The 500,011-nt window shown below is 38.6% G+C and overlaps 59 protein-coding genes and 1 pseudogene across 86 annotated transcripts; 33 read left to right on the plus strand and 27 right to left on the minus strand.

The window, feature by feature from the left end:
- Positions 1 to 3,865: 3,865 nt before the first annotated feature.
- Positions 3,866 to 6,028, minus strand: LOC145909677 (uncharacterized). Its single transcript, XM_082997036.1, has 3 exons — positions 4,796 to 6,028; positions 4,417 to 4,557; positions 3,866 to 4,288 (listed from the first exon to the last, which is right to left on the minus strand). The coding sequence occupies exons 1-3, from the start codon at positions 5,990 to 5,992 to the stop codon at positions 4,133 to 4,135; spliced, it is 1,494 nt and encodes a 497-aa protein (XP_082853162.1). The 5' UTR covers positions 5,993 to 6,028; the 3' UTR covers positions 3,866 to 4,132.
- Positions 6,029 to 15,900: 9,872 nt separating this feature from the next.
- LOC145894820 (uncharacterized) lies at positions 15,901 to 28,517 on the plus strand. The gene is made up of 6 exons (XM_082983472.1): positions 15,901 to 16,963; positions 23,159 to 23,364; positions 23,669 to 26,327; positions 26,763 to 26,845; positions 27,291 to 27,387; positions 27,463 to 28,517. The coding sequence occupies exons 1-6, from the start codon at positions 15,944 to 15,946 to the stop codon at positions 28,192 to 28,194; spliced, it is 4,797 nt and encodes a 1,598-aa protein (XP_082839598.1). The 5' UTR covers positions 15,901 to 15,943; the 3' UTR covers positions 28,195 to 28,517.
- A 644-nt stretch (positions 28,518 to 29,161) lies between these two features.
- LOC145909983 (solute carrier family 35 member E3-like) lies at positions 29,162 to 32,884 on the plus strand. The gene is made up of 7 exons (XM_082997140.1): positions 29,162 to 29,312; positions 30,464 to 30,606; positions 30,842 to 31,055; positions 31,488 to 31,685; positions 31,898 to 32,008; positions 32,076 to 32,231; positions 32,409 to 32,884. Exons 2-7 carry the CDS (start codon positions 30,563 to 30,565, stop codon positions 32,697 to 32,699), a joined length of 1,014 nt encoding a protein of 337 aa, XP_082853266.1. The 5' UTR covers positions 29,162 to 29,312; positions 30,464 to 30,562; the 3' UTR covers positions 32,700 to 32,884.
- Positions 32,885 to 34,412: 1,528 nt separating this feature from the next.
- Positions 34,413 to 37,924, minus strand: LOC145904047 (V-type proton ATPase subunit S1-like). Its single transcript, XM_082992272.1, has 9 exons — positions 37,764 to 37,924; positions 37,525 to 37,654; positions 37,127 to 37,183; positions 36,620 to 36,800; positions 36,421 to 36,494; positions 36,134 to 36,357; positions 36,005 to 36,061; positions 35,594 to 35,834; positions 34,413 to 35,302 (listed from the first exon to the last, which is right to left on the minus strand). Exons 1-9 carry the CDS (start codon positions 37,865 to 37,867, stop codon positions 35,093 to 35,095), a joined length of 1,278 nt encoding a protein of 425 aa, XP_082848398.1. The 5' UTR covers positions 37,868 to 37,924; the 3' UTR covers positions 34,413 to 35,092.
- Positions 37,925 to 39,536: 1,612 nt separating this feature from the next.
- On the minus strand, positions 39,537 to 42,435 carry LOC145889146 (uncharacterized; annotated as a pseudogene). Its single transcript, XR_014399485.1, has 3 exons — positions 40,977 to 42,435; positions 39,919 to 40,756; positions 39,537 to 39,858 (listed from the first exon to the last, which is right to left on the minus strand). The product of XR_014399485.1 is annotated as an uncharacterized LOC145889146 (transcript).
- Positions 42,436 to 42,993: 558 nt separating this feature from the next.
- On the plus strand, positions 42,994 to 45,267 carry LOC145904056 (DNA/RNA-binding protein KIN17-like). The gene is made up of 10 exons (XM_082992284.1): positions 42,994 to 43,190; positions 43,251 to 43,415; positions 43,485 to 43,581; positions 43,672 to 43,807; positions 44,056 to 44,186; positions 44,252 to 44,382; positions 44,549 to 44,685; positions 44,744 to 44,829; positions 44,898 to 44,998; positions 45,136 to 45,267. Exons 1-10 carry the CDS (start codon positions 43,071 to 43,073, stop codon positions 45,205 to 45,207), a joined length of 1,176 nt encoding a protein of 391 aa, XP_082848410.1. The 5' UTR covers positions 42,994 to 43,070; the 3' UTR covers positions 45,208 to 45,267.
- Positions 45,268 to 45,368: 101 nt separating this feature from the next.
- LOC145904015 (alpha-aminoadipic semialdehyde synthase, mitochondrial-like) lies at positions 45,369 to 50,963 on the minus strand. Its single transcript, XM_082992229.1, has 23 exons — positions 50,757 to 50,963; positions 50,576 to 50,683; positions 50,342 to 50,518; positions 50,103 to 50,255; positions 49,902 to 50,048; positions 49,749 to 49,827; positions 49,570 to 49,697; positions 49,332 to 49,507; positions 49,069 to 49,191; positions 48,515 to 48,626; positions 48,377 to 48,439; positions 48,244 to 48,311; positions 48,043 to 48,170; positions 47,818 to 47,947; positions 47,646 to 47,756; positions 47,470 to 47,578; positions 47,337 to 47,413; positions 46,890 to 47,124; positions 46,724 to 46,819; positions 46,484 to 46,593; positions 46,339 to 46,427; positions 45,956 to 46,129; positions 45,369 to 45,794 (listed from the first exon to the last, which is right to left on the minus strand). Exons 1-23 carry the CDS (start codon positions 50,877 to 50,879, stop codon positions 45,679 to 45,681), a joined length of 2,832 nt encoding a protein of 943 aa, XP_082848355.1. The 5' UTR covers positions 50,880 to 50,963; the 3' UTR covers positions 45,369 to 45,678.
- Positions 50,964 to 52,314: 1,351 nt separating this feature from the next.
- On the plus strand, positions 52,315 to 53,026 carry LOC145904080 (uncharacterized). Its single transcript, XM_082992315.1, has 3 exons — positions 52,315 to 52,449; positions 52,578 to 52,802; positions 52,869 to 53,026. Exons 1-3 carry the CDS (start codon positions 52,380 to 52,382, stop codon positions 53,024 to 53,026), a joined length of 453 nt encoding a protein of 150 aa, XP_082848441.1. The 5' UTR covers positions 52,315 to 52,379.
- Positions 52,920 to 55,616, minus strand: LOC145904064 (mitotic checkpoint protein BUB3-like). 2 transcript variants are annotated; one of them, XM_082992295.1, is made up of 7 exons: positions 55,387 to 55,616; positions 55,201 to 55,304; positions 54,906 to 55,023; positions 54,384 to 54,542; positions 54,150 to 54,327; positions 53,243 to 53,465; positions 52,920 to 53,061 (listed from the first exon to the last, which is right to left on the minus strand). In XM_082992295.1, the coding sequence occupies exons 1-7, from the start codon at positions 55,573 to 55,575 to the stop codon at positions 53,049 to 53,051; spliced, it is 984 nt and encodes a 327-aa protein (XP_082848421.1). In that variant the 5' UTR covers positions 55,576 to 55,616; the 3' UTR covers positions 52,920 to 53,048. The 2 variants fall into 2 exon arrangements, with proteins under 2 accessions (XP_082848421.1, XP_082848429.1); XM_082992303.1 differs by lacking the exon at positions 52,920 to 53,061 and having other exon boundaries at positions 53,239 to 53,465.
- A 604-nt stretch (positions 55,617 to 56,220) lies between these two features.
- On the plus strand, positions 56,221 to 58,286 carry LOC145904036 (GPI alpha-1,6-mannosyltransferase 2-like). Its single transcript, XM_082992260.1, has 6 exons — positions 56,221 to 56,282; positions 56,351 to 56,571; positions 56,720 to 56,871; positions 56,954 to 57,105; positions 57,165 to 57,308; positions 57,375 to 58,286. The coding sequence occupies exons 2-6, from the start codon at positions 56,467 to 56,469 to the stop codon at positions 58,220 to 58,222; spliced, it is 1,401 nt and encodes a 466-aa protein (XP_082848386.1). The 5' UTR covers positions 56,221 to 56,282; positions 56,351 to 56,466; the 3' UTR covers positions 58,223 to 58,286.
- Positions 58,287 to 58,331: 45 nt separating this feature from the next.
- On the minus strand, positions 58,332 to 60,458 carry LOC145904024 (TBC1 domain family member 24-like). Of its 2 annotated transcripts, XM_082992248.1 has the most exons (2): positions 59,501 to 60,458; positions 58,332 to 59,446 (listed from the first exon to the last, which is right to left on the minus strand). In XM_082992248.1, the coding sequence occupies exons 1-2, from the start codon at positions 60,311 to 60,313 to the stop codon at positions 58,469 to 58,471; spliced, it is 1,791 nt and encodes a 596-aa protein (XP_082848374.1). In that variant the 5' UTR covers positions 60,314 to 60,458; the 3' UTR covers positions 58,332 to 58,468. The 2 variants fall into 2 exon arrangements, with proteins under 2 accessions (XP_082848374.1, XP_082848366.1); XM_082992240.1 differs by having other exon boundaries at positions 58,332 to 60,458.
- An 817-nt stretch (positions 60,459 to 61,275) lies between these two features.
- On the plus strand, positions 61,276 to 82,573 carry LOC145917726 (unconventional myosin-IXb-like). Its single transcript, XM_083002999.1, has 38 exons — positions 61,276 to 62,190; positions 62,789 to 62,883; positions 62,939 to 63,001; positions 64,564 to 64,660; positions 64,852 to 65,001; positions 65,128 to 65,292; positions 65,606 to 65,725; positions 66,733 to 66,867; positions 67,083 to 67,198; positions 67,398 to 67,539; positions 68,668 to 68,851; positions 69,094 to 69,178; positions 70,267 to 70,411; positions 70,808 to 70,888; positions 70,957 to 71,088; positions 71,501 to 71,827; positions 72,055 to 72,146; positions 72,240 to 72,389; positions 72,532 to 73,655; positions 73,780 to 73,958; positions 74,227 to 74,402; positions 74,979 to 75,053; positions 75,327 to 75,474; positions 75,560 to 75,628; positions 75,979 to 76,114; positions 76,228 to 76,376; positions 76,536 to 76,691; positions 76,898 to 77,062; positions 77,216 to 77,321; positions 77,504 to 77,642; positions 77,710 to 77,854; positions 77,916 to 78,033; positions 78,238 to 78,475; positions 78,871 to 79,014; positions 79,298 to 79,450; positions 79,708 to 79,799; positions 80,510 to 80,738; positions 81,004 to 82,573. Exons 1-38 carry the CDS (start codon positions 61,381 to 61,383, stop codon positions 81,113 to 81,115), a joined length of 6,942 nt encoding a protein of 2,313 aa, XP_082859125.1. The 5' UTR covers positions 61,276 to 61,380; the 3' UTR covers positions 81,116 to 82,573.
- An 883-nt stretch (positions 82,574 to 83,456) lies between these two features.
- On the plus strand, positions 83,457 to 87,171 carry LOC145904279 (UBX domain-containing protein 7-like). Its single transcript, XM_082992359.1, has 10 exons — positions 83,457 to 83,761; positions 83,840 to 83,956; positions 84,112 to 84,156; positions 84,299 to 84,397; positions 84,615 to 84,703; positions 84,773 to 84,919; positions 85,075 to 85,219; positions 85,360 to 85,430; positions 85,633 to 86,214; positions 86,363 to 87,171. The coding sequence occupies exons 1-10, from the start codon at positions 83,725 to 83,727 to the stop codon at positions 86,522 to 86,524; spliced, it is 1,494 nt and encodes a 497-aa protein (XP_082848485.1). The 5' UTR covers positions 83,457 to 83,724; the 3' UTR covers positions 86,525 to 87,171.
- A 2,142-nt stretch (positions 87,172 to 89,313) lies between these two features.
- On the plus strand, positions 89,314 to 94,938 carry LOC145917725 (protein FAM107B-like). Its single transcript, XM_083002998.1, has 6 exons — positions 89,314 to 89,579; positions 90,026 to 90,105; positions 90,170 to 90,208; positions 91,070 to 91,223; positions 92,348 to 92,501; positions 94,372 to 94,938. The coding sequence occupies exons 3-6, from the start codon at positions 90,175 to 90,177 to the stop codon at positions 94,453 to 94,455; spliced, it is 426 nt and encodes a 141-aa protein (XP_082859124.1). The 5' UTR covers positions 89,314 to 89,579; positions 90,026 to 90,105; positions 90,170 to 90,174; the 3' UTR covers positions 94,456 to 94,938.
- Positions 94,939 to 95,433: 495 nt separating this feature from the next.
- On the plus strand, positions 95,434 to 97,699 carry LOC145900506 (testis-expressed protein 47-like). The gene is made up of 6 exons (XM_082988863.1): positions 95,434 to 95,583; positions 95,649 to 95,736; positions 95,882 to 96,069; positions 96,124 to 96,184; positions 96,473 to 96,562; positions 97,268 to 97,699. Exons 1-6 carry the CDS (start codon positions 95,468 to 95,470, stop codon positions 97,466 to 97,468), a joined length of 744 nt encoding a protein of 247 aa, XP_082844989.1. The 5' UTR covers positions 95,434 to 95,467; the 3' UTR covers positions 97,469 to 97,699.
- Positions 97,700 to 97,763: 64 nt separating this feature from the next.
- Positions 97,764 to 100,100, minus strand: LOC145900490 (uncharacterized). The gene is made up of 4 exons (XM_082988862.1): positions 99,262 to 100,100; positions 98,741 to 99,079; positions 98,481 to 98,562; positions 97,764 to 98,375 (listed from the first exon to the last, which is right to left on the minus strand). The coding sequence occupies exons 1-4, from the start codon at positions 99,911 to 99,913 to the stop codon at positions 98,186 to 98,188; spliced, it is 1,263 nt and encodes a 420-aa protein (XP_082844988.1). The 5' UTR covers positions 99,914 to 100,100; the 3' UTR covers positions 97,764 to 98,185.
- A 1,003-nt stretch (positions 100,101 to 101,103) lies between these two features.
- LOC145892232 (uncharacterized) lies at positions 101,104 to 106,956 on the plus strand. 2 transcript variants are annotated; one of them, XM_082981990.1, is made up of 12 exons: positions 101,104 to 101,269; positions 101,328 to 101,439; positions 101,686 to 101,797; positions 101,859 to 101,972; positions 102,045 to 102,136; positions 102,205 to 102,316; positions 102,404 to 102,578; positions 102,698 to 102,840; positions 102,930 to 103,079; positions 103,168 to 103,263; positions 103,332 to 103,494; positions 106,249 to 106,956. In XM_082981990.1, exons 1-12 carry the CDS (start codon positions 101,242 to 101,244, stop codon positions 106,605 to 106,607), a joined length of 1,656 nt encoding a protein of 551 aa, XP_082838116.1. In that variant the 5' UTR covers positions 101,104 to 101,241; the 3' UTR covers positions 106,608 to 106,956. The 2 variants fall into 2 exon arrangements, with proteins under 2 accessions (XP_082838116.1, XP_082838117.1); XM_082981991.1 differs by having other exon boundaries at positions 102,205 to 102,301.
- LOC145892258 (type-1 angiotensin II receptor A-like) lies at positions 103,506 to 106,240 on the minus strand. 2 transcript variants are annotated; one of them, XM_082981992.1, is made up of 7 exons: positions 105,719 to 106,240; positions 105,212 to 105,412; positions 104,822 to 105,145; positions 104,572 to 104,736; positions 104,407 to 104,516; positions 104,193 to 104,350; positions 103,506 to 103,928 (listed from the first exon to the last, which is right to left on the minus strand). In XM_082981992.1, exons 1-7 carry the CDS (start codon positions 105,786 to 105,788, stop codon positions 103,778 to 103,780), a joined length of 1,179 nt encoding a protein of 392 aa, XP_082838118.1. In that variant the 5' UTR covers positions 105,789 to 106,240; the 3' UTR covers positions 103,506 to 103,777. The 2 variants fall into 2 exon arrangements, with proteins under 2 accessions (XP_082838118.1, XP_082838119.1); XM_082981993.1 differs by having other exon boundaries at positions 104,407 to 104,512; positions 104,568 to 104,736.
- Positions 106,957 to 109,236: 2,280 nt separating the features above from the next.
- Positions 109,237 to 110,857, minus strand: LOC145889156 (cathepsin B-like). Its single transcript, XM_082980041.1, has 7 exons — positions 110,738 to 110,857; positions 110,523 to 110,626; positions 110,362 to 110,452; positions 110,162 to 110,301; positions 109,864 to 109,994; positions 109,593 to 109,808; positions 109,237 to 109,490 (listed from the first exon to the last, which is right to left on the minus strand). Exons 1-7 carry the CDS (start codon positions 110,855 to 110,857, stop codon positions 109,237 to 109,239), a joined length of 1,056 nt encoding a protein of 351 aa, XP_082836167.1.
- Positions 110,858 to 111,324: 467 nt separating this feature from the next.
- Positions 111,325 to 113,124, minus strand: LOC145889163 (cathepsin B-like). Its single transcript, XM_082980053.1, has 7 exons — positions 112,999 to 113,124; positions 112,799 to 112,905; positions 112,474 to 112,564; positions 112,273 to 112,412; positions 112,079 to 112,209; positions 111,804 to 112,019; positions 111,325 to 111,623 (listed from the first exon to the last, which is right to left on the minus strand). Exons 1-7 carry the CDS (start codon positions 113,122 to 113,124, stop codon positions 111,325 to 111,327), a joined length of 1,110 nt encoding a protein of 369 aa, XP_082836179.1.
- A 1,081-nt stretch (positions 113,125 to 114,205) lies between these two features.
- Positions 114,206 to 116,004, plus strand: LOC145910839 (uncharacterized). The gene is made up of 5 exons (XM_082998051.1): positions 114,206 to 114,339; positions 114,418 to 114,599; positions 114,839 to 115,000; positions 115,061 to 115,171; positions 115,582 to 116,004. Exons 1-5 carry the CDS (start codon positions 114,258 to 114,260, stop codon positions 115,789 to 115,791), a joined length of 747 nt encoding a protein of 248 aa, XP_082854177.1. The 5' UTR covers positions 114,206 to 114,257; the 3' UTR covers positions 115,792 to 116,004.
- A 3,703-nt stretch (positions 116,005 to 119,707) lies between these two features.
- Positions 119,708 to 122,773, plus strand: LOC145911546 (uncharacterized). The gene is made up of 5 exons (XM_082998935.1): positions 119,708 to 119,839; positions 119,918 to 120,099; positions 121,039 to 121,200; positions 121,261 to 121,371; positions 122,240 to 122,773. The coding sequence occupies exons 1-5, from the start codon at positions 119,758 to 119,760 to the stop codon at positions 122,447 to 122,449; spliced, it is 747 nt and encodes a 248-aa protein (XP_082855061.1). The 5' UTR covers positions 119,708 to 119,757; the 3' UTR covers positions 122,450 to 122,773.
- Positions 122,774 to 126,999: 4,226 nt separating this feature from the next.
- Positions 127,000 to 128,295, plus strand: LOC145907862 (uncharacterized). Its single transcript, XM_082994955.1, has 4 exons — positions 127,000 to 127,146; positions 127,413 to 127,535; positions 127,826 to 127,933; positions 128,155 to 128,295. The coding sequence occupies exons 1-4, from the start codon at positions 127,089 to 127,091 to the stop codon at positions 128,259 to 128,261; spliced, it is 396 nt and encodes a 131-aa protein (XP_082851081.1). The 5' UTR covers positions 127,000 to 127,088; the 3' UTR covers positions 128,262 to 128,295.
- Positions 128,296 to 128,306: 11 nt separating this feature from the next.
- LOC145907852 (deaminated glutathione amidase-like) lies at positions 128,307 to 129,367 on the minus strand. The gene has a single exon (XM_082994941.1). It carries the CDS (start codon positions 129,318 to 129,320, stop codon positions 128,478 to 128,480), a length of 843 nt encoding a protein of 280 aa, XP_082851067.1. The 5' UTR covers positions 129,321 to 129,367; the 3' UTR covers positions 128,307 to 128,477.
- A 41-nt stretch (positions 129,368 to 129,408) lies between these two features.
- LOC145899555 (uncharacterized) lies at positions 129,409 to 133,397 on the minus strand. Its single transcript, XM_082988402.1, has one exon. It carries the CDS (start codon positions 133,284 to 133,286, stop codon positions 129,822 to 129,824), a length of 3,465 nt encoding a protein of 1,154 aa, XP_082844528.1. The 5' UTR covers positions 133,287 to 133,397; the 3' UTR covers positions 129,409 to 129,821.
- A 5,722-nt stretch (positions 133,398 to 139,119) lies between these two features.
- LOC145897536 (uncharacterized) lies at positions 139,120 to 141,912 on the plus strand. The gene is made up of 5 exons (XM_082985869.1): positions 139,120 to 139,675; positions 139,780 to 139,900; positions 139,967 to 140,107; positions 141,516 to 141,704; positions 141,774 to 141,912. The coding sequence occupies exons 1-5, from the start codon at positions 139,214 to 139,216 to the stop codon at positions 141,839 to 141,841; spliced, it is 981 nt and encodes a 326-aa protein (XP_082841995.1). The 5' UTR covers positions 139,120 to 139,213; the 3' UTR covers positions 141,842 to 141,912.
- Positions 141,913 to 142,176: 264 nt separating this feature from the next.
- On the minus strand, positions 142,177 to 148,109 carry LOC145897527 (cation channel sperm-associated auxiliary subunit epsilon-like). The gene is made up of 22 exons (XM_082985858.1): positions 147,740 to 148,109; positions 147,452 to 147,671; positions 147,283 to 147,393; positions 147,097 to 147,217; positions 146,842 to 147,021; positions 146,613 to 146,774; positions 146,375 to 146,478; positions 146,119 to 146,317; positions 145,880 to 146,044; positions 145,672 to 145,818; positions 145,012 to 145,202; positions 144,688 to 144,831; positions 144,474 to 144,617; positions 144,290 to 144,418; positions 144,169 to 144,227; positions 144,053 to 144,087; positions 143,834 to 143,991; positions 143,695 to 143,765; positions 143,421 to 143,549; positions 142,684 to 142,737; positions 142,344 to 142,487; positions 142,177 to 142,284 (listed from the first exon to the last, which is right to left on the minus strand). The coding sequence occupies exons 1-21, from the start codon at positions 147,793 to 147,795 to the stop codon at positions 142,364 to 142,366; spliced, it is 2,703 nt and encodes a 900-aa protein (XP_082841984.1). The 5' UTR covers positions 147,796 to 148,109; the 3' UTR covers positions 142,177 to 142,284; positions 142,344 to 142,363.
- A 326-nt stretch (positions 148,110 to 148,435) lies between these two features.
- On the plus strand, positions 148,436 to 153,271 carry LOC145888115 (transmembrane protein 232-like). Its single transcript, XM_082979035.1, has 15 exons — positions 148,436 to 148,564; positions 148,651 to 148,843; positions 148,903 to 149,008; positions 149,107 to 149,264; positions 149,328 to 149,546; positions 149,663 to 149,820; positions 149,971 to 150,067; positions 150,205 to 150,422; positions 150,500 to 150,590; positions 150,833 to 151,087; positions 151,309 to 151,440; positions 151,516 to 151,607; positions 151,693 to 151,887; positions 151,969 to 152,092; positions 152,556 to 153,271. The coding sequence occupies exons 1-15, from the start codon at positions 148,512 to 148,514 to the stop codon at positions 152,706 to 152,708; spliced, it is 2,244 nt and encodes a 747-aa protein (XP_082835161.1). The 5' UTR covers positions 148,436 to 148,511; the 3' UTR covers positions 152,709 to 153,271.
- On the minus strand, positions 153,271 to 160,880 carry LOC145887957 (protein SFI1 homolog). The gene is made up of 21 exons (XM_082979029.1): positions 160,446 to 160,880; positions 159,769 to 159,981; positions 159,567 to 159,702; positions 159,314 to 159,493; positions 159,020 to 159,240; positions 158,743 to 158,911; positions 158,597 to 158,689; positions 158,431 to 158,528; positions 158,253 to 158,358; positions 158,093 to 158,184; positions 157,198 to 157,279; positions 156,910 to 157,088; positions 156,649 to 156,835; positions 156,408 to 156,583; positions 155,967 to 156,191; positions 155,593 to 155,723; positions 155,044 to 155,261; positions 154,696 to 154,919; positions 153,733 to 154,434; positions 153,454 to 153,565; positions 153,271 to 153,396 (listed from the first exon to the last, which is right to left on the minus strand). The coding sequence occupies exons 1-21, from the start codon at positions 160,733 to 160,735 to the stop codon at positions 153,292 to 153,294; spliced, it is 3,939 nt and encodes a 1,312-aa protein (XP_082835155.1). The 5' UTR covers positions 160,736 to 160,880; the 3' UTR covers positions 153,271 to 153,291.
- Positions 160,881 to 161,444: 564 nt separating this feature from the next.
- Positions 161,445 to 162,835, plus strand: LOC145914830 (GDP-D-glucose phosphorylase 1-like). The gene is made up of 4 exons (XM_083002686.1): positions 161,445 to 161,601; positions 161,738 to 162,154; positions 162,246 to 162,451; positions 162,513 to 162,835. Exons 1-4 carry the CDS (start codon positions 161,445 to 161,447, stop codon positions 162,822 to 162,824), a joined length of 1,092 nt encoding a protein of 363 aa, XP_082858812.1. The 3' UTR covers positions 162,825 to 162,835.
- A 119-nt stretch (positions 162,836 to 162,954) lies between these two features.
- Positions 162,955 to 180,280, minus strand: LOC145914810 (S-adenosylhomocysteine hydrolase-like protein 1). 3 transcript variants are annotated; one of them, XM_083002661.1, is made up of 15 exons: positions 175,471 to 175,720; positions 173,275 to 173,365; positions 166,972 to 167,027; positions 166,499 to 166,687; positions 166,327 to 166,429; positions 165,972 to 166,173; positions 165,590 to 165,659; positions 165,327 to 165,373; positions 165,105 to 165,257; positions 164,878 to 164,948; positions 164,388 to 164,482; positions 163,801 to 163,968; positions 163,658 to 163,736; positions 163,447 to 163,567; positions 162,955 to 163,349 (listed from the first exon to the last, which is right to left on the minus strand). In XM_083002661.1, the coding sequence occupies exons 1-15, from the start codon at positions 175,678 to 175,680 to the stop codon at positions 163,343 to 163,345; spliced, it is 1,662 nt and encodes a 553-aa protein (XP_082858787.1). In that variant the 5' UTR covers positions 175,681 to 175,720; the 3' UTR covers positions 162,955 to 163,342. The 3 variants fall into 3 exon arrangements, with proteins under 3 accessions (XP_082858787.1, XP_082858802.1, XP_082858794.1); XM_083002668.1 differs by lacking the exon at positions 175,471 to 175,720 and adding an exon at positions 180,090 to 180,280 and having other exon boundaries at positions 162,958 to 163,349; XM_083002676.1 differs by lacking the exons at positions 173,275 to 173,365; positions 175,471 to 175,720 and adding an exon at positions 167,115 to 167,569 and having other exon boundaries at positions 162,957 to 163,349.
- Positions 180,281 to 182,197: 1,917 nt separating this feature from the next.
- LOC145902494 (UPF0598 protein CG30010-like) lies at positions 182,198 to 183,361 on the plus strand. Of its 2 annotated transcripts, XM_082990496.1 has the most exons (4): positions 182,198 to 182,351; positions 182,471 to 182,563; positions 182,714 to 182,794; positions 182,873 to 183,361. In XM_082990496.1, the coding sequence occupies exons 2-4, from the start codon at positions 182,505 to 182,507 to the stop codon at positions 183,231 to 183,233; spliced, it is 501 nt and encodes a 166-aa protein (XP_082846622.1). In that variant the 5' UTR covers positions 182,198 to 182,351; positions 182,471 to 182,504; the 3' UTR covers positions 183,234 to 183,361. The 2 variants fall into 2 exon arrangements, with proteins under 2 accessions (XP_082846622.1, XP_082846614.1); XM_082990488.1 differs by having other exon boundaries at positions 182,471 to 182,794.
- Positions 183,362 to 188,257: 4,896 nt separating this feature from the next.
- Positions 188,258 to 189,865, minus strand: LOC145905744 (evolutionarily conserved signaling intermediate in Toll pathway, mitochondrial-like). Its single transcript, XM_082993027.1, has one exon. The coding sequence runs from the start codon at positions 189,827 to 189,829 to the stop codon at positions 188,330 to 188,332; it is 1,500 nt and encodes a 499-aa protein (XP_082849153.1). The 5' UTR covers positions 189,830 to 189,865; the 3' UTR covers positions 188,258 to 188,329.
- A 388-nt stretch (positions 189,866 to 190,253) lies between these two features.
- On the plus strand, positions 190,254 to 192,765 carry LOC145900651 (nitric oxide synthase-interacting protein-like). 2 transcript variants are annotated; one of them, XM_082988874.1, is made up of 6 exons: positions 190,254 to 190,412; positions 190,473 to 190,585; positions 190,660 to 190,832; positions 190,908 to 191,023; positions 191,259 to 191,366; positions 191,690 to 192,765. In XM_082988874.1, exons 1-6 carry the CDS (start codon positions 190,290 to 190,292, stop codon positions 191,942 to 191,944), a joined length of 888 nt encoding a protein of 295 aa, XP_082845000.1. In that variant the 5' UTR covers positions 190,254 to 190,289; the 3' UTR covers positions 191,945 to 192,765. The 2 variants fall into 2 exon arrangements, with proteins under 2 accessions (XP_082845000.1, XP_082844999.1); XM_082988873.1 differs by having other exon boundaries at positions 190,660 to 191,023.
- A 212-nt stretch (positions 192,766 to 192,977) lies between these two features.
- Positions 192,978 to 194,962, minus strand: LOC145911232 (poly [ADP-ribose] polymerase tankyrase-2-like). Its single transcript, XM_082998512.1, has 6 exons — positions 194,828 to 194,962; positions 194,479 to 194,608; positions 194,208 to 194,349; positions 193,909 to 194,082; positions 193,661 to 193,788; positions 192,978 to 193,431 (listed from the first exon to the last, which is right to left on the minus strand). The coding sequence occupies exons 1-6, from the start codon at positions 194,923 to 194,925 to the stop codon at positions 193,390 to 193,392; spliced, it is 714 nt and encodes a 237-aa protein (XP_082854638.1). The 5' UTR covers positions 194,926 to 194,962; the 3' UTR covers positions 192,978 to 193,389.
- Positions 194,963 to 195,146: 184 nt separating this feature from the next.
- On the plus strand, positions 195,147 to 198,525 carry LOC145901450 (prolyl 3-hydroxylase OGFOD1-like). Of its 3 annotated transcripts, XM_082989152.1 has the most exons (14): positions 195,147 to 195,226; positions 195,653 to 195,857; positions 195,924 to 195,992; positions 196,072 to 196,203; positions 196,381 to 196,518; positions 196,577 to 196,714; positions 196,771 to 196,862; positions 196,923 to 197,054; positions 197,125 to 197,241; positions 197,350 to 197,599; positions 197,661 to 197,790; positions 197,937 to 198,043; positions 198,267 to 198,325; positions 198,388 to 198,525. In XM_082989152.1, exons 2-14 carry the CDS (start codon positions 195,701 to 195,703, stop codon positions 198,523 to 198,525), a joined length of 1,659 nt encoding a protein of 552 aa, XP_082845278.1. In that variant the 5' UTR covers positions 195,147 to 195,226; positions 195,653 to 195,700. The 3 variants fall into 3 exon arrangements, with proteins under 3 accessions (XP_082845278.1, XP_082845270.1, XP_082845286.1); XM_082989144.1 differs by lacking the exon at positions 195,147 to 195,226 and having other exon boundaries at positions 195,455 to 195,857; XM_082989160.1 differs by lacking the exon at positions 195,147 to 195,226 and having other exon boundaries at positions 195,455 to 195,857; positions 196,577 to 196,711.
- An 89-nt stretch (positions 198,526 to 198,614) lies between these two features.
- LOC145911086 (uncharacterized) lies at positions 198,615 to 201,121 on the minus strand. 2 transcript variants are annotated; one of them, XM_082998341.1, is made up of 8 exons: positions 200,936 to 201,121; positions 200,703 to 200,866; positions 200,328 to 200,618; positions 199,984 to 200,120; positions 199,700 to 199,859; positions 199,341 to 199,443; positions 199,171 to 199,274; positions 198,615 to 198,750 (listed from the first exon to the last, which is right to left on the minus strand). In XM_082998341.1, exons 1-8 carry the CDS (start codon positions 201,052 to 201,054, stop codon positions 198,692 to 198,694), a joined length of 1,137 nt encoding a protein of 378 aa, XP_082854467.1. In that variant the 5' UTR covers positions 201,055 to 201,121; the 3' UTR covers positions 198,615 to 198,691. The 2 variants fall into 2 exon arrangements, with proteins under 2 accessions (XP_082854467.1, XP_082854458.1); XM_082998332.1 differs by having other exon boundaries at positions 198,618 to 199,274.
- A 2,817-nt stretch (positions 201,122 to 203,938) lies between these two features.
- Positions 203,939 to 208,656, minus strand: LOC145889171 (uncharacterized). The gene is made up of 14 exons (XM_082980066.1): positions 208,587 to 208,656; positions 208,481 to 208,510; positions 208,026 to 208,263; positions 207,543 to 207,760; positions 207,231 to 207,326; positions 206,985 to 207,111; positions 206,193 to 206,340; positions 205,827 to 206,017; positions 205,386 to 205,563; positions 205,247 to 205,317; positions 205,015 to 205,150; positions 204,805 to 204,939; positions 204,515 to 204,653; positions 203,939 to 204,105 (listed from the first exon to the last, which is right to left on the minus strand). The coding sequence occupies exons 1-14, from the start codon at positions 208,654 to 208,656 to the stop codon at positions 203,939 to 203,941; spliced, it is 1,944 nt and encodes a 647-aa protein (XP_082836192.1).
- A 1,201-nt stretch (positions 208,657 to 209,857) lies between these two features.
- On the minus strand, positions 209,858 to 211,822 carry LOC145911644 (5-hydroxytryptamine receptor 2A-like). The gene is made up of 8 exons (XM_082999054.1): positions 211,676 to 211,822; positions 211,452 to 211,615; positions 211,053 to 211,343; positions 210,851 to 210,987; positions 210,487 to 210,643; positions 210,318 to 210,420; positions 210,094 to 210,206; positions 209,858 to 209,968 (listed from the first exon to the last, which is right to left on the minus strand). Exons 1-8 carry the CDS (start codon positions 211,786 to 211,788, stop codon positions 209,919 to 209,921), a joined length of 1,128 nt encoding a protein of 375 aa, XP_082855180.1. The 5' UTR covers positions 211,789 to 211,822; the 3' UTR covers positions 209,858 to 209,918.
- Positions 211,823 to 212,915: 1,093 nt separating this feature from the next.
- On the minus strand, positions 212,916 to 216,888 carry LOC145896700 (uncharacterized). The gene is made up of 7 exons (XM_082985121.1): positions 216,832 to 216,888; positions 216,286 to 216,471; positions 215,260 to 215,382; positions 214,741 to 214,933; positions 214,353 to 214,535; positions 214,035 to 214,145; positions 212,916 to 213,699 (listed from the first exon to the last, which is right to left on the minus strand). The coding sequence occupies exons 2-7, from the start codon at positions 216,432 to 216,434 to the stop codon at positions 213,475 to 213,477; spliced, it is 984 nt and encodes a 327-aa protein (XP_082841247.1). The 5' UTR covers positions 216,435 to 216,471; positions 216,832 to 216,888; the 3' UTR covers positions 212,916 to 213,474.
- Positions 216,889 to 216,936: 48 nt separating this feature from the next.
- Positions 216,937 to 220,635, plus strand: LOC145896684 (wolframin-like). Its single transcript, XM_082985120.1, has 7 exons — positions 216,937 to 217,338; positions 217,508 to 217,577; positions 217,650 to 217,848; positions 217,928 to 218,168; positions 218,456 to 219,486; positions 219,659 to 219,898; positions 220,167 to 220,635. Exons 1-7 carry the CDS (start codon positions 217,230 to 217,232, stop codon positions 220,380 to 220,382), a joined length of 2,106 nt encoding a protein of 701 aa, XP_082841246.1. The 5' UTR covers positions 216,937 to 217,229; the 3' UTR covers positions 220,383 to 220,635.
- Positions 220,636 to 220,932: 297 nt separating this feature from the next.
- Positions 220,933 to 228,273, minus strand: LOC145914063 (serine/threonine-protein phosphatase 2A 55 kDa regulatory subunit B delta isoform-like). Its single transcript, XM_083001842.1, has 10 exons — positions 228,159 to 228,273; positions 227,636 to 227,725; positions 226,679 to 226,776; positions 226,247 to 226,412; positions 225,713 to 226,000; positions 224,927 to 225,091; positions 223,919 to 224,088; positions 223,681 to 223,772; positions 222,392 to 222,515; positions 220,933 to 222,259 (listed from the first exon to the last, which is right to left on the minus strand). The coding sequence occupies exons 1-10, from the start codon at positions 228,271 to 228,273 to the stop codon at positions 222,089 to 222,091; spliced, it is 1,479 nt and encodes a 492-aa protein (XP_082857968.1). The 3' UTR covers positions 220,933 to 222,088.
- A 765-nt stretch (positions 228,274 to 229,038) lies between these two features.
- LOC145917858 (uncharacterized) lies at positions 229,039 to 236,783 on the plus strand. Its single transcript, XM_083003155.1, has 17 exons — positions 229,039 to 229,212; positions 230,212 to 230,325; positions 230,395 to 230,513; positions 230,821 to 230,957; positions 231,281 to 231,485; positions 231,742 to 231,957; positions 232,645 to 232,860; positions 233,164 to 233,283; positions 233,341 to 233,483; positions 233,756 to 233,937; positions 234,147 to 234,277; positions 234,510 to 234,669; positions 234,998 to 235,197; positions 235,441 to 235,539; positions 235,642 to 235,806; positions 236,174 to 236,341; positions 236,426 to 236,783. Exons 1-17 carry the CDS (start codon positions 229,127 to 229,129, stop codon positions 236,446 to 236,448), a joined length of 2,484 nt encoding a protein of 827 aa, XP_082859281.1. The 5' UTR covers positions 229,039 to 229,126; the 3' UTR covers positions 236,449 to 236,783.
- A 155-nt stretch (positions 236,784 to 236,938) lies between these two features.
- Positions 236,939 to 248,083, minus strand: LOC145917857 (eosinophil peroxidase-like). Its single transcript, XM_083003154.1, has 21 exons — positions 247,971 to 248,083; positions 247,091 to 247,217; positions 246,191 to 246,351; positions 245,669 to 245,766; positions 245,450 to 245,592; positions 245,105 to 245,236; positions 244,606 to 244,814; positions 243,776 to 243,930; positions 242,914 to 243,069; positions 242,686 to 242,779; positions 242,418 to 242,517; positions 242,174 to 242,338; positions 241,329 to 241,594; positions 241,130 to 241,218; positions 240,889 to 241,067; positions 240,592 to 240,748; positions 240,282 to 240,447; positions 239,534 to 239,695; positions 239,181 to 239,353; positions 238,691 to 238,797; positions 236,939 to 237,559 (listed from the first exon to the last, which is right to left on the minus strand). The coding sequence occupies exons 3-21, from the start codon at positions 246,264 to 246,266 to the stop codon at positions 237,445 to 237,447; spliced, it is 2,742 nt and encodes a 913-aa protein (XP_082859280.1). The 5' UTR covers positions 246,267 to 246,351; positions 247,091 to 247,217; positions 247,971 to 248,083; the 3' UTR covers positions 236,939 to 237,444.
- Positions 248,084 to 250,622: 2,539 nt separating this feature from the next.
- Positions 250,623 to 254,521, minus strand: LOC145902293 (protein-lysine N-methyltransferase EEF2KMT-like). 7 transcript variants are annotated; one of them, XR_014402594.1, is made up of 11 exons: positions 254,338 to 254,521; positions 254,159 to 254,260; positions 253,973 to 254,053; positions 253,750 to 253,851; positions 253,604 to 253,684; positions 253,282 to 253,486; positions 253,091 to 253,168; positions 252,405 to 252,545; positions 252,179 to 252,314; positions 251,630 to 251,763; positions 250,623 to 251,569 (listed from the first exon to the last, which is right to left on the minus strand). XR_014402594.1 is itself a non-coding variant. In XM_082990246.1 (10 exons), the coding sequence occupies exons 1-9, from the start codon at positions 254,452 to 254,454 to the stop codon at positions 252,202 to 252,204; spliced, it is 1,020 nt and encodes a 339-aa protein (XP_082846372.1). In that variant the 5' UTR covers positions 254,455 to 254,521; the 3' UTR covers positions 250,623 to 251,554; positions 252,179 to 252,201. The 7 variants fall into 7 exon arrangements, 2 of the variants coding, with proteins under 2 accessions (XP_082846372.1, XP_082846364.1); XR_014402593.1 differs by having other exon boundaries at positions 251,630 to 251,983; XR_014402591.1 differs by having other exon boundaries at positions 251,630 to 252,109.
- Positions 254,522 to 254,986: 465 nt separating this feature from the next.
- On the minus strand, positions 254,987 to 270,594 carry LOC145898658 (sodium/calcium exchanger 3-like). Of its 2 annotated transcripts, XM_082990130.1 has the most exons (17): positions 270,296 to 270,592; positions 269,799 to 269,973; positions 269,400 to 269,581; positions 268,580 to 268,700; positions 267,949 to 268,106; positions 267,531 to 267,632; positions 265,498 to 265,524; positions 263,373 to 263,569; positions 261,209 to 261,287; positions 260,582 to 260,756; positions 259,441 to 259,558; positions 257,883 to 258,024; positions 257,083 to 257,161; positions 256,736 to 256,914; positions 256,523 to 256,660; positions 256,213 to 256,407; positions 254,987 to 255,941 (listed from the first exon to the last, which is right to left on the minus strand). In XM_082990130.1, exons 1-17 carry the CDS (start codon positions 270,497 to 270,499, stop codon positions 255,702 to 255,704), a joined length of 2,511 nt encoding a protein of 836 aa, XP_082846256.1. In that variant the 5' UTR covers positions 270,500 to 270,592; the 3' UTR covers positions 254,987 to 255,701. The 2 variants fall into 2 exon arrangements, with proteins under 2 accessions (XP_082846256.1, XP_082852532.1); XM_082996406.1 differs by lacking the exon at positions 265,498 to 265,524 and having other exon boundaries at positions 270,296 to 270,594.
- A 1,319-nt stretch (positions 270,595 to 271,913) lies between these two features.
- On the plus strand, positions 271,914 to 273,781 carry LOC145889179 (uncharacterized). The gene is made up of 4 exons (XM_082980079.1): positions 271,914 to 272,131; positions 272,516 to 272,653; positions 272,759 to 273,198; positions 273,372 to 273,781. Exons 1-4 carry the CDS (start codon positions 271,914 to 271,916, stop codon positions 273,779 to 273,781), a joined length of 1,206 nt encoding a protein of 401 aa, XP_082836205.1.
- A 1,722-nt stretch (positions 273,782 to 275,503) lies between these two features.
- Positions 275,504 to 277,348, minus strand: LOC145908669 (uncharacterized). The gene is made up of 4 exons (XM_082995993.1): positions 277,127 to 277,348; positions 276,629 to 276,784; positions 276,336 to 276,453; positions 275,504 to 276,209 (listed from the first exon to the last, which is right to left on the minus strand). The coding sequence occupies exons 1-4, from the start codon at positions 277,235 to 277,237 to the stop codon at positions 275,659 to 275,661; spliced, it is 936 nt and encodes a 311-aa protein (XP_082852119.1). The 5' UTR covers positions 277,238 to 277,348; the 3' UTR covers positions 275,504 to 275,658.
- A 511-nt stretch (positions 277,349 to 277,859) lies between these two features.
- LOC145906072 (SH3 and PX domain-containing protein 2B-like) lies at positions 277,860 to 282,321 on the plus strand. Of its 2 annotated transcripts, XM_082993463.1 has the most exons (15): positions 277,860 to 277,886; positions 277,957 to 278,063; positions 278,190 to 278,270; positions 278,405 to 278,557; positions 278,725 to 278,813; positions 278,874 to 278,896; positions 278,975 to 279,115; positions 279,215 to 279,337; positions 279,409 to 279,526; positions 279,958 to 280,052; positions 280,340 to 280,572; positions 280,752 to 281,059; positions 281,203 to 281,336; positions 281,480 to 281,568; positions 281,762 to 282,321. In XM_082993463.1, the coding sequence occupies exons 2-15, from the start codon at positions 277,989 to 277,991 to the stop codon at positions 282,023 to 282,025; spliced, it is 1,926 nt and encodes a 641-aa protein (XP_082849589.1). In that variant the 5' UTR covers positions 277,860 to 277,886; positions 277,957 to 277,988; the 3' UTR covers positions 282,026 to 282,321. The 2 variants fall into 2 exon arrangements, with proteins under 2 accessions (XP_082849589.1, XP_082849582.1); XM_082993456.1 differs by having other exon boundaries at positions 277,874 to 278,063.
- Positions 282,322 to 282,836: 515 nt separating this feature from the next.
- On the minus strand, positions 282,837 to 297,332 carry LOC145896521 (uncharacterized). 2 transcript variants are annotated; one of them, XM_082985109.1, is made up of 52 exons: positions 297,192 to 297,332; positions 296,495 to 296,649; positions 296,219 to 296,274; positions 296,069 to 296,162; positions 295,855 to 296,010; positions 295,475 to 295,608; positions 295,323 to 295,405; positions 295,093 to 295,167; positions 294,898 to 295,020; positions 294,674 to 294,825; positions 294,502 to 294,560; positions 294,339 to 294,444; positions 293,813 to 293,968; positions 293,632 to 293,756; positions 293,445 to 293,521; positions 292,384 to 292,506; positions 291,886 to 292,034; positions 291,727 to 291,782; positions 291,511 to 291,619; positions 291,288 to 291,443; positions 291,028 to 291,146; positions 290,829 to 290,914; positions 290,543 to 290,703; positions 290,364 to 290,419; positions 290,205 to 290,304; positions 289,856 to 290,008; positions 289,253 to 289,371; positions 289,112 to 289,188; positions 288,444 to 288,491; positions 288,178 to 288,332; positions 287,988 to 288,043; positions 287,785 to 287,884; positions 287,562 to 287,714; positions 287,195 to 287,322; positions 286,974 to 287,059; positions 286,789 to 286,899; positions 286,611 to 286,655; positions 286,406 to 286,542; positions 286,207 to 286,265; positions 286,022 to 286,127; positions 285,676 to 285,831; positions 285,482 to 285,612; positions 285,333 to 285,409; positions 285,232 to 285,261; positions 284,768 to 284,879; positions 284,592 to 284,703; positions 284,216 to 284,442; positions 283,861 to 284,024; positions 283,741 to 283,807; positions 283,615 to 283,658; positions 283,319 to 283,480; positions 282,837 to 282,905 (listed from the first exon to the last, which is right to left on the minus strand). In XM_082985109.1, exons 1-51 carry the CDS (start codon positions 297,256 to 297,258, stop codon positions 283,458 to 283,460), a joined length of 5,409 nt encoding a protein of 1,802 aa, XP_082841235.1. In that variant the 5' UTR covers positions 297,259 to 297,332; the 3' UTR covers positions 282,837 to 282,905; positions 283,319 to 283,457. The 2 variants fall into 2 exon arrangements, with proteins under 2 accessions (XP_082841235.1, XP_082841234.1); XM_082985108.1 differs by having other exon boundaries at positions 289,253 to 289,366; positions 289,851 to 290,008.
- A 15,195-nt stretch (positions 297,333 to 312,527) lies between these two features.
- Positions 312,528 to 341,078, plus strand: LOC145889187 (uncharacterized). The gene is made up of 46 exons (XM_082980091.1): positions 312,528 to 312,558; positions 312,858 to 313,012; positions 314,233 to 314,351; positions 314,964 to 315,040; positions 315,375 to 315,529; positions 321,105 to 321,140; positions 321,421 to 321,476; positions 321,558 to 321,657; positions 321,749 to 321,904; positions 322,056 to 322,177; positions 322,834 to 322,910; positions 323,082 to 323,114; positions 323,211 to 323,450; positions 323,717 to 323,959; positions 324,061 to 324,270; positions 324,421 to 324,538; positions 324,817 to 324,924; positions 324,994 to 325,207; positions 325,434 to 325,604; positions 326,091 to 326,295; positions 326,398 to 326,661; positions 326,852 to 327,091; positions 327,164 to 327,283; positions 327,347 to 327,558; positions 327,618 to 327,705; positions 327,778 to 327,942; positions 328,112 to 328,255; positions 328,315 to 328,599; positions 328,856 to 329,044; positions 329,166 to 329,359; positions 329,419 to 329,578; positions 329,761 to 329,974; positions 330,038 to 330,190; positions 330,534 to 330,659; positions 330,758 to 330,911; positions 337,387 to 337,509; positions 337,958 to 338,069; positions 338,136 to 338,230; positions 338,293 to 338,479; positions 338,568 to 338,754; positions 338,939 to 339,057; positions 339,191 to 339,301; positions 339,484 to 339,654; positions 339,789 to 340,058; positions 340,286 to 340,417; positions 340,837 to 341,078. Exons 1-46 carry the CDS (start codon positions 312,528 to 312,530, stop codon positions 341,076 to 341,078), a joined length of 7,083 nt encoding a protein of 2,360 aa, XP_082836217.1.
- Positions 334,399 to 335,666, plus strand: LOC145917582 (uncharacterized). The gene is made up of 5 exons (XM_083002959.1): positions 334,399 to 334,594; positions 334,671 to 334,879; positions 334,954 to 335,456; positions 335,515 to 335,567; positions 335,614 to 335,666. The coding sequence occupies exons 1-5, from the start codon at positions 334,399 to 334,401 to the stop codon at positions 335,664 to 335,666; spliced, it is 1,014 nt and encodes a 337-aa protein (XP_082859085.1).
- A 3,675-nt stretch (positions 341,079 to 344,753) lies between the features above and the next one.
- LOC145889196 (uncharacterized) lies at positions 344,754 to 355,191 on the plus strand. The gene is made up of 36 exons (XM_082980102.1): positions 344,754 to 344,817; positions 345,106 to 345,144; positions 345,320 to 345,559; positions 345,647 to 345,889; positions 345,986 to 346,195; positions 346,480 to 346,597; positions 346,676 to 346,783; positions 347,009 to 347,222; positions 347,327 to 347,497; positions 347,571 to 347,775; positions 347,936 to 348,214; positions 348,372 to 348,611; positions 348,749 to 348,868; positions 348,936 to 349,147; positions 349,208 to 349,295; positions 349,380 to 349,544; positions 349,603 to 349,746; positions 349,803 to 350,087; positions 350,171 to 350,359; positions 350,414 to 350,607; positions 350,795 to 350,954; positions 351,244 to 351,457; positions 351,595 to 351,747; positions 351,810 to 351,938; positions 352,069 to 352,228; positions 352,326 to 352,440; positions 352,712 to 352,806; positions 352,866 to 353,046; positions 353,199 to 353,385; positions 353,526 to 353,644; positions 353,723 to 353,830; positions 354,057 to 354,224; positions 354,329 to 354,604; positions 354,743 to 354,821; positions 354,928 to 354,968; positions 355,044 to 355,191. Exons 1-36 carry the CDS (start codon positions 344,754 to 344,756, stop codon positions 355,166 to 355,168), a joined length of 5,838 nt encoding a protein of 1,945 aa, XP_082836228.1. The 3' UTR covers positions 355,169 to 355,191.
- Positions 355,192 to 356,663: 1,472 nt separating this feature from the next.
- On the plus strand, positions 356,664 to 380,218 carry LOC145917493 (uncharacterized). 2 transcript variants are annotated; one of them, XM_083002952.1, is made up of 84 exons: positions 356,664 to 356,796; positions 357,010 to 357,051; positions 357,241 to 357,410; positions 357,461 to 357,519; positions 357,695 to 357,788; positions 357,908 to 358,057; positions 359,409 to 359,530; positions 359,999 to 360,081; positions 360,366 to 360,407; positions 360,474 to 360,625; positions 360,682 to 360,737; positions 360,802 to 360,901; positions 360,985 to 361,128; positions 361,245 to 361,372; positions 361,443 to 361,522; positions 362,172 to 362,207; positions 362,379 to 362,533; positions 362,594 to 362,649; positions 362,745 to 362,844; positions 363,071 to 363,214; positions 363,291 to 363,406; positions 363,551 to 363,633; positions 363,753 to 363,788; positions 363,860 to 364,014; positions 364,077 to 364,132; positions 364,202 to 364,301; positions 364,412 to 364,558; positions 364,627 to 364,745; positions 364,880 to 364,959; positions 365,027 to 365,062; positions 365,127 to 365,284; positions 365,342 to 365,397; positions 365,448 to 365,547; positions 365,904 to 366,053; positions 366,181 to 366,305; positions 366,398 to 366,474; positions 366,533 to 366,568; positions 366,647 to 366,801; positions 366,860 to 366,915; positions 366,982 to 367,081; positions 367,181 to 367,333; positions 367,409 to 367,530; positions 367,608 to 367,696; positions 367,822 to 367,854; positions 367,988 to 368,227; positions 368,475 to 368,717; positions 368,887 to 369,096; positions 369,157 to 369,274; positions 369,332 to 369,439; positions 369,498 to 369,711; positions 369,825 to 369,995; positions 370,073 to 370,277; positions 370,404 to 370,682; positions 371,043 to 371,282; positions 371,415 to 371,534; positions 371,604 to 371,815; positions 371,954 to 372,041; positions 372,100 to 372,264; positions 372,319 to 372,462; positions 372,569 to 372,853; positions 372,933 to 373,121; positions 373,254 to 373,447; positions 374,023 to 374,182; positions 374,305 to 374,515; positions 374,620 to 374,775; positions 374,829 to 374,954; positions 375,073 to 375,226; positions 375,354 to 375,479; positions 375,539 to 375,664; positions 375,751 to 375,873; positions 376,016 to 376,138; positions 376,259 to 376,399; positions 376,468 to 376,579; positions 376,742 to 376,836; positions 376,899 to 377,079; positions 377,168 to 377,354; positions 377,698 to 377,816; positions 377,947 to 378,057; positions 378,142 to 378,312; positions 378,424 to 378,693; positions 379,043 to 379,171; positions 379,309 to 379,387; positions 379,565 to 379,605; positions 379,675 to 380,218. In XM_083002952.1, the coding sequence occupies exons 1-84, from the start codon at positions 356,733 to 356,735 to the stop codon at positions 379,803 to 379,805; spliced, it is 10,812 nt and encodes a 3,603-aa protein (XP_082859078.1). In that variant the 5' UTR covers positions 356,664 to 356,732; the 3' UTR covers positions 379,806 to 380,218. The 2 variants fall into 2 exon arrangements, with proteins under 2 accessions (XP_082859078.1, XP_082859079.1); XM_083002953.1 differs by having other exon boundaries at positions 363,759 to 363,788.
- A 1,713-nt stretch (positions 380,219 to 381,931) lies between these two features.
- Positions 381,932 to 421,242, plus strand: LOC145917441 (uncharacterized). Its single transcript, XM_083002947.1, has 113 exons — positions 381,932 to 382,102; positions 386,481 to 386,589; positions 386,740 to 386,894; positions 386,953 to 387,008; positions 387,102 to 387,201; positions 387,617 to 387,769; positions 387,842 to 387,963; positions 388,740 to 388,819; positions 389,197 to 389,229; positions 389,286 to 389,440; positions 389,498 to 389,556; positions 390,018 to 390,117; positions 390,263 to 390,409; positions 390,466 to 390,575; positions 390,874 to 390,950; positions 391,313 to 391,345; positions 391,404 to 391,558; positions 391,626 to 391,684; positions 392,123 to 392,222; positions 392,981 to 393,127; positions 393,188 to 393,297; positions 393,409 to 393,488; positions 393,659 to 393,700; positions 394,049 to 394,212; positions 394,266 to 394,321; positions 394,688 to 394,787; positions 394,904 to 395,050; positions 395,288 to 395,397; positions 395,530 to 395,606; positions 395,906 to 395,941; positions 396,089 to 396,243; positions 396,298 to 396,353; positions 396,414 to 396,513; positions 396,646 to 396,792; positions 396,910 to 397,025; positions 397,120 to 397,196; positions 397,305 to 397,340; positions 397,575 to 397,729; positions 397,788 to 397,843; positions 397,972 to 398,071; positions 398,369 to 398,518; positions 398,582 to 398,706; positions 399,033 to 399,112; positions 399,403 to 399,432; positions 399,529 to 399,683; positions 399,745 to 399,800; positions 399,874 to 399,973; positions 400,130 to 400,297; positions 400,495 to 400,622; positions 400,797 to 400,867; positions 401,577 to 401,612; positions 401,730 to 401,881; positions 401,938 to 401,993; positions 402,111 to 402,210; positions 402,892 to 403,044; positions 403,217 to 403,338; positions 403,506 to 403,582; positions 404,084 to 404,119; positions 404,213 to 404,358; positions 404,423 to 404,478; positions 404,612 to 404,711; positions 404,862 to 405,008; positions 405,198 to 405,313; positions 405,745 to 405,821; positions 406,051 to 406,086; positions 406,146 to 406,300; positions 406,365 to 406,420; positions 406,706 to 406,805; positions 406,863 to 407,021; positions 407,145 to 407,272; positions 407,544 to 407,620; positions 407,795 to 407,827; positions 407,936 to 408,175; positions 408,273 to 408,515; positions 408,652 to 408,861; positions 409,042 to 409,159; positions 409,217 to 409,324; positions 409,377 to 409,590; positions 409,725 to 409,895; positions 410,117 to 410,321; positions 410,499 to 410,771; positions 411,178 to 411,417; positions 411,555 to 411,674; positions 411,747 to 411,958; positions 412,097 to 412,184; positions 412,244 to 412,408; positions 412,463 to 412,606; positions 412,713 to 412,997; positions 413,133 to 413,321; positions 413,641 to 413,834; positions 413,934 to 414,093; positions 414,295 to 414,505; positions 414,658 to 414,813; positions 414,868 to 414,990; positions 415,152 to 415,308; positions 415,484 to 415,606; positions 415,692 to 415,814; positions 415,920 to 416,042; positions 416,186 to 416,308; positions 416,453 to 416,575; positions 416,744 to 416,866; positions 417,988 to 418,102; positions 418,228 to 418,322; positions 418,378 to 418,558; positions 418,644 to 418,830; positions 418,893 to 419,017; positions 419,172 to 419,282; positions 419,524 to 419,691; positions 419,795 to 420,070; positions 420,175 to 420,297; positions 420,375 to 420,453; positions 420,859 to 420,899; positions 420,968 to 421,242. Exons 2-113 carry the CDS (start codon positions 386,523 to 386,525, stop codon positions 421,048 to 421,050), a joined length of 13,557 nt encoding a protein of 4,518 aa, XP_082859073.1. The 5' UTR covers positions 381,932 to 382,102; positions 386,481 to 386,522; the 3' UTR covers positions 421,051 to 421,242.
- A 4,765-nt stretch (positions 421,243 to 426,007) lies between these two features.
- On the plus strand, positions 426,008 to 449,070 carry LOC145917519 (uncharacterized). 4 transcript variants are annotated; one of them, XM_083002954.1, is made up of 79 exons: positions 426,008 to 426,113; positions 426,316 to 426,470; positions 426,535 to 426,590; positions 426,692 to 426,791; positions 427,131 to 427,283; positions 427,356 to 427,477; positions 428,218 to 428,294; positions 428,598 to 428,630; positions 428,687 to 428,841; positions 428,899 to 428,957; positions 429,564 to 429,663; positions 429,787 to 429,933; positions 429,991 to 430,100; positions 430,458 to 430,534; positions 430,830 to 430,862; positions 430,921 to 431,075; positions 431,143 to 431,201; positions 431,651 to 431,750; positions 431,969 to 432,115; positions 432,176 to 432,285; positions 432,395 to 432,474; positions 432,603 to 432,644; positions 433,209 to 433,372; positions 433,426 to 433,481; positions 433,833 to 433,932; positions 434,064 to 434,210; positions 434,475 to 434,584; positions 434,863 to 434,939; positions 435,156 to 435,191; positions 435,339 to 435,493; positions 435,548 to 435,603; positions 435,664 to 435,763; positions 435,899 to 436,045; positions 436,162 to 436,277; positions 436,373 to 436,449; positions 436,618 to 436,653; positions 436,910 to 437,064; positions 437,122 to 437,177; positions 437,305 to 437,404; positions 437,691 to 437,840; positions 437,898 to 438,022; positions 438,138 to 438,214; positions 438,452 to 438,481; positions 438,580 to 438,734; positions 438,798 to 438,853; positions 438,927 to 439,026; positions 439,184 to 439,354; positions 439,522 to 439,649; positions 440,385 to 440,461; positions 440,680 to 440,709; positions 440,808 to 440,962; positions 441,024 to 441,079; positions 441,153 to 441,252; positions 441,405 to 441,575; positions 441,758 to 441,885; positions 442,065 to 442,147; positions 442,970 to 443,005; positions 443,118 to 443,269; positions 443,325 to 443,380; positions 443,487 to 443,586; positions 443,791 to 443,943; positions 444,086 to 444,207; positions 444,374 to 444,450; positions 444,907 to 444,942; positions 445,041 to 445,186; positions 445,257 to 445,312; positions 445,444 to 445,543; positions 445,694 to 445,840; positions 446,031 to 446,146; positions 446,782 to 446,858; positions 447,086 to 447,121; positions 447,181 to 447,335; positions 447,400 to 447,455; positions 447,738 to 447,837; positions 447,897 to 448,055; positions 448,180 to 448,294; positions 448,566 to 448,642; positions 448,826 to 448,858; positions 448,967 to 449,070. In XM_083002954.1, exons 1-77 carry the CDS (start codon positions 426,047 to 426,049, stop codon positions 448,616 to 448,618), a joined length of 7,665 nt encoding a protein of 2,554 aa, XP_082859080.1. In that variant the 5' UTR covers positions 426,008 to 426,046; the 3' UTR covers positions 448,619 to 448,642; positions 448,826 to 448,858; positions 448,967 to 449,070. The 4 variants fall into 4 exon arrangements, with proteins under 4 accessions (XP_082859080.1, XP_082859082.1, XP_082859083.1 ...); XM_083002955.1 differs by having other exon boundaries at positions 426,032 to 426,113; positions 426,345 to 426,470; XM_083002956.1 differs by lacking the exon at positions 429,787 to 429,933.
- A 2,984-nt stretch (positions 449,071 to 452,054) lies between these two features.
- Positions 452,055 to 453,555, plus strand: LOC145917599 (uncharacterized). Its single transcript, XM_083002960.1, has 5 exons — positions 452,055 to 452,189; positions 452,590 to 452,829; positions 452,961 to 453,080; positions 453,154 to 453,365; positions 453,468 to 453,555. The coding sequence occupies exons 1-4, from the start codon at positions 452,181 to 452,183 to the stop codon at positions 453,295 to 453,297; spliced, it is 513 nt and encodes a 170-aa protein (XP_082859086.1). The 5' UTR covers positions 452,055 to 452,180; the 3' UTR covers positions 453,298 to 453,365; positions 453,468 to 453,555.
- Positions 453,556 to 454,226: 671 nt separating this feature from the next.
- LOC145917566 (uncharacterized) lies at positions 454,227 to 463,470 on the plus strand. Its single transcript, XM_083002958.1, has 21 exons — positions 454,227 to 454,369; positions 454,505 to 454,620; positions 454,938 to 455,131; positions 455,236 to 455,395; positions 455,644 to 455,854; positions 456,238 to 456,393; positions 456,449 to 456,574; positions 456,743 to 456,899; positions 457,093 to 457,215; positions 457,290 to 457,412; positions 457,517 to 457,639; positions 457,784 to 457,906; positions 458,035 to 458,157; positions 458,316 to 458,438; positions 461,799 to 461,913; positions 462,043 to 462,137; positions 462,192 to 462,372; positions 462,458 to 462,644; positions 462,707 to 462,831; positions 462,986 to 463,095; positions 463,332 to 463,470. The coding sequence occupies exons 2-20, from the start codon at positions 454,605 to 454,607 to the stop codon at positions 463,078 to 463,080; spliced, it is 2,556 nt and encodes an 851-aa protein (XP_082859084.1). The 5' UTR covers positions 454,227 to 454,369; positions 454,505 to 454,604; the 3' UTR covers positions 463,081 to 463,095; positions 463,332 to 463,470.
- LOC145917615 (putative neural-cadherin 2) lies at positions 463,332 to 464,889 on the plus strand. Its single transcript, XM_083002961.1, has 6 exons — positions 463,332 to 463,499; positions 463,621 to 463,896; positions 464,001 to 464,123; positions 464,201 to 464,279; positions 464,517 to 464,557; positions 464,626 to 464,889. The coding sequence occupies exons 2-6, from the start codon at positions 463,716 to 463,718 to the stop codon at positions 464,706 to 464,708; spliced, it is 507 nt and encodes a 168-aa protein (XP_082859087.1). The 5' UTR covers positions 463,332 to 463,499; positions 463,621 to 463,715; the 3' UTR covers positions 464,709 to 464,889.
- A 3,715-nt stretch (positions 464,890 to 468,604) lies between these two features.
- On the plus strand, positions 468,605 to 498,303 carry LOC145917457 (uncharacterized). 3 transcript variants are annotated; one of them, XM_083002948.1, is made up of 99 exons: positions 468,605 to 468,711; positions 468,767 to 468,919; positions 469,068 to 469,222; positions 469,290 to 469,345; positions 469,407 to 469,506; positions 469,637 to 469,789; positions 469,856 to 469,983; positions 470,333 to 470,412; positions 470,660 to 470,698; positions 470,773 to 470,927; positions 470,983 to 471,038; positions 471,150 to 471,249; positions 471,326 to 471,472; positions 471,644 to 471,753; positions 471,900 to 471,976; positions 472,437 to 472,478; positions 472,549 to 472,703; positions 473,012 to 473,067; positions 473,136 to 473,235; positions 473,554 to 473,700; positions 473,814 to 473,929; positions 474,092 to 474,168; positions 474,487 to 474,522; positions 474,586 to 474,737; positions 474,794 to 474,849; positions 475,010 to 475,109; positions 475,437 to 475,583; positions 475,767 to 475,882; positions 476,033 to 476,109; positions 476,287 to 476,319; positions 476,515 to 476,669; positions 476,728 to 476,783; positions 476,851 to 476,950; positions 477,391 to 477,561; positions 477,650 to 477,774; positions 477,976 to 478,052; positions 478,251 to 478,286; positions 478,525 to 478,679; positions 478,742 to 478,797; positions 478,946 to 479,045; positions 479,740 to 479,886; positions 480,562 to 480,713; positions 480,989 to 481,065; positions 481,451 to 481,486; positions 481,660 to 481,814; positions 481,874 to 481,929; positions 482,012 to 482,111; positions 482,308 to 482,457; positions 482,522 to 482,637; positions 482,894 to 482,970; positions 483,195 to 483,230; positions 483,294 to 483,448; positions 483,500 to 483,555; positions 483,688 to 483,787; positions 483,869 to 484,027; positions 484,173 to 484,300; positions 484,588 to 484,664; positions 484,800 to 484,832; positions 484,900 to 485,139; positions 485,269 to 485,511; positions 485,634 to 485,843; positions 485,920 to 486,037; positions 486,143 to 486,250; positions 486,470 to 486,683; positions 486,836 to 487,006; positions 487,275 to 487,479; positions 487,728 to 488,000; positions 488,203 to 488,442; positions 488,603 to 488,722; positions 488,809 to 489,020; positions 489,181 to 489,268; positions 489,328 to 489,492; positions 489,645 to 489,788; positions 489,872 to 490,156; positions 490,266 to 490,454; positions 490,785 to 490,978; positions 491,224 to 491,383; positions 491,545 to 491,755; positions 491,911 to 492,066; positions 492,121 to 492,246; positions 492,491 to 492,647; positions 492,772 to 492,894; positions 493,000 to 493,122; positions 493,704 to 493,826; positions 493,973 to 494,095; positions 494,198 to 494,320; positions 494,501 to 494,623; positions 494,723 to 494,837; positions 495,034 to 495,128; positions 495,406 to 495,586; positions 495,672 to 495,858; positions 495,921 to 496,045; positions 496,189 to 496,299; positions 496,526 to 496,693; positions 496,821 to 497,096; positions 497,188 to 497,310; positions 497,368 to 497,446; positions 497,797 to 497,837; positions 497,909 to 498,161. In XM_083002948.1, the coding sequence occupies exons 1-99, from the start codon at positions 468,642 to 468,644 to the stop codon at positions 497,989 to 497,991; spliced, it is 12,381 nt and encodes a 4,126-aa protein (XP_082859074.1). In that variant the 5' UTR covers positions 468,605 to 468,641; the 3' UTR covers positions 497,992 to 498,161. The 3 variants fall into 3 exon arrangements, with proteins under 3 accessions (XP_082859074.1, XP_082859075.1, XP_082859076.1); XM_083002949.1 differs by having other exon boundaries at positions 468,797 to 468,919; XM_083002950.1 differs by lacking the exons at positions 495,406 to 495,586; positions 495,672 to 495,858; positions 495,921 to 496,045; ... (5 more) ...; positions 497,797 to 497,837; positions 497,909 to 498,161 and adding an exon at positions 498,293 to 498,303 and having other exon boundaries at positions 495,034 to 495,149.
- Positions 498,304 to 500,011: the final 1,708 nt, after the last annotated feature.

The following is a 500,011-nucleotide window of genomic DNA, read 5'->3' on the forward strand; positions in this document are numbered from 1 at the left end:
AACGCGAACCGCAGAATGTGACACGGTGCGCGTATAGTTCAGGCCGCGCGGTTGTTTTACTTCGCGCGGGTCGCACGATATACAGTTACACAACATGCGGCCAACTGCGTGTGACTAAACGCCGCATCGACTGACGCCCGGAACCGGTCCAGCGCGACACCAAGTTCTGTTAATGTGCTTCCCAACGTGCGTGTGGTCCCTTCGCGGGGCCCAACGAAGTCGACCGAGCAACGGGGCAAGCGTTTTGTCGTTTAGACACCCCCAGCGCCCAAGACATTCGTGCGACTATTTAGCGACTGTTTCGCCTCGGCGTGCTCAGCTGCAATGGTTGTTTTATAAACAGAGTGCGATGTACAAAGGTGAGGTTTGTGTTTCGCTTCCAAATCCGCACAAACTGTTTAGCGAGCTCCCGCCTGACACATGGTCTTAAATTTAGTGTTTGCGCACAAATCCAAAATTCCTCTCCGTCCTTCACCTGCAAACATATCAACAGACGAAGCGTGTTGGTTTCAGTGTGCGAACGCAACATGTCATCAACTCTTTTTAAGAATCCGATACAAAATGTTGTAGCGAGTTGCGAAAGTTTGCTTCGTAAAAATACTGCATTGAATAAAGTATCAACCCTTATATTTGTTTTGTTGCTGAAAACATGACTTTGTTCGATTGAACGCGCGCAAACAGTAATGTAATCATCGTCGTTTGTAATTGTTTGTGGCTGCACAATAACGTGGGCTTTCTGTGTAATTATCGGCGCTCGTGAGCCGAAAACGAGCCCTCTTAAAACGGACTTTGCCGCGGCGTCGTTGGCCTGTCTGGCCCGGGCGGAGACGTTCCTCTCCGGTTTGTGTAAACCGTTTTGATACGCTTACTTGGCGTCGGCTTCACAAGCGCTTCCCCGATCGCGGGCCGCAGCGTGGCTTTAAAGCGAAAGTCGCGCAACGCTAAAATGTCTTCACACGCATAGGCACGAAAACACAATTGCGGCCACAAAAAGCGTTAACCATCCGCAACAAGGGTCCCACTTGGCCACCCGCGTTGATGCCGCGGATGCGTCGCGTTACTACACGGGCAAGGAGGTCACGTGCCTTGGCAACTTGGCCGCATGGGCCATTTAGAGCCATTAGGTTGTATTAATAGAACGGGTAAAATGCATTACGGTTATAGGCGCCACTCTTGGTACCTAAGTGCCTTTCCGCTTCTACGACAACCTTTGAAGTTCGCAACTAACTATTTATATTATAGCGGACATTTGAAATTTATTAATAGTGTTTAATTTTTGACAATGCACTCGATTATTTCATCTTAGATCACACCCAGGAGCCCGTGTCACCAAAAACCAACAAAAAAAAACAAAAAAACAACAACAACAACGCATTAGAAATCTTTCCTATCAGGGCCACATCATAGTTTCCGCATATTATTATTGATGACAATTTGAGTAATCAAAGAGTATGTTTCTGAATATTGTTCCAAAACACCTATTGAACTTATTTTTAATGTGCCGTCAAGTGTTTGTCCGCGATGAACTGATCTGCGTTTCTGCTGAGGCACACACGGACGAAGACCCGAAATTCGATACGGCAATTAACCGCTCAAAGGCGCGCAAGTCAAAACACCCCCCACGTCGGGACCCCAAACCCCTTTTCCTCAAGGTCGAAATTCCGCACGAAAACACAAACCTAATGCAGGTTTCTTTACACAAGTGCACTCTCGCCCCCCCCTCTTCCCCCCCCTCTTCCCCCCCCGCAAACTGGCCACCCCGGTCCCTCGGGCCCTTTCCTGTGTCTGTTAACGCGCAGTAATATTATCATGTTTACGAAACGCCCCAAATGCTATGGACACCAATTTTTCCTTGCTTGTGCGTTTGTTTCTCCCCACAAAAGAAACTACTTGCCGATTTTCTCGTCTTTAGTCCAATAAACTTACTTTGTTCGTTCATTTCGCAAAGGAAGTTGCGTTTGGTGACGTTCGCAATTTACTGAAACTCAATACAAGACATGTCCATAATTCAACAATTTAACATGAAAGCAATACCGAAAAAGCGTTCGCGCTGGTGCGCTTTTTCACGCGTTGCTCATGCCGTAAATCCTGTATAAATACAATACCCGCTCTTCGAAAAACAAATTATGGAGCAATGTTTCCTGGCCAGTTTGCTCACCAGTGACACGTATAAGGCCATAACACCCACCACCTTGTCAGCACCGGAGATCCTTTTATCCGGTGCCTGGACAGCCATTTTCCGTTTATTGTGCCGCCGGTATTTATATTAAAGTCAACTGACGCAGAGGCACGTCTTTCGTTGCTTCCATTTCGCCGCAGCTGCATTCGAATCACACAAGCTGAAGTGCTCAGATTAGGTTTGATGGCCCGTAAGCCAATCTTTCCTCTGTCCCGTGCAGGTGTCGCTGCTATCACTTGGCGGTGACGTGATCACCCCTTGTTCACGCCATCGACCGCGCGAGCATCGTTTCCTCCTCAATGACGCATCGGTAATAAGTTTGTCGTTCTACCGCTTTGCGCCACCGTATCGCGTGATAATGAATTACTGCGACAGCCCAACGCGTTGAGAATACGCTTGACTGGAATACGGGCATTCAAGCGGGTAAAGAAGCGATTTGTGGCACAATAATGTTGCCTAAATTAATGAAATTACCCGGCGGTTGGCCCATTGTTCTCCGTTCTGTTGGAATGCATAATTTGGATATACGGCCTAAAGCGCTGTTTGGTCTCCAACCATAACAATTACGTTTAAAGTGTTGCGGTAAAACAATTTAATTCAGACAATAGAATTGTCCTCTTCATCCTGTAATGCTGACTGGAATTCTCAACATAAATATAAATAGCGCATCTGTCTGGTATGTACATTAGCTACGTTCCATAAAACCGAAATTTGATTTTAATCTCTTATCCTTAAATTGTCTTGTGTCGGGCTGTGTTTTTCCCACACTGGTTTGCGTGAATTAACCAGGCGCTCTTCAAACTCCCATAAGTGTTCTGTTTACCAGTGACCTGCAGGTATAAGAGGCCGATTGGTTGGTTCAATTAGCGAGTGGTCGTTCTTCCCACATGCAGACGCGCGAGCGAAAGCCGGTATTACGCTTCTCTCGGAATGATATGTGATTGACTCGTTCCACTACAAAGGCCACCTGCCCGATTGCCAAACCATGTAATAAACGACTAATTGGGCGGTAATGCGCATTTTGGAGCGGCGGTTAGCGGGAAAGTACAATCGCCTTGAAACAATAGAGTATGCGAAGGTCCTGAGCGCGTTAATTGCTGCCGACTGCAAGAAGAGCCATTTTTAGCTCACGCCGTCAGGAAGCTGTAACCGTGGCTCGGTAAAGTCGCGCCCAGTTTGCCGCAAGGTCACCTGCACTAGCGCGCGGTTGCCGCGTTTGCGGGCAATAATTATTAGCGCTGGCATGTGTATGTGCCGTACACAGCGGCGTCCTATTATGTCTTCATTACCGCTGTTTATGATCATACTTCTAGCGCGTGAACGCGACACTTACGCGATGCAAATGGACGGGTCGTCTAAGCACAATAGGAAGAGCGAACGCGTTTCGCGTCCGAACTGGGAGTCACGCGCAGGTCGAAAACATTACGACACCGACTGGTGAGAGTTAATTGCTGACTTGTTAATTGCCTTCGCACGCAGTCTCACGGAAAACGGAGGCAACAACAACCGCCTGCGTCTCCGGAACACCCGCGCGACAGGAGGAGGAACTTCCTTTTTAGCTCTTTTCGAGATTTTATTTACAACAACACCCACAACATCCTTGGTAATAATAAAAAACAACAACTTTTTCGTGCCGGGGAACTTCCGAAAATCACCGCAGCGTCCTGGCGGGACGCGCAAGTAGAAGAGGTATATAAAGGCGAAAAAAACAAAGCGCTTGCAAACAAACAAACGACAAAAATGCATAGGTGCCGTTCTCACGTGGATCACGACTTTAACGAAATCAAATATTATTCTCTATATATTCTATGTATGATGGGAAACTCATGTAGCGGAACATTTTATAACTGCAATTAGAACACCGCTAGGTTTTGCGCCGAGCCGTGAGAAGCCCGCTTCCCGCGAATACATAAATACATCTTCATAATCGACACATCCTCGCAGCGGCGCTAATTAACATGCAACCGTGTGTTTTAAGTCCTGATGCGTCGCCTCATTCTTGGTAAAGCTGGATGCGGTTGGTTTTGTGGCGGATTGCTCCTCGGGGCGGATTTTACGCGGTCGGCCTTTTGGTTTAGTTGGAGGTTCGGTGCCGCCGCCCTGCAGAACCTGAATTCGAAGTGAAATTGGTTTAGAAATTCATTACGTTTTTTGTTCTATTTAACAAACAGTTAAACAACCATTCAAAACTAATTTCAAACGAAATAAAAAAAATGCAAAGTTATTTTTTATATTACCTGCTTTTTCCATTTCATCCTTCTGTTCTGATACCAAGTCTTTACTTGGAGTTGGCTCAAGCCAAGAAGTTCAGCCAATTCGACACGATCCGGTGTCGAAAGATACTGTTGCTTTTCGAAACGCTTTTCCAACCCAAGCATCTGTAAATGTCATTAAAAACGTAATAACCTAAGCATATGTTTGGTTGCAAAATAAGTGGAGTTGATAACTTTGAAGAGAACAGCCAAAGCTAAGATGCTGTTAATCATATTAAGTGAACGTTTCGAACATATACTTGGTTTATCATCAGTACTACTACAGCTGGTTGTAGAAAAGCGTCGAGCTAAGCAAATGTATTCGTCTACAAAATAATGTCCTCATTTTCACACAAAAACCCACCTGCAGTTCAGTGAAAACTGTTCTGCTCCGTCGACATTTCTTCGGCTTTCCATTGCTTCCTTCTATCTCTGTGTTCGCACTTCCGCTCAGACGACTCCTCAGGTACGCGGGAAGATGGACGGTGTTCTTTTGTGGACTGCTCGGTGACGTCATCGACGTCGTAGATGAGGATGGTGAGGGCGGGTGGTCTGAGCCTCGTTCGGAATTATTCGGATCCGAATCGGAGAAGCAATCTTCGTTCATCGAAGGGTTGAGGTGGCAGCTGAACGACGATATTTCCTTCTCCTTAGCCCAACGGTCGTTTAAAGTGTAGCGCTGGTGCTGACTATAGTTATGAGACCTTTCTGTTGTGGCTTCCCGAGTTGCTACCAAATGCCTGGCACGCTCGAGATAGCTGGCGTAGGCTGCCTCCGCGGTGGGGTTAACGAAGGCAGCGTTCGGGTACCCCATTAAAAGATGTGGGATCTGCGGGACTTGTAGTTGCCGCGCAGCAACGGCGTACGCATATCTTAAATCGATCATAGGGTAGTTGGCCGGATTGAGAAGGATTCCTCTGTACATTGGATGGTTGGCCGCGTCTTCGTCGATGTGTTTGAGCAAGGAGTGACGAAACTTTTCGTAAGCAGGATGACTTGCACCTTTTTCGCCGTTGTACACATCGGAGGGCGATTCCCTGGTCGCTGGATCGGTTTGTTGCTGTCCGGTTGTTGATCTTTGGTCAAATTCGGACGCCTCTTGCTCTTCCCACTCCGCTTTCCTAAGTTCTTCGCGGGAGAATCGGATGCCTCGACGGTCAACGGAAATTTCGCAAGCTGGAGGAGTTCTGGACCTCTTTCGCTTGGTCTGGTCCGCGGGAAAGCACCTTGTGTCGTCACGCAAGTCTTTGCGATCCGCGCTTTTCAAAATGGCGGATGTTCGTCCCTTGCACTTGTAGTTGGTGAACTCCGACTTCCACCTCGTGTTTTCCGCGGACGTTTGACTTTTCTCAAAATCGTCGTTCCAGGTGTGAGGGCTTCCACTTTCCGGCTCGGGACTCGACGAAGAATCATGCGGTGCTGTGTTTTCTTCGTCCTGGTGATTGCTCTTTCCGAGGATGTCGCGGATGAGAAAGGAGGTGCGTCTGTTTGCGTCCGGCGATCCGAACGGGGAATTCCTGCCCCGACTTTCCATCGCTGAAGGCCCGACAGTGGCAAGCATTTTTGTATTGCGATAATTGGGTTTTTTATGAGTTTACGATCGTTGCACTTACTGCCCTGTTTAAACATATCAATACGTTTTTTTTTACCTGCGCCACCACTTTGCCAATTATATAATTCATAAAATTTTCACATTGTTAAAAAATACAATACAAACAACCTTTCGGGTGATGTCACCACGTAAATTCAAGCAATTCTTCATTTTCCCGCTGTTCCTACCCTGACAGCTCGAAGTATTTGACTGCGGTTTATTCATAATCCCTATAGGCCGCGGCATTACCTAATCGTCGCTTGTTTTCCTGTCTGACTTCCTCCCGTAACCCGGTAAGCAGGAGCCCCTGCGGCCTTGAGCGTAAGTCGATGTCTGCTACAGGCAAGCAGGTGCAGCTGCTGGTATAGATTACCGGCTAACTGCGCAGCCTTTTTTGTCACATCGTTTACGCCCGGTTTGATCTGCCTGATGCCTGTGCTCCAGTCGCGGCACATCCAGATGGTGAGAAGAAGGCACGCGCCGACGGCAAGTTGTACGCGATTGCGACGCGTCAACAGCTGATCTATTGTCAAAACAATCGCGAATATTAGCGAGCGCGATGCGCGTAAATACTTTGCCACAAGATAATCATCTCGTCTGGGTAGCTAACCAAACTGTACCATCATAAAGTCCGCTCGCCAGGTGCATTCTCCCGCAATTTGCTGTGTGCCACCACCGCCAGTTCATGTTTCAGCTTCACTCAATGACGTAAAATGCATAGCTTCGTGTTGAGATTAAATCCCGTAGAGGTTAGTGGCGCAGAATCTAACGACACTCAGAAGCATTCAAGGAAGGTGACGGAACTGAGCCCTGATCTTAATATTCCATTCATATTTCATCAAATCTAGAGCTTTTGAAGACGAACTTGTATGAATACGGTACTTTTTGTAGCTGGTAACATCAGTCATTCGAACTCAATAAACGATCCGATTTTTCATCCAGACCACGCCCGTCCGAGTTCAAACAGAAAACTACAGAGCGAAAAGTGTTTTTACTCCAGCCGTCTTCACAACGTCGGAAATACACATTCAGGGCCGCGATCGCGTGAAGTGCGGGGTCCGATTCATAACTTATCGTGAGGACGCGAACCTATGCGAAGCAAAGTCCCGACCACAAAAGACCATTTCCTGTCAGAGAACGTGCCCGAACAATCGAACGTCGACGCGAAAGCTGAAGAAATTTCAGAGGACGGCGGCCGACGATGGATGCGAGAGGACCCGATGCGATTTCACCAAAACGGGGGAACGTGCCTGGTTGGGCGACGATGGAAATAGATAATATTAGAGCAATCGGTCTCGAGCTGGCCCGGGGTCTTATGCCGTTCATGCGCGGGATGTTGTGATTTACCGACGCTTCGCGCCACGAGCCGCAGGTTCCCGAGCGGGAACGGGGGACTGTGTATATGATATCGCGTGTGCAACGCTCGATTCACTTCTGTGGCGTGATTGGATAAATGGACTAGGATTGTTGACAAAGTTTCGCGCCCTCACCCGCTACCGGATGAAGGCGCCTTTGCTCGTGAATGGAGCGAACAATGGCAAATATTATAAGCTCGTCGCAGCACCTGAGCGTGGCGCGACCCTTCGCGAATTAACCTTGTTCTTTAAATAAATTTTCTGTGATTTTCGAACACGAGACGTGTCGCTCGTTATTGACACTCATCGATTAAATCATCGGTAATTTCAGACAGAGGAACTTGGAACTGCGTACAAATGAGAAATTCTTTGGCAATCGCCAGCGCGTTATGTCGCATACTTAGCGCAAGGTCCTCGTTTCTAGGGCTGTTGCCATCAACATAACAACACAGAAAACACCCTTTTTTGATGAAGGTAAATGTGCCAACGCCGGGGTCACAAGTTGGAACTCTTCTACTCCCGGCAATGCGCGCAATGCGTTTTAACGATGCCTAAAGTTTGAGACCACAGGCGTCGGCACTCCAGCGGGGTAATGCTATGGACATCGGCATTTCCCGCGACCGACCACTAGCGCGTCGTTCGCAAGGCCAGAACGCGACAGGAAACGTGGGACTCACTCGCGAGGCGCAGGTCCTGGGAATATATTGTGTTCGAGAAAGTCGTATTGCCAGTCGAAATGCGACCTCATTGTATCAAGTGATGCGGGGTGAACCTATCTGAAGCTATTTACTGAATGCTCAAGGGAATGTGACGACCTTCTACAAGAGGGCCTTACTAGCCCGCTCAAAAATGTAGCAGTAAGTGCCCCAAATTCACCGAGTTCAATAACCGCATGTAAACAAGGAAACTGAAACGCTCACACGTTTCCCTTTGTATTTCCTATTTGGGATAAACACGTTGGAATAACAGTCGTCAGCACCATCACAATACCAACGACCTGCGGAAGCACTACCGAAACCGCGATTTGGCAAAACAACGAATCGGGTGTGGACACTCCGCCACCCATCATCTGCTCTTCTTCACTTGTGCCAATCAGTGGCCATGCGATCGCCACGATGAATGGCGGCGTCACGCAAACTCGTTTGTTTCCCAGCACAATTTGCCGGCCCGCAAGTGGGGAATGATGGGTGGCGCGCTGTTTGCGTGATATAACGGTGACCCGCACCACAGGTCACGGTGTCACCTTTCTATATCTAGATTGCGGCGATACAGGCAACAATCGTTGGTAATTAATATCTTCCTCGCAGGCAATTTGCGTCCAGGACAGGTTGTCTTGTCACGAGACGGTAAATATGTGAAGATGGTGTGGCGTTCACACATCTTGTACATATAAATTACCTTAGACGGTTTGTGGTTATGTTTTCAAATTATCTCATTATCTTTTGTACCAAGTCTAATGAAAAATTAGAACCTGCCGGGGAACTATACTTTGCAAATGGCATGTGTACTTGATACACATGTTGTTCAGTGCAGGATGGCACAAAACATGGCAGTCTGCTTTTACCTACTTAAACACTGCGATATTTCGTTTGAAAGATTCAAATCTTGTCATTCGTGCAACCAAAAATTATACAAACAAAGTAGATATCTGTTTGATATAAAAGTGAAATATTTTGAAGAAAGAATTCACAATCAGCAACAACTCTGTTCTCATTGCTCGCGGTGGAATAACAACTACAAGGACAGGTGTCGTGTTATAATGGAGAACGACTGCACCTGAGCCCGATGGAGACCTGCCAGGAGCGCATAGTTTGGCCACCACTTCGCGTTCCAGGTCTCACTTCCCAGAACGCAACACGATCCCTGCTGTCCACTCCACCTTCGGCCTCCTCGCTTGCTGAATCAACCGCGCGACGTCCTGCACGAAAAATTACCCGAGCCACCCCGGGACTGGCCAACGTAAATAAGTGTACGACATCCTCTCTGTAAGCTCACCAATTAGGGACCGGGGCCCTCTGCCACCCACGAAGGCCCCGGTTACTGTGCGATGCAAGTTAACTGCATCCTAAACGGGAGCCGCTTTCCGAGTGTCTGGCAACGCTTTGAGCTGGGGATCTCTCGACTGATTAGCTGACCCCGTTTCAAGTTTCTGTGTGCTTGCAACACTGTGGGGTGGCAGGGGTGATGTGGCGTCATCACTAATGTGTTCGATAGGAATCAGCGGCGTCGAACGAGGCGCGAGACTTGACCTTGCCGCAGCGGTAAAAAATGACAAGTGGCTGAATGCGTGTTTCCGCCTCGTTAGCGCTGACCGCTCCAGTGTCACGTTTTATTCACAAACTCCTCCAAATCCACTGATTTCGGTTATATTTCACAGAGAATAGTGATGGAAAATTTAAAACGAAGAGGACAAAGTTTTTCCCAGCTCCCTTTACAAAATACTTCCCCGTTGTCATGAACACAAAACCGCCGAATCTCAAAATGTGTTTGGATTTATTTTTTTTCCCACTGAGGATTGACTTTCTAAGTTTGAGTGGATTTACCAAAGAAATAAAAAACATGATAAAACATAGTAATTTGTAGGCAACATTTTATATTTTTTTAGCAGAAAATGCATCAAAGTATGATAAAGAAAATTCCTTCCAACAAAAGAAGTTTCAAAGTTTGTTGCAAACATTAAAATGCAGCAAAAGACCAACGTTATCAACGTGAATCGATCAGAATGGATCGCTGCACTTACAGTAATAGCTTTCCGTTTCCGGGTAACCCACCACGTCCGTTTCGGCAACTAATTAATAGGCGGCGAAAGTATACCTAACAAGCCAATTGAACGCCGCAATCAGCCGCCTCTCATTCACACGGTGATTGTTTTTCGCCACCAACAGCATCAGTTGTTGCGCAGAACTGTCCGCGGGTCAAGGCGCGATCTCACGCGCGGATACTCCGGGTAATTGCTCCATACCATTACCTTGCCCGTACTTCAGAATTCCATCTTAGCTTCGACGAGGCAACGCTGATGCTGAAGAGAGCGACGGAGATTGATGACGAAAATCGCCGATTCGAGCGTCTTAATCGGATCGCCGATTTATTTGCGATGACGATTTGCGTGGAATTCGTGCCCGCTGCGACGCGCAATTAAGTTCTCGAATACCTGTACTCGATACTTCGCGCGGGCAGAGAGCATTCCGGTCCAACAGCTACGCGAGCGCAATGTCACGTAACGCGACACCATAAAAGCAAGCATCGGCGGCCACGGGACCACCCAGCGGATCCTGCGATTCCATCGCTTTAATACGTGTTGCCGTTCTGGTGGGTTCGAAGCAGGGAGTCATCCGCTTGCTCGCCTCAACGAAATCTCTTGAAACCCGACACCCGGTATTTTTCAGCACATCGAGCAACTTATTTCGCAAAAAAATACCTAAACTGTGCCGACTTCCAAGCAAAGGACGTCGAGCGTGACGTCACTTATTGTCGAAGCAACCCATTTTGGGGGAAATTCATTGGGCATTTGCAGACCAATTGCACGGTTTACAATGCCACTCATGCAGCTGCGTAACCAGATGGCCTGACTCGCACAGCGCCAAGTTCACAGCCTGATCTTAGTTACAGACGCGCCATTAGCCCCAGCCATTACCCCAACCCATCTGCGATGTTCTCCAACTTGCGAGGACCCACAGATGGCCGCACTCGTAACCCGCCACCCACTCACCTGATAATTGGAATTTAATCTCAAGTCTATTGACGGCAAACGCCCTTTTAAATGCCATGTTTGTCCCCCAAGGTAGGAACCTAATTTTATGGTTCCCATTGCTTGCTGGGTGTTGTTGTGGAAACGGTTTGTTGCAAATTTACCGCAGATTGCCCTTAAGTTATATTTATCTTTTCGCCGTTTTATTTTTTATAGGAATTAAGGGAAATAATCATCCACGCAATCACATATGATAATCAGTAGCATGTTATTTTTTTAAATTCCTCATAACGGCCGTGAGCACCGGCACATTTGAAAATGAATAACACAATACAGGTCACTATGTGTGAGGTCATTTACTGCTCTGTAGCTCCACTTTGCGTTTAAAATCCTCTTATATTAGATACTGCATTATATTATTCCACTGATCAATTTTTCCGAAGTGGACCAATTAAAATAAACGTTTAAAATTATGTTACAATGAAATACAGAAAACTAACAAAGAATGGAAAGTAGTTTTATTGCTTTGTACAAAACAATTTCAACTATATTACTTAAAATCAAAGGCGATCTCTAAAATAGTTATAATTCTGTTTCTCACATCAAAAAGTGAAAAAGTAAAGTTCATGTAATTTTATTATTTTAAACAGTTGTGTCAAAAACAAATTTACCCAAGCAAAAGATTCGTTTTCGCGCAACTCTGCACAAGGTCACGGCTTATGCAATTTCCGCTAGATGTGAGCAATGAGCAAGTTTGCCTGATTTCGAATAAATTTGTGCAAGGTTGTTGTTTTTTTTCCTTGGTTTCTAAATATTTTCGCAATTTTGCAAAATGTTCATAGTTGAGCAAAACAACACATTGTGTCATGTCTAAGTTGATTTCTGAAGACATTACGTCAAAGAAAATATTCTTCATCAAAATAGCAGTTTCCCAACGTTCATCCAATGGCGGAGCTTTTGGTTGCTGTTTTGACGTGTTTTCATCTGATGTTTTAAGCCGCCTAAAAACGTTCTTCAAAATGTATGTATGCCTTAATGGTCGACACGAAATTTTTGACCTATCTTAAATCTGTTTGTAAACAAATGCCGATGGTCCATGACCTCGAAACGCATTTAAACCTTTGGGCTCGCAGATGCAAAAACAACTATTTCTGTACCAAACAGCACGAGGCAAATAAATCAGAGTTAAGCTCAAGCACAGGCCAAGGGCGATCCAATTTCACAGAAAGCAGATTTCACAGAAAGCAGCTAGCGGGTGCAATTTTATGGCATCGCTCTATCATTAATTTGATTCTTATCTGGACGTGGAACCTCTCGCTATGCCAGGGTCAAGTTGCGAATGAAGGGCTAATTTGCGTCGGTTAATAAAGTTAGGCGCAAACAAAACATTTCCGTGAAATGAAGATAATAATATCTGGCGCATGTTAATGGTTTGTCGAAGCTGTTTTCCGTGAGTAATCTCGCAGAAAAAATATACAAATAGATTCAGTTTCAAGCTCATGAGATCACTTTACCTGTTTAATGTCCATGGCTGGACTTGAGTTTTAGTACAGGGAGGTGCATGTACCAAACGTTATATGATTCGCATTCGTTGCCTTCTATGTTGGTTGTCACAGTGTTTTCGTCATTGCCAGACGAGTTTGGTTGATGTTTCCTGGAAAAGACATTCGACAGAGTCGGCGCCCCCGCACGCTTCTCCCGTGTATTACGTTACACCGCCGGTTAAACCGAGTAGATTTGTTTCACTCCCCCCGCACAATACCTGCGCGTCATACACTTTTAGCCGTTTCAAAAAGGAAGCGAAATAAAGCAATCACAACATTTGATGACGTGGGGCTGACGAATGTGACGTATCCGTATAAGGTCTCGTTGGCGGCTGAGATACAACAGAACCGCCGTCTTGCTGTTTGTGTTGGACATGCTTCGAATGCGTCGCTTGGTCTTGCGTCGGACGCGGGTAACCTTTTCGCATGCCGGGAGATCGCTTGGTGGATAAGAACATCTCTGTGCGTGCGTAATGCCTCGCTAAGTATCTTAATTGATCTCGTTTTAAACAGCTTGTCATTGGCGTAATTCCCGCGCTTGTAGCTGGTAAACCGTTGCCAAATAACTCGACTTGGTAATTGCCCGTGCAATAAGTCGAGGTACGGACTATATCGCCAAAAGCGCTTTTATTAGACTACATCACCAAAAGCGCCAAAGATGCCACTGACGAAGTATTTTTTACGGCTTTCTACATAATTTTATTATGTATGACTTGGTGGGATAAATGACCTTGATATTCGCTCGCAAATCCATGCAAAGCAAAAAGCAGACGAGCGACACGATTTGTACTTTAAATGCCGTTTGGTTTATTTCTGAGTAAACAAAGTCTACCATCTGGTCAATGTCGCTGGAGAATCGTGAAGTCTGATATGTCTGAAGTTTGTATTTAAATAAATTTTGTTTACGAACGTCAACACCCCTGCAGGTTCGCGTCTGTCATCGGTTGGAAACACACAGCTTAGTGTTTCTGCATAGTGTCGATGCAGCAGGTGTACTGCTTCACTTGCTTGACAGTAAGCCGACAGACTGTTGTGTCAATGTCGATAATTAAGTGCAGCAACAAGGGAAGGGGGACGCTTTTGCACCTAAGCGGTGTCGACTTACGGACATTTCTGTTGAGAAGTTTGACAGGAACGGTTACACGCGAAACTTGTAAGAGGACGAACAATGGCTCCTTGAAAAAGTAAGTCGAAAAAATCCGAAATATCAGTGAGAATTAATCTTCGTCGATTTCTATGTGTTACGTCAGCAGGGATTTTGTCCATTAAAGTCGGTGCGTGGGAGCGAATCTTATCCTCGCGTGAACTCTCGGGGGTCCCACTCCACACGAGCCGGGCGCCCAGTTCAACAAAAGCGAATGCGCACTGAGCTGGAGGCTATCGAGTGAAGTTTCAAGTGTAGTTCGGCTCCTGTGGCCCGATAAAATTGCGCGGATTCCTAATTCCAATCTTAAGCTTTAATACCACCACGACCCAAACCTATTTTCTCTTCCCGGAATTTCGAAGAGGACGGCATTCTCGTTAGCGACGGGGGGCAAGAAGGCGCGTGCTTGGTTTCCTACCAGACGCCGCAACATAACGTGCGGCAATGCTACACCGTACAGGGCATTGAATGATGAAAACCACGTTCAGATAGAGCGGGGATTAAATACCGTCCATGTTGTGACTGGGCCACGTGGCTTGAGACCGAATCACGCCCAAAACAATGGGAGGTCCAGAGTTTTACCGACCTTACGACAGTACATTTTGACGATATGTGCTTGGTTTCATTACCTGAAGCATCGAATCAACTTGGCTTCGTAGGTGGGCGAGAAAGTCGTTTGAAATGCCGGTGCCTTTGATCCGGAGGCGTAAAGCCACTTGATGAAATGTCGCGGGTTTTCAGACCAATTTTTGGGAACCGATTCAGCGCCGGTAATACTGACTGTCGGTGTGTATATTTCTCAAGTACCTGCATCGACCAGTGGCGTCAGTGCCTTCTACATTAAAGAGCAATTAGGAGCAAAAAATATTTGTGGCGATGGTGGGGCGCCGATCAGTATGTTACTGAGTAAAAAAACTTTACTGTAACATCAGGTTTATCGCAGGCTTAACAAGTTGATTATGTAATTGTTTTTTAGTCTCCAAATGTTGAAGATGTTTTATATATATTATATTATATGATATTGCCGGCAATTTCTTTTATAAATTAAAAAAATTTAAAATACATGGGTGAGTGATAAAACCACTTCCTACTTATCGAAACGTTTCGGATACAAATTTCCTCCAAGAAACGTAGTTTTAAACCGCAGGGGAAATTATTTTGATTTTTTTTAATTTATCTAGGTTGACACCGACAGCAGACGTATATACTTATTGTTTGGTACAGTTAAAGCCTGTTAACTATGAATGAAGCGCTTCGAGCGACAAACGTTATCCCCATAATTTACCTTCAAACATTTTACGTCACAAGAGCAAAGCGGTGCTTGAGCGAACCGCCAGCGTTCAAAGAACAATAGCTGAGTTCGCGCTTCGGCCAATCGCGACTCGCAAAGGTCCTGCACAGCTTTTCAATTGCCGCCTTACGAACGAAAAAGGCGCGCGTTTAGAAGGCCAGACAAAATCTGTGCCGAGGCTGGGATGAGAGTGGTTGGGAGTCCGGTGGTTCGGCAGTGATGTCAGCTGATCGTTGTGACTGAATAAATAACAGGGAAGTGAGAATAAAAGTGGTACAGGACGTGGATCGGGGCGCTGCCGCGTTAGAACATTCTGCAGAACAAGTGTGCTAAGGAACGTTTTGTCTTAAAGTTAACAGACCTGCGATTAATCGATAGCAACGCATTTTACCTGATCGACTGCTCTGCGATCAATACGGCCTCTGGGGCCAAATTCGCATCTTGTGTCACGGTGTCAGTGTGGCAGATATTTTAGACTTACAATCGATTTAAATATTCAGCATATAGGAGAGTTTAGTCATTCACTTCAAGACGTGAGTGCGCAGTTAGTGCGGGAATTGTTAGGTTGGGCACTTGAGCTCACGATTAGCAAACCAGCGTTCGTTTCAATTGCATGGCGTGTCAAACAGGGCGTGTTACAAGGTCGCTATTAACTGCCTTTCGGGCTAATTTTCTTCTTCGGTGCAGCCGTCGAGGGCATCAATTATGTAAAAAACGGGCAGGCAATAAGCACATTTCATTCGGCGTTCAATTATGCATGAGGTGTAAGCGCCAAGGCACACGAAAAAGTATTATAAGTGGAAGGAGCTTGCACGAAGACTATTTGTTATTCCCATGCCTGTTGTTGAGCAGGAAACGAAGTAGGTGCAATAATATTTACTGCCACGCTCTGCTGCAAAATGCCTGCAGCGAAATACCGAGAGTTCGCGCTGGCTGCCAACGGACAACATCAGCACGGCAACTGCGAAAAGGCGAACATCTACGTCAAGGAAGGTTATCGCTACTACAGCGCTAACAATGGGACAGCTGGGTGCGATCAGGTCTTCTTCGCTTCGGACGAGTATCGCCACACGCAAAACGCCCCTTACCAGAGTAAGAAGATCCGCTACGACGTCAGTCATGATTACGTCAACGTGGGTCCCTTCGGTGCAAATCTGTCGGCGCCCGCGGGTCGTCCTGGCCAGTTCAAAGACGGCGGTGAGCTTTATTATCCAGCCAAGACCGAGTTGCGCGAAAACGTTAACGACGGCGGCAATTTCTATTTGGCCCTTGATGGACAGCCGGGTTGGCGCGACTCGCCGCCCGCTTACAACAACGGGACAAAGGCCGACGGCTATAGCAGGATGGACACGTACGAAAACTACCCGTTTTGCACTACTTTCAGCGGTGCTCGAACGTCGCAAAACTACACCAACACACGGGATTGTGTTCCTCTTGCACAGTTTGGCCCTGATTTCGTTCCGGTCAATACTAAGCCGGAGTCTTACCCTTACATGTGTCATAACGAAAAAGGGCGTACCAGCTCGGAGCACATTTGCACTGAACAGCTCAAGTTATCCGTTTCCAGTCTCAATGAACTTGAATACGCTATTGAGCATTGCAAAGAGGTTGAAGCACGAGCACTTGACACTCAGCAGCCCGATTGCCACAGCAGCACACAAAACCTGGGGGAAACGACTACTAGCAACGCCTTCTATTCACTGAAACCGTGGTCACCGCAAGGCGACAGCACGTTTCTGGCCGACGCAGACAATCAGCATTTGAACCCAGAGATAAAAAACCTCCAACACCAATCCGAAATACACTCCAACGGGCAAAACGCCGTGAAGGATATTCCTAAAAATGAGCAACGTTCAGCAAACAAAGTTAAAGTCGTTACAGCAATCAACGGCCAAATTCGGAGGCTGCGGGAGGAAATGGTGAGCTAATGGTTGGTTTTTTAACCTTGTTTTATTGAAAGTTGGTCGGGTTCACGCGCAGCTGGTCGGTGTTGCCAAAATCCTCCCGTAAATATAATTGTGCATTGACTCAGAAGGCAAACAGTTGTTGGCCACCCTGGCTCTATCGCCTTCCATTAGGCGGCCGCAAAAGGTGGATTTAAGGCGGGCAAACACTCTCTAGTCTAATTGTACGCAGTAAATAGAAAACTGATACCAGCACGCGGCGATAATAGAGGAAGCCAAATGTTGGCGACCCATTACACTACGCTTCAAATGGCCGATTGCCCTGGCTGACACAGGTCACAACTGATGGTCTTTGATTCGTGTTCGTAATACCATCATATAAAGATTGAATTTACAGCCATTAAAACCATAACCACGTTCTACCAGCACAATAACACTGTCTGCTTCCATTAAACAGACATTCACTCAAAAGGAGTCAACAGTATACGACGCATTTTAAAACTGGTCATAAATAACCGTATGAAAATGAACGTGGACATTTTATGTATTTTACTGAAAGAGTCTCCACACAGCGGAACACCACATAAGGGGCACTGAAATAACAATGTCTGAAACAGCCTCCAGACTGCCAGTAACCCAATCAATTGGCCTCCCGACTGCGGCACCTCAAGTTCAAAGCCGTCCTTGAGTCTTGACCCCGAATGTTGTCGGTTTATTGCTTTCTGCTCGAACTATTGTAAAATATGCATGACGTTAGCCCGAGCACGACGACCCTGTGTTCAAAACAAACCCAGTCGACCTTGAATTATGATAAATACTCCCTAAATGGTACAAAGCATTATGTCAAAAAGTTATTTTGCATGAAAAATGTGTATGTGTTGTGGTAAATGTTTTGAAGGGCAGAGATATGGCATTTAACGCGCAGTAACTGGTGCCAATCACGCCAATCGGGTATCTGGTGCCCGAAAACATTTGCAACAATCACGCATTGATTATATCTCAAGATATTTAGCAATACCACTTATGTTTGGCCGCAAACTGGTCTTTTTACTAAAATTCATCTTAATGACCCACCCCCAGAAAACATGCAGCACCGTTCAACAAAATCAATTGATTGTGACGTCAAGTTTGCATTTGAAAAAACAACGAAAGTGCTTTCACCCATCAGATGCGTGTTTATGTGAGTCAATTGGCGCTCGGTGATTCACCCAATTTAGCGACGCCCGGCGTCCGTCACAAAGACACCAAACAAACACGAGGTCTGATGCGACACTTTGTAGCGAAAAGGCCGCTGCCCACGCGATCCTCTTGTCACGAAATCAGGTGACGAGGTGTTACCGTTCCCATCGTTCAGGCACACGATACCAAGTCGTGCAAAGGCGATGATGACACCCCTCGGCGTTTTTCACATGTCAGGAATGCACTGTTTCCTGTCGGTCATACGGTGCGGTCCCCAACAGCAAAGGGCCACCGACGTCCAAGCCCCAGTTTTCCGCGCCGCGGGAACGTTCAAAAAATGTCAGGGGCCTAAGTGTCAGAATATGATTTTTCGTCTCGAGTCGTGGAAGTGAACAACAAAGCCCTCAAGAGGCTTCGATGCGGCCGTCAAGAGTCCAGTGGCCCGCGACGGCGTTACTCGTCTCGCCGGGGAACCCATCCGACCCGTTTCCTGCCGCTCTCTTGTTGGTTTTTGCCTTGGTTCGCTGAGTCGTGTTGTGGGAGCCTTGCGCTCGTTTCCGGAACGTTCACATTACCTGGTGGATTGTTATCTACTCATCTATGTGTTTGCGTCCCTTACCGGGCGTGTTGGCTGATGCGAATTCCAACAGTAACAAACTGTCTGTTTCGTATTAAAAATAATGGACTCACGAATATGCGCGTTCACTTTAATGTCATGCGATTGGACCTATACCTGTAACCGCTACTTCAATATTTAAATTATCGGGTAATTATATCCGTCGGCATTTTTCGCCCCTTTATGGCAACCGCGCAATTTATTCTAATTACAGGCATTTGTACCTCTCAAATTATCCGATTTGGTTGCATACACTGGGAAATTTAATTGAACTTTTATCATTTAACTCGTTCGCTTTAATTTCACGCTAGATCAAAACCGCGTGAAGAACAGACAAAAATGCTTTTGCTGGGTGTGACAGAACTTCCTCGGCATGTGGTTGTTCATCCATTTGCAAACGTGGCTATCGTCGTGTTTGGTTCTGTGGCTGCGACCTCAAATTTCGTAGACAATCTCGTTTCAACAGAAGTGCCGTTGTCAAACAATGGAATGCGTTTGAGAAACACGCAATCCACGTTTTTTTACCAACTGTGTTCGCAGGAATTCGGAAATGACAAACATATTTGTTTCCCACAGTTCCATAATGAGAAATTTGGTGTTGGCGTACATAAACCGTGTAATGATTCGATGCCTCTCCTGTAATTGGACGTTTGCTTCCGGAACCGATGAGATTCAGGGCGAGGCAGCTGTACCTCTACGCAAATACTACTTGTCGATCTTGACAGGTGAAATTGATATTCGCATGCCACATTCAAATTCCGGAATTACGAGGAAAGTATCTTAAATATTGTTTTGTCGGGAAGTCAATCCTCTGCATCCAAACTATTTCGGCGGTCTCGCGAATTGACGCTGGGATGACGATCGTCTGGCATCGTGCGCACGTTATTATGTTTGTTTATGTCTATATGCTGCCGAACCTCGTTAGGGCTCGGCTCCAGATGAAAGGTGACCGAAAGAAGCGAATTACTTCGGCTTGTCAGTGACTTTGACTTTCGCCTCAAGTGCTTGCAACTTAACCATAACCGTGTTGGTATTTGGGCTTAAACATTGAAGAGCGTCAAAGGTTCCTAAAATACCCCAAATGTCACCTAACAGTGATTCACCTCTTCTGTATGTGAAAAATGATCTTGAGTATATATTTCCGAACGTATGTTCGTTTCTGTGGTTGGAAATCAATGACCGAATTGGGAGTTTGCGGACTTTAATAGGCGGCTTTGTGTGTCGGTAAAGTTCCAAGTTCACCCAGTGGGCGACCAAACAATGCAAGGGCAAGTTTCCCATGCTGTAACATGATACAGGGACCCCCATTGGGCGTCCCGATCACAGTATAGGTTACAGCTCTGTTGGACTAGACAAGGGGACTCGCATGACAAAACCACACGGCTTGAGTGTGTTGTTAATAGTTAGCACCTTGGTTTGCTTGGGCCAACAATGATTTTCACAAAATCGCTTTTCGTCAGGCTTTTTTGAAACAATGTAGGCGTGAAGTGTACATGATGCATATTTTTCTCAGTGGTTTTGTGGTGAGTTTCTCCACTACTTGTGTTCTTTGAAGTGGTTGGCGTTAATTGCTGTTCGGAAGCTGTAAGAGCGCATGCCCATGACCGTTAATCGTTCTTCGCCTGTCGCAGGTATTTTGTAGCAAACGCGTGAAACCTGCCATTACGTCGTCCTCAACACGTCAGAAGCCGCTTATAAACACTCTTGACCCGCAAGACCTTAGGCATCTTTCTCAATCTCTCTTCACTCTTTAGCTGATCCGGTGAAATGACTGCGCTGATGGCCGTCCGCGTTCGCCAAATAGCATCATCCGTTAAAATTGCTCAATGTTTTTACAATTACACCTCGCATGCGCTCGTTTATGGCGTCGGACCGATCTCCTGTAATTGCAGGCCTGGGAGGAGCAAACCGCTGAGCGATGGTAAGTGCAGGCTGCGGGTGCGTGACAAGGTTTTCCGTGGAGTTTTTACAATAGCCGGTCATTGTTCGGATCATTGACGTTGCCGAGGAAATGTAAAAACTCCCATAACGCGCACACATCACACGATCAAACGCTGTGCTTTGGCAAAGTGGCCAGAAATCACAGACGCATTTTGATTCCCGAAATCAAAACAAGGCTTCTCTCGCAATGGGCTGTGTTGTGCTTGGCGCTGTTGAAAAGCGATCCGCATTCCGTTGGATGAAATATCGCCCTCTCGCAAAAGTGCTAGCCTGGGCCTCCGACGTTAGCTTCCTGACCCAAACAAAACCGTTTCGTCATGATCCCTTTTTAAAGCACCGCTCGAGCGAGAAAATACATAGGGTTTACTGTGGGGCGGTTTCCTGAGAAAATCGACTCGAAAGGATATTGCGTTCTCACAAGCATTGCGCAGTTACCACACACAGTTCTGCAAACGCAAAAGCGCAAAAATATGCCAGCAGCTTAATTAATTTGTGTCTTCTTCTTTAAAGAATATGTTTGATTGCAACGAAATGCTGCTTATAAAGTATCCGGTTTGCATTAACTGTTATTTTTCTCAAGTGGAGCAAAGTTTGGGAAGTAGTTTTGGTTTGTTATATTGGGTTTCACGGGCTTCGGACAGTTTCACTATACATTCTTTCCTCCAGTTTACACTTGTCGCAAACTCCTTCCATCCAATGATGTACGCTTGTCTTGTAATCGCCAGACGGATTTTGCTTTGGAAGAAAATCACCGCGGCTATTTACTTGTCAGTGTGATCAAATAGCCTGAAACATATTCTCAAGTATTGTTACAGTTCGTTCCAATGATCCTTAGCTTCGTGGCTTCAGGTGTGCCGTTCGCCACGAGGTACCCACTTCACATAATTTATGGATGATGTTATTGTGATCGTGAGCAGTTTTAGTGCTGAGTACTGTGTTCTTCACACTTGCTCATGCCGCTGATGTCATACCTTACTCATTAAGACTCCTTTTATTAAGATTTATTTCCAAGTAAAATCGATTTAATTGGCGTAAAAACAAGTTCGGGTATTTTTTAAACATAAACCCGACTGGCAGTTTTTTTTCGCACCGGCGACCTGTGTTGGTAAGAAAAAGGCTCGTAACTCGAAACCAGTGGTTCATCCAGAGTGAAGTTACGTATTGGTGTACTCGACAAATGTTTTGTTTTCCCGTGCGACTTGAGGTCAGCATCACTCAAAACTCTCGGGAGCTGCGAAAACCGCCAAGGGGACAACAACCCTAATGCTCTACCACTCCTTTGCGTAACACCGTAACGACCGAGTGCTGTTGTTTACACTTTCCCCAGCGAATTATGTCATACTTCGAGAACACCTCTCACCCATAACGCGTTGTCATCAGAATCTCCTTGATTTTGTGGCATTTCCTGTTGCCAAAGCGGCACAAATAAATTTCGGACAACAAATATTGATTTGCCGCGTCCCATGGTTCCGCACAAAGGCCCATTGTGCGGGATAAAATAACACCATAGCTTGCAGTCATGCAGCAAGCGTTTTCGACGCGTACAATCACGTAAATGCTGGTGGCCTCGCTCAACACACGTAGACGATACGACTGACGCACTTTGCAAACAGCAACGTAGCGTTGGGCTTAAAGAAGTTTCAAAAATGTTTCAACACATGGAAGATAAGACACGTAGGGCGTCAGATGACGTCACGACAAATCCGCAGATTTTGGGATTTCGTCAAGTCGGCGCAGCTGTGGGCCGTTGGAGGCCTGTACGGGTTGCAAACTTGTCTGAAAACATTCGCATTAAAACACGTGACTCGTAAGCAGCCACCCATGATTGATAAAGTTACAAGCCATGGCAAACTCGCTTAACCCGTAGTGGCTTTATATACACACGCTTTAATGCGATTAGAAAACAATGCACCACATGCTCATAATTTGATTCACCGCCGGCCTTAACGCTCCTATCCAGTTAGGCACGGTTTAGCTTCATGGGAGGTACCGTATGTTTACGACTTTGCAAGTGCATTCAAAGCAATAAAGGCCCAGTTACAAGTTATTTGCTGATTGTTTTTGAGGGCGGTAGCTAATCAAGGGTAAAAAACAGGGTTCCGATTGAAGCCTCCTCCTTGGCTTTGCTCGATCGCCTTTGAATGGACAAATAATCCGTGTTGTGAAACTGAATTCGACTGTTGGTTGAGCGTAGTTCGAGTGGCTTTATTTTAACCCCAGTCCAGACACAAGGTTTCAACGGGTGAGATTTCTATAAAAATCGTCTTTTTGCATTATTGTTTGTTTATTTAGCAGGTTATCAGTTTTTTAACTCAATTTGTGAAACATCAGACAGCACTCGTTTAAACGTAACTCAAGTTTAGAAACAAGTATGTTTACAGTTGTTTATCCCACCCAGGACCAATTTAAAGTAATTTCGACAGACGCGAACGTCGATCGGTCAAATGACGCGTGCTAATGTTTTCCTTTCGCAGTTGGAGCTTCGTGCCGCGACGATGACCTTCAAAGAACAGATGGAGAAAATGTTCAGCGATTTGGCCGCGCTCAACGGCGTTATGCGCTTGGAGGAAAGCAAGATCCAGCAGCAGCTTCCTGGAGCTTCTGAGAACCAAATCGTCAGCAGCCAACCGTGCGAACTGGAAGAGTCACCACGCGAAACCGACGAGTTTCCGGATCGCAGGTAACCGCGCCCGTGATATTTTGCCTTGCTTTCCGCGTCGCCTGCGTTGGAAAACAGCAATTTCCTGTCCGTTTGCCCGCTGTTAGAAAAACAGGTATTGAAAGAATACCCAATATGCCTCACTCGAAAGCCGCTGTCTCAATAGTGAGGCACAGTTATATTAAACCGCAAAGAACTGTTAAATGGCGCTTGATTTATACGGCGCCTGTCAATCAACTGGTTTAAATAAGGGCTCCAAGAACAGCATATTTATATCCCCAACACCACATTTATGACGCTTTCCATGTTGTTTTGTGCAACTCAGGTCGCCAGAAACTCCGAATCAACACCACGATATGGAAATGTCTTCCTTGTCGCCCACGCCCACCAATCAAGTGTCGGATCTGTTCGTCTTCACAAACCCACCAGATAATAACACACAACAGAGCAACAATCGCTCCAGCCACGAAGTACATTTGGAAAGGTTAATTGATGGAGGCGAGAAGACGGTCACCACGAAACGCGGAAAGTCGAACGAGCGTCCCAATTCTGACTCGTTCGCTTCCACTCTCGCCGCGCAAAAGCCCCTGGACAACCAATTATCGACCATGTCTCTCCCACACTCGCCGTCGGGTGGTGTATCCGCCAAGAGACTAGCCGGCAGGAACAGCAGGCACGTAAACAAGTCAACTGGCGAAAACCTGCGAATATTGCCGGTTCTGAGTCATTCAAACGCGGCACTCCACACGAGTGAGTGCAGTATTGACTCGGGCTATCAGGGGTCATCAATAACTGCCCCGCGAGAACGCGGACGCGATCTGACGTCACAGGTTGTTACGCCCGCTTCTCCTATCAGCGAGTCGCCGGTAGTCGAAGAAATGTTTTCCGTCGACTCTAAGGGGCCGCCAGCCGACGCACAGGAAGCACCAGTCGGACAAGTTTGCCCCAAGGCGCGCATTAGCAGCAACAGCGACGAATGCGCCGAAGTGTTTTGCGAAGGTGTGACCAGCGAGGCCACTTCGTTTCTAACCAGTGCGCACTTGGAATCATTTGTTCAGCCCAAACGACCGAAGCCGAAGTCTCGCGGTGACCTGTCATCTTCGGACAATCTCGACGTGAGCGGAAAGGAAGCGCCCGAAATAGCGGAGCCCGTGAGGCCCAAGCCCCGTGCTTCGCATTCCAGCAGGCCTTCGACGTCGAGCGAAGTCGGTGAAGAAGTGTTGAAAGTGGTTCGGCCCGTGCCCAAACCTAGAACCGCAGTATCGAAAGACAGTGAAAAGGGATTGCATCACTGTATTGAGGGCAGTTCTGCGGGTGAAGGAAATCAGTTGTGCGACGATTCTAGAAGTTATTGCACGGAATCGTTAACAGGGAGCGAGGTGCAAGTTGAAAGTGGAGCAATGAGGATTTCCAATTCATTGACTCAAGTTTACGCAGTTGACTATGTCAAAAACACGTCACAGACAGACGGACAACAAGTTCCAAAGCAGTCTCCACTGCAATGCTTGACTGTCATAAAGCAGAGTCCGACAGCTCCGTCGGGCCCAGCAGGCGCAACATCAGCTCAAAAGCGCATTAAGCTCGGTGTCAGCGCAATCTCTACGCAGCACAGGGAACAAGCAAAGGTGACAGTGGATGAGGTGCGATTGAGGAAGGCAAACAATACGAAGCAAGCGCTAAAAGAAAAGTTTGCCGCCGTGTTGGAACATTCAAACGCCAAAAACAAGGCAAACGGAGCATGTGCTGTGGATGACAGTGAATTATCAGTTGTGCGGCGAAGATCTATGCGGATGATGACCGAGTTTCAAATTTACGACTTTAAGGATTCTTCCGCCAGTTTAACTAATCTGTTAAACGATCCTCTAGACGTCGGGAAACTTTCTGAGCCAGGATGCATTTCATGTTCCACGTCCAACCTATCCGCGATTGCATCCAGCGCTTCCAAGGCCTTTTCCGTGTCTACTACGTCAATCCCAAAGCAAACCGTACAAAAAGTCGAAACGACGAACCGGGACCAGCCCAATCCAGCGCGCCAAAGCCAACAAGATAAAAATCAAAGCGCGGTGCCGCTATCGCGATCGTTACAAGCCAAGCGTGGCGCGCACGTGATCTACACTTCTTGCCACGCTTCACTGCCCCTGCCGCCCCCGCCTCCACCACCGCCGCGATCACCATCTGTCGTAGAAAAACCTCCGTCGGTCGGCGGATCGGAGGTGAGCACCTACTCCGAATTAGAGCTTATGCCCCAATCTTCGAAGAGACCCACCGCTCTTCTGCCAAGTCACCTCATTCGACCCAAACCCGTCCCGATCGGAACATCGTGCGACATCGCGGCGCAGCAGGCCAATGGCGTCGCTGCAGTAAAATTGTCTCCGAGCGCAGGATCAGCTTTTACGCCTGTTCTGTCGTCGAGTCTCCGATCTTTGCAAGATAAACCGTCGCCTATAGCAGATCGTTACGACGTGCCCTACTGCCCTGATACGGAATTTAAACGGCGCGTTTCTCTTCCCATGTCATCCGTCTCAAATCGAGCAAAAGTTCTGGCTGAAATTCTCGTTCCCAATCACCAAACCAGCGTTCCCGGGGAAGCACAGAGACCAAGCGATGGCGCGATTTATGAAAACGTACCCGGTCTACAAAGGCGTACTTCACTCCGGAAACAGAGGAAAAGCGATCAACTGGGATCAGTAATATCAGCCGAGGAGGCGCACGTCACCAGCTACAGCGTCTACAGTCAACCAAGTACCGACATCCCGCAGCAGCCCAAGGAAAATAGCAATTCCTATGACCGCGTCGAGGAGCGCAGGCGACCGGCGTACCCCGAACGTACTCGCTCTTCATCCGCCAACCGGTCTAACAAGCACGACTTGGAGAATCAGCCTGTCAGATACAATCGCACTGACAACATTAAGCACGTAGTCAGTGCCTTAAGGACGGGTGGATACCTCGTCGCAGAGACGCCACCAACGCAGAACGGACACCAGGTATTATCATCATTATTACATATGGTGGTAATAGCAGATATATCGCCGATTCCGACGAAGTTAATATATAGTTGGCGTCAGTATTATTATAGTCCTTATAAACAGTGCATCACGTCTTACCATACAGAGTTGACTATTCATATAAAAGCTTCGAAAGCTTCCTGGTTGTTGTGGTTGCTGATAGCAGGCAAAACTCATCGGTTCCTATAACACTTTTGGTTGCATGTGTTGCAAGTTTCAGCCCAGCGCGCCCATAATCCAACCATGAGTCACCCAGCTGCCTACGCGGCTTCTTTTACTTTTGTGTCATCGCCTCGATCGTTTATCGTCTACAATGCAATGCCGCACGCGAGTGGCAAAGGGCCCAAACCCAACCCATCGTCTCTACTCCCATAATGTACAATTTGCCAAATGACGCGTTTTGTTTGTCTTCAGGTGTCTTGTTCCACCACATCGTCATTGACGAGCTGCAAGGGTGGCGGAACCTCAAGTCAACACCAAGCGCATTCATTTGTGAGGTAAGACAATTTTGCGAACAGTTTCTAACGTTTAGGGCTTAAAAGCGGAAATGCCGCGTGTCTATTGAGGATGTACTGACAAACGACGTTGTTTAAGGCGCGGTGGAATCAATGCGGAACGACCGCCTAGGGATTTTGCTTGTGTATATATTTCGTTTCGGAGACAAATAAAAAGAATTGTGTCCCGCGGTCGGGTTTGTTATTCTTGATTTCGCGGGGCCACACACAGACTGTTTTGACCTTCGAGAACGGTGTGACCTTGGACACGTGCCCCAAGGCCTCCATGGAGTTAATCATTTCGAATTTTCGGGTTAACCTTTCGAAAAAATGCGACTGTTTTTCCCTTGTGTGAACTTACTTTATGTTTATCAAAAGTAATGCTGTTATACTAGAACCCAACAGACAACGTGGATTGGCGCAAATTGTATTCTTTTTATGTTTGTAGAAATACAAAGCCACGATCGTCCACCGGATCACGCGTCAATAAGAAATCAGAAAACCACGATTACGAAACGGTGAGGAGTGCGGATCACATCACTAACGTAAGTTTAAATTGCAAATTTGTGCTACCAACTTATTTTTGGATGAATAAGCTGATAATTCTTTTCTTCTTTCAGTTGAAAACGGACATCTCGTCTGCTGCGGGGCGACACCGCTCGGTATCCAGAGAAACAGTGGTCCGACCACAAGAGAGCGCTGCGCCTCTGCCATCACCATCGAAAGGTCACAAGTCGACTGTGGCTTTTTTGCGTGCCAGTTTTATGGTGAAGCGTGAAAAACCTCCGCGCAGCGCCACCACGGACGGGAAACGTGAAAGTGCGTCAACAAAGATCCAAAACGAACGCTCGAGATCCATCTCAGCTGGCGGCAAGAGCAAGAAACAGGACTCGCAGATTGCAAACCAGAAACCTTCTACCAAATCGAAAACCAGCGCGGAGTCAAAGCCAAAAGAAGCAATTAGCAGTGGAAAAAAGTCAAAACACGACACGAAGCAGCCCAAAGAAGGCAAGTCGACTAAAAAGAACAACAAATCCGGCGGCAAAGAGTCGCAAAAGAACAGCAAGGATAGTTCCGCTCCTTTGCCACGTGGCGATCCAATTCGACATGGCAACGCCGATTCTGAAGTTATGGAGCGATTTTTGGCGGCGGCTGCAGCTTCACACACCACCCGTTCACCTTTGCAAAAGTTGCGCAGCTCCTTTCGCGCACCGCGCAACAAAACTAAGTTCCTTCAGGCTGCTCAGACCAACCGAGTTAAAGACGACATGGACATGAACCGCATTGGCGACGCCAAGATCGCTGTAGCAAAGAAAGTGCCCCTACGGCAAGACCATTACACTTACGTGTAACGCGTGATTTACTATCGCGGCACTGCCATATAAGTGGGAAATTACTTTATGAGCTTTAAGAATATGCATTGTTGTTTGTTGTATTTTCTGTTGTTTTTTTCTTGTCTTTTAGACCATGGCCGACTTCTTCTTTACCAGATGTGTATATTTATTGTGTTGCTGGAAACACAGCGTGATTTTTAGTGTTCCCTCTGTTCGCCATTGCTCTGATAATACCGGCCTCCTTGCTTCGTTTTTTTTTACTGTAACTTCCTGCGCGTTATTTTTAACACACAGTCGCCTGTATTTCCCGACTTACATTAACAATACATGGTCGCATGATGCGTACACTTTCAATACTTAATTAGTCTAGCAGAGCACAGTTCTCACAAAATATACGCATTAAACATCGTGAGCATTGCAAATGGCTTCAGGGTTTATATACATCACAAGTAGTAACTTCGAATAAATCTACAACAGAAGGAAGCAGCACTAATAAAACAATGGATGACAGACAGATCCCTTGTCAACAATTGGTGTAGGACTAGTTTTATTAGTCGTTGCATGCGTAAAGCTCACCAGATGCTGCCATAGTACGTGACGTGACGTGCGTATCAGTGGTAAAAGAAGAATGTTGTGGAGGTGATGTTATCCTCAATGTTTTTAAGGGTGCACTAATTCTTCAGCAGGTATTTGCGCATACTGAACAATATGTTTTTTCAGCAGAGAGAGCATTTTAGTGTTGTCGTATTATATTACGCCGAACTAAATAAGCTGCATGTATTTGTTGTAGTGTTAAGCTTTTACGACGACTAAGGCTTGCTACCGGCCTCTACATAAATTTCAGCATTGAACACCAAAGCATAAAAAGTACAAATTCCAAGAAGAACATTTCAATGAAATAAAAGCCCTTACGCTGTGCGTACAATAACGATACCGTCGAAGCGAGTCAGTTGCAAGTTTCAGAATGTGACAAAAAGTGGTTATAAAGTAAGAACAAAGCAAGGTGATTGTTTGGGTTTGTGGCCTGTAAACATGATTGAGTTTCATCACTGACAAGAATTTAGCGCAAAACTAAGTGCTTGGTATAACAGCAAAGTTGAACGTGAACAACGAACCAGAGCCGACATCTATAAACTGTGAGTATTTGTCTGCAGTTCACAGTTTACCACAACTTTGACTTTCTCCGCATGTTATTTTTGGTAAAATTCGCCCACATGTTAGAACATCACCTCCGCTTGTTACACCCTACGTATATGTAGATTACAAGTGGTAGTTCGAAGACGCAACTCTTGATCAGGTGATTGTATACTGCCACTTGAAAGCATTGGAAGATATAATACCCCTGAGGCTATAAAATTCTAAAATAGTATGCTCAGTGAGGTTGCATTCAGCACTATAGGTGTCTGAACAACGTGTCTTACAGAATATAGAAACAATCCCTTTGGCGAATAACCTTTTTACAGATAGACACAGCAATGAGCCGTTAGGCAGTGTTTTTATTACAATATTTAAGTAGTACGTTCAAAATTTGCAGCCTAGATTTTTCTGGCAGATAAACAAAGCACCACACATTGCGCCAGTGGAATTTTCAGTTGTGTTTTTTTGTTAAACAAGCAAACTGTTATGTTTAAAGGACCAAGAATTCAACAATTTTATCCTGCAATTTTATTCAATCTTCGGAAAAAAGTAAAACCGAAACTGATTGTAGAAGCCCAACGGAGACGCACTTTACCTAACTAAAGAAATAAGTAACAAACATTTTAATGTAATTTGCTTGGAATGTCTAAGCCAACAATGGCGTTGGTTAATGAATCACTAAACTATAGGTGCACGAAGGTAGCAACGCCATGGAGGCACGTTTGTGGGTATACTGGTACTACGGGAGAATGCCGCCTGGCAAGTTGTACGCGACAGCACTGTGGTGACCAGTTTAAATTCACCGGGACCGAAGATTTGTAGAAATCGAACATACTTTAGTGTGTTTGTGGCGACCTGTAATGTTTGGCAGCCACACTTGTCAGCATAAACTTAACATACTTGCAAATGTAAATTTACATTTGATACTATTCTGCCTTCTCATCGCTTGAAACTTATGAATATGCTGGATCTTCCGTCCGAACAGTGATGTCATATTACAACATCCGATTAATATCTAATCGTGTGCGTACAACCTATGATAACTTAATCATTGTTACCTTATAAATGTGCTGCATTACTCGTCCTGAATATATTTGGCCAAAGGAAGAAATTTTTTTAAATCTTAGCATATACTTTTATACGTATTCAGGTTTTTTGTGGTACAACTTATGCAACTCTGTACCAGTATAGGTTCACGTTTGCTGTCCTAACCTGATGCCCTTTTCGTTTACCACTCAACCACAGAGTCATGTCGCTAAAAACGGAAGAAGGGAATGTATCGACTGAAGAAAGGTAGAAACGAAACGACACAGCGCTAAGTTGTATCATACACAAACGTTAAAATTTCAACCCATTGTGATGGCCGCTTCGGCAATATGCTAAATTGCGTATAGCGTAGTTATTTTTCAAAATGTATGATGCGTTACCCAGTCTGAAACAATATAAACAAGCGGAAAGAAGTTTGAACTTCCTTTTCTCAGGCGTGTAACAGCAGCATGGTTTTTATTTGCTCGATTGTATTCTGCAGTGAGACGGCTGTGGTGACAGACTGGATGTTCACTAAAGACAACCTGATTACTTTGCTTGCTTTGACAATCAACTTCGTGAGCAGCATCGCAATTGTTATGTGCAACAAGTTGCTATATTCAGATGAAGGCGTGCCACCCATATTCCTTGCCAGTTTCCAGTTTCTCTGCACGTTTGTTGGTCTGTTGGCGCTCACATTTGGTAAAGTACTCCAAGTAAGTAGTTTGAAACCTTAAAGGTTCTAGGCGGGTGATTGCGATAGCGTCAGCATACCTGTGCGCCGACATTATCATATAAACCAATTCGAATTCAGTCAAGCGTCTAAAATTATTGCTTTTAGAAAATCACTGGTAAAAATCAGTGCCACCCTGTGTGAAATGCGGGTATAAAACCGGCGCGCAGTAGCTCGCAGACAGACAGTGATGACACATGTAATCATAACAAATAATATGTACTTTATTCTTTTTAAACTTATATTTGCGCAGCACCCAATTCAATAACGGTCTTATGTGTTTCGCCACATACTTTATTTTGTAGGCAAATAATCTTCCAAATAGTAAGTTTAAATTATTTGCACGTAGACAAAAATAGTGACAATTTTGGTTGTATTCGAACGCTTAAAGACTCTCTTATCCTATGTTTTACAGGTAAAAAAAGTTCCGCTCACAAAATTCATTCCACTGTGCGTTGCGTTTTGCTCTTTTGTCGTGTTTTCAAACTTTTCGCTTATGTACAACACTGTGGGAACTTACCAACTTATAAAATGCCTTTCCGATCCGCTGACCTTCATCCTGCAAGTGAGATTGTACGGAAAGCAGTACAGCAGCAAAGTCAAAATTACACTGGTAATACTATAGACACAACAAACTGTGCATGCTTAACACGAATAAAACGTCGCGTATAAACTTAAGGTGCTAGAATATTTCAAGAAGTTATAAATGTTCGGTCATTGAACACTTGCTCGTGAATTTATTGTGCATCATTATTTGGTTATGGTAGGTTGATTTTTATATTATTATCAAAGATGTATTTTTCTTCTAATCGTTATCGGTTTTAGGCGATGATCGTGCTTGGAATAGCGGTCAATTACTTTACGGATGTACGGCTTAACGCGATTGGGGGAATGTGCGGCCTTATCGCGGTTGTTGCTGCTTCACTGTATTACACGGTAGATGATTTCCATTGCGACAAAGGAGGGCAGTCGTTTCTTAATGCTGAAATTTGTGTTTCTGTAGTGGATTGGTGCCAAACAGGAAGAGTTGAAGCTAAATCCCATGCAGTTGCTGATCTATCAAGCGCCGCTATCGTCACTGATGCTCATATTCATCAGCATCTTCTTTGAGATGACGCCTGTACTTGAATTTTGGAAGAACTTCGAAAGAAAGAAGATGGCAAGTTTGTCGTGATTACACTTATGCTCATATGCTCGTATGTAGGTGTGAATAAAACCAGATGAGTTTCGCACAAAATCGCTCGTATGTAAAACTCAATACAATATTGCCTTTCATGATGGTAATTACCGAAACCATGCGAAGTCGCATTGATCAAATTTATTTTTAATTTTACAGGAACTATTTGCTGTCTCTGGAGTGCTGGCTTTGGCCGTTAACGTTACGGTATTCTTTATAATTCGTCGCACCTCCGTCATCACATACGCAGTTTTCTGCAAACTCAAAATATGCCTCGTCATTTGGGGCGGTTACGTTCTGTTTGGCGAAACCATGACGCTATTGCAATCCAGTGGCACAGTTGTTACTTTAAGCGGGACCTTCATTTACACATTTCTAAAGAATTGTGAATCTACGAACAATAACAAGACATTGGATACAGAGGAAGATGCAAAGAAATCTGTACCATAGCATTGAACGAAATGACACAGGATCGTACAAGTTGTAGTTTTTGACGTATAACAACAGTACGTAATAATGGTTGTCAATGATTCAGTGGAAGAAAACACATTGAAAAACGTGGTGCTAAAAGTATAGCCACAAAGTATTTATTATATACTCTACAAATTCTGTTGTGTAGTAATATATGAAAGTACACTGCATTGTAATTGTATTTACATGTTCGGGCTGTGTAAATGGATATTTTCATTTACATATTGACGTTTGATAAGTTGATGCGCTTAGATTTGATGACCGTTGAAAATACGTCGAAGGACGGGGTCCCCCTGAATTTCACTGGCATCTAAACAATGAAAACTTTTACCAAAAGTTAAGGGTCTAAAGTAGAGGTCGGAAGCCCGTGGCTGCGAGGCCGCATGTGGCCCTTTCATTCCTGTGTTTTGGATTAAACGAGACTGATTCAGGAAAAGGAACAATAATGTGAAACAATAATCAACATTTAACTCTTTCGATAAACATTTTTGTGAGTTTTAATGAATTTGGTCCTGAAAACGTTTGTATTTATTTTAAAGTTTTTGAAATGGCCAAAACAGCCTTAACTTAAAATGAGTATTGCGACTCCAAGTAGGCTTGCGTTTTAGTTTATTGCAAAAAGGGTGTATAACTAGTTATTTGCATATGCTAAAGGTTGCCGACCTCTTGTCCAATGTATTTGTACAACTTACTTGATGCACACAGATTCATGAGGTGTTTGTTGGTCTTTTGAAGGTCAAAAACCACCGCAAAGCAAACTGCCAAAGCGCAAAGCACCACCACCAAACCAATTGTCAGGGCGATTATGGAGAGTTTGTACTTTCTTATGCGCTTTTTCAAAGTACTTGGTGTGTTGGACGCCGTTTGCTCTATGAGCAATTGCTTGTTGGTGCTTGAAGCTTGAGATTGGTCGTTCTCGCCAGGCAGGCCTACTCCTGTCGTAGTTCGGTTTCTCCCTTGCTTGTCGAAGTCATAATACGACTCATTAAACTTGTCCTCATCGAAATAAACGTCCTCTTCAATGGTTATGTAAGGATTTCTTCGCATCTTTGTCGGAACGAAACCAGACATAACTTGTTCTACTTCCCTCTGAACATTACTGCCAGGCTGCTGTTAGGAACTGCTTGTTTCGGTCATATATCCTCGCAACTGAATGGGTTGTTTGTTGTGAGGTGCTTTATGGCGTTGCTTTGTTAATGATTAACTTGTGAAACTCACGAGGTCGCAACCTTAAACAGATGTAAACGAAAATAGTTTCTGAGACCTTTTAGGTCGAAACAGTGGCCATCTGTATGCAGCTTACACAATTCATATTATTGGCTCCACTTTGCTTATCTTATGATTATTGTGACACGGGGCCTGACGGCACTATTGGTTGAGCTTTGCTTGGCCATAGTGTTTCCACCTTGTTTTCTCCGTAAGGTTGCACCTAGTTTGGTGCCCAACGGATGACAGTGATTGTATAGTCACCACAAAGTGGAAGTCTTTGCTTGGCCGTTTGGTCAGCAAAGTCGTCTGAAAGTCACACCAGCTGCACTGATGAGACCTTTTAGGTCGAAACTGTGGCCATCTGTCTGCAGCTTACACAATTCGAAAATAGTTTCATTTCACTCCACCTCGATTGGTCATGTGCATCGATCGGCGCAAAGTAAGCATATCAGCGACATAAAGTTCATATTTCCAAACGACAAAAACGCCTACCTTGTTTATTTAGGTTTCGAAATGTCAAAACGGCGAAGTAAGTAAGTGAGAGAACTGATTTTTCACGACATGACGTTGTTTTTACGTCATCAAGCGCGCGCCACAACAACAACAAAAAGTGATGAAAATACAATTGACAGCACAAAAGTAACACAAACAAAATATATATTTTATGTATAATATTGCACACGACCGCACTTACCAAAGTTTTACTATTTGTGATCGATGCAGAGTTATAACTGTGGCAACAGGGTTTGCATAATTCAATATGCCGTTTACACACAAACTATTGACTTCATCGCCTTTTAATATTTTCGGTAATTATCACGGTATGGTCACCCAACCTTTTCAACTCACAGTATGACATTTTCATGGCAAACATTCCACATTTTGAACAAATGCCCAGTGAACATTTATTTCGGTTTTTTTTGTGAGTAACAACGACGACCACGTTTTTAAATGGCCTTTTTTGTGGCCAAGTGACAATTATTTGTTTAACTATTTGATAAAACCCCACACAAACACCGGGAAACAGTTACGTTTACAAAGTTTAAACGATTTTTTAGATTATTAGGAGATGCAATACTCCACGGCAGCTAGGAACAGTACCGAGGGTAGAGCATAGTTTATGCATATGGAATAAGAACAAATGGTAGTAGTTTGTACATCAATCAATCGACCTGGGGCACAGTTATCGTCTTGCTTTTGGGATCGTCGAAACGATCCATGGTGGTAACCTGGGAGACCATGCCCAGGCCATAGAAGAGCATGACGATCATTAAGAGCCCAACCAGAAGGCCCATCCATATGGGCCCGGTGAACCAGCCTTCACAATCCAGTGCACGAGAGAAAGTATTGTTGGAGACATCAAACGACTGGATCTGTGACAATTAAAAAGCGAATTGAAGGCTGGAAATTTTGCATCAGATCACACACTGTCGAGTAGTGTCAATTTCCTTGATTTGAGATGTGAAACTTAGCTGTTGTTCGCGAAACTTTTGATTCGACTCGTTTTGAACCGAGTATTTATTCATTCCCATACACATACGTTTGTATTTTGAAACTATAATTCTTGCACCGTGAAAGTTTCAAGTGTTTACATTTTCTAACTTGATACCTTAGCGGCGTAACCCTGACTATACAACAAACATGTCACTTAAACGCCGGACAACCTGCACGTGGACGAATTCCAGGTGAACTTGATTGTCTGTGGTGTTTCCCACGTAGGATATATTTCCGGGAGCCTGACATGCGAATGACCAACCGACCGGAGCAGTCATAGTGAGGTTGAAACCTCTTGGGTTGAGATTCCGTGACATCTCTTCGCCGTTTATAGTGTAATTGACCGTTACGCCGGCCAGGTTCCACCAAAACAACTGCGAGTTCGAGTAGTAAATCGACATGAAGTCATATCTGCGTGAATAGAGAAGGGTTAATTTGCAATAGAACTAATCTTCTGGCAAAACTTAAGGTAGTTTTTTTCTCCGACGTTTTAGCTGCCACATAGCCAGATTTTATTAGAGAAGTGGTAAATTGTTGTGAATTGCTTGCAACCCTGCTTTATTAGAACAACAACAACATACCTCACTGAAACATCACTCAAAGAAGAGTTAGCGGATGTGTTATACACCATAACAGCGCTGCAAAAATGTTTGCATTGTTAATAAACAGATTTTTAACAACAAAAAAACACAAACAGAATCACTGTATACCTGTTGAAGCTGGTGCTGTTGGTGGAATTGCCCTGGGCACAAACCTCTGATATTGTAGGGCTGTTGCTAGCTAGGAGCTCAGTTTTGTTTGGGCCCACATATAAAGTAAGTGACTCATATGCCATGTAGGTGCAGTTGCCAATGAAATATGTTGTTCCATTAGCAGTTTCTTCAATTGCAAGCAGATGCCTGCTTGAACCACTTGCCATTGAAATTTCTCGTTTCTGAACGTAATTAAAATGGTTCAAAGAAGTTTTTATTACATATGTTGCGGAACGCTGACTTACCACCACATTTTCAGCAGTCACAATAGCAATGTAATTTCCTTGGAATTTATCCAGACTTTCCTTTATTTCTTTGTCTAATTAAACAAACATAATCATATCAAAACCATTCTAGATTTTTCTACATTTTTTTCGACAAAAACAAAAACAACTTAAATGGTACAAAATTAGATTGCAAATTATGTTGTTTCAGAGGTCGTACCTCGGGAGGCAAAATCAAGTATTGTTGCAGATTGTGACAATCTGTCAACAGGCTTCAGTGAAATTGTTTCAATATCACTTCCTTTGAAGGTTTGTTTCAACTTAGCAAAGAGATCATCAACAATATTGGCAGGTTCAATGGAAGGAACAACAAGTGATGTGTTGTACTTGCTTATGTAGTTCTGCACAAAATAAAAAGAATCAGTTTATAAGTAATAAAAATTAAATGTTTTCTGTGCATTAGTGATAAATAAAATATTTTTATTCAAAATCAGACAGTGCCTTGGAAGTAATGTACATTAGAGTAACACCACAATGCTCAAATTATCAAAAGTTGTTAAGCCAAAAAATATTCTAAGAGCTCGGTAGATTGTGCGGGTGCTTTGCTTTTGCTTTAACACATCAAACATAACTACACAGCTAACTAGGTTGTTAATTATCCATATCGATCATTGGCAAATAATAGCATCAACAGATTTGTAAAATAAGGTTTTAAGAAATTACTTACACGAATGGAAGTAAAAGCCTTAGTATTTCCCAGCAATGTAAAATCTTCGATGGAAAGCTGCAATAAACAACCACGATTTTGTTCTAATTTGGTACAAATATAAACCAAATGGTATGTGAAAATGTACAAAATACAAAAATATATACTAGATTGGAAAGTTTTGTATTTATGAGGATTTTGTTCGGCGATCGCTAATTGTGCGAACGGCAATTAGCGATCACCAAGTTTTTCGAATGTTAATTTATTGCACAGATTATCAGTCAATTTTCGCAAAAGTTCTCAGAGGCTTTATCCTACAACACTTATTCCAATCTTGTACATATATTGATAGACTACACAAGATATGCGTTTACAGTAGGCTGTGTTATGTACTAAAGCACTAGTTTTAATTAACCTACCTTGTCATGGGTAAACATAAACACTTTCTTTGGATGAACCTGTTTAAGACATTCCAAATATTGATCAGTAAACACAGAAAAAACTGTTTCTCCAGGACCCAGATCTTTATGAAGTGGACATGATGGAGAACTGAAAAAACAAACGGCTAGTTGTAGTCCAAACACAAATTATTTGACCAAAAACATTATCCAGCTTTAATCACATTCGTAACAGTGTTGGGAATGAAATGAAAACTTACTTTGTGTTCGACCACAATAAAAGCGGCACAAATTCCGAGGCAAGGGTAAAGGAACTTAGTCCGAGACACAACACAAGTGTTAACGGACCTTTACTTACTAACATTTCTCTTTGTCCAAATGATCTACATAAAATGAGACAACAAACAAACAAGTATGATTATCTAATTAACAATTGACAACAAAGTTGAGTTAACGCAGAAATGACACAAAATCGGAAAGAACTCAACAGCTACAATTAAGCTTTACAGATCGCGTGACTGAGGGGGCACGTACAACTTTTTATATAAATTATTTTTGTTTTTGGTTTAATACTTCATTCGCCCAGACTGTTATAAAAAATTGTTTTCAATTTTTTATTCATACTAAAAAATACAACAAACAAAACATTCACGTCGCAACTTTAAAATGAATTTCTATTGGGAAAACACATTCAAAAGGTCGTTTCTCAGCATCACGTGATATTTTTTTTACTGGCCTGAAATCAGTATCGCAGACCAATTGCTTAAAAAACGTCAAGCAGCGCGCGACCACTTTTCTTTTTTATATTTAGTTCGCTTTTCCGAGCGATATTCAATTTAAACGTTTTTGTCGATTGTAAAAAGCTAACACAAAGTCTGTTATGGTCGGTTGCCTATTTGCATGTTTACAGCGCACAATTTAAAAAAATATTTGCCGGAGCCAACTGCCAACATTTTCCCAATATTATTTTACTACACTCGATAAATAAACGTAGCAAGGATTCCAAACCATTTTTGCTGAAGCAGCATACTCCCGACTCAATAAAATTGTATTCCTTGATTTTTTTATTGGTCGCTGCATCACGTGATAAAATTAGACACAGATAAATTAGAGCCAGAGCACCATCTATAGGACGCCATGGGTTAAACACATATGTAGAATATCACAATGAATTGTACAACGGCGTCATCATAATGCAATTTTCATGACCTAAATGTAGCGTGTTTTAATTAAACCCATATATAGATACCGTGGGATTGCCATCACAGAAAGTGTCTTTGGTGCTAAATTTGTTATGGTGTTTATTTCCTGCAATCGTGCGTAAATTCTCACGACAGAAATCCACAATTCAACGTCCAGTAGTCAAAATCTCAGTTAAGCACTTTGTATGCGACTGTCCACATTCGAATTTAGTCTGGTTCATCACTAATATGCATCGCATTTATTCGTAGTGGACCCCTCAGAACGGTACCACGACGGAAAACAAATAAAACCAATTTTTTGCACTACTGTACTAGGTTGCTATTGTGACAAAGGCGGGTTTGCGAAATATTAATTATTACTGAGTTAAGAGCATCATTTAAAATTCCAGGTTATTTTTAGCATTTCTCCCCAATGGACACGGACGGGGACTGGTAAAACCACAAATAATCACAAATTTACCACAGTTTACAGTGTTTTCTAATTTTATTACTTGTATCCGATTAACTGAGTTACGAAACGGATTTCTATATGTTTTATAATAAAGCCTTATAATAAACCACTTTTTTATCGCTGAGAAGTTTGGTTTCAGTATGTTTAGGTAGGGTTACTGTAAAAAAGTCTGACCATTTAACAAGTAGATTTTTACCTACGAAAACGCGAATTGGTTTGTCGAATTCGTTTAAATAATTAAATGGGCTGCGGATAGTATGATATTGCCACTTACACACTGGCGTGGGGATACATCATTAAAAATTAACGAAATAGTGAAATATTTATTGCACAACGTAACATGATTGTAATAACATACGTCTTAAAATAATTTTCAAATATTATTTGCCCCTCTTCATCACAAGCATTTCTTTGAAAACAAACGACGAGGTACTTGTGTCACTGCTTATACTCGTTCCATCCCCATTTGACTGGAAGCGAGCATTTACGAATGAGTAGCCAGAAAAATGTCTGTTATCACCACAGGAAACATCTGTGTCGCTGACGTTCATGATGGAACTGTTGCTTAGGGAACTACTTGGGAATGTGATTTCATTTTCATCCACCACTGTGTCCACTACTCTTCGTTCTTCTAATAAAATACGTGGCTTTGTGGGCTGGAAGGTGTCCATTTCTACTTCGTTTTCAAGGCAAATTGGTTTTCTGCAAATATATGCCATTAGTTACCTTAATCACAACTTTAAAAAATAATAACTTTGATACCTTGGTTTGGAAAAAGTTCGGTCACTGAACCACAAGCTTGAATTTTGCAACTTCTTTCTTTTGTGCCTTACAACTAATAATACTGAAGAAACAGTCATAAACACACCAACAATACAGATAGGCAAAACAACTGCCAATGAGTTTCTTGCTTCTACGATGACATCATCTTCCTCAATATTAGAAGAAATTTGCAATAAACTTATTTCATTGATTACAAATTCTGGCAGCATTGCAAAGAAAAATTTTTCAGTACATTGGTTTTCATCAGGAATGGCCATCAATGGAAAATAATGACTGGTAAAACTTTTGTAGGAAAATTTGTCAATCAACCATGAAATCTCTACATGTTTTCTCTCCCCTAAAGTGGGATTGTGGTTCAGTAAGGATTGGTTCCAACTCCTAACTGTGATATCATGTATGTACACATAAGGCAAAAAGTTAGCCAGCTTTTGCACAAACAACAAAATTGAAGCTTCAATTGTAGCAAAGTGGTTTCCAGAAATCACAACACTTTCCTTTGGGTTCCAATACACTGAGCAGTTCACTGTTACCAAATACTGGTGTTTAAAAGGTGATATCTTTTCATTGAACTGTAACAGCAGACTGGATGGCCACTTAGTTGTCCTGGTATTAATTGTAAGTAGAGTTGGCCATTTAAACATGCTTTTATCAGATAGCATTCCAAGCCATGTGGTTGATGTGCTATTAATTGAATCTAGTGGCATGGAACTGTTAATAAAAAACTCCTTTTCAGTTGATGCAGAGTATGTCCAATGGAGAGGAACTTCAAACAGAAAAGCTCTTCCAATTGTTGTTGTTATATTTATCACTTTTGGAACTGCAAGAAAATCGGAAAAAAAATCAATGAAATGTAGTTTTTGCATTCTTATTACTGTCACAGACAATAGGATACTTGTTTTTTTTAATTAAAGGCTTGCAGTAGTCAACATTTTGTTATGAGGAAACTAAACAAAAACATTCGAAAGCTGTGCTTTAGGTACCAGGAAATCCTCGATAAACCCCAATTGAATAAAATGTAATGCAAAAATATAACTTACCTTTCCGTGAAGATGTAGTTAAACTGTTAAAGCTCAAGTAGCCTTTGGTTGTTAGCAGTTGATTGTTGATTAATGCTAACTGTGTTACTACTTCAAATATGGTTGTTAGATTAGGTTGAATGACAGTGGACAGAAAATTATGCTTTGGATGCTTTTTGTGATGAATGTTGTATTTGGGTACAATTGTTCCAACAAGTTTGCTGATGATAATTGATGGAATATAACGATTGGATAGGGCAGTAGTATTTAAAGTTTGCCCTGATTGAATATCTGCTATATTCCACAATGGTACAGATGTGTGCCAACTACGAGAAGTATGAACTGTGGTAGAAGCTGATTGTGAAGTTGTTTGATATGACACCATTTCTAAAGTTAGTTTACTACTGACTTCTAAGCTCCCACTCCCAGATACTATATTGTGACTACCTGATCCACTCTGTACTGCTTCAACAGTATGGGCCACTGTTTTGGAGCTTGGGGTTGACAAAGTTCCAGCTGTAGCAGGCCTGCCCTCTTTGATTGGCATGTAACAAGAAATAGTAGACATTGGCATTAAAGTACACATGGAACAACACACATGCATGTACACAACATCAATATGTGATGCACTGACCAGTTAAATGTGGTTTAGTCACTGTAGTACTGTTGGCAGTGTGACGAAAGTTTGTAGGCAATATGGTTGCAAATTGCACAGGCATTGTCGGGTGAGGTGGAATGTTGTTCAAATTATTTTTATCAGTAAAGAATCCAGGTGTGTGTGAAACAGACCGTTTTTTTCTGGAGGTAAAGAACTTCTCAACTGGAACCAATTTGTTATTTTGTTTTGTTATTTGCAGCAAAGACCAAGAGGTCACTGAGCAACCCAGAGTTTTGCTTAAATTTCCTTCTTTTAAAATTGACTGGTATGACCCAAGAAGGTCAAGAAAGCTTTTGCTTTTAGTGCTCAAAAACTTTGAATCTCTGAATGCTTTCCAGTAAACTGCAAATTCCCGTCTGGCAGCATTCTTAGTTGCTTTTTCCATGTCACGTTCAAAAGAAAAATGAGCAAGCATATCAATATTTCCCTCTTTGCATTTAAAATAGATGTCATATAAACGATGTCTTTTACAACATATTTGGTCATACTGACAGAAGTACAACGGCATTCCATCTTCCACTAATTTGGTTTCCATTGCAACTGCATTTTGAGGTAGATGCAAGGTTTTGGCTAATGTGTCAATAATATTAAAAGACCCTCTTTGACATTTTGACATGTGCATCACACAATATACTGCATGAATGTCAGTTGAAAGCTGTGATGCATCTGGCCTTCGTTTGAAATACTGATCAAATCTCTCAAACTGTGGTAAATATTCATTTACTAAGACTACGTTAATCCAGATAAACATTACACAAACAAGGAACAGAATCCATTTCGTTTCGCTGAGCATTATTGGTGCAAACACTATGTTCTGTGACGTGACTGTCGAAAACAGAAATATCTTGTTATACGATATTCGGACAATAAACGTAGTGAAATATATTGTTGCCACATCCTTTCCTTCACAATTTTACTTGCTGTTTTTATGTTGTTGCCATGGAAATATAAATATCACAATTGTCACAAACCATGACGAGTGAAAAAAACTGATCTCTATGTGTTTATCTCTGTCAGTGGTGAAATTCAGACAAATGATTCTTATAGGCAACCAGACGGCCTCATACTTTGTCAGAATTAACATGTCGGTTATTTAACCAACTTGTTGCTTATTTAGCAACGTTTTGCTTTGTCTTGTTGGTAGGGTCTCAAAGAGACTTTATCAGTCCAGGAAAAACAACATATTGCCTAAATAATGAATATATTTGCTGAAATAGGGGCATGGTAAGCAACCAAAATCGGACAAAGTTTTTAAAATACATTCAATTTCTGCACCAAAAAACATGAAGCTTGATTTTTTTAAATCCTGGCCGAAGGTAACCGCGGTCATGGGTCATAACTTTCTACCGATACGGTTCAGTAAACAAAACTCTCAACTAACTCGCATCTAGCGATTGTTGTTTCTGATTCTGATTATAACGTTTATTTTTGTGTTAGCCATTGTTATCCATATCAAGATGGGAAAAGAAAAGCCTGGATTTATGACTGCCAAAGCGATTGGCAACCGAATAAAGTCAAAGGGCCTGCAAAAACTGCGATGGTATTGTCAGATGTGTCAAAAACAATGCCGGGATGAGGTAACGCCTTTTAAGTAACTGTAACAACCATAAACTTTACAATTCTATAACCTGTTTTAGAATGGTTTTAAATGTCATTGCACGTCTGAATCGCATCAGCGTCAGCTGCTTCTTGCTGGTGAAAAGCCCGGTGCATTCAACAGTATGTTTTCAAGTGCATTTTACAAGGATTTCATGCAAATCCTAAGGACGTCTTATGGAACAAAACGGGTCCAGAACAACGTTGTATGTTGCATAATACTTAAAAATGGCATTTCACTGAATACATTTTAAGGCAAATAATAAACTTTGCAGGTGTACAATGAATACATTAGCCAAAAAGACCATATTCACATGAATGCAACTAGGTGGTACACCTTAACAACCTTTACTAAGTGGCTGGGCCGAGAAGGTACTGTTGTAAACTTGTAAAGCCAACCAGTGTTTTTTATAGTTTATGTGCACAGTTAACTTGACTGCTCGTGGTTGATCTTTGTTACAGGTCACTGTAAAGTGGATCAAACAGAAAAAGGTTGGTTTATTCAATACATTGATCGAGATCCTCTGGTTTTGGCAAGGCAAAAAGAATTAGAAAAACAGAAAGCCAGAGAAAAGGGCGATGAAGAAAGACATGCAAGGTGGGATTAGCGTTTGTCTGTTTTAGTATACTGTTGGTGCCAAACAAGTCCATATCTTAACTGCAATATAATTCAAAAAAAATGTTCAAGTTGCATGGTATGTGATGTTCAAGTATATTTTATTCCATAATGTTGTTCAGGATTATTTTGTTTTCTGCTCACCACTTATGAAAAGCATTCGATTGCATGTCAGTTATCTTTTGTTTATTTTAGTAGAAAAGGTAATATTTATCATTTATTTTCTCCAGAATCATAGAAGATATGGTTAAGCGTGGCCAAGACAGTGAAGCAAGCACTAGTGTTCAAGAATTTACCGAATTAAAGCGTGAAGATGACGATGAAAAAGTAGCCTTTAATCTTAATGCACCAACCCTACCTGGTATTTACTTGTGTATATATTTTTCTTAATGTAAAGCTGTTTTACAAAAAAACTCCTACTTGTAGAAACTAAGGTATCATCAGATGGAAAAAATAGTTTTAAAAAATTGAACAACGTTGCAACCAAGCGAAAGCAAATTGGACCAATCGATAAAAATGCAAAAAAGAAAAAAAGTGCTTTAGATGAAATTATGGCAGTAAGTTTTGAGTTACATGTGAAACAAAATTCAGCATTTTACACAATCATTTGTGGTTTTGTGTTTGTATTATTTATTTTCCCCTTGACTTCAAAAATTGCAGTATTTTAACAGTTAGTATCATAATCTTGACAATGTATAGTACAGTTTCTATTAAATTTGTAAGGCGGAGGAAGTTAAGAAGAAAGTGTCACAACATACAGAGGATTGGCTTGCCCCAGATATTGTTATTAAAGTAGTTACAAAGCGGTTGGGTGAAAATTACCACAAAAGAAAAGCTGTTGTTAAAGAAGTAATAAACAAGTAAGACAAAAATTTTGTGCTATTGAAGATCTGTTTTTAATATCGTTGCATTTCTTAGATTTACGGCTGTTGTGAAAATGCTGGATAGCGGTGACAAAATTAAATTGGACCAAATGCATGTGGAAACAGTAATTCCTGCCATTGGTTTGTAGTTTTTTTATTGTTTAACATGTTTGTGCTGTTGATATTTTAATGTAAATTCATTTTTGTAGGGAGAAAGGTGATTGTGGTAAATGGTGGATACAGAGGATCTGTAGCCACACTAGAGTCGGTTGACATCAAAAAGTTTTGCGCGACAATTAAAATTGTGGAGGTATGGGCAGAAATGTTGATTTCCAGTTCCAGAAATATTGATTTTTCAGCACCAGACTTAGAGAATAGCTGCCATGGCTTGCAGTCCTGATTAAAATCTTTCTAGCATAACCAGTTTTTGTCATATGTATATTTCAGGGACCATTAACTGGAAGAGTGGTGGAAAATATTAAATATGAAGATATTTCTAAGAAACATGAAGCTACGTGACAGCACACCCAAATATGTTGTGGGAATTAAAGTGAACTACTTCTATCTTGAATGTGGAGATGCTTGAAAGGAAGTGTACTGTATGTTAAGCAACCTTGTTTGGTTGTTTTATTAAATATATTTGTTGGCAAACAAAAAAAATTTGAAAATGATTTTTAAGTATATACACCAAAAGCAGGTATGAGAGTCAAGTTGTGTATTTGTCAGTACGCCATAATACATTTGCTAGGTGCATTCAGCAAGAGGTAATAAAACTCTGTATGGCAAATGCAATGAAGAATTTTTTCAAGTATATACATCAAAAGCAGGTATGAGAGCCAAGTTGTGTATTTGTCAGTACGCCATAATACATTTGCTAGGTGCAGTCAGCAAGAGGTAATAGTATACGGCAAATGCAATGAAGAATTATGAGTAATGTTGTAAAACGTGTGTATAGTGCGCTTAATGCAGGTAAATATATAAAAAATAAAATTATCTACGCTGCACGACCGACTTGGATGAAATTCCAAGTCTGCGCAGTTCCTTCAACAGTGGTTTGTATATTTGGCTCTTCAATGGTGTGACTATTCCCTTTTTCTCGATTTTGCCTTCACAAATAAATTTATTGCATTAAAAAATAGTTGAATTCCTCACTTTAGCAGAAGAAATACGTTTTAGCACTTTTTCTGTCATGGAACTGGGACTGAAGGCACGCATTTTGCAGTGTGAGTAAAAACATATCATTAGAAAGACATACCAAGACACTTACCAAGCAACATCATCCGGGCAGCAATTGCGCATGGATAACCAACTGTCTTTGCCATAGCAGTGTATGAGTTGTCACCGTAAACGACCATATCAACATCATGTCTTTCAGTTGTTCCATTAGGAAATTTTCCTTCAATTTCGTGACGTTGAATCAGAACATCTTTTTCACCCTTTTCTGCACGACATTAAAATGACAAGGAATTAATGATCTTACTCTTTCCTCCACATTTATCTATAAAGTAACTTTGCTGTATTAACCAAAGATAAGTAAACATATCTGCTCATTTGGGCAGTTTAATTGGCACTAGGGTATTTCATTAAAGTCAAAAAAAAGAAATCAAGTAAGTCTACGCAATTAATACTTGTTTGCTTTTCATTTCTTACCAAACGGCAGTTTAGAACTTAACAGATGAGCAAGTGCATTAAGTGGGTTTCCAGCTCGTTTCACGGGTGTGTCACTTAAAAGTCCCAAGCTAAAAAAAAATTTTTTTTACGTGTTTAGTGCCATAACACTTAAGAAAAACTATACTCTTCAATAGCTTGCAAGGAGTCTGGGTTGACTATTTGTGAAATCGCATCCTTCAGTTGAACTTGTGATAAATTACCACCAAGCTGAAGTAGGTCTGAAAGAAATTGTTTCTGCAAAAACATATTGAACTTGGTTAAAAGCAATTCACTTTAGTAAACATTACCCAAAAGTAAACTAAACTAAATTACTACATGTGACTTACTTAATACTGACTTTAAATAATTAGCTTTGCAAACTAACCCATGTCAACGCAGGAGCGTCTTCTCCCAATAGTGGATGTGGATCCAAGTTGAGAAGTCCCAAATCCAAAAAGCTAACAGCAGTTTCTGCAAAACCCTACAAATAGTGGTTAGCAGCACCACCATTGTGAATCAATTTTAAATGGCAAAACTAATTGGAGAGGTACCTTATAGCGCAGAGTTCCTCGCAGTACAGTATGAGCATTATCCAAACCATACTCTTCTTTATATGTCAGGGAATCTCTGTTTGGAAGACCTTCCAGGTTGAAGCCAGGCATGAAATTGATGGGAAGAACCCCTTTTCTGTAGTTTTCACCACCAGCGCTTTTTTCAATTATTTCATTGTTTTCCAAGTATCTGGATGGTGCCAGAGCTACCATCAGCACTCCACTTGGACTCCAGCTGCAACAAATTCAGAAAACAAAACTGAGAAAAAATCTTTTGAAACTTAACTATCAACAGGAAATGTATTGAAAAAAGTATTTCAGTAAAGATTGAACAATATGTAACTGGTGATATTTTTGAAACAATTAATGATGAAAGCAGTTAGCAGTACAACTACAAAACTACGCAAGTTTATGGTGGTTATAAGCAACAAAATACAACTAACACACCTGAACTTGTATTTGAGTGGGTTGTCTGAACATTCAGGTGCGGGCAAGCCACCACAATATGACACGAACGATGAAATCTATACAAAAGACAATTTTTATTTGAACAGGATGTTATTTATTTATTTTAATATACCTCTCCACCCCGATTCCTGATCTTATCAAAACATTCCATTGCCAGCATGTGATCAATACCAGGGTCAACACCAACTTCCATAACAATGGATATGTCAGCATCAATTGCACTGCCACATAGTTTGGGGTAACAATGAATTCAATAAACACATGAATACAGTGAGTCCTTTGCCTTACCTCTGATCAAAGCTTCGCATTTGTGGAGAAACATAACTTGCTGTTACCAGGTTTTTCTTATTTTTTACACACAAATCTGTGATATCTGGGTGTAGTGTGTATGGAAGAAGGCTAAAAAAATGGACAGGGCATTAATGTATGTAATACAAAGTATCAGCGATAGATATGTTACCTCACTATCAAATCATGTCCCTTGACTAATTCATCAAGACGCTGTTTCTCCTTGTTAACATCCAACAAAACAGGGTCAATATGTTTGTTTTTGGAATACAACCCCTTTAGTTCTTGTTCTACAGCTGATGCTGTACAGTAAACATTGGTTAGATACAATGACATTTGTTCGATACCATGGGTATATACAGTTCTCATGAAAAAACTACAAAATGTTGAAACTTACCAACAGTTACTGCTGTGTCTTTGTGTGAGGTGAGATATTCAACCACTGGTGCAGATACAAACCCTGAGCCTAGCAACAAAACCTTGTGGTTCTTTGTTGATGTGGCATACATAGCCCCTTCTTTTTCCCTGTGACATAACAGAAGGAAAAAACAAATTGATAACTGTACGTTTTTGTGCTATAAAGATAACAAATGCACACCTCTTCTTTCTCATTTCCTCGATGTACTTGAATTTTGGAGTGAGCTCTCCATTGGAAGCAATAGTTGCCTAAACAACAGCATTGACAAAATAAAAACTTCAGTTGTTACTACAAAATGGAAACAAAATCTTACATTTTTTACAACTGGGCTAATGTCCACTTGATCGGCCAAAGGCAATGCAGCATCATTTTTGGCCTGTAGTAGAATATAAATGTTTGACAAAAATGTGATCAAAATGTGGATTAAATAAAATAAAAAGTGATGTTTTACCAAGTCTCCTATATAGGGAAGCAACTGGTCACCAAAGAATTGTGTTGCTTCTCTTGGCAGCTGTGCTGGGAGATTGTCAACTGAACACATAAGTATTCCTTGGCCCTTTACACTACAACAAACAAGGTTTTCCTCAAAGATATTGATTACATGAAAACAATAAAGGTTAAAATAGGTTCAGTAACAGAACAATAGTACAATAAAAGATGTCTGGAAGTAGTTTTGAATGGAATAGTCACAAAAATGGATGCCAACCTATTACATGGTTCACATTAATGTTTCTTAACTGTCAGACTGCATTAATTAGTTTACCGGTCCTGCAATGTATACATTTTTGCATAAAATTAACTTTTTTTGGAGTGAAGTTCATACATTTGCCTCATCAAGTATTCTTATTATTATGATCTGTTGATTTCTTTCTAATTTTGTATTCTATTTTATATCATCACAGGGCAGTAAAAGTTTTTTGAAAGTTCATTGGTCTGCAAGTCCAAATAGGTTGAGGTCAACTGGTAAAGATATCAATAAAAAAATCACAATAAAGCATGAGCTACCCATTGGTTGTTGTGTTTGTTGAGGCGTCGTAAACTTCAAATGGAGCATCAATGCTTGTGCACTCATTCATAAATTGGATTGAGCCACCAGGATCCGCAGAAACATCCCCGATTGCAATTAATCTAAACCAATGATTTTTTTAGGATTTTGTTCATGATGAAAATGTCCTTTGTCACAAACAATACTACATCAGCCAAAAATTTAGGTTTTATTCTCTTATCAATGTTTGTAGCTATCTTTGTTAACAACAACACAGTGACACCTGTGAGGCAGTCGGGGGCAGCCGGGAGAGTCTGATGCTGACCTCCTAATTAATGGTGACATTTTTGGAGAGTGAATGGCATCTTGCAAATAAACAGCATCAGACGTTGTTAGCAATCTGGGGTCATTCGGCCTCCAAAAAATTCCATTTACAATACAGGAAGCATAAGGTGCAATCTGTTAAAAAACATATTCAATTAGAGTAAAAAACACAGATTCATAATTTTGTTCAAATTTACCTCTTTTGCAAACACTGATTCGTACAATTCTGGGTGGTCAAAGTATTCATGCATATCAAAGCCACCATCAGTTTTGCGACGTAAATGGTCATGCATATCGACAACGCACCCATAAATCATGCTGGAGTCTGTGATAATCATGTTTAGTATTTATACATTTAGTTTAAAGGCGATGTTACCTCCATGCTCTGCAACATTTTTCAACTCATGAGGTTCAACGTAAACACATGGAAGTTCCCTGAATATTTCCTGAGCTCCCTGTCGATCACATAAAAACCAAACTGTCCAAGCGCTTTGGCCCAACTATTCGGCATACATGTCAGAAAACCTACCTGAGAGACATTACCAGTACCAGTAAAAACAAATGTGAGGGGACCAATTGACTCTGGTAGTCTACCTAACGAAATTTCATAGCCTGCATCTCTTACAGCTTGAATAGCCTGTCCTGAAGTTCTGTAGTTGTGTGAAATCCCAATGTGCTGCAAAAATTTGAGTTATTAGGCAAGAAACACCAGGTTTACAAAACTGTTTACCATGAAAGGAGTATGGTGACCCAGAGCAAGGAGTCTAACTCCTATACCATGCAGAATATTTATCATTCCAGCATATCCAGCAAACATTCCAAAAGCAACAACTCTCTTTCCACTTTCTATTTCCATCTTTTCATAATCAATGAGACGAATATTCTAGTGGAAGTTTAACAATTTGGGTGAAAAATTTGCTCCACAGCCAAACTAACCAATTAATTACATTGGAATATTATTACACTTACATTTCGTAAGACAGCATCAAGCATTGCCATGTTTTCAGGCTGAGCTTTAATTGTGTGTGAAAAGAAAATGTATGTCTTGTCAGGACAAAGACGATCAACAGGAACTTGCTTCACTCCAAGAATAATTGACGCTTCATCAAGATCTTCTTCAACAACGGCACCAGCAGATACATATTCCTACAATAAATGTATTTCGAAAGTGTAGGTAACGGCAGATCCATGCACTATATTCACCTGCGCAGAGAAAGCTCGCTTGTTTGCAGGCTGTACAAGCACTTTTATTCCATCATGCACAAGTTTTCGAACATGAGAAGGAGCAAGTGGTGCTCGACGTTCCCACACCTGCAAAAAAATACACATCAACCCATATGATCGGTAAAATATGTCTTAGAAAAGTATTAATTTGTAAGCTTACCACATTGTCCTCCCTTCTTATTGCAATGACTTTGGTAGAAGAAGCGCTGGTAGATCTTGTATTAGATACAAGTATTTTTTTGTGAAACCTTGATAGAAGGCTTCCTTTACAGTGTCTTAACATGATGTACAATTAAAAGTGTGCAACTACAACTTCATCATTCAAAATTTTGAAAATATTTATAACCTGTGCAAATTGTACCAACGACGCATTGTACAAGCTTATATAAATTCAAACTTTTTTAGTTAAAAAATCATTTTAGGGCACAGTCAAGAACTAATTATTTTTACATTTTAAATATCATTGTCGGGCTATACATAGATTGCTACCATGGCAAATGAAATGCCACCACACTCATTCTGTCAGAGAACGTATGACTCGTGTAACTGGCAACAACAATAAATGTTAGCGTTTTTGCAGACAGGTGTTTCTGTCAAAAAACAAACGGCTCGTCAGCAACATATCCACCCACTCGATCCGCCAATGAAAGTACTTGAAATCTGACAGTGAACTGACCTCACAAACAACGATAATTACGTCACGCAAGACGTGACCTCTTCAAACAGGGAGTTTCCCTGCAGCACTTGCTTCAAATTTTATTTGCTTATAGGCGGTAATCATGTAAATAAAGAAGACAAACAAGCGATAGTGCCCCTATTTGATTAAAAATGTTTGACATGGCTCACTGATTGTACATGTTGCTAAAAGTAGACAGGGCAGCGTCATTTTTCGTTTCTGTTACAGGACCTAAAAGCAATATTTAACTCCTAAATGCAGGAAAGTGTTTTGGTGGAAAACATATAAAGTGTAGGAATTCAAACACTACTTGCTGATGGCAGCAAAACGTTGCAGCCTAATATAATAATGTGACATAAGGCTTAGGACCAGCTAATTACTTGGCATTAGTCTGTTTTGCCTCTGTGCAAATATTAGGTCCACATTTTATTTCCACTCTTTTTTACTTAAAAATTGAAATACACAACTTAGTTGGAATTTGGGTGCAAAGTATCTGGAGTTAAGTAGTCTAAATAAAAAAGCCAAAGCTAGAATGCTGGTAAACATTTCGAACTCATGCAGCGTTCATCATCAGTATTGTCAACGCTGTTTCCCTTCTGTCTTTTGTTTCCCCTCTCTACCTTGACGCTTTTTGTAAGCTGCTCATATGAGTACCCTGTATGAGTTTGAAACGTTTACCAGCATTATGATGAACAGCATTCTAGCTTTGGCTTTTTTATTTAGATTAGTTGGAATTGTTTTGTGATACCTAAACATTAAAGTCATGATATTGAACATTACAGACTGTAAGCTAGATCAGTGGTTCTTAAACATTTTTGATATAGGTGCTAGCATAATAAAATGAGTTGCTTGTGATATGAATTGCAAATGCCTAAAGCAATGAAATTTGTAGTTGTACTACCGATACTGTTAGCGGTAGTTGTGGACATAAAGCTTCGTGTTCGACTGATTAAAAGTTGCTTTTCAGTCTCAACTTATTACATATGTTGGATTCTCTTTGCATAAATAAAATTTTTAACACCTTTTGTACACATGCAGTTGTAATTAAAATGTTGCGAACCAAAAAACTGCTGTAGCTTAAAATTAACTATCAATCCCTTTCTACTCATGGATATACAAGAAAATTCATGTCATTCTTACTCTGATGGATCTAGTTATGAAGGGGACTTCTTGTGTGGTAAGGAAATTTCCAAACCAGCTGTTTTAAAATTTATTTTTAAACAAACAAAATTTCCACAAAACTGAACCAGCATTGAAATTAGTTTGTGTGTATGTGTAGTTACTGTTAAACAATTACCTTTTCAGGTAAACGACATGGTTTTGGTAAGCTTACCAGTCCAAGTAAAACAAACTATGTGGGTCAGTTTCAAAAAGGGCTACCTCATGGCCTGGGTATAATGACAATGAAGTCGGGTGTCGAATACCACGGCCAATTTGAAAATGGTAGATTTCATGGAAAAGGAATGTTTTTGCATAAAAATGGTTACATGTTCAAAGGGCAGTTTTGGGAAGGGAGAGTAGAAGGATACGGTAAGAAAAAATGACCTGTGTTGAAAAGTCACAAATAAGCCTTTGTGTTCCATTATTATTTTGCAGGTAGCTACACAACTGACAAAGAGACGATCTTTTGCGAAGGATTATTTGAAGATGGAAAACTTGTTTCTCAAGCAGACTGCACAGAAACTAGCAGCAGAGTAAATGCGGTGGTGCAACAAGCTCATATCCTTGTGGAAAGCATCAGTTCAACTGAATGAATTAGCTATGACCAGCAATTCATTATGAGGATGTCCTGCATAAAAACATGACCTGTTTAGCAGACTTCTTTTTTATGTGACACTGTCATGGCACAAATTGCTGGGGGACCTTTAAAAATTATATTACAGAACACTTTTTTTCCAATAATTAACTAGAACTGATTTTTACCTAAACCGCACTTTACTGCTGAAATAAATGCTGTTTCATTCACTTACTTTGGTTTAGTCTCCGCATCTGTTACATGTCGAATAAAAATTGCATCGTCAACGTCCCTGTTTGGTTCTGGTTCACAACTATAAAGTGGGGAGGCAGCCACCGCAAGCACTGATCCATCATCACTGAACGCAACCGAGGACACAGGGGCTGGGAAACGATGGAATTGGCACAGGCGCTTTTTGTTGAAACCGTCCCACATATTTACAAAGCCATCAGCACCACCTGAAAAATTAGAATGTAGTTGGTTATAAATTATAGGGTAAGGCCTTTGTCAGCTCCACAAGATTAGGTATATAGCAGTGGTTCCCAAACTTTTTGATCCTTTCGGATTTTTTTCAGGCATTTACTACATATCCATTTCGCATTAAAAACAAATGGCACATTACAGCAATTTACGCGATATAACAACCAACCTTTGTTTCCATAACACATAAGTTTTGGGTTACTTATCTGCACTTGCGTTTGTCCAACTTTAACAGAAAATGCAAGAACAAAACCCATTGCCAAGAAACGATGTATCTTAGCTAGTATTAGGCGACATGCACATGCTGTTGTGTATGGCCGGTTATCGAGACCTCAAAAACAAAGTGCCACTAATTGCGAAAATGACGTCCAAAGCATTACGAGGCGTACAATAGGGCGTATTTTACGCTCGCTGTAATTTCCTTGCCGAAATGCATTCGGACATTACGTCCGAAATGGTTGAATTTTTACTGAAATTCCTTAACAAAAACCGGACACAAAACAGGTTAAGTAAACCCTTGGAAACCCAAAACGTCACACCAGTACGTCTTGATACACAGTTTGAGAAATTGAAAATTACATAGAAAATAGGTCAGATGAACTGTAAATTGCAGTTAGGATAGTAAATTTAAAGTGGTTCATTCACACAAGCAGCAATACTACCTGTTGCAAATGTGTTGTATCTGTTATGAAAGGCAATTGTGTGGACAGAATAAATGCGCTCCATCCCATCCTCCTTAATTCTGTGGCACTTAAAGGCATATTTTTTCTTCTGCTCTTCAGCAGAAGGATCAAGATATTCTACTGCAACTCTGCCCTCAATTGAACTCAAAACGAATCCCTGTAAAATGTGGAGTTTGTGAAATTACACAATGAGCTATTAATGCTGCTATGCACCTGTTTGTTGGGGAAACTTCGAATGCACCTTGTTTGATATTTCAAACTTGACTCCCTTCTTTGTTCAACGTAACCCATGTTTCTTAAATCCCAAACAACAACACTTTTCCCAGAAGTTCCAACAATTAAACGGTGTCCACAAACAGACATTGTATAAACCTATAAATTAAAATGTAATTTGATGTTTAATAATTATGTTGCTGCCATTATAAATCACAGTGATAATTTTACTTCATGATACAATTCAGACCAGGGGTTTTAAAAATTTTGTCACCTTCCATTATGTTAATTACCATAAAACTGGAGATAAAATACATTTTTCTTTTAGGTGAAAAATACACTAATTTTATGGTAAAATCCCTAAAAAAAACAGATTAAAATTGGCCCTCATAAAAAGTTTAAATGCTGTATGGCAAAAGCAAAGTACAAAACTTATCACTTTCCAAAAACAAAGGTAAAGAAACACTTTTTTACACAAGTGGTGTTACAGATTTAGATTCTGGGAAATGAAAATATTTTTACCTTTCCTGGCTGGGAGTAGGAACCAACTGATGACTTGTTTCTCGGGTCCCACAACTTAACAGTTTCATCCCAACCTCCAGTTGCAATTACATTGTTATCAGTGCAGTACTCCACACACCTGTAAAAGCATCAAGGCATGCACAATACAATAAAAATATAGTTAACCTCTGTATAAAAACTAAAACCAGACTAACTGGCATTTAATACTACATCCATCGTATCTTAATAATATTATATTTTACAAATCGTATTGTTTGTTAAAAAAAATTAGACTTAGACCAAATTTTATGCAAACCTTATGGCAGCGTTGTGTGTGCCTGAGACACTCTCCCGTCCCATGTTAAAATCATACATCAACAATGATCCATCCAATCCTCCACTCCATGCATGCACAGAATCCTATCAAATTCAAGAGAATTAACAATGCGGAAACTGGTAAAAACCCAACCCATTCGGCAGTATAGCCTACACACTATCTTACCGAAAAGCAGCAGTCCAACACTGGAGATTTATGATCATATCTGAATCGGCAAGAGTTTTCCGAAATATCATATAATCTTACTGAAACATCCCAAGATGAGGCAAGCAAAAACTGTGAAGTTGATGGGCTAAATTTGACAGATGAAATCCCATCCTTTGGACAATCATTTAACTTAAATTCATTGGACATTTTAAAATTGGCTTTTATTACCTAGATATTTGTTTTTGAGATAAAAAAACAAAGTTAGCTAACTACTCTACATAAAAATCAAGAATATACCAGATTGGAAAGTTCATAATTGCGTTTAAACCGTCTTCAGAATAATTGGACATGACAGAAACACGACAGAGTTATGTACGTCTCCTGACAAAAAAAAGCAAGGAACACGGATTTGTTTTTGTCACAAAAAGATAACACAAAGGTGAATTCGCAGAGTACCCGTAAATAATTTTTGCAAACTTAAAAGTAAAGCAAAGCAAACAGAAAACAGCGCAAACCACGAAACCTGTAAAATAACAAACAAACAAAGTAAACTCTTTGGCGCCATTCAAATGTTTCAGAAACCGACAAAATTACGTAACCACTAACTCAAAAAAGGGAGCATGTTCTTGCACAACAGAAATGCACAATTACTTTGAAACAAGTTCAGTATACTTTAGTCTTGGTATCGAAACTAAAAAAACAAAGTTGGATATTTTATAAAATTTAAATTTAACAAATATTTGCGCAAATGCAAAGGTATCCAAAACTTGCATGTGAGTGAGGCCGGGTCCACACTCACGCTTTGCCCCGCGGATTCTTTCATTCTTTGTTTGTTTCATTATACGCCGGCGTGCGGGCATACGCTCGGGACATTAAAACACCTATTACCTATTCCGGCATACGTTACTATTACGGTAAAAAATGGTTTGTTGTTTTATGTTGTGCTGCATGATTTAACTAAAATCATTTAATTTTGATTCAGGTAATTGTGTTTTAAACGTTGTATTGTTAATCCTCATCCAAATCGCTGCATGTCAAGGAAAAATCTCGCGAAGTCGAGTCACACTTCTGTAACATTCAGCCGCTGTTGTTTGGCACATGTTGATTGTTGACATGCTGGCAGGCATGCTTCGTCTTCCTGCAAACCGGGCCTCTGTTTGGCGTATCGCCGTTTTCTCCCGTTGTTTTGTTTTCATTTTGCAGGTTGGTGTAATACATCAAATTTTCGACTGTGTTTAATTACTTTGTATGTTTTATTCGTAATATCTAGTGTAACGGGTATTTTACCATCAGTTTGCAATATTCACAACGTAACGTGGGTTTTTAATAATTTTTTTTGTATAAAAAACAGGTCGTTGCGAACTTTGTTCCCGACCATAATGCCGATGCCTATACACCTGAAGAAGCCCCTTATGTGGGATTCTTTGATTGGTTTTTAAGGTCTGCAGTGGATGGATTTCATAAATGGGATGCAAAATATTATGTTTCAGTTGCAGATGAAGGGTACCCTGAAAATCTTCTTACTTTTTATATTATTTTGCTTACTTCACACATGTTTCATTATATGGTTATGTTGATTTGGCAGATATACCACTCCACAGACATTTGCATTTTTTCCTTTATTTCCTGTGATGCTTCGTGGGCTGGGAGATGCCTTTTCTTCATTATTTCCATTTCTTTCCTTTTTGACTTGTGCATTGGTTTCTGCCACTCTTCTAAATGCAATTTTATTCACAGGTGAGTGGAATGCACTTTGTAATCCTGTAAACCATTTACAAGATTTACATATGTTCCAGGAGCGGCGTGCACATTGTTTGATTTGACCTTCTTCATCTTTCAGTCAACAAAATTTGCATATGTAGTTTCTATTCTGTTTTCTTTTAATCCAGCTTCAATATTTTTCAGTTCTGTCTACACAGAATCCCTGTTTGCTTTTTTAGGTAATGGGAAATGTTTTACTGCCAGTAGATTTTTTTAAGTTAAAATCTCTTGTATTTGTATTTTAGTTTTTAAGGGTCTGTTGGCAATACAGAAGAAGGAAACCTTGAAAGCTTCATTGTGGTTTATGTTGGGTTCTTTTACTCGTTCAAATGGAACCATAAATATGGGTTTTGTTGCATATTTCGGCATTGCCAATATGCTGCTTGACTTGGGGAATGGCCGGAAAGTGTTTGTTATCTTAAAATGGATCTGCAAGCTTCTGTTTCTTTGCTCTCTGATATTTCTTCCCTTTGTGTTGGTGAACTTGCATGGGTATATTGTTTACTGCACTTACAATCTGTGGACTTTAAGTTGCAGTGAAGCACCTACATGGTGTTGTGAATATCCCCCCTCGATATACAACCACATTCAAAAACACAACTGGGGCTTGGGTTTGTTTAAATATTACAAATTAAGAAAAATTCCAAACTTTTTGCTTGCAACACCTACTGTAATTCTTTGCCTGTATGGAGCATTTATTTATCTTACCTCAAACGCAAATGAAATTTTGTGTCTTGGACTGAACTTTTCTTTACCAAATTCTTCCAAAAGTAAACAAAAAGTTGCTGGAAATTTATATTTCACTGTTAAAAATATATTTTGTTATACTGTTCACACTGTGTTCTTAGTGACTTTTGCACTGTTGTTTATGCACGTTGAAGTTGTGACGAGAATGGTTATGTCCAGCACTCCATTTCCATATTGGGTAGCTGCATCCTTTATCTACAATGACCTTCATTCCTATGATAAGTATCATTTAAGTACATCTTATTTCAAATTCCTCTCAGTCAAATCCAAAGTTATTGTTTTGTATTTTGTTTCGTACCTTTTATGTGGCACAATTTTGCATGTAAATTTTTTACCTTGGACGTAAGATCTTGTCACTCATGGTTTTCATAATTGAACAAATACATGAAAACAGTGATGTTGTGGTGAAATATATATTTTGTTAACAATTCACAAGTTCAATACCTAGAAGTTGATGACATATAACAACACTGAACAAAACTAATAGGTAAATAACATTAACACAACGAAGTGTAACATTTATAAATGGATTTAAAACCAAAATACATGGCAGCTTGCTGATTGCACACAAAAGTAATATAAACAATTACATTTAGACAGTATTTTCAAAGCCAAATACCTCTACAATAGAGCAAGTAAATTTTTTTCCAGAAGCCAAAGGTTTGTTGTTGAATGTAGCACAGCTGTTGGAGGAGCCTTGCTTCAGTTCATTATCAACAAACAGTCCATAGTTTCCACCCCCTCCCCCAACTATAATGCCACGGGAGTCTGCCATCATGAACATATCCGATTTTATTTTGGAGTCAATAAGTTTGGTGTTTCCCAACTCATTGTTGATTATGGAATGACCAACTAAGGGTGGAAGGGAAATGGGTTCTGGAATGCGGGTTTCTTGACTGGTGTTGTGTGATGCTGATTCATGATGAATTGGTGGCAGCATTATAGCTCTGGAGTCCTTTGAACTTCCGGTTGGAGGTTTCACAGGTGGTAATGCCTTTTCCTTGATCTTCATGGATCCATTTGGTTTTTGGTTTATTTTTTCACCTTTCGAAAAACTGTCCGATTTCGTTAGTTCCACCCATTTGTAAACTTTTGCATCTGGCAAAAGAGAGAAAATAAATGTTTCTCCAGTGCCAAAGAAACCACATTCATCTTTTCTTTCTGTCCATGCTGATGACAAGTATGCACCAAACACCTCTTCAGATACACTTTTTATAAGTAATATGGTCGGTTCATGTTCCTCTACACATGAAAAAAAAGTCTTCATGTTATATCCATTGTTTTCTGTTGAAAACAACAAAACAGGTTTGTTTAGAGCAACAGACTCTGGTATCCAACAGTACACAGTTGACAGAAATGTTTCATTCACAATGCTAGAATTCACATTTTTAACTGTGGAGAGGTAATCCCAAGGATTCCGGTGGCATACTGCATGTGCAGAATCCAGTTGCTTGTGGCTAAGAGTCAATTCAATTTTTCTATGCATCTTCTTTATTTCCTTGCTTGATGGGAGCTTGAAACTAAATGCCTTTCTAAAGAGAAGTGGAGTGCTCACTTTTTTGTCAAGCACCTGGCAAAACTCAAATACAGCATTTGCAATATTAGAAGGATCTGACACACCAACCTTTCTGTAAAACTTCAGGATAGCAAGGGCAACTCTGTAAAGAGCTTTGTATCCTTCAAGCAGGTACATATCAAATATTATCACAACTATCTGGAATGGTAGGCCAAGAAACAGGCACTTCAACCACTGATTGTACACATTTTCCGGATCAGATGTTAAATTTAATAGACTTTTATGTGAAGTGGCTGCATATCTTTGACTCAATTCCTTCAACAACAATGAAGATGCAACTGACTCCTGTTTGGTTTGGTCAAGGTAATGAATAGACCTGGAGTTTGCAAAAATCACATGGCATGCATGAGTAAAGACCTGGCTTGCATCATCATCATAGTGTAAGAGTAGAGATACAACAAAGGGGAGCACTGGGCTAAAGGAAATGTGGGGAAAATGGAAGCTAATACATGCCAAAATTTTCTTAGCTTCCAGAACACCAGCTGAATTTAAATAAAACACAGGAAAATCATTTGTTTGATCCACAAAATTTGGCAATGGAATATGACAAACACTGTCACTCAAACTGTTTTCAGAAATAAAATCCATATACATATGTTCACTAAACATTGACTTGTTGCAATCAATTCGCTTTGCCAGCATTTTGTAAAGCACTGACCTGATGTCATGTCCAACTGGAAACAACTTTTCCCGCAAGTATGTTTTCATTGCTTTTTTGTTTTGACTTGTGGGAAGGGCGATGACTTTTGTGACGGTGGCAGGTGATGCCGGTCTAATATTTCCATTAATAAGCTCAAGAATTTTCTGCACCTCAACGAATCTAGAAAAGGGTGCATTGACATCTCCTGCTCCATCCTGCATTATGCCAGCAATCTCTTTCAAGATTGTATGTAGCAGTTAACAAACCTAATGCTTCTTATTTTACTAATGTAGTAAAACTGGCCAAAAATATTACCCTAGCAGCATAAAAAACAATTGTCACATCAAACAAAAGCTCTTACACTGACGCTTCTTTACGCGCAGTCGTCGGCGTCCGTGGTTTGTTGATCAACAACATTTACGCAAGACAGAAAACCTCGTGACCTCACCATCGAAATATTTTCTCTAAAGCAATTTTATTTGAACCAATTTTGGAGAATAACATCTTCATGTCAAAGCTAAATAAAAGAATTCACAAAAAAAATTAATAAAAACGAAACTTGAAGGAGCCACAACAATTCGATTTGACGAACAAATTCATTCGATTTCATTCGAAGTTCCGAATTATCTGAAAGCGTTTGTTCCAGGCCTTACATTGTTCAAAATCCAAACTTTAGTTTGCATAGGGACATCGGTAATTTGTACAATGTACATGCATGTGTGAAATTTTGCGCACAGAAACAATACGTTAAAATTAAAAGTTAGTGATGCATGTCTGGTGGTGGGGAGAAAACGTGTGCAACAAAGCGTGTCAGATTAAGCAAACTGACTGAGTTGGAGACTTGGAGTTGTTTGGAAGTGCAATCGTTTTTCTAATGTCGCGAATGGTTATAACATCAAATGCCCAATCAGAAACAGAATTAAAGTAAGAAATATGTATGCAAATGGTTAGATATTTTGGTACACAATTAGACAATAAAAATTGTAAAAAATTATGTTTTGTTTGTATTTTTTAAGTTTCACTTATTGTGTTTGTCAGAAGGGTAGTTTGTTGTGTAGCCTATATAAAATGAAAAATAAACCAAAATGCCTATTCTACAATCTTGCAATAAAACTACATGTTCATGGCATGGATGGTTTACATTTTTTAGTTTTTGTTTCAATATGTTTTTTTTAAAGGAGCAACTGTAGGCATGTGCTGCAGTTATGTAGTCTTTATAAATCCATATGTGTTGAAACCCATATGCAAGTGGGTAAATGGTGCTATTATGCATTGAGCAAAAGAAAAAATGGGTACAGAACAAAAGTATGCAATTCATGTCCACCCGGACATTGTCACCGGCACCCACTCTGTCGAGACTGTCATGTCCACAAAGCACACAACATCGGCTGAAGTTGTCGACGAGGTGTTATCAAGACTTCATACAAAAGAAGGCAAATCTTATGTTCTGGTAGAAATGCATCAACAGAGGGGAGAGGAGTCAGTTTTGGCTGGTTCTGATTATCCAGTACAGCGAATGCTATTATGGCCAAGGCAGTTTCAACACTACTACAAGTTCGTGTTGCGCCAAACAGATAAAGATGGTATCGTTTTATACAAGGGTGCCACCAAGTGGCAAGCAAAAGTTGACAAGGAGTCAGAACAAAGAAATATGGTTGAGAAAGGTTTTTTGTCTGCATCGGAGCTTTCAAAAGATGATACCTCAGACCTTTGTCTTTTGCCGGATTTAACGCAAAAGCAACTTATGGGTGTGCTTAAATCTCGATTTGAGATGGACAAAATTTACACATACAGTGGTGAAATTCTCATCTCCATAAATCCTTACAAGTTCCTTGCTATTTATAATCCCAAATACATGACCATGTATCAAAGTCGCAAGCGCGAGGACTTGGATCCCCACATCTATGCAGTGGCAGACTCTGCCTTCACCAAAATGGTGAGGGACAAACAAAACCAGTGTGTTGTGATCACTGGAAAGTCTGGTTCTGGAAAAACACAGGCCACTCATTTTCTGGTTCACCACACTTTGGCTCTTTGTCAAAAAAGTTACATGACAGGAGTTGAGCACATGTTGGTTGGATGTGTCCCTGTTTTAGAGGTAAGACAATCTGTAAAAAATATGTAAAAACTTTTATGTCAACTGTGGCAATGTGTAATGGTTGTTCAGTCTCCTGTATTTGTATAAGGATAACATTTTGCAGGAATGTTTGTTGCACAAGTTAGCTGTACCACTGTTCCAACCTATCAGGTCTCACCAGTGAAGCGAGATAACAGAATACTGAGTTGCTAGCTAGCTAGCCATGCATAGACCTTGTGGCAAGACCATTTTCTGTAACAAAGCTACACTGATGAGACCTGATATGTCAAAACATTGGCCCTGTCTGCAGCTCATTATCATTATTGGCCGTGTTACTTCTACGTGTGTTGCGTTTTGTGATGTCATTTTTAAGTACTGTCCCTTTATCCTGTCGCTAGCGAAACGTTGGTTGTCTAACATCTTGTATCCTTTTGCAAAAAAACAACAATATATGTATATTTAGTAATGTGATGCATAGTTTAAACATTTATCTGTTGTCAACAAATGGACATTCTCCTTGGTGTGCCATGATGTTGTTGTTTTTATGTGTATAATTTTGGCACTCTCTGATGAACATGTTCTCAATTACATTGTCTATAACTCCACTGAAACTTTACAGGCACTTGGGAATGCTCAGACTTTGCACAACAATAACAGCAGCAGATTTGGCAAGTTTTTGAGGATATACTTTTATGAAAGTGGACTTTTATCAGGGTAAGGCAGCAAATTTCTCACATTAATTTTCTTTAACCCCCATTGTTATATTTAGTGCTGACATACAGACATATTTGTTGGAGAAATCCAGGCTTGTTCACCAAGGACTGAATGAACGGTAAAGATTCATAATATGTTGTTCAATGTTCAAATATGTTTTAAACATGTATCAAACAGTTGCCTTTTAGCTTAGCAATAATCATAACCAAATTTGTCCAGGGAAGCTGGTGGAACAATATCAGTTGAATAATTTATCTTTTATTCAAATTTTGGTGTTGTGGCACAGGGAGTTAGTTATTCAAGATTGCTGGTGACTTCAAACCCTCTCTTTGCTTTTCTCTGTGACATAGAAGGTTGTGTTTAAAGTGTGTTTGCCCAGAGGTTTTGGACTCTTCATTTGTTTATAAATCTGTACAGACTGTACTTGTCTTTGTATACATATATGCCTACTTCGTTTTGTATGGGACCAGACCTGGCCCTGTTTGCTGTTTTAACCACATTTACCAACTAAATATAACCCATGTTTTCCATGCATTGGTCTGACTTCTCCAACCATCCATAATCTTGCAACACAAGGCATGTTGCAAAGGTGTCATATAAACTTCTACACAATAGTCTTCGCTTGGTGCATTGCACAAAAAATATTGGCAAGTGCTGATTGATTGAGGCATTGAACACTTAACTATGGTGGTTTTATTCATGCTCACATTTCTTTGTCTGCTTATTGTTATGAAAATATATTGAATAGTTGTGAAAATCTATAGAATTTAATTTAAGTATAAAGTTATTCAATAACTTTATCTGTATTTACCCTGGGTATAGGTAAAATTTTGGTTCTGTCATAGCATAGTAACAGGAAAACATACAGCTACTGTTTAGTGTGGGTTGGATTGTTTGAAGCTTGGGAACATCTACATGGACTTATCGTTTTATTGTTCACTTCACCACTTACCACTTTACACATGGCCAACCATGCATTCACTCTTTTTATGATATGCCATGCTCAGCTATTTACACACAGTGGAATTGTGTTTGGACACTTCAAAGCCACTTTCCCTTTCTATAAAGTTGCTTGGCCACAAACTTTGGGATTGTGATCCAATGTGGCAGTGGGAATTTCACTTCTACTACTTTTCTGGTACCATTGTGTACAAACACATGATTATGATATTTCAGTGGATTTCTTGCCCTATTTGGTTTCCTGTTATGCTATGCCTCTGGGAAATATTAAATGTATTTAATAGTAAAGCTATTATATGAAGGGTTGTGTATGTTTTGGTAAATGTGTGGTTGAACATTCGAAAACCCGAAAAATACATGGTTCATAATGTAGTATGGGTTTGCCTGAGGTTAAACATGATCACAATGTTTCATATTATTCAGTCAATATTATTTTGAGTGTTTTTGGAACTTGACAGTATTAAACATTACCTCTGGCATTGATGACAAATAATATATCATCTGTTGTGTTTTCCCAATGTAATAGCTACACAATAACTTGGGTTAAATACTGGTGGGGAATTTAAAGCTCGAACAAACATCAAGTTCATGCAATTACTCAGGCATGTTAGCATGGCTTAAACCAACTAATATGATGAATGGTATTAGTCTGTTTTAAAAAATATTACCATTTGAACCATTTAGTGCCTACAATCACTCAGTGGTTGATATTTGTTGCAGGAACTTCCATATTTTCTATTATTTATTGTGTGGAGCAAATGAAGATGATTTAAAAGAGTTATATTTGGAATCCAACAACAAGTATCACTATGTACAAGTACGTGACAGTATTCCAACAGTTGACAAGCCCAAACCTATGACTTTTTTCTGTTTACCCCTAAATATATCTTTGAATATTTCAACTCAAAACAGTACTATATTTATGGCAGCAAACATTCCTTGAAATTAACGTCAAAAGGCTTGTTTAAAGTTAAACTACATCAGCATTTTGAGTTTGATATATTTTAGACTAACATGATAAGCAGTAATGAAGCTGTTGCTGAACTTGAAAGACTGAAACAAGCCATGGAAATCATTGGCTTCTTTGGTGGAGCCCAGAAGAACATTTTCAAGCTGATTGCTGCTATTTTACTTCTTGGAAATGTCACTTTCAGAATGGTAACTGTGAAGTTAGTTAATTGTATTTTAAACAAAACAGCATAGCTTTTCACAGCTCCACAAACAGTACAATCTTTTGGTTCATTAAAAGACTTGACATAATTAAAACTGACGTTTATTTTGCAGAAAAAGGGCAGAGAAGAGACCTTGGAGATAGAAAATGAGTCCTATTTGGATAGCGTGAGCAAGCTGCTAGCTTTGGATGCGAGCATCGTGAAGAAATGTCTCCTAACCAGGAAGGCTAGAGCAGGTGCTGGTGACAGGTTTATCTTGGACCTAAAACTCAATGAGGTTTGTGGCTTTGTTAATATTGCTTCCAATGTAAAGTCGTTCTCTTTTTGTTGCTTTAATTTGCCATTGACTTTTGATTAACTGCTATGGTAATCACACAGCGTAACATTACTCTGGTTGACTAGTATGAAAAAAGGTGTGCCATGGAGTGACAGCACCACCCACATAAAACCTACTTACATTTGTGTGTACAAACAGTTGTAACGTCCTTCTCAGACATTTGGCGATTTCCTTGGACAAACACATGCCGGAAAATGATTCATCTTTTATATTTGCTTCAACTTCAGTAAATAAATAAATATTCCTGTTGCAGGCCCAGGCCACAAGGGATGCCATGGCCAAAGCGCTCTACCAAAGTCTCTTTGACTGGGCAGTCAACAGCATTAACATGGCACTGGCCCAAAGAACAAGAGATAGCAAACTACAAGCGCAGGTTGATTTACCCTTGTGTTTCCTTAATCTTCAACTAGACATGATATGGTTTGTTTGTTAAATTCAAAAGTTTATTTCGCCAAGCAACACTATCAAATGGACATGCAAAAATATTTCTGTGTGCTTGAATATACTTCTAACTTTATCAACCATTCTATAAATATGTATGTATACGTTTTTTAGTAAAATGTGAAGATATATCTATAGTACATTTTTTTGTATCCGCAACACTTCTACATCACATAGCTATGAACTTAAATATTGTTAAACCTTTGTGCTACTAACAGTATTTGGCACCTTGGTGCAAGTAACCAATCCTTGTTTGACTGACGTCATTTGCAAACAAGTGCTGTCCATAACTGTCTTGTAAATCAGTTTTTTGTCACATGTTAAACATAACATTTGTTTGTTTCTGACCTCACTTATATGAAGTATTATTCAAAGCCAAATGGTTCTTCAATTAAAAGCTTAGACTTGAGATGACAAGCAATTGCTAAAACCTTCTGTTGTTTATTGTGATCATGTTTTTTAACTGCTCCCTTTCTAAAGTTGCTGATTGATAATTGTGTTTACTATGTATATGGATGATATGTGTGGTGCCCATCTATTTCTAAATTAACTGTCTATACATTACAATAGGAAGAAGGATATCATAAGAGGAAGTTGAAATTCCACCCATAAACTATCATGTATGCGTAATGCTAGAATGACTACATATTTCCTTTATTCTTCATTCACATTGTTCCCACTTATTTAAATGTACGTAAATAAAATTAGAGACTTTACAAAGTCAAAGAAGAACTCTGTATCCAAGGGAGTTATCCATCATATCAGTGACCCAGCATAATGTTTGGTGTTTTATGAGACAAATATTTAAGTTTTAGGAGTAGCATTGTTCTGTAGCGAGGCTAGCAAACATTGCTGGCACTTTCATTTTTAACTTGTATTTTCATGTGGCATTTTTTCACATGTTCTGCACCCTTTGTTTCAATTTTTTCTGTTCTGCAGAGTCGCTGGATTGGACTTCTTGACATCTTTGGTTTCGAAGATTTTGTATTCAACAGTTTTGAGCAGTTCTGCATAAACTATGCCAGTGAACATTTACAGCACCACTGCATTAAGCACACCTTCCAAATGGAGCAGGTGCAGTTTTATAATATGTAAATTGACGTCAAACCGCACGTTGTACATTAACATATAATTCCACATCAACCAGAAGTTAAGTGAAAGCAAAACACATTGGTTTAGGTTTTATTCCACACTGTTTTGCTGTAGGCTTAAACATAGCCATGTCGCCCACTGTTAAACCAAATTGTAAACGTGAATTTCAATTTTTATGCCTTTATTTCCATGTGTAGGAAGTGTACAAGAGTGAGGGTTTGCTGTGGAAGGAAGTGGATTATGCTGACAACTCTGGTTGTCTTGAGTTGTATGAAAAAAAGCCCACTGGCCTATTTTATCTGATTGATGAAAAGTGAGTCATAACTGCATGTGTCAAGTACCACACTTTGGAGCTTGGCACTTACAAAATACTGTGCGCACAAAGTGTCCATTGACTCAAGAACAATTTTTTAAAACCGACATAAGTTTGTGCCAACAATGTAGTACAAAATTTTATTTGCAATTGCCCTAAATATCGTGTACATAATTAACCAATTCTGATTGTGTATTAGCTTTCCTGGGGCGAACAATCAAACCCTGTTGGCTCAGTTCAATCGAGTGCACAGTCGAAACCCCTACTACGAAACCACAGTGGTGAAAGAGGACGCCTTTATAATTAAGCACTACGCCGGCAAAGTAAAGTACCAGATTAAGGTCAGTTGCTCTCGGTTCCGTTTAATTGTTTGAGCTCAGATTTAAATCCGCGGTTTGGACAGACCGCTGAGCACTGGTAATCGGCCGAAACAATAGTAACTGGTTTTGTGTGGGCTTGGCTGCCCGCAAAGCATGTGCTGGATGCTCATAATTTTTTAGTTGCTATTGGCACTTCAAGAATGTTGATCTTATGGGTTGCCTCTTAATAACAGACAAAATAATTATGTTCAATTTCCCAAAAAAATTTACATTTTAAACCTTGGTCCGTTTTTCTTGTTTTTAAAGTAGCCACTGTTTTCGAAGACGTGTTGATATAGTAAAAAATCCCGGTAATTGCGCATTTAACGCGGATGGGGCTGACAACTGTTTTGCTCCGTCTGAGATAAATGTTACCTACATAGAGCGGAACGTTTACTTAAGGGTAATCGTAGCGAATTGTCGAACACATTTATCTATGTCGAGTATAATGTAACAAGAGCTGTATTTAACGGACCACCTAGAGCAGGGGTTCTTAACCTGGGGTCCATGAACCCCCCAGGGGTCCGAGAAGATGCATTAAGGGGTCCATGAAACGATATACAATTATTCCGAAAATCCACGTTTTTTCCTCTGTCCATAAGGTTTCACTGTCCACGAATTTAAATTTTTCGACATTTGCAATGTGTTTCTTGCAAAGGGGTCCATAGCTTTTCAAACAATGTTTTAGGGGTTCGTGATCCAAAAAAGGTTAAGAAACACTGACCTAGAGCGTCTGTAAAGTCAAGTAAATTGCCAAATTAGGCCGTAATGTTCTTAGCAACCAAACTTAAGTTCACGGTGTGGACGGTTACCTGCCAACAATGGTATTGTCACAAAGGGAAATTTAAGTTAACGGTCGAATGTAACAAAAAAATGGGGCTTAAGTGAGAACGGGGTTTTGTCACTTTTGTGTTTTATCTAATGAGCTTTGGGTGTGCGTAACCAAAGACTACCATTCTTAGGTTAACCTACGGATTTTTAGGGGGAAAAAAGAAGAAATAATGTTGCTTTTGTATTTTGTTTAGTGAGATCCATCGGTCTTTAGCTAATACGAAAAGCAATTTGAAATAAACGCATTTCAACCAGACCGAGCTTCACAATATTTTCCAGAACTTTCGAGAGAAGAATCATGACCAAGTTCGGGAGGACATCATCCTCATGCTTCGAACTTCCCGATCGAGTTTCATCCAGGATGTGATCTCGAAATCCCCAGCAGCCGTTTTCCGCTGGTCTGTGCTCAGAGCGGTTGTGAGAGCTTCAAATGCCTTCAAAAATTCCAAGCAACTTATGAAAGGTGCGGATTACAATGAAATCTGTCTTCAAACTGTTCTTGAATGTTATTCGTTTTTTGATCATGGTACATACGGTGCGCGCTAAACCCCGTCTACTCGATGACTAATTCAATTATACCAACTTCTGTAAAACGATTTTGTTAAAATCTTGAGTATTTTTCATGTCAATACAATCCCTTCTTTCAACAATATTTGAATGTTACGAAGAAACGTTAGCAATAATATGTTCCATTATAATTTTCAGATGCACCAAAACGACACTCGAGCACTTTGTGGAACGGAGCGCATGAGTGTAGAGATCATCAGGCGGAATACGTCCACAAAAAGTTGTAAGTTTTCCATATTGTTTAACATCTCACAGTACGTTTTTTTGCAAGCTCTGGGACGAAACACAATATTTTGGTGTAGTTTATTGTGTCTATTTGCCTGTGGTTCAATATGTTAATTGCGTTCAGTTTGGCATGTTTATAACGTTTAAAAAAACTCGACTTTGTTTTGGTCAGCATCACGTTGCGTTCATTGTCGGATTAGTCGAACACATTCACGGTTTTTTCCTCCTTTATATGAATTACAGAAAACGTATTGTAAATTCCTAATTGTCGAGAAGTCCGTTTCTTTTCAATGGTTTTTGGGGTGAAATAAAACCACATCCTTTTAGCGCCAGATGCACCTTCATGTCGAACCAGGAACCGCCAATCTGCGTAAATCCATCATAACGCTCGTCCCCGGGGTATACTGTGTTTCATAGCAGACACTTTAATCGAAATCATATCGATTCAACCGCGCTCAGCGAGATATTAAATAGATCCCTCGAAAGCCTTGTCCTCGTAAGGGTTCGAGCACTCCCAGAACGCGTATATTCCATGTACTGCACTCTCTGGACAAACACGTTGATCTTCAAAACAAGTTCGAGCGCCGGTAGCGGCTAGACATTACGTCATCATACGTACTGCTCGAAGTTCCGGTGTTAAAGGGAGGACAAGGAAAAGGTCGTAGGCATTTACTTCTGTAATCCCGCCAACACCCAATGAATCCAATCCTGGGTTGGCGCCGGCATGAATGCGATTATGAACAAAACAACAACCATGCTTTCCCCGCCCACAAACTTTTAGCTTCCGCTGCGTAAAGAGGAGTGCAAGCTCCCAACAAAGTGCATGGTCGTTTTATATCGGTGAATCGTTGGAAAATTTATTACTTTTACCACAATTAATCTTCTTCACCCCATTGAGCTTTAGACCGGGGCGTCGGAAAAATCGTTACAAGTTGAGTTAGGTCGAAACCTTCGAATGCCGCCCCCGCAAACCGGACACCGAAAACTTATTTGCTCTCGGCCGAAACAACCTCGCACATATCCCGCCACCCTCGTATAACCGCCATACGCACAGAAAAACAAACACGTATTTCCGTTTCTCCGCAGCCGCGCTCGACTTTCTCACCGTCCTGTGAAACAGACGAACGAACATTCGAGTTCCTTTCGGGATGTAAGTATGTACGGAAAGCGAAAGCCAACAGTCACCTCGCGCGCCAAGAAGAAAACCAACAGCATCGGTCAACAACATCAGGTACTTGTCTACGCTCTATAAGGTCGTCTTCAGTCAGACAAGACCGTCTGTACTTTGTGTGTTACTTTCATTTCTGGTATCGATTTTGTGCTGATGAATTAGAAGCAAAGTTGGAAGTCTTAAAAAATGATGAGATGTGAAATAAAACGAACAAACTGAAAATTGTTGAACAACGAAATACCAATTATGTTTCATTTAGTTTCGAAAATTGCAAGTTTTTGAAACAAAGAGCCCGAACAACTCATCTTAATTAATCCGTGCCTCTGCAGTTCATACCCTTTTATCAACCGAACGTACTTTGTGGCAGTAGCAGACAACTAATCATTTAACGAAAACAACTTCACTGCGTAAATACATGTCTTCTTCTTTACCTTTAAAATTACCACTTCTATATAGGCATCTTTGGCGTTATTGATGAGTGCCCTCGGCAAAGCAAATCCCTTTTTCGTCCGCTGCATACAACCCAACAACAAGAAAGTAAGTCCTGAATCGCTGTCTGTCCCGAAATAGAGGTCTCTCTATTCTCAAACTTCACACCAACACAGATACCTCGCCAGCTGGACGAGAATCTGCTGCTTCACCAGCTCCGGTGTTCGGGAACTCTTCAAACCATTCAACTCCAACAGTCCAAGTATCCTAATCATTTCACACCTGTACAATTCCTGCAGGAATACAAGGTTTGTTGTTGAGCTTGTTTTTGTATATGGACTGCTTTATCGTTCGCTTTTACGTGTCATTTACACTTTTCAAGCAGCGTTTTGCATTGAATATTTTGCCAAATACGTTTACTTATTATCCGTGCTTTTTATCTTTTGCACATTTTGGAATGTATGTTATTGCTGTTTTTAATTAGAAACACGATTAGTTTTAGGCCTCTTAATTGCACGAAGAAGTAAAGGGTTTTGTGTGGTTTCGTCACTTAGTTTGTGGTTTCTGATATCTCCACGTTGCATGGTTATTTTACTGGGACAGGTGTTTGGAAAACAATGGCATTTTACGTGTGTTTTATTTTAATAATTTGATGCGCGTTCATTTATTACATTGGAAAATTGGAAATAATTTAATCAGATCCCACTTCATATATTTCAGCTTCTCTTCCCGCCGAAAACTCATCACCTCGACCTCACTCAGATCCGCACATTCCTCAACACGATCGACCTAAAGGAGCAAACCCACTTTCAAATTGGTCAGACTCTCGCCTTTCTTCGCAACACCGCCTGCAAAATCCTGCGCGAGCGTCTCCACGTCACTGTGCTCCGGTGCGTCATCTTGTGTCAATCGTGCGCTCGTCGTTTTCTCGCCAGACGGCGCTACGTGCGCGCTCGCGAGGCAGCGATCAAGATCCAGTCGTTCTATCGCATGGTGGAGACGCAGAAACAGATCGAGGAATGGCATTTAGCTGCCAGCATTATTCAGGTTTCTAAAATTTGGTCGTCAATTTCCTGCGAAATATTTCGCACTAATATATTCACACGATACCAAATACAGGATGTTTTTGTATTAAACTTTTTGGTCCTAAATTTGTTATCTTCGTTAATGACAGAGTGTCCATATTCCGTGAAAAATTACGGCATCTTGGAGCTAACACATTTGTTTGGCAACTTATCTCGTTTAAAATGTACTGAACAGTTTTGCCTTTTCAGGAATTTTGGCACGATTACAAGCGACAAAGGTTATTGCTTGAAGTGTTGGTTCGCCTACAAGCTCATTGTCGCGGATACTTAGCGCGCAAAGAGTAAGTTCATGTTTTCTCTTTTTTGAAATGAGAACTTACCTTTAGTTTCAATTGTTCTCGAAAAAAATGATGTCATCTTGTGTCTCCATGCAGGGCGAGAAGAAGAAGCGAGCTAAGATCTAGCAGTGCGACCGTCATCCAATCCGCATGGAGGCGCAATAGACTACGCATGCGAGCTGCCATCGTCGTACAGAAAACTTTCCGAGGTTTTGCAGCGCGGAAATTGGTGGAGAGAATGGAGATGTAAGTTGGGACCGAAGCAAGTTCGAGAAACCTCAGAGTTTGAAACACGTGCTTTTGTTTTTTAAAATACACTTTGTGCGTATTTTCAGGACATTTCGTACGCAGGGGTACAATTGTAATACAAATGTTACAATTTTGGCAGGCAAGCGGTTTCCACTCCAGCAAAGGAACAAATTTCCTTAGATGAGCGATCTGCAGACATTCCTGTCTGTGAAGAAGAACCAACCATTCCGTCGACAGCACCAATTCCAGTTCCAGACGTGCATAAAGACACCAGTAGTGTGCCACAACCTCAGTTTAACCAACTTGAAAGTAACAAACACATTCCAACAATTGTTCCAACAATATCCAAACGTCTGGCGGAGGAATCAAAGGACCAATCTTTACCAACAAAAGTCCCTGCCGCAACCACCTCTGCTGCCTCGAAAAATACAGACCAAACCAAAAAGCATCTGCTACCCGTTTCGGACCAAAACGATTTGGACAAGGTTGATGCTTTTTCCAACCACAGACCAGTCACGCCCTCGTTCAAACCACCGCACCATATCACCGAGCAACTTGATTTCATCGATGATGGTGAAGTTGCCAGCACTGGGGAACCAGAAGAAGAAACCAGACAGGTGCTCGAAGCTCCTACAGTTAACGGCGAACACCGACGAGCGAGCGCTGGTGACATTCTGGAGGCAGCAAAGCAGTTGGAATCGAACGAACCTTTCTCCAAGCAAACCAAATCAACCAACACGACACTTGATGACGCTAGCACTAACCAGTCGCCAAGCTCTGTCCCCTTGACCAACCATAAAGCCGAACAAACGGCAACCAGCAGACCATCAAGCACTCAACCGCCTATAGCTGGTGACTTCTTTATGGCAGCAGCATTTAAAAAAAAGAGCGAACAAGACTTAGTTCGTCCAGTTCCTTTCCAGCCACGTGCGCTAAAGCGAAACAAACTCGTTGGGGAAGAAGCCAGAAACCAGGCGGATGGTCTTTTTGTGCATGGCGGTTCATATAACCTTGTTAAGGAATCGAAAAAGGACAGCACACCAGAAAAATACCTGTTTATACGGGATGAAACCGCACAGTCGGCGACGTCCTCGAACGTCCAGCAGCAAGAGGCGCTTCACAAAAGTTACAGCGACCCGGAAAAGTTGGTCAACAAAATGTCTCCCATGGAGACGAAAAGGAGGAAAATTCTACCAGATGTTTCCGACGACACGTTTATCTATGGTGAAGAGGAAGAAGAACCCAAGCCGCGTTTACTTTCAGGTATTACACGCACATATTTTGTGTCCATGTTTACGTCCGTATGACAGTAACTAAAAGAAGTATTTATTTCACAAAAATTTCTAAACCAAAACATATTGTCAGATTGTGTTTTTTTGCCCCGCAGACGCCTCGAGGAAGTCGTTAAGTTTGCCGCGAGATCTGCAGAGAGCGAAGGAGATCGCTCTGCTCCAGAAGGAGTGGCTTGCTTTCCAACGAGTGGAGAGGGAGAGACAAATGCGCGATCTCGACCGGGTCCAGGAAGGCGCAAAACGGGAAAATAAGCACGACCGAAAAATCCGAGATGTAAATCTGTCGACTGTTAAAGAAAATGTGTGTTTAGAGTTTTGACCAGAAATATACATCGTGTTATATTGCCCTTTACTTTAACACAATGTGTTGTGTAGTATCTTGGAAGAGTATTAACCGTTTCCTTTTTCTTCGTTTACATGGGTTTACCGCAACCCCTTTACACCTTGCGAAGTTAAACATGCGCATACAATTAAAATTTCATGCTCTACACAATATGTGAACAGTTCGTAAACGGACGTTCTAACCTTAATATCTTGCGAAGGAACTAACGTCGATGCGACTCGAACAAATGTCGGTGCTCAAGGAAAAGATGGATTCTTACGGTCTCTCGAATGACCAGATGCCGCTGCACGACCTCAAACCGCTCTCCCGCAATTCCTCGGATTACACAGACACCGATCTATCGTCGCCCCCGTTAACTCCCAATACTCCCGGCCGGTAAGACACAAGTGTTACAACAGAAAATCCTATGTCTGCCTTATATACACCCAGTCAGACCTCGTTAATCCGAACTACTTGGTTTAGTCATCACAAAATCCCGTTTTAGCGGGGAATCCGGATTAACCAAATAAAAAATAATAATACGTCTAATACATAAATCAGCCACTTTTTCCTGACAAGTCGAAGCAAAATTTGATAAGTCAAGCTCCCGGTGAGGTTTGAACTCACGACCCTAGGCTAACCTGGCCCCACGCTCTACCAACTGAGCTACAGGAGCTCAGTGGTTTCATGGGGTATGTTGTGGTCAAGCAACCATGCCATTGCATGAAATATTACTGCGTTCATCTAACACATCTGATCCCATGGAGAAAACAGTCAAATGTCGTTGAACCGAACCCTGAACACACATCATCTTCTAGAAATTTTTTGTCGCAAAGCGGGTTAAACGCATTCGGGTTTCCCAATGTTCAGGGTTCGGTTTAACGACATTTGACTGTTTTCTCCATTGGATCATGATAGTTAGGACAGTTGGGTGTGACAACAGTCAATAACAATATTTGTTTTCGCTCACAGGGAACCAGCGGTGGAAGAGAAAGCTTCATCTCCAAGTGACGACAAAATCTTTCCACGCAGCGTCTCGATGGAAAGGTATGCAAAGTTACTTTGCTCCTTGGATCTTTTACAGTTGTTGTGTGCGAAAACTTCATGGCCCAATTGCGCACATTTTGTCTGTAAAGCATTCTGAAAAAAAACACATGGAACGTTACTTAATTTGTCGAATCAACGCAAAAATACAGTCACAAGGACAGTCGACTATTATTCCTTCAGCTTGAGTACTGTCAGCACGCAATGGGAGGAGATCGCTGAGATGGAGGGTGCATATATTGCGCTTTGGTCACCTCTAAAACTTTGAATTTGTAGAATCACCACCGGCAAAACTCGTCCTCGCCGTCAGCGCAGCAATTCCGCTATTGAAGTCTACATGAGCCACGCTCCTTCAACTGACCCAGTACATAGAAAATTCCCCATGAGTCCGGCAGAGGCTTTCGCCAAAAAGTGCATGGAAGAGGTATTGCAAACACTGTTCTTCTACCATTTGACGTTGCCGACGCAAGAATAAGGAATTTGTTTTGTGATGCTTCTTTCGTTTGCAGGGTGGCGTGCTTCCCTCTGATGCGCCTACAGCTGAAGAAGATGAGGAAAAACCAAAACCAATGGGAGTTGTAAGTTAGAAGGTTTTATTACCACGCCACACTGATTTCCGAACAATCCGAAATTTCGGAATATATCGCAGCAATCAGAATTTACGAGTTTATTCTAATTCTGTATTATGTTTGTTTTGTTTAGCGGTGTTTCAATTTATTCTGGGATGAAATATGAGTTGATTATATGTCGTGACTGTATGGTTGGTAGTTTTGTTTAAAAGATTGGTTGTTTGTGTTTCAATCTCTACAGCTCCGAGGGGATTTTCATCGTAGGTTGGGCTTCCATTGTTATTTAAAACTAAACTTGAATTGTTGTGTTTTCGACGGTAAAACGTATGCATTAACTACTGTGTTGGAATGTCTAACAGGCCGAAGGAAAACGCGGAGGTTTTATGGACGCTGTGCGGAAAACCTTTCTGGGATCGCATCGAGGCAGACAATACAACGCACTCACTGAAAAGAAGTCGCACGATGGCGCCAATGCTTCCCACGTTGAACCAGGTTGCCTCGGATTTACTATAGTTTATTTATAAATAGGTCAACGTGCAAATGAGATGAGACAGTTTTGGACCGTTGCTTTGTTAATGAAGTTTTTAATAATACTTGTTCGTCAACAGCGCCTGGATCGAATCTTCCAGCGAGCAAAGTTGGCGAGGAGGCGGACAGTGTGAAAGTGCGCTCTCTGGTGGCGGAAGAAGTGTCGTCTAAGACGTTTGTGTCGCGTACAGAGGAGCTGGTTCTTCTTGACAACTTCATGAAAAAAAAAGTAAAATTAATTCTGTAAACCAAGATATTTCCTGGTTAAATTGCAACAGTTTGTGTAACCTACCTTTAACGCAGTGTTGAAGGAATCAATGTAGCTCTTACTGTTAGACCTGAAATCGCAAATCATTAGTGACAAAAACACGTGGTTTTGTTATATCAGATGATGAACTTTGTCGGTTCGAACGTGATCGATCAAGTGTTCAAAAAAGCGCTCGACGAGTTTTGCGCCAACCTTACAGCACTTTACTCACTAACTGAACTCAGCGGAGGAACGAACGGTCTCCGCTACAAGGATATTATCAACAACTTTCGACAGGTTTGATTTGCATCAAGTTTTTATTGCCTACCTGATCCCATGCAACACTTGTATACGAGAATTTCGTGATTCAAATTGGCAATTTGGACATTCTCTTATACCAGCGTGTATAAATACTAGTTTTCTACATCAACAGTAACAACTAAAGTCTCTGTGAATTTTCCTTTTTAATGCCAAAGACTAAAGGAAGTATTATTGACTATTAGGTGTTGGAGAAGACGGCCAGGACGTATCAGTTGGACGAATACGCAGCCATGATGGCCGTCAACGGGTTTCGCGGATACATGAACGAGTTCATGAACGAAGTCCTACCCAAAGAGGGCGGAAAAGAATCTCGCGCCAAGCGAAAGAAGGGAAAAGATGACGTCACGGTACATTTTAGTCGCAACATCGCAGATGTTAAAATAATTATAATACAAAATTTAATCAATCTCTACAAAAAATTATTTTGCGTGCCGAGCTGTATAAAGAATGTTGTTTTTAAAAAAATGAAGTAAAAGTTGATAATTTTACTGTTGTTTCAGGAAAAATTGGGTCATCGCTTTCATCCTGTTCAGTGGGGCGTGACGCAAGTATGCGAGGCGTGCAACACCGCCATGTGGCTCATGGAGTCCGGGTTGGTGTGCAAAGGTGGGTAGACCAATATCCTACATTTTTCGAACCTGAAAATAATCAGTGATCATATGTGCTTCGAAGTGTTCAAACATTTGGTTGAAATGTTATAACTTTTATGGAGGGAAAATTTTTACCAGCGACAGTAAGCGTAATTAATTAATTTGCAAAGATTTCCAACCGACTATATTCTGTTGCAGTGTGCAAGTTCGCCTGCCATAAAAAGTGTCTCAAGCAGTTGGGGCAACGATGCAGCGGATCACCGGAAGGAGACCGACCCGGCGCTAAACCTAAAAAACTTTTTGGCGAAAGTCTTCGTTCGCTGCTGTCTCAAGAAAGGTGACACGTGGTTGCATGTGCATTTGTTGAGAGTTTTTCAAGAGGTTAAATTTGTGTTTTTTTGCAGCTCGGTGCCAGTGTTTGTGGACAAGTGCATCAGCTACATGGAAATGAACGGGATTTACCAGGAAGGGATATATCGCAAATCAGCGGCGGCCACTCAGATTAAACATCTCGAAGACGAACTGAACAAAGACATTCAGTGTGAAAAGGTACGATTTGCGTTGACTTTGATAAGTTCTTGTTTTTTTTTTATGTTTAACTTTTACGCAGGTCAATTTCGACGACTATCAGATCCACACGGTGGCAGCAGTGTTCAAGAAGTTCCTCCGCGCTTTGCCCCAACCCCTTGTTCCTCACGACAAATACTTCGAGTTCCTGCAAGCCTCAAGTAAGTCTTATCTTTTGTGCATTGAGCCACTGAACGTTATGCAAATTTCCAAAACGCACTCCTAATCTTTTTTTTTGTGTATTAATGAGTCCAACGTTCGGTTAAACGCATTTCGACCAAAATTTAGTAAAAAAAGCATTGGCGTTGGTTCGACTACGCGTATATTTCGCGTAAACTGAAATGCGAACCTCTTCATTCCCACAGGATTGAGCAGCGAACGTGAGAAAGTCAACTCACTGTTCCACGTTCTCGAGGGAATTCCCCAGCACAACTACTCCACCATGGAGAGGATCGTCTTCCACTTGGCTCGTGTCGCGCAGCAGGAACCGACCAATCGCATGTCGCCTAGCAACCTGGCCATCGTCTTCACGCCCTGCTTCATTTCTCCGCCTGATCACGTTGCTCCCATCGAGGCGGCCGCCCAAGTTGGCGACATGACCAAGTAGGTTTTAGCTCGATCTTAGACCGATGGATTGCAAGTGAATTACAGACGTGTGAAAAAAAAACTTCATGAAGGCCCTGCTGCGTATTTAGTGTGGGGATGTACAGTGTGTGCTGTATATATACCTATTGGTTGAGTGTGATTTGTCAGAGAAAAGCTATAACGGCATATCATACCTTAGCACCGCCTTTCCGAAAAAAGGCAATATGGGGAATGTATATGGATAATAACCATAAGATGTATGTATATGGATGTGAGCAGATAATTCATTGAAATGTATCAAGTTGTCATTCTCTAATAGTAATACCCTAAACCTTATAGTAGGCGATCAATTTTAACTGGAGACACTTCACGGTAACTTCGTGTATGATAACTTCTTATGGTTATTAACACAGGGGAGTAGAGATCGTGATCACGGAGCAAGTTCAGAAAATCCGCGAGACTCTGCAAAGCATCAACGATATCCAAACCGTGGAAAGTTCGACCAACGAGCGACTTCAGAAGATCAGGCAGTCTATGGGCAAAGGCAAGCGAAAAAAGTAAGTTCCGTTTGTTTCGAAAGTTGTACAATGCCTGGAGGGTCTTCCAAACTTGTAAGTATACGATTTATTACCACTTGAACGGGACAAAATTGGACTCTTTCGTCTATGTTTTTTTGTTGCTTGCCATGTTTTAAATTACTGTGAAAACGTGGAAAACGAACACAGGTAAGCCCTTAAGGTTATTTTGTGTTCGTCATTCTTAAAACCATCCACTACTTCGTTATAATAAAAATCATCGCTTCTTGTCCTCATCCAAAGGTAAACATGTGTTATTTTGTAGGATTCGACCTTCATTTAGGGACGGCCCCCGTTCGCCGACCAACAGAAGGTCGACTCGCGAACGTCGTCTTGATTCGGTGGAAGAGGAGGACGTCGACCTCGCGTCTGAAGAGAAAAAATACGAGGAGAAGATGGCAACGTTGAGGAGCAGAAAGTACGTTGCTATGGAAACCTATATAATTGATTTTTTTTTGTTTTATTTTTTTTAAGTTCGTTTTGAGTTATTTTTTTTCCTATGTTTTTTGTCATTTTGTTTATTTTGGTTTCGTTGCTAGTTTCCGTTAATTTCTGTTATCATTTTTCATGAGTTTGTTTTAATCTCGGAAATCCGTGCTCATGAGAGAACAGGCAGGAGCGAAGAGGGCCCATAGAAGGAGGGAAATATTAAACCAACTTATGTTTTCCTTGCAGAGAAACTCTAACCTCGAAGCTTCCCAGTCTGACTCCGCAGACCACAAGTCGAAACGCGCGCTTTTTCGACGACGATATTCCCGATTTTACACGTAATCAAAACAAATCTTTTCCCAACTACAATTCGATAATCGCGTAGCTGTAGAAGCAATTATTGCTGCGTAGAGATAAATTATAGAGATCCTTTTTCAAAAATATTTAATTTGTTTATGTTCTTGTTTATTTGCTTTTTGTTTTGTTCAATTAATTCATGTTTTTAATTTAATTTTTTTATGTTATTTTTCTTATTCTTTTCTCCATAGATTTGTGGAAGAAAGTTACGGTCTATCTTTGTTAAATGGCTTAGTTTTCTACGTAGCTATTTGGCGTGAATGCAATACGCCTACAAAAACCATTTTAAGTACGTCATGCATAGTAGTATAACAAAACAACAGCTGAAGTTCTTGGGCATAATAAATATAGTAGTATCCAGTTTACACAGTTCAGGTATTTAATTAGCCCCTAATCGGGCGACAATTTTTGTGTTTTAAGCAATTGCTCCTAAAACTAATTCTCTTAAGGAAAGTGTGGTGTGTAGAATATACTGAGACCCAATTCATATTGCTTAAACCCCCGCCTTCTTCATAGAAATCCCCAAATTTCCCAATTCATCCACTTACCCTTAGTACCTTAGAAAGTAGTTTCAGCGATCACATCTTATATCTTTCAAAAAAAAAATCGTCCACGAATCAAACCTATATGCACGCCCGGTACTTACTCTCCCCTCATCCGACTAATTCATCACAATTGATTCCTCATCCAGCCTCCTCGTCCTCCAATGAGTTCCTCCTCCACCTTAATAAGCGCCGCGTGAGCCAGCTACCGCCCCGGCGTCGACCAGCACGATACGCCTCCTCGATCTACAATCCACCAGCCCCACTCACACCTCGGGAAACGAGGGTCCTCCGGAAGATTGCTGCTCCACCTGTCATTAAGGGGAAAACGAGACGCTTCTCGTCGCTTGCCAAATCTGATAAGGATTCATTTTCTCGGTATGTTCGTTTGCCGTTTTGTTCGGCGAGGTTAAATGCCTGCATCGTTTTATTTGTGCCTCTTTTTATTCGCTGTTTGCCACACATGCGTAAAAATCAAATTTTGTGTCCTTTTGTCTGCCTGATATTTTCGTCAAACCCGCAGAAGGGGAATTAATATGGTTAAAAATATCTCTATTTAGACTCCTACTATGCTTAAACACCACCTTCCTTTAGCTATATTTCATTTCATGACAGTATTCATACTTTTTATGTTGGCTCCCAGGGGATCGGTGATGCGCAACCCCATTCACCGGCCACATCGTAAGAGGGGAAACCCTGCGACCCCCGGCAGTACCCCAGTGAAATTGCAGATTGGCAAAGTGACGACCGTGTGAGCAGAAAATCCAATGCAACTGCCGTGCCCGTTTCTTCCTTATAACTCCGAGTGGTGTAAGCTGGGGTCTTGTCATCGATGGACATGGATTGTGCGGTCTTAAATATCGATTCCTGTTTCAACTAAGCGATGTGCGCTTGTGACTAACATCATTAGGCCAGAGGCGGTGTCCGTTTCCTGATTGTTCTTATCCCTTTACATGCGGACAAATGCGTCGCCCGCGTATCAGTGTTTATGCGTTCACGTTTTTAACCGACCTCGCCCTTGAGTGGTGTGCTTCCATTTGCCTACTGTCATATGAACACATATTATTTGTATAGAGACGCTGGTAAGCGTGCAGATGTGTTTTTTCGCTCATGCCATATATCACCATGTTCCATACTCTTTTTACGACAATTTCGTTTTTGCCTTCGATGTGCTTTTACCCATTGGCGATGACGTCACGTCGCTTAGCCAATGAATGTGGATATCAAGCGCAAATCGCTTCAGAGCGGGCGACTTTAATCCGCCAAAGCCATACTTTAACATATCCGCCGCTTTCGCCTGCTGCAATTTGGCCATTACATTTTCAGCTAGCTCTAGTCTCGATGTCTGTCTATAAATATGTATATATATATTATATTCATGTGCATGTGATTGCCGCTGGTGTCGTAGCATAACCACGTGATCGCCGTCGTTCCACGTCAGTTTGTTTCGCCCTGTTTTTGTGTCACTGTGTCACGTGGTGCGCATATCGTCGCTTTGTGCAAAAGCTCATTGTCGCATCCTCATTTTGTAAGGTGCTAGAATGGATCATTGTCCCGTGCGCCACCCACCCATCCACGGTACTTCTCCCACGGAAACCAAAGAAATGGTCGGGATTAAGCCCATGGCCTATATTGTCATTCCCTATCTATGCTTAAACCATTATGCAAAAGTGTCGCGTTATGGGCGCTTACCAAACCCATTACCAAAGTGTCTCAATCCAAGCACGATGCCCACTCGCTTATGTAACAACACGTCATCCTATTAAATATCGGTACTGTATCCACGGTCTCGCATGACGTATGTACATGAAATGCGGAACAATTGTATTGACTGTTGTAATAACCTGTTGCTGATTTCAAATTCACAATTCTTCGCGCGCGTTTGTAATCCCCCAATTACCTATACACCGCGTACTGATTAGATTCTATTAAACGTCGCGTTCTTTACATCTCTGTTTTACGTTCCCATTCGCTTTTCCTCGCGCGCTTTTTGTACGGCAGTAAAACAAAGTTGGACTACCAAAGCTTATGCATATCCTCGGTACGTAATCTGGTCCCTTATTTCACGTTTCTTCCCGGTCCGCGACGCTTGTCAGCAATTGATCACTCGTTTCCAGCGCGCAAGCACTTGCTCGATCCTCTAACCGACTGATCGCTTCTTGAATCTTCCATGACCTGCACACGTGATTATTTTGAACGCCAAATAAATAAATGCCGCGGAATGTGTTTATGTAGTTGTTTGAGAAATCCCGGTGAAAGTTGGTCTTGAAGGTTACGGCAAGACACTGTTATCGACAGCTTATATTAATTTTAAATTCGCTTTGAACTTTTAATTCAAAATTTAATTTGAACGCATCTTACAAAATTAAAAACAATTATGATTGCATCTCAACAATAGAACACCAAGAATTTTCTGTCAGGTGACAATGTTCTTGTGTATAAGCTGCAGACAGATGGCCACTGTTTCGACCTAAAAGGTCTCATCAGTGCAGCTGGTGTGACTATAAGACGAACTTTGCAGACCAAACGGCCAAGCAAAGACTTCCACTTTGTGGTGACTATACAGTCACCGTCATCCGTTGGGCACCAAACTAGGTGCAACCTTACGGAGCAAACAAGGTGGAAACACTACGGCCAAGCAAGCTTAACCAATAGTGCCGTCAGGCCCCGTGTCACAATAATCATATGATAAGCAATGTGGAGCCAATAATATTCTTTCTTCAATGTTCTTCTTTGGCATAATACTTTTGCATTACGACAAATTTATACTGTTTACTGCGCTAAATGCTGTTCTAATTCACAAGAAAACGCTTTAAATCGCTTGATTGGTATGCGTTGTGAGAATACAAAAATATTTGCCAAAAATGAAGGAAACGTCGATTAGGTTTAATACAAATTTTGGGTAAGTATAAAAGGCAGATTGTCAAACCAATAAAACGTGTGCTGTTAAACGGATTTTAATATTGCACTGCGGAAAGTATGTAGTCCCTAATTTTGTAAAATATATTGGTTTGTATTATTTTACACTTGGTGTCGCTCGCAATTTACAAACGTGCATTCATCCGTAGTATTTGCTTTGGTGCGCTTAAACTTTAATTTGCAACTTTATGTTTGTGTGTTCATTTAGCTATTCAGCATATGTTTGGAGTCTGTTTTATCACCGTTTGCTGCATCAATACTGAATCATTAAATTATCCCTGGCTGTCTGTCCTATCTGTGCAACCTTTATCAGATGCAAATCGCATCACACACAACACACCGAGGTTGAATGTCACATGGGCAAGTGATCTTTTGGAAGTAGGTTTCTGTTTCAGAAACTTTGCTCAAACGCAAGAAACTTGAAGTGCATGCTGATCTTTACAAAATGGAAAATTCCATCAAGGAATTTATTGCAGTGACAGGTAGCCTATAGCCCGTAGTTTTAGATGTTGTTATTGACATTAGCAATAATGTTGACATGTTAATTATTTGTCATGAAGGAGCAAATGAAGAAACAGCTAAGCAGATGTTGGATGTTTTTTCTGGAAACTTAGAAGCAGCTGTTTCATCATTTTTAGACTGTTCTGTCCCAAATAACATCGGCCCAACAAATGCAGGTGGAAAATGTTGTTTTTTTGTGATTTTTAAACAATATTATTTAGAAAAGAATCATGAGATCTTGTTACTTAATAATAGCAAAACCCTTTATCCTTAAACATCCACAAGTTTCAGTAAAGTGCAGATCAGAAATTAATGGTCGAAACTATTTTAGCAACTGCCGATGATGAAGTTAGAGCACCAATTCCACAAACAAAAGGTGATTAAATGTTATGTGGGTAGATGCTGTAGCCCTTGCAAGTACTAACTTTACAAGGACTGAAAATGTCAATAGTTAAAAGTGTTACTGGTGCCAAACCATTATTTACATGTTATTAATTTAAAGTGAAACATGTATTTAGGGGTTCTCATTGAAGATTATGACTCCACTCCGCAATGGATGGTCAGACATCGGCCACGCTCCGTGTTTGATGGCTTTAGAAACTTTAAGGCTGAAGAAGGTAGTTTTAAACTCGCACTTGTTATTGCCAAGACATATTTTTTACAGTTTCATCTGTCCTTTATAAGCTAGTCATTATTTTTTTTTCTATTTTATCTACTGTTGGTATTGCATTTGTCTTGTTAATTTTCATTTCAAGACATTCCAATAACTTTAAGTTAGCACTCCATTGCCAACATTAAACTGAAAAAAAAACTGTAACGTTTTGTTGTGTGCAGATTCCAAACCAGGGTCCAAAAGGCTCAAACGTCTTGAGGATTTATTTCGTCCGCCGCTTGATATCATGCACAAAGGAACATTTGCCACTGTATGTCAGTAGGACAGTTATCTATAATACTCTTGTTAACATTTGTGATATTCTTGTGTATTGTGTTAGGCCAAAGCTGAGGGTACAATGCACAACAAGTGGTTGATCGTAAATGTGCAAAATGTTCGAGAATTTGTTTGTCAAATCCTCAACAGAGATGTTTGGAGTGACACCAACATCAAGTCCTTAATTAAGGAAAACTTTGTCTTCTGGCAGGTATATAGCATTGCAGATTGTTTTTTTTTGGAATACTATTGTATGTAATGCCAACAAAACTGCACAATATAATGTAGTTGTGTTGTGAATAATTTTTGTGAATGGTGCTAACAACAGAGACATGTTAATTATATGAAACTAATGATCCTTGACAGATCTACAGTGACAGTTCAGAGGGTGAAAGATTTATTAACTTCTACAATGTTACTGAGTGGCCCCATGTTTCTGTTCTTGATCCCAGGACTGCTGGAAAAATGGCATCATTTAAAAACTACTCCAAAGAGTCTGTCATCCAGCAATGTAAGCTAGAGTTTTTCTATATTGCAGTAAAACTATAATGCTCTCCAACCCTTGAACTGTACAGAATTAACCAATGAAAAAAACAATTTCAATAAAAAGAAGTCCCTTTAGCTTTATAACTGCATGTCCTTTGTGAACAGTAAAGGACTTCATTAATGATCATGGTGTGTTGGAAGCAGAAGAAAAACAACCTCCTGCAAAAAGAATGAAGGTTTACCTGTGCTTCTTTTGTAATTGCAGTAGCTGTAAATGTATAATGTTTATTTGAAGCATCTTGCTGTAAGATAATAAAAAGTATTTTTTGTTAAAATTTGTTTCAATTTACCAATTGTTTGGTTTTATGTCGCAAACACAACAAACTGTTTGTCTCTATTAAAAAAAGTATTAAATTTTGACTTTACTTCATTCGATAGCATGACATTCTCGACTCAAGTGAAGACAGTCAAATGGCGGCAGCAATCGCTGCATCACTTCGAGAAGCAACTCGCAGCAGCAGTTCGACCAACAATGAAGATAGCCAAGAGGAAGATGAGGACGACAACTTCGTCGACGCCAGCAGTGAATCGAGAGGAAGCCCCATCGTTGTGGATGCTGTCGATGCCGACGATAAACCGGACAGTGTAATGGCTAGACCAAAAGACGCAGGGGAGATTGCCAAAACTGCAGTTAGCGTAGACTCGCAAACGAAAAATGGTGTCGTCCTGGCGCCGGACAGGAGTGATCGTAATGGTCATTCGCCGCCTAAACGAAAGTTGGTGAAAATATTTCCAAAAAAATCCCCCACCGCTGGCGCCTTTGAACGATCACGTGATGACCACTCACGGTTTGTTCCGTACAAAAGAAAGGAGTCCGAATCGACGGAGCGTGAAGCAACTACGGAGGATACAAACGCCGTTAAGCCTGGGACATCGTCCACGGCGAAATGCAGACTGATGCTTCGCTTACCGGACGGGACGCGAGAGAAACTGGTCCTACAGGAGAACGACACGTTAAAAGTCAGTTAAAACGACTCTTGTTCTCATAGTTCCATTGTGGTGAAATATTTAGAATACTGTATAATTCCTAAATAATAAGAAACCCTTTGTCAGCGTTTATTTACGTATATCTTTGTCATTTTGGGACATGTGGTGTTTGTTTACACAGGATCTCATGCACATGCTCTCGTCTAAGAGGCTCGGTCCAGACAAGTTCGAAATTCTGACCAACTTTCCCCAGAAGCTGCTTTCTACCATGGAACCAACCCTTACATTGAAAGAAGCCGGACTGTGCCCCCAAGATACCGTTTTCATACGCGAAAAATTATGACGTCACTGCGGGACGTCATGTTTAGAGAAATCACCTTAAATCATGGTTCCGGTTGGGCCCGCCGTATTTGCCTTTATCGTCAAAGATAGGGCAGTGGTTGTTGAACGTGAGTGTAAGACAATATGTTACACATTTGCGTCGACCAAAGGAACATTCACCGTCACGTTACTATAGTGTCTTGACATGGCAATGTTGAAACGGCAAAGATGGTTAAATACCGTGCTGTAGTAAGGACGGGCGATTCGAACACAGCCTGAAGTTCTGATTCTACACCTCCCGCACTTAGGAACTCTTAACAAAATTATTTGGTAAATTGGGCACTTCAGAAAATTGTTTTTGGAAATTGTGTAAGTAAAGAAAGTTACGGGAAACACTGCCGGCGGTTAGGACCGCGCATTCCTTTTTACCAAAATTTTCTAAAAACTTGTTCGTTTTACTTGTGTGATTAGTTGGAATTTTGACACAAAGGTTTCTGTTAAATGCGATTACCCGTGTTCTAGTCTTGAAGCGATTTCATACATAAAACAACGAACTTTTCTTCAACAATGGTATCTGTCGTCTGCAATCAAATTCTAATATTTTTGTTTGATTTTCTATGTTGTGTGCAGACCAACTTTATGAACATGCATTATTAAATATCGAAAGTGTGTAAACGTCTACGGAAGGCAAAAATAGGAATGGACACTGTATGTTTTATTTTAGACAAATTTAAAAGAACTGATTACTTTCTCCCAGTTCGATGGTCCACTGGCTAATGGTGTCTTTCGCTGCTCCAGTTGCATTTCTCATTATATACAATTAAAGTTAAATAAAGGAAAAAATTGAACAGTATCTGTCGAAAGCGAAAACCCGAGCCCGAACTGCTTGTCATAATTTAATTCAGCAAACGTGGAAGTGTAAAGCGTTTTCTGGTGGTTCAGGAGCGAACATTTGTAATATATAGACTTTTAGCAATAAATTGTTTTTACTACATGAAATCTACCTAACCAGCAGCACTTCTTTCACGTGACACAAGTTAACCTTCAATTCAGTTTTAAATGTTACTAGAACAGTCTTGTGTCCACGCTTCTAGATTTAGAATACATGTTTCGATTTTTATCAAAGCATCTTCAGTTCTACAAACAAAATAAACAGAAAAGACATAGTTACATGCTAAAACGATAAAACTGGCCGAACAGTATACTGTTCTAAACTAGAAGTGTGGACACAAAGTTGTTCTAGTAACATTTAAAATTGAACATAGACTTTTAAATTGAATTCAAACTCTGGATCGCAAATGTTCGTTATTAATGGTGTTGCTTGGTCGTTAGGTGGCGGCTTGCAGCTGCCATGTGAAAACGCCAAGAATACCAAGGACATTGTTCTTCTATTATTCGGACGTTACAGCAGACGACCCAAGCTTGCATTTACGAATTTCTTATTTGGTCGCATACTCCATTTGGAACGATGCAGGTGACATTTTGCTGTATTCAATTTTGGACATGTGTGTAACATTGACATTGTTTAGATGGTCCTGCGGCACGTAACTGATTACATTATCGTGAACTTGTCAAAACCTAAAACAAACCAGTTTCCTGTCACAATTTACGATGAAGAATATAGCACAAAATGTCGCTTCCGTATCTCAACACTCGCAAGTTTATATTTGTGCATAAATAGCTAATCGGTTCATAATGAGCATTACTAAATTATCTCAGCCCTGTTTGATAGGTATTGACTTGGCGACACAAAACAAAAAATGTCTGTTCAAAATATCGTTATTCAGTCCGTTTGTAAGGTGCAGCCGCGTGCTTAAAGGGTCATCGTTGACATCCACATACCAGTTGGATTGCCGGACACGAATACACCCAAAGGTGCCGTGAAATCATGAAGTACGTTGTTGGACTGTAAACTGCATCACCAGATGCAATGTGCGCTCATAACAGTCGGACGCATTCACCAAAGCGTTTACCAAAAAAGGAACAGCTGCCCGGTATGTGACGTATGCGAGTGCATGGTTTCATAAAAAAAAGAAAAAAGCTCGCCAAAGCGAAGAATACAAGACACTCGCGTGGTCGCATCACATGTACAGGGTTGCCAGGGTGGCGGTATTCCCGCCCAATTGGGCTGGTTTTCAACATCGAGTTGCGGGTTATTTTTACGAGTTGCGGGTTGCGGTTTATTGGGCGGGTTCGCCAATGACATTTTCAACCCCTATAATCACGCATTCTGGCACTAATGTCTCATACCAAGAGTAAACCAATGCGTTCATTTCCCGACAAACGAAACAATCGTACGGCGCAGAGAGTAATAATGCGTTCAGAGAAACACGCAGTGGGTGGGTGGGTGCGACAGAAACTTGAACCATGCAACTGGAGTCGTTTTGCCAAAGCAGCAATGGTGCGGAGAAAACGTTATTTTTGAAAACAAATTTAAAAAATATAGTAACCAATGAACTAAGGATTACTTGAGGAAACAATGCAGTCAAGAGGTCTTTCGTAGTGTTTAAATTTTTTTGCCATAATGCTTACAGCTTCCACGTTTGATCGCTTTACGCACGCGTATGACGAAACTACGGAATACAGATGTACGAGATTTTGTAGTTGTAAAAATACATGTTTTAATTGAGCGTTTTTTGAAGTTGTTAGTTTCAGTTATATTATGACCCAAATTCATCGAATATTGCAATGTTTTTGCTATGTATTAATGCTCCTTGCAATTAAAGAAAACGTAATAGGTAGCGCCATGGTCAGAAACAAATGTGAAAAAACGTAACCGCTGTAGGTTAAAGCTACCGAGTGCGACAATTCACTAACATTTGTCGATTTCAAGCTAAGTCAGAGTAAAATTGGGCTGGTTTTGGGCTGGTTTTGGGCTTGTTTTAGAAATTTCTTGTTTGGGCGGTTTTTGGGCTAGTTTTTACAAGGCGTTGGGCGGTTTTAGAAAATTTTACCTGGCAACACTGCACATGTATCATGTTTTGCTTCGCATTGCAGTTGTGAAGCCTGAATGTTTTGGTTGAGCTGCCCTGAATAGCTAGGCAATTTAAGCCAGGAAGCAGCGCGTCACACCGCAGGTACTCGTTTTTACTGCTGCTTTTTGTTCTAGGCCTTGAGACAGATGATTGCTGATTGCTCGGCGTTATTTACTTCTTATTAATTTTCGATTTTAAATTATGACCTGATGTGCTTTGCGATCAGCGCTAATAGTCTTGTGTTTACTCTTTTACCCACCGGCTGACAATATGCGTACGGCAAACACGCGAACAGTCGTAAATGCAATAAACGTCCGTGTTTACAAGAGGGATACGTTATCTGTCTAAATTCCACCAGACAAACGAGCGGTTCGGCGAATATTATTCGTGAATAAATTTTACCAAGGTCAGAAGGCTGTGTTGCTAGGAAGGCAGCGCAAATTTTTGTCACTAAAGGGGAAGGTTGTTGTAACGCTAGTAACTGCTACAAATTTTGCGCGTATATAAATTGGTAATTATCTATTCCTATACATTTTCCTTTTTCCTAGTTGATCTATAGGCCTGGTGGTGCTGATTGTTAAAACCAGCTGGTGCTTCTGGAGTCTACCTCTGACAGAAAAAAAAATTGGTAAGTTTGTAGTATATTTGATATTTAGGCCTAAAAACTTATGACAATATCTACCTTTTTCCAGCTTCCATGGATCACACTGAAGCAGAAACTGTATTTGCCAGTAAGTAAATGGTCTTTTTGTGTAAGAAAAAGTATTGTAACCGCTCATTTATATTTTACAACAGATAACACTAATGTGTTTGACTTGGACTGTAGCATTGGCCCAATAACAAAGCCATATCCAATTGGCATGATGCTACTTAAAACCATTGATGAATAATTTATTCACTTTAAAAACTGTAAATGCCCAGTTTAATGGAGATCTTTTCTTCTACATGTATAGTTTCACCTGCATGTATCTAGTGGGTTTATAGTCTTCATGTCATTAAATGTTAATGCCATTCTACCCTTTTAATTGTTTTTATTCTTTAGCAATTTATTAAGTGATTTTGTATGTAACATTAGATATTTATAAAATGTGTTTTTAACATTCCTTTCAATGCTCTGCATTGCCTAGTGTATGAAGTACCAGTGAGCAATGCTAACAATAACAAAGTATCCCATGTTACATCGCGTTGGGTAGCCCATCCAGATTGACTGCATAGTTTCACACAAAACAAGTAACTTCCTTCCTGCTGTATGGCCTATCATTTGCCTGTAGTTTGCTAAAGTCACTGGCACAATAAAAAACTACACATGTTGAAAAGCAATTGGGTTATTTTCCCACGCATCTAGTTCATATATAAGCTGGCTTCTACTTCCTGTGTCTAGGAAAGGAGCAGGAAATGACTTATAGGTCATTTGGAAATTTAGTGGGTGCAAGCCAAGTAGTTATGGCAAAGCGCCACAGTTTGTTTAAACATGTTGCGAAGTGTAGCTGACAAAACATTGCTTACTTAACCTTGAATGAACACAACATGTGGGCATGTTTGACAAAACCTGTGAAGCTTGTTATCCTGTACTTACAGTTGTTTGTTTACAGCTTATCACAACAGGTCATTGCCTTCGCATCCAAATGCCCTGAAACCATCCAAGGATGATCATTTGTTGATACAACCCAAGAAACTGGGCAATCCGGTTATGGAATCAAGAAACCACCGAGTGATGCAGCGTGAATTAAAACTTAACAACAAAATGTAAGCCTTTAATTCTTGGCCATTTCCTATGTTATGAAATTATCAAATAAAGAACAGTTTCTTAAATAAGGCCAAGAGATGTACCTTGTGAACTCTATTTAGGCTAAATCAATGTTGGATGCATGACCAATATTGATTTGTGTGCAGGGCAAAGAGTTCATGTGTTATTATAAATATTGATCAACAACACTATTGAACATTTGTCCTCTAAATGTTACTGTGGATTCTTTTTAACAGAAAAAATATATTCCGTCTTCCACAGAAACTTTGTGTTTGATGTAATGTGACTATTAATGAAGATTTTGATAATATTGTAGAAGGGTGCTGTATGCTGTATCTAAAAAGGAGACCTTTGTGTGTAGTTGTAACAAATTCAATGCATTGTTGCCAGACATCGACAATGCAAACATTTGTTTCACAATGTTTACTGCATACCACCAACCTTACAACCCGTTGCCTGTCTCTTTTTAATGATTTATTTGAGGAGTTTTTATGAGTAAGTGCGCCCTCCTTTTTTGGCAAACAACCACTCATGTAAGCTAAGATGAAACATTGTCCCTTTGCCTGGACAATTGGACCATTGTGTGTTGGTTAACAACAACCACGAATTCAAGCTTCGGTTACTGAAACACAATGCCTCAGTGGTAAAGTTACCTTATCTGTGGCAATATCCTTTGTGGGCCTCCTAATTTATTAATAACTTGAAGGTTTGCACCGCTACTTCCTTTATTCAATGGGAGATACCACCGAAGATGGCTGTTGTTTAGAATCAGTAAACTGTATATATATGAAGTATGTAATATCAATAATTAAAAAGTTGTTAAATTGTCATTGTTGTCATGTACAGATGTACCTAAAAAACGTTTGGCCCTATGTATATATGACGTTTTTCTGCACCGGTCACGTCCTTTGTATAGGTAATTTGAACCATGTTTGCGATTTGTCAAAAACAGTGATTTTGTTAGTTTTTGGAGTTTTTAAATTTGCGTTGGTGGTTGCAAGCACGGAAATGCCAAAAAAAAAACGGCAAACGCATCTGAACCCACACACTCCACCTCATGATACTCCCACACTAAAAACCTTCCACGCCCTCTGACTAACTTCGTCCTCTTCCTTCCGTACAGGGGCATAGACGTTCTTCACCAGAAATCTGAACTCTCGAAGGTTTTCAAGGAAAAGCGGCGTGAGCAGAGTTACCAGGAACAACATCCCCCCGTCCCCGAAACCAAGTCGGAATTTGAAATGATGTTGGAAAAACGGCGGAAAGGGGCAGAAGAGGTGATTTGTGGCGGCGATGTTTGTTTTTTCGGTTTTTATCTGGAATCCTAAACGCTCGCAGCCAAGTCGTGAGAGATTCGCCCTTTGGGGAAATGCGAGCCCGGATGGTAAGGTTGACTTTTTGAGGTTTTCGGTGAACAAAACGGTCTCGCCCTGGGCGTATATTGTTGTGCATCCGTTATCGGAATCTCCGTGCGTTGAAATAATGTGAAACCAGTTTAAGATTCCACTTCAAAATGTTGACGTGTGATTAATGAGCTATCTGCATGGGTAGAAAATATTGAAAATAGTATTAAAATGTGATTCGTGGTGTTGGCATTTACTAGCTACCGATTTTGCAAAGTAGCCTGCGCCCCGCAGTCAGCATGATAAACCAAAAATAAGCTGAAAGAAAGATTGCCTTATTTCGTTTTGACGTCTGGTGTGTGTCACAACTGGTGTGTTTGGAAAGGCCGTCCACGTCAATATCACCACCCAGCGACGTCATGTGTTATGGCGCGGTCGGGATTTCCCAGTAAGACTGAACTTAGCAACATGCCTGTGAGCGGACGATGCGTATCAAGCGCCTTCCCCTTACGCAAACAGACAAACTATAATTAAGGCGTGCGCAGTTCTTTTTAGGTATGGTTGTCGGATGATGTATTGGTAACAGTGAGCTTTCTCTTGGTTAAAAGTAATAGTGCTCATAATGCAATGCTTAAGGTCAAAGAAAAAACGTAAAAAGTACAATATTTCATAAAAAATAAATTAAAACCAAGAGAGTTAATTGCGTTCACAAAAAAAAACTTAAGGGTCAGAACGCACAAACCGAAATAAACCTGTGCGCAGCATAAAGTTCCATCACCGCATGATTCAGCCCACGCGCGTCAGTCGGAATTTATAGGTGGGCGCAATCAACGTGGCCAGATATAGTCATTTTACAAACGAATAACAAATCGGAAAACGACATGGCGTGACTAATCATGACCCTTGTTGCGCCAAGAACCACGATCACGTGATCTGCGTCCTTCGAGAGAAACCAAGCGAGTTAATTAGTGCTGGACTGATTTGAGCGGTTCTTGGGCTAACGGAGTCTGATTGTATGTGATTTGACTATATTTAGGGTAATTACGAGGAAACCGCGGGTAACTTGTATCCCCCCCTGTTGCGAGTAAAATGCGAATCGCCTAAAATATGGTTCAATGAAACCGAGCATGCTCTTGGTAATGTATATTGTATGCGGATGGCCTGGCTGCAGCTTCATGCAATGCTTCCGGGAAGATGCGAAAGCGAAAAATTGCCCGCGCGTCATAACGAATGATGTTAAGTGCTAAAAGTAATCCGAATTGACAGTACGTCCTTTCAGTAAGAATTCAACAGCTGGTGTGCCCCAAATAGTTACCAGAAACTTAAATTTAGTAAATTTATAATCCTATTAAACGAAACTCACCTTATGCGAAAACGCAATGGTTTATTATTTCCTGTAAATTCAATCGTTGCGGTACGATTTCGTTTCACTTTCAACCCGGGGATCTATAAACAACACACTGAACGGTATTTTATTGTCGTAAATTGCTGCGTTCGGTTGGTGTCAAAGATGAACCGACATATGTCGCCCACACCACACCGCGCCACCGTGTGATGCTATTTTCGCTTTCAATTTTATGGATTTTTTCCGGTTTGAACCACTTTCATTTTGCATTCCGAACCGAACCTCGACCCCTACATACATAAATTCATTATACGATTTAAGTCATCGGCTTTTAGAATATCACTGTAATTTTAGTACTCGAGGTTATATTTTCATATATTATGTTTGAAATTACGCGTGTAACGAAATTAAACTGTTTTGGGATATCAAAATCCACGAATTATTTACATGTTGTTTTAGGTCGTTCAGGCTGAGGAGGAACAAAAGAACGTGCCAGAGTTCGTAAAAATGCGCGAAAAACTGCGCAAAAACTCCGACGAGTAACTTGACTTTCACGCCGCTGCTATATCTATACCTGGACCTCCACCGCTTCTCGCCGCTTACAAAAACCTTACCGACCTCACTGTAAATTCCTAAACCCATGCTCGCTTGCGACACCAAGCGGATCATTGTGATTTCGCCGCGGCTTGATGCGGATCTTGATTCTCCTATTTCTATTTGCGCTTGTTGGTGTTCATATTGTGCTGCATGCTCTAAACGAGAGAGCCACTAACATGACTGTTCAAAGTGTTGCTGTTGATTGCGTTACCGACCGGACTGACTTTCGCAGTTCAAAGCCAGTTTGCCAAGTTTAATGCCCCAATCCGCCAACAGTTTCTTGACCTTTTCCTGTATATCATTGACAACTGATTTCTTGCTTTATTTTGCCATTTTTTTTGCGTTGAGCTCCTGACCCGTTTCTGTTTGTAGTGATTCTACTTGCACTTGACATAACAAAAATTTATGAATATATCACTAATGACTCAACTGTGGTTTGTGTTTTTTGCAGCTGGGCAACTTTGAGATGATTTGTTTGCTCATAGTAGCTAGATGTGCACGCGGGACAGTGCCTTCCAAATTGCTAAAGCCATTAAGGCCGGGTCCACACTCACGCTTTGCGCCGGCGGATTTTTTGTTTGTTTCATTACATGTCCCGAGCGTACGCCCGCACTCCGGCGTATAATGAAACAAACCAAAAATCCGCCGGCGCAAAGCGTGAGTGTGGAGCCGGCCTAACATATTTACACCCACCCGAAAAAAACAACTTTTGAGGGTTGATAGGTTGTGAAGTTTGTATGAAATTGCAACGTTTCTGTATTAAGAAAAAAATATTCAATATACCGATGAATGATATTATTTCTAATCATGTTGACTTGCGATCCAAAACGTTACGGCTAAAAAATTTGAAGTTGCTCCATAGCACCACCTATCTGTTTCTATAGAAACAAACAAATGGTTAATCCCCCAAGCTCTTTTGCAAATTTGTTTCGAATTGGTTGAAAAATAGCTCTTAAACATGACGTCTATACAAGACAATGAACCAGACTCAACGGTTTATGAAACGCGAGTTTCTTATTTTATGTTACTTGAGGAAAAGCAGCGTGCGCTGAACAAAAAAGCTCTTCTACACAGGTTTGTTCCTTTGCACTGAAATCCAATTTTTGTATGATGGAAGTTAACCTTATGATTACTTTAAGGCTAATCTACATATCACGAGTTTCACCGGACATCTTGGACAAGAGGGAACTTGGGACCTTTTATGAAGAGCTTTTCAAAAATCTTCAAGTAGGTTGGCCAGTTAGCAGTAACATAAATTTTTATATTCAGAGAATTTTGAAATAAATATTGTGTTATCACATTCTTGCAATCCTGTCATTTCTAAAGCACATGGTGTAGACATGAAACATTAATGCAATTCTTTATGTTTTAGAGTATCCACCAGGCGGAAGGAGTTACAGGAATCCTTTTGATCTATCCAGGTTATGTGGTGCATCTTATAGAATCATCTACTGACATCATTTATGGCATACTTAAAGACCTTGACCGAGCCACAACGGAAGGAACTAACCTTCTTCATGACACTAAAATATTAACTATCAGTCATGATGTTCCTACAAGGTGAAGTTTTTTATACAAGTAAGCCAGATGCTTATAAATGTTATTAAACTCTAGGTTGTATCAACAATGGAGTTACCGAGTCCTAAACATTACTTCGACACGAGAAGAGTATGAGGTAAAATATATTGTACTTATCGTGACATTTTTTTAGCCATATCTTATTACATTTCTAATTGTCAAAATTCTGTTTTCTGTTATAACTCTGATTGTATGATGAAAGATTTTTGATAACCCAAAATATTTGCATTGTGTATTAAATTATATCCACCTCAACCTGAAGTAGTTTTCTTGAATTTGGAACCAGAAAAACTTTTGAGCATATTTTTTAATACCTTTGTTCAATATATATTCAGTTATGTTGCATTTTATGTTTTTATCACATGTGCGTCTGTATTTTTTGCAGGGAAATGAAGGAGTGGAAGAACTTGTTGTCGAAGTCATAACATCTTTGCTCAAGCTTGGGATGTTTATCCTGAAAACTCCTAAACTCAATGTAAGTTCACAAATGTAGATAAGAACTATTACTGTAAGACAATGGTTCTCAAACTGTGGTATGCGTACCACTTGTGGTGCGCGAGAGCTTTTCAAGTGGTCCGCGATTTAGTCTACTCTATACAATTTGCCGCACTTTGCAGAAGCCAAAACCACTGCAAATACATGATGTCGGTTTTCTTTATTGTGCATTTGGGACGCAATAGTATCAACGTGAAATTGTTGCACTGTTGAAGTAATTCTGACATCGTGTATTCAACTGTGCAACAATTTCACGTTGATACTATTGTGTCACAAATGCACAATAAAGAAATCCAAGCAACTGGTGATATTGGCTAAATTGTTATTGATTGGTGTTATGTCATGACAGTTATGGTATAGTAATACGGTGGTACGTAGTGTATTAAAAAACAAATGAGCGGTACGTGATTGGAAAAAGTTTGAGAAACACTGCTGCAAGAGGTATAAATAGAAAATTTCTGAACGTACATCCTGATTCTTCACCAACAAATCTACTAAGAATATAGTGAAACTAGCCTTGAATCAGTGCTGTAAATAGCTGTAACAGACATGTGGGCTTGTTAATATTTTGTTGGGCCTCTTTGAAAAGAAATTTATGTATTAGAATCAAAACATTTGATCGAATTTATTCTTACATTCATCAGGCAATAAATTGTCTCATTTTAATTTTGTTTGTTAAACACAGGTAAAAAATGCAATGGACACCCTGCATGAAACTGTTCCAGAATTGCTGATCCCACAGGACCAGATCGGTTACCTATTAAAAAGAACAGAACTTGACTCTCCATCAGAATTTTTGCGCACATTTGACCAACCTGTTGACACAGTCTTGCAAGGAGAACTTGTTTGGCCAGTGGCAGAAAACTTGGCCGTCAACGTCAAGTGAAATATTACAAATTTTGTACTTAGAATCTTATTTTGCATATGTTTCTGTACCCAAATGATAATTTTCTTTATCGATCATTTTTAGGACAAATAAGCTGTTTTCTATGTAACAAAACAATGTTTTTTGTCCTGCAATGAGAAACAGTACAATATTGTATCTAATCAAATTCTTATGGTTTATCTTGTATAGAAACCAATGCAATGTATTGCAAATAATTTTTTGAGGTAAATTTTCAATGTCATTGCTACTAAACCTCCACAGAAATCAGGTTGAAAATTGTTTGGAAGTACTGTTAATTTTTAATACTGGTGCCATAATATAGCAGGTAAAAGGCAGTGTACCGATATTCAGAAACACAAGAAGATAAGTAAAAGAAGTGTACATTACACTTGAGAAGCACAAGCACCACCAAAATAAAAAGAAAAATTACAATAATGTATTAGGAATTGGCAATGAAGTGTGGAAAGCAACATTTGCAATTATGAAACTCACAAGAATGTTAAGGTGTTGCCGCTGCAGATGCCTCAGAGCCTGGCACATTTATGTTGTACTTTCATCAGAAAGTTGTCTGTTTTAATCAACAAAATTTATGGGCTCTGCTGGGCTGGAATTTGTAAGGAACTTTTGCTTTGCCTGTTTGCATAAACCATCACACATTATACAACATTTAGGGGCCAGATTGCAAGGATATTTTTAGTTGAACATGGTTTTCGTTATTTATGCATTGTCCCACTTAGTTGTTTTTGAATGGCTTGCATCGTTCTCGCTGCCAGAATCAATTCCACTTGTCAGGTGGGAAAGCATATGTCTGGCACACGACGGCCGGTCCACAAACACATCAGGACAGTAAAAGCAGTTGTATTTACAGGAGTCTGCATCACCAATTCTCTTCCCAGTAATCAAATTCCTAAAAAATTTTACTCTTTTTATTTACTCAATTTTGTTATTGGCATATTTTTTAAGAAGATTTTCAATGAATTATATCCATATTTCTAAGTTTCATAATACATACCTGGATATCTCCATACTACTTTCAGAATTACTGGAGTCATTCGAACACTTTCTAGTACGCTTCTTGCTTGGTTCACCAGCATCTGATAGTTTTGTAAAATTAGAGAATTAGTTGTAGAAAAGACTTTTACACAAACATCTATACTGAAACCACCAAGGTGTGGTTTTGAATAAATGTAGTTGATGTAGAATGATTTTTTTAAATGGGGAAATACAAAAATACTTTTTTACGTAAATTAAACCACAGGTAAGCAAACATACATGTGGTTTGATTCTCATTCTCTTCCTTCTTTCCACTTTTCTGTGACGTTGGTATATGAATAATAAAGAGTTGGTCGTTGTCACTCTCTTCGTGGTCGGATGCAGACATGGCAAACACATTGACATGTCTTGTTTCAGTATCAGAATCTTTCACGACCTGGCAGTTCTTCAGTTTGTCGCATACGGTTCTCTTTCGATTTTCCTCTTTTTCAATTGCTCGACTCAGCCCATTTTGTTGCTTCATTAGTTTAAATGCAAATCTTTTGCTCATCAATGAAATAACTTGAGACAGATATCGTCTTGTTTCACTGCCAACATGACTTGAAAGTTCAGAAAGATCTAACAGTAAAAAAAAATGGTTTTTAAACCTACTTTAAAGAACAAGACCTATTCCCATGACATGTGATAAATTTCATTTGAAATGGTTGTAGAATAAATATTTTTAGTATGTAAACAGGTGATATTTATATTGACTTCAAGACAATTTAAACCTTTGGTTAAAAAAACAACAGTCCACATACCTGAGCCTCCAGCCATGGATTTGTCCTTTTTCCTGCAGGTCTCAAGAAATCTTGTAATACTCCTTAGCAAGTCCTCTTCGGCTGTTGTAGCACAATCAGACATTTGATTTGTAGTCTCAGAGGCAGCCCAAGGACAAGCCGTTGCACTGTCTGTTCCAGCTTTTGTGTGACAAATAGGACGCCTTGCATCTTTCTCCAGATCATTATTTTTCAATGTTCCTAATTTTGTGGGGCCCTCAGTTTTCGCTTGGGTAAACTGACACTCCAACTCACTTCGATTTGAAATTGCCCATAGTTTGGCAACTTCAAGAAAGTAACTTACAGGCAACAGAAACTTGTGTGATGATTTTTCAACAAAACTTGTACGATCAGCTTCTGAGGATTCAACCGATGCAGGCATAAGTCGATAGCTTTTTGGTGAGGAATTGACAAAGCGTGTTTGGGCAGTCTTTTTTATATCACCCGTTGAAACAGGCAACCAAATAGGTAACATGTCATTTGCAGCAAACAAAGCCTTAGTGTCCCTTTCATGCTTTGAATCATGGTTAGCATGTGCCATAACATGAAGTGTGTCCGAGGCTTGATTGGTTGGCGTATGGAAGTGAAGACCTTCATTGTCTAGATTTTCATTTTGTGCAGTGACACAACTCATTTTAGATTAAAAACTATAAGATAAAAGGTATATTTTGTTAGTTCACAACAACAGCCAATTTTGTTGCTGACATAGGCTACTGTATACTGACAATCCCAGTTAAATTGATAACAATGTTTGAGAATTTATCCTCTGTGTGCATGTTCAAAATTTATAGCCAATCTGCACAGGAAAAATTACCTTATACAATAACATATACAAAATGTTGGTTAGTCTACAAAATCAACATGCTGCCTTCTATAAAAATGTGCCGCAAAAATTACAAACTTTGTAATCTGGAAAACAAAAAACATTACAAATTAAAATTAAATGTTTCGCACAAACTAAAAGGTTCAACAATTTTTGTTTGGACTTGCACTTGCCCTGCAGCGTGGATTAATAATTTAATATCCTCAACATAAATTGGAAAAGTCTTGCCAAGGAAAATCTTCTTCACTGAACTTTCACCTCTACGTACATAGCTTTTTCCAATTCAATGACAACTTGTGAAAACTAAACATTGTAGTTTTTTCTAACAAGGGATCAAAACAACACAGAACAACTTCGTCGACTCTCCCACACTCACAGAATCAAAGTTGATAAAAAACTCCAGCCAACAAAACTGCGAACGAGAATAGCTTTGCTGATTTACAAGGTAGCTGTATGTTGTTTTTTCAGACCGACCTTCTCAAAGAGAAAAAAATAAAATCGCAGAATAATTCTAGAATATAGTTATAGTTTGATAATTAGTGGTTACTCATTAAAAACGTCCAGGCCACAACAAGATTTTTTACCAGTATAACCACACGAATTGCAACAGTTGGTGCACCAGCAACGCGGTAACTTGGCGATTTTAAGCTGTCAAATAATTTTTGTACAAATTTATTGCGGGTCTATTGTTTAGTTTACCATTGCGAGTCTATTGTTCAGAAGTATCGTGTTGGTAATTTACCAAATTAATGCAACTACAAAATCAGCTGTAAATAAAAAAATTAGGTTTAGTTCTTTAGATATATTATTTTGAGTTATAACTATGTGCATGCGGAGGTGTTCAATGAACTTTATATTTTGCTCTGCAATTTGTAATTAATAGTTCAATCTAATAGACATACCAGTGTGATGTCATAAATATCTTACAAGCGATTTTTTTACGTCATTTCCGTTTGAGATCATGCTTTAAAGTTCCTGTTTTTTTGCTGTTTATCGTTTTGCGATTTGTGCTTTGCAGGCAGTCAGGCACACAGAGCATTATTTGTAATGTAATGAGGTCAGTGTATGTGCACTTGTGCAGCTTGACCATTTAAACTTAACCATACAGCAAGTTTTCTGTGAACTCTAATGAGTTAAGTATGTACAAAATCCTTAAAGGGCTCTCAAGTAAGTTTTAATAGAGAATATTGTTGTAATTTTTTGGTAACTGTTTATTTCATTGCAGGATGTCGTGCAAGGGCCCCAGCTGCACCAACACAAAGTTCAAAAACTGAAGATGGTGAAATTCAAGATGATGGGATCAACACCTTCGCAAAAACAAACTACTATGACGAAAGGTAGCTATATATGGTTGTATCATTAAATTTAATGCTCACAATGTCCTTTATTGCTGGAAAAGTGTATGATAAAACTAATAGTGAAATGTCCCGTTTAGCTCAGCTATTTGTCCCGTTTAGCTCAGCTATCAGTAAAAAAAATGTTAGTTTTTTCAACGTAAATTTATTTTGTCAAAGTTACTAGTTTCATTATTTTACCCAAGTTTCACACAAAAATTAAACATTAAAATATCACTCATTTTGAAGACTTGAGCACCGAGGAACCTGCAACGAATCTACTGATTGGCAAAACCATTATCGCTTTAATTATGAAAAAGATGTTCATTTTCGCTACAAATACTGTGGGGAGCTTGTGTTGGTGAGTCAAATTTGTGTGTAATTTGTATTGATTAGCATGGAAAACTGTTTTATTGTTATAGGGGTCTGCTACCATTTGGGCATTTGCTCGTATTCTCAACGATGTGCATAAAAGAGAAAGGCCCAAATCGTCGTACTGTATTTGGAAAATATTGAAAGATAAATGCATTAAGGAGGTATACATATTTATGCAAAAAAGTTATGTTTACAAAAATGAACCAAAACCAACAATTACCTTAATTTTTTAGAGACTTGGTGAATTGTGCTCATCTCTGACGACATTGCCACAGTTGACGGTGAATAGTGTTTTACCAAGGGTTCCATCAATTACACTTGCTAGGTAAACTATTTCTTTGCTTTTTCACCTTCTGTTGACAGTAAATTTTTAAATATATTTTTGTATCTCAGTCGCGTTGTTCATGCTGCTGGTGAAGAAGGAAGTTCTACAGCACGTTCTGTGCTTGGAATTAATGTATCAGGAAAAGCCCTTTGTCATCAAGTTCAAGTGTTACAAACAAAAGTAAGTTCCAAAAATTTGACATTTAAAGAATGGTAATTTTCTTGTGCTAAAAATTTAAACAATGGCATGACTTTTATTTCATTTTAGAAAAAAAAAACAGTCACCATCGACCCGAAATTTGTAAGCAACGATGATCACATACCAAGTTTGACAAGCAAAAGTGACAGTTCTGTGTCAACCACTGACAGTTTTTCCGAAGAAGATATTGATGAATTTGTGTCTTCAACTAAACACTGTATTGGCCTCACACATAATATCCAAGGTAGTGCGAAAATTTAAATACAGATTCTTTGGCTTATTACAAATGTGTGTTTTTAGGGTTTCATGATTTTTTTGTATTTTATATCTGTGTTTATGATTGTTACCAGCTGTTATATTTAGGTTTGGAGTTTTATAAAGAAGAAAAATATGAACAAGCTGTTCAGAGTTTTGAGTTTGGAAGCAAAGAAGGATGTAGCCAGGCTCAATACAACCTGGCATTGTGTTTTGAACGAGGAAAGGGTGTTGACAAAAACATGGAAAAGGTTTGTTATTCTTTTTAGAAATTTGGTGGTGGCATTTAACTATAAATATTGAAATCTTCGTATAAATTTTTCTGAACTGTTTGATTCAGGCTAAATCAGAATACCGCAAGGCAGCAGCACAGGGTCATAAGTGGGCTCAGTACAACCTGGCACTGATGTTGTTTCTAGAAGATGAAACTGTTGCAACTGCACATGGCATGTTTTTGTTGGAAAAAGCAGCAAAACAGGGAATGGTCGAGGTAATTAAGTTGGTGTTGTATGTTAACAACTGCATATAACTTAACACAAATAACTGTTAACTGTAAATTCGTTCTTGTTTGCCATCAGGCGCAGTCCCTTTTGGGAGCAAAACTTGCGCATAAAGGTCCTCATCACAACATGAAAAAAGCTGTGAAAATGTTTACCCTGGCTTCTGCACAGGAGGTTATTACGCTTTTCTGTTCAAAATTTTGTATTTGTTTTGACCAATTCCCTGTTTTTTCCCCTTTTAGGACGTTGTGTCGATATACCACCTTGCAGAATGTCATGAACATGGCTTAGGTGGCTTGACAAGCAGTGGGTCACATGCTTATGAACTCTATGCGGATGCAGCTAGGAGAGGTCACCTTGATGCAAAATACAAGATGGCTGCCATTCTTTTAAATGGTTGCAACGGTAAATGGCATGCAACTACTTTTTTGTAGCTTATACATACAATGTCTTTAGTTTTCTTGGCTACAGAGTGTTGTAAGCGGTAGTTTCTCATTTATTTTATTAACCATTAGCATAAACATAATAAGTCGACAAAAAAAGTTACATTTACAAAATTTGTAGCACGTTTTCTACTGTTAATGAGGTATGAGTAATATTGCTAACTTTAGTACAGATTGCAATTGTTGAGATAATGAAGTAAGTTTATGATGACATAATCCTTGTGGAAGAAAGTTTTTTCTGCAATTTACAGTTTGGCTGGAGTTTCTTGTTCAAATGTGGGGTTGTAGTTTTCCTGTGCTTGCATTTTTTCAATAGGACCTGACTGTTGTGATGTATGCCTTTGTCTCAGTGTTGCCAACTTGGTTTGAAGAGTCTGTTGCTCCATCAACATGGACCTGTAAATGCAATAGTTGTTTCTGTCTTTGCAGTTCTGGACTCGAATATTCACCTAGTTCTGAAGTTGATTTACATTTCACAGCAAAGGGTTTTGTTTGCTTATTTATTAGGCCATTGCTCTTTAAGTTTTGCAACCCATTGTTGGGGATATTTTCTGTGATTAGCATTAATCCTCAATGTAACTTCTTCAAAACATTATCTTTTTTGTGCTTGACACCTCCTGCACATTAAAGTGGCAGTGCAACACAGACTGTTGTTCTTACCTTTGGTATCCATAGCGCAAGTATTTTGCACATTTAATTGCCTTGGATCGGAACCGCTGGCTTGATATTGAATAGAGAATAGGATTTAAAGCACTGTTAGACCATGCCAAAACTGCAAAAGCTATGAGAAGTTTGTTGCACAAATCCGCATTGGCCACCTAAAATGAGAAGAATGTTGGTTACTTTTTGTTTTTGTTCACCTATTATGAAGTACCGTAATTCCTGGAGGCAAAGTCATTATTTGCCAAACCTGTTGAGGTAGCCAGCATGCCACAAAAGCTATGACCAAAACTGCCACCATAATGGTTACCCTGTGTTGACTCTCTGGAAAGGTTTTGGTTGATGTTTTGCACATTGTTGTGGTATTAAACTTGCTTACGTCTTGTGCTTGCCTGGATTTGCCTGGATACTGTGGCTTTGATGATTGCAGCATAGCTCCCGAGTATGATAGCAACAGGCAGGACAAAGAACATAACAAAATTAGTGTAGATCCATGCTTGGTATGATATTGAGTTTGTGTGCTCTTCAAATTGGCAAAATTTGTCTGCAGGTATATTTTTTTTGTTCCGGTGCAGAAATAGTCAAGTTGACACACAAAACATGCAGACATATCTAGTATTGAGACTTACCTGGAATTACCCCAGAACCATCTGCAGAATAGTAGTCAAATGTGAAATTGAAGTCGTCATAAAACGTATCTATATCAACTGCATCAGATTTGAAGCCAGGAAACATTAGTTTGCATTGTGAGTCGACATTATCAATTCCAGCATACACCCCTGCTGGCACTGCACATGCAATGCTCAAAACCCAAAGAACAATGCAAATTTTTAATGAAATATTTCTACTCCTGTATGCTCTTGACTTTAAGGTGTAAACAATGGCCAGGTATCTGTCAATGCTCATCATTGTCAAAAAAAGTACTGATGCTCTGTAGTTGACGAACTTAACAACTGCAAATATTTCTCTAATCAGCCTTAACCGTCAACTAAAACATAGAAACAACATTATCTGTATACCTTCTATGAGTTTGCAAACTCCATTATTCAGTACAGGGGCAAATTTCACAGCTGGTATGTGGAGTGGCAAGATAACTAGAAACAGAAAGTCAGCCACAGCCAAGTTGACAGCAAACAGATTTGCAACAGTTCTATTGGCACGATATCTTTCCCATATCGAAATAACCAATATAACAACTGCATTGGCAAGCAACCCAATTCCTGTGAAAAAAAGATTTCGTTACTTACACAAATGTCTACCACCATCCGGAACAGTGGGTTGCCTAAATTGCTTTTTTCTACATATTTTTTTCAATTACTTGTAATACATTTTCAGTGAGCTGCAGACAGGAACACTGTTTTTCCTGATAAGTCTCACCAGTGCAATTTTGATGGACTAATAGCCAAACAATATATTTGTTGAACGTTTAAAAGATTTTTAATTATTTTAGTTGGTGTATGATAACAGTTGACAACACGCACGTTTATATCTTTACAGTTCACAACCATTTATCACTACTTTTTTACCTGAGATTATTGGAATCGTAATGTTTTCAACAGTTTCCAGAGTTCTCCTGGTCATTTCCAGATCATCCATATTTGATTGCCTTTTCAAACATATAAAATTTACGCTGAAACACGAGGTTTTAAACCTTTCGTAAAACCTCCACTGTAAACCACTAGTACCCACTGTGGTTACTGTGGTCTAATAAATATCACCAAAGAATGGTAGGAAACTACCATGTAAATTCACCCCCATACAGCTATTCAGGTTTTCCTGACATGTCGTCTTCTTGCCATAAATGTCAATGTAGTGGACTTAACGTTAATATGCCGAGTACTCAATTTACCATGTGTACAGACCAATTTGAATGTCCCTTGTATCAGTAATTGCTGGGATGCTGGCAAAATTAATTTTATACCCTTTTGAAACATTTTCATACATAAAAATTAAACGTTTTTAAGTATGTTTACAATGTCAACGGTGTGTTACAATTTACTTTCATAATTATGATAACAAAGCTGTGCAGTTTACTTTATTTTTTATTGTGATTAAGGTGTGAACAAGAATGAGGAATTGGCCAAGAAACTGTTCGAGGAAGCTGCCAGCAAGGGTCACGTGGCGGCAAAACAACGATGCGAGGAATTGAAACGAAACAGGAACGAGGTGTCGTTTAAAATCGGTACCGTATTGCGAGAGGACGACGAGGTCGACACGGAGCAACTCTTTCATCTGTTCATGCCTGAAATACTGCGAAATCTGCAAGTGGATTTTATTAACGAGCACCTTCGTGCGGCTCCCACTATGAAACGTAGCAAACTTTTCGGCCCGGCCTTGCTCGAAACGTCACTCCCGCATGGTTTGAATTTTCACCGGGCGTCGACTTGGCCCAACGCCCTTGCGCAGTTCAAGTAAATTCTGACACTACACTCTGACACGACTGTTGTGCCGGGAAATTTTGCGTGCTAACTTTCACCGCCAGTTCAAAAATCGAAATAGCTCAAACTGTGCGATTGCTGCTCGCCGTTTACACAAAGCGCCATATTCTAACTTGCCCAATCTGGTTTTCATCATGTCAACGCCTTTTCTGTAAACCTGAGCTCCTGTCAAATCTTTATGCATTTAGTTTTTTATAAGGCATAAATTGCTTCGTTTGAACTTAAACCTTCATTATATTGCACCTAAAACGCCACATTGGCATTTTTTGCTTCGGGCTTCGTTGTGTTTCAAGCCCTTATTTCGCTAATATGTAGCACGAGATTTATGTTAGACATCACGCGACTGCGGTTGACAGCGTCCTTGAGGCATCAGCCAAGTCCTGCAATGATGAGGCCAAGCGTTCCCTTGGGGGAAGTGCGCTCTTTAAGACTAATTAGATCCCGGTTACATCTGTATCAACTTAGTGGTGGGTTACTGTCCCAAACTGACAAGATGCAGCGCTTCCCTCTCACAAACTGCCCGCTGCTGACTTTCGCCCAACCAACTTATCTGGTTGCTCGAACCCGAAAAAAATAGCAATTATAATAACTTGTTTAAAAAAAATGCACTGCGTTTTTGAAAATTTATACTTCATGGTTGTTTGATAAAGGAAAAGTGATTTAAGTTCCATTTGTCGTTTTGTGTTTTGCAATGGTTTCCCTTGTGTGTTTGTTTTTCATATGTTTGTGTGTTTGAAGACAATGTTCCCGACAAAGAGGTTTATTGCTTGTTTTACTTGGGCTTAGATGACAGCACAGTGTGATCAACGTATTTGTTTTAAACACGATTGGCAGGTATAGCGTGGAGTTCTGCAATAAGAGTGGTCGGAATTAAGGGGCTGGTGACAAAAACTCACAATGTTTGTTGCAAAAGGAAAATGAAAATAGCACCACGCTGTGGATAGTTTACACCTTACGTTTGTACTGGAAACCCATAAAAGGGACAAGTCAATGTCCCTTATATAAAGTATTTTTAGTCCTTGTTTGTTGGATATTCTTTTGTGGTCAAATACAATTGGTCTCATGTAGCTTTTATTTATATTAATAAATAAGGCAATGACAAGACGTTTTTACCTGCAACAGAAATTCAAATACCTTGTCTGTTTATTAGGTTCACAGGCTTCGCAGCCAAGGCATTGCAGCCTTAGCTGGATTTGCTACTTTTCCCAACAAGTCGGAGCGAGATCTGAAAAATCAAGCTCCCGGTGAGGTTTGAACTCAAGACCCTGGGCTAACCAGGCCCAACGCTCTAACAACTGAACTACAATACCTCAGTGGTGTATTGTGGCCAAGGTACTTTCATCACTTTCTGTAACTGCGAAGTGCAAAAACAGATGCAAAGCAAACAGCTAAGTTATAACGCAAGGTGTAGTGATACCTATCGACAGCCTGTCTAATTAGCTTGGTTCACTGATTCAGTATTGTTTCTATTCCTTTTTTATCAATCTTGTTTTTGTTTGAAAAAAAAACGGGAGTTTCCAACCACCAAGTTGAGTTGCGAGCTCAAAGCGTTGAGTCAATTTATTTAAGTGATGCTCCTTGGAAGTCTGGAAGGAGTGGTGCTTGTTAGATGTAAAATTAATCAAAAGGAAATCACCACTGGTCCTTCCACTGTCGGCAGTGTCAGTTTCAACAACATAAAGATACTTTCTGATCCAACATTTCGAAATATGCAAAATTTAGCACTTAGTTCACTATATGTTAAATACTTAATATTAAACATAAAAATTAAATTTAAAATGTCTTGTACGGAATAAAGCAATGTATTTAGTGGTTAATGTGATCTAGCTCTTCCAGCTACAACCATTTCTTCAATGCCACACATGTTTACTCCACGTCGTATTTTGAACAGTCCTTTGGAACCCCATTTTGGCCCCCATGTGTTAACGGCTAACCAGTAGGGTAGGCCATTGCTCTCGCCCCAACCCAATATTTTTACGCTCTGACCGGATAACCGTGCATTTTGATTATTTTTTACGACAAACCATAAACTCCTATTTTCACAGTATCTTTGAGCTCATGAGATACTGATAGTGAAGTAAGAAATAAACTGTGACGATTAACGTTTTGTGAGCTTTCCAGTCATTACATTTATTGGTTTCAGAAAACCATTTTCGACAAAGTAAAACTATGCATTTGTCAATCAACGCCAGCAAAAAGTAATGTGCACATTTACTTCTAACAAGCCCTTATCCTTTATATTTCTTTGTTTGTTGCCACTTGAATAAAACTATTGTTTTACCAATTATCTGCAATAGCTAACACCAATCCTCGCCGCATTTGCCAAGTTCAAATCCCGACAAACACGGCCCTGAGGCATGTTAGCTATTTTTCCTGCGGCAATCTTGCTCCGTGTGTCTTGCTGTCAAGTTTCCTCTAGAAGAAAAATCGAAATTAAATGGTTCCAACTTTTATTAAGCAGGGGGAAAATAGTGTAACAATTTTATAAGCTCTTTTTCCAATACACATCAAGTCGTTATATGTAACTTTCATTATGTGAAAATATATGTCAGAGTTTGTGGTTGCTTAGTTTTCTCTTCGGACATGTATATGACTCCATGACTGTGTCAGAAGACCTCCTTAGTCTCTTTACTATTGTCCATAACATAAAAGTCGTCAACGCGAGGTTTTCCTGCGATAATCGATTCTTCTATTCCACAAGCGTTGTTTCCTCGCTTGATGAGAAAGAAACCTTCGTCTCCCCACTCTCTGTTCCACGTGTTTGCCACCGTCCAGTAACGAAAGCCGTCCATTTGGCCCCACCCAATGATGCGAACCGCATGCCCCCCAATAAAGTCACCAGTCACGTGTTTGTAGACCCCTACAAAATCACCACTTTTTAGTTTAGAGCTAAATTGATTAAGAAAATTCAGTAAAGGGTTACTGCTTGATACTCGTTTTCAATCGTTGTATTCGACTATACCTCCTTTGTATGTGAAAAAGTCTGCGTATACGCTCATCGTTGCCTGCACGGGTCCGTTTTTGTAAATTTCCATCTGTATGTCGGCCACCTTGCTGCTGACCTCGTACGCGTCCTCTGCAAAGAATTTGCTCTTTCTGTAGTCAAGGCTTTTATTGCCCTTGCACGTGGTGAAGCATTTCGGAGTGGTTTTGGTTTCGTTGCACTTTTGCAGCTTTCCTAAAACAATTATAGTGTTAGGATTTTCAGCATACTCTGAAGTGAATTGACCCACCTTTGATTCCATGTTCGCACGGAGGAAAGGAATATGGTTGACAATACTCTTTGTCCGCATGTACAAAGCCCGTGGTAATCCCATCGTACTTCCAGTATTTCCACGCTTCTAGTGGGTATCCCGCCTGACAGCTGGCACAAAAATAAATTTTTTTAGAGTAAAGTGACTAGCCCATAGTGCTAAAAAATCGATCGCTATTTTATATTTTTTTATCTTTACTTATACTTGGTTTCTCAATTCAAGTGTGCGTGTGTATATGTAATGAAAATCGTTGCTGTTGTTTCATGAAAGAACTTACCCAAAACCACACAATGGCCCACAACATGATAAAAGGTCCTGTGCTGAAAGTTGTGTAATTATGCGACCTTCACTGTAAACACAAAGTCGATCGGTCATAGCTTGTACTGCACTCACCGCCCAGCTGGATGAGCAAGCACCCTGCAAAAAAACGACAGAAGGCAATGTGTTTGCAAACGTCTCATGAAATTGAATATAAACCTGATCGAATACTTGTCCAATCGATGGGCAATTTACCCAATGCTCTCTGCCATCAAACAAGAGGGGTATCGATCCAAAGTTTGTGGCAAACCTGGAATTTGCAAGTCTAACCATAGTACAAAAGTAAAAGTAATTTCGTTTCTTGTCATGTTTCTACTTACTGTTTTCGTTTGTGAATGGTCGTTTTTGGTTTATGCAGCTTGGCTCCACAAAGAAACTTTAAGTCGTGAGGGGTAAACGCGTCCGGATCGAAGTTGTGGCCAGCCTATAGAAATATTATTATTTTTACCTTACTATGAATGTGTTTGTTATAAAAATTAAACAGCAAGGAATGTGAAAACTTATGTTGACTGACAGTGCTATTTATGATACTTACCCTCCACGTTGTATTGAGACTGTTGACGTAATTTACAATGTCTTGAAATGTTTGGTGTGCAAAAGTGACCTGTTTTGGCAGCAAAAACACAACGGCAATTACAAGTTGCGCTGCGAACATTATCCCGGAAAACTGAAATGTCGCCACATAAATAATCCAATGTGATGACTTCTTGCCCTACCACATCAACTACAACAAAGGTAGTGCTGGACACTGTGGTATTGATTTGTATACAAAACGACACGTGCTTTCATTTGTCGGCAAACCTAACCGAAAAGCTAATTCAGTCTGCCCCGAGGCAAGTGCAACCGTTTTAATTTGTAAACTGACATGTAACAAAACATGTCCTCTCACACCAGGTTATTTCACGTTTTATGTTTTATTTATCATTAAAAGTTTTTTAACCAATACTGCACAAAATTATATTTGTAAGAAAATAATTTTTAAGAAACTTAATCATATCATTTTCTTGGCCAAGCAAAATCCGACTATATTGTATTTATATGGATATTAAACATACTTATAAATCTGTTTTTGGTTAACTTACAACACACACTGACACAATCATGTTTTTTGCAGTATCGACATTATTCGTTTAAAAACTGTTGAGCGTCGTTGTATTTATTTAACTTCGACGCATAACCACGTCGAGTTTCGGTGAAACGTTTCAAGACAGCGTTATCGATTCTGGGTCTTCCAGCAACGATGGAAGATTCGATGCCGCACTCGTTCACTTCTCTCAGAATCTTGAAAAATCCCTTTTCTCCCCACTCTGTGTTCCACGTGTTGCCGACCGTCCAGTATCTGATGTTTTGTTCCTCACCCCAGCCGACAATACGCACCGAATGCTCGCCGAGAAATCGCCCGGTCACATGTTGATATACACCTGGTAAATCACGCAGTGTAGTCTCATCAAAATCGTTGTCACTTTTTTGATTGGAATATAAATATGTCCTAAAGCGAACGAATATTTATAGCAGCGTGTTTCGATACGAGATAGTGAGTAAGTTATGTGACAAGGGCTTGCAAGTTCAACTAAAACTGTTTAGTGAAAACGATGCCTTACCAACTTTGTAAGTGAGGAAGTCAGAATACATTGACATTGTAGCTTGAACAGGGCCGTTGATAAATATTTCCATCTGAATCTGTTCTACTTTGCTGCTGACAGTGTAGGAATTAACTGCGAAATACTTATCCTTGGTGTAATCAATTGACTTGTTTCCGCCACAGGAACGGATACAGCGTGGAGTGTTGATGGTGTCTCTGCACATCGTTTTATTTTCTGTCAAAATGTTGGCAGGTTTGTCATCGTGCTTGTTGTTTACATTTACAATTTCTCACCTTGCGGAAAATGGTGACAGGGTGGAAAAGTGTATGGTTGACAAAATCGCTCGTCGCCGTACCCGGACCCGCTGACAATTCCCTGCCACTGAAAATAATTCCAAGCTGCCAATGGATAACCTCCGCGACACCTTTACACAAACAACTAAACTGAATCTTCTCCCTTTCTCCCCAAAAAACATATATAAGCTCACCCTCCGCCACATCTCCACCCACAGCAGGTTAGCAAATCTTGCTCCGACAACTCAGTCACGATTCTTCCTTGACTGAAGATGCAAATACGATCGCTCATGGTCTGAACGGCGCTCACTGCCCAGTCGGACCCGCATGTACCCTGTCGCGATACTGGCCATAACAGCGATTGTTCGAGAGAGTTAAGAGATGTTTTCATTTACCTGGTCCTTGATTTGCGGTATTGTGGGGCAAAATGGCCAATGTCCGCGGGATTGGAACAAGAAGGGGATATTGATATTCACCTTATGATATCTGTGTATTAAAGTGTAGGTTTGGGTATATTGCTCAGCAATATTGGTCACAATTAACAAGAGGACTCAGAAGGTTGCAGATTATTCAACGTTTGAAATAAAATAGATTCTTCATAACAACAACAGAGCCTGTTGGTCAGTCTGCATGTACCAGACCTGCCCAATGTTTTATGAAGGCATAGCAAGGAATTCAGTTGCACTAATATCTTTGAAACAATGCATCGTAGTTTCTTACATTGTTGGCAGGACGATTTCCCCAGCGACAAACTTTCTTTTCTTCACACCGCAAAGATGTTTTAAGTCGGACGGGACGTAAACATCGGGATTAAAATTATGACCTGCCTATAGGAAAACAAAATACTTTACCCCTACCACTTCGTGCATGTGCACAAGTATCATTACTCCATCACACATCTCCGTACAAAAATTACCTACCTTCCAAGTCGTATTTGCAAAATTGATTGTGTCCACAATCTCATAAAAACTTTCCGATGCAAGTTGAACATCTTGCAAAACATAAAGTAACAAACACAAAAACAAAGCAGTTTTTGTTGACGACATTTTCTGCCACGACAATTTGAAAGTTTTACGAATGACCTAAACAACAATGAGCTGCAAGTGGCCGCCACCTCTAGCCTCCGGCAATTGCCGAAGTACTGTAGGACATTCGGTGTTGCAAAAGTAGTTTAACCAAAACATAACTTTGTCGTGTTGTTAAGGATTGTCAAATGCTATTTAAATCACATATCACAATTGTGCACAAACATTCAATCGACATCACACCACGAATGCAGTCAACCATAACATATTCAATGAAGCATGCTGTTTGTGTTCAATCGGTGTTTCCTCACGAATGCCGATATGTCTGTGAGTTGGTGCTGTAGCATGTGCGGTTCCTGAGGCTGCCTTGTTTATCTTAGGCCTCGGGCGTATGTATCGAATGGCTTTACTTTGAATGAACAAACATGTTTGGTGATGTTTGAACCAGATATTTGTTAAAGTGACGCGATAGATGAGACTGAGATATACCACATGTTGAAGAATGCTTTTGAAGTTTCATGTATGCTTGGTCTCAAGTTAATTATGTTGGCTGTCTGTTTAGTGCTTCTCTTTTGCTTGGAAAATTAACAAGAAGTCCGAATAACAATTTAGTGATCAGGTATGCTGGCTAGAATTCCCGCAGTCGACAATACTGTACTAGTCTTAAAACAGCAGCAGTAGTTAACGTTGAATGAATGCACACGGCAAACGAATGGCAGGAAAACACGTTTTACCGAGTGGTGCCTGACACTAAAAACGCAGCAGGGTTCAAACTATGATCAATCACGTTTGTTTACTCAAGGGCCCTTAATGAAACGGGGATTTTCATTATCATACGTTGACACAACCTAGTGTTTATTTGATCACAAATGTGATGAATTCATATCAACACACTTCCACATAATTGAAACTGCTATGAGTTGTTATAAATATAAATTCAACTAGTTTCCCTGCGTACAAGAACAACTAAGGTTACCACAGTGTGTGATTTTCGTAAAACAGATGTTCGCGCGATGATGGCAGTGTCTGGGCGGTGCAATCGCGTCAGCTTAGCTACCGGTGAACAACGTTGCATATTCGACTACTAAATTGCATGCCTTCCAGTTTTTGCTTATTAGCTACTTGTAGTCAAGCAGTTGTCGTAATTTGATAAAATGAAAGTGATTTGCGCCGGGGCCCCGAAAACTGGAACAAAGAGCATCGCGAGGGCGCTTCGAACTTTGGGTTATGATCCAGGTAAAATATATTCGACACCAGCTGGACATCAGGCATAATGAAATTCTTCCTAATGCAGACCGCTTGTTTTGCTCATAGTTTTCGACGTTGAAGAATGTATAGAATTCGCTTTTGATGAGTGGGAGGATTTCTTCGAAAATCGAGTTCCGAATATGCAGAAAATCTTGGATGTTTACGAGGGGCATGACGTCGAAGCAGTGGTGGACATGCCCCACTCTAACTTTTTTGACAAGTTTCTTGAGCGCTGGCCTGATGCAAAGGTGTATATTTACGTATTTAAACTAAAATGGGCAGCATATCTGTACAATTACTGCAAAAACAACAATAAAGACATGCAAGAAGGCGAAAAAGAATATTGTCGTTTACGAAAACTGTTTTATGGGAAGAACGGGGAACTATCCTATATTCGAACCATATCTTTGTCCTTTTTCGTGCTACGTGAATGCGTCAAGTAAAAATACGAAATATAAACAAGAGGTAAAATAATATTTCCTGAAAGGTTGTTCTCATGATTCGAAACGAAGACGACTGGTTTACTAGCTTTGTGAATATGATGGCCGAAGCTGGGAAAACACATCATTACGTCGTCGTGATGAGGCTATTTTCCAAGTCATTGCGGCGATTCATGAAATTCATGGATACATTTGCAACCATAACTTTCGTAAGTTTTATGGCAATTTGTTTTCGTCTTTTGCATAACTGTCGCGTTAATTGTTTACAGGGGTCGTGGAAACCGCATCCATTTTTGTGGAAAACCTGGTACCAACGTCACAATGCCTACGTCAGAGCAACTGTTCCAAAAGAACAGTTGCTTGAAATGAATGTTAAGGAGGTTGGTTTTCCACATATTCGTAACTGTAAAACTAATCCTTGAGTAAACAACTGAACATACAAAGTGCCCGCACACAAAACAGGTAATTTCCGTGCAAAACTTTGCAAGTAAATTTTGCAATTAGAAATTATTTAGTTTCAGTACACACGTAAACGTTTTTCTGTGAAAACCTTTAAACCAAACACGATTTCAAACTTATTGAATCGCTCTATGCCTTTTTTTGTAATCGAAGATGTTTTAAACATTTTTGTATAATTCTGTTTTGTACTTTTCGTTGATTGATATTTTTTTATATTGGTAGTGTTCATCTGTGATCAGAAAGCGGCAAATTGGCGTACTGAGACAAAAAAAAGCATACAACAACGTGTATTAAAAAAAATATAAATAATCATTAATATTATTTTGTACAGGGTTGGAAGCCATTGTGTGACTTTCTCCAAAAACCCGTTCCCGACGAGGAATTTCCAACCGAAAATAAAGCAACGAGTAAAAGTAAAATCGTCGACCGTCTCATGAAAGACACGAAACTGTTGAAGAAAGCGGATAGCGAATTGCGATTTTCCATTACGCTTATTGTACTTGTAGTGGGTCTTGTCACGGGAGTGTATCTTTTTCTTTAAATTGGAATGTACTATTTTGCAAATGCATGCGGCCACGTTATTGTTTGAAGCACTGTAACCTTTGTTGGAAAATACTCCAAGAGCTGACTTTGTTCCTGATAAAAATAAGAAGTTTTTAAAATATCGAAAAGCTCAAGGTATTTTTCTTGTTTTGCTCATAATTTTCGACGTTGAGGAAAACCGCGTTCCGATATATGAAACTTCAAAAGCATTCTCCACAATGAGATGTATCTCTCTTAACGCGTGACGTTAACAAACAAAAAACTAGTTCAAACTTCACCAAACACGTTTGTTCATTTAAAGTGAAGGCGTTTGTGGTAAGCAAGATAGCCTTAGGAAACAACAAATGCTTCAGCGCCACTTAAGAGACATGTCGGCATTCGTAAGGAAACACCGATTGAACACAAACAGCATGCTTCATTTAATATGTTATGGTTGACTGGTTTGCAGTTTACAGGCATTGCAGCCTCAGCTGGATCAGCCACTTTTCCCGACAAGTCGGAGCGAGATCTCAAAATCAAGCTCCCAGTGAGGTTTGAACTCACGACCCCGGGCTGACTAGGCTCAACGCTCTGCAAAGAGCTACGCGAGCTCGGCGGTTTCACGAGGTATATTGTGGACAAGATACACTGGTGCGCATACGCACAACTTGCCAGGCAACCTTCAAATATACGTAGGGGATCTCTACCACTGTAATCAGACAAAGCAGTAATGCTTTAAAGGCATGATTGGCAGGAGCGCCCCACTGTGCAGGTCCTTACTTAGCGATCACAGCTATCGTAGTTCACAACCAGTGACAAAACATTAGTTTGACATGCGTTTTTATCAATGTGGGGGTTTTAACAATAATACCAAAACGTCCATAAAATATACAAAATATCAGGTTTCTAAGTAACAGTTTCAGAATAAAGACGATCGCGGGTACTGGCACAGAAAAGGATCTTCAAATCTTCATTTAATTAACACCAACATTTTTCCTACAACCATAGGCCGGAGTGAAAAAACTAAACACTACCGGTTTACACGTAGACATTTTTACAAACAGAGAGTGTTTTTCCTTTAGCTTGTCATGTGTTATGAAACGCGTCACACTTAAGAGTTATGGGCTTTTACCAGTTTCTTTGACAATCGACTACAAATTCTTTTGCAACATCGTGCGATAAATTTTTTTTTACATGTTTGCAAACCAAGACATCTAAAAACCAACCTCTTTAACATTCATTTCAAGCAAATGTTCTTTCGGAACAGTTGCTCTCACGTAGGCATTGTGACGTCGATACCATCCAGGTCTTCCACAAAAACGGATGCGGTTTCCACGACCCCTGTAAACAATTAACGTGACAATTATGTGAAAGACGTGAACAATTATTGCCAAAACTTACAAAAGTTATGTTCGCAAGTGTATCTGAGAAACTTATGAACCGCCGCAATGATTTGGAGAGTGGTCTCATCAGTCCCACGTGACGATGATTTTCATCAATCATATTCACGAAGCTAGTAAACCAGTCGTCTTCGTCTCGAATCATGAGAACAACCTAATGGTAAAACAAATCACTTCACACGTTTAACTACGTAAAATACAAGGTCACCATGGGCCGGGACCAAAAAATATCCACGCTAATTTTTAATTGACGCAGGTCTTTAAAATTGTGATTTTTATTGATGTTGACGATTTCGATCAAGATGAAGAGTTTTTGTACATGGACACGATTTCATTGTCTACGTGAGCGCACAAATGTACGTCTGCCACAGCAGTGGGCCGTATAACTATAACCCGCATTGATGCAATTACGCACGTTTGCAAGACAAAAACATGCACGCCAATTGGAAACAATGAAATTTCTTCGAAATAACCACCAACGTATTTTTTGAGACACTGTTCTTGAAAATTGGCACAAATTTTAGAAATAAGCACACTATATATGGCAACGCTGTATGTACTTTTGCAAAAACTTATGTTGCACAATAAGGGACAAAGTCCATGTTTAATTTGAAAGACTGTACATTAACATGGCAAAACAAATGGCATCAAAACACTTGTCGCGTTTTTATTCAATGGCGCCAGACACTAAAAGGCAGCAGTGCTCAGAGTATAATTAATCACGTTTGTTTACTCGTGTGCTTTTAAGGAAATGGGGATTTCATTATCAGGCGTTGACACCATATACTGTTTATTTGATCACAATTCATATCCACACACTTCCACATAATTAAAACTGCTATGAGTAATTATAAATATAAATTCAACTAGTTTCCACGCGTACAAAAACAACTAGAGTTACCATGATGTGTGAATAAGTAATTTTCGTAAAACAGATGTTCGCGCGGTGAAGGCAGTGTCTGGGGTATGCAATCGCGTCAGCTTAGCTGCCGGTGAACAACGTTGTTTATTAGGCTACATATAGTCAAGCAGTTATCGAAATTTGATGAAATGATTCGAAAACCGCGTTCCGAACATGCAGATAATCTTGGACATTTACGATGCTCATGACGTCGAAGCCTCGTTTCTTTAGCGCTGGCCCAACGCAAAGGTTATATTTAATTATCTAAACGTTAGGCCTTACTATAAGAGAAAATGGAAATTTAAATGGCAACATAGCTGTACATATACTACAAAAAAACAGTAAAGGATAAAATAAATAAAATGTGCCGCAGGCGTAAACGGATAATATCGTTTACGAAAACTGTTTTATGGGAAGAACAGGGATATTTGTCCCCTTTCGTGCTACGTATAGTTAAATTTCGGTTTTCCATTGCGCTCCTTGTACTTGGAATGGGTCTTGTCACGGGAGTGTATCGTTTTCTGTAAATTGGAATGTACTATTTTGCAAATACATGCGGTCGCGTTATCGTTTGAAGCACAGTAACCTTGGTTGGGAATTTTTCCATTAGAGCTGACTGTGTTCCTATCAAAAAACTTTCTTTTAAAGTTTTTAAAAACACTGAAACCTAATGGTCTTTTTGAAATGAATTTTAGTTGTTACACATATCCCAGATGCTTTTTAACTGATTTGTGTGATAAAATTTATTCTCAGAAAATTACACACTTTTAGCTTTTCCGAATTATAACAAAATTTTGAAGCAACTTACATTTTTTCAATTAATTCGGACCTACGATTACTGAATTTATAATGGCAAAAAAACGAACCAAAACTACCTTGAATCAAGTCAAATTGATTTCATGCAATAGTGGAATTTATTCTCATCAGAATGGTAAGGACAAGCAACCAAAAACGAAAATTGCCATGTTTTGCACTGGACAAGTCGACGAGTGGCTGAAATTCGTTCTGACCATAAACATGCTGTTGGAAAGACTGATATTTTTGTTTAAACCTAAAGTTACAATTCAAATATTAGAGCTCTTCAGTTTTAAATTTCATTGAAAAAATATAATCACTAGCTTTGCACCCCAATTTTGGAATCAAACAACTAGAATTTCTGTACGAGTAATCGACAAATGCAGTCAACCGTAGCATATTCAACACTGTGCGATTTTGGTCAATGTGCGTTTCTCCGAGGCTGCTTGAGACCTCAGGTATTTGGCGGTGCCGCAAATACTTCTACTCTGAATGAGCAGTTGTGTTCAGTGATGTTTAAACCAGGTTTTTGTTAAAGTTGGTGTAATGCACCTAATTCTAAAGACTGCCTTTGAAGTTTCTCTTGGTAGCTTGCAAAATATAGTTACCCATGTTACAGTTACTCACGTTTAAAGTAATTCTATTAATATTTAACTGGATCCAGGTACATAATTTTTAGTTCAGTATTAGTAAATGACGTTTGATGCGCTACAGCACACACTGTAATGCCTGTTTCTATGAACAAGGTGTACCGTTACCTTAACTCGTATACAAAGTACGTTGCTGTTGGTAACGTTTCGTATTTGGGTACACCTTATGACATAGGTTGACCCTACCAGGTTTTGTTTAAGGAACTATTCGTATAAGGTGGATTTTAGAACTTAACACAATGAAAGTGATATGCGCCGGGCCCCCAAAAACTGGAACAAAGAGTACTGCAAAGGCGCTTCGAATTCTGGGCTACGATCAAGGTAGAATGAATTTGATGTCAGTTTGAAATACAAACTTGATGAATTTCTTCCAACTCAGACTGCTTGTTTTGCTCATAGTTTTCGACGTTGAGGAATGTGTAGATTTCACTTTTGATGAGTGGGAGGATTTCTTCGAAAACCGCGTTCCGAATATGCAGAAAATATTTGATTCTTACGAGGCACAGCATGTCGAAGCCGTGGTGGACATGCCTCACTCCTACTTTTTTGACAAGTTTCTCGAGCGCTGGCCTAATGCTAAGGTTAATATATTTAAGTATCTAAAGTTCTGAACGGTTGTATCATTGGATCGCAAACAGTGCAAGTGTATTGGTAGAAAGGGTTCACAGGTTTTGGAGGCAAACGCAAAAACGCAAATAACGCCAGGAGCACAATCAACACATATTGAGGTGCGCAGTAATTCCGCGGGCAAAACCACATTGCAAGACACGTTTATTACACTGCGAACATAAATCGCCTTTTCTGTTGGGTTAACTGTGGGATAAACATCGATGGAATTGCTCAATACGGCCTTTCCATAGTAGCAAAGGAAAATACCCTTGTCATGAAATAGCATAATGCGTGCGTGGTATATGGCAAAACTGAACTTACTAATTTAACGTCGCGAATGTTAATATATAGTTTTTCACCTTGTGGAAAATAATCGAATGTAAATTATAAAGGCAACATGTCTTTACGCTTACAAACAAGGCTTTTCCTGCGCTACCCGCAAAGGAAACAGTATTGTTTCTGATGACAGCAAATCAAACACGGACTTTGTCCCTTTTTGTGCAACATGAGTTTTTGTAAAAGTACAAAAAGGTTGTTATATATAACGTTGCTATATATATTGTGATTATTTCCAAGAACAGTCTCTCAAAAAATACGTATGTGGTTATTTCGAAGAAACGTCATTGTTTCCAATTAGTGAGCGTGTTTTTGTCATGTAAACGTGCTTAATTGCATCAAATGCCGGTTATAGTTATACGGCACACTGCTGTGATGGACGTACATTTGGGCGCCCACGTAAACAATGAAATCGTGTTCATGTACAAAAACTCATCATCTTGATCGAAATCGTCAAAATCCGTAATACTAAATCAAATTTTTTTGCCCTGCTTCAAACAGTGTGCATATTTTTTGGTCCCGGCCCATGGTGACCTTGTACTTTACTACAATAAAGTGATTTGTTTTACCATTAGGTTGTTCTCATGATTCGAGACGAAGACGACTGGTTTAATAGCTTCGTGAATATGATTGATGAAGCTGGGAAAAATCATCGTCACGTGGGTCTGATGAGGCCATTCTCCAAATCATTGCGGCGGTTCATAAGTTTCTCAGATACATTTGCGAAAATAACTTTTGTAAGTTTTGGCAATAATTGTTTCCATCTTTCACATAACTGTCACGTTAATTGTTTACAGGGCTCGTGGAAACCGCATCCATTTTTGTGGAAGACCTGGTATCGACGTCACAATGCCTACGTGAGAGCATCTGTTCCGAAAGAACAGTTGCTTGAAATGAATGTTAAAGAGGTTGGTTTCTAGATGTCTAGGTTTGCAAACACGTTAAAATATTTTTATCGCACGATGTTGCAAAAGAAGTTGTCGTTGATTTTCAAAAACTGGTAAAAGTCCTTCACTCTTAAGTGTTACGCGTTACATAACACATGACAAGCTAAAGGGAAAATACAAATAACTTTCAACTCTCTGTTTGTAAAAATGTCTATGTGTAAACCGGTAGTATTCAGTTTTTTCACTCCCGTCTGGGGTTGTAGTCAAAATGTTGTAGTTGAATAAATCATTATTTGTCAGTTGCAGTTTTTTTCTTTGCCAGCACCCGCGATCGTCTTTATTCTGAAATTCTCACTTAGAAGCCTGATATTTTGTGGATTTAATGAACGTTTTGACAATATTGTTAAAACCCCCACATTGATAAAAACGCATGTCAAACTAAGGTTTTGTCACTGGTTTTGAACTACGATAGCTGTGATCGCCAATTAAGGACCTGCACAGTGGGGCGATCCTGCCAATCATGCCCTTAAAACATGATTGTCTAATTATAGTGGTAGAGATCCCCTACGTATATTTGAAGGTAGTGCGTATGCGCACCAGTGTACCTTGGCCACAATATACCTCGTGAAACCGCCGAGCTCCTGTAGCTCTTTCTAGAAAGCGTTGGGCCTAGTCACCCCAGAGTCACGAGTTCAAAAGTCAAAGGGAAGCTTGATTTTTCAGATCTCGCTCCTACTTGTCGGGAAAAAATGGCTGATCCAGCTAGGCTGCAATGTCTGTAAACCTCATGGTTTTGAACTTCTTTTTTTTAATGTTGCACCTTATGTCTGAGAACAAACACAAAAACCATTTAAAACTTTTTTTTAAATAAGAAAGCATATTTTTGAAGGGTTGGAAACCATTATGTGACTTCCTTGGAAAACCCGTTCCCGACGAGGAGTTTCCAACCGAAAATAAAGCAACGAGTAAAAGTAAAATCGTCGACCGTCTCATGAAGGACACGAAACTGTTGAAAAAAGCGGAAAAGGAAATTCGATTTTCCATTACGCTTATTGTACTTGCAGTGGGCATTGTCACGGGAGTGTATCTTTTTCTGTAGATAGTATTATGTTCAATTCATTTATTCGTATTTATTCGTATGTATATATGGCAGTTGCTATGGCATGACACACAAACATAGTTTGTTATACCCATGATGCTTTATCCTGCTATATGAGGAAAATTCCTTACACTTCTGCTTCCAATCTATGTACAAGCAGTGCATTGTAAAACGTTTGATCATGATTTATAGATCTTTAATTTGCCTTGTTTAATTATAAAATAATCCGCGATCAATAAATCAGACTTACTGATATTAAACTGCCTCTTTTATAGGTAGATCATACGTGTATGACCTTTGGTTATACATGTGACTTCGTCAACAGCTCGGTGTATTGTTGGAGATTTATACGTTTTAGTCATTTCTTTGCATTTTTGTCACTTTAATCTAAAGTTAGCCATTTTGACAGCTTCTACACATGAAATTATTTAAATAAATTATGTTTTTACTCTCTTGTGGGAAATTGCAGTGTGATCTACAACTTACAGTTTAACATTGCCCATTAAATCACTGCAATTAACATTATTTAGCGGCGATAGGCCCATCGGGTTACCAATGCATTAGGCAAGCTTGTCTGCAATTCATTGATTTACTTTGATGAAATGGATTTCCTTCGTTTCCAATGATGAACAACGGCTATGCAATGTCATGCATATACGATCCGTAATGAAGCAGGAGTTTAGCCAGATTGTTCTGCTTCGGTTGTGGATTAAGGCATTAAATGATAAAACGACTTTTATGCAAACGTATTATCACCGACAAAGCTTAAACCCCAAGGCAATTTTACTTTGAACTGCCTGGAGACTGGTAATACATTGGGCATTGAAAGCTATCGACCAGTTTGGTTTGGTCGTAATGACAAAACGGACAGTCTAGTTTCAGTAATGAACAAAATGGAAAGTTGACAGGCTCGCGCGTTTTTAGTTCTAAAGGGCAATGATGGATTTTACGAGGTAAAGAAGGATATAACAGCAGTAAGAATAAAAGGTCTGGCCATTTGGGAACTGATTTAGCTCAATTGCGGATTTTAACAAAAGCCAGTTGAAAGACTCAATGTTCATGCAGTGATGAATATTAATTTAATATGAAGCTCTTCGTTGCAAGATAGATGCCTTGCCGCCATCGTATACTGTTAAGTCTACACAATTCTTTTAGAATTTAGGCCAATTCTGAAAATTCTTTGTGGATTCTTTGCGTAAAGACGTCGAGGCAAAATATCGAACCAGTGATATAAGTACAGTTGTATACCCAAATAAAACGTAAAAAAACACACAGAACTTGTACGTTTTACCTGAAGTCGTGACTGATTGTTTTGTCACAAGTTGTGAATAATTGCGATTACTTCCAAGGGCAAATGGAAAAAGAATCTCCCCAGTCTTATTGACCTCGAATTCAAAACAGAAAGTGTGTCGATTACAGATGACTTTCTGGTTTGTTTACTGCAAACGCCGAATTATTTCTAAAAAGTCATATTCTTTGACATTACAGTATGTCTGACAGTAACAGAAACACAATATATACGTACGTCTAAAGGTTGTGTGAAAATAAATTACTTCATGCAATTGAAAACCGAAAAAGTGTCCTTTTTTGCAGTCTTTGTACAAATAAGCACAGGACGTTTTGCTGATATGTTTCGGCACTGTTTACTTTTGCTTGTGTTGCTTGCGGTTAACCAAAGAGGTAAATCGTCTTTGAATATTCTTAAAAATCATAATAGGACATTTTTTGAAAGTTAAAGATATTTATCTCTCCCACATAATAGTTTGTAACAGCTCTTTAAAAATTTTTTATCCAAGTAAAGCGTATTTATTCTTTCAAGAATAAATGCATGCGGGTATTATTGAAAGTAGATTGCCTTAATTTTTTTTAATAACTTAAACTAAGCCTGTTTTGACTTTGTAGTTTTCGCTTTGCGTTGTTTTAAATGCAAAGCAGTGTCGGAATATCCCTATCCGATTTGCGAGACTCCAGGATTTGGAACCAACACAGAAATATGTGAAGTGGGAAAAGCGTGCGTTGTGAAACGGACAACGGAGAGCACTGGTAACATTTAGCGTTACAAATTAAGGCTATAGTTAGGCATGTTGGAAGTATCACGAATTAGGTTGTTTTGCAACAACGTTCACGATTTCTGCTTGGGACAGGGCATTATGAGACTTATACAATTGAACGAAGCTGCGGCCAGAAAAACACAACATTCGTGGGATGCACGGGAAAGCCTCATCGACGATACTGCACTACAATTTGCAACGAAGGTCCGTGCTATATCTTTAAGTTTTCACATAGTTAATGCCTCATTTCAAACTTGAAATCAATTGACTTTTGTTTTAATGGTGCTGTGTATTGACGTTGAAAACTTTTGTTAAAAATATCGCACTTCCAGTTCTGTGGTGTTACTGAACGGCGTATTTGTGGCCGATGTCTTTTCTAGATCTTTGCAACACTGGAAACAACAGCCAAAAACTTCTATTTTCAAGTGTGACACTCATTTTTACCACCTTTACTGCAATTGGGATCTGGATACAAACATCAGGACTGTGTATACCGTATAACGTACACAGCGGACGGATTTCTAATGGGGGTCTTATAGTAACAGCGCCGGTACTATGACAAATAAACGATGCTATGACAAATAAACGTTGGTGTGGGCTTAGTGACGTGGTTTCCTTTTTTTATGGAGTTTATTTGTATTGGTCCAATTAATAAATTACACCAAAACCAAAAACTATTACCTGCTTTCAAAAATGAGCTTAGCATGCACACCCAGATATTTATTCAGGAAAAATAAATGGTAGAAGCTATATGAGCTCCCATTTGTTGACCAAGCGATGTGTACGTTTACGTAAGCACAACGTCATTGGCCCAAGGGTGACAGCGGGGTTGGCGCCAAAGTCCAGCAATGTAAGGCAGAAATCCGACAAAATTCCTACGCTCAATTGCCTACTGCTTGTAAAAAACCTTGGCTGTGGTCCACACCGTCGCTCAACCTTATACAGTGGCGTCGCTTGTAGCTTTGATATCGGTACTCTTCGTGCGCCCGACGCCAGAACCTGTGTTTTGCCTCGCCAAGCAATAAAAGACTCGTCGCTTTCTGCATGGCAAAAAAGAGCCACTTCGAGATATGCCAATGAGCGTCGTTGAATGCTATGGAGTTCAAAATGAAGGCTGACTTTATTTCTGAACTGAAAACTGAGTTTTCGTGTTCTTTGGTCTTATCTAATCACGTGTACAGATGGTATATATGCCCCACATCACCTGTGAAACTACAAAAGATTCCATTTGCAACCAAAAAATTTGAACACTGACCCCAAATGACAAACAAAATTCAACACATTGCCGGAAGGTGCTTATGAATGATTTTGGAAATACTGCTGGTAATCCTCCCATGCGTGCAGGTGTGTCACAAGAAACAGCCAGGAATTCAGACCAAATTTAATTTGAGTGTTGCCTGAATTGCTGATGCAGCACCTGCATGATTACGGCAATTGGCATAAGCAAGTTTTGTGATGTGTAATACCATGTGTAGGTTAAAGCCGTATTTGTATATTAAACATCTACACACAAATATATATATTATTGCTGTAAACATAATCTGGTTGAAAAGGTTGCAGAAATCATTTGTTGAAGTGTTGAAAACCGCAAAAGGTTCCCCCCCATTTGCCGATTAGGTCAAAGTACGGGACAAGCCGCACGCCAGAAAGCTGGGAAAACTTTGATTGGTTACTCAATGATTGATATTTTGAAATGTGGCGACAGGTCACCACCAGACTGTCGGCGGGTTTCTCTTGAGAGCGTTGGGTACACGAGTATCCGGAACCGGCATGCATGCAACCATTATTACTTTAGACAATGAAACAAGTTGTACCAATGACTTAGGAATTTCTTTTCAAAGCCAAAGCAAAAACCAAATAAAAACGTCTCCACTTCTGTTTGTCATTGAGTACGTAACAAAGGTGTTTTGCTCTTCTATACATTGTGTCTGTGAGGATCCATCCAAAGAGGTCATAAAACACAAAAGATTTGGTACAAAATGTCACTCGTGTGGTTCGCGCCTAATACAAAACAATTGGCCTTCAAATGAGCTTCTAATAATCTCCCAATATGTCACTAATTACTAATCGAAGATTTCAGTTCAACCTTATTCAGTAAGGCAGTGATTCGTGTCTGTAGATTTGTAATTCAAGGCGCCTTTTGCCCCAGTTAAATTCCCTGTTTAGCAAGTTGGAACAAAATTTAGCCACTTTGAAATCCGTCGAGCCAATTATTGGCATCGATAAGGCTGTTCTGTACCTTAAAATGCAGTTTGTTGTTTTTGTGGTCCTTGATAATATGAGTTTTAACTGTTGTTGTATAAAATAAAAGCCCACAATTACGACAATAAGGCCTATATTGTTTCCCAGTTTTTGTCTAAAATTTTACATTGAGGTTTTGCTGCCTTTCTCCTTTTCTCCAAACAAGATCATTACAAAAGTAGTTCTGAAAAACACAGGCGGACTTTCATGCTTATAACACCGCAATTGCTTCCTGGAATTGTCGGGCGGTCGCGAGGGTCACAACTTCGACAGGCAACCACACGTCGACTGGTCATATTGGCAAGCAGGTGAAGGCAGTGCGAAGATAAGAATTTATTGCAGGCACGATGAAATCGACTTCTGTTAATCTGATGTTCATACTTTTGATTGGCACCTTGATTCCAGGTATGAATGATATGATTGTTTATGGCTGCGCAGAAGGTCGTTTTGATGCTAGTGTTTCGCAATATTTTTGTCAATGCGCCCGTCATATCAGAGCTTGTGAGGGGATACATGAGAGCCAAATATTTCGTATGTAATTAGCTGATAACACTATATCAACATGATTATTTGTATACAATTGTGCAAGAGTTTGGGTTATGATTGCTTTGTTATTGGTAGGACTTGTTTGTTGTTGAAAATATAAACCGTAACCATTACCCGTATTACAGTTCGGTCGCTGAAATGCTACGCGTGTTATGATCTCAGTCCAGAGTGCCTGACGCCTGGACCAAAAACGAATACGATGACTTGCGAAGAAAATCAATTGTGCTTTACACATTTAGTGATTAAAGGTAAGTTTACGGTTGTTGGTTGTCTTTCTCCGTCAAGTCTCATGTCACTCGCGATTTTTCATATTTGTCTTGGTTGTCGCAAGAAGTGTCCAATAGAACAGGTCATAAAAACATTCTCACATTCTGATGGCACGATATAAAAGGTTACATAAAGGCCTAAAGTGACCTAGCACAGACTGCAGATGCGTTATTCATTTATGTATAAATGAATGTAATGTAAACTAGACGTGTGTGGTTATAGTCATAATAACTAACAAACTGTGAAGTTCGATTTGAATCTGATTTTAAAGGACACAACACGACCGTGATGTTAACCCGACATTGCGCTTCTGTTCAAAGTAAAACTGGCTGCGAGGAATCTAATGGAATGAAAACCTGCTACAGCGAATGCGAGACAGGTGATATATTTATTGAAAGCTCTCACTTACACTATATTTAGTGTGGACCTATGTTGGTGAAATTTACAAAACAAAAACAATAGTAAATAGGCCTAGTGCTTTGTAAATATAACACACGCGTCGATCTATCTACTTGTACATACACTGCGACCACGTGCGTTTTCTTCAACAAAACATTAAAATATATTACAGGGTACTTATAGGCCCAATTTGTTTTGCAGATTTATGTGGAGGGTCTGCTGCAGCCTCCATATCCCGCCCCATTTTTCTTGTTTTATTCGCCTCTGTTGTTTCTCAATATCTCGTCTGGTGCAATGTTTTCCAGTAAAAATGTTCGTTGTAACATGTCGAGAAACTGATTACGTTGCGAGTTTTTTCTGCATGGTTTTTTTTTCAAACATACCAGTGAGAATTGAAAATATATTACGGAGTACAATTGCATTGTGCGGATTCTGTAGTGAAAAAGGTACAAATCAAAAACATTTTAAAAAAATTGCATATTATGTACATTTCATACGAAAGATTTCAAACCCGCCACAGTAATTTATGAATTATTGCTGTATAAGTTCCACCTTGTGTGCGAATCTACGGGCATGTTTTTGCGTATATTCTGTAAATATTCAAGGTCGATAGTGGCCGTTGCCACACCTACCCTGACCCCTGCATCAGCCAATACAGTTCCCCACGGGTCAACAATCAAACTGTGGCCGTAACACATGCGGCCGCCACGACTGCCGGTCACAGCCGCCGCTACTACGTAACACTGCGTTTCGATGGCCCTGGCACGTAGCAGTGCGTGCCAGTGTGCGTTGCCCGTGGGAACGGTAAATGCTGAGGGGTAGGTCAAAACTTCGGCGCCCCGTCGTCGCAACTCACAGGACATTTGCGGAAAACGGACGTCATAGCAAATCAATGACGCTACCCGACCCATCGGCGTCGCCGTGACGTCGACCATTGCACTGCCCGGTACGGTGCGGTCGGTCTCTTTTAACGTAACCCTGTCGGGAATGTCCACGCTGAACAGGTGGCATTTGTCGTACACTGACCGCACTTCACCGCTGTCATCGATTATCACGTGTGAAACGCGACATTTTGATTGGTCGTCGTCGGCACATCGCCGGTGGATTCCGCCCAGGGATATCCAAATTCCCTCCTTGCGCGCCAACTCGCAGTACCACGAGTTTACCGATTTTTCGGAGCCAACCGTTTCTGCTAAGGCCGCGACGTTTGTTCCATCGCTGGCAATGTAGTCACAAGCTTCCGGCAAAAACGCCATAACGGCACCTTGTCGTTTGCTTTCCAACACCAGTTGTTTGCCCTGGTCAAAATTTTCCAGTTTGTCCTCACCCACGTCCATCTGACATACTGAAATCAACGACTTGCTCATGTTGACAAATCACCCTGCTATCAAGTAATGCCAATTTGAAAGACTACCTAGCCACCAACTCTGAACAAAAGAAAAGGTTATAACTGTATTTTTCAATAAGGCATTTCCACAAAACAAATGCATGGCTTATTTTAAAAAGTGTTGGCATGAAAAATCAAGATACATGTTTCAATATCTGCAGCAACTAAAAACTAATTAAACATTACAAAAAATTATGGCTCAGTGCAAAACTTCTTCAAGGTAAAAAGGATTGAGTTTATACAAAAATATATTTGCTGCATAGAAAAGGTCTGGTACACAAGAAATAAACACCTCAAATATGAAACTTTCACAAGGGTCACAGTAACACACAAATTAACAAATCAAATATGAAGCACCATTTATCCACAAAATAAATTGATGGCAAGTGTGTTAAAAATGAACACAGTTTAATGGCTTTGGAACTAAAGAGGCAAATTGTTTAACTTTGTATGGAGTAAAATATATTCTGTAAATTTCTAGTTAAACAGAATTACCACCAGGTAAATTGTCAGTGTCTTTAAAGAACTCCTGCATTCGCTCCCAGTCACTCTTCCATATATTTTTTCTCACATCCTGGGGAATTCGCTCTGTGGTAGCCCTGGCAACCACCACATCCAGTAAGTTGGTTAATGTCATTCGCAGATATAATTCGATTGGCATTTCTCGCGACGTCCAAATATTGTCCAAGCATGTTTGTTCTGATTTATACCAGTTTATTTCAAAACTGTCACCAGTGCCTGACACTTTATTATCCTGTTTGACATCAAGAAGTTCCTTGTAAGAAGCTTGTAGCATCTCTCGTTCATCTTCTATGCTTTCATCAGTTAAACATAGAAGTCTTGAAGACACCCCAGTTTTTGTTCCTAACAGTGGTAAGATCACAAAAAAGTTAGTCAATCCGTCTGGATTAAGGAACATGATGTGGGAACCGGGTTTAATTTTGTTGATTCTCGGAGGAATAGCAAGACCATGCTTAATCTTTAGCATCTTTTCTTTGTTTGCTGGAGAATGAACAACTTGTCTTCCACTGAGCAAAGAGTATACTTGTAAATTTCCCACAGCATTGCAGACAATGTACTCAGTGCCCATTGTCTGATTCACTCTAGAAACGGAAAATTTCGTGGCAACACCAGCCCTACACTCATCAAACTGCTCAGCAGTCACATTGATGACTATTGGGCCAATGCTTCCCAGTTCAAACTCTTGGAAGTCAAAGTCAATTATGGTAATGTGCTTGCGAACTTTTGGGAGGTGCTCATCATACAGTAATTGGAAGTACATTCTGTCCCCCGCAGGTGCTATGAAAGTTTGCAAAAGTTGTACTGCTTGCATGGTTGAAGGCTCATAAACACGTTCAACAAACTTGACTAAAAGATCTGTTTCTCTTTTGTAGGTGAGAAGATAAAAAGTTGCTCCTCCAGCAGAAACATCTGTCTGGTCATACCCAGGTTGCGAATAGGTTCTTGTTATAAACTTTTGTATCTTCTTGGCCTTTTCGTCACTTTCCAACTCATCAGGAAATTCATCAGTGTGCCAAGGTCTTTGTTGCAACAACAAGCTATTTTGAATTTCACGAAGTATTGCTCGCCTTTCATTTTCAACCACCTGTTTGCTCTTTACCTTTCGACCCTTAATTTTCTTCTTCAAGGCAACCTCGTCCTCAAATCGCACAACATCTGATCCTTGTGGGACCAAGATTTCCTCCACAAAAGATAGCTTTATTTTCTTGTATGGAGTAAACCATCCAAAATTGTTAAAGTTTTCTTCATCATCCCGCCATACGCAAATGTTATATAATACATCAAGGGAAACTAACTCTTTTTGGTTTTTGACAAAACACATTTCCACCACCTGATTGCGGTGATAACGGAACAGTTCAACTTCTATATTCTGACCAATTTGATTGAGCTTTTTATTGGGAATGAAGTTGCTTCCATATACAAATGTTGGTTCCTCAGATGGTTGTAAGGTATCAGGCATGATCTGCTCAGTGCATCTCTTTTCTATGACATTTGAAAGATTACATTTTAGTATGTCACCACCTTTTAGAGCAACCACTATAAAATCCTGAGTGGCAGAAAACGAAAGTGTTGGAAAGAACAGCACATGAGTTGGCAATCTTATTTCACCTGAAGAAGTTGCTAGAGGCCCATCTTGAAATACAAAATCCCTTCTCAAAGCTTCCATGACACATATGGCTGTCAACTGTTGACAGTTAACATCTTCATCTTCTATTTCGAGTGAATTTAGGTCACTTATAGACACATAGGGTGCATAGGAAAGTGACCACACAACAACACACCCAGTTTGAGAAAGTGTTACAAGTCTAGACATGTCCAGACTCCACTGGATTTTAATGATTGCATCATGTGTCTTGCCCTCAAAAGCAACACTACGGATTGGTCTAGCTGGCGACCAGGTCATGTCATGAACCAAAATGTCTCCTCTTAGTGTTCCAAGAGCCAAAAGTGTATGATCAAATGATGGAGTAGCAATTGACACTCCAATTGTTTGTTTTGAATTAAATGAAAACTCGGGTAATTCTGGATGCATTTTCTCCCAAATTTCAAATTCGTTCAAAGCATATTTGGCCATAACTTTGGAATTACCAAAAGACGTATTTTTCTTTGTTACAGCCAATTCCGATGACACAACATCTGCATCTGCCCCACTTTCGATAATTACAGGAGGAGGCGTTGCCACCTGTTTGACAGCTGGTGATGGTCTTTCAATTTTTGCATCTTCCCGAATAGTTGGTTGACTGTGCGCCCATATTCCAAACCTGGTTCTTGTGCGAGTGACTTTAACACCAGACCATGTTTGTTCAACAATTTTATCCAATGGCTTTTTGTCCTTGGTAGCTACTGAGTGAGTAGTTTCAAGTATAACATCTTCTGCAAACACTTGTGACATTATCGCGAGATATACACACTCTTCACACAAGTCGATAATGAGGTCATTGCAGCTTTCATTGATAAGGTCATCCAGGACATCTAGTATAACTTTTTGCTTCAGTGCTTCAACTTGGTAGTCATCCCACCGCTGGCAGTCTGATTTTAGCAGTTCTTCAATTAGTTTGGAATCACTGGCACTATCTTTGCTAGTCTTTCTGTAAACCTCATCAAGGACATGCTCTATAATCATATCAGCAACACTAACTGAAACTCTATGAGCAGATTTAAACAACTCAAATGAAGCAGATGCATATACCCTTCTTTGTCTAGGTGGTGGAGCATATCGGACTTTTAGCACCCTTACATTACGTTCCATGGATCGAATCTTCTTTTCAGTTTCTTTAACAAAGTATCCAAGGTCTTCTGATAATGTATCAGGAGGTGATTCCCGATCTCTCCAATGTAACCCATCCAAACCAGCTGCTGTTGCTTGGTTATCCAAATCAGCTTGTTTTTCTGCAAGCACTTGTTGTTTTTCAACTCGCTTCTTTCGGCTTTCCTGCAAGTTCGCCCGGTCTTTTTTAGTCAGTGCATCCAAAAAACGCTTTCTCTGGATTTGTACTTTTTCACGGCTTTCAGGTCGCTGCTTTTCTGTAGTTAATGTAACAAAATGACTGGCTGCTTTGTTAATACCATCATCCCCAAATGCTTGGGTTAACTCATTTTTGAGTTGGGTACCATGAAGTAATGGCTCTACAGCCTTTTTATCAACAGGTACAAAGTCCTGGGGAGCATCTACCATTGGCAGGTCAAAACTTAATGAACTTGGAGAGCGCAGGCGGTTCTGCTGGATGTATTTCATTCTTCGAAGTGCCATTAAATCATTTACCACCTTCTTTTTCTTTTCAATGTGCTCTGAGTTAGCTCCGATTCTAGACGATGATTCAAAGAAACTTCCATAGCTTCGACGTGACACAGCCTGCTTTTTTTCTGGATCTAACCTCCAAAATGGCCTGTCCATTCTTGTGGTAGTTTTAGAAAGGTGTAGCATAAAACAAACAGTCACCTGCTATGCCTTATTACCAGGTGCCTTATTGCACCACACAAAACAAATTCTGTTTTGATTATCACCGTGAAAACCACGTCACATGCTAAATCCGGTGTTTCTAATCAGAAGATACAAGATAATTTCATTAAGGCACAGTAAAAAAAAGCTTAACCGAATCATGCTTCACCTAGTGCGAACTAACTTTTTGCAAGGTTGAATGAAAAATTCATTTGTAAACCTTTTTTTTGTATCCAACTAACATTGCCCGTCAGTAGGTTAACAGTCATGCCGTCAGTGTTTTCAAGATTAGACCCCACTTTTAATTTAAAGCAACTGTTTTTTTTTTGCTACGTTTGTTTGGTTGACATCACAGCAACCACCGTCATTTCGGCGAAATGGAATTTGGTTAAAACCGAAATTATTTCACGCATGAATGAACACAGCTTCAAACAATTGTGTTCACACAAAATAAGCATTAACTCACGAAAAAAACAAAAATGAGTTGTAATAACAAACATTTCAAACAGCAAGGTGTCCAATATTTGCAAAACAATATCTACACTTTATAATTGCAATTTTTGAACACCTATAAAGTATATAACAACGAAATGGGTTTGACTGCGGTGTCGCTGTGTGAATCCCAGCGATCGCGTATTTTCGGCGCTGTATACAAGTGCCAATTTAATGATGTTCCGGGCCATAGGATTTTTTAAAAATTGGTGTAGAATAGGCTCAGAACATGTAGATCACATTACAATAGCGTGTTTTGAACACCTATAAAGTATATCGCAACGAAATGGGTTTGACTGCGGTCACGCTGTGTGAATCCCAGCGATCGCGTATTTTCGGCGCTGCATACAAGTGCCAATTTAGTGATGTTCCGGGCCATAGGATTTTTTAAAAATTGGTGTAGAATAGGCTCCGAGCATGTAGATCACATTACAATAGCGTTTTTTGAACACCTATAAAGTATATCGCAACGAAATGGGTTTGACTGCGGTCACGCTGTGTGAATCCCAGCGATCGCGTATTTTCGGCGCTGCATACAAGTGCCAATTTAATGATGTTCCGGGCCATAGAATTTTTTAAAAATTGGTGTAGAATAGGCTCAGAACATGTAGATCACATTGCAATAGCGTTTTTTGAACACCTATAAAGTATATCGCAACGAAATGGGTTTGACTGCGGTCACGCTGTGTGAATCCCAGCGATCGCGTATTTTCGGCGCTGCATACAAGTGCTAATTTAATGATGTTCCGGGCCATAGGATTTTTTGAAAATTGGTGTAGAATAGGCTCCGAGCATGTAGATCACATTACAATAGCGTTTTTTGAAAACCTATAAAGTATATCGCAACGAAATGGGTTTGACTGCGGTCACGCTGTGTGAATCCCAGTATTAGCGTATTTTCGGCGCTGCATACAAGTGCTAATTAAATAATGTTCCGGGCCATAGGATTTTTTGAAAATTGGTGTAGAATAGGCTCCGAGCATGTAGATCACATTACCTATGGCCCGGAACATCATTAAATTAGCACTTGTATGCAGCGCCGAAAATACGCGATTGCTGGGATTCACACAGCGTGACCGCAGTCAAACCCATTTCGTTGCGATATACTTTATAGGTGTTCAAAAAACGCTATTGTAATGTGATCTACATGCTCGGAGCCTATTCTACACCAATTTTCAAAAAATCCTATGGCCCGGAACATCATTAAATTAGCACTTGTATGCAGCGCCGAAAATACGCGATCGCTGGGATTCACACAGCGTGACCGCAGTCAAACCCATTTCGTTGCGATATACTTTATAGGTGTTCAAAAAACGCTATTGTAATGTGATCTACATGTTCTGAGCCTACTCTACACCAATTTTTAAAAAATCCTATGGGCCGGAACATCATTAAATTGGCACTTGTATGCAGCGCCAAATATACGCGAATGCTGGGACTCACACAGCGACACCGCAGTCAAACCCATTTCGTTGTTATATACTTTATAGGTGTTCAAAAATTGCAATTTTAAAGTGTAGATATTGTTTTGCAAATATTGGACACCTTGCTGATTGAAATGTTTGTTATTACAACTCGTTTTTGTTTTTTTCGTGAGTTAATGCTTATTTTGTGTGAACACAATTGTTTGAAGCCGTGTTCATTCATGCGTGAAATAATTTTGGTTTTAACCAAATTCCATTTCGCCGAAATGACGGTGGTTCACAGCAGCCACTCAACAAAAACTTTAAACGCGGGTAACTTGGCTTTGTTCAAAGGTAGTGGCGTGATGCGACCTCGCGTCAATTTCAGCATAAAAGTCTTCGCCAATTTCGGATAAAAGCAGGGAGCAGAAGTGTTTGTCATACTGATTCAGTTCCTTTCAAGAATAAAGGTCGTCTGAAATGTAACATTGTTTCTAAGGGTAAAAGAAAGAGAAAGTTTTTTAGGGAAAAAACATCAGACTATAGCAAAAGTCTCCTATGTGCCAACCAAACCGTTGGGAAAATACAACCCTAGAAAGAAAGAGATGTGCCGGTGCGGGACGTTTTTGTAGATCGCATTGAATTGTCAGGACGCCAAGCCTTTTAGCATCATCCAAGTTTCAACGCAAACAATGATATTAAAGGGCCCCTTTTTGATAGTCATTGGACCTCTAGGGGTTGGTACAGAAGAGTCAGTCAAAAAAAAATTTTAAATACTGCAGTAAATTTATGTAATTTTATGATAATTTGTTGTTATACCGTCGTATGTGATTTTATTGCATATTTTTTCGGTTACAGTATTTAAACGATAATGATTCTAAGTAGATCAGTTCATGAACTCAAGTAAGCACTATTTGTCCACTTTTACTCAATATTGCCCATTGACCCGGCTCATTTTTGATAATTTTTGCAAGTGAATTTTTTGTAAGTCAAAGAGTATGCCCGCTCAATTTGTATTGTTGCTTTGTCATGTTCTGCTATGGTGGTTGCTACTTATTTGCTCTTTTACAAGCGAGCAACCGCATGGAAGGGTCGAAATGCATTGATGTGAGGACCAAGATCCAAACGAGAATCGCCAAGTTGTTTTTGACCAACTTTTGCTGCTGGATTCCAATGTGTAACATGGGATTTTTAGGTGTGGCAAGAATAAAGATGCCAGGAGACACTTATATGTGTTCAGTGCCTGTTTGTTGCTTCCAATCAGCAGCACCCTTAACCCCATTCTATACTCTAAAGTCTAAACCACTGGAAGAGCAATTGTCAAAGATAAAAAAATCCCTAATTCCCAAATTATCATCATTATTACGCACACCAAGAAAACGTTTACCTCATTTAAGCGTTATATCCAGCACAGAGATTTGACATTGTTGGATAATGTTTCATAAGTGGTGTTCTGATAAGGACTTGAACCTTTTGTACGTAACCGCGACGTAATATGATTGTTGCCGAGTATGAAACTTTTTACTATAAATAAGCAAGGGAGACAATAACATGAGTTTTGTGAGCTGCATATAGTATGGTGCTTAGCAACGGATGACGGCAATAGTCACCACAATGTGGAAGTATTTGCCTGGTAGTTTGGTCGGCATGATCGTCCGTAGTCATACCAAGCTGCACTGGAGACCTAATAGGTTGAAACAGTGGCCATCTGTACGCAGATCACAAAATTGGCATTTCTGTTAAAAACGTTCCATTTACTCGATTCGTGTCTTGACATTCAGCTTTATTATGGCCCACAAAGACTTGGTGACAGATTTTTAGCTGCTTTTGTATAAAATCCTGGGTCGATGGTGGTCTTGCAAGATCTTCGTTTAATATACTATATATATAGGCCTACAGGGTTGTACAGTGTCTTAGAAAATATAAATGTGCTTAATATGTAAAAAATTAACTTTCGATTTGCATGCTTAGTTTTTTTCATCTAAAGGTGCTCATATTTTTATATGGCCTCTCGTGCGCGCGCGGCACTTACTTTGGTGAAACCTGCGAAACACGTCACATTTAGTGACTGATATCAGTTTATTGTGCATGTCTATGTGGAAACGTATTCGGCCTTTATTTGATGTTTTTGCAGATTTATTAGCATTAATTAATATTTAAATTTGTTTACATACATATGTGCCTCCATATATAGGCTTATGATTTTAACAAAAGTGACAAATAAGACGGCGTCATCATTGCAAACCAACTTAAGAACAATGCAACACAGTGACGTAACAATCGCAAAAGTCTATATTTCCCTAAAAGAGTCACAATAATTTTCTATCTCAAAACTAATAATTATTCAACTGAACATATTCAACAAACGAGTTATATTTTGGAGTTCAATGCAATTAAACAGCACAAAAAAAAAAACAGTTTCCATGCCTGAGGTTAATATGTATTAAACCGTGTTACTTAATCTTTGTAAGTTATAGCACACAATAAACCTTGAAAACCACCCGGAAATAGTTGATGTTGAATAATCTGAAAAATGAGCAACTTTAAGCCACCAAGAAGTTTTTCTTGAGCCGTTTCAAGCCAACCTGCTTGTGCTTCGTACTCTGCTTCCACAAAAAATTACATTTGGGCATTCATTATTCTCTGGATTACGTGATCGCATAGTATAAAAGTTAACATTTTCGTTTGCAACCTAATTACAATTGCGGGTTGTGTGACATAAAGGATTTTAGTTTGTGCCCACAGGTCTTATTGCAAAAAGCAACAAAAAAACACTACCTGAAAAATAAATGTGGCAAGGTTTACTACATGCTGTCTTGACAGCAATTACAAACTTTAACTTTGAACCAGACAATAGCAGAAAATGGTCCAAGAAGGCATATTGGGATTATTGGTGTCGTTATATTTTTGTAGAAAGACCAATTATCCAAAAAACAAAACTATTGGCAAATAAACGGCCCTGCTGGTTCAAACCGGTGTTCATACCTACGGAAGGCAGCGGACTACCAGGGCTCTTGAGGGAAAAGGAAGTACCAGTGTGAGGCCTTGTGGGGACACATATTGTGTCAGGTTCAAAGCAAAGAATGATATTCCTGACCAATCTAGACTGGTATTGGTCCTGGTTTAAAAAATATGCATGCAAGGAATGATGAACTCATAAATTGCATTGTACCCCACTTAATGGTACTGAGAAGCAGGTCATGCTGTTAAATTGTGATGAGGGTGATATTTTCGTAGGGATAAACTTTTACAACCCTTGGAGATTTGGGCATATCTCTTATTGTCTCACGTCGCATGTGTGTTGCAAAGATGCAAATTGCGATCCTTTTTTTAATAAAGGGGGAAAAGTTCCATCATCCCCGCAAGGTTAAAGCCTTTTTCGATACTCACAACGTATACCGCCCACTTGGTGCGAACCGGCATCGTTCACGCGACCACGAATGCTATGAGCAGAATGACGCCTGGCGTGGTAACACAATCCCCACGCGACGAACGTAAGCCAGTACAGGTGGAGGAGAATGTTTGGAAAACAAAACTCGAGAAGACCATCACAGCAAACACTGACGCGACCCGATATGTTTGTGTGGGTTGAGATTAAAGCGTGGCCGTAAGTCTTTTTTGGTAGGAGTTTGATAAAACAGTCTCAACAGGGAATAAATAAATATTGCTATGTAGACTGTGTATATATAGGCATCGAGTTACGAGATTAGAAACAAGACAGAACAGAGCTAAGCATTTTACAGATTTAGCAAGATATTCTGAAAGGTAAATTCTGTTGTGTTGTGTGGGTCCCAACTCAAAATTATGTATACAAAAAACGACATTCACATAAATTTGTCGCCTCAGTCAATTTAAGAATGAGTTTAAATTAAATTACAAAATATATTGTTTTTTATCACATCATATTTCTTGTTGCAGGAAAATTGAAACTGGTTTTACGAGTGAAACGTTTGTATGTGACTGACAGGTTGTTCATAAATTCTCTAAAACCGTTTGGTGGAAGTAGTTGACAGGGAAATGATCAAGGCTTCCCTAATACAGAAATACGCTGAGCCAATAGAGAAAGCCGACAGGAAGATGCCAACACCGAGCGAAGTGTCTTCCACTTCACCAACCCCGAGCACCAGTTCCAGACTCACCCAGCATTGGCCAATGGAAGGAATGGCCTCCATTCGTGAGTCCGTTTCGGAGTCGGAAGCTGAGATCACCCCTCAACAGACCCGGGTCCATACATTTGCTCCAGTTTTCGAGGAACCAGCCCCGCAGCGCCGACGTCATCGTTTCGACGACGACGAAGATGACGACGACCTGTTGGTGACGTCAGGTGACTTGGATGAACACAAAGGGGGCAGGGTTGGGTTGTTTGACGTCGTCAAGCGCGAGTTTCGTTGCAAGACGGCAGTGATCACCAATCGCGCGGACTACGAAGATCCAAACATAAATAACAGTCCAAGGAAACCTAAAGTGAATTTTATTCAGGTGGGAAAAACAATATTTTAAAAAGTCGGTGCTGTTACAAACAACGCCTTTTAAATGTAAAATCATATTTATGTGTTATTGAACTATCAGTGGTGAATGTGCAGGATATGAAGGCCAAGGTTGGGGTTGCCATGGAGCTGAAGAACAAAGGAGTCGACGAGTTGCAGTTGAAGGACTTCAGAGAAGCCACGAAGTACTTTCACCAAGCTTTGCTCTACATTAAAGGTAAAAGAATTTGTTACATTTGAGCTTGTGTGTTTCTTTGAGAAAACAATAACATTTTTTTCATAGGTTTGGACCCCGATGAAGGAGTGATGTGGAATCCAGAGTTCGATTCAATTGACAAGGATAAGATGCCTTTACGCGTGATGCCGAATGAAATCAAGGAAATTAAGGAGGCAGTAGAAATAGACTGCTACCTGAATTTAGCAAGTAAGAAATATTTTGTTGTCGCTATATGAGGTTAAACTGTTTCAGCGTTTTGTAACCTAACTACTTAACACATATAATGTGTAACACAAGCAGTTTGGTCATGTATTCTTGACATTGATGTTTAATCCGGCGGCTGGAAAATAATCACTCCAAGAATTCAATTTTGTTAAGTGTCGCTACATTGCCGTCTTCACGCGCCAAAATGTTTAAACAGCTTTTGGTTTCGAGTGCACTTGGGCGGCTGGCCAGATTAACTCAAGCAGCAAGTAAAATCCATGTTCAAACATAGTTGAAATCCTAAAACTCCCTGGTGTGTCTTGTCGCAGTATGGTGACACATTGTCGTGACCGTACATTCAACCAGAGCAACTTCCAATCTTGTATCAACACGTGATATAAACAAAAAAACACAAGGCGAGAAGATTTTGCATACGGTGCAGAAACAAAAACAACGCAAATGGCTGTTGAGCTCATGACCGAATCAGAAAAAATCAGTAATTAAACAAGTGAATAAAAAGAGTGTTTTATTCTTGGAAAATATTACTCCTGTCTGCAAATAGAAACAAAGCTTTGTACATTAAGTCCGATTGTTGTACTTGTGTTGATCCAACAACGTTCCCGTACGCTTTCTTATACAAAGCTGATATTGCTCGCGTTACAGCAACAGGCAAAGGTCAAACAATACTTCCGGTACCGCGAAACTGGTTCAATATTCGCAAAACGCGGTTTTCGTGGCAATTTGTTCGGTATGTCGTATATATATTCAAGATGGGCAAATCTTTACAATGTCGAATTTGCTAACTTTATATAATTCCTGGCATAACAGTAGTTTGTCAATTTGCAACAAAACAAGTGCCGTATCATTACATTCGAACCCGTCTGGTGTAGAACGATATGGAATAAACATAACCCACGCTTAGGAATGTTTGATGTGAAAACATGGCAATCTTATTATCGGACATCGGAAACTCATCCCTCCAACGATTGTGACCTCAGTGTGCCCGCCACGTCACAAAGGGTCGTCGAACAGTCGATTGTTACAGTATCGCAAATTCGATAACACAACAGGCGTTATCAGGATTACAACGGGCGTTGGCTTTATGTTGCTCGACGGCGTGCGATAAATCACGTTGGATTTCAAATATTTTGGTCTTCACAAAGAACTTTTTCCATGACTATGTTTAAACGTTTGTTTAAACTTCAATGTATCAGAAAATTGTTAAAGCGCGTTTCTTTGGAATTGGCCTCGCAGTAACTGCTGACCAACGTCCAATTTGTATTTGCTGTAAAGCTCAAATCCAAACAAACTGACACAACACAATGCGACAAAAATCAATGCCAAAGCTGTGGAATTTTGTTACAGCATACATTGCCATGTTTACGTGTACATAAACACTTTTTGCTTGCAGTTTGTCTTACTCACAAGGAAAGAGTCCCCTACCGGCGTATTAAGGATTATTGCCTCAAGGTGCTTGAGATTCGTGATGACCACGTGAAGGCGCTAATGAGAGCGGGCATGGCTTGCTACTACCTTCGTGAATACGAATTGTCCCGGTTTTATTTGCAGAGCGCTAAGGATTTTTCGCATGAACCAGTCGGTAGGTCTTTCTTTGTTCTAATGCGGAACATTTACATAATTTCGCCCGTTTGCCTACTGTGTTTTGCAGATCTCAACATAAAAAAATACATGCATATGGTGGAGACCCAGCTTTTGAAAGCAAAGAAAAAAAAGTAACTCGAGAACGGAGTTGGATTTTAGTGCAATTTGGCAAATATCGTAACAGTTTCTTCGCTATTTCGGACCCTTTTCATTCCCGCCATGTGTGAGTTAGAATAACATGAGTTGTTTCTAATGACTTCAATTTTTCTTAGTGTAATATTTCTTACCAAAAAAATATACACTTAGTGTTACGACACAGTTGGTATTTAACCGAGGCATGAGGTTATTGGGGTCAAAGTATCGCGTTTGTGTGTTGACATACAAATCAGTGTGGTTCTGCCAATTATCATCAATAAAGTGAACTTGCTTTTAAAATATGTGTTCATATCAATCAACCAATTTACATCACATGACAGACATTCTGGCCAGAGAAAAACCGATGACGAAGACGAGTGTCTTATATCGGATTGGCACTGCAGCAACACACCAGCTCGTATGCCCTTTTGCGTCACCAGCGGCTGTCACACATAATTTGAACATTACTTTTAGCACACATGTCAAGTGTAACTGTTTCTACTTTTATTACGGTATGTCGAATCAAGACAGTTTTGCCTTGGCTTCCCTCATGAACTTCATGTAGTTGTAGTAGGAAATAGCAAAGACCACAATGCTTAGTGTGATGAACACAGACACCACAATGTACTCCCACACAGCAAAGGTTCTGCAAAAAAATCAAAAGAGTTTAAGAATAAAGTAAAGAAACAACTCAACCCTAGGTGAAGTCATATCGATCACTTCATTGTTGCGAATAGGTTTATCTTAGTATATCGTTACTACTACGTATATTTTGTTTATTGTATAGTTAAACAGTAAATAAGGCATAGGTACCAATTTGCTTCAAATAAGTTTAAACTTACACCATGGGACTCTTTTCAAGTTTGACGGTAAACCTTGTGCTGAGCCGACAGAAGCTGAAAGAGAATTAAATAACTTAATACAAGAAAAAGTCTTCATTGAAGAGTTATATCATAAACGTCCAAACAGGCCAATTTTCGGTAGGACAATGGATAATTACTGGTCACAACTCTAGCGCAGGGGTTCCCAAACTGGGGTCCGTAAAGATATTAAAAAACAACTGGTACGTTTCATAAAGCGCGTAAGCAGCATTTACTACAGTAATTTATAACTTGACTGATGTTATAAGCTGAACAATACGTATAGTCGACAATTACTCCACTTTTGAATGGTACTTACACTATCTTTGTATCTTACGATTTCAACGTTGTTCACAATTGTTTATTTTACTACGCGTCTATGACGTAGGAATTCATACTTATTGTCGGTGACATACTCTAATAAGGTTAAGGTCGTATTTGCTGTTTTGTGGAGTGAAGTTACAGGTGATTGTGTGACAACACCAAACTAAATTGAGTGTCGAGTCCAGACTATGCATAGACTCGGACAGAATAATTTGTCTGGCGCAATATAGCTTCGTAAATAAACATGATTCGTTACTGTTGATATTGTTTTGTTATATTTTCCACTGATTACATGGGAAAAATGATCTGACGTAAGATTAGGGGTCCGAGAAAAAACATGTTTACGAAATGGGGTCCGCGGGCAAAAAAGTTTGGGAAACCCTGCTCTACCGCACCTGTTGCCTAACACGATGACCTCAAACACGAACTCTTCGCTGGATCCCGGTGTTGGCATTACTTCCTCAAATGTAAGTTTTGAAATCCACTTGGTATTCCCATACTTTTCCATTTGACATGGGCACGCGCTGATATCACAAAATGAATTGAATTAATGGCGCACTAATTTTTTTATTTTAGCGCTTAGATTTATTGCTAATGGGTACCAACAACTTTAAATATACAGTACATTGACGGCAATTACATCTGCCAAAGCCCAAAACATTTAAATACCTTTCGGGGATTTGCAGATAAAGTTCGTGGGACAAATTACTTTGACGAAACTGAGAGCAGAGGTAACAATCCTGTCCAAAATAATATTGCAGTGCAAGATGAGAAAAAGCAAGTTGATCTGTGGGGTTTCTTTTTATACCTTTTTTAGTATGTTTTTGTCATGTAGTTCAAAGCCAGTTTTGTTGTTTACTTCTCTCAAAAGTATGTCGTGTTTAATGGTGTACAGACGCTCATCAAAACTATACAATTCCACAAGTGGTTCAAACATCCATCCATTAATAATTGTTTCCATGCAATCTATGAATCATTAATTAAAAACAAAGGGATTTTCCACAAAAAGTAAAGAGTTGCGACTTACCACTGTCACTTTCATATGTACCACAACTATCTCCGCTGTAAATAATGACAAAATGTCAGTAAGTTTTGCAAGTTCCTGTATAGTCCATAAATATATTGATATAAAGTGGTATATACCTTGAGTTTTGTATCCTTATGTGGAGGCCAACAGGACATGTTGCATTAATAAAAAGTAGCTGCAATCAAATGCATCAAAATTTACAATAGCTAATTCCGTAAATAGTTTTTGGAAACATACCTTGGTTGATGGCAACATGCAAATAGTATTATGATGCAAAGGTATTGCTTCTACTTCTAATGCTGCAAGACCTGTAGTACAAGAAGTAGAAGTGTTGCCGCATGATCCACTCAACTCTGCTTTGATGGTCTAAAATACAGTTTCAATCTAGTGCGGGAATACTTACAAGAAAGTTTTTTTGTACCTTGACTCTTACAGAGGTGTTGTCATGGTGAACATGAGTATACATGGTTTCTGCAAGTTCTTGCATCACAACAATATTTCCAAAGTTGTGGGTAAACCTTAGATCAACAGGATAGGAAGAAAGATATATCAAAGTGAATTCAACCTAAAAAAAATACACCATTGGACCAGAAGCTGACATAAAATGATATTGGAGCAAAGAGCATCTTTTTTACCTGGATGGTGTCAGTCATTGATTCCAGGTTTCTAACATTTCCTTTAAACTTGGGAAAGTTGGACAAGAATTTTAAAACATCACAAATTGATTCATTACTGGTAGATTGCATCATAGCATAAACCTCACTTTCTAGTGGAAAAATCTGCATGAAAAATTGATTTGACCCATTTTGAAATGTTAAAAAGTTTAAAACAGCATGAAAATGTGTTGTAAGTTCTCAAACATTTATCAACTGAAGTTTTAGTTTACAAGGAGCAAATTAACTGATAACTTGTTGCCTTGTAATTTCAGAAAAAATAAACTAATCTGTCTAGAGATTGACCTCTCTTTGAACTGAGAGGGTCCCATCGATTCTCCATTCAATTCTAGTTAAACGGTTTCCAATAAACTGAAATTTGTAAAAAACATTCTCATTTGGCGGATCAACCTGCCTCAACCTCAACAACTTCCTACACTTGCCACTTCCATAAAACAGTCTGTTTTCTGAATCTTGGATCAGATATTTGCCATGATCTAGATAATTTGATTCACAATTTTGTGAGTTTTAGAAAAGGACATTTTACTAAATCAGTGGTTCCAAGCTGGAGGTACATAGACCACTATTGATGCACAAAAGTTTGTCAGGTGGTACAACTAAAGTTTGCGAAAAATGTTTGGTGCACACAATTTATCCACTGAATTTAAATGTTATTAAAAAACAAATGGCAAACAGATCTTTAAAACTTTTGATAAACAGTTTATTTCATGCATTTACTCTAAATACCATGCTAAAAAGCTAAATGTTATGAGATGTTTTAAACATAACTTATGAATTTTCTTTAAGCAGGTGTTTTGCAGCAACTGTGCAGGACCGCAAAGAATTAGGATTGGGAACAAGAATTAAGGTTGCATTTATTCGAAAATGCAAACCAAGCAAAATAATCTTGAATCTATTTAATACTGCTTGTTACAACTAACTAAAACCATTAGTTTGTTAACATACCATTGCTAAATGCAATTGTCTTTGTAGATTGCACCTCAGAGAAATTTCCTGTCTCTGCACCATTGTTGTAACTATACCCAACACTACTCGGTGTCCAAAGAAGCAAAGATGAAAAAGCAGAATTCAAAAACTCAAATGAAAGAGTCTCTATAAAATACTGTGTTACAGTCAGCTTGCTCAACTGTTACCTCCAATTAATTTTCCCTACCTGTTGGTTTGGGTTGAAATGGCAGAATTACAGCAGTGCAGTTGTCTAAACTTCTTCCAACAGTAAGATAGGAGCAAAACAAAACTTTCAAGGTGGAAAGCATTTCAATCAGCACAGCAATGTCACCAGGAATTCTGCCAAGTTGTACGTCAACAATGGATGATTCTAAATTTTTTCAACAGTAGCTTTGTATATGGGTAACAGCATATTTAAGAAACAAGTGCTTATGTGATATCCACCTGAGTAGGCAATTGGTAAGCCAAAGACAGTCCAGTTGGATTTTAGTGTATTTGTGATGAAAATATTTGATTGATTCCATGTAGCAACATATGTGTTTTCCCAAGAAACAAAATTTTTTAAAGCAATACTAAATAGGCATCCAGGCATGGTGGAAACACCAAGAAAGTGTGCATTTACCAAGTTGTTTACGGTTTGTTTCTACAATGGTAAGAAATGTTGACTAACATACTTCAACCATAGAGATGTTACTTTTACCTGAAAGAGAAGATTTTCTTCACTTAGTTTTGCACGAAAAATGGTTCCACTTAGAACAACATACAGGTAATCTGGACTGACAGCTGCAGCATCAATCAAGTTTGCTGTGAAACGAATTTTTTTGTAATAATTTACCAAAAAATATTCTGTTACAATAAAATATATAGACCTACTTAATAAGTATGTTTATAGCATTAAAGTTTTAAAAATAATTCAACTGCAGCATTTAACATCTCACAAAATTGATTTGCGTGCAACTGGCTGATAAACATCTGTGTGTTGGTATGGAAATTGTCATTGGTTAAAAATGCTCCATTTTGAGTCAAAAATATGCTTTTTTCTGGAAAACAGCTGTGATAATGGACTTGTCGGTTGTTGGTAGGTTTTGCCAACAAGGGCACTGCAATGTGAGAAACAAAATTTTATGTTTGTTACACACATAACAGTTAATTATTAGTGAAACTAACCTTGTCTTATCAAAAATTGTTGGTCAAAATGCCTAATATGAAACACAACTGGTGCAATGAAACAACCAGCAATGGGTATGTGTTGTGTTGATTCAATCAACAGGTATGGAAAAGTTGTGGCAACACTTGCTGGCACATTTACAAACCAAGTAAATGTACTTGCATTATATCCAGGTTGAGCTTAATGCAATATATCATGGTTACTTTGTATTTGCTATTTGTCTTTGCTTACAGTAAAAAAAAGGATTAGCTAACCTGTAGTATAAGGGTTGTCAACAATAGATTTAAACACTGGTTTTTCTCCCCGAGAGTGAAAAAGCTTAGTCAACAACTCTGATTTGTGTGCATCAAGTTTTCCTATTGTATCAATGCGAATCTAAATGTTGGCACCTTTTAAGTTGCAGTATATGGTTGGGCATAAAAGTGGTCTTTGCACTATACCTGTATATTGTATACACTTCCAAGTTTTTCCATTTTGACATACCAAAAGTAACACTGTGGCACTTCATTAAATCTGACAACAATATGGTCATTGAGACATCCCACACAACTCTACCAAAACAAAGTTATTTCATTAACACACATAAAATATAAAATTTATGTATTTTACCTTCTGCAAGCCAATGTTGTGCTTGCCATTGTGTGGACAATTTACACTGGAAACGTTAAAATTAACATAAGTTATTGTGCACTCTTCTGGGTACAACCAACTACTGTTTTCAAGATTCAACTCTTGCTTCAAAATCAAATGTTCATGCCCAAATACATAATTTATTCTGGAGTCTGGCTTTACAATGTAGTGGTGATTTGGTTCCAATTGCATTGATGCCCTGTATGAAGTGAAAGCATCGATGATGTAGCTTACAGTTCAGTGTAGTAAGCTATATGAATACTGTACCTCCATACCGCTGTTGTGTAACCTATTGTAGATAGAATTGTTGCAAGTAGCAACATGGTCAATACATGTTAAAATCACACTTGCTGATGAGGTTTTTAAAATGTGTTTAATTCTAGGCAACACAGTTCATGATTTAAATAGAATTTTAATACGTCATGGTAGCTCTTAGAATGTGTGACACACCAGATACTAAATGCATCATAGTCAAATAATACAATTTTGTTTGGTTAATTTTTGCAGAAAAGGACTGTTGGAACTATTGAACATGCTATTTATATTGTTATCGCAGACTAACCATTATAATAAAACAATACTGGTATTTTTTTGCAAACATAGTATTTACATGAATGTTATTTTTCCTGACAATGAATAATTTTTATGCATATTTTGCTTTGCCCGCCACGGCTAGCGAGTCGCTAGGAATGTTGTTGTTTTTGTTGAAACGGTTGATTGGCGATGCGCATGAATGAAATAAAGAAGGTAACTCCGTAGGGTCATAACACTTAAAAACACAATTTCACGATGCTCCATCAAACCAACATAGATTTTGCTGAAAAAATAATGATATATTAAAACAAATAGAACATGTCAAACTTATTTTCTATACTTAAGCATTCGAGTATGCAAAAATACCACCTAGCAACAGCAAAAACGAACTGCAATTGGTTCGGTTTAAGAATTTTTAATTGTTGATATGGACGCCTGATTGCTTCTTGACTTCGTGGATTGTCCAACGCCAAAAATTGAGAAAAACGCTGAGTGTCAATAAGCCATGCCTGTACTTAAAGTGCCCGTTGTACATAAATTTGGCATTATTTCTCATAGGTAAGTACCTTGTTGTTATTTTATCGATCAATGTGTGATTTAGTTAATGGTTTGTAAAAGTAGATAACTTTCATTTGTTGCATTAGCCAAAGATTAGAACTACAGCAACGACTACTTCAACAAGCATATGACGATGGAAAGTCCACAGATATCCAAATACCAACTCAGAAAAATCCACTTGAGGTTTCTGAAAAGTTTGTTCAGAAATACAACTTGGCTGGACTCAAACAAAAGGAAATTCTGCAGGACAAAGCTTTAAAAATGCTAGAAAGAGCAAAGGTATATCGGTGTTGTCATGTGTGATTTTGATCTATATTTTTTTACAATGGTGTTTCCAGAGAAGATGTGGACTACCAACATGCGGAGAAGGAAATCATGTGGATTTACCATTGGGTTGGTCTGAACTGGCTGTGTTGGCTCAATGCAAAGGAAAATTGCAAGAAGGTGAACATCTGTAATCAAACAGTCAAATGTTGAATTTAGGCTTGGATTGTTGCATGCAACAATCAAGGAATGAAACCAATAAAAATGTTTTTGTTTAGATTGTTTCAATATTTTGTGCACTTCTCTGGATCAAGCTCCACTATCGGAGGACAATATACCAACACTTTTCTTCTTGGCAGAGAGCACTTTGTACTGGCTAAGAACTGATGCCCTTAAACAGCCGCACTTGCGTGGATCAGAAGTTAAGCTGTTAAAAGTAAGCAAAGTCTAAATGTACAACATACTGAATCTTAATAAATTCAACAATTTACATAAATAGATGGGTCAACTGGTGTTTGCAAGACTGCTTTTTCATCATCTGTCTGGACACCTTCGGGGTCTTCCAGAGTTTAAAACAAGATTGCATGTGTATCTGAATGGAATAAAAGACCAGCAAACTTTATATAAATCATACCCAGGAATTTGGCTTGCTTTAAGATTTATAAGTCGTGTTGGAGAAATCATCATTGGTCCTTATGCTTCCGTTAAAGGCAACTTGGTAAGATCAGGTTGTGATTTATTAGGTAATACTTGGACAGCATTTATGTAGTATCACAGTTGTCAATTTCTTTGCAAGCCATTCAAGCTATTAATTTTTTCTTTATACTATTATAGAAACAAGCCGAGCGCGTCAGTGAGTCTGTACCTGGTCTGGCTGCTTGTGTTTACCGAGCTTTATGTGTTTGGCGATGTGCTTCAACAACCAAAATTGGTTTAAAGAAAGCTGTCATTGCTATGATCCTTGCATCTCATGAATTGAAAGACCAAGATTGGTATTTAGTAATTATTCCTTGCAATAGTGTTAACTGCTAAATCACAATGTTGGACTGGCATTTGTAGTGTCTGTTTTTATGCTTGCATTTTTTAAAAGTAGCTTAGTTAAATGTTCTACCAGCACAGGTCTTTCTCACATTTATTTGCAGGATAAATGGCTATCTCTCAATATCTCTACTTGGAGAAGCAGCCAAACTTGACCAAGCAATTTGCAAGGCGCTACAAGATTTAGCCCGAGGAGTCCAGGTACATTTTTATCAGGAAACATGCTTTATTGACTCTATGGTAAACAATAGTAACATTCAAGTTTTCATAATAACTGTATATATTCATAAGTATGATTTGCTACTTTGTATGACTTATTGCATTTGCTTCACAAACAGGTGACCTTGGCCCCAGATGGCACAGCCCAGGCGGTAGTTAACCACTTTCCATCCGCCATAAACGAAACGGTCCCAAACACACAACAAGCCCCTGATACCAGTGACCACGTCAACGAAAAGTTTCAAGCGGAAATCGACGGCCTTGTTTCTGACTTTGACACAATGATAAAGTCCCAGAGTCAATTGAAATCTTCAAACCAGAAAACGCCCCAAAGCAAGTTAGTTCGTCAGAAAGTGGTTAAAGCTTTCTAAAAATAGCTCAAAAAGATAATGCAGTAATATTTGTTGTGATTAGATTGGAGTCTGGTATAACCACGGGAAATACAGAAGACTTTCAACCCGCCACATCAAAACAAAAGCCTTTCAATCGGAACGACTTGATGGAGGTAAAACTGTAGACGAACAGTCTACTAGACATAATAGAGTACTCATTAAAATACTTATGAAACCTCCGTTTGACTACACGTCCTTTTTTTGACAAACACGAGACGTACACAAATCACTGCTAACCAAAATTATGCTTGTCACATACTTTCAGGCATTCAAACTCTCGTGTTCTGCTACTTTACCATTTGCTATTAAGTGAATGTATTCTGTATATTACTTGTTTATTCTGTTACTACTTAAGAGTCAGTCAATATCCGGTATCAGTTCGTGGTGTTGGGAAACTGTTTACCAATATGCTCACGTGCTTGCCGACGTCTGCTTGAACGGGGCATCATCCGACATTCAAAAGGTGGCGCTGTTGGGCAAGTGGCAGGACGCCGACGTCACCACTTTTCGTGCTGGTGCTGCAAATCCCTGTCTGGAGAGTTGTGGTTTGGTCGATCTTTTGGAGTTTAGAGGGCCGACACCAACCACTCACATAGATGCTCACATGCAGGTGGGCTGCTCCACGTGTTGTTTTGAACCAAATACACCTAAAGCAGTTGTCTTTGGGTTTACAAAAGTTGTTTAGTACCAGTGGATTTATCTCAAGAACTACTTGGCCTTGTATTTGCGTAGAATGTAGTCTGTTAACACTGTGCATAATCAACAATTATCTTTTTTTAAGTAAATGGTCATTTCCGAAGGAATTACTTTCATCTTATATTGTGGTTTTAGAAATACGAGTGGACGTGGAAAGTTCGGTACGGCGCTGTATCAGGTCTCGCCCGACTCATTCATAGTTTACATGGCAACAAGGAAAGGGACGGAATGCGTTCTGCCGCGTGGTCTCTGGTTTCGGCGCTTCAGGTTTTAAGATTTGGATATTTCTTATCCTGGTTGTTTGATGCCTTGCATCTTTAACTAATTTATTTTTGTTAATAGGAATGCCCAGTGACCGAGGACAGAGTTTTGGAAGCGGTCCGCGTTGGTCAAGTAGAAAGTTCGCATGAGTGGAACAGCAAACACAGAATGAGGTACAACAGTAAAATAAATCATGCTGGTTTACTAATATACAACCCCCAAAGTTTGATTAGCTGTTTATGTTTTTTGTCATTGTAGTCTTTGGGCACGAATTGCGCGAGGTCTGAGCGATTCGTACATCGTCACTGGCCAGCAGAATCAGCCTAAACCGCCACAAACAACCCCGACCCCCACATCCATGTCACCACGCCGAAACGAACCACGAACAACCCCAAGTCCTAGGGCTAAGACTCCAAGGCTAAAGAGCAGCCAGTTAAATCGTCCAACGATAAGGTAAGTGTGTTATTAAACATAACGCAGCGGGGCCTCTTGTTCAAGGACCGGTCCTGATAATGTAATTTGTGAAATCCACAGGGAGGACATAGCGGTGCACACCTCAGTGGAGCGAATAATTCCCGACTTCAAGGCTCGAACGAGCTTGGACTTGACCCGTGTCGTCGCAGACCAGTGGAGGAAACAATTGGTTCGAGAACAGGAGGCGAGTGTCCTGGATAAGTTTCAGAGAGAAACTCTTGTTTAGGACCAACTGTTCCCAACCTTTTGTTAAGGCGGGCCTAATATTCAAAAATATAATTTTTTACAAAAAATCTCGCGACCCAAGCTTAAAAATTACCAGTGGCTTTGAAGTAACAAACCATAAAAGAAGTACAAAACACCGTTACATACAAATCATGATTTATAATTTGTCTCTTTATTTGCAAAAAGCGACCCAGAAAAACTTTTAGCCGACCCAACTTTACAGGTTGCGTCCTAAAGTTAGGGAAACACTGGTCCAGGGAAATGTTTCTGTTTCGGTGACGTTGTCTGTTCCACTTTCGAAACTTTGCCGTAAAACCAAATATGATTTTTTGAATTACTTTGAACCGAATTCTCATAGTAACTGAACTCATGTGATGGAGCTTTCCAACCAGATAAATAATACCGTGGTGTTCTGTTTCCAGGAGGAGGAGGAGGAATTGATAAACGGATTGTTTATCAAGAGAAAGGAAGAAGAGCACGCCGAGGAGGAAAGGATCAGGAGGAGACATGAAAAATTAAGAGGAAGACCAACCGCCGGATTCCTGCCTTATCAAATCCCCAGCACAAGCAAATAACTCGTATAAATACGTTAAAACTGACCCGTTGCCTAATACACTGTGCCTTGCCATTGTGAGAAAAATGCGGTTTCTCGTGTAAAAACATTTGGGACTTCATGATGTCATGGAACTGTTACTGCTGGCGAAACACTGGCTTTCTCGACATCGGAACCTCCTGCACCGATAGTTTGGGTGTAGATGACATCTGACAAAAAGATATATTTGAAACCACTTCAAACACGACACGCACCGCAATATAATGACATAAATTGATCAACACGCAATATAGAGAATATGCGAAACCTTGGCGATCGCAACAAACTATCCCTCACGGCGCCTCGGCATTGTGTAAGAACGAATGGTGTACATATAATGCATATAAATCCATTCACAATAATCCATATTCTTGGTTTTAGATTTACCCCGAAGCAGTTACGTGTTATGAATGATAGTTACAGACGCAATAGGTTAAGTGTAAAAACTTAGTAAATCGGATTGAACGGTTTAATTGGATTGTCGAGGAATAACATTTAATCGAAAAGCATGAAAACGGATGAGCGCAAATCCACGAATGTTAAGCCTGGCACAGTCACCCCAGCAGTCACGTGGGTTTTGCGCTAAGAACACGAATTCTCAAAGCGAGTTTTTCGACTTCAGGTTTGCGCTGTGAAAGCTCTTGCGTCAATTCGTCCATTTCGTTTTGAAACTGGAAAAGGAATGGTTTTAAATAAGTTAGTTGTGTAATGAAAGGTCTCAATGTTACCTGGCCAATCTCGTTTTCGACTGAATTGACATCGAGCGAAGCTGACGTGGCTGCAGAGTTAACATTGTCAACAAGCCAGTTTTCTAATACAACTTTCTGCTGTTTAAGTGATCTGCAACGTGACAAAAAGAGTTTTTTGCAAATCCAACACACAGTACCAAATTGCTTGTACGGTCTGTTGTTTTTAAATTGATAAGCTTTCAGGAATGTATATCAAACATTGTCCCACATTTGAATGAGGTTCCCAAGTCACATTTAATAATCACCGATTAAACTCACTTCAATCGTTGTTTTATTTCCTGGAATTCCTTCAAACGTGCCTGGATCTTGACCAGCTCATCCTTGACCGGGTCACGTGACGGCGAGGCTATAAATGTCTGTGACGTCACACTTCTTACTCCGTCGCCTTGTCCGTGAAAATTGCCAGCAAAAGGCGGAGGTGATCTTGGAGCACTCGATTTTGAGTTTAAATTGTCACCGCAGGAACCAAACGGGTGGTAAGAAGCCGGTGACGAAAGAGGAGAGTTGTCATGGTTACGCGACAAAGGGCTGGGTGGAAATCTACTGTCACATGGAGGTGACTTTGCACAGGTCGGTGGGGATTTATCGATCAAAGTGAAAGCGGAAGGGGGCAAGAGAACGAGGTCAGCTTGTTGGTTCGTGTGTGGCGAATGATCGAGACGGGGCTGGTATATCTTCGCTTGAGAAGGACCTCTGTCGGCCGAAATAATGGGCACAGGGAGAATGTAGGACGTCGGAGATATTTCTTCTTCTGTATTGCTGGAATCCTTTGCACACCTTCCCGGACTTTGTAAAGGCGACGTGTCGACAATATGCTGACGCAGAGGTGTGCCGGTTACGTCACAGTCGCAAACTGGCATTGCTTCGTTGGGTGGAATGTAAAATCCTTCGCGTTGCAATGAGTCGTTTAAGAATTGCGGGAGTCTGGGTGCAGGCCGTTGATTGGTGGTGTCCGATGTACTAAAAAAAGGTTTCATTAGCTTATACAAAAATGTGTCACAGCAGAACACGACATTCGTTGTTTCACTGTGGACAAAACTGCGCCCATGATGTTATTTGCAACACTTTTAACAAAGGTCGATTTTTAACATCTCGGATTTATCAGCAGTCACTTTAAACAAAATCCTACATAAATGCAAAACTAAAATTGGGCGATTTGTTTTTCAAATTATCCCTAGTAAATAGAGCCACACAAACATGGATATGATCTTTCACACTTACATAACATATTCTGGTACAAGTTGAGGAATAGTTTCGATTGGCCGAGGTATCCACGGAAAGGGATTCCTGAAGTCGGAAAACGACAAGTTTCTTTCAGGAAGAAAGTTGTCGGTGTCATGGTAACGTGACGTCGATGGACAATCCGAACTCCGCATACGTTTCCGCACCTTCGCGATCCAAGCTTTTCCGTATTTCCACGCCAAATGGTAGGCACTGTAACGCATCTGCAAAAAAGGACAAGGACTTGTAATGGCTCTTTTGCATAGGAACTATTGACCATTTACAACTGAGACTTATACTTCGCAAGCCGTTGGGAGCAGAAAAGCGGCTTCAGAATGAAAGCTATACCTGTGCTTGTTTCGAAGCGTCGTGTTGCATTCGAAGTCTGAGTTCTTCGCTGTGGTATTGCAACATTTGCGCGCATCCCTCTCTCAGCATCAGGTACCGCCTTCGATCCATGGCGTCTGCGTACCGTGCCTTCTTTCTTTTTCTCTGGTCCACGTGATGGCGCCATCGCTCAAGGCATTTGTACTGCAGGGAGAGCGCCCAGTGCCACAAAGCGTTGCCTGTGAGAAGACAAATGGGTTTGAAAGAAGAGTGAATTTGCGGTAATAGTTTTCGTGTCATAATTAAGTGCCGTTTTTTGTTTCGCCTGGATCGGAAGAAAATTAAGGAACCTTTAGTGGCTCGGCTCAGCGCAAAATTAGATGCTATATTCACACGTGACTTCTGTTAAGGTCTTTTGTAGGAAAACAAAATGTTTGGTTAACTACAAGCAGTGGGAACGCTGTACACTATAATAGCTTATAGGCTACAATTGAAAATTTTATTTGCGTGGCAGTTAAAGCATAGATTAATCGAAACAGCAACTGCGGTGACGAAAAATATTATTATTACCTGTTTTCACATCTTCTTCGTGTTTGTCTGACAATGCGTTCATCCAAATTCCAAAAGTGCGCTTTATTCTTGTACAGTTAAGAAAGTGTTGAGCTTGTCGCGCCATTAACACCTTTTTCAGTTTAAGAAACCTAAACACCAACAAGTGTCAACAAAAGTAAGCAAATTGATATTCAATCTAAGATAATCATACAAGGAAATCCACACTAATATTCCAGACATGCGGCAAGAAGGATTTTTCAGTGAGTCATATATTATGCCATTGCACGTGAGAGCGCGGGGGGTTCTGCGTAATTTCATTGACACTGAACACTTATTGCAACAAATGTAATTGATAACAGCAAAAATTAAAAACTGATTTAACACAGACTCACCTGTATAGAATCCACGCCTGGAAAGCCACCTTGGTCACTTTCTTGTTATGATGTTGGCAAGCTCGACGGTCCAATAGTTTCTCGTGCTGTGAGGTCGCTGTGGCTTCTCTCCAGTGACGAAAGGTTCTACGGAGCTTGCTCTTGTTGAGGTGAATGACAGCCATGTGAAATTTTTCCAACGATTGCTGTTTCTCATAGAAGTGAACTGTTGACCATTCCCGCCACCTAAACATAAGAACAGTAACAAGCGAATCTGGGTGATTTTTTTTGGTACTTCTGCATTGGATTTCTTTTCAAACAAGACCACAATATTTTATCACATGTCATAAGTAAATTTTGATTTCACATTTACTGTTACACTTTATTGCGTACTCCATAGAGAGGATCATTTTGGAATCCACTTACAATGATTGGCAATATTAATCAAACTTTAATGCTTACTTTTGGAAAATGAGTTTCGTCACATATTGATTTCTGTGACAGAGTGCTTGTATGTTCAACATTCTTTTCTCTCTCATTTCTTTGACAGCAACTCTCCATTCATCAAACACAAGCTGAAGGACAGCATGCTGTTTCTGCTTCAGTTTTGTGTTGGCAGCAGCATTGGCTTGTTTGGCCTTCACAAACCAAACAATTTTTATGAATGGAATAAGGGTTACATTTCACGGAGCATTGTGTTTACCGTTGAGCTGTATCTAAGCCATGCAGCCAAGCACTTTCTGGAAATTGTGTTTGAGTGTTTTTCATTGGCAAGAAACACTTTTCTGTGTTTTTCTCTTCTGTGCGTTACGTACTGTTGCCATGCCAGCCATACACCGGCGAGCTGGCTGTTGTAATGGTATTCGACAGCATAGTTGAACTTCTTGTCTCTGAAAAAAACACACAATGTAAATTTAACAACATTCAAAATAATCTCTAATCAAGTTAAGGAAATCAAACGTACTTATCATGACAGTTTCTGGTGTAAGTTTTCCAAGACGTGATTGTTCTAGCGAGCAAAGCTTTTCTGTAGTGGACACGAGCAACCGCGTCTTGCTTGATGTTTGACAAAATCTGAGAGGTTTTGGAACGCCAAATAACGATACACAACCGCAGTATGTTCTCATCATAATGCATCACGGCCTGAAATTTTCGTATTAAAAAGTTGCAAATTTACGTTTCACAAAACAAATACCACAATAGTTCAGTTGCATGCTTGAAATAATGTTAAAGTTAATAAAATAACACTTACCATTCGTTCCATTGTTCGGAGTTCTTTTACCTCGTCAAAGCTACTCCACCACATATAAAAGTGTTTCGACAACAATACGTCTCTAAAATAACATTTGTAAAGTTTTCAGCAACTTTTATTCTAGCATTTGTAAAAATAAAATGCAAATCCCATGAGCGCAAGCAACGCCGCGGTTTGCGCAATGGGGATTTTTTGGTTGAGACACGACTGCAGTTTGATGAAAGCGCGCATGGACTTAATATGTCGCGCTAGCAGTTTATGTAAACGTTAAACACCTAATTAATAATAGTTTTAATTCATTTCTGTTCAGAAATATTTTTCAAATCTGGACCGCCTGGATGGAAGCAACGAACAAAGATGTTGCCATTAGACCCTGTGTTGAGTATTTAGAAGAATATAAAAACTGCAGAAGTGTGTTATCCAAAATAAATCGCGTTTACAGTTCAAGAGAAGATCAGATTGACTGTAACCAGTGGAAAATTACACATGACAATTGCGTAACATGGACAACGACAGGAAGCCAAGACGCAAAACATGAAATTATTAAACATGAATTGGAAAAAAGAAATGAAGTCTTGAACAACAGAACAAATCGGTGGGGATATCGGAAAACACCACCTGCTATGTGGAACTTTCCAGGGCAATATCTACCAAAAGCTGACGAGTAACAGTTATTGGTTATGTGGTAGTTAAGAATATTTTTGTACTATTTTCAGCAATAAAATAACTTCAGCCATTTTCTGGTTTACTTTGTCAAGTTTAATTTTGAAAGCTATAGATTTTGCTTGAAATCTGTGCCAAAGAAAGGGTATAACTTTCACAAAGAAGTTTGTGCTTATAATGAGTTTATTATGAACTGGCGATATTTAATCAATAATGTAGGTCTATAAAGTACCTGTGAAACTTCTCCGAAAGTCTTCTCAATTTGTTAGATTTTCTTGACAGCAAAACAAATGTTTTCCAATCATTAAAGTATTTGGGAAGTGCCTAAATTAACCAAACAAAAGTTTACAAACAGTAACTTGGGTGCACCAAAATGGAATTTGTTCACCAACCTTAACCACAAAGTGAGCTTCAGCTTTTACAAACTTCTGCTTGTATACTTTACTTTGATTCCAGTTAAACTGAAAACTATGAAACCCATGTTTTTTCAGTGATGCCCTTGAAAGTAAAAAAAAAGGTTTTCAACTGTGAAATAATCTCAACAGCGCCCTGTTGGGAGTATATATATACCTGTAATGGTCCTTTGCAATTATAGTTAAATCATGCAATTCTGTCTCTTCTAGACCTTCCACTTTCCCAAGCCACAGTCTCCATGAATGTTTTTGAACCTTTTTGAAATTTGAGAAAAGCATAATAAGTGTAACTGTACTTCAAATAAAAACCAAAATGAAACTACCTCTGTATTGTGAAAGTGAACTGCCCTCGAATTGGCCTCAATTTTCCAATGATGGCGTTGCACATTGGAGGCAAATGCTCCTATTCCGTTGGTCTGTGCATATATATTATTGATTATTGCCCAAACTAACATGTGATTTAACATACCAGTAGTCTGGTTCTGTTGTGAATGGTGGCCATGGCTAATTTTCTTCGCTTTAGATTTGTTTGTTCAATAAACTGCAACCATCGCAAAAAGTATTTTCTTCTAGTTGTATCAACAGCAAGGTTTGAGCATTGGAGCATTTTCTTGTGATATTTAATTCTGTCCCTTAACCTTGAAAAAAGTCTCAAATTACATGGCAGGTTAGGTTACAAATGTTTACAATTACCAGCACTTTTACTTTATAATTTTTACAACTAATTGACAATTATTTAAACTTACCTTTCCTTCCACAAATAAAACATTTCCTCTTTTAACGCCAATGCATAAAAGTCAAGGGCTTTCCTTTGCTGCCTTGCTTTTTGTCTCCTTCCTAGGACATATTGTCTCCATTCACTAAATACTTTTACAGTAAGTACAGTTGCAAAGTGAGACACAGCATCTTCCTCTTTATCCTTGTGCACAAGATGTGCAATATAGTGGGCCATCCATACATTCCAGGTCTGTCAAAATGTTGCACAATAAAAATAGTTTACTTTAAAGCATAGAAAACACTGCAAGTAAATACGCTTTTACCCTTTTCTGAGTTACTGTAGCCCAATGCAATGCAGCAATTTGGCTGTTTTTCTTATCTACGTTGGTTTGCCTATATCTAGCAATCCATGTAGTCCAGGCCTTTTTTGTTCGTGAAGCTGTTGCTCTGACATAAGCCTGGCTGTACAGACTTTTCTTCATTCTTCTTAATTGCACATACATCTAAAATCAATAGTTTCAATCACTCAACAATCATGTTAACCACTACTTAGAGTAAAAGTGATTACTGAGCTACCTTCCATTTTGCGAAATGTTTTGTTCCTGTTGAAGATTGATAATACTGATTAGCAATTTGAAATTTGTGATTTTTGATTTGCTGTGATTTACAGAATGTTTTCCAGTTTCCCCAGACCTTATTGTAGCATTGAAATCTACAGTAATTGGACAACATTAGTGTTTTAGGTCAAGAAAAATTCAATAAAACCTTTGTTACACACCTAAAGTGGATATCAGCTTTGGCATTCAATCTCCATTCACCACATTTTTCCCACCAGTCAGCTTTCCATTCAAAAAAGTGTTTGTGCACTAATGTTTTCTGGTAGTGGTGCCTTGCATCAGAAAATGTCAGTTTACCAAATGTCTTCTGTTTCCACAAGTGCAGGAATTTTCTTGCTTGGGTTCGAATCCTAATTTCTTTTAGTCTTCCTCCCCTGAACATTTTCGTTAACATTCAATTTTAATTTTTCAATTTTAAAAAAGATTTAAAGTGTTAACATTGCTTTCAAAATTAAAATTATTGGGAAAAGCAAATTCATCGCATATAATATGATTTGGGTGAAAGCCGAGCCGATAGCGCTATTGGATCCCAAACATTTCTTTGGCCATAGTGCGCTCCACATGGTTCGTCTACGTGGATTGGAACCTAGTTTGGTACCCAACATATCGATAATTGACCAAAAGGTACCACAAAGTGGAAATCTATGTGCCTGCTAGTCTAACAGCTAGCATGTGCTAGGTCACCAGCTGCACTGATGAGACCTTACAAGTCGAAACAGTGTGTACACTTGTCTGCAGCTCTCATTGACTATTATGGCTCTTTTGCGAATATAAATTCATCTATTTTTGAAAACTAAGCTGCTCATTTGCAAAGTCTCAGCATATTGATGGGCCTTACCTGTTCCAAGTGTAATCCACTGGTCTTTGAATAATTTTTCTTCTCCTTGGTGCTGGCTTCTTTAAAGAACTTTTAGGAGGCTTTTTTACTGTGGAGTTGTTAACATTTTTAAGTGGTGTCCTTTCCACTGTTTTCTTCACAGTAAATGTTTCCTGTTTTCGGAGTGATTTGGGAATTTTTGATGGACCAGGAGAACCCAGGATTCCCTTGTTTGTGATCTTCATTTTCTTTGCAATAAGCTTCATTTCCATTTTGAGATTTTCGGTCTGGCTATCGTCTTCCTCAGCCATGGCAAATGAGCATTTGAAGGTGAATTTATGCTCAAAAAAGACTTTTGTTTAAACATGACACCATTTCAAATGCAAGTGATTTGACACAATTGCTTGATTGTCTTTCTTTTTTTTACATACAAAAGTTACATCATAATCTGCCGTGACAAACATTTACCTAACAACAAAGCAAATAGGATTAAAAATACACAAAAGCATTCATATGTTTCAAAGAAAACAAGTTACAAATAGGTTACTTCAACAATCACGACAGGCTTATAACTCACTGTTAATTAATTTTGATGTTATAAGGTACTGGTTAGGATAATGAATTGCTTAGGGGCCACAAAGTATACAAATATAAAACGAACAACGACCTGTTAAAACCGCAGTTGCAATACAAACATTGAAGAAACCGCTAAATCTGGTAGCCAACGCTTATGTCGCTTAACGTCTGTGACTATTCATGCGTGCGAATACCTAACAAACCGTTAAATGTAATAATGGGAATGTATAATGATGAATAATATTGTTTGTTGTATTGGTTAAATGTTTTAATCGTCTGCAAAACATACTGAAACAAGGTAATATAATTTTTTCGACATATGAAGGCGAGTCCAAATTTAATATATTACATAACTAGTATAATAATTTAATGTTACGGATCAATGCCTCGCCGGCGTTTGCTAAGTGACGTAACAGACGGCATGCCGCCACGTAAATAAACAAAATGAGTGTTAAGACTTCTACTACAGTGGAAAACAATGTTTTCACTTATTCAAGCAAAGATTTAATTGAGACGCCGTTGAAGTGGAGTGACCAAGAGAAAAAAGTAACAAGTTTTGACAAACTTCTAATCAAAGCATGGACAGAAGCCGAGAAACACGGTAGTTTACCAATGACAAAAATGCAATTTGCTAACTATTGTTTTGTATCATGTTTGCTGTTTAATATCGACCGTGACTTAATTTAGCTTAGGTTTCCAAAACCTGCAAAAAGATTAACTAATATTTGTATTTTTAGATATTCTTAAGTACAAACTTTCGGACTGTGCCTTCAAGGTTTTAAGTGAAGAGGGAGATTCATCAGACATCAGCTATGTCGCACAACTTAACCCACAGAGGGGATTTAATCGACGCAAACGAGAAGTGTTCAATAACATGAACGAGAAATTTTCGCCAGGGCATTTTAACTTCACAAAAATTAAACAAAATGAAATTATTATGAAAATTCAACCAGGAGAAGGTACTGCTTCAGCAGTGGACATAACACATAGCATTGCTGACCATAAAAATGACCATGTTGTGGCTGTAAATATTAGTCCAATTGACAAGTGTCATGTTTTGCTTGTTCCAAGTTGTTCAAGTTGCCAACCACAAAAGTTAACAGTTGCATCGCTTCTGTTAGCATTTGACTTTGCTCAATTGAGCTCCAATCCAGGTACAGATCGGATAATTTTGCAAATAAATTGGTATTTTTTTCTTTTAAGACAAAAGAAATAGTAGTGAAACAAATCAAAATCATTTTACAGGTTTTCGTGTGGGCTTTAACAGTGTTCATGCTTGGGCATCAGTCAACCATCTACACTACCATGCTATGTTCTGCAACTATAAGTTGTTCATAGATGACCTTGATTCCCACTCCCATGTGAACAAACACTGCTTTCTTGTGGAAGAAAATTTTATGATTTCAGGATTTGTGTTTCATATTCCAATAGTTAAAAGGAAACGCATAGAGGTATATTGGTTTTGCTTTTATTGTCAACATAAGACAGTAATAAATTATGTTTTTTTTTCAGGTTGCAGAACAAATTGTTACTATAACAGACCTTTTTCATAAAAAAGAAATCCCGTACAATCTGGCAATCACAAGATCAACCAAATCAAATTTGGGAACCAGAGCCTTTATCTGGCCTAGAAAATCCACCAAGAACCTTGAGCCTTCTTCCTGCTTTGATGTGGCTTGTGTGGAAGTGGGTGGGCAATTTCCTGTCAAAACTGAATCAGAATTCACTTCCCTAAGTTTTACCAAGGCAAGAAACGTTCTTAGAGAAGCAGGCCTTGACAGGGATGATTTTGTTAGACTTGTTGATGAAATAAAACAGCTATAATTTTTGTCAATATTATTTGTTGGAACATTGTCTGTTTGTTTCCAACTTATTATTTGCCGTCCTTGTTTGTACTCGACTTGATGAGCACTGACCTCAACAACCCTCATGCACAAAACGAACTGCCATAAAATTTTTACTTGATTTATTTTGTTCTGATCAAAAAAATTGCACACAGAAATTAAACACACTCACACACATGCACACATCTGTGTGCCATACATATATATTCACTGGTGATGCAAGGACTACGTTTCAGCACTGACAATTCAAACTGTGCCATTCGTTAACACTATATATGGCTTAAGCATCAACAATTCAGTGTCCTTGCAAAAGCAGGTTTGTTTTGTCTTTATTACATGTGAGGTACTATTAAATAACAGGGCTCCCCTTATCGGTCCCTCTGCTAATAACAATTGTTGTTAGTGTGTGTTGGGTGTATGCGATTCTTCGCACAGTGAAACTTGGGCACCGACGTATGGAACAAATATACGATACAGAATCATGGAGTGTTCTTGGTATTAGTACCTAAAGAGAGCATACGTTAAAATAAAATAGAAAAACGCAAAAAAAATCTGATGCAACTTTTACAGTAATTACAAACCAAACATAACTGAAATATTACCTGTAGTAGTTAGGCTTAAATGGCCCAGACTTGTTCAACCCAAGGTATTTGGCTTGGTCATCAGAAAGTTCAGTAAGGTGAGCATCAAACGTGGCCAGGTGGAGACTTGCTACATATTCATCTGCACAGAAAGCAATAAATTAGATAATAAAGAAACAAATTAAACAAAGTGTTTTGGTCGAAGCTACCCTTGTGTAACTGTGTTACTTACCCATTTTCTTGGGAAGAAGGTAAACATCTTGCTTGTATCTGCCTTCTGGAGCATTAAACAACTCAATGAGAGCCAGTGCCTTTAAAAAAAAACAAATATACAATTCAACACTAAAATAAACCAAAAAATTTCAGAAGTCGGACCTGTGTGCAGTGAGTGATGGAGAGAACGAAAGATGGCACTGTAGAACAGCTCAGATTGAGAAGTCTTCCTTCAGCCAAAAGAACAATGCGCTTTCCATCTGGCCAAATGATGTGATCTACTTGCGAGCGAACTTTCTCCCATGTTAAGTCTTTGGTCTTCAGACTTGCCTGGAGAAGTTAACATGAAACTTTTGCCACACACAAAAAAAGAACAACTTATGTGTAAAGGATGTTTTGGGTGTGGACAGCATTTGTCAATCACCATTACTGTATTAAAGCAGAGCTACAGCATGGAGCAGTGAAAAAGAATGCCATCCTAGCAATCCTATTCAACTGTGTAATTCAAGTGCATTAAACGTTAACTAATATTTCTTTTGGCCAATGTTTAAGCCAATCATAGCAATGTTTTTGTAACACCGAATATAAGGTACCCAGTCATGACGTTCGAGTGATTTGATTTTACAATAATTTGATCTCGCAATTTGCACAACATCAATCATTGATCAAATGCTTAATTGTACCAAACACAATACATTGAATTAAGTGTAGCCATTTACTGACCTCATCAGAAACCTAATTTAACTCACCACATCTATTTCAGTGTTGCTGTGTCCCATGTTGCAAACGATAGCACCACTCTTCATGCGGTCCAAACTTTCACGGCTAATCACATTCTTGTTACCTGTTGGGAATTATGGTAAGCATCATATCAGATTTCACGAGCTGCCTGAGAAAAACTTGATCTAGATGAGGCAACACTTTCAACTAGTTGTTACAAGTGTTGGTGGACAAATAACAGTGGAACAGTCTTAATGTTACCATTTTTTAAGTCTAATGACAAAGCATGTAACTTGCAGTAACTAAGAAGGTATGGTCATTAAGAAATTTATTACTTTGGAAACTGGATAAACATTGATCAGAGATCAAAAGTGCTTACCAGATTACCAACTTACACAAGTAGTAATCCAGGTGAACAAAAACATGATTTACAGTAAAAGCCAAGAAATGTTACTTGAAAAATATATGTACTTGAATGTCCAGCAGAAAACAAAAACTTGTAATTTATTCAATTATTACCTGTACATGTGATGAAGACATCAGCACTTCTAATTACTTCATTAAGTCTCACAACTCTAATCCCGTCCATGCTAAAAACACACCATGGTAATCAACTTAGATGCACAAGAAAAAGCATGTTGTCCAATGACATATTTCTCTCATCAAGTTTTGTAAACAATACACATTTTGGGATATAACAGAAACAACAATAATAGGATTCTATGTGACGGAAGGTTGCTACTTACCATGCTTGAAGAGCACATATCGGGTCAATTTCTGTCACATAAACTACTGCTCCTAATCCCTTGAGTGCAGAGCACACACCCTTTCCCACCTCTCCATATCCACAAACTACAACCTGCTTCCCTCCAAACATAATGTCAGTGGTTCTCTTTAATCTGTGAATGTACAGTTGTGGTAAAGCTTAAAATTATGGGTGGACTTTAACAGTGCGACAATCTGCTTACCCGTCCAAGATGGATTCACGGCATGAATAGAGGTTGTCAAACTTTTGCTGTAAACACAGGGTAAATTTTATTTTTTGAAATATAAATCATACTTACATCAAAAAAGCAACACTTTATTAAAAGAAGTACCACCATATCAAAGTGAAGGTGATGAACTGTTTTAACAGATTTTTACATTGTGTTCTGTAAAATATACTGATTTGTTAATGTCAAAATTTTGCTTGGTACATTAAAACACTGAACATAAGGAATGGCTTTGGTACCTTGGTGACAGAGTCATTGACATTCATTGCAGGAATACTCAGCTTAGCGGTTTTTGCAAGTTGGTAGAGTCTGCAAGTGATGCACATTTTCAAACAAAAATAACTTTTAGCATATTAGCAACCAAAGACAATAGTCTCAGGTGGTAATCAGGTGACTTCAGTTCACATGAAATGATTCATAATGGCCACATCCAAAAATAGCAAGTCACATTATGCGCAATGCCCAACAATGAAGGAAACATATTTGAATTGTTACTTGTTTAATTTAGAACATTGGATGCTCATAATTACAATGCAATAATCCTATTTATGTTTTTTACTTATTCAAAACAAAATTAAAGATGGCACAACACAACTAACACACAATGCTGCTTTTGTCCACCTGTGAACTCCTGTTACACTTTCTTCCACAATGCCTTTCATGCCACGGAATATTGTTGGGTACTTTTTGATTATGGAATGAGTCAAATCCCCACCGTCATCAAGAATCATGTTGGGGTGCCACCCGTCAGAAGTGATGCACTTTTCGATGCACCACCAGAAGTCTTCCTCTTCTTCTCCCTTCCAAGCAAAGATGGAATAACCTGAAAGTCAAGGTGACTCTGGGTTAATGACATAATTGAAAAAAAATTATTCATATTTCAATCACATCAGGACCAAATCTGATTGCAAATATAAAAGCTGCTTTTGTAGGCATAAAGATATAAACAACTATATGTTCAATGAAAAGTTCAAACCTGCTTCTGCTAGGGCTGCGGCAACTTCGTTTTGAGTTGAGTAAATGTTGCAAGCACACCATCTCACCTTGGCACCCAAAGCAGTCAATGTTTCAATCAGCACCTGATTAGATGGTTGATCGTGATAACAAACTGCATTTTAACGCAAATATACTGATTTTTTTTCACTTACAGCAGATTGTGCTGATATGTGAGTGCATCCAACTATTTTGGCTCCATTCAAAGGTTTGTCAGCTTGTGCTCTGCGACGAAGGTCGGTCAATGCTGGCATCTCCTGTTCAGCAATTTCGATTTCACGTCTTCCAAACTCATTATGCTTGATGTTTCTGATGCAGAAGTCTGAAAAACCTTTTGAACTGCTCTAAAAATTGAGAAAAACACTCATCATGTACATGTTAACATGAAAACTTTTGAACAACAAGTGTGTTTAAATTTGAAGAACCAATACACAATTTTCAGGAGATTAGATTAAACTTGTACTTCGGTATCTTTAAAAAAGTAATGTGAACTGGCCATTGACAAAACCTCTGAAACAGCACATTACCTACTATACCTTTAGGTACAGAAACAAAAATGTTTTGGGCACTTGTTTCCTTGGACACCATGCAAAACAGTGAGAATAAGCAAGTTAATAAATTCACCAACCTGGGTTTTCTCTCTTGGTGAAACTTCATCCTCATCCTCTGAACTTGAATATGAAGCTGCAGATAAAAACCATTTCATATAAAACAAAAACTCAATATTTTATAAATGTTTAAGTTGTGTTTTGCCATAGCAGCCCCATTTACCTGTGCTTGTGGTTGAAAATTCTCGGGATAAAGTTATACTTGGCCTTCGTATTTCTTTGCTTTTTCGCCTAGTGTTAATAAGGGGATTTTTTTCGTCACTGTCTGAGTCACCAACATCAAAATGAACCTCCAACGGTTCATGAGACTCTAAGGGTTCATTGTGGAACCCATTCTTAAGTATGGAACCCTCAGTCATCATGTGCAGTTTTGTTCCACTACTATGATATTAAACAGACTTTTCACAAGCAGCCATGTATGCAAACCCAACCAAGTCTAAATTTTAATAAAAAAAGAAAATATTGATTGAACCATGTAATTAATACAATTTTCTCACACATTTCTTGAACCTCAATCCAAACTGACAAACGCTTGTCCCAATTAAGTGACAGAAGATCATCGTACATAGTCAAGTACCAAAAACAGAAGTAGTCAAAATATCCATCTATTATCTCTCCCGTAAGACATAATGTATGTGCATGTGTCATGCTACTTTCACTGCCCACATGTTATTACGCAACAAACATATCAATATATGAGCATAGAAACAAAAATACCAAAACCAACACCTAAGGTATATAATACTATGCCTCACAAACCTATACCCAAGACTGAAGCAGAACATCTCCAGAGGTTTAAGGCAATGAATAGCTGAAGATCAATAAAATCATTGGCAGAAAGATCATTGAAGTACATGAATTGCGATTAAAGGCCGGGGTATCTTGGTGTTACGATGGCCACCGCCTTTTGTACGATCGCTGCCAGAATACTAAACTGTCAAAACTAATTGTGCCGTTTTATTTCAAAGCTTATCATTTCGGTTTGTTCTGAAAGGTTGTGGATGTGGGCAAAGTAAAGTCTTTCACAAAAATACGAACCGCAAGCCCACAGTTTGAAATCAATATTGGCTGGGTTGTTCCGCCAAGAAGTCCGCATGACTGCAGCATGCGTATGAGAGCTTTCTGAACTAAATGCTCTTCCGACGAGTGTTTCAATTGATTAACGACCACATGAGGCCACGCAAAACTGTACATTGTGGTAGATTCGCAAATTTACAATCCAGGGCATCGCAAATTTAAATTTCGACTGTTTGAATTCCATTTTAAATTGCTGCTCGGCCTAACCGATGTTGACATACGATAAAAGAATTGGTGTTACAATTAGGACTTACAATTAGGAACCCGATAAAATGACCTGAAACCTAATTTGACATTAATTACCAGGTTTGTTTCACGTTACATTGCCACCAAAAGTCGTCGACACGATGGTTCCAACCTTGATGTAGCAAGAACAAACAATACTGATTAAACGTTGATTTTCTTGCAAATCAAAAATGTAAAACAATTTAACTTCACCAGTTTGACTCTGATCAGGTTTTGCCAATTTCGACATAATTAGAGTTATTGCTAATCTATTTTGGCCACCACTCAAGATTTCATTTGATTCAGGCCCTTGCAACCACCAGTCCCAGAAAGCAAAATATCGACTGACAACCACACGTTATTTGCTTCACATCTCCAATGTTTATCTTACTGAATTCTTGTAGCGAACCGCACTATTTCGATTCCTGGGCCGTTTATAGCCGACGTAGAGCAGTGTACACCCTTACCATAATTAAGCTGTATTATCTTCAAAGTAATATTCAAGACATAGATTTCGGAGATACAATTTTATCAGTGGTGAAGTTTCTGCAAGTGTCACTTTTTAATTGACTTTATTCCGATTGAGAGCTTGATAAATTAGGGCCAAGGAAAGATTCAACAACATCCAACCTTTCTTGTATTTTTTGTGCGCGCAAGTAGCCACAGAAAATGATACAAAGTGGCGATACGCGTTCCTCGCCACTATCACTGCAACGATCGCGACGTAAACCCACGACAAAACACATATCAGCGAATCCCTACGTAGGCCGATTTTGATGTGATTTGGGCTATTCAGAGGTAAAAAAATGTTGCGTTAAACACACATCACAGATCAGTGCAAATCATTAGGCCTGCTTTTTACCTAAATTTGCCTGCAGTATATCTGGGCCAAACCGCTGAAATGCTGTCTCGGCATATTTTTTGAACCATTAACGACTGCGGTCTGTAGCAGGAAACCTCTCTATCATGCTGTTTCAAACAACTCACGGCGCATTTTCGTTTGCACAACGTTATATTCCGGCTTCTGTTAAAGTCTAACTTTTCCGTCGCTAAGCAACGGAAGGATATTTTGAGCGCGGAGTAACGACAATCCGCGTCTGTTGCTCAACCTACCTGGGGGCAAAACGACAAAAACTGATTTTAATTGACGCTACGCACAGTGCAGAGGTTTATTGTGGTTTATTGTAATGAGGTCCGCGAAGGCGACCCGCTTTGCTCAGCGTCAAGTACGCAAGGTCGAACAACCAAAAAAGAACTTTTGTGTGTTCCACCATTTTCCCAAACAGACACGTAAAAGAACGAGTCTTGATCTTATGTTGCTGGGCAGAAACCGGGAGAGCGCAAACAGGTCAATCAACCCTTACATCTATTTAAACGTCTCACACGTAGAAACGACCAAAGCCACGTTGCATGCTATGACATGGCCATGATTGTACAGAACTGAAAAAAATCCATGATAGCATACGGCTAAAAATGCAGATGTTTAGTTTATTGTCCCAAAGAGATTTAAAGGCAAATTGGTGGCAATTGAGAAACTCCCTTCTTTATCTTCATCCAGAGATAATCTGAGATCAATGCCATCTGGCTCTACTGAATCACAACAACAAACTCAACACGGCAAATGGCTCGCCGAGGAAAACAATTGCTTTTACACTGAAATTAACTGCAAGAAAATCATTCATCTGAAACCCTTATGTGGATTACAAACGACAAACCAGTACTGATACCGTAAAATTGTCAAACAATAAAGCGAACTGCCGGTATCACTAGCAGACAGTAAGACGCCGACACAAAGGTATTTAAATACACTGAGGTTAACATGTTTTTGCAGACAAGCACATATTGGGCGCCTTTTTATTTGCTCGCGATTATCGCATAACTTCAAGCACGCAATATAGCGTGAGATTAATCACAACTCCAGCAGAATGCATTCCGACTACATTGAAGCCCTGTTTTCTGTGGTGTCACAGCTCATACAGGGATTTCCTTAAAATATTCGACAAAAACATCACTTCAGAAACTGTCAAGGCCTTCCAGCACAAAACACGGTATTAATATTATTCCTTTAAATTATTGCCCCACAAGAGCGCATTTCCTCTGGTCTTTGCCGGTTTTCTCGGTGGTAATTAACCCCATGTCGACGGGTGTAATAAAACCACGAGGTCTCTACAGCAGACATGACCTCCACAAGATAACGGGTCGGGCAAGTTCGAGGCACACAAATCAAGGTTCGAATTGCTCACACACAAGATCGGCGCACCCGATTTTAGTAACGCCCGACAACGAGCGGCTTCCAACCGAGAGGTGACAATAGGCGAAAGTAGTGGAAGGACGTTAAGATGGACCACCAACAGTCCGGAGCAACCCCATAAATCAGCTCAGAGTGCTGCATCTCGACAGCTGTATTGACTAAAGCTATTTCGCGTTGATTCAGTCACGTCTTGGAAAATACCAAAAGTGGACAATATTTCTTGTTTATCTGCACAAAGCATCTGACCAACAAAACATTCTAGTTTTTTAAGTTATACACTTTATCGTTTAACAATTTTTACGTAATATGTCCAAACCAGAGGCACCCTCTACAGTATACTGTTTATGTGGTTTCCTTTTCACTGCTGCATAACCTTTTGTTTACTACAATGATTTAACCAATCCTGTCCCAACAGACTGATTACTAGAACTACAGAGGTTAGTTAAAGGTTACGACCAAACGCAAACTTTCAGTTCGTTCTTCAATTACGATGTTTTTCCAAAGTGAGCAGGAAGCACGAAACCTTCAGACCATCGATCCCCCACAATTCCCTTTGGAGCGAAAACAACAAGCGAGAACATTCAGACGATGACTGCAAAGACCCCTCACGGTCATTTGCAATTAAAAATTAAACCTCGTTTGACAGGCCATCATCATCAGCACACCATGGCTTCAAGCTGAAACTTGTAACAGCGATTGATCAGCTCGTCGCAGCTCAAAGCCGGGTCAGTATTTCAGACTTGGAACTATTTTGGTAAATTGTGGTCTGCCAGAAACCACTCAGGCGTGTAGGAAGTAACCAATACCGAAGTAGCGCTGTCGTATTGGGTTTCGTCAACTACCGGGTGCCGACATGCAACCACAACCACAAAACGCAGCAAGTCTAGCATGGTTTTGTACCACTAGAGAATACGACTTGATTAAATTACAAGTTAACCTTTCACCTTTTTGGCACTAAACCGAAAGCTGCCACCAACAGGCTAGGTTTAATTGGAAGCAACCAGGGAAAACCCCTGTTTGGCGAATAAGTTGCAAACGATTTCTCTTTTGCTGCTCTGGCATTAATTTTTAAAGCGAGATCCTATCTGTTTATTTATACTGAGATATTTTGTTTAGTTAGGGCGCCACTTGCTTACCGCAGTTGTCCTCAAGGATTTGCGCATCGTCGCGTTTGGCTAAAATACCGCCTCAATATGCCCTTATCTCCGCATCTTAGTCACAAGATCCTCGCACTCAAATTGCCATGTTTGTTTTAGGAGATAAAACTAACATTTCAATGCCTTCATATTCAACTTAAACAGTCTGGCCAACCACTTCGATTCTCAGCCACCGCATTTCAAGTTCAAACCGACGTGCCTGCCTGCAGCTCTTTGCAGATATACGCACTACCCAAAAATTAAAGCAAGTCCTCATCACCAAGCGTAAATTGCAGCCATTCGAGTTACAAGGCAAACTGCAACATCGGCGTCCGAGTTTCCGAGTATTAGCTCTATAAATCATACACCACTTAAGACGCAAGTTGCCGAATGAAGAAGGCGCAACAATGTGCCTTGGGCGAGCAATGGTTAAAAATTAATCCGCCGTCTTTTGTGCTTTGGTATTTGGATGAAGCGGCGGGTAAGGCGAGGACGTCTGTAACTGAATGGTTCTCGCGCGTTCAGGAATAAAACAGCAAGCTTCGAGATTTGTTTCGCGAACGAATATTACAAAACCAACGGCCCTAAAACTTTTGCAAAAAAAATGATGTAACGTCATTTCTAGGACCTGACCTGCAATACATTTGCTATATTTAAATCAAGTATAGTAACAAACTGTGAGACAAGGGATTATAAATTTCGCTGGTTAGGTTCTGAGACCAATACTATTTCACTTGCGCTTGATGCCATTAAAGTGCATGTGACACGGTCATGGCAACATTGCGTAAAGTCGAAGGAATATCCACAATAAAGATATTTTTAAAGTTTGTTAGGTTCACACTGCTTTCCATTCCTACGCATAAAGCTCACTGACAGTTCTTGCACGACTACAGCGCCTTCTATGACGTCACGCAACAATTATCTCGCATCCGCGATCACGTTCGCAACGGTTTAAACTTAACTTTGATCAGCTGTTTCTCAAAAACCTGTGGCCAGTTCAAGCTACTTTTTGTGCAACTTAAGACTAACATAAAATTCATGTGTTGCTGATCTCCAGCAACGCGTATTTTTCCACGACAACCACCTTTGCAAATGCTCAACTTGGCGCAGCCCACATCCTGTTGCTGCTCATGTCGTTAAATAGAGAACATGCATACCAACACAAACCTCGTCTGTCATAACACACAAATCTTGCCCTACCTCCGCTTTTTGAATGCATTTACGAAACATTCTACGTTGCACACAAAGGAAACGGCTGATCAGGCAGTTAACTGGTGTGAGCGCTCGTTCGCAATGACGGTCACTACGCCATTTCCCACAAATTTTGTGTCTCCCACAAAAGATAAATTACGCAGGCTTACGTGCGCAGCTAGCGACAGTATAAAAAGCATCATAGGTCCGCTAGGTGATGCTCGATACAACAACGCGGCATAGCAACGGTTGCCAAAAGTGCAAGTACCAATGTTTGGATACGAGAACAAGAAATGTTACATGCAGAATGCTTCTAAATATCCTTTTCGACACACGTATATTCACTGGTGACGTGGTAATGTGTATGTGAACACATCTAAATAATACTACTTACGTAAACAATGGATATAGAAACATGTTGAAAAGGTTAAAAGTTCACTCACCCGAGCTGAAGCTATCCGCCGAAGACGCAGAAATTGATCTTGACATCGACCGCTTCTTGCGGACTTTCTTGTCCTCCACGAATGAAATTTGCTGCCACAAAAACACAGCGGTTAGCGTAACAAAAGTTGATCAGTACATCATTCGCTATCATGTTTAATCACTATGAAATAACTGAAATGTATATTTTGACCATAGAAATGCATGAAATCATCGGATTTGTTTTTAGTATTGAGCGTAGAGTTAAGTTTGTTACACTGATACAGTGCCACATCTCACTACTCAGCATTATCAGGTCGCCAAATTTAAAAGAGAAAGTAAATTTCGGTTCTTTGAATTAAGTGATTGCTCGGGGTTGATGACCCCAAAACGAAATGTAAGGTATTTTTTAGATGGATTGCTTATTCTCCCGATCTTTTTGAATATCATTTCCTATTTTAAGCAAACGCAACTATGTGTAGAAAAAAAGACAGGTGTGACCAGAGCCAAGATCTTCGAACAACTTGGACTTTGGACAGTCAAGGATTTTACAGTTTACATCACTACAGCCACCATTTTTTGTACAATCAGGTTTAAACAGGCCAACATGAAGAGACACCACAGCGCAAACGGGAATATATGTGTGAACCAATGTATAAACCTGGCGTTTGTTTAGGACATGTGCTTGAAATTTGGACTTACGGCCAAGCATCTGGCACCTCATTTGTGGTACATCCAAGACCCGATCAAGTACATTCAAATGAGAAAACCTGACGCACACCAGTGGTGAAATGCAGTTGGCTACGTTGGTGGATTCGTCATACCGAGTTGCCAAACACTAACACAAACTCTCACTCCACTTAGTCGGCCATGACAACATTGAACTTTTCAGGTTTACTAAAATTGTTGTCAACGTGGGTGATGTCATTCGTGGTCGCGGTTTGTGTTTTTTAATACAACGATCACCGATTTTGTTTTAATCTTCAATATGATTGTTTCAATGTTAAGTAACATATAATTTCTACGTGCAAAACGTAGCGGATGCCGTCTCAGCTTGATAAGAACGAAATAGCAAGAACAATTCGGGGCAGTATTTTCCATCCATTCACACTAACAAAGTACGTTTATTTCAATAATAAAACCATACGACGTCTAGTATCACTTTAAACATTTTCTGTCGTTCGTATTTAATCAACCATGTTATCAATTTAACATCCACTGTCAAGGGAAAATACCATCCCACCGGTGTCGTGAGTAAAAATATAACGTAACAAACATTTACTTCGTCTCATCCCACGACCACGTACGAAACTGTTACAAGAAAGAAAATAACGCTCGTTGCAGTAAAAAACAATTAAAAAGACCACCAGACAATTTTAGCACCATATTTGGTTGCTGCAAAGGGACCAACTAATTGCCAATTTTGTTTGTACCTGGCGTCAACGTGTCAAGTTTCCCATTGGTGTGACGTAGGTTAACGTAATGACCTGCAGCTAAATGTCAACAATTATGGCTAAACACAATAGGGAAGGAGATAAAATGAGTCGCAAAAAAGGAACAAAACATATCGGGTACGTTGAAGTGGATTCGATCAATATGGGTCCAGGATGTCATATTTTTTTGCGAACTGGGTCTCTCATTGACTTTGTCCCAAGAGAAATCAGCGCAATTTCTCATCTCCAAAGTTAACCACATTAAAACAAAATTGTCCAGCGGCACAAATCAGGGTAAATCCCTTCAACGTGGGATGATTGGCGAAAACAAATATAACAGTTTAAATGAACGGGATTCGATGACCTCACACTCGTTTTCGACCGTTATACTCCCAAACACACACATGATTTTTTCCTCCTTCCATCATGCGATCGCATGAAATATTGCCACGATTTTTTCGATTACAATTTTTTGAAACCCTAGGGCAAGATTATTGTCTTTAAAGGTTGCTTAAACCACTTGCAAGGTTTGTTTTCACTTGGTAAATAGTCAAGAACAAGCCTAAACACTTGGCCCATCTTCAATATACAAAGTTTATTGTGGTATAAGACTCAATATTATCAGTGCAGGTTTTAAAAAACAATTATCAGTAAGATAAAAAAATTTGAACATTTATTAGATGTAAAAATAAAGTTACTACTAATCTTACCTATCTTCAAATGTTATTTGCATGCCTATTAATCATATTCAACACAAACACACACTGAAGGATTTGAATAACTCACCTCATTGCCCTCTAAACTGCCTGTGCTACCAACACTGTCTAGCCTGCTAACAGATAAACCACGAGAGAAGAGCCTTCTGTTCTTGCTAATCTGTCTCCTCAGTTGTCTTCGTTTCTCCTCTAATTCTTCAGAAACATGCACTGAATCCGCTGAAACTACAGCAGTGCATCTTGGTGACAGAGGACGAAGCTCAGCTCGTTGTTCCTCCATTATGTTTATTGCATCATAAATTTACAAATTCCCTAATATGATTTCTGTATGCAGAATTCAAACCGAAAACATTCTTTAGAAGTTGTGTGGTTCACAAAAACAAATAAAAATATACCCAAAGAAAAACAACAAACCGGACAAAAGTAATAAACATAAAGGTTTTAACTTTTATCGTCAAATTTCATAAAAATATTAAAAATAGTCCACGAACAAGAACATTCATGTATCAATTACATAAAAAGACAGCATACACTGCCACCTTATGACCTGAAATTCAAGAAATGTCAAAATACTAAATTTACACTGTACCTCAAATTCATTTCTAATGTTCTATTGCACTACAAAAAAATGTACGCAAATAAACATGTCCACAGCAACATTTTGCATACACTAGCTGACTACAAAACTAGTATTATTGATGTTTTCAAGGCTGACACATAAACTGCCACAGACATGCAATTACAAAACTTGTTTGCAACTTCAGAAACTTTGCATTACACAGACTTGTAATGTCACTGCCAAGTGTGCATAAAATATTTAGTTCACTGAGACCATTTGTATAAATGGCAAAGTGAAAGTAATTATATTCGGTCTAATTTATCTCGTAATTGATGCACTATCATAGGAGTCTGGAGCATCCAAGTTTTTCTGACATGGTTTTAATCTGCTGACATTCTTTGATAACATGTAATACTTCAAAATGACTTGCAATATTATCTTGTTGCGATACGTCCAGGCACTTCAGTCTGTGACGACTGACATACCTTCCTGTTGCTTATGATGTCACTGCTCTGGGGTGACACCCTATAAGTATACATGTCAAAATTGTACTTCCCCACAATGCTTTAGAATGTTATTTTTTCCTTTTAGGTCGAAACAGTGGCCATCTGTCTGCAGCTTACACAAGTTATTTTTTCCTTTTATCTACATGGATACAGACAGTATATCCAAAAGTGAAATGACGGTCTATGGTGGAAATACTACCGTTAACTATTTTATCATTGGCCGCTGTGGAGGCCGAGGAACGGATCGCTTGGCACAGCTATACAAACGCGTACGTATTTACCGCCACATGCGCAATAAACATAGCCTGCCTGGGTCAGCTTTTGTAACAACATATGCCGCGTCTTTACGATCTGTCAGCTGCCTATGTACACAACACTCATAAAACCTCGTTAAGTGCCTTATTTCCTGATATTTTGTCCAACGTTTCAGGATCACTCCAAAAGGTTGTACAAGACTTGACTTTTCAACGATACGCTATCTAACACTTTCACAATAGTCACGTTTCAGTCAGCTGATATCACATGAGTCACCTTCGAATCAACGTCTTACTTGCCTGAACTTTGCCAATATGTGCAACTAAACTTCGAACTGATTTAAACCCTGGGTAGGTTCTGTTTGCATACCTTGGCACTGAAAACTGTTCAACAATTAATAACCGCGTCCAGATGGACGCTAATGTTAAAATATATAGCGACCAAAAACATACACGAGGTAAGATGCTGGCAACCGTATCGGGTCGACTGCCAAGTCGTAAGTCCCACAAATCCCAGGGGTTTATACACCAAAGACTTTAATCTCACGACAGTTATAGCAAAATAGCTTTAGGTAACTGTGGGATTGCCAAGGGTCTATAAACCGTCTTGACCACAGCCGTTCCAGTGGCTGACTGCGTGCAACACGCCTCAATTACCTATAAAGGGGGTTTGCTGAAAAAGAGACTTTTTTTATCGCATTGCTGGCAAACGACACGCTCGACAAAGCGCGAAACAGGGCTCGCACATCCACAGGTAAATTGTTGTCCTTGGCGACATTGGGCGACGTATCCGTATACGTTCTCGGAATTTGGTCTGCAAAAGGAATAGCTCTACTAAACCGCAAAATGCAGCCACTAGCACCGGAACAAGTGGCCGAGTGCAAGCAAGCGGTTATGATGACAAAAAGGCTGGTGTTTGCCCATTCATTGCATGGCGTCTCAAATCGGTTCGAGGTTTTTACTAGCTCGCACCCACTTAATGACAAAGTTGGCAAGAACCGCACATCCATCACCGGATAGGCAAGGGGAGGTCACGTGACACTTTCCTGCGTGCTACAGGCAGCACTTAAACACTTGATAAAATACTGTCAGGGCGTTTAGTGGAAACCTACAAAGCGCACCCTTTTTCGCTTTTCAGCGCCACTCGGCAATCTTGGAGTGCACGGTTCGCTTGGCATAGGCCCACAAGTGACTAAAAAAACTGCTTGTTTTGTCCCTTTACGCCATATAAAAAACACTTATATGCGAATGTGCGGCAACTTGTGTGGCTCATAACGGCCTAAATGCCTTAACACCACAGTAAACCAAAATATGCACACCAACCAGTTCAGTAATATTAGAATGTATTTTATTACGACCTGACTACAGCACCTAAAAGTCGAGACAAGGTGGCGAACAACGACTAGTTTGCCTAAGGGAGGAAAGTTGATATTTTGAAGCATGCCAGTTATCTTTTTTTACTTGGCATTTTTTGACCTCAACTTTGCTTTCACAAAACCATGAAATGTACACTAACATGATGTCAGAATCGATAGCTACGAGTTCCAGGAATATCGATCTAAATGCGGCTGTGTGGCGGCTAAACGTCCTATACGCGAACATGGCAAATTGAACAGATGACACCTCAACGTCATTCCCCGCCAAATCGCATTTGTTCAAGCAAAACGATTCGATTACTCTCGGCTCGAGCGTGGATTGGTGGAAAATACCGCGAGTCGGTCGCTGGCAGATGTTTCGGTCAAAACCCGATACAACTATAATGCAAAAGGCACAAACGCAAACGAGTCTTTTCTGAACTTTGCACAACCACCCACTTGAACTGACAAATGTTACTGCAAATAGTTTGCCCGATGACTGACTTTCCTTTTCACAACACAAGTGCAAACTCGTCTTGTCAATCACCAAGGCTGCCTCCGTAACAAGTAGCGGTCGCCTCAGCGCGGCAAGGGCGCACTTGTTCGACTTAAGCCATACTAGCTAGATGCAGTCAATGTCAAATGAAGTGTGTCGAAAGGGAGAAGTTGGGAGTGCGGAATTGCAATTACCATGCGAAGAAAACCCTTAGGGATGAAACAATGCATGTTAATGTATGTGAAGTCAAAAAGTTATTGATTACCGGCTTAGAAAACTTTTCTTGCATAAACGCAAGGAACAAGACCTAAAATGGATCAGAAACAACACTCCACGCAAAGTCTATTACGCTCTGACTTCGTCTCAAATCATTTTTGGTCCAAGACTAGTATGTTTGCCTTATCTAACACATATCTCTTTTGCAAATTTTAACGCGACTTGAAGCGTGTTAAAGACTAAACTGTACGACCTGCACAACCCGCCGATTAAGATTGCATACGATTAGCAGTTTGTGTGCATGTACGTTCCTAATAATACAACCGTGCCATATTTATTAAGGAAAAAACTCCAAAGACATAGTAGTGTGAATCGGATGTGTTTATGAATAACCTCGATTAGAACACAACACAGGGATATTGGTGTTTTTGCATTACTCAGCACCCCTGGGGTATTTGGTTGCATCCCTTTTATTAAGTATTAGCTTAAATTAGACATTTCGATTTTATTAAAATACTCGAAAACTATGGATGAGAAACGGGCTGGATTTACAAGCCCTCCAACATCGGTCACAGTCAACACCAGAGACGTCTCTGACACGCGTGCCAAACTGGATTATTCATGGAACGCCAAGTGAGTAAGTGTTCCTACTCCAATACCAGGTCACGTCCGGGATTTTGTTGCGACAGAGAAAAATAGTTAAAAATACCTAAATGATTCTGAAAGTACTAAACCAATGAAATTAAACTTAAAAATTATAATAGGGAGTCGACGCGCAGCGGTTACTAAAGGTCAACATAATTCTGTTTGCACATAAATGCTCGCAAGCGCAGTCGTTGACATTTTGACATAATTTGTTAATTGGCATGCGGCATTCAGAAGCCTATCGACCCCTGTCTTGAGAGCAACAATCACACACCTGACAAAGACACGAACAGCTCACTACTCCCGGCGTGCGGTTGAACTGTGGCAGGTAAACGTGCCGCAGTCAGCCATTCCCAAGTAGCGCAGTGACCAAAAGACAAGGGTTGTCGATTAAAAAAACAAAAACGGGTTTTTGAACAATCAAGGCTCCACTTTTGAATGTATATATATTTTTCTTCTAATAACCGCCAATTCAATGTTCCACGCTGAATTAAAACAATTTGTTTTGTTTCTTTATGGGCAAAATTCCTAACAAATTACTCTTTATTTTGCTTGATTTTATTGTATGTATATGTATGCTTCTCTATTTCTAAACCATTGTTCTTTGATGTAAATTTGTTATTGAAATAAGATTTCTCTGGGTTCAATTAGTACTTACACGAACACGATTGGCAATTTCAGGTTGTAGACCCTTGACATTGGAACTTGCTTGCGATGACTTTTGGGCTTCCAAAACTTGTCTGTCATCCTGGGTGTCCACTGAATTTTTCTTCGACGACATGATGACAATAAATTAGCAAACAGGTGTGTATAAATATAATAAATATGTTTAAATTAGTAGCCAGATAAAAGCCTGTAATATGAAAAAAAGAATTACAATCCAAGCAAAACTTTGCACGCAACACAACCAAATCTGCCTACTTCTGTGTAAAGAAGCCATCATCCTAACATATATATAAATCATACCATGTCCTGTAAAATGCATTTGACAGGAACCAATAAACTTTTATTCTTGGTCTATGCATAAATATTGACAATGCAGGGATTTATGAGGCACAAGCATTATATCATTTGCTAGTGCTAACAGATAAAAATGCCTCAGACAGTTTTATGGACTGTCCAAGAGTTCTTCTTCCACAAAATGCTGGATTCCTGGCACATTTAATTCATCACCATGACACAGCTTACTAAGACTGGTGTTTAAACAAGGGTAACAGGAAGGAGGAAGGTTGGAAAGGCTGAGATTGCCAGTCAGCACATTGTTTCGCTGGTAGTTTTCAGGGAAAGCCTATCAAATTTCCAAGCAGTCACAAACAACAATATAGGACTCACCCTTTAAATGTTATCAGGCAACACTAAAGGTCATCAAAGCTTTACAATAGCTACATTGGGAAACATTTAAACTTATATATTTAATTTTTGTATTGACATATATACCATGAAAAGTGATTTACAAATTACATATACTTAATTTCTCCTAATATTATCATATTAATCTTTCTGTGACTAACCAATGTTTGGTATTTCCATCGATGTAAACATTTTCAAATAAAGAAATTCAAACACAAACAAAACATCTATTTTTTATTATAAAAAGACACTTTTACAATGCATATATTCTGTCATATTAAATAAAAATCTGTATTGCACTCCCTGTACAATAAATCAAACACAGCTACTTCCATCTTTAAATAACAATGTAAGTTGCAAACAAGCTGGCTCAATCAACAAACAAGTTTAATGTCAACATTAAACTAAACAGATAAAAATAAGTAAAATAACAATGTCCCAATTGTGTCCTAGTGAACAATTTGGGACATTGACAGATACACCAGTCAGTACATAAAACATTTGAACTTGAAACGAAACCATGGAAAATAACTATACTGTGCCTTGAAAAATTAAATGTACATGAGATATGCTCCTAAATTTGTATATGCAGATTATGGATTGGCTTATTGTAATGCATCGGTTATTAGGTTAAATGTCAATAAATAATCCCTAAGGACAAAGTGGTATCACAGTAGAAGAAATGTTTTGAGTATGCACAAGCATTATTACCCAATGTAAAAACATGTTTAGGTATAACATTTTGCTCTCTTAAACCGGAAACTGCCAGTAGCCCCTGCTCAAATTAAACAACATTTTAAATATTTTCGTATCTACATTTGCATACACAAGACAGTTAAATTGCCACATATATCTACTAATTTTATACCTGCTTTGTCAAAGAAATTTTCATTTAAAAACAGTTGTTTTTCAATACAATAATCCAGTGGTTTTATCATTACATTACTGCTTTTGAACACTTAAAAAGCAAACCTAGTCCAAATTCAAACACTTTGCCTTCAAACTTCCAACCCTGTGTTTTTTAACAACAATCTTTGCATTATTGTAAAACAGTCATACGATAGGATACCCTACATACATCCGACTGTAAACTTTGTGGTCTGTCCTTTTTGAAAAACGATACTCTTTAAAGCTAAAAGCATGCACATGCACATATTGCTACAATAGACTTAATTGGTCATTCAAACATTTACGTAATATTCTACAAAATGTAGCGTAAAGGTCAAGCAAGTTCCACCAAACACAACAAAAAATCGGCCACACGCACAAGCGCCAGGTATGAAAACTCTTGGATAAATGGCAAAACTACGCGTTTAAAACAAGATAATGAGCTTTTGCTCTTCACGCCCCCTAGTGCTCATCACGCGGTACGGAACACATGTCATTATTCAACGTACTTACGCAACACCAACAGCACATGAGCATCCGCTTTCATTGCATTCGCACAAACAAAAGGAAACGTGCTCACCACACAGTGCACCAGTGCAACAGTGCGGAAACTTTGTCGGCATTGGAACATAGATATCGTTCACGACAACATAATACTAAACATGGCTTGAACATGTTCCTGGTAATTTAGGTGCTTTATTTAATTTCCGTCGTGTCAAGATATTAAAATATGTATAGAATTTTTTCTCTTTACAATTTCCAACTTGCAATTATCATGTGATAAAAATTTGCATTTTGCAGGAATGGTGCGCGTGTGTAGTGCAATATTAGCAAGATGCTGATGTGTTGTGGAAAGTTGATGAGGATAGCAACTCGTTCCAAATCTGCATTTACGTATGTCCAAGGCCAATCACCTAAACCGAATACACGCGAATATTTTTACTATATTGATCACCAAGGCCAGCTGTTTTTAGACGATGCAAAAGTCAAAAACTTTATTTCATGCTTTCAAGACAAGGAATTTCTTGCTTTCTTTTTTAGCAGAATTCGTTTAAACAAAACTGGGTCTTACGAGAAGGAGTTTCCATATATTTCACCATGCGGACCGGAAAGGAATTTCATCAGGTCTGTAATGTCCACAAGTAAAAATTAAATTTAGTTTGGTTTTAAACATTTTCATTTCATTAGTGTTTTATATTTTAGATGTGATGATCTGCCCATTGTGTACACACACCTGTTAACAAACTCCCAGAAAGAAGATCAGTGCTTGTTATCTTATGGAAATACTGGGAATAAGCTTACTGTAAAGTTTGAACCAACAAAGCTTTGTATGCTACCTGCAAGTGGCCGAGTTTATCATCCTGCTCATGCCAAGTGTGGTGGTATAGGATTGGTCAAGTCAAAGCTTGCGATAGAGTTAAGTCAGTATTTTGGGTATTTGGAAGGATCTGATGAATCTAGTGTCTCAAACTTGCCTACCACCTTTACTTGGAAAGAAATAACTTACAAACTGACCAATGAGCTAGTTGAATTGGCAAGCAAAAACCTTAATCAACAGATATGAACTTGCAAAACAAGACTTTACTTTCACTGTGTGTTCTTTATTTCCACCAAGGAATTCCCTATGGTGTCCAGATGAAATCATTGCCCCTGTACTTGTATGGCACATTTGGTTTCACACTTGACAGTGTAACCAAGACTGGTTTGCTGATGACACCTTGGATATTTTTAAAACCAGTTATTAGTCCACTTGTTACATCAAATATGTTGGCAAACAAATTAATACATTGTGGAATGGTAATTGGGACAGTTATTAATTTATTTTTAGGTTTTGCCTTCTCTTACTTGCATGCATCACATGGCAGTTTGGTGGTTTCATATTCTGTTATTGCTGCATTATTTTTGTCAAATGTGGCTACAGTCATAGTTGACATATGTACTGATAGGCTTGCTATAAAATCAGCCATTTCTGGAACAGACTTAAAATTTTTTGGAGTAAGCAATTCTATACAGGTTGTAGCATACAAAGTTGGTGCTATGTTTGGGGGCATTTCACTTGCCCTGTTTGTGAATGTTGCGCATGGATTTGTTATATTAGCTTTGGTTAATGTACTCAGCTTTTTAGTTATATGTTATTCATTAACTAATGAAAATAATGATCACCACAATCCAAGACAATCAAATGTAATTTCAGTTGCACCTATTTTATTTACATTTAGGCTATTTTCTATGAATTTTCTTGTAATTTTTCTGTGTGGTTTCATCTTATCCTATAAGCTGGGAGAAAGTGGTGCTGTAACAATTTATCCATTGCTACTCTTAGAACAAGGTGTAGACAAAAGAACTGTAGCAAAGTATTCTATACTTAATGAACCACTATCACTGCTTGGATCAATCCTAGGAGGTTATGTTTGGTCCGTCTATAAACCCACATCACCCAACTTATCATTGTGTAGCATGATTTCTATTGTCTCAATTGTTAGAATCTTGCCCATAGGTTTTCAGCTTCTTATTCTCTCGACAAATGACTACCTTATATTTTGGCCAATACCTGGAGCACTTTTATCGTTTGTGGGTGGTATTTTGACTACACTCACTTTTACGTTAATGATGGTTGTTTCTTATTTGGTTGATGAATCTCAAAGAGCAAATGTGTATGCACTCCTGTCATCGTTTGAAGTAGTAGGAAAGCTTCTGTTTTCTAGCTTTGTGGGAACAATATTGAAGTTTGTTGGTGTAGTGAACCTTTATGCCATATTTATTTGTTTGCTTATTATTCCTGAAATTTTATTGCTGTGTTGCTACAAATTTTTTTTGAAGAAAACTACAAAGAAAGAATGAATAAACTCAAAAGGTTGCGTACCGCATTATGGGTGTCGATTCCTATCTGACAGAGAAGGCCATTCTAACTTGATAAACATCAAGGTTGGGCAGCCTGCACTGGTTTTCACACATCTCCGTCGATATTCGGTATATTAGCTCACGCGTCCAGTGATGTGCAACTGTGTCTCGCTTCTTGCGTTACAGTTTCGTTTCTTGACGTGAACTGTTCATGTCACCGAACGTAACACTTTATTTATTCAAAAAACATTCTTGAAGTTTTGCAAAAGGCTCTAAACTCTAATCCCTCTTGTCTTTGGAATAATTCCGTTTTTAAGTGTAACCAGGCGCGGTATGAACATAAAGCACAACATATTACACAAGTATCTTGTTTTACTTACGGTAAATAACCCATTGGCCCCCATATTTTTTTTACGGTAGTGGTATGTTTAGAAAATGCCAACTGCAAAAAGACACTTCAAACAATTAAGCTTTCGTGGTTTGACACAAACTCGGTTTTGTTTCCCATGTCAGTGAAGAGTCAGATGCGTTCATACTGTGGAAAAACTCATGCCTTGAGAAGCAACAAGATAAAACTGAAACCCCATTTGGAGGCACTCACGACCAGAAATACAAACAGAGGAGCAACGGAGTCGCATGGACAATCTCTCACATGTACAAGAAACATTTCAGCGACGATCGCCCATACAAACTATACCCGCGCCGAAAACCATGTTTTAGTTCGCATTTCAACGTTTTCCTGAAAACTGTTTATTCGGTTTCAACCGTTTGATGGTGAGGAAGGTAAACCTTACAATACCAGCGTTTCCCAACCTTTTCGTGGCCACGTACCTTTCAAGTTCCATTGAAATATCGTTCAGATATGTCTTTGTTTGTCGGAATCGAGTAACATAAATGCAGCAACGAACGCAGTTCCATTTGAAGCGCGATCACTTTTTTTTTGCTTTCCGTCAGCCGACCGCACCAGAAATCATGTTCGGAAAACTCTCACTCCTCCACGTAATGAGAATTTGAGTGACTGGGGTATTTAGCAGCGCTTTGTAGCCTATATATATATATATATAAATATTGGGGACCAATCTTGGGCATTGTTCTCCTATTCTAACAAGTTGACTGCATCACCAAGAAGGATAGGAAATCTAAATACAGCATTCCACGTCCGAAAAGAAATAAAAAAGCTCAGTTTTTATCAGTGCGAGGCGACAGAATACTTCTTCGTTGCACTGCCCATAGTATCCTCCCCTAAAAGTTCTGAAATTCTCAAACAAAAGTCCAAATTAACCTGGAAATAAACTGAGTCACGGTGCCTTCGGTTGTGTGAATTGGTTTCGGTCGGGTTGATGACGCCAAAAATGTCCGAAACGTAAGGTAACTTTCAGACAAATTGCTATAATTACCAAGATCTTTTTGAATACAATATCCTATTTTAAGCAAACACAAATATGTATAGTAAAAAAGACAGGTGTTTCCGGAGTAAATAAGATAGATCTTCCAACACCTTAGGACAGTCATGCATTTTAGGGCTTTCACTACAGTTACCATTTTTTATACATCAGTGTTACATCTTGTTTGCCAGTAATTGCCGATTTCTATGAATGCGCATTTTTCTCTACACTAATGTGTGTTGCAATATCATACGGTCTGTGACGCAATAATAAGAGACCAAGTTTTAAGTGACAACGCAACGTGGTTTTGTCCTTTTTGTGTCCGACAACTGTGCAGCATAGTGCTACGTCATTTTCATTCTTGCAAAAGGTTTTTTGTGTTGCGAGCGGACATTTTCTGGTGAGTCTATTTGTACATATGTGTGAAACGACTCAAGAATCAAATAACCGAAATGTGTAAATTGTAATTTTTGCTAATTTAACTGCGATGACTTAGAAGTCAGTTCGCTGAACAGTATAGCTGCCCTTGTTAATGTGATTAAGTTTACACACGGTGTTGACGCTGTCTTTGTACTCGCAGTGTCTCTTGCATTTGTGCACACGTGAAGCGTGTGGTATTCAATCTTCTGTCGCCCAAAGTTATCGCTAATCATTGTGTGTGTTACGTCATAGTGGCGCATTGTAGTTTATGCTGCCTGTTTCGTTTAGGTGTGCGACAGTAACTGCTTCGACCGTCTTTGTGGTCCAGAGTTTCCCGGTTCCCAAATAGTTGGTGAGCCTTATGCTGTAGTTATCTACGTGAAGTGTATTTGTTTGACACATTGCCTTCTGTGTAGAAACCGTGTTCTAAGGGTCAACTGTCCTACGTGTCTTTCGTCTCCTCCCGACGTCTGTAACGTCTACACTTCGAATACATTCCATCTTGCGTACGAGTGCGTACTGCACATTCGACAACAAAAATAACATCAACTGAGTGAGCGAGTTTGAGGCCCATTAAAGATACGCGTTTTAACTGCGGGAATTCCGCCTCGTGTGACGTTCCGCGCCAAGAACCGGGGCGCGTTCAACGGACTTTACAATCAGGTTTATAAAGCAATTGGGATCGAAAAGATAATTTCCAACTAATACACTCCAGTAATACACGATCCACTCCAGTAATAGCAAAACAGGGGTCGAACTTATTGGAACTTTCCCTTTATTTCGCAGATGCAGATTGTTACTCGAGATCGAATTGGACACAAAACCAACGTGCGTATCTGCGACATTCGTGGCATTTAAAGGAAGTTTGCGAAGACATATAACTGTAGGGCACTGCATGGTAGGTGCGTCTTTGACTACCGAACAATGCCACGTGTTGGTAACAATGCTGCGTATATGTGACATCAATGGTAAATTTGAGCATGTGTTAATCATGCGATTATCAATCAATGCATTTAGTTTTCACTTTGAATTTAAAAAACATTTGAGTTAATTTACCTATTTCGTAAAAACAACACAAAACCAGACGACCGACGTGTTGGTCACCCCTGAAAGCTGACCACACCAGTGGGTAAATGTAGTTGGCTACGTCGGTGGATTCCTCATATTGAGTTGCAAACACCAACAGAATCTCGCACAACCACAATTACTTTTAGTGGCAATGTCGACTGATGTTTCAACGATACGACGCTTTGCGACGTAGGAGACGTGCCTATTGATAAAGATTTTCGCCGCTGGTACAGGATCTCTTTTGGTACACCGCGCCCGTTTTATCAATGCGTTGCTGTTGTGCCAGTTGAAGGATATACACGAAGCAACAAGTAACCTTGAGGATGAAGTTTTACAAGCACAAACCTGTAACAACCAAAGGGCGCTCGCATGCCAACCGGAATGCTGTACACGACTGGTTGGAAGACACTGACTTATACATACAACTAGTGATGTCTTGCGCCGGATCCGGGTTCCCGGACCCGGCCCGATATTGACCAACATTTTTACCATACCGATAAAATACACGAATCGGTGTTAACAAACTGCCGGATCCAAATTATCCGCCTGGATTTGATTGATAGCTATCCGGATAATTTGGAACTGGGAACATCACTACTTACTACTCGATTATTTCCGATTTTATCCCAAAATTTACAGGTCTTTTGCCAAAGCCGGATGATAATTGGTCCAAAAAATTGGTGAATTTACACATTAAGTTTCTATTACGTGTTTATTCATTACTACAATGTCATGTTTTTCGCTCAAGTGCTTCAAGTCAACACGCGTGCAAGTTTTATCTTGACTATGTTCGATTAAGACGTTTTTTACTCAGTACCACATTGTCTTGTATGTAAAACCATTACATTTTAGTCAGTTCTGTGACAAAGCAAATGAAACTGTATGGTCTGTAAAATGGTTTCAATCAACAAACCAAGCTATTGGCCGAATTTCACATTTATTATAATTAGATGAAACCAGCATTCTCAAGATATTTAGGGTCATACATATCCACTTCAGTTGGATCTTCCTTTGGGGCATTTATTAAAAAAGACTTTTCTTCCCTGAAAACAACAGTACAAAGAGTTAGGTTTTTGTTTTCCTGGACTAGTCCTTTGATCCAACTTTCCAGGGCTACAGGCGAGGTGAAATCTGTACAAGCCATGGCATACACAGGTCCTTCTGCAGCTTCTGTGTCTTTTTCAACCTGACAAATTTCTTTTTCAAGTTCGCTGACAGTTGACAAATCTTTTTCCAGATGAATGCTAGGAAAAAATGACTCAGCTGGATATAATTTTCCACTCTCTGTGAGAATAGGTTTGTTTGTTTCCCAATCAGTTTTGTACAACTGTTCCCACCATGATTTAGTTGACAGTATGTGGCTCTTTTCTGTAGTTTCCAGTTCGGTATTGCGAGGATCAGTTCTCATGACATAGTACTGAATAGTCTTTTTCCTAAAATAACATTTGTGTGGTCCCTCCACAAATATAGGCACTGATGGATCATGGTTTGCCAACAGATTCTTTTGCTCTGGTGTCTGTACACTGACAATAGAATCCACCAAACCTGATACCACTATTTCAGAACATTTTGCTTTGTCAACATGAAAAACCTCATAATTAACATCAAGATTGGGGTTCATTTGTCGTAAACCGTAAAATGCAATTTCAGCGGGGCTCAACTTTTCAAAATCAGTCAAACTGATAGGGTGTTTGTTGAATGTCACCAAACGTCCATACCAATACAATGCACCTCTCGCTGCAAGGGTAACAGGGCTAAACCGACCAAATAAATCTGTTGTTTTGGCAAATAAAGTCTCATTAGGAATAGCACCATGTCTACCTATAAGTTTTATAAGTTTGTCACCCAGCAAGTGATCAGCAATTTTATCTTTGAATGCCGCTCCAAACCAGTGATCCCGTTTAATACCAGTGTGCTCACTTTGGGGAAAACAGTCTAACAGCTTTGTGTATGCAGAAATGTCAGATGTAACATTAAACCTTGACATTGAGTGCATGACAGTCGTAACGAATTCTCGGTGCCCTCTTTTTGTTTCACCTGCTTCCTGTAGCCACAAGTCAATCATTTTGTAATACAACTTTTTATTAGGATCATCAATTTCAAAATAGTCAACATCATCCAGGCCATCCAATTCTTGTTCGGCCTTATTCATATAATAGTCCAAAAGACCTTCATTGTGTTCATCAATAAAGTTATTGTCAACACTAATTTCAACCTTGCGTGGATCCAGTTCTTCAAATTCCTCTTCATTAGGTTTAGTCAAGTCACCTTTAACCTTTTGGAACATAGTAAAGCCAGTGTTAATGCATCTTTTCTGTGGTATTCCACCTAATGATGTTCCTTCCCTACAAATGAATCCTTTTCCTTCATTTACACAGGAAGTGGAAGAATGCCACAAATCAAAGAGCACCCTGGGCCTTGGAATTGCCCACTTAGGTAAACGCATTGTTAAAAAGTAATACAAACTACATAATATTACCTGATATCTGTAAATCACAAAATTTATGTCTTACAGAATGCAGCATACACATATTGTTATTTGCAAACTGATAGAATCTTCTTAAAAATTGATTAAGTCCAAGTAAACATTTTTTTTCAAACAACACGTATAGACGTGTCAATTGATAATCGTGTGTTATGTAGAAGTTTAGAACATGAAAAAAGTTCTGTCCATCTATTGACATAGGGTTTAATTGAGTGGCGAGAGTAAAAGCAGCAACTAATTATTAAACAATAATTAAAAAAGTCATTAAATTTAAAGTATTTACAGATATTTTTACGCGTCAGGTCAAATAAAAGTATACAAAAGGGCGACATGCGACGTTTCAAAGGCGACACGCGATACCTCTTTAGTCCATTCGCACAATCGATGTGACTGCTTTGTTGTGCACCATACAAGCGCTACAATGACGAGGCACGGCAAAAACGCAACTGCTAGTGCAGTTTATACCTATCACGAAAAAAAGAAAGACACAGAACAATCAACCTACGGAACACAAGCAGCAAGACTGGGAAAAGATTCAGTCAAGGTTTTTATTTTGCTGTAAAACCAAATATTTGTTTGTAGAATTATTTATTTGTTTTTACAGGACTTTGATGCATGTTGCTTGACGCTACAACCATGCCGGAACCCGGTGGTTACACCTCATGGGTATTTGTATGAGAAGCAATCAATTTTAGAATATATTGTTCATCAGAAAAGGTAACTTGATTCAGATTGTGTATGTATGTGAAATTGTTATTGTTTATTTATCTTGTAACTTTAATGCTTAACAGAGAAAATGCAAAATTGTCAAAAAATTATGAAAAGCAGAAGCGAATGGATGAAAAAGAAATGAAAGAGTTGGCAGAAGCTGAAAATAAAAGCAGAGTAGAAAAGTTCATGAAAACTGAGAAATCCATTTTAAGTAAATCTGTGGAAGCATTTAAAGATGAACAACAGAAAAAGGGTAATTTTTTTATATTTACTTTGACAAGTAATTACTATCTCACTTGTATAATATTTGTGTATCGTTTGCATTTAGATACTCCAAGCTGCAGCAACATGGAAAATGGTAAAGCAAAAGATCTTCCCAGCTTTTGGATTCCTTCATTAACTCCTGCTGCTACTAAAAGTAAAATGCGCAAACCAGACAATAAAGTAAGTTGACTGTTTTAACAGTATGTTGACACCTTGGCAATCCACTGTTATTTCGAGTTATAAATACTTGTCAACAAGTTTCAAGTAGATATGTCATACCTAAACAAATCAAAGCTAAATTTTATAGTAGAATTTTATTTGTATAAATACTTAGCTTGTCGCCAATATCATATATTTACATATTCAAACTGTGTCTGGCAACAGATTTTCAACAATTTGTTTGTGTGTTGTTCAGGTTTACTGCCCAATGAGCAAGAAACCTCTAAAACTAAAAGACTTGATTCCTGTCAAGTTTACTCCTATTGCAGATCGTGACAAAAAAACATCCGTCATTGCAAAGCAGGTCGGATATTTTGCAGCAGCATTTGATAATTTAAAGGCATTGATTAAAAATGTATTCAAAGTTTCTGCAAAGAGTTGTTTTGGGAAAATGCCTGTCAAGCATGAAATTTAGTGCTTGTGACCAGCTATTACAAATTTAGATGGAAAACAGAAACATAGTCATTTGCTGTAATTAATGCAAAAGGATTTAAAATGTAAATATTTAAATCAATATTACAAAAATTTTAATGTCATTGCCTGTAGCAGATATATTAAAAGTATGCTCCTCACGTATCTGTATGACTGTATGACTAATTTAACTATAAACTCACGTACATGCCACAGGCTCGGTGGATGTGTGCTGTCACTCACGATACTTTGGGAAACTTCGTGCCTTGTGCAGTTTTAAAACCAACGGGAGACGTCGTCACCATCGAATGCGTGGACAAGGTTATCCGTAAAAATGGAATGTTACACCCTGTGACCGGACAAGTCTTGAAAGAAAGTGACATTATTCCTCTGACAAGGGGCGGGACCGGATTTGCGAGCACGAATGAAGAGTTAAAAGCCAAGTCCTATCGCCCGGTTCTTATGGCTTGACGTAGGACGGGATAAAAAAGATAAAACGTTAGTCGTGCCTACTTTGCACGCATACTGAGGGTCAAGCCGTATGACCTGTTACGTGTAAGTCATTAAACGTGTTTTTTGAAAGTGTTTTTTTTTTCTAAGATATAGCTTCTTGTTTAATTTGGCCTGCTGGACGGTAACTCTTCTTTAAAAATGGAAACATTTTCGAAATTTATTTTCTGTGGGCCACACCACGTTACAATGTTTTTTTTTGTGAAATATGTGCGCACTATCCTACGATTGCATTTGCCAAATTTTGCAGCTGTCAATATTTTTGTGTAGAAGTAGGTGTAAAAAACAACGGTTTTGTTTCCCCAAAACATATTTGATGGAAGGGAATATTTTCAAAACATGAAAATAAAATATTTTAATAAACTTTCCACATCTTCATATAGTGTCAATTGCATCACTTTGGAACATTACTTATTTCCCTAAATTTTCCGTATTCATTTTTATGTTGCTGAGTATTAACAGAAAAAAATCAATCTAGCAGACAGCTCTTAAGGTGCTTAAAATCAGAAAAATATATTTCGCCCTGTGAAGGTCATCATCAGTTTCTTATTCAAACTCTTTGAATTTTTTTTCAGTTTATACTCAGCAACTATACATACGATAATCGATCTACAGCCTGCCAGGGTAGCTTGGTTCACTGATCCAGTAAAGTTTAAACTACTGATTTTTTTCCAAACAAACGAAAACCAAAAGGTTATTCCAGCGTCTCCCTGCCCTCACTCTCACGTTTTCCATCTCTTTTGTTTACAGAAAAATTTATTGTCGTGTTTGGGCAAAAATAAACCAACGAAAAAAAAATGTTTGTGTCTTTTGTTACATCATGTATCTTGTAAAGAAAACTAGCTCTAGTTACTAATGGTTAAAAGAACGCATTGCCTTTTTGACCAACTGTGTGCATTTTTGGCATTGAGTAATGTTAAAAAGTCCACGTTGTGACAACGTATGTCAGATGAGAACACAAAAATGTTATTATAAAGCATTTTTGTTCCATTTTGATTTGAGCAAACATTCGAGGCAAATAAATGGCAAAAGGGCGAGCGTTTTCGGAACTGCAATGAATTTTTATCCAAACTTTTTGATTAGTTTGAAACAGATCTGGTTGCAAATAAAACGGTTCAGAATTATAAACTCACACTACAATCTATCCAACTTCGTCGGTTATTTGCCTTTCGGCGCAATACGCACATTTACATTCTTTTCGCAGTAACTTTACTATAAGCACAAGCGCCGTATTTTGAGGAGTGGCAAAAAAGATCCATCTCCCAGAGATTACTTTTGGGCACAATAGTAACACATTTCCCTCCGTATATTTAACTATCACAAGAAAATGTTTTGCATTTATTTTATTATTTACCAATTGCCGTGTGCACTTTCAAATATTTCGGTGCTTACAAGTGATATTCCATTTACTTCTGTATTTTGTAGGTTATCACGAACTCTGGATACACCTTAATGAAACATGCAATGGTTGTTATAATTACTAACATTAATATGTCATTCTGAGCACATTTGACTAATTAATTTAAGTAGGCGCAATGTAACAAAAGTGTAAGTTTCAAATTCAGAAAAATCTTATGATTCCTGAATCGGGGCAATCGGGCCTCGCACTTTCTACAGCCCTGTATGAATTTCAACTGCGCTTTACCCTTGCAGGATCAAAATCGAAAATCCACACACCTGCTTTCGTTTGTACACAATGTACTCCCGGTAACGCAAACCACCCCGGCTTGGTTCCCCAGTTACTGAGTGGTGGCCAGGTGGGGAAGTATCATATCGCAGAGCAGTTGTTTCCTTCTTCGATTTGCCTTCAGCATTAAAAATCAGCAACATTTAAAATTTTCTATCATCGTGTAATGTAACACCATTTTTTAACAAGTAATTTTGACGCAGTAATATGAAAAGTAAAGAAAAATTGTGTCGCGTACCCAGTATAACTCGACAGACCAAAAGTTGTCGCTCGCATTTGTAGCAGGATTGGTTTCTATGAGCTTGACAGCCTCCTGCACCGTTGACGTATTGGTTTGCTTTGGACGATATGTCAGTGAAGTAAAAACCACCACCAAACATTCCCTTTGCATTGGTCTCACTTTTGTCGAAACCTTTTCAATGCACAGTACTGAATTGTTATTTAATGTTCAAGGCAAAAATTGCAATCCGATTAGCTGCATAATAGAAAAAGCAATGCATATTTTTACATAGCGGTCATAAACTAATTGCATATTACCTCCTTCAGCAATTTCTTGAGTTTTCGATGTTCCGTGAAAAAGAAGTCGTTCGTTAGCGGAACCACCAGCACATTCTCTCCTAACCACGTCACGATAGCAGTTGTATCCATCAATTCTTGACTGACTAACTATTCTTTTAATCTAAAATAAAACTTAAATGTAAAACAAAACGGTGTTACTGTAACAAAGTAATTCGTAATTCATACGAAACACAGTTATTAACTTGGCTGCCAAAATGTAGGTAAGTTAATTACTTTTTCATAAACAAACCCCAAATATATTGTAGGCTTTGAAAGTGCCGCCGACTTGACCTCTGTGCTCTCTTATGGAGGATCGCATTGCTTGTTTAATCAGCTTGAAAACTGGATCATTTCTATCCAAAGATTTTTCGACAATCTTACTAAAAGTCAAATAATACAATGCACTTTAATGGTACGACATACACAGTGATACAACAGAAACAGTGCATTACAGACATCATCGATTATCGATCACAGCTTAATGCAATGAAGATAAATATAGGAAACGGTTAACTTTAAAGTTGATTAACGTATAAGCCTAAGCCCACATATCAAGCATGCATAATTATAGTTTTCATATATATTTGTAATTTGTATACTCCGCTCCAGGGATCCACTGCATTCTCGAAGTGTCCAACGGACCAAGGGTGTCCATCGCTTGTTTCAAAGACTTGCGTGTTTTTTGTGTATCTCCCATTGCTGTTTACAAAAAAAATGTACACAAAAGGCTGCTTGAAAACAAAAAAAGGTTAATCAATTTCTGAAAACTATAACTCACTAACACTTAGAATAGGTAAAACTATAGTCAGTTCCCAGGTTAATATCAGCAGAACCAACAATCAATGATTTATTGAGGCAACTTTGCTTTTTACTTGGGGGATTTTGTTCTTTTCAGCTCGTGAGACGCTGATTTTTATGGAACACAAGTAAAGATTGGGGAAGATACTTTCTTTGTTTACGGGGTACATAAATACAACATTTAAAACAAAGTATTCCAGGTAATGTTAAAATTATAACAATAAAATCACGAAAAATTCGTGAGCGCTTTCTGTAATTAATCGTGTTTAGTCCAATGAGTGGAACAATACTCACGTGTGCTCAATTTGTTTGTTTACGTCTCTGCGTTGAGTTGAGAGAATAATACAAAAAACAACGCCGACACAATATTTTGTTTTACTTTCTTGTTATGTTAACAGTAAATCGTGTATTATATGTTTGCAGGCAAGCTATGACTAACACAATATTAAAGTCGGCACAAATAAGCCGTTACAATAAAAGAGAATTATTGTTTATTCACTTATTTAAGAACTCTCAGTCTCACCTAGCAGGCCTACAAAAAAAACCAATCGTTTCTCTGTAAATTCAATCGCTCGGGTAAGAATTTTTTTTTGCTTACCAAACTAACAAAAACTCTTTTGCTATAGAACGTGACTGCAAAGAAAATTAGCTTTTTGAAGCTACTTTCAACAAAAATGTCAGTGGACTCTAAAAGAGGTGAAAAACTTAAAAAAGTTGACGTCACCTCCTACAAACCTCGGATACGGCCGTGTATATTCGAAGATAAAGTAAAGTCAAAATTGAAAAAAATATTTAAAGATTGTAATGAAGAAGTGGTCAGTTACAAAGACGGTAAGTTGTGTGTTTAGCATATATCAAAACATCACTTTACTTGGTCTCAGTCAAAGTATCTTTTAGACAAAATTGATTCATCCACTTTTCCATTTCCTCATTGTATTGTAAACAGTCTGATGTGGAACATACAAAGTAAGGGTTTAGTACGAAATGTAGTTTAAAGTGAATAATTTGTGTTACATTGTATTGATTGCATCATGTATATTTACAGAAAACAGTTCTGCTGATGAATTTGTTGCAAGTCTGTGTGAACAACTGCTTTCTATGGATTTTAATGAAAAATCAAATGACTTGTATAAATTTAGGCAAACTCATGAATTGATGTCCAACAATAGAAATGGTGGTATGTATCATATTCTTTACATATAACCTAGTTGTCTATAAAAAAAAATTGTTTTGGTAAATGATGGCTTCTAAAAGCAATGAAATCATTTTATTTTTTATAGTGTTCTATAACTTCTGTATGTAGATACAAACAACCTTTTGTAAGAATTTATGTAGAATTATGCATATCTTGCAGATGCCAGTCAGTGTTCACCTCAACTTCAGCAATTTTGTAATCATCTTCGCATGACCATTTTGCCTTGGTTAAGAGAAATAACAGGAATTCCTTTAAATGATGAAATAAGCATGTTTTGTGCTCAGTATGCCTCAACAGGTTTTAAACAAAAGTGAAGCCTTTTTAACTTGCAGTGAACTAGTTTGTTGTTGTTTAGATTGTTTGTTATGTCATGATGATGAATTGGAACACCGTAGAATAGCTTATGTGTATTATTTGACCCCAGACTGGAGAGCAGAAGATGGTGGAGCACTGGATTTATATGACTCAATATCAGAAGTTAATGGCTCCTGTAGTAAGTTTGTGCTGTAATTTAGTAGTTCAAAACATTTGATCAGCTTATACTTTCAGCATGGTATGATCCATCAACTGTTGTGAAGTCGGTGGTTCCGCTGACTAATTCCTTCATTTTCTTTGAAGTTTCATCAAAGTCCTTTCACAAGGTTAGCCACAATGACATAACTCTGTTTAGCCAAACCACAAAAAACTGCGAACTTTTGTAGGTAGCAGAAGTGCTTACAGAAAATAAAATAAGAGTTTCACTTAGTGGTTGGTTTCATGGTCCGCCAATTTCAAGGCCAAGCATTCCACATGTTCCAAGACCACCAGTCAGATGCTTTGTACCATCAACTTCTGTGTGTATTCATTCCCTTCTTATTTTCAGACATTTTTATTTTGTAACATTGAGTGCTATTTTCGTTGCAGGATGTTTCTTGCTTGTCAGCATGGATTAGTCCATTATACCTTGGTCTTAGCACGCAGGGAGCAATACAACAGCAGTTTACTGAAGACTCCGAGATTCAACTAAATAAATTCCTAATAGTAGGTACTTGAACATGTGCAAGTGTTTAATTTTATTCACCAGCCCTATTACTGTTGATTTAATTTGTATGGTTTATGATTTTAAAGCGTAAATTATCACTTATTAAGGTTGAGAAGTTTGATTCCCTCTTGCAAAGTCTGAAGCTACTGAATGAACACAAAAACCACTGGAAGCAGTGTGGGCCGCCCAGTCAAAGGTCATACCACCAACTAACTATGCCGGAGCAGCCCCTGTTACAACCTCAAGATGATAGTAATGAGCAAAATGAAGCTGTGACTAAAGCCTTGCTTGTGGTTCAGGAGTGCCTGAATGTCTTTTTATCAGAGGAAATGTTTCTTTATCTTTCCAACATAACAGGTAGCACTTAAATAGTTTGCCAGTAAAGATGGGATATTTTCAAATGATTTTTAATATTCAGGTTTATGTTTTCATCCAATGGCGTCTAATTCGGATTCCAGTGAAGATGAGGAAGGAAAAAATAAAGTTGTTCCTGAAAAACGACGAAAAAAAGCCGACCAACCAGAGCCTGGCTTAAATTCTGGTTGCAGGTAATCTTTATGTTTATTCCCTTTTTCGACCAAGGAAAAGCAACATGCATAGTGCAATGTTCGGTTCAGCTAAACATGATGCCGTTGTGCCTTTTACATATTATCGACTATGTCGGGTGGAAATGTATGTTATTTGTCTTTTTTAGATACGAGATACGACATTGGAGTCATGGAAGCCACACGTTGCTACGCGACACGGACGCGGAACGTGGCGAATACGCCCTTGACCTTAACCTATACTTATGCCAGGACGGTAAAGCACGTGTTACACAATGTTTTCACTTACGCAACATAGCCAACTCGCCTTTTCACTCTTTTTTTCTGTGCAACAGTTACGGTTTAAAGTTTTGTTTCTTTTTCGATTGTAAACGACGACATAAGCGCATGTTAATACTCCGCAACAAAAACACAGCGTGGTTCGATATTTTATCTGTAGTTTTATTCTTTTATTTGCTTAACACGTCATCCCCCTTTAGAGTGGGAGGAAGAGTGGGGAGGGTATACGTCATATATTGCGAACGACGAAGCAGAGGAGGTATAAATATCACCAAGCTAATTGATTTCAAGCAACAAGTCTATGTTTATGTTAACTTGCAGCTGCTCACCATTGTCCCATCGGGAAACTGTCTCGCTATCACCTACAGAGATTGCGATGCGTTACGTTTTGTGAAGCACATCAATCACAATGCGACCGACCGAAGCTTTTTTGACTTTGCCCTCTCTTACTACCAATAAATGAACCTTTTATGTAACTTTTGACATTTTATTGGAAATAATCAAGATAAAAATACAAAAGAAAATCAGTCACATAATTCTAAAAACACGGCACATGTGGATGATTTTAGCGTAATAATGTCCGAACAAAACCAGTAACGACGTAGTAACAAAAGACCGGCGGTTGCTAGGTAACTGTAGCAACTTGTTGGTTCTGTTCAGCCGGTGAAGAAGCTCCAGTTCCTCCTATAAAGGAAACGCAGATAAAACGTCCGTGAAAAATAATTTTACCTGTGGCTTGTTGCTGTGGTTCTGAAATACATTTTAAAACCAACAGGCAAAAGTATACACTTTGCTTATCTTATGATTATTGGCTCCACTTTGCTTGTCTTATAATTATTGTGACACGGGGCCTGACGGCACTATTGGTTGAGCTTTGCTTGGTCGTAGTGTTTCCACCTTGTTTTCTCCGTAAAGTTGCACCTAGTTTGGTGCCCAACGGATGACGGTGATTGTATAGTTACCACAAAGTTGAAGTCTTTGCTTGGCCGTTTGGTCAGCAAAGTCGTCTGAAAGTCACACCAGCTGCACTGATGGGATCTTTCAGGTCGAACCAGAGGCCATCTGTCTGCAGCTTACACAAAAGTATACACGTTTGGCACCAACCTGATAGCGGAGTTTTAGCTTGTTTAAACACTTTTCTTGCGTACGATCGAACTTGATCTCTGAAACTAGGATCGTGAACACTGTAGGTGATGACGTCGCCTAACCTGCATTTAAGTAAACTAATTGTAGATATTTATGTCTCATCACCAATTCAATCACATTGTTAATACCCGGTTGATACTGAGAGGTAGAAAACGATGAAGGTCACAGTGGACATTCTGCTGCAGGGTATTACGTTGAAAAACTCCAGAAACAATATCACGATGATAGGAACTAATACATAACATAAAATATATCAGTTTAGCAGCCTATACACACTCCGAAGGGAATTTTAAGCCTTTTCATAAAATTTAACTTTAATTATAAACAGTGCAAATATCGTTTGTGAGTTGTACAACTGTCATTGAAAATTTTACGAACAATTCCAAACAATCGGCTACATTTCAGGTATGGTAGTGTTGCGTCACTGGTCATTAAAACGTCCTGTACAAAGCAGAACTCACAAAGATTTAAGCATGCAGGAGTTTACCAACAGTCACAGTGTATCCAATAACCATCATCTGACTAAGTTTCAGTAAAATCAGGTTTTCTTTTCTTTCTCGCTTCTTGCATTTGGGAACTCCGCGCAAACGGTTTGATCTGCGCAGTCGGGTTCTCGCGAAAACGGTCGTGATTATTGTCAAAATTGTCTGAAAAATTCAGTTGATGGGAATATTTAGAAGAGCGTGCAACGAATGCATCGAGAATAAAGTTTCGCGTCCGGGAAAAGTTGTTTCAAAGTTACTGAAAAAACGAGTTGTACCAAATGCTTACCATTGACAAATAGGGAAACAGCAAAAGCACGGACATGGGAACTAACTCCTTGATTCCTATACGATTATTTTGTAGAGTGACGAAGAACTGAAAAATCCCGGCATCGTACGAAAAGTCAATGTCTCCATCAAACCATGCTAAACATATACTATTTAATAAAATTTGTGCGAACAAGTTGTAGTTTTTCTCCATTATGACACTGAATAATGAGGATTAATTTGGCACTGACTTGCCATTTCAATATAAATAAGAATGCAGATTCAAATCAAAATACGATTCAACCTTTTACACAGTCTGATGTAGAGCAAAACCCAGTCATCAAAGCGCACAAAGTTTGAACTCACCCGGTATTGAGCTGGTCACCAATGAGAATGCCCATATTAAACCAAGATGCCAAACGGTGGTACTAGTGGACAAGTTTCTATATTTGAATGGAAAGCGAACAGCAATAAACCGCTGGCCGCTGAAGTACAAAAGGTGAAAAAGGCTGGAGGTGTAAAAGTATATGACAAAAACTCCGCCTGCAGTAGCAATACGTGTGTTTTTGGAATATTCAACATATCCAATAATATCTTCCACTGTTTCATTGAGTGATAACACGGCGTGCGGAATGCTCACGACCAAAATGTCCACACCTAAATACATAAATATTTCATAACTAAACCCCTAAATCCATGAGTTTTGAAAGGCGTGTGTTCTTTTCAAAGCTTTAGGATTACCTTTAACAATATCAGCAGCTGCCAAGGAAACCCTGATGTAATCTTTCTTGGTTCTGTCGCCTTTGTTGCTTCCAAGAAACACAAAAAACACCAGCAAATTTCCGATAACTGTGAGTAGTCCGAAGATGGTAAGAAACACTATTATGACGTAGGCAGTTCCAACACTGTCAATAACGAACAATTGGTTTTAAATAAACCAAAACCACTATGTACACATTAGCATTCTTTCTTACTTGCAATACGAGCATTCACGAAGGCGCATCTCCCTGCATTTTGCCACGGCCTCCAACGAACAGTAAGGTGTGAAGCGACAGAAGGTGTCAACATCGCTAGCGTTTGTGCTGTTGTTCATTATATTCACTCCTTTTGGTTGTTAAATTCCTGTCGCATTTTTCAACAACGCAGAAAAAAAAAATTAATAGGAAACTATGTATACCTATAGTGGTGCATATAAACAACTGAATATTTTATGAGAGTAAAACTTGACCTGTAATAGATATATACCTAAACACAACAACATTCGTGACCTGGCTTTTCCTTTCCAAAAAACCCTTATAAGACTGATACAAGACACGCAAAACTGTAAACTCAAACCACAATACTTGACAAGAGATGTTTGCTACAGTGTCTGGGGTCCAGCTTTAATTTAAGGTGACACACGTCATAATTGGTTAGGTCGTCAAAACTGATACGCGTGGCTGGTCAGGAGCTTTTTCCCAACCGCCAAATGAAAAACGTATCTTAGCCCAAGGGCCCAGTCACAACACTTCAAAGACTCAGTTTTGCAACGAAGCAGAACACATTATCATCCGCCGTTAAAAACGTCGCTTTGGCATGAGAGCGTATGTTATTGAAAAAAAACACGATGCCGCGCTCCGGAAATTTCCTACGTGACTAACGAAATGAAGTGCTGCACAATCATTCAGCATGTAGTGTATTTTTAACTAAGCCACGGATGACAGGTTCTTACAAAAACCGATAAAAACCGATCGGCTTTCTGCAGGGGCATATGGACCATTAATGGTAAAATTGCAAGAAATATAAGTACTTCAGTGCAGTCGTTAATATTTCAAATAAAAACCAAACTATAGGCATACTGTAATATTTGTTTTCTTAAATAAGCCCACAAGCATATCGTATCTTGTATAATGGACAACAAATGTATGTTAAATGTGTTATGTTTGTCATTAAATTCGGTTTATTTTCGTCGTTATCCGGAAACAGTGCAAACTCGGCACAGGTAAACACGATAAATGGAACTGATTGAATAAGGACGAGGGGGCGATGATAAAAACCGCAATTGGTTGTTTGAAACCGACCTTTGTCATTCTAATGCAATTAGGCGTATAGGCTGTAAACTGAATGTGAACAGTTTGTCCCAGGTGGGCGTGAACTACCAGCAGTCACTTAATCGGTCTTGATTTATTTACCACCAATAGCATAACTTGTTTATAAGTTTGAGAAAAAACTATACAGGAACATTATGGGCGCAAAATGTCTCAAGCAAAAGTAACGTATCAAAATAAAACGACGGATTTTTTTAAGCCATTTTGAATCATTTTAGTATCCATATTGTTTTGTAACCATCGACTAAACAATGCAATAGAGATGCGTTGAATGAAGGAGGGTGGATACTAACTTCAAAATGCATTGCAGCCACACATCGTGTGACAATGGCAACTTGTCGCTGTCGAAACTCTCAAGTCCGAAGTCTGAAGCCTGAAGTTATCATCCCCATGCAACTTCGACCTGGCAAAGCAAATAAGTAAAACTCTTTTGAGGCGTCGCTAAATCAGGAAAGTTTAGAATTACTGACATAACAAAATGCAATTAATACGCAGTAATGAGGATCTATAAAGAGCCGGTTGTCCAACTGTTGTAATGTTAAAATTTGCCTGAGAAAAAGTCCCTAACATTACCTTTACGCTGCGGCACGCATCGTCTCGCGGTCTAGAAGGCAAATTTTTCCTTTCGGTAACTTTCTTTTGTTTCGAGGTAAAGCGCGAAGTCGTTTTGAATTTCTCTGTTTAATCCCTGCCAGTAAAAATCAACATTGTAATCACAATTTTACTTTTTTTGCGTTAGGGACTGTTTCTGTTTTTCCTTTGTGGCAGTTGGAGAAACTGATGATGCCTTTTTAGGCCAAATATATTATTCTCATAAAAAAACACATCTGAGCTGTCAACAGATTGCTTTATGAAATTTCATATATAATTTTATCACAATTTTACTTGGCACGCACTTAATTTTTCAAACTAATTTATAATCTTTTAAGATGTTTTGCACTATCTTCGAATAATTCCTAACACTGTTTGCAGGCGAGAACACACATAACCAAGCAATGGGGTGAGTCATTTTCCTTACCATTGCTACTTAGGGAACGAGCATAAACACCCACCCTGTATATAATTCCAAGCTACAAAAATAAATTGTGAAACGAACAGTGAGTATTTTTTCTAAGCCATTTTCCTTGCTGAATAACAAACAAACAAACCTATATAGCAAGAATACATTCGGTTGTTACTTTGCTGTTTATGAAAAATTAGGCAAATCCCCTTTTACTTGCAAGATGGGCTTACGTGCTGGGTGTCAGGGCATCCAGTGAGAAGTAAGATAGTACAACACAACATGTCTTGTTATATGAACTGTTTCCAAGCATGACAACCGACAAGACTATTTATGGCAAAATCTTTTACCTTGTCCTATTTCTACAACGCAAATTATTTTTCGGTTTCGATAGTCTCTTGATTCCTTTTTTTATTCTATTAAACAATCTTGCGTGAACCGGAACCATATTTTATTACGCCAACAAAAACATACATACGAAACATTTAAAATAGTCTCCAGTCGAATTTACGATTGTACAATTATTGTTCTGCATCTATCGAATGTTAAAGGTAGACATTTTTTAGATGTCAACTGTTAACTGACCACATATACATGCGGAGGCGCCCGACTAAATAACAGATTTATCGCCGAAGGCACCATTCATGATAGCGTTGCTAACGAAAGTTTTGTGGAAATTCAAATCATAAAATAATCTATATTAATGTTTCCTTTTTTAAGCTCCCTGTCTCTCCCCATCTTTGCTTAGATTTATCTGATAAAAAAAGATATTTACGTGATATCTGTTAACAAATGTTTTATTTTTTCCGATTAGCAGAAAAACTACACACACCATTCTTTAGTTTTGTTTAAAAACTCTGTAGCACGAAACTTCTTTTCCTGAAATTTCTTTAAAGTGATGAGGCACGATGTGAACATCTTTTGGATTGACTGATTCGAAACACTGTGTAGCAGAGAATGCATGATGCAGCAAATGTCGCCATAGCAGAATACAGGATCAGTTTCTTTGAATGTTGGCTCGCCAGGTTATCCCCCTCAAAAGCCACATTTTCAGATCCTTAAAAGAAATTTTTTAGTTTCTTTCGAATCAACTAAATTTCCAAACATAAACATAATTTAGTTTGGTATCGTACACTTCGATGGCCACACAAATGTGGGTAAGATACGCCGAAAAAGTAATACCTAAGGAAGGTGTGTATGATTCAAGGGAGAAACGGACCTTGTAGATATTTGCACTATCTTGTCCTGTGCCACACCTTAATCAAGTATTGCTAGTATTAAAAATCGCATATTCCTATCTTAAAAGCGCCAAAAAGTTTGCTTGAAGATCGTCGCAAATGGTAATGATGAAAAGGGCATTGAAATATGTAGCAAGTATTTGGGCAATACCACATTTAAAGTAGCAAAAATGTCACAAAGCAACTGACCAAACAGTGCTTTAGTAAACTAGAAGCATTACTTCCTACCTTCAGCCTTGTCGTCTGACATATCCCACTTTAACTCCGGAATGACACAGGTCCTTCCGTTAGGATGGATATTCATTCCAGAGGGACATGCGCACATCGCATAGCTTCCCAACAAGTGACAGGTGTGCTCACAAGCTTTCTACAAGCAAAATATCTGTAAAGAACGTGGCTAAAACAATGTTTGAGTTTGCCGTGAATTATCTTGCAATGCCGCGCAGATGATAGCTGTATCAAATTTATTGGAGTTATTATTGAGGGAGTATATGGCCTTGAATACATAAACACATTACCTTTTCACATAAATCACTTGGTAAATTGGAATGTTTCAGTGCCTTGTCTTGTTTTGACAAGAATGTAATCGGTCCAATAAAAAGGTGTTTGCTCTCGTGTTCGCTGACGTCACGACGTCTTTTTTTGTTACATCCCTGCCACACAAACAGTCAAAATATCCGTCATGCAGTTACTTCAGAAACACAACATTTAGGTTAAGGCGTCCACACCTGACAACCGGCGTTGGAGCAAAGTTTGACCTCGCAATGAATAAATACTTGTGCAGTTGGTTGACTGTTGAACACAAAGGACGCAAAGCCGAATTCAGCTGGAGAAATGACTTGTGTTTCATTTTGAAAAGTGCAACTATAGGAAAAAACGTAAACAACTTTGAAATTTTGATACCGCTAAACTGTATCAAAGTATAATAGGAAAAAACGTAAACAACTGTATAACATTTACCTGTCAACTATCAGAAAATTTGGCACATTTCTATCAAAACTCGAAGTTTGAGAAACCCAACACGTGGTGACCTGCGAAAAGACATCCACAAAAATGTTGCGCAACACATAATAGGATGACCCAAAATTCGACAACCTACTTCAACATTAATGCTATTATTTTTGGAGGCCGCCTGAACGTAGATCATTTCAGGAACATTAATTTGTGGCAGACTCCCTGAACTGGCTGACAGTGGCATCGTAAAGTTCATGTCCTTGTAAGCTGAAAGTGTCACCTCCACACTCCCATTCTTGCGCATATTTGTTTCGAAAATAACTCTGTGTAAAGAATGTTTGATATTGTGCGGATGAGTCAATATTTCAAACCTAAAAACTTCATTTCCTTTAGAAGTTGATTTAAAGAGCGGGTATTTAAATATAATTGCTTGCGTGTGGTTATGGGTAACTACCGAATTATTCTGCTCAGTAGACGTATTAGGATTACAAATTCTTGACTGGAATGCTCACGTATACAAAAGTCATATTTTCATGTTACTCTTGTTGGTCAAAATCATTGATGTCCACACTTTGCGTAAAAATACCTTCTCTCCATGTAAACGTCATGATACTGAAAATCATTGAGATCAGTGTAGAGACTAGTCTCGTAATCGCAGTTAGCATCAATAAACACAGACGTGTCTCTTCTTATGATGTCACCATCTGCTGGTGGGCCGTGTTCTCCAAGTTCGCCGCGAATCGCGTAGGTATAAAGGATGTAATCAAAACCAGAGTACTGTGAGCACAGAACAAAAACAGTGTCTTTCTATAGGGTTCCTAGGGTAAAAATCTGTACATTTTTACCGACAAAACCAATGCTTAAAAAATTGTCACACGTTTAATATTGCACAAATTATGCAAGTTAATGGATTATCGAGATTGACGCAACGTGCACGTTTTTGTCAGTATACCCTTTGTGTTTGTGTAGTGGCCCCACACTTTGCGTTTCCAACTTCAGCGATAAGGACATTATCATCTACCGCGTAGCAATCTTCATCGTTTGGTACATCGATTCGAATTCCACGTAAGTCAACATATCGTCTTGCACATTCGCTAAACCTGCGAAAAGCCAATATTCAATGCATTTTGGCAGTGTAACGACCAGTTACAAACTCTTTAACAGTACTCCTGTTTATGGAATCCAAAGAATTCGACTAATACGGACTCGGTTTATTCTGAAATGTGACCTAAAATCGTTTTCTTTTTATAAAAATTATACAAAAATTATAAATAACCGTACATTCGTACATTAAACCACGTTTCTGTTGCATGTATATTCGTAACAAATGCTTATAGTTAGATTCTTGCTAGGCTGTTATGATTTCTACAACATTGTAACATCGATTAACTAACTGCCTTCAGACAAATCACCCGATGCTTTGGTTAATTAGTACTTCACGTTAGAAACACCCGTTGCAGTGCTTTGGTTGGTGTTCATGTGGCAAAAATATTTGTTTTTAACTGTTCAATTTAGATGATTTTTATCGATATTACGAACTACAATCACAATGTTTGAAACAAACATCTACGCCAGATCCGGACAATTCGAATCCGAATTAACGAGTTTTAATGTATTCTCTGTGCACTCATTTACCTTTTTCAGAACCAAATTTATTAAAAAATAACTTAAACCAGCATTATTTACACGTGTGTGTAGAACAGTGTAAATAAAAGTTGCAGTGTTGTTGACAGAAAATACTTACACGATCCTGGCGTAACGGTAGCCGCATTGAATGATTCTTCCACCGAAAAACGTGTCCCAAGCGCCGCGTAATTCATCGGGTGAAAAAAAATCATCAGGATTAGGAACTTCCATAAAAGTGGGACAATCTGTTTGGACAAAATTTTTTGTTTGCTTCTGGTGGTTTGTTGAAAGGAAATTAACGTATCACTTACTTAAAACGTTGAAACAAAGCGACGAAAACAAAATTCAATAATTAATCACTTACTTTCAATCGGTTTTTCACAAATGAACGCGTGATGGTGATCAGCAAAACATTCGTGATTTGAGTATTCACCAATTATACAGCCTTCTTCATTTTCACCTTGACATTAATAAACAGATTAATTTGACAGTTTGACGCACAATTGACACAAGTGAATGAACCTAAACGTATAATGCCCGTATTTGGAAGGAAATGAGTTTAGAAACCATGGCTTAACTTTGTGGTAATTGCGACATATTGTTTTTTTTGCTATAAGTTTTACGTATATTCAAACCTCAAAAACAGTCTCAGAAACTAGAGGAATAAACTTCTTACAATCAAATACGTCGAGTGAAGTGCAGTGATGGCCCTCTGCAGGTGTTAAATCTCCAAAAGGTAGAAACGTAACTTCCTCCCCGTCGATGTTGACCCACTTTGTGAAATTACAGGTTTCTGAGTTGTCAAAGGCTTCCAGAAGTAGATCAAAGGGCGGGTGAGGTCCAGCGCCGTAGTAGTAACAATTGTCGGGTTCTTCAGTGCAGTTTTTGTAAGCCCTTAATGTAAAATCAAATAAAAAATAATGAGGGTATTTGGTATTATACGGTTTGACTTTTTTTACATCGAGCCCATAGGTAGTTCTGGGATGGTAGGCCATTTCAAATCTATGAAACAGACATAAACTTGTGCTTTTACAAAAGACAGAGCTTAAACCATCGCATAGACCCAAAATAGCAGATTTCGCTGCATTGGAAAAGACAGTAAACAGTTGTAACTGAGGTTGGTTTAATTTGCCAAGTATTTTTCGGGCTTATAGCTTACCTGGTGTCGTTAAGACCAGTCAACAGGAGTTCACGCAAACATTCACTGAAAACACCTATCCAGTAATAAGGTTGCGATAGGTACGTGTTTGCGGCGAGTCGTTTAAACGTATCCAACGTTTCTTGGTTTGGTATTGAAGCAATTTTGCCTCCCCATCTCTGACAATGACTGGCGGCACCGAACAGGGTATCGTAACGTTTTTTCCCAATCAGGTAGAGAGTATCGTTGACTGCGTACTCTGAATAAATAGCAATCAAACTTATTTGTTGTATGCATGTTCGCGATTGTTTATTCTTGCTTGAAATACTGGATTGAAATCTATTTAAATGACGCAACCAACATTGTGTAATTTAAACTATGTGCAGTTTATCCTTAAGACATACCGATTTCTGATTTAGTATAGACTTACAACATGCCACTCATAATATGACCTCTACACCTATTTTAAAACGTACCGGCACCACCAAGTCTTCCTGTCACAAGACCTGGAAAAGCAAATTTTCAAATATAAAAGAATATTGTTTTGCGACGAAAGGCGATCTGGAGCTCAGATTTACTTACTCGGTACATTTCTTGCCGAAGCCACCTCTGCAACAATAAGCAGGGCCACCATCGAAATCAACATGTTCATATTTCCAATCTTAATAGGTGCAACTAGCAATGGGTAAAGCTAATGATTCTGTCCGGCCAATTGTCTACGTTTTCTTTATTTTCGACAAGTTGTAATATTCAGACTAAAAGTACATATTTCACAGTTACGAGACAATTATACGTACGGGAATCCGTAACACAACTTGACAAAAGCATACCGTAGAAAATAAAGTAAACCAGAGCGTTGTGGTAAAAAGCGCCTGGGGAAAACGTTCTTCTCGTCTTCCTGTATCAACAAAACGAATAATGAACGCTAAAACTGGAATGCAAGCAACACAATTATACTAACAAACAGTAACAATATGCATGATACACCTTCAATAATCTATTGCACAACAAACACTGATCATATCAGAGCGGACACTAGCACAAGGATTGTGTCGTAACATAAACCAGGCGTTAATAACAGGAAACAATAGAACACCGGCGCAGGATGACAACACGGGCGACCACCTGGTAAACTATATTATCATGATTGTCTTATGTTGGTGACTAGAATACACCGCAAATAACATTTTGAACCGTCTCGTAGTTTTCCAAATGACAATAAAACGTCGGTTGTGTGGTTGCTTTTACCTGGCCTCGTTAAGTGAAGTCAAATAGTTGCCTCCCGTGCATTCACTGGACGTTTCGCGTTTGGGTTTGGGGTTAAGTTAGAGAACAAATCAGAACGGTTTTTTCAGGCCCGAGTTCACACTTTGACACATTGTCATCGTAATCTCATTTTCGTCACAAGAATGTGCAGCAATGTGACGACGTCAGTTACAACACGTCTTATACGGTCCTAGGAAAAGCAGGGGCGATTAGAAAAAAGGTGTATTTGTAATTTAAACTATAATGAGATCGAAGTAGAGGTGCATGGACTTAATTTGACTTGACGTAAAACGATACTGCGATTTTAGTGCACAACAGCAAATATGAGACTGTTAGTCGAGGTAAGTAATTCAAGTTAAGCATTTTCCACCCCACTGCCTTGCAAAACGATTCCAGTCTGCCGTTGAAAAATAAATTGCTATTTTCAGTATAACTGCAGTTGCCACAGAGACTGGTATTCTGATTTGTACCTGATTTGTAGCAGACACATCAGTCAATTCTATTGAAGGCACTAGGACATTTGTTGAAGAAAACATTTTATTTACGATTGTTTAGATTTTAGAACACGAATCAACAACATACAATTTCCGATTTTCCAGTCACGCCCTTCGGGATCCTCACCACGGTTCCATTCATAGAAATCTACCCTCAAATTGCGGTAATTTTGTTAACCGATATCTTCCTCGAAATATCTGAAGCTGCGACAGAATATATTCGTTTCAACCACAAAACTCTGGAAGTTGTTAGAATAAAATGCGTTTACAATTGGGCAGTTTATCTTAAATAAATAGCGGCAGTCTTTGTAAAGTAGTTTAATGTTTACCACGAATTGCTCCCAAAGGCCTTCGTTGTTTTCGCCACATTTTGTAAAAGAACTCCTTAACGTTAGAGCGAAAATTTTTGTCGAACACACTGTAGATCAGCACGTTTATCAACCTGCAAACGAAAAACAGTTTGATGTAATAGGTTCCATCGGCGTTTTGTTCTTTTGGAATACTTTAAATACTGAACTTCCTATGCTAATACAATTTTAAGGGAACAACTTGCCCTGTTAGGTAGGAGATGTTGAAGCAGACGAACAAGGGCTTTGAGAAGTTGCTACAGTTTAACCTTCCAGCAGCGATGAAGCCCATAACAGCAATGAAAGGCACTAAAACACAACAAACGGAATTTATCGATCACTTAGTCATGAAAATTGAGATGATGTAATATTTACCGACGCCTATTACGAAACCGATGTTCATTGCAAAAGTGATCTTGAACATTGATATTTCTTGAAGCGCAGTTTTTCTGTTGTACTTCACTCCTCTCAGTGATCTTGACTTGCGCAATTGGAAGCAGGCCATGTGTGTTGTGGTGATTGTCAGTCCGACCTGAATTATTTTACTGGGTGTGTACATATATATGTAACAGTATTTCAGTCTGACACGATACTAAGATTTTGGAGCGTGTGATGTTATGTCCATTGATTTTGGAACTAATGATACCGAATCAAATTTGTCGGAACAATTCTTTCAATTATTTACGATGCTTTATCAACAGAAATAGCAAATACAAACTGACGACAAAAACAAACTTACCATTACCACACAAGGAAGGAGATAAAAGATCATCATTGGAATTATTTGAATGTATGTGACCACGCTGGCAGTAACGTCGAAAGTGTATTGAAATAGAAATACATTGTAGGTAAAGTGTTTTTCGCTGTTGTTCCAAGCTGCAGACACAATTGTTTTATTGACCTTAAAAGTTAACAAAAAAATAATTAATTAATAATCTCACACAGAATAGATGCTGCAACGACTGAAATGATCCAAACTGCGACAAGATGGTACTTTGTTTGAACAATCGTTATCCGGCGGTAAAGGAATGGACACTTGATGGCCATGAAACGCTGTATGCTCATGTAAAGCAGATGGTAGATAGATGAAGTGAGGCAAAATAATGTGAAGACTCCCCACGCAGTTGCATAAATGCTTCCTCGAGACGAATCAAGGCGAGTGTGAAGTTTGAGGACAGAGGAATGTACAGTGTACAGAATGTTCGGGCAAACCAAAGACAAAGTAATAATACCTGTCGCGGCGAAGACAACAAACGCAACATAAGTTTTACGAAACTATTCAAACAAAGTTGTGAGTATTTGCTACACAAACACAAGTGACAGACAAAACAGCATTTTACCTTTGACAGCGTCCGCTACCGCCAGAGACATCTTGCAATAATCGCGCTTTGTTTGTTTTTGCTTCTGCATGCCGGCCGTAACAACAAAAACAAACGTGTTGCCAATGACGACAAGCAAACCAGTAATTATCATAGTGGCAAGGATTCCAATCGCATGGGAGTACCTTTAATGGTAACATTAAATGCGTTAATTTGATCCGTGTATTAGCCGTCAATTTCCTTACCTGCAAGCCTGGCAACGTTCGAGGGGAATTTCCCAACATTGTTCAATAGCGTCCAATGAGCAAAAGGTCGGAAATCCACAAAACGTCAAATTGTTAGTGTCATTGAAAGTCATGTTCCAAAGTAATTTCTCTTTTCATTGCTTATAAAGTTCCACAAACCAAACTAGATAAGATTATACGAAATATTGCACAACCTGTATTATATCTTAATTCAAAGCATGGGCTAATAACGTTTGATTAAATACAACATACATTTATGTACGTTATTTGGGCCGCAGCCTCCTGGCATAAATAGGAAAATTACATCAACATCACTATAACCTATTCAACACTCATTTGATATTGTCCGCTTACTACCTCCAGGACTGCTTATGACTGCTTGGTTCAACAAAGCGTCACCTCCTGTCTGCACAGGGCATGACTTTTTGACATTACCGACATGTTTTCATTCACTCACTCTGACAAAAATACCGCAAAACGTGACTAAATTTCATTTTCTCTTCCAACTGAAGATGGCCTCAAACAACCTGTTTAAAAAAAATTCTTCATTTTGTCACAGCAAAAACTGAAAACTAAACTGTCAACGGCAGAATACAGCAGATTGCTTCCTTCCTGAATGTTTGATCGTGACCTTTGTAGGCTTGGCGCACTTTTCTTTGTTATGACTACATGTTGTTTCTTTATATTGCCTACCTACACTTATCCTCAATCCAGATTGAAAGTTGTAATACTTCTGTGGGAGGTAAACAGACATATGGCCTGAGGGTAATTTGTGCATTTGCTAGACAATTCCTATCACCAGTGAGGTTGAGATACGTTTTAATGCCACCCGCGGTTATTTAATCGATTGGTTGGCATGCATGGTAACTGATAACATTCGATCCAAGCGAAACCAAATCAAGAAGTTCCATAGATTTTAAATTAATTTATTTCAGATGAAATCTCAAAACGTTGTTTGTCTTATTGCTATATTTTTCTTTTCAAAAAACATAGCTTTGTTTTATTGTGTAGCGTGCGCGAACCGTTACAATTGTTTTCGACAATATCAATGGGTTACCTTAACGCAAAAGCCTTATAACCACATACGACCCTGCGTGTATTTATCGGTGATTTTGCCTTTTTTATCAAACCAGGACTCAGAAAACCCCAAACATATTTCTTCTTCTTAACTTGAAAACAGAGAATACGCTTGTGGAAAACCAGTTTTTTATTTAAACAAAATCAAACTTTCAGACCACTTCAACATTATAATTCAACACAGCGTGAAGAATTATGGGTAAATTACCCAGACACAAAACTGTAGGAAATATAAGATCCGAATGGACAGAAAAACAACAATTCAAACGTGGGGAAATGCATAATCTTGATTTCAATCCAATATCAATTTTTGTTGCACTCAAATGTCCGATTATGTCTGATTGCCTTTGGATGTACTATGCCGCTTCTTTAGAGCAAAAATGGCGAGTATTTACATAACATGTCCACAAAAAAGAAAAATTGGAAATAAAAATCCAATTGGGTATTATATACCATAATAATAAATAATGGCTCGGTTGGAATTTTTAAGCATCTATACCATTTTTAAGGATGTCGCAGCGAACAAATGAACACAAATGCCAAATCAAAAACTTTATTCACACAAGTTAAAGGCAAACGGCAAAGGTACGACGTGTCATGCTTCTAATAAGGACATATCATAAAAAATAATTTTAACTGTCTCCACAACATTTTGCGAAGAATTTCAGCTTCAAAACGCCGAAAGAGACAATTGTGTGCAAATCAACAGTAGTAATTGCAACTTAGGAGTAAGTCTTGTTGAAGATCCTCTGTACGTACTGACCGACGGTCATGCCCTTCAGATCGTCGGTGGACATGTCAAGCAGGGTGACATTGTTGTTGGCCAGATCACGCTTAATCACCGTCTCCGCCACCGGGAGGTCTTCGCTAGGATGGACAAAAAAGGCAATCGAACGACGAGTGGATTTTTTCTGTTTCTCGTCACTTGGTGCCAGGATACGATGGGGCTGTAACAAAGTTGGGAAGTTGGCTTCAAAAAGGTAATGAAAGTAATCTACTATGACCGTACAGTAAAGATACAGATCAAAACTGAAGCAAAATGTTTAGTGTGCTACTTCCATTTCACTCTGTGACATAAACTCGGGTATTGTGAAACGAATTTGAGACGTGTTCGTTAGTTAGTTGGATTACCATAGTGTTGTAATGACATTTCGTGTTAAGATACTAAAGAATGTTGTAGCTAATAACCGGAAAAGGGGGTTGGAATTCTGCGCTTTAGAATCTTATTACGGTCAACAAATGCGCTCCTGAATCAGCGAAGTAAGGGAGTAGAACGTCTTACCGTCGATCTTAACTTTCCGTTTGTCCAATACTGAAGAATATCAGCGACATTTATAAGCACTGAATCTTTAATAGGGACAGCATCAATGTAATCACCATCAGTAGTTTTAATCTGCAACGCACAATCACAACGTTATCGTGGGTGTGTTGCGTCAAAAGCGCTCAGCCGCAAAACTAAACAAATTTATGATTGTCAAAGTTTTGCTGTTTTTTTTTCGTTTATTCGGCCAGATATCATTGCCACAACAAAAGGCGAAATTTAAGACTAAGTTAGGGAGCAGAATAATTTGCATAAGGGAAGACGTATCCTATGGTATACCTGCAATCCACCGACTTGGTCCTGGAAAAGCAGTGTAAGAGATCCGTAGTCTGTGTGTTCCAGTAAACGAACTTGTCCTTCCTCCAACTCGTCGGTAACTGGGGGGTACATTAAAAATCGCAAAGACGAATGGTTGTTCGGTTCCAGTATGCTGCTGTGAAGATGAGCCAAGTGCTTTGAATTCTACAAGAAAACCATCATTGAAACCGTACTCAAATCAATGGACGTCTGAACACTAGGGTATTATAGCGTATACGGGATTGCCATTCTAAAGGGACGTGCATATAGCTTTATGCTTACTTAGTCAATACGTTTCAGAATGATTTACTTTTTGAGAATATGATTTTGGTCATGCGGAAAAATTACGGCAAATGATGCAAAAATTTACCGGAAGCTCAAGGGCATGTGAGAGGGCCTCCAAAATTCTCAACGCGAGGGTCTTACAATCCTTCATAAATCCGACGGTGGTTGTGGAGAAGCCAGGAACCAGCTCGTCCGGCCATTTCGTCGTTTTGTCGCTCACCACCCTACCTGATATGTTGAACGATTCCTTGAAGTCGCCAGGCTTGTCCAGTCCAAGTCTAAATAACGGTTATGTCAAAATGTGCACGTTGTTTGTGTTTTCGGCCAATATGTTTCATTGGTCCGGTGTCTAAAACCTAAAGTTGCACTTTCTCTTACGGGTTCGGATGACCCCATGGCCAAATTTTTTAAACTTCGTGGATCACCATTCAAGCATTTGCAAAATTTTATGACCTTTTTTAGGTTGGTTGTGACCCTGTGATAAATTTCACCCTAGTTAAGAAACCTTGAGTAAGGCCGACGAGATCACGATAGTTTTGTCACGGGTGTGAACTTTACTTGAAATCATTCGGCAAACGAAATAACAAAAACTCTTGTGTCTAACCGTTCCTTGGCCAATCGGTCGTAACCGAAATTCGTTGCTGCATCGCGATTGTATTGTGCTTTTTCTTCTGGACTCTTTCGAAAAAACGTCTCGGTGATTCGGTTTACTTCGTCCACTGACGAACTGTGCAAGAAATAGGATATTATGCTAAACCGTTCGACGTTTTTTAGCTTTTGTTAACATCACTTTGGAATGAATGTTACAGACAACGAGGAACACTTTCAGTAACAGTAATTAGTTTTTGTGGTAGTGGTGCACAATATTTCAAATGTGATTAATAAGTGGATGTCGACCTGACAAATAGATTATATGTGCAGCAATGTCATTTCGAACTAACTTCCAAGCAGGTTCCGCACACAAACTAATAAACAACAAGCTGTATATACATTACACATATTCACCTGCCATAATACAAAAATTGCCAAACCAAAATAATTACAACTTTAACATTTTGAGCCTTAAAACATTTACCTTTTATCTGACAACTCAAAAACAGATTCTTGCCATAGTGTTTTATACAATCTAGTCTTGTGGCATGCCTTGTTTAGGTAATTAATAGTTTTGAAACAATACTTTCTTTACAAGTAAAGATCTTAAAACACCTTCTAAAAGTTATTTTTTAAATATCACTGCAAATTTGATGGTAATTAAGTCAGGGACCAAATCTCAATCTGTGTTTTGTTTTTCATTTTAACAATATTTTATTTCAATAATCTTTTGAAACTGAGGGCATTAAGCCACTGGTTTATTTACACAAAATGAATGACATGCTTCAATGGACATGTTTGCCTTGTATTGTGTACCCATGTTATAACAAGACTGAGTAACAAACTTGCTAGTAGGGAATTGACAACCTGTTGACACCTGATGGTAGAAATAGGTTGTCATATATATTCAGATGAAACTCCTCAATAACCATTACAGTACGGGAATAATAAAGTTTACTAAATATTTTGAACTTCATATAAAACAAATTGATACAAGGAATGGCAACACAGTGCTTTAATTTTATTTACTTTGGTTTACCTTGATATTCCAGTGTTAATCAGGTAAACGAAACCAATGTTTTCAAATGCACTGCAGATTTTTCGGCCAATATGCTGTGTATCAATTTCATCGACCGTGGAGTTTTGAATTCCACACTTTTTAAAGTCCACAATAGGTATTTGATGCATTATTATGAAGACTCTGCTACAACCATGAATCGAAAACCTTTAAAAACATTAAAAACAATAATAAAAAATCAATATGCAAGAATATGAACACAAAAAAAACATTTAAAACTTTTCTTCATAATTTTTCAATGCAAGCACTTCCCACATGTTGTTCACAAGTAAGTATTTGTATTGAAACATCACTAGACTAGCTAGGCATCGAATCATCATGACCTAGCATAATTGCTCTAATAAAGTCTCAATATTTTGTCCTGAAAATATAAACGCAATTAATGGCGGGTTAGCAACTAAACCCTTCTTATGTTCTATGCCATTGTATAATGAGCAAATGGGTGTGCGCACGACGGGTAGCATTTAACACCATGATCAACTCCACATCAGCAGTTCCTTGACAAACCTGGCGATGAATGTGTGGGGATTCCCCGTCCAAATAACTCCAGTTGCCCGTGACGCAACACACTGTACAGCTGCATAGAAACAAATATGACTAGTCCCGATTGTTGCGTGACACACAGCGAACGCGTGAAACACTTTTGCAAACAACAGGGAAGTGTAAAGAAAACCTTTTCTACGCTTGTCACGCGCAGTAGATGGAGACCGGATACCATAACGTATTCGTAAACATTATTCACAGTTCCAAAGCCTGCATGCTTAACTACCGGCTTCTTGTCGCAGACTGTCAGTAGTTTTGACTCGTTCGCTAACAGGAAAGAGAAGTGCATGCGTGGGGAATTGTAGATTAACTTTCGTTACTTTAATAAATATCGTTTTTCAAGTTGTTAGTAATTTCCAAAGATGGAGGATTTGGATAAAGTTAATTCCTCACCTTCAGACAGATGGAAGGAAGCATCAAAACATTTAAGCACTGAAGCTTCAATGATTAAGATTCTCCAATCTAAATCTGGTAATCCAAGCTATGACAAATTATGGCTTTATATGTGTGTCCAGTGTGTGTATGTAGTTTGTATCATGTGTATAGTTTCACAATGATAAGAGTTTTACTGTGGAGACAGGACACTGATGCATCCTTTACAAATACATTCATGTAACCAGTCTTTGACATTTTTTCTTAGACAAAAAGCTGTTGAAAATTGATGCTGCCAACATTCCTTTGATTGAAAAAACCATTAAAAAATTACAAAAGTGGGTTATTGAATCGTGTGGAGAGTTAACTGTTCATTAAATCAGAAAAGGTGACTTTTTTCTGTTTTCCAGAGCTAAAGGTCAAGACAACTTTACAGAAACAGACTTTGAAATTTTGAACAAGCGGTTTATGCAAGGTCACTTGCCTAGATACAAAAAATCTCTTGCTAAAGTAGATCAACTTGATGATGAAGACGATGACGACGATGAGGATAATGGTGCCACTTTTCACTTATTCAACGCGACCGGAAATATTGGCTACTTTAAAAAGGTTCATGACTTCACAAATAGCGACAAAGTGTTTTTATAATTTGGTTTAGTCAGTTTGAATAATGAGAATGTTTTTGCAGGCCCTCAACTTTCAAGTTAATTTGCTCAACCAGTTTCAAAATTACATCTTTAAGTATGCAACAAAGATGGGATACACTTGGTTTACATCGTTGATACCTATTAACCAAATCTACACATTGGCTGTATTTTTGCTTTACACCTATGTTCTAAATGCTTCTTTTTTGATGGTGTTTATACCACTACTTTTGACTTTTGGATCTCTGACTGTTGTCATTGTTTCATCACTGAGGATTTTAAGAGGTATGGGTATTTTGCTTGTAGTTTTTCTTTATAACCAAAGACTTGTTGGAGTAGTTCTGTATTTTGCCTGTCAACGCAACATATTATGCCTTATGGTAAATGACTTACCATCTTACAATATTCTGTACTTGGAAGTACTAAAAAACTACTTGGCAGTATGTGGAGCACATAATTCTAAATAGGACAGCCAAAGCTATAAACCTGCATAAATTTGTCAATTTCATCACAATTATGTTAAAATGGTTTTAAGCTTTTAGTTGTTTCGTCATAAACAACTGTTGTTACAGGACAACGTCGCTTCAAAGAATTTTTGGCCTGGTCTGATTTGCTAGTGTCTGTTGACAAAGCATTGGAAGTAGAGAAAGCGGAGGAAAACTACTTTAAAAACCACATATCGCCAGTTCTAGCCCTTCCACCAGCTGTAGCCCTATTGGTCATGTCGGTCTCAGTGGAATCTGCATATGCACCTGAAGCACCCTTGGCTTTACTTTCCTTTGGCTTTTTTGTGACCTGTGCTTGGTCACTGAGCAAGTTTAACGACCAGCTGTATGTTCTATCTCTTGCAAGTTTTGTTTTTTCCACCTTCTTGGGAGGGTTCAACCCAACCGCAGAAACGGGATGGTTTTCAATGCAGTTTCCACTCATTTGGACGCACAGTTTTGTGCTAAATGTGAGCCTCGGCAGTGTCATGCGTATCCTCTCGTTTGTTCTCTTTGCAAAAATTCCCTTTCAAAGGCAATACAGATGCGGCAAGATGGCTGTCATGCAGTGTTGGGTGCCATTGGTAGTTACCGCAGTATGGTGGGAACTTTTTGCCATGTTTTTTAGCCAGAGTTCTTGGCAAGGTCTTGGGCAAACCTTTGCCCTTTTTGTGGTGACCCTCGTGTCTCTGCCACTCGCCGGTCTCGTGTTTTTCGTTTCGTTTCTCCGCTTGATTGTCAACCTCAACTTAACCTTTCTGGCGGGAACAATCTTTCTTTTGCTGATATCAGCTTGGTTGATAAAAGCTTCCAAACAGAATTTCGAATTTAAAAAGAAGTTTGAGAATCTAAATCTGGGCCCGTCTTTAAGGCTGCTGCTCTTCATCGTGGCTTGTATGATTGGTTTGACAATGTACGCCACATTAATCCCGTCCGGTTTGGAGGTGACCCAGTCCACGTTGCGGGAAACTGAATACGCGTCCTCTTGCCTTTTAGCGAAAGAAACTATCCAAGAAAAATTGCAGCAGCAAACGCTCTGTCGCGAATTGAACGGGCACCACATTAGAGATTGGAACGGCGTGGTGACAAACGTTCAAATAACCTCGACTGAAAACAAGGTAGATCTTTTTGATATAATTCGGTCAGTTGTTTTAAGTCTGGGTTATGTTGGAAGGCAACGAAGTAGTTTGTAAATCATGTTAATTGCAGTTTGCCCGAAGGTGGATGTCAATTAACACAGCTGGGTTTTGTATTGACTAAAAAGTGACATGTTGTTTTCTTTAAATGAAGGTGGAGTCAGTTGCTAACGTTCTGCCGTCGGTTGTGGCCGAAAGTCTAGCTTGTATGTACGGGGAACGATATACTGAGTGCAACGAATCAGGTGAAGATGATTTGCTCTGTTCTATTTCCAAACTGAGTCAAAAGCCGTGCCACCTGCAAAAATACAACCGTCATAAGTTTAGCGTGTCCGTATTGTTGACTGAAGGCGAAGGATCCTCGTTTCATCTTACTGCTGGCCACACATTTCAGGTACGCTCAACATCGAGTTTGTGGTGCATGTTTTTAATTTTGCTCAATTTTTCTTAAAGTAAGCGCTAGCGCCCACCGGGGGCCGTTTGTCATGAAATTGAAGCCACCGCATCGCAAATCGTTTGCGTGTTTTGTGCAACAAAATTTGTCCGAACTAAATGGAAAAAAATACATTTGGCTGCTGGCGACGCAAATTTTAATTGTTAATCAGATTCGCTACGGGCGACGTGTTTTTAACCTTTGTCCCAAGCTGTTGATCCTTTTGCAGGCAAAACTAACCAAATTGTCAGTGGGAGATAATGTGGTGTTCAGTGGCAAACTTAATCACGATGCAGGTCGCATTTCTCTTGTCCACCTCAACACTGCCGGTTCAATAGACATTGCAAAAATCGTGGGAAGTGAACAGACCGTCTCGTCGATCATCGAACAAGCGTGGATGTCGCTTTTCCGCTTTATCTTCTACCCTGTAATCATTGCCGTTTAAAAATTGTTGCCACACCCTTGCTCTATCATTCATATGCATTTTCTGTAGCTCTCCAGCATTTATGTTTCAGGTTGTTACTGAATGTCAGTGCACTTTTTGATCTCTGGTTTTGCACCTGTACCTGCGCATGCGTTTCTTGCTACTATTGCCTTGTCTTGACCCTTGTTGCACCACATATTTGCCTAATTAACCGTTTCTTGATACGCAAATTCCTTAGCACTTAACAATTTTTCAACAATGCAGTAAACGGATAGTTCTATTTGGTTTGTTTTCCGATACAATATGATACATAGTCCCAATTCGTTATTCCGAGCCCCGAACAGAACAAAACCTCGACGTCCGACACCAAATTATTTTTTCCTGGTTAATGGGAGAAATCCACGCTAAACCGGCCATAGTTCAGTCCAGCTGCATAGGATGATAACACACTGACAGTGATAAAACGTGTGGATTTTGTTTTTGCACAGCGTCAAGTTATACTTCCCCTTTCGTTTAGATAAAAACTTTGGTTGGAAGTAGAAATATCAAACAAACACAGTCAATCACGTGGGTTCAGTTACTGTATTGAGTGGAACGATAACAACATCTCGAGAGCACGTGGAGAAACGGCCAGAACGATGTCAAACTTTTCCGCGAAGAAGCAACATATAACCATTGGGGTTCATATGATTAGTTTTGGTGGCAGGGTTTAAATTGCGGCAGCGTGCATTACGAGGCGCTACAGTGGTCACGAATTGAACTTGAAATAATGAAGTCCGGCAGTCCCCGTTCCATCAAACAGGAACGGTTTTTGCACATGCTTGCTGAAGTTTTCACCTGTAACAAGGGAAAATAGGATACGAAAAGTAGTTTTAGTACTTTCCCCTTAATGCACGAAATACTCTTTTCACGCCCGAGAATTTGCAACGATTCACTACAAAACATAAGCCGCGCTTTGCTGCACTTACTGCCCGAAAGAGGTAGGGCAGTGCGTTGCGTGGCAACGAGGCTTTTGACAATTAGGAACACAAATCGGCGGGACGAAATCACGCGCCCACAATACTCTATGTAATACATCGCAAAACAAAATGTGGTCGCCATCGAAAACTATGCACTAGCGACGTGGTTATAATAGATAAACAACGGTTACACACGCGTGACCTCCTTGACTAAATGATGAACACGCCAAAAGGGACGAGACTTGGCTAGCACGAATGAACTTCTGGTTTGACAACCACGTTTTAAACGGGGCAACGATTTGTTAGTTCTGGTGGGGAGCACCTTTCAGGCGGAACGAAACAATGTTGGCATTTTGGTAGTAACTGTTAGGCCGTCTGCCCTGTGATACGTCCTGGTGTTGCTTCATCTGAAGAGTTTGTAGTACCGCCGCGTTAAGGAAGGGGAGTTCCCCGCCGGTTGATCAGGAGATGGGCAAATTGCTGGACTACGTGATGTTTGCGGAGTAACATAGGGTGGTTAGTTCCGATAGAAAAATGTGCAAACGAACTTGGGTGTGATGAAAAACAATTTTAATAACATTTTACTCAAAGCAGATCACTCAAAAAAAGCTTTCTGTGAGCAGTGTTTAATCCCATCTGCACATTAACCGACTCTTTGAGACCGAAATCAACGTAGTCGTGAGACCATTTTGATGGTCAGGAGTGACGAAGAGGTTCTTTGTAATTGTTGTACATGTCGGCTTGGTGACGATAGAGGAATGGGGCAAGTTATGTCATGTGCGCTGCTGCGTTGTTACTGTCGAAAATATACAGATTGTTTGTGGCCGCCACGGCGATAATGCGGTCCTTTGGGTGCCAAGCGGTGTGCAGGATTTTTCTGTTAAAGTCCAGACTGTCGACGCTCACTTCGTCTTTTTTTCGCTTCCCGCCTTGGTTAACCTGCATGAGAAAGGTAATCCCAAAATCTTGTGGTTGGAAAAACATTTTAGTCGAAAAAAAACCGGAAGTTTGAAATTACAAAATGATATTTAGGCCCCAATCAGGACTACGTATTTTGCATAATTTAAACACCTTTTTCGGTTTAAGTAGAGCTCTGGGTCGGCTATTTTCTCGAGATGCCTCCAGGGTAACATCCCTCTTGGACTTGCAATCAAAAATGCGGAAAAAGTTGTTGTAAGATCCGGTCATTATTGCACTGAGAAAAAAAAGGAATTTAGCATTGAACAACAAAATACAGCACAAAAGTTTTGTGAGGAATATTTTTAGGAAATTTAGTAATATCACATGATCCTGGGCGTATCCAGGGGGGGGGGTCCGAGGGGTCCGGCATTGTTACCAAACATGTCGCATTGTTACGAAACAAGTGTCATTTTTCGTCAGTCTAAGGATAAAACGTCGTTTTTTAGTGGTCACGTCGTCGTAATGGCAAGCGGTTTACTTGCCATTTTTAGCGCTCGTATATGTGCAAAGAGGAATAGAAGGCTACTGCTTGTAAAATAGTTTTTATTTGTATGTTTTCTTGATAACGTGAGCCCACATTTGATCCCTTTTGGTTGCAAATATATCCAAGCCTTTCTTTGAAAGTAGTAGTAATAAAACTAAGGCGCAAGCACTACCGCAAAAACTCGCATCGAGTGTTCTATAGCGTTACACAATTGCACAAGCTAGAAAGCCACCGTTTTCGTGACGATTGGCGCGAACACGTTTGTATTTTGCGATTCTCGACCACAATTAACCTTAGTTTACATCTGAAAATAGGGGAATTCCCAAAAACATTTTGACCTCCTCCTTCAAAAAATCCTGGATACGCATATGCACATGATAACCATGATTGGCAGGCCTTTACAGACCTAATCAACATGCATTGCTGGATTCGAAACTTTGGGAGAAACGTTTGCACAGTAATTTCACCACAATATTGCACAGAAGCAGAACTCATGAAGAGGCAGATATATTGAAAAGTAACAAGCTTTCATAAGACATCTGCCTCGCTAAATACAACAAACCAAGCAAACCCATGGGTGAACATTTATGCCAGTGCCAGCCAAGAAAAATAATCACAAAATTGAAGATGTGAGAGTAGTAGTTTCCAAAAATTCTACGTAAAAATGAAATGCCCAAGGAAACAAACATTTTACACAACCCACAAGGGCTGGGGTGCGTTTCCTCCCACTACAGTGTCTTTGTACGTCATAAATATTTTCTTTTCTGTGTGGGAATATGAAGTCCCTGTCCTATTTACATTATCTACACCACATATTTACAAGAGTGGCTCATAAAAACTTGTCTTTTTTATGGTAACACATTTAGCCATAAGACACTTAAAAGATACATTTGTATGGCTATATTTAAAATTTTACCTGTCAGTGCCATTCCAACAACATTCAAACTTGTCGAAAATGCAATCGTTCTCATACAGAGAACACAACTTGCTACGAAGGTACTCATGGACCTGTAAATTTATAACATACATATAAAAATGTTGCATGCACTAAAAAAATAATACATGTACCAGACCTAAAAAAATACGTACACAGAAAAAGTAAGCAAAATGCTTTTATTTGGGTGTTACATATGTCAAGAAGAGATTTTACATACCTGAAAAGATTCAATAGGTTTGCTCTCCATATTCAAGTCCCACACTTTAACACTAAGGTAATCTCTGGTGATCATATACCGACCACTGTTGCTGAACTTTACATCACTAATTGAAGAAATAATTTCTGAGAAGAACGAACGACTATTCGGGTCCTCAGGCTCTTCAAATACTATAAAAATAATAAGGAAATAAACAAGGTGACAAGTGAGTTTGTTCGGTTTTCATTGATTGTATCAGCAATTAACGACGCATGCTTCATGTTGTTTTCAAAATTTAACAGGTCACAATCAATAAAATCAATAAAAAAAAAATAAATAAATTTCGTTATATTTTTGATGTATTGTGTCAGGTATCCACCGGGTAATAGGTAATGGTATTTTATGGGTTTGAAAATCTCGTTTTGATACACAAGACATATGTTCAGTCTAAATGCTGATATCGTGTATACAACTAGGGTTGTTGGATACTGCTGCTTTTCAACCAATACCCTGACCTTTTCATGAAAAGTAAACAAAATACACTTCATATGAAACACAATATATGTATGCTTTATCAAATCTCACAATCTGATGCAACCATTTTTTTATAGAACTTAACATGTATATACCATTTTTATCCCATTTGCTTAAATTTTATGAAATTACAATTTGTGTCTTTTATTAATATAAATACTTTCTACAAATCTAGTATTTTTCAGCGACACATCAACAATCAGTATCACTCTAAATACTGTCTTAACATAGGTTCGGATATAACTTAAAAGTATTGGGTATTGGTTTCTAATCTATTAGTAACGGACATCTCGACTGTATAACTAATGCCATTAAAATGTTGTACAACAGATACTTATTGCATTTCATTGGCGCAAACACTTCAGTGTAGAATTTTTGCAAATATAACCTATAAAACGTTGACATAAATTTGCTACAGATTTGTGTGTTCATATTAATAAGAGACCCACAGCATAAACTATATTCATAATGGATACTGATTATTGTCCGACATACTTTTGGCATGTTGATCACAAAGTGCAGATTCTCTCATGTCACAGAGCCTTATTGTACCCTTGCTACTGCTGTACACAAATGTGTGACACTCCTGGGGGTGGTACTCAGCAGCTGTGATGACCTCTGTCAGATTTTCCATATTTTCTGGTTTGATATCAACAATATCTGCAGAAAAAAGGTGTTTTGCAGGGCTTACAAAATAGCTTCTCAACTGTCAAACAAATTGTGGTAAGTAAAGCTAAAAGCAGTAGCTTTTTTTAACTGTTTATGATTAAGTACATATCAATGAGTATATATAATATAATATAAATAGATGCATTGCAAAAATAGACTGGACGTTATTTGACCGTGGCACAAAACATCAGTAATCTTGTACTAATCAAGATATATATTCCCATACTGTAATTGTTTTTGCGAGCACTGTCACAGAAAACACAAATGTGCTTATTTCTCAGAAACATGCTTATGTTGGATTTGCAGGCTTAGTTGTGTCATGTAAATGTGCTTATTTTTGTATTAAACACGGATTATTAGTGATAACCAGTCAACCTAAAAAAGACAAACTTGGGAGAAATTATTGCTGTTTGCCTCCAAAAGCTGGGCATCATATCCTCTAATTTAGTAATGTTCTTCAGAAACAGTTTATAAAAAGAAATCCAAATTTGGCGTCAAAATGCAGTGTGCTCATTTTTTGGTTCAGGCTGATGGTAAACTGATTTAGTTGATAAGGGAAAACACCTTGAGCAACTGCAGTTTATGTTACTGTTATGTATCAAGCAAACTTACTAAAACTACGATCAGTAATTTCCAAGTGCCACAAGTTGATTCTGAGGTCATCAGCAGATAAGTAAGTCTCATCATCACTGTTCACAGAAATGGAATTGATGTGGTACATGTGTGCATTGGCGAAAACCTTTTTGGGTGAGGCTTCTATCATTAACTCCATGGGCTCATAGTGAGGAACTACAAGCCTTTGCGGACGAAAGCTTCTTGACTGGCCATCTTCATCCTGAAAGTTAAATCCTACTGCTTGCCTTTCACGCTCGGATACTTTCCATAACTTGATGGTTTTATCTGCAAGTAAACATCTCAATAACAAAACACAGCAATGCATAAAAAGGTGACATTGTGGTTGCAAAAACAGACATAACTTATATGTATAATGTATTACATTCAATACAATTTTGTGCAAGATAACGTGGTGTACTTTTGTAACCAGCTGTAGGCAATATAAAAAAATTCGTACCAACCGCCAATGTGCTTTTATAATTGTGAAAAACAAATTCTACATGCACTAAGTATACATAAAAAGCTATTTACCATTAGTAGACAGAAGAAAGTGTGCTTGATTTCTGCGTGACAACCACCTTATTTTATTGATTTTTTCCTCAATTTCAACACTTTTAAGATAATCAAACTCCGGTTCATGGCTCTGGAATGTGCTGTAGACATTGTATTCACTACTGCGACATCCATTTGCTTTGTTCTAAGCAATAAAATCTTTCAGAAACATATTTGACATATATATGTATTATAATATAATGCTATATATCCGAATATTACTTGATTTATGTATACAGTCCATATTTTATTGTACATACATACATACAATATAAGTTTATATACTGTTGTATTGCAAACAATAACGAATGAATAATCAGGAAAGAGACAAAACAAATTATGGTAAACTTTCACCAGTAGGTTTGATGAGAATTTTTTTAAGGTCGTGCATGTCACTAATTAACAACTTACTGCTGGTTCACGTTGGAAGATAACCACTCTACCACCTTTGTCACCAGTTGCAAGTAATTCTCCATCATGGTTAAATTCAACAGTGGATATAATGTCAGCTGTAAAAGAGTAACATTACAATTATCTCATTTAAAGATGGTGACTATTATAGGCAAGCACACATGGGCGTATCCGAAGGGTCCGCCCCCCCCTTTTGTGAAATATTTTGGTCTGTTTTGATAGCTAAAAAACACAACTGTTTTTTTATGTCCAAATCCCTGTGAAAACCAGAAATTTTCTTTAACTTTGACCTAAAAAATGCATCGTGCTAGCATTCGCCATTGTTTCCAAACAGGAAGCATTGTTACCGAACACTTGGCAACGTTACCAAACATGTTGCACTGTTACAAAACAAGTGACATTTTTCCTCAATCTAAAGACTAAATGTCGTTTTTTAGTGGTCACGTTGTTATAATGGTAAGCGGTTTTCTTGTGTGTAAAGTCAATTAGTTTAGTTGTTGAACATGTTGCCCATATTTTGCATGTTGAAAACAACTGTTAGCGCTCGCATAGGTGCAAAGAGGAATATAAGGCCACTGCTTGGAAAATAGTTTTTATTTGTATGCTTTCTTAATAACGTGAGTCCACATTTCATCCCTTTTGGTTACAAACATATTCAAGCCTTTCTTTGAAAGTAATAGTAATAAAACTCAGCGTAAGCACTACTGCAAAAACTCACATCGTTAATGTGTGGATTTGAGCCAACACTTATTTTGTGATTTTCTACCACAATTAACCTTTGTTTACACCTGAAAATCGAGAACTTGCCAAAACAATTTGGACCCCCCTCCTTAAAAAAATCCTGGATACGCATATGCAAGCACATATTAAGAACTGTGCAATCTTGCAATTACACAAAATATACAAAAAAAGGAACTATGTAAAAAAAACAGCTAAAAATGCATTGTCAAGACTTACGTTCAGACACTTCATCATCCATGGTTCCTTTAACCTGGGAGAAATGCCACAGCAACTCATCGTTGCTTGCTGCTGAAGATCCGCTGCCAGCTACAAACAAGTTTTGTATTTAACTGTTTTCAACACAAATATGTACTATTGTTAATGTTCATGGCACATTTTGAAATCAGTATTCTGAATTTATATCATACCGAATGCACATTCCTACACCAATGTCTCAAATAAGTTATAAGTAAGAATACAATGGATTTAATCTTTGAACTACACAACAAATATATTCCAGTGGTGTTCTATTCAGGTAACTAGCAGTGCAAATCTAACTTTGTTTGAGGTAAAATTTTACTGGCATAAAATAGTAAATAGACAATGTCATTTTGTAAATGACCAATACACATAAATATGGAAGTTAGCTGGCAAAAAAACAACAGTGTGTCAAAGAAAACCCTTGAGTTTTTTTTGCATGAGCAGTAACATCTCCTTTTCAATGTATTCCGTTTGTTGAATTATCATCTTTGCCAAATACCTGTTTCTAGCTTTTTTTCAACTGTCGTAAGTTCTTGATTATTACCAGCCCAACTCCACAAAGGAGTTAATATTTTAGAGGAATAACATTGAACTATCGATTGCATACCAGCCATGATGATCTCACAGTGAGTTGACAGACTTCACATGTGCTCTAAGTTGAATGATTTTTTCCCGATTCCATCCGATAATCCAAGATAACGCTTGCACTTTTCATCTTCTTAATCACCCCCAAAAACAATTAGAACGCGGCAACACCTATCGGCGACTGAGAGTGGCATCCGGCCTCTGCTTTCCGGCTTGGGAACTATAGAAATCATGCAATATGTTTTTGTGTTTCTAAATCACACTGTAAGCGGCTATTGCTTGTTTTAATGGTCTGTGATATTAATCATATGTGTTCTTTTTACTTTTACAAGTATATTTACGCATTTACCCACTTTATAACGCATACTTACGTAAATTAACACACCAGCATTTCCTTTCAGAAGAAACTAAGCAGAAGGAAATGTATTTTTTTTCAATTGTTTCTGTTTTTAAATCATTTAGAATACGTTATCGCTACACTTGTGCAGTTTGTAGCAGCTCCCATGAAAAGTCCAAATTTGTCAACAGGACAAAATGTAACTTACCAAGTACGACTATTCAAGCTTTTTTCATTGTTTGAAAGCTATTCTTATCACTTGTGAAGCCTCAAAAGTGTTTACCTCGTCTCGAAACATCACACGCTGATCTTTTTGCGTGATCAGATTGTTATCCTCAACTGGAAGAATGAAATGTTTGTCTTTCCATTGTTTGGGTACCAATATTTCAACGGGACGAATCTAGATCACTGAAAAAAGCTGTGTGTCGCACGGTGTAGAAGTTTGGGTTTGTTGGAAGCTTTATAAACACTGTGCGTCTGTAACCGTTGGGTATCAGTGTGCTACAAAAGAGCACAGGAGAACAGTTAGCTTGCGTTGAAGGAAAATGGGTAATTCGGTTCTCGTCATCCTTTCTGTTGGACTTCTTGCGACTGTCTTCGCGATTCAGGTTGGGGCCCTCAGTTCAAACGGGTAAGCAAGTTCGATCTGTCTTAAGTTCCTGGTAATTTTCTCATTAAATAGTGTTTTTTTTTTCATTACTGACGCACGCGTTAAATTTGAATGCAAAATTAAATTATTATACCACAATGCTCAACTTTATGCACAGAGCTGCTAGCAGTCGTGCAGCATGTGTAATTTTTGAAATGTGGAAATATGCTTCTTATGAAGTTGGTAAAATATGCCACAATACTGCTATAGATGCAACGATGAATAAAAAGAAAATTAGAACGAATAATGAGTTTACTGATTGAAAATATATAAGTTAGGCTATGCTTCAGCCATATCTCCAGACATGTGGTATAACGACTTCGTTTCATCACGCATACGTATTGTCATCGCTTGAGTATACACTTATGCTCAAACAGAGTTAATCCTACTTTTTCATTTCACCCTTTAACCCGAAAAGATTATGTTTTGTCATGTTAGCGATGCAAATTCGATGAGTCTGTTTTGTTAAAATGACTGTTTGTGGCATGGAGTCAATTCCCGAGTGCTTTTACTTTGAACCTCGAGTGCTTCCTATCAGGCCCTCCTTCTGAGTATGTACTTTGGAGCAAAACAATTTCTTCCGAATTTACTTTGTTCGCCGCAAGATTGATCTAGGCTGTCGTTGGCAATGACGATACTCTTAACACCGATAGGTCAGAAAACGGCACTGAAAGGGAAAAACGTCGACCAAACAAAGAGATCGCGACCGCGAATGTATTCACGTGCAAATATCCGGGTTCTATTTAGCTGTCAAAAAGTGAAGTCGCTGCATATCAGTCTCGGCCATTTTTTTGGATTTCGAAGCATTTAGGTGTGAAACAAGATCTATGATCGCAAAATATGTCGCATGACAATTTTCAGCTTCATTTGCTTTTGTAAAACAACATATTGAAAAAAAATACATTGTACACATAGCTTTAGTTATTGATATATTTATAAAATATGTAACGATGTACAACAGCAATTTGCCTGTTTTATCAGGAAAAACGTCTGTCGCCGCACAGTACCATACACCCAGGCTTACAACGCCCCCTACCGACAAGCATATGTGCAGGTTCGCAGCGAGTTTTGCTGGAATTTGAGAAACGGATTTCGGTAAATCACACAAATTTTGACACTTTTTGCGATTGATTTATGTGTTATTGCCTTGTGTCCGTTACTTAGGTGTCGTGTTCATCGCACAGCATACCGTATCGCCTACAGGAGACAGATCAGAACCGTTTACAGAACCCAGTATTACTGCTGCCCTGGATGGAAACAACTCGGCAACCAGTGCCCTACAGGTTTCCAAGCATTTCTATTAAACTTAATGTAAAGATAATGTTTTGGTTGCTGCCAGGCATATTGTAACTTAATAATCTGTTCTTCTGGCATATATAAAAACGTAACTTTATTGCGACGTTTCGCCTGTTATACAACAAGGCATCCTCGTCGGAATAAAGTTACGTTTTTATATATGCCAGAAGAACAGATTATTAAGTTAATGCAAAGATACCAGACATATTGATAACTTAATGTGAAGGAATCTAATTATACAAAGGGGTATTAACTGTGGTTAACCGGGATTCAGTTTTGAAAATTTTGTCATAGCTATTTGTACAACGGCCTGCTTGAACGGCGGAAGATGTGTGCGGCCGAACGTATGCCAGTGTCGGGCTGGTTTCACCGGTTTCAATTGCGCCCGAGACATTAACGAATGCCAGAGGAAAAACGGTGGCTGTGCACAGGTGTTGCCCTCTTACCATTTTACGAACATTCAATGTAGGCGAAAACACACTATAAATAACTATAAAACTGTTGCACGCAATACTGAACGCTGTCAAAATAACAAGTTCAAACGATTGTTGTACTTGGAGTCCTTATACTGTAATTGAGTGTACTTGACGATGTGCCCATGACACCGGCAGTTTCTGCCATTTGAAATGACAATACGAGTATGAAGTTCAAATAAGATTGTTGGGTAATGTCGAAATTGGAAACGCAAGCCTAGTTTTTTATCTCAATGCACAAAAAACGAAAACTATTTAGGACCGGTTTCGTTATTTTGCAGCGATGCACGAATACCGTCGGTTCGTTTCTCTGTAGTTGCTTGAAAGGGTTCGTGTTGGATGGCAACAAACGGACTTGTTCTGACCACGACGAATGCGCCACATCACTACACGGTTGTGAGCAGCGCTGCGTCAACTCCAGAGGCTCCTTCGAATGCGTTTGTGATGATGGATACAATCTCAACAGAGACGCCAAGACTTGTAAAGGTATTCAGGCAAACTGCTTAGAACAATATAAAAAATGCTACATTTTGCCCACAACAAAATGTTTAGTGTGAGTGGTAACCATGGAATGTTACATGTGTACTTTGAAAGACAAATATAAAGTTTGGATGAAGACTGAAAAATACTGCATCCCTTTTGCTTGACTATAGAAGTTAAGAAATCTTATGCTTCATGTTCGTTTTTTTTTTGTGTGTTTTTTTTAAGCAGAACGTATAATTAACACATTATTCTGGTGCAGATATCGACGAATGTGCCAGCGGTCCGTGCGACCAAGTGTGCTCTGACCGCGTGAACGGCTACACTTGTTCTTGTCACCGTGGATACGAAATAGGAGCAAATGACAACACCACGTGTGAGGCTATTTGTCCGCAAGGATGTGGAAATGGTGGCCAATGTGCGACACCTGGAATCTGTGAGTGCACGGATGGTTGGAGCGGACACAGTTGTGAGATACGTAAGTTGATGTCAAACATAGAAATTTTAATCACTTGCATTTCCGCTAAAAGTTTAATCCACTTTTCCGTTTGTACGTTTAATATTGTGTAACACCTGACAAGTTCAAATTTTTCTTTTCGTGTCTATTGTAATACTTTTTTCTCAAAGGCACCTTCTCAAGTTTTGCAAAATGTGGTTTCTTTTCTTCTATTTAAATTCTATATCCCATATGACGCAAATGTTCTACAACACAATTGAGATAAATGCTCATGTAATCCAGCATAATGCCAAGGATTTTTTTTATCAGTTTAAACCGCATTTATGAAAGATTAGTTAAGTTCGGGTCATATGGAAAGATTTAACCGCACTATTTTTCGCCAGCATATTGATCATATTGGCTGCCACGGAGCGGTTTTTAGTGTCTCTATTTTTAACACCTGTCCGGGTCTTTTGTACACGGCAACGTTGAACCTGGCCACGATAAGCCAAGAGGGCAAACATGGGACAATCCAATAATACCACCTTGTGTATAAATTACCAAAGCCTATTGTTGCCCGAAACCGGACACCCGCACGCAACACCCCTTTCTTTGAAACACGACCCTTCGCGGTCAATCTTCCACGTACAACACACCGCAATCGCTGATGGATGTAGATTAAAGCCCTACGACTTTCTCTCGTCTCATAGACACGTGTTTGCCTTCCAGCTCAGTGTGGGTCCGGATGTGAGAATGGTGAGTGTGTTCAACCGGATTTGTGCATCTGTATGTCCGGGTGGGAGGGCGACTCGTGCAGTGTTGACAAGAACGAGTGCGCGAGTGAGAATGGCGGATGCGATCACCAGTGCGTGAACTCGAAGGGAAGTTACGAGTGCGTGTGCCACACAGGATACGTGCTCTCGGAAAACGGCCATTCCTGTTCAGGTGGTGCCATTACTATTTTAGCTCATAAATATTTTTAGTTAAATACTTTAGAGTTGGCCTGTATTTTGTCGCTGAGAAGAAAATTTATAGCATTGTTAAACATGGGTAAAGGGTACCCAAAAGGTATGAGAGTTTGGGCCGCAATAAAACTTTTATTCGCAAGGGTCTTAAATAGTTTGTCGAAACTTAAGTTGTGTCGGTTATGAAAGATATTGGGAAGTTGAAGTGTTTAAAACAATATTACAACGCTTAAATGTCCTGGGATGTAACAATGCGCTGTTCCAACCATTTTGTCGTGTATAGATCATGATGAGTGTTCGGTGGACAATCATGGATGTCAATACTGCGAAAACACTGCAGGATCATATGATTGCGTATGTCCAGACGGTTTTGTGATCGGACCTGACGGAAAGACGTGTGAAGGTATCTTAATATAACAACTGAAGCAACTTCTGCGAAAGTCCGTGTTCTTACTTTTAGACATCAACGAGTGCGATTCGTCGCCTTGCCAACAAGGCTGTGTTAACGACCCTGGTTCGTACCATTGCACGTGTGAAACTGGATTTGTTCTTGACGTCAACGGACTTGATTGCTCCGACATCGATGAGTGCAGTCTCAACAAGGTAAATCACTTTGAGTAAATCGTTGTAAATATGTGTCTATATGTATCTATTATAATGCTTGTAGGTCAACTCTATATTTTTAATATAATGCTAAACGTGGGATAAATAAAAATTAACACTGCCATGAATTCGACATCCTTCGGTTTAGTTGCCGACATCTCTTCATTTAGGTTTATGATTCTTGGCACGAAACAGCAGAAAAACACTTAGTTACACTTTACAATTGTTTTACAATGGAAAGTTTTACAAAATTACCGAGTTGTGTTTCGTAGCACGCCTGTGAGCAACGCTGTGTGAATACTTATTCGTGGTATACGTGCGCCTGTGACCCCGGATATCGATTGGCCCGCGACGGCTTGGCTTGCTTCGACATTAACGAGTGTCTTGAGGACCTAACCAACGACTGTCCTCAAGACTGCGTGAACCTGAACGGAACATACGAGTGCAAATGTTTGTAAGTGGCATTCTATAGAATATGAGTGTACAGTTATTACACTCGTCCTGAATTAGCGGGAAAAGATTTGCAGCGTACTGCATGGTTTGGCCGATACGTAAATTGTGTTGCCGGATTCTAAGAAATTTAGCAAGTAAACCGGGCATTTATATTTTTCTATTTACTGCATAAGTAGTAAACTTATTCACATGACTTCCAATTTGCTTTAGCTCGGGATATGCACAGACGGAAGAAGGATGCGAAGCAGTGTGTCAGCCTTCCTGCGCCAACGAGGGAGTTTGCGTTGCACCTGGAACATGCAAGTGTAGCAGTGGGTGGTCTGGTAGCTCCTGTAGTATAGGTGGGTGACATAGTTTGACTTCTGAAGCAGTACCATCACATAAGGTTGTACTTCATCAACAAAATATCCAATATTTTCGACAAAAGTGATTAGCTGCTAATTGAACCCGGGCCTATATATGTTCTTGTTCACTTTTGTGCAACCTTCGCGGTTTTTATTGCCAAGGCAACAAATGCAACAATACCCCTCATTTGATCGCCGTTTTGAAACCCGTTTTATTTTTTTGTAACAGATGTGAACGAATGCGAGGAAGGGACGGATAAATGCAGTCAAGTGTGCAACAACGTGGACGGGGGATATCTCTGCTCCTGTCACGTGGGCTACAGTTTGGTAAACGGGCGTGAGTGCATCGACATTGACGAGTGTGCGAGCGGCAACAAGTGCATGTCTGGGTAAGTTTCCTACATACACTACCTGGTAAAATCTTCACTTTTAGTAAAACTGGCGACTTCGTGTTAATTGCCATTTTCGAATACGTCGCCGACAATCTTTTCAGCAGTTTTTTGACATTAGTAAATGAATAAAGTAATAGAAATTATACTGGATCAGTGAACCAAGCTACCTTGTCAGACTGTCGATCGACCACCGTATCGAGAGTTACTGTGTAATGCTGAAAATACCGATCGAGCAGACAGCTCTGTAGATGTCTAATAACAGAAAAATATATTTCGCCTAAAGAGCCATTATCAGTTTCTGTGGCATAACAGTTATTGTTCGCAGATGTGAGAACACTGATGGAAGTTATGTTTGCACCTGCGAAACTGGCTACACATTGGACACAAACGGCTTCTCCTGTTCTGATCACGACGAGTGTGCTGAAGGTAACCACGAGTGTGACCACTGCGCCAACACCCTTGGCTCCTACTCATGCTTCTGTCCCGAAAACTATTACATGGAACCTGATGGAAAAACATGCTCCGGTAAGCTTTGTATGATCTCTTGGACGATGAAAGTTGGTTTGATTCCAGAAATTCTGAATAGATTGTATGTTTGTTGGTGAGAGACGAAAAACTCGAAACATTCTTTTCTTTACACAGACCGTATGGTTGTGGTTTTGTATTGGACACATGTAATTATATCGTGACATAATCAGGAAAAATACAGATAAACTAATGTTTAACAGACATAAAGTTTAATCGTTTTTATTCCATGCCATTTTTTAGCAATTTGTGACCCGCCATGCTTAAACGGAGGAGTATGTAGTGCACCCAACGTCTGCAGCTGTTCGTCCGAATGGAGAGGGAAGACCTGCGGATGGGAATGTAAGTGATCAGCATGTTTTGTTCAGTGTCAGTGCATTTGATTAATAAAGTGCTTTTCTTAGCATAACAGTTACAACCATTTTGAAAAACTCTTTTTTCAAGCCAATGTTAACCACTGGACGATAAACTCTACCGGATGTCAATGTTACTTCGACAACACCCGCATGGATTGTGCCTGTTGTGTGCTCGGAGGATGCCAGTGCGATTCCGACCGCTCCAACCAGTGTGTGCAATGTGGATACGGACACAAATGTACTGAAGAATACGGTGAGTAAAAAAAACAAATTTGAACACTCACATGGTAAGTCAAATTAAAAAATATATTTTGCGCAAAAAGTTGCCACCCCAATAAAAAAATCATAGAGGTTATCGAGTCAGGTCGAGTAGAGCGTAAATGTAATTTTCTCGTGGAGAATTGCCGTTTGCAGCGGAATCGCAGTCACGTCGAAATTAAATTAAGTTTTATCGAGCGGTAATTCCCAAGCGCGACAGACAGGTTAGGGATATAAGGGTCGAATTATTTCGAAACTAAAATTATTATTCACAGGAAAAAAGCAAACTTGCTGCCAGCGTAGGCCGTGATTCGTAATTGCGTTGCTAACTTGTAAATTATAATCTTCCGGAATTTATGTAGACGAAGAAAACGTGAACGGAGTCGACGGATGGACTTTGGCAGAAACAGGTTGTGCTTGTTCGTCATCGGACGACAACTACGGGTGCGCCTGCTGTCAAAATAGAGGATGCAAATGTGGCGGTCAACATCAGGATCGCTGCGTGCAGTGCGGTTTGTCCTACCTGTGTGGTAAGAAGGAAATGTCAACCTTTTCCATGCACTGATCTTAAAATTCTGGCACGATTCATTGTTACCGGTGTTATTTTTTTTTAGATTTGAAAAAGCCGTGGGAGTGAAAGAGTTTGCAGAAGAAGGCCACGTGCAATAGATTCAGTAGATGTTTAGGGTTGTTATTTAGACGTAGAGAATATTCGTAATGCGTAATATTTGTTTGGCACTAGAATGTACACTGAATGACACAATGCTATACAGCCATCATCTCAAAGAAAAGAAATTGAAATTGTTTAATATGATTCCTGGTCGTTGCTAATCGTCTGTTGCGTTTAATTGAAACGGTAAATAATTTAATATAAATTTTATAAAACTGTTTGTATCCATCTGATCTAATGCAAGAAATTTTGTGGCATTGAAATGTATACAAGATGTAGAATAAAGCATAGCTTCCAGTCTTTTACAATGTATACGGTAACTATAGTCGGGTATTTGTGACAAGTTGTGCCAATCCAAATCGTTCATCCGCAAGTTATAATTAAAATACATGTACTACGATTTTATAAAAAAAAATCAAGCCTCGCAAACTTTTACTGAAAATAAATTACTAAGCTGTGCTCATATACACACGCAATCAAATTTATTTGAAGACAAGCGGTTGATTATAGAAAATGTAAGGTAAAACTGTACAACAAGCAAAACAATAACAGCCTACGTCAATTGTGGAACTTACAGCGTGACCTCACGTAGGCGCAGACAATCATTGCAAAATACTCTGCATTATCTTTGAAGTTGAACTGTGCTGAACTTGTAGCATTTTAATGTGGTTGCCACCTCAAACTATCACGATATATAAAGGTCATATTCTGAAATAAGTTTGACTGACAATCTACCGGTTGGTGACCTCAGAGATGCGTGAGCCATTGTGGTGCAGAGGACTGTACTTTAAAAAATCGTGCATAACAGTCGAAACATTCAAAATCAAATTCGTCATTGCTTTGACGGGTGCATGCTTGCCAGTATGTACAAGTGCATATAAAATTGAAGAATAAAGAAAAAAAGGTTTGAAGAACGGGATTCGTTGAAATTTCGAGGTCAGTTAACTAAGCGAAAATCTTCCGTCACATTTTGTTCACACTTGGAATGGAGACGTCATCGGCCCCTTTGTTGACATGCACGGTGCTTTCGTTCAGTTTGTAGTGCGGGGCACGGTATTTCTCTTTGGTATGAAGGACACTAGATTGAAAATAAACGTTTACAGTGACACAAAATAATAAAGACGCAAACAAGTTTCAAAATACGTTCATTTGAAAATAAGTTATTCGTAATTTGGCTGACGCTGGATATGTTTTTTAAATAACTTACGTAAACATATTAATGTATCATTTGATCCACACAGTCACCAACATTTCCCAGTTAAACGGTCAAAGTTGATGAAAAAAGATTTTATTTTTTAAGATTACTGTAATGCAGTGCCACAAAGCGCAACGAAAATTTCAACGACAGAAATTCTAATTGCTGCTTGATAGGAAGAATAATAGGATTTGGCAGGACTTGTCCAAAATTGTGGTCTGTGGTTTTAACCTTAGGATACTGGCATATCGCGTTTTCCAAGTTAATGGCATTCAAGTATAAATTACCCCTGCCACGTTTGTCCGACGCATAACTCCGTCCAATTGCCCTAAACAACAAACCTATCGCTTTCTTTGGGCGGTTGGGTTAGGATAGCGATCCATTAGTGGCGCCAAAATCACAAACACTTGGCCCATCTAAAACAATCTATTAAAGGATAAGCCAACAAAACACGTCTCCCGCACCGTAACAACAGGGAAATGAAAACGTTGTGCTTTATCGCCCCTCTTGCACGCGCCACTTGTTCTTTCACGGCAATTGAATTTGCATTACGACGCATCCGATGCTACGGATGTTGTGTTTATCGCTTGTAGGCGGTTATAGGAGGTGTGATTCAACCAACGACGGATTGTTGGTGTAACTGCTGATGTGGTCGAAGTTGTTTATCGATGTCTTCTTTTGGAAATGGGAAAATTACTTACCGTTGAATATTATTTATAGACTTTCAAGTTCCGGAATACTTTTAGATAATTTTACTGCACCTTCAGATGCATGCAGTAACGGTTTTTCTAAACTCTTAATGTAGATTTCTTAGACTTAGGATTCACGAAAAGCGAAACAACCTTAGTTTTATTCATGAGTTGCGTCGGGACTCTCCACCTAGGCTCGAGAAAAAATCAAACAAGATTCACCGTATCGTGTCAAGTGCAAAGATAACAAAAGATATCGCGGAAAGAGACCTCACAACACACTTAAAAGATGACTGACGCTCCCCTAGAATAAATAAGCACTTACTAATATTTCTTGACGAGCACAGCAAAGAAAACGAATAGGACAAGAAGAGCGACGCCAAGTATGACACCAAGAATAATGGCTTCTTCGTTGATATCATCACCAGTAACCTGCGTTAAATTTATTACTTAAGCATTTGTCAGTAAATAAAATTAGTGTCGTACCACCGACCGGCGCATGCTTTCTTTGTTAATAAAATGAATTGCTTCGATATGGTCAAACAAGCACTAATAGCAAATGAGGCGAATCTTAAAAAGAAGCACTTTACAGTTCTTGTCGCGCGTTTCTCGCGTTTTTCTCTTTTAGGTGGCTTGATGTACATACATATTATATTCTGTGTTTTGTTATGTTACGCGTGCTTGATCCAAATGCAATTTTCGCGGAAATTAAAAAATGTTACTATTCCGAGAATAACACCTTTACGGCACGTTTTAGGTGGAGGGTCACGGACCTATAACTTACAAAGTTGCTATAAAAACAACTAAATACGTACTATTGTTGTTGTTGTTGTCGTTGATGGAGGTGCTGCGGTAGGGGGTGTGGGAGAGCACGACTTGCCGTTTGAGGAAAGGACTCTTCCCTCTCTGCATGAGCACATCATACCTCCAACGGTGTTCTCGCAAACATCCATACACCCACCGTTGCCGTTCATGCACTCGTTAACATCTGCGTGTAGTTTTGTGTGGGACCGGTTTTATTCATTTGGCTTTAAAAAAATCACTGTATTTTTTGTCAGTCTTCGATTACGACAGCAGTTGCATATTTTTTAAAGCGTTTCTCAGCAACAACATAAACATGAAGACCACTGTGGTACTACATATTTGAATCAAATTCCATATTTCTTACCGACACACTCGGGCGCGGAAGCACTGAAGCTACCACCGTTGCAAGTAATATCAGCGGTTCCGGAGATTGTGTATCCCCTGTTGCAGTGGTAGGACACGCCATTTTCACCACACCTCTTCCAATACCCGTTGCGAACATCTGTCGGTCTTCCGCAATTCGACACTGAAACAAAGTTCAACTTGGCGCTGGGGTAGCTGCAGTGTTATAAACATCGCAAGAAAATTGTAGTTATATATTTCGGTCAAATTCACTTTCGGGTGATATAAACTATAAGCGTTGTATTTGCAGTGAATCTCATATGACCTGTGTACCACAATTACACATGACGCATGTGGCGTTGACAAACGAGCGTCTGAATACTCCTTTATCCCTACTTCCTGTGTAGATACGAGTGCACAACAACGTGTTGACGCTGTTGTTTGTGGGTTCACTGTACCACAGGAAGCGAACAAGGCAAACAAAACCTTCCCTGGAAAAGGAAATGCAAACACGGAAAAATATTGAAGCTCCGTCCTAAGAGACGGTCTCTAAAACTGTCTGGTACGGCGCAAAGTCGAAACTAAATAAACAATACTTTCTTATGAAAAGGAAGCTTTGTCATGACATTTCACCACAGGGGCGTATTTTGGTCTAATCAACGACGAACTGAAGGAGCGGAACCGAAATTTCTCAACACATCACAGTTCTGTTGAGATATTTGCCGCGCCCCATTTCTAAGTTCATCACGCGATATTTGCTAAAGGATCACCTTCCGGCGACTCCCTCCACATTTCCAAATTGAGCTGGGGAATATTACTGCAGGATGTGAATGAATTGCCGTCGCCCTCATTCCGGAAGACGTCGGGTTGGACTCGGTCGACACCAGTGTTGTCGCAGATTGCCCGGGCAAAGCTCATCTGGTCTAATGCGTTCATCTACATATACGTAATCGAGTATTTCATGAAATGAAACCAAATTCGGTAATACATCGTTTTTTGACAATTTAAATGTATTAAAAGTACACGTTGCAGCAGCACAGTATGTACGCACAAGTACAAATGAATAATTGGTCTATTTACCTGGCCCATGGTAAAGACGCCAGGGTTTTTATAATAAAACCTGTCGCCGTCCCGAAGCATTTTGAACTGTCGAGCCATCAGACAGGTGAAAACCGGCCCACCCCTCGAACCGTTTAAGAGATCTTCTGCTAAGCCAGCCAACCAAATGTCAACGTTGCTAAAAAAAATTTCAGAGTTTATTTGAAGAAACATTTTTTTTATAGTTAGGCGGTAAGATCGCTGCACAGGCATCACTTTATGGACGTCAGTGTTCCCATAAAAATTGTACATCACGAAAAAATTTAGCTTAAAATTCACCCCGGATGTCCATAGAGTTGTTGTAGTCTTTGTCGGACAGTTTCATTGCGTATTTCGTTCGCCAAATCGTCAAATGTGTTTGCACGCGACAAATTACAATTCTCTCTCCAGTCGTTGTACAGTGGAAGGCCGTGATCCCTTCCCCGTTGCAGGTTCAGTGAAGCGAGGTCCAGGGCAACCTAAAGTGGACAATCTTTTGTTAACATATTATTATATCTTTCCAGTAAACGCGTCAATTGACCTGGTTTTGTAGGGCGAAGAGTTTGTCACGCAATTCCTCGTGCATCATCTCGAACTGAGTGATCAGCTTGGCTCCGCGGCCGATTAGGCCTTGTAAAAATAACATTGGGTTTGCTTGATCTATTTTTACAACCGCATTGCATTTACACGAATGCGATGCGGTTTATCACATTTCGTTGTCGACGCCCTAAAACAAATACCTCTCATAATCGGGTCGGCTCCACCTTCCCTGACAAATCTCCAAGAATTGAAGAAGGCGCGGTGAAGAAGGATGGTCGGGTACTCGGGATGATCGTTGAAGTTTTCGTCGAGACGCCGGAATTCGGGCCAGATAGTTGCGTGGCCAAAACGAAAAGCGGCCGTGGCAAAGACATTCGACACGGTTGGATTTGCGTTTTGATTGTAGGAGTTATATTCTCCCATCTGGCGCACGCCATCAGGTCCGATAATTTTTGGTACATACTCTCTATAAATATAAGGGCCGTGCAAATTATCGTACATCGTAAAAGTTTAGCAGTTACGACCATTGTAAACATGTCCACGTATGTGTAACTTTGCTCACAAACTAAACGAAAGATCAACCACATTTCAAATTAATGCAACAACAAAAACCGTTAATTACTTGATATACTACAGAGATGAAAAACAACACACTTTCAAGTCACTAAAAAAGCGTAGCTTTTTATTGCAGGATCAGCCTGGCTTATAAATCAGGAATATATATTTCGCCCCATGGGCATCTTCAGTTCCTTCAGTAAACACATTAAATGATATTAAAAACGTCTATTTGAATAAGACGTTTTTAATGTGTTTACTGAAGGAACTGAAGATGCCCATGGGGCGAAATATATATTCCTGATTTATCAGCCAGGCTGATCCTGCAATAAAAAGCTACTGCTTTTTTTAGTATTACAAAATAAGTTGCAGTGATCGCTAGGCCTGCATCTGCAGTTTTGGGAAGATCCCAATATTTCAATTTTTGAAGTCGCTTTCAAGTCAATACGTTTACTGCGTTCTAAACCATATTCGTCAGGCTTGGACTTACTTCCAGTTAACCACCTGATGGTAAGCGCCCACGATTTTCCGCGTCTCGTGGTAGATTATTTCCCCGCTCCAGTGAGGATTCATCGCTTTCAAGCGTCTCGCAATTCTATTGTGTTCCCGGACCCAAATGGTATGGATAGCCGTTAGCGTCAAATGTTCGCTTACCCTGGAAAAATGTGTTTTAGTTGTTCCATCGAACAATTGCGCCATAGCAAGATATTCAATGTTAATTTTTGTTTAATTACCTTCCATCGCCGGCATGAAAGCAGGGGATTTGTTCTCCTGTGGCGTCAAATGGATCTTGAACGCATGGGTTGCTCGGATTAAATGGAAGCACTTCGAAACCTATGGTGGCGAAATATAGTTGGCTTTGTAAGGACAAACCAAACAACAAATTGTCAATCATTTATTTGTACTGTACTGCAGCACAGCAAGGTACTGCAATCGCAACCTATTTACGTACTTGGATTTCCTTGGCTCAACGCAGGCGAAAACACTAAAAAAATAACGTACCATTGTCTGTGAATCGTTCGTTGACCCTCATAAGACCGTCGTCGCCTGTCATGTTGCGCAAATCAAGGGCAAGACCCTCGGCACTTCCATAAACCTAGGAGAAAAAATGAAATATCGACCTAGAAGCAATTGCTTTCATACTGCCAAGTAATAGATTTTAACAGTAAAAAAGTGTCAAAATTTTAGCAAACATAACCTATTCGCAAATGTTGTAAATTATAGTCTTACTGTGCTCGCGTCTACGAATGCTGTCACGGCATTGATTTGTTCGCGAGGCTGAAGGCGATGAAAGAGGGAGGACGTATCCCCGGTTGCACAAACCGCTGCTGATCGAAAGAAAGGCATGCATCGAGCGTTTTGGATTCGAGGATCATCGTCGGGTACCTAGGAGAGGAAAAATATTTATCCGCAGCAATTGTGTGTGCTTGTCGAGACACTATTCGCAGTGGATACAAACTTACGGTTAGTGGTTACGTAAGAAAAACTTGTAGAAGTTGCAAGATGTTCCAATCTAACCCAACAATTGCCGTGTGATAAAGGTTCTATTATTTGGAATCGATTTTGATCGGTGATTCATTAGAGCTATAAAACCATTTATGAATGTTTACAAAGACAGAATACCTAGACTTGAAACCGGTCAAATAGTCAATTTGATTTAGGTCGAAACTTTTTTGTGAGAAGAAGGCTTTTGTCAATATGCTTTACAAACATAATACATATTGACCTTCACTGTAAAAGCAAGCTTCCATTGAAAATTACATACTGTGACACACGTTTGTCCAACAAAGCTTTTGCTGGAGACACGAGTCATTTGTAGGAATTTCAGTACGTGTTTTCATACCACATCAGTTTCGGGATTGTTTTATATAGTAAGACACTCCCCTGAAACGCTTCACTTCATCAACAACCCATGGGTTGTCACGGAATTTTCGCAATAAAGGCCGTTTTGTTTTCACCGAACGATACACGTTTGTTCGTGAATAACAATGTATTGAATTTATTTCAGCGTTCGCAGACATTTACGACAATTGACCAACATTTTACAAATTTCTCAATTTACACCACAGAAAATAAATCTTGAAATTTGCACCTGCATTGGGTAGCAAGGTGAAAGGTTCATGCAGGTCTCTTTGCAGTCTGTGAGACCCTGAAATGTGGACGTGCTCAAACTCTGAGGCGTGAAGTCGATGTCGTGGTCTATGTATTGTCCCCACACCACCAGCATATGAGAGTAATCGGGATCGCCTGCACAAACAACCTTGGGTTTTATCAAAGGTCCCGTTTTCCCGAAATCGATCAATCGTCGCGACAAGGGACTTCGGCATTTGACGCCTTTCTATACATTTAGGGATAGATCTTCTCACGAAGATGGCGCTGATAACTACACAACTTAAGTAGTGATTTTTATCGTTATAGCGGGTGGCGTTTGCACACGGATCACACGTTGTTCGAGTTTAGTAAAAGCGCAAAATTTCGTTTCGTACAGAGGAATTGGCATGTACCTCTCTTTTTATAAATTTAACCCAATCGGACTCTATATAGTTCAATTTCTTTAATTTGCTGTGTCCGTCTCCGGTCTATGCCTATAATGCTTGCTGGTGCACTGATTTTGTAAGAGACTGACTGGTAAATAACTTTATTATAGCACCAGCTTTCGCGAGCTTGATCTCGCTTCTTCAGGTGCAGTAAATGGCGTCAACTATATAGTGTATTTTGATACACTATATTTTTCTATAACGTGTATTTTGATCTGCATCAACGTTTAACACGTAATAAGCGTAACATCACATAATACCTTGTATGACTTTATACCCGTTTCTTGATAAAAACGCACACAGGAAGAATAGAAAATTTTTAGAAAAAATATTAAATGAAATTTTTAATTTTCTTTTTTTATAGCCGTGTATAATACCAACGCACCTGTCACATCTGAATTTGAAGTTCGCATTATGTCGTTCGACACCTTTCGCACAATAGGAAGCCTAAAGCCGTTGTATTGCCTTTCTGGGTTCCAACCAATCGGAGTGCTGAACTCGTTCTCGTATTTTGCCGGAATCCAGCGCACAAAGGGGTTGTTTGAGGCACCCCAGTGTGAGTTTGCTCTGTTATTGCACTCTCCACTGTAAGTTCTGTCAAAAAGGGAGAAATTTTGTGAATGCAGATTAAGACAAGCCTCGATTTCTGCATTTTTTGAATTAAAATTGACAAACGCTTGTAGCAGATGAAGGTATATGTGATACGGTACGTTTAGTAATACGAAAATACAATCAGAAAACACAAACCGCTTAGAGCAAGAACAGCAACTATATCATTGTTTTCAATTGTACCTCAAAGGGTAAGCAGCAAACGCGTAGAAGGTTTCGTGAAACCTTGCAGCCATTTTTGAGAGATAATGTCAGCGTAATAATGTATATATTACCTGTACTTGTTGGCAAGACAAGTATTTGGACAAATTGGTGGGTTCCGATTTGCGACACATCCAGAAAACTTGGCCAGAGCCTGGAGAGTGACGCCCGAAAGGGAATCGGTGGCATTTACTCGTCGTTTTGAGCTGCCGAAAACAGAATGAGTTTAGTTCCAGTTGAATGACGTTTTTGTGGTTCGGGGGATAACATGCAATTTATCTCGCGGCTTTAAGGTTGGTGAAAAATCTCTTTTACGCTACGAAATGGAACTGAAATACCACTGATATTGAACTTAAAGAAAAGCTTACTTACGTGTTTTTTATGAAAAAAACATTTAACAAAACACAGTGCAGTCTCACCGTCTGTGCATGTGGTCAAGCTTGTCCTGGATGATATCAAGGGCATATTGGTAAACGTCTCCAGCTTCGGCAAGCCGGGCCGACTCCTCGCACGGTGGACGTTTGAAGAACTGGAAAAGTGTGTCCGTCCGGTCCCACGTTTCCTGCAGCAAAACAGAACGGGATTATTTTTTATAATATATAACGCGGTGACATCTATATCGCATGCCGAGGATTTACCGGTTTTTCCCATTGCTTGCCGGTGCGCTTGTGGGCACGTTTGACTTGTTGCAAGGCTTCGAACATGGCGCTCTTCGCAAACTGGTCGCCATCCAGCTCTGCAATAACAATAGAGCCCTAAATCCACCCGAAACCCACCGGACAATTACATGTTTACATGTAGGGTTAAGGTGTGTTTTGGAAATGATCTAATAAACACAGATCGAAACCCATTCAACTTGACTTTTATCTAATCGCAATACATAGTTAGGTGACCGAAATTATGTGCTTTTTTAGATCAAATAATGCCCTAATAGAATAAAGAATATGTGTGTGCGACGCTGCTTGGTTAATAAGTTGTAAAGATTGTGACGGATGATATGGCTATTGAATCTTTAATACAGAAGAAATTTAAATTTATGAAAACCAAAAATAAGCACTCTCTGCAATTGCCGCAAAGATATCACTATTTGTGGAACTATTTTAAATAGTTTTTATTTTGTTCGACCTCCGCAGCTGGGCTGTACATGAGCTGGCACTTACCTTGTTCCGGAAATTCAGAAGAAACCACCGTGGAAACACATACGGCCAAGACAAGGAATGCCAAAAAATTTTCCATTTCCTATCGATGCCACACCTATGACTGTTGGAATAGTCGACAAAATAGCAAACACTTTGTTTCGAAGTTCAATTTCTTTGTTTCCCTACAGTAAATCGTGTTGGTAATTGAAAGTTTTGTTAAGTTGTTTTGTTATTTCTTAATAATTATGTGACCCAGTGCTTTCCTTATTTCGAAATATCAAAATTTTGTTCTCACATTGAAATTTCGTGTACAACCCGAAAACATGAGTAAAATTTCCTGAGAAGCAAAATCAGGGCTAACGTTGCAAAGCATAAATATCTTGAATGTCAGGTTGACTGCTTAAGCTATTACGAAAAACACGTTCTGAAGCTTTGAATACGTAAAGCGTTCAGACAACAAGCGCCTATAAATCCATCAACGTTCCCAGATGCCTTTACAGACAAAGGCCCTGTAGCTGTGTGAGACAGGAGAGCGTCGCAGTTTTTATAGTAAGTCCCGCTACCCCAAGAAAAACGTAAGCCACGTGATTTTCTTTTACTGAGTTACCCTCTACCGTCCCCCTGAGACTTCCATAACTCAATTGCAAACAAGGGGTGTACAACTGAAATTGGCATATTTGTCATAACATATTAAAGTAATTTCTAGCGAACACATGATCTTGACAGCGCATTACAGGTTTCTTAAATATCCTCCCGAACGTTTGAAGCGTTTTGTTTAAGATCATAAAGAAAAAAGAGGATTTATGGTGAAAATGGCTTGACATTTTCAAACCATTGTATCGTTAACATCACGAGTATTTTTCTTCGAGGTTTAGTCGTGACACATAGCAATAAAATAATTAAATATTGTAACAAACTCACTTTTAAATCCTGTCTGTCATGGAATCTTGTCAACAGCTACATATAGCCTTAGGTTTTGCATAAAAGTTAGTTACAGGGATTTGTTTGCAGCTGAGTAAAATATATGGTTGAGATAGCTACAGGGTATCTGGAAAAAAAAATTTGAGCATTCAGTTACTGCAGTGGAAACTGGCCGAAAATTGGATGCCAGCTAAATGTACATTGACAAAATATAGTGGCTGAACAATACGTTAAATTGTGAATATTTGCTCAAAAACGGTGTTCAAACTTCCGTGGCATATAGACAAGCTTTTTTTAAAAATAATATGGTGAAGCCTAAATGAATGCAGGGGATGTACGATGTCAACTTATTTAGAAGATAACAACTGTAGATGAATGCCTCAAGGCGCTTTAACAGAAATACTTGCGGCAAACAGAGCTATACTAACCCGTTCGATCAAACGCGTCAAACTGAATGACATATGCATATAAGCCTTATGAGAGGTCCTCGGCCGCAGCCACTCACACTTTTGTAGAAATAACTTATTGTTGCAAACGTATTTTTACTAAAACGACACTGCTCCTTTTCGTCGAAGATGGCCGAAGATTGCCAAGTCTTTTAACATCGGCAGCAACAATATAGTACTGACTAAAACTGGTTAACAGTCAATAGTAAAGTGGAAAACATTACCCCAGTTTGATAGAAACGCAACAGATCTGACAAGGGGCTTGTGTTCTTGCTGAAGTAAACAACACATGAGAAAAAAAATTGTGGCCCACAACACCTCAACCAAACTACAACTCAACATACCTTTCACATGGCTGATACATTGTTCAACACTGCGATGACTTGACATGTTTTTGTCAGAACAAAGTTATGCTCATAATAAGAAAATCTTACCTTGAAAAGTGAAACATTGAACTGCACCCTATTCAAGGATAAAGAACGCACGTCAGAAAACAGTGTATGTGACAGAGCTTATACGTCGGTCTTTTGCGTCATAATGAAAAGGCAGGTGAAGGACGCGTCCGATTTACATGCTTTGAAGCGGAGAGTTAGATTGTGACATCGCCACAATAAGGGTAACGAGATACCACATGTTCCAGATCAAGAAAGTACCTTGTGATACCGTACATCGCAGTTGTGGCGTAAGATGAGGAGAAACGCACACGACAATTACACGTGAATAGGCATTTGTTGCATGTCTGAGTGATTTGGTATGGTTGCTGCATGCAAATGCCCTAACGTGCCACCTAAACAAAGCGTTTCCTTAAGTCTAACCCTTGCGTGCACTACACTTGTGGTCGTAATTGGTCTATAGGTGATAATTCAGTAGGACTGCATATTCGTTATTTGGTCTCACATTATTGTCACGCACAAAGTTTATTAGTTTGACATTTACAAAAATTTAAGAAAATGTAGTTTAACTGCATTTCATTGTTCGCTCAAAACGTCTAATGGGCTTGTAATACGCTTTTGTGTAAACATAATTTAAGACTTCCTTTCAGAAATTAAATTCGGAAAGACGATTTTGAATGTTGCGTTCGAAGCAACATTGCCAACGTATTAATATCGATAAGATTGCTTAATAAACGCATAATATTAACCTACCTTTTCGTAATGATTTAAACTCGTTTCAGTAACCGTTACACAACGTCTGCGAAACAAAAAGATGATATTTATTGGCCCGGCCGCTGCATAAAGCATATGTTAGGCTACAATAAAAAACGGACGAAGTTTGGAGAAAACATTGAATTTCGTATGGCCGAATTGTACGACAGATTGAAGGTGCCTATAATCACCCACACCCGCCCCAAATCTTACAGAGAAAGTACACCGAAAGAGTGCATACCGAGTAGTGGCAGCAAGCGGATATGTTTTTCCAACAAGGAAGTTGTCAGTAGATGGTGGTTTGGGAAACACGTAAAAGGTAAAGCCTTTATTTTATTTTTATGGTTGTTTTTCTGCGACCATACAGCAGTAGAAACCACTCACACTTTTGTAGAAATAACTTATTGTTGCAAACGTGTTTTTACTAAAACGACACTGCTCCTTTTCGTCGAAGATGGCCGAAGATTGCCAAAGCCTTTTAACATCGGCAGCAACAATATAGTACTGACTAAAAACTGGTTAACAGTCAATAGTAAAGTGGAAAACATTACCCCAGTTTGATAGAAACGCAACAGATCTGACAAGGGGCTTGTGTTCTTGCTGAAGTAAACAACAAATGAGAATAAACATTGTGGCCCACAACACCTGAAACCAATTTACAGTTCAACATACCTTTCACATGGCTGATACATTGTTCAACACTGTGATGACTTGACATGTTTTTGTCAGAACAAAGTGAAACATTAAACTGCACCGTGTTCAAGGATAAAGAACGCACGTGAGCAAGCAGTGTATATGACAGAGCTTAACGTCGGTCTTTTGTGTCATAATGAAAAGGCAGGTGAAATACGCCTCCCATTTACATGCTTTGAAGCGGAGAGTTAGTTTGTGTACTTCGCCACAATAAGGGTAACGAGATACCACATGTTCCAGATCAAGAAAGCACCTTGTGATACCGTACATCGCAGTTGTAACGTAAGATGGGGAGAAACGCACTCGACAATTACACGTGAATAGGCATTTGTTGCGTGTCTGAGTGATTTGGTATGGTTGCTGCACTCAAATGCCCTAACGTGCAACCTAAACAAAGCGTTTCCTCAAGTCTAACCCTTGCGTGAACTACACTTGTGGTCGTAATTGGTCTATAGGTGAGAATTCAGTAGGACTGCATATTCGTTATTTGGTCTCACATTGTGGTCACGCACAAAGTTTATTAGTTTGACATTTACAATAATTCAAGAAAATGTAGTTTAACTGCATTTCATTGTTCGCTCAAAACGTCTAATGGGCTTGCAATACGCTTTTGTGTAAACATAATTTAAGACTTCCTTTCAGAAATTAAATTCGGAAAGACAATATTGAATGTTGCGTTCGAAGCAACATTGCCAACGTATTAATATCGATAAGATTGCTTAATAAACGCATAATATTAACCTACCTTTTCGTAATGATTTAAACTCGTTTCAGTAACCGTTACACAATGTCTGCGAAACTAAAAGATGATATTTATTGGCCCGGCCGCTGCATAAAGCATATGTTAGGCTACAATAAAAAACGGACGAAGTTAGGAGAAAAACATTCTATTTCGTATGGCCGAATTGTACGACAGATTGAAGGTGCCTATAATCACCCAAACCCGCCCCAAATCTTACAGAGAAAGTACACCGAAAGAGTGCATACCGAGTAGTGGCAGCAAGCGGATGTTTTTCCAACAAGGAAGTTGTCAGTAGATGGTGGTTTGGGAAACACGTAAAAGGTAAAGCCTTTATTTTATCTGTATGGGTGTTTTTCTGCAACCATACAGCAGTAGAAAGCACAAAACTGGTACACATTTATTAATTTACTGAAGAAACTTGCCGCAACCATCCTGGGAATCTTCCGGAGCGGGGCTATTAAGCCTAAATCAAGATTAATCAGAACAGAACGTCTCATCCTGCCAAGAGCAAAGTACGTGGTCATATTTGGTTAAAGGCATGTTTACAACTGCCCACTTTTTTATTTGTGACCCCATATTATTTGTCAAAGAAACGACACGTACATATTCGTTAACTGCAAAGTTCCATCACGTTTTGATGCGATAAATGAAAATGGCCTGTAAATTCACATACTTGCTTTCACGATAAGCTTACGAGACACAGCACGCAGAAGACAAATGAGCCACAAAAATTGTGCACATTTGCCAGAAGGCAATTAAACTGACAGTTCAAATGTAACAAAAAGCAGAAGCACCAGACGACCAATTACAATCAGTTATGACGTTCATGTAAACTTTTGCGAGCGCAAACACTACGTTTATCCAATATCGTTGCCAAATTCAAAGATTGATCCGATAACGGCTACTATCACATTACTGTTGGTTCGGCAGAAAGGCCGCGCATAAGCTTCTACATGTTTGATTAAATACTTAATAAAACAAATGCCGAAATTTCACTAAATTGCATTTCGTAATCGGCCACTTCGGCAAAATCATTATTGTGAAGCAATAATTCAGGCAACAAATGAGTGGACGTATCAAGATTGTCCAATCAAGTCGAATCTTTCCTCACACTTTCCATTTTGTTAAACGGGGAGCTCTAAAACACCGCACTACAACAATTGGAAGTGATGTAAATGCTGATTGATAAATGCATCTGGCTTCACTATTAAAGACCGCATATCAGTAATTCTATTAAAATAGTTTTGCCCGTCTTGTACTCCCCTGTCATAGAGAGTCTCAGTCTCGTCACGAGGCAACCGGTGATGCATTGGGGTCAATTTTCTGGTTGAATGAATAAGAAGTCACGTGGTGTAGCCAGGGCGATTTTCAGCGTGTTTGGTGCGGTTTTAGTGCATTTTTTGCTCTTCTCAGTCAGTCAGACGTTTGGTGCAGGGTGCTGTAAAAAGTTTAGCTGAAAAACCATCAAAATGTTCAAGGGGATGTAGCTCAAAATTGAATCACATAAGTATACCTTAATTTGTGATTTTATGTTAGGCCCGCCTCTTGGTTACGCAGTAAGGTGAAAATTAGTTGCAAGATAGTTGCTTAAAGCACCCCCTAGGGGTCATTTCGGCCCCCGATCAGTCATTATTTTAGCTAAATGGGCTGCAAAAAAAATGTAAGATAGTTTTGCGAAAAAATGAATCACAAAAACCTCATCCAATTTGCAATTTAATGTTGGCCCTAACCCTTTTCTACACAATGGCAAAAAAAATTGTCACAGGAAAGTTGCTTTGGTTGCCCCTGGGACTGTTTTTGCTATCCTATTGGACAAAAGATCCTCCTGGAGGCTCCTCAGTTCCTTGCTGTGTTTTGGCGGATGCAGCTGCAATCAATTTTTTTTCTCTATGAATAGTACCAGTAGATCTTCATGGGTCACTGACCACAGGAATTGTTGTTGGCAAAAAAGCAAATCACTCAGTATGGGTATTAATGGTGATAGCCTTCAAAACTACATTTTTGGGATTTAATACTGATATGCGGCCTAAAACAACGCACTGTTTGAAACAACCATACTTACCACAAAACATATTGAGATGCACGTCATGTGGTTGATTTCCAAATTTGAAGTAAATGAATTTGTTCGCTTGCATCATAGCAGAAAATACGCGGAATGTGTGACGTATCAATCTCTTTATGATTTAAGGAACGCCCGCCTAAATATATAACGTCACAATGGAAATTTTACTGTGCAATCCAATGCGAATGGTGTTAAGATACTTGGGATTTTGGGTTGTGCAACGCACCTAGTTCATGCAGAAAATGCTGGTAGGTTGTTGGGTTTCGTTCCGTGGAAGCAACGAATGCATTTCTTCGGTTAGATTCTTCGATCAGGTGCTCGATCGAAGTGACAAGGTCAGGTATGAGATCGGGGTCGAAAACGACATCTGACAACAAAGATTTGAAAACCAATGGGGAAAAATCAAAGGTTTCTGGTTTCATTATTTTTCACACATTTTCAAAACAAAATGAAGAGGCGACTATTTTGTAAAACATAATTGGACCAGGTCATATTAACGGTTAACTTGTACCAAACACCAATAAAGATTGTTTTAGTAAGTATAAATTTGTGCTGTTGCAAGAGAACACACAAATGAATGAAGCGTTAGAAACTAAAACATTTCAGCCTTTTTTCCTTTTATTTCTTTAAAAGTCAATAGCTCTTTGTAGCCACCAAGTGACAGTTTTTTTCCAAAACAAAAAATTGCACACAAGTGTAAATCTTTTTGCACTTGAAGTGTACCTGGGGATATTTGATGTCAAAATAAATAAAAACTGGACACCTTATATATTATAATGAACTTTGTTGGAAGGACATTCAAAAAAAAAAATATTAAACGAAAAAATATACCAAACAGCACTGTTTTACTAAATGAATACTCAAAATTTTTAAAACAAGACAAATGAAAATCTGGCAAAAAGAAAATATCACCTGCTGCAAGCATGTAGTCTGGCTTCTTTTTTATAGGTTCAGTGTCACCCCAAAATAGTTCTTTAATTGTGTATACTTCTACATGAAAATGTAAAAGTTGGTTAACTTACAGTTTTGTAATAATATAATTCGACAAAAAGCAAAAACCTCATCAAATATTTGAAAAACAAATGTTTAAACAAATTATGTACCTGGATCAATGTGATTTAGGTCAAGATTCTTGTGCAAAAGTGACAAAACACTTTGGTGACAGTCAGTAAATGTATAATGAGTTACAGACATGGCTTTCAAAGCAACGATTCCTGTAAAACCACAGCCACAACCCAGTTCCATCAAAGACATACCATCAAACATGTCTCTGTTGCTCATCATCCATTCGGTAAGAAGCATGCCACCCTAAAAACCAAGCAACTGTTGTCCACCTAAATTATAGAAAAGTTTTATCTATTTTAATAAGATAACAAAAAAATCAAAATTTTAATTTCTTTGTTACCTTATGCATAAAATACTAACCTTCCATGACACCAGGCCTGTGGTGCCCCCGGATATCATGCTTTTGGTTTCTTGCATTACAACATATTGTTTTAGACTTGGCTGAAAGGCACAGTAAAGTAAAACAAACTTTTGTTAGTACTGTCTTGTCAAAAGGAGAAACAAACCAAATAGTGAGATTTGTGAGTATAATTGCCATCACTTTCAGACAACATGTTGACATAAAGAGAATAAAAATCTTCATTCAATGTATATCCCAATGATTCAACCTTGCAAAAAAAAGATAAAGTCTAGGTCAAATAGGTTATTATTGTTCAAAAGTTCACTGAAAACATATATGACAAACTAGGATTGAGTTTTCAGAAAGTTAGAAATATATGACAGATTTACTTTATTCATAATCCATTTAACAAACATTTTTCTATAGCTGGCTGATGGTGGGTATCTCTTTCCAATGCGATGGTACAATGTCTATAAAAAAAATCACACATAAAGACTGTTTTCTTAAACGTCTTCAGCAAGCGTTAATACAAACATGTACATTCATTTCTATAAATGGGCACAAATGCTTCTCACCCTGTCAAGGATGGCTTGTTGGCAACTTTCACCCCAACATTCATGATTTTGTCCATGAATTTCACACAATTTCACACACGAACAATCAACCTCAAGAAATTGCTGATAACAATTGAACAGATCAATCTTTACATTGGAAATGGTACTCATTGATAGCTTCAAACAACTTATAGGCCTACCTCATCGTTGTTACAACAATTGTTGCATTTCCTTTTTTTGGTTTTCCAAGAAAACCGACGCAAGGGGACTTCCGCTAAAAACTGAACAGTAATTTCGTGATTTTGTCCCATATCCATTCGCAAATCTTACAAGCTCCCTACTCTACAATAACTCGAACATAACACGCGTATTGTGATTGTGATTCGAATGTTTACTTTAACGACTAATCATCCGTAACTTAAACAACGTGATTTCAATGTACTATAGACATCATATTTTTGAAAAGGTCTGATCCAGTGTTTCTTGGCTAGGGGCCAGTCAACATTTAATTTTTTATTATTATCGTGTAAAAGTACATCTAACCAGCAACCAATGCTATTTTTGTGTAGTGGCGTATATATCACTATTATTTTACCGGAGCTAGCTAATCTGCAACCCAACAGTGCTGGGTTCACTACGTGGCAAACGAAGCCAATGCCGTTCAAAAATCCACGCCACCTAAAGAACTTAGTGTTATATTTTTTAAACTTGAACAGGTCAGTGCCGCACGCTCTGCCCTATCAGTCTATACAAGCGGTCCTCAATCTTTTATGCCTTGTGGCTCACCTACACAGTAGATATCGGCTGCAATCATCCCTTCTCTAAACTGCAGCCAAAGTATTATTATTTTATAAATGATTTTATTGGAATACAAAATACGACCCTTTTTTCTTTTGAAGCATAACTGATGATAATATTTGATTTCGAAAAATTGGGAGCACGATTTCGCAGCAAAACAAAAAAACGTTCAGTTAAAAGAACATTTTTCAAGAAATTACAGAAATAGCAGTTCGAATGTCTAAGTATGAATCAGGATGCAATGAAAAAAATCGCTAGAAAATCGAATAAAAAACGCTACAGTTGCTTCAAAAAATGTGGTGATAGTGCAATTAATGTTGATAACAATACAAAAGCGGCGTGACATGATTAGTGGATATGAACTCCAAAGTCAAATACCGCATTTAGTTTAAGTTTACATATATGTACATATATCCTAACACACCTAACGCTAGATGGAGTAAGGTTTCATCAAAACATAAATTTCAAGAGTTATATAAAAAAAAATAACTTCACGCATTTAATAGTTCAATGACCAAGATTTTTTGCGACACCACTTTTCCATCAACAGTGTCTATAGGCACATTTTGCAACCAATAAGTTCAACCCTAGCGCAAGGAACCAAGCTACATTAATGTTGTCAAAAAACGTTTGTTAAAGTCAACAACCCAGGCCACAATAGGCCATTGTACACTTGATACTCAAGCTAAAAATAAAGTTTTCTAGTCAAAGCGACTTATTTCAACAACAGACTCAAATTCGAACTCGAAAACTTCACGCTGCACATTTAAAACCCAGCTATGACTCCAGTGGCTTGCAGGGAAGACAGCAGAATATACAGCAACCACAGAAGCACGAAGAAGGCCGCAGTGGCGTATTTGGGGCCATTGGGCCCTCCCAACTCTGTGTTGCCAAATATCTTAAGGTGGCGCCGAGCAACGAGGGTAAAAATACAAATGATGGCGGCGATTGAGTAGAGAGCAACGCTGAAGCCGATTGTTCCAGCCGGGACGTAAAAATCAGAGTTCTGCAAAGAAGTAAATTTATCAAAATCGGTTTTAACCAGTAGCGACTTTAAACTACGCATCGCAGGTCACTTGATAGAGCTTTTGTTTAGTTTGACACGAAATCTTTGTACTGTTTTGTTTTCTTTTCTGGTGTTTGTCAAAGACTATTTCACAATTCTATGCAATAATTTCTGTTCAACGACATGCAAATTTTGTAACGCGGCTGCAAAAATGAATACGAGAAAAAAGATGCTGTTTAACGCAATCGAAATTAACCACTTGCAGACTCACCGTCTTAACTTTCCAGTAGATGGCGGCAATGAGCCAGGGTAGTCCAAGTCCGAGGAAAACGTTCACACTGTTGCTCCCTGTGACATTTCCTATGCTGTTGTCGGCGTATTTTTCCTGCAATGCTGCCGTTCTGCTTGCGAAGAGATCTGGTAGAGATGTGCCCAGAGCCACTATAGTGATGGCGTTAATCGTAGGCTGAAGAAAAAGGTCGTTTGAATAAGGTTTTGAAATTAACCTGACTTATATTTTCGATGTGACAGAAGTAGCGCGACTGATTAACAAAAACAAAAATAAACTAAATACAACTTACGGGGAGGTATATGAGACACCCGAATATGCTTGCGAGGTCGCTTATGAGAGCCGTAAGACCGATGAGAGCAACCAGAGCGCTGCAGAAGCAAGCCCACCCTCCCCAGATACTCGGGGGCGGAAGAAAAGCGAAAATCACCTACATTTTAAGAAATATTAGCACTGCTTACTCATACTATCGTTAACCATTCGTTTAGTTGGTACAAGAAATTACCTTGAAGGCAAATGTAACGAAGTGCATGACGTAATCACCGCCAGTTGCGTTTTCAATGTCGCCCCCGTTCACGTTCATCGCCTGGGTGAACTGATCAGCCCAAGACTGCGACCCCAGCTTCATCTTTGAGAGTTTTAAGTGGGTTTTGGCGACAATACGACGCACCAAGCCATCAAACTCTGTTGGGAAAAAGGGGGTTATGAGAATAAGCTTTAATCACATAAATCGATGACAACATAAGTCGTGTATTCTTGTGTTGTTATCCCAGAATTCCAGATGATGCTCGTAAGTTTACAGCACTATATTACTAAATACAACATAGCGAAACCCCAACAAGTGACACTTACCATCATCTCCGACAATAGTGACGATGGTTTTCTGTGTGTGACCCAACGTTGCCCCGCCAGAGGCGCTTACGATTGATAGCTGTTGAAAAAACGTGACTATATGAAATCATATATAGGTTGGTTGCCGTTTTCCAACGACTATTAGATTGCCATGCATTTGTTATGAACCCTAACGATTTCAGCTCATATAGAATGATTCACAAAAGAAGGAGACAATGCATACGACAATTGTCGTTATCTGTCGAGTTGTAAGTAGAGCGTAATTGCTCTTAACGCCACATAAATCAATAAACCGTAGCCAACCCGACTGAACCGGATTGAACCAGACGACGGATTGATCCAAAATACTGCGGTAAATGGTCGCGAAGGCCGCGATACTTGAGAGCCGCGATCCATATTAAGATTCTGGAATAACACACGAAACTGGACGCAACCATAAACCAATATATCAGTACGATCATCTATATTTCATCAGATGAACGGGACTGCTGGTGGCAACAGTTGCTTGCGATGGGAACCGTGTATCGATCTCCTTGACAAACAAGCGTCGAGAGAAAAGATCGTTGTGATTTTAGTGCTTGTTGTGCGTTGGCGAATTCGATATCGACAAACAGATTTAGTTCTCTTGTAGTAAACATAAGCTTGTAAGCCAGAAGTAACTTAGTACAAACAACCATACGAAAACTCCATCCAGAACTGACACAAAGCGCGGATATAAAATATGTTATGAAGTAATAAAGCTACTGTGTTGTCGCGAGAGACACATGTATGGACTAATATACAGTTAAACGAACAATTACCTGAAAGTTTTCATCTTTCTTGGTTTTGTGATCGTTAATAATTGGTATCTCAATGTTTTTTTCATCTTCGCCATGCTCAAAAACTACCTTCCCGGTGCGGCCGATAAAGTGAGATCCTTCCTTGGCTGTCAAGTCTGTAGCACTGTGGAAAATAACTTTCAATAAACGCCAGTGCGGATAGGTAAAGCAACAAACATTTTGGGCCACATCTGACCTAACATCAAAGCAGATCAAAAAAAGCTGCTAAATTGGTAAAACACACACAAAGAAAACAAAAAAAAACAAGAGGTTATTTGGTAGTTCAACGAATAAAAATTGCTTGTATGGATGTGGTGGACGTTTTGTAATAAAGGCCGTAAAATCATAACGTTGGAAGTCGCGGCAACAAACAAAGAGCCCCACTATTTCAACCGTTCCAGGTAGTTAGCGCGCCATTTAGGCTGAGGCGCAGAATAACTATTTGTTCAACCAAGCCATCATTCGTGACAATAGAGGAAGACCGATCCTGTCGAGCACCGAAAGGTTAATTTGTATGCTCGGCAATGATAGCTTGTGCGTCGTCGTTAAATAATGCATTGGATTGCTTGAAAAAGTTGTAGATGTTAATTATTCGTTGGTAAGTCTATAATATGACACGTATACAATTGGCAGTATGTGCAAACCACCGGTTTATTCCCAGGTAAGTTACAGCAACGTAGTAATTCACAGAATATAATCACACACCCGGTGAATAAAGTAAGACCGTCGGCCACGTAATCTGAACAACGTAGGAAATTGGGTCGAATCAATGATAACAAACATAGAAAGGCAGATCACAAAACGTTGAAAAACTTCTTCGTATCCTGTACATTTGCGTTAGCATGCTAAAATTAGTTCCTCGAAATAATTAACTCGGTTGACGTTAACATATGACGTGTTGGTTTCGCGCCATTTTAAACCTGCTCCCACAGTTGATACACAGGAGCGTAAACATACGGTGCTGGATGTTACCATGACGTAACCCAACTCCCGGCAAGCAAATATTGAATTCCGAATAAAGTCGCGTCCCACGCACTGCTAGTGAATAGGTCAGGGTGTGTACGCGGTAATTTGCGTGCCACGTTCTTTATGTCATTGCGCGTTTGACGCCGCAGCTTGGCGTGTTATTGGGGAAACGGGCGACAAGCACATTAATCACATCAACGTTGGTTGGGTTAAGTACGGTATATTACTGTTTGCCGAGTGCTATTTTGCAACGTAGCGCTGAGTTTGTATGTATATTAATAAGATCTAGAGTTTTTGGGTTCAGCGGTAGAGATGTTGTCCCACGACGCCCTTTCAACAGTCGTCATTTGAAACTTTAATCAATGATATATTTTGCTTGGTTGATGGCAATAAAACCAGAAGTCATTACTCAGCGAAGTTGTTTCCTTCATTGTATCAACACACGTGAAGATGTGTTTGAAAACGCTATTGAACACTAATCCGCCTACTATAGTACATTCCTTGTCCACAATGCAAAGTTAAACTTTACGGCAGCATTGGGTGAATTTACCAAGTTACAAGAATTCTTGCTTACTTCCATTCAACCTCCACCACGCCGTCGGCTCCGTTGGTTCGTTGAATTGGGATGTAAGCATCACCGACACTCTCCTTCACCAGATAACTCGGTTTAGTGAACTCGATTGTTCCAGGTTCTGTACAAAAGATAACAGTTTAATTATCGCGACGACTGCAGCTGCAAACTGATTTCTGCAGCAATTTACAGCTTCTACAGTAACTACTCGTTGGTTAAGTTTGTTGAGCAAACGCAATATCACAGTAACTGGAAGCAATACAAAACCCTGTGGGACTTCATGGCAATAACTTTGACAGTCGTTAGCTGAGTTATGGTTCCAATTCGAAAGCGAACCGGGGCAAGACCGCACTTGGCATTGAAGTACCAAAATGTGAGGAAGAAACGAAATTGAATTGATTAAAAAAAAAATTCAATTTGCAGTAATCGACCTGCGCCAAATATCGAAAGTTCATTCCGACAGCTGTGTGTGAGCGTGTAATGGCGATTGGCACAGGGAGAAGTGATTGCGTCACAGGACGATCGGTCCCTTGTTTTCAAGGTAATAACTTTCATGCATATTTTATGGGCGGCCGCGGGACACCGAGCGTAGAAGCGAAAACGACTGTAAAGCAAAGAAAGATTCCCTGACGGAAATCCCTTACGCCCGTGGAATGAAATCTGAGAACCGGGAAAGGCCTGTGGAGTTTGAAGAATTTAAAACCACGTCTTTGGAGTGCGTATTCAGGGTCAGTTTCGTTGGGTCGGGGTCACACGAAATTGGGTCAGCGACGATTTAATGTCCATTAACTTTAATCCGATGCAAAGAAGTCGTTGTTTTTAACGGTCAGATGTTTTGGAGAAAGGGGGAATAACGCTGATACACTGTAAAGAGGTTTTGATCGTTCACTCGCAATGGGAAGCAAGTGTAAAACAATTTCAATACACGAAACGTTGATGTCTATAGTTGTATCACGCTCAGCAACGGAAAAGTTCTCGAAGTACAAAGAGATTTATTTTATTTCGTGCAAAAAATGCATGTGCCCGGTACCATCCCAATGATATGAATAACAACACAAAAACGCGAACCCAATCAATACCCCAACCCTTGGGTACGACAAACCTCTCACTTAAATAACGTGTTGCCTGCAAATGTAAAACCCACCGTCGTCGTTGATGATCGTAATTTGGTTGATGACCTTTCGGCCGAGAGTGACATATTCAGTATCGTCGTTGTCGTTTACATCTCGCTCAGGTAGTGCAAGCTTAACGAAAAAGGTCTCGTCAGGTTCCCACACGTTGTCATCTATGATCTTGATTTCAATCGTCTGCCGCGATTCCTGGAATGAAATTCGATACAAGATAAGAATAGATTTATCACAAATCAAAATCTTCGCGCTTTTCACCCGAAAGTTTGTGGTATTTAGGTTATGTAATCAATCAGAAAGGACGTTCAGAGTGAGTGAGATTGTATTAAAGGAGATCACAAAAGCTGCTGAAGTTGTATTACACGATTGTCTTCTGCACGTACTAAGAAAGTGATTTTACGCAAACATGAATTTGTGCTGTGACCGACTGCAATTCTATAATTACATTTTCGTTTCATCATCACTGACATTTCAAGACTTGCAAGTTCAATGGCATCAAAACATAAATATATTGGAAACATACAATCAACATTTGAGTCACACAGAAGTTGGAAGGTCTTGCTAACCCATCGTACGTTTGAAGTATGCCACAACGCAAGTATTTGCACAGCACACATGTTGTCAAAATTTAAACTTCATCTTACTTTCGGTTGGAAAGTTAGGACGTCTTTCGAAGCGATGTAGTCTTCACCGGCGTTTGCAGTCCCGTCAATCGTCTCGTAACTGCAAGAAAACACAACGTTAGCATTTGAGCATCACATCTGGTTAATGATTTACAACAAGCTTATCGTGTAGCTACGGTCTAATGTACGCGCCCAGAACATCAAACGGTGCCCAACAATAAATGTCACATATAACATGGTTCCCAGATTGAAGCTACTGCGAAAGTAACAACTAGAATCGAGTGCTGCTTCGAAGATGCAAAAATGCCTTGTGGTGTATGGTTGATTTAAAATGAACATTCACTCGAAAACCAGTGGTTACAAGAGTCATGTTGTAGCAGTTTAAAATCACACCTATTTTGCCCCCGGGCCAGCAAACGCTGCCGAAAAACGTAAAAGGTCACTGCTTGTTTGCGTGAGCACGGAACGTCGTGATGACTCGTCGGTCACGCTAAGCCTACGACCTGTAAAGCGAGGTCTCCTACGACAAGCCGTAATTTCATGGATGGTTGATCGCCGACGCACTATCGACGGCACGTGAACCTCCTCCAACTGGTAATACCGAACACATAAGTAAACATTCGGTTTGGCACGTTCGCTAATTTGTAAACTCAAGTGTTTGTGAAACAACGCAGGTTTTTTTCGAAATTCTTTTCAATGGAAAAACTAGCGCGCGTCACACAAAACGGCGGAATGCAATGTAAAATCGCTTTGCATTTGGAGCTTGAAAAGTGCACAGGTCCGGAAGTTTATATACTCAAAAGCCGAGACAAGGACTTGCATGAACAATAAGCTCACTACGGCTTTTCAACCGAAATTAGGTTTTTGTTTCAAACAACACGCAATACGTCGACTGAAGCAACTCAAGTAGCACACGAAATGAAATGAACAAGCCTTTCATTCAAGTTTGAAAGACACTTGAGGAAAGGAATCTAAATGACCGCGACCATTCGTAAAGACTGCATGACCACATCCACGATCATTTTAATTACTTGGGTGTGCCGAGGAGTTAACTATATACCATGGACGAATAATTCATGTATAGGAGGTTATAAAACAAATAGTGTTACAACTTGCTTTGCACTATGAAGCCATGATAACGTTTTGTTTTCCAACAAAGGAGTTTTTTTTATCCTCGATAAAGAAAGGATGCAGTAAACAAGCAAGGATAGAAACCCCTAACGTAACGGCGTCAACAACACATGCGTCATCGTATTCGGTTTCATTCGTAACTAAAGATAAACTTCGGCTCATTTTATAACAGTACTGAAACCAGCCGGAGGAACTTTGACGCAAAACAACGGCGTAAGCGACGGAAGTTATAGTTTACTGTATGAGAAATTGATGACAACTATCTCGTTAACGCATCCTTACACGCCTATAGGCGCGATTAGGGTGACTTTTAAAACAATCCCTTTTTTTCAGACTTGATAAATGTTTTCAGACGTTGAAGGTTCCCGCATGCTTACTTGCCCGGGTGTGCTAACAATGTTTCAAAAATCTTGACAGTTAATATTTAAACCGTAAACCATGGCGTCGACGGCAATTTACGATAAAACTGTAAATAGAAAGCGAACAAGGCCACTATTGTGAGTTCCTGCAAAGCAATCACCTGTAAAGTTTCATGTTTTCTTGTTTCGCGAGTGAACGAGCATGCGTAAACTTGATAACCACATCGCACGTTTGACATTCAAATGTGGTCAAAGTTTCACCCGAAAGGTTTGTTCTCCTTTTCAAACGGAAATCGTCCCTGACCACCAACCGGATCATAATTCCAACGTACTGTCGCCCTATTCTCACCACCACCCAGGCGGTGGAAAACCTTTTACCGCGGTCTTGAGAGACATCCAGTTGATGTGTATTACGTTAAAAACCAACGTAATACATTAATGTTTATTCACAGGAAATGGCAGGTCAAACTTTGAGAAGAATGCGCTTCATGTGGGTAGGCTAAATGCCAACTATAATAAGCCTATTTGCAGACCGTTTTGGGTGTGATGAACTTTAACTGAGCTCGACTGCAACAAAATTATACTTTTAAGTGTATCTGACGAACGGGGTAAAGTCAAAGCACACAGTTTGGTAAAAGCCATTCTCAGCAAAGATAATCCGTTTGTCTACCTAGTGCTTGTCAGTTTTTACGCACCTGACGCTGGCTTCCTTAGACAGGTCGCCGTGCCTCACCACGATCAGCTTCACAGATCCACAATTTTCCATCACCGAGCATGAGACAGCGTCGAATTCGATCTCGGTGGAGAGACGAACTGCGCTGAGTATTTGATCCAATTCCAGACGTTGAGTGGTGGTCGGTGCCACGCCATTTGCGTGCGTCACTTCCGCGAGCTGTTCGGACGAGCGCCGGCACATACGTTTTTGTTAATGCAACGCGAAGCAAAAAGAAAACCCCACCGAAGATGGGCGGATGTGGAGAATGGGGAGTATTATGTCAAATAGGTTAAGCTGCATTGCTGTGACTTTTTATTTAACGCTCAACTGCGATAAAGTAGGTTTACAACTACCCTCGTCTTTAAAACAACACAAAAAGAGTTTTAACGGAAAAAGATAAAATGTTACAGGGTGCGGGTACTTATGTGTCTACCGTACAAAGCTCAAACTTGACAACATGCGATTTTATGTGCAGGCGACGTGCAAACGCATGCAAGCAAGCAACTATACAACAATACGTGGAACACAGTGAAGCTTACATGCCACCTTCCGAGTATACATGCGGTAACAAAGTTACTTATAGTAAAGGAACCAGGGGAAGAAAGACTTGAGAATTGGAACTTATTTTTGCAGGTAAGTTTAAATGAATGCGGTTTCAGATTGCAGTTATCTTTCTAACGTTTGGGATTCTCAACCTTTAGAGCCGATCGCTTTGGGCTGTTTGATTGACATCTTTTCAAGAAGGACTTCCGCTTTTGTTGCGAACATGCACGGGAAGTCCAAGCATATGAGGCTTTGAACCATACCCACACTTTTGCGTAAGATACAATTTACAGATATAAAGCACATGACACGTATAGTAAACCTATACGTTGTTTGCACATTATTTTCATCAAAAATACGTGCAGCTGCTAATAATTTAAGCTTGTCAACTATTATGTATAGTTTATTGCGCATTCGCATAGTGTCCAGCTTCAGGAAAACCTTTATTACATGATTAACATTAATAGTCTGTGTCTTAATACCAAATGTACGTCTGTGTTCTATAGTATATCCACAAAATAAAAGTGTCATGAATGTTTAAGAGGCATTTTACTAGTTTAATAGGCGATTCACACGTTGAACCTACTGCTTATTCTGCACGTTTTTTATTCCCCGACATACCATGAAATATTCATTTTATGCTTAGCTTGATGGACACGAGGCCTTGTAGTTCATTGAAACAAAGCAAAGCGGTCGCTTTGCAAATGCAGCCAAGTGCGTTGCACGAGGTGACATTAATTTTTTAGAAGGGGTGGCGTTGCGACTTGTTTCAGCGGCATGTCACCCCTCACACAGGGATTGTGTGGTTAATATACTTTAAAAGGTTTTGCACAGGTTTAAGACGACCTGGAAATTCGGTTTAGTGAGATAATTCCATACAGATTGCGCCTGCGGAGCAATTGCATCCTTTGCATGCTTGTCACTGTCGCAGCGACAAGTTCATATCTTAATTGACCAAAAGCTATCAAAAGCGCATGCGCCTTTAGCATTGCAACAGTGTTAAATCAGCACCTGGGTATAAGCTGCCTTTTATTGAACGCAAAAAAAGTCAATCGTCTTTAGGGACCACTAAACAACGCGAGAAGGTATAAATATTTTTTAACTTCCGATTTTGACGTCCTTAAGTCAATGGGTTAGAGGCCTGTTTAATCGATAATAAGGTAAAGGCGACATTTAATGTCATTTGCTTTCGATTTCTCTCCTCGTGGGGTCAAAGATTTGCTTCTAAATCGGCGAACAAATCGTTATTTTAATGATTTTACACAATTCGAACGTCGGGTCGTGGCAGCAGTAGCTTTTAAACTTCAATGGTCTACATTGAACTAACAGTTTAAAAGCTTCGGACCGGGATTTGGGCGAAAGTAGGTAAAACGATAGGACTTAAGTAACTGAAGAAAGGAAAATTAAAAGGTGGAAACTCGTGCTGTGAAAAAAGTCACCGAAAAAAATCAAGCTATTAGGCAGGCGACAACTCGAAGTGCGGATTTACACCTGGAAGACGACGTTTGCAAACAAACACACCACAAACTAGAAAAAATCAACATAAAGGAGAAATTGCCAACCTGAGTTGTTGATCCTGAGCGCAGCACCTACGCAGATAAAACGACGATGGTAGTATTGAGAGTTTTTCAACGGCGTCAAAGCCGTGAGGTTTACAGGAGCTTCAAACGGGTGAAAGCACTTACAATAACCCTAAGGTCAAGTGCAACTGTGCAAGTCAACACTGTTTTGACGCCTGTGGTTGCAGACTATTGCAGTTCACATTAAATCGATCAAGAACACCTGGTATTTTGCCCGCTGCATGGCATTGGCGAGTTACGTCGTTCGTGAAAGTGAAGAACGGCCGGCGGATTACAAAAGTATCCGTGACTCTTGCATGGATTCATAAATTGGGTTTTATTCAGATCTTGGGATAGTGATCCTCGGGCGCAAGTGCAAATTTCGGTTTGGAGCATGGGAGTCTTTTTGTGTTTGTTACTGGGTGGTGGGGCTTGTGTTTTTTTGGTTTTCGTCTAGACATGAAGGGTATATGTCCACAAGCGGATTTGTCATTAAGTATTCATGGGTTGCGTTAAACGAAGTGTAAAGGCAACCCTGGTGAAGGAATTAATAATGAAAGATCACTCTGTATTTTAGTACAAGGGCGATCCAATTCACTGTGCGGTGTTTGTTACACAATATGCACGATCTACTTTCTTCATTAACACAAAATGCGAAAACTATAGTTTTGAGTAAACAAATTTTTACCCACTTGAATTACTTGGAATATACGCACAATAACGAAATCCGGTGTAAACATTTTGCCCGCGAATGACCAGTGCTATTTTGGATTTGAAAAAGCCAACGGCAGTCGTTTACAAACATATTTGGCATGCAAACATCGTCTATGAAAGCCCACACGATAATATGTAATCAGACATTGTGATAGCGAGTACGTCATGGTTAAACAAGGACGGTAACGCGCAGATGGTAAATTGCATGATGTCGGATTCGGGTGCAGCGCATGCGCAAACAGAATGCCAGGCATTTGTGATCGGATCAATGAAATGTATAAACTTGTTCGTTTTAATACTGAGATGTAATGCTTGTCTGGTTGGCGATTAAAATGGACACAAAATAAGGACGATAGACTTCATTGTTCACAACTATAAGAACCAACTCAGCTACAATATTCAGCTTTGTGACGTTAATTAGGCTGTTAGTGCTATTTTAACTACCTCCACCTTTTTAGAAGGTCACATATTTTTACTGGTTGTTAGTTCAGTGTGCTCTGCCGCGAACGGTGAATGTTAATGAGGAAATACAGAAGATTGCTACTAAAAAAACTCATCCATACGCTTGTTAAGGTATTTAAAGTGTAGTCAACGAATGAAGGCTGGTGAGCGTGGGCTCGCGCGCTTCCTTCATTGAAATACAGGCATGGAAAATAAACGCGCATAGATCTCTTACTGCACCGGGCATAAATTAATCAGCTGAGGGTGTAAGTTACGACCCCGCCGGTTGTACGAAGAGACGAAATTCTTGAAAAACCTACTGGTTTCGATACAACGCAACTTCAATTGAAGTCACAAGAAACCATAAACCGATTGAAAAGTAGTTTTAAATCTATGAGGTCAACTTACAGTGACTTCGATTTTATGTCATATTCATTGGGCAAAGAGCTAAATAAAAACTGCAGCAGCGCGTGGCAAATTAGCTTTTAAACTTGTGAGATGGCCGAGCTTGCTTAATATTACAAAACGTGTTACTGCAACGAAACGAGCAGCTAGCAGCACAAAATAAATTAAACTCGCTCGGATTTCTACTAAAGTAGCAGCATGATGAACTCATCGTAATGTCAATGTGCACTGACGGTCGTAATATAAATAAAGCGCCCGAATCTCGTCAGCCAAAAGCCACTCCTATTCCCATAGGCCCCGAACAGGCCTCGTGAATTAATGCGACAGCGCAAGCCTACGCCCATACGTAACACGACCAATTGAGGTATGCGTGCAGATTTAACGGCCTGCGTGTCTGTTCGTAAATGACAGACCAAATACGCGGCCTCACGTTTGGCGTGCAGGCAAATTACAGTTGGCGTCAGACGTCAGTTTACCTTTTGCAGATTTTCATTCAAGCGAGGCTGGATCCGCTGGCCGGCAAAAAGATCTCTGGACGCTTTGACCCGGTACCAAGCACGACTGTGCGGGGTCTCGTCCTGCGTTAAAACAAAGAAAATATGTAGAATGATTGCGGTGTTTTCGTGAAAAAGATTGGGTTCAGAAAAGTTTGATGGCAGGGCATGGCGTGTGACATTTGGAGACGCAACAGCGCATGCCGCGCGTGCACACTGCACACACACTGTTTGCGCGTCTCCATAGCGTGAAATTGTAGTTTCAAAAATATGCTATGGGAGATAATGTCTGTTCATGATTTATACTTGAGATACAAACTGGCAAGTAAATATGCGTGGGAGGGTCATCAAAATAAATCACACCGTCATCCGATGAATGCCATGCAAACGCACAACATACCTGGAGTTGCAAGGCAGCAATGTTAGAAGCATCATCTTCACTCAGCTTTTCAGGTTTATCCAGGGTTTTCATGAAAGATGCCACAACATCTTTCATTCGCTCCTCCTCTGTTGTGGGTTGCTTCATCAGGGCCGTGTCTTCCGCGGCGTTGCCAAGCTCTGTCAAAGCAATGGGGATTTTGCTTGTTGTAATGGTGTATTGATATAGTTTTTGTCACGTAGATAAAAGAATCATAAATTCTTTGTTTTCCACAACTCACCGATCTCTATGAGCTTTAAAAGCGCGATAAAGACGTAAAACTGTCGGAAATGTCCACCAACGTGTAGGGCAGGATTAACATGCTTGTTTTAGTACAATTGGCATTTTGACGAGATGCGCCAGTAAAACTAAAAGGATCGACTGCCATTTACCGAGGCTTAGATACGGACTTGAGCACACACTGCCATACGGCCCAAAAAACGTTTCTATTTGTACGTTGTGCAAACATACGCTTTTCAACAACAATTATATTTTGAACTTTTCTTTTATCATTTGGTTCAGTTTTTTTTCAAAACAACATCAGAAACTAATTCGGTATATACCCTAACGATGTTTTAGCGCCGAAGCAGAGCATGTACGTTATTATACCAACCGATTTCAAGCCGATCGTCCTTGACCTTCTTTTTGCCGCAATAATCCTTGTCGGCAAGAAAAGCCAACATCACGAGCAAAGGAAAGAAAGAAAACGTGATCACTGCCTCCCACAATGAGATCTGAAACAAAACGCAACACCAGCTGTGAGACATAATAATCGCATTTGCTGTACAGCTGGAACGCTACCATCCGCTCCAAAAATAAGTGTTTCTACACTGTAATGACACGAAAACGCCCATTGTGGCCTCGTCGAATGCGAAATTGCCGCTGATCCGTGAAAATGAAATTAACAACTATAATTGACAACGGTGGTTTGTCATTTGTGTTCTAAAACTTGTAACGCCATTCGGCTGCAGTGTACAACTGCCAAGATGTTGAAAGGTTTATGATTTTGCAACACTCGGTATTTGTCACGATATTGTGCTATGACCGGTCGCCTGGTTATTCAGCGATTAGCACACAAACCCGTGTCTGAAACGTAAATACGACCAGTGAAAACCGGTACAAAAAAGCGCGATCTTAGCGTCGTATTTGTTTGCATTGGCGCAGACCCTATGGTCCACAAACCTTTCATGGAAACACTATCAAAGGGCAATAGCATGAAGACACACAACGTCCTTCTGGCCAAGAATGCGGCCGACGCCTTGGGCAAGTTTGAGCAAGGTCTGACCGGAAAAGGACGCCGCCTTGTTTGCGTTGACAGCTGTTGTCTGCAATTGGGTATTGTGTGCCCGAAAAACTGGCTACACGCTAGGGAAACCGATACTAAGTCCACGAAAAATAACCGTGCATTTTTCAACAAAGTTGCAAGAGCTTACATGGTTTTTGCTTGGTCCGAGTAACACGAAGTAGAGCCAACCATAAGCAAACACCGAAAAGAAAGCCGTTGTGTAGAAGACCTTCATCCTGTTCACACGACGATGCTCGCCTTCGGGAATACCCGCCACGCACACTGCGATGATGACCATGAGGTTGAAGGAGGCAGAGCCAATAATAGTTCCTGCAGGACAACAATTCTCAGAGCTTTCGACTTTACAAACTAAATACTGTTCCTAAGGAACTAGGGCAATCATTTCACAAACATAATGAACAGTTCAATAGGCAAACACTAACAAGTAAATGGTTATGCACTTAAATATTTTATATTTGAATCAAGATACAAATACTTATTTTGTTTTAATAAGTTAAAACATGTATTTATTGATGAGTTGCCTTACCTGGACCTAATGCACCAGCGTGGAAGTTATTGGATACAATTTCAATGATGGATAGCAAAATTTCAGGTGCCGATGAACCAAGAGCCATCAAAGTAAGATTGGCTACAGTGTCGTTCCATACTCTCACTTGAACTATTTCATAACCCTCTTCTTTGTCTGGTCGCGCAACTTTGACCTAATGTGTAGCAATACAAATATGTAACAATAACAAGTCATACATCATTCACATACATTCAAAATGAATTGGAGTATCATGGTAAATAGAACTTAAAAATGTCTTTTTCTGTTGTAAAACCTTATGAATAGCATAAAACAGTTTTTTAACTGCTATTTTTTCACAATTGTATTATGCTCAGTTTACTAATTAATGTTCTGTCATGAGAAATATAAAAAGACAAAGAAATGACAGAAATTGTTGAAATCATAATATATTTTCTGGTCATCAATTCAAAACCATGCTACTGCATGACACAGATTAACACAAGAACACATCTCACCTCAGTAGTTTTACTGGTAATGACTTCTATTGCACACATGAATGTATCTGCAATTATTGCAACAGCCATGAAGCTCCACAGCAGTCCAACCAAGTAAAGAATTGCACGAAATTCTGTGCTCCATATTGATTCATTAACAAGGGGTAAAATAAGTCCACTGCTGCACCTAAAACTTTCATTCAAGCAAGTTGCATTTGATGCCATTTTCGTTTTGATGTTTAGTCTTCACACCGGCGTAAGACTTCACAGCAGCAACATCTGTGTTACAAAATACATTTTCAAAAAATGAAAACGCGGCTGTTGCTACGAAGAGTACAAAAACAGGCCTTAGCAGCAACTTTGGTGCGTGGTGCTTTTTTTCAGCTAAACTGCCCGTTAATCTGATCAGCGACAATTATACACCATTTCCGCTGCCAAGCGACACACTCACTGCAAGCTTCCTTAGCTTGGTTTCATATCAACAACAAACTATTCGTCCCTCTGAGCTATTCCCTTGAAAATTGTTGAAGAACTTTTTTCTCTTTTGCGCGCCAAAAGTGGGAAGAAACACAATAGCGCCACACTACTGTTGTCATTCGGTGATTTTTACAACACTATCAGCGCTGTTCCACGATTGGAAAACTGACGCGTGCAGTTCTATTTGAAGATTCCTGTACTGTGGTAGCGTATTTGTGTTAACAACTGGATGGATACGAAAAAAAACTTATTTTCCATTGGTTTTACTTTGTCGCAAACAATTATGAAAATTACGCATGACGTCACAACAAAAATGGTTTTAGATTGTTGGTCGCCGCGACTTTCATTGCAATTTCCTACTTTAATTAGTTGTCGTAGAACCGAAAAATTTTAAAAATATTTTTATTCCTGTTCATTGGTTTTTATCATCGCCCTTTCTACGTTCTCATGTGTTGTGTTTACGGCGTACGTTCGTGCTGCAGGTGGTGTAGCGTTGCGTTACGTGTCACGTCATTCGGCTTATCTTTGCGCCTCTGTTCCATTACAGTGTAGTGCATATAGGGAAGGCAGCAGTACAGGGTTTCTTGCTTTTTAACTTTAGTAGTTTTATTATACATTTTATTATGTATTATATTTTATTTTAATTTATTTTATTCTTGGATTTATTTACCGCATAGCTTTCTGTGTTTATTTGCAAATTCAAATTTGCAGAAACTGAGGATGCCAGTTCAGGCGAAATCGATTTTTTACTAATAAATCAGCTGACTCAATTCGAAACTTCTGCTAGTTTCATTGATTTTTTTATTGTGGATATACTTTTAATTTTATGCAAAGTTGCTATCATCGGATAAAAATGGTTAAACGTTTCGACACACTTCCACCCCTTATTTCGTTAATGTTCAACCAAATTGAACGAATCTGTTTTGTCCACCAGGCTGACTAAGGTAAAGCTTCCCATAAAGTTGCCTAGAAATCAGCTCAACATTGATTTTTCTGCCTCGGTTTATGAACAAGGTACGAGATGAGAAAGGAAAGTCCAGTGAATCAGGCAGTAGCTATTTTTGTGCTCATGCTAGTCGTGTGTATGGTTTGTCAAGTCATCATTTCATCAACTAGTTATGAAGGAATTCATAAACAATATTTCGTCGTGTTACCTAAAAAAATGCCAATTGAAGATTCGACATTTACGGACACAAGACCTGTTACTTATAGAAAACCAGAAGTATGCGAAAATATCTTACAAAACCTTACTGTGGGGAAGTGGCAGAAATTACATGGGAAAAACATTTCCTCTCTGGATGAGACTTACAGAGAATACTGGGGGATAAAGGGTATTCTGAAAAATTTGTGGCGAAAAGATGGAAAGTGCGGATACTCAAAGTGAGAAATATATTATGTCGCAAACAGGTTTTGCTTAATAAATCTCTCGGTTTATGAAAACGTGTGTCAGTGTGATATAAGTTAAATTGATGTGAATGTGACAGAACTTTTAAGTGCAAACCAACAGACAAACTGATTTTTATTATTTTTAAATTTGAGTAATCAAATTTAACTCAAGTAACAACGTCTGCCAATTTCTAATCGACTAAATTTTAATCCACTTATCAAATATAACCAACCTCATTTGATGGCAGCTTGCTTGCAGTGATTCCTTTACATGAACAAATGTTGGTTATCACTAGAAAATGTGGTTCTAGTTTGGTTATATGTATTCACGGATAAACCTAAATATTTGATCAAAATAGTTCTTTTATTTCTGAATAGTTTGCAAGATAAAATGCCAGGCAGCAAGTGGCCTGCAGTTGGAAGTTGGTGCGACAAAGACGGTTCCAAACCATGTTGCAACAACAAGCAAAATGGCAACTGCTTCAAACCAATAAAGGAAGCATGCCAATGCAAAGGGTGTGTACTAAATCATTATTAACCAACTATTTGAAAGCTCTTTTAACTAACTATTTAGTTTAATGAACCCAACCTCAGTAGACCTCACCCAATATTTTCATTTAGTTGCGTCGACATGCGGCAATACCTTCATGCCGAACTATCCAAATGGCATCCCATTGATCAACGATGCAAGTGGCGCCAATACGGACCAGCTGAAGCGTGTGACATCATTGAACAATCACAGTATGACGACATACGTTTCGTCGGGGATTCACTCATGCGAAATATGTTTGCCGCTTTTATGATGTTGCTCACTGGCGATACGGTGCGGGGGGCGTGGGGCAAGGAGATGACAGAAAGGCAAAAGGAGAACTGTGTGGACGTAAGGTTTTTTTTCTGGGACGAATGCCGCAAAATTGTAAGCTCTTTGAGCGATGTACTGTTCAATGAGAAACTGTGCGGCGGGAAAGGGCCAAATTTTACTACAAATTCCCACGTTTACTACAGTCTGGATCAAAGAAAACAATTTCAAGACATTGTGAAAAGTTTAAGTGGAAAGAAAGGTTTGACATTACTTTATTACTTATTGGTGAACAATGCTGCGGTACACAAATATCAATTGGCTATAGCAAACCGCGAGAGTCTAAACTACACAAAGCAAATATGTCAGAAAGCACGTTACACCAATATGACACGATTTTATTTTTAACTCTAAATAAACCTGCCTTATGTTTAGGTACACTTCTCTTGGTCGGTGTTGGCTTGCACATGCAACTTAATCACAAAATGGTTGTTGATGAATACTTGGATCCAGCTGTTCAAATAAGAAACGACTTCTATAAGAACTCAAAGATTCCGAATGAAGCTCGTTGGCCGCGCTTTATATTTTTGCTACCTTTGCTCCCGGGACTTTTAAAGCCCTATTCCTTTATCAAAACTCAAAATGATGACACCCTTGCCCACTTTTCCAAAAGAATTAAAACTTATTGTGGCAAGCATAAAATTCCTGTGTTCGATTTTCGTCAGTTTTCTAAAAATGTACATAGTTTTGATGGCACTCATTATGGCCTGGGTGTAAATTTAATGAAAAATCAGCTGTTGCTGAATTACATTGCACAAGAATCTGTGGAGAACATTATACCTTGAAGTGTCTTGTATGCACGTGAAATAAATGAGAGCTGCAGACAGGGTGTGTACACACACTGTTTCGACCTGTAAGCTCTCATCAGTGCAGCTGTTGAAGTGGCCATGTGCTAGCTGGTAGACTAGCAGGCACACAGATTTCCACTTTGTGGTACCTTTCGGTCAATCGTCGATATGTTGGGTATCAAACTAGGTACTAATCAACACAGACGAACCACGTGGAGCGCACAATGGCCAAAACAACTGTTTGGGATCCAATAGCGCTATCGGCTCGACTGAAATAAATGTTTCCTTAAATGTAAAAAAGGTTGCACGTTTTTTGCGGCAATTTACACTTGCTATCGGCATTTTTTAAAGTAGATTTTAAAATATCGTAAAGACAATTCAGCCTACAGCTCTGCAAAATATTGAAGATTCGCTATCTGTATATTGTGAGCATTTTTCTTTTGCAACTTTTAAAAACATTTCAAAACATGACACTTAAGTTTAGCGGCAAAATTCCTAAACTCCATTGTTACGTTGGGACTCATTAGTGAATTTAAAAATGTACTGGTCTTCTGGTATAAACGTACTGTATTTTTACGACGTTTTAACGAAAAAACAATGCGCTGCGTACAAACCAATATCCTGTCTGGATGTTAAGCGCGAGAACGGCATTAATCCAGAAGCATGAAACGCCCACTAGCGGAACAGTTGTAATTCCCTATGTCCCTGGCCTTACCGAAACATTGCGAAGATTGATGTCGGATTACAGCATAAAAGTTTACACGAAGCCTCATACAACGCTTGGCAATCTAATTTCACGACCCATTGCTACGGTGGCTTCCGAACCAAAGGGGGTGGTCTATTCGATACCATGCAAGGATTGCAGTGGTGTATACATCGGCGAAACCGGGAGGGCCTTCAAGACGCGACTGAAAGAGCATCGCCGTGATGTCGCATCGAAAGATGCCAGCAAGACTGCGTTGGCCAAGCATGCGGTGACATTGCGACATGAAGTTGACTTCAATAGAGCTCAAGTCCTGGAAATGGAGCTGGACCACGCCAAGCGGCTATTTCTTGAGTCACTGCACATCCACAAAAATAGTGGTTGCGTCAATGACAAAGAACAAAGTGTTTTCTTTCCGGCAGTTTACAATAATGTGTTGCAATTGTTGTGTCTTCTGCAATGTTTGGTGCGTCTGCCTCTAGCACGTGAGTTGACAAGCGGTGTCTACGTTGACCCTTTTTCTTTTTCTTTCGTGCCCCTGCGTGTTTCAGTGTGATTTACTTGTTGCGTTATACCTGATGAATTCTCGCCGCATGGCAGACGAAACGTCGAAACATACAGTACGTTTATGCCAAAAGATCAGTACATTTTTAAATGCAATATGCCTGGCAGCAACAGGAATTTCATCAGTGAATTTGTCTGCAATGTGTAAAAGAATATAATCTTCTGTGTTCTTGCCAGGCAGCGACACCTTAACGTCAACCGACCGAGATGAAAATAGGCAACTAAACATTTCAAAATGTTTAAACATATGTCTATTTTAATAATGAACAGCGTAAATGAGCCAGCCCTAACAACTGCAATTTTATTGCTAAAATATAAACATTTTCGTTTTTTTTTTCCTTCAACAGCAGTAAAGCAACATTTTACTTGATGTTGACAATGCATGCATATTTTTGGTCTGAAGTTTGCGTGCAATTTGTAACTTGTGTTTCAACCAACTTTTATAAGTCACATAAAGAGCACAGTTGTATTTACAGTGTAGAAATATGCAATACAAGAAGCTACAGTATTTACGCAATGCCATCAGATAAGTAAATTTACAACCATTTAAAGATAATTATAATCATACACAATGTGTTATGGTCTTAGAAAAACATTTGGCTTTCCATCACTCCAAATTGGCATAGAAGTCGTCTAGGTTGTTTTCTGGGACATCATAAATTCCCTCTGTTTCCTCTTGTCCATCAGGCTTGTCGTAGTTGGTTTGCTCGTTATCCGCATCAGCAGCTTCGTACACATTTTCCTCCTCTAAGTATCCTGAGGTCTGGTCGTAGCTTTCCTGTTGATAACCGTTGCTGGTCGGTGGTTCGTCTTCCATGTTTTGCTCATTCTCCTCGGCAGTGGTACTATCATCTGGTTGGGGTTGGCTGTCTTCCATAGGTTTCTCTGCAACTTCAACTGATGTTTCTTGTGCGTTTGCAGATTCCGGATCAGAGTAAGAAGTTTCATTGGGCGGGGAGGAACTTTCTTCCGGGGTGGGCTCCTTTGTAATTGTCTCCTCGGTCGCGTAGGAGGATTGTTGCTCTTGCGTATCCGTCATTTCACGTTCTTCCGGCTCACTCTGCACTGGCACTGTTGTTTCGTGATGTGCGTCATCTATTGTGCTTTGGTTCGGCTCGGCCTTATTTTGTTGTTTGGCTTGAGTTTCGTTCTTTAAAGCTTAAAAACCACAAATATGTAACTTTAAGAATATGTTGACATCTTTTTTTGTTAAATTACTATCCAATGAGTGATGAGTAAAGTGAACAAATAACTATCAAGCATTTTAATGACATCAACGTTTACCTTTTTCTTCCCTTCGTCGACGACTTCTCATGGAAGCTAATTCCTTGCCTTTGTAAGCATTATTACTGATCTGTTGCGTCATTTTTATAACTCTTTGGTTTTCGGGTGTGTCTGCTACCTGCAATTTGCATTTGATGTTGTGCTCAAACATTTAAAAATTCTCTGGGACGAAGTAAAAGTAAGCGGACACAGTTCCGTATAAATGTGGCATGATGTGCTATACTCCAGTTTAACAAGGTTTGCAACGTGTTCGAGGTTTTGGAACCGAAAACAACACATGATTCATACTTTACCGGTGTGAATTTGGCCTTGTTCTTTTCGAAGTCGCTTGTGTATTGTGTTTTGCTAACAAGGGAGCTCATTCGTTTGGCATTGTCCAATTCTGGTGTGCTGGACACACTAGTAAATCCTTTTCCTTTGGTCTTGTCAAACGATTCTCTGTATTTTTTCTGCAAAGTTGTCAATAAAAGTAAACGAGATACATAGTGTCTGTAACAATGGATACTTTCGGAAACTTCTCCGAACTAATGTGCGTGTCCGAACAAAAATCCTAACGCATAAACCGAATAGAAGTTTAGCTTAAACCAAAAGTATATGCAGCAAACTTTTATTCAATTTGCACCAGCATTGTACAGTGATATCGATATCAGGCGACAAGAGTATATGCAAATATATGCAAAAAGCTTATGAGTATTCGTGTTTACATGTTTACAAGCCATCGTTTTACATTTTGTACATATGACATCAGCATATAGCAGGAAATAGCCAAGCAAGATACTGTTGTTAAGTACCTGGCTTTGTTGTTTTGACATTGAAAGGGCATGCATCATTTGTGGCGTCATATAAGACTTTGCCGCCGCTGCAGCCCATCGCTTTTTCTTTTCTTCTTCTGTTTCAGGCATGATCAGTCTACTACAATTACGCTCAAGCTCCAAAAGAAGTTAACTCTAGCTGAGCAATCATCCGGTTAAAGACAACACTGCGGGTATACAACGCTCGTTAATGATTAATGCTTTAAATCTCGCCCACATCAACAAACGACAAACAAAGAAATCGTCGTCCTACAGAACTTTTGCATCCGCTGCCACAACATGGTGAGACTATTCGAAAACTCTTCACTACCGGCCGCATAGGCCAGGGCTTAGAAGGCTTAATGCGAAAGAAAGACTGGTTGCGCGTGTCGTCACTTCCTCTCTGTCGCTCCCTCTCCTTCTCACTCTCCGCGTGTGCACCACTTCCCCTTGCAAACTGAATTACAGCACTCTGACATATACAGCCAACTGGAATCGACTTTTGCTCTCACTTTGCGCAGCATTTCGATTAAAATCCATAATAACTGTGTGGCCTGTCCTAATAGAAGCTTTGAAGTCTGTCCGTAACCCATGTTTGCCTCACTATGACTGTAATCCAGCCATTGTTGTGTGACGCACACGGAGGCGAATTAAGTTCAGCTTCCGCAACACTACGTAAGCGTGACTGGGCTTCAAAAGACCGAGCATACCTGGTATAGCATGCATTGAATCAACTTCCTGCTAAGCAACTGCATACTGCGTATGTATGTCCTGTCGTTATTGCTGCTGGTGTGTTTGTGTCCTAATTCGCATTTTCGGTTTGTCAACAGCGGTATTGTAATTCAACAGTGAAGTTACAAGAATGAGTGTCAAACGTACGTTGCTCAGCGTCAACGTAATAGATGTGGAGAAAAGGAGAAAGCCATCAAAGCATTACGTATGCGGTTAAAAGTTACATTGAGGCCGTGTTTTAAGTAATGAGTGCTTGTTACCTGATGTGTATATCGAGTGATTGGAAAGAAAATTGAGTAAATAGCAGCTGGAGACATGCATTCATTTTTAGGTGTACGTTATGAATGTGTCGTGGAGCGATGGAAACCTGTGTCGCATTGCTCGGCGCTTCAGTTCCTTCTTCGACATGCACGTCAGTATTCAAATATAGTTTATGACATGGAAATGTACAACTTGGTTTAAGACGACAGTAACACTACAGCTATATACAGTTGTGCATTCTGTACCGTGTAAAATGCTTGGACGATGCAATCCGTTATTACGCAGATGGCTCTACTGGATAAGTTTCCAGTGGAAGGAGGTCAGAAGGACCCCTCAAAACGTGTTATGCCGTTCCTCCCTGGAAAGCTTTTCTTCCGCCGTTCGCATACAAGAGATGTTACAATGCAGAGATTGGGAAAGATTAGTGAATACTGCCAGGTAGACTAAACATGTTTTGATAATTAGCGTTTTTTTTACTGATAGGTAACTAATTAAAAAATAATATAATTTTTATCACAAAAATTGATATAAAAACGGTTAAATGAACATTTCCAATGCACTCCTTTTTTAATTCAAGTTATTCATCCGATCTGGCTTAAATTTAGGATCTCACAAAGCTTCCCAACAACATATCTCAGTGCGACATAATTATCAACTTCTTTCAGTCGAGTGTCGACGACGAAAAGCTAAGAAAGTAAGGTGGTCAGAACTGCATGGCAAAAGAGTTACCCTTAATTTTTGTGATTTTTTGCAGAAACTCTGATTCGGAAACAAACGGTAAATGCGATTTCGTATATTTTGGGATGTCATCCATGCTGTGTATTTATATTAAATCACCAACCTTTGTTCACACAGAAAAGCCTGAAATTCGGAACATTACGGGACCGATTGAGACGGAATCTTACATCGCCATCGCAGATTACAAAGCCGAAGCAAAAAACCAGATCAGTATGCACGTGGGAGAAGTGGTTGAAGTTGTAGATAAAAGCGAAACAGGTGAGATTTGCTATTTCTGCAACACCACTTATTGATGACATATTTGCCTTGCTATACAGTTGATAAGAAGTTCAAATCGACTTTCTGTTTCGCATGTAGGATGGTGGCTGGTTTGTAATTTATACGATGCAAATGGTTTTGTTCCTGGCGCCTTCCTCGAGAAACTAGATGGAAGCCAAGATGACAACAGTCAAGAGGATGATGATGAGGACAACGATATAGGTAAACAAAATATGGTCCATATAGAGCTATACAATATAGGTCAAGCTAAGAATGAAAAACTCACTTAAAAGGTGGAATGTACGTGGCAAAAGTTTCGTACGATGCTACTTCCCAAGACGAACTGAGTTTTCCAGCTGGCGCTTTACTGGAGGTTGTGCAAAAGAGTTTTGACGGATGGTGGCTAGTGAAGTAAGGTTAAAATACAAGTTTAGCAATTTGAACTCTTTCCTGTTGCTTTTTGTATGTTTTCCTCTCAGATATATTTTGATTGGCCGAACATGAACAAGAAACGTTCCACATTTTCAAGTTAGATAAACAGCAGACGAAAAATTTCGTTTTCTTTCGGCGTCTTTTTGTATATATGCGACCAAAATAAAAACACTCCGCAGAACAAGTCCCGAAGACAAAACAAACCACTTCCTGGTTTTCATTGACACTTTATAGCCGTGATTAATAACGTATTCGTGATAAGCGCATGTACCACCCTTCGAACATCTTTCGCTACCCCGTTGGTGCATGGAAACTAAAGCGAAGATAATTCTTCTGTATGCAATGCAAAATAAATAGTTGTTTCGAAACTTTACTAACATAAATCCAGTAAATAAAATTGCGACTTATAGAAACAACAACTCTGAGGGTTGGGCCCCGGCTTCTTACCTTGCAAAAACCGATAGAACAAGGTCTGCATCGACTCCACCACCGCGATTTGGAAACGGTATTCCATATTTTATTGTTACTATATAACTGATGTTTGGGGACGGGGGAAACACCCGATCGCAAATGAAACTATAGTGAAAACTTTGACTCAACAGACGCGTACACAAAGTGCAATAGTTGGGAAACCCGGCTTAATCAACTGCTATATTTTCGATGTGCCCACTAGTTTAGTTCAAAAGTTAATTGTTTTGCGTTAAACCCTCCTGTGTTGCGAGATAGGGTTAATATGTGCATGACTTTGGCATTGTAAGCTTGATTCAACCACATGAGAAACTATTCCTTTAGGTTTACCGAACCCTGTGGCTGGGTTTGCGACACTACAGGTTAACAGAAAACTTCCACCAAAACGCAACACGATAAGTCGCAAACTGAATGCGGAAACCAGAAAGGAGGCACTGAGGAGACTCGACACTTTCGACGAAGTTACGGAGGAAGAGAGACAAAAATATGTCACATTGTTCAAACTCGACAACAAAATAGTGGACGGACTGAGCTTCAGTGCCGGGGAAGTGGTGGAGGTAAAAGGATTTGCAAATGATGTTGATTAAAATCATGCCTAGATGGCGACAAAAACTTTAAAATCCTTGGTTTTAGCAAACTTAATTATACAAATACTTTTCTCTGGTGGTATACGTATCACATTTGTTAGAGTTCATCAAGCGGGTCAAAAAATATGGAAGCGAAATATATTTCTTAGGTGATAGAGCAGTCCGACAACGGATGGTGGTTTGCTAGTCTTAATGGGAAGGAGGGTTGGGTACCAGCCAACTACCTCGGCCCCATAAAGGAAACTGATGGTTCACCAAAACAGAAAAGCCCACCTCCTCAGTCAAACCTCAAACCCTGGGAGAGATTGGCGTTAACGGAAAAAAATCAAAAGAAGGAGGAAGTGAATCCTCCACGAACAAAAGCGAAACCTGAACGACCAAAGGAGCCAGAAAGGCCTGATTTCAGTTCGTCGCGATTTCCCCCTGCTAGAAAAGATAAACCTCCAATAAAAAAACAGTTAAGTGCATGGACTCGATTTGCCGCCATGGCGGCCGAGAAACAATTGCCCTTCTTTTGCCGAACCGACCCAAGATATATTTTACTGTTAAATACTACTTCCCTGCAGAAATGTTTGATTTTAAAACCAAATCCTTTTACAGATTTGAAATTAAGTCAGAGATGTTGGCAGATGTTATAAAGAATAAGAACAAACCTATTCCCTCAACCAGTTTTCCAACAAGGCCAGCTTTGGAAGAGCCCGAAGCGCAATATGTAGCTATGGTTAACTACGCAGGTATTTGTGCTTATATTTTATTACTGTGTGATCATCTCGGATTATTATTGATCGAGAGTAATTAAAGACTTTTTAAGGTTATCCGTGCCTGGAGTGTGACAAAATCTTTTCTTCATAACCCACTTACGCAAACATGTATGCAGGAAATCGCCCAAAGCGTTTGGAAGACGAGGCGTGGTTTAAAGACATCGGACGCGTTGAGGCAGAATCATCATTAAAAGCTGAAGACAAGGTTTGCCGAAAAGCTGTAATTTTTTCTCAAATTTTTTGCACAGAACAACCACCTCGTAACTCTTATCTTTAGTGAAAATATCAGTAAAATTGGCTAAATTTGTTTCATATAAACTGCTATTGTATACCTGGGATTGCTACACTTTGTGGATAAAATAGGCACATAAATACGTCAAAGAAAACCTGTTTTAAAGGAGGGCTACTTCATTGTGCGTCGGAGCAAGTCGGGCGGAAATGCAAACCCTTACTCCTTGACTCTTTACCATCGTCGGAACATCTTTAATTTCCACGTAAGACGAAGACCGGACGGTCGCTATGCCACTGGAGTGTTCAGTGAGGGAGAGAAAACATTCGCGAGCGTACAAGACCTTGTACAGTTCTACCATGAGAACACTCTGGTAGTTGGTGATGAGACGAATATGGTAAAACTAAAGGGGACACCCAATGATTACTTGTAGTGAAACAGAACTGCCAAACATTCGATCTCTACCAATCTTTGATTAAGTGGCTGTGCATACAATGCAAAACCGATTTTCATTTCCAGATATTCTTTACTTTGCAAGGAGAATTGATTGTTTTGAATATTATATTATGCCAATACAAATTTGGGTGAAGCGGTAAAACCTGCACTAAATTTTTTGGTAAATCCCACTATTTCACAGTCAAACAGTGTTGTGCCGTATAAAGGTAAATGCTGCTTATCAGAAGTTCCTGATTTCAATAGCGTGCCGTTTTCAATGCTGTTATTCGAATAAAGTCCATACACGTAAAAAAAAGATATAACATTCACTGAGGGCTGCAGACAGAGTGTACACTGGTCGTTTGGGCACCAAACGTATTGCAGCGTACAAATAGATTTCCCAGTCGCTGCTTTGCTGAAGCTAAGTCTGCTTGCGTGTTCTTGCTGAAGACTACTAAATTTGAAACTCCGTGGCAGACTTATTTATGAATGGAAACACACATTTGCAGTGCCAGGCGGGGTAAAGTTTAATTTGTTCCAAGCGCGTTATAGTGACTGAGCGAGTAACTTCTACAGCGTGTCAGTTGTTTAGTTAAGTGACTGAGACTAGTTGGAATGCAAAGTTAATGACAGAGAATGACAGCGAATAATGACAACGAATCCTAACAAGGAATTGAGACAGACAAAAGTGCGAACGGGTATTTAAGTTACAATGAAGAAAATGGTCTGTCGTCGAGCCGGATGCCAGAAGGCTGTGCGATTTCTGCCGGAAAGCCAAACACCGTCTGCAGCCTTCGGTCCGTCTGTGTTCCAAATGTGTGAAGAATTAAGTAGGGAAACATGCGTGTTGCCACAGAATCGACGTTGAATATCTAAGGCTGTTAAGCGATTGTTAATGCTTAGAGATTAGCCCAAAAATAATGGTGTTCCATGCATTTGTTTTAAGAGACTACCAAGTGTTGCAACAAAAATAAAAAATAAAAAAACCTGGCCAGTAAGACTGTTCCCTTAGTTTTTTAGAATCTAGCCCTCTGGTTGGCATTGCTTTCTAATCAGCTACACCAATTTCCTATTTTAGTATTAAGTATTAAGTGAAACTAACAGAAGTTTCAAATTGCAGTCAGCTGATTTATTAGTAATCGTGAAAAATCGATTTCGCCTGGACGGGCATCCCCAGTTTCTGCAAACTCGAATTTGCAAGTAAACACAGAAAGCAAAACCGTTTTAAAACAAATCCTGGGCCAGTACTATACACATATCCCGTCACAAATATTCCAACCTTCTGTACTACCTTACACATTGGTGATGTTTATTGCTGTTTTGCCACCTCGTAAATCTGCAAAAAAGTACATGCGAAACGATTGCAAATAAAAACCACCACAAGTAATATCATCGCGGCGAGTTTTTTCAGTTTCTATGCTTTGTGCTGATTAGTCTCTGCGCATCAGTGGCCCTGAATTAATAAAACAAGTTAGTTTAAGTGATGTTTTAGAAAAGCCAAACAAGGCAAAAAGCTGAGCAATTGATATATATAATATATATTGGTTGAAAAGTTGCACAGAATTTATTGTAAAACTTTTTCTTTACCTTCGATGCCCAGTTGATAAGGACTGCTGGTTGTAGTTGTAACCCTACAGTGTTACGATGAGATTAAAAATGAGTACAATACAAGATTTAAATCATTGAACAATTACAAGTAAAACAACAAATTACCCCTGAGCCTCTCCAAACAACAGTCTTTCAAAATCTCCAACAGCCCAAGATTGTGGTACTTGGTCATCTGACATAAAAAAATTGATTTCAAATACAGTTTTTAAACGCTTTAGCACTTACAGTTACATATGGTAGTTTTTATCCCTTCTAAAGTTGTGATAACCACGTTGGCGAGATTCTTTATATACACTCTTGTGCTGTTATAGACATTAAGTCGGGAAACGTCGAAAGTGCATCGGCTTCTCGTTGTGTTAACAAACCAAGTTCTTAACTTTTCGAAAGCCCTAAAAAAAGAATAGCATGGTATAACCACTGGGTCGTAAAATAACAACAGACCTTTGTGTAAAACTATCGAACAATGATAATGAAAATATATCAACACATTATAAGAAACATGAGAGGATTTGCAGAAAACATTTGTGGGAGTATATGGACCTTGACGTGCGACTTTTAAAGTTTAAAGCACAGTACTTACGGACACACGTCTGCAGGCCCCTTGGACCACAGGTACGCATACATAAACTCCCCAACTTCTTCCACCAAATCGTCAACGACACCATTCTCACAAATTCCACCCAGGTCGGTCTCAAGGGCGAACGGATAGTCAAGTTTAATTGCGGCGTGGTAGCAAAACGTATTGAGGAAGTTGTTTCGATCGTACTGTCTTGCTGACTGGATATTGCGCAAAAATGCGATCATGGTCTACAATACAATTTAATGCAATTTATTAGCGGTGGTCAATTGCAATAAGTAGGTAGCACATGAAATATAGGAACATACAATTAATGTATTTCATTTTGAAACATTAAACCAAGTTTGCAAAATACAAATATTATTGTGCTTAAAAAAACCTGAGATCGAATGGGATGAATATCTAACAAATCAAGGACATTTTCCCCAGCTCCCATACGACATTGATACAATTGAAGAGCGACACAACGGAAGAGACGGTTCAGCACGGATCTGGCAACAGAAAATATGCGTATATAGTTTGGGCGGCGAAAAACAATGGTATTAGCAGGCTGACCTGCAAATTTCAGGACCATTGTATCGTCTGGCGGGTGTGCGAAAAATTGCATCACATCTAAAAACCGAGTTGACTGCGGCTTTCGCCGAGCAGGATGGGAGTAGGGGCACATCTTTTTAGATAAAACAAACAAAAATCATTTGTTAATGTACTGTTTATGGGTCACTACGAACGGCGTAGCAAAAAAGGACAAAACAGAAACCTTTACGAACTGGTCGTAATATTTTTTTGTCGTATAACGCTGAAGTCAAGTTATTGTCTAGTTTAGGAATTTTTATCTTTCGTAGTCTCATTTGTTTCAAGCTCATTTTTTTTATTGGAAGATTTTATTAATTGAAAGTTTCAGTTGCTTTGTCCTTTGTAGTGCTGCACAATTCATGACAAGCCACTTGACAAAAAAAGAATAAATATTTTGATAGCCAGAGCAGGGGGGAGTTTTAACAAAAAATATTTGTTTGACCAACCTGACACGGTACTTGATTTGATCGGTGGATCTGTAACGAATACGAATTTAGTTTTTAATGCATTTAAAGAATAATGATTCAGCATAACAACTTTGTTTTACCTACGGCATTGGATACCGTATTCATCATATTAATCATTGTGTCCCGTACAGTGTCCCGAGAGATTTTTCCATTCGATCTTTCAACAAACACACAATTAAAAATCTTTTCCTGTTTTCATTGTGAGCAATTCAGAGTTCGATACACTCACCGCGATAGCAGCGTGTAGCCCATAAACATGCGCTTAGGGCGGCCGGAAAGACGAACCGATGTTTTCATTCGATCACGGCTGGAGTCGAATTGAACAAGTTCGAACTGAATTCGAGTGTTTAGATGCCATTTCTTCAAAAAACGTATTATTGTGAAATGAATAAGTATTTATCCTGCAATAGCAGATTGCCACACCTCATTTGTAATAATAAAATACACTTCGCAAATGGCAGGGTCAGCTGTTCCGTATATTTGAAAGACGTGAAACTGAAGTGAGAGGCTGCCGTTGTTAATCGTATCGCCAAACACTTCATAGTTGCCGGAGCCGTCCGCACCCGCAAACCCTGAAACCTTGCATACAAAATTATTGTTAGACCAAGGTACCGTATACCCAAAATTTAAGTTAACAATAACTGAACGATTTTTTCTAACTATTGATGGCTATAGCTTTAGCCAACGCTGACAAACATATTTAAATGAATTGTTTATTATATCATATATAACAGTTAAAAAATGCATTTCTTCAAATTTTTTTGCCTACATTCAACCGAAAATCAGCAGTTTCCGACAACTCTGTGGAATCTTTGATCCAAACCAATGTTACAAAAGGGTGGATCGCAGAAACGCCTATTTCATAGCTTTCCGTTCTAAACAAAAAAGGTCCTGATAATTTTGGTTTTGTTCTTGAACATATTTTACGCAAATAAAATTTTTATGGCAGCTTACACGTTTGTGGTATTGTACTTGAGAGATTGGAATTGTTGTCCGCCACTGCTGAACCATACCTATATGACATAATTTGTGATCAATCCCCGGTAATTTTGATCAAAATCAGAACTAGGGAAATATACTTATGTATATACTGTATATCTGGACGTATATCACAGAAATATTTATATCAGAGAAAAAATGGTTCATATTTAACCTTGTTTCCAAAGTCATACATATCATTGCCACCATCCCTTATGCCGTATAACCCGCCATCATATTTGTAGTTGTAGAAGCTCGGAATGCCGGATCGTACGTTGTTGCTCTCGCCAGCAATTGCACGAAGTGCAGTAGCTAAAACAAAAATATGTTCACAGAGGCAGTCTTTAAAATAAACCAGCAAAATGTAAGACCACAAAGACCTGTTATTCCCAACATTTCTGTAGTTTCAGAAGTTGTCGTGGGTTCTAAAACAAAAAACGCCATTGCTTTTGTACAATTTTCTTCTTCAAAGGATTAAAATGTTTAAAGTTGGTTGCGGACAAATTTATAGTTTCCCTCATTTTTAAAACAACTAACTTCAGTAAAAACATTACTTACCGATTGGAAGAGTAGTAGGGCCATAAGTAGTAGTAACATTAGGACTAGCATCCGGCAGGTCTATGGTTACTGTAGTGCCTCCGCCTTCTCGGGGACTCTGGTCAATGGTTTCTTTACAAATATATGTTACCTTGGTTGACATCTCATACTTTTACATTCACAAGAGTATTGAGAATTATTTCTACCTTCACCAGTCAACGTGGTCAGCAAATTTTGCATTGTTGTTTCAATCTCGTATTGCGTGATTTGACGCCCTCGTCCCAGAAAAAAACTATACACCAATAAAGTTACTAGATTTCAATACTCACAAAACTATTTCCAAAAACATACTTACCTAGGTCAATGCAACTGATGTAGTCTTGGGGTATTTTTCGGTTCAACAAACAAATATACAAATTACACTTACGAGGAAAGTAACGTGTAGCCGAATACAACATTTTTGGCAATCCCTGTTAGCCGAGCTGTACTTTGAAGAGATCGCCTGTTCCTTATTGGTGATGAAAACGTAAAAGTTAGATTCCGATGATTCTGAACCTAAAAAATGCAAGAAGTATAAAAACAATGAAGATGAAAATATTTGTACGCCGGAGTCAATCAATCAGACACCGAATAAAGGCGATTATCGTCTTTGTTTTTCTGAAAATATGCCAACCAGCATGCGAAAGGACGGCGGTTTCATTTTTTTTGAAACATGAAATTCGTTTGATCACGTTCAATACGCTTGGAGAGGATTGAGGAAAATTGATGATGCATCGAGCCAAACATTTTATCACCTGATATAAGTAGAAATAGACCTCACACACGCTCGGATCATTTGCTCCGAAAGCTTGAACCCCTTTGAAGGATAGGATATGGTTTTCACTCCGTACTGATCCGTTGAAGTCCTGTATGAATCCACTACCATCTGCTCCCAGATTCGAACGAACCTTTTTGCATGACCCAAGTAAATAAAGTTGAAGTTTTTGTAATTAAATTAACAAGCTTGGAAATCATCACCTCCAGAGTGTAGGTTTCTGGGTTTTGATCAGTTGAGTTGATGTGAAACAAAGAAACAAACGGATGCAAAGCGAGCGTTGAAAACGTGTAGTCGGAACCACTGTGTACAACAACTTGACTTGGTTAGTCGGACGTTCGTCAAACAATTTTTAAAATTTAGAACAATTTAGTTAAACTCTGTTGAACGCCTGTTTTTAGCTTACTTGTATGTGCGATTGTATTCAGCCCAGGTCCGAATACCTTTTGCGGTGAAGTACACCTAAAAATGTAATAGCTTCATTTATTAAGCAATGTTTTAACGCTTTGTTGCACAGTTTTAAACGATCTCATAAGTCAAATGTCATGTCAAGCAAGAACTTTATAATGTCGTTTTATATATGATAACATTTGTACCTTATTTCCACCATCATACATATCATTCCCTCCGTCGTTAATTTGTTTTACAATCCGTGAGGTGACATCGTACCGATATCGGTAAAAGTTTGAAATGTTTTTTGTCAAATCAGCATTCCTCAGACGCCTTAGTAATGCTTGAGATTCATTGGCAACTAATCGAAAAACAAAGTTGTACTAGTCATATCTTCAAAATCGTGCAAAAACGAGACAAAATCGTAAGAATCACAAAGAAAACTAAAAAAAAACTAAAAAAATCCACTAACTGTTGGCGTCCATTGGGTTGCTGGTCGGTGTAGTGACGATATTTGTATCTGCAAAAGGAATTTTGACATTTTAGCTTGATATTTCATTTTAACACACTTTCTTTTAATTTGGCATAAACAACTATATGTTTGACGATTTTGATATACTATATAGTAAAAGGTAATAGGTTTCAGTCTAACACAGCACCAGTGAATATAAATGGAGGCGGTACAAAACGGAAAATATTGGTGTGGTCAACTTAGTCCTAATAATTATAGCAAATTGCAAATGTAATTTACTCCCAAATTTTAAACAGAGATTGCATACATCAAACACAAACAATTTTACCTACAACGACAGATAAATAGAACGATGTCATTACAGGAAAAATAAAAGCCGTAATTTGCAGTGCAATAGGTGTTTGATGACCAGAATCAATCTGCTGCGTGCAGCGTTGGGTTTGCGTTTAGTTACGTGTTATCTTTACAGCCAATATGAATATTTGGATTAACTACTCGGATTCGAATCTAGTAAATTCTGTGTTGGCACATCTCTAACAGCTATCATTAGTCAAAGTGTGTATCTTGTTACATTATAAAAATACTGAACACTTTTTAGTGATGCTAGCATGAGGTACAAGTTGCTTTCAGATAAACGATTTTTATTACCTTTCAAATCGCCCACCTACCATTGCTTATCATAACCGCCAGAAGTTGTCCCATGGTTGTTTCAAGTTCTATTTGGGAAATTCGTGTTCCTCGAGATCTTCGGCACAAAGTCACATGGGTTATATTAATGCGGTTATGTTGGAATTTAAAAGGAAACTTACTTTGATAGTAGGGTAAACCCGAAAATCACATCGTTAACCCTTCCTCTTAGTCTTGCCTCGCTTCGTAAATTTTGTCGATTACGTGTGGGTGATAAAAACGTAAAGTTGAGATTTCTTTCCTGAATATCATATGTATCTAAATATCTTGTGAGATATTCGTAAATTAAACAGCACATTGTTCGAAATACGTGTTGGTTCCATAACATAAAGTATTCTCAATATTCTGCTATTTTTGCTGCCAGGCATATTAATTAATCAGAATTGTTCTGCTGGCACTTAATTTTCTAAAGTGTTCATTTGAAACCGACGTTTCGTCTGCATCCGGCGAGATTTCCTCAGGGTTATGTCTACAATAATGCATCAAGCGCATAAACACTAAAAACGCAAGAAAAACGTAAAAAAAACACAAGAAAGAGATTCGATAACATTGGCACCACTTGTATCGTCACGTATTCTCAACATGATGAAATTTCATCTGACAAACTTAACTCCGTAAATTGTAATGCGATGTTCTTTCATGAAAAAGTTCACAACATGAAAACGTTCCATAACTTTAAATATTGCTTTGTGACATATTTTTCCCGTTTAGAGTTAACACCTTACCTGCGATACGTAGAAAAATACTTCACAAACACTTGGATCGCCTGCGCCAAATACTTGAATCCCCTCGAAATGAAGTGTGTGACCACCAAGACTTATTGAACCGGAAAAGTCGTCTATGCTTCCGGAACCATCGGCACCAAGGTTAGATGTCACCTGCAATAAGTAACATTAATACATTACGATTTGCGTGTCTTGTTCAGTACAATTAAATCACGGATACGGAGCAAAGTTTGGTTCTTCAAGAAAAAAGTTAAAATTCTGAATTCGTTAAATTTTGGTAAAGCTCCGCACATGTAACTGATGTTTAAACTTTTCACATGCAAACATGACAAAAATAAATAAATCTTGCCCGAATTGAGTAGTTGCCTGCTTCTTGCAAGGTTGGATCGAAGTGGAAAAATGCGAAAAAGGGTTGAATGGCCAGCGAGGTAAAGGAATAGTAAAATCCGCTATTACATAAGTCAAAAATTAGATAAACATTTACTTAAAACTACAAACAAGCACTCACTTGTATGACTTGTTGTAGGTTGCCGTTCTTTCAACCCCGTTCACAATAAAAGTCACCTTTCAAAAAATATTTGGTTGCCTTGTTTTCAAATTCCTTTTGCATGAAATGTATATTATTTTATTGCTATTCAAAAATTATTTTGACGAACAATATTAATCACTCGGATAGATGTATTTTACCGTATTTCCACCGTCATACATGTCACCCCCTCCGTCTGAAATCCTGTCAATCGGCGGTGAAGTGTCGTCATAGCGATATCGATAGTAGTTTGTAATGTTTCGAATTACGTTTGATCCTAAAAGTCTGTCCCGCAACAAATCTACCGTTCTGTTTTTCCTATCTGCACAGTTAAAGTAGTTTTGTTTTATGTTTGTACGTCTTATGTTGAGACAAATGGCTGAACTTAAACCAAGGTTTCTATGACTTTTTTTTCCATCAAATACAATTTTGCAAGCTCTAATCTACCCCTCAATGTATCCGTTGTCATTAGAATCAGAACACTTTCCATGGTGTTTCGTATCTCCCGATCAGATAGACGATTTTCGTCTGACCTGCCACAAAATTGAAATACAATTTTACTGGCCCTGTATTGCTCTTTAAGTTCCAGAAAACTTTCTGTTTGAAATAATAGCACCCAAAGACATTGAACCATATTATAATGTACCTCGATAAAAGGGTGTATCCTAAAATTGCCTTTTGAAATTCTCCGGTTAAGTTGACGTAATTTTTCATTTCACTTCTGTCGCGTTGTGGTGCTGAAAATGTTAGATTACCGCTGGCGTTCTGTAAAGTAAACTCATTTCTCAAAGAAAAACGTTTTTTTTTTAGAGAAAGTATTTTTGGACACTTCAGTGTGTTGAAATGTACAACTAGCTGTTTTTGTGGTAAACTCTACAAATCATTAGTTAGATAAATGAGCCGTACCTGGTATATATAGAAATAGACTTCGCAAACACTAGGATCACCGCCAGAATACACTTGTGCCACGTAGTAATATAAACTGTAACCCTTTTCTCCAGACACAGAGCCAGATGATGTGCGAAAGGTTCCGCTTCCGTCAGCTCCTAGGTTTGAAAAGACCTGCGAAAAAAATACGTTGCTTTTAACTATGGAAATTTAACTATGGAATGAAAAATGAAAACTTTACTTGAATAGAATAATTATTCGATTTTCTTTGGCTTTGTGTTGTTTGGTCAATGTAGAAAAATGCAGTAAATGGATGCTGAGCGACCGATGTAAACGCGTATCCAGTGTCACTAAAACAACAGTTGTAAAGTTTTTGAAATGTACACTTCTTTTTCTGTTTATTTCATTTCATCATTGTTTTTAAAAACGAACCAAAACGAACTACCTCAGCACTTACTTGTATGTTTTGTTATATTGAACAAATATTTGTTTCTTGTTCACAGTAAAGTAGACCTTGAAACATAAACTCATAACATTATTTGCCTTTATACATTAATGTAAAAACACGTATCCAGTTCGTATACATAACGCGCATTTACATTTCCTTGATTCTTACCTTGTTTCCGTTGTCATACATATCATCTCCACCGTCAGCGATCATGTTGTTGCTCGAGGAATCATATTTATACAAATGGAAATTTGTAATTGATAGCATTAGGTTTTGATTGATCACGCGCTGTCGAATGTCATTTGTCTTTTCAAGCACTGCGGTGTAATAACACAATGGTTGGTAACAGGTCGCCGAGGAGGTTTGTTGCTAAAACACTTGAAATAGGGCAACATGTTTGTTTCACTATGGAGTCTTGCACTACCAAATATATACCACATAAGTTTCTAATAAAATCAAAAGTGGCTTTGGTAAAGCATTGGGTCAATGCAACAAAATTTGTCTTGTAAATGATACACTGTCTTATCGAATGTATGCAGTGATTCACTTAAACCAAACTTGGCTTGTGGTCAATATAATCTTTTTCAGGTTTGAGAAACTAAATTACTTTCCAAGCAGTTATGCTGTTTGAGAATCATTTATCAATAAACCATGAGTGTTACTGACTTCGGTCATGACGTAGCGTTACTTCTCGAGATGAAGTTGTGTAAGTCATTGTTTGTGTTGCAGACGTTACACTCGGCATAGTTGTTGTACTGACAGTAGCTGTCGAATCCACAGTTGTTGTTTCTACATAATACCGAAAAAATAAGAAACATTGGCAATATCCAATCATCTAATCATGTCAATAAGAACGTGTCTACTAAACAAAAGATTTATGCAAAAATTTTTGTCAAAATCAAACGTATTTGTTGTGTGAGTTCTATCCGGGGTAGCAAGCATTGGGTTATATACCAAAAAATTAAAACATATGATGTTTTCTAAACTGAGTGATTATAGTTAAACACAAAGATATTCTTGTAACTTTTACGAAATCTCACTGACTCTCTAGATCCACTGGCATGGAGGTCCGTGCAGATGCGTTAGTTGTGGTTTTCAATGTGTTTGCAATAATTTATGCAAAAGACAGATACGAACTATCATCACAAAAGAACTATTGTGTTTTACAATAAACACCAAATCTTCCAGACGTATAATGACATCGAAGGGAAGCGGAGATAAAAACCTACTTTTTGGAGCGCGATACGAAAAAAAAACCTCGACATATAGCGCATGGATTTTTGACCAGCTAGTGCCAGGATAGGGTGCATAAAGTCAAGTGCAAGACCATAAACTACCAAGATTAACAGTTTTGTAAGACTGCTTTACCTACGTATCCAAACAACGCATGCAATGCAGTTATTTGTAATCTGCATGCTGAGATCTGTACAATTTTGCTCTTATAACTGTACCACAGCATTTTAGCAGTGGCCATGCAAACTGTGTTCACATAGGCGGCAAACACCTTATCCAAGATGATAGGACAATTGCATTTACTTGTCAATGTCAAGACGCACGTCGCTTATAGGCATGCGGTCGCAGCAAACAAGTTTCCCTGTGTGCCGCCGAAAACGCCTCAGGGCAAGGCATCTATAATTCCATTTATGTGCGTGCGTGGGAGGCCAAAATTTCCGCTGTTTTTCCACGTTTTAAGTTAGAACACCGGACGTTGTTTCATAACTACTTACCTTCCCCTGATAAGACATAAAAGAATCTGCGCATGACGGCGTTCAATTCTTCGTCAGTTATGACGTCATCGGGGTGTCTGCGAATGTTTGAAACAGCGTATATGTCTTTGAACAGTGGATTTGAGAAAAGTGGAAAATTGTTATAATTTCAGGCATATAGAACTTCGCCTTCATATGGATGCTTTACCTAGAAAGCAGTGTGTAACCGAATATGGAAGGTGGGCCGTTCCCAGCTTGAACAGTTGCGTTGTTTCTAAAGATATTCCTGTTGCGCGACTTGATTTCCAAATCTATTTCTGTTGCTTGGTTTCCCTGCATGAGACAATAAACTTGACCAATATTGAAAAATCATGTGCAAGTTACATCACCTGTTCGGAAAGATAAAAAAAGATTTCGCAGACGGTTGCATCGTAGGCGTCGTAAACTTGAACTGCTTTGTATGACAACCTAAAGTTGTTGCTGCTTATTTGTCCTGACGAGTTTTTCATCCTTCCCCTTCCATCAGCTCCAAGGTTTGAAACAACCTGCAGATAAATAGATTACTTCAAATAACACTAATATGTTTCGATGATTTGTTACTGCGTTGATTCAAAGATAAATTTTATACAGGGAGGAGACCCCGCACGCACTGAGGAAAAAGTTGTCTGGTAGGTTAACACGAGGGGATGCGTGTAAACATATGGGCGAGTTACCGGGTCTCCCTTTTCTCCTGAATAAGCAGAAAATTCAAAACGATGTAATCTCGACACGGTACTGTTTGTCGATAACTGGGCATTGGATTTGGTAATAAAAGGACTATGAGAACATACAATGGCTTACATAATAATTTGTTATATAAATACAATTTGCAAATTAACAGTTATTTCTTTATGGCTTATCACATGTTGTTTTTACCTCAATGGAAAAATTTCTCAGACCAGCACCTTCAGGCCTTGATTCGATGTTAAACAAGGCAGTAAACGGATGGGTTGCGAAAGACAAAAACCTATACCCTGACGACCTGCAATCAAACATATATTATTTTGCACTGTGCAAACTGCAATTACGGCTAACTTACATGTATGTGCGATTGTAAACCACCTGAGTCAAATTACGTCCATCCACGCTAAAGTACACCTGTAGTAAAAAGTTTCTTTCTTCAGTTTTTTTTTTACTCTCGCAATCGACATGACATTACAATATTGGAGGTTAAAAAGTTAGCGATAGGAAGTGTAAGTACAGCTATTTACCGAGTTTCCTCCGTCATACATGTCGTTCCCGCCGTCGCTAATAGAAGTTTGCACATCTCCTGTTCGGTAAACGTAAAAGTGAAAGTTTGCAATGAGGTCACTTAAGCTGGCTTCACTCAATCTTTCCATGAGGACATCCCGTGACATCGAGGCTAAAAAATCATGTAAACATAAAGTTTGCACTAAAACTGTGTAATGTTTGTCGCAAACAAAAAACAAAATACCGAAATAAGGGGTTTCTGCAGTGACAGCGACCGATGTTACTTGAATTGTTGATAAATTTTGCGTCGCCGAAACATCTTCGACCGTGGTAGGAACAGAAGGAACGTACGGTGAAGTAACTGGGACTGCGTACATCAACATAACCTTTAATAACCATTATGGAACCTTAAGCCATAAGATCAATGTAATGAAAATACCGGATGCTTGTGTTGTTGAATTAAGCAACGTCGCTGTACTCGTTGTTCCCATCTGAGTTGTTATAGGGGAGAATGCTTTTCACATAAAGTAGCACAACACAGATTTTAAAACTTTTGCAGGATGACACTTGTCACAAACATTTCACTTGATTGAATCCGAAACTTTTTTAATGTATAATTCCACTAATTGCTTTTACACTTGTTAAATATAATTTTGATTGAAATCTTACGTGGAGTTTGCGGAAAAAGGCTTTCTACTATTACTTTAACTGCATTTAAGATCTCCGTTTCATTGAAAGATTGGGGATTTGCTCTGAACAAAAATTGGGGTTTAAATTATAAATTTTTTGAAGAATTAGAATTGGAAAAACATCATTAATACTTCGATAAAAGGGTGTATCCAAAAACAACGTTGTTGATTATTTCGCCTGAAAGGATGCCCTGTCTGGACGATGCTCCTTTATACGAGATTGTATCTTCGCGAAGAAGCAAAGTTGTTTCAGGATATGTAATCTGCTGAAGTGTAATAAACCGGTGTTATCCTAATTGTTCCAATTATGTCTACATTACAAAAAGACGTTTACTTGTAAAATGGCTGGCAAAAAGTATAACCTGACTTTATGTTTGTTGGCAAGTGATTTTATGGAATGTTTTGGTCACAACGTATACGATCGTATATACTGCAAATTTAGTACATATTTACCACTATGTAACCAAGACCATACGTGTGTATCCTGCACATGTACATACATAGTAACCTACTGTAGGACTATCCATGTTGACAGAAAAAAACACTTCGCATGTAGATGGTTTTCTTGCACCGAATCGTTGAAACCCAGCTACATCTACGATCAATCCAGATATCGAAAAACTTCTTGTGGTAATCGCTTCTTCATCAGATACATGATTGGACACAATCTAAAGTATGGATAAGATAACTTCTACGCACAAGTTGGGTTAAAACTAGTTTAGTTACTTCGATGATGTATTTGCTGCTGTAGCTTTTCTCAATCCACCATAGAGCAACAAAGGGATGGGAGGCAACCGACGAAAAAACGGAATTATCAAATCTAATTGAAAACAATGATTCAAGCATTTAACAAATGCCAAACTGAAACCTTGTCACCTGTAAGTTTCTTGGTACACCACGTCCGTCACAGATTTGTTCGCGTAAATTCTAATCTACAAAAATAAATCAAATTGACTATTTCCTGCATGTTATTTGCATTACGCATATAAGGCGCTGATAAATATTTGCTCATTTCATTTTGGCTTCCAAAAGTTTTTTTTATGCTTAGTAATTAAAAGCCACGACAGGACGTTCAATTTTATGTCTTTTACAGATCGAAGTAGCAAGGTATTTACAGTCCTATAAGCCACTGCATGGTTTGCAGCTGCCTACCCTGTTCCCGTTGTCAAACATATTCAATCCTCCATCGATGATACTTCGTAATTCCGGGTCATCGTAGGTGTAGTTATGAAAGTCCGATATCTGGCTAGTAATTTCGTTTGTATGTGCGGCAATGGAATGCAGAGCATTAGTTATGTTGAAGGAATCTGTGACAAATATATCTAGCATAATTTTGTGTCAAACGCAACATTTAAAGCATGAGCAATTGGCACAAAAGTAGTATGCACCTTGACATTCAGAAATATGTTTTTCAAAGTTTTATTAAAATTTATCACGAAATTTAGCGTTTCGCACCTCAGCAGTTGCCAAAAACATGTACATGATATAGTAACACTGAAAGGTGTTTAATGAATGAATACTGGATCAATTTAAAACAAAAAGTCCCTGGCAGGCTGTCGATCGCTCACCGTATCGATATAATTATATATTAAATTTCATAAAGCAATCTGTGGACAGCTCAGATGGTTTTTTTATGAGAAAAATATATTTGCCTAAAAAGGCATCAAAAAGGCAAACAGGCATTTAACTGATGATGCCTTTTTAGGCAAAATATATTTTTCTTATAAAAAAACATCTGAGCTGTCCACAGATTGCTTTATGAAATTTATTATATAATTAACTCATAAAGGTTTAGTTATTTATTTTGGTTACAAAAAATATTGCTTTTTTTCTGCGCAAGTGTACCCACCTTCAGCATTTCCTCGCAAAATACAGTTTATCAGAGCAACCACCAAGCACCACCTGGCGCAAAACATTTTGCTGCTCTCCTTCGTCAGTTACCAGAAGGGCATAGAAACAATTTTCGTAATAGGCGGATAAAGTTCTTAAACCTCGTCTACAAATATCATTCATTAATATTTAACAACAGCTATCGAATTTTGCTCCGAAAATCTCCTCTGCTAAATTTTCTCGCCGAAGTGCAAATGAAACGTGCGTGCACAGACAGTGAACTTAACTGCACTGTCACGCGCAAAACCTCCGCTGCTCACTATAATCTTTGGGCTAAAATATGCCCTAGGCCGAGTTTACGACCGCGTGCGTAAGACCGCATACACGAAAAATGTGTACCTTCTTCCTTTGCACTTTTTAGCTCAATCAAAATACCGGTTTTAAGCCAAAATGTTTTCAGCGCTGGGAAAAGTCGTTAAAATCCGCTTAGATTACGACTGTTTACGTCACTAAAGTGCATGAGTATGTGTTTGTAATACTCGTCTCGTTGCGTTTTAACTTGTGATGAGTGACTAGCGCACCTCAGGATTACTGCAGAGCTATACAATTAAGTTTCATGCATGGTAAATTGCCAATGTTCACAATGTTCACAATGTGCAATTACGTTTTTGTAATTAATGCTGGGTGAAATATCTAAGCGTTTATGTGACCTGACTTGGTGTTACGTTTGTTTACAGATGCGCAACAACCTGACTACATTGTCTAGTTAGCAAATTTTTGAAGTGATGTATATCAGCCACGATACCACTTTAAAAACTGACCTTGGTAAATTTCAAATGCTTTTGAAATCGGACTAAAAGTAAATCAAATTGCCGAGTTTACATTTAAACCGTGAGAAGCAGCAATGCAGAAGTGCGTTTTGCCGGCGGCCCGATTATCTCGTTTGATCATGAGCACGCTCATGCCTAATGTTAGGTACCGCTTATTGTTATAATTTGCCCTACGGTCTAAAGGTAGTGCTGGCTCGTGCATGAGCATATATGAGACTGCGGCAACCCAATATTTCGACTTAATATTATCGATAACATTCAATATTATTAATGAGGTAATTTTTGTATTTAACTTTATATTACAACGCTATGTCAGGACAGTAATACGACTTACATCAGTACTTGGGCCGTGCAGTTTAACTGGTGGCAACTTCCTCCTTGCTTTCAACAACTAATTTCATTCACACAGTTTTTGACATGAGCCTTCTGTGTAATCCATGTATTTTTCAAAAAAGTACGCATAAATCCCCAAATCGCTTTAACGCAGGGTAGGCCAACCTTTACGCTCTATACCAGAGATTATCAAAAATACGCATGTGTGCTAGTGAAAAAATAACGGTTTTCCAGAGGAAAGTACTTCATAAATTTTGGTCTCTCATGTCCATGGATGCAAAAGGTTGTTTCCAAATAACACTACCAAGACACAAACTCAGTGTACTTTCTTTCTATTGTTTCTTTTCGGAAGACCATGCGGACATTTTTTGTAGACTGTCCATTACCTTCACCGTGAGAACGTCAAATGAAAGTGTTCTCATGCTCCACTATGCGGACACTAAAGAAAATATCCTCTAGCACCCTTTGTGGGCGTTATGTTGATCGTTACTTCACCAATTGCAACAGTACGTGATTTACACCAACGGCAGTGCACAATGCGCGGGAAACGATGTCTTAGGTTAAGTTGTGCTACGCGCGAATGATTTGATTTGGTTAACTTAGTGTATTCATTTACGTTATAACTACGATTCTGGGATGTTTTAATGGTTTCTAGTTGCATTGCAGCCGGTCGCAATGGGAGGTTATGGGTTGCAACAAGGTGCATAAGGTGGCCACTCTGCTGACAAAAAAAAAAACGTGAACGCTCGGTTCAAAGAGCACTTCCTTTGTTAGATTTATTCGTCCTGGGGACTCTCCAATAGTTACGGTTTATTTCGCAGGTCGTCGGGATCAGCTCCAAAATTCGCTTAGTTCTAATCGTAGATCTTGTTGATGGTCGCAGATGTTGATGTTGGAAAAGGTGTACACCGCGCAGCGCGCTAACAGGCCAGAAACAACAACAGATCCCATGGCAGCAAATGTTTTATTTAGGCGTGGAATCCATAGCAGCGTCGATAAAACGTGCAAAACAACAACTAAACACGCTAGAATAAAGGGTAAAATATAAAAGGAAATGTACGACGGCGAAAAAGAAGGAATGATAATATTGTGGTTTGAGTTAAATACGGAATCGGAATCTATTTCCTCCCAGTTTTTGGTACCTATATTTAGGCATGTGTAAGGCTAATTTAGAATCACAATTGGAAGACGCCTTGTTAGTCTTGTCAGGTGCACTGCGTACGTGCACCCCTTTTAAAACGCTTTATTGAAATCGTTAAAAGTCTAACCGCTTTTAAGTGAAGTCGTTTCTTTTGACAACAAGTTTACGAAGATTTTATTGGAGAGGCAAGTCCAATTTTTTTTATTGGAAAATCCGCGAACAAAAGTTTGACGTCAATGATCTTTAACAACCTTCCCAGCGCAATCGTTCTGTTAAGACGTTAAAGTATTTTTAACGTGGGTAAACATATAGCTATTGTGTTTAATGAATAGCAGACTTCGAGGAACTGCAGTAATTACTTCGAAAAAATTCCAAAGTCACAAAAGCACCGTTGATTTAAAAATAGGGGCACAGAAAGGGAAACTTCGCAGCGTTTATCTTATTAGCAGAACATCAAATATATGCCTTTTGTTGTAGATATTTGAGGGTTTGATTGACATGTTATATAAGTACGTAACCCCATGATTTTGTAACATTTCCCATTTTGGAAAACCCTGGTTGCATGGAAATATGTGTTAATGCTTGTAGGTAATTATCTCGTCAAGCACATAGCGCATAGTACACGAAGTCGTTACACATGTGACGTTTTTTGCGAAAAGCTTATGTTTACCCGGAAGCAAGATTAATCAAACAAGTTTAACAAAACATTGATTATAATCGAAACAATTTTCCAAATCGGAAATGACAAGATCACAAGAAACATGTTTTACTATATGATCATGTTACCGCTTTGATGTTCTAGATTCTAGGATATACGATCTTCCATTTCGAAAGAAGTTTTTTGCTGGCTGTCGTTGTAAATTGCCTTTGACGAGTCTGCAAATAAAGCGCACGCAAAGGACAATGTAAGTAATAAAAAAAAACCAACGTTATTCAAACAATTCAAACTTTATGGAACATATGGGGAACACTGCTATGAATACAATGAACCTGTAGTAAATCCAAACTCAACAGACCTAGGATTTTTCAAGTGTTCCTCAGCAAACAGCTTCAGCATAATAACCATTTTATCACTTCGAGTTGGAAAAGTAGCGCTGCACGCCATAGAGATGTGTTGCACAAAACCGTTGACATATATCGATGAAACCAGTAACAAGTTGTACGAAGCCAAAAGTTCTAAATAGCAACTAATAGCAGCAGTTACACAATTTCGAACGAAGAATGCAGTCCTTGATGACCAATCTAGATAAAAGGTTTGTCGAGCCAAACAGGATTAAAAACCCGTTGGAGTGTCGACGTTTACGGTTAAGACCGATGCTTGTGCTAGTGGTGCACACAAAACCAGTGTAAATGGAGACGAAGCGTGTTAGTTTTAGTTGGAATGGATTACATTAAAGTTCTTGTTTGAATTACATTTGTGACAAAAAAAAGTAACTTCAGTTCCGAGTGCGTGACTTTGTCTCACGGAAAAGGTGTGATCCGATAAATATGCAGGTTCTGGTATGTTCTTTGATGCAAAACTAAAGTTGACCTCATGCACCGATATTCTCTCCTATGGTTGGCACATATTTTATTGATTAAATCATAGGTTTTGGCTAAGAGCTGGAAACAAAACTATAAAATTAGAGCGGTGATTTTCAGCCAAAGTTCTTAGCGCCACATGCGGCACTCAACTATTTTTTGCGCCCCCCAGTATCAGGACTGTTCGTAGAAAATGCAGGACTGGATTTAGAAAGTCACTTTTTAATTTGTTTGGCACCGGAAAACTAAATTTTTGAAGTTGGAAAAGTGCAGGACACTTCTGACCGCGTCGCTAAATGTGCGATTTGATAAAATGTGTGCCCACAAAAAAGATATTTCACATCGGGTCTTCCGTCTGCTACGACCGGCCACGAACTTATGCGGCTGCTTCCAAACGTAAGGTTCCGAATTTAGCTATGAATTTAGATAAGGTTGGGAATCACTGATGTAGAGTATTATTATAAAAAAACAAGTACCTCTTAAATGCAGTATGAAGGCTAGCGTGCTGAAGGTAGGACTACACTTTCCGAAAATCTTAGTCAATACTTTTTGTACAGAAACTGTAATAAGCGAAATGAAGCTCCTTTTGAGCTTTATTGGTGTTTTACTGTTTTGTGTTAGAAAAGCAACACAACAATCCGGTAAGTTTTTGATATTTTTGTTGAGTCACGTAGGCTACTATTTATGGAATGGAACAAGAAACATTTTATAAATGCTATAACGATGTAAAATAAAACATATCGTATCACCAAAAGTAGAAAAAGCAGGGATTCTAAAACATTTTAGGCTTACGGTACACTTGGATCCTCTTAATTCGTTTACGGCACACCAAACTTTTATTTCAAGTTATAAAACGAAACAACAGGTGGCCCCGGTTATGTAAACGAATTGCTTTGTTTCGGAAGGTGGGTTTGGTAAAACATTTTACAACTTTCGCGGACAGAGTTTGAGAAACCCTGTTCTAAAGGTTACCGACCTCTTGCCTATAAAGTAACTGATACAGTTACAAGGTTACTGACTCAATGCAGTTAACCTATGTTGTAGCTATCACGTGGTTGTCAAATTCTAAATTAAAATAATTGCCAAGTGGCGTAAAGCATTAAAAAGACAAACATAACACTCCGATGATCAGACGTAACAAATACGATAAATTGACAAGTGCATACTGTACAGCATAACAGCAACAAAGCCAAACAATCAAGTATATTTTCCATTGTTAAATCAAAAAAACGTGTAAAAAGCGCCTCCGAGGAGCTAAAAAAATGGCACAATTGGTGAAATGAGATGTAACACTATAGGGATTAAAACTATTTCGTCTAAGGAAACAAAGCTCTGAATATTGCGTATTGGTTCCAGTAACGCAAAAAACAGGAGATTACCTCCAGAGGCTCCGGGCGTCCAACTTGACTAAAGATTTGAATAACTTTTACCCCTGCAAGTATGATGATTGGCCTCCCCCCGGTAACGAAATTAGGGATGGAGGGTGGAATATGTATGACTTTGGAAACGAAGTGAGTACTTTAAACTTTAATCTAAAAGCCTAATTTTTGATAATTTATTTCAGGTATATTTCACTGCGGACCGAAGTAGTATATGGGCTGAGTACAATCGAACATACAAGTACGCTCTGATTGTAAAGGAAGAAATCTAAACTTTTTTGTTATTAAAAGTCTATTTAAGTTAGTTTTGCTTGATGTATTGTAATGTGCTACAGTGGTTCAGACTTCTCGTTTTCAACGCTTGCTGTGCACCCGTTTGTTGCGTTTTATTACATCAACGCAAATGATAGTGATAGGAGCTACTCAATTCAGGTAAAATGTGGTAATTACTATACGTAATAGATCATGTGGAAAATCAACTTACATTCTTTTATTGTCGCCCCATCGCCTTTAAGCGTTTTGTGTGGTTTTGCTGGGACTGACACATACCACGAAATTACTTTTTTAAAGTTGTTCCCAGCAGATTCTTTTAAAACCCCTGGTTTCTAATATGTGAAGCGACTGTTTATTCTGAGAAATAAAGTAATACAACATTTTGTCATTTAAAATTTTTATGTGTTTTACACATGTAAAACCGGTGCTATGAAAAAAAGCAATTATAGATTTTTTTTTTAGGTTTCATCAAATTTGGGTGCGAGAGGCCGTGGTATTTTCCAAGAGTTTTTTGGTGATGTTGAAGACGATGATTATGAACTGCATTTTAGAGGTGTTCAAGTTTTCCATGCCTCTGTACCCAGTGTTTGTGAAGTGTATTTCTATATTTCTAAAGTAAGTGATGCTTCTTGTTGTTGCAGCACAAAAAGTAAAAACAGATTTATTGTTCAATTACAAAATTCATTTGGAAATTGTAACGTACTCACGAAGTGTTTCTAGGACTAACCTGGACTATTGTAAAATCATCTAAGACAACTAATCGTAAAAATATCGCCCTTATGACATCATTACTTTAAACACCAAAAACAAACAAACATAAAACAAAAGTAAACATTTTAAAGATTGAAATTAACATTGATTATACTTGTTGACGTAACGTTCAACAAGAGCAGCTTTGTCGTCCTTTTGTTTGTATACCTTTGTGTGACCTCACCCCACATTGCTCTCTGCAGCCACGCCACCTTGTGAAAAACGATGTTTTTTGTTTAGCCGAGATAATTGTCGCCGCATGGTGTGCATGTTTCGGCAAGTATGTGGTGTTGTTAAACTTGGTAAAAGTCGCGGGTATTGTCAAGTAAAACTTTCAATGCCGGGTACTCTATTACGTCACAAGGCCAATTACTGTTTATGCATCAACATAAATCGGGCCGCTTTCGCTCGCGTGTCGCATAACGTCCATGCAGCATAGGCGCCAAGTTTTCAGAATCACCGGGGAAACCGGTCCCATCGTGACGTCAAAACTAATGTTAACCGTAATTGGAGGGGGTTATAAATTTCGGGGAAAATTCCTCTATTTATCGCTGTTATATGACAGTAAATTGGGGGAAAAACAAATATGCATGCGGTAGCCCGGTAAGCCTCTGCACATTTTCGCAATGTGTTTAAAATCGGAACAAATTTTAGTTTTGTTCTCCAGCGAAAAGAATGGTTTACATTGAGAAAATCGCACGTGACGCGGGTCACTTTACCGACATCCCGGTTATTCACAGCTTTAATTTCCATACGTACCAAGCGCGTCAAAGTGTATGACTTTCTTACAATTGTCGCAGCGCAACATTGTAATTGTGACTAAATAACTACAAATTTGCGGGCCCCCGTACATAAAGCCACCGACGTCCAGCGTGGTTGTTGTCTGCTGTGTTGTCCTGACTAGCTTTATCACTGGTATCGCTGGAAATCTACGGTAATCTTGTTGGTTGAAGTTAACTGACGTGTCTTTTCCAGACATTTCGGTCGGTTTGCACCAAGTAGAGAACATTTCTTCGTTTTTCAATGATTTGCCAGTTAGCCATTTTGGTGCAGACGAGTAGTTGCGTGCATACACAAGCGGACCTATCACTTGCTTCATTTCTATGTTGATCTCTGCTGTAATGTGGTGCGAAACGTTATCTCTGCAGTAAGATCATCTTCTGATGTCTACACTCCCGCACAAATATTTTTGCATTCCCCGCTTAAATATTTGCACGAAGCGTTCTGCTTCTCCGTTCGAAGCGTAGTGGAATGGGGGTGATGTCAGGACAAATATCCAACTTGACTTCTTTAGATTAGTTTTAAGTCTGAAACAGGAAACCCGCTTGTAATGTGATACGATAAAATTTTGAGGAAAAAGCACTTGCTGTTTATAAACATTTGACTTATTAAGGGGTGCGGATAATGTATTGGTTAGACTTTGTAATACAAGAACTCCTTGATGTTCAAAAATACCAACAAATGTGGTTTGCAGAGAGAAGCCACTTACAACTTTTCTTTTACGTCACCATTTGGAAACACCTTTAGCATGTACAATGAAGCTATTTTAAGCGGGAAAGTTAATGACGTCGTGTTTGGTTACATCCTACTGTCAACGTAGGTGGTGTTTGATTGCTAGGTTCCGAGCAAACGCTACAATGTGTACTTTTCGTTTTAGCTTACCCCCGGGTCGTGAAATTTATCAATGCGACCTTGAAAAGACGATGCTAAGGACGTTGCAAGCTTTTACTGGAAAAAGTAAGATGACATAGTTTGTATTTAATTTAAGTTTTGCTGGAAAACGATGCTAAGGATGTTGCAAACTTTTACTGGTCACGCCACGTAGTCTATGACATAACTGTTGATTTTTGTTTGGTTATAATGCTCTAATTCCTGAAAAATCTGTCAATGGAAAAATACAGTAAACAAACACCCGGGCGCAAATGTAAAACCGGCAATGCTGTGCATCCATTTGTGATGCTTCGATGAGTTGCGAAAAATTATGGTCATTTTGGATGTGCCCCTAAAATGCATAAGTGAAATATATAGTAATACACCATCCACTTAATCATTTTTACATTTATTTTTGTATGTGATTAGATGCAACCCAGACCACACAAACCGCGCAAGCATTACGTCCTGAGGGTATGAGCGTCTGATACATATGTTTCTTGTTACTCCATGTGTTCATATTTTCTTGTGTAGTAACAAATACTGAGAATGTTTTTAGTCATTTCAGTTAATCATGGTCGTGCTTTAGTTGTCAGAGAAACAGAAGTTATTTTGACGCGGCTTAAATCTTTGGATTTGACAACGCGCGTTACAAATTTTTACCGATATCAGTACGATGTGACATCTTATGACTCGATTAAAGGCGGTGGCGAAGACATGTTTGATGAAGGAAACGTTGTAAGTGTATTACCAGTTAAGCAAATGTTTTTGGAATATAAATTTTAAGCTGTGTGTTTAAAACATCAGGTACGTGCATCAGCGAATCGAAACTGCTTCATGGGCGAATACAACGTTACTTACAAGTAAGTTTTAATCAAAGCGATTCAAAGCAGTACTGTTCTATTAAACTATTAAAGTTGCCAGGAAAACATATTTACCGGTATGCAACAAAACTAATTCAAAGAAATCACACTTGTCATCTCTTTAGTCAACCTGACTACACGTTCTCCACCATTGCAATTCACCCGTTTACTGCATTTTTCTACATCAATGCCACCAACGACCGAAGCACAGAATACACCATAAAGGTAACCGATTTGCCAACATCAAACTGCGCAAACTAAATTTACTGTCATATTTTTTTAATATTTAACATTTTTGCAACCTATGCGAAACCGCAAAAGTACAAAGCAAAAGCATTTTTTTTATTCATATACATTCCCGTTAGTGAACAGAGGTTTAACAAGACCAAACGCATCGTAAAGTTTAATTGACAGATCTTAGCGCTTTGTGGCGTCAGTGGAAACTATTCAACACAAACAAAACATAAGAAACGGCCATTTAGAAATCGTTAGATGCAAACATTTTTTGCTTGCTACTTAAAGTATTTTAGAACCTCAGGATTTTTTTAAATTGTGTGGATAAAAACAATAAATTATATTACCATAGACTTTATAACCAACGTTTTTGAAATTTGCATATAGTATCTCCACTGCGCTTTTTACCATATACATAAAACTGCTGGGAACTCCTTTATTCCATCAAGGGCATTTACCAAAACAATATTTCTATTGTAAAAGGTCGCATCCATATTGGTATCAAACGGGCCGTCTAGTGAATTTTCTGGATCAACTTCCTACAATGGCTCTGTGTTATATTTCAAAGGAATCCAATATTTTGAACGATTTGCTCCAACAGTGTGCAAGGTCTATTTTTACATTGCCCAGGTATGCAAATAGGCTGCACGGGAGGCCAATCATAGTTGCTGTTCGCCTTAAATCTAATAAAACAAAGCTTTGAGGAGAAAGTAAAATTGTTCAACATGAGATACCATTTCTAAAGGAAAATCTAAAACTAAGAAACGGACATTTAACATACAAAGTTATTACTAGGATTAACCTAGGTTATTGCACAATCGTCCAAGCCTCCAAGGCATCTAATCGTGAGAATATAAACATTTTTACCCTTGGGTATCATGAGTATATATATGTATGTATGTATGTGTGTGTTAGAACAATTCTGCCTTGAAGTTCGAACTTAACGCTACAGAGAACGGACTGACTGAAACAACACTTTCTGGAATTCCCATAAACGTCGTATATGGATACACGTTGTTGTCCTCGTAAGTTATTGAATACTTTGTCTTTTTTTTAGACCTACCAAAAAACGTTATGTGCTACATGGAAAAATTGTTCCATACCAGCATGGTGTATCAGAAATATTAGAGTTTAGTGTAATTGGTTTAGAAGTTTGTTGTAGTCTTTTGAGGCAACGTTTTTTTCGAACATTCGACGAAACAGTTGTGGTTAACCACTACGGTTTTGAGTCAAGGTAATAATTCTGTATGCCTTTATCTATTCCTAATAAATGATATTTTTTCGAAACATCATGCACAGTATATTTTGTAATTCCAAGCTTTTAAAAACAGTAACGTTTTTTCGTTCGAACATACGACTTTTACTAGGGCCGCGGGTTTGATGTATGCTAATCTGCTCCAAGCATTTTCAGTGTAACGGCAGAATTTTGCGCGCCTGACACCGCACTGTGTAGATTGCAATCTATTTACTTTCTCGACACACGCGTGTAATTAGCACTAGGGATGCACCAAAAGTTCGGTTTTCCGAATTTATTCGGCCGACGCAACTTTTGCCGAATATTCGGTTTCGGCCTAATATAAAAATAGCTGTTTCGGTGCATCACTATTTAACACACACTCAAGATCACGTGGTGCACATAGCTGATCAAGGCACACGGAAAACAGGTTACTGTCAAAAAAACATGGATTTATCGCCCCAGTCTTTAATGTTACACTGATACAAAGCGCCAATAAAGAATATGCTCACCGGAGTTTTGAGACAGATAGAAAACGTCATTAAAACCGAACGACAGATTCAGATTTGAGCAAAAACCTCAATAACTAAGTTTGCATGGCGGAAAGAAATGCCGTTCTATAGCATTATGACGTGTGGGCCGAACTGGCATTGTGTTGAAACGCAATTACATACGGCGTGACGCAGTACTATGCATGAGTGATTTTCGATGTTACATTCTCCTCCCTAAATGTGTGCTTACACCTCAAACACATTTACGAATTAACATTAAAATCACGAAACAACGAAGTAATGAAAGCAAAACATCCGCGCTGACGGCAAGCAAGCTCCATATATAATGTGCCGCGTTTGTGAACGGCAAACAAGATCAGCACAGCGTCCATGATTTATGTTTATCAGTTTAGGATCACGTGCACGGCAACTCCGGGTCAGTTTGACGAATTTGTGGTTTGAATTCGTCCGATGCTTATTCGTTTGTCGTGCTCGCCTCGCAAAGCAAGCATAATTTTGCAAGCCGCCATTTGTGCGTGGAGTGCGTTTTCACTTCGACCTGACAGACAACATCGTGGCCTTCAAGAGCGCACGCAGAACCGTCCAATCTCCCAACGACATCAGGGTTGTGTCTCATCTACAATCATCACCACATCTACGGATTAAAAGTTTCGTTGTCGGTCAGGCCACTTCTGACGCAAGGCAATGGTAGGCATATATTCCCGCAACCATCTTCTCAAAAATTCATCGGCAAGGTATTGAATGTGTTTCCACCGCCTACACGTAAAGCTATTCGGCGTTAAAGGCCTGGAATTTAAAATGCTTTCCACTTCTATGATTAAGTTTTGCAGCATGTCGGCATTGATCGTTGGGTTCTTTGTAAGCGTCTCTCTCACTACTCTTCAATATGTAAAGCAGCAGGACAATTAAAGTTCCACTTAATTTCTTGTCGTTTGAAGTACGATTGCAAACTGTGCTCCCGGAGTCCTTGCAGGGCTTCTCGTCGGGCCCTTTCAGCACCTACAAAGTTCGTACCATTATCGCTGTATATTTCTTTTGGTCGACCTCTTCTTCTAATAAATCGACGCAACGCGTTAATAACTTGTCCGTAATTAAGTCGGACGACACCTTATTGTGTCAACTTAGGTAAATGGCGGCTCGTCGGCGAATGGCATGTCAGCCATTTATTGTTGTCAGCGTCGACCCTTTCAGACTTTCCGACCTAAGACATAATGTTGCCCACTGGAGAGTAGCACCGACGTTGATATCTCCAATTCCTCATTCTTTAACTCACACACAATCAATTTGCCAGTGGTTGCAGACTGCAGGAACGACTTGAATTGTAGCAGCCGTGCGACCGATTTCTTTATTTTATAAGAAGATGAATAGTTCATCAGACGATCGAATGTCTCTGACTGTGTACAAACGTTAACGACATTTCTTTTCCTCTCAGCTGGCTGGACTGCTGGGACAGCTGGGTCTTTACTTGGGGTAGGCCATTAATATTCTTTCTGCCGGAGAAACTGCGGACCTGTCAGTCATCGATAGCTGATAAGCTTGCGTACCGACAAACCACGCGAAACATCGTCTATTATAAACCAACGTGCCTCCAATGTTCAGGGTTTATATGTCGATGAACTTGTATACCACAACGTTTACTCTGGTTGCATATGCTCTGCCGGACGGCGCACGTGTCCGAACAACACACAGGCATTCTGTTATCAAATTTGCGTCTGAGCTATTTGTCAATTTGCGTCTGCCAAATAAAAACGAGCATTGGGTTTACCATTAACGTTTACAAGTCGAGGTATGACGGGATTCCATATCCTTAAGTAGGCGCATCACGGGCTTCGCCACGGAGCCGATTGTTGCCTGCTTGAAGTTGAAGTTTGGAGTGTTGGCAGTTGGGAAACCAACGTCGCCATTCATCAACATCATCTTCTGGCAGCTCGTTATCTTGTCCTGATTTCTGTCAAACTATTTCCTGTTGCAGCACCTTACCCAACATACGCCCCTTCAAGGGGACATCCAAATTTACATCAGTTACCGATTTTGCTTTTCCCGTCTCGGGAATTTAATACAAGACGTTTTGAACAAGTCACATAGCATCGCGACTATACCAACAGCGCGCTCGACTGTATCAGCTAAAGTCAAACAGTCGTAAACATCAAAACCATCACGAACGATGTCCTCGACGTCCTTGTCAAGTCTGGCACCGACTTATTCGGCGGTTTCGCGCAAGCAAAATGTCGCACAGCTAGGCGAGGATGTAGCGGATTTTTTGATTTCTTCATTTTCATTTAATCAATGGCAAAACGCTTTTGGCGGACCTTCTCCTGCAGATGGATTGACTTGTCTCGGTCTTCCGTTTGTCGGAAGTAGATACCCTAACTTTTTGTCATTAATACTTTTGTCGGATCCCTGGTTGAGAAACGCGTACGCCTTGACATCTCGATCATTGGCGCGAATTTTCACCGGAATATTCGAAGTACGATTAATGACAGTTTTTTTATCGCATTGCATCTGGGGTTCGCTGAACGGAGTTCTATGGTAGTTTTCCTATGAAGGCACGTATGTCCTCAAACGTACACGATTTGGCATATCTTCATGCAGCAGTGTGTGGTGCGCAAGGGTGCAGCCCTGACAGCACTTGCACTTGGCCGGGTACAAAACCTCGATGCGTGTCGATAACCCAAACAGCTTAAGCACATAAATTTCCCTCTTAGGAACTCCATTCTTTGAACATTGGACTTTTTACCTAATGCATCACGTGATTCTGTTTCTATATCGGGACAGGCGACGAACTTGATTTTGTTGTGTCAGTGGCGCGGGTAACATTTTTTTCACCGAGTTAACCTGCTCGTTTTTTTGCTTCAATCTTTTGGGACACACAACTGACCAGGTAAAGTGTTTACTGCGGCAGATTCTTCCACAACGAATTAAACGAGATCTGCAATATATACTTCCTGCTAGATTTCCTTACAATGTTCGCAACTCGGCGCCCCAAAGCCTTTGTGACGGTAAATGACCCTTGATCAACTGATTTACGAAAGCTCTAATCGCGCTTACTGAAGTTCTCGTAAACAAAAAATAATGTTGTTTGCGTAAACAGAACAATGTTCAACCAGGGACCTCGCCTTTCCTTTGCATTGATTGACGAGCTATGTTAGTCGCATATCGTCACTTCGCGTCTTGTATTCGAGATTGGACACGAAGTAGCGTATACAAACATCGAACAATCCGTAGATTTTCCCAAGAACGCCATCGGCATACTCATGCCTTATCCAACTGCCTTTACGATGCATGGTGGTGTACAGCTGAACTTTCTTGCATTTCCATGTCCGGTTGAATTCAACTGGGGAAAGAACGTTGTTACGTGGTGTTTCCCCGAGCTACCTGGAACAGAAGATGTCATCGGAACTTCTTCGACATATATGACCGAGAAATTCACTTCTATTTCTGGATTCAGGCTATGGATCGGCCCTTGTCCGACGACGGAAGATCACTGGGTTCTTCAATAAATATGTTAGTCCTTGCATCAGCAACCTGGACATCGTACTTTGACTTCAACTTCCGCCTTTCTGCTTCCAAAGTAAAGTTTTCCAGATCCGCTTTCTGTTGCACAGCTTCTCTTATAAGTTCCTCCTTTCTTTGTCCTTCTACTAGATAATCTTCTATCTTTACGAACGTGATTTGTGGCAAGAAGCCACTATTACCCTGTACTGTAGACTTACCTGTGCAATTCTGTACGGAAACTCGTTTTCGCATACAGCGCGATTCTCTAAGTCTTCACAAGAGGCAATATACACACCGTACATATTTTGCATTGTTTCCATGCCTGTTTGGTCCATGTTTAACGTTTTGGGCCAAAAACGGGTCGTGTTTTCATGTCGCATACGAATTCAAGCGTAACAATTTTTGGCCCTTCACTGGTCGTGTCGCGGAAGTGAGAAAATTCATATCTTAATCTTCAAGAAATTAACTTCTTGGATGCTTTGTCCCATAATATCCGAACGACAGATTCAGATTGCTCATAAAAATTGAAATTATTTATTAACATTCAAAACTTTAATTGTAGCACAATAAACTTGCCACTTAGGAGCACGCTACACGTGGCACAAACCTCAAGTTTGCCAGCATTACAGAAAGAATGCAGCTTTATAGCATTTTGAGGTCACATAGGCCAAATTGGCATTGTGTTTAAATGTAATTGCGTACGGTGTGACTCAGTACTATGCATGAGTGAGTTTTGATGTTACATTCAGGAAGATGTTGTGTGCAGCAGATTTCTTTGCAGTGCACCTTGTAAGATAGGAGTACCAAGATAAACAGGATGGGGATATTTTGTGTAGGGTCAATTAGGCGATTGGCCAATTTGATGTTAAGATTCCAACTGCTCGTAATACAAACGATGCCCCGAAAGTGCATTAATTAGTTTATTTTCTGTCCTGCAGGCTCGCTACTTACCCTAATCAGCTTTTTGGTTAATCATAGCGCAAGGTTGAAAACACGTGATGCTTTTTATATCTGCACTTAACAATTTTCGCATTTTCTATCTTCAACAAACAATGTTACGTTAACTGTCCAACTTCCAATTGCATTTAAAACAGTGTTGATCCGGGACGAGCAATTCCTGACTCCGAAATTGAGGCTACTATGTTTGACATGCTGACTGCAGTGACAGAAGGTAAACCATGTCCCATGTAATTTGTCTTACTAAAAAACCTGCAATTGAACGTTTGTATTTCATTCAAAGCTATCGTACTTTTACTTGACAGGAAAAATACACTCTGAATCGATTCCAGAAAACCCACAAAGTAAGGATTATATTCTATGCATTTAAACTATTAAAAAAATATTACTCAAATCTGTTTTTTGTTGTTGAAGTGAACTCACGTGTTTGTAAACTGGATTTCGTAACCTAAAATGAAAATGTCATGCATTTTTCCAAACACTCTTTCAAAAATATTATCTTTCTCTTTTTAGTAAACCAGGAAACTGTAGCTCTTCTAGATCGTTTAGCGTCTTCGAACTTGACAAGAAATTTTATTGACTTTCATCGATATCCTTATGACGATAACACTTTTCCTATGAACAAAATATTAGATGGAGGGGACGACATGTTTGACGAAGGAAACTATGTAGGAACAGTTAAACGAACTTGGATTAGGCTATTAACATTAATATCCGAAATTAAAAAGCCAAAGCTAGAATGCTGTTCATCATAATGCTGGTAAACGTTTCGAACTCATACAGAGTTCATCATCAGTAATCAAATGAGCAGCTTGCAAAAAGCGTCATTTGAGTACTGATGATGAACCCTGTATGATTTCGACACGTTTACCAGCATTATGATGAACAGCATTCTAGCTTTGGCTTTTTTATTTCGACTACTTAACTCCAGATACTTTCCACCCAAACATTAATATCATTTATTGCATGCAGGTTTACTTTTCTGTAAATGGAAATGGAAGGTTTGCTGAATATAACCATACGTATAGGTAAATTTAATTCGTAAAACTGATAAAAAGGAGTAAAAAAATACTTTGGTTTGGTTAAAAGCGGTTTGGTTTGGTTTTAAGCGAGTAAAACGTAAATGTGTTGTAGTGATTTGGACTACTCATTTTCAACACTTGCTGCATATCCATTTACCGGACTTTTCCATTCAAACAAAACTGCGAAGAAGAATAATATATTTTCAATTGAGGTAAATTGAGTGTGTTAATTGTCATTTATCTGTGTAAATTAAAAAATGTCCCTAAATTATGAGAAAAAAAACTCATCGCCAAAGGGAAATGGTTTCGTTTGTTTCATATTAACATCAAAGATTATAATTATGGTGCGTAGTAATTCATAAAATATTGATGTGTGTTTTTTTTTCAGAAAAGGTTCCAAAAAGTACTTAAATTCCAATTAGCTAAAACTATGCTCATATAATATAAATGTAAGAGCTCTTAGACCACTTGTTGTTTGTTACCATCAAGGTGTGGTCAAGAATAAATACCGGGAAAGCACAGACATTTGAAGGTTCAGTGTCGTGTAGTGGGTACATGCTGTTATACAAAGGAATTCAGTATTTTGAGGGCCCCGGACCAACTGTGTGCAAAGTGTTTTTTCGTGTATCACTACAGGTGAGGAAATGCTGTAGTATAGACTAGTAAATAAAAAGCTTCCATTGGATTAAACTGACTTGACTAATTTTCTTAATAACAAGTCCTTGCACATTTGGTAAATGGTTTACAGCAAAACAAATTTTATCTTTGCAAGTAAAAGAAAGATGTTATCGGTTTGCTTGTAATGTTATACTTTTTGAGTTTGAAAGGTGCGCGCTTGATCTACTATTGACCGATTTGTTTTTCAGGATGAAAATGATCTTGCATTTACATTCGATGAGGAATACTCTCGCCCGTTCAGTAAGAGCACTGCGTGTCTCATTGAAAACACCACATATGTTGTATTTGGTTACACATTGCTTTCAAAGTAGGTACCACATTTAGCATAGTATTTTAAATCCATTTACAAATACAAACATTAAAGTAATCTAACCGATAGAACTAAACTGTGGTTACGACACATATATCTTGCTATTATAACTGAAATTAGCGTGTCCCTTACCCGGCTAACGCCCAGGCTACTCCGCACAGACGGCATATCGCGACGACCTAGAGTCACACGACCAAGAAATGCTAATAAGTATAAAAGAGTAAAACGGTAAAAGTACGAATAAAACAATGTTTGTTCCAAAAACAAAAAGGACATTCCACTGCACATAGCGTTTGACAACAATTCCTTGTCGCGCGCTACCACAAAAAACAATGTTTTCTACTCGCCACCACCAGAGAACTGACCCGGCTTATCCATCATTCATTCCGCCGCCAGCACGTTAACCAATTATTGCATTTGCCACGCAAGCATGATCGCTCGGGCGTATAAAATCAAGTAAAAATGCGAAATAGTCACAAATATATTATAAAAGGTGGGTGCGAAAAAAATTAACAAAGAAAAACATGTTAACGTGAAGGTGAAGTCAAAATACAAAAAGAAATAAAGCGTGTGAATAACAAAACGACACTATTTTTCAATTTTTCCTAGGTGGGCCCCAGGTTTTGCTGCTACACAGAATCAACTCGATTCTACGATGCTAGACATGTTGTCTGTTGTAATAAACGGTAAAAATAGTCATAACATTTATAATATGAAAGCATTTATTGCTTTTAGATAATTATATTTTTAAATGTTGTCACTTCTTTTAAATTTGCTTTGCAGATACATGTTTCTCCAAAAGGCCATCAAACCCACGCAGTAAGTGGCGTTTAATTACCCGTTAATATGATAGTCTGGTACTGGCCAGATTTAATTTTGACATAAAATTCTGACTTTTTTGGGGGGCTTACAGGCGGCGATGGCTTCCAAGGAGAAATAAACAACATCAACTATATTAAAGTGTCAGAATTCAGCTCGTTTTATCACGTAATTATAATTTAAAGCATGTTTAATTTTCAGTTAATACGGAAATGCAAGTTATTTTGGAAAGATTAAATTCCTCTGCTTTGATCGGAAACATAATAGACTTTCATCAATATCGTTATGATGACAACATTTATCCAATAAACAAGATATTAGATGGAGGAAACGACATGTTTGACGACGGAAATTACGTAAGACCAACATCAGCATTTAACAAAAGTCGATAATTGTTTTGCATTTTGTTTGTCAGGTATGCTACTTCGCAAATGGAGAAGGTGGTTTAGTTGAATATAATAAGACATACAAGTAAGTGCAGCGTTGTTATATTTATTAAGATTAGGAATTTTGTAACAGGTAAACAAAAACGTAAACTTGGACAGAAGAATTACGAAACTAGAATGTTGGTAAAAAATCTGACAATTTAACTAATTTGTTTGTCTTTGTCTTTATATTTTACCTTTTGTGCAGTGGCGCGGACTATGTATTTTCCACACTAGCTGTTCATCCATTTATCGGTTTGCTGTACACGAACACAACGGATTTAAAAATGCGAAATTATAAGATTGAGGTAGAGTAAAATGGTGTGATTGTGTGCCAGATTAACTAAACCAGCGTGGTCCAACTGCAAGTCCACTTTTTTATCTAATTTTCGTTGGCCTGCGAATTATAACCTGATTTGGAAACGCAACTTTGTACGAATCAGGGCCACAACCAAAATTCCCGTGGACACGACCGTTTTCGTGTATTTCGTTTCGTAATTCTAAGATTTGTTATGGTAACACTGGCCCGCGGAATAAACTAACGATTTGTTATGGTCCGCGACAAAATTTGGTTGGACCACACTGAACTAAATTGAAGACTTCCATTTTGTTTTCCAACAAATTCAAATACTCTTAGGTTGTAAACGACGCAGCATTAAATTTTGTTTTGTTAAACAGGTTCGATCACACTTCCGTCATTATTATTCAACCTATTCAAGTACCTTCAGGGGTTCCGTATCATACGAAGACTACATATTGAGTTTTGAAGGAACTCAATATTTTTACTATAACCCATCAACGTGCAAAGTATTTTTCTACGTTTCACAGAAAGTAAATTTGCATGTTTGTTATAATAAATTTTTTAACAACTGACAATCGCAAATCCTTTTAAAAAATATCTTCATTTACATAACATTTCAGATTTATTGCCTGACTGCTTTTATGCATGTGATGCCGCATGTGATTTTTTTTCATTCAGCAATAACTCAATACACAAAAAATGTTAGGCAATATCCAAATATAACAGTTGAAAAATCAGTAGTTTAAACCTTACTGGATCAGTGAACCAAGCTACCCTGGCAGGCTGTCGATCGATTACCGTATGTATAGTTGCTGAATATAAACAAACAAACAAACAAACTGTTTCTATCCAAATATACCACAAATTAGTAGTAATATGCAAACATATTTTTGTGTTTTCCGAATTCATGCTAATAAATCACATTACGCACCTCATTATTTCTGTATTTTTAAATGCTGTGTTGCGTTTTTGTTGTTTAGAGTGAAAATAGTTTGAAGTTTACTTTTACGGAACGATACAGTTACGGATATCTAAGCCAAAGCATCGCAAACCTGGAAGGAAACACCACGTTCGCAGTTTTGGGTTACACTTTACTCTCAACGTAGGTTGTTTTGGCTTTATTATCACAATATTATCGAATAATATTACCTAGAGCACTTAACAACGTGGAATGTTAAAGTGCTTGTGAAACGTAACCCGCAAACATGATTTTGTGTATTTTCGACCAAGGTTTAAAATGATTTTTTTACACAGGTTGTTTCCAGGACGGACTTTGTCACAACCTCAACTAGAAGTTACGATGCTCCGGATACTTAACGCAGTAATAAACGGTATAAACTATCTTTACAATTTGCAATATATATCAAACTCAACAGACATAACCCTCTTGTTTGTTACGTGCAAAAACTCCAGTGAAAGTCGCAGTCGTAGTGTAGTAGATAGACAGGAATATAAACAGAAAAATATCTTCAATAACTACTTCTTTTTTTGAAATATTTATTATTTTTTTTCAATCAATTAAACACATGCAAGGCAATGTTCTTAAAACTAGCTGTCACTAAACGTACTACAAAGTTTGTGCTCCTTTATATACAAATATTTTTAGAAAGTTTTAGACACCGATCGTGTACTTATGTACTTGTTTCTTTTTGTTTTTAAATACTTGCAGACAAAGCATTTTAAAGGAATTTTTCCTTAAACGCAGGTTACGTTCCTGCTGAACAACCGCAAAAGCCAGAAAGTAAGTAAATTAGTAATGGCTTCAATTTAAGAAAACCAGGGTTCGAAGGTTTTACCTCATGATATGTAGTTCAAAATGTTCCAAGATGTTTCAATTTTTCGAAATGAATTTTTTCCTTGGTGAAAAATTACTTTTATGCAGAATGAAGTAACTATAACTGTCACACACTAGGTATCGCATTATTCAAATCATGAAAAACTATGCGGTGAAGTGCCCGATCCTTATATAATACGATGAAAACCTGATCGGGATTCTTGACCAAAAAAAAAATTCACCTAAACGTGATAAGTATTACATTACTGTAGGTGGTTATTTGCGTTTAGTTGCAATGTGACACGGTCAAAATATGATTAAAATAATAACCCTTTATACTTTTCAAAAATTGTGTGTGTTCTTGTTTTCCTAATAAAACATGCCAGGGGATACATTTTACACATAAATACTTTTACGGTTTTGGAAAATTGTGTTTTTGTTTGTAAGCTGAAGCTGCATAATTTTTCAGAGAATTAAAATATTTCTCATGTGTTTAGTTGCACAAAAGATGGATATTATTTTGAAAAGACTCGGTACTTTGAACGTAACGAAGCAAGTGCCAGATTTTTATTATTATGTATATGATGATTATTCCGAGCCAATCAACAACATACGTGACGGTGGAGACGACATGTACGACTACGGAAACTTTGTGAGATCAATATATATGTAACACTGTGAAGAGATTAGAATTAATTAAACGTTTTTATTGATATATTAAAGGTATGCTTTGAAAGTGAAGGTTACGGGGGATGTGTGGAGTACAATCAAAGCTACATGTGGGTTTGCCGTCAACTCCTATAACATTACACCAAATAACTTATATAAGAACGCTACAAAATATAGGCAATAACTGTTAACTTTATAGCACAATTATTTATGTTGGCAGTGGAGAAAGTTATGCATTCTCGTCGCTTGCGGTTCATCCATTTAGTGCAGTCTTCTACATTAACGCCAGTGACCAGACAAACAGAACATACTCTATGCAGGTTGAACAAAATACATCCAATTTTAGAAAACATTAAAATCATTTCTGCAACTATTTTTTAATGTAAATGGTTATTTCAGTAATTTAATTAAGAAATAATTAACTAATCGTTGCAATTCACTTGTTTTTGGTTTAAACTTGGGCTTCCCAAAGTAGGATCTATGGGTCCATAGTTACATATCGAGGGGTCCATACATTATTAAATAATCATGCATTCAGTGATGTTTGATAAAGGTTTGAATAAAAAAGGTTTGCTCAGGTGGCCCATGGACCCAAACAATTTTGTTATGCATTTAAAGGTTATATCGAAACCGGGTTCTTACCGAAGAAAAAAATTGTTTTTTGGAAATGTATCACTGGCGAACTACGTAGCCTCATTTAAAGGCGTTCAATACTTCCAGGGATACGCCCCATCTGTATGTGAAGTCTTTTACCACATATCAAAGGTAATCTTTTTACTTGCTTTCGAAAGTCATTTGCAAAATCCTTCTTTTTGTCCATAAATCTTACCTAAATTACCTTTCTTTCATTAATTTTATATTTTGTTTTCCTAAATTGTTTTTTTTGTAGTCGTACGTTATTGACAATGCTAATATAACAAGTGTTCTTTAGGATCTAAAAGGAAATACGTTTGAACTAACCGAGCCATACTGGAGGTATGATCAAAGTAAAGTTGTCCTTTCCGGTATTGTGAGAGACGAAGTATTTGGATACACTTTGCTTTCAACGTAAGTTATCGAATTCCACTTTTTTCGCGATTTACCATATACTGCACCAAACGCAACTCACTTTTGGTGCACGTGCATATAAATGTACCAGCGCCATTGTATAATTATATGGTGGTATGAGTATACGACTGCGTTGTGTAGACTGGAATAACAGATTTGTATGCAAGTTTAATATTTGTGTTTTAACCTTTGCCAAGCTCTTAGGTAGGTTCAGTTATGCTTTGACTCAAAAAGCGTTTATATGGACCACAACGAATGTAAAATAAAAATATACTTTGTGATTGGATTGTTAATTATAGAAGTTTGTTTGACAACATAAGTTTATCCATTAAAGTTGAGGCATATAACCCCCAGGTAATTTTTTTAGCTGGGAACGCGGCAGAGAAATCACACAAACCCAACTAGAAAAGACAGTGTCCGAAATTTTACTTCTCATAACTAACGGTATGTTTTAACTGCCTAAAGTAGTTCATTTAAGATGTTAACAATGACGAAAACAATAAATTGTTACTGATGCTGCCAGGCATATTTATTGCTTAATACTGCTCTTCTGGCAAACTTTATTGTATTTACGTTTCTCGACGTTTCGGCTATTATGCAACAGCCTTCATCAGGAGGAAGTATCTAAGTCTACCACAGTGGACGATTTGAGGCACATAAACAGAAACGCTAAAAAGAAAGAAGAAGTGAAACAACGAAAAAGCGATAAGGGCGAACACACCTGCACAGTATACTTATCACTAACCGCACGGTTTTATCACGGTTTTTGAAGTGCGTAATGTCTATCGGCATAATTTTTCTCTAGCAAGTGTCGATACACCGGTGGAAACAGAGTTTGTTTCTTGTCATTGAGTGATGACGCATGCGTATTGATGTTTAACGACTCTAAAAACATCCTCTTGTGCCTGCGGGTGTAGTTGTACTACCATATGTTTCTGAACTTTCGGAAACTTTAAAACGCCTGCTTGGCGACTTTAATATTCAGGTTTTTGAACGTCCGGTCGTCACCCTACGTTCCTTAATATCGCACCCAAAAGACCGCATGCACGACAAGCTCGACACGAGGGGTGTGGTCTACAGTATTCCCTGCGGTGGTTGCAGTGGCGTATACATTGGTGAAACTGGCCGTGCGCTAAGAACAAGATTAAAAGAGCACCAAAGGGACGTGAGAAACCATGAGGAAAAAACGGCTCTTTCGCAACATGTGGCCGAATCAGGACATGCGGTGGACTTTACAAAAACGATCATTTTTTGGAACGCGAGTCCGATAGGCACAAGAGGATGTTTTTAGAGTCGTTAAACATCAATACGCATGCGTCATCACTCAATGACAAGAAACAAACTCTGTTTCCACCGGTGTATCGACACTTGCTAGAGAAAAATTATGCCGATAGACATTACGCACTTCAAAAACCGTGATAAAACCGTGCGGTTAGTGATAAGTATACTGTGCAGGTGTGTTCGCCCTTATCGCTTTTTCGTTGTTTCACTTCTTCTTTCTTTTTAGCGTTTCTGTTTATGTGCCTCAAATCGTCCATTGTGGTAGACTTAGATACTTCCTCCTGATGAAGGCTGTTGCATAATAGCCGAAACGTCGAGAAACGTAAATACAATAAAGTTTGCCAGAAGAGCAGTATTAAGCGACGAAAACAATATTTAAAAAATTTTTTTTTTACTCTGGAAGTGAACGATTAATAATTCGTTTTTCTTTGCAGGTACAACTTCTCCGCTCCAACCACCCAATGCAGACAGTAAGACCGTCCAGATTTACGTTTTTTGTTAATTGTTTACATAGTTTGTTTTTATAAAAAATCAGTTTCTGAGGTAACAGAGCCAATATTGAATGGAATAAAGTCGTTAAATTTGACACGACACGTGTTAGATTTCTACAAATATAATTATGATGATCGCTATTATCCATTTACCCATATTGAATGGAGTTCACTGTACCGGGGAGGAAACTACGTTAGTTCATCCTACATTAGCGCATGTATACAAACCATTATTATGTTATGTTTTTTATTAAAAAAGGTATATTATGATGCGAATGGGGAAAGAGCTCTGGCCGAATATAACCGAACTTACAAGTACGTGTAATAGCCGAGCAAATACAACACTCAATGAAACAGTAAGTATTAAACTCCGTGAATAACCTTTGTCTTTAACAGTGGCTCCTGTTATTCTTTTTCGGCGTTTGCTGGTTATCCATTTACGGCTTTTTTCTACATTGGTCCAAATGCTCCCACAAGTGGAAATTATTCCATTCAGGTAATATTTTTAACTAGCTAGATAAACAGGGCGACATAGCCTTATTTTACGTGTACCTTTGATGATCTAACATGATTGTGATACATCCAAGGTGCTTTCAAGAATCTATTATTATTGGTATCACAACGAGCCCGAATTCTTGGAGGGCACGGTAACAAACGAGCGTTACGTGCTTTACTTTAAAGGAATGCAAATTTGGGGCCCCAGTAGGCCAAGTATTTGTGAGATATTCTTCTATATTGCACAAGTAAGTAGTTTGAAAAATCATAGGTTTAAAAGTGAACTTTGAGGTCATTTCAAAAAAAACTATGTGCTAAATGTCTCGTAAATGTACTGATTGTAGTTTGCATAGTCCAAATGTTTTTTGTATATGACAGAAAATGACTGTTTTTTTACAGAATGGCAGCGGCCTTGTGTTTAATCAGTCTTTATCGTGGTTATACAGTGGAGAATATCAACATGAGGCTTTTCTGTCAGGAAACGCCAAGAATGCTGTGCTCGGTTACACCTTGTTATCCACGTTTGTGAAAACTAATTATTGTGGTTTTAACTTACGTTTACTTTTTGCAAAAGCGGTAAAACTTGAGATAACATTAAATATTTCCAGATCCGCATGTGTTAATAGTTGAAACTATCATGAGGTTTTCAGGCTTTGCAGCCCAGGCAATGCAGCCTAGCTGGATTAGCCACTTTTTCCTGACTGCAAAGCCTGAAAACCTCATGATCGCGATACGTAAGCTGTGATCGCCAAGCAAGGACCTGCGCAGTGGGGCGATCCTGCCTATCATGCCATTGCATGAAATATTACTGCGTTAGTTGAAACTATTTAGCATCTCAATTGCGTTTACAAGTCCTGGCCACGAGTTGCTTGCTTGTCGTAATGGTTAGAAATGCGCTAACCGTCGGGAAGGGTTTTGGCATCATGTCTTTGCTTGCACCTTTTTTGAAGAAAAATACATGTATAATTAGCCGCGAGGATAAACGGAAGTTTACAGATTTTTTCAAGCCATCTTTAAGTATAATGACGTGGTTTTGTAATGCTAATGGAAATGCATATTGCACAAGCGAAATATAGCAGCTGCTGTACAACTGAATGACCAGATTGAAATTCGCTAGCGGTGGTCCAGTAGTTGGGGAGTATTTAATATGACAATTAAATCTATTTAAATGTTTTAGGTATATTCCTCGAGATATAACAAGCGACGAGCTGGAAGCTGTGATGCTTGAATTGCTTGAAAGTATTTCCAGCAATGGTATGTCTACAAGCGAATTGACTTAGCTTTGACTTATTTAGTTTTTATTGTACGTTTGCTAAATGCAAAACGTTTAGACTTGTTGGTGACAATATTCATCACAAGCATTGACATTGCGCGATGTTTGCCAGTAAGTTTCACAGTAAATGAGTAAATGCTCATTTTTTTCAGGATTGAACAGAAAAGGAAATGTTTTGACCAGAGGTAAGAAACCCATAAAGTTAGATTATGTGTATGTAACAACGTTACTACATTTTCGAATTAACTGCGTATTTTTATAAGAAGTTGTCATTGTTACAGTTGAAGGATTTCCGGGATCTCACGTGATTTTCTTGCGCATCACTAAAATAAGTGTCATCAACGCCACTCGTACCTACTCAGTAGATGTTGCGGGTCATGGGCAATCTTGGTCAATTACATTTTTTGACGTCGATTCTCTGCTTATCACGGGTCTGATTCCGGAAGTGACCTACACACTTGAGGTTTCCATATTAGACGACGGACTGTTGGTATCATCCTTGGAACTAAGCATTACAACCAGTAAATTCACTTTGTACTTTAACTATGAAATGGTCAATGACTGTTGTCGACACACCTGGATCGATTTAAAAGTGTAAAGTTATGTTTTCACTGTAGTGTTTACAAAAAACTTGTTCAGTAGGAAACAAAACATAAAATTCCAAACAAAACTTTCATGTTCCTTTTAGAAGTTCGTAAAGCTACCACATTTTATTTTAAATTAAGATAGCTGAACTTGGTAATACTAAAAATAATTGTAAGTCAATGATTAATAATTTTAAATGTAGCAAAATTCTGCACCCTTTCATGCACGAATGGACACTGCATTGCTTTCTCTTCAATAAAGAAGGAATGTGTTTGCAATCGTGGGTACGAACCTCTGCCCAACCAACCCAATGTTTGTTTGGACACAAACGAATGCCAACAAACTCCTTCACCCTGTCCGGTTAACTCAACATGTTCAAACACTGATGGATCGTTTGTTTGCCGTTGTCGCAGCGGCCTTCAGTTGTTTGGAAATCAATGCGTAGGTAGGTACACATTTATAACAGAACTTCGTTTATCGGACAACAAAAAATTTGCCTGTACAAAAACTAAAAAGTTTACAACAATTTTTGTTTTTAAATTACAGGCTCCGACATATGTGACCAACACCCGTGTCAAAATAACGGCACTTGTCTTTCTATTGGCGGAACCTTTTCCTGCAATTGTTCCGAATACTTTTTTGGCTCCAGATGTGAATATTACGCAAGTCCGTGCTTGAACGATCCATGCAGAAATGGGGGAACCTGCGTCGATTTGTTTGGAAAATATATGTGCAATTGTCCCTCCAATTATAAAGGTTTCCTATTCAAAATAAGTTATCATTTGTAGTCATAACTGCGCCTTATTGTCATGGATGGCAAAAGGTACCGAAACTTGCCAGAAGTTTGTTGGCCTACATTTGATATTGGTAATAATATGACCCTATGTAACCAATCTAAACTTACAGGGTCAATGTGCGAAGAAGACGTGGACGAGTGTCAACTCGAGACATATCAATGTGATGAGAATTCGAAATGTGAAAACACAGTGGGGAGCTATCAATGCAAATGCACCAAGGGATACAGGTTTGATTTGTGCGAATCCGGAGCACTGCTTGTTTGAAAAACTTAATATCAAATTTAAACGAATTAATAAGAGCTGCAGACAGGTATACACACTGTTTCGACCTGAAGGTCTCATCAGTGCAGCTGGTGACCGTGGCACATGCTAGCTGGTAGACTAGACCTTGCAGGTCGAAACAGTGTGTACACCTGTCTGCAGCTCTCATTGACTATTATGGCTCTTTTGCGCATATAAACGAATTAGTTCTTCAAATGAGATCGTCCCTGTTACTATATTGCAGAGGGGATGGACTTAAAAGGTGCTACTTAGTACGATTGCTTCCGTACGGAGAAAGCGAAAATGATGAATTGCTAAAGATCGGAAACGACGTTGCATCACCAACAATCACGTAAGCATTGTTTCAAAAGCTGTTTAAATATGTTGAGACTCTAGTATCTTAAGTAATGAAACATTTTAGGGCATCCTTCAAGATTCCTTTCGCAAATAAGAAATTTAAAGACATGCATGTGACATCAAACGGTCTCATATCCCTGGGTACAGCTTCTTGGTTTGTCAGTTATCTCAACCGTCCACCACACAATGGGTTTAACTTTTACGACATTGCTCTGATTGCTGCATTTTGGGACGACTTTCATCCAAGTGAAAAAAATAAGGGACGTGTGTATTACCAGGTATAATTTTTGAAACTCTGCAACAGCTTATAAACAACAAAATCAAAGCAGGAATGTACCATTAACTATACTGTATTGTACTACATGCTGGTAAATAAGTTTGCAAAACAGCCATGAAGGAGAACGTTTTATGATAATATTTTATAGTGCGTTATCACAACAATTCTGCAGAATGTGTCTATATTTTAAAAAGGTTTGAACAAATTTATTTGTTTTTTGTATTTAGGTGTATGATAAGGGTGGAGTGACGCTCACCAACAAAAGCGAATTAGTAATGCTTGAAGTTGCACGTCGCGTTAACAAACACTTCCAGCGCAATGACTTTGAACCACTATTTGTGTTAAAAGTCACTTGGAGTGAAGTTGTGATGTACAATGAATTTTACAACCGCAATTATGTAAGTAAATTTTAACAATCTCTCAAGATGCACAAGCACCCAAACAGTACTTATCAATCATATCATACCAAAGGGTTTGCCACTCTGGGCCAAAACAAAAGCATGTTGCTTCTCGGTGACGCAGTAGATCTCCACTTTACGTTGATCAATAAATAAGTCTATTTAGTCATACCCACTGTCCTTCCCTGGTTTTCATATTAAAAAGGTGAACCACATCGCCCCCATTTGGGAACCTGACGATACCGTAAATTAATGCGGCAGTCATTCGTATTAGCTAACAGAATAAGATAGCACGATGAATTCCAATACAAAAAGATGAGCACATTCATTTTTAATAAGCATTTTTTGGAGTATGAAATATGCCTTGATGTTGTTCTGTCATTGCAACATGTATTTACTTTGACGCAATTCGTTAAGATTTATTGGCATAGCGTAGTTATCTCATAAATTGCATGCCATAAAATATAACAAAAAAACTCATGACAGCCAAGCACATTCCAAGCGATCGTAGCGAGCGATGGGACGGACACTTATCTTATCTACAACTACAAAGAGGATGCTATGTTGTGGGATACACGAAAGAGATATCACTGGGGAAACCGGGCGTTGATCGGGTACAACTTTGGACTGGGAAACGTTTTTGTTGAGGTGCAGGGAAATTACCGGCCGGACCACCGAAATCAAAGTGCAGGTAAATGTGTTTTTGAAAGCATTGACATATGCTCCTGTAAGCCTACTGGACAGCTTTCAGTTTTTATCGTCATGCCTAATGCGCCACTACTTTGTTTACCAGGCGGTCCTCCTGGACAATACTACTACCAAGTAACTGAAGGCACTAACATCGAAACTAAGGCCCAAGCTGGGTGTTTGAAGTGGATACAACAAGAAATAGAAAACCCGTGGATTCCCGATTACGAGCCTTGTCCCTGCAATAGCTTACAAGCACGTGTGGATAGAAGATTTACATGGTCGGTTGACGTGGAGCTGTATTGGAATCAACTTTATGCTTCATCACGTTATCGTACTGCCAGTATCAAAGAATGGTCATATGAAGAGGGCAAGTAAAACTTTATGTTCATTTTGGTAATCATTTTCTACAACTCTAAACCCGAGGAAATATGTAGCGGCTACAAATTTATTGTTTCACGTATTACCATCAAATAAATGCAATAACCAATTCTTTAGGTGTAGTTTAAATAGGGCAAACTTGCTGCTGCTCACCAAAAATGTGTCTATTTATCTGACAGTGGGCTTGTACAACTGCTATCAATTTCGCGTCGGCAGGGGACCAAGATGTTGTTTTTCCCCACGAAACAACGTATTTTCGAGGTTCTGGGGATGGTGGAGTCAGGCACCTCTAATATCTGGCCCGTTTTCAAGTCGATATGAACGCAGTCAGATTCCGATTTTTGAGAGAAACCCATCGTGGTCTTGGATTTCTAGAAGAGAAGAAAACTTGTTTAATGTTCAGTACAACGAATCCATGAGTATGTTTTACTGCAATATATTTTACATAGCGAAACTGTAGCAGAGATAATATGGTTTGTCCTTGTATGCAGATAACGATCTAATCCCAAGAAGACAGTGTTGTGTTGAAAGCAATGACCAGGATCTCTGCGACAGATATCAGGAGCTACGACCTCCAGCTACTTGTTCCAGATATGTACCAAGGCGTATATGTGAGTATCTTAAAATGGTTTAAACTTGACGAGGGTTACGGTTTAAATAAACTGCATTTTCAGCTTTTTTCTGGGGCGATCCTCACATTACAACAAACGACGGGGTTACGTACAGTTTTAACGGATTGGGAGAATATCATATGTTGTACGCTCCCGGTGTATTTTCCCTGCAAGCTCGCACTAAGAAGGCCAAGAAAGAAGATATGACTGAATCGGACGCTACTGTGTTTGTCGCATTTGTTGCAAGGGATCTACGGTCAAATACATCGGGAACGGTAAAACAAAACAATTGCGATAGCAATTTGTGGAAATCTGTTTTGTTTTGTTAAAACAGGTACAATTTGAGGTCAACATCACCAACAAGAATGGTGATGGATTAATTGTAAAAGTTGACGGTACCACTCTGCATAATATTTCTGACAGTATGTATTTCCACAAACACCATTTTTTGTGCTAAGATACCTTAAGCATGCTTACTTAATCTCATTTTTCAGCTGCCACCATTGTAAAAGAAGTAAGTTTGACCGCAACAAACGGAACTTACACCGCGACATTTCCCTCGTCGAATTCACTTTCGATAACATCCACCAACTTTCTCCTTACCATGCAGTTCACAGGAGACACAGTTACACTGCAAAACTATTCACTTGGGCTGATGGGTACCGTAAACTAAAAAACCTTCTTTTTGCTAAATAGTACCCGAAGGGTTTACATAGTTGGTATTTGTCGGGTGATTACTATCAGGCCAAAGTAAAAGTCACTACTGTTACACAAATATTATGTACTTTTACGTTTTTTGGATTGGTTATGCCTGCTAAAATTCTACAGGCTACTGGGATGGAACAAAAGAAAACGATTTTAAGTTAAGAAATGGAACTTCTTTAAATTGGCAGTCATTGCAGCCAACCAACAACATCGATATCCTTAACGGGACTCTTAATGAAAGAATAATTTTCCCTTTCGGTCAATCTTGTAAGCATTTATTGAGGTCGATAAGGTTAGGTAGCTAAACAATTACCCTTTCGTTTCAGGGAAATTGCTTAACAATATGGAAAGTTACTTTGACTACACCGGTGAAACTGGCGACACATTTCAAGATCACAATCCCACATCAGCATCCGAACCTCCGTTCCTCGAAGATCTTGTGGCCGAACAACGAGGATCATCTCACTTTGAGGGGATTCGGGCGAACTGTACAACCAACAATGTACTTTCTACTACTTGTCTCTACGACGTGTTGACGACAAACCGAAGTGAAATCGGAGAAAACACCAAAGCTGATGCTGAGGCTTCGACTCAGATATCTGAAACAAATGGTTAGACACGTGCTTTGCACAAATAACCTTACAAAATGTTTTTCTACTAAATGTCGCAGCTCTTTGTTATGATTATGCAAAAGGTTTTAACTTAGAAAATGACTTTAGTGCCAAGCATTTAGAAATGGGAATAGGATATAAGAATCAAATGTACCATTTAAAAAACAATTATAGTTACAGCCACCTCAGTAAATATTTTGTGTTTTTGTGCGAAAGCTAAATTATTGTGCCCGAAACTACGATATTTATTTTTCAGCAAATGCCCTTCCCGTAATAAACTTTAAAGATTCGGTCAACATTTTATTATTAAACGAAAAATACACACTGCTGTCTCGGATAAACGAAGAAACCTCTTTCATGGTGAATGCGACTGATCCCGACGGTCACGAAGTTACATTCGGACTCGAGCATAAAAATTTAATTCCGGGAGTTGTCATACAAAATGGTACATTATCTTGCATTTAATACACAAAAATGTGTGTTAACTAAGTGTAAACATTCTTGTTGCAAAAAAAAATCTATTTTTATGAATTTTTGTTTAAAGTGAAGTATTTCAATGCCTACAGATACTGGAATCGTAACATGGACACCAACAGCGGAACACTTGATCACAAACGCCACAAACATGACACTGACTTTGATTGCTACCGATTCTCTTGGTGGTGAAACCGTCCTTAATATAAACGTTAGGCTTTGCAACTGCCTTCACAATAGTACTTGTCTGTTCAATGAAACTCTTGTTGGAAACGAAAATTATCAGGTATATATATATATATTCATGCGTTCTAGTTTATTATTAAATCATGATGTTTATTGAAGATTGTCAATTGCGATTGCGCTGAGGCGTATACTGGTTCTGATTGTTCTGAGGATAGAAACGGTTGCCTTTTATCTGCCTGTTTCTCCAATGTCACATGCACAGATGTTCCAGCTCCAGGAGTTGGTGAAACTTGTGGGGATTGTCCAAAAGGAACAACAGGTATATTTTACCCAACATTCCAAATGTTAGTGTAAAGATGGTATCGATACCGTGCAACTTACATACAACGTTGATTTTAATCGATAATTAATGATTTGCTGTTCGATATGAGTTTTGCGTTTGATTTAGGTTATTTTAAACATTTAAATCTGTCGTATAAATTACATATTAACCCGTCTTAGGTGATGGCCGAAGTTGTACAAATATTGACAAGTGTGCGTTCAATCCTTGTGAGCACAATTGCGAAACTTTATACAACGGTTACACATGCTCCTGCAACGAAGGATATGTATTGGTGGACACAACAAAATGTATTGACGTGGACGAATGCAGTTTTGGGAATCCTTGCAGCGCTGTTCCACACACTTACTGCGTGAACACTGATGGAGATTTTAGGTTTACCTGTTTGCGCATTATGTTATCCTTCTTACCGATTATTTATACATCTTTGTATTACAGTTGTTTGTGCAAACCAGGCTTCCACAACAAAAGTAGTACTTGCGAAAACATAGACGAATGTGCAAGTGGTAATCACAATTGTTCTCTTGATACTACATCTTGCAAAGATCAACCAGGCTCATTTAGTTGTCCCTGCAAACAATACTTTGTCAGGTGCAACTTTTTTATTTTTCTTTCTTATCCAAATTCATTGAACCCAAGTGCGGGGCATCAGATTTAGCAAATATTGTCACTGAAGCTTGTAATAATTATACTGCTTCATATCCGATATCACAATGTAATATTTTGTCACGTTAAAATCATACTCTACAAATGGAATGTTGTTCTAAAATTGCTTTATATAAGCTATACAGAACCAATGCTTTATATAACCTATACAGTCTTGTTAATCATGAGACATATGACAAAGTTTGTCCTCATAGTTATTATCAGATCACAAGTCACAAACATACCACAAGCGGCTCAAGTCTACAAAAACCGTTTTAATTGTCCATAGACCTTCGACTGATGGAGACGAAACTTCATGTGTGGATTTGAACGAGTGTGAGGAAGGTCTGCATAATTGCGATCCACAGACCGAAGAATGCGTCAACGAATCACCTTCTTTTAGTTGCAAGTGCAAGTACGCAAATTTTTTTTATCGACATGAGAAAACCATTTTTTAGTGACAAAAAACATATATATATAATAATTCTGTTATGTGTTGTTTCTTTGCTACAGAATCGGATTTGAAAGTAAAGACGAAACTTGCGTGGACATACAAGAATGTTTGGATCCATTCCTTAACACATGCAACAATATGACGTCGTTATGCGTAGAAGTAGAGGGTGGATACAATTGCACATGTTTTGCGGGTTATCGATTGTCAGAAGGGGTACATAGTGCACAGCAAAACGTTAATTGCACTTGTGTTAATAAATAAATTTATGACATATTTTATTTAGGAGTGTGCTGACATTGACGAATGCAAAGTTTCTGACATTTGTTCACCGGAATCAACGTGCGCTAACTGGCAAGGTGGCTTTAACTGCACCTGCTTAAACGGATATCAAATGTCTTCTAACAACGTAAGATATGAAACTAGTAGTTCGTTTTGACAAATGTCCTTTTGAAAAAAACAAATCCCTTTGGTTGTCATAAGATTCATTTACTGACCAAACACGGATTTATTCTGCAATTCTCTTCATCGCTGTAGCTTGTAAATAATTTCCTATTGGTTCAACATTTAAACATAATTATTTTATTTTTATAAATTTTTTTTTTATCTGCTGTAACGCACGGTTTATATAAACAATTACCAACTTTGTGTTATCTAGACATGTACAGATATTGATGAGTGTACTGGCAGTGAACCTTGCGGAGTTGGAATGATTTGTACCAATCGTGTGGGCGACTACTTGTGTTTGTGTCCTGAAGGATATTATATCTTGCCAAACGGAGTATGTAATTATTCGCCTTATCTTATTTCAAAACAAATGACTATCGGGAAACGTATCATTACACTGTTAAAATTATGCGTAAAAGTTACTGTGTGCGGCCGCGTATATTTTTCCTGTAAAATCGTTTTACGTGCATGCTTCCGTAAAAACGGCCAGGTTTTCTCGCCAGCCAATCAGAGTCGCCCAAATTATTTTTTCTCTTTTTTTCGCGAAGAGGTTACTGTAAACAGTTGTCTGCGAGGTAAGGGCGTCTGCTTGGTAAAAATGTGTGTAAATTGTCTGGTTTGCTTAATTTTAGAAAATAATTGCGTAAAAGTATATAACGAAATCATGTTAAAAGCTTGCACTTGTCATCAAACGCTGTGAAAGATACCAGTAGAGGTAAGTATTATATAACTGATTTGTTTTTTAATTGATAATTAATTTGTTGAAATAATGGATTTGTTTTATAGGCCTATAAGTAGGCTTTTGTGTGTGTTTAATGTGCTAAACCTTTAGGTACGATGGCTAGTCAATATAATTTTGTATGCTCTTTGGAGTCCTGTAAAATGTCATTTGTGTCCATTGGGCCCCTACTTAAACATATCAAGCAGCACCTACGATTGGGGTTTGAAGTAGCCTGTCCGGTTTCTACCTGCAACAAAAGATACAGAGTTGTATCATCCTTTTCGTCCCACCTGTCACGATGTCACACCCGTTACGATACTAACACCAAAGCCATTGCACAAGTCGTTGTGGAAAATGAATCTGCCTTCTCTGAAGTAGGTCTACCAGGTTTGAATGTAGTTGAATGTTCTCAACGCGTTCATAACAAAGCAGATATAACCAGATCATGCGTATGGTTTTATTTTATGCTTCAAAACAAGTATTTAGTTCCAGCAAGCACAGTAAAGGAAATTATATCGCATATTCACAAACTGTTTAGTGAACATTCCGCAAACATGCAATATACTCTAAAAACTGTTTTGGCCAACTATGACATGTCCGAAGATACAGTATCAAAAGTTTTGCATGATGTTAATGAACAGGATCATTTTCAATCATTGCATGAAAGTGGGCCACTAAAATCTGCTCATTTAAGGGAGCAATACTTGCAAAGCCACTTTAAATATGTTGCTCCGGTTGAAATAAAACTGCTTTTAGAGTGTAATGTTGAAGCAACCTTTCAGTATGTCCCAATCTTACAAACCTTGCAAGCTTTGTTTACTGAAGAAACTGTACAATATCAGTTTCTCCATCCGAAATCTATTTCATCAAACTTTACTGATTTTTCTGACGGGCTTTTATGGAAGCAAAACTCTCTTTTTACCAGTAACAACAAGACTCTCAAGATTGTCTTATACCAAGATGCCTTCGAAATAGCAAACCCCTTGGGCTCGGCTAGAGGAAAGCATAAACTTCTAGGAGTCTACTTTACACTTGCTAACTTTTATCCATATAATCGGTCTAAAATTGACAACTTCCAATTAGTCCTGTTGTGCAAAGATCAACATGTCAATGCAAATACTATGGACACAGTGTTTAGGCCCTTACTAAATGACTTGAAGACTTTAGAGAATGAAGGAATAAATTTGGGATTTGAAGAAAAAGTATATGGAAGCATTCTATGTATAGCTGGTGACAATCTAGGCAGCCACCAGATTGGTGGATTTACATCCAACTTTAGTACAGCATCACATATTTGTCGATACTGTACCATCACCCAAGCTGAAATCCAAAATGATTGGACTTTTGAAAGTCCAATGAGGACAATTGAGTCATACAACTTATGTCTGAAGAAAAAATGCAGTGATATGTCTAGTCACATTGAAGGGATTAAGCAGAACAGTGTTTTCCATGAACTACAGCATTTTCATGTCTGTTCCCCAGGTTTACCACCCTGTTTGGCCCATGATATGTTTGAAGGTGTGATACAATATGATATGATGTTGTTTGTAAATTATTTTGGAAAAAAGAAGTGGTTCAGTCATGATTATATTAACTTTAAATTAAAAAATTTTAAGTACATTCACCAAGATCTGCTAAGCAAACCAGCCAGAATTGTTATTGGTGGAAAAAGGCTTGTTGGCAATGCAAGTCAAAACTGGTGTTTTCTTCGACTGTTCCCTTTATTTGTTTTGTCTAATGTAAAAAGTGTGGAAGACCCAGTATGGAAACTTCTATTAACTTTGCGCTCAATAACTGAAATTGTCACATCTTCATCAATTGACAAAGCCACTGTTTCTCATTTAAAGTTTTTAATTTTTGAATATTTGCACAATAGGGTCTTAAATTTTCCTAGAGTGCCCTTGCGTCCTAAGCATCATTTTATAAGGCATTATCCATGGGCTATATTACAGTTTGGTCCCATAACCCACACATCTACTCTTCGCTTCGAAAGCAAACATTCTTACTTCAAGCGGGCCATTCGTAACAAAAAAAATTTTATTAATGTTTGTTCAACTCTAGCCCACAGTCATCAACTGCTTCAAGCCTGCTTGCTTGAAAAGACATTTTTTGGCCCTGATATTGTTGCTGTTTCACCAACAACTCATTTTTCTAGTGTAATAATGGGCATAATCCAAAGTGTTGGTTTTGATGTATTTAAATGTGATATGTTAACTTCTGCCAAGTTTCAAGGTATCATTTATGCTGTAGGCATGCTTGTTGTTTTGTCCAAATTTGGGTATGACTTACAAGTTGGTGATATTCAGGCAATATGTATTGTAGAATCCAAACTGTATTTTGTTGTGTACCCCAAATTTCTTAATTTTTTTCCACAATATGGTGTGTATGAAGTCCAACATCAAGATGGTTCCTTTAAATGTATTTGCATTGATGATCTGTTGCACAAATGTCCACTATATGTATATGGAGTGGGACTAAACCAAATGGTTGTTTTAAAGCAATGCATTTGTGTTTAGGTCAGTTATATGCATAAAAATGGAAGATCTTGTAACTAAACTTTTACCTGAACTGATTGATAACCCAGCAAAACTTGATGAGTGTGTTTCACACTTACACACACTTGGTGTCCGTGAACTTGGTGACTTCAGACACCTTGAATTAGAGGACCTGCTGATACAATTCACCCTAGTGCAGGCAAGAAAGCTGCTTAAAGCACCTAATATAGAACCAGGTATTTTGTGTAAATTTTTGCATAGCGTTATACCAGTCATATGTATTTAACATTGTACACAATTGTTTTTTCAAAGTTTCATCAAGTTCTGGATTTTCTACGGAACCGCTAGACTCCAGCTTTAGCAGTGTCGAAGCAAATACATCATTGCAATGGATTTATGAGTTTACAATCCCTTGGCAACGGTGTTCCCCAGCAACCATTCAATGTTTGGAAAGTGGCAAAGTACCCAACCTCATGCAAAGAAAAGAGTTAATTCACAAGACAATAGACGAAGTATTGAAAGTAAGTACTGTTCATCTAGACCTGTAAAGTTTAGTGGTGACTGTTACAGTGTTGTTGCTCATTTTTCATTTCAGCTAACACTAAAACCAGGAAGAAAGAATTTGGATAAAATTGCATATAGAATTGTATCGAGGTATCCCAAATCCTTCCGTGATGTGGTAGATAGTGTACCAATAGGAAATGGCCATAATTCAGTTTCCAACCAGTTATTTTATCGCTGGGAAAATGTGATGAGAAAAAAGAGAAAATTGTGTGAATTTGATGACCAGATTTCCACAGAACCCTCTACAAGCAGTAGTGGGTATGAAAATGATACCACTTTTCAAAAATGGCTCCAAGAGGAATTTACCAAAAAAGAAAGAAATATGAAAGAAGTGATGGAACAAATGAAGAGTACCTTTTCGAAACAACGAAAAGACATCAACACCAATGCCAGAGTAAGCGAAATTTTTAAAAAATGGCCATTCTTGGCAACCTCACAATGTCTCATGCAACACTATGGTCAACTTATGGCTTTAAGTTATGACCCAAAGGAAATTCCTGTGAGAATGACCAATCGCAGCTATCACACATACAAGTAATAATTTGTTTTTATTAAAAATACATGCTTGTTCGGTAAACCGCATGTTTTGTAGAGCTTTGAAAGCAATGGCAAAACCATCTGTTGCTGCTTGCATTAAAGAGATTAGGCTTGAATGCAAAACAATAGGAAATAAAACTCCAAAGTCCACTTCAATTTTGGAACTTCTGGGAAGTTATTTCAAAGAAGATACCTCAACTGTTTTAAAATGCATCCAAGTAAGTGATTAGTATGCATTTTTAGGCCTCCGAATGCTTATGGACCTAAATGTTCTTGACAGGATAACTTGCTACTGCAAGAAACGATTGAGAATGGTGATCCCAATCCGTTTATAATTTCAACAGGTATTACATTTTTTGGTTGAATTTTAGTGGTTTGGGTATAATAATGTGTTGTCCTTTTCAATTCTAGGTAGTACACCAGCATCATCCAGCTGTTATTCACTGATTATAGAGAGGAGTTTGGTTTTTCAATGCAGTGACTTTTTTACTGCATTCTCCGGTCTTTTTTGTTCATTCTATGTATTTAACATACAATACCCAGAAAAGGCAGCAGCAACAATGGAATTTATTCAACGGTTTGTAAGCTCTTGCTACTCTAAATTGTTAAATATTACATAATGTTGTATTGGTTGTTTTTTATGGCCAGACCAAGTCTTACTATAGTCAATAGCTATATGTGACTTCGGGAAGAAAACTTTGACATGCTAAATAAAGCTAAGACCAATTTCTTTTATTTAAAAACACTATATCCCTTTTATGGGAGTAATCTTTTTTGTATTGCCAACAGTTATTTATGACTAAGATGCAAAATATGTTTAGGTGTGGACAAGTTTTTGGAAATGTTGCACTACATGAAAGTAAATTTTGGTTTTGTGCAGATACTTTGCTGAAATAAATCAGGCTGGTTCCAAAAGCAATAAGCGACGATGTGCAGGAGGAACACATCCAAAAGTGTTGGCCTTGGGCAGGCTAATACATTCTTTGCAGCATTCATGTACCACTTAATGGTTTGCAAAGTCATTCAATAAACAAATTTTTGGCAATTTTTTTGTGCACAGTTTGCGGTTATTTTTGGGGTAAAAATTACCAGGACAATTGAGGTAAAAACTGCTGCCAGTGGTTTAGCAAGTAAATTTTACAGTGAAAAAACCAGTAAAATGTACTGGAAAATACGCGTATTTCTTACAATGAAAAGCACGTAATTTTTCCTTTTTACGTCAAAATGAACGTAAGTTTTTACGGTGAAAGTCGCAGTAGATTTTACGTGTTGAACATGTAAAAACTGCTGCCAGTGGTTTTCACAGTAAAATTTTTTAACAGTGTACACAATAACTTGTTTTCGCTACAAAGTATTGTTAAAATAGGACCAGATAATTGCAGAGGTACGTCATAACTGTTTTCATGTAGAGGCTTGTATACGCTACCTGTTTGTTGTTTTCCGTATCAGTGCTGAAGAGTTGGCATGCTTATACAAGAATAACGATAGTATAGTTGTAGAAAAGCTTATAATTACATAAAAGACATGAAGTATACGAAGAAAGCTCTACCATGTAACACTTCCAAAATCACCGCGAAACGGTTTTTATGAGATGGTAACAACAACTCTTTTTGTTCAGACATGTGCAGACATTGACGAATGTAATGAGAATAACCCATGCGGAGCTGAATTGATTTGCATCAATGCCGTGGGCAATTATTCATGTTTGTGTCCCGAAGGATATCAAACATTGCCAAACGGAGTAAGTTATTATTTGTTTTATCGCCAATTTTAAGTAAAAGAAATTTGTGCATGTATGTAGGACTGAATGCACACGTTGTATACAAAATATACGTAGCATCGCAAAAAATATCTTTATTTAATGACATGTAGCAATATCGAAATAACAGAAAACTGTTTTTGTAACATGTTGACTTTTTTCATTTAGACATGTTCGGATGTTGATGAATGTACAGAGAGTGAGTCTTGTGCAGTTGGAATGATTTGCACCAATCTTGTGGGCGACTACTCATGTTTGTGTCCTGAAGGATATTATATCTTGCCAAACGGAGTATGTATTTATATGAAAATAGTCGTTCTCCTAATCCCATTTCACAATCTAGTCGATTTAAAAAAATTGAAATCGAGTGGTTCTGTATTAAAATTGTATTACATCCAAATGTCATTCATTTATGACTTTTTATAAACTATAAAAGCTTTTGAACAATACCAAAGAGGCATGTTTGTGACGGTTAGAGCAAGGCTTCCAAACTGGAGAAGTTTATGGCTCACAAAGATTCTATGCCACACGAAGTACAAAATTTGGCTGTACTATTTCATAATGCACGCCCTTCCTGATAGATTTTCAGTCATTATGTTACAACAAGTTGTTTCAATCTAATATCTGCTGTGCGAAATTTGTGCATTAGCAACATAAAGCACGACAACATGCAGCCTTTATACTTTAAATCAATTTCGCTATGTCTCACAATATTTTGCTGATTTTCATATTAACGCAGACTTGTGGAGAAAGTAAATGTTTTGATCCCAATGGCTGTCCGTCCGGATATTCATGTGTAAACGTTGAAGGAAATGATGTTTGTCGATGTCAAATATCAAGTCAATGTTCCTGTGGGTGTTGTAAAGCATCACTACTTTTTAAGTACAGCTGATAATCTCATGTCGCACTCTTTTTAGTTAACCCTGTACTAGATCCGGTTGGTGTATTACAAATATCGAGTCACACCATTGCACTTCTAATTGACAGCAAAGGATTATACAATGAATACGAGGTGTTCTACATTTGCAATAAATTTTAATGATGACTAGCGCTGGTTGGTCGTACATTTTGCAGGTACAAGCAGTTGATATGGCCTCAGGTGGATCAAAAATCATCTTTACCAGGAATGGCTTTTTTTCCGTTTTGACGGGGTTGAGGCCAAACACGAATTACTCCCTTAGCGCTAGAGTTCGAAAACTGAAAAACTCGGCTTTCATGTTTGATCGCCTTAACTTTAGCGAACCTGTTGTCATGGTAACGGGTAAGTACATTTGATTTGCATTAATTTATCCTTAACTTTGTTGCCAAAACCGTGAATCTATTTACTTCCTTGTTTTTGGATTTCGCAGATACAATCAAACTTGCAATAGAGGTGACCTTGGTCGGCAAAGGTTATAGCCCTGACCTGGAAAATGTTGATTCTCCTCACGCTATTTCCCTGCGTCAACAATACGAAGGCGAACTGCTAAAAGGAATCAAATCCGTGTTTAATAGTGTAACGGTTGATTTTCTTGATATCTCATTTATTGCTTTCAGGTTTGTTAAAAGTCTTACAATCTTTGAAAGATAGCTACACAACTTTACTGTTTCGCACAAGTAAATTAAAAGGGTGTTTTTAGTGATTTATTTCTTTTGTGTCATAGATAACAACAAAAAACGTAGCAAAAAGATGTAACAAATGCGGTTGTTAACATCCTGTTTCGTACTTTTCCCATTGCAGATCCGGCAGCTTAGTCGCTTCGGCCATAGGGTCGCTTGACACAAACGATGCAACATTTGTGTCGGCAGAAGTGGACGGGTCTAATCTGAACACATCAATGTTTGAAAACTTGACACCACGTATGTAGGCTATAGGTTATAACAAATTTGAAATAAACGATTGTCCAAGTGACATTCTGGACAAAGGGATAAGTGCATATACAAGTGAAATGTATGCACCAGTTTTTTAAGTTGACTTATTGTGTCTCTATAGTAAAAAACCTTCCTCCAATTCCATCAAACCTAAAAGTTACGAATGTAACTACCACAACCATCAGTTTTGGCTTTGAACGCGTCCATGGTGAACTGAAGTACCAAGTCGAATGTAAGTTCAAAACAACAACACATAATCTCCAACGATTTAAGTATGATTGTCACCACAAATTACAATTTCTGCAAAATTAATTTTTAATTTTTTTGTTTCGTGTACCATGTTGTAAATATGTATAATCCTGTTCCTGTTTTCAAATGAAGTGCAAGTATTCACTAATAAATTATTTTTTGCAGTGGTTTGTCCTGAACAAACTGTTGTTAAAACTAGTAATATGCTGTCTATTACTATACGTGACTTGCCGTCAAACGAAGTGTGCTCAGGAAGAGTAAGAGCATTAGCTGTCGTTGATGGAACACAGTATGTAACTTACTCACCTTTCAGCGACTCGATTTTTACATCCACAAGTAAGTTTCATTTCTTCATCGTTTCGTCAGCTGGTATTTGGCCATTACACGTAGCTGCTTTTTCTGATAGCATGGCTTTTATTTAGACATTGCAGTTTTTACACCTTTTTGAAACCTTATTTAATTTTATTTAGCACCGGCGATCATCTCACAGGGAATTTCATCCATCACCACAACGTCTCTCGTGGTTAAGATTGCGTCTGTATCCAGAGCTACAAAATACCTCATTGCAGCGGATGGGGTTATTCTAGTTCATGTCTCGCCTCCAGAGAGTAACGAAGTCGAATTTAAGATAACAGGTCTCAATCAAGCCACAACTTACGATTTTGTGGTTACAATTGTTACCAACGATGCGCGGGAAAAAGAAAGAAATGGAACTCGTATAATTTCTGCAACTACAGCTGGTAAGCAATCAAATACTATGTTAATAAAAAAGGGTACAGCATGCAAAATTTCGGTATTGCTTTTCTCCATTGTGTTACCAAAAGTGAAATTCTTTTTTGTATCTGTCAAGGGTGATATCTAAACCACCTATGATCGTCGATGGGTATTAATACCGTATGAAACCAATTTTCTGAAGGGTTTTCATGACGGTTTAACATCTTTAAAGCTTAATTTTCTTCTTTTCCAGATTTTAACGAATGCATAGAAACCCCGAATGTTTGTCCAAAAGACGCAACATGCAATAACACGTTTGGTAGTTTCGAGTGCGTCTGCCAGAAAGGATTTCAACACAATTCCACAATCGACAGTTGCGTCATAGGTGAGTCACGATGTGGTTTTGTGGCACTTTTCATTGTGGCAATTGGTGATTGAAATTTGTTTTCAGAGATTTGTTTCACAAACCCAGATTATTGCAAGCATGGTGGTACCTGTGATCTGAACGCGGCAAATGAAATGATTTGTCTGTAAGTTTTAAATTGTTTAGATTTTGACCAGTAGAAAATCTGAAAGCCAACTACTTGTAACCTGTTATGGGTGACACTGTTTCGGTGTTTCAAAATGTTTCAAAAGAGGTGGTTGTTTGATTTACATACCTGAAATATAGGGCAGTGTTTTGTTGCTCTTATACGCTATTTATCACTTTGTTTTTTCTGCTTGCGCAAGCTTAATTAGGCTACAGAGTTAGTGAGTTATGTTTGACATTTTATCCGATTGGAATTTTGCATTTTTCTTCTATAGATGTACGTCTGGTTACAAGGGAGAGCGATGTGAAGAAGCTGGTTAGTAAATCTTGTAACAAAATTTCTGATAAGAATCGTGTTGTCGTCAAACGTATCATGTCCGTAGATGGTTCTAGCGGTTCTTGGAAGATTGCTGTTGGTGTTGTTGGGGGAGTTCTGCTTCTTATTCTTATCGTCGGAGTTGCGGTTGTGATGCGATACAAGAGAAATCAGACCAGCGAGAAGTATCGCGACATTTAAGAAATGTTGGGTCAACGCCACATACTGATATCGTAATTATTCATCCTGTAGTTTGGCAAGTTTAGTTTTGTATGTTTGGTGTGAAAATGTATTTTTTTTTAGAAATGTACTCATCGTCTTAGCGATGGATGTGCTCAAGGCTGTCTCGTTTATTTGAGTTAAAGATTTTTAGGTTTCGATTTGTAAAAATTTAAAAAAAGTTTTGCTGAAAATGTTGTTATTAAGCACGTTAGTTGTTTCTGTTATGTGAGGTATCGTACCTACTTAACCCTAAAAAATATTTGGATCTCAACAAAACTTCAGGAGTAATTGTTCGCATGCTTAAATATATAGTTTCTAATTACGTTATTTCTCCGCTGTGTTTTATGGCATACAAATATACAATCAATGTAACATGTTGTAATTTTAGATGTGTATTTACAGAAATGATTACTCTTCACAATGGACATAAAAATAAGCCTAAATAAAACATTATATAGCGAAAATACGCAGCAGGCGAAGACAACTTTTTGAAGTTTTGCAACCTTGACTATGTAGTAACTTAATCTGTAATACAAAATTGTGATATTTTCTTAACCTTTCTCATAAGCATGCTGGATATCTTAAAACAACAAACTTCACAGTACCAGGTAAAAGATAGCACAACAAATACGGCATTGAGTTTTAAATAATTTCCTTAAAATATGTACATATAGGCCTTCAAACATAAAGTATATTTGGCGGTTATTCAGGTAGTAGGGTGGCTTTTTCGTTGAATGTTTCCTGGGCACGAATCCCGATCAGGTTTTCTTCTTGGTATATGGGTCGAGAGCTTAGCGACTGCTACTAATCACTCGCCCTTCCAAATTGGTTATTTATCCCCAATGCAAAAAATATCTGGATATTTGCCTCCTCCGGGATGGCATTATTGGTAATGCACCTGTACCTCCACCATCCGTTCATCATCCGGTTGATCCTCTTGTTCAGTGCTATTCAAAATGCGGTACACAAGTACGTCGGTACGCATGCAATCGACTGCCGACTGAATAATCTTTCTCATTTTCACAAATACAACACAAAAAACACAGTTTGAGGGAATATCGGTTTGTTGTAGCCCAGCAGAATTCTATACAATTTAAGGAAGTAAACTTGTTTCCCTGCATTCTAATTACAGTTGACCTAAAAATATACTACATGTACACGGTAGAAATTCCTTGATAGTTGTAAAGGGATCTAGCCCTCGGTTAGGCATTGTTTATTTATCTGCGACAGCAAATTATTTTAGTTCCTGAGTATAATGAAGCAACAAGCTTCGGATTTACGTCAGCAGACTTTATTAGACGGAAAAGGTGCCTCCGGTACGCTGAATGAAAAAAAATGGTCTTTTCTATATTGTATGTTTAGAAAAGGCGCACGACGAGAATAGTTACGGTGGTTCTGCCCAAGGACTGCATGAACGACGAATAATGCCCATTTGGAGCATCTTAATCCAAACTCTTGGCCAGTTTTTCAGGAGATAAGCGACGTACCTATGAATTAACAGGTGGTCATGTTATGCAAATGTAATGCTGGACCCTACGTCTAGGGGGCAATGCTGGAAAACTTCGGTGCGGTTAAGGACGAAAAGCGAAAACTGCAAGGTTGAAATTATCTTGCCTTGTTACCAAAGCGCCGATAAACACAAATCACTGTGTTGCAGCAGTGCTTGGAGATGCACGTGGAGATGACGCTACCTTTGTGGCAGCCATGAATGCGCGGCGCTCCTCGCTCCTTGCCTGTCGTACAGTGGTAGCACGTTGTGCAAAAACACGTGGATCGTCAGAGTCAATTCGTATTTATTCAGGCATGCTTTGTAGAAAGATATGCCGAAAAAGAAAACGCGGCTTAAAGCGGCCTAACAATGGGCATTTCATTCATTCATTAATTCTTCTGGAGATCGGTTTCCAAGTTCAGATGTGTTTAACACTTTGTGCGCTCTTTCATAATCCGAGCAATAAGTGCTTATTAACCGCAGTTCTAGACATTTGTGCTTATCGTGGTCCGGCGGGTTTTCCAATAAATCCATCGCCATTCCTTGATTACCTTGGTCGTCATTATCCAATTATTTTAGATAGTGCTTTACCTCGAACATGTGGTCATTTTTATATTTGGACCTCTAGCTTCATTTTAAGGTCATGTTTTAAAGATTGCCCTTTAATTCCACAAAGGTTATTTTCATTATTTAAAATGGTGTTATGGTTTCGCATCAAGTTTAACGGAACAGAAAACCGTAAAGTTTCAACGAGTAATTTGAGTTTTTTTTGGTATCGTCATTGCCCAAGTAAATAGTAGTTGGAAATTCAAACCTCAACGTATTGTTGGCGTGATAAACACTGCCAAGGCATTAACAAAAACTTCAACAACCGCAAGTTAAATATTTGCTATTCTTTTATCTCCCTCGCGGGTGGTTTGGAAATTTTCTACCAGTGTTTGACTTGGAAGTTCGTGTCACGACTTTATTTGTCCACGATTTTAGGGATATCAATTCAACTTGGCTATTATTCCTGAGGAAGAAGGCAAGTATTCACATCGTAATGTTAAACCGGATGTTTAACAATATTTTTGAAAATCCCGATTGTGAAGTGATAAGGCAGTACTTCACTTTAAACGGCCAATTTGGTGATTAATATCTGTAAATAAAGTGATTGAGCAATTGGGCAACTGAGCGAAGCATGACGAAAAGTAAACTTTACTACATTCCGGTTTAATATGTCAACGTACAAGCGTGCGTCAATGTAATCCAGGAGACTCAATCCAAACCGTTTTATTAGTCTGCTTGTAAATTTAGGTACAGTGCAAATAAGTAGCCAAAGGAATATTCGCTATCTGTTGATATCGGATGTATGTTTTATTTTATTTGAGATAACTTTGAAATAAGCTAAGGCAAGAATTCCTTCATATTTGCCCTATATTAATGTTATTACTAATTTCAACTAAGTTCTTCTTTTCACGATGCCTCCATTCACGTAAAATAGAACCAAATAAGACACAAATTAAGTTCCATTCTCTTGAATATTGTTGAATTGTGTGTATAATATTGAACTAAAACTTTTGAAATACCGCAATGAAATTTATTTCGTGTGCCTTGTTCATGAATCAAAATCACCGCGTTATTGTCGCCAAATACTGAGCAAACTTGGTAGTCACGTAAATGCGATTTACGAGATTTCTTGACAAAAGTTTTGTCAAACATTGGCATTCTTTAGTGTCGTTGAACCCCCTACCGATGTTGTAAACCTAGCAGGGATAATGACAGGGCGTAAGGTAAAGCTACTATTATGATTGGGCTTGCACTAACACGTTTAACCATAGGCCTATTATCAAACAATTGCGCAAGAATCAGAAACGAGAGCGTTTATCGCTTCTAGCAAAATCTTTTTCTTCCCAATACCCTACCCAGCACTTTACGCTTTACATCGTTTTGAGATGGTGTTAAAGGTTGACGCCTACAGAGACATCGCTTCAAAGTTTGTGCACTTAAGTACGCAACAGATGTAATACAGGCAGCGATTCTTGATTGTGGATTATCATTTAATATTCAAGTTGCAAACAATGGATTTTTCCCATTACGTCACTTGTAGTAGTGCTAGCGAGATAATCGTACATATTTTCAGGGAAAATAAGAGTCTTTTTTTGATCTGAAAAGATTAAAGCAAAATGGTTTACCTGAAGGCTGCAAGCATTTTATTATTGAGTATTTGCTTGGCCTCTGGACAGGAAGGTGAGTTCTACAATGACATAACAACAAAGTACGTTTGAACTCATGAGTAAACTAAAAACTGAAAACGATACAAATGTTTGTTCATAAAATGCACATGAAGTTTAAACTTGAGCAGAAACAAATAAACGTAAATATTCGCTTACACTGCTTGTTTGATGTCTATTTGACATTCGTATCGGCGGCTTAAGTAAACGGTTATGTAAATACTATATATTTAACTGATAATTAGCACTAGGTTTCTTCATACAGAAGTCCACATTTGCAGTTTGCATTAACTTCCCTTTTCAGGCGAAACAAGTGGAAGCGGAGAAGAAGTTCAAACCACAGGTAGGCCTGCCAAGGGTTGTGAGAGATCACATAACCGGAATCGTAATGATTCGGTTCACGTTCTGGTTTGTTCGTTTGTACATACCATTATTCTTGCATGGTTGCGATGTCATCTTGTTTTTTACTTTCGCAATAATCTCCTCGATGACTTTTACAGCAAAAGTTTTTTTTGTAGTAAATGGCTACCCTGGGACCAATGTAATTTTGTTGACCTTTACGAATGAATGGAGTTCTGCTGCGATTTTATCGTATTCAATCAAAGTGACCGGGGGAAGCTATGATGTTATTACTACGGCTCCAGACGTTGAATCGTTTTTTATTACGAATTTAAGTCCAGGAGTAAGGTTCACTATAGAGGTGAAAGTGTTGGAGAATGATATGCAGACATCATCAACTACACTTTATGTTACTACGTGTAAGAACTCAACACTTTTATGCATTGTTTATTGCATGCACTGAAACATCCCAATGTCTTGTTTTATAGCCTAAAATTATTTTACAGTGACTAGCTGCGACTTGTCATGCACCAACGGCCATTGCATTGCATTCACGTTCACGAGATCGGAGTGCGTTTGCAATCAGGGTTATGAACTTAACCCAGCCCAAAACACTGTTTGTGTTGACGTGGACGAGTGCCAACAATCTTCTGCTCCCTGTCCGGCTAATTCTACATGTTCCAATTCTGACGGTGCCTTCATATGTCGCTGTCCAAGCGGGTTTCGTTTTAATGGCGACGAGTGCGTTGGTTAGTATAATGCTTGTAAAGTATTGGGACACCTAATGTTTGTATCGTACAGTGTACCATTTAATATAGACAATCACTTTCACTTTCTTGTTTCAGGTTACGATATTTGCGACCGGGAACCTTGTGAAAACGGCGGTTCGTGCGTTCCTGTCGGTGAAACGTACACGTGCACTTGTCAGATGTACTACCTTGGTTCAAGATGCGAGTATTACACCAGCCCTTGTTTAAATGCTCCTTGTCAGAACGGTGGTTCGTGTATTGATGTTCAGGGAGGCTATCAATGCATGTGCCCCAGCAACTATAAAGGTGATCGGCGAAATGGTTTTCCCAGGTTTACGTTTGAACCATAGAAATGAAAAAAATAATATTTCTTGTCAGACTTTATGTAAATCATAGAGTGTTCAATATTCCGCCATTACTTTGAATAGTCTTGCGTTATTGAACTTTATGTACTTATCTTTATTTACCTGCTGTAAAGGCAGTCAAGTAACAACTACAACTATGGGTTTATTTTGTACATAGGCAACAAAAGTTAAAAAATTGATCACAACGATTAAATGACTTACACCACGAACATGTATATAACCCAGGTATGAACTGTCACATGGATGTAGACGAGTGCAATACCAGCATATTCGAATGTGACCCAAACTCTTCTTGTGAAAACACAGTTGGAAGCTACGAATGCATTTGCAAACAGGGATATAGGTTTGGACAATGTGCCTTATCAAACACTATTTATTATCGATCTGAAAATTTCGGTATTATTTTCATTCGTTTTTGTAGGGGTGACGGAAGGGAAAAGTGTTATTTCATAAGATTGCTGCCATATGGTGAAAGTGAACATGACTCGTTGCTGCCTGTGTGGGATGACGTCGCTTCACCCACCATTAGGTAAATTTGGTGGAAAAATAATCTATTACGTCTTTGTACTTAACATCAACGCGGTGTCGGCTAAATGGCGTAAAGTTATTTTGTTGTCTTATTTGCCAATTAATCATGCAAAACGCTTTACATGATAATAAATTTTTCCTCACAAGCATTTTGTTGTACATTTTTATCATTTTTAACTTTCAATTTCTAAAAAGTGGCAAAATAACTTCTGCAATATTGTTCAAGGGCGTCATTTGCTGTTCCATTTGAGTTTAAAACGTTTCGAGACATGCACGTGACATCTAACGGTCTGATATCGCTGGGTGCCGACTCCTGGTTTGTACGTTATCTTTACCGTCCTCCGTATTATGGGTTTACCCACTACGAAGTCGCACTGATTGCACCTTTCTGGGACGACTTCCACCCAAGCTTCAGTAACTATGGGCGCGTTTATTACCAGGTGAAACCAATACCTTATTTCGTTTCAAAACCTTAATTTCGTAAAGTGTTGTAGATTATGTGGGACATCTACAGCATGTCTACAAGTGTATACTTACTTTGTAGGTTTACGACAAGGGTGCAGCGACATTGACAAACAAAAGCGAGACAGTTGTTAAAGAGATTGCACGCCGAATCAACAGTCGTTACGGCCGAGACGACTTCGAACCACTATTTGTATTGAAGGCTACCTGGAGCGAAGTTGTGATGTTCTACGAATACTATAACAGAGATTATGTAATTTAATGAATATGTTAACAGCAGAAGTTTAACGCTATTGACAACACCACATCGGAATCTATTTTTACAGCCCAGCACATTCCAAGCGATAATAGCAAGCGATGGGACGGACACCTACCTTATCTACAATTATAAAGAAGACGCCATGTTGTGGGATACACGAAAGAGATACTACTGGGGAAATCGGGCGTTGATAGGGTACAGGTTTGCCTTTCGTCAAGAGTATATCGAGGTACAAGGAGATTACAGACCCGACAAACGAAGTCAAACCGAAGGTGACGTTTGAAATTGGGAGTATTTTTTGGTACAATTGCCTTGTATTTCTTTAAATTTAAAGAAATCGCACTTAATGCTTGCAAAGAAATATCAAAGAATGTAATTATTATGCAGTTTGCGGTTTTTATAAATTTCATAGAGAGCAAAATTTTCTCCCAGGCGGGGACCCTGGGCAATACTACTACCAAGTGGCGAGCGGAGTTACAAACGAACAGAAGGCAGCTGCTACAACCGGTTGCTTGAAGTGGGTGCTACGTGAACTCAATGATCCATGGGTACCTAATTTTGAGCCATGCCCGTGCAACAGTCTTCAAGCACGAATCGATCGCAGTTTTACGTGGTCGGTTGATTTGGAGCTTTATTGGAATGAGTTGTACGATCGGTATTGGCCGGGATATTACCGCACGGCCAGCATTGATGAGTGGTCTTACGAAGAAGGTAAGTTAAATTTTTAACACTTTTTGTGGAATGTAATTGTCAATTTAAGCATTAGACGTAATTCGAAATATTTTTTTTATTGCGTACTCTATGTGTGCTGTAGGTTTTGTGTTAATGCTGTTATGTACTGTAACACTGCGGTTTTTGATTACTGAAGTTGGTTTATACAACTGTTACCAACCTCGTTTGAACACTGGACCGAGATGTTGCTACGCACCTCGAACACAACGGTTTTCGTGGTTCTGGGGATGGTGGAGTCAGGCTCCTCTAATATCGGGTCCATTTTCAAGTCGATATGAACGGAGTCAAATTCCTATTTTTGAGAGAAATCCTTGGTGGTCTTGGGTCTCTGTTAGAGAAAAAGACTTGTTTGACGAGCAATACAATCGCTCAATGGGTGGGTATACTTAATTGTATTAACGGTTGTAATTTAAATGAAGTACACCATCCAGCTGAGCAAAGACTGAAACTGGAAATGAACAGTTTACAACTTTGCAAGAATCTTTCAATAAAGAACAAAACTTTTTATTACAGCAAACGATCTGATTCCACGACGACAGTGTTGTGTTGAAAGTGAAGACGAACTTTTGTGCGCTTTGTATCGAATTTTAAGACCCGCGGCCTCATGTACTGGTTACATTCCAAGGTTTTTTTGTAAGTGAATATTTGGACATCCTAAAATAATGTTTGCAATCGACGCGATTCATTTCTTTATCGTTAGCTTTCTTCTGGGGCGATCCTCACATCACAACAAACGACGGGGTTACGTACAGTTTTAACGGATTGGGAGAATATCATATGTTGTACGCTCCCGGTGTTTTCTCCCTGCAAGCTCGCACCAAGAAGGCCAAAAAAGAAGACATGACTGAATCGGACGCTACTGTGTTTACCGCTTTCGCTGCTAAAGATTTAACATCGAATACGTCGGGAACTGTGCGACAACCAACACAATTATTTGTTTTAGCCAAACTTGATTAATATTCTGCTTTGCAGGCTCAATTCGAGGTTGATTTTGACAATCCAAGCGGAGATGGAGTTGTTGTAAAAATAGATGGAAAAGTTGTGCAGAATATTTCTGAAAGTAAGTATTTTAAACGGTGTTTTCTTGGGAGACAAATCGGCGACATTGGCACATAATGTTGGCAACAAGTTTTATTTTTGTTAGCGAACACAGACTTTAGCGAAGTAAGTTTAACCGCAGCAAACGGAACATACACTGCAACATTTCCTTCATCACCTTCACTGACAGTGACAGCAAACAATTTTCTTCTGACATTGCAATTTACTGGCAACCCAACCACGATGCAGAATTACTCGAAAGGACTCATGGGTAACTAAATACACAACATCTACCATTTGTTTTCAAACTCATTTGCTTGTTTTTACAGGTTACTGGGATGGGACAAAAGAGAACGACTTTAAAATGAGAAACGGTACCATTTTGAGTTGGGAGTCGCTACAACCGACAAACTATTTGGAAATTCTCAACGGAACTTTAAGAGAAAGCATCATTTATCCTTTTGGCCAATCATGTATTTCAATACTCTTCATAACCAAGCATAACTTGATTGGGAAATTTTCCATCTAGGGAAGCTGTTGAATGAGGAGGAAAGTTACTTTAACTACACCGGTGAAACTGGCGACACATTCCAAGATCACAATCCCACATCAGCATCCGAACCTCCGTTCCTCGAAGATCTTGTGGCCGAACAACGAGGATCACCTCACTTTGAGGGGATTCGGGCGAACTGTACAACCAACAATGTACTTTCTACTACTTGTCTCTACGACGTGTTGACGACAAACCGAAGTGAAATCGGAGAAAACACCAAAGCAGAATCCGAGAGCAGCGCAGAAATTTCCGAAACAAATGGTTTGTCTTTCTGTTTATAAATTCAAAAGGGTGACGAAATGTCATTTTTTTGATGCCTTTACACAAACTGCCTTTTTCGACAGCCAATGCACCTCCTGTCATAACAATACCTTCTTCATCGAGTATTGCTGTAATGAACACCACATATACTCTAATGGCACAGGTTAACGAGACGGTCACTTTTACAATTGAAGCGTCCGATGCTGACGGACATAATGTGACCTACAGTCTTGAAGACAAAGATTCCATCGAAGGGATAGTTGTTCACATAAGTACAAATAAACGTTTCTAAAAGGTTGAACATTGATCAACAATTTAACTTTTAGTCACTGGGGTTGTGACGTGGACTCCAACAAATGATCATGTTATCACGAACACCACAAACATGACACTGACAGTGATCGCAACTGATGAACTTGGAGGTGAATCAGTCATGAGAATCAATGTCAAACTCTGCCTCTGTTTACACAATGGAACTTGTGTCTTCGACATTCCGGTATTGGGAAACGAAAACTATCAGGTGCGAATACATATATGAAATGCAACAAAAATTTTTGTCCACTGTTACTTATAGTGTTACTTATAGGCCTTTTACTAAACGTTGAAACTTCTGCTTTCACCAAGTTTAAAAAATGCATCATGTATTTTTTATGTCCGTTTTGTAAAATTTTGCACTGATAATCGATGTATTTTTTTGTTGGAGAAAGATTGTCGATTGTAACTGCACTGAGGCCTACACTAGTCCTGATTGTTCTGAAGATAGAAACGGTTGCCTTTTATCAGCGTGTTTCTCTAATGTTACATGCACAGATGTCCCAGCTCCAGGAGCTGGTGAGACATGCGGGGATTGTCCTGAAGGAACAACAGGTAGGTTTTGTAATTGTTAAAAAAGAATACAAAATACACATGCCTCACTTCGTTGCAAAGTACACAAATCTCTTGGGATACTTTGTTAAATTCTGCAATTACACAATGATGTGCGCAGGTCAGTTCAAGTTTTCCGTTGTCACAAAACCATCTTCTTTAAATATTATAACGTTGAAAACCCCATCCACGATAATAATTAAGTCTGTACCAATTCACAATTCGGCACATTGCATTCACTGAATTTTGGTGCTTTGTTTTTTTCGCGAGCAATGACAACTCCATTAATTAGGTGACGGACGAAATTGTACCAACGTCGACATGTGTGCTTCAAGTCCTTGCGGACATGTTTGCGAACCACTCTACAACAACTATACTTGCTCCTGCAATGAAGGATACGTCTTGGTTAACGCAACTAGCTGCACAGATGTGGACGAATGTAGTATGGGCAATCCGTGCGGCGACTTTCCACACACCCAGTGCTTGAATATGGAGGGAAATTTCAGGTCGTTCATTTTACTGTTGAAAAACTTTAGTAAGCTTAGTTGTCTGCTGTTTTGCTTAACCCCAAAAAATAAGCACACGTTAAGACACGAAACGTTCGTCTTTTTAGAGCGAAACTTAATTTAAAGTTGTTTTACAGCTGCGTATGCAAACCTGGTTTTAAAGAATTACATGGAAATTGCATAGACATCGATGAATGCATGGAAAACCGTGATAATTGTTCCAATGAAACAACATCCTGTCAAAATGTCCCTGGAGCGTATATTTGTGCCTGTCTCCAAAATTTCGCAAAGTTGGTGTCAAACTTACAACTTTTTTGTAACTTCAACACTCATGCTTAGAAATGATATTTAGAAATAATACTGCATCAGGCTTCGAGTCAACGTGTGTAGATTTAAACGAATGTAAAGAAGGCTTGGACAGCTGTAACAATCAGACTGAAGAATGTGTCAATGAAACGCCATTGTTCAGCTGTATATGCAAGTAAGAGTGTCCCCATTCTTATTATATATAAGTTATTTACTAACTTTTTCAAAAATACGAGGTGACAAAAACAAATCCTAATAACTTCTGGTTTCGCCCTGCGAATAAATCAAATTTGTTTGTAAAACAGAACTGGCTTCACTAATGTGTCGGGAACATGTGTTGATGTAAAGGAATGTTCAAACACTGCTGTTAACAATTGTGACAACAAAACCTCAGTGTGTGCAGAAAAAGAAGGTGGCTATAGCTGCACCTGCTTTCCTGGATACAAGAATGGAGTAGACGACAAAGTAACAGATAAGGATTCAAGATTGTAATAAATAGAAATAAATACAATTGCACAAAACGGGTTTTTAAATATATTTCTAAAGTTTTGTTTAAATTTAGAGCTGCATAGATATTGACGAATGCAAAGACAAAGCTGTGTGTCCAACCGGGTCAAATTGTCTCAATTTAAATGGGTCTTTCGAATGTCAGTGTCCAACAGAATTGGAATGTCCATGTATGTCTACTTTGTAAAGTTCTACTGAACATTGTGCGCAATGCCATGAGATTTTGATTGACCTTTCGCCTTAATTCCAATTTGTTATATATTCTGCAAAAGTATGTGCTTATAATCATTAGGAAAATGCAGACAATTACACATATAACTGGTAAGATAATGACAACAGAGCAATGGTCGTGCAAACATTAAAAAAATGAGACGAATTATGACTTCAAGCCTATGCTTTATTAAAAAGTGCGTGTTAATCACATCGCATAAATGTTTGTAGTATACACCATGCTAACACCGGTGGTAATTTTACAACTTTCGGTCGACTCCGTTACGTTTATTGTGGACAGCAATGCTAAGTACGAGGAGTATGAGGTAAATACCTAATCACTTACTTGAAACATATTATACAACTTAACACTCTACATGCTTAGGTAAAAGCAGTTGATTTAGGAGGAGACGCCGTCTTCAATAGAACCACTGGTACTTTTGCCAGTATTACAGGTTTAAATCCTAATACGAAGTACTTTCTGAGCACTAGAGTTAGAAAATTCAAAAACTTCATCTACATTCTTAAACAATCCAATTTTAGTGACCCGGTTTCAATAACCACAGGTAAGGGGATTAGATACTCTTCTGTGTACTTCCGAAGGTTTGTCGCAAAACTGTTAATGTACAAAGTATTGGCGTGGAGCTAATTATCAGTTACAAAATTTTTTTGGGGTAAATGTATGGCGAAAGTTTTCAAATATTTTTATTGATTTTAGACCCTGCTGACGTTGGACTTGCAGTAACTTTAGTCACGGAAGGATACAACGAGAATCTGGTGAACATTTCTTCATCGGCCTCTTTGCAATTGCGTAATAAATACGAAGATAAACTCCAAACAGACATAACAGCAATATCTGGGAACGTTGCGTTACGTTTTTATAAAGTGGTGTTTATCGCTTTTAGGTAAAACATTTAGGAGTTGTGATTTAATTTGTTTTGTCATGTCAATTTTAAATCAAGACGAACGAATTTACTTTAATTTGTTTAAATAACTTTCATTTTTTTGCTATTTGTACGGAAGGGTGCATTTTGTCAATTTGCAGGAGCGGAAGTGTGATTGGTTCGGCAGTTGGATCGCTTGGTACTAAAAATGCGACACATGGACAAATCACCTTGAACGGGTCCGCCCTCGACTCTGCGCTATTCACCAACCTTCGCAAACGTAAGTGAACGGAAACATGAAGTTTAGTAAATAAATATACGATGATTATAAAAACATTTACCTTAACTTGTTCCTCAGTTGAAATTCCCAGAAGCCCAATTGACCTGTCAGTAACACACGTAAACACAAGTTCTATTGTGTTTGCGTTTAATACGGTGAACAATGTCGTACAATACGAAACCAAACGTGAGTATTGTTTGAATTGTCACACAAAGATTCCAGTGACCACTTTTCAAATGTTTTATTGATTTAAGTATATGTTAAGCTTACCCAACGATAATTTTAGGATTTATTCAGGGTGCGCCAAAGCGTCAACACATAACTTATCAATAAAAAATATGTTTTGTAATTTAAAGTTTCAAATGTACTAAAGTTTATGGTGGCAACGTCACCAAAGTTATTTTTATCACAGTAAGATGTCCTGGAGTAACATTTGAAAAGATCTTATCCTCCCCACCAGTTACTTTCAGCGGAATAAAACCCAACGAAATTTGTTCTGGTCAAGTACGATTTTTGGCAAACGTTAATCGAAGTGCAGTGGTTTACTCTTCCTTCAGTGACCCGGTCGTCATTTCGACATGTATGAAGTTAAATTTGTCTTGCAATTAACTCTATGAGCTGGATATATGTATCTTTTGACGACTTACTTGCGTCGAATTTTGCATTTGATCATATCATTTACAGCTCCTGCCATTCTGCAACTCAACATAACAAACATCACCGAAAATTCCCTCGTCATTTCCTTCACAACTGTATCACGCGCTACTAGCTACCACGTGACTGCAAAGATGATTGCTTCAGTCTATCTTCTGCCTTCGATGTCAACAGATGGTATGTTTAACGTTACTATACCGGAACTTAAGCAGGCCACAACCTACATCTTTACGGTCACGGTTGTTACCGACGATGCATTGGGAAGGCAAAGAAACGGAACTGCACAAATAACTGCAACTACCCCAGGCAAGTAGCCGCCTTTAATGTTACGCTTTTGATCCGACGACTAACATTTTTAAACATGTATGTTACCTTGCAGTGATTGAAGATTTTACATTAAAGTAGTTTTACATTGTGTATAGCTATGAGTATGTATGTTTTAAGGTTTTTGCGACCTCAATCCGAATCACTGTCAAAATGGGGCAAAATGCAATCACACAGTTCCAGAAAATCCCACCTGCCTGTAAGTAATTTCCTAAATCACCTAACATACAACTGATCTGAACAGTTACCGTTCATAAAATACTAGTATTATGCTTTATTTTATTGCAATGTTTTTGTATTTGTAGATGTACATCCGGTTACCAAGGCAGTCGCTGTGAAAATGAGGGTAAGCATAGTTAAAAGTCCGCCTACTTGTGCTTATTTTGCTCCGTGGTAACAATACTGTATTCCTATATTCCAGTGGGATCCAACAATGCATGGAAGATAGCAGTGGGAGTTGTCTGTGGTGTTCTGCTTTTAGCTTCAATTGCATTTTTGGTAGTTTGGCACAAAAAGAAAAAGGTCGGACATTACAGTGGAATTTAAAACAAAGTTTCTGGGTTGCTGTAATCAATACCATTTATCATAGCGTTAGCGAAAACTGTATTAGTTCCATATGTTAGTATATATATTTATTCACATGTTTCATAAAAAAATGTTTTCATCTGGGACATTATTGCACCTTCGCATTTGCATGGACTTTGACTGTTTTTGCTCAAAAGTTCGTCTGTTGTAAAAAAATAAACAGACATTCTGTATGTGTAATGTATTTGTCTAAGCCAAAAAACACACGCAACCCACGCCTTTGCAACAGTCAAGGGGTATTCTGCGTTCACTTGACGCCACTTTTAAGATGCTGCAATTAAAAAAGAGGATATCCAGAAAAGTAATTTGAGTTTGCAATACAGATTTAATAAAGATTGGATTGCAAGTTTATATATAAACTTGAACTGTGCACGCGATAAAGTCATAGCAACCATACAAGGGATTCGCGTCCAAAAAGGACTTGTTTGCAAAGGAAAGGCGCCTTTTGTTGAAGATGACGATTTGTTTCAAATACAGGTTACGTTACCACAAATGTCAGAGTGGAAAAATATTGAATCATAAATGCTTTCAACACATGAACAACCTGTCCCAAAAACGGTTTTATTATTACAAAACCAAATAAGACCAATAAGGTCGAAACAGCGGCTATCTGTCTGCAGCTCTCAAATAAGACCAATAAGGTCGAAACAGCGGCTATCTGTCTGCAGCTCACATTAATAAAAATCCGTTTGTTGCACTTGTTGTGCTTTTGTCTGATGAAAAGCTACTAAAACAGTTTTACAATGTTTTCCATTCCTGCGCATTAGCCTCGCTGACAGCTCTCGCACGACTGAAGCGAGGCGTAATAATATTTGGCGTCACGCAACAATAATCTCGCTTTCACAAGATTGAACAAAAAGAGATGAACAAAAGACAAGTCGGGTCTTGCTCGAAATCGTGCCATGCCGCCGAAGTTCCCTAATTGTTCCCAATATTTTCCTACCTTTTGTAATTTTCAACTTTTCAAAAGTAGCAACCCTTTCAGAGCAAATTTCTACAATCGCGCCATACCGCCGAAGTTCCCTAATTGTTCCCAATATTTGTTTTCAGTCACCGCATTCTCTGTGTTGTTTGAGGTGGAAAATTGCCTGATGGTGTTTTTCCAGCAGCCTTTATCATGTAAGTTCGTGTCAGAACATGTTCTTTTGTCTGATCCAAGCGGGTATTTTCCTGTTGAATCGAAAGGACTCGCAAATAAACGAAAGTTTCTTGGAACTGCGCAATTGTTTTCGAGTTTAACTAACGTAGAAAGCCTATCCCTCGCAACAAACTTGCAGCATTGCGGCCTGGTAGCTATGTGTGAATAATACCCAGGACTGGACTTGATGCATTTATGAAATTTCGATGACAATCAGTCAAACGTAATATTATAAATAAATTGGTGGAGGAGGAAGTATTTTGAGCCGAAACAATAGGTGTACTTTAACCTAAACTAACGTGTTATTACTTGTTCTACAGTTACTAACTGCATTGTGATTTTAAGTTTGAAATACAAAGTAGGAAGAAATTTTCCTGCAGAAGGAAAATGGAAGCTTTGGAATTCGTTTTTGTGCTATTACTTTGCACTGGCCTCACGTCAGGACAAAATGGTAAGCAAAATTACAAAAGGTAGGAAACCCTTTCTTTAATCATGAATAAATGTGGTTTCTGGCCTAATAAAAAAGCTTTATAGTCCCACCATGATATCATATTTACCAATCTGGCATCTATACGTGGTATATAACTTAGTCATGTCTCGTATCTAAAAATTTTCGCGTGAACAGAACATCATATAATAAATAACTGTTTTGTTCTGTCCATAGCCGAAACAGTCACCAACACAACTAAAGAAAACACTCGTCGCAGTAAGTGCACTCTTTTTAATTAACTAACCTTGTTTCAGATATTTTTGACAAACCATTCAATATAGAACAAAAAAATAAATTAGCGCAAAAATATAAATCAATCACAAATCTGTTGCCACAGGAAGGCCTCACAAAACTTCGTTCATTCATATTAACCTTCGATGTTTCTTAAAACTTGATTTTACTCAGTTGCCAGAAAAACCGAAGTTATTCTGGGGCGACTGAATTCATCGGATTTGACAAGGAGATTGCTTGATTTCTATCCCTACCAATACGACGATTATTCTTTGCCAATGTACAGAATCAGAAATGGCGGGGATACCATATTTGCACATTGGTTGCATCCTAATGGAAATGAGGTATGTGTTTGAACACGGATTTCGTTACCGTTCTTATTCAGTATTTTTAGGTTCGGTTTAGTGTTGAAGATGTTGAAGGAAATATGGCGGCTTACAATCACACTTACAAGTACGCTATTTGACACCACGTGACAAAAAAGTTAGCGTGACAGTAATTCTGCAACAATTGCAATATTATCAAGACCTTATTAGCAATATGTATTGAATGAGTATTTATAATTTCATAGCCTTTAACTTGAAACGGGACCCAGAAAATATGGTTAAATTGGGTTTTGTTGTTACAGCGGGTCCGACTATTCGTTTTCAACTCTGGCCATCCATCCGTTTACTGGTTTCTTTTACATCAATTCGACCACAAGCAGGCGGTACACGATTAATGTAAGTGCTGCAGTAAAACCAATTCTGACAGCGTTCATTCTTATTGTAGTGAAAGAAAGTATAACTTGCTCAACTCTTTGTAACACATTTCACAAAAATAAAAAGTATATTTTGATCAGGTGTATTCAACACTTGGCGGAAACAGTAGAAGTTTATTGGACTTTGCTGGTTCCGTAAAATATGGAGAGTACATTTTGTCTTATGGAGGAGTTCAGGTTTTCGATGGACTGGCACCGAGCGTGTGTCAAGTATATTTTTATGTAGCTAAGGTAATATATAAGTTTTATGGCACCTTTATAACAAAAAAGATCATGATCTGTAGGTTACATGTTTGATTCTGTATAAATGTGCATTATATACATTAAAGTGCATTTGACACGGTCATGGCAACTTTGCGTAAAACTAAAAGTACATCTATAACAAACATATATCCAAAGTTTTTCGGTTCTACGTCAATTCAAAAATGTAGTAAACTGCACGAAAAGTAGCGGCGACCAAAAATCGCAAACCTTTTTTGCTGTGGCGAAATTGACATCACACAAGGCGCTAACGACAAAAAAAAATGCATTGTTAACATGAGAGAAGGCGCCTTTGTTTGCAGATATTGAACAGTTTCAAACGTAGGAGAATCCACAGATTACTGTACCCCAAAGGTCAGGACAAGGTTTTACGTCATACAAAAATATGTCACTGTGACGTCACCAACCAAAAGCTTATTTATCCCTGATTATCGGAAGACCAAAGGGTATAGCAACGACGACACTTCTGTGCACTAAGATAAGACGGGGATGGTGCGTTTCTTTGCTCATTGACATTACATGACGTAATTTTGGGTGTGATGTCATAACTTTAACCTCACCTTTGCGTTGATATTAATATGATGATTCCAACATTTCGCGTTCCAAACTATAATGCGAAAAATACATTAGTGGTTGATTGTGGGGATTAATCAAATCGTTTAAACGATAATAATTATGACGCGAACTCGTAGGCAACGCTACAGCCAGACAAAAATTGGTACTGTGACAGACTAACAGTGCTGTTTTGCATAATCAACTAATTTGGTCGGTTTTTCTCGGCGGTCTTTGCCTGCCTCAAAATTCAATTACGTCTATCTTTTGCTGTGAGTAAACAAAACGACAATGCTTAATTGACGCTTTGTCTCTGTCATGTTTTCAAAAGTTCATGCATCACGTTAGCGATCATAGAGCTTTAACAACAAGAACACTCTGTACCAGTTACTGCTTTATCATTACGCAACTAAATAAGACTTAATAGGTCGAAACAGCGGTCATCTGTCTGTAGCTCAAATTAACATAAAAATCCGATTGTTCACTTGCCCTGTTTAATGCAAAACTATACAAAACCAGTTTTTTTGCACATATATACTAAACCAGTTTTATCATGTTTTCCATTCTTACGCATAAGGCTTCTGCCAGCACTCGTACAGCTAAAGCGCCTTCTATGACGTCATGCAACAATAATCTCCCTTTTGCACGATTTCGTTTGCAACGGAAACGCACCTTTGATCAGCTGTGTGCAGAAACCAGACGACCATCTCTTAGTTTAATTATTAATATGTTTTATTTTTTCGTGTTACATGCACTTTAAATACTCCAGAACCAGAGTGGCATCGATTTTGTCTCTTGGCTACCGTCAGCAAACCTTCCTTACCTGACCAGCGAAGCCTACTTGGATGGGATTGCTGAGGACGTTGTATTCGGTTACACTTTGCTTTCAACGTATGTGTTTTTTGAAATAGCAAAGTGGTCAAACAAGAGTCGTTATAATCTCAGTGAGATAATTGCCAAACAAGATTGTTTCGTCCGTATTGCCACTCGATTCAGGGCCAGTTCTGCAAACCAAATTTGACACGTTTGAAATTTCTTGCTGTGGTGACATTTTTTTAGATCTTTCTGATGGCGCATGTATGACCCTTTCTTTTAAAGCGCATCTTCCAAGTACGTCACTGACTCCAACCCTTGTTGCTATATAGTTGGTAGATGTTTATGACAAGAAAGTCGATAATAACTTGTAGATGCGTTAAAAAATCATAATCCTGCATTAATACTTGTCGAAACCATTGCAACATTTTTCATTTCTGTATTGGGGTACTTGAATCTACTTAACTGCAGAAAATACACAATGTTTGTAGTTTACTGGTCATTATTAGCTGAATTGTTTCTACTTATACATCCATACTTTTACAGCTTTGACCCTGGTCGTGAAATTACGCAAAATCAACTTGACGATACGATGATGGACATGTTGGTAACCGTTACTAAAGGCTTTGGTGAGCTTAACCTACAACCCCATTAGTAGCGGCAAAATATCCAGTGTAAAATAGATGGAATTATTTTCTGTTTTAACGTTAAAAGCGTTTGATGTGTTTGATAAATGTTTAAATTATTATTAAATAGTATTTGCACTTACGAATCTAAAAACATACTTGTCAACGAATTTGAGAATTTGATAGTCTTTGAGAGTTTTCTTCTCCAATAGAGATAAACATATTATACTTTGAGTTTTTATTTTTACACTTATATATATTTTCAAATTTACCTCTATTTTGGACAGAAACAAATAGCAGTACTTATCTCAGGATCCCAAACCCTAAACGTAAGTGTTTTGCATGCGAAAAATGAAAAAAAAGGGTATTTGAGTTTTAAATACTTTTTTTTACAGTTGCAAGAGAGACAGAAGTTTTGCTAAATCGAATCAAGATGCTAAACTTAACAAAGGATTTGCCAGATTTTTATCGGTATATTTACAACGATGCCAGTCCTGTTAACAAGATTAATCATGGGGGAGATAATATGTATTCCAAAGGAAACTGGGTAAGAAGATATCGCCACCACGAAGAAATTTATTTACTCGTATTTTTGTAATACAGATCCAATTTGCCTCAAATAATGAAACCAGTTTTGCGGAGTACAACAAAACCTACAGGTGTGTAGAAAAAAACTAAATCAGTTAAGAATTCAGTTCCATTTGTTGACTTTTTGCACAACAGCGGTGACGACTACACATTTTCCACTCTGGCGACCCACCCTTTTGTCGCTCTTTTTTACATCAACTCAACTGCTCCGAAGTATCGGAATTTCGCCATTGAGGTGCAAATAAAACCCCTGTATAATATCAGTCTAACCTATTGTTGCAAAGTTTGAACCAAAATTCGATACTTACGTTTGATCAGGTGTCAACCAACAACAGAGGCGGAAGATTCGATCGCTTCTCTGGTTTGGTTTCAAACAAATATAACACAATCACTTTTGAGGGAGTACAAAATTTCGAAAGATATGCTCCTACTGTATGTGAAGTCTTTTTCTACATCGCACAGGTAAACTATAACTTCAAACGATTTTGCTCAACAAACAAAATGAGACAAATGGTTTTGGCTTTATAATTTAATTGCGGACTTTTCTGACCACTATGAGAAAATTCACCATGTTTTAGAACCAAAGTAACCAAACTGTTGTGCTCAATATAAAAGCGCGAACAGAGTGGTGGCAACCTAATCGAAACGAGGCTATCTTGAATGGTTACATAAAGGATGCTGTATTTGGATACATCTTATTGTCTACGTAAGTGTGCATGTAATTATTATGCGTAAAGTAGGGGTGCTAATAAAACTATTGGAATCATTTCTTTTAGACATGCTCCTGGTCGAAAAATTACCCAGTTGCAGTTAGAAAGAACAATGCTTGGTGTTCTTAACACACTAACTGGTTACGGTAAGTACAGGAATATTTACTATCCTGTTTCTCTCGAGATTGGATTATGAGCTAATACTATATTTTGAAGAAAAAACTTCTGCATCACTTGACCAAACTCACAGTCACATTTCGATTTGTCGAGTTCGCAACTTTAGCACGCGATGGTCTTTTACTTAAAGAATTTATTTAGGTTAACAAGAGAATACAATTTGCGATAACTTTCAGATTACGCATTACGCATTAATATTTTTTTATGACGCAATATGTTAAAATGTCAAACAAAAGCCTATGATACTCGGTGTTTCCAGGCGGTTACCAATCAACTACTGACAGGGCACGACGGTGCTTAATTTCAAAAAAAAAATTATAGAGGTACACCAATCTGACGAACACTACTTTTACTTTCGGTTTTTGTTTGCAGTATATTTTTTATTTTTTTTATTTTTATCGGTTTTGTTAGCGCGCGAACACTACACCAAACCTCCAAATGGCAGGGATGTGCGAGTGAAAAGAGTTTGGGAATCACCCTTGTACAATATATCAACATATTTACGCCACAGTACATTGTCTATCAAGTTGATTCAAATATTTTCGATTAAGAAAACGATTACCACATCATCTAAACGCCTTTCGAGTTGTTAACAGCGTTATTGTTTTTTATTTTTAGAAACAGCAGCAACTTCTCTAATCACAGACAAAACAAGTATGGACTTGTAGTTAAGTTCACATGATAAAATACTTTTACCCAAAAATTTCATTTTTGCAGTACATTCCTATGGTTTATCATAATCACGAGCGTGTATATTATGGCGCCTTGTGCTTGACATAATTTCTAAGAAAAGTGCTTCTGCCATAACACTGTTACTGCATTTAGTTACAGGCAAAACTCAAGTCATAATGCAGTCGATAATGTCATCGAATTTGACCAAGCACATACAAGATTTTCATCGATATATTTACGACGATAGAATATCACCAATGACCAAAATCCAGCATGGAGGAGATAACATGTACAATGGTGGAAACAATGTAACATCAGATGGGTTAATAAAATCAAAAACACAAAATAATCTATCTCGTTTACCACAGGTTCTATTCGGTGTAAACAACGAACTTATATTTGCTGAATACAATCGCACCTACAGGTACGTTGTGGGGAACTGTGCTATTTATGCATGCTTGCCCTTATATCACTGGTTTTGTCGTCCATCGTAATATTAATATACACCTTTATTCGCAGTGGTTTAGATTACTCATTTACAACGATGGCGATTCATCCTTTTGTTGCATTTTTTTACATTAACACAACCGGAAACACAAGCAGAAGTTACACAATTGAGGTAATTGCATCGCGTCCCTTTTGCATTAATTCATAACGATTGTATTTAACTGTGCTTGTTCGACTACAACAATATTGATACCTTCAGGCTAAGAACTGCCAATCATAATGACAGAAAAGCTGTTAATTACGCTTTGTACGATTGCTGTATGCGGTCGGGCTACATGCTCTTACGCATCTTGGCAGTCCTTTGGTATTTTACCCTATTTAAATGATCTTTTGCGTAGTTGTTGTCAAGAGGCAGTCCGGGTGTCATTCAAGAATTTTCCGGATCGGTTTCAATTGGTGATTATGTGCTGACATATAAAGGATCTCAAAATTTTGGCAGTTTTACACCAAGTGCATGTGAAGTGTTTTTTGTTATTGATCAGGTAATTTGATTCCGAGACTTTTTCAAATAACAAACAACAAATAGCAGAAACGGTATTTTCGCTCAATTTTTTTTAGAGTATTCAACACAGTTTCACTTTTACTGCTCCTAACACAGGAGGCATTCGACGAAGCACGGCCACAGTTCGTGGGAATCCAAGAAACATAGTTTTCGGTTACACTCTGTTGTCCACGTAGGGTCCTTTTGTCCAGCCTTATATAACTACTTTCTCAATTTACAGCAAATGTTCAACGGACGTAAAAGTATACGTGGTGTAAAAAAAAGACTTATTACTCTCATGCCAACAACATTGTGGTTTATTTTAGTTTATTTTTAGAATAAAACCGGGCCGAGACATAACGCTGAAACAAATCGAAAAGACAATGTTTGACATGCTGGCCACCATCACCACTAACAATGGTAAGACATTTTGTCATTATTGTAAACCAAATCGTGGTAATAGTCAGAAACACAAGTATTGTGTTGCGTTTCATAATAGATTGTAAGCACTTACATTTAAACAACATATTTATGCACAGAAACAGCTGTTCCAAGTTACATAGAAATAGAAAATGGTAAGTAGAATATTTCGAACTAACCTAATTTTAAGACATAATTGCAAAAGATCCAAAACTTGTTTTTACAGCTTCAGCAGACATTCAACAAATAATAAATCGAGTTAAGAATGCAAATTTGACAAGACATGTAAAAGATTTTTATCGCTATCGTTATGACGACACAAGTTTTCCGACAAACGGAATTGCAATCGGAGGGGACAACATGCATTACCAAGGAAATTATGTAACAATATATATTTGTGTTGGTGACATACATTATCATGTACTATGAAAATATTTTTTTAGGTAAGTTTTGTTGCTGAAAACGAAGGACTTTTGACATCATACAATCAAACATACAGGCAAGATAGGTTTAAATTTTGCTCGACAAAACAATGCTTTAAATCAAGTCACGTGCATTTTTGTCGCAGGGGTTCTGGATACAGTTTTTCAACTGTTGCTATTCATCCCTATGTTGCATTCTTTCACATAAACAGTACAGACCAATCAAACCAAACCTTCACCATAAAGGTTATTGTTGTATTTAAACCTTGTAATCGTTTCGTAAACAACAAAGAAATTAAAAAAAAAACTTACAGATTAACAGCAAAACATAGTTCGTGAGGTTTTTTTTATTTAAGGGGTGGTCCAATCCACAAAGCAACAGACACATATCCACTTTTGGCGGCTCAGTAAAACGCGGAAATGAAATATTGACCTTCGAAGTTTATCAAATCTTTAGCGGATTTGTGCCGAGTATATGTGAAGTTTATTTTTACATTACGAAGGTACAAAAGTGAGTGACCAAGATTGAAATGTAGGTTGTTAACCAAGTTGTTTTGTATTGATTGTATAGGAAGAAAATGAGGTTCATTTCCAGCTTCTGTATCAAAATCACTATTTTCACCGATATCGCGAAGCTCTGCTGCAAGGAAACATCACAAATGCTCTTCTTGGTTACACTTTGCTATCAACGTTGGTTACAGCTTTTAATAAGCCTTTAGCGAACACATTAATTTATAATATTTTATTACAACAAAAAATTGATTGACACAAAAAAAGATTTTTTTTTATTTATGCAACATAACACAACATCTGTGTATTATTAGAGTCGTGCCAGGACGCGAAGTTACCCCAAACCAAGTAGCTGATATTATGCTTGATGTCTTAATAACAATGACAAGCAATGGTAAAATTTAAAAAATATTAAAATTCCCGAAGAAATATTAAAGGTTTAATTTACACTTTTTTTGTAGAAACGCTACCACCCATCGAAAGCCAGGATGCAGACAGTTAGTACAATCGTATACAAGCAAAATGCTCTAATTTCAAGTAAATGTGATTGGTCAATTTTAGTTTACCGGCAAACAACACAAGTTCTGGATCGTCTTAAATCAACAAATATAACAAAAAACTTGAAAGATTTTTATCGGTATCGCTACGATGACTATGAAAATCTCATTAACCACATTTCTAATGGTGGCAACAATCTGTACAACTACGGGGGAAATTACGTGAGTGCAACAACGTATAGATGCTCATATTTTGCTAAATTTTATTTTTTATTTCAGGTGACCTTTTATGGAAATGGGGAGAGTGCTATTGCTGAATATAACCGAACATATAGGTATGATTGGGCATCGCAAAAACTAAAGATTTATTTCCAATTATTTTTAGCGGCCCTGGGTTTATGTTTTCCACCCTTCCAATATATCCATTTTTGGCCCTCTTTTACATCAATTCAACGAATCAAAAACATGAGTCATACTGGATAAAAGTAAGTATAAACATGGAAACGATTGATAATGTTTTGCAATGAATGTCTTTTAATTTCATAAGTATATGGTCGGTTACAAAATGTTTGTTTAATGGCGACGAAAATGAGCTCAAAGGAAGACACATTCAAGTTTATGTTGCATAGAAACCAAAATAAGTATCTGCATAGTAGTCGTTTAAGTTTTGTCTAATTATCACTTTTTCTCCCAGAGTCAATTTCTACACGATTTTACTTAAAACAGCTTAGTTACGGTTATAAAAACATGTATTCAATCGGAAACAAATATATGTACAAGTAGAAGACAATGTTGATTTCATTTTATGATATCAACCCTATTTGTATTTGTATTGTAACAGGTGACATCGAGACCGGAGTACTACCATAGAAGTTTTTACACCTTCGATGGAATCGTATCAAACCATGATTATGTACTGCACTACAAAGGGCACCAAGATTTTAACAGAAACGCTCCGAGTTTGTGTGAAGTTTATTACTACATTTCAAAGGCTAGTAATTTTCTGTTATTTTAGTCGCATACTCGTTCTTAGTCTCTGTGTGTTTATAATTCCATGTGTAGTAAACCTCCGTTATTTCGGTTTCGGTTAATCCGGTTCTACGACTCTTTCTGTACAGAACATAACAGAAAACGAGTTTACATTTGAATGGTCGAGCCAAAACTACTACTACTACGGGAGTAGCGAGGCTCATCTGTATGGAAACATCAGCAACACCTTTTTTGGCTACATGTTGTTGTCAACGTAAGCAAAATGATTTAATAAACTTTCACATGGATGTTTTAAATGTCAGTAAATCGTGGGGGCGTTGTGGCACAATATTTTACTTTCCACAGGTTTGATCCTGGTCGTGAAATTTTGCATCTTCAACTTGAATCCACAATGCTAAAATTGCTATCGACACTGACTGAAGGTGGTAAACGGTTACACTTTCATTTCAAATAATTTTTTTTCAAATTTCTGTGTTACAGACACTTCATCTCCTAATCAAACACAAAGGGCCACAGGTAAGTGACTTCTCATTTTCACTGTCTTATTTCGTAAATAATGCATTTGCTCCAAGTTATTAAACAAACCTTTTTCAGTTGCCAACCAAACAGAGATTCTTGTTGACCGACTTAAATCATCAAACCTGACAACAAACATAACAGATTTCTACCGCTACACATACGACGATCGACAATACCCAATTAATAAAGTACAAGATGGCGGATATAATATGTACGACGAAGGAAATTATGTGAGTTGAATTTCGTATGTCACGTTGCGCATCGTATAATTGTCCATTCAAATCTCAGATTTACTTCTCGGTCGATGGAAATACAGCAATCGCTGAATACAACCAATCGTATATGTAAGTATCAAACGAAATAATAGATAGCTGAAAGCCTTTTAATTATTAAAATACGTATATTTTTAGCTGTTCAAACTATTCGTTTTCGACGCTCGCTATGTACCCTTTTACTGCATTTTTTTACATCGACCACACTGATGCAATGAACGGAAGTTATTCCATTGAGGTACACACCTGGCCAACAGAATAAAATTATGTTTGAATTTTAGGAGAAATTATTTTTTTTTTTAGTTTTATTTTTCTTCACGTCATAGTTTATTTTAAGGTACGTTCAGTTCTTGGATATTACTGGAGTGCCGCATACACGGAATTTGTCGGTGCAGTAACAAATGGAAAGCACTTTCTCACTTTTAGAGCTGTACAAGTCTTTGAAAGATACAATCCAAGTATCTGCGAAGTGTTTTTTTACATTACTGAGGTAAGCTCGCCGTGTAAATTTCTGAAACATAAGATAACGAACCACAACAAATGCTTCAAAAATATGATTTTTCAGAATCAGACTGGAAAAACTTTCAATGTTTCGACGACGATTCCACACTACAGAAACAGACGCACTAAAGGTGTCCTCGAAGGCAATGTCGAAAACGTAGTCTTTGGATACACCCTTTTATCTACGTATGTAACCACGTTATAAGCGATTACGATTTAATTTACGAAACAATTATTTTCATGGCGGCGAAAATAATATTTAGGCTCGATAGAAACAATCGTCCCAGAGAGATTACTCAAACGGAAATGGAAACAACGATGGAATATTTTTTGAACGCCATAACAGGCTATGGTATGTCCATGTTCAAGTTTTATTCGAAGTGTGTTGTTTTCTTACACCGAAAGCAATTAATGTTGAAACAAGTTTTCCTATATTGGTTTAATTCTAGATCAGACAAATTGTTTGTATATTTGCAGAAGTCAATGAAGAAAATGAAGCACTAACAACAGGTATTTTAATTGTTGCGTTCATCTTTCTTAACACAACATTACTCTAAGAAATAGGTGCAGGTAGATACTTTTAAAGCTAAAAACTTTCTGGTCTAATTCCTTTGTGTAATGTTGTTAATTTGACATAAAACAGTCGAAGGCTTTCCTGGAACCAATGTCATATTGCTGAGGATTTTCAACAAAAACGTCACAACAGCTACACGAACCTACTCCGTCCAAGTAAATGGTGGTGGAGATTCCCAGGCAACGATAGTCCATGATGTAAAAACAACGTTCATCGAAGATCTTACTCCGCTTACTTTTTACACAATAACAGTGTCGGTGCTCAATGATGGTCTTCTGCAATCCACGATTCTCCTAACAGTCAAAACAGGCATGTAGACTATAATTTAATGAATTCAACTGTTGGCAATGTTAGACCAAATTTCAACCGGAATGATCCGTTTAAAAGATGCGTTGATGCGTTGATGGCTCCAAAAAAATAACTTTCCTACGAGTACTTACTTGTATTTTGATTTAGGCATGTCTAATATTTAATGTCATTCGACCTCTATATATTTGGATACATAAAAAACTTTTTTTTTCACAAAACACATTTATGACATCATATTTTTTTCCAGCACAAATCTGTACTCTGCAATGTACGAACAGCAAATGCATCGTCTTCGGTTCCTCGAGAACAGAATGCGTTTGTAACCCAAGTTATCAACCTCACCAGAACTTAACAAATGTATGTGTGGATATAAACGAATGTCAACAGACGCCTTCACCATGCCCAGCTGATGCGATATGTTCCAACACAGATGGGTCGTTTACTTGCAAATGTCGCAGAGGTCTCCAGCTTTTCGGTGAACAGTGCGTAGGTGGGTGGTGGAATGGCATAAAAAATATAACTTATGTAGAAAACATCAAATGTCGCACATATCTCCTGCATTGTTTAAATGAAAGATTTCTAGTAGTTAAAGGTTATCAGGCTACAATATTTTCCACTGTTTCACATCTGACCAAACTATTATTGCTAAACAATTTAAGATCCACATATCTGCGAAAGGGATCCATGCAACAACAATGGGGACTGTATTTCGAATCGCGGTACATTCTCCTGCAACTGTACAAAGTATTATTATGGTACAAGGTGCGAATATTACACAAGTCCATGTTTGAACGTCCCCTGCCAAAATGGTGGAACTTGCATCGATTTGTCTGGAAGTTATGAATGCACTTGCACGACATCTCACACAGGTAATAAGTTTGGAACTAACAAGTGTAAGCATAGTTCGTTTGTAATGAAATTCTTTCAAGGACCTAATTGTGATTTGGATGCCGATGAATGTCAACTCGATACTCATCATTGCGATCCCAACTCAAAATGTGAAAATACCGTTGGAAGTTTTAAATGTATTTGCAATGAAGGATACAGGTGAGTGACGTAAAACGTTCCAAAAGATTTCCATTAACAGACTTGCAAAATTCACAGGGGAAACGGAAGAAAAAAATGTTACCGTATCCGACTGCTCCCATATGGGGAAAACGAACAAGATCAAATGCTCGAGATTGAAGACAACGTTGCTTCGCCCACAATCAGGTACTTATAGCTGGTTTTTGAATATTGTGCTGGTTATTTTAACGCAATAACTTTCCAGGGCTTCGTACGCGATTCCTTTCGGTACAAAGAGGTTTAGGGATATGAGAGTAACCTCCAACGGTTTTATCTCCCTTGGATCTGGCGCATGGTTTGTTCAATATCTTATCCGCCCCTTCTACAACGGCTTTAATTTCTTTGACGTCTCTGTAATTGCACCATTCTGGGACGACTTTCATCCTAACATTAATAACAATGGGCGTGTTTATTATCAGGTACGTGATAGCTAGATTTTTATTGTGTTTTATTTTGGCATTTCAGAAATATTTTACGATTTGCTGTTGAACTATTCGGAAAAAAATATAATACGTAACTCATATTACTTCAGGTTTATGACAAGGGGTCAGAAACTTTGACAAACAAAAGCGAGGTTGTGGTCCATCAGGTTGCCAATCGCATAAACCATTACTATAAGCGCGATGACTTCGAGCCTTTGTTTGTATTAAAAGTCACATGGAGCGAAGTGGTTGTTTTTGATGAATACTACAACCGCAAATATGTTAGTGAATGACTAAATGATTTTCAGATTCAGAATTTTGCTCTCTGTTATATAATTAAAATATAATTCACCAACAGCCAAGCACATTCCAAGCGATCGTAGCGAGCGATGGGACGGACACTTATCTTATCTACAACTACAAAGAAGACGCCATGTTATGGAATACACGAAAGAGATATTACTGGGGTAATCGGGCGTTGATTGGATACAACTTTGGATTAGGACAAGATTATATCGAGGCACAAGGAGATTACAGACCAGATCACCGAAATCAGACTGCAGGTAAGGCGGGGACTTGAGCTTGTGTTTACAGACTTGATAATTCAGGTTGTGTTTGATAAGCAATAACAAAGAATGTATTGGCATTAACATTCTATGTGGATTTATTTATATGCACATCTCACGCAGGCGGACCAATCGGCCAATACTATTACCACGTAGCGAGCGGAGTTACAGACGAACAGAAAGCTGCAGCCACAACAGGTTGCTTGAAATGGGTGCTACGTGAACTCAATGATCCATGGGTACCTGATTTTGAGCCGTGCCCGTGCAACAGTCTGCAAGCCCGAATCGATCGCAGGTTCACGTGGTCGGTAGACGCTGAATTATACTTGAATTCAGTCTTTGACCAGGATCGACCGGGACATTATCTGACAGCCAATGTAGATGAATGGACGTACGATGAAGGTAAATAAAACAAACTTCTTATGTATGTTCCCTCACTCCTGGATTTTGAATTCGCTGAATTTCAGTTTTTTACGTAATTACAACCCTTTTTGGAAATTAAGTATAATATTTCTGAGGCACCGTTTATCGAGCACTTTTTTAAAAGTTGTATCTATACGTTACGCCTGACGCGTGATTATTGTTGCCTTAAAAGATTTCCAACCTATACCAAGCTGCAGACAATGCATAGTGTTTCGAGTAATAAAAATCATCATTAGAATGCTTTCTCGGAACGCACTATAGCCTGATCAAAACCCAAATTTTCCTACCTACTCATCAAACGACGTATCTAACCACAATTTAATATAATTTCTTTTGTAGTCGGTTTATCAAACTGCTACCAACCACGACTCAACAGCGGTCCAAGATGTTGTTACTCTCCACGCACCAGCTCATTTTCACGGTTCTGGGGTTGGTTGAGTCTCAGTCCCATCATATCGGGACCATTTTCAAGTAGATACGAGCGCGATCAGATTCCGATTTTTGAAAGGAATGCAAGTTGGTCTTGGGTTCGTCACAGAGACGAGGAGCTGTTTTACACGCAGTACAACAAGTCATTGGGTAGGTTTACGTACGTAGAAGTTTTCTTGGCTCGCATATTCAAACTAGTTACATTACAACGTAAAAGTAGTACTTTCTTTCATTTCTTAGATTTTCATTTCCCTAAAATAATATCAAAGTTATTTTTATTAGAAAACGATCTCATTCCAAGAAGACAATGCTGTGTAGAGAGCAATGACGAAATTCTATGTGATTTGTACCAAGCACTACGACCGCCAGCCACTTGTTCCGGTTACATTCCGAGACGTATTTGTAAGTCATCTTTATTTGCAATACCAAAATTTAAAACATCAAAAAAGTTTTATTTCATGCTTATTTTAGCTTTTTTCTGGGGCGATCCCCACATTACAACAAACGACGAGGTTACGTACAGTTTTAACGGATTGGGAGAGTATCATATGTTGTACGCTCCCGGTGTATTCTCCCTGCAAGCTCGCACCAAGAAGGCCAAGAAAGAAGATATGACCGAATCGGACGCAACTGTTTTTACCGCTTTTGCAGCAAAGGACCTTGCAACCGACACTTCTGGAACGGTAGACAATCCTATGATACAAATTGTTTTGTTTACACTAATACTTTTGTGCAATTTGTAATCACAATCAGTTTTTGTACAGCATTTTGACAAATCCTTAACTTTGTGACCGACTGGTTGACACTTTAGAAATATTTAGGTTCAGTTTGAGGTTGACTTTTCGAGCGCAATTGGGGATGAAGTGATCGTGAAGGTAAATGGCGCTCTTGTGGAAAACATAACAGACAGTAAGTTGCGCAATTCGGTTCAACGTATAACATTTGGAGCAATATAACCGCTTTTTAGCTGAAACAGTCGTGGAAGAAGTGAGTTTAACCTCCGCAAACGGAACTTACACCGCGACATTTCCCTCGTCGAATTCACTTTCTATAACATCCACCAACTTTCTCCTTACCATGCAGTTCACAGGAGACACAGCTACACTGCAAAACTATTCACAGGGACTGATGGGTGAGTCATATCATTATCGATCTGGGGAGCACATAACACACAATATTTTTGCAGGTTACTGGGATGGAATAAAAGAAAACGACTTCTTAATGAGAAACGGAACCACCCTTGATTGGATGACGCTGCAACCAACCGAAAATCAGGATATCTTAAACAACACATTGAATGAAAGAAGCATTTTCTCTTTTGGGCAAACATGTAACTACAATTTGTTTGTAAAATATGCAGCCATAAAATCTTTAAAATGTAACAAAAGCTGTTGAGCTGTAATTACGTTTTGTATAACGTTGTATCTTCTATGCAGGGAAGTTGTTTAACGAAAGTGAAAGCTTCTTTAACTACACCGGTGAAACTGGCGACACATTCCAAGATCACAATCCCACATTAGCATCCGAACCTCCGTTCCTCGAAGATCTTGTGGCCGAACAACGAGGATTCTCTCACTTTGAGGGGATTCAGGCGAACTGTACAACCAACAATGTACTTTCTACTACTTGTCTCTACGACGTGTTGATGACAAACCGAAGTGAAATCGGAGAAAACACCAAAGCAGAATCCGAGAGTTCGTCCACCATCACAGAAACTAATGGCAAGTTGTTGTTTTTTGTCCAAACTAGACTTATTTGACCAACTCCGAGCATTCAAAGAAAACAGAAAACACTTTTTAGCCAACTCTCTGCCCAACGTCACAATATCACCATCACCGTATATTTCCGTTATCAACGGCAAAAACACCCTGGTGACTGGAATAAGCGAAGAAGCTACTTTCAAAATTGAAGCCACTGACAGCGATGGACATAACGTGACGTTCAGAATCGCAATGGAAAATTCTATTAGTGGCCCTACTGTGAATAACAGTAAGTAGATAAACGTGTATAATTTCAATTTTTTTTACATTCATATTTTTAATGCTAAATTAAGAACCATTCGAAAAGCCCGCAAAAGGCCGTTTTCATCTAAAATAAAAAAAAAAAATCTTACTTTTTCAGTAACCGGCGTTTTCTCTTGGACACCAACAAGTGACCACATAATTGCAAACACCACAAACATGACACTGACCGCAATCGCCACTGATTCTCTGGGCGGTGAAACTATCATGAGGATCAATGTCAAACTCTGCCACTGTTTAAACAATGGAACTTGTGTGGTCGACAGTCCTATAGTAGGAAATGAAAACTACCAGGTGAAAACGGACTGACATTTGAGTAAAAAGAACCGTTTTCCTCAATTGACTATTTTTGTAATAAGATGGACGATTTTATATGCTCATTACATTGGAATTTTCCACACAACGCAGAAAAGGTTTATTTACAAGGGGGCATAAACAGATAATTTGAAAATAAATCGAAATAGGCTACAACATAACCATCAAGGTTATAGGGTTAAAGTTGGGCTGATGTGGGTAAAGTTATATCAGTAATAAAACTGATGTAAACAAACGTTCTTATAAGTTGAATAAAAAAACCTGTGCCACGACCGGGTCTTTCTATCAGGTCAATTAAATCCCAAGTGTAACTGAGAATAAAGAAAGAGGGTGATTGTCTGTGAGGAAATCATCTTCATACTGGCACCTGACTCCAAAAACATACATATCCTTTATTGTTTGACACTGTCCATGTCATTCATAATTATATTTATTGTTTTTGTGCGCGATAACTTTGTGCTCAACAAAAATCATTTCATTTGTGTTTGTATCTGTTAAAATATAATCCCATGTTTTGTCAAATAGTTTGAACAACGCAATCATTTTTTTTCAAGATCGTTGACTGTAACTGCACTGAGGCTTACACCGGTTCTAATTGTTCCGAGGATAGAAACGGTTGCCTTTTATCAGCCTGTTTCACCAACGTCACATGTACAGATGTTCCAGCTCCAGGAGTTGGTGAAAGTTGCGGGGATTGTCCGGAAGGAACAACAGGTAAAGCATGTTTTTAGGTTATTCTGCAGAATATTTTATAACGATATTAATGTCCAAATTAGTACGCTACATTTAAAAAGTTTGGAAAGGCTTAAAGTTTTTGATCTGTGCGGCACGGTTAGGTGATGGACGAAACTGTACGAATATTGACATGTGCGATTTGAACCCATGTGAACATATGTGCGAGTCCATCTACAACGGCTTTATATGTTCTTGTAATGACGGATATGTTTTGGAGAACACAACACAATGTCGTGATGTGGATGAATGCACCGGCGATCCTTGCACTATGGTCCAACACTCACACTGTGTGAATACGATTGGAAACTACAGGTGAGATAATTGAATCATTTTTTCATTTAGGTACTTTTTTATAACGCGTTAATGCTATTAAAGTTTGTAATTCAACATGCATGAGAACAATATTTTTCATACAGTTGTGTGTGCAACAATGGGTTTACGAGCAACACTTCGGAGGTTTGTCAAAACATCGACGAATGTACGACTGGCTTTCACAACTGTTCTCTCAATTCAACTTCTTGCCAGGACCTCCCTGGTTCGTTTACATGTCCATGTCTACCAAACTTTATGAGGTATGTTTACTTCATTGATGTTTTGGTTCTTCAACTTACCATCGTACTCTCAGAAATGCCACTGATGGGAAGGAGACTTCTTGTGTGGATTTGGACGAGTGCGAGCAAGGATTACACAACTGCGATAATCAGACAGAAATATGCGTCAATGAAGCTCCTTTATTTAGTTGCATTTGCAAGTAAGCTTAAATAGTACTTTCAGTATATTTTGGAAGCGTTGCTTTATGTTGTTGCGTTATGAAATATGATAGGAAAACTATGTCAAAATTTTTACAAATTAAAAAATGTTTACAATAGAGACGGTTTTAAAACTGAGAACGAAATTTGTGTTGACATCGAAGAATGTTCGGACACAAACCTAAATACGTGTGACAACAATACTTCGAGTTGCGTTGAAACAAACGGTGGATATTACTGCAAGTGTTTGGCCGGTTATCAAACCAACAACATGGTAATATTGGGTTTTAAAATGAGATAATGAAAAATTGTTTGTCTACAAAAGATTTTTAAAGCATCAACTTTATCAGCACATGAAAATGGTCATACATACGAGGACCAATAAATTTGTCTTGATTTAGACTTGCATCGACATTGATGAATGTTTGAATAAAACTATTTACTGTCCGCTGAAATCTATATGCGACAACTGGGAAGGTGGCTATAACTGTTCCTGTCGGGATGGATACGAGATGAATGCGGACGGTGTAAGTTTTGTTGTTGAATCGTAAAAAATCTGTACGACCAATATTTACAATTTTCACAGACTTGCGTCGATGTAGACGAGTGCCTAAAAAACTCCAGTATATGTCCAAATGAATTGCATTGCTACAACACGGAGGGAGCATACAACTGTTCATGTTTAACTGGATACCATCTGTTATTGAATGGAGTAAGTGTGATTTGATGTTGTATGAGAAAATATATTAATTGACGTAGTTTATTGTGCGTAACTAATAAATTCACATTATTGTGTAGACTTGCGTAGACGAAGACGAGTGCCACGATTCCAACCCCTGTCCAGAGGGAGCCTCGTGCCTGAATCATGTGGGTGGTTACAGTTGTTTTTGCCCCATCGGGTACCTGTTTCTTGAAAACGGAGTAAGTATAGTAAAGTAAGACTACTCGTAAGAATAGATTTCCTGAATTTATAGCGCAATAACATATAAATTTAAAAAAAACAAAAAAAAATTTTGGTGGTCAAAAGCTAAAGCACTACAATATTTTTTTCTATTATACGCAGACGTGCACTGACATGGACGAATGTGAAAATGAGACAGTTTGTCCTGGAGAAATGATCTGCAACAACACACATGGAAGTTATACTTGCTTGTGTCCGTCAGGGTACCATAGAGCTGAGGACAGGGCAAGTATTTTTGAAAATGCGTGACAAGTGTTTTGGGGCATTCGATTTTATTTTAAATTAAACTTACACAACGGAACGTAACCACATGTTTTTAAGTGTGTTCTGTTTGGGTGTATTCAGACATGCATTGACATTGATGAGTGTTTGAATGAAACTACTTCACCGGGTGATGATGTTTGTCCCACTGGACAACTATGTGTCAACGTTGATGGCAGCTATTATTGTTCCTGTCCCGCGGGATATCAAATATCCGAAGACGGGGTGAGGTTTTGATGGTTGACTTAATGAAATATGTGTAATGTTTGAAAATTAAATTTTTTGTTATGCAGACTTGTAACAATACGAACGTTTGTTTTGAACACAATTGTCCAGCTGAATATTCGTGTTTGGAAGTTGACAGCAATGAAGTGTGTCGATGTCAAGATGTGAACGGATGTTTATGTAACTTTTCTTGATACAAACTCTTTTTTTTAGTTGCCTAGTAAATTTTGTAAAAAGTTAAAAACGTCAAAACCACCAGATTTTTCTGAGCATTTGCTGGAGTTTTTTCCTTCAACGTCAATTAACCTGACCTTTACTATAAACTATTTTCTTCTTTGACAGTAAACCCCCGATTAACCCCCGTTTCCGTGTTGCAAGCGGGCACTGACAAAATTGAAGTTTTGATAGACAGTGGCGCACTTTACCAAGAATACGAGGTTAATTTAGTTTATTTATCAGTATACTGCCAACATTAACACGTGCATGTTTACACTGACAGGTGCGAGCAGTTGATGGAAATGGCACAATAAAGAGTGTTATCAGCATAGGAACCGTTGCGGTTGTAAGGGATCTGATGCCAAATACAAAATATTTAATAAGTGCGAGGGTCAGAAAGCTAAAAACTTTGGGTTACATTTTTGACCGTTTGAACTTCAGCAAACCGGTTCCGGTAACTACAGGTAATTTGTCTTCTTTCAACCCTTGCTTTCAATTTCAATGCTTGTTCTTGGCTTTGTCTTAGTGTTGAAAATAAACATATTTTTATAGATACAATCAAGCTTGCAATGGAGGTGACTTTAGTTGGTCAAAATTACACCGTTGAACTAAATAACATCGATTCTCCCTACTCAATTGCTCTGCGTCGTCAATACGAAAGTGAATTTACTGCAGGGCTAAAATCCGTAATGGGGAACGTCACTACGCAGTTTCTGAATGTTTCGTTTATAGCCTTCAGGTAAGTCATGAAACAAGCATGTCAGTCAGGAGATCACAAGTGGGGCGTTTGTTGGGGCGTTGATGTGCTGACAATGTTGGGAGAAAAGCCTATTTGAGTACCTGTGGTCAAAAGATAAGTCTTTCTCAACTTGTCTGTTGACCACTTTCGATGCATTCTTGAGACAACAAAAATTCTTATTACAGTATTATCAACTGCAATTTAGTGTTATTATAATTATGGGCCAAAAAGTCACATTACTAAGTCAATGACGCACAAACAAGCACGCCAATGTAAAATTAGCCTCGGCGATCCGTATCACATATTGTTGGACTTCAACCGAATCAAATCACATATTGTGCAGAAATGGCAGTGTTGTAGCTTCGGCTAGGGGATCGCTTAATACGAACAATGCAAGATTTGCATCTGCAGACGTTGATGGATCAGGCCTAAATGCATCATTGTTTGAAAATCTTGCAACAAGTATGTTTTTGTACTAACAAATAAAATCGATTTCACACACAGAGTATTGTAGTTATGTCATATACATCGTCGCCAAACATATTGGCAAAGCTCCATACGCTCTGGTGTAAATAGTTGTTTATTTTGTCAGTAAAATCCATCCCTCCGAGCCCAGCAAACTTGCGCGTCACCAACATTACAACCTCTTCAATCACTTTTGGATTTGAGAGCGTGCCTGGTTCATTGTTGTATGAACTGGAACGTAAGTTCTAAACATAAACATTGTCTACTAAAGTTAGTTAGTATGCGTTAAAGAACAAACTCAAAAAGTCACCTTTGATTGCAGTGACCTGTCCAGGAAATAGAGTGATTAAAATTGTTAGTACCACAGTCATCACCATAGACGGTTTACCGTCAAACGAAGTGTGCTCAGGGCGGGTGAGGACACTGGCTATCGTCAACGGATCAAATTCTAGAGCATTCTCGGATTTCAGCAACTCACTCGTCGCATCCACGTGTAATAACATGTGCTTTTAAAAAAAATGTTTTTCAATGAAACAATTTATTTTCAATTTGGCATATAGAGATGCTTCTTATTCTTCATGTTTTGTAACATAGTTTTGTTTAGCGCCTTCTGTCACTCCACTTGGGATTGCATCAATCACGATAAATTCTCTCGTCGTTTCGATCGCTTCCATATCCCGCGCCACCAGTTATCACGTGACGGCTGAAGGAATTATTCCGGTTCACGCCCAACCATCATCAAGTAGTGCAATCAACTTCACCATAACAGGCCTCAGTCAAGCAACAACGTACGATTTTTTGGTAACGGTTGTTACCAATGATGTACTAGGAATGGAACGAAATGGAACTGGAAGGGTTACTGCGACTACAGCTGGTTAGCAATACAAAATTACTTTAATTACTTTGAACTAGACAGTGTTAAAAACAGCAAATTCTGTGTAAATGCTCGTGCTCATTTTTTTCAGTGGTGTCCATGAAAGTCCTTTGAATTCCTCCTCAAAAAACGAAAACTGTTCTGATAATTATCTGCGCAAAAAAGCCATAATAGTCAATGAGAGCTTCGACCTGTAAGGTCTCACCAGTGCAGCTGGTGACCGTGGCACATGCTATAGCTGTTAGACTACTGTTCTGATAATGTTTCATATTGTCTGGCGGACAATTCAAAGCAAATATGTGCGGATTTTTAGGCGATTATCCTAATAAATTTAAATGCCCTTGTGCAGACTTCGATGAATGCATGGAAACCCCGAGTGTCTGTCCACAAGGTGCAACGTGTAACAATACCTTTGGCAGTTTCGAGTGCATGTGCGGAAAAGGCTTTCATCACAATTTAACAACCAACAGCTGTGTCGGTGAGTGACTACTTTGTCAAATGTTTCACTTTTCAAAACTTTGTTTGCAGTTGTACCGTATGACGAATTGCGGTTTTTCTGTTTTACCACAAAGCACATTATCCCTGAGATAAAATAACGATTTCAGTTTTTTGTAGGATTTTGCTCAATGAACTTGGATTACTGTAAATATGGTGGGACGTGCTTCCAAGATTCATCCGGACTTCCTGTTTGCAAGTAAGTTGAACATAGTCGCTTGAAACCCATTGGCGCAACGCTATGGGTGCTTTTCCAGTAATCAATAATAACAAGGCAACCTTAACACATTTTGTACTTGTTGTTGCACTTAAGCAATCACTAGCCGGATTAGGTTAAATCAAATTTATGCTAAAGAAAGTGTATGTTGATTTGTAGATGTGCGTCTGGCTACCAGGGTGAGCGCTGTGAAAAAGCTGGTAAGTCGTGCAACGATAAAGAAATGATGGGATGTTTTCTTAGATAATAACTTGTTTACCTTAACATAGATACTCCCGATAATTCTTGGAAGATTGCTGTTGGTGTTGTGGGAGGAATTATGCTTGTTGTTCTTATTGTCGCCGTGGTTGTGATGTCATACAAAAGAAATCAGAGAAGCGAGAAGTATCGTAGCGTTTAGTTAGTCTTAGCCATTGTGACATATCCTAATAAACATAGCTCTAATCGTTTTTGCACGAGCTACTGTTGTAGTGACTTGTAACGTATAATTATAACCATCTTGGCATTCACCACGTTTACAAATGTCATCCATCCATTTTCCGGACGTATGTTCATGTGCAAATCATCACAAGTTTTCAATTTGTTGCCACAACTGACTGAATTAAGAATACGTTATTTTAAAAATGTACGACCAAATTATACGTGATTAGCTTTACAGTATACGAGGCTACTTATACATGTGCATATATGTTTTTGGCAAGGGAAACTGAGAAGACCGATTCCAACATGCTTTAAACTATTGTATTCACACTCTTTTTAATCTAGTTTGTAAGTTGTTCAGACAAAATTACTTTGCACGAAAAGTTCAATAAAATTTACGCTTCGACAACCCTGAGGAACTTTGCTGTCTCTCCACAATATATGTTAGATAGACAAGTATGTATATAGGCAAGACGATAAAATAGCGGGAGAGTAAATGAAATGACCAAAAAGTCACACGTTTGCCAGGATAGTGACCAATTGCAGTTAGGTATAGTAACCACTATTTACCCCACTAAAAGTGGCCCTGCAAAAGCATACAGTAGCAAACTATGTTACATGAAGCGATAATGAATAACACAAGAAAAAACTGACTAAATTCATCATGCATGACTAAATTAGGTTTATCTGTTGATCTGCATTTTTCTTTGAAACCATTGAGTTGTAACGAACGTTGTAAGGATACACGGTCGGAGTTGCGCAACAACAATGGGTTCGAAATTTCTTCTAAACTTCAAACGCCTGGACGCACAATGACGCACGGTACGCATATGCAGCGGTGTTTACTGGTTTTACGCGTCAAACCAGTGGCCAACATCCTAAGCCATATGTGATTTGATTCCGCTAACATAAACGAGAACGGGTATAAAAAAGGCGTACGTTCTCTTTCAAATATTTAGTCACCAAACCAGACAAAATGTATATCTTAGAAGTCATCATGTTAGTTTTAGGAACGTTTTTGAGCAGGCAGAAAAGACGTAAATCCCTAACAATTACCTGGCGTAGTTTACCAAAATTCTCTAAAGCTCTTGAACCGTGGTCGACAAAGGCAGCACGTAGACGGGCGCCACCGAAAGTTAATGGAACCGAAACCAGACACACGTGGATGGAGTTTCTAGAGAATTCTTGTGCCGATGTTTGTCAATGCTAAACGTTGTTATTACTCGTTTGGAGTTAACAAACACTATCTACAATACAAACCAAAGGTATTGACTTTCTGGTAATTGTCAATCAGAGTAAGTTGCAAGTATCGCAAACCCATTTACATATGCAAAACCAAAACAAAACATGAAGGGGACCAAAACATTCAACTGCTACAAAGCGAGCAGGAATACTCAGAAATGTGCATGCTGGCATTTGCCTCATTAATAAACGCTGGTAAAACAAAAATGAGAAATAAGACCTTAATGCTGAGCGTCGCGTTTTCAGTCAAAACCACCAACCTGAACGAACAGGTCCACAAAAAGCCCCAAGTACGTATCAGTGGTTCTAGTGTTTGGAGCATGGAGATTTTAGAGGGGACAATTGTCTACGCGTCTACGGACAAGCATATACAGAGTCAGAGGTACAGACGTAGCGTAGTTCGTCGCAATCGTGCACGGTGAAATCACAGCCAGCCTAGCTTTTAGATCTGTTTTCTGCGATTTACGAATCAATATTATTTGGGATACAATTTGCGAAATGTTTTAGATAGACAGTTGTGTCTGCATTGCAAAACTAAACTGATACCACACACTCGATTTCCATGCTTTATGGTCAAATTCGCTAACGATAATCATAAATTATAACTCGTGGTCGATAAAACCTGCCAACTTGAAGGCAAACGCCCAGAAGAAAAAGGCGCAAGTGTTCTTCAGTGAGGTGCATCGCAAATATTCACCTCCCATGAAAAATTACAGTTTAGTAAATGCGCTTCTAAGTCCTTTGGGATTTATGAAACCAGCGCATTTATGCCAATTGTACAAAAAAAACGGTACCTCACCCCAATTATTACAATGGGGGAATTTGCCTCGGCCGTTAAAAATAACCTGGAAATTTATTCTTTGTGGAAAACATGTGTATGCCGTGACATGTTGTTCCAGAGTAAGGTGTTGTGCGATCGGAGTTAGGGAACTTTTGTGTACGAAGACTGTATGTAATTTTCTACACAAAAACAGGAAATCTGTGAAAGGAAATTATACGCATCGCAGCTTCACGATATTGAGACTCAAACAAAAGGTAGGATCCGAAGAAGACAAAATCGACATGTTCAATTGAGTTGCAATCAAGCGTGTTGGGAATCCGATACTTTGAAGGAAAATAAGATTTCGAGATGCCCTTGAATATGTTTTAAAATAGTTGAATCATCACAAACTTTGCTGTGAGATTCAGTGGGCGTATCAACAAACATTAAAATATAGCTTAAGTGAGATGGAGCCGGTCAGCATTGCAAATAAATCAGACGAAACAAGCACAATGTTTTCCAAGCGCTCAGAAAAGTTTTAAAACTGAAGTTGATTGTTAGATCTAAAACGATTATGAAACGACTGAATTGCAACTGGTGTGGTAAACACATTTGGGTTGTAGTTGCACAACGTTAAGGTCGTGAACTTAACCGCTGATCGTGAGACAGGATCACCGAAACTCGCACGAAAATTGGTGGGGTTTGACCCAAAACTAGCAGTCGTTTTCTTTTAAATTTTAACTTTCATATAAGTATCAGTAAAACTGACAAAATTTATCTTAGATATATGTGGCATGTTTCAATACGTATTTACCAGACAGTGGTTTTCAGTACAATTTAATGTTGTAGTATGTGCAGCTGAAAGTAGGATGTAAAAATGTAGATTTTAAGCAGGGAAAATATATTCGCATTGAAACATTTCAAAATTGACTAAATGCGAAAATCAACAAAATCGTATAATCAATTCAATCCAATTGCAGGGATCACAGGACAACAAGATTTTAGACACAAACAAAAAACTACCTCAACAATGTGGTCAGATTTTTCGTATATCTGAGAAGTTTAAGAATTGTTTTCTAGCAAAAAGTAATGACGAAATTCCTTAATAGTTACCTGGCGTGGTTTACCGAAATTGGCGAAAGTCATTGAACCGCGCCGTGGTCGACAGCACGTAGAAGAATCGGGCGCCAACTGTCGTTGATAGAACCGAAACCAGACACACATGGATAGGATTTTTCGAGAATTCTTGTGCTGATGATTGTAGTTATTACTCGTTTGGAGTTTCACAAATATTACGTCCACAATACAAACCAAAGGCATTGACTTTGTGTGTATTGTCTGTAATAGTAAATAACAAGTAGCGCAAACCCATTCACAAATGTAAAAAAACGTGAAGGTGACCCAAAAATATTCAACTGCTACGAAGCGAGGAGGAAAACCCAAAAATCTGCAAGCTAACTTCTTTTTATCATCAAAAGTCGGTAAAACAATAAAAATAAGACCTAATGCAGAGCGTCGCGTTTAGGGCAGTGGGTACGTGATTTAGCTCAGCCGTAAAGTCAATACCACCAACCTGAACGGTTAGGTCCATGAAAAAAGGCACAAGCACGCATCAGTGGTGCTGATGTGAGGAGATTTTAGACGGGACAATAGTCTACGCGTCCACGGAAAATATGTATTATATATTATCTTCATAATACTGGCGCAGAAGTGACATAGGACAGCGCAACCGTGCACGGTGCAACTACTGCCAGTCGTGCTTTTTGGATCTGTATGCTGCGATTTACGAATCAATATTATTTGTGATACATTTTGCGAAATGTTTTAGATTAAAAGTTTTGTCTGCATTGCAAAACTAAACTAATACCACACACTCGATTCCCATGCTTTAGGATCAAAGTCGCTAACGATAATCATAAACGTGTGTGATAAAACCTGCCAACTTGAACGTAAACGCCCAAAAGAAAAAGGCGCAGGTGTTCTTCAAATTCAAAACCATTGCTAAAACAGTTGGGCCTACAAAGGGCCTAACTTAATTCAAAATTGCAGTTGAATAGATGCGCTTACGTATGAGCACTTTGGGATTAATAGAACCAGTGTATTTATTCCATTTGTACAAAAAAATGGTACCTCGGCCCAATTATTACAATGCGCATAAATATGCGAAGCCCAAATATATGCAAACATTAAATACAGTTTTGTCGCATTTTATGCAACTGAATATAGGATTTCAATGAAAGAATTTGGCTTGGTCGTCACATGCAAAATACGCCTGGAAAATTAACCTTTGTGGAAACCGTGTGTATGTGGTGATATGTTCTCCTAGAGTAAGGTGTTGTACAATCGAAGTTAGGAGGCTTTCCTGCTCAAACAGTCCATTCAATGTCCTATACATAAACAGGAAATCCTTTAAAATAATTTATCAGTGTCGCAGCTTCACGATGTTAAAACTAAAAAAAGGTTTGAACCAGCAAAGCAGACAAAGTCGACCCGTTCAATTCAATTGCAATCAAGCGTGTTGAGAGGCCGATGTGAAGTAGAATTACATTTCCAGTTGGCCTTAGAATAGGTTTCCAAATAGTCCTAACACAACAAAAAAATGTCAGATCGAATGGGTGTATTAACAAATATAAATATGTAGTTTAGGTAAAATTGAACCAGACAACATTGTAATTAAATCAGACAAAGGTAGCAAAGTTTTCCAAGCGTTCAAGAAAGTTTTAAAACTGATGTTGGCTATATGTAAAACGATTTTGATACTACTGAATTGCAACCGGTGTGGTAAACATACTTGGGTGAGACCGGATTAAAGAAACGTGCACGAAGGCGGTTGGGGTTTCGCCCAAAACTAGCTGCCGTTTACGCTTTATTTCAAGTTTGATATAAGTATCAAATATATGTCGCATGTTTTGACATTTAAAACTCGCTGGTCGCGGGGTTGAGAACGGTTGAATGCAAAAGACTGTTATTAACACATTATTACAACGAGGGTAATAATATTTATTCGCCGCATTATGCTATTCCTTCAGCTGTAAAATACATGAAATACCTGTTTTAAATTTGGCCACTTATAACAACAGAGCTCTGGTCACGTGCTGATCATGAATGCTTTAGCGGAGTGAAAATAAACACGGACTGTTTATCAACCATTTTGTGTTTTATTTTCTTTGTAAGCAATCTACTATGCCAAACTTGCCTTGTTAAAGGAGTTATACGTGGAGAAACATCTCAAAAGAGCAAAATATTGCGATATTATCCAATCAAAGCAACAATACCACCAATACTTTCTTTAAAAGCTTTTCCTAATATGAAATATGTGCAGACAATATTGCAGAGAGCATTTGGTTCGCCAACAACTGTATTTAACTGCCATTGCGTTAACTGATTGAAAAGGTAAAATTTTGGAATTATTTGTAAAAAACTGCAGTATCTTGAGATCAGCGGACAAACGCAAATAAACGTTTCCAACGCTTGGTTTGGAAGCAGTCAACCATAACCCGTACTTTTGGAACGGGGAGCAAACGAATTCCATAGAAAGTTGTTGAAAACTGTGTGAGTAAGTTTAAGTTTGAGCCGGTGATGGGAGTAGGCGCATCACCAAGATCACGAGTTGTTTTCGTGTTAAGTCGTGCATGAACAACTGTCTAGGAAAAAACACTTTCCAGTGTTTTATCATCACCGTGTTTTTATTTTATTTTTTTCTGTGTCCTTATCTTTTCCGTGGTTTCTCAACGCTTCCACCCGTTGCTTGTGGCAGGTTTTTAGTTGTGTAAAGGGCGTGTTGTGAGGTAGTGGAGAGCCTTTACTTTATTTTGTTTGAACCTAATTCTTAATTTGCTTTTAAAGACACTGATGATGCTTTTAACAAAGCGAATATATATGTCTAATTAAAGAAGACTGAAAGATTTTTACCTGAAACGAAAGTTTCCTAGACAGTTGTTATATATATAATAAGGTGGAAATCTTCAGGGCCAAATTGCAACAGAATGGGAAATGATTCCCAGAATCAATTCTCAAGTCGTGTGTGTTGTGATAAGTCACTGTTATATATTGAACTAAATTAAATCTGAGATAACTGACACGAATCACGAACATCGTATAGAAATCGGAGAAGCAAAACTAAAAAGGCTGTAAACATATATCACGCCACCATTGCATGTTTCAAAGTTAGACATGAAGTTATCGTTTTTTACTGCAGTCGCTTCACATATCCTTGAAAAAAGATTTCAAATCATTCTTTTGTATTTCTACTGAAGTGAAGTGTATTGTTTCTACTAACCTGTATAATTGATCACAAGACATTTGCCAGTCTTATGGTTTGTTGGTTACATTACTAAAGAGTTAAACAATTGCCGAAGCGAAGGAAGGCTCTGAGAATTTTTACAGAAAAGGCAGTCGCTTTTCTGGCTGCAAACCGGCAATAACCTTACGCTGAGATCCCGCGTCGATAAAGCCTGGTAAGACCAGAATCGTGAGATCAAACTCACCGGTAGCTTAATTTTTCAGATCTCGCTCCGACTTGTTCGGAAAATGTGGCTGATCCAGCTTGGTGCTGGGCTGCGAATCCTGAAAACCTGACAATCTTTAGAATTAACGTTACTTCCAAATTTTCTTCTAAAAATTCGACACAATTTTGTTTTTTCTTTTTAACAGGGCTGTACATTGGCGTTAAGCAAGGCGCCCTGGCAGGTTAGGATGATTTTTTTATTGCGAATTGCAGCCCTTTTGCTTGTGTGTGACAGAATTACACATGGACAAACTGGTAAGTTATTTTTTAGTGTATAAAATAGTAATAACCGAGCTTTCATTACAAACAACTGAAATCATTCTTTTGTCAGAAATACGTATCAATGTAAAACGTGAGTTGGAAAATGTTATGGGAAGATTTTTATGTTGAACCTTTTATTGTTAGTTGCCAACAAAACAGAAGTTCTGCTTCAGCGACTGAGGGCAGCAGATTTAACAACAGCGATTGGCGACTTTTATTCCTACCGGTATGACAATTCATTGCCTCCAATTAATTCAATTAATGACGGCGGTGGCGACATGTATGATGGTGGAAATCAAGTAAGTATTAAACACGTACAACAAAAGACTTTTTGATTTAAACTGATATTTTTATTAGGTGTATTTCACTGCTGATGGAATTCGAGTGCATGCCGAATACGATCTAACATATGAGTAAGTTTCATTGCGTTTAGAGATTCAGAAAATTGTAACGTGTTTTTGTATTGTTAAAATCGAGGCAAAATGTTGAAAATTTTTTTGTATTAGCCGTTCTGACTACTCGTTTTCATCGTTAGCCATCTACCCATTCACAGCGTTTTTCTACATCAACTCAACCAACGCTACAAGCGACAGTTACTCTATTGAGGTAAAGTGAACCAAGTCGGCGTTGAACTGTGTACGGATAAGCTCGATGGCGCGGGACAAAAATAATCCAGGAGACTTTTGTAAATTTTTATCATGCAATGGAAGTTTTTGGAAAAAGTTTAAAAGAGATTTCAGTCTCCCATCACTCTAAACAAATTGTAACAATGTGGCAAAAAAAAGTTAGATATCGCTGTCCTCGATTAAGCACCAATAAAATATGAAATAATGTTCTGTTTTCGAAAATGGTGTTTGGTCGATCACTGTTATTATAGTCGGTTAAAACGCGTTGGTGATTGCGATTGTCCGAAAGAAATACGAGGAAATAAGATTGATTCTGCAACTTTTGCTTAATGTTTGAGCACAAAACGAAATATATCGATGGCTTGTTATTTACGTATTATTCCAAGTGCTTTTAGGTTGTTTCCAACTTGGGTGCTGACGGCAGGGGGAATTTTCAAGAGTTTTCCGGCAATGTGACAATTGGAGTTTACGTACTGTCTTACAAGGGGGTTCAAGTCTTTGGTGCAACTGACCCAAGTGTGTGTGAAGTATATTTCTACATTGCACAGGTAAGCCAAATGTTCAAAAATGACATTATTAAAAATGTCATTTTTATGTTTATTAAATTGGTCGATTCGCAGAGGCAGACTGGACTCGAGTTTTCTTTTTCGTTTCCAACACGACACACCCTCAGCTGGCAAAATGTCGCATCTCTAAGAGGAGACACCAATGACGTTGTTTTCGGATACACACTTTTATCAACGTAGGTCAAGACATTTCTTTTAGGAGGGATCAAATTTGTCCAACCATATCTTTTACCCAAAGTCGAATCCAACAGAAGCCTTAAATATCAAATTAGTAAATGCCCAAGTCACCCTTCACAGATTTACCGCAAAAAAAAAAAAATATACAGCCACGCGACGAAGAACGCTTATTTGAGTAAAATAAAAAACTCACCGCTCTATATTTTCGGATTTCAGCCGCCAATCTTATTAAAATGTGACATTAACCAAATCTTGTTGAAAAATAATATCCTGAGGAGAATAATGCTGAAACCCTCTATCGCCCTCTGTGTGTCGACTGCGCTATTTTAGTTAATTTGACTAAAGTGAGAGGGGCGTAATGGACCACCGTGTTAATACATAACTAGGCTAATATTTCGCTGCTTTGCCTTTCAGTGTTCTAATGAAGTGGTTTTAAACCGGGTGTTTGCACAGAGCGTTGTCTACTGGAGATCCAAGGAAATTTCTAACGAGTGTTTTTTAATTTTTAAATCTCGACTTTCAAGAAATATTTGCGAAATTTGCAACAAACCTGGAAACACGCCGAATTACAGTTGTTCGCTACAACCTTGGTACACGACAAACAAATCCGCAATGTGACGTGAAGCTCGGACTGAATCTCAGCGGTTTAGATCCATTGTTGTAATGTGTTCATTTACCATTACCGAGTCACATACTGTCTCATCTACAGATTTAAGTGCCAAAACGGTTTATCATCTGAAAAGGAATTCTGAATCATTTTCTTTTTAATTTTCAGCGAGATTCCAGGTCGTGAAATTACGAAATGCGAACTTGATGCAACAATGTTTAACATGTTGGAAACCATGACCGATGAAGGTAAGGACGTTTTGCAGTATTGTTTTGAATTTTGTGCTCTACTTATTGCTTTAGGTTCACGTAATTTAATGTACTGTGTAGTGACTTTGGATTGAACTAAATTTTATTTCTATTCAATTTTATTGTGCATTAATGAAATTGTATGCAAAATAAAATGTCATGGGTACCGATAAAACCGTACGGGTTGTGGAGTAAGGTGCCTATTTTTATGGTGATATCCTCACCAAAAATCACCGTCTAACGCGGGATCGCAATAAGTCGCATTACGCGATAAAAATACATGAGCTATATTAGTTTTGGCATAAACCAACGAACTCAAACATTATCTTGACTTGATTTGATCATGTCTTCGTAACTTGCAATAAATACTTTTTCAGAGCTAGACGTCAACGCATCAATGGATCCTCAAAGTAAGAAAAGCATTTTGCATAACTGAATCACTTACAAACATGTAATCTCAATGCAGTTGCCGTGGAAACGAATGCAACATTGACGCGGCTGAAATCCTTTGATCCCACAAAACAAATAATAAACTTTTACCGCTATCGCTACGACGATTTAACCTCACCAGTCAACATGATTATTGATGGGGGCGGTAACATGTACAACGATGGAAACAGTGTAAGTTGTATGGATTGCAATGCGAAAAACTGTGCGTATTAAAAATTCTAACGTCAGGTGAGCTTCAGCGTCGATGGTGAATGTTTCTCGGCCACCGGATACAACATCACTTACAAGTAGGTGATGTAATTACGCTACGGAAAAAAGGCGCGTTTTTGCGCTGCGCGATAACAGACAAAGCTATAAGTTACAATCACATTTGATATCTGCTTTTTTTTCTTGGAGGCCTGTAAGTTTGACCTGCGTTCTTGCAGAATCTGAAGCTTTCGTGGCCGAAGAGATTTGCGTTATATACCCACCATAAAAGGAATCAAAAACAAAACATTCGACATAGTGTATGACTAACATTTAAACAATGCAATCACGTGACGTTCATTGAAGGATGCGCTCCTATATATCGTACAAATTACTGACACATTTTTGACAATTTGTCAAGAGGTGTTTGGCAAATTGCAAACACTCTTCATTAGCAATCCTGCGCAAAATTAGGTAATTCGTAAATGTTAGTGGCATCACTTAGATTTGGATGATGTAAAAGTCAACCACGGCGATCATGTTTTAACACGATATGTTTTAGTGGATCAGACTACACGTTCACCACTCTTGCCATTCACCCCTTCACTGCGTTCTTCTATATAAACTCCACCAGCAATTTCAGCAAATCATACACAGTGAAGGTACGCATCACGTTACTACCTGTTTAGTATTTCATCAAATGAAAAACAAATAAAAATTTCTTTGCAGTGTTGTACATGTTATGTTAAGAACGTCTTTTCAAAAAAAGAAATCATGCACATTAGCCATCTTGTTGTTGTTTTGCAGGTTCGGTCTGATATCGGTAGCTTCAGTCAAACACAGACTTTTAACGGCTTAATTTCCAACGATGGTTACGTGTTGTACTTTAGAGGAATCCAATATTTCGGTAGCTTTGCACCATCAGTGTGTGAAGTATTTTTCTACATAGCAAAGGTAAAAAGTACATAGGTCCAGTTTTAATGTTAATTTAAAAGAGTGTTTCTTTACAGAACAACAGTGGATTGGAGTTTTCGTTCAGCAACATCCAGGACCGCGAAAGCGAATCTGTGCTAACTGGAATTCCCCGAAACGTCGTGTCGGGTTATACCTTGCTTTCCAAGTAAGTTCAGTTTTATTGCATTTTCCAGAGGTATTTGTGGCAGAGGAATGCAATACGTGTGTAGTTATTACGTCATTTTACTCTTTTCGGTTATGTTTTATTGCGCTACAGTCGTGGTGCAAAATTTCTTGGAAAGATTTTGTGTTTAAGAAGATTTCGTTTATAACACTTAACATTTAAAGTCATTAGAATTATTGCGAAAATATTTTGATGATATTGCCTGTTTGGCTTTTTTCATTTCGCCTTCAATGTCAGTTATTTATCAGAAATATTGCGAAACCTTTCTTTATATATCCAGGTCTCCAGGCAGTGAAATAACGAAATGCGAACTTGATGCGACAATGTTCAACATGTTAGCATCTATAACGGCTGCCGGTAAGAACCTAGTTGTGCTGTAGCGTTGATTTGCAGCAGCCACAATTTAATTGGTTGTCATCGCAAGGACCATCATTGGTTTGGTCCTATTATTGTTTGTCTTGTATGAATTTCCCAGATGCTTATTTGTATAGTAACGGTTACCTGTACAAATGTTCAGATCAGCTTGTTTTATATGTGCAAAAAAGCCATAATATTGGAAAGCTGAAGACAGTGCGTGTACACACCTTGTCTGCAGCTTGGTTTTCTTCTGTTGAAAGTCCAATTTTAACGATTACATGCACATCCACCTATAAACTCAACGTTATCTATGAATTGCGTAGTAGCAGTGCAAGACTTAAAATATTTGTATTTTTTTGTAGAAAAAGGTTTCAACGCATCTGTGGATCCTCAAAGTAAGAAAATTATATTGCATGACTGTTTTATTTTTGCAATAATTAAATCTGAATGCAGCTGTCGTTGAAACGAATGTTACATTAACCCGACTGAAATCCTTTGACCTGACAAGACATTTGAAGAACTTTTACCGCTATCGCTACGACGATTACTTTTCTCCTGTCAACAGCATTGTTGATGGGGGTGGTAACATGTACGATGTTGGAAATATTGTGAGTTAAATGACGTACACACAACACAAAAGAATTGAACATATTATAATAAAACTGTTAATTTCAGGTGAGCTTCAGCGCGAATGGTGAATGTTTTCCTGCCCTTGAATACAACGTCACATACAAGTAGGTGCTCAACTTGAGATGTTTGGATAACAGGATAAAGTGCGTTTTTTGATGCTGTGTTTAAACTATTGGGTATAAGCTAACAGCAAAACTGGCAAAATAACGTTGTCCTAAAGTATGTTGGTCTGTTTTCAGGTCTTTTCTACAGCCAAATGGGAAAATATATTACATTCATTCTCATAACAATATTTAAAAATAGAGCAAGCAATATCCCTGATGCACATTGAAGGTTTTGCTTAATTATTTTACACGCTTCTATATTTTCGAACACTAGTCCGTTCCTACTGACAGTTTTTTAGTCTGTCTGAAGGTTTTATCTACATTCCAGCACAATTCATTTACACTTTATTCTAGTTTTAGATAGTTGCCATGATAGTTGCCAAACCTAGATAAGGTGATCATTTGGGATTGATTCCAAATTGGTATTTATATTTTTAGCGGTTCAGACTACACGTTTTCTACGCTTGCCATTCACCCTTTCACTGCATTCTTCTACATAAACTCCACCAGCAATTACAGCAAGTCATACTCAATAAAAGTACGTATTTGATTTGTATCTAATAAGCCTATAGCGCATTTTGAGCATTTTATATGACTAATATGCTTTACTCTGAATTATGAATCTGACGTTCTTCTGGTGAAAAACAACAAATATACACCTTTTGTTTAAAAAAGATTGTATTTTCTGACGTTTTGCCTGTAGGCTACGTACGACTAGGCTTCTTCAGAGAATAAAACAAACACAGTAGCGAACCCACGGGCAGAAATTAAGCGACGAAAAAGTACAAAATGGCACAACAGCTAAAACACAGCGGGACATAAATAAATGGACAACATCACTTACGGGTCAAACGGCCACACATGGGAAACGAAAGTCAAGAATCGTTACGGGCGAAATTGCGGAACACGGGCGATAGTACTTTTCCATCATTACGATTTAACACATTAGGTAGCGAATTAATGTAATAATTTTCCACAACCGACCCTTTTGCAAAAATTGTTTCTTGTTTCAATATTTTTGCTTCCTTCCAATTGATACGGTTGTCGGTGTCAAGAATGTGGGTACATATAGCAGATTTATTGGGTTCCATATTGCGTATTGAAACAAGAAACAATTTTGGCAAAGCAGTTACCTGATGTGTTAAATCGTAATGATGGAAAAGTACTATCGCCCGAGTACCGCAATTTTATAATCTTTTTTACATATTGTGATGTACTATTGTAACATTTTTACGAAACAAAAATTTAAAAAATTTTATTCGTAGGCCCACAGGCTAAATTATCGCTGTTTTACAGGTTCAGTCTGATATCGGTATCTTCAGTGAAACACGGACGTTTGACGCCTCAGTTTCCTATGAAGGTTACGTGTTGCACTTTAGAGGAATCCAATATTTCGGCAACTTCGCACCAGGAGTGTGTGAAGTATTTTTCTTCATTGCACCGGTAAAGAAACTGCGTACGGTTCAAGTTTAGATATTATTTTGAAAACAAGTTTCTTAACAGAACAACAGTGGATTGGAGTTTTCGTTCAGCAACATCCAAGACCGCGAAAGCGAATCTGTTCTTACTGGAATTCCCAAAAATGTCGTGTCGGGTTATACCTTGCTCTCCACGTAAGTTGATTTTTATTGCATCACAGTTAAGAGTCAGGAACAAAGCCTTAAATTTCCATACGCTACAATATGGGTGCAATAGCTCCATTCCTTCAAATAATTTTTAAACAGATATCTGCGTTGGGGGCGTTCAATCTCGCCGAACCAGTTGAAAGATACAATGCTTGACTTGCTAATCGCAGTGACGAAAGGTAAAAAAAAACAGCTTTTAAATACTACTTATATGTGATTATTCTTCGGATATAGGCCTATCATGCAACAGTTTCACTCAACCAAACATCTTCTTACCAAAAGAATTATGTGTTCTTTGTTGTAGTATAAATTTTTTTGTGCATATGATTGATTATTTGCCACATTTCAGGTGTTCAGATTCCGGACGAGGCATTTCAGCAGGACCCAAAAGGTTCGTAAAATTGCGCGATTTCTGTGTGAACCAAATGTTTGCACAACATACGCACTTCTGAACTTATAAAATTGCGAAAGTAGGGTTAAACCTGGACAATTGCAAGTTTAAAATTTCTTAGATTAATAAAAAAAAACAAAAAGTCGTCAAAGTTTCGAAAGGCAGTTTGGCAGTTTAATCCCTGTAATAGTACGTGATTTAGCGTTGGTGCTCTACCTGTTTTGAATGCCCTGATGGGTCGGCTTGTTATTGCTGGTTCACAAGTACATACATATAAATATGATGTCTTATGCCATTTTCTTGTACATACAATTTCAATTTTGTAAATCACATATATATTTTCTTCAGTTGCAAGCGAAACAAAACTTCTCTTGGAGCGACTGCGATCTGCAAATATCTCGAGCCATTTGCCTGATTTCCATGAAATTGTTTACGATGATAACTCCGAACCAATCAATCAAATCATCCGTGGAGGATTTTATCCTAACTATTTGTTTTTAGAAGGAAATTTTGTAAGATAGCAAGAAAACGCCAATTAATTTAACTAACAACCTATTTATTTTAGGTATATTTTGATGTCAACGGGGATGGTTGCTTTGTTGAATATGATAAAATATACAAGTAAGTGCAACGAAAATACATAACTTCATAGGATCACATCCATCTAGCAAAATATTATCTTAGACGAATAAATGTTCTTTTATGATAAACCATTTTCAAAAAGCACTCGCAAATTAAATTTATAACAGATAGAACTTGAGATAAAAGAAAGAAATATAAGGAAGAAACACATCATTCTGCCTGCTTTCTCAGATATGCCTTAAATTAAACAGAGTTTGTCAAATAACTTACCAACCAAACATCTTGTTAGCGCCACAAACGCATCTACTTGAATCACATGATCAGTAGATAGACTATATGTAGCAAAATATTGTGGATATTTGATGAAAGTTGATGTTTTAAAATTGATTATAAATATGCATGCAGCGGTACGGACTATTCTTTTTCGACCCTTACTATTCAACCATTCACCGCTGTTTTATACGTCAACACGACTGATATTGCATTGAGGAGTTACACTATCGAGGTATAGTGCAAAACCAAGATTTTTGTATTTGCTAGAACTTGCTTATGGTTATTAATATATGAAGATAAAATACGAAAAAAAGTACCAAAATGAACTTATAGCCATTATTTTTAAAGGTGTGGTCGACTATTTATTCATACCAGAGATCAACCAATTTCTCTGGAACTGTATCATACAAGGAATACGTTGTCGTATACAAAGGTGTCCAATATATTGAAGGACAATTCCCAACAGTGTGTAAAGTACTTTTTCTTTTGACTCAGGTAAGTGCTATCTCGATAAATGCAAAATAAGAAACCTTTATAGATCGAATAAAACAGATCGTCAATTTTAATGAAACAGCTAAAACTTGAATAAAATTTAAATATGGTCAGGACAGACACTTAAATTTAAAATAAAACACATAGTGGTAAAACAAAATTGAAGAGCTGCAAATCTACATGACATAACCACAATAGAAATGTAAGTTTTTTTTTCATGGTGGCGATTTTACTTTTCAGGGGCAAGGTGAATACGACTTCACATTTGAGGTGGTGCACCAGAGATATGTCAATGCTACATTTTACGGAAACTCGTCAAACTTTGTTTTCGGTTACGTTTTATTATCCAAGTAGGCAGAGAAATTTGACTGATAAGTAGCCATGTGAAACATAAGTTTAACTGCTTTTATCAATTAATGTTCAATTACTTGGTAATACTTTACTAACGTCTTATACCTACCCTTATCGTATGTATCTTTTAGCACGAATCCCGGTCACGAGTTTACATCTTTCCAATTAAAAACCACGATGTCCAAGCTGATGATGACAATCGTTGATGGTGAGCTTACACTCTTTTACACGATTTTTGTAAACAAAATTTCAAGTCATTGAGACATTTTAAATACATCCACATGAAATGACTTAATTAAACATTAACAATGTGGGTGGAAGCAAAGGTTTAGGGGGTGAAAGGTCAAGACAAAACTTTAACGAATTTGGAATTCGTTTAGGGCGACTACACCTTACGGAATACCAGATTATTTTGCAGATTCAACCTGAAACCAAATAGTTTTTGTGTCACCCTCAAAATTTAAAGTCATTTTTGCATATTTATTTCATACTTTACTTTTTTGCCAGGTACCGTTTATCCAGAACCACAACCTAATCCACAAAGTAAGTCAATTTATTATAATCACTAAATAAACATTTCAACGGTATTTCGTATAAGATATATTCCTGATAAAAATCCTAACGTCATTAAAGTAATTGACAAACATAACTTTTCCATTCATCATTATAACACAAAACATCAAATATTAGTGGGCAACGATCTCCACGTAATACTGGAACGTTTTGCATCCTCAAATTTGAGAAACCATTTCAAAGACTTTTATGACTATCTTTATGACGATACTACTGTTCCGATAAACATGATTAGGAATGGTGGCAACAATATATTCAATGAAGGAAACATAGTAAGTGTACATGTGTATTTATACATACTTGAAATAGCAACCTATAAAATGTAGATTTACTGGTACGTGAATGGAGATGGCCAACTTGCCGAATACAACAAAACCTACAAGTAAGCGCAGTTGCAATTATAATACTATTATTCCTGTAATTGTCACTAACATATATTCAGTGGATTCGACTATGCATTTTCAACACTTGCAACGCATCCATTTGTTGCACTACTGCTCACAAATAGCACCACTAACGAGACAAGGACATATACGATTGAGGTGACTAATAATTCTGGTTTTTGCAACACAAAATAAAAATATCAAAAAAAAGTTTTTAAAAAAACATAGCTTGGTAAAGAAAGTGCATACAGGCTTTATTTAACTGAACTATGCTCTATTGTTTTGCTATAGTCGTGGTCAAGACTTTACACATATGGTATGAGAACGACATTTTCCGGTTCAATTTCCAATGAAAATTTCAAGTTGTCGTTCGATGCTGTTCATTACTATCAAACCTATTACCCTACTGTGTGCAAACTCTTCTTTTTTGTGACGCAGGTACTTCAATTTCTGCTTAAAAGTACCAAAATTGTACAATTTATTTGCGAATATTTTACAGATAAAAGTCTGTTAGAGTTCACCATATTTAGATTTACCTACTCTTTTTTTGTTTAGAAACAAAATGACTTTAACTTCACATTGTTTGAGAGGTACAGTAGGTACAGACAAAGCATAGCTTCCTTTAGTGGCAATTCTTCGTTCGCCGTGTTCGGATACACATTGATTTCGACGTAAGTTGTAATGTGGCCTGATTAAGCTAATATCATTTTTCACAAATTGATAAACCGCAAAAGTTCGTGTCGCCACTCCTATTCCTTTTCACAGAACGTTCCCAAGTTTTGCAATTACTCAGTCCCAAGTGGAAGCTACAATGAATCGTATTCTCCACGCCATAACGAAAAGTGTGTTGGTTTTATCCAAACATAACGTGGTTTTGTATTGTGTGGGGTGTAATTAGCAACAAAACAATTCTTAAAATGATTCAAAATAATTAGTATTTCGTTTTGCAGGTACTGCTGACACCGAGGAATCACAAGCCCAAAACAGTTAGTACCTTTTTGTAGTCGCTTTAAAACTCCTGAATCAATAGTAGTCAGCGGCTTTGCCTCTGTGCCGTTTCCTTGATTATAAAACTCCTTTAGCAGCTTGACATGGGTTAGAACACAATAAAATTTGCAAGAAAGGGTATCTTTTTATGTTTTTCTCAGAAATTCTAAACCGTTGTGGAACGTCATAAACACCATTGCACACGTATGCATAATTACAAATTTAATTTATAGTTGGTACGGAGACCAATGCGCTTTTGGAGAATTTAAGGTCTGTGGATTTAACCAGGCGAATCCTAGACTTCAATCACTACGATTATGATGATCATTCTCATCCCATCAACATGATATCTAACGGAGGCGTGCTGTTTAGTAATGGAGGAAATCTGGTAATGTTTTCAAAATTAAATGCTCAACTGGAGATCGAAATATCTGATTTTTACTTAGGTTCATTATACTGCAAACGGTGATGGCGGAAATGTTGAATACAATCAAACCTACAAGTAATACAATATCCAATGATTTTATTTTGCACTATTTTAGTATTTTGTGGACAGCATAAATCTCCTTAGCAATCTTAGATTAAGGCAATCGCAAATATGGGCTAATGCTTGGTTATTAATAAATGCAGTGGCTCCGACTACACATTTTCAACAGTGGCCGGATATCCGTTTTTTGCTGTGTTGTACACCAACACAACATATAGTAAGGACACAGCATACAGCATCTCGGTAACATATTATTTTAATTTTTCACATTCTTTTTATACTGTTGCCTTATTTCATTCAATAAAATTACAGGATCGTAATGTGCAGCTACATTTGTTGAATTGCTTGGTAAATATTTATAATTCTTTTGTAAATAAATAATCAACAATAAACGCTTTGTGCGGTTCTTCGAGGTTGGTTTAGTGCTGAAATGGAACAAAGTGGCTCTTCATGCTGGTTAACCTTTGAACTAGGCTATTTATAAATAAGACATAAATAAGCAACTAAATATGAAAGAATATTACTATTGTGGTCACGCAGGTATGGTCACGCATTAGAACGTACCGATTACGTACCTCTTTTTCCGGGTCTGTGTCAAACGAGTTCTACAAAGTGTCATTTGAAGCGGTTCAATATTCATATGAAGGAATCAGCCCAACAGTCTGCCAAGTGTTTTTCTGCATTGGGCCGGTAAAACATTTTATTTTAATATCTTGCACAAGTAAATTATAATCATGTACACTGTTGTTTTAGATCGAAAATAACCAAACATTTGCTTTAACTTCAACAACTAGAGTGTTTGGCAGTTACCAAAGTATTGAAGCGAACCTTAATGGAAACAACACATTTACCATGCTTGGTTACCTGTTATTATCCTCGTAAGTAAGAACACTTGCGTATTGTTATTTTATGCTCAGCGTAATCATAAATGCAGTACACATACTATTCAAAACGGAAATATTAAAGGAAGTCTGTAATACTTTAAATAGGAACGCCATTACAATTATAGGCTATATACTAAATTTTTCAAATTAGAAATGGCCTAGTTTTAAATCTACTATATTCTCTTTTCAACAAATAGTGATAACAATAAGAAAGACATGGATAAACAACAGTCAACATTCTTAGACTGGACTTTGTAAATGTTCTTATGCTATACGACTTTAGAGCAATTTCCATGAAACACCTTTCTTGTTTTTACTAGATCGTATCCTGGGCATGTGGTGACAACGGATCAAGTTGAGGCGACTTTGCAAGATATTTTGGACACTGTAATGGAAAAGGGTGCGGATTTCCATTTGTTTAAAACAGTGTATTATGTATAATGATGCTAGCGTTGACCAATGAACCTGACCCAGCTAGCGCGTTAAGTGATCGAAAACAGATATGGACTTCTTGTCATTATTCAAGTTGTTCGTTTCACTTACGTTTGTTTGACTTGATGGCTTCTGCTGTATTTTATGCATGAATTTTATATCAAAGTTTGTACGGTTATCGTACAAGCTAAGCTTCACATGACAGATTTCTGCGAAAATACCACAAATATATCTAACGATGTATCTTATACTTTTTAGCTTTACCTGGACGATCCTTGGAACCACGTAGTAAGTGTTTTTTGTATACGGGATATGTATTATTTCAATGAGTTAATAAGTTTGTCACGTTCTACATTACTGCATTTTTTCCTTTTCATATTTTAGTTTTTTGCGAAAGTGAATCTCTTTTGAACCGCATTGCTCGTTCTGACTTAACGAGTCACATGGTGGACTTTAATCATTACGAATATGATGACACCAATCAACCGATGAGGTCAATCGCTAATGGAGGAAACAACATGTTTAACGATGGAAACCGCGTAAGGATTTTAACTGCTTTTCACATGCCCAATTCTCATTGGTTTGAATTCCAAAAAACAGGTTTATATTTTGGCAAATGGAACTGGGGGATTTGCTGAATACAACCGAACATACAAGTCAGTAAAAATGTTGTTAATGTGTAATGTGAAATTAACACATGCTGTACGAATGTTATGTTATATTGTTTAGTGGATCTGACTACACGTTCACAACATTAGCAACTTATCCATTCACTGCGATTTTGTACACAAACACAACTCTACCTAAAAACAGGACTTGGACAATCGAGGTTGAATTTGATTCCGTTGTTAAGTATTTTGTATGAAATATTTGTGGTACTACCACAAGTTCATTACAAGTCTTTTAGGCAACGTATTGTTTGATCAACAGGCTTTTTTACTTACTATAACCAAGCAAAAACTAATTAAAGAACACATTGTTTCAGGTTTGGTCACGATTACAATATTCCTGGACAACTAGCACCTTTGGCGGAGTGATATCCAGCGGAGAATACGTGTTATCATACCGGGCAGTAAATTATCGGCAAAGTTACATCTCTTATAGTTACAATTACCAAACCATATGTAAGGTCTTTTTCTACATTTCAAGACAGGTGAATTTGTAACTTATAAATGAATGCACTCTCTCTCAGTGCAAAAACGCATGTCATAACATGTTATGAAACAATTAGGATGTTGCAACCAAATACCATACGTTGTTTATAAACGAAGTGGTTGTTTTACGCTGTGCAGCGTAATCTCTAATCAGAAAAACGTTATCTTTTTTTTCCGATAACTTAGCTTTTAACAGAATGAAAGTACCTTCGAGTTTACATTTACGCATCAAAGTTTGTGGTGGGACAGCAGACGAAGTCAAACCATAGGAAAAATAAGTGGAAATGCAACATATCTTGTGTTTGGTTACACCCTAATCTCTACGTAAGCAACTAAGAATTATAGATATGGACGTTTTTTTAGCGCAAAAAAGCATCATTCTAGCATTTGTGAAGCTATTATTGGAAAAAATTTTGCACCAAAATAAATAAATAAGGCAGACCAGATTTTTTAATTTTCATCATATTTCAATGTAACAAATGCATATTTCTTTTTCAGTCAATGGTACGTTGTGACAAACCAACAAGTCGAAGGTACAATGAGAATCTTACTAAATGCGGCAACAGGCGGTGAGTACCAAATTCGTTGCCTAAAGCTGTGCATAAAGTTGCATAGAGATCGCAATTAACATGTAATCATGTCGAAAATTTTGTTTTAAATAAACCGAATTTTTCTGGTCTTCTCCAATTACGGATAAAGATATTTCCTCATTCATGTAGAACCATGTTTTAGTGAAATAAATATTAATTACAACCACTGACCGGCCTACCAAAGTGTGGCAGATAAATGCACAAAAAACTAAATAACAAATGCGAGGACCACGTAAGTTAATGAAGAACTCTGCATAGCTTTTTGATTGGACAACCTGATTTCAAAGCTGCGTGCGTGAAGTGTTTTTATTTCTGTTCGGATCGATTGCAAATGCGGTGCCGTTCCGCGACTCGGCAGTTCTAGTAAAAAAGTATATAACGTAGTAACTTCGAAAAACCCTCGACTAAATAGTCGCAACTATATGTCGCAACAGTGAATCTATGTTCAATGAAATGCGACTTGAAAATACTGGGACTAAAACAACAATTTTAAAAGTAGGGTATACTGCAACATGTTTACATAATAAATGCACTTGCGCGCATCTTGAAAACAATATACAGCTGTAGTTTTTTCAAATAAATAAATCTTCTTTTGGTTATCGGGTCGCACAGTTTTTAAAAACGACAACCTTCGCATTCCATAATTTCGGTTGCACACACCCAGTGTAAATATTTTCGTTTGTTGCAGAAGCTCTTCCCACGCCACAACCAACCGACCCACGCAGTGAGTAAAGCTTAAACACATGAATTTTTAAGAACTAAATAACTTTAGTGAGATTTGTATCTTTTGCACGCAAGTTCAATTCTGCAACAACTGTGTATGTTTGATTATTTTTTCTAGTCGCTCTAGAGATGGAAGAAGTTTTGGAAAACATCAGATCGGCCGATTTAACGAAGAACATTGTGGATTTCCACAATTATACATATGACGATTTGGATCCTCCCATAAATAGAATATCTAGAGGAGGAAATATGTTTAACGACGGAAACTACGTAGGAACACTTTTTTGTTACACTTATATAGAAACCTAAATAACATTTTTGTAAAGGTTTATTTCCATGCAAATGACATTGGTGGTGTCGCTGAATACAACCGGACGTACAGGTCAGCGCCTGCATGCTATACTAAGCAGCATGATGAATTAAGTTGCACAGTTTTTAAAACAATTAGTACCTTTCAATTCATTTGTAACCTTGTTTGTGAATGTTTTCACTTTTTCAGTGGTTCTGACTTCGCGTTTTCAACGCTGCCAATTCATCCCTTTGTCTCTATTATGTACACCAACACCACTTATAGTAAAAACACAACGTACAGCATCGAGGTAAACGATGTTTTAGATTCAAAGTTGTAAAAGCGTTGCGGTAACGTTTTCTCTGTTAATAGCTTTGTACGAAGGCTACAAAATTAAGTATAATTGTCATGTCAATGTTTAGACCAGTGGTTCCCAAAGTAGGCGCCAGCGCCCCCCTAGGGGCGTTGGCAATCGTATAGGGGCGCTGGAGACTGAATGGGCGATTGGGGGGCGCTTGGTGACATGGCAAATTTTCTCTTATAGCCTGAGTCAGTGTTTGCCAACCGGTGGTACGTTTACCACTTGTGGTATGCGACCGCATTCCAGATGGTACGAGAGTGCCTTTCCGTAACTATCTTAGCTCTTACTTGGTGGAACGTGCGTTCAGCGCATTAACCACTCTTTTAGAAAACAGAATTCGTCTTGATATCGACAGTTGAGGAGACTTGCGACTGTTTTTGTCCGACATGAAACCTGACATTGAGAAATTGGTGTTATTGCACCAACCTCACCCATCGCATTAATTGACAAGCAACAAATAAATTCGTTGTGTTTTTTGTCTGTTCTGGTTGTCGTCGTTAAATGACTAAGGTGTTTGGGGGCGGTACAGAAAAAAAGTTTGAGAAACACTGGTTTAAACTGTATGAAGGTATATAGTTAGCGCCAAAGTTTTAATGTCTGGTAGAACTAAAATTGTGTCTGATCAACAAGGTGTGGTCGCGGTTATTAAGCTACGGAATAAGAAGCACTTTCTCTGGGTCGGTATCAAACAACAACTACTTGTCAAGATTTGAAGTCGTCCAATATTCTCAACGCCGATACTACCAGTCCGTGTGCAAAGTTTTCTTCTGTATATCTCGACGCGTAAGTTTTTACTAACTAATCATGGAAGTATTAAATGACCTCTACTTTCACTATCGTCAAAATAGATATCATCAAACATTTCTTCATTACGCTAAGCCATTTAAAATTGTTTCCATTTAAAAAAAATAAATTTTACGAAAATTTCCGTTATATCAACGTGATTTATTTACAGAACGAAACTGAACCAGAGTTCACTTTCACAGAACAATACCATAGTAATAATTATAGACAAAATAAAGCAAACCTTAATGGAAACACAACGTTTGCCGTGTTGGGTTACGTTTTGCTGTCGACGTAAGTTCCATTTGCTAATTATAATGTAACACCTTATTATTCATAATTAGTTAAATGCAACGTTTGTGTAGTTTGAAAGGCAAACATATTTTTTAGCTTTATTAAATGGAGCACAAGTGTTGTTTCAAATCATTGATATTAAAATTTTAACCTACACAAAATTTTAGAATAACGCCAAGTCGCACCATCACGCAACTTCAGGTCGAGTCGACAACGTTAGCTATACTCAATGCCATAACAAACGGTAAGCAATGAATACATGCATGAATTATTTTGGAAATTTTGGTTTTTCAATGCCAATTATTTTAATAAGGGCCTATGGTTATATTTTAAAACACAATCAGTTTCCAATCCGACTGTTTGTTACTAATAAACATTGGTCCGGATTTAAAGTGCTTAAGGGGTTAAAGGTCTACAATTGGGTAACTTTAACATGCCCCTAACTTTTAAAGTAGGTCAGCTTAAACAAAAGAAGATAGGGCCATTGCTGGGCCGCTAAAATTTTTTTGACAATTTGGGACAACGTGGTGCAAATTTGGTTTAGTAAATTTGGCTTTTCTTTGACTATATCAAACCTGGCATTTTTTCAACAGCTTTTATTTTATTTGTTTGTGTGTTTGTGTTTTGTTCGTTGGTATGGGAAAAGTTGGTGCGAACTAAAACAAATTTAGCAATAACAGCAGCCTGCAAACGTTGGTATGGTATACTGGCATATAAATGACAATTATTTCATGCATGTTTTTAGAACGTGTTGCTGACGCACAGCCACCAAACACAGAAGGTAGGTGTTTTGTGATTTTGTTTGGATACTGCCATGTGCGTGAAAAAAATTAAGTAAAAAGGCACACTTATGCCATGGAGTGTTTTTTTCAAGTTATGACGGGTGCTTTGGATAGCATTGAATCTTTAAATGTGATAAGACATCTGCCGGATTACCACCGCTATCTTTACGATGATTACGCCCAACCAATCAATATGATAACGGATGGAGGCGATAACATGTACAATGATGGAAACTTGGTAATAAACTTTACACATTATTTCACAAATTGCTGCTTATAGTTTTATGCTATTTTGTCCATAGGTAATCTATGATGCAAACGGAGATGGTGGTCTTGTTGAATACAACAAAACATACAGGTTTTTATGCCTTAAAGGACAACTAACGTTGTTGTATTTTTGTAATTTTGTGATATTTATGTTTTGTACGAATTTTGTATGTATATCCTTTAATTTTTTGTTACGCTATCTTGAAATTTGTCGAATCTTCCAGCGGTTCCGGCTATTTGTTTTCAACCCGCGCCACTCATCCATTTTTAGCACTTATGTACATTAACGGAAGTGACCAATCACTTAGGAATTACACCATTCAGGTAAGGTGTCCAATCTTACAAAAACTTCCCTCGAGAAACGTTGATGTTTTGTATTATTCATCATTTTCAAGTTGTTAATTAAGTTGTGTATCATAAACTACTGAGGCAAAACCCTAAAGCCGACATAAAACTTTTTTGACAAAATTATAGGTGTGGTCAATCGTCGGCAGTTATCAACGGGAAATGACCTTCTTTGGGTCAGTTTTTATTGATGACCATGCATTATACTTTCGAGGAAGACAATTCTTTAACGGGTTTGCCCCAAGTATTTGCAATGTCTTCTTCCATGTTTCCAATGTATGTTATTTCTTATTTCAATGTAATGTTTCCTTAAACTTAATAATACAAGCTAAATGATCACAAATTAGATATCGTAGTGAAATATAAACGACAGGATTAAAAAGCGTGGTATTAAATACACAGTTTTGTACATTTTTACCGCATTGCCATGAATCAGAAGACAACCGATTTTCATCGTTTTTTCAGAATCAGAGCGGTAGCAGTTTGACATTTCAAACAGGATATTATTACTACCGAAGCGATGTCGCTGTCCTTACCACAAACGAATCAAACACTTTCTTCGGTCATATTCTGCTTTCCACGTAAGTTACTATCATGGGACGAGCGCATGGAGCAAGGCTGAAACAAGGCCAAATCGTTGTGACGCATTAATTGCATTAAGTAGGAAAGCATTAATTGATTGATAATAACAAACAATGCTTTACACATACTGTTCGGTTGGTGCTCTATATTGGTGCTTTAAGGCAGTGCTTCCCAATATTTTTTGGCTCATGACACCTCACAAAATACGCAGAGACTTCTTGGCGCCCTTTGAGGACCAAAGAACGTCCGTATTGAAATATTACCACAAATATAATAAAATTTCAATATCAAGTGCATGGAGATAACCTGAAATCTACAATTGCGTTTTGTTACAAAAAAGGGGGTTCACGGCAATTCGGTTTGGAATAACTGTCTTAAAGTATATAGTATTTTTAAATAAACCTGCCAAAGTAATTTCATGTGCTTTAAGTTGGGACCGTGGTCGAGAAATTACGCAGCTCCAACTAGAAAATACAATGCGTGATGTATTGCAAGCTATTGTCAACGGTAAGTTTTTTAAATGCAATCGGATAAGCATTTCTAATCTTAATGTTTCGTGTATTCATTCGCTTTTCGGTATATTTTTCACCCAATCATGGAAGTTCTGTTTGTAAGTTTTAAGTTTTGCTTTAGATATCAACCTATCAAAATATTATTTTTGATTAATAGAGATGAGAAACGCAAATATGCATTCTACATGATGTTTAAAGATATTCATGTTTGTGTTTTTTTGTAGGTGCAATAGATCCAATACCACCACCGAATCCCGAAGGTAATTTGTTAGTTGTCGTACACATGGCAATATGTGTAATAAATGTGTTGAAATTCTAGTTGTCGAAGTGGCAGAATGTTTGCGGGTGGGAATAGAGACGCTCAACTTAACAGGGCACGTCGCAAATTCCTATCAATATGTTTATGATGATCGGTCGTATCCGATTAATTCCATTGTTGACGGAGGAATTAATATGTACGATGAAGGAAATATTGTACGTATAGTAACTGCAAGTAAGCTGCTCAAATTTTAATGTTTTTTGGTTGTTTTGTGCAAAGGTGAGGTTTAACGGAAATGGAGAAAGCGCTTCTGCCGAATACAACAAAACTTACTAGTATGTATAAGAACTACTATATATTTCATAAGAGTATGTTTTTTAACAGTAATTTTCCTTTGGACCCGTGGGACCTGCTTCTAACTAGTAGGATGTATTTATTAAAACTGTTAAAAACATTGGGCCCTTGACACAACAATACTTCGCGTGATTGCCACACATACATTCTCTCGCTTGACTATAAGATCTGTCATAGAAATCGCACGTAACCGTCAGAGGCGATTAAGTGTTATGACGATAAAAATAATAGTACTTATCGCTTGAGAACAAGTTTTGTGTTTTAAGTGGAAAAGACTTTTCATTTACAACGTTGGCTCTTCATCCTTTTGCCTCATTCCTTTATATTGGTCGGAATGCTCCCACAAACGGGAACTATTCTATTGAGGTTACAAATCTTATTCTTACTGTAAGCATTTAAATTTACATGTTTTGAGATCACCAGGTGTTATCAAGACTAGGGTACTATTACTATTACGGAAGGATTGCGGATGAATTTTCGGGCTCTGTGTCAAATGGGGCTTTTGTGCTCAACTTTAAAGGAAATCAAGTTTACGACATGTATACCCCAAGCATTTGTGAGGTCTTTTTTGTAGTCTCACAGGTAAAGGCGCGATATTTTTGTCTTGAAACGCGTCTTGACATATGTTTTTAACAAAATATTTCACCATGAAATTTACATTACATTGAATATGTAATCTAAACTTGAATAAATTTCAATTTTCAGAATTCAACTGATTTGGATTTTGAGGTTTCCTCGTCAAATGGATATTATTATTATAGAGACCATAACAACATTGCCACTCTTTCAGGAGATGCTCAAAACAGCTTGTTAGGGCACGTCCTGCTTTCCACGTATGTTTCTTCAGAAATAATGGTGGCGAAATAGAAGTGTCGACAAATTTAGATATTACAATGAAGGAGTTTTGGCTGAAATATGTAAACGAACTTAATTTTATATTTTGTGCGCAAATTTTCGGTTCCTTAAAATTTTTAAACTGAGAATTAACTTTCCCTACTCAGACTGGAAAGCAATGTAGAATTCTCCAGTTACTGATCGTGATAAATCTTCAGTCATGTGCTAATGTTGTTTAGTGCAGTGCTAACTGTATAACTTTCTGTCTAGCTACCCAGTACGCGTAATTACGCTTGATGAACTGGAGACTACAATGCTGATGATGTTGAACAGTGTATCTGAAAATGGTGCGTCTCTAAAACCAATTATTCACTATTACAAATGTTCAAGCAACTGTAAAAAATTTTTAAACCACAATGACCTGGACATCGGATTGTATACAAATTTGCAATATATTAGAAAGTGTCATTAACACATTAAAAGAAATTGTTTGATTATTTGTACATGTATACTTTTCTTAGGTTTGGGAGAAAAAGAAATCGTTTCCACAAAAGGTGACTAAAATTTTGCTTTTTTTACATTTGCAACCAAGAATAAATCATCAATGAAAAATCAGTGGAAGTTAGACAAATAATCATAACGAAATTTTTCTCTTTTTGCAGTGGAAGCGTTTCCCGGAAGTTCGGTTATTTATTTGAACATAATCAGATTGAACGTCAGTATGGCTACACGCACGTACTCCATTGATATTATGGGACTTAGTCAGTTTTGGACGATTACAGCCTTTGACGTGGAATTCTTGTTGATAACTGGCCTAAGTCCCGAAGTTACTTACGAACTAGTCGTTTCGGTTTTAAACGATGGCCTGCTGGAAGCGTCGATAACTCTTATAGTAACTACAAGTATGTTACGTTGCTATAAATACACAATGCAGGCGAAACGTAGTTCCCATTTAAGTGATATTCTACCGTTAAAGCTAACAAAAAACTTGTTGTGCAGCCAAATTCTGTACTCTATCGTGTACAAACGGCCACTGCATCGCCTTTTCATCATCAAGGACGGAATGCGTATGTAACAGCGGCTACGCAGCTCATCCAATCCTGCCCAATCTTTGTTTGGACGTAAACGAATGCCAAGACATACCTTCACCATGCCCAGTAAACTCGACATGTTCAAACAGAGGTGGATCATACACTTGTCGATGCCCAAGTGGCTTACAACTATTTGGAGACCAGTGTGTAGGTCAGTAGTTTGCTTCACCTTTTTAGTGCTGCAACACTAAAAATCATATCACAAGCAAGAAAATTGATCTACCTTAAACACCTTCCATCCATTTTAGTTCAAGTCAGCGTACATGTCCGAATAACGTATTATTTAGGCTCAAACATCTGCGACCAGGAACCATGCAATAACAATGGAACGTGTCTTTCTCTTCAAGGAAGATTTTCTTGCGATTGTCGTGAAAATTTTTTCGGTTCCAGATGTGAGCATTACACAACTCCCTGCTTAAATGAACCTTGTGAAAATGGCGGAACCTGCGTCGATACGTTTGGAGGTTATAGGTGCAATTGTCCAGCCAACTATCAAGGTTAAACAAAGAAACCATTTGTGCAATTGTATTTTAGCTTTATAGTTGAGGTGTGCATCCAGCACAGTTGCAAGTAAAATAATTGTGAGGACAAAATGTTTTTTTCCTGATCTGCACAACCGAAAAAAGATTGTTTACTGGTGTGATTGCCATGTTAGTTTTGTTTTTTGGTTGATTAAGGAACAAACTGCCAAGATGACGCAAACGAGTGTCAACTCAATACGTTTGATTGCGACGAAAATTCCCACTGCGAAAATACGTTGGGTTCCTATAACTGCATTTGTAACGACGGATACAGGTTTGCTTGACAAAGTAATCTTTAAATCTCCTTTGTCTATATATCATTATATTGCAGAGGAAATGGAAGGAAAAAGTGCTACTTTATTAGACTACTTCCGTATGGGCCGGACGAAGGCGACGAGTTGTTAAAAGTCGGAGACGACGTGGCTTCGCCAACGATTAGGTAGAACGTCGGTACATTTTGTTATTTTATTACAACAAAACATTGTGTTAAGGTCGTTCTTCAACATTCCTTTCCGCTTCAAGAGGTTCAGAGCTATGCATGTCACATCAAATGGTTTGATATCTCTTGGTATTGATTCTTGGTTTGTCAAATATCTTTACCGTCCACCATACAATGGATTCGGTATTTACGATATCGAAATTATTGCTCCTTTCTGGGACGACTTTCATCCGAGTAAAAACAACAATGGACGTGTTTATTATCAGGTATTTTTTTTATTTCAAATACAACCATTGGGTAAACTGATTACTTTTGCACTAAAAAGAAACGAAAACCCAGCTGGGTTAAATATTAAAACACTTCTTGTTGTGTAAACCTAAGAACGTTAAACATTGTGCAGGTTTATGACCAAGGAACAGTCACTTTGACGAATAGGAGTGTGACTGTGGTAAATGAGGTTGCAAGTCGCATCAACACGCATTTTCAGAGGGACGACTTTGAACCACTGTTTGTGTTGAAAGCTACGTGGAGTGAGGTTGTGATGTACAACGAGTTCTACAACCGCAATTATGTAAGTGAAGGCTAATTCCATTGGGCTGCAAATGCTAAATGACATTCACCATTTTATTGGCAGGATTTTACTGATATATTTCTTGTAACACACGTTGTTGATATGACATACCTTGGAACAAAAACAATTCATACATGTATACATAGTGTTAATGCAAATTCATTCCAAAGAGCAACAAATGATGTTTGCCCTATTCACAGGATAATATTTGTATATTTCAGCCTAGTACATTCCAAGCGATCATAGCGAGCGATGGGACCGACACCTACCTTATCTACAACTACAAGGAAGACGCCATGTTGTGGGATACACGGAAGAGATATCATTGGGGAAACCGGGCATTAATTGGGTACAGGTTTGCCCTGGGTCACGAATACATTGAAACACAGGGAGATTACAGGCCTGACCACCGCAATCAAACAGCAGGTTCGCTATTTCTGTGGGCATTCACATAGCTGCAATATTTTTTTCTGCTCATGGCGCATGTTTTGCATAATTTGATTTAAGTTTACAGACCATAAAAATGAAATTAGGTGAAGAAGAAATAATTGTGCTTCGACAATATGTCGTCAAGGTAATAAATGGAAAACATTTTCGTTATAGGTGGCCCAACAGGCCAGTATTATTATCAAGTTGCACAAGGCCGTGACAACGAAGCAGCAGCAAGGAGAGGATGTCGAAAGTGGGCTTTGCGAGACGTAAGAGATCCATGGAAACCGGAAGAAGAGCCCTGTCCGTGCAATAGTCTTCAGGCGCGAATTGACAGAAGGTTCACATGGTCTGTGGACGTGGAGCTCTACGTGAACTCTCTCCGCGACAGATACTTACCCGATTATTTTCGAACAGCAAGTTTCGAGGAATGGGGATATGAAGATGGTGAGATGTTTTTCTGCTATTTTTATTGGTTATGTTATTTGCATACATACTACATTGGTAGAGAAAATGTCAAAAATGACTATAGGAATCAGCCTCTACAGGTCGGTGACCGGCGAAACTGTCTTTACGAATCAATATATTATATTCCTGAGACTCCAAAAGGAGTAAAGAACGATCAGGAATACAATTACATTGGTTCAAACTTTTTTCAAATTGCTTTTTCAAGTTTACCATCAACTATATCATACAATTATAACTACATTTTCTAATATTACCATTGTGTTTGTGTGAAAAACTAAAAGGCTAAGCTACGTCTATTAATTTAACCCAACATCCCAAGTTTTGACATACACATGCACAACAGGAAGTAATATCTATATAATATAATGTACCATTTGTTTTGCAGTCGGTTTGTACAACTGCTACCAACCTCGTGTCAATACGGGCCCAAGGTGTTGCTACGCACTTCGTGGCACTTCATTTTCACGGCTTTGGGGGTGGTGGAGTCAAGCTCCACTCATATCAGGCCCGTTTGCTAGTCGATACGAGCGCAGTCAGATTCCAATATTTGAACGAAACCCACGTTGGTCTTGGGTTTCCACGAGAAGCAGAGAGTTATTTGAAGCCCAATACAACCGCTCGTTGGGTGAGTTTCAATTCACTCCAATATTTCAAATAATCACCAAAAATTTTCACATTTCAACACAATCACTGTGTGTCCCTAAAGTAAATTACAACTCCCATGCAATATGTTCCAAAACCACATCGACATTCTCATATTAGAAAACGACCTCATTCCTCGAAGGCAGTGTTGCGTTGAGAGCAACGATCCATTCCTCTGCAGTTTGTATCAGGCTCAACGACAACCAGCCACTTGTATCGGTTACATTCCCAGAAGGGTTGGTAAGTATATTCTATGTCCTCTTATTATCAGGAAAGAAAATAGGAAAAAGGCAATATTTTTCACTCCCTAAGCTTTCTTTTGGGGCGATCCTCATATTACAACAAACGACGGGGTTACGTACAGTTTTAACGGATTGGGAGAATATCATATGTTGTACGCTCCCGGTGTATTCTCCCTGCAAGCTCGCACCAAGAAGGCCAAGAAAGAAGATATGACCGAATCGGACGCAACTGTTTTCACCGCTTTTGCAGCAAAGGACCTTGTAACCGACACTTCTGGAACGGTAGACAATCCTATGATACAAATTGTTTTGTTTACACTAATACTTTTGTGCAATTTGTTATCACAATCAGTTTTTGTACAGCATTTTGGCAAATCCTTAACTTTCTGACCGGCTGGTTAACGCTTCACAAATATTTAGGTTCAGTTTGAGGTTGACTTTTCGAGCGCAATTGGGGATGAAGTGATCGTAAAGGTAAATGGCGCTGTTGTGGAAAACATAACAGACAGTAAGTTGCGCGATTCAGTTCAACGTATAACATTTGGAGCAATATAACCGCTTTTTTAGCTGAAACACTCGTGGAAGAAGTGAGTTTAACCGCCGCAAACGGAACTTACACCGCGACATTTCCCTCGTCGAATTCACTTTCGATAACATCCACCAACTTTCTCCTTACCATGCAGTTCACAGGAGACACAGCTACACTGCAAAACTATTCACAGGGACTGATGGGTGAGTCATATCATTATCGATCTGGGGAGCACATAACACACAATTTATTTGCAGGTTACTGGGATGGAATACAAGAAAACGACTTCTTAATGAGAAACGGAACCACCCTTGATTGGATGACGCTGCAACCAACCGAAAATCAGGATATTTTAAACAACACATTGAATGAAAGAAGCATTTTCTCTTTTGGGCAAACATGTAACTACTACTTATTTGTAAATTATACAGCCATAAAAACTTTGAAATGTAACAAAAGCTGTTGAGCTCTTATTACGGTTTGCATAACGCTGTATCTTCTATGCAGGGAAGTTATTTAACGAAAGTGAAAGCTTCTTTAACTACACCGGTGAAACTGGCGACACATTCCAAGATCACAATCCCACATCAGCATCCGAACCTCCGTTCCTCGAAGATCTTGTGGCCGAACAACGAGGATCATCTCACTTTGAGGGGATTCGGGCGAACTGTACAACCAACAATGTACTTTCTACTACTTGTCTCTACGACGTGTTGACGACAAACCGAAGTGAAATCGGAGAAAACACCAAAGCAGAATCCGAGAGCAGCGCGGAAATAACCGAAACCAATGGTTCGTCTTATCATGTCTCCAACTTATGTTGCGAACTTGTAAAACTTTTCGAATAAGATAAAACGCAACCAACTTTAAGAAATATTTTACAATTTTCCGGAAAAACATTCTACATACTTTTCTGTTGTTTTAAAGCCAATGCCTTACCTGTTATTACTATCGCTCCGTCACCTATGATTGCTGTGATGGACAACAAAACCACATTATTGGCCCGAATAAACACATTGAACACCTTCACTGTCGAAGCAAGCGATGCTGATGGACATGAAGTTACATTTAGTCTGGATGAAAATGACTTGATCGGTGGAATGTTCATTGAAAATTGTAAGAGTATTTAATTCTGATTTCTATTGTTATCGACAAAAAGGTTACAAGCGATCGTCTGATATAGAAGTGGAAAATAAAAAGTACCTTGACAAGATAAGATCAGTGAAAATATCTGTAACTGAATATGAGAACAAGGATACTAATCATACAAACTCAACTCGTACTTAATTTGAAAAATATAATTATATTTGGGAATAGGTATATTCCGACCAATATCTCAACCTTCCTGTATCCTTAATAAAAGTTTAAAAAAAAATCAAAATAAAGATTTTTTAAAATTTGGGTATCATAACACAGTACGTCAAACCAATTTTAGTAACCGGCGTTATGACGTGGACACCATCAGACCGTCACGTGATTACAAACGTCACTAACATGACCTCAATTGTGATCGCCACCGATTCCCTTGGAGGTGAAACTGTCATGGTCATCAACGTGAAACTGTGCAACTGTTTAAACAACGCAACTTGCCTCTTTGACAATCCGGCCGTGGGGAACGAGAACTATCAGGTTCCTTTATAGAAAAAAGTGCAAATTTATAACAATAATATCATACCATGTAATGTACAATAGCTTCAAAACATATAAAATGTGTTTTTATTTTTGAAGATGGTTAACTGCGAATGCACTGAGGCTTACACCGGTTCTAATTGTTCTGAGGATAGAAACGGTTGCCTTTTATCAGCCTGTTTCACCAACGTCACATGTACAGATGTTCCAGCTCCAGGAGTTGGTGAAACTTGTGGGGATTGTCCAGAAGGAACAACAGGTAATGTAAATCACATCGTCGTTAAAAATTTGAACAACCCTCATGTGGTCGGCCTCAAAAAACATTTCTGATTATGTTGGGGACCTGACGTATTTATTTAATAATTGTAAATTAGGAAAAAAAAATATTTTGACTTTGTGTAACTGTTAACTGTTCGCAAACGTACTGAACGGTGAGGTTTTATTTGTACGGCCCTGCAAGGTGACGGACGAAACTGTACAAATATTGATATGTGCGATTCCAATCCATGTGAACATATGTGCGAGTCAATCTACAACGGCTTTATATGTTCTTGTAATGACGGATACGTGTTGGAGAACACAACACAATGTCGTGATGTGGATGAATGTACCGGAGATCCTTGCACTATGATCCGACACTCCCGTTGTGTAAATACGATTGGAAATTACAGGTGAGATAATTCCTTCAATTATGTTTTTGAAATTTGGGTATATTTTTGAAACCCCCTATGTTCATTAAAGTTTGTAAATTTAATAAATAAAGAACATTCATGAGGTACATAGTATTTTTATATGGTAATATAACAAGCATTTCGTCATAAAGTTGTGTGTGCAACAATGGGTTTACGAGCAACACTTCGGGGAATTGTCAAAACATCGACGAATGCACGACTGCAGCTCACAACTGTTCTCTCGGGTCGACCAGTTGTCAGGATGTACCAGGATCGTTTGTATGTCTATGTTTACCAAATTTTATCAGGTAGCTGTTCTGAATTGTCATTGTTGTTTCTTGAACTTACCATCGTACAATTAGAAACGCCACTGGGGAGGAGACTTCTTGCGTGGATTTGGACGAGTGCGAGCAAGGATTGCACACTTGCGATAATCAGACAGAAATATGCGTCAATGAAGCTCCTTTATTCAGTTGCATTTGCAAGTACGTCTTCGTTTGTACGATTTCATTTCTAAAATTTAATTTTTAACAACAACAAATTGCGTATAACAAGAAAAAATTGGTATACGTTTATTGAATTGCAAACATTTGACCAAATCATGGCCATCATATCGCAAGTAAAACTCAACCTTTTGTTCAAACAGAGCCGGATTTCAGGAAATATCGGGTACCTGCGTTGACGTAGAAGAGTGTTCGGATTCCAACTTGAACACTTGCGACAACAACACTTCACTGTGCGTGGAAATGGAAGGAGGATACAATTGCACATGTTTCGCTGGTTATGAAATGGCATTTGATGGAGTGAGTGGAATTTAATGGAAAGCAAAATGCTACACGAAAACCATTCCTAATAAGGCTTTTGACTCGCTTCGCACAGATTACTAACACATGTTGTTAACACTATTACAGACTTCGCCATCAGAAACAGAAAATATTTGTCATTCTTTCTTTCGTTAAACTAATGGTTTATTTGCAGACTTGCAACGATATTGACGAATGCTTAACTGAAGATATTTGTCCGTCCACCTCGCTATGTTCTAATTTCAACGGCGGATACCAGTGTACGTGTGCACCAGGTTTCCACATAGCACCAAATGACGTAAGTGTATCGGAAATTACAAAACTAATCTATATTTTCAACGAACGTAAAAACTTGTTTACATTTATCTTAATATATGTTGCAGACATGTAGAGATACTGACGAATGCATGGGTGGTATCACTTGTCCAGGAGGTTTATCTTGCTTTAATACTGAGGGTAGCTTCGAGTGTGCGTGTCCTATGGGATTCGAAATGAATGCTAACGGCGTAAGTTGGCAATGTGGCAATTTATCCTATCCGTAAAATCCACATAAAAAATATTTAAGTTAGGTTTACGGAATCATCATAACTTTAACCGGTTTGTTACTCTAGACGTGCTTCGACATGGACGAATGTCTTAACACAGATGTCTGCCCACCTGGTGCAGTTTGTTCAAATTTTGTTGGAGGCTACAACTGTACGTGTTTGGAAGGACATCGTGTGGTCGATAACGGAGTGAGTAGCAAAACATACAATAAGACTTTCGCCTGATATTGCTACCAACTAATATTTTAAACATGTACTATTTGTCTCAGTTTCAAAAAAAGTTTATTGATAATACTGTGAATAAATATAATATTCTGTGGAACCAAATGCAGACATGTGAAGACATTGATGAATGCCTTAATATTACTTCGTGCCCGATGGGTGTGAGTTGTTTCAACTTCCCTGGTGGCTACAACTGCTCTTGCCCCCAAGGTTTCCATACAGCTACAAACTTGGTGAGTTTCAACAAAGGCCAGCAAATTCATGTAGATGTGTTTGACCATATGTACGTCCTTTGCACTAAATTGCTGGTTTTAATGTATCTATGTGACTACTTTGTTTCAAGATGCCTTCCTTTTAATATGCCTTCCTTTTAATAGACGTGCGAAGACATAGACGAATGTTTGAATGTCGGTACATGCCCAACCAGATCATCTTGCATGAACTTTGACGGAAGCTTTGAATGTGTGTGCGATTCAGGACATGAGATGACTGCAGATGGTGTAAGTGTTTTTTAGAGTAAGTTGCAAGAAAATGCGACCTTCTCAAAATGACATTAGGCTGGCGTGAAAAAGGTTACGGTTGTTATGCGCTCTGATCTTGTGTTAAATAGGCCAGGTTTTCACATCTACAAGGCTTTTTTTTTGTTATTTTTAAAACGCTTTGTTTAGACATGCAAGGACATCAATGAGTGTCAGGACAACAGCACTTGTCCAACAGGATTAAAATGCCTTAACTCTCAAGGGAGCTTCAGTTGTGTGTGTTTTGACGGCTATCAAATATCATCCAATGTTGTAAGTTTTTTTGAACATCTACCTTTCTTCCACAAATACGTTTTCAGTGCTGTTGCGAATGCGCAATCTGGCCCGGTATTACACAATATTCGTATTAGGAAGAGCGCGAACCGTAGTTAGGAACAATTTTTATTTATCTTCCTGAATTGGTATTGCGCAAGTACATTCGAAAGGATTTTGCAGAAAAAATATTCGTAAAGATAAGACCATGCTTAACTGTTTAGAAACGCATGTTCGATAGGCTCTCAGCAAATATGGCTGCGTTTTAATTGCTGCACATACATAACCACATTAAAAAAAACAGACCCTTGCATAGTGACATGTTATAACGGCAACCACGCACTTACTCATAGATGCGTAAACACACATTTTGTCTTATCAACCAGCGTAATGCGCATGTGAAACGGTCATGGCAACTTTGCGTAAAATTGATAGTACATTTATGACAATCATATTTTACTTTCGAGCGACAGATTGGATAAGGCATACTATTATAGTTCATATTTATGGCGTCCATAGGGTTTGATCCGTCCTGAATGGACAGCGTAGAATGGCAAAAGCTCCTGTATATTCCCGGTTATTCTCTTTGCGAAGTAACTGCACAATCGCACATATTCCCATTGGTGCAAAATACCGCCTTAGTTCAAGTGCCGCAAATACCACTTAATCCCTTGTTAACTAAAAAGTTTTCATAGTATCGGATTATGTTGGGATGGTTCAAAACCTTCTTTAAAAATTGAACTTCGTTGCGTGAACTTGCACATTCTTAAGCAGAAAGATCTTCCATGGAAATTTCAATATGAGTCACAAAGCCAATGCTTTGTTCGTCGCAAAAACTTTTCAAACAATTTCGTATTTTTGCGTGCAGCCCGCCGATCAAACCTCACGTCACGTCATGCAATAATGCTCACAAAGCGCCGCCCTGTACATGCGCCCATCACGCGTTCATCACGTTGACTCCATTATCTCGGCCGTAAATGTACCCCTTGACATAGTTTACCGTTATTTATCATCTCTGTACAAACCGTCATCCGCACTGAAAATGGAAATGATTTCGAAAGAAAATAATTTAACATTTATCATAAAATTGATGTCGAATTTCATTGTCATTGTTTTATTAGACTTGCACCGATATTGATGAATGTTCGAATACGGAGATCTGCCCTCCACAGTCGTTCTGTATCAACACTATTGGTTCTTATGTCTGCCAATGTTTTCCTGGAGTTGATTGTATACGTAAGAAAATTTATTTGCTTCCTTATTGTGGTTCCATAGATAGGATTCAAACTAGGATTTCTCGATATAAAACAGGAATCATTTTTGTATATAAACCCAAATAAAAAAAAATTTTATTTTCGCAGTCAATCCTCTATCGGTTCCTCCCAACGTACTGCAAGTTTCCACAGATTCATTGACAATCGTTACAGACGCTCGTCGTTTCTACGGAGAATACGAGGTACCTTGACGATAAACAACAAATCGAAAAAACGTTTGAAAACGTTTTTGTAAAGGTGTTGGTGATTGAAGCCGATGGAAATGAACAAAGCATTATCACCACCGAGATCATCGCGACAATCACTAACTTGAAACCAAATACGAATTACTCGTTGGGCACAAGAGTTCGGAAGCTAAAAAATTCATCCTACGTTTACAGGAAATCAGAATTTAGTAACTTTGTTGCTGTGACCACAGGTAAGTTGGGCTGTTGGAATAGCTGACGTACAATCTAGACAATCCAGACTGTTACCATCTAGACATTACATACTTTTGATTTCAGATGCAATAAAAGTGGCTTTTTCGTTAAACTTGCTCAATGAAGCGTATGGTGTTGAGCTGGAGGATATTACATCAGTCCGCTCCCGTCAATTACGCGATCGATACGAGCCTGAGTTGACTGCGGCGCTAAAGGCTGTACTGGGAAATGTTACATTAGATTTACTGGACGTAAACATCACTGCCTTCAGGTAACGATTGCTACTTTAAAGACTGTTATTCTCGTCCATGCGCCTTATTTACGCTTCTACAGGAATGGAAGTACTGTTGCGTCGTGTGTTGGAACGCTCAATACTAACGATCCAACCCACATGTACATTGTTGCGGAATTAGACGGGTCTAATCTGGATGATGTTGTGTTTCAACATATTGTTACCAGTACGTTTTTTCTATCGTTTAAATACATGGCAATTTTAAATCCATGTGTGTAATTTAAGATGTTTGTTCGCGTCAAATTGACTCAAATGATTTGCATAAATTGTAAAGAAAATCGTAAAACAATTTACTTATCGCCTAAAATCATGTTTTATAGTTCATCCTTTGCCCGATATTCCAAATTTCTTCCGTGCAACAAGAATCAACACCACGTCAGCAAAGTTTGAATACGACAGCGTCAGTGCCGCATTAGAATACGAAGTTACACGTGAGTTTGAATCTTCGTAGGGTAACTAGTATATCTTAAAGTTAGCTAGTAAAACATAAAGTTTTCCTATCCAATATTGTTGTACAGATTTAAAATTGATTATTATTATCCATTTTTGTTACAAAACGAACAGAGATTGCTAAGGGCAAAAAGAATTAATAGATTAGTTGAATACTTTATTGTGCATTTGTTAAACAGGTCTGTTTCAAATAGTTTTTTGTATCAAAGTTATTTATTGCAGTTACTTGTCCCGGGGAAACATTTGAGGTAATCACGACTGATCTCTCCGTAACATTCAACGACCTAACACCTAACCAAATATGCTCCGGTCAAGTAAGAGTCCTCGTCAATGTTGGCCCCAGTACATTGGCTTACTCTCCCTTCAGCAACCTCGTGGTCATATCAACAAGTGAGCTTCATTTTTTTAATTAGCCAAATTATCTAATTTTACCTGCGGTTTCTGAACAAGTTTGTTGTGAATATTGTCTAATACGTTCTTAATGTTAATTCAGCTCCTGTCGTCTCACCGCTCACGGTATCTTCTGTCACGGAAACATCCCTCATTATATCTTTTGCATCCGTTGCACGGGCCACCAGCTATCACGTGATGACGGTTGGGGTTACTCCAGTCCATGTTCAAGCGTCCCCTCCAAACGGCAACACAGTTAAAGTGACCGTTCTTGGATTGACCCAAGCTACGAATTACGTGTTCACAGTAATTGTTGTTACAAACGATGTAACGGGACTGCAAAGAAACGGAACTGGTCAAGTCACAGCCCAAACGTCGGGTATGGCACTAACCACAAATGTTTATTTTCAGTGATAAACCTATATGACAGCAGATAGATTTGTTAATCTTTACCCCGTCGGTCATGCTACAGCATTTGTTCAGGTTCTATTGGTTGCTCAGCCGACATCTGTTCAGACGGAGCAACTTGCTATGATGTGAAAGAAGGTTTTATGTGCGTCTGTGGCGCTGGATACAACTATGATTATGCGGCAAAATCGTGCATCGGTAAAACGTTGTTTTAATGTCAGGCATGCAAGTAGGACAGACATTACCCCCTTACCACAATCTGTCTCTTCAAATAGGTACATGCGAAACTGACCCCAACTACTGTTTGAATGGGGGAACCTGTTGTCAAACAGCCGGAGGAAGTCCTGTCTGTCGGTAAGTTTTTCACGAGTTTGAATTTAAACAAACGTATTTTTACACACCGAATACTCCAATTTGGCAGCGAAGCTTTCATTACACTAATACAAAGTTCAGGTGGAAAATATCAAACACAAAAGAATACCCTCTCTTCACCTTTGTGTGTCATCAAATAAGCCCTTATATTAACCAATTAGTACTATAGCATAGTAAGAAATGATTCTTCCACAAAACAAAAATGTTAGAAGTTCATTCTCAGAAACCAATGATCAATAATGGTAGCCCTGTTGTTAGTTACGCTTTTGTTAAAATAACGTATCATAAATGTGTATAGTTAAAAATTTCAGAAAAAATTATGAAGTGAACTGAAAAGATTTTGTGTTATTGTCCTGTTACTTGTAACATTCTGCATTTTTAATGCAGATGTGTATTTGGATATAAAGGTGATCAATGTGAACGTTCAGGCAAGTAGTGATTTTTTGGGATAAAAGTATCTTCGGTACCAGATTGATAAATCGCTATTAATTTGCAGTCGCATCCAAGCACGCTTTGAAGATTGCTGCTGGAGTTGTTGGAAGTATGGTCATTCTTGGGCTGTTGTACAGAAGATTCTAAACAAGGAGAAGAGAACATATATATTTACAAGGCTTTGCAATTTAATCCCGCTTCTTCTTTTTACTAACGTGTTTCAGTGTAGATACTGCTTTGCATTAACATGGTGTTCAGCGAGATTGTAAGAAATTAAATTTGACGTGAATTAAATGAGAGTAACGTGATATGAAATAAATGTCGAAGTAGTCGCTAAAATTATCAAGTGTTTCTTTTAAGGGTTTAAGAAGATTTCTCCTTGATTTTCTGGCACCAAAATCGCCATATATTCTTCATCGTAATTTAAAGGGACAAAGAAGCAGGTTGAATACGTTGCAACTGGCATAAATGTCTACGTATACATTAGCACTTTTCAAAGTTGATCTACATGCCTCACCATAAGGAAATGTCTGATGTACACAACTCATCTTTCGTCGATCGACAATGGTGCCTTTATAAGACTTTACAGTAGAACCGAAGTGCTGTTCGCCGACACTGTTACATTTGTAGATTCGAAACAGTAGGTAATGTGTTACTTCTAATTACATCACTTCATCGTTAAGTCAAAACCTACATACCCCGAAATGCATGACATGAATTTTAGCCAACTCCTCGTAGCACTCGCGCAAAAGACATACGAACAATGCAGCTTCTGCACCAAGCACGGGCAATGCCACTTTCGTGCTGCAAAGTTGCAACAAACAAATAGGCAGTGAAACATGAGATACTACGTCATATAAATCGGGACATGGAGTGACGAAATATCAAGAATCAAGAAAAAGTGCACTGAACAATTTTTGTGTGGAAAATATTTAATTATCCATAATAACCTCCATTCTGAGGCACATAAATCAGGAAGGCATCAAAGCATTTTGGTGCACACCTTTTCAACTTGTGTTCATGAAATGACCGATCTGACAACATATGTTGATAAAAAAATTTAACAATTGAAGTTTGACCTATCCATTGGTTTGGACATGCAAATGAAGGCATTGCAATCTGTGTAAAGTATAAAAATGCAACACTTGAAGTTTTTAGCTCAGCAAGTGTTACTGAATCGCAGCAAACAATGTCAACATCGAGGCCAAAAGGACCCAGAACGGGTGGTTAGGGCGCAACAACAAGGGTTTTAAAATTTTCCGCTGCACTGTTAGCACCGAAACCAGTCATACACGACCGCGATTCTGGACTGGCCCAATGCTGAGCAAGATATGTATAGTTTTTTTGCGTTTGCAAAATCACTGAACATGAATCCGTAATAGTTACTGGTCCTCGTTTAGTCGTTATACACGGGGTTAACCGACAAACATGTATACACTGAAACCTTTCAGCGTTCATGAAACTGAGGAGAAATTTAAAAATGACGAATATTTGATTGGAATGAAATCAATGCATTCTCTCGGATTTTTTTGTTACACCGGATTTATGTTGACGATTTGGTGATTTAACTTTAAACAAATATGCTTAAGTTTACTGGACACTAGCACCAAACTTGCTTGCCTACTTGTATAAGGCAGCGGATCTGCGCTTACTTGAAGTATCGTCATTAGATTTTTCGTAAAAATGATTTTAAATCTGGTAGTGTTCGTTCGATTAGGGGATACAAATCAACTGTATTATTGAAAAATCCTTTCTGAATAGCTGAAATCTTTTAGTGGATCATATTTATTTAAAATATGTTAGTCTTAATTCAAAACTACTGTAAACAATATTTACCCCACTTTGTTATATAATGTTGTGTAAAGATATCCACTGTGTTTTGAAATGCTTTGAAAATATTAATTTTTTTCGAGTTTCAAACAGTTTTTAAAACAGTTCCACCTTTATCTATCAACAGTACCTTCTATACAGGCGATAAGTAAATAAAAAGTATTTTTGTTATACAGAAGATTTTGACAGATAGACAGGCAGACAGACACGTGGTAATTGCCTTTGTGGTGTGAGTGCGTACGATGTGTTTATATTGACATAGAATCTTCAATGTAATTTAAATTCAACTCTGTTGACGGATTTCGCATTTAAAGCGGAACAAACATAACAACCAATGTTGCCCTTTTTCGGACATCATGAGTCGGTTTGATGTAAATAACAACATAATCCGTTTCGAATAAAACAAAACTTGTTATAAAGATCGTTCTATGAAAATTTTCTTTGTGACACAAAAATGTTCGATTTGGTTTATTGCGGCACATTAGGAAATGGAGTCGGTTGAGACAAAAATGAGAAAAAAGAGATCAAATTGCAGAGCGTCGCCTTTTCTGAAGTGCGAGCGTGAAATATCTCACACGAAAGGTCGAATTCACAGAAAAAAGGCGAAGTGTGCGGCGGTAAGCGGTCGGATTCTTGTGTGCATAGTTTTGCATGCAAAGTCGAAAACAACAACGTGGAGGTCAGAAGGGCGCAACAACAAGGGTTTCAAAATGTTCCGCTGCACTTTCAGCAGCGAAATCGATCACGCACGATTGCAATTCGGGGCTGGCCCAAAAGCTGAGCAAGGACATGTTCCGTCTGTTTAAATGCATGGGACTTGTGAATTTCGTTTTGGATATGTATGTCGTGATGTGGATGAATGTACCGGCGATCCTTGCACTATGGTCCGACACTCACACTGTGTAAATACGATTGGAAAGTACAGGTGAAATAATTCCTTGAATCTTTTTTCATTTAGGTATTTTTTTATAACGCGTTAATGCTATTAAGGTTTGTAAATCAACACACATGAGAACAAATATTTTTCATACAGTTGTGTGTGCAACTCCGGGTTTGCAAGCGATGCATTTAGACTTTGCTTACGTACCGACAAACCACGCGACTTAGTCACGGAAGAGGCAAATAGAAATGTCCATCGGTATGTTTAACCGAGGCCTTCGTCATGTTGAGCACTCTCCTATCCTCAACTGACGTTGGGAATGGAATGTCACCAGGCTCTTGCTGGAATTCCTCTCTCCATGATTCACATTTAAGGAAATTAACTGAAATATTATCAACGGCAGGATGACAGATAGACGGGCCGACAAGAGATCACCGCAGCGGTGTTCTCGCAGCAAATGGTTGTTTGCGGTTTCATCTCCAAGACTCTATGGGCAAATTCATCATGAATGACCAAATTAGGTTTATCTGCAATTTTGATTGAAGCTATTTAGTGGTAACGAACGTTGTAAGTATACACGGTCGGAGTTGCGCAACAACAATGGACTCGAAATTCTTTCTGAATTTCGAACGCCTGGACGCACAATGATGCACGGTACGCATGGGCAGCGGTGTTTACCGATTATACGCGTCAAACTAATGACCAACTTCATAAACCATATGTAATTTGATTCCGCTAACATAAACGAAAACGGGTGTAAATAAGGAACATGATGTTTTTTGAAATATTTAGCCACCAAACCAGGAAAAAGTATATCTGAGAAGTCTTTCAGCTAGTTTTAGGAACGTTTTTAACAAGCAGAAATGACGTAAATCCCTAAACAGTTACCTGGCGTAGTTTAACGAAATTTTCTAAAGCTCTTGAACCGTGGGCGACAGAGTCAGCACGTAGATGAAACGGGCGCCGCCGAAAGGTAATGGGACCGAAACCAGGCACCTGAACGAACAGGTCCGCAAAAAGTACGTATTAGTGGTGCTGGTGTTTGGAGTAAGGAGATTTTAGACGGGACAATTGTCTACGCGTCCACGTACAAGCATGTATTAGATCTTATCTGAAAAAATACAGAGTCAGAGATTCAGAAGTGGCATAGGACAGCGCAACCGTGCACGGTGCAACTACTGCCAGTCGTGCTTTTAGATCTGTATTCTGCGATTTACGAATCAATATTATTTGCGATACATTTTGCGAAATGTTTTATACAGAAAGTTTTGTCTGCATTGCAAAACTAAACTAATACCACACACTCGATTTCCTTGCTTTGGGGTCAAAGTCGCTGACGATAATCATAAATTTGCCAACTTGAACGCAATACCCAGAAGAAAAAGGCGCAGGTGTTCTTCAATAAAGTGCTTCGCATTTTGCACGCATCTACCCCCAAAAAACTATTGCAAAAACAATTGAGCTTTCAACATAGGGCTTAAATTAATAAAAAAAATGCAGTGTAGTAGATGCGCTTACGTAAGGACTTTGGGATTTAAGAACCAGCGTATTTATTCCATTTGTAAAAAATAAATACACAAAGTCCAAATAAATACAATCTTAAAATACAGGTTTATTGCATTGTATGCAATTCATAGCAGGAAACTGATGTTAGCTGGCAAATATAAAAGTTTGAAGCTACTGACTCGCAACCGGTGTGGTAAACACATTTGGGTTGAAGGTCGTTAACTTAACCGCCAATCGCAAGACCGGATCACCGAAAATCGCACGAAAGTGGTTGGGGTTTTGCCCGAAACTAGCTGCCGTTTGCGCTTTAACTAAAGTTTAATATAAGTAACAAATATATGTCGCATGTTTTGACGCTGAAAATTCGCTGGCCGCGGGGCTCGAGAACGGTTGAATGCAAAAGACTGTTATTAACACATTATAACAACGAGTGTAATATTATTTATTCGCCGTATTATACTGTTCCTTCAGCGTGAAATACCTGTTTTAACTTAACAACAGAGCTCTGGTCACGTGCTGATCATGAATGCTTTATCGGAGTGAAAAAATGGACTGTTGTTAAGTTAAAACAGGTATTTCATGTATTTTACAGGCTCTGAGAATTTTCACAGAACAGGCAGTCGGTTTTCTAGCTGCAAACCATTATTAACCTTACGCTGAGATCCCGCGTAGATAAAGCCTGGTTAGACCAGGATCGTGAGATCAAGCTCACCGGTAGCTTGAATTTTTGGATTTCGCTCCGACTAGTCTGGAAAAAGTGACTGTTCTAGCTAGGTACCAGTGCTGAGCTGCGAATCCTGTAAACCTGATAATCTTTAGAATTAACAGCACTTCCAAATTTTCTTCTGTAAATTTGACGCAATTTTGTTTTAACTTTCGAATAGGTCTGTACATTTGGCGTTAATCAAGGCGCCTTTCCAGGTTAAGATGATTTTTTTGTTGCGCATTGCAACCCTTTTGCTGGTGTGTGACAGAATTACACATGGACAAACTGGTAAGTAATTTCCTTTACAAGTTCTGTAAAGAACCTGTTTATTGCAATATAAAAAGCAGATAGGTTTAGTTTGTAAAACAGTAATAACCGAGCTTTCATTACAAACAACTGAAATCGTTCATTTGTTAGAAATACGTATCAATGTAAAACGTGAGTTGGAAATGTTATGTGAAGATTTTTATGTTGAACTTTTGATTGTTAGTTGCCAATAAAACAGAAGTTCTGCTTCAGCGACTGAGGGCTGCAGATTTAACAACAGCGATTGGCGACTTTTATTCCTACCGTTATGACAATTCATTTCCTCCAATTAATTCAATTATTGACGGCGGTGGCGACATGTATGATGGTGGAAATCGAGTAAGATTATAAATATATACAACAACAAAAACAAAATAAATAAATAAACTGATATTTTTTATAGGTGTATTTCACTGCTGATGGAATTCGAGTCTATGCCGAATACGATTTAACATATGAGTAAGTTTCATAGCGTTTACAGATTCAGAAAATTGTTCGTTGCAGACGTGTTTTTGTATTGTTAAAATCGAGGCAAAATGTTGCAAATTTTTTTTTATTAGTCGTTCTGACTACTCGTTTTCATCGTTGGCCATCTACCCATTCACCGCGTTTTTCTACATCAACTCAACCAACGCTGCAAGTGACAGTTACTCTATTGAGGTAAAGTGAACCAAATCGGCGTTGAACTGTGTACGGATGAGCTCGATGGCGCGGGACAAAAATAATCCAGAAGACTTTTGTTAATTTTTATCATGCAATGGAAGTTTTTGGAAAAAGTTTAAAAGAGATTCCAGTCCCTAAACAAACTGTAACAATGTGGCAAACAAAAGTTAGTTATTGCTGTCCTCGATCAACCACCAAAAAATAATTAGTAATGTCCTGTTTCGAAAATAGTGTTTGGTTGATCACTGTTATTATTGTCGGTTAAAACGTGTTGCTGTTTGCAAAACGAAATATAACGATGGCTTGTTTTTTACGTATTAATCTAAGTGCTATTAGGTTGTTTCCAACTTGGGTGCTGACGGCAGGGGAAATTTTCGAGTGTTTTCCGGCAATGTGATAATTGGAGCTTACATACTGTCTTACAAGGGGGTTCAAGCCTTTGGTGCATCTGGCCCAAGTGTGTGTGAAGTATATTTCTACATTGCACAGGTAAGCCAAATATTCAAAAATGACATTATTAAAAATGTCATAAATATGTTTAATATATTGGTCGATTCGCAGAGGCAGACTGGACTCGAGTTTTCTTTTTCGTTTCCAACACGAAACACCCACAGCTGGCGAAATGTAGCATCTCTAAGAGGAGACACCAATGACGTTGTTTTTGGATACACACTTTTATCAACGTACGTCATGACATTTCCTTTAAGGGGGATATAAATTTCCAACACACATCAAACCCGAATCAAACAGGGGACCTCAAATGTCTACGTAGTAAATGCCCAGGTCACCCTTCGTATACAGCGACGCGACGAATGACACTAATTTGAGTAAAATAAAAAAAAAACTCACCCCTATACATCGGATTTCTGCGGCCAATGCGATTAAAATGTGACATTAGCCAAATCTTGCGCTATTTTAGTTGATATGACTAAAGTGAGAGGGGCGTAATGGACCACCGTGTGAAAACATAACTAGGCGAAAATTTCGCTGCTTTACGTTCAGTGTCCTAATGAAGTAGTTTTAACTGGGTGTTTGCAGAGCGTTATCACGAGATCCAAGGAAATTTCTGACAAGTGCTTTTAAATTTATAAATCTCGATTTTCAAGTAATATTTGGAAAATTTGCAACAAGTCTGAAAACACGCCGAATTACAGCTGTTCGCTACAACCTTGGTACACGACAAATAAATCCGCAATGTGACGTGAAGCTCGGACTGAATCTCAGCGGTTTAGAGCCATTGTTGTAATGCGTTCATTAAACATTACCGAAGCACATACTGTCTCATCCACAGATTTAAATCCATCATACGAGTGCCAAAACTATTAATATTCCGGCGAAACTTTACCTTTCATTGTCTATTTTGCCGAGGATAACTTTTTAAAGCATATACCGTTGTTTATCACCATTTTTTTTTAATTGTTAGCGAGATTCCAGGTCGTGAAATTACGAAATGCGAACTTGATACAACAATGTTAAACATGTTGGAAACCATGAAGGAAGGTGAGGACGTTTTGCAGTATTGTTCTGAATTTTGTGCTCTACAATGTTATAGCTTTAGGTTCACGTAATTAACGTACTTTGGAGTGACTTTGGTTTGAATTCAATTCAATTCTATTCTTTTTATTGTGAATTAATGAACTTTTATGCAAATCACCGTCTGACGTAGGATCGCAATAAGTCGCATCATGCAAGAAAAATACATGAGCTACAAGTTTAGGCATTAACCAACAAACTCAAACACTATCTTCAACTAAATTGATTAGTGGCACATGTCTTCGTAACTTGCAATAAATACTTTTTCAGAGCTAGACGTCAACGCATCAATGGATCCTCAAAGTAAGAAAAGCATTTTGCATAACTGAATCACTTACAAACATGTAATCTCAATGCAGTTGCCGTGGAAACGAATGCAACATTGACGCGGCTGAAATCCTTTGATCTCACAAAACAAATAATAAACTTTTACCGCTATCGCTACGACGATTTAACCTCACCAGTCAACATGATTATTGACGGGGGCGGTAACATGTACAACGATGGAAACAGTGTAAGTTGTATGGTTTGCAATGCGAAAAACTGTGCGTATTAAAAATTCTAACGTCAGGTGAGCTTCAGCGTCGATGGTGAATGTTTCTCGGCCACCGGATACAACGTCACTTACAAGTAGGTGATGTACTCACGGTACGGAAAAAAGGCGCGTTTATGCGCTGCGCGATAAAAGACAAATCAAATTTAATGCCCCTTTTTCTTTTTCTTGGAAGCCTGAAAGTCGTGCTTGCTCTCGTCGTAAACGCAACATCATTGCAGAATCTGAGACTTTCATGGCCGGAGGGATTTGCGTTATATATACCCACCATAAAATAAATAAAAACAAAACATCCGGCATAGTTTGTGACTAAAATTTAATAAATGCAATTACGTGACATTCATTGATGGATGCGCTTAAAGCGTTGCACAGCTTTGTTGCGTTGCAAAGTTAAGACTGACTCCACGAGCCAACGCAACATCAGCAAAAAAGAAACGCGGCGAAAAAGGCAATTAATCCGCTTCGCTAAAGTGCGGTAAAGTGAGCGCTACACGCTCCTTTATATGTTTTAGTGCAAATTACTGACACGTTTTCAACATACTGTCAAGAGTTTTTTCTGGCAAACTGCAAACATTCTTCATTTGCAATCCTGCGCAAAATTAGGCAATTCGTAAATCTTAGTGACCTCACTTGCATTTGGAAAATCAACCACAGCGATCTTATTTTCAAACTATATGTTTTAGTGGATCAGACTACACGTTCACCACTCTTGCCATTCACCCCTTTACTGCGTTTTTCTATATAAACTCCACCAGCAATTTCAGCAAATCATACACAGTGAAGGTACGCATTTCGTTGCTCTTACTTCATGTTTAGTATTTCAACGAATGAAACACATAAATCCTTCTTTGGGTTGTTGTGTATGAAAAAAACATGCACATAAGCTAAATTAATGTTGATTTACAGGTTCGGTCTAATATCGGTAGTATCAGTCAAACACAAACTTTTGACGGCTATGTTTCCAACAACGGTTATGTGTTGTACTTTAGAGGTATCCAATATTTTGGTAGATATGCACCGTCAGTGTGTGAAGTATTTTTCTACATTGCAAAGGTAAAAAAGTGCATAGGTCCAGTTGTAATGCTAAATCAAAAAAGTTTTTCTTAACAGAACAACAGTGGGTTGGAGTTTTCGTTCAGCAACATCTGGAATCGCGAAAGCGAATCTGTTCTTACTGGAATTCCCCGAAATATCGTGACGGGTTACACCTTGCTTTCCACGTACGTTCAATTTTATTGCATTTGTGTGAGGTATTTGTGGCAAAGGAATGCAATACGTGTAGTTATTATGTCATTTTTCTTTTCGTGGTTATGTTTTATTGCGCTACAGTCGTGGTGCAAAATTTCTAGGAAAGGCTTTGCGTTGCGAAGATTTCGTTTATAGTTGCTAATACGTTCACTCCACCATGCAATAATAACACTTAACATTTTAAGCCGTTAGATGACGGAAATATTGCGAAAATATTTTGATGATATTGCCTGTTTGACAAAGTAGTGTTGGCTTTTTTTCGTTTCGCCTTCAATATCAGCAAATGTTATTTATCAGAAATATTGCGAAACCATTCGTTATATATCCAGGTCTCCGGCCAATGAAATTACGAAATGCGAACTTGATGCGACAATGTTCAACATGTTAGCATCTATAACGGCTGCCGGTAAGAACCTAGTTGTGCTGTAGCGTTGATTTGCAGCAGCCACAATTTATTTGGTTGTCATAGCAAGGACCATTATTGGTTTGGTCCTATTAATGTTTCCTTGTGTGAATTTCCCAGACTTTTTTGGTAATTACGGTTACTAGCACAAGCGCTCACATCAGCTTGCTTTTATTCTGTTGGAAGTCCAAGTTTGACGATTACATGCTCATCCATCCAGAAACTCAACGCTATCTATGAATTGCGCAGTAGCAGTGCATGACTTTTCGACTGAAAATATTTGTATGTTTTTTTATAGAACAAGGTTTCAACGCATCTGTGGATCCTCAAAGTAAGAAAATTATATTGCATGACTGTTTTATTTTTGCAATGATTAAATCTAAATGCAGCTGTCGTTGAAACGAATGTTACATTAACCCGACTGAAATCCTTTGATCTGACAAGACATTTGAAGAACTTTTACCGCTATCGCTACGACGATTACTCTTCTCCTGTCAACAGAATTGTTGATGGGGGTGGTAACATGTACGATGTTGGAAACATTGTGAGTTAAATGACGTGCACAAAACACAAAAGAATTGAACATACTATATTAAAACTGTTAATTTCAGGTGGGCTTCAGCGCGAATGGTGAATGTTTTCCGGCCCTTAAATACAACGCCACATACAAGTAGGTGCTCAACTTGAGATGTTTGGATAACAGGATAAAGTGCGTTTTTTGATGCTGCGTTTAAACTATTGGGTATAAACTAACAGCAAAACTTGCAGATTAACGTTCTCACAAAGTATGTTGATCTGCTTTCAGGCCTTTTTTACAGGCAAAGGGGAAAATATATGACATTTATTTTTATAAAAATGTTTAAAAATCGAGCAAGCAATATCCCTGAAGCGCATTGAAGGTTTTGCTTGACTATTTTACACGCTTCTATATTCGCACACTAGTCCGTTCCTACGAGGCTACTGATAGTTGTTCAGTATGTCTGAAGGTTTTGTCTACATTCCAGCAGCACAATTCATTTACACTTCATTCTAGTTTTAGGTTATTTGTGAATGATCGTTACCAAACCTAGATAAGGTGATCATTTGGGATTGATTCCACATTGGTACTTATTTTTTTAGCGGTTCAGACTACACGTTTTCTACGCTTGCCATTCACCCTTTTACTGCGTTCTTCTACATAAACTCCACCAGCAATTACAGCAAATCATACTCAATAAAAGTACGTATTTGATTTGTATCTAATAGGGCCTATATATAGGCTGTAGCCAATTTGGAGCCTTTTACAAAACTAATATACTTTACTCTTATAAAAGATTTAATATTCGAAAAAATTATCTTTAAAATCTTTTTTACATATCTTGGTGTATCATAAAATGTCTTAGCGATAAACTAAATTTCGTTAGCAGTCCCATAGGCTAAATTATCGTTGTTTTACAGGTTCGGTCTAATATCGGTAGCTTCAGTCAAACACAGACTTTTGACGCCTCAGTTTCATATGAAGGTTACGTGTTGCCCTTCAGAGGAATCCAATATTTCGGCAACTTCGCACCAGGAGTGTGTGAAGTATTTTTCTATATTGCATCGGTAAAGAAACTGCGTACGGTTCAAGTTTAGGTATTGTTTTGAAAACATGTTTCTTAACAGAACAACAGTGGATTGGAGTTTTCGTTCAGCAACATCCAGGACCGCGAAAGCGAATCTGTTCTTATTGGAATTCCCCAAAATGTCGTGTCGGGTTATACCTTGCTCTCCCCGTAAGTTGATTTCTGTTGCATTTTAAGTAAGAGTCAGGCACAAATTCTTAAATTTCCATACGCTACAATATGGGTGCAATAGCCATTACTTCAAATAATTTTTAAACAGATATCTGCGTTGGGGGCGTTTAATCTCGCCAAAGCTGTTAAAAGATACAATGCTCGACTTGCTAATCGCAGTGACAAAAGGTAAAAAAACAGCTTTTAAATATTACTTATTAACAGTTTCACTCAACCAAAGGTCTTGTTACCAAAATAATTATGTGTTCTTTGTTGTAGTTTTTTGTGCACACGATCGATTGTTTGCCACATTTCAGGTGTTCAGATTCCGGACGAGGAATTGCAGCAGGACCCAAACGGTTCGTAAAATTGCGTCATATTTCTGAGTAAACCAAATTTTTGCACAACATACGTACTTCTAAGCTGCAGACAGGTTGTGTACACGCACTGTTTCGACCTGTTAGGTCTCATCGGTGCAGCCTTTTAAGTTTAGTGTGCCGGCTAGTGCAGAAGCTAGCACGTGCCACTTCAACAGCTGCACTGATGAGACCTTACATGTCGAAACAGTGCGTGTACACACCCTGTCTGCAGCTTGCAAATATAATGGCTTTTTTGCACATATACGTACTTTTGATCTTATAAAATTGCGAAATTAGGGTTAAAGCTGGACAATTGCAAGTTTAATATTTCTTAGATTACTAAATACAATTAAAAAGTAAGTCAAAGTTTTGAAAGGCAGTTTGGCAGTTTAATCCCTATAATAGAACATGATTTAGCGTTGGTGCTCCACCTGTTTGGAACGCCCAGATTGGTCGGCTTGTTATTGCTGGTTCACAAGTACATACATATAAATATGATGTCTTATGCCGTTTTTTTATGTACATACAATTTACAATATAAAACACATACAAAATTTTCTTCAGTTGCAAGCGAAACAAAACTTCTCTTGGAGCGACTGCGATCTGCAAATATCTCGAGCCATTTGCCTGATTTCTATGAAATTGTTTACGATGATAACTCCGAACCAATCAATCAAATCATCCGTGGAGGATTTTATCCAAACTATTTGTTTTCAGAAGGAAATTTCGTAAGATAGAATGAAAACGCCAATTGATTAAACTCACAACCTATTAATTTTAGGTATATTTTGGTATCAACGGTGATGGTTGTTTTGTTGAATATGATAAAATATACAAGTAAGTGCAACGAAAATAATCAACTTCATAGAATAAACATTATCTTAGTCGAATAAATGTTCTATTATGATAAACCATTTTGAAAAAGCACTCGCAAATTAAATTTATAATAGATAGAACTTGAGATAAAAGAAAGAAATATAAGGAAGAAACACATCATTCTGCCTACTTTCTCAGATATGCCTTAAATTAAACAGAGTTTATCAAATAACTTACCAACCAAACATCTTGTTAGCGCCACAAACGCATCTACTTGAATCACATGAACAGTAGATAGGCTATATGTTGCAAAATATTGTGGATATTTGATGAAAGTTGATGTTTAAAAATTGATTATAAATATGTATGCAGCGGTACGGACTATTCTTTTTCGACCCTTACTATTCAACCATTCACCGCCGTTTTATACGTCAACACGACTGATATTGCATTGAGAAGTTACAGTATTGAGGTATAGTGCATAACTAAGATTTTTGTATTTGCTAGAACTTGCTTATGGTTATATTTACATTATCTATATTTGAAGATAAAATATAAAGACATTTGTACCAAAAATAAACTTTTAGCCATCATTTTTTTAAGGTATGGTCGAATATTTATTCATACCAGAGATCAACCGATTTCTCTGGTACTGTATCATACAAGGAATACGTTGTCGTGTACAAAGGTGTCCAGTATATTGAAGGACAATCCGCAACCGTGTCTAAAGTATTTTTTCTTTTGACCCAGGTAAGTGTCGTCTCAGTAAATGCAAAATAAGAAAGCTTTTATAAGTCGAATAAAAACAGATCGTCAATTTTAATGAAACAGCTGAAACTTGAATAAAATATACATGATGAGGACAGACACTTGGGCACGAATTTAAAATAAAACACACAGTGTTAAAACAAAAATGAAGATCTGCAAATGTACATGACATAAAACACAGATAAGATCGAAAGTCGAGAGAAATGTGCGTTTGTTTCTTTTCATTAAAGCGATTTTGTTTTTCAGGGGCAAGGTGAATACGACTTCACATTTGACGTGGTGCACAGGAGATATGCCAATGCTACATTTCGCGGAAACGCGACAAACTTTGTACTCGGTTACGTTTTATTATCCAAGTAGGCAGAGAATTTTTTGTGAAAAGTATAAAACGTTTCTTTGACGTGGAAAAGTAAAAAGATATTTTCTGGAATCAAAGAACGTTTCGTTATAGTAATAAGGTCCAGGAAGACATTAGCACACTTAGGCTAGCGATCGCAGTTGGTTGCTACCCAAATTATTAGCACAAAAAGAGTCATGTGAAACATAAGTTTAACTACTTCAAACAATTGATGTTAAATTAGTTGGTATTTACTTTACTACGTCTTATACCCACCCTTATTGTATGTACCTTTAGCACGAATCCCGGTCACGAGTTTACATCTTTCCAATTAAAAACCACGATGTCCAAGCTGATGATGACAATCGTTGATGGTGAGATAAAACTTCAGATAATTGGTTTGTTTATAATTTCGGCTTAATTATGTGGGAAAGTTTAATTATGAAAGAAGTCATTTATACCTAAAAATTAAATTTTGCATTTTCCCATATTTTTTGCAGATTCAACCTGAAACCAAATAGTTTATCGTGTTATCCTTAACTTTAAGGTCATTTTTGCATACTTATTTCATACTTTACTTGTTTTACCAGGTACCATTTATCCAGAACCACAACCTAATCCACAAAGTAAGTTGATTTATTATAATCACTAAATAAACATTTTAACGGTCTTTCGTATAGAATATATTCTGGATAAAAAGCCCAACATCAGCTAACGTAATTGACAAAATAACTTTTTTATTCATCATTATAACACAAAACATCAAATATTAGTGGGCAACGATCTCCACATAATATTGGAACGTTTTGCATCCTCAAATTTGAGGAACAATTTCAAAGACTTTTATGACTATCTTTATGACGATACTGCTGTTCCGATAAACATGATTAGGAATGGTGGCAACAATATATTCAATGAAGGAAACATAGTAAGTGTGCATGTGTATTTATACATACTTGAAACAGCAACCTATAAAATGTAGATTTACTGGTACGTGAATGAAGATGGCCAACTTGCCGAATACAACAAAACCTACAAGTAAGCGCTGTTGCAATTATAACACTATTATTCCTGTAATTGTGACTACCATATATTCAGTGGATTCGACTATGCATTTTCAACACTTGCAACGCATCCATTTGTTGCACTGCTGCTCACAAACAGCACCACTAACGAGACAAGGACATACACGATTGAGGTGAAAAATAAATTTGGTTTTTGCAACACAAAATAAAAATACCCAAAAAAAGTTTATAAAAAACATAGCTTGGTAAAGAAAGTTTGTAGCTGTACAGGCTTTATTTAAATGAACTATGCTCTATTGTTTTACTAGTCGTGGTCAAGACTTTACAGATACGGTAGGAGAACGACATTTTCCGGTTCAATTTCCAATGAAAACTTCAAGTTGTCGTTCGATGCAGTTCATTACTATCAAAGCTATTACCCTACTGTGTGCAAACTCTTCTTCTTTGTAACGCAGGTACTTACTTTCTTGTATAAACTTCCCAGAATTGTACAATTTATTTACGAATATTTTACAGATAAAAGTCTGATAGATTTACCACAATATTTAGATTTACCTCTTTTTTCGTTTAGAAACAAAACGACTTTACCTTCACATTGTTTGAGAGGTACAGTAGGTACAGACAAAGCATAGCTTCATTTAGTGGCAATTCTTCGTTCGCCGTGTTCGGATACACATTGATTTCGACGTAAGTTGTAATGTGGCCTGATTAAAGCTAATATCATTTTTCACAAATTGATAAACCGCAAAAGTTCGTGTCGCCACTCCTATTCCTTTTCACAGAACGTTCCCAAGCTTTGCAATTACTCAGTCCCAGGTGGGAGCTACAATGAATCGTATTCTACACGCCATAACGAAAAGTGTGTTGGATTTTATCCAAACGTGGTTTTATTGTGTGGGGTGTAATTAAGCAACGAAACAATTCTTAAGATGCTTCAAAATAATTATTATTTTGTGTATAAGCTGCAGACAGATGGCCACTGTTTCGACCTAAAAGGTCTGCTTATCAATTATTATTTTGCTTGCAGGTACTAATTACACCGAGGAATCACAAGCCCAAAACAGTTAGTACCTTTTTCTGATCGCTTTAAAACTCCTGAATCAATAGTAGTCAACGGCTTTACGTATGTGCCGTTTCCTTGATTATAAAACACCTTTAGCAGCATTAACACGGTGCCATGCGGAGGATGCCATTGAGTAGAATACAATAAAATTGCAAGAAAGGGTATCTTTTTTATGTTTTCTTATAAATTCTTAACCGTTGTGGAACGACATCATCACCATTGCACACGTATGCATAATTATAAATTTAATTTATAGTTGGTATGGAGACCAACGCGATTTTGGAGAATTTAAGGTCTGTGGATTTAACCAGGCGAATCCGCGACTTCAATCACTACGATTATGACGATCATTCTCATCCCATCAACATGATATCTAACGGAGGCGTGCTGTTTAGTAATGGAGGAAATCTGGTGATCTTTTTAAAATTAAATACTCACCTGGAGTTTTAAATATCTGACTTTACTTAGGTTCATTATGCTGCAAACGGCGATGGCGTGAATGTTGAATACAACCAAACCTACAAGTAATACAACATCCAATGATTTTATTTTGCACTATTTAGTATTTTGTGGACAGCATAAATCTCCTTAGCAATCTTAGATTAAGGCAATCGCAAATATGTACTAATGCTTGGTTCTTAATAAATGCAGTGGCTCCGACTACACATTTTCAACAGTGGCCGGATATCCGTTTTTTGCTGTGTTGTACACCAACACAACATACAGTAAGGACACGGCATACAGCATCTCGGTAACCTATTATTTTATATTTGGTATCCTTGTTATACTGCTGCCATATTTTTCCAATAAAATTATATGATCGTAATGTGCAGCTCATTCTTGAATTGTTGTGTATATATTTATAATTCTTTTATAAATAAATATTCAACAGTAAACTCTTTGACCAATTCTCCGGCTTCGAGGTTGGTTTAATATAGCGCAGAAATGGAACAAAGTGGATACTTTTACCTTTGAACTAGGCTATTTATAAATAAGACACAAATAAACAACTAAACAAAAAATAAAATTACTTTTAGGTATGGTCACGCATTCGAACCTATCGAGTACGTACCTCTTTTTCCGGGTCTGTGTCAAACGAGTTCTACAAAGTGTCATTTGAAGCGGTTCAATATTCATATGAAGGAAACTACCCAACAGTCTGTCAATTGTTTTTCTACATTGGGGCGGTAAAACATTTTATTTTGACGTCTTGCAAAAAGTAATAGTGTATACTGTTGTTTTAGATGGACAATGACCTGGCATTTGCATTAACTTTAACAACCGCAGTGTTTGGCCGTTACCAAAGCATTGAAGCGAACCTGAATGGAAACAACACATTTACCATCCTCGGTTACCTCTTATTATCCTCGTAAGTAGAACACTTGCGCATTGTTATTTAATGCACAACGTAATCATATATGCAGTACACATACTTATACGACTTTAAAACAATGTCCACGAACCATCTTTCTTGATTTTACTAGATCGTATCCTGGGCATGTAGTGACAACAGATCAAGTTGAGGCGACATTGCAAGATATTTTGGACACTGTAATGGAGGGTGCGGATTTCCATTTCTTTAAAACAGATTATTATATATTATGATGCTAGCGTTGATAAATGAACCTGACCCAACTAACTCGTTAAATGATCGAAACACAAACGGACTTCTTGTCATTGTTCAAGTCGTTCGTTTGATTTTGGTTTGTTTGGCTGCTGCATTTTCACATTAATTTTTCATCAAAGTTTGTACAATAATACCACGAATTTATCTAGCGATGTATCTTATATCTTTCAGTTTTACCTGCGCGATCCTTGGAACCACGCAGTAAGTGTTTTTTTGTATACGGGTATCTATTGTTTTCAATAAGTTAACAAGTGTGTCACGTTCTACATTACTAGATTTTTTTCCTTTGCCTATTTTAGTTTTCCACGAAAGTGAATCTTTTTTGAACCGTATTTCTCGTTCTGACTTAACCAGTCACATGTTGGACTTTAATCATTACGAATATGATGACTCCAATCAACCAATGAAATCAATCGCTAATGGAGGAAACAACATGTTTAACGAAGGAAACCACGTAAGGATTTTAACTGCTTTTCACATGCCCAATTCTCATAGGTTAGAATTTAAAAAAAAACAGGTTTATTTTTTGGCAAATGGAACCGGGGGATTTGCAGAATACAACCGAACATACAAGTCAGTAAAAATATTATTAATGCGTATAGTGACATTCACGCATGTTGTACAATTATTGTGTTATATTGTATAGTGGATCTGACTACACGTTCACAACATTAGCAACTTATCCATTCACTGCGATTTTGTACACGAACACAACTCTATCTAGACACAGGACATGGACAATCGAGGTTGAATTTGATTCCGTTTTGATTGTTTAGTGTAAAATATTCCTTGCTACCACCACAAGTTCATTACCAGTCATTTAGGCAACGTGTTGTTTGGATTACCATGTTTTTTTTCATAAGGAAACTATGCAAATTCTAATTAAACGAAACATTGTTTCAGGTCTGGTCACGATTACATTATTCCTGGACAACTAGCACCTTTGATGGAGTGATATCCAGTGGAGAATACGTGTTATCATATCGGGCAACAAATTATCTGCAAAGATCCATCTCTTATTATAGTTACAATTACCCAACCATATGCAAGGTCTTTTTCTACATTTCAAGACAGGTGAATTTGTAACTTATAAATGAATACACCCCCTCTCAGAGCAAAAAAGAGCTATTGCAAGCAAATACCATAAGTTGTTTATAACCAAGTGGTTGTTTCCTCTGTGCAGCGTAAACTTTATTCAGAAAAAAATTATCTTTGTTTTCCGATAACTTGGCTTTTAACAGAACGAAAGCACCTTCGAATTTACATCAATGCATCAAAGTTTGTGGTGGGACAGTAGACGAAGTCAAACCATAGGAAAAATAAGTGGAAATGCAACATATCTTGTGTTTGGTTACATCCTAATCTCTACGTAAGTGTCACGGAATTATTTCGGCAATCCAACGCTGCCTCCCTAATACAAAAAAGGCCCGGATCCTACAATAACGGCTCACCACTAAAGCCAAAATACCTCACACTGGTTTCACTAAATGGGCGTCCAACTTTAATAAATGAACTGATGTTAAAAACGACGACAAAAAAGTACATACAATACCATTAAATGCGAATAAACAATTCAATACAAAGTACTTGTTGGGCAACACTAAAAACAACCGTACAGCGCGACGCCCATCTCAAGACTCCCCGGGTCATACACACAACACTCCTTGCACCGGCCATTCAACCACTCAACCATTTGCACGTGAACCAATGGAGCGTTACAGGATGTGGCAAACATAGAAAACCACTATTGTGCGAAAATAAACACAAAGGGAAATTTGATAAAAAGTGAGTGCAAGGAACGATCAAAAACGAAAGCATAGTGCGATGTGTTGTGTACGTATATGTAATAAGGAGTGCTTTAAATAACAACACAGATGAACAAAGAAAGCATAAAGAAAAGCATTAGTGCCGTGTGTCATTTTCGCCACATAAGCAACCACGAATCATAGATATGAACGTTTTTTCAGTGCAAAGGAACATCGTTATAGCATTTGTGAACAGCTATCATTGGAAAATATTTTGTACCAACATAAATAAATAAGGCAGACCAGATTTTTTAATTTTCATCATATTTCAATGTAACAAACGCATATATCTGTTTCAGTCAATGGTACAGCAAAGTTGTGACAAACCAACAAGTCGAAGGTACAATGCGAATCATACTGAATGCAGCAACAGGCGGTAAGTTCCAAGTTCGTTACCTAAAGCAATGCATCAATGAATAGAGATCGCAACTAACATGTAGTGGGTGTGTAGTATGACCATTCGATTATTTAAGTCGTTCGTTTAATTTTGGTTTGTTTGTCTTAATGGCTGCTGCATTTTGCACATTAATTTTAAATCAAAGTATGTACAATAATACCAGGAATTTATCTCGCGATGTATCTTATACCTTTCAGCTTTACCTGCGCGATCCTTGGAACCACGCAGTAAGTGTTTTTTTGTATACGGAGGTCTATTGTTTACAATCAGTTAACAAGTGTGTCACGTTCTACATTACTGGATTTTTTTCCTTCGCGTATTTTAGTTTTCCACGAAAGTGAATCTCTTTTGAACCGCATTTCTCGTTCTGACTTAACGAGTCACATGGTGGACTTTAATCATTACGAATATGATGACACCAATCAACCGATGAGATCAATCGCTAATGGAGGAAACAACATGTTTAACGATGGAAACCACGTAAGGATTTTAACTGCTTTTCACATGCCCAATTCTCATTGGTTTGAATTAAAAAAAACAGGTTTATATTTTGGCAAATGAAACTGGTGGATTTGCAGAATACAACCGAACATACAAGTCAGTAAAAATGTTCTTAATGCGTATTGTGACATTCACGCATGTTGTACAATTATTGTGTTATATTGTATAGTGGATCTGACTACACGTTCACAACATTAGCAACTTATCCATTCACTGCGATTTTGTACACCAACACAACTCTACCTAAAAACAGGACATGGACAATCGAGGTTGAATTCTGATTCCGTTGATAAGTCTTTTGCATAAAATATTCCTTGCTACCACCACAGGTTTATTACAAGTCGACAAACATGTTGTTTGGATTAACAGGCCTTTTACAATGAAACCAAGCAAAAACTAATTAAAGAACACATTGTTTCAGGTTTGGTCACGATTACATTATTCCTGGACAACTAGCACCTTTGACGGAGTGATATCCAGTGGAGAATACGTGTTATCATATCGGGCAACAAATTATCTGCAAAGATCCATCTCTTATTATAGTTACAATTACCCAACCATATGCAAGGTCTTTTTCTACATTTCAAGACAGGTGAATTTGTAACTTATAAATGAATGCACTCTCCTTTAGAGCAAAAAAAATGTTTTGATAAAATGAGCTGATACAAGCAAATACCATAAGTTGTTTATAAACAAAGTGGTTGTTTTCCGCTGTACGCAATCTCTGATCAGAAAAACTTTATCTGATTTTTTTGATAACTTGGCATTTAACAGAACGAAAGCACCTTTGAATTTACATCAACGCATCAAAGTTTGCGGTGGGACAGCAGACGAAGTCAAAATATAGGAAAAATAAGTGGAAATGCATCATATCTTGTGTTTGGTTACATCCTAATCTCTACGTAAGCAACCATGAATTATAGATATGAACGTTTTTTTTTCCACGCAAAAAAACATCGTTCTAAAGTTTGTGAACAGCTTTTATTGGAAAAAAATTTGTTCCAAAATAAACAAAAAAGGCAGACCAGATTTTTTAATTTTCATCATATTTTAATGTGACAAACGCATATTTCTGTTTCAGTCAATGGTACGGCTCAGTTGTGACAAACCCACAAGTCGAAGGTATACCTACAATGAGAATCTTACTGAATGCGGCAACAGTCGGTAAGTACCAAATTCGGTACCTAAAGCAATGCATCAATTAATAGAGATCGCAACTAACATGTAGTGGGGGTGCAGTGTGACCTTTCGATACTGTAGTTTACATCGGCGAAAATTTTGTTTCGAATAAACTGAATTTTTCAGATCTTCTCCAATCACGAATAAACGTATTTCCTAATTTATATAGAACCATGTTTTAGAAAAATAAAATTTAAATACAACCATTGACCGGCCCACCAAAGTGTGGCAGATAAAAGCAAGGACCACGTAAGTTACCACTCTGCAAAGGTTTTTGATTGGACACTCGGTGAAGCCAACACCATACGACAGTTATTGATGATTAGTTTTAACTTGCAATCTGATTTCAAAACTGCTTGCGTAAAGTGTTTTTTGTTTCTGTTCGGACCGGTTGCAAATGTCCCCATTGGCCAGTGCCGGTTCGCGAGTTGGTAGTCCTGCAAACTTAGAAATGTAGATCAGGTCCGCGACTCTGATCTACATTTCCAAGTATATAAAATAGTAACTTCGCAAACCCTCGACTAACGAGCCGCAAATATGTCGCAACAATTAATCTATGTACACTGAAATGCGACTTGAAATTACTGGGACTAAACAATGTTACTACTTTCAGCAGTAATTTCAAAAGTAGGTTTTTGCTGCAACACGTTTATAATAAATCTTGAAAACGATATACAGCTGTAGTTTTTTCAAATAAATGTATCTACTTTTTGGTTTTCGGGTCGCACAGTTTTTAAAAACGACAACCTCCGGTGATCGAAAATTTTGGCTGCACACACGCCGTGTAAATATTTTCGTTTGTTGCAGAAGCTCTTCCCACGCCACAACCAACCGACCCACGAAGTGAGTAAAGCTTAAACATATGAATTTTTAAGAACTAAATAACTTTAGTGAGATTTGTATCTTTTGCACGCAAGTTCAATTCTGCAACAACTGTGTATGTTTTTTTTTCTAGTCGTTCTAGAGATGGAAGAAGTTTTGGAAAACATTAGATCGGCCAATTTAACGAAGAACATTGTGGATTTCCACAATTATACATATGACGATATAGATCCTCCCATAAATAGAATATCTAGAGGAGGAAACATGTTTAACGACGGAAACTACGTGGGAACACTTTTCTATTACACTTGTATTAAAACCTAAATATTCTTTTGGACAGGTTTATTTCCATGCAAATGACATTGGTGGTGTCGTTGAATACAACCGGACGTACAGGTCAGCGGTTGCTTGTACTAAGCAGCCTAATGAATCGTGTTGTACAGTTTTTCAAAACAATTGGTACCTTTCAATTCATTTGTAACCTATGTTTGTACTGTTTCAGTGGTTCTGACTTCGCGTTTTCAACGCTGCCAATTCATCCCTTTGTCTCTATTTTGTACACCAACACCACATATAGCAAAAACACAACGTACAGCATCGAGGTAAACGATGTTTTAGATTCAAAGTTGTAAAAGCGTTGCGGCAACGTCTTCTCTTTTAATAGAGTTGTACGGAGGTCGCGAAATTAAGTATTGTTATGTCAATAGTAAATAACAAACGGGTTAACCATACAGTATGTATAGCTATGTAGTTAGCGCCAAAGCTTTTGTTGTCTGGTAGAACTAAAATTGTGTCTAATCAACAAGGTGTGGTCGCGGTTATTCAGCTACAGAAAAAGAAGCACTTTCTCTGGGTCGGTATCAAACAACAACTACGTGTCAAGATTTGAAGCTGTTCAATATTCACAACACCCATACTACCCGTCCGTGTGCAAAGTTTTCTTCTGTATATCCCGACGCGTAAGTTTTCACTAATTAAACATGGAAGTATTAAATGACCTCTACTTTCACAATCGTCAAAATACATATCGTAAAACATTTTTTTATTACGCTAAGCCATTTATAATTGTATTTTCGTTATCTCAATGTGATTTGTTTACAGAACGAAACTGAACCAGAGTTCACTTTCACAGAACAATACCATAGTAATAATTATAGACAAAATAAAGCAAACCTTAATGGAAACACAACGTTTGCCGTGTTGGGTTACGTTTTGCTGTCGACGTAAGTTCCATGTACTAATTATAATGTAACACCTTATTGTTAATATTCAGTTAAATACAACGTGTATAGTTTGAAAAAGCAAAAATATTTTTTAGCTTTAATAAATGGAGCACAGGTGTTGTTTCAAATCATTGATATTAAAATTTTAACTTACACAAAATTTTAGAATAACGCCAAGTCGCACCATCACGCAACTTCAGGTCGAGTCAACGACGTTAGCTATACTCAATGCCATAACAAACGGTAAGTAATTTGTTTTTTTAATGACAATTATTTTAATCAGGGATGCCAATGGGTTTTATTTTAAACACAATCCAACACAGTCAGTTTTCATCCGACATAAAATAAATTTTGATACGACCCTAGCCTTTAAAGTAGGTCAAAATAAGCAAAAGAAGATAAGGTTATTGCCGAGCAGCTATAAAAATTGTTTCACAATTTGGGACAACGTAACAAAATTCCATCCGGAATTGAGAGCTGGAAATCATGGTTAACCCATTGTTGTACTTCGTCTGATCCCATGCAGAGGTGCAAATTTAGTTTAGTAAGTTTAGCAAATTCGGCTTTTTTTATCATATCCATCAGTATGTGAATAGTTGTTGCGAACTAAAACAAATTTAGCAATAACAGCCTGTAAACGCTGGTATGGTATACTGCCATATATATGACAAATGTTTTATGCACGTTCCATGTTTTTAGAACGTGTTGCTGACGAACAGCCACCAAACACAGAAGGTATTTGCTTTGTGATTTTGTTGTGACACTGCCATTAGCGTGAATAAAAAGCATGTTTTAAAAAAGCATGCTTATGACAAGGAGTGTTTTGTTTCAAGTTTTGACGGGTGCTTTGAATAGCATTGAATCTTCATATGTGATAAGACATCTGCCGGATTACCACCGTTATCTCTACGATGATTTCGCCCAACCAATCAATAAGATAACGGATGGAGGCGATAACATGTACAATGATGGAAACTTGGTAATCAGAATAAGCTTCAGGCATAATTTCACAAATTGCTTCATATAGTTTGATTCTATTTTGTCCGTAGGTAATCTATGATGCAAACGGTGATGGTGGTCTTGTTGAATACAACAAAACATACAGGTTTTTATGCATTGAAGCACATTTGACGTTTTCGTATTTTTGTAATTTCGTCGTATTTATGTTTTGTACGAATTTTGTATGTATATCCTTTTTTTTGGTTACGCTATCTTGAAATTTGTCGAATCTTTCAGCGGTTCCGGCTATTTGTTTTCAACCCGCGCCACTCATCCATTTTTAGCACTTATGTACATTAACGGAAGTGACCAATCACCTAGGAGTTACACCATTCAGGTGAGGTGTTCAATCTTATAAAAGCTTTGTTCGAGAAACGTTGATGATTTGTATTATATATCATTTTCAAGTTGTTAATTAAGTTGTGTATCATAAACTACTGAGGCAAAACCCTAAAGCCAACATCAAACGTTTTTGACAAAATTATAGGTGTGGACAATCGTCGGCAGCTATCAACGGGAAATGACCTTCTTTGGGTCAGTTTTTATTGATGACCATGCATTATACTTTCGAGGAAGACAGTTCTTCAACGGGTTTGCCCCAAGTGTTTGTAATGTCTTCTTCCATGTTTCCAATGTATGTTATTTCTTGTTTCAATGTAATGTTTCCTTAAACTTAATAATACAAGCTAAATGATCACAAATTAGATATCGTAGTGAAATAAAAACGACAGGATTAAAACGCGTGGTATTAAATACATAGTTTTGTACATTTTTGCCGCATTGCCATCAAGCAGAAGACAACCGATTTTATTCGTTTTGTTTAGAATCAGAGCGGTAGCAGTTTGACTTTTCAAACAGGATCTTATCACTACCGAAGCGATGTCGCTGTCCTTACCACAAACGAAACAAACACTTTCTTCGGTCATATTCTGCTTTCCACGTAAGTTACTATTATGGAACGAACGCATGAAGCAAGGCTGAAACAAAGCCAAGTCGGTGTGCCAAAAAAATAATAATCATGCTTCCACAGAAATATGAACTTACGAACCAAGAGCACAGCGGTAAATGTTGGTACGTTGTGGCCAACGTACACCGGCTTTACAATGCCCAAGATCGCGAGTTCAAACCTTAATGGAACCTTGATCTCGCTTGGAGAGATTGGGGTAAATTATACCTCCGTGGTATAGACAATTATTTTGTTCGTGATTTGAACTCGCGATCCTGGGCAAATACAATTAGGGAAGCATTAATTGATTAATAATAACAAACAATGCTTCAACACATACTGTTTGGTTAGTACTTTAAATTGGTGCTTTAAGGCAGTGCTTCCCAATATTTTTTGGCTTACAGCACCCCACAAATTAAGCAAAGTTTTCTTGGCACCCATTGGGGACCAAGAAGTCCGCATTAAAATATTTTAACAAATAAAAAATTTCAATATCAAGTGCATGTAGATAACCTGAAATATTCAAATGTCGTTTGTTACAAAAAAAAAGGTTTCGCGGCACGCTGGGAATCACTGCTGTAAGGTATATAACATTTTTAATAAACCTATGTAATTTCTGTGTCTTTAAGTTGGGACCGAGGTCGAGAAATTACGCAACTCCAACTAGAAAATACAATGCGTGATGTATTACAAGCTTTAGTCAACGGTAAGCTTTATAAAGGCAATCGGATAAGCATTTATAATCTTAATATTTCGTGCATTCATTCGCTTTTCGGTATGTTTTTCACCCAATCATGGAGGTTCTGTTTATAAGTTTTACTTTAGATATCAACCTATCAATTAAAAAAACTTCGTTTTGATTTAAAGATAAGAGAAACGCAAATATACATTCTACTTGATGTTTAAAGATATTATTGGTTGTGTGTTTTTTAGGTACAATAGATCCAATACCACCACCAAATCCCGAAGGTAATTTGTTAGTTGTCGTACACATGGCAATATGTGTAATAAATTTGTTGAAATTCCAGTTGTCGAAGTGGCAGAATGTTTGCGGGTGGGAATAGAGACGCTCAACCTAACAGGGCACGTCGCGAATTTTTCTCAATATGTTTATGATGATCGGTCGTATCCGATTAATTCCATTGTTGACGGAGGAATTAATATGTACGATGAAGGAAATATTGTACGTATATTAGCTTCATGTAAGCTGCTCAAATTTTAATGTTTATTGGTTGTTTTGTGCAAAGGTGAGGTTTAACGGAAATGGAGAAAGCGCTTCTGCCGAATACAACAAAACTTACTAGTATGTATAAGAACTACTATATATTTCATAAGAGTATGTTTTTTAGCAGTAATTTTCCTTGGGACTCGTAGCGCCTGCTTCTAACCATCAGGGTGCATATATTAAAACTGTTAAATAAAGTAAGCCCTTGACACAACAAGTCCTTCGCGTGATTGCCACGCATACATTCTCTCGCTTGAAGATCTTTTCAAAGAAATCGCACGTAACCGTCAGAGGCGATAAAATGTTATGACGATAAAAATAATAGTACTTATCGCTTGAGAACAAGTTTTGTGTTTTAAGTGGAAAAGACTTTTCATTTACAACGTTGGCTCTTCATCCTTTTGCCTCATTCCTTTATATTGGTCGGAATGCTCCCACAAACGGGAAATATTCTATTGAGGTTACAAATCTTATTTTTGCTGTAAGCATTTAAATATATATGTTTTGAGATCACTATAGGTGTTATCAAGAGTAGGGTACTATTACTATTACGGAAGGATTGCGGATGAATTTTCGGGCTCTGTGTCAAATGGGGCTTTTGTGCTTAACTTCAAAGGATTTCAAATTTATGACATGCATACCCCAAGCATTTGTGAAGTCTTTTATGTAGTCTCACAGGTAAAAGCACGATGTTTTTTGTCTTGAAACGCGTCTTGGCATATGTTGTAAACAAAATATTTTAACATGAAATTTACTTTACATTAAATATGTAATCTAAACTTGAATAAATTTTAATTTTCAGAATTTAACTTATTTGGATTTTGAGGTTTCCTCGACAAATGGATATTATTATAGAGACTATAACAACATAGCCACTCTTTCAGGAGATGCTCAAAACAGCTTGTCCTGCTTTCCACGTATGTTTCTCCTAAAATAATGGTGGCGAAATAAAAGTGTCGACAAATATAGATATTACAATGAAGGAGTTTTGGCTGAAATGTGTAAACGAACTTAATTTTATATTTTGTGCGCAAAATTTCGGTTGCTTAAACTTTTTAAACAAAGAATTAACTTTCCCTACTCAGACTGGAAGTCAATTTAGAATTCTACAGTTTCTGATCGTGATAAATCTTCAATCATGTCCTAGTGTTGTTTAGTGCTGTGCAAACTGTATAATTTTCTGTCTAGCTACCCTGTACGCGTTATTACGCTTGATGAATTGGAGACAACCATGCGGATGATGTTGGACAGTGTATCTGAAAATGGTGCGTCTCGAAAAGCAATTATTCACTATTACTAATGTTCAAGCATCTGTAAAATTATTTTAAAACACAATGACCTGGACATCGGATTGTATACAAATATGCAATGTATTGGAAAGTGCAATTAACACATCAAAAAAATGTGTTTGGTTATTTGCTCGCATAGTACATTTATACTTTTTTTAGGTTTGGCAGAAAAAGAAATCGTTTCCACAAAAGGTGACTAAGATTTTGCTTTTTTTACATTTGCAACCAAGAATAAATCATCAACGAAAAGTCAGTGGAAGTTAGACAAATAATCATAACGAAAGTTTTCTCTTTTTGCAGTGGAAGCGTTTCCCGGAAGTTCGGTTATTTATTTGAACATAACCAGATTGAACGTCAGTATGGCTACACGCACGTACTCCATTGATATTATGGGACTTAGTCAGTTTTGGACGATTACAGCCTTTGACGTGGAATTCTTGTTGATCACTGGCCTAAGTCCCGAAGTTACTTACGAACTAGTCGTTTCGGTTTTAAACGATGGCCTGCTGGAAGCGTCGATAACTCTTAGAGTAACTACAAGTATGTTGCGTTGCTATAAATACACAATGCAGGCGAAACGTAGTTCTCATTTAAGTAATATTCTACCGTTAAAGCTAACAAAAAACTTGTTGTGCAGCCAAATTCTGTACTCTGTCGTGTACAAACGGCCACTGCATCGCCTTTTCATCATCAAGGACGGAATGCGTATGTAACAGCGGCTACGCAGCTCATCCAATCCTGCCCAATCTTTGTTTGGACGTAAACGAATGCCAAGACACGCCTTCACCATGCCCAGTAAACTCTTCATGTTCAAACAGAGGTGGATCATACACTTGTCGATGCCCCAGAGGTTTACAACTGTTTGGAGACCAGTGTGTAGGTCAGTAGCTTGCTTCTCCTTTTTCGTGCTGCAACACTAAAAAAGCATATCACAAGCAAGAAAATTGACCTACCTTAAACACTTTCCATGTATTTTAATGCAAATCAACGTACATGTCCGAATAACGTATTATTTAGGCTCAAACATCTGCGACCAGGAACCCTGCAATAACAATGGAACGTGTCTTTCTCTTCAAGGAAGATTTTCTTGCGATTGTCGTGAAAATTTTTTTGGTTCCAGATGCGAGTATTACACAAGTCCCTGCTTAAATGAACCTTGTGAAAATGGCGGAACCTGCGTCGATACGTTTGGAGGTTATAGGTGCAATTGTCCAACCAACTATCAAGGTTAAACAAAGAAACCATTTGTGCAATTGTATTTTAGCTTTATAGTTCAGGTGTGCATCCAGCACAGTTGCAAGTAAAATAATTGTGAGGGCAAAATGTTTTTTTCCTGATCTGCACAACCGAAAAAAGATTGTTTAATGGTGTGATTGCCATGTTAGATTTGTTTTTTGGTTAATTAAGGAACAAACTGTCGAGATGACGCAAACGAGTGTCAACTCAATACGTTTAATTGCGACGAAAATTCCCACTGCGAAAATACGTTGGGTTCCTATAACTGCATTTGTAACGACGGATACAGGTTTGCTTGACAAAGTAATCTTCAAATCTTCTTTGTCTATATATCATTATATTGCAGAGGAAATGGAAGGAAAAAGTGCTACTTTATTAGACTACTTCCGTATGGCCCGGACGAAGGCGACGAGTTGTTAAAAATCGGAGACGACGTTGCTTCGCCAACGATTAGGTAGAACGTCGGTACATTTTGTTATTTTATTACAACACAACATTGTGTTAAGGTCGTTCTTCAACATTCCTTTCCGCTTCAAGAGGTTCAGAGCTATGCATGTCACATCAAATGGTTTGATATCTCTTGGTATTGATTCTTGGTTTGTCAAATACCTTTACCGTCCACCATACAATGGATTCGGTATTTACGATATCGAAATTATTGCTCCTTTCTGGGACGACTTTCATCCGAGTAAAAACAACAATGGACGTGTTTATTATCAGGTATTTTTTATTCCAAATACAACCATAGGGTAAATTAATTACTTTTGCACTAAAAAGAAACGAAAACCCAGCTGGGATAAATATTAAAACACTTCGTGTTGTGTAAACCCAAGAACGTTAAACATTGTGCAGGTTTATGACCAAGGAACAGTCACTTTGACTAATAGGAGTGTGACTGTGGTAAATGAGGTTGCAAGTCGCATCAACACGCATTTACAGAAGGACGACTTTGAACCACTGTTTGTGTTGAAAGCTACGTGGAGTGAGGTTGTGATGTACAACGAGTTCTACAACCGCAATTATGTAAGTGAAGGCTAATTCCATTGGGCTGCAAATGCTAAATGACATTCACCATTTTATTGGCAGGACTTTACTGATATATTTCTTGTAACACACGTTGTTGATATAACATACCTTGGAACATAAACAATTCATACATGTATACATAGTGTTTGCAGGCTTGGCAGCCAAGGCATTGCAGCCTACCTGGATCAGCCACTTTTTCATGACAAGTCGGAGCAAGATTTGAAAAATCAAGCTCCCGGTGAGGTTTGAACTCACCACCCTGGGCTAACCAGGCCCAACGCTCTACCAACTGAGCTACAGGAGTTCAGTGGTTTCACGGGGTATATTGTGGCCAAGGTAGACTGGTGCGCAAGCGCACGACTTGCCAGGCAACCTTCACATACAAAAAGTGGCTGACCCAGTTAGGCTGCAATGCCTTGGCTGCCAAGCCTGGAAACCTAATGATCGCGATACGATAGCTGTGATCGCCAGGCAAGGACCTGCGTAGTGGGGCGATCCTGCCAATCATACCATTGCATGAAATATTACTGTATACATAGTGTTAATGCATATTCATTCCAAAGAGCAACAAATGGTGTTTGCCCTATTCACAGGATATTATTTGTATATTTCAGCCTAGTACATTCCAAGCGATCATAGCGAGCGATGGGACCGACACCTACCTTATCTACAACTACAAGGAAGACGCCATGTTGTGGGATACACGAAAGAGATATTACAGGGGAAACCGGGCTTTAATTGGGTACAGGTTTGCCCTGGGTCACGAATACATTGAAACACAGGGAGATTACAGGCCTGACCACCGCAATCAAACAGCAGGTTCGCTATTTCTGTGGGCATTCACATAGCGGCAATATTTTTTCTGCTCATAGCGCGTGTTTTGCATAATTTGATTTTTCAAGACCATAAAAATAAAATTAAGTGTACAATAATAATTGTGCTTCTTCAATAGGTCTTCAAGGTACTACAAGAAAATTTTTTGTTATAGGTGGCCCAACAGGCCAGTATTATTATCAAGTAGCACAAGGCCGTGACAACGAAGCAGCAGCAAGGAGAGGATGTCGAAAGTGGGCTTTGCGAGACGTAAGAGATCCGTGGAAACCGGAAGAAGAGCCCTGTCCGTGCAATAGTCTTCAGGCGCGAATTGACAGAAGGTTCACATGGTCTGTGGACGTGGAGCTCTACGTGAACTCTCTCCGCGACAGATACTTACCCGATTATTATCGAACAGCAAACTTTGAGGAATGGGGATATGATGATGGTGAGATGTTTTGCTGATATTTGTATTTGTCGTGTTCCTTGCGAATATACTACATTGGTAAAGAAAATGTCAAAAATGACTATAGGAATTAGCCTCCACAGGTCGGTGACCGGCTTTACGAATAAATATATTATATTCCCGAGACTCCAAAAAGAGCAAAGAACGATCAGGAATACAATTACATTGGATTAAACTTTTTTCAAATTGCTTTTTCAAGTTTACCATCAACTATATTACAATTCAACTATAACCACATTTTCTAATATTACCATTGTGTTTGTGTGAAAAATTAAAAGGCTAAGCTACGTCTATTAATATAACCCCACATCCCAAGTTTTGACATACACATGCACAACAGGAAGTAATATCTACATAATATAATGTACCATTTGTTTTGCAGTCGGTTTGTACAACTGCTACCAACCTCGTGTCAATACGGGCCCAAGGTGTTGCTACGCACTTCGTGGCACTTCATTTTCACGGCTTTGGGGGTGGTGGAGTCAAGCTCCACTCATATCAGGCCCGTTTGCTAGTCGATACGAGCGCAGTCAGATTCCAATATTTGAACGAAACCCACGTTGGTCTTGGGTTTCCACGAGAAGCAGAGAGTTATTTGAAGCTCAATACAACCGCTCGTTGGGTGAGTTTCAATTCACTCCAATATTTCTAAAAATCACCAAAAATTTTACCATTTCAACATTGTGTTTCCCTAAAGTAAATCACTACTCACATGCGATATGTTCGAAAATCATGTTAACATTCTTGTATTAGAAAACGACCTCATTCCTCGAAGGCAGTGCTGCGTTGAGAGCAACGATCCACTCCTCTGCAGTTTGTATCAGGCCCAACGACAACCAGCCACTTGTATCGGTTACATCCCCAGAAGGGTTGGTAAGTATATTCTATGTCCTCTTGTTATCAGGAAAGAAAATAGGAAAAAGGGCACTATTTTTCACTCTCTTAGCTTTCTTTTGGGGCGATCCTCACATTACAACAAACGACGGGGTTACGTACAGTTTTAACGGATTGGGAGAATATCATATGTTGTACGCTCCCGGTGTATTCTCCCTGCAAGCTCGCACCAAGAAGGCCAAGAAAGAAGATTTGACCGAATCGGACGCAACTGTTTTTACCGCTTTTGCAGCAAAGGACCTTGCAACCGACACTTCTGGAACGGTAGACAATCCTATGATACAAATTGTTTTGTTTACATTTGTACAGCATTTTGGCCAATCCTTAACTTTCTGACCGGATGGTTAACGCTTCACAAAAATTTAGGTTCAGTTTGAGGTTGACTTTTCGAGCGCAATTGGGGATGAAGTGATCGTAAAGGTAAATGGCGCTCTTGTGGAAAACATAACAGACAGTAAGTTGCGCAATTCAGTTCAACGTATAACATTTGGAGCAATATAACCACTTTTTTTAGCTGAAACAGTCGTGGAAGAAGTGAGTTTAACCGCCGCAAATGGAACTTACACCGCGACATTTCCCTCCTCGAATTCACTGTCGATAACATCCACCAACTTTCTCCTTACCATGCAGTTCACAGGAGACACAGCTACACTGCAAAACTATTCACAGGGACTGATGGGTAAGTCATATCATTATCGATCTGGGGAGCACATAACACACAATTTATTTGCAGGTTACTGGGATGGAATACAAGAAAACGACTTCTTAATGAGAAACAGAACCACCCTTGATTGGATGACGCTGCAACCAACCGAAAATCAGGATATCTTAAACAACACATTGAATGAAAGAAGCATTTTCTCTTTTGGGCAAACATGTAACTACTACTTATTTGTAAATTATACAGCCATAAAAACTTTGAAATGTAACAAAAGCTGTTGAGCTCTTATTACGGTTTGCATAACGCTGTATCTTCTATGCAGGGAAGTTGTTTAACGAAAGTGAAAGCTTCTTTAACTACACCGGTGAAACTGGCGACACATACCAAGATCACAATCCCACATCAGCATCCGAACCTCCGTTCCTCGAAGATCTTGTGGCCGAACAACGAGGATCATCTCACTTTGAGGGGATTCGGGCGAACTGTACAACCAACAATGTACTTTCTACTACTTGTCTCTACGACGTGTTGACGACAAACCGAAGTGAAATCGGAGAAAACACCAAAGCAGAATCCGAGAGCAGCGCAGAAATAACCGAAACCAATGGTTTGTATTGTCATGTCTCCAACTTATGTTGTGAACTTTTAAAACTTTTCGAATAAGATAAAACGCAACCAACTTTAAGAAATATTTTACACTTTTCCGGAAAAAATTTCTAAATACTTTTCTGTTGTTTTAAAGCCAATGCCTTACCTGTTATTACCATCGCTCCATCACCTATGATTGCTGTGATGGACATGCAGTTACATTTAGTCTCGATGAAAATGACTTGATCGGTGGAATGTTCATTGAAAATTGTAAGAATACTTAATTCTGATTTCTATTGTTATCGATAAAAAAGTTACAAGCGATCGTCTGATATAAAAGTGGAAAATAAAAAGTACCTTGACAAGATAAGATCAGTGACAATATCTGTAACTGAATATGAGAACAAAGATACTAATCATACAAACTCAACTCGTACTTAATTTGAAAAATATAAATATATTCGGGAATAGGTATTCCGACCAATATCTCAACCTTCCTGTATCCTTGATGAAAGTTCTAAAAAATACCAAAATAAAGATTTATTAAAATTTGGGTATCATAACACAGTACGTCAAACCAATTTTAGTAACCGGCGTTATGACGTGGACACCATCAGACCGTCACGTGATTACAAACGTCACTAACATGACCTCAATTGTGATCGCCACCGATTCCCTTGGAGGTGAAACTGTCATGGTCATCAACGTGAAACTGTGCAACTGTTTAAACAACGCAACTTGCCTCTTTGACAATCCGGCCGTGCGGAACGAGAACTATCAGGTTCCTTTATAAAAAAAAGTGCAAATTTATTACAATAATATCATACCATGTAATGTACAATAGAATGTACAATAGACATATAAAATGTGTTTTTATTTTTAAAGATGGTTAACTGCGAATGCACTGAGGCTTACACCGGTTCTAATTGTTCTGAGGATAGAAACGGTTGCCTTTTATCGGCCTGTTTCACCAACGTCACATGTACAGATGTTCCAGCTCCAGGAGTTGGTGAGACTTGTGGGGATTGTCCTGAAGGAACAACAGGTAAACTAAATCACATTGTCGTTAAAAGTTTAACCAACCCTCATGTGGTCGACCTCAAACAATATTTCTGATTATGTTGGGGACCTAACCTATTTATTTAACATTTGTTATTTTGGAAAAAATATAATTTTGACTTTTTGTAACTGTCAACTGTTCGCAAATATACTGAATGGTGAACTTTTGTTATGCACAATATATCTCGAAAAGTTTTGACGACTTTAACAAGTATATTTGTACGGCGCTGTAAGGTGACGGACGAAACTGTACGAATATTGACATGTGCGATTCCAATCCATGTGAACATATGTGCGAGTCAATCTACAACGGCTTTATATGTTCTTGTAATGACGGATATGTTTTGGAGAACACAACACAATGTCGTGATGTGGATGAATGTACCGGAGATCCTTGCACTATGGTCCGACACTCACACTGTGTAAATACAATTGGAAATTACAGGTAAACTAATTATTTTAATTATTCTTTTGAAAGTTGGGTATATTTTTGAAACGTCTTGGTGTCATTAAAGTTTGTAAACAAAATAAATATTCATGAGGAATATAGTTCTCAGGCTTCGCAGCCAAGGCATTGCAGCCAAGCTGGATCAGCCACTTTTCCCGACAAGTCGGAGCGAGATCTGAAAAAAGTGGCAGATCCAGCTTGGCTACAATGCCTTGGGTGCGAACCCTGTGAACCTTATGATTAGAATATTAGAGCTGTGATCGCCAAATATAAAGGGCCTGCGCAGTGGGGCGATCCTGCCTTGCTATGCGAAAGCATGGCATGGCTTCTGAGGAATATAGTATTTTTTTTGGTGATATAATAAGTATTTTGTTATGAAGTTGTTTGTGCAACCACGGATTTGCGAGCAACACTACGGGGGTTTGTCAAAACATCGACGAATGCACGACTGCAACTCACAACTGCTCTCTCGAGTCGACCAGTTGTCAGGATGTACCAGGCTCGTTTGTATGTCCATGCCTACCAAATTTTTTCAGGTAGCTGTTCTCAATTGGCCTTGTTCGTTTCTTGATCTAATCATTGTACTCTCAGAAACGCCACTGATGGGGATGAGACTTCTTGTGTGGATTTTAATGAGTGCGAGCAAGGATTACACAACTGCGATAATCAGACAGAAATATGCGTCAATGAAGCTCCTTTATTCAGTTGCATTTGCAAGCACGTCTTTGTTTTTACAGTTTCATTTCTGAAATTTACTTTTTCAAACCAACAAATTGCGTTTTAATAAGCAAAATTTGGTTTATTATTGTTTTCATTGAATTGCCAACATTTTACCAAATCATGGCCATCATATCACAAATAAAACTCAAACTTTTGTTCAAACAGAGCCGGATTTCAGGAAATATCCGGTACTTGCGTTGACGTGGAAGAGTGTTCGGATCCCAACTTGAACACTTGCGACAACAACACTTCACTGTGCGTGGAAATGGAAGGAGGATACAATTGCACATGTTTCGATGGTTATGAAATGGCATCTGATGGAGTGAGCGGAATTTATTGAATAAACAATGCTACACGGAAACCATTCTTAATAAGGCTTTTGACTCGCTCAGATCAGCATTTCAAATAACTTTCATACTGATTTACATGTTGTTGACACTATTACAAACTTCTACATCAGAATTAAAAATTATTTGTATTTTTTTCTTTGCGTTAAACTATTAGTTGATTTGCAGACTTGCAACGATGTTGACGAATGCTCAACTGACGATATTTGTCCGTCCACGTCGCCATGTTTTAATTTCAACGGCGGATACCAGTGTACGTGTCCAACAGGTTACCATATAGCACCAAATGACGTAAGTGTATCAGAAATTACAAAACTAATCTACACGCAATAAATTGTTTAAATTTATCTTGACATATGTTGCAGACATGCAGAGATACTGACGAATGCATGGGTGGTATCACTTGTCCAGGAGGTTTATCTTGCTTTAATACAGAGGGTAGCTACGAGTGTGCGTGTCCTGTGGGATTCGAAATGAATGCTAACGGCGTAAGTTGGCAATGTGGCAATTTATCCTATCCGTTATATCCACATAAAAATATAGAGGTTAAGTTTGCGGAATCATCATAAATTTAACCGGTTTGTTACTTTAGACGTGCTCCGACATGGACGAATGTCTAAACACAGATGTCTGTCCACCTGGTGCAGTTTGTTCAAATTTTGTTGGAGGCTACAACTGTACGTGTTTGGAAGGACATCATGTGGTCGATAACGGAGTGAGTAGCAAAACATACAATGAGACTTTCGCCTGATATTGCTACCAACTAATATTTTGAACATGAACTATTTGTCTCTGTTTCAAAAAGAAGTTTATTGATAATACTGTGAATAAATATAATATTCTGTGGAACCAAATGCAGACATGTGAAGACATTGATGAATGCCTTAATATCACTTCGTGCCCGATGGGTTTAAATTGTTTCAACTTCCCTGGTGGCTACAATTGCTCTTGTCCACAAGGTTTCCATACAACTACAAACTTTGTGAGTTTCAATAAATTCCTGCAAATTCATGTAGATTTGTTAGACAGTGTGTAACGTCCTTTGTACTTAATTGATGGTTTTAATGTTTCCATGTGACTAACTTTCCAAGAAATGCCTACTTTTAATAGACGTGCGAAGACATAGACGAATGTTTGAATATCGGTATATGCCCAACCAGATCATCTTGCATGAACTTCGACGGAAGTTTCGAATGTGTGTGCAATTTAGGACATGAGATGACTGCAGATGGTGTAAGTGTTTCGGTTTTCCTCCTCCGATTGTCAATAAGCTGGATTAAAAAAGTATGGTGTGATGTTACGGTTGTTATACGCTCTGATCTTTTGTTAAATAAGCCAGGTGTTCACATCTACAATGCCGATATTTGTTATTTTTAAAACGCTTTGTTTAGACATGCAAGGACATCAATGAGTGTCTGGACAACAGCACTTGTCCAACAGGATTAAAGTGCGTTAACTCTCAAGGAAGCTTCAGTTGTGTGTGTTTTGACGGCTATCAAATATCATCCAATGGCGTAAGTTTTTAAACATCTACCTTTTTCATAAATACATTTTCAGTGCGGTTGCGATTGCGCAATCTGAGCCGGTATTACACAATTTTCGTATTAGGAAGAGCGCGAACCGTAGTTAGGAACAATTTTGTATTTATCTTCTTACATTGGTATTGCGCAAGTACATTCGGAAGGATTTTGCAGACAAAAATATTCGTAAAGATAAGACCATGCTTAACAGTTTATAAACGCATGTTCGATAGGCTCTCAGCAAAGATGGCTGCGTTTTTGATTGCTGCACACGTATAAACACATTAAAAACACAACAGACCCTTCCTACCTGGTGACATGTTATTAACGACATATCACGCACTTACTTAACGCACAATTTGTCCCAACTACCAGCGTTAAGTGCATGTGAAACGGTCATGTCAACTTTGCGTAAATTTGATAGTGTGGCGATGTTTATTCAAGCGCCAACAAATCAGAATGACGGGCACTTCAACAAGCAACATAAAACGAGACACATTTAGAAAAAGGCAATCGACGCTTGTCACGTTTCGATAAATAACCAGTAGTCGCTACACCACCCCCGTTCAGAAACGTACAATGCGGAAAATAAGGAGACAATTACACAGTAATATCATCGGAGCGCAGGATGTCTAGGCGGTCTGCCTCGACGCGGAGGTCGCGCAACTGCGACCGGTTCGGTCAGGTCCACTTCTGCGGGCTTAAGCCGATCAACAGAAATTGTTGCATGTCGGCCGCCAAAATCCAAAACAAACGTTGTTTTAGAAGTCTCAACAACCTTGTAGGGACCCTCGTAAGGTGCTGTTAATGGTGGTCGATGAGTATCCTTGTACTTCGTACTTCGCAGTTAACAGCTTCCTCGGAAGTGCTACTCTTTTAGCACCGTGGCGGGACATTAATATCGGAATCTGACTTCTCACTGACTGTCGGAGCTGTGAAAGCAAATTTGCAACATTTGGTGGTGTAGCAATGTTGGGTGTGATGTCTCCCGGCACTGCGAGCGGTGCACTGTAAACCTGTTCGGCCGACGAAGTTTGTAAATCTTCTTTGGGAGTTGTTCTGATGCCCAGAAGCACCCACGGTAAATCGTCAACCCAGTTAGCCGTTGACGTTGCGCGCGCCATAAGAGCGCTTTTCAAATGCCTGTGGAATCGTTCCACAAGGCCATTGGCCTGGGGATGAAAAGCTGTTGTAGGGTGTAGTTTAATACCGAGGAGCTTGTTAACAGCTGACCAGAGTTCGGAGGTAAACTGGGGTCCTCGATCCGACGTTAAATGGGAAGTAATGAAAAAGCGGGCAATCCAAGCGCTGATGAAAACTTTGGCGCAGGTCAAAGCTGTTGCATTCGACATGCGTATGGCTTCTGGTCATCGTGTGACACGGTCCACGACAGTGAAAAGGTATGTGAAACCTTGGCATTGTGGCAAGGGGCCCACTATGTCAACGTTCAGGTGAGCGAATCGTGCATGAACAAAAGAGTAGTATTCGATCGGAGCTCGTACATGACGTTGTACTTTGGAGCGTTGGCAAGAAAGACACTGCAGTGCCCAATTTCCTACGTCTTTCTGCATTCCATGCCACACGTAACGTTGCGTAATGAGCTTTTTAGTCCTCGCCGATGAATGAGAAAGGTCGTGCAGTGCATGGAACACGTGTTTGAGCCACGCTGTCGGCACCACAGGTCGCGGTACACCAGTGGAGATGTCGCAGAGAATTTCGCAACCATCCTTTTCAAAATTAAGCATTTTAAAGTGGAGATTGGTTATCGAAGATCGATAATCTGCCATTACTTGCTCATTTGCTCGTTGTGCTGCAGAAAGAGATTTGGGATCAAACTGTGTTGCAGAAGGTTGGACCTCCGCTACTAGAGACCGGGAAAGTGCGTCAGCGACATGATTCTGCTTGCCTGCGACATGCCATACATCTGTGGTAAATTCTGATATGTAAGAAAGATGTCGTTGTTGACGACTCAACCAAGGATCGGAACATTTTGTGAAAGCAAATGTGAGCGATTTGTGATCAGTGAAAACCGTAAACGTACGACCTTCAAGGAAGTAACTGAAATGACGTACCGCAAAATACAAAGCCAGCAACTCTCGATCGAATGCACTGCTGTACTTTGTTTCCGCTGGGCGAAACTGTTTGCTGAAAAATGCCAAAGGTTTCCATTCGTCTCTAATAAATTGCTCAAGTACAGCCCCAACAGCTGTTTGTGACGCATCCACTGACAAAGCAGTGTCAGTCATTGCCTGAGGGTGGCTGAGAAGCGTGGCGTTCGCAAGCGCTTGTTTGGCTTGGAGAAACGCGCGGTCGAGTTCATCAGTCCACACTACTTCTTTTTTCTTTGCCGCTATCGCTTTGTAATTGGGTGACAAAATTTTTGCCGCAGATGGTATAAAGCGATGGTAAAAGTTTATCATCCTATTGAACTGTTGTTGGCCCGCTAGGGTTGTGGGTCGTTAAAATGCTTGAATGGCCTGTACTTTTGATTGCAAAGGCTTAGCTCCAGTTTTGTCCACTCGTTGTCCGAGAAAGTCTATTTCCTTTAGACCGAAAGAGCACTTCGAAATGTTAATAATAAGTCCATGGTCGTTAGGCCTCTGAAATATTTGCCGAAGATGCGTTACATGAATGACTGCCGAGGAACTGGCGACTAAAATGTCATCCAAGTATACAAATGCAAATGGCAAATCCTGACACACAGAATCCATTAGACGTTGGAAAGTTTGCGCCCGTGTAGAAAAAGGCAATCGACGCTTGTCACGGTTCGATAAATAAGCAGTAGTCGCTACAATAGTACATTTATGATAATCAGATTTTAATTTCGAGCGACAGATTGGCTAAGGCATACTACTATAGTTTATATTTATAACGTCCATAGCGTTTGATCCGTCCTGAATGGACTGCGCTGAATGGCAAGAGCTCCTGTATATTCCAGGTATTCTCTTTGCGAAGTAACTGCACAATCGCACATATTCGCATTACTGCAAAATACAGCCCCAGTTCATGTGCTGCAAATACCACTTAATCCCTTTGTAAGTAATATTGGCTTTGTTCGTCACAAAAACTTTCCCATCACGTGTATAATTGTCTGCGTGCAACCCGCCGACCAAACCTAACGTCACGTCATGCATTAATGCTCGCAAAGCGCCGCCCTGTACATGCGCCCATCACGCGTTCATCACGTTGACTCCATTATCTCGGCCGTAAATGTACCCCTTGACATAGTTTACCGTTATTTATCATCTCTGTACAAACTGTCATCCGCACTGAAAATGGAAATGATTTCGAAAGAAAATAATTAAACATTTATCATAAAATTGATGTCGAATTTCATTGTCATTGTTTTATTAGACTTGCACCGATATCGATGAATGTTCGAATACGGATATCTGCCCTCCACAATCGTTGTGTATCAACACTATTGGTTCTTATGACTGCCAATGTCATCCTGGAGTTGATTGTATACGTAAGAAAATTTATTTCCTTCCTTATTGTGGTTCCATAGATAACAAAGAATTCAAACTAGGATTTCTCAAAATAAAACACGAATCAAGTTTGTATGTAAACCCAAATACTAAGATGTTTATTTTCGCAGTCAATCCTCTATCGGTTCCTCCCAACGTACTGCAAGTTTCCACAGATTCATTGAAAATCGTTACAGACGCTCGTCGTTTCTACGGAGAATATGAGGTACCTTAACAATAAACAACAAATCGACAAATGTTTGAAAACGTTTTTGTAAAGGTGTTGGTGATTGAAGCCGATGGAAATGAACAAAGCATTATCACCACCGAGATCATCGCGACAGTCACTAACTTGAAACCAAATACGAATTACTCGTTGGGCACAAGAGTTCGGAAGCTAAAAAATTCATCCTACGTTTACAGGAAATCGGAAATTAGTAACTTTGTTGCTGTGACCACAGGTAAGTTGGGCTGTTTGAATAGCTGACGCACAATCCAGACAATCCAGACTGTTACCATGTAGACATTACATACCTTTGATTTCAGATGCAATAAAAGTGGCTTTTTCGTTAAACTTGCTCAAGGAAGTGTATAGTGTTGAGCTTGAGGATATTACATCAGTCCGCTCCCGCCAATTACGCGATCGATACGAGCCTGAGTTGACTACGGCGCTGAAGGCTGTACTGGGAAATGTTACATTAGATTTATTGGACGTAAACATCACTGCCTTCAGGTAACGATTGCTACTTTAAAGACTGTTATTCTCGTTCAAGCGCTTTATTTACGCTTCTACAGGAATGGAAGTACTGTTGCGTCGTGTGTTGGAACGCTCAATACTAACGATCCAACCCACGTGTACAGTGTTGCGGAATTGGACGGGTCTGATCTGGATTATGCTTTGTTTCAACATATTGTTACCAGTACGTTTTTTCTATCGTTTAAATACTTGGCAATTTTAAATCGATGTGTGTAATTCAATAAGTTTGTTCGCGTCAAATTGACTCAAATGTTTTGCATAAAATGTAAGGAAAATCATGAAACAAGTTACTTATCGCTTAAAATCATGTTTTACAGTTCATCCTTTGCCCGATATTCCAAATTTCTTCCGTGCAACAAGAATCAACACCACGTCAGCAAATTTAAATACGACAGCGTCAGTGCCGCATTAGAATACGAAGTTACAGGTGAGTTTGAATCTTCGTGGGGTAACTAATATATCTTTAAGTTAGCTAGTAAAACATAAAGATTACCTATCCAATATTGTTGCACAGATTTAAAATTGATTATTATTATCCATTTTTGAAAACAAACCGAGATTGCTGAGGGCAAAAAGAATTAATAGATTAGTTGAACACTTTATTGTGCATTTGTTAAACAGGTCTGTTTCAAATAGTTTTTGTATCAAAGTTATTTATTGCAGTTACTTGTCCTGGGGAAACATTTGAGGTAATCACCACTGATCTCTCCGTAACGTTCAACGACCTAACACCTAACCAAATATGCTCCGGTCAAGTAAGAGTCCTCGTCAATGTTGGCCCCAGTACATTGGCTTACTCTCCCTTCAGCAACCTCTTGGTCATATCAACAAGTGAGCTTCATGTTTTTCATTAGCTAAATTATCCAATTTAACCTGTGGTTTCGTAAACCATTGTAAAGTCTAAACAAGTTTGTTGTGAATATTGTCTGATACGTTCTTAATGTTAATTCAGCTCCTGTCGTCTCACCGCTCACGGTATCTTCTGTCACGGAAACATCCCTCATTATATCTTTTGCATCCGTTGCACGGGCCACCAGCTATCACGTGATGGCGGTTGGGGTTACTCCAGTCCATGTTCAAGCGTCCTCTGCACACGACAACACGGTTAAAGTGACCGTTCTTGGATTGACCCAAGCTACGAACTACGTGTTCACAGTAATTGTTGTTACAAACGATGTAACGGGACTACAAAGAAACGGAACTGGTCAAGTCACAGCCCAAACGTCGGGTATGGCACAAACCACAAATGTTTATTTTCAGTGATAAACCTATACGACAGCAGATAGATTTGTTAATCTTTACCCCGTCGGTCATGCTACACCATTTGTTCAGGTTCTATTGGTTGCTCAGCGGGCATCTGTTCAGACGGAGCAACTTGCTATGATGTGAAAGAAGGTTTTATGTGCGTCTGTGGCGTTGGATACAACTATGATTATGCGACAAAATCTTGCATCGGTAAAACATTGTTTTAATGTCAAGCATACAAGTAGGACAGGCATTACCCACTTACCACAATCTGTCTCTTCAAATAGGTACATGTGAAACTGACCCCAACTACTGTTTGAATGGGGGAACCTGTTGTCAAACAGACGGAGGAAGTCCTGTCTGTCGGTAAGTTTTCCACGAGTTTGAATTTAAACAAACGTATTTTTACACACCAAATACTCCAAGAAGTTCATTCTCAGAAACCAGTGATCAATAATGGTAGCCCAGTTTTTGGATAAGCTTTTGTTAAAGTACCGTATCATAAACGTGTATAGTTAAAACTTTCAGTAAAATTATTAAGTGATCCGAAAGGATTTTGTGATATTATCCTGTTACTGATAACATTATGCATTTTTTATGCAGATGTGTATATGGATATAAAGGTGATCAATGTGAACGTTCAGGCAAGTAGTGATTTTTTGGGGAAAAAATATCTTCGGTACCAGATTGATAAATCGCTTTCAAATTGCAGTCACATCCAAGCACGCTTTGAAGATTGCTGCAGGAGTTGTTGGAAGTATGGTCATTCTTGGGCTGTTGTACAGAAGATTCTAAACAAGGAGAAGAAGACACATATATTCAAAAGGCTTTGCAATTTAATCCCGCTTCTTCTTTTTACTAACGTGTTTGAGTGTAGATACTGCTTTGCATTAACGTGGTATTCAGCGAGATTGTCAAAAATTAAATTTAACGTCAAATAAATGATAGTAAAGTGATATGAAATAAATGTCGAAGTAGTCGCTAAAATTATCAAGTGTTTCCTTTAAGGATTTAAGAAGATTTCTCCTTGATTTTCTGGCACTAAAATCGCCATATATTCTTCATCTCGTTTTAAAGGGACAAAGAACCAGGTTGAATACGTTGCAACTGGCATAAATGTCTACGTATACATTAGCACTTTTCAAAGTTGTCTCACATTAAGGAAATGTCTTATGTACACAGCCCATCTTTCGTCGGGCGACAAGGGTGCGTTTTTTAGACTTTACAATAGAACCGAAGTGCTGTTCGCCGCCACTGTTACAAAATCCGCAGCTATGTGGATTCGAAATGTTAGGTAATGTTTTACTTTCTTTTTCTAATTACATCACTTTATCGTTATGTCAAAACCTAATACCCAAACAAAACTGCATGACATGAATTTTAGCCAACTTCTCATAGCACTCGTGCAAAAGGGATACAAACAATGCAGCTTCGGCACCAAGCGTGGACAGTGCCGCTTTTCGTGCTGCAAAGTTACTAAACGTGCACTAAACCTTTTTGAAGGTGTGCAAAATATTTAATTATCCATAATACCCTTGATTCTGAAGCACATAAATCAGGAAGGCATCACAAAAAAACAGATCATATCATTAAGATAATTTTGGTAGTTCATTCAGGCGAACATGAGGCGGAAGTTCAATAATAGCAAAACATTGCATTTTTACTCATGAAGTCAGTAAACTGTAACCGACAGTGGCGGCAAATTAGCTGGTGTGGCACAACAAGAATGGGTTCGAAACTTTCCGCTGAACGTTAAAAGCACCGAAACCAGACACGCACAAAGGAAGGTTGGGGATGGCCCAAGGTAGTTGGTCAACTCGCACGAACATGTGTCCGGAAAAAAATAAGCGAAAAAGGGAAGCATGGTTCAAAAAGCATTTCTTGTGCATTGGAGCTTAGTGCAGATTACGTTAGATTACGGATAGATGTAGTATAATAGTTGCCATTTCACTAAACAGGTCGAGGATGTTAATTAGGTTTTGTTCTAATTAAGCAACGTCTGTCACATTAAGTCAAATACGTCAACTAAACAACAGCAAGAATGTAGTTCGCATTTTGGTTTGGTCCCGAAAATGCGAAGTCTAAGATGTATCAATAAGACAGCCATAACTATACGACGCAGATATTAAACCTTAATAGATCGGGTGGCATAAAATCAGAGCACTTTGGTGTACACCTTTTGAAATTGTGTTTATCAAATGACCGATCTGATAATATATGTTGATATAAAATTGTGACAGTTGAAGTTTGACCTATCTATTGGTTTGGACATGCAAATGAGGGTATTGCAATCTATGTCCAGTATAAAAATGCAAATTAAGTTTTTTTACGATAATTCTAATTAAACAGTAGAGAAACTGAGATTTTGTGTTAATTTTATCCCTTGCGTGATTTTCAAAAAGAACAATAAACTCGTGCCTAAAACAGTTTTGTTCGACAAATTCGCGCAATGATTGAAAATTAATGAATTAGAACAGCTTGATTGAAAAAGCAAGACCAGACCAGTGAATGTTGTAATTACGAAATGCCGAGACACTCGAAGTTTTTTACTTAGCAGCAATGACGAAATTTCCAAATCTATCTAGTTTACCACAAATGTGTTTCTGAATCGCAGCAAACAATGTCAACATGGAGGCCAAAAGGACCCAGAACAGGTGGTTCAAAATTTTCCACTGCACTGTCAGCACCGAACCAGTCATGCACGACCGCGATTGGGGGCTGGCCCAAAGCTGAGCAAGATATGTATATTTTTTTCTGCGTTTGCAAAATCACAGAACATGAATCCAAAATAGTTACTGGTCCTCGTTTAGTCGTCTTATATGGGGTTAACCGACAAACATGAATACACTGAAACCTTTTAGCGTTCATGAAACTGAGGAGAAATTTAAAAATGACGAATATTTGATTGGTATGAAATCAATGCATTTCCACGGATATTTTTGTTACACCAGATTTATGTGGACGATTTGGTAATTTAACTTTAAACAAATATGTTTAAGTTCACTAGCACCAAACTTGCTTGTCCTACTTGTATAATGCAGCGGGTCTACGCTTACTTGAAGTATCGTCATTAGATTTTTCGTTAAAATGGTTTTAAATCTGGTAGTGTTGGTTTGATTTAGGGATACAAATCAACTGTATTACTGAAAAATCCTTTGTGAATAGCTGAAATCCTTTCGTGGATTATATTTATTTAAAATAAGTTAATCCTAATTCAAAACTACTTCAAACAATATTTACCCCACTTTATTCCATAATGTTGTGTAAATATATCCACTGTGCTTTCAAAAGCTTTCTCCTTTATCTATCAACAATACCTCCTAAAAAAATATTATTTTTATTATACAAAAGATTTTGACAGATAGACAGGCCGACGGGCACGTAGTAACTGCTTTGTGGTGTTAGTGCGTACGATGTGTTTATATTGACATAGAATCTTCAATGTAATTTAAAGTCAACTCTGTTAACGGATTTTACATATCAAGCGGAACAAACAAAATAACCAATGCTGCCCTTTTTCGGATACCATGAGTCGGTTTGATGTAAGTAACAACATAATCCGTTTAGAAATAAACAAAGTTGCCATAAAGACCGTTCTATGAAAACTTTCTTCATGACCCAAAAATATTCGATGTGGTTTATTGCGGCACATTCGAAAATGGAAGCGGTTGAAACAAAAATGAGATAAAAGAGATCAAATTGCAGAGCGTCGCCTTTTCTGAAGTGCGAGCGTGAAATACCTTACACGAAAGGTTGAAACCACCAACCTGATTGAACACGTTCACAGAAAAAAAGGCGAAGTGCGCGGAGGTAAGCGGTCGGATTCCTGGGAGCGTGGATGTGCATACAAAAGTCGCGAAAAAACACACTCGTACCTAAATCTTGCGACAAAAAAGTTCGACTGATCTGCGCAATGATGGGAAATTAGTAAATCAGAAAAGCAGAAAATCCAAATTGCCAAAAGAACAAAAAAAGTTCTAGTATTGCACCAGTACATATTTTAAAATACCCCTTAAATCCCTTGACGTTTGCAATGTTAGTAATTTGGGGTGAGTTAATCTAAACAATGCAGCGAAATGTTGTTATCAAGAAATGCTGAAATGTTTGAAGCCTAAAAGTTTCTAACACACTAGCAATGAAGAAATTTCCATATCCATCTCGTTTACCTAAAACGTTTTGAAATTCACTGAATCGTAGCCAGCAATGTCAGCTTGGAGGTCAGAAGGGCGCAACAACAAGGGTTTCAAAATTTTCCGCTGCACTTTCACCACCGAAACTGATCACGCACGATTGCATTTCGGGGCTGGCCCAAACGTTAGACAAAGACGCATTCATTTTTTCGCCGCGTTTTCAAAATCACGTAAAACATCTCCCAATGACAGCATTTCGTGCTCTGGTTCAGTCGTCAGTTATAAAGTTCAACGACAAATATATACATGTAAAACCTTTTAGCGTACATAAAACCGTAGGGGTTTCACCAGCGTGAATTATGTGGAAACGAGGATTTGTTTTGAAATGGCGCATATTCAGACAGTTTGGTTGGCGTGAAAGCAATGCATTAGCACGAGTTGTTTTATTACAATGGGTTATCCATGCTTGTCTGCTCGATTGTATGGGGCAGGGTTGGAATTCCTGCTTAAAAATGGATCGTTTGTCCCACCTTTACTATATGTTTTTGTGGAAACAGTTAGGCATCAGCGCTCTTTGGTTAGCGCTAATGTAGCAAACATGAAGTTGGCTTTGTTAAATGTGGTGACTGTTCTTGTTTTTTGTGAAAACTTTGCATACGGACAAACTGGTAAGTGGTACAGTTTTTTTGCAAATAAAAGATGATAATATGTACCGTTGTGTAGATGTAACTGAAAACTTCGATGTGACTTCAGTTGGCAGTAACACCGGACTGGACATGACCACTTTCACGGAACCGTCTACAACCATTCAAGGACAACCGGACACCACATTAACCTATGAATTTTCAACTACCGCTCAAATAATGGAAAATACAAGTAAATAAAATATCACAAACATATATCACGGATTGCATTACGTATCTCTTTATACACGTGCATAAAAACGCCAATCACTTTGCCGGTACGAATGTTGTTAGGTGGTATTAGTGTTTTCTTCTTCGAATGACCTTCTTTTCTTTCACAGTCGAAGTCAAAACCGAAAATTTGCTACAGCTTCTTGAAACGACCAATTTGACGGACGATATAAATGGTTTTCATTACTATGTATATGACTATTCGTTGCCACCCGTCAACATTATCATTGACGGGGGGAGTGATATGTACGACGGCGGAAATCAAGTAGGTTAACCCGACACAAACCAAGTGATTTGAATTCATTACATCAAAATTAAAATTTATTTGACAGGTTTTTTTTACCGTCAACAATAGTCGCACTCTGGCTGAGTACAACCGAACATATTAGTAAGTTTATTTTTTTTAAAATAGACACAACCTCTGCTTGATCGTATTTTTAAAATCGCAGTGGACCAGGTTTTTCATTTTCTTCACTCACAACTCATCCGTTTGTTGGATTTTTCTTCATTAATTCGACAAACAACTCTAGTGAAAGATATTCCATTGAGGTAAGCGCTACGCAAACCCAATTCCCACCAGTGCGGTTTTCTGTAGCCCCGTGACTATTTCTGAGTGTGGAGAACATCAGACGATTTTCAGGTGAATGTAAACACATTTAACATTCTTGTTTTCCAATAGGTTCAATCGGATCTTGGGGCAGACGGTGCAGGAACTTATCAAGACTTTTCCGGAACGGCAAAGTACGGGGACTACGTGCTTCACTTTAGTGGAGGTCAAGTATTTGGAGCCAATACAGCGAGTGTTATTCAGGTGTTTTTCTACATTGCGCGGGTAAGACAGATTACTTAAATTTAAATTAAATTGAAACGAAGTCATGGTGTGAACCGTTTTGTGCAGACGGAAAACAATCTTGCCTTTTCATTCTGGCCAACAACCAGAAGCGACCAAAGACAAAATTCGCAAAGTTTTGCCACACTTGAAGGAAATGCAAAGGATGTTGTTTTCGGTTACATGCTGTTATCAACGTAAGTTTGTGTTGCCTATAATTAGAAATACTACCAATAGCCACGGTTAACAACGCAAAACAAAAAACCTTCCCGTTTTCATAAACTAATATAGTAGATCTAGTAATCCTGTATTTATGAGTTGCGACATCCCGGTCGAAAAAGTGATTAGACATAACTTTGTAGACAACACTACCGCATTGATAGTTCTTAAAAGAACTTTACAGGTGTAAGTGAACAATCAAATGGTATATATTTAAACTGCAACCGACACAAATGGCATTCAAAAACGTTCGGTAACCAATAAACTTACCCGAGATTAAAAAAAAAATCAGTTAGCTGAAAATAACTCTTTGTATTTTTATTGTAGCATTATACCAGGCCGTGAAATCCTTCAATGTGAATTGCAAACAACAATGTTCAATACCTTGACAACTCTGACTGAAGCAGGTAAGACTATTTCCAGAATTAGTATTTTATTACCCAAAATGCAGCAGAAGCTAAACGGGACTCAAACCCTGACAGCATCCGTTGGCGTAAAAAATATATAAGCCATCTTTTGTGATAATGGTAAATTGTACCGACGGGTGGCTATAGTTATTATGTATTGCAATTTATTGTTCATATTCCCAGACTCAGAAACACGAGGTTATTATATTTTTTGATTTGTTGCTGAAAAAACTTTATTGTCATGTAGATTTCATCAAAAACCAACTACCAGAGTTAAACCACGATAGTAAGTACAGACCATATTAATAATTTTGCGGCTACATTAGGATTATTGTCGTTGTGAATGCCTTGTTTCTTTAGATGACAACAAAACAGAAGAAATCTTGAAACGACTGAAATCCAGGGATTTTACAAAACACATAAAGAACTTCTACGAATACCGATACGACGATTATTCTTCTCCCATAGAAAGAATAGTTGACGGGGGAGAAAATATGTACAATGATGGAAACATAGTAAACATTCTTCTGTAAATAATCCTCAAGCTTACGCTTTTGTTTTCATTTTTAGGTTTATTTCAGCGTGAATGGTAACTGTTCGTCAACTGAATATAATGATATTTACAAGTACGTTTGACTTTTATATCCTACTTGAAACAAACTTTATTTAAAATAAAATATATGGGTAGAGAATTGTTCATACTCTGTTTTATTTGATGTTTTGTGCCATTGTTTTAGCGAACATGAATACTCCTTTGTTACCCTCACCGGATATCCATTTTTGGCGTTTTTTCACATCAAAGCCTCCCATGATCGAAGCAATGTATATTCCATAAAGGTAACCGGGCATTTTCTGTCGCTTACACTGCAACAAACTTGTTTGTTTATTACTGAATAAAAATCGCAATTTTTAGGTCCGATCAAGAATCGGTGCATACAGCCGAACTGATGCCTTTACCGGTTTTGTTTCTTATGAAAATTATACGCTATCATACAAAGGAATTCAGTATATCGAGGGCTACACCCCAACCGTGTGTGAAGTTTTTTTCTGCATCGAACAGGTGAACCACAAAATATTCGGTAACATGATAAGGCAGTATGCCACAATGCAATACAAACACTTAAACCAGAACGCTGATAAAGAAAAAAATATTTGTCGTCGTAAACAATTCCGTAGGCAAATATGAACTAGGTCTACCAAAGAATGCTCTCAAGCTTGGTGCTTGTTTTAGAACCAAACCGACATTGAGTTCACATTCACCAATATTCCAAACAGAAGAAGTGATTCTTTTTTTACCAGGACTGAAACAAACAACTTCCTTGGTTACACTTTGTTGTCAACGTAAGTTGGTTTTTAGTGTTTTGGCGAATTTACTACTAAATTTAACGCTTCTAAATTCACGTAGCTGCAGTAACGTCCACATTCTTGCGTTCCTTATATATTTTAAACTTTTTAAAGCAACGATACTTCTGTTCTTTAAAAACCAGAATATCTCCGGGACGCTCTATTCCGCACCAACAAATAGAAAGTACAATGCTTGATATGCTAATGACCTTCACCAACGGTGAGATATGATTTGGTTCATACATTTTCAAAACAAAACCCTTGTTTGTGCGCTGTGGCAGTTACATGCAAAATTAGAGGCAAAGAAAAGTTAACAATTGTTGCACTAAATTACCACTTCGTAAAGCAAATCTATAACCTTATGTTTTGTGCTTTCATTGTAAACACTAGGTGAAATGCAACAATTTGAGGTGCATGTCAACAACACTGTTTAAATTTAAATGAAAACATAGTATATAATCGGTCATCAGGCATCCCAGAAAAATAGCACACACACCGAATTGCTTTGCGACCAATCTTATTTGAAACGACCAGTTTTTGCATATTTGTGCAGTCGATATCAGTCATCATACTTATTTCAATGGTCATTCAACACCAAACAAGAAACCTAACATATGCTAATGATAAAAGTTAGGAGAATACTGCAAGGTTATTTCATGTTAATATCTTTGTTGTTGCAGGTACTGTTGACCAAGTCGATGAAACACAACAAAATACATCCGGTTAATTATTCTTACTTTTCTTTATGCGTAGCATTTACTGTTGTTTGACTAACATGTTCTGATGATATAGTTGCCAACGCCACCGAAACTGTTTTGGAACGACTGAGATCCACTAATTGGATAAGATATGCAAAATCGTTTCATGCATATCGATATGATGATTACTCGCATCCAATAAACATGATATCTAATGGCGGAGAGAACATGCTTAACAAGGGAAATTACGTAGGTGTTAAAAGAGCAATTTGATGATGTTCGGATGTTTTCGCAAACACATGGTCTAAAACCGAAAATCTAAAGTAAACTGGTATCTTACATGGTACAAAAATGGCCCCTACGTCAGGGCTTATCTGTCTCCCTAGACACCGATTTTAATTAAATAAAAAAATTTTGCGACCCCTCGAAACAGTGGCTTTAATCTAGCCTGTAGCTGAGATGCTTTGTTATCCAATAACTGGTGTGTTATGTACGAAAGGTAAACAATAATTTATTTAAAAAAAGGAAAAAAATACAGTTCATGTTTGCATTTTCAGATTTATCTTGCCTTGAATGGATCTGGTCGTTTTGTAGAATATGATCAAATCTTCTAGTAAGTATTTAGCAATAAAAGTAAATGAGAATACATGATACCTTTTTCACATACACAAATATTTCTAGTGGTTACGACTATTCGTTTTCAACGCTTTCCATTCACCCGTTCACTGCTGTTCTGTACACGAACACAACTGACAGAACAAAAAGAAGTTACACAATCGAGGTGACAATTGTTATGTTCTTCCACACCTTATATGTTACGTCAAATTTAGTAATTTCGTATTATCTATGTCCAACACATGTTTAAGGCGAGACATTGTAATCCTTTTAAACAAAACATGACAGTTATATAACCCACAACCATAACTGCACGGTTTTTCTCTCCAGGATCGTAGGTAACCTTGTGTCCCCACAGTAGGAAAACTATGTTTCATTTCTTAAGTATAAAACGTTAGTTTAATGTTAAATTGCCCGTACCATATCTGGTTGTCCTCGGTAATTTTCGATGCAACGATTGTAAGTATGTACACTGTTTACATAGGCGTGGTCGAGACTTCATTCAATTGGACGAACATCCTCTCTAAGCGGCTCAGTATCAAATAAAGTTTCCGTACTGTCTTTCAAAAGTTTACAATATTATGATGGACATTACCCTACTGTCTGTAATGTGTTTTTCGTCATAACTACGGTGAGCCAAATTTAGTTTATTTTGTTATATTTCAACAGTGATTTTATTGATACTATCGTTATTTATCAATTTTTAAAGTTGTGCCCATGATTAACAAATTTACACTACTTTAGACACAAGATCGGGATCGGTTTGAATTTACGCAGCATTATTCATACAACAAGTGGGTTAAGGCCACAGTTTATGGAAATGTCAGCAACTTTTTGTTCGGTTACACACTTCTATCTAAGTAAGTTACTTCACACAAGTCATTTATTGAGATAGACGTCAATCAATTTGTCAGCTTGCGACATGGCTTTTCAATTAGTTCAGTTTTAACTGCGAAAAATTGTTCATATAGTAGGCTGTAAATTTGACGCATTTATTGTATCATGTTTATTTTACGATAAAGCAATGTTCCTGGCCATGACTTCACACAACCACAATTGGGAAAAATAATGCGTGACTTGCTTACAACTTTAAACAATGGTAAGTGACAAGTAAACTTATGTTAGTTCTGTAAAAGTACTATACATCATACAATGTGTCATGTGTCAAATAACTTATACATGCCTTGATTGAACTAAACAATTTATTTTACAAGTTCGCATACAACTGTAATTCTATATTTTATATCCGTGTCGACATTGCATCTCTATGAACATTTGTACCAATTATTGTTACCGGCATGACATAATGCAGTGAATATATTATGAGTAGCAGATAAAGTAAAGTCAGGTTCTTTATGTCATGAAATGCTGGCAAACCATGCGAAAGAAGAAACTGAAAATAATTTCGGTTTTGCAGGTTCACTTTTGGACGAACAGTCAGCTGACCCACGCAGTAAGCTTACAAATAACTTTCGTTGGTTTATTGCTTTCATTTATTTGTAACATATGTTCATAGTTACAACGGAAACACAAGTTGTTGTAGAACGTCTCATGGCATCAAATTTAACATATCATATAAAAGACTTTTATCCTTATCGATACGATGATTACTCTTATCCGATCAACTCGATATACAGAAGCGACAACATGTTTTATCAAGGAAATTACGTGAGGCTGTCTTTATATATATATATATATATATATGTAAGCTTTTTTGCTTTTAGGTGTACTTCTTTGTTAATGGGGATGGCTGTCTTGCCGAATATAACCGCACATATAAGTAAGTTTAAGAAACCTTTATTGGGAGGCTACTATTACAATATATTTTATATTTTACCTCAATACATGATAAAACAAAAATAAAGCACAAGAACTTTACTTGTGAGTGTATTGTAGGATGAAATGACGTTTTATTTGATTTGTATGTGTTGTTTCTACAGCGGTTCAGGTTATTCATTTTCTACACTGGCCATTCATCCATTTACGTCGATTTTGTACATCAATTTGACTAGGCCCATGCAGAACAAATACTCCATCGAGGTAGCACACAAACTTACAAATGAAATGCAAAAACACTGCAAACAATTAATTTGATAAATTTTACCAACGTCACATGGCACTGAACAAGTTTTATTGTACCATGTAAACGTTCGCAAAACGATACTACAACTGGAATGTCATGCTGGACGTAAAGAGGAACGTATCATGATTTATTGTTTAAAATCATGATTATATTCATTTAGAAATAACTTGAATAACACATAATAACAACGGTTTTTAATTTGGTGGACATATTTCTTCGCATGAGCTATTAATAAAACGTTGTGTGATTAATGTACTGTTTTTGTATAAAGATATTTCTTTAAGGTTCGATCGAGATATTTTCAGCACCCTTTACGTACAACTTTCTCTGGCTCCGTTTTAAACGGGGATTACGTTTTGACATTCGAAGGTGTCCAGTACTACGAAGGATATTATCCGACAGTTTGTAAGGTCTTTTTCTATATTACACAGGTAAACGAATCATGTATAGTGCATTCACTTATTTTGGGCAAAAAATAGCCAAAAAAACTGTCAATTTGGGGCAGTGTTTCTCAAACTTTTTTTCTGCAAATTTTAAAGTATGTTTGTTTTGGTAAATCCTGCGATAACAAAACAATAGCAAGTCAATTTACCTGTAGGTTTGTTTGTTTTCAGAATCAAACGAAATTTGATTTTACGTTTACGGAGCATTTCCGAGTTTTCAGACAATACATAGCTACGGTAAATGTTAATACGACATTTGGTGTTTTGGGGTATACTCTACTGTCCACGTAAGTATCGTTTTCGTTTTTGAAAACTGTTTGGTCCTTGGTGGGTTGTTTCAGATGTTAACAAAAAGTCATTTTCAAATCAATAAAGTTACAACAATACAATGAAAATAGCAATACCTTGTAAGAAATGAATGAACTTGAACATTACAGCTTCGTTCCTGGTCGAGCAATAACGCAATTGCAGCTGGAGGCAACAATGCTGAATATGCTGATTGCCATAACAAGCAGTAAAGTGTTTTTGTTATAACGTATAGGAAATTATAATTGGGCTTACTTGTTGTGGTATATGTTTAGTAGTTCCGTTAACAACTTGTTTAGTTTTTTGTTTGAAATCCCAGGCTGTAACAGCAAAACGTTTGTTTTTGATTGCGGATATTTGTTTGTTGAATTTAATTTGTTTTTAGGAACAGTTTTGTTCGAACGAGCCCTGAACCCAGGTTAGTAACATCTTCAGATTATTTTTGATGTTAGACAGTAGGTCAGAACTAAAGAATATAAAATCAATGTAGAGCATCAATCCAGGTTATTTTACTATTCCAATTTTACATGTGAGCGATTTTTAACTGGTGCACAGTAAATTACACAATTTTCACGTATATTAATTTTGCATATTGATGGTTTCTGCTGTGTAGTTGCAGAAGACACATCATTCATGGTTGACCGTTTCATATCATCGGATTTAACAAGGCGGATGGTTGACTTTCACCGTTACAGATACGATGGTCAAACATACCCTGTTGGCTATATAGCCAATGGTGGGGACAACATGTTTTCCGGTGGAAATCGTGTAAGACATGCATTGAAGTTGACATCACACTTCCTAAATTATTCTTTCATGCTATCAGGTTTGGTTTGGAGCAGGCGGGGACGGGGGATTTGTTAAATACAATCAAACTTATAAGTAAGACTTAAGACGGGTAATGCTGGAAAAAAAGTAAGATAAGCTATAAATTGTTTGTGTTGTTTAGCGGTTCAAACTATTCGTTTACAACTCTTGCTGTTCATCCGTTTTTGGCGCTTCTGCATGCTGACTCCAATGGCTTGGAATCCAAAACTTACTCTATTGAGGTAAGTCAGTATCTACTACTTCACAGTTGAAAACAAAAATGTACGTTTAAATCTATCGACTGCCCCTGATATCTGCACGCCAAAGCATTTTGCCTCAAATCCATTGTTGCAGCAATTCAGTTTACCTTTTTAATGATACACTTGTATGGTACACGCCTTGAATTTTTCTATGGTTGAATCGTTATTTTTAATCACTGCAATTAAGGTAAGCGCATTAGAAGTCGTCAAAAATATTTTCGAGGGCGTGTACCATACAAATCCTTGATCAAACAGGTAACCTGATATGCAGCAACAATGGATTTTGAGGTAAAATGCTTTGGTGTTTTTCCACAAACGATTTTTGAAGGCGCTCGAACATGTGTGTTTATAAAACTTTAGCAATTATGTTGTTTCCAAACAACAGCGCATGTGTTTTTCTAACGCTTTGTTGCTTTATAAAGGTGTGGTCAAATCTCGTTCAATACGGCAGCAACTCTTTTACCGGATCAGTTTCAAATCGGGTCTACACGCTGTCATTTCGAGGAATTTATTACCAACGGCGATATTACTACAATTGGTGGAATCGAAGACACTATCCGACCGTGAACAAAATATTTTTCTACATTGCGCAGGTATAAATTAAGTAATGACTCAAACTAGTGGGACTTCTTGTTTGTTTACATTTTTTGCTTTAAAGTGTAATTCGAAAAAACTTTTCAGAACGCAAGCAAGTTTGACTTTTCTTTCGAGGAAGGTTCTACTTGGGCTGGTCGGTACAGACGAAGTAGAGCTAACTTGCACGGAAATGGAAGAAAAGTTTTGTTTGGTTTCATTCTGTTATCCACGTGAGAAAAAAACTATCTAATTTCTGGACATATAAAACAGTATATCGAAAAACGAATTACACATAAAATCTTATGGGATCCACGTGTTGGTAAATAGTTTTACAAAACATGATTTTCTTCAACTAAAATCCCACTTTTAATAGGTTAATTACCTTCAATTTTTTTTCATTATACGAAATTTCAAAATCTAACTATTTTTAGCATGGTACCTGGTCATCAGATCACCCAGTCTCAATTGGAAGCTACGATGCAAGCCTTGTTGTCTGTCTTAACAAACCGTAAGCAATACAGATATTGTGAAACTTTTGTGGGGTAATCTTTAAAGAATTATGGTCAAAAAGTTTTAGTGCATACCGTAAACAGATATTACTCAAGGAAATGCAATTTGAGGCAATTAACACCAATTTTGCATAGTTATGAAGTTTAAGAATACAGTATGTCATAATAATATACTTAAATATACTTTTCGATTCCAGACACAGTTAACGGAAATGAAACACCAGAACAAAATAGTAAGAAATCTTTATTTTTTGTTTAGATTTAGTGTTTAGCGTGATTTCAATACCTAAATATAGTTGGTGTTTAAGATAGCCCAAAATTCGACCTTCTTCGACAAGCATGTTTGTGTTTCTATGCTACTGATTACAATTTCCATGAATAGATCTCATTTACAAACAAGCATGCACAATTTTAAACTTTCGTAGTGTGGTTTAAATTTTTTTTATTGCCATAAATATGTTTTGTTTCAAGTTTTCAAGGAAACAACGAACGCATTGGAAAGAATAAAATCGAAGGATTACACGAAACGCTTTACGGATTTTAATTTCTACCAATATGACGACACCACTGAACCGATTAATAGAATAGTTAATGGTGGAAGCAACACTTTCTATGATGGAAACTATGTAAGATTAAACATTGTTTTATCCTTTTTAAAAAATATAACCTACGTATTTTTAATCTGAAGGTGTATTTTCGTGCGAACGGAGATGGAGGATTTGTTGAATATAACAAAACCTATTTGTAAGTCACAAATAATGTTTCCATTCCTGCAAGTAATCCTCGTTTGTTTGACGTTCTTTATGATATATATATTTCGCCTGTATTTGCAGGCACAAATAATGTTTTATTTTTGTGCATTATATGCTCTAAAGCAGCTCTTACTTTTTAGTGGGACAGACTACTCCTTTTCAACAGTTGTTACTCATCCCTTTGTAGCGCTTTTTTACTCCAACTCGACAAAAGCTAGAAAAATAAGTTATTCCATTGAGGTAATATAAAAAGAAACACGTTTTTTGTTCCACAAATTATGACTTTTAGTAATGACAAATAATGACTAACAACCAATGACTCTGAAGTCGAATCCTTCCGATATGACTCCATGAGATCGTCAGCTCAATAATGTTAATAAACAAAACACATTCAAGACTTTTGGTGCACTAGGTTGGACCTTTTAGTTTACTGAAAACAAATACGGGCGTTTAATTTGTTTGGTGTGGATTTAAGAATGAAATTGTTGCAGTTAAGTGCTAAAGAATGTAAATGTATTGTAGTGTGAAGGTTGCTGATTTTTCTGGACTAGGTCATTGCTTCTCAAGGTGTTATCATACCAATGATACGATTAGGCTATCAATGTGATATTATTAGACGGCAAAAATATATTAATGTGTTTACACAGCGCATAAGGTCTATTTACTCCATAAATTTGTGTCACAGTAGATTTATTTATAATTCTTTCCATTGAAACCGCCAAAACAGCGTTTGTAATTGTATCAATTGCCTCGTCGCATATTTACGTTCGCAATTTTTTTCATGCAACTCCACAACATTCACAAATACTCGCAACCGATTTACCCAAACATAGTCGTGCATTTTATAACCGAAAAACAGGAATTATACGAGCAGACAGTGTGACAGTAACTGTTTTCTTTCTTAAAAAATAATACAGAAAGATTTCTTTTTTAGGTCTGGTCGAAATTTATTTATGTTCGTTCAACAAGTACGTTTGTTGGTTCTGTTTCCAACGGTGATTACGTGTTGTCCTTTCGTGGAGTTCAATTTTACGAAAACAACGAACCGACTGTGTGCAAAGTCTTTTTTGCCGTAACTGAGGTAAACAAACAGAAAATATAAAAGTTTTCATTTTTGTAACAAGTTTTTTCCACTAATAAACACTATTAACGGATTTACTCATAATTCTGTGAATAAAGAGACTGGCCCATACTGTTAAAAACATTGACATGTTTTATTTATTTGAAACGTTTCGGCAAGAACGTATGTCATCATCAGTTGAAAGTGACGTGGTTGGTCTAGCTCCAGGATTATATAGAGCTGGCCTAACTGACGTATTCCACTGTTTCTAAATTGTTTTAATCGATGTAAATGAATAAATAGCAGCACATTTGCATTGAAACAAAACATTACGTTAATGTTTCATACAATGGCATGATTGGCAGGATCGCCCCACCGCGCGGGTCCTTACTGGCGATCACAGCTATCGTATCAAAATCATTAGGCTTACAGTCTTCGCAGCCCAGGCATTGCAGCCTAGCTGGATCAGTCACTTTTCCCGACAAGTCGGAGCGAGATCTGAAAAATCAAGCTCCCGGTGAGGTTTAAACTCACGACCTTGGGCTAACCAGACCGAACGCTCTAGGAAAAATGTGTCTGATCTCGCTAGGCTGCAATGCCTGGGCTGCGAAACCTATAAAAATAATAATTTTCATTGCATTAATTACGTTTATCAGTTTAAGTACGTAAAATTTGCACTTAGTTGTTGTTTTTAAGAGCACATCCGCCGTTGACCATACATTCACCGAACAATGCAGTACGTATTACTGGGCTTGTAGATATGGGCAATATGGTCATTACAGGAAAAGTGTCGCTAACTTAAATGGAAACGCCTCGTTTGTGGTGTTCGGTTACACGCTTCTGTCCACGTAAGCCAATTTTAAGCGTGAAATACTTATGTTAGGTGAAGTTGCTGTTTACTGTACAATATAGTGATTTTTTATTTGTATTCAACAACGACAGTAGCAAATTTACTGCTGTGTAATTTTCTAAATATCAATATTTATTCCTTAGCATTGCAAAACTATCAAATAATTCGTGGCATCTGAATAGTTAAAGTTACAAGTCATTGTGGTTAAAGGCAGCATTATGCCGAAAGTGCTTTTTTAAACATTATAAATATGGTTTATACGACATATTTTAGTTTGCACCCTAGTCACCCTGTTGCACAGCTGCAAATCGAAGCTACAATGCATGATTACTTGGACGCAATTACAAACAGTAAGTACACAATTATCCTACACAAAAGTACAAAAACAAAATGATGTCATAGTCAAGCATAAGCATATACTTGCGTACCAGCATGTTTGCTTTGAAACCGTTTGTTGTTGTTTTTAATAATGTATGCCATCTTTATGTAGTCTAGACAAAGTCAAGAACCTCCGTAATTCGTACAAAAATTCATAAAAAAAATATATTGTGTTGAACTTATATGTTTGGAATATGTCACCACACAAGGCATCACGCATGGAAATATCATTTGACGAACAGTGCAAAAAGTTTGGCGCAAAAGCAGAAACCAGCAAACATATTTTTAAAAATAGTTTCGCGATTTGACGATTGTTGCCTAGTTTTACTGCTATTTAAGAACTTAATATATATTCAGGTTCTACCAGCGTTAAGCAAACACCCGACTCAGGGGGTAAGTGTTTCCTCCACTTATAATTTTACAGTCCATATAACCAAAGTGTTTTTCTTCAGGTATTGTTTTTGAATAGACAAAGCAATGATGGTGTATTACCTTCCTCACAATTTTAGTACATAAATATGGCATTGTTTTCTTTGTTTACATGCAAGCTGTTTATGTTGTTTCAGTGATCAACAAAACCGAAAATGTGTTAAACCGCATGCGATTAGCAAACTTGACAAAGATTATTAAGGACTTTCATTATTATAAATACGATGATTATTCTTCCCATATGAGAAAGATAAGTGATGGAGGAGATAACATGTACAACGATGGAAACAGCGTAAGACTTTCAGCAAAAAATTCATAAAAGATATTGAATCATAATGGGAGCTTTTACAGGTTTATTTTGCTGCTGATGGAGAAGGCGGGTTTGTGGAGTATAACCGAACATACAAGTAAATATAGATATTTTTTAATTGTCCTCGAAAGCACCTTACTCTGTTCATGCATTCTCACTCTAAAGCCATTGTTGTTTAGTGGTTCCCACTACACGTTCACAACACTTGCTATTCATCCATTCACGGCATTTTTCTGCATCAACAATACTGACCATCATGAAAAAAGTTACAATATCGAGGTAAACTTAAACAGGATGAAGTAGTATGTTCTGCTTCCTGGAAAATAATTTCCAACATTCTAGGTGAAGATTAGCCCGAGGGACATTTTCAAACATCATAATTACTAAAAATTAGAAACAAGTCACCAAGCATCAGATGCAATTTAACGTTCCTTGTTGTTGCTTCATACGTAAACACAGAATTGAATGTATGAAGGTGTGGTCAAGATTTGGTTCCTACCATCAAAGTAACATCTTTTCCGGTTCAACTATTTTCGAAAATTACGTCATATCGTTTCAAGGCGTTCAATATTACGGTGGATTTGCTCCAACTGGATGTGAAGTGTTTTTCTATATAGCACAACAGGTAAATGTAGAGATTTTTTTCAAACGAAACCTAAAGAAAATTTTAACTAAAACTACCCATTCAGAACCAAAGCGAATTAAGCCTCACAGTGACGAGGAGAAATACCATCTATATCCAGGACAAAGCTGTTCTTCACGGAAATGCTAGCGATGTGGTGTTCGGATACACGTTGCTTTCAGCGTGAGCCGCATTTTCATACCAGCAAGTTACAGCACAAAGCACGACCATAAAAGCAATGCACAAAACATAGAGTGAAAATGTTTCCTGCACTGTATAAAGCAAAAGTCTGGTCCTAATAATTTTGCCTTGGTTTAACTTTTTTATTGTTTACACTAGATTTGTGGTTTAATTTTTACGTTGAAAGTGATGATCATACATAGTTTACGATTTTGCCACGGAGGTTTTAATGTCAAAATATGCTTTTTTTTCTGTTTAGTTGGGACCGAGGTCGACAAATCACGCAACGTCAATTAGAAGAAACTATGTTTGCAATGCTCTCGGCTATAGTTAACGGTATGCAGGCAAAACAAGGTTGATTTGATAACCGAAAGCTTGACCTGTGCTGTTTGTTTAAATTTACAATTAACAAACTATAAAAATTGGCAAAGAAGGTTTGGTAATTCATATGGCTGAATGACAACTTGAAATAAAATTATCACACAATTACCTAACTACTGCTTCATTTCAGGGCGAATACAAAAAAATCTATTTACGTAATTGATGAAATTTTATTTCAGGCACAACACCTCCACAGTTATCCTCAAACCCAGAGAGTAAGATTTTTTAGCAAAACTGTACAGCCTAGCCTTACAATAAATTTTTGTTGTTTGTTTCAGTTATCCACGTAACAGAACGCATTAAAAATGGAATAGAGTCGTTAAATCTAACCGGGCACGTGGCAGATTTTGATTATTATATATACGATGATTGGAGTTATCCGATTAACCACATCCGTGATGGTGGAAATAATACGTACGACGAGGGCAACCACGTAAGAAATTTTAAACTTTCTTTACTTCTTCACTGATGTTTAATTTTCAAGGTCTATTTTAACGCAAACGGTGAGAGTGCACTGGCCGAATACAACCGAACGTGCAGGTATCCGATATTATCGGCAAAAAATACAATAAAAACTATAAAAAAAACTAGTCGTAAAATATAACTTACTATTGGATGTATATATACATATATATATAACACCATGCGATAATAAAAATCTTTTACAAACAGTGGTGTTGACTACTCATTCACAACACTCGCTATATATCCATTCATTTCGTATTTCTACATTCATTCAAATGCTCAAACATATGGAAACTACTCGATTCAGGTTTGTTTATCTAATTCTCTGCTCGTTGGTATTGATGACAAGCCAAACTAATAAAAAGTTTTGTTTTTAATTCCTATTAAGGTGCTGTCTAGACTTCCTTATTACTACTCTTGGCGACCCATTCAAGAAAACTTCACCGGCTTTGTGTCAAACCAGTTTTACGAACTGTTGTTTGAAGGCACTCAGGTTTACGAGGGATACACACCGAGCGTGTGTCACGTCTATTTTTGCATTGCGAGGGTTGGTTTACATGTTTATCGTAGTTTTTCCTTTCTCAGCGTTGTAAGACATATATTTTACGCATTTGTCAATGAAATACAATACAATATGCAGGGGCTTTTACTTAACAAGGCAGTATGTAAACAGTATTTGTTTGTTACCACAGAATGTAAATGAATTTGATCTGAGTGTGTCTTTCCCGCCAACGATTTACTATTACACGGACTGGCGCACGGAAGTCTCTCTTTATGGAAACATTACGGACGCGGTTTTTGGTTACATTTTGTTATCCACGTAAGTTGAAGTCTCTGGATTTCTGACGTCATTTTCCGTATTGACAAAATTGACGTACGATTCAGCGAAATACCGATGTGGTAATAAGTGCAAAACAACAATCTTCATACACTGTCCGTTACAGTACACTCTAATACAGAATCGCAAATAGAGAGAAAATAGACACACATAAAATTAATTAAACGTTCCAAGCAGTTTAAAATGTAAAATTATTTGATTAGAAAGCAGTTTTACAATCATAAAACATTATTGGTAATTCTACATTTTTCATACATTGTTTTCATCAGCCACACTCGACGTGAGATTTCACAGGAAGAGTTGGAGAACGTAATGATCGATTTGCTGGAAAGCGTAACTACCGATGGCAAGAAATATTTATAACATAGTGCATAAATACATTTTACAGGGGTTTGCTAGTGTTATGCCACAGAGTGGTGGCTAGATTGTCAAAAGTATTTAATGCAGCTAAAAGAACATTTATAACTTCGTGTTTTTTTAGGTTTTGGAGCAGTAGAACCAGTTTCGACAAGAGGTTGGTATACAATCTTCTAACAAATTCGTGGGCAAATTTACAGGTTTAATTTCTTTCTTTCCTGCAGTCGAAGGCTTCCCAGGGACCCGAGTGATATTTTTAAACATAACCCGATTGAATGTTACCATGGCAACACGTACATATTCAATTGAAGTGTCAGGATACGGTCAGTCATGGACGATTACAGCGTTTGACGTCGATAATTTACTGGTTACTGGGCTCACCCCGGAAGCTACTTACACGCTTGTGGTTTCGATATTGGACGACGGCCTGCTTGATTCATCGACCACGCTTACAATAACGACAAGTACGAATATTTTATTTAGTTTTCTCAGGCACTCCTGTGTATTACACTACCAGGAATTTAGAATTGCAATAGAGATAGACATGCAAAACATGAATTACTTTAAAACTATAATTTATTGCCCACTCGCAGCTAAAACCTGCACTCTTTCCTGCACCAACGGCTACTGTGTTGCTTTCACTCTGTCAAATCCTGAATGTGTGTGCAAACTGGGTTACACATCAAGGCCCAACCAACCAAATGTTTGCATTGACAACAACGAATGCCAACAAACTCCTTCACCATGTCCGGTTAACTCAACATGTTCAAACACTGATGGATCGTTTGTTTGCCGCTGTCCCAGAGGCCTTCAGCTTTTCGGAGACCAATGCGTAGGCAAGAAATCTTTTATTTCTAAAATAAAGGCGTTGATTACTTTTACAAGTTACATACCGTACAAGAAATACAGCTGTCGTTACAAGCTGCTGTGCAATAACGTTGAATTGACACTTTTTTAGGTGCGAACATATGTGACCAGAATCCCTGCGAAAACGGCGGTACCTGCCTTTCTATGGATGGTACCTTTTCTTGTGGATGTCCAGAATACTACTACGGTACACAGTGCGAATATTACACAAGTCCCTGTTTATCCGCCCCTTGTCAAAATGGTGGAACGTGCATCGATTTGGCAGGAAGTTTCGAGTGCAACTGTACATCTAGTTATCAAGGTAACTTAGCATGCCAGGAAAACTCAGGAAAAGTAAAAACTGTGCTCACGATCATGACTTATTTTGATATGATTAGGACCGACTTGCGAAGAGGACGCAAACGAATGCCATCTTAACACGTTTGAATGTGATGTCAACTCGCAGTGCGAAAATACGATCGGAAGCTACAAATGCATTTGTAACGATGGATACAGGTAAATCAAAACAATTTAATGTCAATGCTCGTGTTTTGCCTTTGCAATGTGGACATGATAAGTTTAAATGGCGTACAAAGACTTTAAACCGACGTATTTTTGCAGAGGAGATGGAAGGGAAAAATGCTATCTTATCAGACTGCTACCATACGGAGAAATTGAAAATGACGTGTTATTGGAGATACAAGACGACATCGCATCACCGATAATCAAGTCAGTGTCCAAAAAAACGTCTACAGGCGCAAGCCTCCGTAATTAAGTGGTTGATTTAGCTTGGCTGTAATGCCTTGGCTGCGATGGCAGTAAAATGAACGATCGTAATACGATATGTAAGATAACCAAGTAAGGGTCTACACTGTAAGGCGATCCTACCTTGTCATACGACAGTACGATACACTTCAGCGTCCTTTATTAATTACTGCAAATTTTCAGATCTTCGTTTTCCATTCCCTTCTCGATACGAAGGTTTAGAGATATGCGTGTGACGTCAAACGGTTTGATAACTCTCGGATCGGGATCTTGGTTTGTTGAGTATCTTTCCTCTCCTTGGTACGACGGCTTTAACTTCTACGACGTGGCATTGATCGCCCCATTTTGGGATGATTTTCACCCAAGTGTCAACAACAAGGGTCGAGTTTACTACCAGGTAAAACGTTATCCAGCTACTAAAACTTCCATCTAAACAAAAAGACAATAAAAGGAGGAAGCTTAGCAGGAGAGTTTGCATCGATTTTCAACCTTTCTAGATGTTAATTTTGTAAAAGTATTTGTGTTCAATACGAGGTTGTCTTGTTTCAGGTGTATGATCAAGGAGCAGCAACTTTGACAAACAAAAGCATGGCGGTAATCCAAGAGGTTGCGAGTCGAATCAACGACTACTTTCAACGCCAAGACTTTGAACCTTTCTTTGTACTGAAAGCCACATGGAGCAAAGTCGTCATGTTTGATGAAAAGTTCAATCGCAACTACGTAAGCCTTAAAATTCTCCGCTAACTAGTTTTAATTGCCACCACCCATAAAACTGTTTTGCAATATTGGCTTGATAATTTTTATCCTGATGGTGAACCCTGAGTACTGATGATGAACCCTGTATGAGTTCGAAACGTTTACCAGCATTATGATGAACAGCATTCTAGCTTTGGCTGTTTTATGTAAATTTTAATCCTACAAAGCATTAGTGAGGTTGAAACGTTTAACTTTACATAATTTGGATTTGATTTGCATTATTCGTTAACAGCCGAGCACATTCCAAGCGATAATAGCAAGCGACGGGTCCGACACTTATCTTATCTACAACTACAAAGAAGACGCCATGTTATGGGATACACGAAAGAGATATCACTGGGGAAACCGGGCGATGATTGGATATAGTTTTGCACTGGGTCACGATTACGTTGAGATACAGGGAGAGTACAGGCCTGACAAGCGAAATCAAACTGCAGGTGAAGTTTTCGACACATTGTCTGCAATAAAAAACGTGTTTAAAGACTTTTATGGTTTATATGTGAAAAATGCCATAATAATGGAGATCTCCAAATGTGTTTTATAGATGATGTAGAAAACGTTACGACTTTAAGCCTTTTGTTATTAGGCTTTCTAATTGTCGCGGGTAAATTGTCAAGTCAACTTTTAATGGAAAGTATCACAGAAAATACTTGCGATATATTTACAATACATATCCTTTTTGCAGGTGGCCCAACAGGCCAGTATTATTATCAAGTAGCACAAGGCAGTGACAACGAAGGAGCAGCAAGGATAGGGTGTCAAAAGTGGGCTTTGCGAGACGTAAGAGATCCATGGAAACCAGAAGAGGAGCCCTGTCCGTGCAATAGTCTTCAGGCGCGAATTGACAGAAGATTCACATGGTCTGTAGACGTAGAACTCCACGTAAATTCCCTTCGTAACCGATATCGGCCCGGCTATTACCGCACGGCAAACATTGAGGAATGGGGATACGAGCAAGGTGAAACTATTTGTTTTCGCATATTTTTGTGTAATTTTACGACCCATGTTTAAATTTATGACGTCAAAAACCATTCGAATTCAGTCCGGATTTGGACGAATATAGACTGAAGGTGTTTGGATTCCAAATGTGTTTGTAAATCCCTGTCTATTAGCCCACAAATTGAACTTTCAACTGGAACAGTAGTATGTGTTTTTTGCAGTTGGTTTGTACAATTGCTTCCAATTTCGACTTAACAATGGACCAAGATGTTGCTACGCAGTCAGAGAAAACTCATTTTCGCGGTTCTTGGGATGGTGGAATCAGGCTCCACTCTTATCTGGTCCGTTTGCGAGTCGATACGAGCGCAACCAGATCCCGATATTTGAACGAAACCCGCGTTGGTCTTGGGTTTCCACAAGAAACGAAGAATTGTTCGAAGCTCAGTTCAATCGCTCCATGGGTGAGTTTATGCACGAAAATACACTTGATATCGTGTCGTACAGTACTTACTTGACACTTATCATTTTGTTTAGAGTTCAGTGACATTTATTAGACGATAGTATGCCCTTCTTTCCATATCTTAAAATAGTTAAATAGTTAATTAAGTTTTTTATTATTAGAAAACGACCTCATTCCCAGAAGGCAGTGTTGCGTCGAGAGCAACGATCCAGGTCTTTGTAACTTGTACCAGGCTCAACGACAACCAGCCACCTGTATCGGTTATGATCCAAGAAGGATTGGTAAGTATATATTTCCAAGTATATTTCTATATTTTGCTCTCACAAACGAAAGAACAAAATTCAAACAAAACTATTCACTCCCATAGCTTTCTTCTGGGGCGATCCTCACATTACAACAAACGACGAGGTTACGTACAGTTTTAACGGATTGGGAGAGTATCATATGTTGTACGCTCCCGGTGTATTCTCCCTGCAAGCTCGCACCAAGAAGGCCAAGAAAGAAGATATGACTGATTCGGACGCAACTGTTTTTACCGCTTTTGCAGCAAAAGACCTGGCGACCAATACAACCGGCACTGTAACTAAACAAACAATTTATGTAACCAAACAATGTACATGTATTATTTACACAACAGTTCAGGATTTTTTATGGTCACTGATAAAATTTACCTATTTTCTAAAATTAGCAGTACAAATAAACTTTGTTTGCGCGATACAAATGAATGATATTGCTACAGGTTCAGTTTGAGGTTGACTTCACGAGTACAATGGGTGACAGCGTGATTGTCAAAGTGAATGGCGCTGTTGTGGAAAACATAACAGACAGTAAGTTGCGCAATTCAGTTCAACGTATAACATTTGGAGCAATATAACCGCTTTTTTAGCTGAAACAGTCGTGGAAGAAGTGAGTTTAACCGCCGCAAACGGAACTTACACCGCGACATTTCCCTCGTCGAATTCACTTTCGATAACATCCACCAACTTTCTCCTTACCATGCAGTTCACAGGAGACACAGCTGCACTGCAAAACTATTCACAGGGGTTAATGGGTAAGTATTTTGTGTTAATTCAAAAAAAAAGGTATTGACAACTATGTAATTAAGGAAGCATTTGGTGTTTTTGGATTATCTTTAGTACTAACATAACAAAACAAATTATCTGGGTTGTATTGAAAGGCAGTTACAGCAAACTTGATATGTAGGTTATTGGGATGGAATAAAAGAAAACGACTTCTTAATGAGAAACGGAACGACCCTTGATTGGATGACGCTGCAACCAACAGAAAATCTCGACATTCTAAATAAAACATTAAATGAACGAAAGATATTCTCTTTCGGACAAACATGTAACTATAGCAATTTAATGTATAATAATGTCCTAATTGATAAATACAATGAAGAGTCTTTCTAATCGTTGTATCCTTTTCAGGGAAGTTATTTAACGAAAGTGAAAGCTTCTTTAACTACACCGGTGAAACTGGCGACACATTCCAAGATCACAATCCCACATCAGCATCCGAACCTCCGTTCTTCGAAGATCTTGTGGCCGAACAACGAGGATCATCTCACTTTGAGGGGATTCGGGCGAACTGTACAACCAACAATGTACTTTCTACTACTTGTCTCTACGACGTGTTGACGACAAACCGAAGTGAAATCGGAGAAAACACCAAAGCAGAATCCGAGAGCAGCGCAGAAATAACCGAAACCAATGGTTAGTTATATGTAACATACAACCACATATCGTGTCAAAAAAATAAATTTGTTGCGGATTGCTGAGGAATCCTTGTCATTAATTATTCGGGCCCTCCTTTGTTTCACAGCTAATGCATTGCCGATCATTACCGTCGCTCCGTCACCTATCATTGCTGTGATGGAAAACAAAACCACATTATTGGCCCGAATAAACACATTGAACACCTTCACTGTCGAAGCAAGCGATGCTGATGGACATGCAGTTACATTTAGTCTTGATGAAACTGACAGTATCGGTGGAATGTTCATTGAAAATTGTAAGTCACAGCATAATAGAGGATAATATAGAGCGAAAACTTTAAAGTGCCCTGCGAACAAGCCAAAGATGGGAAATTATTTGCACTGTTATGTCGGTGCTCCTATGTGCATAGCGCCTTATATTAACTTTAGAAAAGTGGTGATATAACGTCCAGTCATGCATATAAGGTTTTTGGGAAAGTCGCGCATAGTGAACCTGATCGAGAGTTAAATGCCACCTGTGCTTAAGGTTTTAAACTCCTTACAATTCTTGTTACGTTTCTGTGCTAGCATACTATCGCAACAAGGATCTATACGTACACACACAATAAACCGGTTCAAAATTGTAGTGACTGGTGTTGTGACGTGGACCCCGTCAGACCATCACGTGATTACAAACGTCACTAACATGACCTTAATTGTGATTGCCACCGATTCCCTTGGAGGTGAATCTGTCATGGTCATCAACGTGAAACTGTGCAACTGTTTGAACAACGGAACTTGCTTGTTCGATGATCCAGCCTTGGGAAACGAAAACTACCAGGTTCTTGTGTTGAAAATTTACTTACTCCATCTATCCCAAATCTTTAAACAGATTTGGGAGGGTGGAGTAGTGTTAATAACTTTTGATTATAAATACCCGGCATCCTTTTATTTCATATAAGATTCGTTTTCTCCAATCAAACATAACATAAAGGGAAAAAACAGATACTTTTTCCGTATAAACCAAAATCCAAAGTTTATTTACTTGAATAAACACAAATAAAATAAAATAACCCATTTTTGTAGATCGTCAACTGTGAATGCTCCAATGCATACACCGGTTCTATTTGTTCCGAGGATAGAAATGGTTGCCTTTTATCAGCGTGTTTCACCAACGTCACATGCACAGATGTTCCAGCTCCAGGAGTTGGTGAGACATGTGGGGATTGTCCAGAAGGAACAACAGGTATTACTGCACAAGCAAATGTTACATCCACCAATTGGTCTGTTTTGTTTCAAACAACAAACCATGTTACTGGCGGGTAGACATTTTTTGATAAAAGCTTGACATCCTAGGCTTTGTTTATAAACTCATTTTAATAGGATTTGGCTGTATGTTACATTAAGGTAATGGACGAAACTGTACGAATATTGATATGTGCGATTCGAATCCATGTGAACATATGTGCGAGTCAATCTACAACGGCTTTATATGTTCTTGTAATGGCGGATATGTGTTGGAGAACACAACACAATGTCGTGATGTGGATGAATGCACCGGAGATCCTTGCACTATGGTCCGACATTCCCGTTGTGTGAATACGATTGGTAACTACAGGTAACTAACTGGATTAATATGAACTTACGGGTAACTAACTGGATAAAGTGTTTTAATTAAATACCAACAAGATGAAAGTGGCTTTTGAATATAAAATTTTACTTTGTGGAACATTTCTAAAATATTACATGACAAAAACAAGACTTTCTTTATAGTTGTTTGTGCAACAATGGGTTTGCGACCAACACTTCGGGGGTTTGTCAAAACATCAACGAATGCACGACAAGCGCTCACAACTGTTCTCTCGACTCGACCAGTTGTCAGGATGTACCAGGATCGTTTTCGTGTCCATGTTTACCAAATTTTATCAGGTAGCTGTTTACAATTTCCTCAGTATGTTCTTGAACTTACCATCGTACAATTAGAAACGCCACTGATGGGGATGAGACTTCTTGTGTGGATTTAAATGAGTGCGAGCAAGGATTACACACTTGCGATAATCAGACAGAGATATGTGTCAATGAAGCTCCTTTATTCAGTTGCATTTGCAAGTAAGTCGATATATACATGGTTGCAGGAACAAATAACGTGGCGCAGAGATCATGCCATACCCCCACAAAGTTTGAAATATGGCTTGTATTATGTTTGTCTTGGAAAAACTCGATTTGGTTTTATTGTAATTGATGCTTGTAGGTTGATTTGTGTTTGCTGGTAGATAAACATGATTTGACGGGGTTTAATTCAATGTTTAATTTCGTGTAATTGAAATGATCTGTGAACTTTATTTCTTTTCAGATCTGGATTTCAGGAATTATCGGGAACATGCGTTGACGTGGAAGAGTGTTCGGATCCCAACCTAAACACTTGCGACAACAACACTTCACTGTGCGTGGAAATGGAAGGAGGATACAATTGCACATGTTTCGATGGTTATGAAATGGCATCTGATGGAGTAAGTGATAAATTGTAAAAAAAAATTTAGCAAAACCTACGAAAGGATTAAAACATTTTGTACGTTTTTTGTCTGAATTTTATCCCAATCTGAACAAACAAAATTGACCACTTTTTGTGTGCAGACTTGCATCGATATTGATGAATGCTTAACTGAGGATATTTGTCCGTCTTCCTCACCATGTTTTAATTTTAATGGCGGGTACCATTGTACGTGTCCAACAGGTTACCACATGGCAACAAATGACGTAAGCATTCCACAAAGAGTAAATAAAAATTTCATTTCGAGAACATGGATTACACGTGACTAGCCGTAATTATGACAAATAAAAACTAAGCATTTTCGGTTCCAGACATGCAGGGATGCTAACGAATGCATGGACGAAAGCGCTTGTCCAGAAGGTTTATTGTGTTTGAACACAGAGGGAAGCTACGAATGCATGTGTTCTATGGGATTCGAGATGAATGCCAACGGCGTACGTACATAAACAATCATTGTAATATACCGTCGCCAAAATTTTTATTTAACGCCATGTTTGAGCTATAACTTACATGGTAGACCATTATTGATATTGTCCGCATGGGGGAGACAGATTAACATTTGAAATATTTTTGCCGAGAGTATAACCATTCAAAATATTGTCCTCCAAAGGGAGCCCACCAAGAAGGAATTAAAGGATTATTTTATTATTGTCCACATGGTGAAGCTAAAAAAAACCTGAAATCAATGTTGGATAAACATAAACATCTTAAATATTGTCCGCAAGGGGGAGCAAAGGACCATGTTACTTATGTCCGCATGGTAGAGGCAGACAATCATTTAAAATATTGTCAGCCATGAAAAGCTAAGGGATCGTTTGAAATAATGACCGCATAGTGGAACTGTTTTACTACTGTAACACATGATGGATCTAGAGCACTATTTAAAATATTCTTCGCATGGTGGAGCTAGGGCGGGAGGATAATAGTCAATTTACGCAAATCATTTCTGTTGTTAGGGCCGATAATAGATGGGATTAGTAAACTGATTGACTCTTTTAATCGTCTGATTTTTCAGACATGCTCCGACATGGACGAATGTTTGAACACAGATGTCTGTCCACGTGGTGCTGTTTGTGCAAATCTTGTTGGAGGATACAACTGCACGTGTTTGCCAGGACATCACTTGGTTGATAATGGAGTATGTAATGCAAAAGTACTCCATGTGTCAATCCTCTGGAACTGTCTCCAAATAATAGTAGAAATATAACTGTGCCACACGCTTTATGTGCTACCTATGACTTGAATTATTATATCTATGTATGTGTAAATATTTACGTGATGCAGACATGTGAAGACATTGATGAATGCTTAAATATCTCTTCTTGTCCTATGGGTGTGAATTGCCTCAACTTTCCTGGTGGCTACAATTGCTCTTGCCCGTCTGGCTTCAACAAATCTACAAACGAGGTGAGGTTTCAAAAGACAAAATATATGTGCAAATCTGTTGTTTTTTCGTAATTTATTCGTCTCATTCTCTTATATAAAAATGCTTTTAATTCCTTTTAATAGACGTGCGAAGACATAGACGAATGTTTGGGTGTCGGTATATGCCCAACCAGATCATCTTGCATGAACTTCGACGGAAGTTTTGAATGTGTGTGCAATTCAGGACATGAGATGACTGCAGATGGTGTAAGTGTTTATCGCATTTGCACACAAATTAATGTAAAAAAATCGACCGGAAAAATTGATTGATAAAGTGTTTTTACGATTGTTATCTTTGTGTCAAAAACAAAAAAATTATATTTTCGAAGAATACCGGGTTTTCTGGTATCCCACTAATTTGTTTTATTCTAAAAACGCTTCGTTTAGACTTGCAAGGACATCAACGAGTGTCAGGACAACAGCACTTGTCCAGCAGGATTAAAGTGCGTTAACGCTCAAGGAAACTTCAGTTGTGTGTGTTTTGACGGCTATCAAATGTCATCCGGCGGTGTAAGTTTTTAAACATCCATCTTTCTTCTGTACTAAACTATATTTACATGAAAAAAACACATTATAATTTTTGTCCCATGAATAATCTTGTTCCATTAGACTTGCACCGATATCGACGAATGTTCGAATACGGAGATCTGCCCTCCACAATCGTTCTGTATCAACACTATTGGATCATATGACTGCCAATGTCATCCTGGTGTTGACTGTATACGTAAGAAAATGTTTTTTTGTTTGTGGATTTGGGCTTCATAGCAAAAAAATATCACGAAAATTGCACATCCCTGATTGGATGGTAGTATTGTTTGTAACCGAATTATCAAAAAAACTGTAATGAGAAATTATTTCCCTACAAAATGCGATAAAAACAAGATTTACAATCCAAAATATTACCATACATATTTTCGCAGTCAATCCTCTATCGGTTCCGCCCAACGTACTGCAAGTTTCCACAGATTCGTTGACAATCGTTACAGACGCTCGTCGTTTCTACGGAGAATACGAGGTATTCTGCAAATAAAACAGTGTTTCTCAATCGTCGGTCCGCAAACCGGTTAAATTTCTTACCGGTCACCCAATATGTATTTTTTTTGCTGCTTAAAACTTTCAAGTTTTCGTGGATATTGATATATTATGTATATATTCAGTTTATTATCAACTTTTGCACTAATTTTGTAAATTCAAAGTTTTTGCAAAAATGTTTATTGTCAACATTTTTTTGCAAAAATCCGCAAGGGTGAGTTGCTAAACTATAACACAAATTATCAATTTTTTTTGTAAAGGTGTTGGTGATTGCAGCCGATGGAAATGAACAACACATTATCACCACCGAGATCATCGCGACAATCACTAACTTGAAACCAAATACGAATTACTCGTTGGGCACAAGAGTTCGGAAGCTAAAAAATTCATCCTACGTTTACAGGAAATCGGAATTTAGTAACTTTGTTGCTGTGACCACAGGTAAGTTGGGCTGTTGGAATAGCTGACGCACAATCCAGACAATCCAGACTGTTACCATCTAGACATTACATACTTTTGATTTCAGATGCAATAAAAGTGGCTTTTTCGTTAAACTTGCTCAATGAAGCGTATGGTGTTGAGCTTGAGGATATTACATCAGTCCGCTCCCGCCAATTACGCGATAGATACGAGCCTGAGTTGACTACAGCGCTGAAGGCTGTACTTGGAAATGCTACATTAGATTTACTGGACGTAAACATCACTGCCTTCAGGTAACGATTGCTACTTTAAAGACTGTTATTCTCGTTCAAGCGTTTTATTTGTGCTTTTATAGGAATGGAAGTACTGTTGCGTCGTGTGTTGGAACGCTCAACACTAACGATCCAACCCACATGTACATTGTTGCAGAATTAGACGGGTCTGATCTGAATGCTGATGTGTTTGAAAATCTTGTTACCAGTACGTTTTTTCTATCGTTAATATACAAAGCAATTATAAATCCATGTGTGCAATTCAATATGTTTTTTAGCATCAAATTGTCGCAAAATTATTGCAAATCGTAAAACAACTTACTTATCGCGAAAAAAAATTGTTTTTTGCAGTACATACTTTGCCCGATATTCCTAATTCCTTCCGTGCAACAAGAATCAACACCATGTCAGCAAAGTTTGAATACGACAGTGTCAGCGCTGCATTAGATTACGAAGTTAAACGTGAGTTTGAGTTTGAGTCTTCGTATCTTTACCTATCCAATATTGTTTTACTGTTTTATAATTGATTGTTATCATCCACGTAGTGTGTGCGCATGACACTTGTGTTACAAAACGAACAGAGATTGCTAAGGGCAAAAAGAATTAATAGATTAGTCGAATACTTTATTGTGCATTTGTTACACAGGTCTGTTTCAAATAGTTTTTGTATCAAAGTTAATTATTGCAGTTACTTGTCCTGGGGAAACATTTGAGGTAATCACAACTGACCTCTTCGCTACATTCAACGACCTAACCCCAAACGAAATATGCTTCGGTCAAGTAAGAGTTCTGGCCATCGTTGGCCCCAGTACACTGGCTTACTCTTCCTTCAGCAACCCCGTGATTCTATCAACAAGTAAGCTTCATTTTTTTATTGTCTAAATTATTCAATTTTACCTGCGGTTTCGTAAACCATTGTGAGGTCTGCACAAGTCTGTTGTGAATATTGTCTAATACGTTCTTAATGTTAATTCTTAATTCAGCTCCCATTATCTCACCACTCACGGTATCTTCTATCACCGAAACATCCCTCATTATATCTTTTGCATCCGTTGCACGGGCCACCAGCTATCACGTGATGGCGACTGGGGTTACTCCAGTTCATGTTCAAGCATCCCCTGCAAACGGCAACACGGTTAAAGTGACCATCCATGGATTGACCCGAGCTACAAATTACGTGTTCACAGTAGTTGTTGTTACAAACGATGTTACGGGATTGCAAAGAAACGGAACTGGTCAAATCACAGCCCAAACATCCGGTAGGTTCTAATGGAAAAGTAAAGATATTGTTTAAAGAAAACTAAAAGGATTGGGTTTTTCTAAATTTCCACCCCTCAATACTCTATTCAGGTTCTATTGGTTGCTCAGCGGGCATCTGTTCAGACGGAGCAACTTGTTATAATGTGAAAGAAGGTTTTATGTGCGTCTGTGGGGCTGGATACAACTATGATTATGCGACAAAATCGTGCATCGGTAAAACACTTACTAAATGTTCCATTTTCAAATTACCATGATTTGTCTTTCAAACAGGTACTTGTGACACCGACCCCAACTACTGTTTTAATGGTGGAACCTGTTGTCAAACGGGCGAAGGAGGTTCCATCTGTCGGTAAGTTTCACTCGGCTTCAGCTGATGTGTGTCTTTTTCGACAAACCTGCACATAAGCCATGTTGCTTAGGCATAAAATGTTCTGTTGTGTTTTTTTGTATGGGTCAATTGTTTTTTTCACATACAGTATATTAGAACAAATAAACAATAAAAAAACTATTTTAATGGGTAGTTTTTAATGGAAAAAGGAATAGCTTCCAAACAATCTTGCGGTTTTAGAGCGTAAAGCTTGCCCCGCGTTTTCCTCATGGCAGGGGGTAATGGTAACTCATGGCAAGGGGTAACTACAGAATACAAGTAAAGTTTTTTTGCGTCCTGATGCTTGTAACATATTTACTTCGTAATTGCAGATGCACATATGGATACAAGGGTGATCGATGTCAACATTCAGGTAGGCGATGTGTACAGTATGAAAACAACTTTGGTAATGTGCTTTATTAGTAATTTGAATTCGATTTGCAGTCGCATCCAAGCACGCTTTGAAGATTGCTGCAGGAGTTGTTGGAAGTATGGTCATTCTTGGGCTGTTGTACAGAAGATTTTAAACAAGGAGAAGAAGACACATATATTCAAGGCTTTGCAATTTAATCCCGCTCATATTACTAACAAGCTTGTGGTGCGTGCGTGTAGTTGTTGCTTGACTTGTGCTTATTATCATACGGTGCTCTCAGCAACGTCGTAGCAAAACTTAGCAATGTCGAATCAATAAAATTAGATTTCGAAAACTGTTTTGTTATTTTTAAGGAATTTTATTGTTATTTTTAAGGAACTTTTTTAAGAAACAAAAACCAGTAAAATTTGAAAATACCTTTTACGGCTTGCGAGTTTATACAATCTAAACGAAAGTGTAATGAACAGAACGATAAGCTAAACAGTCAACAAGCTCGAAGCTTAGCACAGTGGTTTTAAACCGAGGTTCCATTTGTTACCATTGGGGTTGCTGCCAGCGTTTTTTTTATATTCATCCATAATTTTTCACGGCACGGTTTATCGATAATGTACTTCTACATCGGCAGCACAAATTTTTATTATGATATTATTACTCTTCTTAAATCAGATAGAAAGCAAAGCATGGTTTTCCGCCATTTAGTTGCGTAATATATCAACAAATGCCGCAGGGTGTCGTGAACGAAGAAAGGCTGGGAATTACCAGTTGAACAAAATGGACAGAAAATATTAAAGATTATAGCAAACCAGCGATAAAGTATCACAACAAATCAGTTACACGCTGTTTATCGTGTCTTGGCCATTTTAGTGCTACGTATATATTTACTTACGATTATCCGGTTTATTTAAAACGGATGATATGTGTGCCCCTGAACTTTTCTCCTCCATGACGTCATGTTTGTGTTGTAATTTAACTGCTGTCATTTCGGCGAAATTTTTTTTTATATCAACGAAATATTTTTCACGCATGACTGAACACAACTTCAACGGATTTACCAAAAACAAAACACAAGTATATGGACAAATTAGAACATAATGACCATTCAAAAACATCAATGTATCTTTGACACACCACCATGATCAATTCACACTATTTTGTTTTCACAAAATGTTTATACTGAGGCAGCAATGCTTGTTAATTTGGATGCGAACTTAAACAAAGCATCAAGTGGAGAAGTCGCTTGATATAGGCGAACATTTGAAACCTTTCCGGGCCGCAGGATTTTTTTTAATTTTGCACAGAGCTTGCCTAAAGCATGCAGATGAATGTGGTATAAGTTAAAATCCCAACAGTTTTCAAGTTTCCCAGCGAAATGAACTTAACTGCAGGTCACCCGCTGTGACGTCATTGAGCACTTTACGCGCGTACAGGTTGGCGACAAGGCCTATCGTACAGGCGAACATTTGAAACCTTTCCGGGCCGTAGGATTTTTTTAAATTTTGCACAGAGCTTGCCTGGAGCATGCAGATGAACGCGGTATAAGTTAAAATCCCAACAGTTTTCAAGTTTCCCAGCGAAATGAACTTAACTACAGGTCACCCGCTGTGACGACATAGAGCCCTTCACGCGCGTATAAGCTGGCCACAAGGCCTCTCATACAGGCGAACATTTCAAACCTTTCCGGGCCGTAGGATTTTTTTATATTTTGCACAGAGCTTGCCTGGAGCATGTAGATGAACGCGGTATAAGTTAAAATCCCAACAGTTTTCAAGTTTCCCAGCGAAATGAACTTAACTACAGGTCATCCGTTGTGACGTCATTGAGCTCTTTACGCGCGTACAGACTGGCGACAAGGCCTCTCATACAGGCGAACATTTCAAACCTTTCCGGGCCGTAGGATTTTTTTATATTTTGCACAGAGCTTGCCTGGAGCATGCAGATGAACGCGGTATAAGTTAAAATCCCAACAGTTTTCAAGTTTCCCAGCGAAATGAACTTAACTGCAGGTCACCCGTTGTGACGTCATTGAGCCCTTTACGCGCGTACAGGTTGGCGACAAGGCCTATCGTACAGGCGAACATTTGAAACCTTTCCGGGCCGTAGGATTTTTTTAAATTTTGCACAGAGCTTGCCTGGAGCATGCAGATGAACGCGGTATAAGTTAAAATCCCAACAGT

Source organism: Ascidia mentula, chromosome 1 (assembly GCF_947561715.1).
Source record: "Ascidia mentula chromosome 1, kaAscMent1.1, whole genome shotgun sequence".
NCBI classification, from domain to species: domain Eukaryota; kingdom Metazoa; phylum Chordata; class Ascidiacea; order Phlebobranchia; family Ascidiidae; genus Ascidia; species Ascidia mentula.

Coding starts and splice junctions, on each gene's coding strand:
- LOC145887957 (XM_082979029.1), bottom strand. CDS start 160,735: ATGGCTGAGGAAGACGATAGCCAGACCGAAAATCTCAAAATGGAAATG. Junction 158,359..158,430: donor ATTGCAAAGGACCATTACAG/GTATATATATAC, acceptor TTTACTTTCAAG/GGCATCACTGAAAAAACATG. Junction 155,262..155,592: donor CGAAGAAGATGTGAAAACAG/GTAATAATAATA, acceptor GTCTTCTCACAG/GCAACGCTTTGTGGCACTGG.
- LOC145897527 (XM_082985858.1), bottom strand. CDS start 147,795: ATGTTGCTACTTGCAACAATTCTATCTACAATAGGTTACACAACAGCG. Junction 147,394..147,451: donor ACAACATTGGCTTGCAGAAG/GTAAAATACATA, acceptor TTGTTTTGGTAG/AGTTGTGTGGGATGTCTCAA. Junction 147,218..147,282: donor GAAGTGTATACAATATACAG/GTATAGTGCAAA, acceptor GCCAACATTTAG/ATTCGCATTGATACAATAGG.
- LOC145900490 (XM_082988862.1), bottom strand. CDS start 99,913: ATGAGTTGTGTCACTGCACAAAATGAAAATCTAGACAATGAAGGTCTT. Junction 98,563..98,740: donor GAATGAGAATCAAACCACAT/GTATGTTTGCTT, acceptor CAAAACTATCAG/ATGCTGGTGAACCAAGCAAG. Junction 98,376..98,480: donor AGTAGTATGGAGATATCCAG/GTATGTATTATG, acceptor AAAATTTTTTAG/GAATTTGATTACTGGGAAGA.
- LOC145917493 (XM_083002952.1), top strand. CDS start 356,733: ATGGAAGCTTTGGAATTCGTTTTTGTGCTATTACTTTGCACTGGCCTC. Junction 362,534..362,593: donor TGTACAATGGTGGAAACAAT/GTAACATCAGAT, acceptor CGTTTACCACAG/GTTCTATTCGGTGTAAACAA. Junction 366,802..366,859: donor TGTACGACGAAGGAAATTAT/GTGAGTTGAATT, acceptor TTCAAATCTCAG/ATTTACTTCTCGGTCGATGG.
- LOC145889196 (XM_082980102.1), top strand. CDS start 344,754: ATGGTTTACCTGAAGGCTGCAAGCATTTTATTATTGAGTATTTGCTTG. Junction 344,818..345,105: donor CTTGGCCTCTGGACAGGAAG/GTGAGTTCTACA, acceptor TTCCCTTTTCAG/GCGAAACAAGTGGAAGCGGA. Junction 353,386..353,525: donor GTGGTGTTTATCGCTTTTAG/GTAAAACATTTA, acceptor GTCAATTTGCAG/GAGCGGAAGTGTGATTGGTT.
- LOC145917582 (XM_083002959.1), top strand. CDS start 334,399: ATGGAAGATCTTGTAACTAAACTTTTACCTGAACTGATTGATAACCCA. Junction 334,595..334,670: donor AGCACCTAATATAGAACCAG/GTATTTTGTGTA, acceptor GTTTTTTCAAAG/TTTCATCAAGTTCTGGATTT. Junction 335,568..335,613: donor TGCTTGCATTAAAGAGATTA/GGCTTGAATGCA, acceptor AAAGTCCACTTC/AATTTTGGAACTTCTGGGAA.
- LOC145892258 (XM_082981992.1), bottom strand. CDS start 105,788: ATGGATGATCTGGAAATGACCAGGAGAACTCTGGAAACTGTTGAAAAC. Junction 105,413..105,718: donor TACGATTCCAATAATCTCAG/GTAAAAAAGTAG, acceptor TTTTTTTCACAG/GAATTGGGTTGCTTGCCAAT. Junction 104,351..104,406: donor CTTTGCCTCCAGGAATTACG/GTACTTCATAAT, acceptor TTCTCATTTTAG/GTGGCCAATGCGGATTTGTG.
- LOC145914830 (XM_083002686.1), top strand. CDS start 161,445: ATGAGTGTTAAGACTTCTACTACAGTGGAAAACAATGTTTTCACTTAT. Junction 161,602..161,737: donor GACAGAAGCCGAGAAACACG/GTAGTTTACCAA, acceptor TTGTATTTTTAG/ATATTCTTAAGTACAAACTT. Junction 162,155..162,245: donor TCAATTGAGCTCCAATCCAG/GTACAGATCGGA, acceptor ATCATTTTACAG/GTTTTCGTGTGGGCTTTAAC.
- LOC145889163 (XM_082980053.1), bottom strand. CDS start 113,124: ATGTCGTCAACAAAAACTGCTTTGTTTTTGTGTTTGTTACTTTATGTT. Junction 112,906..112,998: donor TTGCAAATACGACTTGGAAG/GTAGGTAATTTT, acceptor GTTTTCCTATAG/GCAGGTCATAATTTTAATCC. Junction 112,565..112,798: donor GAAATCGTCCTGCCAACAAT/GTAAGAAACTAC, acceptor TTTAATACACAG/ATATCATAAGGTGAATATCA.
- LOC145906072 (XM_082993463.1), top strand. CDS start 277,989: ATGAGTGTCAAACGTACGTTGCTCAGCGTCAACGTAATAGATGTGGAG. Junction 278,897..278,974: donor CTCTGATTCGGAAACAAACG/GTAAATGCGATT, acceptor TTGTTCACACAG/AAAAGCCTGAAATTCGGAAC. Junction 279,527..279,957: donor GACGGATGGTGGCTAGTGAA/GTAAGGTTAAAA, acceptor TGCGACTTATAG/AAACAACAACTCTGAGGGTT.
- LOC145910839 (XM_082998051.1), top strand. CDS start 114,258: ATGAAAGTGATTTGCGCCGGGGCCCCGAAAACTGGAACAAAGAGCATC. Junction 114,340..114,417: donor AACTTTGGGTTATGATCCAG/GTAAAATATATT, acceptor TTTTGCTCATAG/TTTTCGACGTTGAAGAATGT. Junction 115,001..115,060: donor CATTTGCAACCATAACTTTC/GTAAGTTTTATG, acceptor AATTGTTTACAG/GGGTCGTGGAAACCGCATCC.
- LOC145904047 (XM_082992272.1), bottom strand. CDS start 37,867: ATGTTAGTAAGTAAAGGTCCGTTAACACTTGTGTTGTGTCTCGGACTA. Junction 36,801..37,126: donor AGGCTTTTACTTCCATTCGT/GTAAGTAATTTC, acceptor TATTTTGTGCAG/AACTACATAAGCAAGTACAA. Junction 35,303..35,593: donor TGGAATTCGTCCACGTGCAG/GTTGTCCGGCGT, acceptor TAATTGTCACAG/ATCCAGTCGTTTGATGTCTC.
- LOC145889156 (XM_082980041.1), bottom strand. CDS start 110,857: ATGTTCGCAGCGCAACTTGTAATTGCCGTTGTGTTTTTGCTGCCAAAA. Junction 109,809..109,863: donor GTGCGAACATGGAATCAAAG/GTGGGTCAATTC, acceptor TAATTGTTTTAG/GAAAGCTGCAAAAGTGCAAC. Junction 109,491..109,592: donor CTTTTTCACATACAAAGGAG/GTATAGTCGAAT, acceptor GTGATTTTGTAG/GGGTCTACAAACACGTGACT.
- LOC145909677 (XM_082997036.1), bottom strand. CDS start 5,992: ATGCTTGCCACTGTCGGGCCTTCAGCGATGGAAAGTCGGGGCAGGAAT. Junction 4,558..4,795: donor CAGTTTTCACTGAACTGCAG/GTGGGTTTTTGT, acceptor TGACATTTACAG/ATGCTTGGGTTGGAAAAGCG. Junction 4,289..4,416: donor GGATGAAATGGAAAAAGCAG/GTAATATAAAAA, acceptor CTTCGAATTCAG/GTTCTGCAGGGCGGCGGCAC.
- LOC145902494 (XM_082990488.1), top strand. CDS start 182,505: ATGCTGATGTGTTGTGGAAAGTTGATGAGGATAGCAACTCGTTCCAAA. Junction 182,795..182,872: donor CCGGAAAGGAATTTCATCAG/GTCTGTAATGTC, acceptor TTTATATTTTAG/ATGTGATGATCTGCCCATTG.
- LOC145904056 (XM_082992284.1), top strand. CDS start 43,071: ATGGGAAAAGAAAAGCCTGGATTTATGACTGCCAAAGCGATTGGCAAC. Junction 43,416..43,484: donor AACGGGTCCAGAACAACGTT/GTATGTTGCATA, acceptor TAAACTTTGCAG/GTGTACAATGAATACATTAG. Junction 44,187..44,251: donor TAATGCACCAACCCTACCTG/GTATTTACTTGT, acceptor TCCTACTTGTAG/AAACTAAGGTATCATCAGAT.
- LOC145905744 (XM_082993027.1), bottom strand. CDS start 189,829: ATGCGTTTACCTAAGTGGGCAATTCCAAGGCCCAGGGTGCTCTTTGAT.
- LOC145904036 (XM_082992260.1), top strand. CDS start 56,467: ATGTTGATTGTTGACATGCTGGCAGGCATGCTTCGTCTTCCTGCAAAC. Junction 57,106..57,164: donor AAATGCAATTTTATTCACAG/GTGAGTGGAATG, acceptor CATATGTTCCAG/GAGCGGCGTGCACATTGTTT. Junction 57,309..57,374: donor ATCCCTGTTTGCTTTTTTAG/GTAATGGGAAAT, acceptor TTTGTATTTTAG/TTTTTAAGGGTCTGTTGGCA.
- LOC145907862 (XM_082994955.1), top strand. CDS start 127,089: ATGAAATCGACTTCTGTTAATCTGATGTTCATACTTTTGATTGGCACC. Junction 127,536..127,825: donor TACACATTTAGTGATTAAAG/GTAAGTTTACGG, acceptor CTGATTTTAAAG/GACACAACACGACCGTGATG. Junction 127,934..128,154: donor CTACAGCGAATGCGAGACAG/GTGATATATTTA, acceptor TTTGTTTTGCAG/ATTTATGTGGAGGGTCTGCT.
- LOC145894820 (XM_082983472.1), top strand. CDS start 15,944: ATGCCTGCAGCGAAATACCGAGAGTTCGCGCTGGCTGCCAACGGACAA. Junction 26,328..26,762: donor CAACGCAGAACGGACACCAG/GTATTATCATCA, acceptor GTTTGTCTTCAG/GTGTCTTGTTCCACCACATC. Junction 26,846..27,290: donor CAAGCGCATTCATTTGTGAG/GTAAGACAATTT, acceptor TTATGTTTGTAG/AAATACAAAGCCACGATCGT.
- LOC145904024 (XM_082992240.1), bottom strand. CDS start 60,313: ATGCAGGATGGAGCAGGAGATGTCAATGCACCCTTTTCTAGATTCGTT.
- LOC145889179 (XM_082980079.1), top strand. CDS start 271,914: ATGCCAATTGAAGATTCGACATTTACGGACACAAGACCTGTTACTTAT. Junction 272,132..272,515: donor GGAAAGTGCGGATACTCAAA/GTGAGAAATATA, acceptor ATTTCTGAATAG/TTTGCAAGATAAAATGCCAG. Junction 272,654..272,758: donor GAAGCATGCCAATGCAAAGG/GTGTGTACTAAA, acceptor ATTTTCATTTAG/TTGCGTCGACATGCGGCAAT.
- LOC145909983 (XM_082997140.1), top strand. CDS start 30,563: ATGTCGCTAAAAACGGAAGAAGGGAATGTATCGACTGAAGAAAG. Junction 32,009..32,075: donor CTGCTTCACTGTATTACACG/GTAGATGATTTC, acceptor GTGTTTCTGTAG/TGGATTGGTGCCAAACAGGA. Junction 32,232..32,408: donor ACTTCGAAAGAAAGAAGATG/GCAAGTTTGTCG, acceptor TTAATTTTACAG/GAACTATTTGCTGTCTCTGG.
- LOC145889187 (XM_082980091.1), top strand. CDS start 312,528: ATGTTTGACATGCTGACTGCAGTGACAGAAG. Junction 323,451..323,716: donor GGAACTAAGCATTACAACCA/GTAAATTCACTT, acceptor TTTTAAATGTAG/CAAAATTCTGCACCCTTTCA. Junction 323,960..324,060: donor GTTTGGAAATCAATGCGTAG/GTAGGTACACAT, acceptor TTTAAATTACAG/GCTCCGACATATGTGACCAA.
- LOC145917857 (XM_083003154.1), bottom strand. CDS start 246,266: ATGGAAAATTTTTTGGCATTCCTTGTCTTGGCCGTATGTGTTTCCACG. Junction 243,070..243,775: donor CACCTTGCTACCCAATGCAG/GTGCAAATTTCA, acceptor TTCCTCTCCTAG/GTACCCGACGATGATCCTCG. Junction 242,780..242,913: donor CATTCGTAGACGCGAGCACA/GTAAGACTATAA, acceptor TTTTTCTCCTAG/GTTTATGGAAGTGCCGAGGG.
- LOC145907852 (XM_082994941.1), bottom strand. CDS start 129,320: ATGAGCAAGTCGTTGATTTCAGTATGTCAGATGGACGTGGGTGAGGAC.
- LOC145902293 (XM_082990246.1), bottom strand. CDS start 254,454: ATGGATATGGGACAAAATCACGAAATTACTGTTCAGTTTTTAGCGGAA. Junction 254,261..254,337: donor ATTGTTGTAACAACGATGAG/GTAGGCCTATAA, acceptor AATTGTTATCAG/CAATTTCTTGAGGTTGATTG. Junction 254,054..254,158: donor AACAAGCCATCCTTGACAGG/GTGAGAAGCATT, acceptor TTTTTTTTATAG/ACATTGTACCATCGCATTGG.
- LOC145917441 (XM_083002947.1), top strand. CDS start 386,523: ATGATTTTTTTATTGCGAATTGCAGCCCTTTTGCTTGTGTGTGACAGA. Junction 395,942..396,088: donor ACCACAACCTAATCCACAAA/GTAAGTCAATTT, acceptor ATCAAATATTAG/TGGGCAACGATCTCCACGTA. Junction 411,418..411,554: donor CCAATACAACCGCTCGTTGG/GTGAGTTTCAAT, acceptor TTCTCATATTAG/AAAACGACCTCATTCCTCGA.
- LOC145896521 (XM_082985109.1), bottom strand. CDS start 297,258: ATGTTTTGCGCCAGGTGGTGCTTGGTGGTTGCTCTGATAAACTGTATT. Junction 285,410..285,481: donor GGCTACACGCTGCTATCGCG/GTGAGTGTATCG, acceptor GTTTGTTGAAAG/ATCGAATGGAAAAATCTCTC. Junction 284,880..285,231: donor CAAATCAAGTACCGTGTCAG/GTTGGTCAAACA, acceptor TTATCTAAAAAG/ATGTGCCCCTACTCCCATCC.
- LOC145900651 (XM_082988873.1), top strand. CDS start 190,290: ATGACGAGGCACGGCAAAAACGCAACTGCTAGTGCAGTTTATACCTAT. Junction 190,586..190,659: donor TATATTGTTCATCAGAAAAG/GTAACTTGATTC, acceptor AATGCTTAACAG/AGAAAATGCAAAATTGTCAA. Junction 191,024..191,258: donor TGCGCAAACCAGACAATAAA/GTAAGTTGACTG, acceptor TGTGTTGTTCAG/GTTTACTGCCCAATGAGCAA.
- LOC145900506 (XM_082988863.1), top strand. CDS start 95,468: ATGACGTCTATACAAGACAATGAACCAGACTCAACGGTTTATGAAACG. Junction 95,737..95,881: donor AGCTTTTCAAAAATCTTCAA/GTAGGTTGGCCA, acceptor TTTATGTTTTAG/AGTATCCACCAGGCGGAAGG. Junction 96,070..96,123: donor AGTCATGATGTTCCTACAAG/GTGAAGTTTTTT, acceptor ATTAAACTCTAG/GTTGTATCAACAATGGAGTT.
- LOC145892232 (XM_082981990.1), top strand. CDS start 101,242: ATGTACAAAATCCTTAAAGGGCTCTCAA. Junction 101,798..101,858: donor ACTGTGGGGAGCTTGTGTTG/GTGAGTCAAATT, acceptor TTATTGTTATAG/GGGTCTGCTACCATTTGGGC. Junction 103,495..106,248: donor TCTTTTAAATGGTTGCAACG/GTAAATGGCATG, acceptor ATTGTGATTAAG/GTGTGAACAAGAATGAGGAA.
- LOC145911232 (XM_082998512.1), bottom strand. CDS start 194,925: ATGGGAGATACACAAAAAACACGCAAGTCTTTGAAACAAGCGATGGAC. Junction 194,350..194,478: donor AAGCCTACAATATATTTGGG/GTTTGTTTATGA, acceptor GTTTTATTTTAG/ATTAAAAGAATAGTTAGTCA. Junction 193,432..193,660: donor TTGTGTACAAACGAAAGCAG/GTGTGTGGATTT, acceptor TGTTTCATTAAG/GTGTATCCAGAGTTCGTGAT.
- LOC145917858 (XM_083003155.1), top strand. CDS start 229,127: ATGGGTAATTCGGTTCTCGTCATCCTTTCTGTTGGACTTCTTGCGACT. Junction 235,540..235,641: donor GAAGACCTGCGGATGGGAAT/GTAAGTGATCAG, acceptor TCTTTTTTCAAG/CCAATGTTAACCACTGGACG. Junction 235,807..236,173: donor CAAATGTACTGAAGAATACG/GTGAGTAAAAAA, acceptor GAATTTATGTAG/ACGAAGAAAACGTGAACGGA.
- LOC145917457 (XM_083002948.1), top strand. CDS start 468,642: ATGAAGTTGGCTTTGTTAAATGTGGTGACTGTTCTTGTTTTTTGTGAA. Junction 476,784..476,850: donor AAATACAATCAAACTTATAA/GTAAGACTTAAG, acceptor TGTGTTGTTTAG/CGGTTCAAACTATTCGTTTA. Junction 492,895..492,999: donor ACCACATGGCAACAAATGAC/GTAAGCATTCCA, acceptor TTTCGGTTCCAG/ACATGCAGGGATGCTAACGA.
- LOC145897536 (XM_082985869.1), top strand. CDS start 139,214: ATGATCAAGGCTTCCCTAATACAGAAATACGCTGAGCCAATAGAGAAA. Junction 140,108..141,515: donor CTGCTACCTGAATTTAGCAA/GTAAGAAATATT, acceptor TTTTGCTTGCAG/TTTGTCTTACTCACAAGGAA. Junction 141,705..141,773: donor TTTTTCGCATGAACCAGTCG/GTAGGTCTTTCT, acceptor TGTGTTTTGCAG/ATCTCAACATAAAAAAATAC.
- LOC145904064 (XM_082992295.1), bottom strand. CDS start 55,575: ATGTCCAATGAATTTAAGTTAAATGATTGTCCAAAGGATGGGATTTCA. Junction 54,543..54,905: donor CCTACTCCCAGCCAGGAAAG/GTAAAAATATTT, acceptor TTTAATTTATAG/GTTTATACAATGTCTGTTTG. Junction 54,328..54,383: donor GAAGTTTCCCCAACAAACAG/GTGCATAGCAGC, acceptor CACATTTTACAG/GGATTCGTTTTGAGTTCAAT.
- LOC145917615 (XM_083002961.1), top strand. CDS start 463,716: ATGGCGGTTGGGGTTACTCCAGTCCATGTTCAAGCGTCCTCTGCACAC. Junction 464,280..464,516: donor GGAGGAAGTCCTGTCTGTCG/GTAAGTTTTCCA, acceptor TTTTTTATGCAG/ATGTGTATATGGATATAAAG. Junction 464,558..464,625: donor TGATCAATGTGAACGTTCAG/GCAAGTAGTGAT, acceptor TTCAAATTGCAG/TCACATCCAAGCACGCTTTG.
- LOC145888115 (XM_082979035.1), top strand. CDS start 148,512: ATGCCTGTACTTAAAGTGCCCGTTGTACATAAATTTGGCATTATTTCT. Junction 151,088..151,308: donor ACATAGATGCTCACATGCAG/GTGGGCTGCTCC, acceptor TTGTGGTTTTAG/AAATACGAGTGGACGTGGAA. Junction 151,608..151,692: donor AACAGCAAACACAGAATGAG/GTACAACAGTAA, acceptor TTGTCATTGTAG/TCTTTGGGCACGAATTGCGC.
- LOC145911546 (XM_082998935.1), top strand. CDS start 119,758: ATGAAAGTGATATGCGCCGGGCCCCCAAAAACTGGAACAAAGAGTACT. Junction 120,100..121,038: donor AGCGCTGGCCTAATGCTAAG/GTTAATATATTT, acceptor TTTTACCATTAG/GTTGTTCTCATGATTCGAGA. Junction 121,201..121,260: donor CATTTGCGAAAATAACTTTT/GTAAGTTTTGGC, acceptor AATTGTTTACAG/GGCTCGTGGAAACCGCATCC.
- LOC145914810 (XM_083002661.1), bottom strand. CDS start 175,680: ATGGAGGAACAACGAGCTGAGCTTCGTCCTCTGTCACCAAGATGCACT. Junction 166,174..166,326: donor CGCAGCCCTAGCAGAAGCAG/GTTTGAACTTTT, acceptor CTTGACTTTCAG/GTTATTCCATCTTTGCTTGG. Junction 163,969..164,387: donor GCAACACTGAAATAGATGTG/GTGAGTTAAATT, acceptor TAACTTCTCCAG/GCAAGTCTGAAGACCAAAGA.
- LOC145914063 (XM_083001842.1), bottom strand. CDS start 228,273: ATGGCTGGTATGCAATCGATAGTTCAATGTTATTCCTCTAAAATATTA. Junction 226,001..226,246: donor CTTTCTTCTGTCTACTAATG/GTAAATAGCTTT, acceptor GTTTACTTGCAG/ATAAAACCATCAAGTTATGG. Junction 225,092..225,712: donor AATTACTGATCGTAGTTTTA/GTAAGTTTGCTT, acceptor TTTTTTCTGCAG/ATATTGTTGATATCAAACCA.
- LOC145889171 (XM_082980066.1), bottom strand. CDS start 208,656: ATGAACATGTTGATTTCGATGGTGGCCCTGCTTATTGTTGCAGAGGTG. Junction 207,327..207,542: donor TTCACTCGACGTATTTGATT/GTAAGAAGTTTA, acceptor ATTAATGTCAAG/GTGAAAATGAAGAAGGCTGT. Junction 204,940..205,014: donor GCTCCAACGCCGGTTGTCAG/GTGTGGACGCCT, acceptor TTTGTGTGGCAG/GGATGTAACAAAAAAAGACG.
- LOC145917519 (XM_083002954.1), top strand. CDS start 426,047: ATGATTTTTTTGTTGCGCATTGCAACCCTTTTGCTGGTGTGTGACAGA. Junction 438,735..438,797: donor TGTTTAACGAAGGAAACCAC/GTAAGGATTTTA, acceptor AAAAAAAAACAG/GTTTATTTTTTGGCAAATGG. Junction 439,027..439,183: donor ACAGGACATGGACAATCGAG/GTTGAATTTGAT, acceptor ACATTGTTTCAG/GTCTGGTCACGATTACATTA.
- LOC145917725 (XM_083002998.1), top strand. CDS start 90,175: ATGGATCACACTGAAGCAGAAACTGTATTTGCCA. Junction 90,209..91,069: donor AGCAGAAACTGTATTTGCCA/GTAAGTAAATGG, acceptor GTTTGTTTACAG/CTTATCACAACAGGTCATTG. Junction 92,502..94,371: donor GGCGGAAAGGGGCAGAAGAG/GTGATTTGTGGC, acceptor ATGTTGTTTTAG/GTCGTTCAGGCTGAGGAGGA.
- LOC145901450 (XM_082989152.1), top strand. CDS start 195,701: ATGTCAGTGGACTCTAAAAGAGGTGAAAAACTTAAAAAAGTTGACGTC. Junction 195,993..196,071: donor TCTGATGTGGAACATACAAA/GTAAGGGTTTAG, acceptor GTATATTTACAG/AAAACAGTTCTGCTGATGAA. Junction 197,242..197,349: donor AACTAAATAAATTCCTAATA/GTAGGTACTTGA, acceptor TCACTTATTAAG/GTTGAGAAGTTTGATTCCCT.
- LOC145896700 (XM_082985121.1), bottom strand. CDS start 216,434: ATGCATCAAATACCTATTGTGGACTTTAAAAAGTGTGGAATTCAAAAC. Junction 214,934..215,259: donor GACCGATTGGCCAAGGAACG/GTTAGACACAAG, acceptor ACCGTTATTTAG/ACTTGGACTGGACAAGCCTG. Junction 214,536..214,740: donor CACATGCCCTTGAGCTTCCG/GTAAATTTTTGC, acceptor GTTTTCTTGTAG/AATTCAAAGCACTTGGCTCA.
- LOC145904080 (XM_082992315.1), top strand. CDS start 52,380: ATGGATATACAAGAAAATTCATGTCATTCTTACTCTGATGGATCTAGT. Junction 52,450..52,577: donor TGAAGGGGACTTCTTGTGTG/GTAAGGAAATTT, acceptor TTACCTTTTCAG/GTAAACGACATGGTTTTGGT. Junction 52,803..52,868: donor AGGGAGAGTAGAAGGATACG/GTAAGAAAAAAT, acceptor ATTATTTTGCAG/GTAGCTACACAACTGACAAA.
- LOC145898658 (XM_082990130.1), bottom strand. CDS start 270,499: ATGGCATCAAATGCAACTTGCTTGAATGAAAGTTTTAGGTGCAGCAGT. Junction 269,582..269,798: donor CGCTGGTGCATTAGGTCCAG/GTAAGGCAACTC, acceptor GTTGTCCTGCAG/GAACTATTATTGGCTCTGCC. Junction 256,915..257,082: donor CACTATTGTCGGAGATGATG/GTAAGTGTCACT, acceptor TTTTCCCAACAG/AGTTTGATGGCTTGGTGCGT.
- LOC145899555 (XM_082988402.1), bottom strand. CDS start 133,286: ATGCTACACCTTTCTAAAACTACCACAAGAATGGACAGGCCATTTTGG.
- LOC145904279 (XM_082992359.1), top strand. CDS start 83,725: ATGGAAAATTCCATCAAGGAATTTATTGCAGTGACAG. Junction 83,957..84,111: donor CATCGGCCCAACAAATGCAG/GTGGAAAATGTT, acceptor AAACTATTTTAG/CAACTGCCGATGATGAAGTT. Junction 85,220..85,359: donor AGAGTCTGTCATCCAGCAAT/GTAAGCTAGAGT, acceptor CTTTGTGAACAG/TAAAGGACTTCATTAATGAT.
- LOC145908669 (XM_082995993.1), bottom strand. CDS start 277,237: ATGCCTGAAACAGAAGAAGAAAAGAAAAAGCGATGGGCTGCAGCGGCG. Junction 276,785..277,126: donor TGTCAAAACAACAAAGCCAG/GTACTTAACAAC, acceptor ACAACTTTGCAG/AAAAAATACAGAGAATCGTT. Junction 276,454..276,628: donor ACAAGGCCAAATTCACACCG/GTAAAGTATGAA, acceptor TGCAAATTGCAG/GTAGCAGACACACCCGAAAA.
- LOC145917566 (XM_083002958.1), top strand. Junction 455,132..455,235: donor TGCGGAACGAGAACTATCAG/GTTCCTTTATAA, acceptor TTATTTTTAAAG/ATGGTTAACTGCGAATGCAC. Junction 458,158..458,315: donor ATGAGATGACTGCAGATGGT/GTAAGTGTTTCG, acceptor CGCTTTGTTTAG/ACATGCAAGGACATCAATGA.
- LOC145917726 (XM_083002999.1), top strand. CDS start 61,381: ATGGGTACAGAACAAAAGTATGCAATTCATGTCCACCCGGACATTGTC. Junction 68,852..69,093: donor TTCCAAGCAACTTATGAAAG/GTGCGGATTACA, acceptor TATAATTTTCAG/ATGCACCAAAACGACACTCG. Junction 79,015..79,297: donor GGCAAAGGCAAGCGAAAAAA/GTAAGTTCCGTT, acceptor GTTATTTTGTAG/GATTCGACCTTCATTTAGGG.
- LOC145911644 (XM_082999054.1), bottom strand. CDS start 211,788: ATGACTTTCAATGACACTAACAATTTGACGTTTTGTGGATTTCCGACC. Junction 210,988..211,052: donor CGTTGCAGCATCTATTCTGT/GTGAGATTATTA, acceptor TTGTGTCTGCAG/CTTGGAACAACAGCGAAAAA. Junction 209,969..210,093: donor GCCTTTGGGAGCAATTCGTG/GTAAACATTAAA, acceptor ATTCTGTCGCAG/CTTCAGATATTTCGAGGAAG.
- LOC145911086 (XM_082998332.1), bottom strand. CDS start 201,054: ATGAACAACAGCACAAACGCTAGCGATGTTGACACCTTCTGTCGCTTC. Junction 200,619..200,702: donor AGCTGCTGATATTGTTAAAG/GTAATCCTAAAG, acceptor TTATGTATTTAG/GTGTGGACATTTTGGTCGTG. Junction 199,444..199,699: donor TGGATACACTGTGACTGTTG/GTAAACTCCTGC, acceptor GTTATGTATTAG/TTCCTATCATCGTGATATTG.
- LOC145896684 (XM_082985120.1), top strand. CDS start 217,230: ATGGAGGATTTGGATAAAGTTAATTCCTCACCTTCAGACAGATGGAAG. Junction 217,578..217,649: donor ACCATTAAAAAATTACAAAA/GTGGGTTATTGA, acceptor TCTGTTTTCCAG/AGCTAAAGGTCAAGACAACT. Junction 217,849..217,927: donor ATATTGGCTACTTTAAAAAG/GTTCATGACTTC, acceptor ATGTTTTTGCAG/GCCCTCAACTTTCAAGTTAA.
- LOC145904015 (XM_082992229.1), bottom strand. CDS start 50,879: ATGTTAAGACACTGTAAAGGAAGCCTTCTATCAAGGTTTCACAAAAAA. Junction 48,312..48,376: donor TTAGCCCAGTTGTAAAAAAT/GTAAGATTTTGT, acceptor GCTGTTGTTTAG/GCAACTATTGCTTCCAATGG. Junction 46,428..46,483: donor TCCTTGCAAGCTATTGAAGA/GTATAGTTTTTC, acceptor ATTTTTTTTTAG/CTTGGGACTTTTAAGTGACA.
- LOC145917599 (XM_083002960.1), top strand. Junction 452,830..452,960: donor TCAATACAACCGCTCGTTGG/GTGAGTTTCAAT, acceptor TTCTTGTATTAG/AAAACGACCTCATTCCTCGA. Junction 453,081..453,153: donor TTACATCCCCAGAAGGGTTG/GTAAGTATATTC, acceptor TCACTCTCTTAG/CTTTCTTTTGGGGCGATCCT.